At 37.6% G+C, this 474,997-nt stretch overlaps 5 protein-coding genes, 2 long non-coding RNA genes and 3 pseudogenes across 13 annotated transcripts; 7 read left to right on the top strand and 3 right to left on the bottom strand.

Moving 5' to 3' along the window:
• The first annotated feature begins 8,988 nt into the window (after positions 1-8,988).
• Positions 8,989-10,128, top strand: LOC125109741 (serine palmitoyltransferase small subunit A). Its single transcript, XM_047746893.1, has one exon. It carries the CDS (start codon positions 9,042-9,044, stop codon positions 9,246-9,248), a length of 207 nt encoding a protein of 68 aa, XP_047602849.1. The 5' UTR covers positions 8,989-9,041; the 3' UTR covers positions 9,249-10,128.
• A 729-nt stretch (positions 10,129-10,857) lies between these two features.
• On the top strand, positions 10,858-67,638 carry SANBR (SANT and BTB domain regulator of CSR). 4 transcript variants are annotated; one of them, XM_047746562.1, is made up of 22 exons: positions 10,874-11,020; positions 11,270-11,424; positions 15,105-15,263; positions 20,674-20,860; positions 21,653-21,746; positions 23,675-23,913; positions 27,656-27,714; positions 29,865-30,025; positions 34,142-34,228; positions 34,340-34,450; positions 36,976-37,099; positions 40,829-40,981; positions 46,760-46,905; positions 47,642-47,741; positions 49,001-49,033; positions 50,330-50,429; positions 60,918-61,009; positions 61,888-61,916; positions 61,995-62,068; positions 63,072-63,160; positions 64,904-64,995; positions 66,139-67,638. In XM_047746562.1, exons 3-22 carry the CDS (start codon positions 15,114-15,116, stop codon positions 66,173-66,175), a joined length of 2,157 nt encoding a protein of 718 aa, XP_047602518.1. In that variant the 5' UTR covers positions 10,874-11,020; positions 11,270-11,424; positions 15,105-15,113; the 3' UTR covers positions 66,176-67,638. The 4 variants fall into 4 exon arrangements, with proteins under 4 accessions (XP_047602515.1, XP_047602518.1, XP_047602517.1 ...); XM_047746561.1 differs by having other exon boundaries at positions 11,270-11,443; XM_047746559.1 differs by lacking the exon at positions 11,270-11,424 and having other exon boundaries at positions 10,858-11,020.
• A 47,285-nt stretch (positions 67,639-114,923) lies between these two features.
• On the top strand, positions 114,924-117,532 carry C9H2orf74 (chromosome 9 C2orf74 homolog). The gene is made up of 5 exons (XM_047745780.1): positions 114,924-115,089; positions 115,181-115,374; positions 115,601-115,723; positions 115,820-116,030; positions 117,064-117,532. The coding sequence occupies exons 2-5, from the start codon at positions 115,280-115,282 to the stop codon at positions 117,235-117,237; spliced, it is 603 nt and encodes a 200-aa protein (XP_047601736.1). The 5' UTR covers positions 114,924-115,089; positions 115,181-115,279; the 3' UTR covers positions 117,238-117,532.
• Positions 117,533-130,604: 13,072 nt separating this feature from the next.
• On the top strand, positions 130,605-133,096 carry LOC125109140 (uncharacterized). Its single transcript, XR_007130134.1, has 3 exons — positions 130,605-130,877; positions 132,269-132,458; positions 133,071-133,096. It is a non-coding gene; the product is annotated as an uncharacterized LOC125109140 (long non-coding RNA).
• A 6,389-nt stretch (positions 133,097-139,485) lies between these two features.
• LOC125109817 (putative activator of 90 kDa heat shock protein ATPase homolog 2) lies at positions 139,486-149,491 on the top strand (annotated as a pseudogene).
• Positions 149,492-149,631: 140 nt separating this feature from the next.
• USP34 (ubiquitin specific peptidase 34) lies at positions 149,632-391,964 on the bottom strand. Of its 4 annotated transcripts, XM_047745811.1 has the most exons (80): positions 391,631-391,964; positions 349,945-350,032; positions 335,023-335,443; positions 328,564-328,614; positions 328,259-328,408; positions 316,839-316,906; positions 314,423-314,615; positions 313,338-313,399; positions 303,846-303,927; positions 303,668-303,760; positions 287,086-287,211; positions 286,777-286,906; positions 286,072-286,107; positions 285,613-285,743; positions 284,708-285,321; positions 281,954-282,168; positions 277,828-277,943; positions 277,608-277,735; positions 269,369-269,458; positions 267,083-267,178; positions 262,240-262,322; positions 259,511-259,665; positions 258,430-258,543; positions 256,779-256,878; positions 256,490-256,649; positions 253,636-253,762; positions 253,392-253,539; positions 248,098-248,198; positions 247,671-247,880; positions 243,758-243,883; positions 242,616-242,738; positions 242,400-242,483; positions 241,784-241,870; positions 235,643-235,843; positions 232,750-232,832; positions 228,965-229,005; positions 228,711-228,835; positions 227,339-227,491; positions 226,282-226,386; positions 223,853-223,908; positions 223,635-223,755; positions 216,338-216,521; positions 215,705-215,865; positions 211,714-211,779; positions 209,056-209,202; positions 208,916-208,972; positions 208,744-208,821; positions 208,265-208,359; positions 204,755-204,927; positions 201,402-201,555; positions 200,252-200,330; positions 198,516-198,569; positions 198,297-198,392; positions 194,122-194,186; positions 193,952-194,027; positions 193,343-193,390; positions 193,174-193,239; positions 190,196-190,276; positions 188,418-188,503; positions 187,676-187,844; positions 187,489-187,563; positions 186,190-186,341; positions 182,605-182,653; positions 182,420-182,524; positions 182,068-182,112; positions 181,244-181,348; positions 179,435-179,582; positions 173,695-174,329; positions 171,212-171,369; positions 168,827-168,905; positions 166,961-167,087; positions 166,210-166,317; positions 164,959-165,063; positions 164,718-164,842; positions 163,594-163,717; positions 155,045-155,124; positions 152,656-152,796; positions 152,401-152,544; positions 151,057-151,216; positions 149,632-150,868 (listed from the first exon to the last, which is right to left on the bottom strand). In XM_047745811.1, exons 1-80 carry the CDS (start codon positions 391,671-391,673, stop codon positions 150,261-150,263), a joined length of 10,644 nt encoding a protein of 3,547 aa, XP_047601767.1. In that variant the 5' UTR covers positions 391,674-391,964; the 3' UTR covers positions 149,632-150,260. The 4 variants fall into 4 exon arrangements, with proteins under 4 accessions (XP_047601767.1, XP_047601768.1, XP_047601769.1 ...); XM_047745812.1 differs by lacking the exon at positions 286,072-286,107; XM_047745813.1 differs by lacking the exons at positions 163,594-163,717; positions 164,718-164,842.
• Positions 176,468-177,381, bottom strand: LOC125109141 (uncharacterized). Its single transcript, XR_007130135.1, has 2 exons — positions 176,700-177,381; positions 176,468-176,628 (listed from the first exon to the last, which is right to left on the bottom strand). It is a non-coding gene; the product is annotated as an uncharacterized LOC125109141 (long non-coding RNA).
• LOC125109138 (voltage-dependent anion-selective channel protein 2-like) lies at positions 220,386-221,560 on the top strand (annotated as a pseudogene).
• On the top strand, positions 363,298-363,855 carry LOC125108811 (60S ribosomal protein L17-like; annotated as a pseudogene).
• A 33,303-nt stretch (positions 391,965-425,267) lies between the features above and the next one.
• Positions 425,268-473,513, bottom strand: XPO1 (exportin 1). The gene is given in 26 exon segments (XM_047744649.1): positions 425,268-426,326; positions 427,772-427,868; positions 427,950-428,049; positions 428,052-428,108; positions 428,405-428,539; positions 429,202-429,370; positions 431,151-431,345; positions 433,327-433,433; positions 433,734-433,917; positions 434,205-434,339; positions 435,253-435,416; positions 435,512-435,668; positions 435,754-435,935; positions 436,159-436,297; positions 438,203-438,400; positions 439,562-439,720; positions 440,374-440,502; positions 442,235-442,354; positions 442,433-442,481; positions 443,449-443,630; positions 444,925-444,969; positions 445,179-445,240; positions 461,688-461,760; positions 465,193-465,294; positions 470,904-471,035; positions 473,495-473,513. Coding segments are annotated over 25 exon segments (3,213 nt in total). The 5' UTR covers positions 471,030-471,035; positions 473,495-473,513; the 3' UTR covers positions 425,268-426,179.
• Between the last annotated feature and the right edge of the window lie 1,484 nt (positions 473,514-474,997).

Raw genomic sequence — 474,997 nt, 5'->3', positions numbered from 1 at the left:
TTCCTCATTGACAGCATTGGGGATAGCTGCTACATCTGCCTCCTGAGAGAGTGCTCTTAAAAAATGTAAAGCAAGGGGCACCTGGGTGGCTCAGTGGGTTAAGGCCTCTGCCTTCGGCTCAGGTCATGATCCCAGGGTCCTGGGATCGAGCCCCGAATAGGGCTCTCTGCTCAGCAGGGAGCCTGCTTCCCTTCCTCTCTATGCCTGCCTCTCTGCCTACTTGTGATCTGTCAAATAAATAAATAAAATCTTAAAAAAAAAAAAATGTAAAGCAAAATCAAAAGTACAACGTTATAGCAAGTATATATGTTTTGTAAATGTTTCTATATATTGAAACTCCTTACATCCTGAAAAAGTCAGGAAGAATTTAGATCTCAAATTTTAGAATTGCATATACTTAATTAAGAATCAGAGTTCAAGGGCACCTGGGTGGCCCAGTGGGTTAAGCCACTGCCTTCGGCTCAGGTCATGATCCCAGGGTCCTGGGATCGAGCCCCACATTGGGCTTTCTGCTCAGCGGGGAGCCTGCTTTCCTTCCTCTCTCTGCCTGCCTCTCTGTCTACTTGTGATCTCTGTCTGTCAAATAAATAAAAGTCTTTAAAAAAAAAAAAAAAGAAAGAATCAGAGTTCACTTGTACTTACAACTTTGCCCAAGATGTAATTTAAAATTATTTTGCTGAATATGAGAATGGCCTAATGCAGAAAAACACATTGGAATATTTATTCAACACAAGAAGTTTTGTTTTTTTATCATTGCCTTGAAATGTTCTTTCGTATCAGTTTTTTATTTGGTTTACCTTATTTGGGAGAATGAACTGTTTCTTCAGTTCATAACTGAGCACATGCATGAATCCTGTGGAATACTTAACCATATGCCCCATGAATAGTTCTTCACATTTAAAGAAATAATGTTTAAACATTATTAACAGTGTTTCTGCTCGTGTAAAGTAAGTGTTTGGTTTGTAAGGATCTCAGGTGTTCAGAATTGAGTCAGTCATTGGTCATACTCTTTATTTATGACACCCATATCCTTGGTATGGAAAGGCTACACATTTGTTCTGTTGTATTTCACCTTACTAGTTTTTATTCCTCTCCTGCCTGCAAATCCATACTCTTTATTCCCTACTAAATGTTTATCCTTCTAAGCCATTTTCCAAATTTTGGATATATTTTCTTGGAAAAACCATATATGTTTATGTTTTCTATATAAATGATACTGTGGTATAAATCTCATTTTGCTCCTAACTTTCATAAAATATTAGGTCTTTTTTTTAAAGATTTTATTTATTTATTTGACAGAAATCACAAGTAGGCAGAGAGGCAGGCAGAGAGAGAGAGAGGAGGAAGCAGGCTCCCTGCAGAGCAGAGAGCCCGATGTGGGGCTTGACCTGAGCTGAAGGCAGAGGCTTTAACCCACTGAGCCACCCAGGCGCCCCAAAATATTAGGTTTTGAGACTAACATGTTACCTTATATAACGTGCTCCTGACTGGTGCATGTTCTACTGCATTCATATACAATCTTTTCCTCTAGTCACAGATTCTTAAGTTGTTCCCAGCTGTTCCACCTTCTACAGACTTGTACGTGTCTTCCTATGAACCTTCCCTGTAGTTTCAATGGGATATATGTCCTAGAGTGGAATGACTTGGGTTTAGGATATGTACATATTTATTTTCAGGTAAGGCTGAATTTTCTCAGGAAAGGTGGTACCACTTTATACTTGAACCAACAAGACACAAGGGTTTCATTTTGTCTACACCTTCAGGAGCACGTGACATTTTCTGATTTTTGTTAATCTGGTATGTGTGAAACTGTGTTTTGTCCCTTCTGCATTGTCTGATTACTAATGAGGGTAGGTATATGCTTTTAGTCATTCTGGTTTTCCATTCTATGAAAAATACTTCTAATTTGCCCCCTTTTTCTATTAGGTTTTTATCTTTTCCGCTGATTATGTGGTAAAAGAAATTTTTTATACATTTTAGACATGATACTCTCTTGTCAGGTTCAGACATTGCAAATAACTTGTCATTCATTCATTCTTGGTTTTGGTGACCTTCATGGAATAGAAATCTTTTCCCAGTTGTGCTTTTAAGTGTTGTTCTCTCAGTTTTATAGCTTCACCATTTACATTTAGGTCTTTAATTTAATTTGGAATTTATATTTTTGGATACAGTATGTAGTAGGAATCCAACTTTTTTCCAGCTAGTCATTAAAGGAAAAGGGTTAACGAAACCCATTCTATGTATGGAAAATGATCTTGGTTTTACCTTCTCCTTAGCACAATTTTCTTGGAAATCTATTGAGTTAAGATAAATATGGTGTGCCAGCTGTTTATTCAGCAACATGTTTGTTTTGTATAAAGAAAAAGTACAGGCTTTTAGACTTTGCTGAGTAAGGTAGGACTGGTAACTGACCTCATTCCTCATTGCAGAGACTTGGAACCTACTGTCAGAGATTTTTACAAGATAGTGGTTCCTATGGCACATAAGGTTTACCTAGAGAGAATGCTTCCCTCTACATGGTGTATTTACTGTGGTATATCCTTCTGCCAAGGTAAGCCACCTTGGTACCAAGTTAAATCCTTTTGGGTCCTGTAAGTGTGAATAGCTGCTGAGTATGTAGAGTAGGATTGTTGTCCATTTTTCTAACCATCTCCCCAATAATGTTTTCCCCATTTCATTACATACCAAGTTCCCATAAACATGATAATTTTGAGCCTCTCTATTTTATTGATCTATGTATCAATTCCTTTCCCAGTACCACAACCCTAATGTTACTTTGTAATATGCCCTAATATCTGATAGATGAATCTATTTTGTCCTACTTTGTGAAATTTACCTTAGCTATTTGTGGATTTTTATTCTTCTGTTTAAGTTATAGTATCAGTTTATCAAATTCCCTTTCTTAAGGAAACTGCTGAGAGGGGGCACCTGGGTGGCTCAGTTGGTTAAGCGACTGCCTTCTGCTCAGGTCATGACCCCAGAGTCTGGGGACGGAGTCCCACACCAGGCTCCCTGCTTAGCAGGGGGTCTGCTTCTCCCTCTGACCCTAGCCCTCCTCGTGCCCTCTCACCCTCTCTCTCAAAAACCTATTATTTAAAAAAAAAAAAAAAAAGCTCCTGAGATTTTTATTGGAATTACATTAATTTATAGGTTAACTTAGAATTGACATAAGGTCAAATCATCCCATTTATAAACAATTTCACTCTCCATTTATTCAGGACATTATGTGTATGTGTGTTTGTTGATATTTTGTCTGTCTCTGTTGTGTTGGCTAATTCCTAGGGACTTTATAAATTGTCTTGCTATTGAAAATGGTGTCCTCTTATTTCTGGTATAGAGAAATATATTGAACTTGGTGTGTTAATCTTGTATTTGTAGTTTTGATGAAGGCTTATTATTTCTAATATCAGTTCTCTTGGGTTGTCTATGTAAATGCAAATAATGACAGTCTTATCTCTTCCTTTTCAATCCTTGTATTTCTCATTCTCTTTGTTTTGGCCAGTTTACCAGTCTGTATTTGACAGTGGTTGTGGTAGCAGGCATTTTTATTTTTTTCTACCTCAGAGTCTAAAGTTGCTATATTAAATGTGTGTTTGCTGTGAGTTTTATGCTAGTTAGTCTTTTATCCAAAAAAAGTTCCCTTTGGGGTACCTGGGTGGCTCAGTTGGTTAAGGGTCCGCCTTCAGCTCAGGTCATAATCTCAGGGTTCTGGGATGGAGCCCCACACTGGGCTCTCTGCTCATTGGGGAGCCTACTTCTCCCTCTCCCTCTCCCTCTGTGCTCTCTCTCTCTCAAATAAATAAAGTCCTTTTTTAAAGAAAGTTCCCTTTTAATGCTAATCTAAATCTACATTTGTTTAGATTGTCTTGATTTTTCACCTTTAGTAATAGTATGATGAAGAACATTAATTTTTTTTTAGATTTTATTTATTTATTTGACAGAGATCACAAGTAGGCAGAGAAGCAGGCAGAGAGAGAGAGGAAGGGAAGCAGGCTCCCTGCTGAGCAGAGAGCCCGATGAGGGGCTTGATCCCAGGACCCTGAGACCATGACCTGAGCCGAAGGCAGAGGCTTAACCCACTGAGCCACCCAGGCGCCCCAAGAACATTAATTTTTTGATATCAAACTATTGTATTGTATTCCTGCTTCATACTGGGAGGATTCTTTTGTATGAAATAATTTGTTTTATCAAAAATATACATATAAAGGAGTGTGAAAGATGATTAATATAAAAGTGAGGTACTAGCATGCAGAAATGAGCTCTATATAGAAGGCAGGATTGCTGGTGTTTGATGAGGTGTCCCAGAAGATAAGCTGAAAAGAGACATTGGATCACAAGCTCCAGTTTCTCTGAGAATTTACAAGGACCTTTTCTGTAGAAGTCACTGGGCAAGGCCCTGAGCAAATCTTGGGAAACTTAGGGTTATCCATAGTTAGTTTTTGGAAAGTGTCAGCTGTTAGAACTGAGTATCTGCCTGTAACACAGTCTAGGGGAGTGGGCTGCTTAGGCATTTCTGCTTTTGAGTTCCTGCCTTTTTATTCTTTCCCCCTGCTTTTACTTCAGCTCTCAGGAGTAGATCAAAGCAGAACATTTGTGTGTTCTCAAATGATCAGGGAACAGGGCTTGAAGGAAAAGAGCGAGGAGTTCTTCAGCACGTGGTTTAGCTAACCAAGTACAGCTAATAATCTAGGCTAGGTTCACCCAGGTTCGATCAGATTAAAAATATGCTATAAAGAAAGCATCACTCTTTAGTTCTCTTGAGTCATTCTGCACAAGTCTGAACTGATGCTTCTCTTTGTTTTGAGGTTTGCATTTTCCTACATAGTCTATCTTTTTTTTCCCCCTGTTGTGTGTCTTTATCTTTCATGATAAATATTTTCCTCAAGGTTTCTGCTGAACTTTGGTTGTCTGCTTATTTTTAAGAATAAGAGACTGGGGATGGCTGGCTGCCTTAGTAGTAGAGCATGTGACTCTTGATAATTGGGATCATGAGTTCAAACCCTATATTGGGCCTAGAGCTTAGTAAACAACAACAACAAAAACGAAGAGACTATAAACAGCTGATTGAAGACCTTGAATAGGCAAGTGAGACTTGTTGTTTATGAACTTTATGTTACAGCTATTTTGGAGGCCATGGCACAGAATTTGTTAATATTTCCCTGAATTCAACTATCTATCCAGTCTCCGAGTAACCCACCTAACTTATAAGTGTTCAGGAAAACATCAGAAAACACCTTCACTGTACGTATGTGATCTAATGAGAGTGCAAAGGGGGTAGAAAATTACATCTGTACAAATCTTTCAAACTCACTAATCAGCTAACACTCCTTCCCTGAGAAGCAGTTAGGAGCAAAAGTAGGAAAAATAAGCACCCGAGGGTCATTCTGGAAAAATGCTTCTAGGTGGAAACATGGAATAGGGAATTATGTTACATTGAACAGTGTGTTAGATTAAACTTTTATTTTTTAAGTAATCTCTACACCTAACCTAGGCCCCAACCTAAAATTTAGGGATTAAGAGTAGCATGCTTCACCAACTTAAGCCAGCCAGGTGCCCCTGAACTAGTATTTTAAATTCATCTTTATATTTGCTTATTTTTTTGGTCTCTTTTCTACTTCCAAATGGAACATATTTAAAATCTCCATTTGAGGGGCGCCTGGGTGGCTCAGTGGTTAAAGCCTCTGCCTTTGGCTCAGGTCATGATCTCAGGGTCCTGGGATCGAGTCCCGCATTGGGCTCTCTGCTCAGCAGGGAGCCTGCCTCCTCCTCCTCTCTCCCTCTGCCTGCCTCTCTGCCTACTTGTGATCTGTCTGTCAAATAAATAAAAAATAAATAAAATCCCCATTTGATAGCTTCTCGTGGTTTTATCAGTTTTTATTTCATATAATTCTGCCACCTTATTACAAGTTTAGTATTTACCATACTTTCAGGTTTGTTTTTGTTGTTTTTAATAGGTCAAATTTTCTTCTTCAGGTTTTGTTTGTTTTTTGTTTTTGTTTTGTTTTGGGGTTTTTTGCTGCAGAAAGCCTTATTGTTTCCACTTGGCCCAGGCTTGGGAAAGGGCTCCAGGGTGATTAAAAAGCAGGCTCGTGGCCACAGGGACAGGCTCAGGCACCAGCCGGGTGGGCGGGACGCCAAAGGGGCCCCTCAAAGGCTGCTGGGGTCCTCGCGTTGAAGTGTGAGCCTCTCCCCGAGATCCTCGCCCAGCCCAGCCTTGGAGGGCCAGCCGGCCTGTGGAGGTGAGTTAGGGCACAGCACATCTTGATCGCCTTCTCATCGTGGTTCTCCAGCAAGTCCCAGAGATGGGGCCTGTGTGCGCAGAACCTGGGGCGTGCAGGTCCAGACCGGTGGGGCTCTGGCTCCTCTCCAGAACCGGGGCGACCTCCGTGGCATCCAGGGTCTTACCACACTCCTATTGGGACCAATTCCGCACGTCCCGGGAAAGGGCACGGCCTCTTTGCCGATTTCACATCTTCAAGGGACTCTCAGCACCTTCGTGCTTCCCCCTTCCCCCCAACACGCATAGGAGGTGGCGGGGCCCTCCAGAGGCACATTGTGGAGGTTAACGTAGAAACCCGGAGAGAAGCAGGTGCAGGAGGCCTGCTGAGGCCTGCTGAGCATGGTGGGGGACAGCGGCCTCCACCTCAATGAAATAATTCTGAGGAATCTGGGAGCTCACATCTACAGCTAATAAGGAGCTAAACTCAAAATAGTGAGTTGGTTGGTCCCGGAGGCAGAGGGTGGCCGAGAAGATGTCTTCGAAGGTTGTCACTGAGAAAAAGTTTGGAAGGGGGTTGGAGGCTGGCAGAAGGGAGTCCCTCGGTCCGTTCCCTCCAAACACTGTTGACACAAAAGACAGATCTGGGACTGTAAGGCACTCTGCCTCTTCTTGAGGTTTGAAAGCTACACATTCTGTTCCTATTCTTGTTGTGGTTACTTCTAACCCCTAGTTACGTTTATTTTTCTCTACCAGTGTTTAAAGTTGTCAATATTGGAGTCTTACAACAACACAAGACGGTTGGCACCTGTCACCCTCCTTACTTTCTCCTCCAAACTCTTGTCCCTGTTGGTCCCCTGCCCCTCTTCCTTCACCAATGTTGGTATCACTTGAAATTTTTATTCTACATTGTTATGGTTAATTTTTTATATTTAGTACTTGCCTAGTTGAATAAATAGCTTGTTTGAAATTAGTTTTTCCTTACTTCCTATATATGTTTTATCCATTTATATTTTTAACTATAAAACTAGTAAAAGTGCATGGTTTTTAAAAATCAAATTATGATTTTAAAAAGGGAGGGGGGAATAAGGTAGTTCCTCCCAATTCCTGATCCCAGGAGCAATCGCCTTTAATTTTTTTTCTACTCTGTTTTTACCTACTTTTTTAAAAAATATTTATTTGAGAAAGAGTGAGTACAAGTGGGGGGGTGCGGAGAGAGAGAGAGAGAAGCAGACTCCCTGCTGAGCAGGGAGCTGGACATGGGGCTCAATCCAAGGACCTCAAGATCATGACCTGAGCCAAAGGCAGACACTTAACCAACTAAGCCACCCAGGCACCCCTCTTTTTACCTTATTTCTAAATAATGTGCTCATCCTGCTATTTCTTACCGATTTTAGAGGTTGTTTTAACCTGTCTCCTTGCCACCCCCCATGGCAAATTGGACTGCCTTTTGCTACTATCCCACATTTCCTCTGCACCATTTTAGACTCAGAAATAGAAGTTGTGCATCAGTAATGGCAAAGCGGCCATGCCAGCTCTGGAGCACCCACCTTTACTGTAATTCAAGAGAAAAATAAACTTTATTTGTGTTCAAACCACTGTATTTAGGGTTTGTGTTAAAGCAACTTAGTCTGTACTAAAACTAATAGAGGGATAGATGAGCTTATGACCATAAAAGGGTTAGACTTGGTGAGCAGGGGGAAGTAGAAGGAAATCTTAGATAAAATTACCCATTCTGCATAAAAGGTCTCAGGAAGGAACATCTGTACAATGCCAAAGATTCTTCCTTGGGCAGAGATCATTGAGCCCTAATGAACTGGCTATTTGACCTTGGACAAGTCACTTAAACCACCTTGGAATAAAAAGATTGAAGAAATCCATCTCTCAAGGATTCTCTCTTGCTCTGTCATTCTGTAAAAGGATATTTCTCTAGAAAAGATGAGTGTGGTAAGGAAAACTTCAAACATTAAGTACCTGAACTGATTCCTCAGAGATGGCATATTGGTATGTGGATCAACAGCAGGAGCAAATGTTATGATTGGGGTCTGGTAGTAGAGCTCCATTCTCTAGCTCTGCTTGCAAACTGTGGATCATTAGCTGACTTTTTATTGAACCTTGCTAAAGGCAAGCACTGTCAGCCAACTCAAACTTACATTCTGACCTTATCTAAACTCCTTTCCTCAGAGCTATAGGCTTGATAATCTGTCTTCCAAGTTAACACAAGTGACACTTTCCAATACACATAGGAAGAGTCACCAGCCTTCTAGCCTACAATATGCTTATAGCTGCCGATGCCATGTATAGCTTAGATCTTTGTTATTGTAGCACACCACTTTCAGGGAAAGAGAATCTCTAGCAGACTCTCTGCTGAGGAAGGAGCCCCAGGAGGGCTTGATCTCAAGACCCTGAGATTACAACCCAGCAGAAACCAAGAGTCCGACGCCTAACTGAGCCACCCAGGTGCCCCTTTTTACAGTCCTTTCTGATTCTAACATTGAGTTTTGGTTCTCAGAACAGATACTTTGCAAGTGGAAATAAAAGTAATTGGAACATAATACCCTACAAAACTGAACCTTAGGGGCGCCTGGGTGGCTCAGTGGGTTAAGCCGCTGCCTTCGGCTCAGGTCATGATCTCGGAGTCCTGGGATCGAGCCCCGCGTCGGGCTCTCTGCTCAGTGGGGAGCCTGCTTCCTCCTCTCTCTCTGCCTGCTTGTGATCTCTCTGTCAAATAAATAAATAAAATCTTTAAAAAAAAAAAAACTGGAACCGGAGGCTGGCGGGCCAGACTGACGCTCGGCCTCAACGAGGGAGGCGTGCGGAGGCCATGGCGTTGGCGCGGGCCTGGAAGCAAATGTCCTGGTTCTACTACCAGTATCTGCTGGTCACGGCGCTCTACATGCTGGAACCCTGGGAGCGGACTGTGTTCAATTCCATGCTGGTTTCCATCGTGGGGATGGCCCTGTACACAGGCTACGTCTTCATGCCTCAGCACATCATGGCGATACTGCACTACTTTGAACTTGTACAGTGACCAAGACGTGACCCAAATTGAGCGGCTCTTTGGGGAAGGACCATCCTCTGAAGTTGGAATGAAACCTCATCAGATGTCATAAGAAACTCTACTAGATGTCAACACAACCAACCCTATGAATATAAAGACTAAAATTCATGAGTAGAACAGGAAAATGATCCTGACTCATGTGTTGTGTTCTTTATTTTTAATTTTAAAAGAGGCTCTTGTATAGTAGTTTTTGTCTATTTTAACATTGTAGTCATTTGTACTTTGATATCAGTATTTTCTTAACCTTTGTGACTGTTTCAATATTACCCTGTGAAAGCTTTTCTTAATGTAACTTTGAGTACATTTTAATTGCCTTCTATTTCTAAAACCCAAAGTCATTAGCTGGGCTGTACTGTTCTCGCTCTCGTATGGCACATACATCTGCCTGAATATATTTCTACTCTGGACCAAAGTTTTGTAAGAAACAATACAAGATCCAGGGCAGGGGGATGGGGAGGGAGGATATTTTATCGAGAACTATTTGCAAAAGACTTACCTGTAAGTTTGAACTCAGGAGTATGGTTTTAGCTATTTGGACTCTACTCTTAACAGCTTTTGCTTTAAAACTACTCAAGTATTTCTTAACAATGAAAAAGAAAGATCTTGCTAAAGTTAAAATAAGGAACATTTCACCTTTTAAATATTCAATTCTTATGCGGACTCGTTTCCAGAAAACTTTGGTGATGATTCTTAGTGACAAAAGGTGGTTAAATAGCATTATTATGTAATGATTATATACCATAGAGTTTTTAGGAGAAAGTAAATCAGTTGCTTCTGAGGGTTATTGTAAACAATGTACTTCCTTAAATTTAGTTTCCTGATTGTAATGGGTGCTGCAGATGCATTTGCACATTGCAATAAGATGAGATGAATTGTTAAAAACTATAGCAAAAAGAAATGTAAACTTGGTTAAAATCCTTTCACTCTTTGTATTTTTTTTAAAGATTTTTATTCCTTAAATGTAAAATGACTACCTGATTTTTTGATGTAAACTCATTAAATTCAAAGAAAAATCAAAAAAAAAAAAAAAAAAAAACTGAACCTTATATATATCTTGCTGGGTTCCCAGTAATAGCATTCACCACAACAACACACTATTAATGTTAATGAAAACTGAATTTGTAACCCAGAGCTATTTACCTTTTTCAGGAGATGCTTCCTGATAAGGACAATGCCTCCCCCAAGATACTTTTGGTGTCCCTCAGACAATATAACTTTCCCATTCTACCTAACCTAAACAGGTATACTAAAGTGACCTACAGCGCCAACTATTTCATTCAATCTTTATCCGACTTCTTTTCTCTCCTGTTTCCGTTTCTTCTGGATTCAGAGTTGGTCACTTAAGATCCCGCCGGCAGGATCTGGTTGCTAAGAGACAAGACGCTGGGAGGGTGGGGACGCTGCACTGCGACAAGCCGGTGAGTGAAAGGGAGAGGGGGAAGGGGAAGGCAAAGGCAAGGCGCAGCGGCCCCGAGCCTCAGCTGCTTGTACCGCCACACTCCCCAGTCTTGCAGGAGCTCGTTGCTTATTGGCTCCGCCGCTGTGGCGCTGGCCTGTGATTGGTGAGGCGGCGCGGAGGGGGGCGCTACCCGGCCCACGGGAGGGGCCATGTGTGTGAGCGCAGTGGCGGGGCTTGGCGGGGCTGGCTGGCGGGGTAGCCGGAGTTTCATGGCGCGAGCGCTGGCTGTGCCGGCCGCTGCAGGTGACGGAGGCGCAGCGAGGGCCACGGCGGCCCTGGGCAGGTGAGCGAGACGCCGAGGGGCCTCGGGTCTCGGGGGGCGGGAAGTGCGGCAAGGGGCGGGACCGCTGGCAGTCAGCGGCTTACCGCCGAGGCCTCCTTCCCAGAGGGTCCCGGCCGGGGTCCCGCTAGCCCAAACGCCCGCGAACGTCGCCGCGCGCAGCCGGCACTTCGCAGGCCCTGCCAGCCCCGGGTCCCCGCCGCCCGCCCCGCCCGCGCACCAGCTCAGCGTACCCCGGCGTCTGCCCGCCAGGCCGCGCCCGTGTCTCTGCCCGCATCTTCCCTCAGCCTCGCCCCGCTGCCCGGAGCCTTTGTCCGCTCCCCGCCGCTCCGCGCCAGGAGAGTTTCTGCCCCAAAGGGGGAGGCGGCGACACCACAGGCTCGGGAACCGTGAGGACGCGCCTCGAAGTGAGCCTCTGCGCCGAAGGTTTGCGGGGCTTTGATCTCTTAGTCCTGGGCTTCAGATATGATTTTATTTTCTCCTTCACGGTGAATGCCAGTTGCCCCGATTCCCGTTTGTGGTCAGGAAGGCTGGGCACCAGTCTTCTCTCTTGGGATGACTCTGTTTAATAATCTCCCACCCGCTGTTATGCCCAAGGCCTTTAACCTGACATACCGGCCCCTTCGTTTCTCACCTTTCCTCCAACTAAAGAAGAACCTCTACAAAAACCTTTTTATATTTGAAAAAAGAAAAAAAGTCACATGCCAGTCGCGGACTTCTCTTTGGTCTTAATTAATTAATTAGGTTAATTTAATTAGATTGGTTTTAATACATTTAAGTAAACCAAGGTTGTGGGAATGGGGTGGGGGTCTCCTCATGAGGACATGAGGAATCTCCTTAAAAAGCGAAGTGCATTAAATAGAATTTTTATTTCTGCTAAATAACGTGTTTCACCTTAAACATTAACATCTAAAAAAACTTTTTTTATGAAATTGGGAGTGGATTTAGTAGTAGTGTAATTTGAGCTTCCAATTTTTTCTTACTGCCACAGTTTTTGATAAGTGTATACTTGTTTTCTGGAATAGAGTGCACTGTGACAGCTATTCCAATGGAATTTATAAGAATACCATGTATATTATAAATGAGTATCACATTTGAAATATACATACAAGTTTTTAAATATATGATCTGAACAATGTTTTTGATTAGCTAACAGGTGCCAGCACATTGCAGTACACAATAAATATTTCATTCATTCATTCATTCACTCATTTATTTATTTTTTCATTTTTAAAGGTTTTGTTTATTTATTTGGGAGAGTGAGCCAGATAGCATGGCAGGAGGCAGAGGGAGAGGTAGAAGCAACCAGGGGGACACAATCCCAGGACCCCGGTATCAAGACCTGAGTCAAGGCAGATGCCCAACCGAATGAGCCATCCAGGTGCCTGCACAATAAATATTTTAGAAATTTTAAATGAATCTTTTTGGAAGTGAAGGGAAAAAAAAAAAAAAAAAAACAGCACCCAAGTCCCTGCCCTGAATTTTGTATTAGACTGTTTTCTACCAAGGTCCACAAATTATAATAAAATACCCTAGTCCTAAAATACATCTCAAATTGTGTGGTATGAATAGTGATGATGTGCTGGGCATACAAGTGGAGAACGATAAAGCTCTGTAAAATCTATTTTCAACTGGGCTCAAGGAAGTGTTTTACAATTATTAAACTGCACTTTATTAAACTAAAATTATTAAATTGACCCTTGAAAGTGCAGAGGTTGAGGGTACTGATCCCCCACAGTCAAAAATACTTGTATAACTTTCAACTCCCCCAAAACTTAAGTACTAAGTCAACTCTTGATCAGAAACCTTATTAACAACATAAATAGTCTATTAACACATATTTTATATATGTATTATATACTGTATTCTTGTTTAAAAAGTTAGCTAGAGAGAAGAAAATGTTATTAAGAAAATCATAAGAAAGAGCAAATAGGGGCACCTGGGTGGCTCGGTGGGTTAAGCCTCTGCCTTTGGCTCAGGTCATGATCCCGGGGTCCTGGGATCGAGCCCCGCGTCGGACTCTCTGCTCAGCGGGGAGACTGCTTCCTCCTCTCTCTCTGCCTGCCTCTCTGCCTACTTGTGATTTCTGTCTGTCAAATAAATTTAAAAAAAAAAAAAAAGAAAGAAAGAAAGAGCAAATACTTTTAGAGTACTGTACCAAAAAAAGTGTGGGTATAATTGGACTTGCACAGTTCAAACTTGTGTTGTTCAAGGGCCAACTTACTCAGTAACAGCTATTATGCGTTCTTACTCTGTCCCTCCCTCCATGGCCCTCTGCTTTGGCTCTCAGCAAATGATATTAAAGTTACCTGTTTGACTGCTAGTATCCCTCACCAGACCATAAACTCTGTGAGAATGGGGACCATGCCATATTTATTGGCTTATCACATATCACTAAATGTTCATTGACTTATCACATATCACTAAATGTTTATTGAACTACATCCATTTGGGAAGCCATCTAGAGCCTTTTTAAAAATTATTTTATTTGAGAGAGAACTTGTGCAGGATTGGGGGGGTAGAGGGAGAGGGAGAACCAGACTCCCCACTGAGCAGCAAACCCCATGCAGGGCTCCATCTCAGGACCCCAAGGTCATGACAGGAGGCAAAGGCGGATACTTAACCCACTGAGCCACTCTGGCACCCCTTATTTATGTATTTTAGAGAGAGAATGCACGGGGAAGGGGAGGAATTGGCCCTGAGGGAGGAGAGAGGCAGACTCTCCACTGAGATCATGAATGGAGATGAAATCAAGAGTTGGACCCAACTGACTGAGCCACTCAGGCACCTCTAGAGCCTTTTTTTTTTTTTTTTTTGTAATTTCATTGCCTGAACATACTGGACACCCTTGGTAGCTGGATATGTTATTACAGGACTCCTGGATTGACCTAGAGGAGGATGTGGTGGGTGGGGAGCCAGGTTAACAAAGCAAGAGAAGCCTCCGTTGTAGGAGAGAGGGAGAGAGAGAGGGAGAGCCTAAGAGCACGCACACGCATGAGTGCTCTTGAGCCTGCGCTTTGGCTTTTTATATTTGAGTGGTAGGGCGTGTTTGGGTGTGGGTAAGGATTAAATCTTATCAGGTCAATTGTCCTGTTTTTTTTCTGAGGACAAGGAAGAAGAAACACTTCAAAAAAAGTTACTTCAGGGCGCCTGGGTGGCTCAGTGGGTTAAACCGCTGCCTTCCGCTCAGGTCATGATCTTAGGGTCCTGGGATCGAGTCCCGCATTGGGCTCTCTGCTCAGCAGGGAGCCTGCTTCCCTCTCTCTCTCTCTCTCTCTCTGCCTGCCTCTCTGTCTACTTGTGATCTCTCTCTGTCAAATAAATAAATAAAATCTTAAAAAAAAAAAAGTTACTTCAAACATAGAGAAATAACTGATTATAATTGTTAATAGAATGTCCCGCCATTTATAACTAATAATCACATGGCACAATGACAATGATTATGCTTATCATATAATGTCAGAGTAACTTATTTTTAAGTTTCATTTGATTACATTAGTAAAAATTAAATATACTCAGCCTTCATTGTAGCATGGACCTTCACTCACAGAAGAATAAACCAAATGCTGCTTAGGACTAGAATGAAATTACAATTCTTTTTAACCAGGATATATTTTTGTTGTTGTTTTTTGTTTTTAGTTAAACTCTACCATCCATGAATTGCTAATCGAGGCATAAATCAAACACACTTAGGGATTTTTTTTTTTGAAAGACATATATTATTCAACTTTTCCCTCAATGTTTTATTATGAAAAATTTTAAACATATAGCAAAGTTTAAAAAAATTTTATAGTGAACCCCTATATACCTACCACTTATATTCTGCCATTAATATTTTATTATACCTTTTTATCAGATAATTTATCCATCTGTCCATCCTATGTGTCTATCCATCCATCAATCCTAAATATTCAAATGCTATAATATTTGAAGAGATTTAAGCTGTATATTCTATTTATTTTAGGTCAGTTTTATTTTTCCTTTACAGGTAGCATATAATTCTTAGGAATAAATTGTAACTGGTTTATAACGTTCTAAAAACTCTTGGATTTCAGATGTAAATATACCTGTTTGTCTTTACTTCTAGTTCTAAAAGATGAGTCGTGGATATTCAGAGAACAACAATTTCTTGACCAATAACAACCAAATGGTGTTGGACATGATCCTTTATCCATTAATTGGAATCCATCAGACCATCAACTGGGAAACTGTGGCAAGGCTTGTGCCTGGATTAACACCCAAAGAGGTAAATAACCATCCCCTAGATTGTTTTTGGAAAAATCAGAAAATGATCAATTTAAAGAAACATCTTCTAAGAAAGGAAAAAAATTTTGAGTCTTATAAATTCATGTGCATGAATACTGAATGTGCATATGATATGATTTGACTAGATACAAACTACATAAATTACATATTAACCAAACTGGTATGTTTAAATTCAGTTGTTTATATAACAACTGAAAATTCACTAATATCTAATTTTAAGTAACAGAATTGATACTGTAAAATTATGGGTAGATAAATTTTTTGTAAATCAAATTATATGTTATTGGGGCGCCTGGGTGGCTCAGTGTTTTAAAACCTCTGCCTTCAGTTCAGGTCATGATCCCAGGGTCCTTGGATCAAGCCCCGCATCGGGCTCTCTGCTCGGCGGGGAGTCTGCTTCCCCCTCTCTCTCTCTGCCTGCCTCTCTGACTACTTGTGATCTCTGTCAAATAAATAAATAAAATCTTTTAAAAAAATTATATATTATTAAATCCCTAATGCTGTGCTTCTCAAACTTGAATAAGGAACGGAACTTTTTTTTTTTTTTTTTTTTTAAGATTTAAGATTTAAAGCCTCTGCCTTCGGTTCGGGTCATGATCCCAGGGTCCTGGCATCGAGCCCCTCATCGGGCTTTCTGCTCAGAGAGGAGCCTGCTTCCTCCTCTCTGCCTGCCTCTCTGCCTACTTGTGATCTCTGTCTGACAAATAAATAAATAAAATCTTTTAAAAAAAAAAGAATTGTTAAGATGGACTTAGAACAAATTCACTGTTTTACTGCTTCTTCACTTAGCATATTATAGACATCTTTATGTGTCAGTTAATAGACTTCTGCAACATTTGAGCTATATCATAATTTATTAAACCAGTCCCTTTTGTTGGGTATGTAGGCTATTATTTCCAGCTTTTGGCTACTACAAATACCACTGTTAAAATATCTTATTCTTCTTTCCTTAGGGGATAATGCATTTTTAAGGCTTTTGTTATATATTGCCAACTGGAAGGGCCATCAGTGTTATATTCCAGTCAACATAGCTGAGTCTTGATCCCTGTACTTTTTATATCACATATTATTTGTGTGTGTGTCTTTTCAAAATACGTGTTATCTTTGTTGCAGTTTTAATTTACTTTAAATCCTAAAGAGATTGAACATTTCATATTTTATTGTACCATGTCCTTTTTCTGTTTGTGAATTTGCTTTGTAACTAGTTTTTTAAAAAGATTTTATTGATTTGAGAGAGCAGAGCTAGAGAGAGAGAGAGATTATGAGCAGGGAGGAGGTACAGAGGGAGAGGCAGACTCCCTGCTGAATAGGAAGCCCAATGTAGGACTCCATCTGTGAACTCTGGGATCATGACCTGAGCCAGAGGCGGACAGTTAACTGAATGAGCCACCCAATGTTTTGTTACTAGTTTTAAATAATGGTTTTCTATATATTAAATATATTAACCCTTGATCTAGCTTTTACCAGTTTTTTTCCAGCCTATTAAGTTATTAATGATAGTCTCTTATATATAGATGTTTAGAAGTTTTAAATGTTTAATGTAAAATCTGTGGATCTTTTACTTTGAAATCTGCATTTTTTATCCTGTTTAAAAAATTCTTCTTACCTGAAGGCTATGTATAATACATAGTTACTTACATTTCCTGATTACTTTTATTTTCTACATTTAAATCTTGACTCCACCTGGACTTTGATTTAGTTTTAACATTTTTCCAAATGACTAGTTAATTGTCTCAACATTTATTGAATTTTTCATTCTTTTTTTTCTTTTCAAAATTTTTATTCAAGTTCTAGTTAGTTAACATACAGTGCCATATTGGTTTCAGGAGTAGAACTCAGTGATTCATCACTTACATACAACAACCAGTGCCCATCATAACAAGTGCCCTCCTTAATACCCATCACCCATTTAACTCAATCCCCCATCCCCACCCATCAACCCTCATTTTGTTCTGTATCTTTAAGAGTCTCTTATGCTTTGTTTCCCTCTCTTTTCTTTTTTGATCCCTCCCATATGTTCATCTATTTTGTTTTGTTTTGTTAAGATTTATTTATTTTAGAGAGGGAGCACTGCAAGGAGCAGGGAGGGGTTAGGAAGAGAAGGAAAGGAAAAGGGAGAAAAGCAGACTCCCCACTGAGCAGGGAGCCAGAGGCAGCTAGATGATGTAGGTAGCTATAACGATGACATCATGACCTGAGCCAAAATCCAAGAGTTGAATGCTTAATGACCGAGCCACCCAGGTGGCCGCATCTGGTTTGTTTCTTAAATTCCACATATGAGTGAAATCCTATGCTATTTATCTTTTATTTATTTCATTTAGCACAATACTCTCTAGCTCCATCCACATTGTTGCAGATGGTGAGATGTCATTCTTTTTATGGCTGCATAATATTCCATTGTACATATGTATGTATGTGGGTATATATATATACATACACACACAAACACACACACATACATACCACATCTTCTTTATCCATTCATCAATTGATGGACATTTGGCCCCTTTCCATAGTTCAGAGAATATGGAATAATTTCATTCTTTATTACTGGTTTGAAATTCAGATAGATCTCTTCCTACATTTACTGTTCTGATCTATTGATCTCTTTATCTAATCCTGTTGACAGTCCTGTGTTCAATTATTTTCAATATTGCTTTAGTATCTGGTAGACAAAAATCTTGTGTGTGTGTTTTTTAAGTTTCTTGAATGTTCTTTCAGTCTCCTGGGTTATCATTTTTTTTCCACTTTGATGATGATGTGTTGGTATTTTGAAAGTGGAGAAAAGGCAGATTAAGAGTTAGCTGAAATAATGTATCTAATTTTTCCAAAGTGACTACACCATTTTACGTTCCCACCAGCAATATCAGATGGTTCCAATTTCTTCACATCCTTGTCAGCATTTTTATTATCTGTCTTTTTGACTATAGCCTCCCTAATGGGTATGAAGTAGTAATTCATTATGATTTTGATTTGCATTTTCCTGATGGCTAATGATGTATAGTATCTTATCATGTGCTTATTGGTCATTTATAGATCTTCTCTGAAGGAATGTCTGTTTAGATCCTTTGCCCATTTTTAAATTGGGTTGGCTTATTTTTTTCCAAAAATTTTTTAACATTTTATTTTTAGATAATCTCTATACCCAGCCATGGGGCTTGAACTCACAATCCCGAGATCAAGAGTCACATGCTTCACCAACTGAGCCAGCTAGGTACCTCTTGTCTTTTTATTATTAAGTAGTAAGAGTTCTTAATATATTCTAGATGCACATCTCTTATCCAATATTTGACTTGGAAATATTTTTCTCCTATTATGTATGTTGTCTTTTCATTTTCTTGATGGTGTCCTTTGTAAATTTTGAGGAGTTTGGGTTTATCTAATTTTTCTTTGTTGCTTGTGCTTTTAGTGTCATGCTAAGAAACTGTCACCCAATCCAAGATTATTTTCTCCTAAGAGTTTTATAATGTTAGCTCTAATATTTAGTCTTCGATCTATTTTGAGCTAATTTTTGTATGTGCTTTAGGTAGAAGATCCAGCCTCATTCTTTTACATCTACATATCATGTAATTTTTGTTTAAACACAAAGAACATTTTTTAAAAGATTTTATTGATTTATTTATTTGTCAGAGAGAGAAAGAGCACAAGCAGGGGGAACAGCAGGCAGAGGAAGAAGCAGGCTCCCCGCTTAGTGAGGAACCTGATGCAGGACCTGGTCATGACCTAAGGTGAAGACAGATGCTTAACTGACTGAGCCACTGGGTGTCCCAAACAAAGAACATTTAACAATATAATTTAAATTATTTATAGTTCACTTGATTCTTTGTTTAAGCATTCATGTATTCATTTCAAAATTCATAATTTTCTTGTTTTTTTCATATTAGAAATCGCTGTAAACCTTGTTGGATAAATCTACATTCATTTTCCAATATAGCTATACACTTTACCTAAAATATATCAAAGAAGAGATGCCTGGGTGGCTCATTCGGTTAAGCCGCTGCCTTCAGCTCAGGTCATGATCCCAGGATCCTGGGATCGAGTCCCGCATTGGTCTCCTTGCTCAGCAGGGAGCCTTCTTCTTTCTCTGCCTTTGCCTGCCACTCTGCCTGCTTATGCTCACTCGCTCTCTCTCTCTCTGACAAATAAATAAATAAAATCTTTAAAATATATATCTATATATATTTTATAATCTTTGATATCTATCTATATAGATCTATAGATCTATATATATGATAGATATATAGATCTATAGATCTATATATCTGATATCTATCTATATCTATCTATATCTATATCTATCTATAGATCTATATAGATAGATAGATATCAAAGAAACCTGTGTTTTAAAAGCCTACCTATCACTTTACTTTCTCGGTGTTACAAAAAGTAAATTCATTTTGAAGGAAAAACGGATTCAATAAACCCATTTATATTTTTTATCTTTGTCAACTGATCATAAATGCAGACCATAGGGAAATATGACTGATAAAGGTATGGGGCGCCTGGGTGGCTCAGTGGGTTAAGCCTCTGCCTTCAGCTCAGGTCATGATCTTGGGGTCCTGGGATCGAGCCACACGTTGGCTCTCTGCTCAGCAGAAAGCCTGCTTCCCCCACTCTCTCTCTGCCTGCTTCTCTGCCTACTTGTGGTCTCTCTCTCTCTCTCTCTCTGTCAAATAAATAAATAAAATCTTTTTTTTAAAAAGGTGTTTTTCATTTTCCTATAACAGGATAAATATATTATTCCATTGGGTTAAAGTGTATTTTAAAAAGTTCTGTGGGCTCCAGGATATCAGAATTGGTTAAGCATCTAACTCTTGGTTTTGGCTTAGATGACCATCACAGGGTCATGAGATCTGGCTTCGCAGGCCTGCTTAAGATTCTCTCTCCTCTCCCTTTGCTCCTCATCTCCCCCCCACCACTACCACACTCCCTGCTTACACACATGCGCATATGCTCTCTTCCTCTCAAAAATTTTTTAAAAAGAGAATAAGTCAGAAGCTTTTGTATAATTTTCTAGTATTACCCAGCAGATTGGAATCCACTTGTAGAAAATGATTATAGAAAAATAACACCGAACAGAAGGCAAGAAATTAATCTTATTTTTTAATTAAGAAAGACCTGCATTTCCAGGTGCCTGGGTGGCTCAGTGGGTTAAAGCCTCTGCCTTCAGCTCAGGTCATGATCTCAAGGTCCTGGGATCAAGGCCTGTATGGGGCTCTCTGCTCAGCGGGGAGCCTGTTTCCCCCCCCCCTCTCTATCCGCCTCTTTGCCTTCTTGTGATCTCCCTCTCCCTCTGTCAAATAAATAAATAAATAAATCTTTAAAAAAAAAAAGAAAGAAAGAAAGAAAAGAAAACAGACCTGCATTTCCTTCCTTTTATGTCATTACAGTGTGCAAAAAGGTTTGATGAACTGAAGAGCAGTGGAAGTTCACCTGTTGACAACCAGTATAGTCCCCTAATGGCTGCTGGAGAAAGTCCTGTGGAAACTTTAGCCACGTATATCAAATCCTCCCTTCTTGACATGCAGGGAGAATTTCAGGAGACTCTGGTTGGTCAAGATGCAATTTCCAAAACTGGTAAGGTTTGAAAACAAAATACAGTACTTGTCCTTATGATAATTTTGCAAAATATGCATTTCAATCAACTTTATTTTTTAAAGGCTAATATAAACATTGCCAGGAAATCTATTAGGATGTATATCTTCCTGATTTTTAGAAATGTGTCTTTGCTATCTGAAAAATGTTTTAATGTTAATATGCAGGTCAAACACTATCACCAAAAAAACTTTCTATTATATCAAAATTTACTACTCCAGTCTGTTAGCCTAATTATGTCATAAATTTAAAGAGATTTGACCTACACTTTCTACTTAATTTTTTTTACTGAGAAAATGTGGCTTGTTCCTCATATTAGCTACCTTTTACGTAGTCAACATTAGCTTCAAATGACACTGGCAGGATAGAAAAGATGTTTTCTGCAGTTGGAAATAATAGCTGATATTTTAGAAACCCTGAGTGTACTGAGTGATTTAAATCTCAGCAGCAGCAGTCAGAATACTGATATGAAAAATTGCTTCAGAAAGAGAGAACTCTATTGTTAGCTTTTGAACACTTGACCCCTGTCCATTCACACCATATCGTTTTTTAAATCTTCAGTGTAATGTTAGCAATGTGTGATCCTTTTTTCTACTGTTTCTTCTGTATACCTTTAGAAATATTAAGGGATAATGCCACCTAACAGAGTACCAACTTTAACTAGCCTTGGAAACCATGCATTTACATATAACCATTCAGTAAGTAAAAACCGTTCTCAGCTAGAAACGCTAACCTCCCCCTTTGTTTTTGTATGTGTTTGTTTCTGTATTTAAGGAAGACATAGTATAGCTTCCACAAGGAATTGTTCTTCAGAAAGTGAAAATTGTACTACTCGTAATGGTGGAGAAAAGACTGAAGAATCTGAAGGGTAGGAGGCTGGTTCTTTGCTGGATAAGATTTAATATGAATATCAACTTTAAGTTATAAAATATATGATTGATGATTGTATACATCAGTTACCATAATTTAGGAATTTTACATTACACAGTTGTTCAAATTGTTGGAATAAAGGGTAGTTCATGCATTGAACTATAACAATTGCTTGATGGCTAAATGTGGCTTATTCATGTTATAATTAAATGGGACTACAGTTTTCTTTTATAAAAATTCATTTTCATATTTGTAAATATTAGGAATACCCTCTACTAATATAAAACTTTAACCAAATTTTAAAACCCAAAGAAGAATATCTTCCATTAGTTTCCAATTTTTAAAAACTAGATCTATATTTTAGAGCCACTAGACTATAATTCTCATTATAGAAACATTTAAAAATTAGAATACACCTTTCAGTATATTGCAAGTTTTGATTGGCATATTTTACATATAATAAATTAGACATATTTTAAGTATTTACCTTGATGAATTTTAACAAATGGGTACACCATGTAACCATCACACAAAGATATAGAATATTGTCATATCTGAAAGTTCCTTTCTGTATTGTAACAGTTTTATTCATATATAATTCATATGCCATAAGATTTACCCTTTTGAAAAAGTTCTGGAGATGGATATGGTGATGATTGTACAACAATATGAATGTTCTTAATGGCATTGAACTGTACACTTAAAAGGGCTAATATGATAGATTTTATGTTATGTGTATTTTACCACGATAAGAAAAATTCACCCTTCTGAAGTATAAAGTTCAGTGATTTTTAATTTATTCACAAAAATTTTTAACCGATAGTTTTGTTTGTGTAGCACAAAAATTTATCAGATAATTTTTTACTGGAATTATCTGGTATTTCATATTACAGACCCATAAGCCACAGAAACATTATGCTTCGTTATAGCACCCATTACCTCTTTGTATTTTGACTGTAATTTCTTTGGAAGAACAATTTGCAAAGTTACTTAAATTCCTTTGACCTTAACAAGAATGTTGGTTAATAATCCTTGTTCTGGTAGCCCCATTTTGTTTCAAATGTTATTTTTTTGTATTAGAAAGGTAATTGAACACATTAAATTCATATTGTAGGACAGTGTATCTCTTTCTACTTATTCTCTTTTGTAATGCTGTGAAGGTAGTTGTGCATCACACTGATACTGCTTTTTGAGGTGATATAATTTTCAAAGGAAAGTAAATTCAAAGAGTATATAATTTTTGAAGCAGTAGTTCTGATGCATTATCTAAACTTATTCTTAAATTATTTTTAAATATGTTAATAAACACATTGTAGTCTTAAGAATCCTTTTAACTACATTTACTAACTTGTATTTGATGAATGTCTAGAAACAAAGTTTCTTACTGTTAAAAATAACTATGTAGCCATTGCTAGTTTTTTGATTCTTTAATGAAAGATTTTACCTGTTTTTCCTATTTATTGATAGTAAGAAAATTTTAGTATTTAGTCTCTACTCATCATACCCATAACCATGTAAAAGTGCCATTTTATGTTCTTCATAAGAATTAGAAGGTATTATTTAATTTTTCTTTGTGAATTGGTTTTATTTTTAAAAAATTTATTTACATATAACTTGAAAAATAAACTTTAAACCACGTAAATTAGAGTCCTATAGTAAAATATTTTTGTTTTTCTAAGCTCTTAAGTTATTAGGCTTAATAATCTTAAGGTCACTAGCTTAACTAAAATGAGTCAAAAACCTAAGATATAGATCAGATTAGCAAGACACTTAATGAAAAATTCCGAAAGTCAAACCCTATAAAATTGATTTATGGTCAAAACTTCCAAAAACATCTTATTCTCATACTTCCAATAAATGTCAGTGTTCTTAGCTCCTCTTCTAGAACTCTAATAATTTCATTTCTGTGTAACATTTTTTATGAAGGCCAAACATGGTGATCCATGTATGTGATGAAGCAAAAAACTTGAAAGAAGATTTTATTTGCCCACGAGATCTTTTGATATCAGAAATGAAGTACTTTGCTGAATATTTATCTATGGATGCGCAGCGCTGGGAAGAGGTGGACATTTCAGTTCATTGTGACGTTCACATTTTCAACTGGTTGATAAAGTATGTTAAAAGGAACACAAAGGAGAATAAAGATTGTGAGATGCCCACTTTAGGTAAAAGACAATCTATTGCTTATTTTGTGGTGAAATTTATGTGTCACCTGGTAGTTGCTTCAGGCCAAACGTGCAATGTGGAAAATTATTTGGACATTAGTATTTATGCTCAGATTAGTAACCACCTTTTAAGAAACCGATACTTCATTCTTTTTTAGTAGATTATAGTGATTGGATGGCAAGTGGACAGGTCTCTAGATCAGCGGTTCTCACTGTATGGTACATGGACCTCTGGTATCCTAGAGATTTTTTAGAGGATTCACAAGGTTAAGACGATTTGCATTATAATACTAAACTGTTACTTTTTCTCTGTGTTGATCTTTGTTCAGATGGTACAAAAGTAATGGAGAAAACTCTGGGAGCTTTAGCACACATGAGGGCAGGGATACCAAACTGTGCTAGTAGTCACTGTATTCCTCAATACCACGTGCTCATAGTTAAAAAGGAAAAAAAATGAAAGAAAAAATTCATTCTCACTTTAAGAATAACCTTGATAAAACAGTAAAAATTATTAATTTTATTAACTCTTGACCCTTGAGTATGCATCTTTTTCATGTTCTGTGTGATGACACAGGAGGTGCACTCATGCTTTACACCGAAGTGTGATGGTCATCTGGAGGAAAAGCACTTGTGCAGTTGTTTGAGTTGCAAGCTAAACTAGTGGCTTTTTATAAAGAGAAAATCACTTTTCCTCGAAAGAATGATAGGCAAATTATGGTTATTCAGACAGGCATTTTGCAGATATTTTCTTGAAGATAAATTGAGGGAGTTGATCAACTAAAGGGAAACAACTGACAGTATCCATTGTCAATAATAAAATTCAGGGTTTCAAGTGAGAATTGGAGTGTGGAAAACTTGTATCTGCTTCCATGTGCTTGACAGTCTCTCCATATTTACAGACTTTTCTGATGACACTGGTGGTAATTCTAACAAATGTGATTTTTAAAATATATATTGTACAATGAAATGTTTCAACATTTGGAAGGTCCACATAACTCAGTGAACCAAAATTTTCCAAATGACCAATGTGTGTTGTTAAAATCATACCTGGGTTAAAGATCCACTGACAGTGCAAGATAAGTCATTGGACTTTGAGAAAACTGAACAGGAAGAGTTCATTGATTATGACTTCAGATTCCATTGCAACTAACCTTTGAAACTACCAGTTGTTGAGTTTTGATATAACAGCAGAGAAGACTACCCACAGATTGAATGTAGAAACAAACAGAATCCAGCTGCCTTCTATTTAAGTCAAGCATTGAAGAAATTTGCAAAAAATGTCAGTGTTACTCTTCTGGCTAATTTATATTTTGGAAAATGTGGTTATTTTTCATAAAATATGTTACTATGTATTGAGTCTATTATTCTTTTAAAATGAATTAAGAAATATTTTTAAATTTCCCTGTTTTAATTTATGATAATTATCATTATGATAAATAAATTATTAAAATATATAAATAAATTATGATAAATAAATTATCAGTATCAATACTGATAGGTGTAACCTATCTAAACAAAAAAGGGGTCTTAAGATCAAAAGTTTGAGAACCGGGGTGGGGGGACCTGGGTGGCTTAGTGGGTTAACGCCTCTGCATTCGGCTCAGGTCATGTTCCCAGCGTCCTGGGATCAAGTCCCGCATCAGGCTCTCTGCTCAGCAGGGAGCCTGCTTCCCTTCCTCTCTCTCTGCCTACTTGTGATCTCTGTCAAATAAATAAATAAAATCTAAAAAAAAAAAAAATTTTGAGAACCAGTATTCTAGATGAAAGGAATAATTACTAAGTAAACTTTAGTTGGGTATGGACTTGTATAGGAAATCACACATGTGGTTTAATAAAGTCATTCCGTGTGTAGAGTATACTATTTATAGCAGTACTAAAATATTTTTTTAATCTTGTTAGTAAATAAATCTATAGTGACAATATAAAAATTTTCTGAAGAAATTTCTAATTTATTACATTTTAGTGACCAAATTAATGGAAAAAAGTTTCTAGTGGCTCTTAAATAAAAATTACAAGTTTTCCAAATAAAAATTTTCAGCCAGAGTCCAGAGATTCCAAATCACCCAGATATGATATGTATATGTGAAATAAAAAATCAAATTATGCAGGGAGAAAAAAATATTGTTTGATCTAGCATATTAATGCATTTAGTAAAGTTAAAAGAAGTGGAGCGAAACCAGTCACTCTGTAATCAGTGGCTACAAACATAAACTTTTATAAAAGCAATCTTTAGGGGCACCTGGGCGGCTCAATTAGTTAAGCATCTGACTCCTGATTTCAGCTCAAGACGTATCAGGGCTGTGAGATTGAGTCCCACGTTGGGCTCAGCCCTCAGGAAGGAGTCCTCTTGAGAATCTCTCTCTCTCTGTCCCTCTGCCTCTCCTACTTGCATGTGTATACCCACACTAAATAAATAAATAAATAGATACATATTTTTTAAAATAAATAAAAACAGTCTTTATTCTAACCAGGAAAACCACCAAAATGTTTAATTAAATCTCTGATAATGCAGACAGTGGGTCTTAGCTGGAATTATACTTCCCTGAGGGATTTTTCACTAACTCCCTCCTCCCTTCACCATTGCTGTTTGAGAGCCTTTAACCTAGAAGTAATATTTAAACAAAGATTAAAATTACTTATTTTAATCGTTGTCTGTATAGTCCTTTATTTAGAAGGATTGTCTTAATATATAACGCAAAAAAATCATAGTTGTTTTGTTTTTTTTTTTCTTAAATATACCTCATAGGAGATGACTTGGGTTTACGAAAATAATAGTGTCAGCTGGCATTCCCCTTTCCCTGGTTATGCCTCTCAATGCCCACCTCAGCCTGCCTTTAGGAAGTAACTTTAGCATTTCTGCAATAATAAATTTTATATTATCTTTCAGAATCTTTTAATATTTGTTCATAACAAGCATTGTACTGCTTTTGAAGTAACTTCACTAATAACAAGTGCCTTCATTAATCATTTAGAAGATTTTCTCACGATTTTTTTATGTGATGAATTGGTCTCAATTTTAATTATCTTTTTCTCTGATTTAGTTAAGGAGAAAAGTTTGCATGTGTCATGTCTTTAGCTGGAGTCTTTTTTACTTGATATTGATGATGTTCTAGAATATAGGTTAGGTTCAGTGGGGTGAGGTCCAGGGCCGATGACCAAGAAAGAATTCTTGAGACATCTTTGGTGCAAAATGGTAGTTTATTAAAGCACGGGCACAGGACCCATGGGTAGAAAGAGCTGCTGCCCCTGGGTTGTGAGGGGTGGCAGGGTATGTACCATGGGGCTGGGGGAAGTAAGGAAAAGGGAGGTTTCAATATGCTAAAGAGGACCTACAAGATACCAGGATACCAGAGGCCTTGCCTTTGCCAAGGTGGTTTTGCCCTCTAGCAAGGTATTAACATTAAGATGGGTGGGAGATTCCTAAAGAATGTCACATATGTCCCACCCAGGGTGGTGGTGGGGAGGTTGCAGGGTGTCGGCTTTTGCTTTGTCCTCAGCCAGCCTTCTGTTCCCTCTTCAATATGAATCTAATTTCGGGGCAGATTTACTGTGTGCTTTTTCTATACTGTATATTTTAATACTGCATTTTCTTTCTTTCATGTATCTAAGCTTTATGATGTAGTAAGTTTATAATAAATTGCTCTTTTAATGTAACATCCTCTGTTAAGGTGAGAAGGAGCCTGTTCTGAGGTGGTTGAGGTATAAATCAAAAGGAGAATTTAATTTTTTTCTTTTTTTTTAGAGCCAGGAAATGTCATTTCAATTCTTATTTCTTCAGAGTTTTTGAAAATGGATTCATTGGTAAGTATTAATAAAAGATCCAAGCTCTTTTCGGGGTGCCTCGGTGGCTCAGTCAGTTAAGTATTGACTCTTGATTTTGGCTCAGGTTATGATCTCAGGGTTCTGAGACTGAACCCTGCATTGGGCCCCCCTCTGGGCATGGAGCTTGGTTAAAATTCTTTCTCCCTCCCCATCTCTCCCTCTGTTTAAAAAAAGAAAAAGAAAAAAACACTTTTTTATTCACCTATGTTTAATTTAACATACAACTTGATTTTTCCTTCCAGGGTTTAGGAATTTTTAAGACATCTTACTAAAATAGTTGTTAAGAGTATGATTTCGTAACTGAACTAATAGGGGTTTGCTCCTTGGTGAGGTACAGAGACTACATAAGGTGGAGTTGTCACACAAAGGAAACCATTTGCAGCAAATACGGAGACCACAGGGAACAACTTCCAAAACCAAAGCCATCACTCCCAAGCAGCCGTGAGCAGTTGCTTTTATTCAGGGTTTAGGATGAATATTCATAAAGGCGGGCTCTCATTACAGGTAGAGGAAGGGCATAAGGTACTAGCGTCCTATGCTAAGTTAATGAAGCTTGTGCTCTTCCTAGGGTGGAGACTTTAATATTACAATGAAACAGAGGTAACTGGAAGAGGGGGAAGGTATAGGGGCATAAGCTGGAGGAGTCCCTCAGCCTTGTTTACTTTGGAAACTGTACTGGGAGTTTTTACCACGGATTTGTTGTCTCCAGGCCTGATGGAGACTGTTTTTTCATTCCATTGATTTCCTTAAAATTCTTAACTACTGAGGTTTTTGTATTTCTTTGTAACTCTGATAAGTCCTAGAAGGTAGGGCACAGATCACAGAAAATAGCTTGGGGCCTGAAATGGCTTCTCTGTGTCAGGAAAGCTTTGTCTGTCTTTCTTATTCTAGGGACCTCTAACTCTCTCTGTTTACAATTCCTTTAGAATAAACTGCTCTTGTTCTGTGGGGACAGGGTGAGACTACTATGTACCATTAATACATTATGCCTATAAAGCAAACAATTTATCTTTAAGGAATAGTTTACTGTTGTATTAGATGAAACTAAGCAGAATTAACTTTGACTCGAATTTTGCTCTAAAACTTAATTAAATGAAAATTAATTGGAATATATTTCACTAAGTAATTTCTTTAAACATGTTTTACTTACTTGTGTCTTTCATTTATAATTCAGTGAATTAAAAACAAATGCCCAACTATTAGTATAACCATATATGTGTAAACCAGATGCTAATGTTTATCATTTAAGAGTAGTTGATAAAATGTAAAAGTGCAATATATACATGCACATATCAGGCTCTAACACTGAATATATTTTTTTATTTAATAAATTTCTTAAGCATTCACATGTTTATATGTGTTTATGTTAAGGCAGAGTACTCCTTTGCTATATTAACAGATGTGAAATTTGTTTACTTGATTATTTGGAGTTTTATTAGTTCTCTGTATTCTTCCTACTCCTTAGTTGTTCCCCCATTTAGTTGTTAATATTAATTGCTTCAGAGTGGGGTTACAGAAAAAAGTAGAAATTAAAAGAGTCCTTAATCTTTGAGTTTTGAGATGTAAGCCCTAAAGCATAATTTTTATGCCATAAACAAAATATTTGGAAAATACATGATTAGCCAGCATTACTTTTCCCCAAAACCCAAATCCACCTCAAAAAGAAAGTAAGTATACCTCAGGTTGGAGAAAAGGGAATAAAGTCAGAAAGCAAGCACAACACAACTGAGAAAACCCTGAAGTGACTAAAGTTATGTTTTAGCCACTCAAAGAAGTAGAGGCTTAATATTGCCATTAAGTGTAGTTATAGAAAGTCACATCTTATATACAGGAGTTTGTGGACTAAGATTTATACCTGCCACAATTATGAAAGATGCTCATTGCATTATTATTTAGAGTATGCGAGGAAAATTGAAAGTTATTTTCCTAGCTCTGTATGTGTTTGTAGAAACATGGCCTGCTGGCTCATCTTGGAACAGTATAGATTAACCCAGATAGGCAAAATCCAGTTAGTGCCTAGCAGTCCATAGATCAAGCTTTTAATGAATTTTGTCTTTAAAAGGTATTGACATGACATCATCCTCATGCTACTCTTTTCAACATACTTTTTCTGTTGTATGTTTTTTTAGGTTGAACAATGTATTCAGTATTGCCACAAAAATATGAATGCCATAGTAGCTACCCCATGCAACATGAACTGTATTAATGCAAATCTACTTACACGTATAGCTGATCTGTTCACACACAATGAAGTTGATGATTTAAAAGACAAGAAAGATAAATTTAGAAGGTAATTTTTTAATTTAATTTTTAACCAAGTATTCCTGTTAGAAGAAATATACTTCCATTTCATTTTAGTGAAATATTCTATTTTATTTCAAATGAAATAAAATTTATCCAGAGCCAATGGCTCTAGATAAAAATTAGTACTTAAATTATTTTGTATAATGCACATATGAACGTATTGTGTTAGTGAATTATGTTAAAAATTATTAAGTGTGCATGGGTGGCTTAGTTGGTTAAGTGGCTGCCTTTGGCTGAGTCCTGCATCTGGCTTCTTGCTCAGTAGGGAGCCTGCTTCCCGCCCCCCACCCCGCTCCTGGCTTGTGCTCTCTCTCTCTCAAATGGATAAATAAAATCTTCTAAAAAATATTAAGATAGGGGGCGCCTGGGTGGCTCAGTGGGTTAAAGCCTCTGCCTTCGGCTCAGGTCATGATCCCCGGGTCCTGGGATTGAGCCCCACATCGGGTTCTCTGCTCTGTGGGGAGCCTGCTCCCCTCCCCCTGCCTTCCTCTCTGCCTACTTGTGATCTCTGCCAAATAAATAAAATCTTTTTTTTTAAGATTTTATTTATTTATCTGATAAAATCTTTTTTTTTAAAGATTTTATTTATTTATCTGACAGAGATCACAAGTAGGCAGAGAGGCAGGCAGAGAGAGGGGGAAGCAGGCTCCCTGCTGAGCAGAGAGCCCGATGCGGGGCTTGATCCCAGGACTCTGGAATCATGACCTGAGCCAAAGGCAGAGGCTTTAACCCACTGAGCCAACCCAGGTGCCCCAAATAAATAAAATCTTTAAAAAAATATTGATAGGCCTCATTATAAAGAGGAAGAATGGTATGAGATGAGGTCAGCAGTGGTCGTATCATTTAGGTACTCATTAAGTCTTGGCGAAGAGGGTATGGTTTATTCTAAATGTCAGTGAGAGCAGAGGAATGGCATGATCTGTTTTGTTTTTTTTTTTTTTTTAAAGATTTTATTTATTTATTTGTCAGAGAGAGAGAGGGAGAGAGAGCAAGCACAGGCAGACAGAATGGCAGGCAGAGGCAGAGGGAGAAGCAGGCTCCCTGATGAGCAAGGAGCCTGATGTGGGACTCGATCCCAGGACGCTGGGATCATGACCTGAGCTGACGGCAGCTGCTTAACCAACTGAGCCACCCAGGCGTCCCTGATCTGATTTGTTTTTAAGAAATCATCCTGGTTGCTCTGGGGACAATACACTGTAAGGATGTAAGAAGCAAGGAAGCTATGAAGAGGCTAGTGCAGTAGTCTGGTGAGAGATGAAAGGGTTTGGACTAGAGTAGGAGCTGGTAAGAAGTAGATGAATTCAGAGGGTGTTATTAGATCTGACAGATTTCAGATGGAATAATGTGGAGAGAGAGTGTATCCTAGGATAATTACTAGATTGAGGTTTAAGGAGCAATTAAGTGGATTATAGTGCCATTAATAGAGGAGAGATTGAGGTGATGGGAATCAGGAGATGGGTTTAGGTCTTATTAAGAGTATTTGATATATTTAATATACTTTTGGGACATCAAAAAAAAGAGGTAGGCTAGCATAGATAGGTGGGTATTGAAGTCTAAAACTTAGGTCAGAGGTTAGAGCTTAAAATAGAAATGTGAGTAAATAGATTTGAAGCCATGGAACTGGGTGCGATTTTTTTGCAAGATCATTCTTTCTCCACTGGATTGCAGTGGCGTCTTTGCTATAAATCAGGTGACTGTATATGGAAGATGTGTTTTGGAACTCTCCATTTTGTTCTGTTGATTTTTTTCTTCTTTTTTTAAATTGAAATATAGTTGACACACAATGTTACATTAGTTTCAGGTGTACAACATAGTGATTTGACAACTCTATGCATTAAGCTATGCTCCCTACAAAAGTAGCTACTATCTGTCACCCTACAATACACTTACAAAACCTTTGACTATATTCTCTGTGCTGTGTCTTTAATCCCATGACTCATTCATTCCCTAACTGGAAACCTGTATTTCACACTGTCCTTCACCCATTTTGTCCATTCCCCTATCTCCCTCCCTTCTGGCAGCCATCAGTTTGTTCTCTGTAGGTCTGAGTCTGCTTTTTGTTTGCTTATTCATTTGTCTTTTAGATTCCACATATAAGTGAAATCAGATGGTATTTGTTTTTCTCCTTTTCACTTAGCATAATGCCCTCTGGGGTCCTTCCATGTTCTCACAAATGGCAAGATCTCATCCTTTTTATGGCTAAGTAATATCCCATTATGTATATACATAGACCATATCTGTTTTATCCATTCATCTATGGATGCACACCTGGGTTGCTTCCACATCTTGGCTATTGTAAATAATATTATAATAAACATAGGGGTACATGTATGTTTTCAAATTAGGGGAATTACTGGATCGTATGGTGGTTCTATTTTCAATCTTTTGAGGAACCTTCGTCTGTTTTCCACAGTGGCTGCACCAATTTACATTCCCACCAATGGTGCATAGGAGTTCCTTTTCCTTCACATCCTTGCTGTCACTTGTTATTTCTTATCTTTTTTATTCCAACCATTCTGACACTTGTAAGGTGATATCTCATTGTGGTTTTGATTTGATTTTGATTTCCCTGATGATTAGTGATATTGAGCATCTTTTCAGATGTCTGTTGGCCATCTGTATGTCTCCTTGGAAAAATGTCTACTCAGGAGCATGGACAGAGTTTTTTTGGTATTGAATTTTATAAGTTTTTTATATATTTTGGATATTAACTCTGTATTGGATATATCATTTGTTAATATCTTCTCCCATTCAGTAGGTTGCCTTTTTGTTTTGTTAATGATTTCCTTGCTGTGCAAAAGCTTTATATTTTGATGTAGTCCCAATTGTTCATTTTTGCTTTTGTTTCCCTTGCCTAAGGACTCATAGCTACAAGAAAGTTGCAAAGGTCAATGTCAAAGAAATTATACTGCCTATGCTTTCTTCTATGAGTTTTATGGTATCAGGTCTCACATCTAGGTTTTTAATCTGTTTTGAGTTTTTGTGTGTGTATGGTGTGAGAAAGTGATCCAGTTTCATTCTTTTGCATATAGCTGTCCAGTTTTGTTGATTTCTTTGTCTCTACTTATATCAGTAGTACACTATCTTAATTACAGTGGCTTTGTAATTTTTTTTGGTATGTAGTAATCTAAATTCTGAGACCTAAATACTTGAAAATGGAGTTAATATCCTAAATCCAGATCTGGCCTCAGGATATACATTTGGAATTAATAGCACAAGACTTAAAATTTAGTCACATTATACAGAATTGTAAAGTTTTTATAAACATGTCAAATGCTTAATGCTGTATCTGGCACTCTTTGCAAACAGTGTTCATTTAACCCTCATAAAACCTTGTGAGTTTGGAATTATTAGCCCCATTTTATAGATGAGAAAATAAGGTTCAGGGAGGTTAAGTAGTTGCCAAAGATCATATACCAAGTTATTAGTAGGCCCTTAAGTTTTCAAGTTCCTCAATATCAAATATTCTTGTCCAAATATATTCTTTTTTTTTTTTTAAGATTTTATTTATTTATTTGACAGAGAGAGATCACAAGCAGGCAGAGAGGCAGGCAGAGAGAGAGGAGGAAGCAGGCTCCCCACCGAGCAGAGAGCCCTATGTGGGGCTCGATCCCAGGACCCTGAGATCATGACCTGAGCCAAAGGCAGTGGCTTAACCAAAGGCAGTGGCTTAACTTATATATCAAAATATATTCTTGAGGGGCGCCTAGGTGGCTCAGTGGGTTAAGCCGCTGCCTTCGGCTCAGGTCATGATCCCAGGTCCTGGGTTCGAGCCCCGCATCGGGCTCTCTGCTCGGCGGGGAGCCTGCTTCCTCCTCTCTCTCTGCCTGCCTCTCTGCCTACTTGTGATCTCTCTCTGTCAAATAAATAAATAAAATCTTTAAAAAATATATATATATTCTTGATTAAGCATTTATCATTAGTAGGTTTACTTACTTAGAACACTAAGTATTTCATAAATTCCTGAAGAGAGTCTCTCCAAGGATTTACTAATTTTATTTTCTACATATGCAGATAGGTCGGTGTTTTTTTTATTACTAGCAAGTAACTTTAACAATGTAAATAATAGAAAATTAATTTGTTGGTCATTTGTTGTTAATAGTAAACTTTTTTGTAAGAAGATTGAGAGACTTTTTGATCCTGAGTACTTGAACCCAGATTCTCGGAATAATGCATCGACATTATACAGGTACAGTGATGTGTTTTTCTTTGGTATTCTATACAATGCAGCTAAATTGTTTAATTTTATCTCATTTTAAATGTTCTTCTTGTTTGTTTTTGTGTCTTCTTTGTGTTATAGATGCTGTTTGTGTAAGAAACTTTTAACAAAAGAAACAGAAAGAAGAATTCCTTGCATTCCTGGAAAAATCAATGTGGATCAACATGGAAATATTATCTACATTCACATAAGGTGCAGTAAAATAAAGTACACCTTTCAAATGTGAATTACTAGTGTTTTTCTAAAGACATAACTAATTTTACAAGGTATAGAACAACAGTTTTTTCTGAATGTGATTTAGCTTTGACTTGCAAAGATGCTTTCAAAACAAGTTTTGTAAAAGCTGTATTTTGTTTACTGAGTAAATTTCATGATTTTTTAGACTTCAAAATAGTAAAAATTATTGTGCATTAATCTTGAAAGATATTCTGGTCAGTGCCATTAAAATGATTTCTTTTTTCTAATGATTTTATTTATTGAATTTATTAAATTATTATTTATTGAACAAACATTATATTGAATTTGACAGAGAACCATATTTATTTTCAGATAAATTTTGGTAAATGAGGAAATTGTCTTTAAAATTGGATATTCCTGGGGCGCCTGGGTGGCTCAGTGGGTTAAGCCCCTGCCTGCAGCTCAGGTCATGATCTCAGGGTCCTGGGATCGAGCCCCGCATTGGGCTCTCTGCTCAGTGGGGAGCCTGCCTGCTCCCCCAACCCCGCCTTCCTCTCTGCCTACTTGTGATCTTTCTCTCTGTCAAATAAATAAACAAAATCTTTAAAAATAAAATAAAATTGGATATTCCTGGGGTGCCTGGGTGGCTCAGTCATTAAGCGTCTGCCTTTGGCTCAGGTCATGATCCCAGTGTCCTGGGATTGAGCCCTGCATTGGGCTCCCTTTTCGGGCGGAGAGCCTGCTTCTCCTCTCGCACTCCCCTTGCTTGCGTTCCTTCTCTTGCTGTGTGTCTTTCTCTCTGTCAAATAAATAAAGAAAATCCTAAAAAATAAAAAAATAAAATTGGATATTCCCTAATCTATTTATTCTTCATACTTCGTCAGTATTCCATTAATATGTAGCCCTATTTTATTCCCCTTTAAATTCAAAACTACTTCTCATTCTTGGTAGAGGGAAGAGTATTGTAAATTGGTATAAAATCTCAGAAAAGCAAGAATTCTGACATGTATTTATTCTCTAAAAATACATAAATAAAAATAAATAAATAAATTCCTATTAGGAATTTATCCACAGAAGTAATGTTAGATTTGTGAAAAACTCAACAAGAAAACCTATTGCTATATTGATTAGATAGGAAAGAAAAGGGAAACATCCAAATGATTAAATGAACTAAAATATATCCATGTAGTAATATATCTATATAAAGCATGTCTAATTAATTCTTAATGTGCAGCCTTTGAGAATAATGTTGTTGAAGTATGTATACTTATATAGCAAGTTGTTAATGGTGAATTAAGTGAAAAAAGTCATAAAACTAGAAATATTCACTAAAATGTAAACTGTGGTGTTACCTTTAAGTGATAGTATTATGGATGCTTTTAATTTTGTTCTTTTTTTTCTATGTTAAAAATGTACAGCACTTTTGTTAAAGGAAAAAATAATATAAATGTTAAGTTTTGTATTTTAAACATTAAAACAAATATAGAGAAACTCATTTAACCCTATTATTAATATTACAGTCATGCTTATTTTTTAAGCATTTTTTAAAGTTTTTTTTTTTTCTTTTAGTAGTATCTGCACCCAACCTGGAGCTCAAACTCATGACCCTGAGATCAAGAGTCACATGCTCCTCTGACTGAGCCAGCCAGGTGCCCCTCGAGTCATGTTTAAAATTTTTCATTTTTCTCTTCATACAATAATCAGGGAAATCTTTATTAGTTATTATAAGCACATGGGGTTACTTTTTGTCTTGAGACTTGATTTTACCTTTCAGAAAGTACTTCCATTCTGACAGCAATAACTATTAACTATGTGAAAAACTTGATATTGACTTCAACATCCATTTTTGTTGTTTTATTTAGTATTTTCCTATAAGTCAGCTGTTGATGACATTTTTTAAGTTGTCTTTAATTAAAGCAGATGTGCCTATGCAATTTGTAATAACATCATGATATTTTGTTGTTTGTTGAATAAGGACAAAGATAGCAAAGCTCAAAATGATTAAGAGACTTGGAAAAAACAGGAACTGGAGTTACATATGGACATAGCAAATAGGGTTTTAAGCCTTTGCTATTTTTTAAGTTTATATTAACTTCAAAATGTGTGTTACCAAGACCTGATTTTATATTACTGTATTACTCAATTACTTGAAAATGCCTTTTGAAAATAAAATAAAGAAATGTTTAGAATCACCAATGATTAGTAACTTATTTTACAATATGTACAATTAGAATAAAGGTTCTATTTAGCATCATATGCCTAAGTCCCAACTGTTAGTATGCTCAAAATATATTTAATTTAGCTTAGCAAAATAATTTGGCATTCAGTCTTTTGTATCTTTTTCTGTTGTCCACAGAAAAAGAGAATAAACAAACTCCCAAATGAGATTTTTTTCTACTATTCAATGTAGTCCATCCCACAGTTATCATTTGGAGAATGTTTTTGGAAATAAGCCACAAATTTAAAAACATTTGCTTAAAACAAATTGTTTTTATTACTTGCTTATAAAATAATAGAATAATTGAGGCTCTTTTGTCCAGGGATAAGACTTGGGATGTTCATGAGTATTTGAATAGTCTTTTTGAAGAATTAAAATCTTGGAGAGATGTATATTGGCGCTTGTGGGGAACAGTCAACTGGCTAACTTGTTCAAGATGTTATCAGGTGAGTTTTTTTTTTTTTTTAAGAATCAATATTTGGGGGCACCTGGGTGGCTCGGTGGGTTGAGCCTCTGCCTTCGGCTCAGGTCATGATCTCACGGTCCTGGGACTGAGCCCCTCATCCGGCTCTTTGCTCAGCAGGGAACCTGCTTCCCCTCTCTCTCTGCCCACTTGTGATCTCGCTCTCTATGTCAAATAAATAAAATCTTTAAAAAAAAAAGAATTAATATTTTGCTTTGCAAACTCTTAAGATTTTTTTTTTTAAGATTTTATTTATTTATTTGACACAGAGAGAGAGAGACAGCAAGAAAGGAACACAAGCAGTCCCCACTGAGCAGGGAGCCCAATGCAGGGCTCTATCCCCAGACCCTGGGATAACAACCTGAGCTGAAGGCAGATGCTTAACGACTGAGCCACCCAGGCGCCCCTAAGATTTTTTTTTTTTAAGATTTTATTTATTTATCTGACAGACAGAGATCACAGGTAGGCAGAGAGGCAGGCAGAGAGAGAGAGGGAAGCAGGCTATCCGCCGAGCAGAGAGCCCGATGCGGGGCTCGATCCCAGGACCCTGGGATCATGACCTGAGCCGAAGGCAGAGGCTTTAACCCACTGAGCCACCCAGGCGCCCCTAAGATTTTGTTTTTAAGTAATCTCTATATCCAGTGTGGGGCCAAACTCAACCCTGAAATCAGGCATTCCATGCTGTACCAACTGAGCCAGCCAGATTCCCGGCCAGCAGAGCAGGCTTTTTAAACATAGGCTGTTTAATTAGTATGTTTGGATGTGTTTGGACAATATATGACATCTTTTTTAAGGAAACTAGTGATAAAAACAGTGGCACTATTAAACATTGCTTGTATCTGGTTTTGTCTCTCTTACTGTATATCTTCAACCTCCTCTTTATTTTCATTACTGAAACAATCATGCTTTGTCTAATTTTTAGAAAATCAACAGGTTTTAAGTGACCAAATCTATTTTTTCAGTGGGGAAAAAAAAATCAAAATCCTTACACCCTTCAGTTATTTTGGGCCAAACTGTTTCTCTGTTAGCCCATTAATTTCTTTAGAAACTCAGAAGCACTTTGTAGATATGGTATTATTGATATGTGCTCTTCTTACTATAGCAGTTGTGTTCCCACAAAGATTAAAAGATTTTGTTCATTTTGTTTAATAAATGAAATCTGTAATAAAAACATAAGAAAGCTTATTATTTGAAGGTATCTGTAATAAATCCTTTTATAGAATATGTAGATCTTTGTAAGTCACAGTCATTCCTAATCAGTTTTAGGCATAAATCCAGAGTGTTCTACATGAATTTTTTTATAAATGCCTAATGTCTCCTGCCCCCAGTAACTTCCTCTCTCACTTAAGTAACAGTTTTCAGTAGATGGAAGGAAGAACAGCTTATCAAACCTATCATGGTGAGTTTTTTCAAACTATGTGAATTTCCACCCAATGGACTCCCAATTCCCACAATTTTTTAAATTGGATTTGTTGAAGTATAGCATTCATTTAGTAAAATTTATCCTTATACAGTAAAATTCATCCTTTTTTATGAGGTTCGACAAACACATATAGTCATGTAACTACCACCGCAGTCAAAGCATAAGCCACTTCCATCAGCCTAGACATTTCTCTGGGCCTCTTCTCATTTCTTCTTCCACCCCAGCCTCTGGCAGCACTGATCTGTTTACTGTCCGTGTTTACTTGGCTTTTCCAGAATGTCATATACATAGAATCATACTGTATTTAGCTTTTTGATCTGGCTTCTTTTACTTAGCAAATGGATTTGAAGTTTATCCATATTGCTTTATGTGTCAGTTTATTTCTTCTTTGTGCTACATTGTGTAAATGTATCCCAGTATGTTTATCCACTCACCTGTGAAGGATTTTATAGTGTTTCTAGTTTAGAGCTATTATGAAAAAAGCAACTATGAACATTTCCATACAGGCTTTCATATGAACATACGTTTTCATTCTTCTTGAGTTATTACCTAGAAGTAGGATTGCTGGATTGTGTGGTAAATGTAAGCTTAACATTTATGACGCTTAGTTTCCCAAAGTCCTTGAGTCATTTTTCATCCTTGCCAGCTCTGTGTGAGAGTTCCAGTTGTTCCACACCCTCACCACACTCTTTGTTGTTAGCTTAGGTTTGGAGGGCGGGGGACAGAGGTTATTCGTTTGTTTTTTAAACTTGGTAGATATTTAGTAGATACTCCCTACAATGGACTAGCACTAATAATCAAGGATTTCAAGCTTCTAAAATCTGACTTGTTTAGCATGTTGGAACACAGAAAGTGTGAGGGACTTTTTCACTTCTTTATAGCAAATTGAATATTGATTTACAGTATTTCTTATGGAGAGTTTATAAACTCATAAAATATTTCAGATGTAAAATATTTTGTGTATGAGAGTGCACCTTATAGCTATTATCACTCAAAATATTTTTTAAAGATTTATTTATTGTAGAAAGAGAGAGAATGCAGGAGCAAGGGGCAGAGGAAAAGAGAAAATCCTCACATAGACTTCTTGCCAAGCGCAGAGCCTGACGTGGGACTCAGTCTGAGGACCCTGAGATCACGACCTGAGCCGAAACCAAGAGTTGGCCGCTTAAGTGACTGAGCCACCCAGGCACTCCTATACTCAAAATTAAATTAAAAATGGTTTAAAAATCATAATTGGAACTAATGACTAAGAATTTGGAATTATGGACTATCTTTTATTGCTTTTATGTTTAAAATAAGTGCTTAAAATTGTTAATGTTGTTCTTTATTTTATCAACTTGTAAACATATCTGAAAACTATTAATTTTATTATTAAAATTAAACTATTCAAGTATTCAAAGTTATCACATAGTTTTCATTAACATTGGTGCTAAATATTTACCTTAAAAAATATGTCTAAGAAAAATCAAGTGAGGCAAATTTTATTTCATTTTTTCATTGGAAAACTTTTTATTTGATTAGCTATTTATAAAATTAGATGTACATTGAGATCAATTTAATGCACCTGAATTTTGAGTAAAGTGTTTTGTTTTTGCTTTGCTTCATTGAGGTGTAATTACCTGCCATAAAATTCATTTCTTTTAAGTGTACGATTCACTGATTCTTAGTAAGTTTACAGAGTTGTTCATCTATCACCACCATCCAATTTTAGTACATTTCCACCATTCCAAAAAAGGTCCCTTGTTTCCATTTGCTGCCATTCCCCAATTTATCTCCAACACCAGGTAACCACTAATCTACTTTGTGTCTCTAGAGATTTGCCTTTTCTGTACGTGTTATTATTATTTTTTTTATTTATTTTTATTTATTTGACAGACAGAGATCACAAGTAGGTAGAGAGGCAGGCAGAGAGAGAGGAGGGGAAGCAGGCTCCCTGACAAGCAGAGAGCCCGATGTCGGGACCTGTACGTGTTATTTAAATGGAATATACAGGGGCACCTGGGTGGCTCAGTTGGTTAAGCATCTGCCTTCAGCTCAGGTCATGATCCAAGGTTCATGGGATCAAGTCCATTTGGCTCCCTGCCCAGCACAGAGCCTGCTTCTCCTCTCCCTCTACCCTTCCCCCTGCTCATGCTCTCTTGTTCTCCCAAATAAAAAAAATAAAATACTTTTTAAAAATTAAAAAGAAAATAAATGGAACATACATTTTGTAGTCCTGAGTAAAGTTTTTTGGGATGTAGAATTTTATTGTGGGAATAATAATTGATTTTATATATTTCTTTTATTCAGGCTTTTCTCTGTATAGAATTTTCACATTGTCAATATCACTCAGAAACAGTGGTTTATCCTACCGCATCAAGTTCACTGAGTACTGTTGGCACTGGTATTTATCCCTGCTGTAACCAAAAGGTTCTTCGGTTTGATCCCACTCAGCTTACAAAGGTAAATTTTGTTTTTTTGTTGTTTCAAAGATTTTATTTTAAAAAAAGATTTTATTATCTTAAGTAATCTCTACACCCAACATGGGGCTGAAATTTACAACCTCAAGATCAAGAGTCTCATGCTCCACCAGTTGAGCCAGCGAGGTAAATTTTGGATGTTGCCCTTTTGTAGTTACAGGGCTCACTGCACTATTTAATCTTTCTTCCTTTTGTTGTTTTTAAAGCATAAAGATGATACATTCATATAGGAAAGACTTTAAACAATACAAAAATAAGTATAGTTAAAAGTAGAAGTCCCTTTATACCATTCCCTTGTTCTGCATCTTTTCTTAGAGGTAACCACAGTTAACAGTTTCCTTTCAGACTTTGTTTTATACGATTTTTCTTTTTTTTAATATTAAGTTTTCTTGCCTTCTCTCTTTTCAAGATTTTATTTATTTGAGAGAGAGCACGCATATAAGCTGGGAGTGGGGCAGTGGGAGAGGGTGAATCAGGCTCCCCACAGAGCAGGGAGCCCAATGCAGGGCTTGATTCCAGGACCCTGAGATTATGACCTAAGCCGAAGGCAGATGCTTAACCAACTGAGCCACACAGGCACCCCTGTTTTATACATTTCCAGCACAAATTACATGCAGTTTTCTATATTGGAAATAGGATCATACTATTCATATTATTCTATAACTTGCCCTTTTCAATCAACAATATACCTAGGTTATCTTTCTGTCATTTCTTTTACTGCTGCATAATATCCTAAGCCGTGCATATATCACAATTTATTTAACCAGCCTCCTATCAATGAACATTTAGGTTGTTTCCAGATTGATGGTATTTGTGTGTTGTAATGAACATCCTTATACATATATCTTGGTACAATGTGTGAGTATTGCCGTAGGTTAGAGTCCTTGATCACTAACACTTTTGAAAATGTTATGTAATTAAATTTCATCAGTGGAGGAAAAGAACCTAAAGCTCTTCCTCCTCCTCATCCATACAACAGTTATTTATGAAGTATCACAGTTGTGTCACACTGTGCAAGGCAGAGAATAATCTAACTTCTGTAAAATTAAATAGTTTCTCCTTTTGTGGAGCTTATAGCTCATGCAGTAGTATCAAAGGGGGGTAAAAAGCAGGCAGAGAAATGTTTGAAGACGTATGCAGGGCCATAAATGTCTATAGTAGGCTGGTCTGACCTGGGCATTGAAGTCAAGGAGTTGGCATTCAGTTGAAATCTGAAGGGCGGGTATTTGTGAGGCAAAGAGGAGGGACATAGTCTGAATACCAAGGCCAGAAGGAACACAGTGAATGAGAAAGACTGAACAAAACTGCCTGTTATAGAAAACAGTTTAAGAAAAGGCTGGCAAGGGGCGCCTGGGTGGCTCAGTGGGTTAAAGCCTCTGCCTTCGGCTCAGGTCATGATCCCAGGGTCCTGGGATCGAGCTCCACGTCAGGCTCTCTGCTCAGCGGGGAGCCTGCTTCCCCCTCTCTCTCTGCCTGCCTCTCTGCCTACTTGTGGTCTCTGTCTGTCAAATAAATAAATAAAATCTTTAAAAAAAAAAAAAAGAAAAAAAAAGAAAAGGCTGGCAAGGTAGGTAGGTGTTAGGCAATGCACGGACGGGAGCTTATAGGCCATGTTTTGTTTTTTTTTTTGTTTTTAAAAATTTTGGGTTTTGAAGATAAGTTGCAGTGTGGAGAGTGGCTTAGGGATATTAAGTGTCGTCAGGTTTGAGAGTAGTTACTGCTTAGTCTTAAAGATGATGATAGCTTGGCCCAGGGTTGTAAAGATGAATTCAGAATTAAGAAGGTAAAACTGAAATGGCTTGATGGATTATATCACAGAGGAAAAAGTCAAGAATAACTCAGTTTCTTGCTTGTGCTACTGGATAGTGGTGGTGCTGTCTACTGAGGAGGAAACAAGAAGGGAATTAGGTTTGGAGAGAAGCTCAGGAGTTCTGTTTTGGACATTTTGAGATTGAGGTGTTTTAGGAGACAACCAGGCAAAGAGTGTTAGATATGTGGGTTTTGGGGCTCAGAGAATTGGCTACCTGGAAGTGATAATTTTAAGTCTTTTTGCACATAAGTGAGAATTGAAACCAGCAGGTCTAGGTGAGCATAAGAAGAGCAGAGAGCCTATAGAGAAGCCTAGAGAAACTCCCAGAATTTAATGGCTGGATAGCAAAGCACGAGCCTACAAAAGACAAAGATCAGGAGCGGTGGGAATAATAGAAGGAAAACCAAGGATGTTGTCATGAAAATCAAAGGAGTAGTATTTGAAGAAAGAGAAAGTAGTCCATGATGCCAAATACTGCCAAGAAGTCAGAAAAAATAATGAAAGAAATCTGTCCTTTAACTATGGTAACCTGGAATTCATGTGTGAAAAACTGTTTTGTTGGAGTACTAGATGCCAAAGCCAGATTGGTATGGGTTGTGGAAGAACAAATGTGGGCAGTATGAATAGCAGCTCTTTTGGGAAATTGGATAATGGAGAAGCTAAATCAGTAATTATACTATAGGTATTTGGTTATTGTCTCTGCTTTATTTTGTTTTAATATTAGAGATCTTTTTTAAAGTTGGTGGGAGATCCAGTTGAGGAAGAGAGGTTGATGATAAAAGGTTATGAGGCAGTATTAGTTTAAATGAGAAGAAGGGCAATTCCTCTGTTGGAACAGTAAAAAAAGAGTAGGGGGTTTGCAGTTATTAGTAAAATTATGTTTTTATCATTTGGATGCATTTTTTCCAATCTAATGCCTTTCTTCTTATCTCTGAAGTTATGAGGGAAAAGCCATCTGCTAAGATTGAGAGGGGAAAGGGAAAGTTCTTCCAAGGTTTGAAGAAAGTATTCAAGGTTTAAAATAGTCTTTTTGGAAAACATGAGAGTGAATTTCCCAGAGAAAGGTTGTAGGTTCCTAAGCAATTTGAGAGCCCATTGGGGTTTGGTAATATTAAATTCACAATGAAATCCAGCATGCTTTTATGTGACTCTCTCCAGCAGGGCTAAGCTGCTTGAGTGCAAATATGGAGACAGTGGGTCATTGAGGTTTTACCAGGTGGGTATGATGAGATTTAGGGCCAAGGAATTTGGGGTATTAACATGAATGTTATTGAAATGGTGGATCATGGGATTTAAGCTGGAAGGTAGTTTGTTATATTTACAACCAGTCACCAACTTCAATTAGTCAGAAGTTTTATTGATGAGGTAATAGGTTACCCACATAATGTTTGTATTTAATGTTAGGTAGATGGTTTGCGTACAAAGCTATTTAAATCAGGTATGACACTGTAAATGAAATGGAATTAGCTTTGATAGGCCCAGGACTTTTATTAATTCATGGTTTTGTTATATTTTGCAGTAATATGATTTTTAGTCATTGATTTCTTTGTGGATATGGTGTTTCTGTTTTAACTATCATGTTCACATTGTTGTAAACAATACTAAAAGTTGTAACTTGTTGTCTTGTTATTGTCTATTTATGGTTGTATTAACCCCTTGTATTCCATTCATCAGGAGACAGTTGAGGAATAAATAGTAATTAAACTGTATGATAAATCTTTATGTGACATCATGGATATTGTTGAGGTGATTTCTTAGACTAAGTGAAATCTAAATAGTTTATATGGTGATTTATATTTCCAGTAATGGCAGACCTAGTAATTCAGACCATTCCTCCCATCAAAAGGCAACTAAAAAAGGTAGATGATATATAACTATAAAGATTAAATTGAAAGTATCAAAAAAGCTAATAAGATAATAAGGAATTAGTGTTAAGGTATAGGAAATGATATAAACCTAAGGGAGCCAGCACTCAAGACCATTTTTGCCCTGGGAGCAAATACCAGTCTGGAAAGGATCTGGAGGAATGGAGTTAGTAATGAATAATAGCTCTATCCTTACACTTTCAGCTGGGATCCAAAGAAAATAGATTAAATCAGAAATAAACTATTCTTTGCCTGGGTAACACCCAGCCAGCAACTGGCTTTGATTCCATTGCATGGCCTAGGAAATTTCAAGTTCTGAACTTGGATTAAGGTCATCTTGGATTGCTCTTGTTCCCAGACACCTAGCAAAAGCAGTAAAAATTCTCTTTGGGGGAAAATAACCTTATTCTACACCTCAAATTATTGCTACAAACAATTTTTTTTTTAATAAACTAGGCAATCACATTTCATGAGTATGGCTTTTTTTTTTTCCAATTTATTTGTTTGACAGAGATAGATCACAAGTAGGCAGAGAGGCAGGCAGAGAGAGAGGAAGGGAAGCAGGCTCCCCGCTGAGCAGAGAGCCAGATGCGGGGCTCGATCCCAGGACCCTGATATCATGACCTGAGCTGAAGGTAGAGGCTTTAACCCACTGAGCCACCCAGGCACCCCTACAAACAATTTTTTAATAAAATATTCAACATAGAAAGATAACCTGACATAAATGGAAGTAGGTTACCAAGAAGGGGAACAGTAGAATTTATGCCACAAAAACAAACCACAGAAACTATAAATATTGGAATTATTGACACACTATAAAATAAAGAAGATTACTAGTTTAAGTTGATAGAAGCTAAGCTTGGAAATTTTTGGTAGGGAATTATAAACTATAAAAAATGGGAAGCCTGAGTGGCTTAGTTGGTTAAGCAACTGCCTTCCACTTAGGTCATGATCCCAGGGTTGTAGGATTAAGCCCCAAGTTGAGCTCCCTGCTCAAAGGGGAGCCTGCTTCTCCCTCTCCCTCTGCCACTTCCCTGGCTTGTACTCTCCTGCTTTTTCTCTCTCTCTCTCTGTCAAATAAATAAATAAATAAAATCTTTTTTAAAGAATAAATAAATAAACTATTAAAAAATGACAAGGGGCACATGTTTGGCTCAGTGGGGTAAGCATCTGGCCCTTTTTTTTCTTCTAAGATTTTATTATTTATTTGACAGAGAGAGAGAGAGCACAAGCAGGAGGAACAGGAAAGGGAGCAGCAGGCCCCACCGCAGAGCAGGGAGCCTGATGCGGGGATTGACCCTAGACCCTGAGATCATGACCTGAGCCGAAGGAAGACGCCCAACCCACTGAGCCACTGTTATAGGTGCCCCATAACAATCTGACTCTTGGTTTTGGCTCAGGTCATGGTCTCAGGGTCATGAGATCAGGCTCTGTGCTCAGCATGGACTCTGCTTAAGATTCTCTCTCTCTCCCTGTCCCTCAGCCTATACCCCTGTTCTTCCACATACATTCTCTCTCTCTCTCTAAAATGAATAAAATCTGGGATGCCTGGGTGGCTCAGTGGTTTAAGCAGCTGCCTTCAACTCAGGTCATGATCCCAGTGTCCTGGGATCCAGTCCCGCATCGGGCTCCTCGCTCAGTGGGGAGCCTGCTTCTCTCTCTCTGCCTCTGCCTGCCACTCTGTCTGTTTGTGTTCTCTCTCTCTTTCTCTCTCTCTCTCTCTGACAAAAAAATAAATAAAATCTCTAAAAATAAAAAAAGTGGTAAGGGCGCCTGGGTGGCTCAGTGGGTTAAGCCGCTGCCTTTGGCTCAGGTCATGATCTCAGAGTCCTGGGATCGAGTCCCGCGTCGGGCTCTCTGCTCAGCAGGGAGCCTGCTTCCTCCTGTCTCTCTGCCTGCCTCTCTGCCTGCTTGTGATCTCTCTCTGTCAAATAAATAAATAAAATCTTAAAAAAAAAAAAAAGGTGGTAAAATGGTTGCTATGACGATATTGCCAGGCAAAGAAGAACAAAATCATACAATCATCTTTACAGGAACATTTCTATAACAAACCAACCTCTCTAATTTCGTGTCTCTTATGACACAGGGTTGTAAAGTGAAGGACCACGTGGCTGCTCTTGAGGATCAAGGTGAAGGTGGAGATTTGCCATCCTGCCCAACTGCTAAAATACTGGACGATCTCCACAAACACAAAGATGTCATCGTTGTGCCTTTTTCTAAAGATACGGTTAGGTGAGGCAGAGGGGAGAACGCTGTGCTGCAGCTTTATTTATGCTTCACATATCAGAATCCTCCATTCCCTAGTGTTTCCCCAAATCAATCCCCTGGTCGTTTACATCATTTCAGAAAGCTTACTGAAATTATATGTTAGCTCCCATTCAGAGCAAGCAGGTGTTTACTTGGTAGGAAAAATACTTCAAAATATTGGAAGTTCAAGGGGAAGAAAAATGAATAAAAGGAGTCTTTGGTGATTGAAAGTTTGGGACCCACAATTCATTTTTTGAGGGTTTTTTCTTTGCCCAAGTTACTTAAGCCCTTCTTAAATGCTTGATTGATGCAACTAGAAAAAAAAAAGTCGTTGAGGTCATCTTTGCATAAATTTGAACTCCTTGAGTTTAATAATTTCTGAAGTCACTTCTGTCATTTTGCAGTTGCAGCAGGCGGTCAGGTGGGGGAGTGGGGGATCCTTTAATGAAGGCCTTTCTCACAGAAGTACCGGTCATAGCAGCCCGTTTCACAACCTGGCAAGTGTTTGGTAGTGCTGTGGTGCTCCCCTATGGTCAGTGTCTTCTGCTGGGGGAATCACTAGATGAATTAAGCAATGTAAATGTTGAGGTGACATACTTTATGCTCAAGAACTATGTTTCTAAAGAGCAATTTATAAAATATTTGCAATAAAAAAGATATCATTGGCATTTCACTTCTTATGAAATTGAACATTTCTCCATAAATGTCTTTTTCTTTCAAGTGATTCTGGGGTTGGTCCCTGTGATGAGAAGAGTCTAGATTGTGATGTTTTACTGGAGCCAAATACACCATGGGGCCCCAAAAGTGTGGAGCTCAATGCTGTGAGTAGCTGTTTCACTTATTCTTTACTAATATAAACAACTGATGACATTTAATCTTTAACAGAAATGTAATTGGTTTAAACTGAAATTAAAATATTGGTTGAAGGGTGGCCGGTTAGCTCAGTTGGTTAGAGCGTGGGGCTAATAATGTATTTGCTTGATAAGCGTTTACTGACTACCTGATCATAACAACAAGGTATTATGCTGAGTTAGTAGGACTCTAAGGGTAATAGGACATGTTCCTTGCCCTCGACTAATAACTAATCAACTTAAATTTGGGGAAAAAATTTAACATGGTCTTCAGAGGTTTTATTATGGACAACTAATAATTTGAGAATTGAAGATAGAGTGAATGAGATATTTTGTCCTCTCCTAATTCTATAAATTTCTTTTGGTACGAAATTCCTTTTTTTAAATTGTAATCAGGAATTCATTTAGTTTTTGCAAGGTTTCAAAACAAATATTTTTCAGATGGCTGGATAGCTTTGATTTTTTTGATTCTTGTTACTAACAACCAGGGCATCTCCAATTGCCTGTGAACTTCTGCGCTTTGTATTGGCTGAGGTAGCATTTACTTGACAAAGTGAAATATTCCATGTAAAATGCATTGTAAACTTCAAATGTCTGTAAATATTCAATCATTAACATTCATTTATGAATTATATACCAAATAGCAAATTAGATTTCTTGAATATCCATATATAATCTGGTTCCTTAACTTAAAGTAAAATATAAACATTAAGAAGTAATTGAAGGGGCCCTTGGGTGGCCTCGTCAGTTACGTATCCGACTCTTGGTTTCAGCTCGGGTCACGATCTAGGAGTCATGAGATCAAGCCCCGAGTCACACTCTGCACAAAGTCTGCTTAAGATTCTCTCTCCTGCTGCTTGTGCTCTCTCATTCTCTCTCTCAAGCAAACAAATGCATCTTTAAAAAAAAAAAAGTGATTGAAATAGTTCAAAAAATAAGTTAGATTATCTCTACATGTGATTTGCTTATCCTTTGGAAATGACACTAGGAAGTATTGATTTTCTTTCTTCTTCTTCTTTTTTTTTTGTAAACATATTCTCTAGGCAGCAGATATAAAAAATTTGTAATACATCATTTTCTGCCTGAGTTTTAAGTTATATTTCAACCTGGAAAGGACCTATACTTGCAGCTTTTTTCCAGTTCTTCCATAGTCTCCACATAAAAATAAGGAGCTGTAGTCTAGGTAGATGCAGATTTATTAATCTCCTATTCCTTTGTCTTTCTTATAGTTTTTGTCACTGAAAAATTGGACTCTGCAACTGGTAAGTAAGCAAATATATTCCACTTTCATGGATCTTTTTCTTCTGCAATTAAAGTTTAGTTTAATAGAATCTTACCAGTATCTTATTTTATAGATTTTAGTTCAAATCGGTTATCCTTTTCAGCTTCTGTAATTTTGCACTTACTGAAAATGCCATTGTTTAAAACAGACATACTGTATTATCTTGTATACTCCTTATGTGTCCCTAATGACTTCTAAAACTCACATTTAAGTTACATTAGGACATAGAACAAAAAAACAAATCTATTAAATTCCAGGTGAAATTTGTTTGGTTGGTTGGTTGATTTCTTTTTTTTCTTTTACCTATTTGCCACTACTCTGCCATCTGCCACCAATATTCACAAGAATGCAACTGAAATTTGGATCAGTGATGGCAGAAAGTGGGGTGGGTAGGCAGAAACAGGAAGCTGATGCAGCTATTGTTGAGTAATCCAGGACCACATTTATCCAGAGAATGTGCACCTGTGCTTGCTTATGAGACTACTTTAATAATGGCAATTATTATATTTTAATTTAATCTTAATATCAAGGAACATACATTCAGTTGAGTGATAGAGGTGCAGTTTGACAAATGCTGAGGACCTTTATGTGCCCATCACTCTGCTAGGATATGTGAAGGAAATAATTTAAAAATGTTTATTGTAGAGGCGCCTGGGTGGCTCAGTGGGTTAAAGCCTCTGCCTTCAGCTCAGGTCATGATCTCAGGATCCTGGGATCGAGTCCCGCGTCGGGCTCTCTGCTCAGCAAGGAGCCTGCTTCCCCTCTCTCTCTCTCTGCCTGCCTCTCTACCTACTTGTGATCTCTGTCAAATAAATAAAATCTTTAAAAAAAAAAATGATTATTGTAGGGGCGCCTGGGTGGCTCAGTCATTAAGCATCTGCCTTCAGCTCAGGTCATGATCCCAGGGTCCTGGGATCGAGCTCCGGGTCCGGCTCCCTGCTCCGTGGGGAGACTGCTTCTCCCTCTCCCACTCCCTCTGCTGTGTTCCCTCTCTCACTGTGTCTCTCTCTGTAAATAAATAAAATCTTTAAAAAAAATGTTTAATGTAATGTGACCTTATCCTAAACATAGAAATTCTTATGCCCATTTCCCAAATGTTATACTAGGCATTGGTTACTTCATCAGATCTTGTGTGGCTTATTTAGAAAAGTGTGTTTGAAAAAATTTACTTATCCAAAATAAATTTAGATAAATGTGTTTGAAAGAATCCATAAGAAATGTGTTAATACTATGTTTTTTAAAGGGTGTGTTTGTTTTGTTTTGTTTTTTAATTCAGAAACAACAATCGTTATTTTCAGAAGAAGAAGAATATACCACTGGATCTGAGGTCACTGAAGATGAAGTTGGAGATGAAGAAGAAATATCCAAGAAACAAAGTACTGATTTCTAAGATAAAATCAAGTCTCACTTTTATGAAGATGTAGCATTTTAAAGGCTTTAATGCAAGGGATGAGGACTTAGCTCTGTAAGTCTACATGGTAGGCTGCAACATGGAAAAAAAGAAAAAAGGAGCCTCCTCCATCAGGATTCCCGAATCCTGACACTACAGAATAACAAAAAGTTATTTTAAAAAGTGCAGTGTTCTGAGAAATAATCCTCCACATTTTCACTTCAGGTGTAACCTAATGGGTTTCTCAAAATGCATGACTTAACATCAGTGTGTGCCTGAGGTGATTTCAAGTGACACTCAAACGAAGCATTATACAATAGTAATCAGAGTATGATTCTTTTTTTTTTTTTTTAGATTTTATTTATTTGTCAGAGAGGGAGAGAGAAAGAGAGTACCAGCAGGGGGAACAGTGGAGGCAGAGGGAGAAGCAAGCTCCCTGCTCAGCAGGGAGTCCTGATGTGGGACTCGATCCCAGGACCCCGGGATCATGACCTGAGCTGAAGGCAGATGCTTAACCGACTGAGCCACCCAGGCATCCCCAGAATATGATTCTTAAGAAATTAAAAACATGATTTTATACAACTACAGAATAAACTTGTGTCAAAAGTTTTGAGCTCTTTGGCAAGAGAAATAAGGGAAAAAATTTGTTCAAAGAGCGTTTGAAGACTTAGGTATTTATAGGCATTTGAAAAAGAATGTTAAAGAGTATTGCAAGTTAGATTCGAAACTAATTGATGTCTTATAATGCAGTAAACCAATCACCTTTGAGGTTATCTTCTAAACAGAAATCATTTGCATTTCTGTTAGATACAAAAATCTGCAAGTTACAAATTTCACAGCATTTGGCCTTCAATCAACAGTAATAGGAGAGTCAGATACAAGGATATTTTCCTTGAGATTTAAGTATTTCTACATGGCCTCTTAAGCAGTCCTCCAGTATGACACTAAAAGGACATACAACCCTCCCTTTGTCTTTTTTCCAAGTTTTATATAATTTTTCTTGATGCGTCAAATACTCTTATTAAAAAACTAGTTATTTATCAGTTATTTTATTTGTCAATTATAGTTATTTATCAATTATTTATTAATTATTTTAAAATTATAATTAGTCAAGGAGAAATGCTACTATGGATTGTGTGAGGTTTTTTCCCCACAGTTGATTGAGGTAGAATTTATAATGGAGAATGAATATAATGAATTTTAATAAAATTCACCCATTTTTAAGTATACATATTGATGAATTTTGGCATACAGTTGGGTAACCACCACCAAAGTCAAGACTAGAACATCACCCCCAAAAATTAATTCCTGCCCTTTTACACTCAGTTCCCTTTCCCCAGTCCCACCCCACAGGTCACCACCAATCTGCTTTTGTCACTGTGGCTTACCTTTTCTAAAGTCTCATGTAAATGGAATCATCCGTAGTCTTTTGTGTGTGGCTTCTTTCACTTAGTGTGATGTTTTTGAGTTTCAATTATATTGTGTATGTCAGTAGTTTGTTCCTTTTTATTGCCCAGTAGTATTCCACTGTATGACTATACTATAATTTGTTTATCCGTTCACCATTTCATGGACATTTGAGTTGTTCCAGTTCTTGGTTATTATGAATAATGTTGCCATGAACATTTGCCTACAAGTGTGTGTGGACATAGGTTTTCATTTTTCTTGGGTAGATACCTAGGAGTGGAATTGCTGGGTATATTTTGTCTAACTTTATAAGAAACTGCCATACTGTTTTGCAAAGTGTACCATTTTGCATCTCACCAGCAATGTATGAGAGTTCCAGTTGCTACACATTTCTACCAGTTCTTGGTATTATTACTTTTTTTACTTTTAGCCATTCTAGTGATAAATTGCTCTAGGCATCTTCTCATTTGCTAATTGGCCATTTATATACCTTTTACATGAAGTGTTTTTTTTTTAATGATTTTTTTTTAAGATTTTATTTATTTATTTGACAGACAGATATCACAAGTAAGCAGAGAGGCAGGGAGGGAGAGAGAGAGAGGAGGAAACAGGCTCCCTGCTGAGCAGAGAGCCCGATGCGGGGCTCGATCCAAGGACCCTGGGATCATGACCTGAGCCAAAGACAGAGGCTTTAACCCACTGAGCCACCCAGGCGCCCCTTAAATGATGTTTTGCCTATTTTTTAGTTGGATTGTTTGCCTTATTATTGAATTATAAGCATTCTTTATATATATTTTGGATACAAGTCCATATATTTTGCAAATATCTGTCCCCAGTTTATGACTTTCCTTTTATTTTTATTAATGATGTCTTTTGAAGAGCCAAAGTTATTAAATTATCTTCATGAACTCTAATGTTTTAGTTTTCCTTTTATGTTTCATGTTTTAATGACATGAATCTTTGCTTACCCCAAGGTCACAAAGATTTTCTGCTATTTTCTTCCAGAAATTCTATGATTTAAACTTTTCTATTTAAGGGACGCCTGGGTGGCTCAGTTGGTTAAGCGGCTGCCTTCGGCTCAGGTCATGATCCCAGCGTCCTGGGATCGAGTCCCACATCGGGCTCCTTGCTCATCGGGGAGCCTGCTTCTCCCTCTGCCTCTGCCTGCCATTCTGTCTGCCTGTGCTTGCTCTCTCTCCCTCTCTCTCTCTCTCTGACAAATAAATAAATAAAATCTTTAAAAAAAAAAAAAAAAAAACTTTTCTATTTAAGTCTATGATCCCTTCCAGGTTAATTTTTATATATGGTATGAGTTAAGGGTTGAGCTTCCCTTTGTTTTCCTATAAGTATAGCCAGTTTCCCCAGAACTGTTTGTTGAAAAGAATGTTCTTTCCCCTTTGGATTACCTTGACACCTTTGTTTAAAAAACAACTGATCATTTACATGTGGATCTATTTTTAAACTCTTTGTTCTCTTCCGTTGATTCTTATGTCTATTTTACATCAGTATATCAGTACCACAGTCTTAATTTTTGTAGTTTTTAGTGATTCTTGAAATCTGATGATGTATGTCCTTCAAAATTGTCCTTTATTTTAGATTATTTTGGTATTTCTAGGTGCTTTGCATTTCCTGTATATTTTAGATTAAAGGTCACTATTTCTACAAAATTACTGTTGGAATTTTTGGGGGATTTTATTGAACCCAAGTATCAATTTGGAGAAAATGAAAATGACCTTTTTTTTTTTTTTTTTTTACAATGGCAAGTCTTCTAATCCATGAATTTGGAAAGTCTGTCCATTTATTTAATTCTTTAATGTCTCTCAACAATGTTTTGTAGTTTTAGTTTTAGTATGTTTAGTTTTAGTTTTGTAGTTTTAGTATGTAGTTCAATATTTAGATATTGAACATCTTTTGTTAAATTTATTCCTAAGTGCTTTTTCTAGTCTGTTATAAATGGAAGTAGGTTTTTAAAAAATTGTCCAGTTTTTCAGTTGGAAAATTTTCCAGTTGTTCCAAATGAACTTTTTTCTGTGTCCTTGCTAATTTCACTTAATTTTTCTTTGCTTATTAGATTCCTTTCCAATACATATGCCTTGTATTTCTTTGTCTTGCCTTTTGGCTCTGGTTAGGACCTCATGTTGAATAGAAGTGGTGAGAACAGACATCTTTACCTTCTCCCTGTCTTAGGGGAAAAGCATTCAGTCTTTACCCATTAAGTATATAATGTTAGTGGTTGGTTTCTCACTTTCTCATAAATGCCCTGTCTCAGATTGAAATAGTTCTTTTCTACTTCTAATTTGCTGAATTATAGTGAATTGGTGTTGAATTTTGTCAAATATGTTTTCTCCATCTATTGAGATGATAATCTAGGTTTTCTCCATATATTAGTATGATGAATTACATTGGTTTTTCAAGTGTTATACCAATCTTCTCAGGTAAACTCCACTTAGTTATGAGGTATTTGTCTTTTTATATTAATGTATTTGACTTGCTGGTATTTTGTTAAGGATTGTTTGTGTTTATGAGCAATATTAGTTGTTTGTTTTTAGTTTTCTGTGATGTCTTCAAGTTTGGTGACCAGAATAATACTGATCTCGTAAAATGAGTTAGACAGTGCTCCCCTCACTTCTCTTTTCTGAAAGAACGTGTGTACTATTTGTATTATTTCTCCCTTAAATATATGATAAAATTCAGCAATGAGGTCATCTAGACCTAGAGTTTTCTTTATGGGGAGGTTCTAAATTATGATTTGGTAGCTGTAATATTGTACTATTCCAGTCTTTTATTTATTCTTGAATCTGTTTGATAACTTGTGCCTTTCAAGGAATTTCTCCATCTTATCCAAGTTTTCAAATTTATTGGCATAAAGTTGCTTATGGTGTTTTCTTATCCTTTTCTGTCTGAAGGATCTGTAGTGATGTCCCTCTTTCATTGATGATATTGGTAATTTGTTTTACCACTTTTTTCTTGATCAGTTTAGCTAGATGTTTTTTAATTGATCTTTTCAAGGAACCAGCTTTTGATTTTATTGACTTTCTTTATAGTTTGTTTTATATCTCATTGATTTTCACTTCCTTGTAATTGCTTTGGGCTTAATTCCTTTTTTAGCTTCTTAAGGAACTTAAATCATTGGTGTTTTGCTTTTCTTCTTTTCTGATGTAAACATTTAAACTTGTAAGATTTGCTCTCAGCACCACTATTTCCCACAGACTTTGCCATGTCTTGTTTTCATTTATTTTCAACATAGAATGTATTCTAATTCCCCTGTTTTTTTATTTGATCCATGTGTTATTTAGTAGTATGTTGTTTAATTTCCAAATATTTTCAGATTGTCCAGATACTTTTCAGTTACAGGTCTCTAATTTAATCCCATAATACTCAGAGAACACACTCAATGTGGTTTCATCCCTTACATTTTATTGACACATGTTCTAAATGTTCATGAAGAGAATATGAATTCTGTTGTTATGGTGTAGTCTATAAATGTCAGACAGGTTGGTTTGGTTGTCTGTTCCAAATCTTCTGTAATCATGCTTATCTTCTGACTGTTCATTTCTGACTTCTTGTTCCATTAATTAGTAAAAGAGAGTATTGAAATCTCCAGCTATAATGAATTTACGTGTTTTTGTCTTTTAAGTCTACTCATTTTTACTTTGTGTACATTAGAGCTTTGTGATTAGGCATACATTTATAGTGTATTGACTCTTCATTATGATGTATTCCTCTTTGTCTACAGTAGAATTGCTTGTCTTGAAGCCTATTTTGTTTGGTGTTAATATAATCACTGTAGATTTGTTTACTGTTATCTTTTTGCTAACCTTTTATTAACCTTTTTGTGTTTTCTAATTTAAAGTATATATCTTGGGACGCCTGGGTGGCTCAGTTGGTTAAGCAGCTGCCTTCGGCTCAGGTCGTGATCCCAGCGTCCTGGGATCGAGTCCCACGTCGGGCTCCTTGCTTGGCGGGGAGCCTGCTTTTCCCTCTGCCTCTGCCTGCCATTCTGTCCGCCTGTGCTCGCTCTCTCTCCCTCTCTCTCTCTGACAAATAAAAAAAAAATAAAAATAAAAATAAAAATAAAGTATATATCTTATAGGTAGCATGTTGTTGGAAATTGTTTTTTTATCCAGTTTGACAATCTTCAGCTTTTCATTAGAGCCTTATTCTATTTATATTTAATGTGTTTAATGATAGGATTACATTAGTTCTGCCATTTTTTTTTTTTTTTAATTTTAAGTAGGCTCCATTTCCAGAGTGGAACCCAACACAGGGCTTAAGCTCATTACCCCAAGATCAAGACCTGAGCTTAGATCAAGAGAGAGACGCTCAACTGACTGAGCCACCCAGGCACCCCTAGTTCTGCCATTTTGCTGTTCACTTTCTAATTATCCCAAATGTTAATGCTTCTCTTATTTCTCCTTTCCTGCTTTTTTTTTGTGCTAAGAAAGTAATTCTAGTATATCATTTAATTTTTTTACTGGCTTTTTAGTTATAGTTCTTTACATTTGGTTGTTTGTTTTTTTTTTTTAGATTTTATTTATTTATTTGACAGAGAGATCACAAGCAGGCAGAGAGACAGGAGGAAGCAGGCTCCCTGCTGAGCAGAGAGCCCGATGCGGGACTCAATCCCAGGACTCCGAGATCATGACCCGAGCCGAAGGCAGCGGCTCAACCCACTGAGCCACCCAGGCGCCCAACATTTGGTTGTTCTAAAGATTACAACATGATCTTTAACCTATCACAGCCTACTTAAAGCTAATAAGAATAACTTGAAGTAAAATATAACCTTAAGGGGCACCTGGGTGGCTCAGCAGTTAAGCCTCTGCCTTCGGCTCAGGTCATGATCTCAGGGTCCTGGGATCGAGTCCCACATCGGGCTCTCTGCTCTGTGGGGAGCCTGCTTCCTCCTCTCTCTCTCTCTCTCTCTGCTTGCCTCTCTGCCCACTTGTGATCTCTCTCTGTCAAATAAATAAAATCTTAAAAAAAAAAAAAAAAATATATATATATATATATATATAACCTTAAAATAATATAATTTTCTTAGCTTCCCCTTCTTTGTGTTATCGTTATATATCTATATATATTATATATAATTACGGTAGGGTTATGATTTTTGCTTGAAACAGTATGTCATTTAAAGAATGTAGGGGATGGGGCGCCTGGGTGGCTCAGTGGGTTAAGCCGCTGCCTTCAGCTCAGGTCATGATCCCAGGTCCTGGGTTCAAGCCCCACATCGGGCTTTCTGCTCAGCAGGGAACCTGCTTCCTCCTCTCTCTCTGCCTGCCTCTCTGCCTACTTGTGATTTCTCTCTGTCAAATAAATAAATAAAATCTTTTTAAAAATAAAGAAAGAAAGAAAGAATGTAGGGGAACAAAAGAAAAAATATATATATTTAGTCTTTTATACATATCTACTATTTACTATTTTTTTATACCTGAGTTATCATGTGATGTTATTTCTTTTATTCTGAAGAACTTCTGTTTCCTTATAGTGCAGGTATACTAGCAATAAATTCTTTCATCTTTATATATCTGAAACTGTCTTTATTTCACTTTTTGTTTTAATATTTTATTCTTAAGTAATCTCTACACCCAACATGGGGCCTGAACCCACAACCCCAGGATCAAGAGTCATCTACTCTGAGGCAGACAGGCATCCCTCATTTTGTTTTTTAAGTACAGTTTTCTTCAATATGGAATTCTTCTTTAACAATTATTTTTTTCTTTTATCAGTTTGTATTTCATTCCAATATCTTCTGGCCTCTGTTGTTTCTGATGAGAAGTCAGTCATTGATATAATTGTTCCCCTATATGTAATGGGCCCTTTTTATCTTGATTCTTTCAAGATTTTATTTTTACTTCCAGAAGCCTGACTATGATATGCCTAAGAGTGGTTTCCTTTATGGCTCTCTTACTTGGTCTTTGTTGAGCTTCTTGGATTTGTAAATTAATGTTTTAAACAAAATTTGGGGAGCTTACAGTCATTATTCCTTTAAGTATTTTTTCTGTCCCTTTTTCTCACTCACATTCTAGAATCCAATACATGTATGTTAGACCTTTTGATATTGTCCCATAGGTTTTTGAAGTTTTGTTTCATTTTCTTCATTCTTCGCTTTATTTTTTGGATTGGATAATTTCTAATGTTTGACTTCACATTTCACTGATATATGCTACCATTTCAGACTTTCCCCTTGAGCCCATCTGCTAAATATTTCAATTATTGTGCTTATCAGTTCTAGAATTTCCACTTAGTTCTTCTCTTATAGTTTCCATATGTTTGTTGAGATTTCCTATGTGTTTATTCGATAACACCATTTTCCCTTTCAACGTATTTATAATAGCTGTTTTGAAATCATTGTGGGCTAAATCCAGTATATAAGCTCTCTCAGAATGTTTCTGTTGACTATTTCTTTTCTGAGTGGTTCATACTTTTCAGTTTCTTCATCTTGTGACTTTTGGTAGATTATCTGTGCAATTCCTATTTTGTTCTTCTGAGGATTGTTGGGGTTTTTGTTCTAGTAGGCAGTTAACTTGCCTGACCCAAACTGCAAAATCTGTCTCCCTCATGTCTCCGCACAGGTTTCTTCTTGGCTATTAACTACTACTATTTTAGCCTGACCCCCAGGGTCATACCAGCCAGTATAATTTTACTTGTCAGGCAAGGTTTTGGACAAACTTTGTATTCAGATTTGGGACTTAACTGCTTAGTGGTTTCCTTGATTTGTGGACTCCCCCTAGATTTCTAGTTGTTTTTCCAGTCCTAAGTAAGACTCCTAGAGCTTGAGCTCTATGCATTTTGGGAAAGCATTTAGTCAAAGGTACAAGAAACTCTGATCTCTCACCAAAAACAATTCTGTCTTACAGGGGTCAACACCTGAACCTAATTTCTGCTTGCCTGGTTAGCTAGATTTCCTCCCGTCTCCCATACACTTTCATGATTTAACACTCATTTGAGCAGAGTTTATAGTCACATTTTAGATCTTAAGTCTTTTGTGACTTTCTTCCAAAATTTTCCCTTTAAACTTTCAGCTTCTCTTACTTTGAATTCTATCGTCTTTTTCCTCGAACTCATAATGCTGTAATTTTCCTCCCTTGGCTCAAGGTATTGGGAAGTGCCCTCAGGCAGAAAGCCATAAACTCACAGTTCTCATCTTATGCATCTTTTTTTTTAAGATTTTAATTTTAATTCCAGTATAGTTAGCATACAGTGTTAGATTAGTTTCAGGTGTAAAAAATAGTGATTCAACAATTTTTTTTTTGAGATTTTATTTACTTATTTGAGAGAAAGAGAGAATGAGCATGAGCAGTAGGGGAGAGGCAGAGGGAAAGGGAGAAACAGACTCCCTGTTGGGCAGGGAGCCCAATATAAGGACCATCCCAGGACCATAAGATCATGATCTGAGCCAAAGGCAGCGACTTACCCGACCGAGCCACCCAGGTGCCCATGATTCAATTCTATACATTACTCTGTTCATCTCTATAAGTGTACTCTTTAATCCCTGTCTCCTGTTTCATTCCTCACCCTCACCCACGTCCCTATTTTAGGCATCTTTTAAATGTAAACACTTTCTACCTCCCTATATTTGCCAGTACCTACAGATAACAGTTTATAATATTTTTGTTCTGTTTTTATCATGTTTTCTTTGAAAGGAACTTGTATTCACATTCCATTATCAAATCTCACCGTATCATGTCCATTAGCAATTTTATAATACTTAGTTTATCTCCTGTTTTAACTGTAAACACATGTCAGGGACTCAGGGCTTGTCAGGAGGCAAATAAATCTATCTAGATTTTTTTTTTTAAGATTTTATTTATTTATTTGACAGACAGATCACAAGTAGGCAGAGAGGCAGGCAGAGAGAGAGGAGGAAGCAGGCTCCCCGCTGAGCAGAGAGCCCGATGTGGGGCTCGATCCCAGGACCCTGGGATCATGACCTGAGCCGAAGGCAGAGGCCTTAACCCACTGGGCCACCCAGGCACCCCTCTGTCTAGATTTTTAATACTGTTTTATTATTTTATTTTTTTGAGTGAGTGAGCAAGCATGAGCATGAGTACGGGAGGGGGTACAGAGGAGAGAGAATCTTAAGCAGGCTCCATACACAGCACGGAGCCTGACTTGGGACTGGATCTCAAGACCCTGAAATCATGACCTGAGACAAAATGAAGCTTGGGATGCTTAACCAACTGAACCCCCTCCCCACACACCCCCACCACCCCAGGGCATCTGAGTTATTTTTGTTTGATTATTTGTTTGTTTTATAGTATCTTCAAGGTTATCTTCCTTGTAGCACATTTTACAGGTTTTCCATTTGTGGTAGTAATATAAAGTTTCCTTTTTAAGATAGAGCAAAAACTACACAGTGTTTGTATACATCAATATACAAATAATTGATGTTTGGCAAGTGATTTAATGTACCAGCCTTACATTCAAACATTGATTTGAGAGAAATGCCCCTTTATCATCCTTCTCTTCTCTTCCTTTCCTTTCTCCTCTACATGGTCAGCCAGAATAAATTCAGAATATTGATTGTAGGAATGCACCAGTCCAGAATACAATTTGTCCCAAATCTGTTTCCTCCCAAGGTCATTTCTGTCCTATCTCCATTTTGAGTCTCATAGCTCTTCCTCCTCCCCAAGCAAAAGACATTTTAAAATATTTTTTGTGAGTTCACTTATTCTACTCTCAAACTGTGTTTTTCTGAGTTATAGTTATTTTTATATACATAAAAATTTGGTATTAGGTGTTGACTCCACTATCACATTATATTCAGAGAAATATGTTGATTTTTTCCAAACATTTTCAACATCTAGTTTCACTGGGACTCTGAATTCATTGCCTTGATTTTTTTCCCCCGAAGTTTTTCATCAAGTAGAAAGAAGAAAAGTAAAATGAACCCCTGTGAAAACACATTCAGTTTGACTTTTCCATATATTTACTTTTTATTTAGAGGTAATTTGTTAGTTTTAAGAAACAGTGTTTTTTAAAATAGTTTTATTGTTTTATTGTTCATAAGTAACAAGTGCATTGGAGAAGTATGTGAAACATAACATTGACTTTCTGTTGTCAGGGAAAAAGGAAAAGCCAAAGAAGTTCACAAAACAACCAAAAAAGCAGATGTCTTCACCCTGTGGTCAGAAGAAAGAAAAGGCCCTAGAGAAGGTAGCTCTAAATTATCCATTACTGTTGTAAAGTTCATACTGAGAAATAAATAAGCAAATACAGCCAAGGAAAATCTGAAGAAGAATAAAAATATACCACAGTGGAATGCCAACAGTATAAAAAATGAACAAAGTCCGTGCAAACTGAGATAAAAAATCTCCAAGATATATTGATAAGTGAGAAAAGGAAAGTGCTAAACAGTATGTGTTTTGGCATATTCTAACATTTCTGTAGCATGGATAGAGGAATATATATGTCTTTATATATGCATAAAATATCTCTGAAAAACTGCACAGGAATTTGATAAAGACTCACTGCCTCTAAAGAAGAAAATTGGGAAACAGACTTTTCACTATATGTGCTATTTGTAACTTTTGAATTTTGAACCAATATTACTTATTCAAAAAGATAGACTTTGAAATAAGAAAAGTAAGTAGACTTTATAATTTTTAAATAAATGTATTTTTGGCCTTTTAAAATAATTCTTATTTCCCATAACTTTGAAGGAAGGGGTAAAAAGCCAGGTAGGAATAAAAGGACAGTAGTAACCACATTTGACTAAAAGAGAAACCATGGCTTCCAAAAATGTATGAAAGGCTGGGTTGTTACTAGTTCCACACAATTACACTGGACAGGTTGTACATTCACCTGCATGCTAAGTACCACAAGCACACAACTCGGTGAATTCTAAAAGTTTTCATAAGCTGGGGCTTCCAGGTCAGACAGATAAAGCTGGATTCAAATTCTAGATCTGTATCTCTTTGGACAAGTTTCTTAACTTCTCTGAACCTGTTTTATTGCTGCTTTTTATTACTAACTATAAAACTAATCAGTAAATGTGTTCTAATTGAACCTTAATGTTGTCTACTCTTTTTTAGTCAACTTCTAGAGATGTGTCTCCTTTCATGTAAGTATTCCTCCTTAATCCAATCAGATACCCACTCTTAAAGCATCAATGCTGATTTTTGTTTAATTTTTCTAATAGTGTGAGCATGCAGAAGAATAAATGGGATGCCACAAGATCCTTGAGATTCAACCAGGATGCACAAAGGGAAGATGGTAAGTTTTAATATGTACATAATGTACAAATTAGGTATAAGTATCAATGATAGGAATCTTTCATTTTATGAAGTATGCTGAATAGCTTAAAATGTTCAAACTAGAATGAGGCTCAGAATTCACACATTCCCTTAGGAAGCAACCAGAATTTTTATTTGTTTGTTTGTTTGTTAAAAGATGGTGGGGGGGGGCGCGCCTGGGTGGCTCAGTGGGTTAAGCCGCTGCCTTCAGCTCAGGTCATGATTTCAGGTCCCGGGATCAAGTCCCGCATCAGGCTCTCTGCTCAGCAGGGAGCCTGCTTCCCTCTCTCTCTCTCTCTCTCTGCCTGCCTCTCCATCTACTTGTGATCTCTCTCTGTCAAATAAATAAATAAAATATTTTTTTAAAAAAATGGTGGGGGAAGAAAAGCTTTGCAGAATCCCAAGCAGGCTCCTCTCTGAGCACAGAGCCTGATGTGGGGCTTGATCTCATGACCCTGAGATCATGACCTGAGCTGAAATCAAGAGTGGGACACCCAACCAACTGAGCCACCCAGGTGCCCCTCAACCAGGGTTTTATTAGTAGACAATCCCCGCAGATAATGTACATATAATATATATATGTGTATATGTATATATGTGTATATATAGTATATATAGGTGTATGTATATATATGTGTGTGTATGTATTTTATATATAGATGCAATATATATACATATATATTACATATAATATACACCTGTGGTTTGGAGGTGTCAAGCTGATTGTTACCCCTTACTTGCACTCTAAAGATGACTATCATGTTTTAGGTTGGTTTACAGTAGCCTTAAGAGCGGCACAATTATCTATATGAGCCATTTACCACTTGCTGCCTGAAGTTCTTCAAAGATAAATAAGTGTATATGTCTATAAAATGGTATCCAATGGTATTTTCATAAATTCTCAATAACTGAAGTGTTCTTTAAGAAATAAAAATTATAAATCATCCTCATAAAAAGTTAGGTTTATTATTTTTTACCTCCAGATCAGCGACGGATGTCTGAAATTACAGGGCACCTTATAAAGATGAGATTGGGTGATCTGGACCGAGTCAAGTCAAAGGAAGCAAAAGAAGTAAGAATAATGTGCTAGTATACCATGCTCGCTTAGATATACCTTCCTACTTTGTTTTCATCATGAGGTATATAAAGATGCTCTAGGCAGAATCTGAAAAGACCAATTTAAGTACTTTAATATATTTTTATATTCTGTCCCAGTTAGCTTGACTCAGACAAATGTTCTCCATGTTATTATCCATGGCCCATGGGTCCTCTTTAGCTCACATAGTAATGTAGGTTATTCCTGGAAGTATAATGTCACGCCAACAGTAGATTAACCATGAATGGCTGACCAAATACTGACTACCCAGAGGGTGACTTTTTGGAAGTTGCTGATTTCAGTTAACTCTGTAGGCAGTGCTTAGATAATATTTCTAAAATAAGAGGTCATCTTGCTGAAAGTGGTAACTAGAAATACCTATGTTCTTACTAAAGTTATGTATTAGTCATAACACTATTTATTAACATTAGTATTAGTATTATGTATTTATAATTACTCTTGCCCTAATTCTTTTATTTAGAAATTTACTTCCTTATAAAACTTCTAAAATATTTCTTTTTTTAATTTTAATTCCAATATAGTTAACATACAGTGTTAAAACTTCTAAAATCTTTGTGACCTTGGTTAGGCAAATATTTCTTAACTGTGACACCAAAAGCATGATCTATAAAAGAAAAAATTGATAATTTGGACTTCATCAAAATTTGAATGACACTATTTTTGAGTGTCACTTTTTTTTTTAAAGACACTATTAAAACAAAAACATAAGCCATAATCTATGAGAAACTATGTGTAAACACTTACCTGGTAAAGGATTTGTGTTCAGAATATACAAAGAACTCTGAAAACTCAATAATAAAATAAATAATCCAATAAAACTATATGGGCAAAAGATTAACCAGACACTTCATGAAAGAAGGGCTACAGATGGCAAATAAGCACACAAAAAGGTGTAACATCATTAGTCATTAGGGAAATGTAAATTTAAACCTCAGTGAGACACCCCTGGATACCAACTAGAATGTCTAAAAAAAAAAAAAAGAAAGAAAGAAATGCTGGCCAGGATGGAGAGCATCTGGAACAGCAAGTAGGGACACGGAAAGGAATAGGCCGCTTTGGAAAACAGTTTGTCAGTTTCTTATAAAGTTAAACACTTACTCACTGCAGAGATCAGTTCACACATGTTTATGGTGGTTTTATTCAGAATTGCCAAAAACTAGAAACAACCCAAATGGCCATTACCTGGTAAATGAATAAGCCAACTGTGATACATATAAAAAAGAAAGAACTAATGATAAATCAGCAACATAAATGAATCTCCTACACATTATGCTAAAGTGAAAAAAGCCAGACTAAAAAGGCTCCAGGCTATACAATTCTACTTATATAATGTTTTGAAAAATGCAAAACTATAGAGACAATAAAAGAGATCAGTAGTTTCCAGGAACTGGTGGTGGCAATGGGTTGACTTATGAGAGGCACCAGGGAGTTTTCTTGGGGCAGTGGAAGTGATGTATGCCTCCCTTGTAATGACGGTTATACCACTGTATGCATTCGTCAGAATTCAGAACTATATCCTACAAAGGGTGAATTTCACTGTATGTAAAACTATTCACAGAAATTATAATTCAAAGAGCCTGAATTTTAAAAATCAAAATAAAACTGCTTGTTAGCTAAAAAGTAATGCCATTTTAATAAAGCAGAGCTTCTGTTGATTCCATAAAAATAACAACTTCATTTTGCCACTTTACTCTGCAGTTCGCAGGAGGTATTTATTCCAGACTCGAAGCGCAAATCAAGGCCTCAGTGCCAGTCACTACACGGCAAAGCAGCTCAGAAAAAAATACAAGGTAAATCAGTATAAAAAATTCAGAATGCCACTGGCTTTGAAATAATTTTCTTTTCTTTCTTTCTTTTTTTTTTTTGGTGAAGATTTATTTATTTATTTTGAGAGAGAGAGAGAGCAAGCAGGGGGAGGGCCAGAGGGAGGGAGTGAGAGAGAATCTCCTGCAGACTCCCCCTGCCCCGCCCCTTGAGCATGGAGCCCCATGCAGGGCTCGATCCCAGGACCCTCAAACCATGACCTGAGCCGAAGTCAAGAGTAGGCCGCTTAACCGACTGACCTACCCAGGTGCCCCGTGATTTTCTTTTTCTAGGGAAAATCATATGAACACTAGCAGCACATAATTGGAGTTTTATTTGTTTTGTTTCAAGGATTAGATCATCAAGACACTAATCAGAACCAGATTTTAACTTAAACTTAAGGCTTGAAAAGATCATAAGCACAAAATTTAATGAGAGTTGTTTTTTTTTTTTAAGTTTTCTGTTGATTGAATCAGCTCTGTTCTGAGCCAGCAGCGGATGGGAATGTAAGCTCTACTGCTACTGTGAATTAGTAGAATTTTATACTGTTTATAGGTTATATGTTATTTGTTTAAATCATTGAAGTCTTTCCTGTTCCTTATTATTTCTCTTAATAAAGTCTAACTTGTTGTAGTCTCTGTCTCTGATTTTAAATCACAAATTTTCTTTTAAAGATTAACATTTACTGAGATTGGATCATTAATACTACAGATCCAAATGCCTTATCAGCAATTCTGAAATCTGAAACCTCAGAAAGCCACCAAGACTTTTTTATACTTTGTGGCCACTCAAACCCAGACTGAGCTACTGTGATGCTATTTATAGTTTTTATTTATCTCACTGAATATAAATGTTCATTTGTTTCACTGAAGAAACATTAATGTGTTTGATTATAGGGCACTGCTCCAATCCATAATATACAATATATATGTGATGTTATCTCCCTACCCCCCCAAAAAAATCTGAATTCCAAAATATGTGTCACTCCAAGGGATTTTAAAAATGTATTATGGGGCTACATGAAATTTCATTAAACTTTGATGCTGTCAAGCAAGCATAACGTAAAGCAACAGCAACTTCTTATTATTTTAGAAGCACCTCTGACCTTCTTTTCTATTTAAAAAATCTAGGTCTAAAAGCCGTTTTGGTCCAGGGCGTCCTGCATAAAGCACCTTAACTATAACTAAAAAGAAGACAGACCTCTGGACATCTGAAATCGCTCACTTCTTGAAGATCTTCAGAACAATGACTTCTAAATGTTTTAAGTTATTTGTTAATTATTCTTGCAAACTACATAAATCATAACACTGAGGGAAACACATAGTTAGGTCTTCTGGAACCTAAAATTGTAAATATGAAACTTCTTAAATCTGATTTTCCTTTAATGTGATACTAGGCTACATAGAAAATTAGCATTTACAAATTTGCATAGTTAAGACTCCTTATATTTGTTATCCTTTATTTATTTGAAAGAGAGGATACCTAAACTCTCAAGTAGCTAAGACTTTTTGAAACCTTAAAAAATTAAGGGACCACAGCTGGGTGGTGGTGCTGTGCATGTCTTTTGGGCTGTAAATCTTGGGATAGCACTGGGAACTGCAGCTTATGTGATGAAACTCCCAGTGATGCTAATTTTAAGTTTGCATGAATATTAAGGAGTGACAGGTCTCCAGATTGCATTAAATAAATTTTCAGGGTGTGAGGTATTTCCTGTGTTGGCCAGGAGGGTTAATTTTTTTCAGCATTATTCCATGGAAAGCACAATGTTAATTCAACTTGTTTTTCTTTCAGTTTTTAATGCTTATCTGTTGGTTATCTGAGCTGAAATTACTGATTATTACCTCTTGTTCTGTGACACTAGTGCCATTCTGAATGTGTTAAAATAACTATTGATAGTTTTAGGATCGTGAATCATTTCAGTTGTTTGAAACACGCACTGTGCAGTACTCGGAGCTCTAAAACTTAACCATATTTCGAAAGCCATTCAAATAGCCCCTTCCAACAGTTAAAGTTATTTTTTACTTTAGCAATATCTAGAAGGCAACATTCCCAAATACATTTGATGGGTGAAAAATGGCATGCATTCAGTAGAAATCATACTAAATTCTGTTTTATAGATCATGTCTTAATTTTTCTAACCAAGCAGAAAGAGTGCTCAGGGAAAATTTGTTCCAAACCATAAGCATATAAAAAAATTATGTGTTTGGAAATTACTTGTGTGTAGACCTCTGGAAAACTTTAAGATGCACTGTTTCTATTTTCAGTCTTCATTTGTCTTGTAATTGGAATTTCTTCAAATTATTTAGAGAGCAGGCTTTGATAACGTGTGACAGAATGGCAGTCTCTATTGAAATACTGAAGTGCTAAACTCAGTTAACACATACAGAAATCATTTTAAGTGAGTGTTTTAGCTGATAAATGAAGCTAGATGTTACTCGATGTTATATGTGTGGCTTTTCCAAGTTTTTTGAACTTCTGTTTGCAAATTTTATTCCAGTTTAGATGTTTTTCAGTTGTTTGATGTTTTTGAAATAGATTATAAAATTTTTATTTTCAAAAGAAAATGTTTTATGGTACATGATCTGTAAGCTCTGTTAAAAACCAGAGTCTTGGGACGCCTGGGTGGCTCAGTTGGTTGGACGACTGCCTTCGGCTCAGGTCATGATCCTGGAGTCCCGGGATCGAGTCCCGCATCGGCTCCCGGCTCTGCGGGGAGTCCGCTTCTCTCTCTGACCTTCTCCTCGCTCATGCTCTCTCTCACTGTCTCTCTCTCAAATAAATAAATAAAATCTTTAAAAAAAAAAAAAAAAACAGAGTCTTGTTTTTCTTACTGTATTCTCAAAAAGGCTTTAGGCTTGTCCATGTTCTATGGTGCGGTGATGGTTACTACTCGAAGAGGAAGTCTGCTCTTTAGATTTTTAACTAATGGTAAAAAGGCAAATTGCTTCTCCCCTGGGAGGACTGTACCAGTGAATTGATTTTTACCAACCAGAATTTATCGGATTTTGATTCTCTTCAGAATATGATTTTTATTTTGTTAGTGTCTGTAATATATAGCACAGGTACCAAAAACATTGTAATCATATTCTTAATAGTACTTCTTTTGCCAAATACTTCAGAAGGGTTTTACTTTACATTAATTCTTAATTCACGTGTCTTTAATTGAAATAAATGTTAATGTCGAGAGTTGTTTGCAAAGTCCCTTGATCTGAATCATTCCACCCTCTCAGAAATAGTCCAGGTGGGCTTTAGAGCACAGGCTTTCATGAAAAAATTAGCTCCTTTAAAGGTATACTTTATACGTTTTAAGATGGCTTTAAATGGGGTTATCCTGGTAAAGATTCAGCCAAATATCTAAGGGATAAAATATTGCAGAAAGATTACATGGTAGCAGAGCTGATTCCACACTATTGCATCATGTTGTCATTTTCCCTCTTCAGAACATTCAGCCAGATATTGTGAGATGTGCTAATTGCTTTGGAAGCTGAGGCTAAACCCCTATGATGCTAATCTGCTAAGGGCAAATTTTAATATAAAAACAACAGAAAAGGGACGCCTGGGTGGCTCAGTTGGTTGAGCAGCTGCCTTCGGCTCAGGTCATGATCCCAGCGTCCTGGGATCGAGTCCCACATCGGGCTCCTTGTTCGGCGGGGAGCCTGCTTCTCCCTCTGCCTCTGCCTGCCATTCTGTCTGCCTGTGCTTGCTCTCTCTCCCTCTCTCTCTGATAAATAAATAAAAAATCTTTTAAAAAAAATTACATAAAAAAAAAAAACAACAGAAAATACCTTTTACATCTAATTCCTGGGATTGATTCTTCAGCTATCCTTCAGCTATTCATTGAGCAACTATTATGAATCTCACCTTTTTGTACCTCCTAGGTAAAAGGTACTGGGATACCTAGCCAGTTCAATTCAAATAGACTAGCTTCCCCACTCTCATTTAAAGCCCATCTGGTGGGGAAAATGATGTGGTGACCACAGTGTTCCCACCCTTATGGGATTGTTGGAGGATTAAATGACTTAAATCTAAAACAATTAGATCAGTCCTTTCTGGCTTATAGTAAACCCTCTATCAATGTTAACTATTATTATTGTTGCATAGTTATTTTAATATTTGCAAAGTAGCCTTAAATTCTTTAAGATGGGAGTTTTATATCCCTCTTCCTATATTTTGAATTGCTAAGAATGGTGGGTGTGGGTGTGTATTTAGTGCAAGAAAGAAAAGAGGCACTTAATACTTTGGTGGTTGTTATGGCATCATGTGTTACTTAAATATATTAAAAGGTTTGGCTTATATTTAGACAAAATTAACAGAATTTGAGGGAGGAGCTAGATAGGAAAAACCATTTCCTGATACTGGTAGTGACCTATACTGTTTTCGGATATTTACTGAAGGAGAGAGTGAGAACTACAGATAGTCTTAGAGCTGCCCTTCTGCCAAAATGTATCTTTCCTTTCTCTTTCTTTCTTTCTTTCTTTCTTTCTTTCTTTCTTTCTTTCTTTCTTTCTTTCTTTTTTTAAAATTTATTTGGCACAGATTGAGAGAGAGAGAGAGAGATAGCAAGCTCAAGCAGGGGAAGTGGCAGGCAAGGAAGAGGGGAGCCTAATGCAGGGCCCAATCCCAAGATCCTGGGATCATGACCTGAGTGGAAGGCGGCTGCTTAACCAACTGAGCCACCCAGGGGCCCCATCCCCTCACTTTCAATCTACATGTGTATTTAGGTCTGAAATAAGTCTCTTGTAGGCAGCATTATAGATGGGTCTTGTTTTTTTTAATCTACTTTTTTTTTTAAAGATTTTATTTATTTATTTGACAGAGAGATCACAAGCAGGCAGAGAGGCAGGCAGAGAGAGGAGGAAGCAGGCTCCCCGCTGAGCAGAGAGCCCGATGCGGGGCTCGATCCCAGGACTCTGAGATCATGACCCGAGCCGAAGGCAGCAGCCCAACCCACTGAGCCACCCAGGCGCCCCTTTAATCTACTTTTTAAAATCTATTCTGTCACCCCATGTCTTTTGATTGGAGCATTTAGTCCATTTACATTCAAAGTATATAGGGATGTAGGTAGATATGTATTTTGCCATTTTGTTACTTGTTTTGTGGTGGTTTTTGTAGTTCTTCTCTAATACCCTTTCTTTTTCTTGCTCTCTTCTCTCACAGTTCACGGATTCTCTTTAGTGATTTTTGGATTCTTTTAATTTTTTGTGTATCTATGACTGTTTTTTGATTTGTGGCTACCATTAGGTTTGTTTATAACATCTTCTGTATATAGCAGTCTATATTAAATTCATGATCACTTCAGTTTGAACCCATTCTTTATTCCTCTCCACCCCACATTTTAGCTGCATGGTGTCATACTTTACATTCTTTTATTTTGTAAATTCCTTGACTGATTTTTACAGATACACTTACTTTTACTGCTTCTGTGCTTCTTACTTTTCTTATGGTCTCTCCTTTCCACTCCTAGAGTCCCCTTTAATACTTCTTGTAGGGCTGGTTTAGTGGTGATGAACTCCTTTAGCTTTTGTTTGCCTGGGAAACTCTATCTCTTCTTCTATTTTGAATGGTAGGCTTGCTGGATAGACTATTTGTGATGAAGATTTTTTTTTCCCTTTCAGCACTTTGAATATATCATGGCACTTCCCTTTGGCCTGCAAAGTTTGCTAAAAAGTCTGCTGATAGCCTTATGGGTTTCCCATGTATGGAACTGTCTTCATTTCTCTTGCTGCTTTGAAAATTCTTTTTCATTACTTTTGCCATTTTAATAACTGTGTGGCTGGGTGTGGACCTCCTTGGGTTGATTTTGTTGGGGGAATCTCTGTGCTTCCTGGATCTGGATATCTGTTTTCTTCCCCAGATTAACAGTTTTCAGCTATTATTTCTTCAAAGAAATTTTGTGCCCCCTTTTCTTTCTCTTCTTCTTCTGGGATCCTTATAATGTGAATGTTATTACACTTGATGGAGTCACTAAGTTCTTTAAGTCTACTCCCATTTATATAATTGTTTTTTCTCTAGCCTTCTTGGCTTGATTACTTTCCATTATTCTGTTGTCCAGGTCATTAATTTTTCTTCTGCTTCCTCTGGCATACTATTTATTCCATACAATGTACTTTTTATTTCATTTATTATGTTCTTCATCTCTGATTGGTTCTTTTTACCTCTGTGTTAGTGTCTCACTGAGGTCCTCCATTCTTTTCTCAAGTCCAATGAGTATCTTTTTATGATCATTACTTTAAATTTTCTATCAAGCTTATTACTTATTTCCATTTCTCTTAGGTCTCTTGTTCTGGTTTTGTCATTATTTCATTTAGGACATAGTCTTCTGTCTCCTCATTTTGTCTAATACTCTGTATCTGTTTCTCTGTTGGGAAAGTCAGCTACATCTTTTGATCTTGGGGGTAATGGCATTATGAGGAGGAGGTCCTCTCATGCAGTGCAGTCTAGGGTCACATTGGGCCTGAGTGTAGGCAGACCAGGCATTTGCCAGAGATGCAGTAGCACCAAACTGCTGGATGCTTTCCCTGTGTTGTCTCCTGAGAAGTTTTTGTTGGTGGGTGGAGGCTGCAATGAGCAGACTGTCTGCCCCTAGCCCACTGTTGGGGCCATTGTCTAACTGGTGTGTGTGGCTATCTACCCCTCACCCCAAGGCAGGAGTAACTTTGCAGTAGTGTTGGCTCCTGTCAGAGCAGCTTGCACACTGCCAGGCTTGTGGCCCTGGTTAACAAGGTATATGCTGATCCACTTGTGAAATGAGACCTGCTGCCTTGCAAGGACCAGGGCCAGCCTGGGTGGATCTGCAAAGCATGCATGGACATGGTACATAATTTTAACAAGGCACATGCAGGACTTAGGCAGGGCCCGTTAAATGCAAAGTTCTCTGGTCAGGAGACTCAGTATTGGCAAGGTTTGCAAGTCTTCTGGGGGAGAGGACTCACAGCACAGGGAATGAGGTGTGACTGGAAAGGGCAGATCTGCCAAAGCCAGGTGGGGTGCTCCCAGCAGTTTGTAAGAGACCTAAGTGAAAGGAATATAAGTCATATGCTTGATAGAGATGTTAAAGTAATGATTGTAGGGGGCGCTGGCTGGCTTAGTCAGAAGAGCATGTGACTCTTAAGTTTTGAGTTCAAGCCCCACACTGGGTATAGAGATTACTCAAATAAATAAATAATGATTGTTAAGATTCTGGACTTAAGAAAAGAGTGAGGGGGCAGGGCTTGGTGAAAGCAAGTTAGATAGTGGACGTCAGTGTGTGCTGTTTCCTGCAGATGGCCATGTATTCATTCTTCTAACCATAAATAGTCATCTACTCAGGGAAGAAAGTGGACTTTTTCCCAGTAAGTAACTGAATATTTATTAAACAACATCTAGCTTTGTCTGATGAATCAGACTTTCTGACAGTGGTTCTGGAGTGAACCTGGAGTCACCAGGTGAATCTGTTACACAGATGGGTTGAAAACCACACTGCTATGTGACACAATATCTACCTTTATTTTATTTATTTTAAAGATTTTATTTTTAAGTTATCTTTGTGCTCAACATGGGGCTTGAACTCACAACCCCAAGATCAAGAGTCACATGCTCCACCCACTGAGCCAGCCAGGAGCCCCAAGGTGATATCTTTAAATGACAACACTGTAAACCTCAGCCAGAAATATGTTAGGGAGCATTAAAAAAAAAATCAGGGTAGTATGGATTCTGACAGCAGAGCACTGCCATAAGGTGGCACTAAAAGTACAAGGAAACCATAACTTAAATGAAATCACACAATGCACTTTACACTGAGCCTCCTTACCAAGTGTGCCTGTGTATACTGTTTGTATAAGGAAACAGAATATTGGAAAAACAACTAGTGAGGGAAATTACAGTTAAAACACATAAGGAATCCTAGGAAGCAAGTGAGAAAAAGGAAGAAAAACAGAAAAAGAACAAGGAATATTACTTTTCAGATAAAGTTTAAAGTTGATGCCCTTCCTCAGTGCCAGAACTGCCTATTCTCATAGCCATGCTCTTGTATATTTATTCTACAGGTTCTATAAGCATTTAGAAGGCTACAGTGGTTCTGAAAAATGGAGAGGGGGGAAAAACATTTAAATAATCTGAACAAGCCAAAACAAGCGAGAAAAAGTGAGTTAATACAACTTGCTAAATATATAATAATGAAATGTTCCTTCTTTTAGTAAATATTTTAACTTACCAAACAACATCCTTTAAATGAGTAAGTTAAGGTCCAGATTTCCTAGCCAGCCAAACTCTGGGCACTGTCCTCACTGCAGTTGTCCAGAGATTGGCCGCCCTGTTCCTCCGGTCCTGCTGGACAGAGACAGCAGACAGATTTACATCAATATGTAAACGGAGGGTATGTCAGCGATAGAGCAGAGGAGGCAGAATTATGGATTCTCTTTCTTTTCACTTTTACTTGCTGGTATTCTCTCTCTCTCTTTTTTAATTTATTTATTTGACAGGCAGAGATCACAAGCAGGCAGAGAGAGAGGAGGAAGCAGGCTCCCCATGGAGCAGAGAGCCCGATGTGGGGCTCAATCCCAGGACCGCGGGATCATGACCTGAGCCGAAGGCAGAGGCTTTAACCCACTGAGCCACCCAGGCGCCCCTGGTATTCTCTTTTTGCTTATCATTAAACATTTCAAGTAGACGGAGGAAGTCCAGAGGGTAATACAACAAACATCTAGGTACCCTCCATTCAGCGTATTGACATAATAGCATGATATATATATATATATATTTTTTAAGACTTTATTATTTATTTATTTGACAGACAGAGATCACAAGTAGGCAGAGAGGCAGACAGAGAGAGAGGAGGAAGCAGGCTCCCTGCGGAGCAAAGAGCCCGATGTGGGGCTCGATCCCAGGACCCTGGAATCATGACCTGAGCTGAAGGCAGAGGCTTTAACCCACTGAGCCACCCAGGTGCCCCCTCCTTATATGATTTTTTAGAATCTAAATTATGTTTTTGAGACTTAAAAATTTTGAGACAGGTTAAGTTTATTTATTTTAGCTATTCTATAGTAATCTATTCTATGAATCTACCAAAATGTCCTTACCCATTTCCTGTCAGTGGACTTGGAGGTTATTTTCAGTTTTTCTCTTAAAATAATGCTGCAATTATAACTTTTGTTAAAACTTTTTTTTAAGATATTATTTATGTATTTGACAGAGAGAGAGAGAGATCACAAGTAGACAGGCAGGCAGAGAGAGGGGGCAAAGCAGGCTCCCCACTGAGCAGAGAGCCTGATGAGGGCCTTGATCCCAGGACCCCATGACCTGAGCCAAAGGCAGAGGCTTAACCCACTGAGCCACCCAGGCTCCCTTAAAACTTTTTTTTTAAAGATTTTATTTATTTAGTTGTCAGAGAAAGAGAGTGCACCAGCAGGGGGAGCAGCAGGCAGAGGGAGAAGCAGGATTCCCACTGAGCAAGGAACGAGTTGCGGAGCTTGGTCCCAGGACCTGAGATCATGACCTGAGCGGAAGGCAGACGCTTAACTGACTGGGCCACCCAGGCGTCCCTGCAGTTAAATCTGTTGATCGTTATCCTTGTGCATACATGAGTTTTAGAGTATGTACATCATCAACTTGACCATGTATTTCTAAACTCTTCTCCATAGGAGTTGTACCGGCTACTACTCCTACTACTCCTACCAGTAGTAGATGAGAGTCCTTGTTGTTCAGGTTTCTCACCAAGAATTACGATTATATCATTCAGGATGACTAAATCATGCCACAATAACCAACAACCACAAAATCTCAGTGGCTTGATTCAAAGTCTCATTTCTTGCTCACACAACAAGTACAATGTGGGTCAGCAGTGAAGCTCTGTTCATCAGAGTCACTTAGGGATCTGGGTGACAGAGGCTCCAACCTGATACAAGCTTCCATGAAGCAGGGGAACACTTGAGGGCTTGCACTCTGGCTGTTAAAGTTTCTGCACAGAAATGACATGCATCACTTTTGCTCATAGTTACTTGGCCCAAACAAGCCGTGGAACACCTCTAACTTCAAAGAACTCCCATTTCTACTATAGGGTCTGAATGTTTGTGAATGGTTGCCACAGCACAGATAGACTAGTTTTCACTAGCCCAGTGAGAATAGGAAATGTTGTCTTGTTATTTTTATTTATATGCCTCTGATTATTACTGAGTTTGAGCATATATTCACATTTTTATTGGACATTTGTGTTTCCTCTTTTTTTTCTTTTAAGATTTTATTTATTTATTTGACAGAGAGAGAGATCACAAGTAGGCAGAGAGGCAGGCAGAGAGAGTGGGGGAGGCAGGCTTCCCACTGAGCAGGGAGCCTGACGCGGGGCTCAATCCCAGGACCCTGAGATCACGACCTGAGCCGAAGACAGAGGCTTAACCCCCTGAGCCACCCGGGCGCCCCTGTGTTTCCTCTTTTAAAAATTGCTTATTTATATACTTTGCCCATTTTTTTTCTTTTCTTTTTAGAGAAGTGGGTGGGAGGCAGAGGGGGAGAGAGAAAGAATCTTAAGCAGGCTCCACGCTCACTGCAGAGCCTGACATCAGGGTCATTCTCATGACCCTGAGGTCATGACCTGAGCTGAAATCAAGAGTCTGATACTTTTCTTACTGAGCCACCGAGGTGCCCCATCATTTACCCATTTTTCTATTGAGTTTTCAAAAATTGATTTTGTAGGATTCCTTTATATTCTGAAGGATACAGTCCTGTATGCTTATAGGCATTATAAGCATCTTTTTGCAGACTGTCACATTTCTTTCCACTTTGTTTAAGGTTCCTTTTTTCATGGAAGTTAATGTTGATGTAGTCATATTTACCAATTTTTTTCCTTTATGGTTGGTGGTTTTTGTGGCTTACTTAAGAAATCCTTTCATAAAATTGGACAGCCACATACAGAAGAATGAAACTGGACCATTTCCTTACACCACACACAAAAATAGACTCAAAATGGATGAAAGACCTCAATGTTAGACAGGTATCCATCAAAATATTTGAGGAGAACACAGGCAGCAACCCCTTTGACCTCAGCCGCAGCAACTTCTTCCTAGAAGTTTTAGAGTATGAAATCATACTCATACTCAATGTTTCTTCCTAGAAACATTGCCAAAGGCAATAGAAGCAAGGGCAAAAATGAACTATTGGGACTTCATCAAGATCAAAAGGTTTTGCACAGCAAAGGAAACAGTCAACAAAACCAAAAGACAACTGACAGGATGGGAGAAGATATTTGCAAATGACATCAGATAAAGGGCTAGTATCCAAAATCTATAAAGAACTTATCAAACTCAGTACCCAAAGAATAAATAATCCAATCAGGAAATGGGCAGAAGATATGAACAGACATTTCTGCAAGGAAGACATCCAAATGGCCAACAGACACATGAAAATGTGCTCAACATCACTTGGCATCTGGGAAATACAAATCAAAACCACAGTGAGATACCACCTCACAACAGTCAGAATGGCTAAAATTAACCAGTCAGGAAACAATAGGTGTTGGTAAGGATGCAGAGAAAGGGGAAACCCTCCCACTGTTGTAGGAATGCAAGCTGGTGCAGCCACTCTGGAAAACTGTGGAGTTTCCTCAAAAAATGGAAAATAAAGCTATCCTACGACCCAGAACTATTGGGTATTTTCCCCAAAGATACAAATGTAGTGATCCAAAGGGGCTCCTGTACCACAATGTTTATAGCAGCAACGTACACAACAGCCAAACTATGGAAAGAGCCTAGATGTCCAACAGATGGATAAAGATGTGGTATTATACATAAAATAGAATATTATGCAGCCATCAAAAAAACCCAAAATCTTGCCATTTCCAACAACGTGGATGGAACTAGAGGGTATTATGCTAAGTGAAATAAGTCAATCTCAGAAAGACAATTATCATATGATCTCACTGATATGAGGAATTTGAGAAACAAGACAGAGGATCATAGGGAAGTGAGGGAAAAATGAAACAAGACGAAACCAGAAAGGGAGACAAACCATAAGAGACTCTTAATCTCAGGAAACAAACTGAGGGTTGCTGAAGGGGAGGGGGTGTAGAAGGGATGGGTTGACTGGGTGATGGACATTGGGGAGGGTATGTGCTATGGTGAGTGCTGTGAATTGTTTAAGACTGATGAATCACAGGGGCGCCTGGGTGGCTCAGTGGGTTAAGCTGCTGCCTTCGGCTCAGGTCATGATCCCAGGGTCCTGGGATCGAGTCCTGCGTCGGGCTCGCTGCTCAGCAGGAAGCCTGCTTCCCTTCCTCTCTCTCTGCCTGCCTCTCTGCCTACTTGTGATCTCTCTCTGTCAAATAAATAAATAAAATCTTTAAAAAATAAAAAAATTAAAAAATTTAAAAAAAGACTGATGAATCACAGACCTGTACCCCTGAAACAAAGAATGCATTGTATGTTAATTTAAAAAAATAGTAGATTAAAAAAAAAAGATCATGGAGGTGAAAAAATGATTTGGACAAGAATGAATGCTTAAATAAATATAAATGTAAAGGATGACACAGTAAAACAAAACAAAACAAAAACATGTAATTTTGAAACAATTCCCAATTTACAGAATAGTTGAAGCATAGTATGGAGAATTTGCATATATACCCAGAGACTCCCATTCAAGTTTTGTGAATTGTCCCAATTATCTTTTCTATTACCTGTAAAGGGTCCAATGGTCCAATCTAGGATCATGCCTTGCACCTAGTTGTCATGTTTCTCCAATTTGTTTCAATCTGGGATGGTTTCTGAGTCTTTGAGTTCATGATCTTGACTTTTCTTTTCTTTCTTTTTTTTTTTTTTTTTTTTTGTGGAAGGCAGATGAGATTCTCAGTGGGCAGGCAGAGCCCCATGCCCCAGCCACCCCATGTCCCTACATGAAGCTATCACTGATCCAAACCCTGCCACTCCTCCTCAACTTCCCATAAGCAGAGTGTCTGTTCTCCTCAGAGAAGGAATTGCTTTGACATTTTTGAAGATTATAAGACAGTCATTTTGTAGAACATTCTTCATATTTGGATTCATTCAAGAAATCCTCATATCCTATTGAGTAGCACACAGTGTCAACTTGTACACTGTTGGTGGTGTTAATTTTGTACGTTGTTGGTGATGATCACTTGATTAAGATGATGTCTTCTAGCTTTCTCCATTGTGAAGTTACTTTTCATCTTTGTAATTTAAGTATTTTATGTGGAGGTACTTTGAAACTATACAAATATCTAGTTCCTCAACTGATTTTTATCTATGGGTATTGGAATCCATTGATGATTCTTTCTTGAATTAATTATTACCATGATAATTTGCCAAATGGGTTTATTTTTTCTAATTCTGTTCTACAGTAAGAAAAAGCTATCTCTTCTCCCTGTACTTTATTCATTTATATCATAAATTCTATTTAATTCAATGAGTTATAATGTTTAAATATTATTGTAATATTATAATTATCTCAGATTTAGCCAGTGGTAACTCCCTTAAGCCAGATCCTATGTCTTCTTGACATGACCTCATTGTTTGTTTTAAGCTCAACTTGTATTTTCCCCATTCCCCTCTAGAACCAGCTATTTATTCAAGGAATATTGGTTCCTTTTAATGGAGAGTGATATTTAGAAACCAACATCATAGTCTAGAAGTGCTCATTTGTACCTTGATGTTTCTGTGTCCAGGCTCACTCTCAGGAGAGAGCTAGGAAATATAAGTATATACCTTTACTTCTATATTTATCTGTATCACTATCTACCTATATTGTAAGTTATTAATTCATACTAGTAATTACAAATCCAGTTTAATACTGCAGGATTCATCCTCACTTTCTCCCTTTTTGTTTTTATATCTTCCTTCCCAGTCAGTGAGAAATCTGGCTACCATTATCTGAAATATATTCATTTATTTCTGGATTCCCTGTAAGAACCAATCCTCTGGCCCCACCCAGTTGCCCCTGCACCCTCACCAAGGCTGTCCTGGGTTGCCATTACCTGTTGCCCTGTTCTGATATCATCTTTCTATGGGTCACCATTACATTCTTACCCATGAAATCAATTGGTTCCAAAAGTAGTAACAAGGGACACTTTCTTTTCTCGGCCAATGAACAGACACTATATAAAATCAAGAAATTACTCACATTAATTTAACTTTTTGTTTGTTTTGTTTTTGTTTTTTTAGAGAGAGGGTTCAAATGGGAGTAGGGGGAAGCAGGAGAGGGAAGGAGAATCTTAAACAGGCTCCACGCTCAGCTAAGAGCCTGACACAGGACTCAATCTCACAACTCTGAGATCATGAACTGAGCCAAAATCAAGAGTTGGACATTTAACCGACTGAGCCACCCATGCACTCCTATTTAGCTTTTTAATATATTAATAGTGATATTTTAAAAACCCAATCTAGGGGCGCCTGGGTGGCTCAGTGGGTTAAAGCCTCTGCCTTCGGCTCAGGTCATGATCCCAGGGTCCTGGGATCGAGCCCCGCATCGGGCTCTCTGTTCAGCAGAGAGTCTGCTTCCTCCTCTCTCTCTGCCTGCTTCTCTGCCTACTTGTGATCTCTGTCAAATAAATAAATAAAATCTTTAAAAAAAAAATTAAAAAAAAACCCAATCTATAAACATAATTTGCTTTAAAAACAGATTTAAAATATCTTTACATTTTAATAATAGGATTTTTTATTTTTTTGAATATATTGTTTTGAATAACAAAAACATTATGCCATGCAAAAACAAAAAAAGCTAGATACACAAGAGGTCTTTGCATATTGTACTTGTTTTGGCATACCTATGTTAAAACCAGAACTATAGGGGCACCTGGGTGGCTCAGTGGGTTAAAGCCTCTGCTTTCAGCTCAGGTCATGATCCCAGGGTCCTGGGATCGAGCCCCACATCAGGCTCTCTGCCCAGAGACGAGCCTGCTTCCTCCTCTCTCTCTGCCTGCCTCTCTGCCTACTTGTGATCTCTCTGTCAAATAAATAAATAAAATCTTAAAAAAAAAAAAAAAACAGAACTACATAGAGAACATGAGCACAATCCCTGCATAAGGATGACCGCATGATGTGGCATTCTATATTTTGTGTTATGTACATTTTGCCACAATTCTCTTTTACTTATTTTTTTAAAGATTTTATTTATTGGGCACCTGGGTGGCTCAGCGGATTAAAGCCTCTGCCTTCAGCTCAGGTCATGATCCCAGGGTCCTGGGATCGAGCCCCACATTGGGCTCTCTGCTCAACAGGGAGCCTGCTTCCCCCCACCCTCTGCCTGCCTCTCTGCCTGCTTGTCATCTCTGTCAAATAAATAAATAAAATCTTTAAAAAAAAGATTTTATTTATTTGACAGAGAGAGAGCATGAGTGAGGTGGAGAGGTAGAGGGAGAAGGGGAAGTTGACGCAGGACTCAATCCCAGAACCCTGGGATCATGATGTGAGTTGAATGCAGACACTTCACCAACTGAGCCACCCAGGTGGCCCTTTTTATCACAATTTTTAAAAATAGTAAAAGCCAGTTTCTTCTTTCTTTCTTTTTTTTTTTAAAGATTTTATTTATTTATTTGACAGACAGAGATCACAAGTAGACAGAGAGGCAGGCAGAGAGAGAGAGAGGAGGAAGCAGGCTCCCTGCTGAGCAGAGAGCCCAATGCGGGACTCGATCCCAGGACCCTGAGATCATGACCTGAGCCAAAGGCAGCGGCTTAACCCACTGAGCCACCCAGGCGCCCAGCCAGTTTCTTCTTTCTAAGCCAGTTTCTTCTTTCTTGGCAAACTAGGGTGCCCCACCAGAAAAGTACTCTGTTAAAGATCAAATTTGTATTTTTCCTTTCTTTCACAGCACTGTCTTGAAAGGAAGGCATAGCAAGACTTTCTCTATCTTGATATAAACAAAACAGAACAAAACTGCCTCATTTTGGGGGGAATTATTCCTCATCAGAGAAAAATGAAGAAATGTGGTTCTGGAACCCTGATATACTATTATTATCCTCACCCAGCCCCCCCAGGGCTGTGTGTGATAGGTTGTGGCTGGGTCCTTCGCTACAAGGCCAACTGTGGAACATCCTTGGCAAGCTTAGCTCATCATCCCTCAAAGGGCTTTACCTCCCAGCAGGGATACAGACAAGCCAAGGCATCATCCATAAGCAGTAGATAAGCATTGTTTTGGATTGAGTGGTAGCAGTTTCCAAAGTCAACAATGTGAGATAATGAGAAACTATGGCATTAGCTAATGATCAGACTCCAATTAAGAGAACAGAAGCCATTACAGACTACATAATTTATTACTTGGTGTACCTGGACAAGGTATGGGAGAGTTTTCCACAGTGGGAAATAATGGGTTTCCTGCTAAATAACGGGCTTCTGCTAAAAGGGCTTATGAGTAATTAAGCAATTGTCTGGAAAAAATAAAAGTACTGTGAATATATTTGTATTTGAGCTTGTGGACTAGGTGATACATTTATTTGTTCATCAGCATTAATTAAGCATATATTACATGCCCTTAGACACTGTGCTAAGAGCTGGGGATATGCTCCTACTGAGTTTAGGGGGATATAGAAAAGACGCACACAGAATAAACTGCTATGCTGGGGGAGCATGGGGTCCAATAGAAATTCAGAGAAGAAAAACCTATTCTACACTTTGGGTAGCAGAAAGAGAGGTCAGGAGAAGATGCTCCAAAGAAAATAACATTTTAGGGGGCACCTGGGTGGCTCTGTTGGTTAAGTGTCTGCCTTCGGCTTGGGTCCCAGGGTCCAGGGATGGAGCCCTACATCTGGCTCCCCGCTCAGTGGGGAGTCTGCTTCTCCCTCTACCATTCCCTCTGCTTGTGTTCTCTCTCCCTCTGTCAAATAAATAAATAAAATCTTTAAAAAATAAAAGAACATTTTAAGCTGAAAGCTGAACTAGGAGCTCTTCACACAGCTGGGATGACAATGTTCCAGGAATAAAGGACAGCATAATCACTGAAGATAAGAGAATGCTGCTCTTTCTGGAAAAGACAGTGCAAGCTTAATGTGCTTGGTATAGAGTAGGGGTAGCAGGAAAAGATGTGGGTTGAGGCTCTGGAGACCTAGGTCTCAATGCTAAGGACAATGATGAGCTACTGGGGGATGTTAAATGGGCAGAGCCATCATGAAAATTTCTAGAATATTTTCTCTGGTTATAGTGTAAAGAAAGGACTGAAGAGTGACATGATTTGGAGGGAGACCATGAGGACACTGTTGGAATAAGTGAGAATGATGGGGAGGAATAGATTTGAGTTATGAGATACAATCTTGCAGGAGTTAATTGAGTGGATTTGGGGGATAAGGGAGGAGAGAGAAAAGTAGAGCACGATGTACATTTTTTTCTGATAGATATGAGTGATTATAATATCATTGTGTATTTGTGTGGAGAAGACTGTTTAAGGCATTCCTTGCTATCCAAATTCAGGAACCAGAATCTCAAGAAAAATTTTAATCATTTCTTTGATATCCAAATTCCTGGTATTAGATAGTTGAAACTTAGGGACAGACAGATTTGGATAACAAGTTTTATTTGTTTGTTTGTTCGTTTGTTTTTATTTCCTACCTAAATCCAGGATCTGAAACTCAGGATTCAGGTAGTGGGAATATTTGTAGTGTATTTGTTTTTCATTTTTTTTTAAGATTTTATTTATTTATTTGACAGACAGAGATCACAAGCAGGCAGAGAGGCAGGCGGAGAGAGAGAGGGAAGCAGGCTATCCGCCGAGCAGGGAGCCCGATGTGGGGCTCGATCCCAGGACCCTGGGATCCTGACCCGAGCCGAAGGCAGAGGCTTTAACCCACTGAGCCACCCAGGCGCCCCCCATTTTTGTTTTTAAAGAATGTCTTTTATTTTATGCTGTTCCTTGTCATAGGTTTAATATTTTAGATAAAAAGAAATTCTATATCTTGAGATATGAAGTTTATATTTCAATCAGTTGGTATTTAGAAGAGAGCTCCTGAGATATAGGGTACTAATGTATTCTTATGACAAAATTAAAGTTTTAAATATAAGTAGCTCTATTTTTCAGTATTATATTTTTTACATTGTGGATGTGTTAATAACTAAAGACATATAATTGCTATCAAGTGACCAGTTTGACAAAAATCTATTGTTTTTACAAAAACCAGTATGATCTTTTTTTTGTTTTGTTTTGTTTTTAAAGATTTTATTTATTTATTTGACAGAGAGATCACAAGCAGGCAGAGAGGCAGGCAGAGAGAGAGGAGGAAGCAGGCTCCCCGCTGAGCAGAGAGCCCGATGCGGGGCTCGATCCCAGGACTCTGAGATCATGACCTGAGCTGAAGGCAGCGGCTTAACCCACTGAGCCACCCAGGCGCCCCCAGTATGATCTTTAAAATACTCAAAACCACTCTAAGATTTCTGTGAAGAAAACAAAGAAAATTTGGTCTTTGGAGCAAAGCACTTTTAGGAGATATTTTAAATAAAATTTTCATCCATATTTACTTCAGGTATAATAAGGTTTTTATCATTCTTTGACATATATTACTGCCATACTTTTTCTCAAATTGGTATAAAATATATGAAAATAGCCCCCCAAAAGGCAGTATTGATTCTCTACAATTCCAGGATAGTCTTTTCAGAGTCAGAAGTAACAAAATGTATCAAACATTAATGACTTTTTGAGATTCATAAGGGTATTTCATAATGTTGAAGCCAAACGAAAACTGATAATATTTATACAGGATTGAATAATAGGAAAAAAAATAATTTTAAAGTTTTTCTCTCTAGGTAAGAATACCTTGAATCACTGAAGTTCTCTTCCGTAAAGCAAAAACACACATGTTTTACCACAGGCCATTTGGTGGTCTATCTAGTTCATAAATGTAGATTCCAGATAAGCTCATGCTTGCATACGTTTGACTTCTGCTTCTTAACATTTTCTAAACACTCACTTCTCACAGCCCACACTCCTCTCAGCTGATTCCCCATCTCATTCTATTTTCTACTGAAAAAAGATAGACTATTTCATCTCCTTCCACCATGTCTAAGATTTACCTATGCTTGCAGCCACCTTCTTTTCTCTTGTACCAAAGTTGACTAATCCCTCCTTTCTACCCGGGATTGCTTTTGTCTCTCACCTTCCTAGTTCTATCTACCAAATCACTCCTGAGGGAGTTCAGAACATGCCACCCCAAAACTTGCCATGTTGGCATATTATTGTGAGTTGAAGGCACTTGAGAAACAGCAGATACAGGAGATCTACCTTTATGTGCTAAATACAGGACATGAAATTTCCATGAGAAAGATGTCCTCCCTGTGACGGGGAAGAAACAAGCCTTAACACCAGAGACTGGAAATCGATATTGACACACATCTGTACCAACTTAATAAAGTAATTCTTCTTCCACTAGTTTTGCCACCCCTCCCCCTTAGTCACTTTCTTATCATTTACTGCCCCTCGTCCAAACTCTTTTTTGTCTTGTCATTTCTTCACAAATGTATTCTTTGTCTGAAAGGTATACACACTTTCTGGTCTGATCACTTCTTCCCATCTTCATTCCCTTGAGAAGGCCTTCATGATCATGTAAAAATAAAATTTGTATGCCTTTCTCTTGCTAATGTGCTTTATGTCCGTTTAATTCTTAGGCCCAGCAGGAGATGCTAAAAGGATAGAGGAGAATTTTTCCTCCCTTACACTCCCATCAGTATATAAGCATGCTTAATCTCATACTTTAAAACATCCTTCTCTTGATCCTACATTTACCCTTCAGCTACTACCCTATTTCTGTATCCTCCCTCACAGCAAAGCTTGAAAGAATAGTTCTTTAGCAACAGTCCTCAAAGTCTTTTGCTCACTACACCCTAGAAGAATTTTGTAAAGTTATGTACTTTCCTGGCACATTTTAAAATTAACATTTGTAGGGCGCCTGGGTGGCTCAGTGGGTTAAGCCACTGCCTTCGGCTCAGGTCATGATCTCAGGGTCCTGGGATCGAGTCCCGCATCGGGCTCTCTGCTCAGCAGGGAGCCTGCTTCCTCCTCTCTCTCTGCCTGCCTCTCTGTCTACTTGTGATCTCTCTTTGTCAAATCAATAAATAAAATCTTTAAAAAAAAAGCCTTTAAAATTAACATTTGTATTTTTGTGTTGTTTAGTTAAAAAGCTGTAATTTCCAGAATATTGTAAATATTCGTATTTTAAGTCACATCAATCTTTAAAATGTATCCAATAAATCTAAATACAATTTGATACTCATCATCCACTAAAAAAGTCTTTTTTTACAAATTTTACATCTTTCCTTTTCTACTTTAACTCCTAGTTCTAGTTCATTTCCCTCACCAAAATTTATCCTAATGTGATATATTTTATGGTTCAAAGTCTTTTACTCATCACCTTATCATACTTAGCTGAAAAAAGACATTTGAAATTAAAATTTTTCCCATGACCATAAGTCTCTAAGAGTTAATGTCTTGTGGATTTATTTTAATATTAATATACAACTGATAAAAATCACATTGAAGTAAAAATTTATTGGAAATGCTATCTTAATGAAATGAATGGATTTTTTTTTTCAACTGGCTTTAATTTTTGCTGCTCAGAATGATGGGGCTGTTATGCCCGAGTTTTCGTGTCTGAGAGACCACCAAGGAGCCAAGCACCGATGCAATCACACGAGGGTTTATTTGACAAGCTTACGCTTGGGCCCAAGTATACCCGAGGCAGCGGAGTAGGGACTTGCACCCCAAGCCAGATTACAGTCAGAGTTTTTAAAGGCAGAGTAGGGGTGGACTCAGCAGTGGGTGAGGACAAAGGGGGTTATGGATGATGTAAGTCTCTAAGGAATTCCTGAAGCAAGGTCTCCAGGACCCTGAGGGGCTAGCTGTTGTCTGGGGAAAAGGTTATTCATTACCAATAACAAAAATTGTCTTGTGAGACCCTTTTAAAAAAAAATTTTTTTATAAACATATATTGTGAGACCCTTTAGATGTATACCAGTGGGCCATATGCTTGGGAATGATCGCAGACACTCTCTTGGAGGTTTAGAGATAAGTTTCACATTTCTCCTATCAAGTGTCCTTGTTAGTGAGATTTAGGTTTAGAAGAAATTTAACTTGATTTACATTTCCTTCTGCCTCAGCCTCCTTCAGTTTTATGGTGGGGAGGGCGACATTGGGGCTTAAGGAACTGAGTTATTTGCCTCTGGAAATTGTGCTATTGTTAAGATATCTTCTTTGTTGTAAATCTCTAGGACATTGGTAAACCAAGGGACACTCCTGTCTTGCAGGATTGTGATCTCTGCAAGTTAACTATTTGTTTTTCTTTTGGGGCAGCCAGGGTTGGCTGAGGAATGTCACACATACTACCAAGGGTAGGGGAGCGGGTGGAGAAGGGGTGCAAGGTGCCAGCCTCCGCTTTGCCAAGATGTCTGTACTGATGTCAGGGCTAGACTCGAGGTGGGTACAGCCTTGTTTTTCTTGGCCTCCACAGGGGCTCAGCATCAAAAATATTCTGGTTTTTCACTTTTATGTGATAAGCTTCTTCACATAGCTAAGTAGACAGAAGTAGAAGAGATTTTTATAGCAGTATTAGTTATTTCTTTGGACTCTTAATACCAAAAATTACATTGTGTTAACTATCATGAGATTATCATCTACAGACTGACAACTAAGTTCTCCTTCAATCTGGTTTAAAGCAAAGAATAAGAAAACACCGGGATTTCAAAATAATTTCTTGGAGTTACTGCTTTCCAAATTCAGTATCAGTGTTTTGAATTGTCCTGCTGCTAGTCATTACCGGATATTTTGACACCCTGGGGCAATGTGTCATTGTTAGATGAAGAGGAAGAGAGGTGCGCCTTTCTTTTGTAGAATGGGAGAAAGGGGATGTGAAACCCGAGGTGGGAAAGAAGCTGTGCCCACAATACGCATGCTCTCAGGACAAGCATGTTTAGAAGTCTTTAACCTAGTTTGAAGCCCACTTGAATGTACCTGCCTCTTAACTCTCTAATTCTTAACTCATAAAATTCACCCTCATTGCACTTCTGTCTCTGCAACTCCAGCGAAAATACTTTCACAAAGGCTATCAGCAGCGAAAGCCTTCAGCTCCTTTAGCTGGTTGTGGGAAGTCTCCCGGGAGCGCGGGTTTATGTGCGGGTTCATGCGCTTGCACAACCGATTTCCGGTTAGGAAGCCCGTGAGGCGCGGGCAGTTTGGAGCATGCGCACACAATGTTTCCGTTAGGAATCAAGTGCGCTTGAGCACACAGTTAGAAATCTCTAACAGGTGAGACTCTTAGCAACATGGGCTGCTGGGTCCCGGGTCCTGCTGAAGTGGTCGCAGAAAGTTTGTGGGATCCCTCTTTGGCCGGATTCCAAATTCGTGGATGAGAGGTTGGTATATTCGTTCTTATGACTGGAAATTTAACATCTTTTTTTTTTCTTTTGAGTCATTTTTTCGGATATAAACATATTAAATATTCATTGTAAAATATCTCACAAATTGCAACCCAATAGAAGAATAGACTTGCAACCTAAAATTGTCAGGAGGCAATAATTAAGCAAAAGTGTTTATTTGGGATCAAAGAATTATAAATTCAGGGTACACAGATTTCAGCAGCGACCAAAATATCCCACTAGGGAGCAAAATAAATGGGTTTTTATTTTCTTATTACTTTCTATTTGTATAGTTAATGCACAATGTTGCATTAGTTTTCAGGTAAATAGCTAGTGATCTGACACGTCTATACCTTATCCTATGCTCACCACAAGTATAGCTGCCATTTGTTACCAAAAGTCAGGGGTTTTTAAAGACAAAATGCAGGATGCGTGGGTGCTCAGTTAAGCATCTGCCTTCAGGTCATGATCTCAGGGTAGTACTTCACCCTCTCCCACTCCCCCTGCTTGTGTTCCCTCTCTTACTGTGCCTCTCTCTCTCTCTGTTAAATAAATAAATAAATAAATAAATAAATAAGTAATATTGTGTTTAAAAAAAAAAAAGGGAATGCTTGCATGGGTTGTTTACAAAGAATTTTGATTGGGTTGGCGGTAGAAAGCTAATCTTGGCTAAAGGTAATTGGTTGCTAAGGCTATCACTAAGCAAAAGTCTATCAGTGTAGCAAGTTGCAGGTGTTGGTGCCTAGTCCTTGAAGTACTTGTGACTTGGCCCAGTTAAGAAAAATGCATGGTTCCACCCCCCTTCAGGATGTGCGTAAGGTCCACTCCTTAATGGCTTCCTGGCTCTATTTATAAACCCCTTGACATAAGTGGCTGTGTTTTATTTCACCTTTTACAAGACAAAGAACTGGGAAACCAAAGAGTCAACAGAAAAATAAATAGACTTTAAACATGCAAAAAGATGCCCAGGGTTAGTTGTAATGAGAGAAAGCAAATTGGAACTACACTGAGATAATATATTTTACTCATTGGATGGCAAACAATGAAACATTTGGCAATATGTTCTGTAGAGGAAGATGTGGGGAAATGGGTTTTCTAGTGCTGATGGGAGAGCAGAGTGTCACAACCCTCTTGTGTGAACAAAACCACCAGCGCATTTTACACTTTGATCCGACAATCCCACTCTGGAGAATTTTTCCTATAGATACACTTGGTTACATACAAAATGATGTCTGAAATTGTTGATTGCAAAAAATTGGAAACTACCCAAGGGGCCATCAGAGGACTGATTTAAAAAAAAAGAAAATCGATGATACGGTTGACCAAGGAAGAATTCACTGAAAATTAACAGACTCTTATTTCGACAATTAAATTGCAATTCTAGAAACACAAGTCAGGTTGAAGCCTGAATAGCGTTCTGAGAAAGATAAAGAGGGGACAGAGTTATAAGGTGAAAGGTCTTGAGTGCAGTTCTCACTTAGTTCCTCTCTGCAAAACAGGGATTGAAACTAGGTTAACTGGGATTGGTTGGGTTGAAATGCAAGTAAGAGACTGAAACTTATTAAACTGGACTGTCTTCTTTCTAAGTGAAGAATTTGGCAGACCCAGTTCCCGTGGTCCAGGTTGAGGGCCATAACTGCTGACTTGAAAAGTTCAAAAAGTTCAGTTTCCTTCAGTGAGTGCACAAATTCCTCCTCCCCTATGGCCCCCTGACTGTTTTTTGAAAGAGACTCTCATAGTTAGACTTGCTTGCTGCTTTTTGAAATCTCCCTTTATAGTACTTTAGCACAATGGAGCATTATGAAGCAGTGAAAAAAAAAAAAAAAAAGGCAGTTCCCTGTGTAGTGCAGTGGAAAGCTCTCCAGGATCTCTTGCTAATTGAAAGCAGCCCAGGTATAAGGAAAGGGGAATAAGATTTAATGATCTTTTCTTGTTTCCCAAAAATTCTGTAAAGATACAAAAGAAACTCATAGTGTCCTGTGAGTTGGAGGGAAGGACAGAGATAGGGTGAGAGACTTCTCAGTGTGTACATTATAATGTATTGCTTTTTATTTTTATTTTTTTATTTTATTTTTTTTTAAGGATTTTATTTATTTATTTGACAGAGAGAGATCACAAGTAGGCAGAGAGGCAGGCAGAGAGAGAGAGAGGGAAGCAGGCTCTCTGCTCAGCAGGGAGCCCGATGCGGGACTCGATCCCAGGACCCTGAGATCATGACCTGAGCCGAAGGCAGTGGCTTAACCCACTGAGCCACCCAGGCGCCCAATGTATTGCTTTTTAAACCATATGAACGTTATCCATTACAAACAAAAAAAAAAGCCACAATAACTTTTTTTAATTTCAGAAATATGCAATATAAAAAAATGAAAGATCACCTATAATTTCACCTGCTAAAGGTGACCGCTATTAACACGTGGATATTCTTTCAACATCTTACTTGCTTTTAAAATTTAATTTTGATTTGTGTTATTCTCATGCTTCTGAAATATGGAGGACAAGTTTTTCTTTTTTTTAAACCAGACGCTCTTAGTCTGCTAATAATTATATTTTTAAATTTATTCACTATGCGCATTTGGATGCCTTCTTTTGTGAAGTGTCCATTCAGGTCTTTTGCCTGTTTATGTTGGGTTTTCTTCTTACTGATTTACAGGAGTTCTTTATAAATTTTGAATGTATGTCCTTTGTATATGAACACTTTTTGGCTTGCCTTTTCACATTAATGGTATGTTTTTGAAGAACATAAGGTCTTAATGTGGTTCAGTTATCAATTTTTTTAAGGTGGTTCAGTTATCAGTTTTTTAAAAAATTATAGAGATAATTTGAATCTTAAACTAATGTTCTTTGCCTCCAGAGAGAATGGGTATTTGCTTCTGACAGATGGCTGGCACTACTCTCAATCTCAGAGCAACTTAATTTATTCAGAAATTGAGATAATTCAGAATGGGGCTTTAGTGTCTGTCTCTTCAACCCTACTCCTAGAGTGTGACCTTTCAGATCCCAATGCAAAGCCTGAGGATTGGCCCTGAATTCACGGTTCCCTAGCTTCATGAGTCTGTTCATAGCTCTATTCATCTACTCTGCTGCATCTCCTGAAATTACAAGTTTGGCAGAGCCCCAAATACTGGGCTCAGCTAACTGTATCCCTACGTTCTGTTTCTCCTGGATCTGGGCACATAATTCTTCATGGCCTTATTTACTCTCCTATTCTTTAAAACAGATATTTTAAAATACTTTATTTAGCTTTTCTAGTTGTGCTCTAGAAAAATTGGTCCAAATAGCCTATTCTGCAGAACTTTTTTAGAACTTAAAAAAAAAAAAAACCAAGAATGTTTTGAGACTTCTTTAAAGAAAAAAAAAAAAGGCCTTTAGTTTTGTTTTTTTTTGTTTGTTTGTTTGTCTTTTGAAAGGAAGACGGTGTCTTAGAGCTGTATCAATATGGTGAGTTTTTAAATCATTTAAAATATTTTACAGCTGATTTTCAGGCAGACTTTCTGTTGTTCTTTAAATGAGAAGCTTTTAGGTCTTATGGGTTGTGTTGAGGTTAGGAGTGTCGGAATTAGGTTTGGAAGTGGTAGGGAACTAGACTATGTTGAGTTGAAAGATCCTGTTTTGACAGCAAGATGTCTCTTTCCTACTGACATTTCTCTGCCTTCATCTCTAGCTCTCAGTAGTCTTTCATGCAGTTGACCGTTCATTCCTAAAGCATTTTCTCTGAGACCTTATTCTCCTGCTCCTCCTCCTCTCCTATTCTTGACCTCAGTCTGTTCTGCTGACCAATTTTCCTTTTCCCAACCTCTGCTTCCCCAGAGCTTAATCCTGGGGTCTCTCCTTTATCTAGATTATTTTCCTAATTGATATCGTGCAGACCCATGGCATTAAAATATTTTCTGTGCAGAAAAATCTCAAATTTATATCTCCAGGTGAGAACTTTTCACAGAGATCCAGACTCATCTACCTCATTTTCTCCCTTTTTCTTTTAATTTGAAAATTTAAGTAAACTTTGCATACAGTAAGGTATACTAATCTTAAACGTACGACTCAATGAATTTTACATTTGTATACAACCACCAAAAGATCTAGATATAAGGCATTTCTATCACTGTAGAAAGCTTCATGTAGCCTGTCCTTAAGTACTCTTCTTAAGAGTTCTTTACTGTTCTTACTGCTATTTTACCTGTTCTTGAACTTCACATGAGTGGAATCGTGCAGTGTATCTTTTACTCTTTTTCATTCAATGAAATTTTTGAAAATTTATATGTGTTGCTCTGTATATCAGTAATGCATGCTTTTTGTTTCTTTAAAGTGGTCTCCATGTCCAGCGTGGGACTCAACACAGGGCCCAAACTCATGACCCTGAGATCAAGACCTGAAGTTATATTGAGTTGGATACTTAACTGACTGAGTCACTTAGGTGCCCCAGTAATTCTTTTTTATTGCTGCATAGTATTCTACCATGTGACTGTTTCAGTTTATTTTCCAGTTGTTAGATATACCCCCCAGCTTTTTATTATCATGAATAGAGTTGCAATTCTATGAACAATTTTGTACATTTTTGTGTGTATGTAATGTACTTATTTCTCTTTATCCTGCCATGTGCTTAGAAGATCTGATTGAATGGTTTATATAATACAGCACTCTGAGAAACAGTAACTTTGACTCTGTTTTCCTCCAAGTTCTTCAATCCAGTAACAGTTTTGAAAAACTGCCACCTAAAATGAAGGGGTGCAAATATGTGAAGAAAACTGAAATCATCAGCAATAAAGAACTTGATAGGATGTTTAAATTTTCCAGCCCTAAGCAAATTTTCAAGAGGTTTTGTTTGTCCAATTTTATTGACTCCCTATCCCTGTGATTTTCTTTATTCAGGGTACTTACAAATCATGAGCAACTTCTGGAACTGGGCAAGAGACGTGTGTACACAAACATTTGTTCTGTTGATGCAGCAGCATGTGCAGTGGCTGAGATGCTCTCAAGCCACAGACTCGGTGCCTTTTTTTTTTTTTTTAATTATTTCAGCCCTTCTCCAAATGATGTCACTCTTCTCCCTAACCACCTTGCCGCTCAGAGTGTGGTCCTCACACCACAGAGCATCAGTGTGATCTGGGAGCACTATTCATTCCATGTTGTCATGTAATGAATTATCCCACTATTTCCCAGTATAAAATGGCATGTGTGGTACTATGTCACTGTTTCTGAAGGGCAGGATTCTGGTCACGGCTTCACTGGGTCCTCTCCTTTGTAGCATCTCACAAGGCCTCAGTCAAGGTGTCCTCCTTAGGTCTGTGATGTTGTCTGAAGGTGTGACTACAATCAGTTACGAGAACAGCCTGGTCCAACGGGAGGAGTGTTAAATTATTTACCTGCGTGATTACCACAGGGGCTGGCACCCTAATCTAGGCCATCATCTCTCAACAGCTTCCAGTGTCCTCTTTTTCCTGATTGTGGTCTACTTTCCCACAGTGATCAGAATAATCCTTTACAAAACCTAATGATCTGAGCACATCATATCCACATAAAACTGCCCCAAGACTTTGCACTATCTAGAATAAACTAAGTTGCTATAGGACTTATAAAGTCCTGTATGATCTAGCTTCTACTTGTACTCCAGGTCAGACTGTTCATCCCCTTGATTGTTACATGCCAGGTATACTGGCCTTCTCTGGGGTCCTAGAATGTGCCCAGCTCAGTTACTGCCTTGGGGGCGGTGCAGCTGCTCTTTTTTCTGTCCCCATCTCTTCTAGTAGTGGATCTTCCTTATTCAGATTCTGGGAGGGCAAGTAAGCTCCGTTCTTTTTTTTTTTTTTTTTTTTTTTTTAAGATTTTATTTATTTATTTGACAGAGATCACAAGTAGGCAGAGAGACAGGGAGAGGGAGGGAAGCAGGCTCCCTGCTGAGCAGAGAGCCTGATGCGGGGCTCGATCCCAGGACCCTGGGATCATGACCTGAGCTGAAGGCAGAGGCTTTAACCCACTGAGCCACCCAGATGCCCCTAGGAAGCTCCATTCTTAATCTCTATCATTTTATTTTCTTTATAGTATTACCCAAGATCTGAAATTCATGTTTATTGGTTATAGGATGTTACAAATGGGTTCTGACTTGGAATTTCAGCAGAGACTAAGGGAAATCTGATGTGGGAGATAACAAGTATTCCTAGGACCCCCCCACACAAGTAAGAGATGGAGAATCTGGCCCTTTCTGCATCAGCAGTCACCCACCTTTAATCTATAAACGAGTTCTGAATGATTCTGGAGGGAGGATTTCCCAGGACACAGTTTTCAGTATGTTCTGCATTTATGCCTCTCTTGTGGTGGGGAGGGAGGCACTAACCCCTCTTTGAAGGATACTTCTTTATTTTTTTAAGATTTTATTTGTTTATTTTAGAAATAGCATAAGCAGGGGGAGGGGCAGAGGGAGAGGAAGAGAATCTCAGGCGGACTCTGGGCTGAGCACAGAGGCCAATTGCGGGGCTTGGTCTCACAACCCTGAGATCGTGTTCTGAGCTGAAACCAAGAATCAGACACTCAACCGAATGAGCCACCCGACTGAGTCATGAGAAGTGGGTGGGTATCAGGGAAGGCTGCTTGGAGAACACGAGATGAATGATGAGATCCGATTGGGAGTTCAGGCTTGAAAAACCAGAGTACAGAAATGTGTGCAGCGAGAGGACAGTGCAGCAGTGCAGAGAAAGCTAAGCAGCACAATGAAAAACAAAGCTGGCGAAAGGAGACTCCAAAGGCGGAGACTAGAACCTTTTTTTTTTTTTTTTTCTTAAAGAAAAAAGCCCCGGAGACTAGAACTTAGTTAGTAGGAGGCTTATGTAGCAGGTGATGGGGAGCCACTGAAGTGTTTAGACCAAGACTGGTATTACAAGAATTGTATTTGACCAAGGAACTTTGATGGTAAATGGTGAGTTGGAGAGAAGCAAATTCAGAAACAAGACCAGCCAGGCCACTCCCGTGATCGTCTAGGCAGGGTTAATGACATCCTGGTAGACCTGGGGGCAGAGATAGAAAGGAGGAATGGTTTGGAGAAGGATGAATTTGTCATTCAGCTGGATTTGGTCATTGATTAGATGGGGAGAGAAGGAGTCTGTGCTAACTTGGAGATTTCTGACTCAGGGGACTGAGGACTAAGTGGAAAATGAAACTCTGAACTCAGGGGCAAGACATGCTTGTTAGATAAGACAGAGTTCAGTATTGGACTATTTGGGAACATTTTAGCATTTTTCAAAAATATTTTTTTATTCATTTGTGAGAGCATGAGCCAGGGGAAGAGTCAGAGGGAGAGGGAGAAGCAGACTCCCCTCTGAGCAGGGAGCCCAATGCCGGGATGGTGACCTGAGCCAAAGGCAGATGCTTAACCATCTGAGGTACCCAGGCACCCCCATTTTAGCATTTACTATCCTTTTCCTTCATTTTTCACCATTGCATCCACCTCCTTTTAGGTAAATTTTTTTTTATATAGTATATTAATCCTCTAGTGAAACATCTGCACAGTTTCCACAGGCCAAGGCATGACCATACCCTTAGTCCTTCTTTGTTGCTAGCTCCGTTAGTTTTTATATTCCCTGACTTTCTTCATCTATTTTTTTTTAAAGATTTTATTTATTTATTTGACAGAGAGAGATCACAAGCAGGCAGGCAGAGAGAGAGAGAGAGAGAGGAAAACAGGCTCCCTGCTGAGCAGAGAGCCCGATGCGGGGCTCGGTCCCAGGACTCCATCCCAGGACCCTGAGATCATGACCTGAGCTGAAGGCAGAGGCTTAACCCTCTGAGCCACCCAGGCGCCCCCCCCCCCCTTTTTTTAAGATTTTATTTATTTATTTATTTGAGAGAGAGAGAGCGCGCAAGTAGGGAGAGGGGCAGAGGGACAGGAGAGAGAAACTCCCAATCTTATTGGCATAGAGAATCCTATGCCAAGCCTGGAGGCTGACATGGGACTTGATCCCATGATCCTGAGATCATGACCCGAGCCTAAATCAAGAGTCAGATGCTCAACTGACTAAGCCCACCTAGGTGGCTCTTTTTTCATCTTTTGAAAATAAAAGTGAAAATTAATTTTATTTAATTTTCTTTCCTTTTTTTCTTTTAAGATTTATTTATTTGACAGAGGTCACAAGTGGGGAGAGAGGCAGGTAGAGAGGGGGAAGCAGGCTCCTCACTGAGCAGAGAGCCCGATATGGGGCTCAATCCCAGGACCCTGAGATCATGACCCGAGCCAAAGGCAGAGGCTTAACCCACTGAGCCACCCAGGCACCCCTAATATTTTATTTTTTTTAAGACAATGTGGAACCTCATGTGAGACTTGAACTCATGACCCTGATATCAAGACTTGAGCTGAGATCAAGAGTTAGATGCTTAACTGATTGAGCCCCCCAGGTGCCCCACTCCATTTGTTCTTATAAGTAGATTGAGCTGGCATAGAGTAATGTTACTTACAGAATCTTTTTATTCTCTGCAAGAAATGAATCCTTCGCAGACAGGACTTGTCTTGGTCAAAATGACCAAGTCAGTTGTAGACATCTTTGGAGCATCCATGTCCCAGAGAGCAAATAAGTGTCAATCTTCTATTTTTTCCTTAAAGATTTTTATTTATGTATTTGTCCGAGAAAGAGAGAGGGAGCACAAGCAGGGGAAAGGGACAGAAGGAGAAGCAGACTCCCCACTGAGCAAGGACCCCAATGTGGGGCTTGATCCCAGGACCTTGGGATCATGACACGAACCAAAGGCAGACACATAACTGACTGAGCCACACAGGTGTCCCAGGTGCAAGTCTACTAAACAGTCCTCTCACTTAACTGACAATGATCCAGTGAACTTGAAGGGGTCCATAGCAAAAAGGATACTGAGGAAGGAATCAGAGTGAGAAGAAAAAATACAGCATAATTTCGCAGTTGGTCCCACCCCTGGAAACAACCACTGTGAATGTGATAAATTATAAAGATAATCAGTCCACCCATAAGCCAAAAAGCAAACAAAGAAACTCTTGTCACATATTTAGTTAAAAATTTTAAGTGTTCTTAGTGTATTACTCCTTTGAGCAATGATCCCTGTACATGATCCCTGTACAAATCTTCAATGTCATACTTCCCTTTGTCTGGATAAATACTATCAGTTTCCTTCTTTTCTTTTTTTTTTTTTTTAATTTTTTTCAGTGTTCCAAAATTTATTGTTTATGCACCACAGCCAGGCTCATCTAACCCCCCATTCCCCTCCCCCCCAAAACCCTCAGTTTGTACCTCAGAGTCCACAGTCTCTCATGGTTTGTCTTCCCCTCCCATTCCCCCCAACTCACTTCTCTCTATCTCCTAATGTCTTGTGTGTTATTCCTTATGCTCCACAAGTGAAACCATATGATAATTGAGTCTCTCTGCTTGATTTATTTCACTCAGCATAATCTCTTCCAGTCCCGTCCAAGTTGATGCAAAAGTTGGGTATTCATCCTTTCTGATGGAGGCGTAATACTCCACTGTATATATGGACCATATCTTCTTTATCCATTCGTCCATTGAAGGGCATCTTGGTTCTTTCCACAGTTTGGCAACTGTGGCCATTGCTGCTATGTGGGTTCCCTTCTTTTCAAATATATATTTGATCTCCCTTCAAATATATTTTATTAGAATCCTCTTTTCAAGTAGCTTTCTATAAATTTTGCTTACTTTTGATAAGGTCCACCTCCCCCACCTCTGCTAAGCCTCAGGATATGATATATTCCCTCTCTGACTGCTAAGAGACTCCCTCCACCCTTGTTCCCAAGGCAGATCTTTTTTTTTTAAATTTTTAAAAAAGATTTTATTTATTTATTTGACAGATAGAGATCACTAGTAGGCAGAGAGGCAGACAGAGAGAGAGGAGGAAGCAGGCCCCCTGCTGAGCAGAGAGCCATGCAGGACTCCATCCCAGGACCCTGAGATCATGACCTGAGCCGAAGGCAGAGGCTTCAACCCACGGAGCCACCCAGACGCCACCCCCCCCCCCCCAGACAGATCTTAAAGGGGATAAGATCCATATACTCATGCATATACTCAGATGTATAAGCAAGCCTGTAATTCTGATATGTTAAGAAGTGGGTTTTGGTAGTTATTACTTTTTATGATTACCTGAGTTTTGTTAAATCAGCTAAGGTGTTGTTCCGTTCCACTTGGTAGAAGAGGCTGGCACTGTAGTGTGAGTGTTTGTGTCCATCCAAAATTCATATGTTAAAGTCCTAACCCGTGGGGTATGCTCTTAAGAGGTGGAGCCTGTGGGTGATTAGGTGAGGTGGTCAGAGCTCTCATGAATAGGAAGCCAAAGAGGGCTGCCCTTAAAAAAGAAGCCCAAGAGGCTCTCCCTCCCTCCTTCTGTGTGTGAGAGCCTAGCAAAATGATAGCTGTCTATGAACCAGGAAGAGGGCCCTCACCAGACATTCAGTCTGCAGGTGCCATGATCTGGGACTTCTAGAACTATGAGCAATAAGTGTCTATTGTTTATAAGATACGATATTTCTGTTAAAGCATCCCAAACAGATGAAGACCACTGGGATCACTCATTTGGGCTGGAATTTCTAAGATGGCCTTATTCACATGTTTAGTGCCTCACGGGAGCTGGACCTCTCTTGCTGCAAGGTGAGGCTCCTTCCCTGGTGCTGCAGGCTTCAGGAGCGGAGAAGCAGAGGCCAACAGGCCTCTAAAGGGCTAGGCCACAACTGGCACAGCATTTCTTCTGTTACATCCTATTGGTCAGAGTAAGTCACTGGCCAGCTAAGGTTCGAGGGCAGGAGTGGCAAGCCTGTGCATAATCTACCACAGTAAGAGAAGTGGGGGAGGCAGATTTTTGCTTTCAAAATTTAGCTGAGGTATTTGCCTTTAAAGATGAACAAAATGCCATTTAAGAAACTACTAACCTTGGGAAAAATAAGGGTAAAGAGATTCAAAATAATTTTTTGAGTGATTTTATACCCGCGAGGAAAGAAATTGCTGACCGGCCATCTTAAGATGGAGGAGAGAAAGAGAGGGAGGGTTACAACTTCTGAAAGAAAGGTTTGGCAATGCATTTCTCTTGAACACACAGAGAAGGGAGAGTGTTTCTCATCTGAATACTTACTAAGGAATGGAATTCAAGTTCTGGCAAACATTGTCCTCAGTGTTTTGGCTCCCCTGCCTCTCCCTCCAGCACAGGGAGGGTGGGAGTCCGAGAAGCTGTGATCACACCCTTTCCTGTCCGAGTCAAGTCCCCAAACAGCTCTGTGTAAGGCGTTATTGAAGGCTTGGGGGTAACTAGAGAGAATGACATATGGTGGGGGGACCCTCAAACTGGATGCTAAGTGTGATGGGTACCCAAGCCCAAGGAAAAGAAAAAAATTAAAACAACCCTTCTACAGGGGTCCTAATATTTCTTGTCTCAAAATCCACCTTCTACTCCCTTCTCTCCAAGAAAGCACTCCTTTTTTCATCCTTCCCAGTGGGTATCTTCACACATAAACACACACTCTCACACACACACACACACACCCCCCTAGCTGTCTCCATGTCGGTAAGAAATGGAGCCTTCACAAACAATGAGCTTGCTGCTTTCAGCTACTCAGAGAACCAGAGGTGTTAAATTACCACCTTCTTTTGCCCAATTAAACCCAATTCTGTTTTTAAAGTTTAAAAAAATTTTTAGGTAATCTCTACACCCAACATGGGGCTCAGACTCACAACACTTTGATCAAGAGTCACAAGCTCCACTCACTGAGCCAACCACGTGCCCCATATTAAATTCTTAATAGCAATAACAACAAAATTATTGAGCACTTGCTATGTGTCAGATGCAACTCCAAGCATATAAATATTAGTGCATTTAAATCTCATAACAGTCTTATGGGAACAGTTATTATCCCCATCCTTGATGTGAGGGCAGTGAAGCACAGAGAGGTTAGGTAACTTATCCAAGGTCACACAGTAACACTCAGAAAAGGTACTGTGTGCCTTTTTCCCTGTAGAAAAGCAGGGATTCACAACCCGGTAACCCCCAGAGCTCACACTCCTGAACCTGAACAGTGCAGCCTCTCTTTTGTATGGCTTCCTCTCCTACCACCTTCTCCGTAAGGAAGCCAGCAGTGGACAAATTCATTTTTCTATAAGGGTCAGCCCCTGGACAGGTAACCACTATTTCTTCTAGTTGGGCATGTGTAAAAAGGAAGGGTAATTTTGTTAACAGTGGCTATTTCTGGATGCTAGAATAAAAGACAATTTTTTTACCTTTTTAAAATACATATTTTTTTGGTAACTGATACATGTTTCCTTGGTAATTTTTTTAGAAGGCGCCCCCCATCTTTCTTGCTGTATTCAGCCCCCTAACGTCCTGGGAATAACATGAGCACTGATGGGCTTTATATATAACTTGAAAACATTGCTTCAGATACAAAGTCTATCCATAACATTCAGTTTTGGTGGTTTTTTTTTTTTTAAAGATTCTAATTTATTTGACAGGCAGAGATCACAAGTAGGCAGAGAGGCAGGCAGAGAGAAGTGGGGGGAAGCAGGCTCCCCACTGAGCAGAGAGCCCAATGTGGGGCTCGATGTGGGGCTCGATCCTAGGACCCTGAGATCATGACCTGAACTGAAGGCAGAGGCTTAACCCACTGAGCCACCCAGGTGCCCCCACAACATTCAGTTTTATTGGACACCCTTGTGTAGAACAAAAATGTCTCTCCTCCAGCTTTAAGTATGGCACCTGAATCTGTATTAATCAAGGACAAATTTCTTTAGGGGGAATGAGTGTGATTTTCTCTGGGACAGGAAGTCATTTCACCAATATGTAGGAGTGTGAAGGTCTCAGGGCCATAGGTACATCGTGTCATGGTTTCCATAGTCCTAGGTGCTATGATAATGCTTCCCACAGCCCTCGCATGTGACAGAGCTCAATTTCACAGCTGCGTGGGGATCCTATGAAAGTATCTATGAAAGGTTCCTTGAGAACTAAAAAAAGAAAGATGAAACAAACCTTTAGTCCTTCCATCTATCTTAACACCTGTGAGGCTAAGATGGCCTCACTTGGCCAAAGTAAAGCATGTGCAACTGATTCCTGGAAATAGGGGCCCATGGACTTGATGGCCAAGTGGGGCAACCCAGAAGAAGGATCTAAAGGTTAGTTTTCACGAAGGCAGGTTTAGGTCACTGGATGAAGTGGTTTAGAGTCTAGGCCCTCAGGTCAGAGTTGGAGGTGGTGTGCCTTCCTAATACTAAGTAGGAGATAGTGGTCGGGTTGCCCCATACTAGGTCCCGCCAGGGATTCCAGGAAGAAAGCTATAACAAGTTGTGGACATTCTCCTTAGGGGCAGGTGTTAAAGGTAGATTAAGTTGTCATTTGGGGATAGCTCTTAATTCTGCCAAGAGTGAAAAAACTAAAACTTACCCATATTCCTTTGACCTATGTTCTGGGCCCCGGGAAAGCCATCATTATATATAATACCCAGTGCTTATTACATCACATGACTTCCTTAATGCCCATACCCCAGTTACCCCATCCCTCCACCCACCACCCCTCAGCAACCCTCCATTTGTTCTGTATAGTTAAGAGTCACTTATGGTTTGTCTCCCTCTCTGTTTTCATCTTATTTTTTCTTCGCTTCCCCTATGTTTGTCTGTTTTGTTTCTTAAATTCCACATATGAGTGAAATCATATGGTATTTTTCTTTCTCTGACTGACCTATTTCTCTTAATACCCTCTAGCTCCATTGGTTATCCTAACATATTAAAGGTACCTCCAAGAAGAGCATAACTGACTTTAATACATAAAGTCACATTCATAAGAACACCAGTTCTTGAAGTACCTTATTGAATTTTACAATAAATAAGAGCCATGGTGAGTCACATACTGAAAGGATCCACTTGTGATGTTGACAGGGAAAAGGGACCCACCCAGAGAGAACCACTATGAAACCGGCTATTTGCTATATAGAGTTTTGTTGGTCCTCCCTCCACATGTTCCCTCACCCAAGCTGTGTTCTTGGTTCTGTTATGTGAAGTCAGTCAGGTGTGGCCACAGAAGGAAACACAGAGAGGAAAACAAAGTTTATTATACTCACAAGTCCTGGAGACTTGGAAGGCAGAGCACAGCAGGGCCACATGGGACAGCACCAGTGCTGGGCAAGAGTGAGCAGAGAGCTGTGACCACAGCCATTATTCAAGAGTCTGAAGGAGAAACAAGGCAAGGCAGAGCAAACAGTTTAGGATTGGCTTATTTGAATAAGTTCTCTGGGCTCTAAGCTACAGGGCTGGTCTCTCATTGCCTAGTGTCTGGCCCTGGGATGGTTAAGGCAGAGGAATATTGCCTTTTGGGGTGCACGGGCCAGATAGAGGATGTATGGCTCTGGATTGGTTAGTTTGTGAATCAAAGGCAAGCTCTCAGCTGAGCATGCTATCTCCAAGAATTGCCTAGCCCCAGGAAGGGTAGTCTCCCCAGCCAGAAAGATTGTTAAGATATCAAAACATTATAGTATACAGAAAATTTAAATATAATCAACACAGACTATTGCTACATAACAAATGATCCCAAATTTAGCAGCTTAGCATAAGCATTGTCTTGTAGTTTCTAAGAGTCAGGATTTCGGGAATGGTTTAGCTTGGAGATTCTGGGTCAGGGTCTGTCTTGAGGTGGCAGTCAAGGTGTTGGTCTACAGTAATCTGAAGAGTCAGTTGGAGGAAGATCGGTTTCTAAGCCTACTCACAGGATTATCAGCAAGAAGTTTTATTTCCTTGCTAATGACTGAAAGCAAGATTCAGTTCCTTATCACATGCCCCCATCCATAGGCTGCTTCAGTATCCTCACCACATGGCAGCAGGCTTCCCCCAAAGTAGGTAAGCCAAGAGAAAAGGCAAAGAGGAAGTCATAATGCATTTTATCACCTATTTTCAGAACTCACAGGTCCTCACTTCTGGTGCCTTTTATTTGTTGGAAGTGATTTACTAAGCTACATCCACATTCAAGGAGAAGGAAGGAGTATCAAAGAAGTAAAAACAAAGTGCAAGACCAACTTGATCTCCACAAAATCAGCCCAAGAGCAGTTTAATGAGAGCCATACTGTCCTAGTTTGCCCCAGATCCAATGATTCGGTCTTTCGAAGACCCTGAATTTTGGACTATGAACTTTTTCCATTTGTGGATCAGAGATGTAGGATTTGGGCGTGAATCGAGATGAATCTGGTTTGGGGTCTGCACAAAGTAGAGGCTCCCAAGTAACCCAGGATAAAGTTTCAGAAAGCTGTGCTTTAAAGGCTAGGGGTACAATGAAAGGGCATCTAGATGGGCTGGGACATGAGGTATTAGGGTGCTATCAACCCCTCATTTGTAGAGTGGGCTTTCTCCTTAGAGCTACCCCTATAGACTGGCTGTGCTGTTTATCAGACATGACCAAACAGCACTGTACATAAAGGAAAAATATAAATGAGACAAAGAGGAGGAAAAGGATTTTAAATGTTTGAGTAAATCAACAATGGAAAGGTAGAAGATGTGGAATTAAAGAACATGTATGCCTTTAAAGAAAATTCGGAATAAAAAACATGTCTGCTCAAATTCCAGTAGTGGATCATCCTAAAATATACCTGATTAGTGCTCCCAAAAACTGTTAAGGTGATCAAAAACAACAAAAGTCTGAGAACTGTCACAGCCATGAGGAGTCTAAGGAAACAGGACAACTAACTGTAATGTAGTATCCTAGATGGAATCCTGGACTAGAAAAAGACATTAGATAAAAACTAGGAAAAACTAAGATAGATAAAAACTAGGGAAATCTGAGTAAACTATAGGCTTTAGTTCATAATAATGCATATAGTAGTTCATTAATAGTTACATATGTGGGGTGCCTGGGTGGCTCAGCAGGTTGAGCCTCTGCCTTCGGCTCAGGTCATGACCTCAGGATCCTGGGATCGAGCCCTGCATCAGGCTCTCTGCTCAGCAGGGAGCCTGCTTCCCCCCACCTCTCTCCCTGCCTGTCTCTCTGCCTACCTGTGATCTCTCTCTGTCAAATAAATAAATAAAATCTTTAAAAAAAAATAGTTACAAATGTACCATACCAATGTAACATGTTAATAATAAACTGGGTATGAGTTGTATGAGAACTCTCTGTACTACCTTCTCAATTTTTCTGTAAATCTAAAAAATGTTCTAAGAAAGTCTACTAGAACCAATATGTGTTTTTGTCCAATACTGACTAAAATCTTACAGAGGGGAAAACGTCTCTCTGAGCATTTGCTTATCAGTGATGTGCCATGAATATTTTTACTTAGAGCTTAAAAAGGTAACAGAAAAATTAAAAGTGATTTGTCAAGTTTAAGTAAGTTCCTAATAAATTAGATTGCTAAATGGAAGAGTTGTGATTCTGGGGTTTCTTTTAATTCAAATATAGAGTATTACCTAAAGACTCTTGTGATCAAGAAAGACTTGATATCTACAAGAAAAACTTTGCTTAAGAAAATTGTTTAGAACCAGAAAAAATTGCTTTTATGAGAAATTGTGCATATTTATAAAACATGTTTCTTAAAATTTAAGTCACATCACCAATGGATGTTTTTTCCCAACTTTTTTCCCCTTCCCAAAAGCAAGAGAGCCAACAAACAAAACTATTGGGATTTACAGATGATTAGGATTCCATTTTACAAGTTAATAAGATAAATTATTAAAAAATCAAAGTGGGTTTTTTTGTTTTTTTTTTTAAAGATTTTATTTATTTATTTGACTGACAGAGATCTCAAGTAGGCAGAGAGGCAGGCAGAGAGAGAGAGAGGAGGAAGCTGGCTCCCTGCTGAGCAGAGAGCCAATGCGTGGCTCCAGCCCAGGGCCCTGGGATCATGACCTGAGCCTAAGGCAGAGGCTTTAACCCACTGAGCCACCCAGGCGCCCCCCAAAATCACAGTGTTTTTAACAGTTTTCTGAGTCTAAAGCAGAACATTGCTTTTGCCTTAAGTGAGCTAATAGAAGACTGAAACTAAGCAATTAAAGATACTAAAAAAAAAGGGAATAAATAGAAGTTAAAAGCAATAGATCAAAATTAAGATATTTGGAGCCCAAAAACAGTGAAGCAAAGTCGATGAGATTTGTTTTTAAAGATTTTATTTATTTGTTTGACAGAGAGAGATATAGCAAGAGAGGGAACACAAGCAGGGGGAGTGAGAGAAGGAGAAGTAGGCTCCCTAACTGAGCAGGGAGCCCAATGCAGGGCTTGATCCCAAGACCCTCAGATCACCACCTGAGCCAAAGGCAGATGATTAATGATAGAGCACCCAGGCGCCTAAAGTGGATGAGATTTAAAATAAAAGATAGAACCAGGAGCCAATAAACTTCTGAAAATAAAAGTGAAGGTTAATATTTTAATATGAGAGTTTAATTTATATATTTATATATCAATATGACCATCAGTGCTATTTATAAAAGCACTAAGTTGTCCAACAATAAGAAAACAATTGTTATGTTTCTATAAACTGGAAAAATGTGTAGGTATTTTAAAAAATCATCTTTTGGGGGCACCTGGGTGGCCCAGTCGGTTAAGTGTCTGCCTTCAGCTCAGGTCATGATCTCAGGGTCCTGGTATAGAGTCCCACACTGGGCTTCTTGCTCAGCAGGGAGCCTGCTTCTCCCTCTGCCCCTCCCTCGCTCGTGCTCTCTCTTTCAGTCACTCTTTCTCTCAAATAAATGAATAAAATCTTAGAAAAAAAAAAATCCACATCCAGTGTTTTGTTTTGTTTTTTAAATCATCTTTTTTTTTTTTTAAAGATTTTATTTATTTTTCAGAGAGAGATCACAAGTAGACGGAGAGGAAGGCAGAGAGAGTGAGAGAGAGAGAGGGAAGCAGGCTTCTTGCTGAGCAGAGAGCCCGATGTGGGACTCGATCCCAGGACCCTGAGATCATGACCTGAGCCGAAGGCAGCAGCTTAACCCACTGAGCCACCCAGGCGCCCCTTAAATCATCTTTTGATGATTACTGAAAGACATTGGGGAAAATGTTTATAATAAAAATGGTAAGTTTAATAAAGTATATATATAATGATTTAATTTTTTCTTTTTTTTTAAGATTTATTTTTTATTTGTTTTGAGAGAGAGTGAACAGGGGTGGAGGGATGGACAATGGTAGAGGGAAGGAGAGAATCTCAAGCAGACTCCCCGCTGAGCATGGAGACCCCCACCTCCAATCCTGAGACCCTGAGATTATGACGTGAGCCAAAACCAAGAATTGGTTGCTTAACTGAGTCATTCAGGCACCCCATGATTCTATTTTCTTTTAAAGTTATAAAAATATATATACATGTTTCTTCACATGAATGAAATAATGAAACCTGCTACAACATGGATGAGGCAAAATTATGCTAAGTTGGAAGAAATCAGATAAAAAGATTGTATGATTCCATTTATATGAAATGTTGAGAGTAAGCAAATCAATAGAAACAGAAAATAGATTAGGGGTGTCTGCCTGGCTCAGTCAGTAGAGCATGCAGCTCTTAAGCTCAGAGTTGTAAATTCAAGCCCTGTATTGGGTGTGGAGATCATTTAAAAATAAAATCTTAAAAAACAATAGATAAGTGGTTGCCAGGGACTGGGGAGAGGGCACTACTAATGGGTAAGGGGTTTCCTTGGGCAGTGATAAAAATGTTCTAAAATTATATTGAGAGGGTAGTACAACCATCAGTATTTTTAATATAAAATATCAGTATATTTCAAAAGTTTTCATTTCTAGATGTTAGAATTATGTAAGATTTTACTTTTCTTCTTTTTTAATTTTCCAGATTTTCTGCAAAGAAAACACATGTTATTTAAAACAAATCGAGGTTGGGGCGCCTGGGTGGCTCAGTGGGTTAAGCCGCTGCCTTCAGCTCAGGTCATGATCTCAGGGTCCTGGGATCGAGCCCCGCATCGGGCTCTCTGCTCAGCATGGAGCCTGCTTCCTCCTCTCTCTCTGTCTGCCTCTCTGCCTGCTTGTGATCTCTGTCTGTCAAATAAATAAATAAAATCTTTAAAACAAATCGAGGAACACCTGGGTGGCCCAGCTGTTTAAGCGTCTGCCTTTGCCTTAGGTCATGATTCCAGGTCCTGGGCTCAAGCCCCGCCTGGGCTCCTTGCTCAGCGGGGAGTCTGCTTTCCCTCTCCCTTTGCTGCTCCCTCTCCTTGTGTGCATGCTCTCTCTCTCAAATAAACTAATAAAATCTTAGAAAAAAAATAAAACAAATAGTGTTGTCCAAATAGCGCTAATCAAAGTGTGATCTGTGAATAGGTATTTGTCCTTAAATAAAGGACATAAACCTTGTAATGTGCAAAAGGCTTGGTCTGTACAGCCCTGGGGAACACTGCTCCTCTGAGGTAGGCTAGAATGACCTCTCATCTCTTCCTTGGGTTGGAATCATAAGGTCAAAGTATCCCAGGAATAGATGGACCAGGTCAGCTTTAACACATTGCCTGGACATCTCAGAGAGGTATGGAATCAGAGACTAATCTGCTTTTCATAGTCCTTGGAATTTTTTTTAAAGATTTTATTTATTTGGGACGCCTGGGTGGCTCAGTTGGTTAAGCAGCTGCCTTCGGCTCAGGTCGTGATCCCAGCGTCCTGGGATCGAGTCCCACATCGGGCTCCTTGCTCATCAGGGAGCCTGCTTTTCCCTCTGCCTCTGCCTGCCATTCTGTCTGCCTGTGCTTGCTCTCTCTCCCTCTCTCTCTCTCTGACAAATAAATAAATAAAATTAAAAAAAAGATTTTATTTATTTGACAAAGAGCACAAGTAGGGGAAGTAACAGGCAGAGGGAGAGGGAGAAGCAGGTTCCCCTCTGAGCAGAGAGCCCGACATGGGGCATGATCCCAGACACTCAAGTGACTGAGCCACCCAGGTGCCCACATAGTCCTTGGAATTTGATCCTACTAACAAAACATAGCATGGTATCCATAAGGCAGGAGATGCTCAAATACATGTCCAAAACTTTCTCCTCTGCCTGCAGTCCAGGTATGCCCTTCACAGGCAAGAAGATTGAATGGGACCACTGGAATGATGATTCAGGGGTGATTGACCCCTCAACTTGGAGTCTTTCAGCTTCATGAAGCTAGTAGCAGAGCTCATGTGCCCCGGGATGGGTGTGCACACAGGTGTTACAGCTATGGTAGTTGAAGCCAAGAATGTATTTACCCAATTTGGGGTGGTTATAATGTAATATTAATAGTACAGTGCTTCTGACACTTACTCAAAGATGTTTCAACTCTAGGTGAATATATATTAGCCATAACATTTTGCTAAATCTTTTGTAGTGAATTTGAGACTCCTCTGCTGAACTGTGGCACTTGGGGATTGATACCCATTTCCTTTGTGAGAGGAGTGCTCTCCTGGCAGGATCACCCCTGCCAAGGGCCGTGTTTCCTGTTGTATAGCTCAGTGTTACTTGTTACAGGAGAAACAACTGGGTGATGAATGGATTGCCCAAAAGCCTTATCAAGCTGTAGTGACTTTGTGAGGTTTTATTTTTTTAAAAAAGATGTATTTATTTGAGAGAGAGAGTGGGTGAAGGGGCAGAGGGAGAGGGAGAGAGAGTCCCAAGCAGACTCCCTGCTGAGTGCAGACACAGGGCTCCATCTCACAACCCCGAGATCATGACCTGAACCAAAACCAGGAGTTGTAAAATTAACCAACTGAGTCACCCTGGCGCCCTAACTTTGTGTGGTTTTAAATAGCTTCTGCATGAAAAGGCTAACTGCAGATCATAAATAATGAAGGCTTTTCAGCAGAATAGTCTTCTCTTACGTGGAAATTATATGTACTAAAATGGTAGCTATTTATCTTGGTGTTTAATATCATTTTTTCCTTCCTTCCTCTAGTAAAAATTGACAGGTCTTAGCCATTGTTATGGAAGAAAAACTATTTCAATCCAAGAGCTCTGTGCAGTACCACAGCTTCACACTGACAATTGCCAGTATTTTCCCCATGGCCTTCTAAAATCTAAAATAAGACCTCCATGCCACTCTACCAGCTATGGTAGGGGAAACAGCTACACTCATATGGTGAAAGGAAAAAACGCCTTCATTTCATTTTACTTGTCATTGGAGGCTAGAGGGAACCTATTTAATGTCCAACAAAATCAGGACTTGGTGGATAGGAGCAATGTCTCTTATGTGAAGAATTGAGGAATCTCATTTTAGAAATCAAGGGCTCAGAAGGGAGGTGGTATGATGTTGGTTACAGTGTGTGTTGGTTAGCAGTCGTGGACTGCAGGAGACATAAACCTCACTCAAACCAACTTAAGCCAGAAAGGAAAGGCATCAGTTCATACAACTTACAGCTTCTAGTCCACAGTGAAAAAAATCAAGATTTCAAGCACGATTAGATTGAGGAGAGTCATTTGTAATTTGTCTCTCTCTGTATCTCTCAACCCGGCTCTTTTCTTTGCTGGTAGTTTCTGCAAGTATCTTAACATTGAGTTAAGATACTTATTGACTGAGCTGATTAGATCATATGTTGACGCCTGGGAACTGTGGACTGTTCTGACTGGCCAGGCCTGGGTCCTGTGTGCTCCCTGGGTTCTCACATTCAGGCAGCTGTGACATGTGAGTCCTCTGAATGTCCTTGTCTTGATCCTGCAATTAGGAATCATCACCAGATTGCATGGATCGAGGCTGTAGAGAGGTGGTTGGTGATTCACTTGTACGCTGTGCCCATCTGGACCACAGTTGCCGTAGCCCCTGCCACCAGGAGTGCCCACCCTTTGGCTACTACCCCAAAGGGGCCTGAGAGCAGGAGTAGAGGACAGGGCAGAACTGCTTGTCTTGGGAGGAGTTGCTATCTAACCTCCATGTGGCAGATGTGAGGAGCACTAGGAAAGTCCTCCTCGTTCCAAAGGGAACTCCCCACCTGCTGGCTGATGCCTGCAATTCCACCCCGTCTTGCTTTTGCTTTTAGCTCTTGTTAAGATAAAAATATCCTTGAGAGTGGAAAAACTTCAAGTTTCTGTCAGGCATTCTTGGTTCGAAGGGTCAGAAAGCAGGTTTTGATAGCAGGAGGGATAATGTTTAGGGTTCTGGGAGCCTGAGGTCAAGGAATAAATGGGACGAGAGGTGGGAGATGACAGAGAATGTGGGAGGCCCCACCAGACGCCCGCTGGCCCGCGGCTGGAGCTGGGCAGGGCATGGGATTGGGATGCAGGGAGGTGACGTGGTGTGTCACTGGGCAGAAATGACAGCTTAGAGAAAGCAAGAAGGAAGGAACCCTAGCGGCTGGTGATGGCCTCGTGGAAGAGGTGTCCAGGAGTGGGGGCTGGGAGTAGGGAGAGGGCAGAGGCAGGCTGGGGCATTCACCGTGGGGAAATAAACTGCAAGAGGATGGAGAGAAACAAGACTTCTGTGTGCTGGTGGTATTCGTTTTCCAGTGGCTGCCAACACCAGGCCTCTACAGAAGGGTTCCCTTTCCTCTGTTTCATAGGTAATTGTTTTAAATTATGATAAAATATATACAATACAAAATTGACCATTTTCACCATTTTTAACTGTGCCGTCTAGTGACTTAAGTGCATTTACATTGTGGTGCAGCCATCACCAGCATCCATCTCCAGAATTTTCCATCTTCCCAATCTGAAACTGTACCCATTAAACAATAACTCACCATTTCCCCCCTCACCCTAGCACCTGGTCATCATGACTCTACTTTCTCTGAGTTCGACTATTGCAGATACTTGCTAGAAGGGAATCATCAATATGTTCCCTTCACTTAGCATCATGCCCTCTAGGTTCATCTGTGTGTAACATGGATCAGAATTTCATTCCTTTTTAAAGCTGAATAATATATCCCAACTTGGGTTGTTTCTACCTTTTGGCTCTCATGAATAGTGCTACTGTGAACATGGGTGTACAAACATCTGTTCCAATTCCTGCTTCACTTCTCTTGTGTATATACCCACAACTGAAATTACTAGATCATATGGAACTCAATATTTAATTTTTAAAAATATTTTAAATTTAAATTCAGTTAATTGGCATATAATCTTTATTTGTTTCAGGGGTACAGGTCTATGATTCATCAGTCTTTTATAATACCCAGCGCTCATTACAACACATAGCCTCCCCAGTGTCCATCACCCAGTTACCTCCGGGAACCCTCAGTTTGTTTCCTAAGATTAAGAGTCTCTAGGGCGCCTGGGTGGCTCAGTGGGTTAAGCCGCTGCCTTCGGCTCAGGTCATGATCTCAGGGTCCTGGGATCGAGGCCCACATCGGGCTCTCTGCAGGGAGAGAGCTTCCCTCTCTCTCTCTCTGCCTGCCTCTCCATCTACTTGTGATCTCTCTCTGTCAAATAAATAAATAAAATCTTTAAAAAAAAAAAAAAGTGTCTCTAATGGGCGCCTGGTTAAAGAGTCTCTTATGATTTGTCTGCCGCTTTGGTTTCATCTTGTTTCATTTTTTCCTTTCCTCTTCCCCTATGATTCTCTGCCTTGTTTCTTAAATTCTACATATCAGTGAAATTATATGATAATTGTCTGATTGACTTATTTCACTTAGCATAACACCCTCTAGTTCCATCCACATCATTGCAAATGCCAAGATTTCATTTTTGTTGACTATGTAATATTCCATCATGTGTGCATGTGTGTATACCACATCATCTTTATCCATTCATCTGTTGATGGGCATCTGAGCTCTATCCATAGTTTTTTGCTGCTATAAACATTGGGTTGCTGGTGCCCCTTCAGATCACCACATTTGCATCTTTGGGGTAAATACCCAGTAATACAATTACTGGGTCATAGGGAAGCTCTGTTTTCAGTTTTCTGAGGAACCGCCATACTCTTTTCCAGACTGGCTGCACTGTTTTACATTCTCACCGATACACAAGGATTGCAATTTCTCCACATTCTAACACTGTTTTCTTTTTTCTTCCCCGTTATAATGGCATGCTTTTTTGCTACATCCTGCTCTGTGTGACTGACTGTTTCTCAACATGTCTTCCCACAAGACTTTCAGAATCAAGTGATTCCTAGCCAAGAAACAAGCAGAATCATCCCATTCCCCAGTGGACTTGGGTGAAAACTGGTGATAAAATCAGGTACAGCTCCAAGAGGACATACTGGAGGAGAACCCGGCTAAGTCTAGAACGTGTCCCACATCATGAGATGACACACCTAGTTGGCACCACATATTAAGCTGCGTGCAGATCATATGTTCTATCCTGTCACTCTGTAAACATCCTTCCTACGGGACCAATAGACATGTTTTATCAGGGAAATGATTTTTCTGTTACTATGCCTTTGTACCAGTATATTGGTTCAGTAATGAATGTGAAACCTTTCAACTCTAAAAAATATATAAATAAATAAATAATAAAATAATGGCTTTATTAATGGGTATGAAGTGGTTACCTCATTGTAGTTTTGATTTGCTCCCTAATGGTTAGTGATGATGAGCATCTTTTTATGTGCTTATTATCCATTTACATATCTTCTTTGGAGAAATGTCTGTGCATTGCCCATTTTTTAATTGGGTTGTTTTTTGTTGTTGTTGAATTGTAGGAGTTCTTTATTTATTCTGGATATTAATCCATTATCAGATATGTGATTGCAAATACTTTCTCACGACTGAGTATGATGTAAGCTGTGGGGTTTCTATATATGGCCTTTGTTATGTTGGGGTAGTTTCCTTCTATTCCTAGTTTATTTGGTGTTTTTCATCATGAAAAGGATATTATGTCAAATGCCTTTCCTAAATCAGTTGAGACGATCATGTATTTTTCTCTTCATTCTGTTAATGTGGCATATTACACTGATTTTTGTATGTTGAGCCATCCTTGCATTTGTGGAATAAATTCCACTTTGTTATGGTATATAATCCTCTTAATATGCTGCTAAATTCAGTTTGCTAGTACTTTGTTGAGGATTTTTGCCTCAGTATTCATAAGGGAGATCAGTCTTTTAGGTTTCTTTTTCATGTAGTGTCTTTGGCTTTGGTATCAGGGTAATGCTGGCCTTATAAAATGAGTTATGAAATGTTCCCTTTTCTTCAGTTGTTTGGAAGAGTTTGAAGAAGATTGGTTAGTTCTTCTGTAAACGTTCAATAGAATTCCTCAGTGAAACCATCTGGTCCAGAACTTTTTTTTGTTTAGAGGTTTTCATTATTGATTTAATCTCCTCCTTATAATTCTAGTCAGATTTCCTATATCTTCATAATTCTGTCTTGATAGGTTTTGTGTTTCTAGAAATTTTTTCATTTCATCTGAATTACTCAATTTGTCAGCATACTACTGTTCGTAGTACTCAGGATATTTTTAATTTCTATAGAATTGGTTGTAATTTCCCACCATGTATAATTTTAGAACACACACCTGCATGCCAAGTGTACTTTGTTAGGCTCTGGAACCCATCTTTTTTTTTTTTTTTTTTTTTTAAAGATTTTATTTATTTATTTGACAGAGAGAGATCACAAGTAGACGGAGAGGCAGGCAGAGAGAGAGAGAGAGGGAAGCAGGCTCCCCGCTGAGCAGAGAGCCCGATGTGGGACTCGATCCCAGGACCCTGAGATCACGACCTGAGCCGAAGGCAGCGGCTTAACCCACTGAGCCACCCAGGCGCCCCTGGAACCCATCTTTGAATATCATGGCATCACAGACTTACAGTCCAGGGCACTTAAAATGTGATTTAAGGACCAAAGTTGGATAGCCTTCCACTTTTCAGAAATAAATAAATACACACACACACACACACACACATTTTATATATATATATATATATATATATATATATATATATATATATATTTAAGATATTGACTTAAGATATTTGATTTAAGAATTTAAGATATTTAAGAAATTTTCTTTAAGAATTTAAGAAATTCAGGGGCGCCTGGGTGGCTCAGTGGGTTAAGCCGCTGCCTTCAGCTCAGGTCATGATCCCGGGTCCTGGGTTCGAGCCCCGCGTCGGGCTTTCTGCTCAGCAGGGAGCCTGCTTCCTCTTCTCTCTCTGCCTGCCTCTCTGCCTGCTTGTGATTTCTCTCTGTCAAATAAATAAATAAAATCTTTAAAAAAAAAAGAATTTAAGAAATTCTTTGAAGAATTAAGGAATGAAAATTTTAAGGTATTGATTCCCAAGTCACATTCAGTAAAGGAAAGCCCTTATGATAGTCTTATCAGTCCTTCCTTGTTGCTAAATCTCTCTGGTCTCAAACTATATCTGATAAATAGCCTTGGAGCTAGGACTAGATAGCAGCGGTGCCCTGCAGTCCAGCACTACTCCTGGCAGATATTTCAATTCAGGGTGGGGATGAGGCTCCTTTTCCCTTTCTTTTCAGTATAATATCCACACAGTAGATGACACAAGGGACACTCATCTTAAGGATACAGTTTAATGGGCTTTTACATATGTCTAGACCTGTGTAACCAACAGTAGATCTAAAACATTCACATCTCCCAGAAAAATCCTTTATGTGTACATGAGATGCTGGGAAGATTTGGACTCTTAAAATCTCAGTCTGCCAGCAGTGTCGAGTAAGTAGAGTGAGAGGGACTCTGAGTCTTCATCTGGGCGCCTTGCTGAAGGAGGCATCTGTGGAATCTCACTCTGCTAGGAGTGGCTCAGATGTTCACATGTTCTAAAGAATCAGGCATGGCCTGAGCCCTCCAGCAAGCTCCAGGTGTGCTATCACACATGCCACACACATACACACCACACCTGCTACACACACCATCCTTTCAACATTTATGGGATTTGCAGGTCCTGAGTTGGTGGAGTATCCAAAGATTAAAAAAGCCACAGTCCTTGCCCTTTTGAAGGAGAGCCAGTGTTACTACAGCCCAGAGACACCTGGAACTCTTTTTCCAGTTTTTTAGATGTGATTGAAAGCAGCTGTCATATTCTTTTGTACCTTTCTTTGCTTCTCAGAAAATCCTAGCTCTTCCCTCCCTCTTCTTGTCATAAGCATCACTCACTCACCTGAAATTAGGTTGGGGGTGGGGTCGTTTTGACCTTGATCATCTTGCTCTGTTCCTGCTTCTTCAGCCATGGCTTCTAGAACTGCCAGTTTGCTTATTTGTCCGGGTAGTGGGTCCAGTGATGTGGTATTAGAAGGATATGGGCTATTTAATTTGGAGAGCATCCGTTAGCAGGTAAGTTGATTATTATAGAGAGGGATTTTATAAGAAGGAGGTGGGACTCATTGTTCATTGTCTGTGAAAGAAGCAGTAAAGAAATGCTCGGGTTAAGAAAGGAAAGCTGGGGGCGCCTGGGTGGCTCAGTGGGTTGGGCTGCTGCCTTCGGCTCAGGTCATGATCTCAGGGTCCTGGGATCGAGTCCCGCATCGGGCTCGCTGCTCAGCAAGAAGCCTGCTTCCCTCTCTCTCTCTCTGCCTGCCTCTCCGTCTACTTGTGATCTCTCTCTGTCAAATAAATAAATAAAATCTTTAAAAAAAAAAAAAAAAGAAAGAAAGGAAAGCTGGTGTTTGGAGAACAGGAAGAAAATCCTTGTCCAAATAGTGCCAGGATGGTGCCACATGGCCTCCACCCCAGCCCTCTGAGAGGAGAGGACAGTGAGACAGCAGCCCAGAGGAGAGTTTCTTAGTTCTCCTACTCCAGCTGACGGGCAGGGTTGTGCTGACACTATGGTCCTTCTAACCAAACCATTCCATGATTCTATGATGTCACTGAAGAGAGAAGAATGGGGAACTGGGTTTGGGTCCAGCTGCTCCAATTCCTCTCCTCTGGATTCTGATAGTTTTTGGGGTGAGGGGAGGTGAGCTGAGTGATCACTCGTGTCCCAGCTCAGTCTCCCCTCTAACCACCTCAGCCCCCACCACATTTATGGAGAGAAATTAGCCAGTGTGAGTCAACTTCATCGAAACAAACACAGCATCTTTTATGAAGCTGATAAAAGACAACAGTGAAAATAGCCTTTTATTCTTCTGTTTCTAGAAAACTTAAAGAACAAGAGAACTACATTCAAACAAAGCTGGAAAAGAATATATGTGCCATCTGTGATTGTGAGAGTGGACGAGTCTTCTAGCTAACCCTATGAGCTTTGAAACCACAGCAATCACTTTCTTCATCCTCCTTCTAATTTGCTTCATTTGCATCCTCCTTTTATTGGTGGTTTTTTTATATAAATGGTATAAATCCATGCTGATAAATTGGGATCAGATTTCAAGTCACATTAGCAAATATATCTAGAAATAATATAAATCAACTTGAAATAGAACAAATAATGCTATAGCTATTTACTTTTTCCATTTCAGAATTTTAGAAATTCTAATTTCCTGTTTAAAAATGAAATTCCATGCCAAGTAAATCAAGACCATTCTTCTATTTCTGAATTTTTTGCTTATTCGTTTTCAGTTTCCAAACCAAGAGCGATGAAGATACAGAAAAAAGTCCTTGTACAAATGTTAATGGAGGTGAAGATTGTTTAGCTACTAATGCAGCTACTGCAGAGACAGACAATTCAGGAGACCAAGAAAAGTAAGTCTGTACCATAGAATGTGATAGAAAGCCATTTTGGGGTATGATAATGGTGAATAACATGCATAAATTTTAAAAGTCCTGCTGATTACCCAGGCCTGTCCTAACACAAATCATGGACTTGAACGGACCGACGAGGCCTGGCATTCTTGTCCAGAGACGGAGTAAAGAAGAGGTGGTCACACCCTTAGAAAACAAAGAGAACATAGTAGAGAAAGAAGAGGACAAAACAAAAGAGAAAGAAGAGCCTAAGAATGCTGAAGGAAATGGTGAAGAGGTGATGGCCTTATCTCCCCCCAAGGACAAGGTCAGAATTTGTTTGATTGAAAAGGTGGTAAATTATTTGGCTAGGTACAGTGAGATGGTCTTGCCTGAAACTTAAGTCTGTACCTGGAAGGAGCACAATGTCTGTAGTTATCTAAACCATTCTTCTTAGTTCATCAATCCATGTTATTAAACCAGTCATGTACACCAGATCCAGACACTTGCTCATTTTTCACACTTACATTTGTGGTGTTCTTAATAATTCCCCTTCATTTTGCTTTTCTCAGAATCCTAGGATCTTAGAGCTGGCGGAATCCTTGGAGATCATCTAGAGATCCAGCCCTCTCATGTTACAAATGAGAAAATGTGGGGCGCCTGGGTGGCTCAGTGGGTTAAAGCCTCTGCCTTCGGCTCGGGTCATGATCTCAGGGTCCTGGGATCGAGCCCCACGTCGGGCTCTCTGCTGAGCGGGGAGCCTGTTTCCTCCTCTCTCTCTCTCTGCCTGCCTTTCTGCCTGCTTGTGATTTTTCTCTCTGTGTGTCAGAAAAATAAAATCTTAAAAAAAAAAAAATGAGAAAATGAGATGACTTGTTCAAGGTCATTCCTCCACCATGGCCAAGCTCAGGACCAGAGCCCATGCCCCTGTTCTGGTTCCAGGCTGTTCAACAGTACACAAACAGGCTTTCTTGAGCTCCCTGTCGGAACTCTCTGATAGGAACAGTTCGCATCTTCCCTCAACACAAGACCCATGCCCAAAGGCATGACGATGGCTTGGGGGACTCTCTTCTAACCACAGAGATATGAAAATTAGATCATGATGGATTATCACTGCTTTCCTGTATCATTTAGAAATACTTCTGTTTCTCAACTAGCAATGTTTCTTTTTTTAATGCTTCTTTTATAATTTTTTAAAATTTTTATTCACAGAACTCACCATAGCACATACCCTCCTCACTAACAATGCTTCTGTATTTAATTTAAAATATAAACTAAGTTAAAAATATAACATTTTTTAAAGCAGGACTTCTTGCCTTCATAAATTGATCTTTTGCACTGTTTGTTCCATTCTCTTGCAGGATGAAGATTTGCAAAAACCACCCATACCTCTCAGTACAACTCCCTCAGGTGTTGAAAACCCCAAAAGACCTTTAAAAGGAGTGACATTTTCTAGGGAGGTAATTGTTGTGGACCTTGGGAAGGAATACCCAACACCTCGAAGCTATACTCGAGAACATAAAGAAAGAAAATGAGCTCAAAAAAGGCTGAAAGTGAAAGAAATGTAAGCTTAGACTACCAGTGAAATGACTGGGGGTACAAGATCATGTTGAAACAGCAAAATATGGGGAATTAAGCACATACAAATAGTATTTTACCTTTGTGCAGAAAGAAGTGGGCTACATGCAAAGTTCTGTAAGTAAAATACCCAGAGCTTGAATATAGTGTTTTAAAAATTCAAATCTGAGTTCAAGAAATTGATTGTATTAAGTGTCCTTGAAACACTGTCTACTCAAACACTGTTCTAACATGTGAATAAAGTTATTTGTGTTTGCGCAGATGTCTATTAGGTAAATCATATTTAAGGGGAACTTTGGAGAAAACACCTGTTTCTTTTAATTTGTGGTTTTTAAAATTTAAATTCAATTAACATATAATGTTTTATTAGTTTCAGAGGTAGAGGTCAGGGATTCATTAGTTGCGTCTAATACCCTGTGCTCATTACATCATGTCCATCACATGGTTATCCCATCCTCCCACCCAACCTCCTCCAGCAACTCTGTTTGTTTCCTATGAAAAAGGGTCTCTTAAGGTTTGTCTCCCTCTCTGATTTTGTCCTGTTTTATTTTTCCTCCCTTCCCTATCATCCTCTGTTTTGTTTCTTAAATTCCACATGTGAGTGAAATCATATGATAATTGGCTTTCTCTGACTTATTTCACTTAGCATAATACCCTCTAGTTCCATCAATGTCATTGCAAATGGCAAGATTTCATTTTTTTTTAAAGATTTTATTTATTTATTTGACAGAGAGAGATCACAAGTAGGCAGAGAGGCAGGCAGAGAGAGAGGAAGGGAAGCAGGCTTCCCGCTGAGCAGCGAGCCCGATGCGGGACTCAATCCCAGGACTCTGGGATCATGACCTGAGCCGAAGGCAGCGGCTTAACCCACTGAGCCACCCAGGCGCCCCGCAAGATTTCATTTTTGATGGCTACATAGTATTCCATATTGTGTGTGTGTGTGTGTGTGTGTGTGTGTGTGTGTGTGTGTGTGTGTGTCTTCTTTATCCACTCATCTGTCAATGGACATCTGGGCTCTTTCCATAGTTTGGCTGTTGTGGACATTGCTGCTATAAACATTGGGATGCACATGCCCCTTCAGATCACTACATTTGTATCCTTGGGGTAAACACCTAATAGTGCAATTGCCGGGTTGTAGGGTTGTTCTATTTTCAACTTTTTGAGGAATCTCCATATTGTTTTCCAGAGTGGCTGTACCACTTGCATTCCCACCAACAGTATAAGAGGGTTCCCCTTTCTCTGCATCCTCGCCAACATCTGCCACTTCCTGAATAGTTAATTTTATCCATTCTGACTAGTGTGAGGTAGTATCTCACTGTGGTTTTGATTTGTATTTCCCTGATGCCTAGTGATGTTAAGCATTTTGTCATGCTTCTGTTAGCCATTTGTATGTCCTCTTTGGAGAAATGTCTGTTCATATATTCTGCCCATTTCTTGATTGGATTATTCTTTGGGTGCTGAGTTTGATAAGTTCTTTATAGATTTTGGATACTAGCCCTTTATCTGATAAGACATTTACAAATATCTTCTCCCATTCTCTTAGTTGTCTTTTGTTTTTTTCCATGGTTTCCTTTGCTGTGCAAAAGTTTTTTATCTTTTTTTTTTTTTTAAAGATTTTATTTATTTATTTAACAGAGAGAAATCACAAGTAGGCAGAGAGGCAGGCAGAGAGAGAGAGGAGGAAGCAGGCTCCCTGCTGAGCAGAAAGCCCGATGTGGGGCTCGAACCCAGGACCTGGGATCATGACCTGAGCCGAAGGCAGCGGCTTAACCTTGAGCCACCCAGGCGCCCCAAAAGTTTTTTATCTTGATGAAATCCTAGTAGTTCATTTTTGTCTTTGTTTCTCTTGTGTTGGAGACATGTCTAGCAAGAAGTTGCTGCAGCCAAGATCAAAGAGACCTGTGTTCTCCTTAAGATTTTGATGGATGCCTATCTCACATTGAGGTCTTTCATCCATTTTGAGTCTATTTTTGTGTATGGAGTAAGAAAATGGTCCAGTTTCATTCTTCTGCATGTGGCTATCCAATTTTCTCTACACCATTTGTTGAAGAGACTGTCTTTTTTCCATTGGATATTCTATCCTGCTTTGTTGAAGTAGAGTTGAGGGTCCATTTTTGGGTTCTTTACTCTGTTCCATTCATCTATGTGTCTGTTTCTGTGATAGGGATTATAGTGAATGTGTAAATTACTCTAGGCAGTACAGACATTTTAACAATATTCATTCCCTCCAATCCATGAACATGGAATGTTTTGCCATTTCTTTGTGTCTTCCTCACTTTCTTTCATGAGTTTCTATAGTTTTCAGAGTACAGATCTTTACCTCTTTGATTAGGTTTATTCCTAGATATCCTACGGTTTTGGATATAGTTGTATATAGAATCAACTCCTTAATTTCTCTTTCTTCTGTGTCATTGTTAGTGTATAGAAATGCAACTGGTTTCTGTGCACTGATTTTATATCCTGCCATGTTGCTGACTTCCTGTATGAGTTCTAGCAATTTTGGGGTGGAGTCTTTGGGTTTTCCACATAGAGTATCATGTCATCTGCAAAGAGTGAGAGTTTGACTTCTTCTTTGCCTATTCAGATTCCCATTATTTCTTTTTGTTGTCTGATTGATGAGGCTAAGACTTCTCGTACCATGTAGAACAACAGTGGTAAAAGTGAGCATCCCTGTCGTGTTCCTGATCTTAGGGAAGAAGCTCTCAGTTTTTCCTCATTGAGACTGATATTTGTCATGGCCTTTTCATATATGGCTTTTATGATACTGAGGTATGTTCCCTTTATCTCTACATTGTGGTGTGTTTTAAGAAAGAATGTTTTGTTAAATGGTTTTTCTGCATCTATTGATAGGATCATATGGTTCTTATCCTTTATCAATATGGTGTCACACTGATTGATTTGTGGATGTTGAACCACCCTTACAGCCCAGGAATAAATCCCAAATGGTCGTGGTGAATAATCCTTTTAATATACTGTTGATCCTATTGGCTGGTATCTTGTTGAGAATGTTGGCATCCATGTTCATTAGGGATATTGGTCTGTAATTCTCCTTTTTAAGTGGGGTCTTTGGGATCAAGGAAATGCTGGCTTCATAGAATGATTTTGGAAGTTTTCCTTCCATTTTAATTTTTGGAACAGTTTCAGAATAGGTATTTATTTATTCTTCTTTGGTAGAATCCCCCTAGGAAGCCATCTGGCCCTGGACTATTGTTTGTTGGGAGGTTTTTGATTAGTGATTCAATTTATTTGCTGGTTATTGGTATGTTCAGATTTTCTATTTCTTCTTGTTTCAGTTTTCATAGTTTATATGCTTCTAGGAATTTCCATTTTTATCTAATTTGTTGGCATATAATTGTTCATAATATTCTCCTATAATTATATTTCTTTGGTGTTGGTTGTGGTCTCTCCTCTTTCACTTAATGATTTTTTAATTTGAGTCTTTTTTCTTTTTCATAAGTCTGGCTATGAGTTAACCAATCTTGTTAATTCTTTCAAAGAACCAGCTCTTAGTTGATTTGATCCCCTGGGTTTTCTTTTATTTCTATATCATTGATTTCTGGCCTGATCTTTATTATTTCTCTTATCCAGCTGTATTTAGGCTTTATTTGCTGTTCTTTTTCTAGCTCCTTTAGGTGTAGGGTTAGGTTGTGTATTTAAGACTTTTCTTGCTTCTCGAGGAAGGCTGTATTGCTCTCTATTTTCTTCTTAGGACTGCCTTTGCTGCATCCCAAAGGTTTTGAACTGTCATGTTTTTATTTTCATTTGCTTTCATGTGTGTTTTAAAATTCTTCTTTAATTTCCTTGTTGACTAATTTATTCTTTAGTAGGATTTTTTTAACCTGAATATATTTGTGGTTCTTCTAAATTTTTTCTTACAGTAGACTTCAAGTTTTATAGCATTGTGGTCTGAAAGTATGTGTGGTATGATCACAATATTTTTGTACCACTTGAGTCCTTATTTGTAACTTAGTATGTAATCTATTCTGGAGAATGTTCTATGTGCACTTGAAAAGAATGTGTATTCTGCTGCTTTAGGATGAAATGCTCTAAATATATCTGTTAAGTCCATCTGGTGCAGTGTGTCATTCAAAGCCCTTGTTTCCTTGTTGATCTTCTGCTTAGATGATCTGTCCATTGCTGTGAATGGGATGTTAAAGTCCCCTACTATTGTATTATTATCAATGAGTTTCTTTAAGTTTGTTATTAACTGATTTATATATTTGACTGCTCCCAAGTTAGGGCATAAATATGTTAGATTTCTTGTTGGATAGACCCCCTTATTATGATATACTGTCCTTCTTCATCTCTTGTTACATTCTTTGGTTTAAAATCTAGTTTGTCTGATATAAGGGTGGCTACTCCAGCTTTCTTTTGATGTCCATTAGCTTAATAAAAATGGTTTTCCACCCCCTCACTTTCATTCTGGAGGGGTTTGGGGTTTAAAATGAGTCTCTTGTACGCAACATATTGATGGGTCTTATTTTTTTTTTTTTTTTTTTTTTTTTTTTTTTTTTAAAGATTTTATTTATTTATTTGACAGAGAGAGATCACAAGCAGGCAGAGAGGCAGGCAGAGAGAGAGGAGGAAGCAGGCTCCCCGCTGAGCAGAGAGCCTGATGCGGGGCTCGATCCCAGGACCCTGAGATCATGACCTGAGCCGAAGGCAGTGGCTTAACCCACTGAGCCACCCAGGCGCCCCTTTTTTTTTTTTTTTTTTTTTTTTTTTTTTTTTTTTTTTTTTAAAAGATTTTATTTATTTATTTGACAGAGAGAGATCACAAGTAGACAGAGAGGCAGGCAGAGAGAGAGAGGAGGAAGCAGGCTCCCTGCTGAGCAGAGAGCCCGATGCGGGACTCGATCCCAGGACCCTGAGATCATGACCTGAGCTGAAGGCAGCGGCTTAACCCACTGAGCCACCCAGGCGCCCTTATTTTTTTTTAATCCATTCTGATACCCTGTCTTTTGATTGGAGCATTTAGTCCATTTACATTCAGAGTAATTATTGAAAGATATTAATTTAGTGCTACTGAGTTACCTGTAAAGTTGCTGTTCCTGTAGATTGTCTCTGTGCCTTTCTGGTTTTTTTACTTTTGGTCTGTCTTTATGCTCAAAGGGTCATCTTTAAAATTTCTTGCAGGGCTGGTTTAGCATTCATGAATTCCTTCAGTTTTTGTTTGTCTTAGAAACAATCTCTTCTTTTCAGAATGAAAGCCTTGCATGATATAGTATTTCTGGCTGTATATTTTTCCTGTTTAGCATGTTGAATATATCATGCCAGTCCTTTCTGGCCTGCCAGATCTCTGTGGACAGATCTGCTGCCAGCCTTTTGTGTCTACCTTTACAGGTTAAGGACGTCTTGTCCCAAGCTGCTTTCAGGATTTTCTCTTTCTCTTTGTAATTTGCAAGTTTCACTATAATACTCCATGGCAGTGACCTATTTTCAGTGATTTTGTGGGGGAGTTCTCAGTGTCTCTTGGACTTGAAAAACCTATTTCTTTCCCCAGATTAGAGAAGTTCTCAGCTATAATTTGTTCAAATAAACCTCTTGCCCTTTTTTCCTGCTCTTTGTCTGGAACTCCTATTGTATGGGTATTATTTTGTTTTATGGAATTGCTGAGTTCCCTAAGTCTACCTTCATGATCTAATATTTTTCTTTCTCTCTTCTTTTAAGCTTTATTATTTTCCAAATTTCTCTTCTATATCACTGCTTCACTCTTCGGCTTCATTCACCCTCATTTTTATGGCCTCCACTTGGGACTGTATCTCAGTTATAGCATTTTTAATTTTGCCTGATTAAATTTTAGTTCTTTTATCTTGTAAGGGGTTCTCTAATGTCTTCTATGCTTTTTTCAAGCCAGCTAGTATCTTTATAATTGTTGTTTTAAATTCAAGTTCAGACTTCTTACTTATATCCAAATTGATTAAATCCCTGGCTGTGAGTACTCCCTCCTGTTCTTCCTTTTGGGGTGAATTTCTCTGTCTTGTCATTTTGTCCAGAAAAGAAAAAGAAAACAACAGTAAAACAAAACAAAACTAGATCCTCAGTATGTTTTGGTCTGCTTGTTAAAATAAACTAGATCCCAAAATGAAAGAAAGAAAGAAAGAAAGAGAAAAGAAAGAAAGAAAAGAAAAAGAAAGAAGAGAAAGGTATATGTATACAAATAAAATAAAATACAATGAAATAATTTTTAAAATTTAAAATTTAAAAAAATATAAACTTATATAAAAATAAAAGTTAAGGGACACCTGGGTGGCTCAGTGGGTTAAAGCCTCTGCCTTCGGCTCAGGTCATGATCCCAGGGTCCTGGGATCGAGTCCCACATCAGGCTCTCTGCTCTGCAGGGAGCCTACTTCCCTTCCTCTCTCTCTGCCTGCCTTTCTGCCTACTTGTGATCTCCGTCTGTCAAATAAAATAAAATTTAAAAATCTTTAAAAAAAATAAAATTTAAAAGTTAAAAAATTTTTTTTAAGAATTGAAAAAATAACAACCAAAAAAAAAAAAAAAAAAAACCAAACCAAAACAAACAATAAAAGACTAAAGAATAAAAGTACATAGGAGACTAGATACTATTTCCCTCCCCACCCCGGAGCTGAAGATTTGCAGCCCTCTATGATCAGTAAACTTGGTGAGAGAAGTTGTTTGGTCTTCTGGGGGAGGGGTTTGCTGCACTGATTCTTTTTTTTTTTTTTCCCAGTGTTCCAAAATTCATTGTTTGTGCACCACACCCAGTAGCTCCATGCAATACATGCCCTCCTTAATACCCACCACCGGTCTCACCCCACCTCCACCCCCCTCAGTTTGTCAGAGTCCACAGTCTCTCATGGTTTGTCTCCCACTCTGATTTCCCCCAACACCCTTCTCTCAATCTCCCAATGCCTTCTGTGTTATTCCTTATGCTCCACAAGTAAGTGAAACCATATGATAATTGAGTCTCTCTGCTTGACTTATTTCACTCAGCATAATCTCTTCCAGTCCTGTCCATGTTGATACAAAAGTTGGGTATTCATCCTTTCTGATGGAGGCATAATTCTCCACTATATATATGGACCATATCTTCTTTATCCATTCGTCCGTTGAAGGGCATCTTGGTTCTTTCCACAATTTTGGCGACTTTGGCCATTGCTGTTATGAACTTTGGGGTACAAGTGGCCCTTCTTTTCACTACATCTGTATCTTTGGGGTAAATACCCAGTAGTGCAATTGCAGGGTCATAAGGTAGCTCTACTTTTAATTTCTTAAGGAATCTCCACACTGTTCTCCAAAGTGGATGCACCAACTTGCATTCCCACCAACAGCGTAAGAGGGTTTCCCTTTCTCTACGTGCTCTCCAACACACATTGTTTACTGTCTTGTTGATTTTGGCCATTCTAACTGGTGTAAGGTGGTATCTGATTTCTTTAGGTGGATTTGCTGTAGTTACAATGTGCCTCCAGGGCACAGGGAGGCAGGGCTTGGTGTAAGCAGCTCTAGACTCCACCGGGTGGCACTGATGTGCTCCCTGAACTCTTGCAGCACAGATGCACAGGGTGCATATGGTACACCCCCCCCCAACTCCTAGGCAGGAGCTGAAACTTTGCGCCCCCCACTCTTCAGTGAACTCTCACAGAAGAGCAATCAATTACTCTTGTCTCCCCATTTTCCGTTAGAACACTGTTCACCCTGCCTGTGTCTAAGCATTTTTATCTCAGGTGACCAAGTTTCAGAACTCCAAATTTTAGGGACTCCCACGGTGCAGACACACCCTGTTCCTCTCTGGGAGGGTCTCCCCACACTTCTGCCTTTTGCTGGCCCCCTCCCAGGGAAGCAGTCACATGACCATGCAGCAGTTCACAGTTATGACAACATAGCAGAAAACCTAGACACCTAGACTGGCTGTTTACAGCTGGCTTCCCTGTTCCTAGGCCTGGGAACCGTGCCACACTTAGCTACCACCCATTCTTTTTGTGACCCTGGGGATCCTCAAACCACACTGTCACTCCTGGGTTGCTGTCCTGCTTCACCCCCTGAACACCTTTAAGCCAGGCATGTTCCCCGCTGTAGCAAACTTCTTCTTTCTTTTTTTTTTTTTTTTTAAGATTTTATTTATTTATTTGACAAACAGAGATCACAAGTAGGCAGAGAGGCAGGCAGAGAGAGAGGAAGGGAAGCAGGCTCCCCGCTGAGCAGAGAGCCGATGCAGGGCTCTATCCCAGCCCACTGAGCCACCTAGGCACCTCTGGAGCAGACTTCTAAAAGTTCGATTTTGCACTCCACTGCTTGTAATACTTCTTGGTAGCTTCCTTAAGCAGGCTCCCTCCCCGCTGCCTTATCCTCAGGTATTTCACACTGGATTCGGGCTTCCACACCTGCTACCTTCCAAACAGTCACTTTCCCTCTCATAGACTTGCAGCATTTGTTTTCTCAGACCTCCAACTGATCTCTCGGGAGTTCAGAATGATTTGATAACTATGTAGTTGTATTTGAGGGATGAGACAAACTTGGGGTTCCCCTACCCCTCCACCATCCTAACTCCTTCTGCCCATTTTCAGATAGGATTATTTGTTTTTTTTGGTGTTGAGTTGTATAAGTTCTTTATATATTTAGGTATTAACCTCTTATCAGGTATATCATTTGCAAATATCTTCTTTCATTCAGTAGATTGCCTTTTTGTTTTGTTGATGGTTTCATTCACTGTGCTAAGGGCTTTTATTTTGGTGTAGTCCCAATAGTTTATTTTTGCTTTTGCTTCTCTTGCCCAAGACATATTTAGAAAAATGTTTCTACAGACAATGTCAGAGAAATTATTACCTACATTTTCTTCTGTGGGTTTTATGGTTTCAAGTCACACATTTAGGTCTTTAATCTATTTTGAGGTTGTGTGTGTGCGCATGCGTGTGCACATGCACACGTGTGTGTTCGTGTGTTTGTGTGTGGTGTAAGACAGCAGTCCAGTTTCATTCTTTTGCATGTAGCTGTGCTGTTTTCCCAGAGCCATTTTTTGAAAAGACTGTTTTTTTCCCCTACTATATAAAGAATTCCCTAATTTTTTAAGCCTGAGTAATATTCTATTTGTATGTATAGACCACATTTTGTTTACCTGTTCGTCCATTGATGGACACTTGGGTTGCTTCTTTTTTCTTGTGAATAAAGGGGGTATGAATGTTTAAAATTTTAATCTAAGAAATTTGAGACTTATGGATGATGATTTATTGCTATGTATGTGGTGTTATGGTTTCATTGCCCCTATCTGCATTTGTATTTACTTTGTTGCAAGCTGATGAGAAAAGATTAGAGGAGGAATTAATATGTAAATGATGCATCTATGTCAAGTGAAGACTAATTTCCTGGTGACTCACTGTACTAACCATGATTTTGTAAATGTCCCAATAGAAGAAAATGGTGGAGAAATTGGCCGTTCCTGCCCATGATAGTACAGGCACCTGGAACTTCCATTAGGCCAATGGTATCACAACTATGGGGTAAGCAGCAGAGCAGTCAAAGAACAGCATCTAGCACTAAATTTCAATTTGCATTTTATTGGTTTTGTGCTTTTGTATTTGATGTGTAAATTTGTTTGGGTTTTACAGTTGAATAAGAGCTCTGAGGATAAAAAGTTGATATCCAGCTTTATGTTTCCACGTCGTAAACGGAAGATGGAGGCATGAGATGTGTCCTCCAGGATTAGGTTATTGAAGAGTAACAACCAGAAGATAAACGGAGGTGGCCATAGTGACAATCTGGATTTGAAGGATGAGGATCTGGAATTGGGAGGTGGCAGCACATAAGGAGACTATGAAAGAGTAAAGAAAAGAATGTCAGTTTTTGATGAGATATGGGAGGAAAGAGAGTGGGACACCAGGATAACTTCTGAGTTTGGATACCTGAGGGACTGTCAGAAATAGGAGAGTCCAAAGAGGGGACTAATTTGAGAGAAGAGATTAGCTGGATTTTAGATCTGTTGAATTTGAGGTGTTTGCCAGAAATTCAGCTGAAGATGCTCAGTGATCAGTAAAGCTTTCAGAGTCTGTTCTCATCTTCTAAGCTATGGATTCAGTGAAAAGTTGAGTGGTTCTTTCTCAAGGCCTACTGGCGCTTCTCTTGCAGAGTTAAGATCAAACTTTCCACCTTTCCTCTTTAATTAGCTGGTGACCCAGGGACTTTCTTCAAATGACTACCTCAATTAGGGCACATCATCCAAAAGCCAAAAGGGACAAGTTTGATGAATTGGATTATTAAAAAAAAACTTCTGTTCAGCAAAAAATGTCAAAACACCAACAACAAATTGGGAAGTCCTGTTTAAAAAATATTTTAAAATGTTTTTTATTTTTATAAAATATATATATGTATATACATATATATATGTATATACATATATATATTTTATAAAAATAAAAAACAAAAAATACATATATATATATATATATATATATATATATATTTAAGAGAGTGTGTGAGCTGGGGCAAGAGAGGGGTAGAGGGAGAGGGAGAAGGAGAGAAGCAAACTCACACTGAGCTCGGAGTCCGACATGGGGCTCGATGTTACAACACTGAGATCATGACCTGGGATGAAACCAAGAGTTCAAGCCTAACCAACTGAGCCACATAGGTGCTCCAGAAAGCCCATTTTTAGAAAAAACATTTTATACTAAGATTATTTCAAATTTACAGAAAAGTTCAACAGTAGTACAAAAATGTGTGCCTTAACTCAGATTCCCAGGTTAACAGTTTACACATGTGTTTATTCATTCATATATTGTAAGCATTTGAGAGTAAGACACAAACATGCTGTATCATTTACCCTTCGTACTTTAGTCCACATTTCCTAAAAACTGGGACATTCTTCCACATAACTGCAGGTCAACCATCAGCTAACACTGATATTCTATTGTGTATGGATCATCTAATCCACATTCATGATCTGCCTATTGTTCCAATACATTTTTATAAGTTCAGCATCCAAATCAGAATAATACTTTTCATTTAGTTGTGACAGATCTTTGATCTCCTTCAATTTGAACCAATTCCTGAGACTTTCCTTGATTTTTCTGACCTTGACCCTTTTGAATATTACAGGTCAGTTACTTTGTAGAATGTCTCTCACAGGGTTTGCCTGATATTTCTTTAAGATTAGGTTCAGGTCATGTATCTTTGGCAGAACTATTCTAGAAGTGATCTTGTGATCTCAGTGCATCATATCTGGAGACATGTGCTCTCTAGGGGTGCCTGGGTGACTCAGTCAGTTGAGCATCCAACTCTTGGTTTTAGCTCATGATCTCAGGGTCATGAGTTGGAGCCCATGTAGGTCTCCACACTCAGCAGAGAGTCAGAGATTCTCTCTCCCTCTGTTCCTCTCTCCATTTGCACTCTCTCTCTCTCAAATAAATAAATAAATCTATCTTTTATTTTATTTTTTTTTTTTAAGATTTTATTTATTTGTCATAGAGAGAGAAGCGAGAGTGAGCACAGGCAGACAGAGTGGCAGGCAGAGGCAGAGGGAGAAGCAGGCTCCCTGCCAAGCAAGGAGCCCGATGTGGGACTCGATCCCAGGACGCTGGGATCATGACCTGAGCCGAAGGCAGCTGCTTAACCAACTGAGCCACCCAGCCGTCCCAATAAATCTATCTTTTAAAAAAAAGGTGGCATGGGCTCTCAATTTGTCCCCTAGAAACTGTGATACAATTTAAAATTTTTAAAAAAGATTTTATTTGAGAGAGAGCATGAGCAAGGAAGATGGGTAAAGGAAGGGGCAGAGGGGGAGGGAGAAGCAGACTCCCCACTGAGCAGATAGCCCCAGGTACTCCATCCCAGAACCCTGAGATCATGACCTGAGCGGAAGGCAGGTGCTTAACGACTGAGCCACCCAGGTGCCCCAAGAATGGCCTTTCTAATGGGTGCCTGGGTGTCTGAGTCGGTTAAGCATCTGCCTTCCGCTCAGGTCATCCTGGGGTCTCTGGATTGAGCCCCACATCAGGCTCCCTGCTCAAATATTCTTAATAGTAATTACATTAATTCTGAAAATTTTGTGAAATTACTTTTAGGAGAAATTTCTTTTAGGCCAATGTAATTATTGATCAATTATCTACATAGAATACCTTTTCTATTTGCACTGTAATAAGATGATTTCTGTTCAGATAAATTTTTTATGTAAATAAATATTTTTGTTCACATAAAATTTTAGTGATTATAGCTTCTGCCTTTGTATATTTTCTGATGTCTTATTTTCCCCCAGGTTACATTTATATATCTAAATTTTACCATGTAATGTTCTATTAGTAATACTCTGTATGCAATCTCTATGCCTGATGTGGGGCTCAAGTGCAGGAAGGACCGCGAGATCAAGAGTGACATGCTCTCCTGACCCAGCCAGCCAGGCACCCCTCTCTATGAATCGGATAAAAGATGGAACAGTGAATCCACAAGAAAATGGTGCCCAGTTACTATTGCCATTGCTGTCCTTTTCTATTTGATTCCTTGTGTTCGTATCCATGGCTTTGGTGAAGTAAGGCTATGAAAGGTGAACGCCAAAATTCTTTTTTGAGGGGATCAAAACACTCTGAACACTTTGTTGGGGAATCAAACACTACATAACTGGGACGGTGTTTTGGAAGACGATGTTGGAATGTAGTAGCTTCATTAAGCAAATGGAGAAAATGTTCTCCACCAGTGAATTTGATGAGCACAGTCCACAGGCAAAAGACAAGTCACCACAGGAGAAGAGTCAGATACTTCCACCCTTTCATTGTCATCTGTTTTCCCTGCTGAATAAATACCTACAGACACCTCAGTAACATTTTCCCTATAGTTGGTGCAGTTTTTGCTGGACGGTGAAAATTCGTGAAAGGAATCAACATCCGCTTAATGATTGAAAAATTGCGTTAAGCAGCAATAGTATACACTTGCAAGCACATTCTTTGGTCATCTGTGATGGATTATTATATGAATAAAATGTAAACATTTTACATGAACTGACAACTTGGTAGCTCGTGCTGCTTGCACAGGTGTTGGAAAGGCGTGAGAACCAGCGCGAACCAACTCTGCAGGAGCAGAATCTGAATACCGTGTGAAGAGGGCACGCGCGGCGCCCGTGCGCGCTCGGACCCCGCGCCGGTCGCACCGCAAACAGTGCGATCAAGTGCTTGCGGCGCGTTCTCCACCACCGGGGTCACCGAATACAGTCCGCGCGGCCGCCGACAGCCTCCAGCGGCGCGCCCCAATACCCCACCAAGACGCGCGTGTCGGACGCCTCTGCCCCTGTCGCTCCCGCCTCCCGGGTCCCGCACCCCGCGCCGACCTTTGCTGTCTCCGGGCCTCTCCACCCCCGACCTCCCGACCCTGCCTCTCGGATCCCGGGCCAGGCTCCGGCTCCCTGCGCTCCCCCCGGCGGGGCGGGGCGAGGGCGGGGTTTCCTGGCACTTAATGAGCGCCGCGAACGCAGCGATCCCGGGCTCGGAGGCCGGAAACGCCGCGGCAGAGCTGCACAGCAGCGCGGGACGCTACCCTTCCTCGCGGTCCGCCGACGGCGCACAGCCAGCGCAGACGTGGTCGAGTGAGGCCACGGATACCCGCGCTGGATCGTGGAGGAGCGGGAGGACGGGACCAACGTGAACAAATGGCACTGGTGCGGCCGGGCGGGGGCCGGGGCTTTCGGGCCTCCTCCCTGCCAAGCGGCGGGCGGGACGGTGGGGCCCCTCTGCGAGCACCCGGGTCCCCGTGTCTGCGGGGTGCGGTGGCCCGGCCTCTCGGGCGCCTCCCGGGCTGCGGCGCTCCCTCTGTGGGGGCGGGGCCTGCGCAGGTGCGGAGGATTCCCTCCTCCAGCTGCTCAAAGAGCGGCTGTGATTAGCCTCAGCTTAGTCTGGAGACGGGGGTGGGCGCTTATCTGCACTGGCTGTAGGATTTCAGTTTCCTCCTTTTCAAAGTTGTTCTGGGCCCCATGAATGGTATCTGCCTGGCCTCTTAAACTTTGCCGGTGTGTGACCTTAAGAGTTCCCCTTCCCCCCACCCCTCTTGATGTTTTTGGAAATTAAAAGCTTGGGGGTGGCGTGGGGGGTGTTGGACTGTATGTAGTGGAAAGAACAGGAATTTGGATCTCAGCTGTACATCTAACATGATGGGCCTCTGGTGAGCCCTGCCTTCTTTCTAGGAGTTTGAACAGTTGCGCATCCTCTTTGTACTTCCTCTGGGACATGGGCTGATTTCTGCTTCCCTGGCTCCCGCAGGGTTTGGGGAAGTGATGCGGCATCACTGGGGTACCCTGGGGTACCTCAATGCCACCAAGCTGAGGTTGAGGCAGGTTCAGTGCAGAGCAAGACCGTCAGTCTGTGAGCGGGTTACTGAGGGAGCCCTGGCCTCTCCTTTCCCCACATTGTCACCAGGAACACACCAGGGACTTGTCTCTTCTCATTTCCACTCGCTAAAATGGGAACATTTATTTGGGAGGATTGCATGAGATAATATATGCATTCGATGATTTGTCTTTTTTTTTTTAAGATTTTATTTATTTATTTGACAGAGATTACAAGTAGGCAGAGAGGCAAAGAGAGGAGGAAGCAGGCTCCCTGCTGAGCAGAGAGCCCGATGTGGGGCTCAATCCCAGGACCCTGGGATCATGACCTGAGCCAAAGGCAGAGGCTTTAACCCACTGAGCCACCCAGGCGCCCCGATTTGTCTTGTTTTGATTAAAACTATTTCAGTCATTACCACCTTTTTGTACAGCCCAGGCTTTGTGCATCCATTTCCAGTGGGTGAGATTGCTAGGCTCCTCTTCCCCCAGAATAACCCAGTGTTTTTAAGACAAAACACTACTTTACACAGTGGATAATAATATCTTAAGGAAGAGAGAAGGAATATTAAAAGATATTTGGTAGAAATCTGGTTTAACTTTGAGGGCAGCAGGGTTCTCAAGGCTGCCTGAGAGGGAATGGGCTGCCCTGGGCTGGTCCCGGACATTCTCCTGACTCCCCAGTCTGGGCATGTGGCTACCAGCTGGGGCCTCCATTCACAGCTCTGCAGGACAGAGCGGGATGCCACCAGCCGGTCCAGGGGGAAGCTCTGTGACCTCCTGGTGGGCATCATCATGGAGAATGAGGTTGCAGCAGTGAGATCTGTGAGCTGAAGCAAGTCGAAGGTGAGGCTTCTTGAAGCAGCCGCAAAGGAAAGCTGATTTTCTTCTATGAGTGGAACATCAGGCTGAGCTGGAAAGGTAACAGGGGGCTCAGGGCATAGCTAGGGGCTGGAGGCAGCCTTGGGGCCCTGTGAGCTCATGTATTATTCATGCATTCACTAGATATTTTTAGAACTCCTGATAAGGGCCTAGCACTCACTGGCCCCTGAATTTGGTGTGTGTAGTTTCAGATACCCTTTGGTCATGTAGAGTGCCTTGTCCAGCAAGCTGTTGCTTCCCTTTCTCCCAGCATTGTTTAGAGCTTTTTGATTTCAGCAGCACTCTTGTCTGCCAGGCACTTGTGAGCCCTAGACTTCTCTGGAGCTGCTGGAGCGCTCTTCCGGAGACGGCTGCCAGCTGACTCTTCTGGGTCTGTGTCCTGAGTGAAACCACCTGTCTCTACTATAGAAATTGCAGGTCCCTTCTTTGAACTGTCTCCCTTCCTGCTTTATCTTCCCCCAGAGCACTGATATTTGGTATCTTTTTATGGTTACTTAAATATATTATTATTCTGTTCTCCTCCTACCCCCATTCCTCAGGGCAGGGATTTTATCAGCTTTTTTGGGATCTAATTCACATACCATACAGCTCACACATTTATTTACTTATTTATTATTATTTTTTAAAAGATTTTATTTATTTATTTGACAGACAGAGATCACAAGTAGGCAGAGAGACAGGCAGAGAGAGAGGGAGGAAGCAGGCTCCCCTCTGAGCAGAGAGCCCGACGCGGGGCTCGATCCCAGGACCTTGGGATCATGACATGAGCCAAAGGCAGAGGCTTTAACTCACTCAGCCACCCAGGCACCCCTAGCTCACACATTTAAAGTATACAGTTCAGTGGTTTACGGTACACTTATGGAGTTGTGTAGCTATCACTACAATCAGTTTCAGAACATTTTCACCACTCACAGAAACCCTGTACCCATTAGCAGTCACTCCACACTCTTTGGCAAACACTAATCTGTTTTCTATTTCTATGGATGGATTCACCTATTTCTATTCTCTATCTCTAAGGATGGATTTGCCTATTCTGGATGTTTCATATGAATGGAGTCATAGAGTATGTGGTCTTTTGTGACTCACTCCTTTTGTAAAAGTTTTAATTCTGGTGTAGTTAACGCAAGTGTTAAATTAGTTTCAGGTGTACAATACCGTGATTCAACAATTCCATATATCACCCAGTTCTGATCATGATAAGAGTACTCTTTAATCCCCTTCATTATTTCATCCATCCTCCAACTCCCCTCCCTTGTGGTTACCATTAGTTTGTTCCCTAGAGTGAAGAGTCTGTTTTTTTGCTTGTGTCCTTTTTTTGGCCCTTTGTTCATTTGTTTTGTTTCTTAAATTCTACATATGAGTGAAATCACATGGTATTTGTCTTTCTCTGATTTATTTAGCTTAGCATTATACTCTAGCTCTAACCATGTCATTGAAAATGGCAAAATTTCATTTTTTTAAAAGGTTTTATTTATTTATTTGACAGAGAGACATAGCAAGAGAGGAAATACAAGCAGGGGAGTGGGAAAGGAAGATGCAAGCTTCTTGCCGATGCGGGGCTCCATCCCAGGACACTGGGATCATGACCTGAGCCGAAGGCAGATGCTTAATGACTGAGTCACCCGGGCACCCAATTTCTTTCTTCTTTTTAATGGCTGAGTAATACTCCATTCTATATGTGCCATAACTTCTCCACCCATTCGTCTGTCATAGGCACTTGGGCTACTTCCAGTAGTTTGACTGTTGTAAATAATGCTGCAGTAAACATAGGGGTGCATATATCCTTCTGAATTAGTGTTTTCATTTTTTGGGTAACTAGCCAGTAGTGTGATCACTGGATCCTAGGGTAGTTCTATTTTTAATTTGTTGAGGAAGCTCCATACTGTTTTCCACAGTAGCTGCAGCTGTTTGCATTCCCACCAACAATGCAAGAGGGTCCCCATTTTTCTACATCCTCACCAACAATTTTTGTTTCTTGTGTTTTTGATTTTAGCCATTTTGATAGGTGCGAGGTGATATCTCATTGCAGTTTTTTTTTTTTTAAGATTTTATTTATTTATTTGAGAGAGAGACAGTGAGAGAGAGCATGAGCGAGGAGAAGGTCAGAGAGAGAAGCAGACTCCCCGTGTAGCCGGGAGCCCGATGCGGGACTCAATCCCGGGACTCCAGGATCATGACCTGAGCCGAAGGCAGTGATCCAACCAACTGAGCCACCCAGGCGTCCCCTCTCATTGCAGTTTTGATTTGTTTTCCTGATGATGAGTGATGTTGAGCATCTTTTCATGTATGTTGGCCATCTGTATGTCATCTTTGGAGAAATGTCTATTCATGTCTTCTGTCCATTTTTTAAAATAATTTTTAAAAAGATTTTATTTGAGAGAGAGAGCACATGCACAAGTAGGAGGAGGGGCAGAGGGATAGGGACAAGCAGACTCCCTGCCGAGCAGAGCCTGACATGGGGTTTGATCCCAGGACCCTGAGATCAGGACCTGAGCTGAAGTCAGATACTTAACAAACTATGTGACCCCAGGCACCCATGTCTTCTGCCATTTTTTTTTTTTTTTTAAAGATTTATTTGCAGACAGAGATCTCAAGTAGGCAGGAGAGGCAGGCAGAGAAAGGAGGAAGCAGGCTCCCTGCTGAGCAGAGAGCCTGATTTGAGGCTCAATCCCAGGACCCTGGGATCATGACCTGAGCCAAAGGCAGAGGCTTTAACCCACTGAGCCACCCAGGAGCCCCTCTTCTGCCCATTTTTAATTGGATTACTTATTATTTTTTTTTAATCTGGTTTTTTTTTTTTTTTTTTTTTTTTGGTCAGAGAGAGAAAGCACAGGCAGGCAGAGTGGCCGGCAGAGGGAGAAGCAGGTTCCCTGCCGAGCAAGGAGCCCGATGTGGGACTTGATCCCAGGACGCTGGGATCATGATCTGAGCGGAATGCAGCCGCTTAACCGACTGAGCCACCCAGGTATCCCTGGATTACTTATTTTTTAGTGTTGAGTTGTAGGAGTTCTTTTTTTTTTTTTTTAATTTTTAAAATTTATTTTCAGTGTTTTTAAAAAAATATTTTTTACTTTTTTTTTTTTTAAAGACTTTATATAATTTATCTATTTGTCAGACACACACAGAGAGAGAGAGAGAGAGAGCACGAGCACGTACACACACAAGCAGGCACAGGCCGAGAGAGAAGCAGGCTCCCAATGCGGAGCAAGGAGCCCAATGTGGGACTCGATCCCAGGATCCTGGGATCATGGCCTGAGCCAAGGGCAGCAGCCTAACCGAATGAGCCACCCAGGTGTCCCTTTACTTATTTTTTTTAAGTAATCTCTAAACCCAACATGGGCCTCGAACTCATGACCCCAAGATCAAGTCGCAGGGCCTACAACTGAGCCAGCCAGGCACCCCTATGTAAGTTCTTTATATATTTTGAATACTAACCCTTTATCAGTTAATAGGTTAGTAGGTTGTCCTTTAGTTTTGTTAATTATTTCCTTTGCTATGCAGAAGCTTTTTATTTTGATGTGGTCCCTTTTTTTTGAGCTCATGCATGTCGGGGAGGGGCAGAAGGAAGAGAGCAGTCCTGAGGAGGCTCCACACCCAGCACAGAGCCGGAGGTGGGGCTCAATCCCATGACCCTGGGATCATGACCTGAGCCGAAATGAAGAGTCACCCCCTTAACTCACTGAGCCATCCAGACGCTTGTTTTGATGTAGTCCTAATAGTTTATTTTTGCTTTTATTTCTCTTGCCTCAGGAGACATAACTAGAAAAACGTCCTTACGACATACGGCTGATGTCAGAAATTACTGACTGTGCTCTTCTAGGATTTTTAGGTTTGAGGTCTCACATTTAGAGGACTGGCTCCTCTCACTTAGCATAACATTTTCAAGGTTCATCCATATTGTAGCATGTTCCATTCCTTTTTATGGCTGAATGATACTCTGTTGTACAGATACAACGCATTTGCTTTATCTGTGCATCAGTTGATGGACATTTGTGTTGCTTTCATTCCATAGGTCATTTGATCAGGGATGGATTTGTTTTGTTTCCAGGCCCAATCACTGTCTGGAATGTTGTATTCTTGTTGAAAGACTAAGTTTCTTCTCTGATGCCTAGTTCCTGGCTGGTTGCCAGTCTGTGCACATAAATACTTGTTGAAATAATCATGGATGTGAAGACAAAGGTGAAAAGGAAGAGGAAGAGAGAGGGAGAGACTTAATTCTAGAAGATTGTACTGAGTTAAAGTTTGGGCCTCTGCTCAGGGGTCCATTCCTTTCTTGAGGGTTGGGTCAGAGTCCCACAGTAAGCTGGCCGTGGGCCTCTGCCCTGTTGGCCCCTTTGCTCGAGGCAGCCTTGAGCCCAGGGAGGTGCTCACAAAGCATCAAAAGATGTCCACTTCTGCCTTGGAAGCTTCTGGCTGGAGTTTGCTCTCAGTTGCTCCCTCATTGTCTGCAACTGGCTGGATTGTGGCCAGGTCTGGCAACTTTTACCCCACCCCACACCCCCCAACAGGACTCTGAGGGTCCCAGGGAAGCTCATTGTCTTGTGTCTCTTCTGTCTCCCTCACCTCAAAGTAGGAACCACTGCTTTTGGAAGGTAAGACTGAGCACCCCCAAGGCAGGGGCTGAAGGACAGGCTGAATAGTTACTGCCATGACTGCTTGCTCGTTCTCCTCGAGCAGTGAGTCCTGGAGGTGGCAAGTGGGACCTTCTGGGGAAGAGTCAACATTCTGGTCTTTTTTCTTTTTTTAACTGAATTTTATTTTAATTTTTCCCCATCTTTATTGAGACACAGTTGACTTATAACATTGTATAAGGTTAAGGTCATACAGCAGGATGATTTTATATATACATGATGGAAATGATTACCGCAGTGAGGTTATTTAACACGTCCCTCTTCTCATATATTACAGTTTTCTTGTGTGGATGTTGAGAACTTTTCAGATTTGCCTTCTTAGTAACTTTCCAATAACAGTACAGTGGTGTTCACTGTAGTCATGAGGCCACACAGCACATCCTCCCAACTTCCTCTTGTGACTAGAAGTTTTCACGTTGGTGTCCTCTGACCACCTTCCACATCACCGGCTCCCTGCAACCACCAGTCTGCTGTCTCTAGGAGTTTGGTTTTTCTAGATTCCACGTACAAATGAGATCATATAATTTTTGTCTTTGTCTGACTTCTTTCACTTAGCATAATGCCCTCAAGGTCCATCCTTTTTGTCCCAGATAACAGGATTTCCTTCGTTTGTATGGCCAAACAATATACTATTGTGTGTGTGTGTGAGTGTATCGACCACATTTTCTTTATCCATTTACCTGTCAGTGGACACATATGTTGTTTCCATGTCTTGGCAACTACAGTGCTGCAGTGAACGTGGGGGTGCAGATGTGTCTTTGAGATATTGATTAACTTTGGATAAATACCCAGAAGTGGAATTGCTGAATCATATGGTAGTTCTATTTTTAATTTTTGAGGAACTTCCACACACAGTTTTCCACAGGAGCCACACCAGTTTGCATTCCCACCCAACAGTGCAGAAGGATTCCCTGTGCTCTGTCTACATCCCGGCTAACACCTCTTGTCTCTTTTTGATCTAGCTGTTCCAGCAGGTGTGGGGTGATACCTCATTGTGACTTTGATCTGTGTTTCCTTGATGCTCAGTGGTGCTGAGCACTTTTTCATGTACCTGTCGTCCATCTGAATATCTCCTTCGCATAAATGTCTATTTAGGTCCTTTGCCCATTTTTAATGGGCTTATTTGGGGGTTTTTTGCTGGCAAGTTTTCTGAGTTCCTTATATATTTTGGGTATTAACTTTTTTATTATTAACATATAATGTATTATTTGTTTCAGGGGTACAGGTCTGTGAATCATCAGTCTTACACAATTCACAGCACTCACCATAGCATATACCCTCCCCGGTGTCCATCCCCCAGCCACCCCATCCCTCCCATTCCCCCACCCCCCCAGCAGCCCTCAGTTTGTTTTCTGAGATTAGAGTCTCTTAATGGTTTGTCTCCCTCCCTGGTTTCATCTTGTTTCATTTTCCTCTACACTCCCCCATGATGTTCTGTCTTGTTTGTCAAATTCCTCTTTCACTGATTGACTTACTTCACTTAGCATAATGGGTATTAACTTCTTATCAGATAAGGTTTGCAAATATTTTCTTCCATTCTGCTTCCATTCTGCAGGTTGCCCTTTCCTTTTGCTAGTGATTGTTTCAGTTGCAGGAGTTGTTTTTTTTTTTTTTAAGATTTTTATTTATTTATTTGACAGAACAGATCACAAGTAGGCAGAGAGGCAGGCAGAGAGAGAGAGAGGAGGAAGCAGGCTCCCTGCTGAGCAGAGAGCCTGATGCCGGGCTCAATCCCGGGACCCTGAGATCATGACCCCAGCCGAAGGCAGAAGCTTTAACCCACTGAGCCACCCAGGCGCCCTGCAGGAGCTTTTTAGTTTGATATAGTCCTACTTGTTTTGCTCTTGTTGCTTGTGCTTTTGGTGTCCTATCCAAAAATTATTGCAAAGACCAGTGTTTTCTTCTAGGAGTTTTATGGTTTCTGATCTTTAATCCACATTAAGTTAATTTTTGTAAGTGTTGCAAGATAAGAGTCCAGTTTCATTATTTTGCATGTGACTGTGACATTTCCCTAGTACTGTTTAATGAAAGACTACCTTTTACCACTGAGTATTTTTGCTTCTCTTGTCAAATATTCGTTGATCATATATGCATGGGTTTATTTCTGGGCTCTTGATTCCATTCCATTGGTCTCTGTGTCTGTTTTTATGTCAATACCATACGGTTTTGATCACTGTAGCTTTGTAGTAAATTTTGAGATCAGGAGTTGTGATGCCTCCAGCTTTGTTCTTTCTTAGGATTGCTTTGGGTGTTTGAGGTGTTTTGTGGTTTCACACAAATTTTAGAATTGTTCTTTTTCTGTGAAAAAATTCCATTGGCATTTTGATAAGTTTATATGGAATCTATAGATGCTGCTTTTTTTTTTTTAAAGATTTTATTTTTTATTTGACAGAGAGCACAAGTAGGCAGAGAGGCAGCCAGAGGGAGAGGGAGAAGCAGGCTCCCCCCTGAGCAGAGAGCCCGATGGGGGGCTTGATTCCAGGACCCTGGGATCATGACCTTGAGCTGAAGGCAGCCGCTCCACCAACTGAGCCATCCAGGCACCCCTATAGATGCTTCTTATTTGCTTTCGTGTGCTAATTTTGGGCTTAGTGTGTTTTGTTTTTTTTTCCTAACTCTTTGAGACAAAGTTAGGTTCTTTATTTGAAATCTTATTTTTCCCCCCTTGACATATATGTTCAGCACTAAAAATTTCCAGTTTAGAACTGCTTTTGCTGCATCCCGTAGGTTTTGGTATGTTGTTTCTATTTTCATTTGACTCAGGTATTTTTAAAATTCCCCTTTTGATTTCTCTGAGCTATTGGTTATTCAGGAATGTTTTATTTATTTCCATGTATTTGTGAGTTTTTCAGCTTTCCTCCTGTTACTAATTTCCAGTTTCCTACCATTATGGTTTGAAAAGATACTATAATTTCTATATTTTTTAATTTGTTGAGACATGTTTTGTGTCCTAACATGATTTATCCTAGAAGACGTTCCATGGATCCTTGAGAAGAATGTGTATTCTGTTGCTGTTTAATGAACTGTTTTATATATGTGTGTGAGGTCCATTTGGTCTATAATGTTTAAATCTGCTGTTCCTTACAGATTTTTTTTTTGTCTGGATAATCTCTCCATTATTGATCGTGGGGTATTATTAGAGTCCCCAGCTATTACTGTATTGCTGTTTATTTCTCCTTGTTCTGCTAGTATTTCCTTTATATATTTAGCTGCTTCAATGTTGGGTACATAAATATTTACTATTGTTCTATCTTCCTGATGAATCAATCCCTTCAGCATTATATAGTAACCTCCTTTAGTTTTTTTTTTTTTTTTTTTTTACCATTTTTTCTTAGTATTTTGTCTAATACAAGTATAGCTACTCCTTTTTGAGGGTGGTTACCATTTGCTTGAAATATCTTTTTCATCCCTTCACTCTCAGTTTATGTGTATCCCTTTAAAGTTAAAGTGAGTCTCTCTGTATTATAGGCAGCATATTGTTGGATCTTTTTTGTTTTTGTTTTAATCCATTCAGCTATTCTTTGTCTTTTGATGGAGAATGTAATCCATTTATGTTTAAAGTAATTATTGATAGATAAGAACTTACACTTGCCATTTTGTTTTCTAACTGCTTTATAGATCCTGTGTTCTTTGCTTCCTCTCTTGTCTTCCTTGGTGATCTGATGCCTTTTCACGGTGGTATGCTTTGACTCCGTTATCATAATCTTTTGCATACCTAAGATGGGTTATCCTCAGGTGGTTACCCTGAGGCTTATATGAAATATATTTATAACGTGCTATTTAAGTTATTAACAACTTTGGTAGCATACAGAAATTTATACTTCCCTCCTCAGATTGTACATTATTGATAATACAATTTACATATTTTCATATTGTGTGTCCAGTAACAAATTATTGTATTTATGGTTATTTTTATTATGTTTTAACTTTTAAAGTAGAGATGTAAGTGAATTATGCAACACCATTGCAATATTTGATGATCTGACTTTTACTATATATTTACCACTACACATTGGATATACACATTCATATGGGTTTTGCACATTCATATATTTTTATGACGCTAATTTCAAATAACGTATTTTCTATTTCACTAATGTTTTCTTCTGTTTGGTCAGTTTAGCTATTAAAGCTTTCTGTGGAGTTCTTCAGTTCAGTCATTGTATTCAGCTCCAGGATTTCTGTTGTGTTTCTTTGGTTTTTGTTTCTTTGTTGAATTTCTCATTTTGTTCATGCAGTGTCCTAATTTTGTCTGTGTATTCTTATAGTTCACTGAACTTCTTTAAGAGATTTATTCTTAATTACAGAACGTATAGTTTGTGGATCTCCATTTCTTTAGGATTGGAGCTTTATGAGTTTCCTTTGGTGGTGTCATGTTTACCTGATTATTCATGAGCCTTAATTCCTTATATTGGTATCTGCATATATAAGTGGTTTCCTTTTCCAGACTTTATGGGTTTGCTTCAGTAGGAAAAGACCTTCACCATTCAGCTTAGTTTGGGGTAGTTGGTGGGTCATCTAGTAGCATTTGTGGTTGGCAGGGCATGCTCTCAGGGTCTCTAGTTGCGTGGGGCCGCTGCCCATACTCTGATCAGGGTTGGAAGCTGGGGTTCTACTCTCTGGGCTCCTTGGTTGGGTGGGTCTGCTGGTTGGGCTCTGTGTTCAAGCAGGGATGCTGAGCAGACACCCCGGCGGGTTGTACCTGCTGGCTGTGCTACATGGTCACATGGGGCCTCTACATGTGTCTTACAGTCACCTCTGGTTGGGAGCTGGTCCCTGGATGTGTTCCCTGGAAGGGCGGTGCTACTGGGCAGACTCTATGATTGGGCAGGGCTATGGTGGTTCTCCACCATTGCTCCTGGTTGGGTGGGGTCTCAAGCTATCATCCCTGACCAGATGGTTTTGCTGGCTAGACTCTGTTCAGGCAGGACCATAGGCAGGGCTTCATGATTAGACCTGGCCTCAGGCTGTGCTTTGTGATTAGACTGTGCCCTGAAGTTGGATAGGTCTGCAGGCTTCACTTCAAGATCAAGGAGCCACTGGCTATGCTCTGCTGTCGAGCAACATTGCTGGCTGGCATGGCTGGTGGGTGGGGATGGGCCTCCAGCTATATCCTGTAGTTTGCCGGGGTAGGGGCTGTGTTCTGTGTTTGGGTGGGGTCACTGTCTAGGCTCCCTGTCTGGACAAGGCCAGAAGCTGTGTCTGACATTTGGGTAGGTCTGTAGGCTGGGCTTCAAGGTTGCTTAGGGTTACTGTTCTGGCTCCCTGGTTATGTGGGACCAGAGACTGTGCTCAACAATTGGGCAGGGCTGCTGGTTTGACTCCCTGCCCAAAGTGGGGCTGGAGGATGGGGTCAGTGGCTGCCCAGATTCTCTGGTCAGGCTTTCTGTATGGTCCGGATGACGGGAAACTACACTCAGTAGTTGAGTGGGGCTGCAGATTTGCTTCCTTGACTGGGTGGGGTGGTAGAATGGGCTCCAGAGCTGGTTTCAGTCTGTTGACTGGGGTTCCTAATCAGGCATAACTGCCAACTGAGCTCCCTAGCTACATAGGGCTACCAGCTCAGCTCTGCAGATGGGTGGAATTACTGGCCAGGATCTTTGCTCATGCTCTGCTGTAGCAGGAACATGGTCCAACAGGATTTGAGTGTTGGTTAGTGCAAGTTCTGCCCTGCTTCTGTCTTTCTGATTCCCAGTGGTCCCTGTGAGCTGAGACCCACGTGGGCCTTCTAGGAACCATCCCCCAATGCTAGGGGACCTGGAGGTCCACCTTTTTCCCCACTGAAGAAACCACAGCTCACTGCTGGCATGAGGAAGGGGTGATTTGGTCAGTTTTTTTCACTTCTCCTGCCCTTCTCGTTTGGCCCTTTGTCTCTGGTCCACAAGGGTGCATTCAGGGGGTTTTCACTGTGGTGTCTTTGGATAGCTGCTAGTGGTCTTGTGATGGAGACAGAAGTTGGGAATAACCTATGTTGCTGTCTTGATGTCCCTGAAATCTGCATTTTGGTATTGAGAGAAATCCAGCTACGTGGAGTCCACACACATCTTCCCCAAGCCACCACCTGCCTCCCCTCATGCTTTCCCTGATTAGACCTCATTATCCCTTTCTGGCCTCCCATCCCATATGTGACTCCCCTTCAAGATAGCCTTTTATCCTGCTTTGACCAGGTAAAGAATATGGGGAGAGGAAAACAGAAGCATTGGTTAAAGGCCCACTTCCTTTGCCCTCATGCTTCCACCTGGCCCCTAGTTTTGTGTACTCTCATTGGCCAGGTTTTGCCTCCACCTTCCTTGTTCCCTTACCACTGTTTTGGGCCAGGAGAACACCTGTGTGGTGGCAAAGCCTTAAGGCTGCCTTGTCATCCTCTGTGGTGGTACCCTGTGAGGAAGGTGGGCAGTTTTGCATAAACCAGTTGTTACTTTGTAATTGAAGAACATATTTTATTTTAGGTGTAATTAAAGAATCTGGTGCAAAGCACAAGGGATTGATTGAAATACTCAACCTTTCTGAAGAAAGTGAAGTGGATGACACTGAGGTGAGGTATCTGCTGGTTTCTTTTGTTTAAAAGGTCAAGTTTCTGCTATATATATTAGGCATTTGAAAAACTGTTAATAGACTATGATTCCTGTATGGCAGTTTTGGTGAACTATGTAGGATTTGTTTGCCAAGCAGGTGTGCTAGACTGTGGGAGGCAGGGTGAAGTGTGGAGCGGAGGGGTGTAGGAAGAAGAAGAGGAAGCCCCAGAAGCCCTAGACTGGCCTGCATTCCAGGTGTGGGGCCCATACAGGTGCCCGTGCCCTCCCTGGCCCTTTCCTCTGCGACTCCGGGCTGGTAGCAGGTAAATGTGACCGTGTACAGACTGGAGTGTGTTCAGGCGGATGAATGGGGTTTTGTTTCTGCATCTTTGTGGTTTCCCTTTAATAGTGAAAATTCTCCACTTTAGCTGTCCCCTCTTTCAGTTATATTGCATGGTTTTGGTAAACTAGTTGCGGCATTGCTTTTGCCTGGCTCTCCTGGTAGGTGGAGCTTTGTGGAGCTCCCAGATTTGGTTTTCAGGGACTGTCCTCTTGAAGCTGAGAAGCTTGCTTCCTGGGGGAAGAGGGGAATGACCATTTGTATCATTTGTTGATTTTCCAAACTAAGATAGTTTGACAGGGGGTCTTTTTGATTTGTGAACATATTTAAATGTGAATTCTTAACAAAGATAGAAAAACTAAACCATACTGAGATACATGCCTATGGCCTTTAGTAAAGGTTATAAAATGCCATAAAAGTGGGGCTCAGACCCATCTTCAGATGTATGGTTGCCATGTTTAAGGGCTGTGATTTCACTTCACTATATTAAGATCCAGCTGGAAAGGTTTTCATCAGCATATTAAGCTGGCCTTTTAGATTCAACCCTTGGTGGCATTACATGACAAACTGGGACCCACCACCCGGGATCAGGATCAGCTCAAGGGAATCACAGGAACACTAAGTATTTCAAACCAACACCTCTTTCCATACTGAGAATACTACAGAAGCATCCCCAGGGCGGCATTCAGATGCTTCCTTCTTCCTATCTGCCCTCTTCTCCCCCCACCCATCTCTCTTCTTGTCCCTTCTCCTCCTTCCCTCTTTTTTTCTTCCTTTCCCAATTTTCCTCCACATCAAAAAAGTGTAGCCCCAAGGCCACGTTATTGTGGGAACTTGATTTTCCTAATTACACTGGCTTTGGGGTTCTAGACCAGCGCTGTTCAATAGAAATACAATGCAAGCCGCATACAGAATTTAAATTTTTCTAGTAGCCATATTAAAAAAGTTAAAAGAAACAGGTGAAATTAATTTTAATATTTTTATTTAATCAAATATATAAAAATACCATTTTAACATGTAATTAGTATCAAAATTACTGAGATTTCACATTCTTTTTTTTGTATTAGGTCTTCAAAGTCTGTTGTGTATTATTTTACACTTCTAACGCATCTCAAATCAGACCAGCCACATTTCAAGTGCTCAACAGCCAAATGTGGCTAGTGGCTACCATACTGGACAGCGCATTTCTAGACCCTGATAAAAGCCATGGGGTGACTACATCATCAATAGAATACATATACATATACATATAACATTTTATATGCAAATTAAGGGGTTCACATTTCTAAGAAGTCCTCTCCAGATTTGGCCATCAACCCAGTCAATGGACCTTTGATTAAAAAACCCTTACACGTTCTCAAAGTCTGTGAAGAAATCTGGCACAACTCTCTTATATCCACTTCTTCCTCTTCCCCCAGGATCACAGCACTTCTCCCAGCCGTATGTCCTCAGGTTGTGAGAGTACATCAAACCAGATTTTTCTTAGGTTTGTATTTTTCTGATTTGTAGGTGAATGTGAGTAAAAAGAAAGGAGATGGGGATATACTGAAGGATCTTATGAAAACTGCAGGCACCACCAAGGTCAGGGAGGCTCTTGGAGATTACCTGAAGGCACTTAAGACGGGTAAAGAAGGCAATCCTTGTGAACCAGAAGGTCCCTTTTCTATTTACCCAAGTTATGCTCTGTACTGTGGTCTGGATTCCCAGAGGTTAGGGTGATGTCTGTGAGGCTTCCAAAACAACTTTTATGCTGCAGGATAAACTGTAGTCTGGAGGTTGAGAGCTAGTCACGAGTAAGACCATAATTAGTGACTGTTGGTATCATATACACCGCAAACTATTTTGCCTCTGGAACTGCTGAGAGTTTTCTGGAATGATAATTCATTCAGTTGTTTGTATAATTACTTGTTCCAGGTTTATCTTCCCTCCTAGAGTGTAAGCTCTAAGGGGGCATGGAAGGTGTGTGTCTGATTCGCTGCTGTATCACCAGCTTTTTGCACAACTCCTGGCACATAGTAGGTGCTTATGAATAAATCTTTGTTGAATGAATGAGTGACGGAATGAGAGGCATTACAGATATAATTGAGATTTACCTAGATGGTATCTACACTGTGTGGAAGTGAGGTCATTCGTTGTCTTTTTCCCTAAATTAGTCAGCTGCCAGGTAGAAGGACTGGGGGGCCTGTATGTCCACACCTCATCCTTGGACTCTGTTATCAAGGTATGAGGTGCTGACTGGCCCACAGGTTGGAATACTGGGAGGCCAAGCTTTGGGAGGTGATGGTGAAGCAATTAAGTGTTTGGTTCTGACAGTAGGTGAAGGTCATAAAGCTAGTAGTTGGTTTATAAAACGGAGCTACTGGAAAAAAATTGAAAATATCATGCTTTTATCAAGAACAAAATAAAAGTGAGGCATTTGAAAAAAAAGGCAATCATTCCTATGGAACTCATGTTCATAATTAGTTTTATATGTTAAAAACATGGTAAGGTCTTGAAATTCTCAATGATATAAGAATTCTTTATAAATATCAGTTCTCTTATTTTCTTATAAGCTGTTTGGATTTTCTACCTTATTGGTGGTGCTCAAAGGGCAAAAGTTTTGCTTTTTTGATCAAAATCACTTCCTGTATATTTCTTTTTAGAATTTACAATGGCAATGATTTTACCAAGGAAAGCCGTGGCAACCCAGGAATTGAAGTGAATTGTTAAAAGGAAACGGAGTGAGAACACCCTGCAGGTATGACCTCTGAGGTCAGTATGCAGGGAGGTAAAAGGAAGTGCTTAATGAGGGTGCTTCAAAGTCCTAAATGAACTGGAAAAGGTTAATGAGGAGGGCTGTTTCATTCATCTTTGCATCCCTTGCCATTTTGGGGGGAAATAATGAAATGAGATTTTTATCCTTGATGGAAGGGAATGTATACATAGGCCTTCTTATGAGATAAATATATAGTTCAAGACTGTGTGTCAAAGGTGGGGTTCTTTGGCAGGCAACGATTGTAAACCAAGCAACTCTGAGGTTCCCCTACCACAACGGAAAAACCTCTCCAGCCTTTTGGATTGGGAGGTTTTAGGTCCTGTTCTTGGCCTCTGGTGTTGGGCAATTGACACCCTTTGGCTTTAAGTGCTATTGTCTTTCATCTATTTATCATTATGCCCTCTGGACCATTATGTACATGTCCAGGAAGGATTTGGGATATTAAGCAATGGTCTGGGAGTGGAACAAAGCTGAAGAGCTCCAAGGAACAATGAGCTCTGTTTCACGGTAACCAGGATTGGTGGTGCTAAAAGGCTTTTTGTGCTATTTCCATGTGTCTGGAACATGTAGTATAAAATTTGGGGACATTTTGGTATGAAGAGTGGAGACTACATTTTTAAAATCTAAGTAGCTTGATCCCTGGCATGCTAGTTAGTTATCCTTCGGACCTCTTCTCTTCTTTAAGATCCACGATCCCCATTGTGGCACTGCACATGACCACACTCTTCGACGCCACTACAGAGCAACTGTACGGCGTCTTCACTGGGAAAGACATAAGTAACTTCCCAAGCTAGGATGTTCAGTGCTGACACTGGGAGACAATGTGCCACTACGAACCGGAGCTGGTTTTTCACTTCCCATACGGCTATGTTCTTAACAACTAAGGGATCTATCTAGATGGTGGGGGCAGAAGTCTTTAGGATGACTTTTAAAAAAATTCAAGGGTGTAAAAGATGGGCATTTTAGGGAAACAGATCCACATTTACGGGATACATTACTGAGTTTTCTCCCTCTGAGGGAGAGAAAGCTGTAAGTAAAAGCTACAGATTAAGGATAAGAACAAAAAAACCCAAAATACCTTAACTGTTAATACTTTGGATTTAGGTTGAAAAGGTGATAGGGCACACTGGACGAACGTGTCTGCTATATGTTTGCTTGGTTAGTTGGAGCAAAAATTTTCTAAATAGCCTGCTGTAAAAGAAGCTGAAAAGGGAGGGAAATTCCAAATGTTTGATGGGAACATCACCAGTGAATATGTAGAATTGGTAAGTAATCTTTAGGGTTAAAGAAAAGCTGGGACTGACTCTTCTGTTAATATTGCTTTTTATTTTTTTTTTAAGTAGTTTCTATAGCCAGCATAGGGCTTGAGCTCATGACCTCAAGATCAGGAGTCACATACTCTTCCCAATGAGCCAGCCAGGCACCCCAATATTGCTTTTTAAAATCCATGCTTTTAAAACTTGCTTTGGTTTTTTTTATCTGAGCTCACAAACTTGAGAACATCATAAAGTTGGTCATAGTAAAGCTATGTGTACCTGGTTGTAAAACAAAAAATGTTACACATAGTAATGATGAAGATGAAGACTTAGTTCTTAGCATAGTAGATGTGCTAATGCTTATGGTTTTAGAATAAAGAAGGAGAATTCTTAACTCATGCTCTACAAGTTTCACATTTCGGCCACCTAAGTCAGTAAGGTCTGCATTGCCTCACCTCTGACATCAACTCTGGGTTACCAGTGTCACTGCACTTCTGTCCTGGAGGTCAGTGCTGGCATGCAGGAACAGTGGATTTTCAGTTGGTGCTTGATGTATAACCTGGAAGATGGGACTGTACAGTTGTTGACTCAGTATTTTAAGTGCTCAGGGATTTTAATGAAAGGATTTTCTGTATTGGAAGTTTTAAAAGCTGTTTTAAGGGAATTTCCCCTTTGTTTTTAGTTGACAAATAAAAAGATCATCATGAAGTGGAGATGTAGGAACTGGCCAGAAGGTATGTTACTAGTATTTTTTGTTGTAAGAGTCTAGAAACACTCAAGCTCACACCCATGCCCCGGCGCCCTGACACACTATTAACAAGGAGTAGTACTAGTACTATATGGACAGTTTTCCTTTTCGTAATGCTGTAATAAGCTTCTTATCTTCTTTCCAGAACACTATGCAAGAGTTGCCCTGAGCTTTGTGCCTATCCAGGGCAGACTGAATTACAATTAGACCATTCAGGAGTTCCTGTCTGTAAAGAAGAGCATGAAATTCTGTTGGCAGAAGCAGCATTTTGAAGAAATAAAAGGTTTATTGCGGCTGACCACCCTAATGGTTGAATTAGAAGATTTTATAAGGGTATTACTTTTTGTAAGCAGGAAAAATGTCAAGTTTACCTCTTCCCCATTATTCCTTTTAAAAAAGACACTCAATTTATAGTGGATGAAATCCATGAGCTTATACAGAATTCAAAGCACCATTTGAACCTTTACTACAACTAGACTCTCACTGGATTAAAAATAGCAAGCAACCTGGATATTGGGTATGAACCTTACCTCCCATAGCGCTCCTTTGGGGAGAGACTGAGCCGTTGGGTACAGATGGTTGCTGTTTCCCACTAAAGCTTGTCCTAGCAAGCTGCTTTCAGCTGTATTTTTAGTTCAGGCAGATAAAAAATAAATGGCACATCGATACTCTTCCTTTATTTTACTTCAGGGTTTTTAAGGTCTGTAGCTCTTAGGTAGCGAAGCAGTAGCGTGTCACGGTTCGGAAGCATGCTGATGTGAGGCGCAGCGGGCCTTGTCCTGAGGCTGCTCCCTACGGCAGTTCTGCACTCTGGGCGGAGGCCTGAAAGGCTCAGGGGTAAGTGACTTTTTGGACTGCCTCTACTATAGTGAAAGAGAATATGATGGAGAAGTGCTTCCCTCCCACTCACAGTTTTCTCATTACTTTCATCTGAGAAGACTAAAGCAATGTTAAATGTAAACAAATGAAAAGTCATCACAATTCGTTTAATTAAGTGCACAGAATAGCAATCAGTCATGTCAATAAAAATAAAACAATTATTTTTACATCAAGTGTGCTTTATTTCCTCCACAGGTATTCTGTTAAATAAAGCACCATTTATATACTGCCAGGCCACAGCTAAAGAGGATTCTTTACAGAATCAAATTTCTTGTGGTTGTTCCGTATACAAGTAAACTTAATTTTGATAATAAGAACCACAGCGATCGGAGGCAATCTGCCTCTATTATAAGGTACAAAACTGGCACAGAGGACACCATATTATACACAGTAAAAATGCTGTAAGTTTAAATTACATTATACAGGGCCAGGGAACCCTGTCCCTCCCAGACAGCCATAGGAAGTGAAAGCCACTACAGTGAACTCTTAATTACATAAAACATAGCCATTATCTGATTGCCCTTTAGAAAGTATACTGAAGATGCAAATTTTTTCATCTGGATTTCTGCCTGACCAAGGATTAAGCCTATAAATCTATCTTGCCATTCAAGCAGAGAGCACTGACAAACTGAAGCACAAAAACAGAAATAAGCAAAACTTATACAAACAGCATTGTGGGAAGAGGGGACCTTAAAAGTAGACATGCTACATCTAATGTCAAGAAGCAGCTTGGTTTCCTTTGCCAGATATCCTCGTGACCACATGGATTGTAGATTCAATGGTCCTACACAGAGTATCTAAAATGTCGTGTTGCTGCATATGACTAAAAAGTCCTCTGGAATGGCCACAACTGAGTGATAGAGCAGCTTCAGGGTCCTGGGAGGGCAAAGCTTGTCCATCACAGCTTCTCAAGTCAGCTAAATCAGAGAGAACCGCAGAGAGTGAAGTAGAAGGGAACTCAGATTCTTCCTCAGCTAGGTTAGAATCCTTGGGACAGTGGAGGTCCTTAAATTCTTTACAGTCTTCAAATCTACCATCACTGGACTGTTCTTCTGCATGCTGTGACCTGATATTTGACATGTCTTCTGAAAACGAAGATGGAACTTCCATTCGATATTCTTTAACAGAACTATTTTCAGGGGAAGGAAGATCTTGTTCAGTTCCTGGATCAATGATTGAGGAGTCTCTTGTCTCATTGTCTGAAGTACTAGTTGGGGTTAGAACCTCCCTGGTTTCTGTTTTCGTGTCGCTGATACAGCTGTCTACAGTGTGCTCCTCATCACTGCTAACACGCCTTCTTTTAACAGGAGTTGCCCCTTCATCATCTGTGAAAATGAACATCATTCTCTGAAAGGAGTCATTAAGATCACAGTGGGAGTATTTGTAGGAGAGTTTCTTTTTAGCATTATATGCAAGAGACCCAACTGAACCGACAGCTACAATAAAGTCGGTTATACCGAGTGTATTCTTCCCCTCTCCCACCCTAAAGGTAATATTAGTCCAGAAAGCTAACCTTTAGTTTTTCTTTCTTTGGCTTCTTGCTCTTGGAGTGAGTTTCTCTGCTGCAGACAAGTCCTACATTTGCTTAAAAGCTCTTGCAGAGTTGGAATGAGAGCTGGGTTTAATTGCTTGGGAGTGTGTACTGACAGGAGCAAAGCAAGTGCCCGCAGATCCTAGAAAACCCAGATGGGAACATTTCATATTCTAAAGCTAACATTTTGACACGGTTGTTTACAGTCTACCACACATTTACTTTCCCAGGAATTCATTCTGGTTTCTCAGGCAATTTTAGAGAATGCTAAAACTAGAGAGCTAGCATTAGCATATTACCATATTTTATTGGTTCTAAGTCATTAATACCAATATTCTACGTATTATGCCACTAATAAGGTCAGACTGAAGACTCAAATAGTTTTCTGAAAATGGAAAAGGCAAAAAAAAGGATTTAAAACATAAGCCCTGAATTATCCATGAGAAATTAAGGCCTCAATCTAGATATTACAATTCCTCAAATACGCTCATTTCTGGTGTCAAATAGTAAGGCGTTTCTTAGCTCTATAGTCTGGCATCTAAGCAACACTTGGTTATTGGGGAGGCTGCTGCTGGATAGGTGCTAGCATTCCATTACTGTATGACCTGGAGATAAAAGAAATGTCTCTCTCTTGGTGGTCTCATTGCCCTTAGCATTTAATGACATTTGCTCATGTCTTCCAAGGTAATGTAAAAGTGTGTACTACATACTTCAAAGGCATGGAGAACACATATTTTTAGAGAATTTTCATCTATGTGATTTTCAGAGTTTGAATAATTTGAAGTTATAGTAAAAATCATATTAAAGCTGAATTTAGAGTTGATTTAAGGAAAGTACTTAAGTATAGGACTATTCCCTTCCACAGTTCTTACCCCATTTTTTTTTTTTAAGATTTCATTTTTTTTTTTTAAGATTTTATTTGACAGACGGAGTGAAAGCCACTACAGTGAACTCTTAATTACATAAAACATAGCCATGATCTGACTGCCCTTTAGAAAGTATACTGAAGATGCAAATTTTTTCATCTGGATTTCTGCCTGACCAAGGATTAAGCCTATAAATCTATCTATCACGAGTAGGCAGAGAGGCAGGCAGAGAGAGAGGGGGAAGCAGGCTCCCCGCTGAGCAGAGAGCCTGATGCGGGGCTCGATCCCAGGACTCTGGGATCATGACCTGAGCTGAAGGCAGAGGCTTTAACCCACTGAGCCACCCAGGCGCCCCTAAGATTTCATTTCTAAGCAATTCTACACTCCACGTGGGGCTGAAACAACCCCGAGATCAAGTCACACACTCCCAACTGAGCTAGCCAGCTACCCCAATTCTTACCCCATTTAAAGAAGCACTTGCTTTAGAAATTTCAACTCGGTTGGTGAAATCAGATTGCAGGTTCTGATACTGATTGATCAAGTTTGTAATTAGGGTGCTGATCAAATTGGCACAGTTTGCTTCAGAGAACACTTGACCTTGAACCTGAAAAAAAAAAGATTAAAACAAAAGTCTCCAAAAAGGCCAACGTAATGAAAATATAACCACTAACACATTGGAAGTAACACGCTGAGTTTCCAAAGTAGTATGACATACCTTTAGAAGAAAATGTGTCATGAATGTGTAGACAATGTTGTTGTTTAGAAAAGTTCTTTCATCCATCAGGATACATTTTATATATTCTGCAAAAACGGGATCTTCACACAAAAGCTTGATGCAATTTTTTGACATTGCAGACTACAGTGGGGGAGAAGAAGTACTGATGGTTGAGCATGGAAGTAACTGCAAGGCTTACACGCGCTTATGATGAACATGCAGTTATTTTAAGTCCTGTTAGAGAAGCCACTTTTAACTGTCTACTGAATTTTCAGTTAAGTAACTGTCCTCCCAGTAAACTAAATCTTCTGCACTTAGACTCTACACATGAGTGTCAGAGAAAGAGACTTGTAACGTCTGAAGGGCAATATAAAAAAAACAGGTTTCCAAAGAAATTCAACTTTAGCATGAAGAGAGGAAACAAGGACTGGACAAATAAGACTAACAAATGGATGAAAATGTTTTCAGGGGACCAAATTGATGGATAATTAATAGGTAAGTAAACCACATGTAGAGATAAAGACAAATTTTAAAAATTAAATTTATTCCATGAAAGGAGTTAAAACTTTAAAGCAATTGTAGTTTGTCTGGTAAATATCCTTCTCCCCCCCATGAATACTGCAAAGGTAAACAGCAAAATTTTTAAAATTATCTCACAAAGATAATTAGTGGGTCCCCAACAGATGGAAATTTTACTAAAATTTGGTTTTCCTGTTTTTAAATGGTCATGGCTCTTAAACACAAGTAGTATGTCTTTAAGTGGATATACTCCCTAGATTATATGTATTTTAATAATCATTTATATGGAAGACAAAATGGACTATTTTTAAAAATAGGACAAAAGTTTAGATAATAGGTATAGATTATATACTTAAATATTTTATTAGAGTAAGGAATTGGTAAGTACACTCAAGTTCACCCAAGAAACCAGGAGTCTAACACAACCAGGACCCAGCTCCTCAGAGGCTTGCTGTCAGGAAGACTGGCCTTATTCTAGCAACCAGAGCCTCTGCCTGCTGCCCAGGTTTCCTGATGGCTGCTTCGACCAAGCTGGCAGGGCTCTAGAAGCCTGAAGAGAGTTTGGCATTGTTTTAGAGGAAGTTTTTGGAGACGCTGAATTCTTTGGAAAACAAGCCAATAAAGGGAGCAGTAAAATGCTGGAGTAGATAAAACAACAGGGAAGCAACAGACTGACTGAGCAGAGAAACAAAAAAAAACCAACTACCCAGATCAAGAAGAATGAAAAGAGCAGCAGCAGTGGGAGAGGGAAAAAGCAGAGGTCTGCTCCAATTTACTGAACTGACCACTCAGCTAAAAAAACCAACCAGCATGTCATTTTCTCAAAGTCCCCAGTGTACTAAATAAGGCCCTGGGATCAACATAAATTAGTTCAAAGATTCCTATTATAGAAAATAAAGTGACATTTCTTTAGGGGCTAGAGAGGATTCCATTTCTACACTTGAGAAGTTCACAGTTTGGAACAAGAAGAGAGAGAAACAACTATCCCAACACCATTTGACACATGTCTACAAGGAGAAGAAACTGCATTACAGCCTAGGCAGTTGCCTGTACCAGAGGCATAAAATGTTTCCATGTTTCAGATACTAGAATTTGCGTAAAGTTTAAGCCAAAGTAAAGTAAATACAACACTCTTCCTCTGGGGATGGGGGACTGCAACCAAGCACAAAACCAATTCCCCCCCCCCCCCACCCCCGGGTCTAAAGAAAGTGGGGATCCTTTATGCCTGATCCAAGGAATGAGCCAAATCTTAGGACCAATCTGGTTTCCCCCTTCATGTCCCTGCCATTCTCCCCCCACAATTAAACAAGCATTACTGAGATGCCCACTTTATTTTAAAGAGTTGGCTTTTAGATACTTCAGGTAGGTAGGATGCGGTGTTTCTTGATCTCAGTGAGACTGCAGTCAAGAACAAGTGCATCAGACTCTTGAAAACCTCTCCAAGGGAAGGGAAGAGGTAAAGGACAGACTGATGAAATTGTTTCTGCTAAAGCTTTGAAGGGTGGAGGGGAGCAAAAGAGAGATGGGGCAGGTGAGGGGGAGCAAGAAGTGGAACATGCTTTCTTCTCCTAAACCCCTCCCTGTTTTGTTGGACTTTTAGCATGACTGTTTATAGTGATCAATACATTACAAATTCAATAGCTCATTTCAAACAGCCTCTGTGGTATAAATCTACTGAAATAAAAACCTCAAAGGGCAACTTGATGCCCAATACTCAATAGCTATTATTTTCATTAATCATACTTTTATCTACCAAGATTCTAAAACATCTTTAATTTCCAGTTTGTGTTCAATCCATTGTTTCTAAAATTATTGACCAAATGGTCAGATGAGATGAAAGATCAAATCATCTAAAACTCATTTTCTTTACCTGAGTCTGGCATAGCTCAGTCCAAAGTTTGGGGAACAGTGCAAGATGAAGTGGCAAACCTTCATAGGCAACTAGGACACCTAATATTTGAAAAGAAATCAGAATAGGTTATAATTATAAATTATACTACTAAGGTATTCAACTCTGCAGGTACAATTCTATAGGTATTCTAGTCATAACTATGCATCTTTCTACATGTTTGAGAAATACACAGAATATTTAAAGGGGAAGAATTCATTCCAGTGCTTTAACCAGTGAAATAATTTAAAATGCAGTATACGCTGACTGAATTTATTCATATTCCACACCTCATTCCCTGAAGGATCTGAGGTAACTTAAACCAATTCTGCTTTTTAAGTATTAGAACTTTATTTGGGACAATTTAATAGGGGGTACTGCAAGTGGTTCTAAAGCTTTCTTAGATAAAGGTACCATCTGCATATTAGGTAATTTTCATAGACTAGCTAAGCTTGGAGGGGAAGGAGGGACAAAGTTAAAAAGAGGATGTGGAGGATTAGAAATACTGTTCCTTCCTCTTTTACCTTGTTTATCCAAAAACAGGGAGAATTATCTTTATGGTGGATTTACCTAAACACTGTTCTTGAGTCTAACAGCTTCAAGACTTGTCCCCAAGCTCTTCCGGGTAGACCACTCTTGGCTGTGTGTCAGTATCCTATTTGGAACCTCTACTGTTTTAACCTTTCCTCTTCCTATTCCAAATGTCAAGTATATCTCTAAGAAATGTATTCCCCTACCCTCTGCCCTCCTACCTCTCAAAGAACAGAAGTTGCTATACCACAGCTGTAAGTAAATTTCCCATTCTCCATACTCCCACTTCCAGCGAAATTATGATGATGGAGAGGGAGAAATATAATAAAAACTATCTTCCTCCAGGTAAGAAAAAATTATGAGTTAGACGTGAAGTCAGCAAACTTTTTCTGTAAAGGGCCAAACAGTAAATATTTAAGTCTTTGCACCAAATGATCTCTGTTGCAACTAATCAACTCTGCAGAGGTAGTATAAAAGCAGCCAAAGGCAACACTAGATGAAGGTGTGGCTATCTTTCAATAAAATTTAAGAATACTGAAATTTGAATCATATGTAAATTTTGTGTGTCACACAATATTTAGAATAACCTAGCATTTAAAAAAAAAAATTAAGGGGCGCCTGAGTGGCTCAGTGGGTTAAAGCCTCTTCCTTCGGCTCAGGTCATGATCCCAGGGTCCTGGGATCGAGCCCCGCATCAGGCTCTCTGCTCAGCGGGGAGCCTGCTTCCTCCTCTCTCTCTACCTGCCTCTTTGCCTCCTTGTGATTTCTGTCAAATAAATAAATCTTAAAAAAAGAAAAATTAAAAATATAAAAACCCTCCTAAGCACGCAGGTAAGCTCACTGGTTATACAAAACCAGGCAGCATGCAGGCTATTATTGTTTGCCAACCTCTGGGTTGGACCAAGGATTCAAGAAATCTTAAGATAGGTCCTATCAGTCATCCAAGGATGCCAAAATACCTTTTGTGGGTAAGTCTATTTATTATATTCTGTCAAGATTAATCCCTTCGTAGAGAGACCCCCTCTCCCCCCCAAGGAAATCTATGCACCATTCTCCTTTATCCTAACCTAATCTGACTGGGGATGGAGGCATTTACCCAACGTAAGAACACAATACACATAAGCAAACAAAGGCATGTCATCAAAATTGTTGGGTATAGGGAAGAGTTTCTATGTCCCTGCATCATAATTACCCATAAAGGTAGACCAAGGGTTGGCAAACTCCGGCTTGCAGGCCAAGTCTGGTCCACAACCTGTCTTTGTATGCCCATGTGAGCTAAGAAGAACTTTTGTATTCTTAAAAGATTGTAAACGTAAATGTATGACGCAGACCATACATATGGCCAAAAAGTACACCCTTTGCAGAAAAGAGTCTGCCAAACCCTGAACTAGAGGCTGTCCTGACCTCTCAGGTGAAAGTAGACTGTACATTACAGTATAAGAGTCTCTAGTCTTTACTCTTTTTCCTCAATTATTCCTCAAAGTAAAATATAATATTTATTCCTATTTTCCACAACTTCAAAAAAACCAGTACTACCACAATAAACAACCCACAGAGGATTTCTATAATCTAAGATCACTGCCAAGTAATAATACGATCCTAGTATCTTTATTTTACAACAGAAGGAGGAAATAAATACATGCTGGCAATTATTGTGCTAGGTGTGTCGGATAATTACATTTAATTTTCTTACCAACTTTGGGAGGCATTGTTTCATTCTCATTTCCCCTTTTCTCAATGAAGATATCAGATTTAGAGAGATTATGTAATCTGCTCAGGTTCATCCCAAAAGCCAGTGAGCAAAACATCTATCTCTGGTATATTTGACTTTGAAGCCTATAATTTTTTCAGTAATCAGTGTTTTCCCAAACTTCAATCATTCATATTTTTTTCATATATGTCCATCACTGTACTATTTGTTTACTTAGTACTGTTCTTTAGATTCACTTAGGAAAGCTAATACTACGTTAGCCTTGGGCAACAGAACATCCAGGAAGTCACAAATTTGGTATACTAGTTATATATTTCTGTGACATAGTAAGACCCATATATATTTATGAATATAAAATTATTTTCCACGGACCATTTTATACACTACACTCTGGAAAGCACTGCCACCCATGGTGAGTCAACGATACCTCTTTCAATGGTCCTATTTCCTCTCTGAATTGCACCTCTTTTGGAAGGAGGGCCATCCCTTCAGAGCAACAGTTTCAGTTTCTACCATTTTCACAAAACACTGAGGATCAGGCGTATCTTGGCTATGTGACTCAAGGTAGAGGTCAATGCCATCCTACTCCACACCTTCCTCCAATAACCTTCTGGGATACCTTACTTACTGGGTACAAAGCACAGAGAGATGCAATCAAGGCACATGTCCAAGCCTTGTCCTAGTAAACAGGACAGGCAGGCCTAAGACATATGGGCTTCTGCCCATTCAGCTTTCTTCATCCTGTGACTTCAGATATCCTCAGTTGTTTCTTACCCTAACCCATCTAAAGGAACTAATATACAATAATCAAAAACTGTCCCAAATACCTTTCCTCATTATTAATACTTTATACTGTATATGCTACTAGATGTGTTAACTAAAAATCTTCTAAAAACTGTTTTTGTAGGTAAAATGGTAATTCAGATGACTGGTGTGAGGATGAAATCTTTTTTATGTATATTTATTAGTTTAGGGTGTCTCCTATCTGAATTGTGTTCGGATTGTCTGGTTTTCTATAGGAGTGTTTAGCCCACCCAAGCATTATCCATGGAAGTGGTAGCTTTTGCCAATGGATGAAAGCCCACAACTAATACTCTACCATGGGACTGAATCAAGACATCTGAGCCCGAGAATATCACACACTTGATTCTTCTATATCCCCTTATTCTGACTTATACCCACTAAGCAACCAATTGCTGTTTATTTGGCTTCCCATATAGGTTACTAGAAAAAAATCTGCTGGCCCTACCATGGAATATTCAGATCCCTGTATTAGTTCTTCCTCTTTGTAAATTAACAGACTGGTAATCAACTAAATTATAAATATATATATATTAAGTGTTATTACTAAGTTTTAGCCAAGGATAAATGGATCTTCCCCTGGTAGACTGGTAGAAGCTGCCTTCTGATATGCGCTGAATCACTGATATATTCAGTCACCTTAAAAAGTCTTTTGGATAACAGCTAACCAGTTGTCTTTCCAGTTAGTACCATCTTGACATCAAAAAAGGTAAAGCATGGACCAGAGCTGTGCTTTTTTATAATCTGAATTTCTAATCTGTTTACTTTTACCAACTATCTTAATTTTTTTTAATTCTAAAGATTTTGAAGATTTCAGATTTCATGTTGCCTGCAAAATTTTCCTTTTACTGTTTTTTACTTTCATTTATTAATGCATTCTGAAAACTGTCAAAAGCAATGTTACATAGTAAAGGTGAGAGGTTGTTTTATCTCTGAAAATGAAAATTTAAATTAAAAGATGAAATCTAGAAATGTCATTTAATTTTACTTGAGCATCTCAGTGTTAATTTTATACATGTATGGTTCCTTAAAAAAATTATATGAGTTTGCAATACAGTTTCCTAGACTACTTTCTAAAAATTTTGTTTCCTCTCCCCAATACAAATGACCATTGCAAATAATATAAAATTTACAGTCACTTAACCTAGACCTTGACCCGTAATTTTATCCATACACAGTTTAGAGTATAATCCCCTAGGTTTTGTGTGCGCGCGCACGTGTGTGTGTGTTTTCACATGTACTAAGTGATTTTTCCTCTTGTTCTAAGATTGTAGTCACATTCTGCATATTGTTTTCCAATTTGCTTTTTCGCATGTAATCCAAAGTCATTTCCTATCTTTTTAAAGACCTATATATAATACAAATTATTTAAAGACTGTATGACAAACTACAGATTTACTTAGCTAAGCTCCTATTGATGGACATTTGTTTTCCATTTTTATCCAATACAAACTGAATGAAAATAAATACCCAATGTATGTTTTTGGACACTTTCGTAAGTAGAGTAGATTCTTAGATCTGGTACTGCAAGATCAAGGGCTATGAACAATCTAAATTGATAATGCTAATATGCATCCCAGAACTGACTCCATTATAACATCTTTTCTTTCCCCAAACTGTTTAGGTATACCATCAAAACTTTGTCTCATAGTTGGAAACAAAAAATGAGAGAAAAGAGAAATCATTAGTAAGGTAGGGCAACCTCTCATTTGGTTACCAAACATTTACTTGTTATGTGTGAAGGAGTTGCTTGTTGATGTCCTTTACTTATTAATGATCTTTCCCAACTCATTGAATCCTAAAAACTCTTCGTATATTGCCAATACTAGCTATCTGTTAAGAATGCAAATATCTGCACTGGGTGTGGTGCAAAAATAATGAATACTGTTATGCTGAAAAAATTAAAAAAAAAAAAAAAGAATGCAAATATTTTCCCCATTAGCTGTTCTTTAGTCTATGGCATTTTTCAACATGTAGTATTTTCAATTTTTATATTGCCAAAAACTTATATTTGTTTATGGGTTTTTTTGTGTTTTTTTTTTTTTTTTAAAGATTTTATTTATTTATTTGACAGAGAGAGATCACAAGCAGGCAGAGAGGCAGGCAGAGAGACAGGAGGAAGCAGGCTCCCTGCTGAGCAGAGAGCCCGATGCGGGACTCGATCCCAGGACTCCGAGATCATGACCTGAGCCGAAGGCAGCGGCTTAACCCACTGAGCCACCCAGGCGCCCCATTGTTTATGGGTTTTATGTCCTGCTTAACATGGTCTTTCAAACTAGAAGGTGCTTATCCATATGATTCTATATTTTTAATAGTTATTATTTTATTCTTCACAATTAAATATTTAATTCTCCTGTAATCTATTTTAGTCTAAGTGGTGGAAAAGTTTTCCCCTTCTCTCCTTAGACAGTTGATTCTCTCAAAACCATACCATTTCCACATGTCTGACAGGTCATCTCTATTGTCTTCAAATTCCTCATGTTATATGCAAACAATGAATCATGGAACACTACATCAAAAACTAACATAACACAATTTAAAAAAATTCCTCATGTATCCTTATGTTTCTCTATAGGCTGTTTTGTCTATGTATGTTTTTCTGCCTACATATTTCTGTATCTACATTATATCGTTTTAAACTGTATAGTTTACTTTAATGTAAAAGAAAGAAAAAATAAATCTGTATTTGCTGTTCTGATGCACAAAAAAGATTAAAAAGTTAATGAAAGGAGGGGGGGCAAGACTGTGAGTGATATGGTGTCTTTACCTTTTGCTATTTTCAATTATAAATTCATGTATGTAGTAAATCCTAATAAAATAAAAAATTACTGATCTTTATTAAGTATTTTAGAAATTAATAGTGCCAAACCCTGTTACTACCTTTTTTTTTTAACAGCTTTTTGGGCTAAATTCTGCTATTTTTAAATTCTCAAAACACTGTAGCTTCAGACACACCATTATTTCACATGGCAGTCAGCAGCTTTAAGCATTCTCCCAAAATTCTACCCCCACTTCATTGTCTTCCCTAACCCCATGCTTGACTACCCTCACTTCAAAAGTACCCCAGCCCTTACTTTACTAGTTAGTACCTGCAACCCTAATATGCAATTATTACATAATTCCTTTTTAATCTCCTAACGAATCTTAAAATCTGCTCAGTTACCCATATAACAATTATGACAAAGACTTTCCCTCAAAACTGGAAGTGACTTGCAATCCAAGTCTTGAGTCAATCCCACCTATGGTCACAATATTCTGGCCCTCTGACCATCTAACCTCAAGGCTTAAATGACTAAGGACATAGACAATTTAAATTTACCTTTCCCTCTCCCTGTTGCCAGATTTAATTTCCTGAAGATATTACATAAATTAGAACTCCTTAGCAAATCTCTGCTCTTCATTTCAGTCATTAATGTGGACTTTATTTTAAGCTCTATCCTAGGTGCCTCTCCCTGGAAATAATCATTTCATCTGAAGGTGGGAGTTAACTTTAAACACTGGGGCATACTCCTTTCATTCAAATGAGGCATGAGAAAGCACTGCTTTTAGGCCTTTGTTAAAATAATGTCTAATTTTCTGCATTAATTGATATAATAACCATGAGTCCCAGGGAAGTTGGCAGAGTAGGAGGAGCTAATAAAAGCACATGAATGAATTGAATTTAAGAGAAAAAGATACAACCCTGAAAATTTTCTTTTCCTGCTTAATTTGTGAAGGCTTTTGTTTCTACTCAATATAGCGACCAGTCACATCTGGCTTAAAATAAATTGTTTCTTAAATCACATTTCAAGTTCTCACCACTCACATATGGCTTCTGGCTATCATATTAAGGATGATGAGGCAGTTGGAGAATATTTCTGTCCTCACAGAAAGTTCTACAGAATATTGCTTATGTAGAAAACTAAACACTAGGAGGCAGCATCAACAGTGCTTCATGGTTACAAGAAGAATGTGAGTATAAAACACTATGGAAAGTTGATTCAGCTAATGTTGAAGGCTAAGTTTATGTCCTTTCCCTCCCTCCTCTCCTCCATATTTAATTTCCTGAAACTGTTTTTGTATTGAAGAAGACAGTCCCAAAGAGGGTAGAAATTCACTATTTGATCAGAGCTGTTCAAGCAGCTCAAACAGCTCCTCAAATAACTTCTGATATAAATCACATGAACACAATTACCAAGAACTTTTCTTAAGGTCAGCATTTTAATAACTCCCCCTCCTTATCTGGGAGTAAGGCTGCGTTATTAGAATTCCTGGACACTTTCTCACATTTGATCACTGCCACTGCTAGGTTTTAGTTTTTTACCAAGTGCCATGACCGAAATGTGTAATCATGAAATGGCCAATCTCAGTATGTGCTCCCCTACCCAACCATCCCCACTTGGTAATTCAGCCACACGTGTATAAAACCAGCTAATGATAACAGGTGGAAGGAAAGACCTTTCAAATGTGAAGACACTCTAATCACTTACCAATAAGATGGGTTTTCTGAAGAGGAATTATCCCTGAGAGCTGTTACCACATCCTTCTTCTCCAGTAACGAAACCTAAGGTATGTTCACAACTTTTGCCCTACTTAAAATGGATCAAAACCTTTTCCATATAAGGAAAGGGTTGGGATTGAGGAAGAGTACAAGGGGGAGTTCTAGAGTACGGCAATATTCTGTTTCTTGACCTGGTTGGTGGTTCCACGAGCACTTCATTTCCTATGCTCTGGAATGGAACTATAGAACACTGGGAAAGAATCCTAGGCCATCCCTAAAGAAGTAAGACTCACAGAACACACAAAGCCTAGGAACTCTGGAGGTCCTGAGATAAGGGACACGTCCTCTAAAGACCTATCAACTAGAAAAACTCACCCAAAGGGAGCAATTCTATAGGTCTCAAGCACATCCTTGTAATTTGAGTTTTTTTTTCCTTTTATAAAATTCACTGATGATTTTATTTTCTATTTCTCCTACCTTCCTTTTCAAATTTCCTTTCTTCTCATTCACCTCTCTATTTCATGAGACTTACCTCCTATTTTACTCATATATGCACCTCTGCTTCACCTTGGCAAGCCCACTCAGTTTGCTCTAGGCATTGCCAGCTCCAAAGTACAGCTGGCACTATAGATCTCATCTTATCCTCAAGATCAGGGCTGGGATAGTCCACCTCTCTAAGCATGCCTCCCTAAGCAGAGTAGTTTTTGGTTTTTGTTTTTAAATTCTGCTGGGCAGATGGAGGAGGACTTGGGCTTCTATGTACAAAAGTGATCAGCCCTACTCCACTCCTTTATAGGCCAGCTGAAACTCTGGGCAGAACTATTCAATGGAAACCAGTAAGTTGGTGTTTTCTTAATAAAAATAAAAATGTTCCCAAGAATAATTAATATTTTTAAACAGTCACTTTAAAAAAGAAAAAAAGAATTGTCTCATTTTTGTCTCCCCTTCCTTTGTGGCTAGGGGCTTAAAATAATTCAGTGGAATTTACTGCTCATCTTTTATACTTACTCAGCTTAACTAATGTTTCAGTAAATTTTTCACAGTTGATTGCAACTCGGCATAATAGATGGATGAATTGATGATAAGAAAAGAAGTAGTCTAGCAGCATACGATCATAAACGTCATCTTTGCCCTGAAGGTTAAAGATGATAAAATGGTTGCACTTAAATTGTATAATAAATTAAAGAGCATATTTTGTGCAAATGTAATAAGTTTAACTAAAAAGCTGATTAAATATTTAAATTCTATAAGAACCTAGTTTTAAATTCCAAGTTTCTAGTAATGTTAAGATCTTAATTGTTACAAGTTTATTTTCAGTGTGCAAATGCTATCAATTAAAATTACCCATTATTTCTATATACTTTAATCAAGTAAAATTACTGTAGGATTTTAAAATGTGACACTTTAGTTCTATAGACATCATCAAGAAAAGTTGAATTAAATTTGGTTTTTGAAATAGATTTCAAATGATTTCTGTAATGGCTACTACAGTGTTAATTATTTTTAATATTTTATAAGAAGTGTATTTAAGTTCCAAAGATAGTGGGTAAGGGAGAGTGTGAATGAAGTGGGGTAAAGAAAGATAAAGGGGAAAAATTGTTTAAAAAAATGTTGAAACGGAGATAAATTATCTTGTATCAATGTACCTTCTCTCCATAATTTGGAATTAGCATTGTTTTAGGATATGCATTAGAGAAAAGAAGAATCCGACTACAAATGATGATAAATCTATCAATCGATGATATTAAGCCTAGGTCAAAGGATTAGAATTAAAGGGCAGTAAAAGAAGTCATTGATTATATGGCCAAATTTAAACAATAGTAAATACCTAACTTGGCTTTTCAGGTTTAGATATATGACCCAGTTATAATTTAGCCTAGTGAAGAATACTAGTAAGACTTTCTATTCAGGTGTTTTTTTTGAGGGAGGAAAAAACTTACTACTTGTGCTTATTGTTGATTTTGCAAATACTCAACCAACATTTCAGAGCACTAAAAGGAAAAAGTCCAAATGAGTCTAATCTTCTTAGGATCCACAAAATGGTCATTTATAAGTCTAATATAACTGCCAGAGGGGAAATTTCAAATTACTGTGTACTACAGAAACATGGTTTTCCTGGCATCCCAACATACCTTACTGGTTTCCACCATTGTGGGCAAGAGGCACATATTGAGTTCAGGGCGCGGAGGCCGAATATTGCTTTTCCCTCCTATTAGCTTGATATTTTCTCGACAAGGGAAATAAGGTCCAAGAGACACTAAGACATTAAAAGTGTACAATAAGAATAAATGGAAAAAATAAATCTCCATGCTTCAGTGTGCACAAAGATTAAATGCCAACCACATTCAAGTACTGTGCTAGATGAATACATACTTGGTATATTACTGTGATGATAAGTACAATGGTTGTGTTGTAGAAATGGAACCAGAGTATGAAGAAAGTCATGGGGACTCAAAAGCACAAGTTCCTTGAGGACATCTGAAAATAAAAACACAGTATGAGTATTAAAAAGCTGGAAGATACCTGATTTGCTTCTTTCAAATTCACAAATCCTGTTAGGGTGACTAATAGCAGTATGGCAGGTGAAAAGGTTTATTAATGAGTCTAAAACTGTTTTAGCTGCTGACACTGGGAGAAATTCTGTCTGATGCTCAATCAAATTTGGACCAAAGTTATTAACCAAACACAGTCATCATTTAGAAACCAAAGTTTAAAACTATTTATTTGTATTTTATTTATCCAAGAGAAGCATTATGGAGAAGTATGCTAAGGGAAATATTTAATGCATACTAATGACTGTCTTCATAAAATCAACCGAAGCAACTAAAGACAGAAATCTAAGGCTCAAAGTTCTTTGGATCTAAGACATAATCCTTAGTCTACTTTTAATGTTTCATGAGGCTAGCTGGACTGATGCTCATCCCCTAATCACATAGAAGTAAAGCTCATGATGACAGGCTATTGGTAATCAGAGGTTACCAAAGTATAGGCCAGTAATTCCAAAGAACATCAGGCCAATGATTGCCAAAATTGACTGCTTATACGTGACAGCCAGTTATTCATGTCATTTTAAGAACCTGGGAATAAACAGTTACAGTCTCTAAAGATGACTTTTTAAAATGGCTTCTAAACTAGTAAAAAATAGAATATAAATTTAAAATGGGGGTCCTTTAACAGGCAAAATTATCACTTTATTATAAATATATAATCAATAAAAAAGTAAAATACTTGCGAGTCTAAGAACAAGTACTACAAGTATCTTTAGGTAAAGAACAGGCAGTCAAATAATCTCTCCAACCCTTTACAGTATCAGCTCTCCTTTGCAAAACATCTGCATGATCCTACCTCACTTACCTAGGACCAGAAGATTTCAGAGCTGGAAGAGATCTAGAAATAACCTAAGGTCAAAGAGCCCAGATATGTTACATGACATGCCTGTGATCATATAACGTAATAACTGGCATGTTGAAAATATAACTAGATTTTCTAGAACCTGTGAGTTACACATGGAAAGTACAAATGTCTTCCAAACCGTGCAGAACTAATACCACATCCTACAAAGAATATTCCACAAAAATCTTCATCCATTAGGTTTTTACACAGATATATTTCGAAGTAACTTACCTATACAGGCATTTCTAAGTTCTGGAGGACTATAGGAATTAAGAAGAGTTAACAGTTTATGGGCAAATTCAATTCGCTCCTGCCACTGAATTAATGCTTGTTTCACATCTGCAAATACAAAAGCATACATAAATATGCCATTTGAGTTCAAATTTCTTCACAATTATTTTCTATTTTTATCTACAGAATGCCAACACCAAGAAAATCAAATTAATGACATGAACATCTTTGGTGAAAGCTAAGTGGTCATTTTCATGAGCCAGCTACTACTGTGAAACCTACTAGATTTCTTAAAACACATATCTGAGGGATGAACACGTTCATTTTCTAGAAATGTATGTGAAGTTCAGAGTTCACATGTAATTTTACAGGGACATAAGAGAGAGGTTTTATAGTTATTTCTCTTGAAACTAAAAATGATCTAACCTAAGCCATGGAGGTTTCCAGTTGGGAGAACCTTTACAAAACACTCATTTTGTTTCAGAGCTTCAAAATGTTTTCCAGGCTCTTAAATCTTAACACTTACAGGATGCTTGCCTATTTTTCAGGCAGGCATAAGAGATTAAACCAGAGCACTTCAGCCTAATACTAGGTCATGATGAACATGTCCTTATGGTTAGTCAGCATCAGCCCCACCTTCTGTACATAAACCGGAGATGAAGACAAATTCTCTGAAGGCTGTGGTCTGAAATCCTTATTTTGCTCTTTAAATGTTGAAAGTAACAAAAATAAGAAGTAGGAATGACCAAACCTTTTCTCTGAAGATACGGGCGTGTAGACTTCAAAACCGAAAGGAATATTGACAGAAGTTCTACCAAGTCTCCAGTCACATGGCAAGCTGTAGCTTCATGGTACATCATGTGCAGTGTGTTGAAAGACTACAAGTGATTTTAAAAAATGGAAAACTTCATTTCATTTTTACTTTATTGAACCACAATATGGTAGTATTCATCTTTTGCGACAGATGTTTTCAGATTTTATGTGTGTCCACATGTGCACAGTCATTGCTTTCTCCTACCTAAAAGTCAAATTCTCCCAAGTCAGCTCCCCCCGCTTTTTAAAAAAAAAAAGATTGATTGATTGATTGATTGATTTGACAGACAGATCACAAGTAGGGAGAGAGGCAGGCAGAGAGAGAGGAAGAAGCAGGCTCCCTGCTGAGCAGAGAGCCCTAGATTCGGGGCTCGATCCCAGGATGCTGGGATCATGACCGGAGCCACCCAGGCGCCCCTGTCAGCTCTTTAAAATACAAAATAGTGCTCACCTTCGCAGCTAATATTTTATGCATACATTTCAGCCTGAAGGAATAATCTATTTAATCAGTTTGTTTGTTTTTGGTTACTGTTTACTCTAAGCCTTAGAAATTACAAAGCAGCAGGCAATAAGACTGGGCAGACTGGGTAACTGCTTTAACTAACTTTCCAGGTCTTTGGGAAGAAAGACAATGGTGAAATGGCTGTCAACAGTTAAGTCTGAATGAGGAAAAAGAGCTCCAAAAGAAGAATTCCTTTAATCATATTGGCTTGTTAAATCTTTTAATTCAAAATCTTTAGTTTTTTTCCTACTTCATTTTACACAAAGGATTTTTTCTAATCCTCTTGAATCAGTTCCCTATAATCTATATTCTATCCACAATTCAAAGTTCAAAATCCAGTTGGGAGAACCAGTCATTTTAAGACCAACTGGTTCTAGTTGGTCTAGAATCGATGGCAGCAAATAATCTGAACAATGTACTTGTACGGCATTTAACCTATAAGCTGTGAGGATAGGAAACAGGTCTGTCTTATTCACTGCTATATCCCCAGTGCCTAGTACAATGCCTAGCATAGAGTAGATAATCAAACATCTGTTTAATGAAACAATGAAATTCTCACTACTCTTCATATACTTTCCGTTGTAGCCAAATAGAAATACTTGGCATTTTTCAAATACAACAATACTTTCTTGCCTCTGCTGACCATGTCATTTACCTAAATGCTCTCCCACTTATCTTTACAAGTCCAAATTCTTCGAAGTACCGTTTTAAACATGTTGTATTCCTATTCTATAGTATCATTAACTAAAGAAGACTCTCCTACCTCTTACTTCACATGGTACTTTTGGCATATACTCTTTTCTCTTCTCTCCTTTATTAGACTAAGGGTAAAATGCACCTCGAGGGCTTTAAAGTCATCTCACAGTTTGTGGATGTTCAAGAATTGTGCGAAGAATGAAGAGGTCATTTAAATCACTTGTAAAAGACTCAATGGCTTCCTCTCATGATGCTAATCTCCGTTTCTTAACTATCAAATAAGTGAGCTCTTGAGAAATTATGTCAGTGATCATATCATATGAATTTCATCTATTTCTACCCTTACAAATGGAATGAATAAAACCAGTCTATTTCCAGTGGTTATTCTAAATACAAAGAAAAGTATGAAATTACTACAGATAAAACAGCAACCTAGAAACTATTAATCATTCTTGGAATATAAATTAGCACTTAATATATAATCAAATCCAGAAACCTATATAAAACAGTCTAGCATAAATTCTAAATATCCACACACACAAAAAAAGTCTTGGTGAGAACATTAAAATAAACTGTATCTATGGTAAAATGAAGTAAAATATTTACCTCAGTCATCAGGATCAACCCTCGATTAAATACAACAAGAAGTCTATCTTCATCAGATTCTAATAGTATTCTGAAGGCACTAGAAGAATACAAAAAGCCCAGGTTGAGAACTCTGAATCAGAATGGAAAATTACGTGATTAAAAAAAAAAAAGAAAACTGTAATTTTGGCCTTTTTCTAACTACAGGAGAGGGAGACTGCTATATCTGTTTCCTAGTAATGTAATAAAAGGAGTTAATATTAAGAAATCCTCTATGTAACATGTAGAAAATCTGCAATTCAATGATGGAAGAGAGGTATCATGGAAATATTTTTTTAAAGTCTCAATATAAACAATGCTTATTTTTATAATGGGTATATCTTCTAGATTATGTTAAGTTCTGGAGAGTAACAGAATACATTTATACTATCCAAGCACTTGTCAGCTGGTTCTTGGGAAGAAAGAGAAACATGAGGGGAAAAACATTAAATACATTTTGGTCTTAAAAATAATTTATGTGATAATTACCAAAAGTAGTTGTACTGCTCTTGTTAACAGACCTAATTTCATTATTAGGTACTAAAAACTGCTGCTGTATGTAGTAGATACATACAGCATAGCTGGAATCTTTCTACTTCAGTTAGATTATTTTCTTCCCCTTTTTTCAAAAAAGAATTAAGATGAACATTGGGGAGGGTATATGCTATGGTGAGAAAAATAAATTTAAAAAAAGAATTAAGAAAACTCAAAGTCTTTTTTTAGAGATTTTATTAATATTTGACAGAGATCACAGGTAGGCAGAGAGAGGAAGCAGGCTCCCCGCTGAGCAGAGAGACTGATGCAGGGCTCGGACCCTGGGATCATGACCTGAGCCGAAGGCAGAGGCTTTAACCCACTGAGCCACCCAGGCGCCCCCCACCTTCTTTTTTTCTTTTGAGAATAAGCTTTAAGTAGTAAACCTTTCAAACACAAGGTATTCAAAATTAATGCAAAATTTTAAAAGAATTCCTTTAGAGTCCCGGCAAAAGCATAGCTAACTCATTTCATTAATAAAGATTCAAATATGAAAGTTTTCTGAAGAAGATAATCTGAAATAACCCTATCTTGGGTTAAGCACAAATTACTATTTTCAAGGAAGTGCTGCCAAAAAATGTGTGCCTAATAAAGAACATTACCTCTAAGTCTTAGATATAATATATAGAAACACTTTAAGAAATTAACCTGGCCTTTATTCCCACTGTTAAAAGGAATTGTGTGTAATTTGTTGTAGAGTTCCTTTATAGCCATTCAGTAATTTTTGTAGCTCTGAACAATTATAAAGATGATTTTTTGTTATTCTGGCTAATTCTTACAGTTAAGATAAATCTGGGCTAAACAGAATGAAAAATGCAAGTTTCATCCAAAGGTGTTCCTGGAGGCCTCTAGAACTGAACTGTCAAAGCATAAGACAGGATGAATCACAAGAGAGAGAAGGATTCAAGCTTTAGGTTTAAGACCATACATGAGGATTCCTTCCAACCTAATTCTATGATACTGATAAAACACATATAAACAATCCAAAATCAAACCTTGAAAACAAAAGCTGTTCAAAAGTAGCTCATTAGGGCGCCTGGGTGGCTCAGTGGGTTGAGCCACTGCCTTCGGCTCAGGTCATGATCTCAGAGTCCTGGGATCGAGCCCGGCATCGGGCTCTCTGCTCAGCGGGGAGCCTGCTTCCTCCTCTCTCTCTGCCTGCCTCTCTGCCTGCTTGTGATCTCTCTGTCAAATAAATAAATAAAATCTTAAAAAAAAAAAAAGTAGCTCATTAATTTTTTTTTAAATTTTATTTATTATTTATTTGAGAGAGAATGAGTGAGAGAGAGCATGAGAGAGGAGAAGGTCAGAGGGAGAAGCAGACTCCCCAAGGAGCTGGGAGCCTGATGTGGGACTCGATCCTGGAAGTCCGGGATCATGACCTTAGCCTAAGGCAGTCGCTCAACCAACTGAGCCACCCAGGTGCCCGTAGCTCATTAATTTTTAAAAGATAAATCCTTCCAAGGTTACTGAATGCAAAAATGCTTCCCTAATCACCTTAAAGAACTGGTAAACTTTTACTTATAAATAATTTAATTATAACTCTTCAAGTGCCAAAAAGATGGTCCCCATTCCCTCATTTCGAAAAAAATAATTTTTTTAAAGATTTCATTTATTTATTTGATGGGGGAAGAGAGAGAGATCACAAGTAGGCAGAGAGGCAGGCAGAGAGAGAGAGAAGCAGGCTCCCCATCGAGCAGAGAGCCTGATGCAGTGCTCGATCCCAGGACCCCGAGATCATGACCTGAGCCGAAGGCAGAGGCTCAACCCACTGAGCCACCCAGGCGCCCAAACAAAACAATTTAAAAAGAACACCAAAAAACATCTTCTTACCTTATTAAAGTAGTCCAGCAGGAGCGGCCATCTAAGCAACGTAAGTAACAACTTATGGTTGTTTTCTTAAACTGTTTAATATCTTCTAATTCTTCTTCTCTCATATCTGGCCTTTGAGCTATAAACAGCTGCATCAGGTTAAATAGTTCTTCTACTGCCTAAAAAGGGCAAATAAGCATCATGGTGATCTTTTAACCCTGTATTTTAGAATGTTTCCTTCTCATTTCTGAATGGTATACCTACTAGCCAGCTCTTAATATTATACAAGTGAAATCAGATTACACTACCACTGAAGAATAGTTATAAAATTAGCAATAGATTCTATTTTAAAAATATATTATTCACTAAAAGTAAATCATAACACTTTCAGAAAAAAAATTTCTGAAAAATATTTTTTTCATTTTTAGTTTTTTTTTTTTTAAGATTTTATTTATTTATTTGACAGACAGAGATCACAAGTAGGCAGAGAAGCAGGCAGAGAGAGAGGAGGAAGCAGGCTCCCTGCTGAGCAGAGAGCCCGATACGGGGCTTGATCCCAGGACCCTGGGATCATGACCTGAGCCGAAAGCAGAGGCTTTAACCCACTGAGCCACCCAGGTGCCCCTCATTTTTAGTCTTAATACTGTTTATTAAAGCACTAGCTTTGTAACTTCGAATGGGTGTCCAGATATGCTACATCAATCCTTTGCCCGTTTCTTTAATGAGAAATCACGACTTCCTCACAAAATTTTACAGCCCTCATTTACATTTCAATCAGTACCATTTCTGAGAAAACCATTTGTGCCAACATTCAGAATACTGTTTCTAGACTGATGAATGGTTAGTTCAAGTATCTGATAGATGAAACATGGGAAATAATATTTAAGTAAAATCGCTAATTGTGGGTTTATAAACTCATTTAGCATGGGCATGTAGGCATACTTATCAATAAACTGAAACCCCCAACTCCATACTTTTCATGGCAAAAACTGATTAAGCACCATTTTTATGAAAATCTCTAATAATTAAGCTCTACAATGTTAAGTTTTATTGATGTCAGGAAACATTATCAAATAAAGATTCCAAGTCCCCCAACACTCATCAAAGGTATATTTAACCATGGATATCATGTTTAGTAACTAAGTCAAATATTATTTATGTGAATGTGATAAAGAAAATCCACTAAATCTTGATAAATCCTGTCCTGACTCCTTCAAGGTCAGGCAGACTCTCACATTTGTTTCCTTCTGTCTCACAGCCTTGGCTTTGAACTCTTTTGGTACTTAATATACTCACTATCTTTCCTCTATTCTAAGGCATTCTAAATTTCCTGGCTGGAAATTAGGTTATTCTTTCTCGGTAAGAACAATTTACTACATCATATCTGAAGGACAAGAAAGGTCCTTTCTTTCTTAAAAAATATTTATTTGACAGAGCGAGAGAGATGAGAGCATGTGCATGCGTAATGGGAGAATTAGGCTCCCAGCTGAGCAGGGAACCCGATGTGGGACTTGATCTCAGGACCCAGAGATCATGACCTGAGCTGAAGGTAGACACTTAATGGACTGAGCCACCCAGGTGCCCTGGAAAGGTTGGTTCTTCAACAGGAAAAGTACTGTACACAATTCAAGGATACCAATAATTAAAATATTCTTCATCATGTTCATTTGATTAAACTCTTAAGTAAACACCGGATGTCTTGAAAAAGCTCCACTCCTACCATCTCACATTTAGCAAAATACTTCTCACATTTGCAGCTTGTAGCCTCTAGGTTAAAATAGTTCTGCATTCTCCTTCCAACCCCTTTTCTAGATCTATATCCTCTTGGTGTAATCTTCAGTTTACAACAGAGAGTTAAGAAGCAACAGTAAAAAGATATATCCAGGAATGACAGCCTACGTGAAGGAAGAAAGTTTTACTATGAAACCTACAAACAGTCTGCAAAAAAAAAAAAAAAAAAAAGGGAATCAGATTTAGACTGCATATATTTGGATCCTGAAAGACCCCTTAAAAAAAAAAAAAAAAAAAAAAAAAGACCCCTTACCCATTTCATTCACCTGAATGTAGTGTGAGGAAAAAAGACACTAGGGAATACTATAGCTAAGATAAAAATATTGTCTAGCTCACAGTTTACAACAGCCATGTGGATCTTAACGATAAATATCTAAACAGTAAATAGTTCCCTAAAACTATACCACAAAGCTGACGTTTTTCATTAGGTGCATATAAAAGACATTTAAAAAAACACAAATGAAAATAGCTAAGTTCAATTAGAGATAAAATTTCAACACCAACCTAATTATCTGTAATTACTTCAATTTAATAGTAATATAGCATTTTATACATGTAGTCAAGGAAACAAATACACATTGAGTCTTTAAGAAAGAAGAGTTCAAGTTAGACTATATTTCTATATTTTGTTACCACTTCCCACAAGAGGGGGGGGAATAGGTTATTTCCAATCAGTTTGAATATATATATAGAGAATTAGCAATTTTACTCACTCCAGGGTATTGGCTGGCATGTGGTGTAAGATTCTTAAAGGCCCATTGGATGTTCTGGTGAGAAGCGAGTTGTCGTGTGAATGCAGGAGACTGTTCACAGCAGAGCCTCAGAATGCCGTAATAGGCTGGCAGCATCCCACGGTTAAAAAGCACCACATCCTGATCATCATGGTCAGCAAGGATGTAATTGAAGGCAATGTTCTTGGTTACCACTGGGTTCTGAACAATAAGGCGGATATTCTCTGGACAGTCAGCACACACATTGTACCAAAATGAAAGCAAAGCCTGTTTATTGTGATTTGTAGCTATTGCTGGCTCAGAAAGTTTAGGCTGGAAAAGGTTCCACAAATCCATGAAATATGTGGAAAACATCAGCTTCTCAGTTTTGGAAATTAAACAGTAAGTCATAAAGCTAAAATAGGGCACTAGCTTTGTAGTGCCATGAACAGCAGCATCAACATAAAGTTTGGCTCTTGAGAGCAAACCAAGGAGCACGTTGTAGACCTGATGTAGGACTACTGTTGTGTCTGGACTGAGTGGAAGGTCACGGGTTGGGATGTGCAAAGACCTTGTTGACCGGAACATCTGGCGGAATGAATTGCTTGGTATAAGGGACACCAGAAGATAAGCTGCAGCTATAAAATGTAAAACAAAACTGTCAGATCCTTACAAGATATAAAACAGCCTGAAGAGCAGTCATTAAACACAAAGCCACTCTTCTCTTTAAAAATTAAAATGAATAAAAATTAAGGGTCATAAACATTTCTTAATATTTCTGCCCTACCACTGGCCCCGCAGAAAAATATCAAGGAATGATGAAAACAGATGCCTTCCATTTTGTCATTGCTATTTTTTAAGTGGCAACCATAACTGCATTAATAGAAACAGTTTTAAACTTCTCTGTTAGCTTTCCCCAGATATAGAATTTTCCACTTATTTGATCATTTCATTTCTTCTTAGGAAATAATACGGTTTAATAGGAAGAACACAGCATTTGGAGACAGAAGACCTAGCTAAATAAGGCTCTCTGATGTGATCAAATCATTCAATGTATTAGCATCTTTTCTTTTTCTTTACAAAATAATGGTAAGTTATTTTGTAATAATTTACAGATTAACAGTAAAATATAAAGTTACAAAGAGGGAATGAGATTTACTTTAAAGTTCACTGTAACATACAAGATTATATATGTTTGTGTGTGTGTGTCAATTACAGAATATTAACTTTGGAAAAACCTTCAGAATCTTCTAGGCTAAATTTGTACTTAAAATTTTTTTTCACTTGAGTAGGGTTGACGCACCATGTTATATTAGTTTCAGGTGTTTAACATGGTGATTCAACTTCTCTAAATGTTATGCTGTGTTTACCACAGTGTAGCTACCATTTATCACCACACAATACTATTACAGTATCATTGCTTATATTCCCTATATCTTTTATCCCCATAATTTATTCATTCCATAACTGCTTCTAGGTTGATTTCCAATGCAAAGAAAGCATCCCTTCAACATACCTGGATAATGTTATTAAGCATACAATTCTGAGAAGAAAATGACTCATTAGTTGAGTTCATTTGTAAAAATGGTCAGTGTGAGTGTGCGAAGCACTGAGCTAGGTACTTTAAAAATATTTCATTTAATCCTCACAATCATTCTGGAAATAGGTGATGTTACATTGGAAAATCTGAATCTTGGAGAAACAAAGACCAAAGTCACACAGATAAAAGAGGTGGAGCTCAGATTTTGCCCTGGGATTTTGCCCTGGGAAATGATAACGATGATGATGACAATGATATTAATGGTAATGATCCAACAAGAATAACTAACATTTATCAAATGTTTATACTATTTAACCCCGTATCTTTGTTTAGGAGGCACTTTTATTATCCCCACTTTCACTTCGACTGAAAACAGTAAGATTACACCCATTATACACATCTTGAAACCCAGATGAGCTAATGCTCCTAAAACAACCACCACAGAGCCTCCTCAAGGCCTCTAAAGCCTTAGTTTAACTCTTTTCAATATACCTACTAATTCTGTCTCCCACTATTCTACCTATAATTTGGTAACTTCCAATGTTCTGTTAAAGAAACTAAAGTTAGGGTTCCTAAAATTAATTATAAGCTCTTTTACAGATTTTAAAGTAAACTTTGTGCACAATACTCCATTTCTACATTTTTTTTCACCTGTCTGTTGCTCTGGTTAGGCTCAATTTGATTTATGTTTCCAATATACCTGTGATGGTATATTGCCATATATAGGTATATATAGGTACACCTGGCAGGTTTCCTACTAAAACCTGGCATGTTGGGATCATTCTGACCAATCTTTGTATAACCTGCTATTAAGAAAAATAATTTGTGATTAGAAAAAATTTATTCAGTTTAAGTTATATACTTTTATCCCAATATTTTATTAGGAAAAATTTCAAATGCAATGAAAGGTTCAAAGTGCTCTACCCAAAGACCCAGTTGTTAAATTCAACAACTAACATTTAATTTTGTTTTATTATATACCAAACCATCTATTTATTTAAGAGCTATCTGCTTCTAAATAAAAAATAAGTTCTGCTTGGGAGATATATACTACTTCCAGGAAGGTCAATATGGAAGAATAGATGACCTTGCTAAAAACTGCTTTGCTAACTAGAGTACCTTCCATTTAGTTCTATACTACAGAGAACTTAGAACAAATCTACCTCCATTTCTATATGGCAACAGTTCAACTACTTTAAGACACTTTTATCTCCCTTTTTCTTTTTTTCTATAAACTAAACATTCTAATGCATTCCTTAAAGTTTTGTAAGATTTAATAGTATTTCTATACATGTTACTATACTTCTTACTGTTATATTGATTCTATTCAAATATTTGGGATATTTTTTCAAGTTACATTATGTAGAACATTTTCACATTACCAATGTATATTATAACTTTTAAATAACTTACTATAACTACTGCCCAACTGAACATCGCCAGTTTTTAATTTTTCACAACCATAAACAATGCTATTTAAGCATCCATCTATTAGATGACTTGCTTATACTGGAATTCTTGAAATGATATTACTGAATTTAAAAAAGGCAAAGTATATTGAAAGATCTCGGGTATGCATCATTAAACTGCTTTTCACAGGGTAATATTTACTTATAACTTCACTGCAGTGTATGAGAATGCCATTTCCACAGTACTGTCATCAATATTAGATGTAACAGCTGGAAAACTATTTTTCTTTGTTGTCGTTGTTCAGCATAGATTTTTTTTATTGTTTTATGGTCAGAGTCAGGACATGAATGCCAACCAGCATACGTGTCAACACTCACAAATAACCCATTACTATGGGGTTACATAAACTGACAGGAAAAATAAGCCTGTAAGTACCAATGCCAATCCATGTACCCACCAGGACAAGGTGTTTTTCCCAAATAAACTTTATTTTAGAGTAGGGAGAACACAGTTCCCATACACTCTTCTCCCTCTTCTCCTATTATTAACATCTATTATTACTTAGTACAATTGTTTTAACTAAGGAAACAACACTGACACATTACTTTTAACTAAACTCTATACTTTAGATTTTATTAGTTTTGCCTTAATGTTCTTTAAGATTTTATTTATTTGAGAAACAGAGAGACAGAGAGAAGAGAGCAAGAGTGGAGAGAGGGGCAGAGGTGAGAGGGAGGAGACTCTCCACTGAGCAGGGAGCCCGACGTGAGGCTCAATCTCTACCCCTGGGATCATGACCTGAGCCGAAAGCAGATGCTTAACTGAGCCACCAATGACCCCATTCATGTTCTTTTATTTTGCCTCTAGGAGTCCATCTAGGATATATCACATTTAATCATCTTGTCTCCTTCTTAAGCTCCTCTTGGCTGTGACAGTTTCTCAGACTCTCATTGCATGTGGAAGTTTAAATAAGGAGTACTTGGGTCAGGTATTTTTGAAGAATGTCCCTCAAACTGAGTCTGTCTGATGTTTATCACTTTAAGACTCAAATGATGGGTTTTTGTAAGGAAGACCATACAGGCAAAGTGCACTTTATATCATATTACTATTGATCAGGGTATCATATTACTATTGATCTCACTTTACATGTTATTATTGATCAAGGTAACAAGGGTACATGCTATCAACACACATCAGTGATATTAACCATTATCACCTGCCTGAGTTAATGTTTGTCAAAGTGCTTCACTTAAAGTTACGTCACCCACAAACTGTAACAAACTCTTAAACACAGAGAATAAACTGAGAGGGTGGTAGAGGGAGGTGGGTGGGGGGTTAGCTATGGGGGACAGGCCTTAAGGAGGGCACGCGGTATGATCAATATTGGGTGTTTTACGTGATGAATCACTGAATCATCCTGAAACCAACACTGCACTATATATTAACTAGAATGTGAACAAAAATTTGAAAGGAAAAAAAAAAAAGTTACATTCCCCATTCCCTACTCCTTGAAGGAGGTTCAGCTATCCCTCCTTGGGAGGGCAGATAGACGTACATAAATTATTTAGAATTCTTCTGTATAGGAAGTTTGCCTCTTCTCCATTTATTTATTTAATCATTTATCAATATGGACTTAGGTATTTATTTTATACTTGGGGGTATAATCCAGCACTATGTTACTTATTTTTTTACTCAAGTTGTTTCAGCTTTAGCCATTGGAAATTCTTTCAGTTTGGTTGTGTGTCCCTTTGACAATGCCCCACTATTTTGTTTTTCTGAGTACTTCTTTCTGGTCCTATAAGATGCTCCAGGCTCATCTTATATATTACCTGCCCAAGACCTAGAATCAGCCATTTCTTCAAAGAGCTATTACTTGTTTTATTGGAGAATGGTCTTTGGAAACATTGATCTGGGGGTATTCGATGTGCACGCTGGTACTACAGTATCCCTGATTCTACACCCTTTCAGTAGACAGCTAGGAAAAACAATTTTAATGATTAAATTTAATGATTAAAGAAATCTTAAAAATTAACAATTTCAATTTTTGTTTCTTTGAATATTATCAAAGGAGAATATACTGTTTATTTACAAGCAATTTTCTAATCTGTAAAGTACCTATTTTTCATATGAGTCCATTTGTCTTCCAAGATCTTTATTTCCTTCCAGCCTGCTTATGTAAAAGTGTTTATCATTTAACTCCCTATCTCATTGAATATTTTCTCTCAGTTTGTTCTATGCCTTTTTATTACTTTCCTCTTAGCCTTAAAGTTACTTTTTTTTTTAAAAAGATTTTATTTATTTGACAGAGAGAAAGATCACAAGTAGAGAGAGAGAGAGAGAGAGGAGGAAGCAGGCTCCCTGCCTAGCAGAGAGCCTCATGTGGGACTTGATCCCAGAACCCTGAGATCAGGACCTGAGCTGAAGGCAGAGGCTTAACCCACTGAGCCACCCAGGCAGCCCCTTAAAGTTACTTTTAAGATAGGATTTTCTGATCCTTTACTCTCTTAATGCTGATCATGCTTTGTAATCTATCAAGCAAGGAAACAAAAATGGTGGTGGTGGTGATGTCACCCAAGACAGGACAGTTTCCTATCCTTAAAACACCCAAAGCACTGTAGATATTTGTAAAACACTGCCACTTCCAAACACTAATGTAACTTTGGTCTTTAAGAACAATATCTAAGAGCTTTTGTACCATACAACAATGGGCATTATTGTAATCACCTCATAAAACAAAACAAAAAAACAAAACTTGGAACAACAAATGGTTTAAGTTCTGAATATTTGACTTACAAGTCCTGACTCTAGGATAATTATGAGCCAAAAGAAACCTCTCGACCCAGTTTTCCATGTTCTGTAGGACCCAGCTGTGTGCCAGTTTATTTCGGGGTGTCTGTACTGCCAACCAATCCAAACACTGAGAAGGATTGTATTCAATTACCTAAAAATGAAATGATAAGAACAGAATATAAAACGAACTGATTAAGGAGTTACTTTTTTACTTACTTTTGGTATATGCCATTAAACACTTAAAGCCAGAGTTTTTTGAAAAATAGAGCCTAAGAGAAATTGTGCTTATGTTTTTCTACATTTCTATTTTTTAAAATTTTTAATCAATTAATTTTTTAAAAAGATGTTATTTATTTAATTGACAGACAGAGATCACAAGTAGGCAGAGAGGCAGGCAGAGAGAGAGAGGAAGGGAAGCAGACTCCCTGCTGAGCAGAGAGCCCGATGTAGGGCTCGATCCCAGGACCCTGAGACCATGACCTGAGCCGAAGGCAGAGGCTTAACCCACTGAGCCACCCAGGCGCCCCTCAATTAATTTTTTTTAAGACAGGGAGCAGTGAGGGGCAAAAGGACCAGAGAGAAAGAATCTTAAGCAAACTTCACACTGAGCACAGAGCCTGATATGGGCTTGATCCCACAGCTGTGATATCATGACCTGAGCTGAAATCAAGAGTTGGATGCTTAACCAACTGAGCCACCCAGGTGCTCCTCTCCATTTTTTAAACTGCATTTACCAACAGGAAATATTAAGAAAAATCTGTCATTAGTTTACAAAATAAAATTAAAAATAGCCAAGGACTTTAATACAGAACTAATAAGAGAACCCACTTACTTTCTGGTCTTATTAAATTTATAAATTTACTTCAAAGTGCTTCTAATCCTCTAAAGTTTCTCATCTTTATTTTTCTTACTGTGTGCCCAATCAATCTATTATTGAACATGAGAATGAAAAGTAGTAACTGGACAGCTGGGGAGATTTTTTTAAAAAAGATTTTATTTATTTATTTGACAGAGACAGTGAGAGAGGGACATAAGCAGGGGGCGTGGGAGAGGAAGCAGGCTTCCTCCTGAGCAGGGAGCCCACTGTTGGACTCAATTCCAGGACACCGGGATCATTACCTGACCATAAGGCAGATGCTTTTTGATGCTGGGATCATTACCTGACCATAAGGCAGATGCCTACTGACTGAGCCACCCAGGTGCCCTGGGAAGATATTTTTCATGGGATAAAGAAATCTTAGGAATCCAGATTTGGCTTTCAGGCCAGTTCCATACCCACTCATTTCTGTACTGTCTAGATGGTTTTAGGCTAAAATAGTTGAGTGGTTGTCAAAGATATCACAGGGCCCACAAAGCCTAAAATGCTTGCTAACTGACCAGTTGGGAGAAAAAGTCTGTGGACCCCTGGTGTAAAGAGGTTTTCCCAAGACTCACTAAAGAGAAACTGTGAACCCAGCAGTTACTCTGAAGGAAAGGACGTGGTCGGTATTTCCTGTACCATTTCTGTCAACTGCTGAAAACAGCTTGTATTTCTAAAATTCTGTCACTCTTTTTTGACGGGAAGGGAATGAAAACTCTAGACTGGCCAAAGACTTTTTATTGACTCACAAGAGTCTTTAAACCTGTGGGAAATAAGACAAGAATTCTTTCTCCCCGCCAAGCCTCTTGACTAAAGCATGTCTTCTTACCTCACTTGTGACCCACTAAAACCATTCTGGATTGCCCAAGTAAGAAGAAACTTAAACTGGTAATGACTTTATTAGAAAAATAAAATTCTCAGAAAAATACTGAAACATCTATTGCAAGACTTACCTCCCATATCCTCTGCAAAATGTAGGATGCAAAGGGAGGCATTCCTGGAGGTCCACCAGCAAACTCCATTAGCATAGTCAACAATTTAAAGAAAGGATTGGCTGCCTGTAAGACACATGCATAACTGTGTACTTAAATGTACTTGAACCCACCAGTTTCAGAAAAAAGAAACACGTACTCTTCTACACATCACATTTAAATCTGTGTTAGGTTAGCAGACCTCAGTACTCTTGCATATAAATTTGAACTATATGGAGCAGCAGGATCAACTTGGGATACAAAGTCAATGGCATGGACATCACATGTAACAGAAAGTATGTATTTTTCTAGATATCGATTTGGAAAAAAACAATCAAAACCTTTATTAATGAGACAACCATACGTATTCATAGAATAATTTAGGTTAAAAGTTTCTTTTAGCATCCCTTGATCTCTAAGGTGTAATTTACATTAATATTTGACAAAGTATCATGTAGCTATAACATTACCATTTTGTAAAAATACTTTTGGATAATACTGTATTATTATATTTTTCATCATTCTTGAACACAATTATGATACAGGCTTCAAATCAAACAACTTTAAAGCTTAGTCTCTATGTGTTACTCCAATATGTTGAACTTATACCTAAATTTGTATTTAACTGGGAAAATTACATTTATTATAGTGAGATACAAAGGAGTAATTCAGCCTATTCAAGTTACATACTGAAAATTAAGCTGTTATGGGAGAAATCTTAATATATTTTTTTTAAGAACAAGAAGAAAGGTTTATCTGAAAGCACTAGTAGTTTTAAAAACACAAATTAACTAATGTGTACATACCTCAGGAGTCAACTTTGCTATTGATGTGAAAAGCATAGACACAATCTATTAAAAAAAAAAAAAAGGAAGATTTCAGAACATTCTTTTAAAAGTTACCAAAAAGCTTATTTATTTATTTATTTTTTAAAGATTTTATTTATTTATTTGTCAGAAAGAGAGAGAGAGAGCAAGCACAGGCAGACAGAGTGGCAGGCAGAGGGAGAAGCAGGCTCCCCACAGAACAAGGAGCCCGATGTGGGACTCGATCCCAGGACGCTGGGATCATGACCCGAGCCGAAGGCAGCTGCTTAACCAACTGAGCCACCCAGGCGTCCCACCAAAAAGCTTTTTAAGACTGTTTCTCAGCACTTACATGTTCTGCTAGTCGATTATTGTATCGACAGAGGCTGAAAATCAGATTACAAGTTTGTCTTATATTGATGCCATCACGAATATGTTGAAACAAGAAGGGGAATCCCTGTTAAAAGTAAAAGTTGTTCATTTAAGAACCATTACTATTTGTGAGATGATCAAATCCTCTAATATACAAAGTATTACCTTTCCTCCTGTTAATGCTGCCATGTCAGTCTGTGATAATGTCAAATGCCTGAAAGGAAACATCAGTGGAAATAAGTTTTTCTTTCCTCTGTGTTACTTTATAGCTATTTGTATCATGACATGCATCAAAACTGTCAGTTCAATTACAACTGTACCAAGCCACCAACACAAAATGATTTTTGAACTTTCTGCTAGCTAAACTTACTTGCTAGATATACATCTCTCAGACAATTTTTCAAGATTCCAGAATTGATATATGGAAGCCCAAACCTACTTTATTTGCCATTTAATTAGCTCAATATTTTTGTGTATTATAAATACTAGGACGGGTCTGAGTTGTGGGTTTTTTTTGACATGAGACCCTTCAAAACAAAACAAACTTCTAAGAAATACTAAAGAGTTTCAGTTACCAGTTAACAATTTCTACATATTTCTTTACTATAGAAAATTTCAGATACATACAAAAATAGTAAGATAATGGAAGTATCCCATTATTCAGCTTCAAATTACTAATTCATGATCAGTCTTGTTTCATTTGTACCTCCCACTCACTCAATGTGGACTGTTCCGAAGCAGTTCTAGGTATTTTATCATTTAATCTAAAAATCTCAGCATGAATTTCTAACAGATAACATTTAAAACACATAAACACACTACCATTATTCACACTTAAAATAAAACCACAACTCCTTACTATCAAACAATATCCAGTCAGTGTATGATTACCTCAAGTGTCTAAAAATTTTTTTAATAATTTGTTGGCTCAAGATCCAAATAAAGTCCTCTGTTGCAAGTGGTTGAAATGTCTTTTAAGTATCTTACAGACTACTGGTTTTCCCTCCAATTTTGTTTTTATCTTGCAATTTATGAGTTGAAGCAAGTAGGTGGTTTGTCCTGAAGAACTTCCCACATTTCCACTTTGCTGATTGTATCCTTGTGGCGTTGCTTTAACCTGTTCCTTTGTCCTTATATTTCCTATAAACTGGTAGTTTAGATCTAGAGACTTGATCATATCTAGGTTTGATCTTCTTAATCAAGCATGCTTTATAGGTGGTGGTACTGACTTTCTTCAAGAGGCACACAATGAAAGGTTGTCTTTTGTAATATTTTCAGTCAATGATGATCATCTCCTAGATCCATTACTTTATTTGGGGTACAAAATACAGATATTCTGATTTCACAATATTTGCTTGTTCATTAGCTCAAACACCTCCAAGATGGTGAGCTTCCTCTCATTTACCACTTGTTTGCCATGAGGTAATTCTTGCTGGTAAGATGAATGCTTGTTATCATTCCTTTATTACTAAGTTTCCAAAATTATGATTTGGTTTTCTAATATACTCCAAAGGTTACCAGTAAGTAGTTCGTTTGCTTGTTTTTAAGTACCATTACGAACTCATGGATTTAAACATCTGTGATGTATTTTAGTCCTCTTGTAGTTATTCTATTACTGATGCTCAGGTTGTCCAATCTATGACCAGAAGGAACATCCATAAATCGGTTCCTGCCCTTTTAACATAATCTCAATAGTCTTTGATAGCCTCTGCTTTCCAAAAGGACAAAGTGTTCTAGACTTCCCATTCATTTCTTGCCCAAGACCTGTAATTGGCCATTTTTTCAAGGAACCCTGATTTTCTTCCATAAGAAATGCTATCTAGGGACTACAATATTGATGCCAGCGGCACTCACTGATTCTGAGTTGGGTCGGATTTCTAAGCCTTTTCAGAAAACGGAAGTACAGAAGACATTTTTTGTTTGCTTAAAGACAAAATACACCATAAACTCTACTGGTATTTCCAAACTCAAATTTAGTTTTAAAGAACTTACATGAAAAACCTACAATTTTGTATTTGTATTTCTTCCGTCTTTGGCTGAAAATCTTGGTTTCTAATGACATTAACAGTTACTTATTTGCTTTTTTCTATGATATATGATAGTTTCTGGATAATAATCACAATTACACTACAAACAATATACTCAGTAGAACAGTTTAGGGTAATTTTACAATTCTTTTTGTCCTTCATGTACAACTAGGAATTTACAGTTAAATTAAGTGTGTTCTAAAGTCATTTTAGTGAATTCCTTCCAGGTGTTATGCCACCAGGTCAAAATATAATTCATTTATTTCAGTCTGCTTTTAATTTTTAGGGATTGCATTTTATTAATTTATTATTATATAAAACATTTACATGATTACAAGTTAAATCTAAAAAACAAAAACAATATATACTCAAAGTCAAGCTTTCATTCTTGTCTTTTCCAGCAGTTTGTTTTTCCCTCCCCAACCACAGGAAAACTTTTTTTTTTTTAAGTTTTGATTTAGTCTTCCATTTAAAAAAATACAGTCAATTCTTGCTATTTGTAGTACTTATGTTCTACAAAATGCTGCAAACACCGAATTAGTGATTAATGAATCATTGCTCATAAGAGAAATACAGGGTTAGGTTCTGGTGAGCCTCTGGCCAACATTTTCTTCAACCAATCAATAGGTTACCTTGTTTTGTGTGTGTTTCTGTTTAAAGATGCCTTATTTAATATGTGTATTGTTCATTCATTAGCACTGAAGTCATAGCAAATACTACTATTAACTCATACCTGAATGAAGCCTATCTAATGTGCATTTTCTTGTTAAGGCACATTATGGCCTTCTTGAGCTTAGGAACTCTACATAGCACTTAGCACTATACTGGGGAGCAATTTTAAACACTAAGTCACCAACAAAAAGCACAAATGTGAAAAACATGGCAGCAACCATGAAAAGGAGATTTGTTTACAATATGAGAAGTGAAACAAGAAGTCACAGTCACCCTGTTTGACCTTGGCTTAGAAGGAAGGGATGTGTCAGGTAACTCAAATTTTTTTGCCACTCTGCACATGGACATCTGCAGTCCACAAATGACTGCAAAGGAGCCATGAGTACTGACTTTGGGACTGTAATAAATCCCAGCAAGTAAGCACATCTGGAAACAGTAGATCCACAATGAGGAATACTGAAAATTGAGTTTACATGCTTTCAATCTCTGCACCCCTCTCCCGCCCCCACAGAGCGTCTCCTTCCTCAAAAGGTACCATACTATACATACTTTTCTCCACCTTGCTTTTTTACTTGGTAATATTTATCCTAAAGATCTCTTCATGGTAGTACCGATACATTCCATACTTCTTTTTTTCAGTAATAGAGTATTCTATTGAGTGGATGCCTGTTTTTTTCAACCAATCCCCTCTTTTTAAATATTTCCAGTCTTTTACTATTTTAAACTAAATGCTTCAATAAATATCCTTGCATATACATCTTTCTGTATTTAGAGAACAGGCTTCTAGAAGTAGTGTTGCCAGGTTAAAGGATGAATGCACATATAATTTTGCTAAGTATTTTACTGTGTATTTCTTCAACATATATTTCTAACATGACTCAGAGGTACAAAGTCATCTGATACAAAGGACTGAAATACTTATGCCACAAGAGTTCATAAATCGTGGTATTATTTAAAAGGAATTATGTAACAAAAGTTAGTGGTAAAACAATTTGGTAAAAGGAGTAAAATCAAACATGCTTTAACCATTTTGAATGTTGAAACATTTCACCTTTCTGAGCGAGACTGTTCAACCAACAGAGCAACTAAAGCTATCATTTTTTCCAGGGCAGCAGGCCTGTATTTTTCTTCTGCCAGAGAAAGAATATCTTCTTCCTCCTCCTCTTCTTCCCCCTCTTCCTCTGACAACACTTCAACTTGAGGCTAGAATAAAATGTTGAAACTAATACATTAAAACTGAATTATCTTGAGAGAAAATAATTTGACTATTTTATAGAACTACCCAGGGTAGATGGTAGCAGGAGCATGTATCATAAAGAACCACTCAAAGGCCTAACCCTGACTTTTAAGAGTTAAACAATATTCAGGATAATTTTAGACACAGTAAGCAGAACTATAAAGAACAATGATTCTCAATACTGTAACTATACCTCACTTATAGGGATACATCTTTTAATAATTTTTTTTCTTATAGGCAAGCTCCTTGGAAGATAAATCAGGACCAAATTTTATATGAGTACGATAAAACAGTATTTCCTATTAAATAAAAATGTCAGTTACACAAATTAAAGAATCCTTATCTGCAATGTTCAGATAATCTAAATAGCAAGTCTTCCAAAGACTTCCATTTCTTTGAAATTCAAGAGACTGAAATGATTTTATGATTTAACAAAGCAAAAGAAGAGCAGTCTAAACAAGTAGCCATAAAGGCAGGAATCAGACAGTAAAAGTCCATATTCTGAGAAGCATTACAGAATAATGGTTAACAGTGTAGCTCAGGAATCTGACCAAAGATCAAAGCCCAACTCACTGTGATCTAAAACAAGTTAACTTCTTTATGCCTCAAGTTCCTGATCTGTAAAATGGAGGTAACAACAGTACTTACATCTTAGGGTCGCAATAGGGTTAAATAAGATAGTATAAATAGAGCATAAGCCAACGTGGTCATTAAAGTCAACACAAAGTTCATGTCATGGTTTAATACTATGAATAGACCAAGCTACTTAAGTTTTTGGAAAACTGTGACAAACTCAACAGCAAGGGTTTAAAAATATGACCAAAAGAAATGTTCACTGAAACAACATGCTACTGATATGACCCCCAAATAGGTGGTGGCCATTCTGCCTAAATTCATTTGCTTTGTTCCAGGGCCTTACCGATGAAATTTATCATTTGATTATTTCTTCTCTCGCTGTATCATTAAAAATACCAACCAAATTCAGACACTTAAAATTATCTAATGCCAGGCTAGAAGGGACTTTAAAGCATTCTAATATCTAATGACCTTCCATGATACAAACTTGAAAACATGGCCCCCTAAATCCCCAATATGAGAGAGAACTATACTTACATTTTCAGGCCCTTTGGTTCCCATGTAAAAATGAACCATTGTAGATATGGCTTGCAATGAAAGCAAAAACTGGCTCTAAAAAAAAAAAAAAAACCACATTGATTTAAAAATATAAAATAAAAACAACTGAGTTTTAAATACTGAAAATAGGTACATAATCCCAGAAATAAACAAGATACAGCCTTACCTCTTCTTCACCCATTTTGGCAAATTCATAAAGGAAGGCAAAATACTCTGTAAGATGTTTACTGTGAGGTTTTACACCATGTTCCATAATTAATAACAGAGTTCTCACAAATCGAGTGACACATGAACGACCACCAATATCTTCTACTGAGGCATCCATATCATCCGACCTGAAGATACAATTTAATATATCTTAGAGACAGTATGAAGTCTGGAGATAGATATTCTGGGAGGAGAAATATTTTTAAAAACCTAAATTTATCTCTCTCATTTTTGTAATAGTGAATACCAACTGCAATAATGTAAGGAGATAGATTCAAATTACGGTGTCTGGCTAAATCAATCCAAACAAAAAGACTAAGTCATTAAGTTATCTGTAGACAATTCTGAAGACGCACTTAATTAAAAATAAAAAGTATTATGTTCTCTTCTTGATTGTATTATTACAGATTTTTAAATAAAAGAACCTAAGTATTTTTTTTTTAAGATTTTATTTATTTGAGAGAGAGAGCATGAGCATGGCAGGAGGGGCAGAGGGAGAGGAAGAAGCAGACTCCCCACTGAGTAGGGATGCTGACACAGGGATCAATCCCAGGACCATGGGATCATGACCTGAGCCAAGGCAGCTGCTTAACCAACTAAGCCACCCACCGTGCCCTGAACCTAAATATTTCAATGTGGGTTTTTAAAATACTCTAAGGAGCTAATTAAAAAGCTTAAAATGCTAAAAAGTTATTTCTTACCCATCTTCCATTCCTGGCTGTAGGTAAAGATGAGCATGCACAGGTCTGAGTCTCTGAATCACATGGATACACAAACGCTGAAACATCTGTAAATGAAAAGTTGTAACAACTTAAGAGCCTGAACAAAGGTAACAAAGTAATGGAAAAATTAACAGGTTTCAAAATTCTCTGCACCCATTTCTGTTTTCCCCACAGATTATCTTTTGCCAGAAGTCAATGATTAGGAGAAGGAAATAGGATTTAAGTTTATCCAAAAGAAACAGGGGTTATAAAGGATTGGGGATTCTCTAAATAAGATATACAAATGGCCAGTAAGCAAATGAAAAGATGTTCACCATCACTAATTATTAAGGAAATGCAGACCAAAACCACAATGACATACTACTTCACATTTTAGGATAGTTAAAATAAAAAAGACAGTAAGAAATACTAAAGGAGATATAATGAAAATAGAAACCCTCATAGATTGCTGCTGGTGGGGATGTAAACTAGTGGAGATGCCATGAAAAAGTTTATTGTTCCTAGAATGACTCAGGACTTCTACTCTCAGGTAAAATAACCAAAAGAACTAAAAATATATGCCCACACAAGTATTTGTGCACAAATGTTCAGAGCAGTATTATTCAAAATAGCCAAAAAGTGAAAACATCCCAAATGTTCACGGACTGCTGAATGGATAAACAATATTTGCTATATCCATTCAATGGAATTTAATTTAGCAATAAAAAGAAAGGAAGAACAGAAACACACTACAACATGGATAAACCATGAAAATATTGCTCAAATAAGCTGATCACAAAAGATCCCAGAGTGTGTGACTCCATTTACCTTTTAATAAAGATTTAAAATTTTTTTTATTGTTTTGTTTGTTTGGTTTTTAAGATTTAAATTTTTTGAGGGAGCCAGTGAGAGAGCCTGAGCTGGAGGAAAAGGCAGAGGGAGAGGGACAAGCAGAATTCCCGATGAGCAGGGAGTTTGATTCTAGGACCCTGGGATCTTGGGATGCTTAGCATCCCTGAGATGCTTTACTGACTGAGCTTTTCAGGCACCCCTCCATTTATCATTAAATACGCAAATCCATAGAGCCAAAAAGTAGATTAGCAGGTGCCATTAGTGGCTGGAAAGAAGGGACAGGATAAAATTGGGAGTGACTGTTAATAGGTATGGAATTTCTCTTAGCAGTGTTACAAAATTAGATGATGGTTGCACAGTTTGGGGATATACGAAAAACCACTAAATTTTATATTCTGTATGGTTTTGATGAATTATATGGTGTAAGGGTTATATCTCAGTAATAACTGAAAAGTGGCCTTTTCATATTAAATTTTTAGTTCTGTGTCTTAAGTGAATATAAAGTAATATTTACAATTTTGTCTAATTTTTCCAGAGATTTAAGGAAAACAAATTGATTCATGTGACAGTTCAGAATCTTTCACAGAAATGTTACATACTGTTCATTTAATTTTCAAGGCCACTACAGTACCCTACCATGATTAGACTACCTAAAATTCTAAAAAAGAATTAGTACAACTCATAAAGCAGTGATAACAGGATCTGAGAGAATAGGCACTTACACTTCCTATAACTAGGAAATGTTAACAATTTTAATCACTTGGTTGGAAAGATAGTTGATTTGCTAAAAGAAGCTGATGGAATGGTAGCAAAATGATTCTTAGGGTAAGAGGTTGATCTTTTCAAAACTCCCTTCAATGCTGGGTTAAAATATACTCACAGGTAAATTTAGGATTATTAACTTGAAAGCCATTTCTTTTTCTTACCTGTCTCACAATTTGATTAGGGCACTTAATTAGTATCTGCATTGGCCACCAGTCATCATCAGCCATACGGTCCAAAAACCACTGTAAAAAAAACAGTGTGATATTAACCTTCAACCAATACTTGTTGAACTTAAAAAAAAAAAAAAAAAAAAAAGTCACACAAGGATTTTACTTCTAGTCTATGTTTCAATTATTTTAAATTCTTACCAAAACAGATTCTTCCATTGTTTTAAAGTCTAAAACTCTAGGAATGCATGGGTGGCTCAGTTGGTTAGGCATCCAACTCCTGCTTTCAGTTTAGGTCATGACCTGAGGGTCATGTGATAAAGCCCTGAGTTGGGCTCCATGCTCAGTGGGGAGTCTGTTTGATTTTTCTCTCTCTCTCCCTCTGTCCCTCCCCCACTGCTCATGGGCATGCTTTCTCTAAAGTAAATAAATAAATCTTTAAAAAAAAAAATTTTTTTTTAAAGTCTGAAATTCTGAAATGCCTAAAGTCATAAACAGGGTCACCTGATTACAGAATTCCATGAATGCCATTTACATCACAGTGTAAACCTGCATGATGGCAATCTGCACTGCTTAACATTATAAAATGGAATACTATTTTCCTCTTAGTCCTCACAGATACTACACTGCAGAAACTTTTGTTCCTATTAATATATGATCTGAGTATTATTTATTTTGTTTAAAAAGAATTATGCTCTCTTGATAACAAAAAACACCCCTCCCCCTATTTTTCTGAGAGCGAGAGAACAGTGGGGGAGAAGCAAGAGGGAAAGAGAGAATATTAAGCAGGCTTCATGCCCAGTGCAGAGTTGACACAGGGCTTTATCTCACAACCCTGAAATCATGACCTGAGCTAAAATCAAGAGTCAGATGCTTAATCCACTGAGCCACCCAGATGCCCTCAAAAGTACCCTTTTATGCTAAAACAATTTCCTACTGATTTCAAGACAGCTTTTAATCACATATTTAATGCCTATACTGAATTTTACTGTCTATGTGCATATACACAATTATTGACAACTGCAGAGAATTTTAACTCCTTGAGAGAGTTCTGGAGGCCAATACTTAGTTAAAAACAAACAAACAAACAAACAAAAACAAAACAAAAACCTGAAGTAGCTATAAACAAAAACAAACAGAAAACAAAACAAATGATGACCTAATCAATATTCTGGATCTACTGAACCGCTTAAAAAAAAAAAAATCACAAAGGGGGAGGAGAATAGAGGAACTTGTTAACTAACATCAGGAGGATATAATCAGTCAAAGCAAGCATGTGGAGAATTATGCAGATCAAATGACAAAGTAGCAAAGGGAGGAAAAAAAGTAACTATTACAGATGAAAGCTGATTTATAAGACAAAAGCAAAATGTAGTCCTTGTTTGAATACAATTCAAAGAAGCCAACTGAAAAAAACATTTTTTAGGCAGTTAGCAAAAAGTGAACACAAAATGAATACTGGATGATGTTAAGGAACCACTTCTAATTTTACAAGAAGTAAATTAAGTCATGGAGATATATATATATATATATATATATATATAGAGAGAGAGAGAGAGAGAGAGAGAGAGAGAGATATCTCTATTTTTTTTCAAGTTCTCATTTATTAAAGATACATACTTAGTATTTATGGGTGTATGATATGCTATGTGGGTTTGCTGATTACCAGATTCCCCCCATGCAGGCATGGGGGATAGCAACAGATTAAAGCAAAACAATGTTACTGTTTGTTGAAATTAGGTTACAGGTACCTGGGAGTACCTTATCTTCCTACTTTAATGCTTGTTTTGAAATATTTATTATAAAGTTAAAAAAAATTATAGCCTTCTGTTTAAAGTCTACAATAATTAGATCCTCTAATTCCATTGCTCCATGGCATAATCAGACAATCTTCTATATAAGAAAAAGATCTTCAGGGGCGCCTGGGTGGCTCAGTGGGTTAAGCCGCTGCCTTCGGCTCAGGTCATGATCTCAGGGTCCTGGGATCGAGTCCCGCATCGGGCTCTCTGCTCAGCTGGGAGCCTGCTTCCCTCTCTCTCTCTCTCTGCCTGCCTCTCCGTCTACTTGTGATCTCTGTCAAATAAATAAATAAAATCTTAAAAAAAAAAAAAAAGAAAAGAAAAAGATCTTCAACTAATTTCATCAATTGCACACTATGTTGTCATCTCCTACCTCTGGAAATTTTTAAGACTTGCATTCTTAGAAAGGCTTATACCACATTTGGAAGCATTTCAAAAAATGATAAAATATTAAGGTGGCAATAGGGTTAAGTGATCATTACCTGTGAGCAGACTATCCTTAGGGATGTATCATTATAGGGATGTATTAGAACATAATATGGAAGATAAAAACGACATAAACTGATATACTGGGATATATGCATTTTTATCTTGGAGGAAGAAGGGAGATATCCATTTTCAAGTTTTTTCTGATAATATTCAAAATTAATTAAGAAATATCCGATCCAGGGGCACCTGGGTGGCTCAGGGGGGTAAGCCTCTGCCTTCGGCTCAGGTCATGATCTCAGGGTCCTGGGATCGAGCCCCACATTGGGAATCTCTACTCAGTAGGGAGCCTGCTTCCCTCCCTCTCTCTGCCTGCCTCTCTGCCTACTTGTGATCTCTGTCTGTCAAATAAATAGATAAAAATCTTTAAAAAAAAAAAAAAGAAAGAAAGAAAGAAAGAAAAAAATATCCGATCCAGTCTTTTGAACTTTCTGTATTTTTCTAACAGACTGAGGGGAGGGGAGGCACCCAAGGATTTTTAAGTAACTTAAAAATCAATTATTTCATCAGCGTAATGGCTAGGACATAAATTATAACCTTCTCAGTTGTTAAGTAATTTGGGGAACTTACACTGGGATCCCTATCATTAGTAACACAATACTTTTGCTATAGCATCTTATGAATAAAAGAAAACAAAACAAAGTGCATCTTAAGCTATACATTATTCGTTGAATTATTTCGCCTCACCTCACAAGCTGCTTGACTATTATTAAATTGTTTGGTCAACAGTTCAATCCACTGAAGCATTGTGGGCTAAAAAAAAGAAATAAGTCATTTAAGGCATGGACTTCGAGCTGAAGATAAAGAAAACCAAAAGCTATCTGCTAAATTACACAAAATTTTATGAAACACATACCTTTTCTTTTGAATGTATAAATGTCTCTAGGACAAAGGAGGTGCTGAGCTGTAAGAAAACATTAAGCAAAAAATTTTTAATTACTTTAAAGTAGTCAATTTTTTTTTAATTTTTTATTTTTTCAGCATAACAGTATTCATTATTTTTGCACCACACCCAGTGCTCCATGCAATCTGTGCCCTCTATAATACCCACCACCTGGTGCCCCCAACCTCCCACCCCCCACCCCTTCAAAATTCTCAGATCGTTTTTCAGAGTCCATAGTCTCTCATGGTTCACCTCCCCTTCCAATTTCCCTCAACTCCCTTCTCCTCTCCATCTCCCCTTGTCCTCCATGCTATTTGTTATGCTCCACAAATAAGTGAAACCATATGATAATTGACTCTCTCTGCTTGACTTATTTCACTCAGCATAATCTCTTCCAGTCCCGTTCATGTTCTACAAAACTTGGGTATTCATCCTTTCTTTCTTTTTTTTTTTTTTTTTTTACAGCTTTATAAACATATATTTTTATCCCCAGGGGTACAGGTCTGCGAATCGCCAGGTTTACACACTTCACAACATAAAGTAGTCAATTTTGAAAAAAAGTATCTACGGCTTATATATTACCTTTGCTGTCATTAGGGACACAGCTTTAGGATCTGGTAATGTACTGGGAATACAACTACATAATTGCCACATAAACCTAGAATTTAAGAATAGTAAGTTACACATCTTACAGAATAAGATTTGCTTTAAATGTGTAAGAAAAAATCTATTACTAAGTTTACTAAACTTACCCAAAATATGTATGTTCAAAAATGTTTTTGTCTTGAAGAAACTGCATGTTATCATGCCAAATCCACTGAAGAAAAAGAAAATGGTAACATTAGATATCAGAAAGCATTTGCTTCATTACATTTTACCAGTATTTTTTAAGACAAAAAAGATTTGCTCTAAAAGAAACAAAAAAACCCCCAAAAATACAAGCACTTAAAATTCATGTTGATTTTCTTTCCAGGTATGTGGAATGCAAAAATAGTTATTAAGCCTGCTCCAATTTATCATTATGTATCTGGCTACCTCAAACAATCACAGTTCTTTAAAAATACAATTATAAAGATTTTGGAAGAACTCTGAAATCCCATCTAAAGAACGAATACATAAATGGAGTAAAATTATGAGTTCCATTTTGATAAAAACAGATTATGAGAAAGGTTTATGTTCAAAAACTGGCAAAATGAAAACAATTCAGATTGGCAAACCTAAGTCAGGTGATTTCCTTGTTTATTCTTAAGATTGAGAGAGAAAAAGCATGAGGTGGTAGGGTCAATGCGAGAAGCAGACTCCCCCACCGATGAGTGAGGAGCCTGATGCGGGGCTTGATCCTGGGACTCCAGAATCATGACCTGAGCTGAACACAGACACCTAAACAAATGGGCCACCCAGTCGCCCCTCCTTGTATCTTCTGTAACAATTATGAACAAATTTTTTTTTTTAAAGATTTTATTTATTTATTTGACAGACAGAGATCACAGGTAGCAGAGAGGCAGGCAGAGAGAGAGGAAGGGAAGCAGCCTCCCTGCTGAGCAGAGAACCCGATTCGGGGCTCCATCCCAGGACCCTGAGATCATGACCTGAGCTGAAGGCAGAGGCTTTAACCTACTGAGCCACCCAGGTGCCCCACAATTATTTCTAACATGAGTCTTACACAACTGCTCTGCTGATTTTAGTTTTGTGTTTAGCTCCCTGTACCCGAAACATGCTCTAAGTTAGTGTTTGTTCCATAAAATTATCTTTATCTGGAACAAATCTGTGTTCTGATTACTGTTATTACTGCCTGTGTTTATCTCCTAAAGATTTTCAGCTACCTCTTCTTGCCTCCCAGCCCACTAGTCCTGTCCAGCACCAGGTCTTGAATTAGTATTTTAGGGCTCCTGCTCCACATTGGTACAGACCTAGTCACTGAACAGACTGCTTCAGAGTTCTTGGTCCTCTAGCATTTCTATGCACACTGCCTTCTAGAAAGCTGTAGCCTAAAGAAGAGTTTGAGAGCCTTCACCTCATCAGTGCTTTTTCATAGCAATGAAGCTCCATTCCAAGGTTCTTACTCCTAGCCATGAGCTCAGCCCTAGATCCTGTGTCATAATTTTTATCCCCTTTATGTCTCAAGAACTCTCCACCACCATCATCTGATTTGCGCCTAAAGCCTAGTAGTCCTGTGGTTTTCACCAGACCGACTGCTTTCATTTCTGTTCTATGGTATTATTTATCTTGTTTTTTGATGATCCTTTTTACGTTTTATCAATACAACATATGTGGAGCCATGTGGGTGTGTCTAAGTGTGAAATTATTGTACTACAGGTATTTTCTATACACCTCTTCAACTTCATCTTGGACATTTCCTTGCACTTACTAATCTTCACAGCCCCAGAGGTCATTGTTCAGCTTCTAAAACATGCCAATACCCTATATCTGTACTAAAGGAATTTGTCATAATAATCTCTTTGCCTGGAATATTCTTCACATGATTAAGTCTTCAGTACCTTTCAAGTCTCAGTTTAAGCTTAATCTGAATTATTTCCTAATCACTTTCCCCAGAAATTCCAATCAACTACCCTTTCTGAGCATTTTGTTTTATCCACAACAGTCATTACAATTTATAATGTTTGTTTACTTATTAAATTTTATGGTTCTGGGACGCATGGGTGGTTCAGCTGGTTAAGTGTCCAACTCTTGATTTCAGCTTAGGTCATGATCTTGGGGTCAGGAGATCAAGTCCTGAGTAGGGCCCCACACTCAGTGGGGAGTCTACATGCAATTCTCTCTCCCTCTCCATCTACCCCCATCTCCCTAAAATCAATCAATCAATAAACTCTTTAAAAATAATTTTATGGTTTTAAATTTCCTATTTACTCTTTGGGAAGTCTGCTACTAGCTATATTTCAACTGCACAAATCTAAAGGACCAGATTCTAGTTTATACCTAAAATCTGTGTTAATATTAAATAACAGTATTATCACACTTTAATATTTTATTAAAATGTATATTCAGGCAAATTCATTCTTCAATTAATAAGCTAAAACAATTATAAGAAAAAAAAACAGGTGGCTTAGGTCTGCAATCAAGAATATTCTAGGGATGCTTGGGTGCTCAGTTGTTTAAGCATCTGCCTTGAGCTCAGGTCATGATCCCAGGACCCTGGGATTGAGCCTCACATCAGGCTCCTTGCTCAGCGGGGAGCCTGCTTCTCCCTCTGCGTACTCCTCCCGCCTGTGTGCTCACTCTCTGACAAATAAGTAAATAAAAATCTTAAAAAAAAAAAAAGAAGAAGAAGAAGAAGAAGGAGCACCTGGGTGGCTCAATTGTTAGGAGTCTGCCTTCAACTCTGGTCATGATCCCAGCATCCTGGGATCAAGCCCCAAATTGGGCTCCCTGCTCAGCAGGAAGCCTGCTTCTCCCTCTCCCACTCCCCTTCTTGTGTTCCCTCTCTCACTATGAAGTAAATAAATAAATAATTAAAAAAAAAATTCTGACGTGGTTCAATTTGTTTTTCTTGCTGTAGTAGAGCAAATGTCTGAGATTCTCTTTTGTCACAATATAAATCAGTGGTTCTCAAAAGAACAGTTCAGATACCTGTGGGGGTGGGTGCCTACAACCGTTTTAGAGTATATATAAGATCAGAACCATCTCCTTAGTAATATGATGAGGCTATCTGCCCTGTTTTACTTTCATTCTCTCCTGAGCATACAATGGAGTTTTCCAGAGGCTAAATGATGAGTGAAATCACAACAGAGCAAATGCAAAAAGCTATCACGAGACTCTAGTTGTCATCTATTAAATCAGATATTAAAAAGATCTGCAAACGTCTTAAAAAGATTTTGCAAACAGGGCCACTTTTCTCACTGAATGGTTTTGTTCTGAAAAATTTTTCTTCATAAAATGGTATTTATATTAGCATGTCATGGGTTTAATTTTGTTATCTTTAAATAAATTAATATAAATTTTAAAAATTTTAAACACTAATATGGCAAATACTGATAGATATAACCACACTGAAACTAATATATTAAAAACTAATGTTCTCATTATTTTTTAAGAATATAAAAGAATACGGAGAATAGGGGTTTCAGAACCATTAATGTAAAGAATATATATCATTAAGGTTTTACTTAAAATTTCATTTTACTTCAAAAGTGGGCTGGGTTGTCATTAAACACTGTTGTATCCTTATCTAGAGTAAGAAATCTAGTGAACACTTAATTTTGCTGGTAAATCCAATTCAAGGGTTTAAAAGATGATCATATTCTTGGGTTTTTTGTCACCAACATTCTGGGAGGTCAAGACATCAGTTAAGAGTACTTGTTTGGGGACCAAAATCCACTCGGTTTTAAGACTCAACCACATCAGTGCAAATATTAATCAATCAATTAGATAGTAAAAGCTGAATTGTCTAGATGGAAGAGTATATTTTTATCATGAAGATTTATACATTTTGGCTGAGTTTACAACACTGATACAACAGTGAACACATTTTATAGTTCTTAAAAAGACATTAAAGTAACATCATAGTTATTACATCATGAAACAAAGAAAGCCTAATTACTATAAACAAGACACATTTTAAACATTTAATACATTTAAATGCATTTCAAATACATGGTATTTCTACGTAACATGAAGCAAAGAAGAACAGCCATCATCCAATCCAAGAACATTACCATACATACAAGTTGCTTAATGAGCTTGCTCCAATTCCATCAACCATGTTACTTATTTTTCTTTCATGTTACTATTTTCTGGTCATTTTACCTGTACCTGTCCTATGACAATATTACCAAGACTATTTACAAATAGTGTTAAGGTCTACCCGGGATTATAAATCCTAACATTGTCATAGCCTGGTCCAGTAGTCCTGTTACTCGCATTAATACTTAACATGCTTTTAAATTGCTTAAGTTAAATTAACTTATACCTCTAGTAACTCTGATGATACATCAAATTTGAATTCTTTGCCATTTTCTTCCTCTGGTTCCATGCGTTTGTAGAACAACATATATGCACTGTGTGTCTTTAAGAGGCAAAGAAAAAAAAGGTATATTTTCATTTTGACAAAGTATAACTATAAAATTAGGTAACATGGAAGAAAGAAAACAATGTAAATTATATGTAAAAAAAAAAAAAAAAAGATTACCTTTTCAAAGGAGAAATCCATAAATTTATCTGTAACAGAATCATAGGTCTTGGTCTGTTTAAAAAAATAAAAGTTTTCATTCTTTAAAAAATTATTTATATTTATCTCAGTTGTATTTATATTTAAAATAGTTCATAAACAGCTAGTTTATTCTTTATAAAAAATCCCTGACAGAAGTTCTTGGCTAAGAGTATAGTTAACCCTTGAATAACAAGGTGTGAACTACACAGGTCCACTTACAGGCAGATTTTTTCCCCCAATAATACAACAGTGTACTGTAAACGTATTTTCCTTATGATTTTAAAAGATTTATTTACTTTAAAGAGAGAAAGAGTGAGTGGGGAGGAGATGTAGGAGAGGGAGAGAATCTCAGGCAGACTTCCCTCTGAGCACAGACCCCAACGACATGGGGCACGATCTCACAACCCTGAGACCATTGTCTGAGCCAAAATAGAGTCAGATGCCCCAATGACTTGTCACCCAGGTGCCTCTCCTTATGATTTTAATAACATTTTCTTTTCTCTAGTTTAAGAATATAGTATGTAATAATTGTAACATACAGAATACGTATTGACTGAGTATTCATGTTATCAATAAGGCTTCTGATTAACAGACAAAAGTTATACTTGGATTTTCAATTGTGAGGGGGCCTGGCATATTTAACTCCCACATAGTTTAAGGGTCAACTGTAACTAAAAACGAAGATTCAAAGTATTTTTAAAGATACTTTACCATAAAAAAATATATATAATAAAACATACTTGCAATTTAATAACTACCTTTTAAGAGAAGAGCTTTGCAAAGTTTACTTTTTTTTTTTTTTGAGGAAATATCCCAGAAATAACATCAAGAGATGCAACAGGTTTAATTATGGCATCAGTAATTTATTACTTCCTTTTTCTACCCATTTCTAAAGTGTTAGCAATTTGCTTACTTCTCCTTTTCTATTCAAAGTAGTACATGAGAGCACCAAAGAGCAATAAGGAAGTCCTACATTAAAATCCACAATGTGAACCGTGATTTCACAACAGACATGGCTATTAAAGTGAAAAATAACTTCATTTGGACTTACCTGTGAAATGGAAATGACTATTTAATGCTTGACTTATAAGAATCAAAACAGTATTTTAAAACTGTTTTCAGAACACTGGTATTTGGATAAAATGCCTATGAAGTACAATTATTATAATTACATTATAATAATTAGTCCAAACTAATTGTCTTTTCATGTCTTGGAGCTAATTAGGTAACAGGTAAGATATTCTTTGCCTATCCTGTCAATAGTAATAACCAGGTTGCTGCTGCTGTTATTTAAAAAAATAAAAAAGCACTGAAAGAATAATTCACTTAAGTGTACCTAAAGCTCATTTCCCTGACAAAGGATTTTTCATATTAAGTCAATAAAGAGTAATTTCTTTTCCCTCAAATCTCAAAGCATTCAGGTGGACAACTTCCACCATGTTTCATGGCAATGCAATTCAATTCTTACACTGTTTAATTTTTCAATTTTAAGTCTTAACCTCCTTTATCAGTTGAAGGCAGAAATTGTAATTTAAAAAGTATTTCCCAGTCTGGTATACATGCCCAACAAACTAGACTTCTAATACGTAACAACTGAATAAACTTTAGATTTAATCATAGCAATTAAAGAAAGTTAAGTGGTTTTGCCACTGGATTTTATGATACATAGCATTTGGAAAGTCATGAACCATTTATAACTTCTGAATAAAACTTACTGTCATCTCTCCACCAAAACATTCAGAGGCCAACTGAGCAGAATCGAAAGGTTTTACCTCAGCATCATTAAAAAGATACCTAAAACAGAGCATATAGTGTTTGATCAAGTATATACATACTGAGTATTACACCTATTATAAAAATACATACTGAAAAAATTCTAAAACTTAAACTATTTTTAACATGAGGTAAATAAATTCTAAGTTCTTATTTGATAACACTAACCTCCTAGAAACTGGGAATATAATTTTACAAACTATAACTGCCCTAAAATCTGATAAATCCATTTATAAACTAGGAGCAACAGAAGAATTCATAAAAACAAAAAGTTTGCATACCTGTGTAGCTACTGGACAGAAAAGATTAAGAGATGGGAAAACTTCCAAAGATAAAGATGCCATTTCAAAACATATGATCAAAAAAATATTCAAAATATATTTATGGAATTATATTCATATGGACCAAGTAAGATACCACTGAAATATTGGCTTAAAGAGTTCAACAAAACTATTCTGCTAACTGCAGATCAATTTACCCATGTACCTTTCGTTCAAAGCAATATCCCCAACACTTAGAACAATGCCTACCATAAATACATAGCCTCTATACATAGACTCTACCTAACAACATCCGAAGACCAAAAAACAGCTATTAAGCACTGATTAAATGACTTCCATCCATTACCTTGATAAAAGCTGATAAAAAAAGAATGTGCAGGCTGGAAGGGGAAAAGTAAGGTGGGGAGACTGGAGCATGCAGGTAACCTCAAATCACTTTATATAAGGACCTCGTAACCACTCTATATGAGACACACAGTATAAAGCTCTTGAATTAGTGAATGAAGGTAGAAAAGACTTGGAAGGTGCGATATGGTCTATGAATCTAAAGTGGGCAAAACCTGGTGTGTTCATTTTTCTTAGGAGAACATTCATCAAATTCTCAAAAGAAAGTTAAGAACAATCAATTGCTACTGTCTTATGAAAGTTGTTTTCATTTAAAAATTGTCTGCCCCCTTTCCTAGTTTTATAGAAAGTTTTTATTAGTAAAATAAAATCAGAAAACCTATCTGAAGCAAAAACAATAAGTTTATACTTTTCAAACAGACAAAAAATGTCTTTAAATCCCAAGACTAAAATACTTAAAACTCACCATTTGTTGTTTTTATAAGCATGTAGATTGACTATATCTCTGATGAAACTATAATAGTGCCCACCATCTGCTGTTCCTGTGTGAACAGTCACTCCTATTAAGTCATACTCATAGCTTTCTGTGTCTTTTGAATGATCACTGCCTTCCTTAAAACCTGAAATGATTTACATAAAATTATGGTAATAATGTTGAAAGCTGCATAGTAATGTCTTTGAATCACTTTACCTCACTTTACATAATGCATTTTATATACAGAAACAGGCACAGATACATTATATATTATAATACATACAAAACAACTCCATTTCCTAGTCATTTCCCATCCATAGTCTTAAATTTTAAGGAACATTTAAACAAATCATTTGGAAAAACAACCGTAAGTATGGACAACATCAGTATAATATATAAATATAAAATATGCTCTTTTTGTTTAATCTTATTCCTTTTGGAATAGATAGTACAATATTTATCATTTAAGTTTATCTTATTAGGAGCAGGCAAACACAAGATCTAGAAAAGCATTAAAATACTCATGCCCTTTAATCTTAGGTAAAGAAAAAGGAGCACTGTACTGGTAGCATGCTTGCAATCGTTTATTAGTTAATAGAAAACATTCTGTTTTGGGAGACAGAAACAAAATAAATAAGAGACATCCTTCCTGTCCCCAAAGATTTAAATTTGAAAAGTATAGAAGAAACTAAGGAAAAAAATTAAAGAAATATCTAGGAAGTTTGAGGATTTATGACTTCTGATCTGTATACCCAGCATCATATACAAAGGAAAAAGTATAATCACAGAAACAAGTGAAAGCAGATTATGTTAACTTGGGTGCACAGTCTAAATTGGAAAGTGACAACTAAGGAGAGAAGGAAATGGCTGACAGTGTTTTAATAGTGACTGAGAAGTTTGGATGTGCTAAGATCCAACTCTGAATGCATCAGTTATGGCCTAAAAAAATCCTTCATCTTGGCACAAATTTTTGCTACTTCTACACAAGGAAGCATCATGAAAAATACCAGAAAGCACAATAACTGGGCAGTGTTGCTCTAATTTTATAAATGGTTTGGAAAGAGTTCTAAAGAGGAAAGTTTATATATACATTGCCTACTTCTTAACTTTGCCTTTATTTTCAAAGTTATCATCTTCTACTGGCTCCTCTGCTACAACCTCTAAACATACTCAAATTCTAAGGATAGAGAAAGCCTGGGTTGCTCAGTCAGTTAAGCAGCTGCCTTTGTCTCAGGTCTGGGATTGAGCCCCTTATGGGGCTCCTTGCTTGACAGGGAGCTTGCTTCTCTCTCTGCCTGTTCTTCATGCCCCTCTGCCTGCTCGCAATCTCTGACAAATAAATAAATAAAATCTTAAAAAAAAAAAATTCTAAGCGTAGGGGCTCCTGGGTAGCTCGGTCGTTTAAACATTGGCCTTCCACTCAAGTCATGATTTCCAGGGTCTTGGGATCAAGCCCTGTGTCAGGCTCCCTCTGCTGCTCCCCCTGGTTGTGCTCTCTCACTTTGTCAAATAAATAAATAAAATCTTTCTTAAAAAATTCTAAGGGTAAAAATACCCCCCTTAACTCAATTCCTCTACAGCAATAGTCACTATCTTCTCTCCTCTTTTCAAAGAAAGAGTATGTTCTTCTCTTAAAAGAATAGCTAGCCCATGCTCACCGTTTACACTTCTCATGTCCTATTTAGTGAAACATTTACTGGCTCATTAAGTGCCAGGCAATGGAGTATAAAGATTAAAGTTCAATTCTTTCCCAAATCTTAAAATACAGTGCCTTACTCGAACCTTAAAAATTTTAATCAAGAGAACTTACATAAAAAAACACTGTCAGAACCCTATTATGTAAACCAGAACTTCTCCAACCAAAGAATGGAAAGGCAAGAGCTAGACCTGTTCTGCTTTTTTTGCTCACCTACTTCCATTCCTCACCTCTGTGGTCTTTGAGGTACATATAGGTAAGTTTGAAAAGCACTGGTCTTATGGAAGGAGTAAGAATCTGGAGGTAACTGGATATGAACCAAGTATCATCTTTAACTCACTGCAATCTGCCTTTCTACTGCAATACCCAAATGAAACTGCTCTGATAAAGATAACCAAAGACATTCTACATGCTGTTTTCAGCCATGTTGTTTCTGAAACAATTCCTTTTCTTTAGCATTCAATACTTCTGACCAAATTCCCTTTTTCTTGAGATCTTTCTTTTTGAGATCTTCTTGAAATACTGACCTACTATTCATCTATGATCAAGCCACAAACCTAAGTTATTCTTGACTTTTCTTCCTACCTCTAGTAGTAGACTAAAAACTCAACTTCAGAAGGACAAAGACCTTGTTCTTTGTTGCCACTCTATTCCCACTACTGTGAGAATAGCAAATTAGAGATATTCAATAACTTTGTTGATTTATTTATACATATAATCATCAAATTCTATTAACTGTCCACATACTGCTCTCAAATACACTGGTATGCTTGCTTATTAAGCTACCATCTTCTCTGGAGTTTATCAAAATGGCCTCCTCACATCCCTTTTATCACCCGCCAATCCATTTCTATTGCTGTAGTAAGAATAACCTTTTCCAGATCCCACCTGGTTATCTCAGTTCCCTGCTTAAAATGTTCCAAAGGTTTCACATCAAAAAAAGATTATAGGGGCGCCTGGGTGGCTCAGTGGGTTAAAGCCTCTGCCTTCAGCTCAGGTCATGATCTCAGGGTCCTGGGATCGAGCCCCGCATCGGGCTCTCTGCTCAGCAGGGAGCCTGCTTCCCTTCCTCTCTGCCTGCCTCTCTGCCTACTTGTGATCTCTGTCAAATAAATAAAATCTTAAAAAAAAAAAGATTATAATTATTAAGATGGCCTAAAATCAAAATGATGTGTCCATTGCCTTTTGCCCATCTCATCGACTCCACCCCCACCTCCTACCCACCTAAAGACAATAGCCATTCCTCTCAATCTGTTCCTTACTCAAGCTCTGCTTCAATGTTATCTCCATGAAGGCCCTCCCTAATATGAGATATATCCACCATCCTATCTGATGATACATCTTATTTATAATTTCTTGCTCAATAAGACTTGCCTACTAGACTTAAATTCTGAGTTAAGGAACCATGTGTATCTTGTTCACTGCCATGTCACTAATGCCTAGCAGAGTACCTAGAACATAACTCTAATAAATGCCAAATATCTATTGATGAATTGACTGAATGTGCCATACTAGACTTAAATACAATCCCCTTTCTAAAATTCAATTTCATTTTATTAAATGTGTAGTTGGTTACAACTTTATAGTTAAGACTGTCCTGTTATGGAGACTTACGATAAACACAGGCAAGAGAAAGAGATAAAATTACCTTCTTTCCTATCACTCTTTCCCATTAGAAAATCTTCTGTATAGGGCGTCATATCCAAACGTAATGGGAAGGAAAAGTGTGTGTTCACTTTCTCTTTCATCATTGTTACCATATTAAATGTATACCTCATAGTATTAAAACTCAGAATGCGAGGCAATTTCTTAAAACATGCCCTGAAAGACAGAAAAAAAGGAAAAAAAGTAGAAAGAAAACTTAAAAATCTCTTCCAAAATTACTTTAGCTGGCAACACATTTACACTACATGTATTTCAGTATTCAACTCAGTAAATAACAGTACTTTAAATCATGCTCTTATTAAATATATCTATTCCTATATTCCCCTCTTACATGCCTTTTTCCATTCTAAAAGTGTTTTCCTGTGTCTAAGTAAGAAAAATAAAAAGTTAAGCACACTGTGGTAAATTCCATGAGGAAGGTATGTAAAGTGCTATGGAAACATAAAAAGGCATCACACCAAATTTCAAAGGAGTTATGTCTTTTGGTTCAGAATTTTCTTTTCCATCTTAAAGAACAGGAATTGAACTTTTTTATAAATTAGAATTGCTAAGTTTGGCTGTTATCATTTACTAGATGTATGACTCTCAACAAGTTCCTTAACCTCTCTGAGCTTAACTCTGAATTTGGAAATTTCTAAAATGGAGATTAAAGTGCCTACTCCTTCCTACTTTTAGAATGCTGCCTGGCAAATAGCATTCAATAAATGCTGCTTGATATTACAACACCAGCAGCAGCAGCAAGTTACCTAAGTCTTATGGTTTAACAAATATTGCCAGTTTAAATTAAAACAAGCCAAAATTTCAGTTTAAACAAAAAATACATAAGAGCTTGGATTCATGAAAAATATGCATTTTGGGGAACAATTTTTCATTGAATTTAAGATTCTAAAGAGAATCTGTTTAAATCAAGAGCTTAGTTTAAGAAAAAATTAGGAATTCAGGGAGATAAGGAAGGTAGGGGAAGGATTTCATCAACAGGAAATAAGTCTAAAATCCATCATTACTGTTTATTTGGGAGACTGGCAAAAGAGGAGGTTATAGAAATATAAAGGAGTCAAATGAAGGGGTTTCTGGGCAATGTCAGTATGAACTGCTTCTTGAGAGCTAAGAGTTACTGAAGAACCTGTGGTGGACCGTGGAACCATGCAAGATTCAGAGGATAAATGACATAATGGAACTAAAGAGGTAAGAGTTATGTTATAGACTATATAACATGTTATATACATGTTACTGAATCCATGAGACACATAAGTCACAGCTGGGAGAACACAGCACAACATTCTCAATTAGGTAAGATGAATTAAAAATCCCAAGCATGTCAACAGAGACTTATGTTATGGTGGTAGGCAAATTATTCAGATAAGAATGAATAAACTAAGAAAAACAGAGGTTTGAAGATAGAGCAAAAGATGATCCTTTGCCCATTTCTGTTGACCACTTACTATATTATCACAGACATTCAAAAGTATGGCAAGAGTATAAAAGTACTGAGTGACACTTTGCCTTAAAGAGGAGACAGTATTTCAGAAAAACAGTAGACTCATATTCGCCAAAAGAAGGGGATGTTTCAAGAAGTAGGAAGTTCTCAAGAATGACAGATATTTTCAGTATGCTTATTTTTTCCAACTAAAAAGACATTCTCAAAAGAAAATGTTTCAGCCTATCAACTATCTTTTATTGATTCCTCATTATACCCCTCCATAGTAACAAACTTTTGACTAACTCCATTCTGTGTTAAGTCTTAACTGATACCCTAACCCAATTCTCATTGGATGGGCCTGTCTTCCCCATGTAACTGCCTGCACAGCTTCTTAGGTCTGCCTTACAACTTTTCTCTCTTGCAACCATCATGACCTCTGGAAACTGAGAGAGTACCATTTCTATCAGTGCAGATTCCCTGGTAAAATCTCCTACTAAGCGATTTTAAGAGATGGCTTTTCATTCTCTGCCTTCCAACATGTCAGATCTGTCTAGAAAAGTTGTGTTTGATCCCCAAGCCCTTTCCAGATTCCATTTTCCTTGTTTATTGCCAAACTTTAAAACATACAACTAAACTATATTTCTACAAAACCCAATGCTTCTACTCAGCTGTAATTTCCCCCCTTCTTTTTTATGGACTATGTCAACTGAATACCTTCTTTGAGAGATTCTCTTCCCCAGTTTCTAGATTACCATCCTATCATGATTTTCTTTCTTTCCTAGCTTCAATTCTGTCACTTTTTCCTCTGCACTTTTACGTTGGCTTAGGTCTAATAGTCACCCTTTACAATAGTTATGTTCTCTCTCAGACAGATGTTTAAATGGTGCCAACCAATTATGCAAATAATCTCAAAATCTAGAAGTTAATTATTTTATATCATTGAATACCAATCATATTTTCTATTACTGGTCAATGCAAATCCTCTACTTGAGGCAGACTAGCCTAATGCCAGGCTTCTTGCACATACAAGGTCATTTCTATTTCTATGCCTTTGTTCCTAATAACTGCAATTGATGCTCCCTCAATCCAATTTCTACTTATCATTCAATGTTCACTTGTAGAATTGAAATCTCTTTACCCAATTACCCTGTCCTAAATGGGCCAACTTATGGTTGCTTCTTAAGAAAAACATCTCTCACTTCAGAGAATCAGAGGAGGATCTCTTCAGTTCATGAGGAGACTCTTTACCATGATTCACTGAGTATATAGCAAAGGGCTAACAGACTCAGACCTTGGTAAATATTTAATTAAAAGGACACAAAAAATTTGGAAAAATATAAGGGTGCCTCAAAGTATAATAACTGAATGATTAAATATTCAATTGGATAACTGAATGAAAAGTTGCTATATAAGAAATAAGCTTTCTCTGCCTGCCTCTCTGCCTGCTTGTGATCTCTCTCTGTCAAATAAATAAATAAAATCTTTAAAAAAAAAAAAATTTTAAAGGGGTGCCTGGGTGGCTCAGTGGGTTGGGCCGCTGCCTTCGGCTCAGGTCATGATCTCAGGGTCCTGGGATCGAGCCCCGCATCAGGCTCTCTGCTCAGCAGGGAGCCTGCTTCCTCCTCTCTCTCTGCCTGCCTCTCTGCCTGCTTGTGATCTCTCTCTGTCAAATAAATAAATAAAATCTTTAAAAAATTAAAAAAAAAAAATTTAAAAAAAAAAAAAAAAAAAAGAAATAAGCTTGATGGGCACTTGGGTGATTCAGTCAGTAAAGCATCTGACTCTTAATTTTGACTCAGGTCATGATCTCATGGCTCTGGGATCAAGCCCCATGCATCAGGCTCTGTGCTCAGCGTGGAACCTGCTTAAGATTCCCTCTTTATCCCTCTGCCTCTGTCCCTTCCCCTACTTGTACTCTCTCCCCGTCAAAATTAAAAAAAAAAGTATAAACCCCAAGCAGCTGACCTTAATTACAGAATTTTCATGAAAGTTTAACATGAATTTACCATTTAAAGTGTTTTACTTCCATTTGATGATATCAAAATGATAAACATTACATTTCAAAAAGCTTACCTTTTTTCAGCTCGTACTTTCTTCCCACAATGAGAACAAGTATACATGTTGTCACCTTCTAAAGTATCTTTAATAGTAACTTCATCAAGAGATTCCTGTATTAAATCAGATTATAAAGTTCCATATTATTGTTTACAGTATACAAAATTACAAAAAGTAGTAATTATCATTTGGGCAGAATGTACAGAGGAAAACAAACTTTTTTAATAAAAATAAAATTTAAATTTTAGCAAAAAAAATTTTTTCCCTCAAATTGACAAGATAGTCCATGAATCTTACTAATTTTTCAAAAGCAGAAGTATTTCCACTTTGGGGATAAAAATCAGCTCTGTGGTCTATCTTTAATTCTTATTTGATTTGCACAGCAAGAAGGAAATAAAAACATGAACGTTAATTTTCTATCAAGATGACATATAAACCTGCTGTATTCAAGTAATTAAAAGCAGAAAAAGTCTAATAATATATAAAATATTACTCACATAAATGTTCTTCATATCAGCCACTTGGCACCTCACAGTATAAAACTCTTCAGCAGTCTGACTAACATGTTCACAATCCTGGTCAATCAAAAGCCAAATGTAAGTAATTTATTTTAATAAGCTAAAACATTACATTAAGATTTCAAAAAAGTAAATAGGTGCCAATACTTACCAAGGACACAACATTGTTTGTAATTACACCTCCAAACAAACTTTTGACGGTATTTTTCTTTAAAAACAAACAAAAGTGAGTAATTAAAATTGGGACATCCATACAGATTAAAAAAAAAACATCAGCATTCTGGTACTAACCAGTTCTGGAGACATTTCTTCAATCTTAGTAATGAGATCAGTAAAAAATTCTGTCATATCTTTCTGCTCCCCAGTATTCAGAGGCTGCTTATCCATAGTGTATGTTTTACAAAACGGTCTAGGATTATATGCTTTGCATTCACTCTCCTGCAAAGGAAAACGGGGCGGGGTGGATCATTAAAAAATCAAATATATATTCCAAAAAAAGAACATTATCACAAGATTCTTGAATAAATAACAGAACAACAAAACAGGGAGTATATCTACAACAGAACTGCTTTCTTCAATTTCATTGTTTTATTTTCAGTTTTTTTTAATTACATTCAGTAGTTAACATATAATGTATTATTTGTTTCAGGGGTACAGCTCTGTGATTCATTAGTCTTACATAATACTTAGTGCTCATTACAACACATACCCTTCCCCACTGACCATCACCCCGTTACCCCATCCTTCCTCCCCACTCCCTCCAACTACACTCAAATTTGTTTCCTATGATTAAGAGTCTGTTATGGTTTTTCTCCCTCTCTGGTTTCGTCTTGCTTCATTTTTTTTTCCTCTTCCCCTATGATTCTCTGCCTTGTTTCTTAAATTCCACATATCGGAGAGATCATATGATAATTCTCTTTCTCTTATTCTGCTTAATTTAAAATAAATTTTCAATTTAATAGTCTTGGTGTCTAAAGATGCTTACATTACTGTTATGAAATTTGTATTTTTTTAAGTCTAATAATTTCTAGGAAGGAATGTGGGACTCAAAGGATGCAGATTTGTACTATGAAACAAAAAAGAAAAATTTTGCAGGCTACCTAAGTTTTACTACAGACTGGACTTCAGCAGTCTTTGTTTTAAAATTTTTTATTTATTCATTTGAGAGAGAGAATGCACAAGCGAGAGCATGAGCAGGCAGAGAGGATCAGAGGGAGAGGGTGAAGCAGACTTTCCACTGGTATTTGACCCAATGAATCCAGGATCACGAACTGAGCTGAGAGCAGATCCTTAACTGACTGAGCCATCCAGGCTCAGTAGTTCTACTGAGTTCTACTTCAGTAGTTCTTACAAGAGTAGTTTAAGGGCCCCTGAGTGGCTCAGTCAGTTAAGCATCTGCCTTTTGCTCAGGTCATGATCCCAGAGTCCTGGGATCGAGTCCTGCATCAGGCTCCCTGCTCAGTGGGGAGTATGCTTCTCCCTCTGCCCATGACTCCCCACCACCAACTCATGTTCTCGCACACTCTCAAAAATAATATCTTAAAGAAAAAAAAAAAAAAGAGCAGTTTAAAACACTTCTGTTGTCAGTTGAGATGGCATGCTCTGACTGTTAAAGGGAGATTGAAAGTGGGATCAGGGTGCCTGAGTGGCTCAGTCGGTTGAGCATCTGACTCTTGATTTTGGTTCTGGTCATGATCTCATGGTTTTCAAATTGAGACCCATGGAGCTTGATCAAGATTCTCTTTTCCTCTCCCCATCCAAAAAAAATTATAATCCAAGAATAACTATTAAATTTTTTAATTTTGTTAAAATTTCATTTACTGACCGTTTAGTAAATGTCAGAGGCTGGAAAATATAGGAATAAACATAATATAATTTCTGTCCTCAGGATTCTAATACATGAGATGAGTAACTTTCACTACCGGTGGAAGATATGAGACAGAATTGTAGAATCACAGTTTTCTTAGAGGAGCTGAAAATAAGCTGCTTCCAGAAAGATAACAATAAGAAGGGAGAAAAGTGCTAACGAAAGAGTGCTACAGGCAGAAGCAGCAGCTTAAACAGCCACACAAGTGATGAAGGAACAGGGTGATGGGCTTCCAAGGACTGACACTTGCTATAGGATTTCGCTGGATATAGGGATGGGTAAGGGAAGAGGCTGAAGGGGTGCCTGGCTGGGTCAGTCAGTACAGCATGTGACTCTTGATCTCAGGGTTGTGGGTTTGAGCCTCACATTAGACATTGCAAATACTTAAAAAAAAAAAAGTAAAATCTTAAAAAAAGAGAGAGAAAGAGATAGAGAAGGGGGGGAGGTTAAAAGGACTGTGGACTCTAAGTAATAAACTGTGGGTTATGGAGGGGAGGAGGATGGGGGCTTAGAAGAGCCTGGTGGTGGGTATTATGGAGGGCACGTATTGCATGGAGCACTGGGTGTGGTGCATAAACAATGAATGCTGGAACACTGAAAAAAAAAAAGATTAAATTAAATTTAAAAAAAAAGGGGGGGCAAAATCAGAAGACATGTGCTGATGAACCTGAATACTATTCTTTTCATAAAAATTACTGAGGAGTTTTAAGCAGAGGAATAATATTATAAGATTTGCTAATTTCTTAAGATTGATTACTTTTACAGTTTGGGGGGGTGAGAATTAAAAGGGACAAAGAGAAATCAACCAGAATACTCAGGGGTGGGGGAGTGGGTGACCCTGTGATGGGAAAAGGACCATATACAAAGAATTCATTAAAGGACAAATTAATAGTCATCATGCAGATGAGTGACATGCAACTGATAAAAGCCACTTTTACTAAGAACACCAAAAACTAAAAAATTCAATTTGAAAAATAAGAGTACATAGCAGGACAAATCCAATACAAATGAACTTCACTTAATTTTTTCAACTTATATAGGTTATATCTAATTAGTTTTCCATATACGGTTCTCAAACATACCATTAAATACGTAAACATTTTTTGAAGCTCCAGAAGAGTGGTCTTGTGCTTCATATCTTCTGAGTACTGGAAATCAAAAGAAAAATTTTCCATTAAAACAAAACTGATGGTAGCAAATTAGTCTAGCAAAGAAAGTATTACAATGTGTTTAATAGTATATTTGTTTTCATCCTTTTAGCTCTATGTAAGAAAAAGTTTATTCTTTATTTAGCAATTTAGCATTTAAAGAGTTATTTTATTCATTATATAAATGTAACCATCACTATTATGTAAGAAAACTGAATAAAGACATCTTTTAAAAAAATTGCTTTCAAAAAAAAAATAAATAAAAAAAAAATAAAAAAAATTGCTTTCCAGATCAACACTGATTTGTTACAATGCTGTTTTCACGAGTTGTAACTGTGCAGGAACAGAAAATATCATAGGTATGCAACAAAGCTGTTTTCTACAAATAAATCCATACATTAAAAAAAAATCTTTTATAATAATAAATGACATCTTTCCATCGTCTAGTCTTATCTTTATTTTTTCTACAACAGTGTATCTTTAAGACTGCAGAAAAATTACTGGCCAACATGCTTGAAAACCTTCCATGTATTCAAATATCATTATATTTCAGGTATCTGGCTAGATTCATTCACTAGAGACGTAGTCCTAAACAACGGCCTTATAGGCACTTATTAGATATACTTTAATTCATCCAAACACTAAACACTATGAAATATTATCCTCACTACAAACTGCCTGTCAACATTTTGAAGAGGCTCTGATGTCTTGTGGAATAATAAGCTTTCTATATGCCAGAAGTATACATTAGCTATTTGTGTCAGTCTTGTGGAGAGTGTTCAGTAATGTGGTTCTGCTATTTTGGAGCTTATAACCAAACTGAGGACATAAATACATTGAAAAGGATTCTACTCGACATGTAGTTACTACAAAATTATATAATACTAAGTACAAAAGGAACTGAATAAAAGGAATCAACAAAACTGACAAAACAACTATAACTGACATACAGGAGGCTTAATACTCTATGTGGTCAGGGTAGAAGTCACACAAAACAACATTTTCCAATGTGTAAAAGAACAGTGATGATACACGATACATGCAAACTGTATACATAATACAATGACAGGAATAAAGACTTGGCTTTTTATCTTCATTGCTGGAGAAGAAGTATTAGTTGGCTGCAGAACAGAAGTAACTGAAGTCTTCTAAATTAAGAAAAAGCAAGAATGTTTTATTTTAGTTAATGCAGAAGTTCTAAATATATACCTTACATATGTATTTACTATTTAAAGGAATACATATTTACACCCATTAAGATGGCTATTGTCAAAAAACAGAAAACAAGTGCCAGCAGGGGTGTGAATAAATTGGCACCTTTGTGCATTGCTGGCAGGAATGTAAAATGGCAGAGCCACTATGGAAAACCAGCATGGTGATGCCTCAAAAAACTAAACACAGAATTCCAATATGATCCAGCAATTCCACTTCTGGGTATATACACAAAAGAAGTGAAAACAGGGACTCAAATGGATATTTGAACACTCATGTTTATGGAAACATTTACAATAGCAAAAAAATACAAGCAACCCAGAAGTGTCCATTGACAGATGAACGGATTAACAAAATGTGGTACAAACAACGGACTATTATTCAACCTTAACAAAGGAAGGAAATTCTGAAACATGCTACAACATGGATGAAACTTGAAGACACTATGCTAAGACTGTAGCACTCCTCCACTTAAGTGAGGTATCTAGAATAGTCAAATTCATAGAGACAAGTAATAGAATAGTAGTTGCATGAGGTTTGGGGGAATGGAGAATAGGAGGAATTTAGTGGGTACAGAGTTTTAGCTGGTGGAAGTGAAAAAATTTTTGAGGTTGATGGTGGTAATATAATCTCAATGTACTACTACCACAGAACTGTACACTTAAACACAGTTATGATGGTAGATTTTAGTTGGGTATATTTTGCCACAATTAAAATACATTTAGCTTTACTCTTACTGTGAACATCAGAAAAGGAAATAAAAATGACTAATGCATTCACATAAATAATCAAGTGCACATTTGACTATAGTACTTTCCGAAGTTATGTCAAATTCTATTCTGTTAAGAATTTTTTATGTAGAGACGAGTCAAAATTTAGATTTTTTTTTTAAAGACTTTATTTATTTATTTGACAGAGATCACAAGTAGGCAGAGAGGCAGGCAGAGAGAGAGGAAGAGAAGCAGGCTCCTTGCCGAGCAGAGAGCCCAATGCGGGGCTCGATCCCAGGATCCTGGGTTTATGACCTGAGCCGAAGGCAGAGGCTTTAACCCACTGAGCCACCCAGGCGCCCCCGATATTTATTTTTAACCAAAAACACCATTTATGAGACCTACTCCCAATTAACACATCTGATTATTGTTTCTGGTGCTACATTTTAATTCCTGAAAGTGCTAATGGCTAAACAGTGATCATTAATATTTAGAAGAGAAATCATGAAGTATGGCCATGTTAACAGGCAGGGGGAAAAAAAATCACTGAAATTATGCCTCTTCACTCATTACTGGTTCCATAAAAATTAAACAGATAGTATGGAAAGAGCCTAGATGTCCATCAACAGATGAATGGATAAAGATGATATAATTTATGTGTACACACACACACACACACACACACACACACACACACACAATATGGAGTATTAAGTAGCCATCAAAAAACCTGAAATCTTGCCATTTGCAACAACATGTATGGAACTAGAGGGTACTATGCTAAGTGAAATAAGTTAATCAGAGAAAGACAATTATCATATGATCTCACTGATATGAGGAATTTGAGAAACAAGACAGAGGATCATAGGGGAGTGGAGGGGAAAATGAAACAAGATGAAACCAGAGAGGGAGACAAACCATAAGAGACTTATTTTTTTTCAGGAAACAAACTGAGGGTTGCTGGAGTAGAGGGGGATGGGAGGGATTGGGTGGCTGGGTGATGGACACTGGGGTGGGTATATGCTATGGTGAGCGCTGTGAATTGTGTAAGACTGATGAATCACAGACCTGTACCCCTGAAACAAGGAATACATTGTATGTTAGTTAAAAAAAAGAAAAAAAAGACAATCTAAGATGCTATAATAAAAATTATTATGATAATGATAAGAAAAAATTAAGCAGACAGGGCCACAAATTTAGTGACAAAAATTTCCATATGCTAAATGAATCATTTATTCAACTATTTCTAAGCATAATCAGTTTCAGAAGATAAAAGCATTAACATTTAAAAAAAACCCACTTGACTATACTGTAACTTGGAGACTTTGAAGCCTAACTTAAACATATTAAGGATTCATTGAAAGTACATAAAGAATTGCAATTTTTTTTTTTAGGAGGGGAAAGTCAGGAATTAAGATGACATGATGGAAGAAAACAAAAACCCAAGTAGAAGCATGAAGTAAGTTTGCCAAGAAATTATAAAGGCAGAGCAGAAGGCAAACTAAACAACAGTTCACTATTTAAAAGAGTGAAAACTAGAAATAACAAGCTAAGAAAAAAAACAGGAAACATACATTACCCAAATAAACTAGGCCCACAGTAAAATTTACTTTGGGATAAAAATAAAACAAATTATAAGTGATTCTGGTACATTCCCTTACTTTGTTTTAGGCTTTGCTTATGTTGTATGTAAAGAAAATTTGTATTTATTTTTACTGAGAATACCATGTTCATTATATACACTAAGTGTATATAATCCACAACTGTGTTTTCTTTGGAGGAATAAAGAAATTATACTAGCATATTAAGAGTAACCTGTTGAAATATAAAAATAACTAAGATATACATGAGCTAAAAATAAGATTACATACAAGTTATGTAATCAAATACTGTCATTTTAAATTTGTAAATTATTTTCTCAATGTTTTACTAAATTGAAATAAATTTATTACCAAAATTTAAAAACTTTAACAGTTTTAATACTGAAGTGAGGAAAACTGTACCTTAGCAGTGAAGACAGCCTGTCTTGCCTCAGGTATCATATAAAGTTGCTGAATAGTAGAAGCCAAGTAACAAGTAGCTCCAAGGTTAGTTAGGCCAACAAATCTACACTCAGCACGAACATCCTCATGGGGCCAGTAGTCCCATTTATAAGGTGCATGAGCTGCTGAAAAAAGAGGGAGGAAAAGATGCCCCCCCATACAAACTATTAAACATAATGTATTTTGCTTTTACTAACAGCCACTACTCTCCATTACTTTAGTTAATAAACATAAAACATTATAAATAACTAAAACTAATGTAACATCGCATGCCAACAATACTCAAAAAAAGAAATAAAATTAGTAAGAACCACAGAAAAACGAATTCATTCTCTAAAAATTCAACTGCAAATATTTAATTTTACTTGGCACTAAATGACTTAACCAAAAAACTCCAAATTATTTCAGATACCTATCGTCCTTTACACCTACTTTTTTTTAAAAACAAATCAATGTCTACTTTTTTGACAATGTAGCAACAATAGCTTATAATGTTAAAAGTGTATGAAGAGTGATTCTTTCTATAGCCATGGCCTCCAAAATCTTTTTTCTGTTCATAAAATTTAGAAAGATTAAAAGGAAAAAAACGCTTACACTGCATGTGTTGTGCCATAACCCAGTTGTGTATTAGCCTGTAGTTCTCAACGGATCCCTTTACCATCTCTACTAACAAATCATAAGCAGCAGCTCTTGAAGAATGTGATTTGCACTTTGGCTGTTGTCTGTCTTTCAGACTAGGCAACAAAAACAGGAGATTGAAGATATCTCTTAAAAATTCCTGGAAAAAAGAGAAAGGCCAAGTATATTATCTAAGATTACATATTAGTTATATTCTAAATATAATGAATACCTTATATAGAGTGAACTAGACTATATGACAATCTACAATTTACTAAAAGGCTATTTTAAAACTTAGAGCAGCATCATATACCCTCATCTGAAAGTCTTTCTCTTAAAGAAAACAGAATGGGTAGGGATCAACTTTACTCTTCCTTACCTCTTGATAGCTAATAGGCTCATTCTTAGATTCCCATCCCTATTATCTTCCGCTCCATTAAGTGACCAGAAGTTTTTGTTAAGGACTCCTGTCTAGATTACCTTTGCCATTTATTTCCGTTTCTTCTTATTTCACTCTTATAACATTAACAGCAGCGGCAGCAGCATCAAAAGCACTGACTTACTCGTAATAAACAGTTACAGTGCCAGATACTACTCAAAGGCCCCCATATAAGAAAACAAAAAAGGCTAAAAACGTTGCCTGGAGTCAGAGTTGGAAGAAGCCAGAGCCAGGATTTCAGACACCAAGCTCTTGATTTCTATCCCAGTGAAGTTCAAACTGAAGTGTGAGGTTTTACCATCCTAGATGTATTTTTTCTCTAAATTTGATCGCCTGAGAAAGGGTCACCTTTCCCATTTGTTCTTTTTAATTGGTCCTTTGTTACTTTATCAAAGATAGTTATTTCTCACACACCTCAAATACTACCACGGTACATTGTTCTGGGTATAAAACCAGAATTCTGGTATACTGTGCAGAAAGAGGTAATATAGTTAGAGACTAAAATGTTCTTATCCTTAGAATGGCTGGATTTTAAGGTTGGCCCCTGGCTGTCATGTGAAAATTTGAACAGTAAAGAGTTTGTTCCTCTGATATAAAACTTTTTCTAACAGAAGTGGCTCACTATGTCTTTTGTATTTGATTTATGCTCAATATCTGCTTTCTATCTGGGAGTCTGGAATTGCACACAATGTGGTCAGTTACACAGGTACTATAAATGACAACCCCCACTTCACCCCACCTAAATCCCTGACTTGAGGCTCAATAGAGTTCCCCAACAGACTACACCTCACACGCTGTCACACTCATCGCTGGGAATTGAAATTAAGCACATCCTGTGCAATTCCAACAGAAGAGAATTCTTACAAGTATGTACCTAGTTTCCACCAGATTTGGTTGGGTGCTATCTTTTTCCAGTCTCTGATTTCATCTATATTCTTTTGCTGTAACAAATCTTAGCCACTAGTACAACTATCTGCTGAGTCCTTTTGAGTTCCTTCTAGTGAATCAATGAACCTGGGGATGGTCTTAGAAACCTCTGACACAGGTACCAAATAAAGGACAATTTGAAATATTTTTCCATTAGTAAACCTCATTATTGTCAAAGAAAGTACAAAGTCCTGACTTTGCAATGAAAAGTAAGTTAGGCTAAGAAATATGGAAAGTGAACAGTCTACTTCATATAGATGACAGACTGGTAAGTCTTTCTTGTCTTTCTGAGAATGCAGAGATTAGATAATGTGTATTGGAGATAAAAGAGAACACATTTACTTCAACTAGAAAATAAAGTCAAACTAAAAAAAAAAAAAAAAAGGAATTGGCTAATAAGTTTAAAATGAAGTATCTTGGGAGTACCTGGTTAATGTGGGGCCTGGTTAAGATTCTATCTCTCCCTCGCCTTCTGCCCCTCCCCCACTCTAGAAAAATAAAAAATAAATAAAATGAACTATCTTTGCCAATTAATTTAGATCCAGAAACTGAATGAGCTAAGTTTCCATAGCTCCAAAGCTTTGATAAAATATATTTAAAACTTATGATAAGATAAAAACACTTTATCAGAAATATCAGGTTGGTAAAAGCATAATGAAATGAACAATATTTTTATTTTCCTTACTGACTTTACCAGAAAAGCAGGTATCTCTAAAGTAAAAGGATAACGTGTATATTAATATGTCCATTTTTAAAAAGATTTATTTATTTGAGAATCTCAAGCAAACTTCCCACTGAGCACAGAGTATGATACAGGGCTCAATCTCACGACCCTGAGATCATGACCTGAGCAGAAACCAGGAGTCAGACGCTCAATGGCTGAAACACTCAGGTACACCACAATATGTCCATTTGATAAATAATGGTAAAACCATTTTAGTATACTTCACAGAAAGAAGAACCTCAAACTGCTGAGGGAATACTAAAAATAATTTCTGAAAGTAAATCAGTGTGATTTTTAACATGTAATTCAGAAGAAATTCACATTAAATAACACTGTTTAAAATAAACTTCCATTTCCACTGTAAACATGTGAACAAGGTTTACATTTCCGTTATGTAAATAAGATTTCCCAGAATCCACATCTATAAAAATATAAAGTAGGAAAAGAATTAATGAACATATATTCAACCTTACTAACAAGTAATATCCAACTATAACTATATGAATTTTAAAAGGCCCATCATTCTTGTTAATACATTTTCAACTAAACTTCATTTTAAGATATATTTGGACTTGCCTATGGTTCTGCAGAAGAGTGCATGCTCTGGGTTGCGAATCTCTGCTGTTCCCTAATAAACCCATTTTTGCAGGTAAAATAACTGGCAGTTTTGTTTTTTAAGGTTAACACTACTTGGTGATCAGAAGTGCAATGCAAAGAAGACCCCCAACAATGTTGAGGCTGGTGAACAAAACATACCAGTATCCACAAAGCCAAATGGGATCACTGCTTTCTCACTGACCCTGGTTTCAGGGTTTGAGTCTTTTAAGAAAGAGTCCCCTATGGGAATTCTTCACCTCCTTGGAGGATGACTTACAATGAGGACATGAACTTTGCCATCCCACAAGTTCACGAGAAGGAAATCTCTACAATCATGTAAAGTGACAACCATGATGAAAATTCAACCCAGATATAAGAAAGACGATGAACTATGAATAAGATAAAGTTTCAGAGAAAAATGAGATATCCGAAACCCATTCTGTTCTTACCAAACTGCAAACTCTATAAAAATATATCAAGAATATAGTTCCTTCTATTTTTGAGACTGAAAAAATGTAAACAGAAAGCTTGACAAAATTATTGCTGTACACTGCCAACTATTTTTAACACTGTAAGATGGACTTTTGACATTTGATGAAGATACAAATTTCCTTCTATAAAATATGTTACTAAATAGTTTTTACTTAAAATCTGCTGTGTATATGAAAAAAAAAATAGAGTTTTTACTTAAAATCTGCTGTGTAGGGCGCCTGGGTGGCTCAGTGGGTTAAAGCCTCTGCCTTCAGCTCAGGTCATGATCCCAGGGTCCTGGGATGAAGCCCCACATCGGGCTCTCTGATCAGCAGAGAGCCTGTTTTCCTTCCTCTCTCTCTGCCTACTTGTGATCTCTGTCAAATAAATAAATAAAATCTTTAAAAAATAAAAATAAAAAAACATAAAAACTATGGATAAGCAAAAAAAAAAGAGAACTCCAGAAAAGAGAACAGAGAAAAAATATTAAATTTTTTAATATTTTCCAAATACAGGGGCGCCTGGGTGGCTCAGTGGGTTAAAGCCTCTGCCTTCAGCTCAGGTCATGATCCCAGAGTCCTGGGATCGAGCCCCACATCGGGCTCTCTGCTCCGCGGGGAGCCTGCTTCCCACTCTCTCTCTCTGCCTGCCTCTCTGCCTACTTGTGATCTCTGTCTGCAAATGAATAGATGAAATCTTTAAAAAAATATATATATATATTTTCCAAATACAGACTTTTACAAATGAGAAGAAAAAAGACAAAAGATACACACTGATTATAAACAGAAAATTCACAAATTAACACAAATAGCCAATACATACATAAAAAGACACTCATCTTCAACAGAAATCAAAGACATAAAACTAAAGCAAAAGTCTCCTTCACTTCACCCTCCAGCCGGGGTAGTTGGACCCCAGCCCTTAGCGAGCCCAGCGGCCTCAGCTGAGAGCAGAGCAGCAGTAGCGGCCCCTCTCAGGAGACCACCAGATCACCTCTTCCTGTGGCTTCACCAAGGTGACCTACAGACAGGTGCACGCGGCCAATGTGTATTCCTCCATCATATGCTGACCTGGGCAAAGGCTGCCAGAGGTATTTTCAACAAAGGATTTGGTGAAACTGGATGTGAAAACAAAGTCATGCAGTGGTGTGGAATTCTCAACGTCTGGTTCATCTAATACAGAAACTATTAAAGTTACTGGAACCTTGGGAGACCAAATATAAATGGTAGGAGTATGGTCTGACTTTCACAGAAAAATGGAACACTGATAACACTCTGGGAACAGAAACTGCAATTGAAGACCAGATTTGTCAAGGTTTGAAACTGACATTTGATACCACCTTCTCATCAAACGCGGGAAAGAAAAGTGGTAAAATCAAGTCTCCTTTTAAGAGGGAGTGTATAAACCTTGGTTGTGATGTTGACTTTGATTTTGCTGGACCTGCAATCCATGCTTCAGCTGTCTTTGGTTACGAAGGCTGGCTTGCTGGGTACCAGATGACTTTATAGACTATGCCAAATCAAAGCTGACAAGAAATAACTTTGCAGTGGGCTACAGGACTGGGGACTTCCAACTACACACTAATGTCAATAATGGGACAGAACCTGGAGGATAAATTCATCAAAAAGTATGTGAAGATCTCGACACTTCAGTAAACCTTGCTTGGACATCAGGTACCAATAGCACTCGCTTTGGCATTGCAGCCAAATATCAGTTGGATCCCACTGCTTCCATTTCTGCAAAAGTCAACAACTCTAGTTTAATTGGACTGGGCTACACTCAGACTCTGAGGCCTGGTGTCAGGCTTACACTGTCTGCTCTGGTAGATGGGAAGAGCATTAATGCTGGAGGCCACAAACTTGGGCTTGCCCTGGAGTTGGAGGCTTAATCCAACTGAAAGAGACCTTTGGGAATGGATATCAGAAGATTTGTCCTTAATATATTTCCAGTGTGACCAGCAGGCTCCCCCCCACCCCAAGAAGGTGATCAAAACAAAGGATGATCGAAACAAGAGCTGTATTTTAAATATTTAGACAATCACTTGTTAATCAATTCAACTAGGAACCAGCTATCTATTTAGTTACCAATGCTGCAGTGGTGCAGTCACCATATACATTATTTAAATGTACTTAACTGTTAAATGTGCTACCCACCAATAATGAAAAAGACCTTTACAAAAACTGCACGATTGTGTGCATGTTTGTTTTTACGTTCCTATTATTGAAAATTGCCATTGAATGAGATGGATCAGTGGAATTTTTAAGATAAGGTTAAAATTTGTTAAATTCAGCCACCCTTAGAATTACTTTTGGTATCCCCAAACATTACAGATTATGAATAAAAAGAAGTGTACATTAAAAAAAAAAAAAAAACCTAAAGTGAGACTGGTAAAGACTTCACATGTAAGGGATGTCTCAGATATCCCCTTCACGTGTGGGGATATCAGAGAAACTGAGGTATTTGAGACATTCTAATATAGTGCAGCTGGAGAATAAAAGGATAGATAAAATAATTTTGTGAACTAATATGATTAAAAATAAATCAAATTTACTTTTTTTCTAAGATTTTATTTATTTGACAGAGAGAGAGAGATCACAAGTAGGCAGAGAGGCAGGCAGAGAGAGAGGGGGAAGCAGGCTCCCTGGCAAGCAGGGAGCCCGATGTGGGGCTTGATCCCAGGACTCTGGGATCATGATCTGAGCCGAAGGCAGAGGCTTTAACCCACTGAGCCACCCAGGCGCCGCAGTCAAATTAACTTTTAAGAATAGAAGTATATAATGGGACAGGGTACAAAGATGATGTTCCCTGCAGTTGTGTTTTGTTTCTTTTACAACCAGTAACAACATAAATGTCAATAAAAAAGTTGTTTCTCTTCTCTATGTATTTATTTTTTTAAATAAAAAAAGCAGATCACAAAATGGTTATTATGTAATATAAATGATATACTTAAATATTTAATACATCCATGGAAACTCCTGGAAGGCCAACCATCACCCAAGCAGCATGGGAAATCAAACTATATGGGGATCTTCTCTTTGCACTATTTAAAAAGTAGTTCTTGGGGCGCCTGGGTGGCTCAGTGGGTTAAAGCCTCTGCCTTCGGCTCAGGTCATGATCTCAGGGTCCTGGAATCGAGCCCCGCATCGGGCTCTCTGCTCAGCGGGGAGCCTGCTTCCTCCTCTCTCTCTGCCTGCCTCTGCCTGCTTGTGATCTCTGTCAAATAAATAAATAAAATCTTTAAAAATAAATAAATAAATAATAAATTAAAAAAATAAAAAGTAGATCTTTTTTTGAAATGATTTTCACACAATATGCTTTCAAAGAAATCAATTTATATCTCAGAATAAAAGCTATATACTGGTTTATGTAACATAATACTTCATCCAGCAAAAACTAAATCAATCAAATTATTCCCAGTGAGTATAGGGAAAATTTTAAAAGGACATAGAAAAATAGCACAAAAAGGGGGTTTTCAAATAGGGGAAGAAGTACTGATTTAAGACCGATAAACCTTAACACAGATAAACCTTAAGTTTATCTCCAGAATCTCCAACTCTATGCCCTTGAGGATTACCTTCCATCCTTCTGGTTATTCCAGTGTTTCCTACCACAAATTAGTTACCTCAAGAAAAAAACTCTCCGAACCAAAACTAACTCCCTCAATGCGGGCAATTACAAAAGTGCTAATGGTAGGGTAACTTAATCCAAAGAGTAATTAGACATTTGTGGGTACAGAGTGCTTAGGTGTTATCAAATATTCAATAGATTTCATGTCAAATGGGCTTTTTCTTAAACATGAAACCAGTCAGGTCCTCTAGGACTACTTATTAATTCTGTATAAATTATTAATTCAAAATATTCCACCCTACAGAAATTGTAGTAGAGGTTGTCTTTCTATGTACAAGTCATAGGAAATAAAATTGTTTCTGCATATAAGCTTAGCATTAATATTTCTAGGGTTCATTTTATTCAATGTTCACTTTTCCTATCAACAATAAAGTTCTAGCAAGCTTTATGCTTGCAACTTTCAGAAAATTTAATATACCCATACAATGCAACAACAACAAAAATTTCAATCATATTTCATATAGACATTTGGATGTCTTAATACCTACCTGTCCTTCTCTGGAAAACTTAAATGGTGGTTTGTGTTTAATAACACTTGTTGCAAGCCTTAGAAGTCCTGTAAGCCCATCATCTTCTACATTACCATCTTGATGATCAAGGATCTCCCTGCTACAAAAAAGAGCACAAACAAAACAAGATAGTTCACATAATTATGTCCTTTATCTTTCCTCAATGATAAAATTGTCAATTTCACATCAAGTTTTACCTTCGAATACAGTCAGCCAAATGTCGTGCCAAAGCATCTAAGTCGAGGAGTGTGGTCTTGTAATACAAAGAGAAAATACAAAATTCAAATATAGATTTTTGTGTTTAGTACCCAGAGATTATTAAAATAAAAAACATCCTTCCCTTATAATTAATAAGAATTTGGTTTTCCCAAATTCATTAACATACTAATTAAATCATAAATAATACACCTACTCTTTGATAATTATAAACTCATCATTGATAGTCCTTCAAAAAAGAATCCAGGGAGGTTGCCTGGATGGCTCAGTTAGTTAAGTGCCTGCCTTTGGGTCAGGTCATGTTCTGGGATCCATGGAACTCCTCATCGTATCAGGTTCCCTGCTCAGCGAGGAGTCTGCCTCTCCCTCTGCCTCACCCCCTGGTTGCTCGCTCTTTCTCAAATACGTAAATAAAATCTTTAAAAAGAATAAAGAAGAATCCAAGGAATGTCAGTAATAAATTATAATGGTCATAGTAATATATGGAGAAGATATAAAGATTTCCTGTTTTATTTTCTCTGTAACAATTTTATTGAGATATGGTTCATATTACCAGTTAATTGACCCACGAAGGTTTGTCTTTAACACCACCTTTAAACTAGGATTTAAAATAAATTTAAATAATTAAAAAATTTTAAAAGTTAAAAAAATAAATTTAAAGGGGAGGTGGTGCCTGGGTGGCTCAATGATGATGATGATGTTATTATTATTTTAATTTGAGAGAGAGAGAGAATGAGAGAGCGAGCAAACATGAGAGGGGAAAGGTCAGAGGGAGAAGCAGGCTCCCCACTGAGCAGGGAGCCCGATGTGGGACTCCATCCCGGGACTCCAGGATCATGACCTGAGGTGAAGGCAGTCTTTTAACCAACTGAGCCACCCAGGCGCCCTGGGCCAGCGATTATTAAGTTTAAGACTCTCAGGTTTTGGCTTAGGTCATGATCTCAAGGCTGTGAGATTAACCCATGCTGCACATGAAGCCTGCTTAATATTCTCTCTCTACCTCTCCCTCTGCCCCTCTTCCCACCTGCACCTACCTCACTGGTATGTGTGCTCTTGCTCTCAAAAGCATAATTAAACAAATTTAAAGGTATGGTTCCAGAAAATTTTAATTTTCATTATAACTGAGCAAATAAACATTTCACAAGATAAAACTTAAGAGGATTCTCAAAGAAACTCCAATCTCTAAGAAAAAATAATGTTGACTGGCAAGCAAGCAATATTAGATTCCTACCTTATTTATTTTCATTTTATTTTATTTTAAGATCTTATTTATTTATTTGACAGAGAGAGAGAGAGAGAGAGTAGGCAAAGCAGCAGGCACAGAGAGAGGGGGAAGCAGGCTCCCCGCTGAGCAGAGCCTGATGCGGGGCTCAATCCCAGGAACCTGGGATCATGACCTGAGCTGAAGGCAGAAGCTTAACGCACTGAGCCACCAGGTGCCCCAGATTCCTACCTTAAATGGGCAACCCAAGGTTAAAAAAAATCAATGTTTGACACCAATGTTTATTTGATACCAATATTTCATGAAAAATCAAGTAAATTAAAACACATTCAATATTTGTAATTATTTCTCAAATAAAAAGTACTTAAGAATTCAATTTACACTGCTCCTTAAAAGTAGAAAGTGCAAATACTTCAGGATTTTTTAAAATATAAGTGTATAAAATGCACTTGGATTAAAATACATTTAAGACTTTTAAAATAATCTCTGCACCCACTGTGGGGCTTGAATTTACAATCCCCAAATCAAGAGTTGCACGCTGTACCGACTGAGCCAGGCAGGCACCCTTGGATTAAAAAACATTTAAAAGGGAGAAAATATTTCCTAAATATCTAAATGTATCTTCTTAAAATATTTCTCATTTTTTGAGAACACTTAGATGCATTTCAGCTTACTCAATTTATGAAGGAAGAAAAACTTATGTGGCAAGTTTGTTTTTGAAATTAACTTATTTTAAACAACTATTTGATAATATTTTAGTCTAAGAAAATTAGATCAGTAAATAAAGTTTCTTAACCTTAAAATAAATTCTATTTGAATTGCAATTTTATTTTACATATCCAAAACTCCAAACCTATATGCTATTACAGAACACTGTATATTTATATTTAAAGTCTAAATTTCACATTTCAAGTAACATTTTTTATCTAAAAATCTTACTCAGAACAAATAGGAAATTACTTACAGGTACCAGATGAAGACATTTCAACAAAGGTCAAAGTAAAAAGAAGAAAGGAATTTAGAGCAAACAAAAAGGTCCAACTAGAGTAAAATAATTATGGCATTTTCAACTCTTATAGAATGATTAAAAAATGCCCTTAAATATAAGGGTTTATATAAAGTCATAAACATACATGTGCATGACGCATCCAACACCATTCAAGTTAATGTACAATTTTCTGAACATACCTGACTAGCATCCTTTATATGTATGTTGTCAACTAATTTGCATAACAACCAAAAATACTCTTTACATCCAGGTTTTAACATTGGTTCTTCTTCATAATCATCTATCTATAAAAAAAAAATTTCAACTTTGTGAAAACATTTTTTTTGTGTGTGAAAACATTTTAAAAAGGGGATTAACTTAAAATTACAATACATTTAAGGAACTACAGACCTTATGAAAAAATTAGGTCCCTATATAAACAGTATTCAAAATTCAACAAAAAATGGAAAGAACACTTCTAGCTTCTGTAAAATTAGAATAACTAGACCCATAAGTGAATAGTATGAGAACTTTCAGAAAAATAATACCCTCAAATTTCTTACAACCCACTCGGAAAAGTCATTATATGAGCAACATTTAATGCTAAATAATGTGACAGAAATGAAGAATTCAATGAAAATGTGTCAACAAAAGAAACCTAAAGAACCTAAGTTTACCTACCCATATGCAATGGTCTATTACTATAGTCTTGAAATCTAAAACATTAATAACACTTTAATATCTTACATATTGATGACAGGTAAAGATGGAAGAAGAAAAAGAAGAAGAAAAAGTAAATCCTACAATGCATCATATTTCTGGGGCTTTACTAACGCCAGAAATTTACTTAGTGAGCTCTTAATTTATTATGTAGTAGAAGGCTTTTTTACAAGGCTGGTATATACACTGGAGTGGAAAAAATTAAAATTTAAAAAATTTAAAAAATTAAAAATTCAGAATATCATAAAGATTTAAAAAAATCTATGTGACTAAATGAGAAGAAAGCTACATTTATGATGTTTTTATCATTCCGTTTTAGTAAGAACAAATGCTATTTCGAAAACTCCATTCCCAGGAGTAACATGAACACAGTACATCCACAACGCTGTCACTTTAAGAACTCTCACTATTCTCTTAGTAAAAATTACATACCAAGCATGTACTCAAAATTATTGCAAGTATGTAATACAATGACAAAAACTTGGGGCAAAGAAAATTGTAGAAATAGAAACTTCTCCTAAAACAGTAAAATCTTACCCTGATAGGTTTGAGTGCTTGAGCATCAGGAAGAAATTTCAATAATGTTGAAGCAGCCAATAGCAGAAAAGAGCGATTAATTGAGTCTCCTCCATCCAGCCCTGACAGAGATAACTTATAAAGACCATTGCAAGACTCATGACGGACCGCCGTCTAAATGAAAAAGCAAGTTCCAAAGATAGCCTGAGTTAAGTATTAAAAAGTTCATCTTAAAATCAATGTCAGCAGAAATAACATGTTACATAGTTTCTTTAGTAATACTTTTTAAATGCAATGTTCTCATCACAATTTCACACACATAAGTCTGATCAAATAAAGTACCCCCAAAGAATATAGCACTATGTAGAAACGTGTCAGAAATTCCCAAATATGGACATGAAAAAAGATAAACACTACAATAACAAATACAAAAGGGACAAAGGACAGAATATTCTTAATAAATTTATAAAACTAAACAAAAAGATAAAATATTTTCAGAACAAGAAGCAATTTAGAAAGTACTTACATCAAAACATTTTATAGTTTCTAAGGGACTTGCCCAAGTGTCAAATCCTTACCTGTGATACAGCCAGAACAAGAATACATATGCATTCAACTCAAAGCTTAAATGTATTAAGACAATGCTGCCTAAAAAAGATGTAACTATTTTAACTAATGTGGCTAAGTGTTTTAAGACACTTAAGTGTTCTAAGAGTATGTTTCTTTCATTTAGGAATATGGTGCAGTATCAAGATACAGGTAGTGACAATTATACTGACTTCAGTGTTGACACTGGAATCAAAATATATTTGATTTATCTCTTGTGTCTAAGGATACACTCTAGTAGTAAAAGGAAAAGAAGCTTCCTCTAAAATATAAATTACCAAAAGAAACATTCGTCTTTCCCAGAAAAAAATTTTCAAAACTCCAAAGCAAAATAATCATGGATTTATTTCAGAAAAAGAAAAATATGAATGCTCTAAACTATTTTACATTCATAATTATTTTGCATTTTTATTTAAATTCAATTAGTTAACACATATCATACTATTAGTTTCAGAGGTACAATTCAGTAATTCATCAGTTGTACATTAACACCCAAGTGCTCACTCCATCACGTGCCCTCCCTAATGTCCATCACCCAGTTACCCATCCTTCTACCCTCCTCCCCTCCAGCAACCCTCCGTTTGTTTCCTATGGTTAACATTCACATTTAAGTGTACAAAGTTCAAAACACTCTCAATCTTAAAGTGTTTAATAAGTACATTCCAGGTAATTGGATATATTTATGGAATCATCTCCACTTGTTTCCATTAGCTTTTTTAAAATTATCAATGCAAATAATATAAAAAATATGAAGAGTAATAATGCTGATTTTCAATCTTTATCTTACCTCAGGAATAAGGAGAGTCAATTTCTTTAACCAATCTTGTAAATGCTCACTATCAGCAAGGCTAGATTTCACTAAAGAACAGCAATGCGCCCAACTCACCAAGAGCCACATTGAATAATGTGAAACTAAAGAGAAATTAGGAAAAAGTATGACTATAAGGCCTGTGTTGTAAAGAAAACACAATGTTCATTATTAAAGATTATCTAATTATGCAAATCTCTATTAAAAATTAGTTATGTGGAACCCTTACTTACCTTCATGCCTAGACCTGTGATCGGACTGAGCTTTCAAAACTCTGTAAAGTAAAAAAAAAAAAAAAAAAAAAATCCACCACCACTAATTAATTTTAGCAATAAAATATAAATGACTCAATTTATTACCACATATCCTTTAAAGTTTATGCAATGTACCCTCCACAGAAAAAGAATAAATTTTAAGAAAAGTATGTTTCCTATGGTCTTTATCTTTTAAAGAAACACTGGAAAATATTACAGACCACTCCGTATGACTGTTCAGATTTAACAAACAATATCTGAGTGAATACAGTATTGACTGAAATAAGTGAACCCTCAAGAAATGCTCATGATGGGCAAGCTGGGTGGTTCAGTCAGCTAAGCATCCGATCTGATTTCAGCTCAGGCCCTGACCTCAAGGTCATAAAACTGAGCCCCCCAGGGGACTCTGCGCTCAGCTTGGAGCCTCCTTGTCCCCTCTCCCATTCCTCACACACACTCTCTCTCGCTTTCTCTCACATAAATAAAATTAAAAAAAAAAAAAAAAAAAAAAAGATTTACTTACTAAAGAGGTGTATTACAAACAGAAAGGTTGTAATGGTTTAGATTCTAAACTTCAGACTTCTAATTTTAAAAATAGTCATACACTAACATACAATGCCCTTCCTTTAGTACTGTTAATGCCAATTTCTATCAGAAATGGTTAAAAGCAAATTACTAAAAAGTAGAGAAAACTAATTTAGTTCTGTATTATTTTACATCCATTTTTCTCCACACATTTAGTTACTTCAGTGAAAAATGTATTACTTCAATTTAAAGTATTAAAAACTTTCATTTTAGCAAAACCAATAAATGGGGATTACCTGTCTTACAAATAAATTGTTTAAAAAAGGAAAGGCACTGCTCTCTAGCATCCTCACTTTGTTATAATTAATAAAACACCTTTCAAAATCTCAAAAAACAAGACTTACCTACATTACTGATTTAAAGTAAAAAAAAGTACTGGGGCACCTTGATGGTATAATCAGTTAAGCATCCCACTCTTGGTTTCAGTCAGCTCAGGTCCTGTTATCAGGGTAGCAAGATTAACCTCTGCATCCTGGCTCTGTCCTCAGCATAGAGTCTGGTTAAGATTCTCTTCCCTCTCCCTTCCCACTCCCTGCACTCATGCAGATGCATTCTCTGTCTCTCTCTCTCTCTCAAATAAATAAATCTTTAAAAAAAAAATAAAAGTAAAAGGTACTAAGAAGTTAAAACTTGTAAATCACATATGTGTCCATGTTTCATGTTTAGTTATTATCATATTGATATAACCAACTTTACCAACAGCAACCTACCCATCCACTTTTAAAATATGCAGCATTAGAAGATTTTTGATGGTGCACCTGGGGGCTCAGTTGGTTAAGCATCTGCCTTAAGAATCGACTCAGGTCATGATCCTGGGATCAAGCCCTGCCTCGGCTCCCTGCTCAGCTGAGTCTGCTTCTCCCTCTGCCCTTCCTCTCAGCTCATTCATTCTCTCTTTCTCAAATAAATAAATAATCTTTAAAAAAAAAAAAAGATTTTTTATAACACAGGCAAAAAGTATGCTCTAGCTGCCTTAACTGATATAAACCTAGCACCATATTAATCAAGGTGAGGGCCTATGGAAAAGATAACAGTGCATGAACAGGCACAGAGAAAAAAACAGGAATGGGGGGCAAAGGAAGTGGGCTCACATTACAGAGATGGTAAAATGTTCTTTAAAAACGGAACTAGTAGAATGAAAAACAAGAACTGCCACAGAGTGAAGCAGCTTGACCATACCCACGTTTATTTTTCCTTGTGTGAGGTTAATCAAGTCAAGTGAACAGTTCTTAGTTCTCATGTAATAAAAGCGAACTAAAACAGTTACTGAATGATTCGGCCTTGTTAACTCAATATATCCTGGCATGTGGGATAATAGAGCGTGGGTTAGTGAGAACACAGAGTTAAGAATTATTTAACTAGGGGAGCCTAGCAGGCTCAGTTGGTTGCATCTGCTTTTGGCTCAGGTCATGATCTCAGGGTCCTGGGATTGAGCCCTGCATTGGGCTCTCTGCTCAGCAGGGAGCCTGCTTCCCCCTCTCTCTCTGCCTGCCTACTTGTGATCTCTCTCTGTCAAATAAATATATAAAATCTTTTTTAAAATAAATAAATAAATAAACTCAATAGAAAAAAAATTTAAAAAAAGTTTTTTTTTTAAATCCAGCTATTAGCTATTAACCACAAATAAGGTCAAGCACTTTCAGGCGTGTTTACATTAGCTTTATAAATCATTCAAGTATAATGGCAACACCTACAGAATACAGAGAAATTAATTTTACATACTTTAACATGACTTACGTGATTATATAAGGCATATAGTCATGTTCCTATGTATTAGTCAGCAATTATCTATATCAAAATTTCATACATTATTTTCTTTAAATCTCTACTGTAGCCCAAATAAATGGGATATTTAAATGCCCAAAATATATTCATATGCACATATTTCCAGCTCTATTCACCAAGGGCCTAGAAGCAAGGAAACCTCAGTAGTGATGAATCCACCATGAGCCCGTATTTTTGGAAGTCTCCCACCATCAGGAAATAGGGCTTCTAAAAGAAATGGCTGATTCCAGGACTAAGGTAGGGAAAACTACATGCCTTGAAGATCTTAGAGTGATAGGTAAAATAAAAAAGGACTCCTCTCTTCCACCACAAATAATATGTCAAAAGGACACATGAACAAGCTTGAGGAGGCAAACTCAGGTACAATTTGAGTAAAGTGAACAGTAATTAATAGTCATGAACTACAACAAACGGAGTGGAAAAAAAAAATCCATGAATTCAAACTGATACTCAAAAGGGAGGAACACAAAGTTCTTCCTCATAACAGAATGTCAACCAATAAACATAAAATGAATGGTTAAGAGAAAATCACTACTTTACAAATATTTCTTAAGGTTTGATTCAGACAAGAATCATCACTGAATGCTAAAAATCAATGAACAAAAGTTTTATGAGAAGCAGCTTCCCAGGGGTCACTTTTAACTGGGAAAAATCAGTAACCTTATTGTAGAGAAACCTGCCCAAAACCACATAACCTAATAAAAGTTAGTATCACTAATAAGGGGACCAACTAACATCAGCAGGATGTACTGGGAAAGACACATTACTCATGGAGTACTCCTGCTAAAAATACATCATCTGTATTTAATCATGAACAATCAAAACTGTTATAATTAGAAAACCTAAATTAAAAGATGCTTTATAAAAGAACTAGCCTGAAGTACCCAGAAATGTCAATATCATGAGAGAAAGGCTAAGAAAGTATCCCTGATAAAAGAAAATGGAAGAAATAACTAAATGCAGTACAGGATCCTAGACCAGGAAAAAAAAAGTGTCATAAAGAATATTAATGGGACAATTTGATTTGAGTGTGGACTATACATTAAATAATACTATCAGAGCAATGTTAAACTTCTACTTTTGAGTCTTTTAGTCAAATTATTAAGAAAATGTCCTGATATCGAAGTATTATTGGTAAATGGTCATGATATCTGAAATTTACTCTCACAAAATTAAAGACAATATGTAAATATGTGCACACAAACACACTGAAAATGCACACTCACAATTATGCAATCAAATTGGCAAAATGTCGTTAACACACAAATGAAAATGAACAATATGAGAGTTAAAATACCCTAACAATTTTTCTTCTCATCTTTTTTTCAAAACGAAGCTTTAAAGCACTATATTCTTGGTACAAATACATACATAATTATGTAAAAACTTCATACCTAGGAGCCAGATTATCATACGTATAAGCAACAGACATAAGTCGCTGAATCAAACTGGTTCCTTGGACAAGAACAAGAAATACCTTTAAGAGAAAAACATTAAAAAAAAATCTTTAAATACACTAAAACACAAAAATGCATTTTTAACCCAAGATTCCAAATTACTTTTTTGTCTATGACAAGGAATATCATATTATAAAAATATCAATATTGAGAATTTTGCAACCAAAATTAAGAATAGCAACTAAAAAAAGAAAATTTATAAATACAGAAGCAAAATTATTCTTTATATTTGATCCACAGATTCTTTAAAGGTCACCCACGTGGGTGAAAAAATATATATTACACATGTCAATAACTTATTGGGGGTGATGAAGAATTAAACATGTTTTACCTCTGACATAAGGGGAAAAAAAGCCAACCAGTGGCAGATAATCTCAATCATCCTGAACTAAATAGAGAAAAGAATGAATACAGGGCACAGGTTCCAGATTGAAAATCCTGAGGTTCAAAATTTAGTCTGCAACCTTTCAAGGTATATGATAATAATACATATTTAATTTTTAGGTTCTACTTTTTCTATATAATGAGAATTCTATATAATGTTCTATACAGTTCTATATAAAACAATTTGCTAATTTATATAAATAAAGAATTACAGACTCCCTTCTATAGATCAGAACCCTTCTGGGTACTTAAGTTATAAGCACTGTTCCCATACTGGAAATGGGAGTCCAGTATAGCAGATAACAGAGGAAGCACTGTAACATAATTAATACAATGTGCCACCTGAGCAAAAGCAGAGAGCAGCAATTAAACCTCTCCCTGGTGAAATCAGGACAGCTTCAAGAAAAGCTGTTTAGGTTAGAAATTTTAAGGTCTGACTGGAATTTGAACCTTTTGAAAGGGCTTTAAGGGGAGCAAATGAAGTAATGCATGACAGTAAATTATGGAAAAAACAAAAAAACCAGTGTCCTTCCTCACTATCTACATATACAATATCAAAACTGGGTAACTCTGTCTCTAGAATATAACAAAAATTTTTGTTCCCATAAAGCTTAACATACTAAATTTTGATTATGATCAACTAATGGGAAAATATATATGGTAAGCACCTTTTCTAAACTATAAAAATGTAACACCGGCATATGCAATGAAAAAAAATCTAATAAGATAATACAAAAAACTATCAATGGTAGTCATCTATGACTGGGAGGGAAGGTTCACCTGTATATTCTGAATTATTGTCAATAATCATGTACTTGCACACATGTAAAAAAAAAAAAACCAAACTTTTAAAAACTCCTTATGTGTGCATGCATTTTATATCTATACTGTATGTTATTAAAATCTCAAGAGGAGATGACTAAGGTCAAAAGCTTTGAAGTTATTTAATGAGTTAACAGAAAGGAACACAATCAATTTGAGTTTTTAAATTATAACCTGGGGGGCGCCTGGGTGGCTCAGTGGGTTAAGCCGCTGCCTTCGGCTCAGGTCATGATCTCAGGGTCCTGGGATCGAGTCCCGCATCGGGCTCTCTGCTCAGCAGGGAGCCTGCTTCCCTCTCTCTCTCTCTCTCTCTGCCTGCCTCTCTGTCTACTTGTGATCTCTCTCTGTCAAATAAATAAATAAAATCTTTAAAAAAAAATAAAAAATAAATAAATTATAACCTGGGAAGATTATTCTAGGAAAAAAAAATAACTAGAACATTATAGCAATGCAAGGTTAAAAATAAGTAGTTGATAATATGCAACAGTGTAGAACATATATAGATTACACTGTAGTCCCCATAGTTCTATTTTAATTGTATTAACTGTAAATGATTTATAATCCTAGCAGAGGTCACTTGTCCCACCTTAATCTCCCAACATTCTGAAAGGGAAATAGGCTTCAAGTTCAATTTCACCAGTAGTTTCCAACTTATGTTTCACTACAATATTTCTCTCTAGAAACAACTCATTACTCTGGTGTTTCTTGGGCAGCTATGAGGCAAGGTACTATTCTCAAAAGGTTACAAATGAGTAAGAGATCTCACTAAAAACTTCTCTTTATCTCTCATCACTTTCAGTCCAGTGACGGAGCCATTCTAAGGGCAAATATTTGATCACATTAACCACTGACAGAATTCTAATTATACCGCTAGATGTGCCAGTTACTATACCATTTTTGTTTAGCTCTAAATCTATCATGCTATAGACTTGCTTTGTGATTCTAGGGCTGGTGGTACACCACAAACTAAATTGCCAGGTGGTTTCCTATGAGGTTCTGTCAACCTGGAACAGAGATTACTTCCTTGTTTTTTCTGACAGCATTGTACTGTTAAGTATTTAACCCAGGAGAAGCCATTTGGTTTCAGGAATAGTAACAGAACCCCTTCCTCCGAGGTCTCAATCCTAGGTCAACAAGATCCTTCCTTATAACCTCATTTCTCATATCTCCAACCTTTTTCTATCTGTTCCACAAACACTAGGGGTGCTGAATGGTTACCTGTCGATATTTTCTTTTTGTACATTTAGCCCTCCAATGCAGACATGTGAAACCAATTCTTTATTTTAAATCTCCTCTGTTGAAAACACCTGGTATGGATTGTTTCCCTAAATGGACCCTCAAAAATTTAGTATATAAATTACTGGGTGTAAATGATTAACTAAATCCTACAACTGGAGAACATCAAAATGGCATACAATTCATTCCTGCAATTTGGATAAAGATCTGAAAAATATTACTATTTCATAATTACTACCACTGGATTAAAAATGAAGATATCACTTCAGCTGTTAGGTCATATTGTGGTAATCTAGGATCACATTTCTTCTGCATTAATGTATTTTTAACTTTGTAAAACACAAACGGAATTCATTACTACAATTTAAAGGCAACTTCTGTACTTTACCTCTGTTAACCTTGGTATATGAAGACCCTTGGCATGATCACCAGCAGCCTTTCTCGATTTACCAGGCCAAGTTCTTTTCCTATGGCTTTCTGCTATACCAGACCAGGCAAAGACATCATGATAAGCTAAATCCAAATCAGATGGATCTACTGCAAACTGGCATATTAACTTCAGCAAGCAAGCAAGACAGTCTAGCTGCCACTGTGGATAAGAAGAAAATGTCACTTCATTATTTTGATTAGTTTAACATGGCCACTATATAACCTGAAAGTGAAAGCTAGAAAGTAAAAAATAATTATAGCTAGTATTTTATCAACGTGCTAAAGAAATTTTACTTACTCATGTACTATACACAGTAGCAATCCAATCTTAAAAAAGAAAACATCTAGGTACTAAGAGGTAAAGAAGAAAACATCATACAAATATCAGATACAGGATTTTTTAAAAGAATATACTGCTCAGAATATATCATAATTTTTTAAAAAGTACTATAATGTAAACAAAGATATAATTTACCTATCACCAAAATGAATTAAGAGACAAAGTATTTTAAGTTGTTTCCCCATGCAAGTGTCATACAGTCCAATATTTTGGAGCCAAAGAATTCTTAAGAATTCTAAAAAAAAAAACCTCAACTGAAAATTCTGCATTTTACATAAGTACATTTAAAATAAAAGAAGTATTTGGTAAAATATTATTTACTATGAAAATTTCATTTCTAACTGATTTAAAGCTCTACTTTAAAATTTTAAAAACACTTCCTTTATATATCATATATATCTATCATTTATGTGTAATTACTATCATTTATGTGTAAGATAAAGAGTTTCATAGTCTCTTCAACAGTTACTTTCCTATCTTTCTAATCCCACTGCCAAACTGTACAGCTATACCAGTGTATCAGGGAAGAGAATTCAGTAATAGTGTATTATAGATTTTCAAGAAAGATACCAAGAAATTTCAGTAATAATCCTTTCAACAAATGGTGCTAGGAAACTGAACAGCCATATAAAAAAAAAAAGAAAAAGAAAAAGAAACAACCCCTCAACCTCACTCTACATATACAAAAATTAACTCAAAATGCATCACATGGGGCACCAGGGTGACTCAGTGGGTTAAGCGTCTACCTTCAGCTCAGGTAATGATCCCAGAGTCCTGGGATCAAGCCCACATCAGGCTTCCCTGCTTGGTGGGGAGCCTGCTTCTCCCTCTCCCTTGCTAACCCTTTCTCTCTCTCCCTCTCTACCTCTCTCAAGTAAATAAATGAAATCTTTAAAAAAAAAAATAATGCATCACAGAACTAAATGCAAATGATAACAATAAAACTTATAGAAGAAAAAACAGGAGAAAATCCTTGTGGACTTCAAACTAAGATTTCTTAGGATACTAACTTAAAATTAAATACTTCTCTGCTTAAAATACACTGTCAAGGGGCGCCTGGGTGGCTCAGTGGGTTAAAGCCTCTGCCTTCGGCTCAGGTCATGATCCCAGGGTCCGGAGATCGAGCCCCACATCGGGCTCTCTGCTCAGCAAGGAGCCTGCTTCTCTTCCTCTCTCTCTGCCTGCCTCTCTGCCTACTTGTGATCTCTGTCAAATAAATAAATAAAATTGTTAAAAAAAAATTAATGGAATGGAATAGAACACCCAGAAATAAACCCTTATATGGTCAAATGATTTTTGACTAGGGTGCCAAGACCATTCAATGGGAGAAGGGACAGTATTTTCAAAAAATAGTAGTGAGAAATCAGTATCCATATGCAAAAGCATAAAGTTAGACCCTTACATAAAACACCATATATGAAAATTAACTCAAAATGAATGAAGGCCCTAAATATAAGGCCTAAAATAAATTCTTAGGAGAAAACAGGATAGAAGCTTTATGACAATGGACTTGGACACATGATTTCTTAGATAGGACACCAAAGGACAGGTAATAAAAGAAAAAAAAGACAAAAATTTTGTGCATAAGACTATCCACAGAGTAAAACAGCAACCTACAGAAGGGAGAAGATATTGGCAAACTATAATATACAAATGGCCAATGAGCACAAGAAAAGGTCCTCAACTTCACTGTTTATTAAGAAAATGCAAATTGAATCCAACCTCACAGCCAGTAGGATGGCTAATGCCAAAAAATCAGAAAATTAAAGTGTTACTGGCAAATATAGGGAGAAATTAGAACCCTTGTGCACTACTGGTAGGAATCTAAGATGATACAGCTGTTGTGGAAAATTGTACAGTGGTTCCTCAAAAAATTGAAAACGTAACTACCATATGAGCCAGCAATTCCACTTCTGCGTATATACCCAAAAGAACTGAAAGCAGGGACATTTATACATCTATATTCATAACAGCATTACTCAGACCAGAGAGAATATAGAAGCAACCCATGTCCATCAATGAATGCATGGATAAGCAAAATGTGGTACACACTGCATACAATGGAATATTATTCAGCCTTAAAAGGAAGGAAATTCTGTAATATGCTACAGTAAGGACGATACTGGAGGACAATGTGCTAGTGAAATAAGCTAGTCACAGAAAGAAAAATGCCATATGATTCCACTTACAGGAGGTACTCAGAGTAGTCAAAATCATGGAGACAAAGTTTGTCTTGGTGGCTTGTCTTGGAATGGGGAGAGGGGAAAATAGGGAGACACTGTTTAATAGGTATAGTTTTAATTTTACAGGATGAAAATAGGGGAACCTGGGTGACTTAATCAGTTAAGCATCTGCCTTTGGCTCAGGTCATGATCTCTGGGGTCTTGGGATTGAGCCCCACATTGGGCTCTCTGCTCAGAGGGGAGTCTGCTTCTCCCTCTCACACTCCCTCCGTGCGTGCTCACTCTCAAATAAATAAATAAATCTTTTTAAAAAAATGAAAATAGTAATGGGGATAGATGGTAGTGACAATTCCACTACAAGGGGAAAGTATAAAATACCAGTGAACTACACACTTAAAAATGGTTAAGACAGTAAATGTTAAATGTTTTTCATAATGATTTAAAACAAAAAACAAAACAAAACAAAACCAGCTTAGTCATGTAAAGCACATGTAAAGATATTCAACATTGCTGGTCACCAGAGATTATGCAAAGCAAAAGCACCATGAAATGATACTACATACCTAGTTTAAAGGCTCAAATTAAAAAGACTGAAAACAGCAACTGTTGCTGAGGATATGAAGCAACTGGAACGCTTATACACTATATGGTACAGCTGCTTAGGAAAACACTTCAGCAGTTTTCTTACAAAGTTAATTTTACATTTACCATATTATTCAGCAAATTCATTTCTTGGTATTTACCCAAGAAAAACAAAAACATATGTATACAAAAAGACTTGAATATGAATGCTTGTTAACTTTACTCTTAATAGCCCAAAACCAGAAACTCAGAATGTACATCAATAAGTTGAGTGGATTAAGGGATATACTACACAGCAATAAAAACTCACAACCAACCAATACATATAGTACTCATTAGCCTCAAATACATGTTGCGTAAAAGACACCAGATACAAAGAACACATACCATTTTATTCCATTTATAAGAATTCTATTAATGCAAATGTAATCTATAACAACGAAAGGCAAATCAGTGGTTGCTTAGGCCTGGTTGGTTGGGAGAATGGGGAAAACTGATGGTTAAATAACAAAAAAAAAAAACAAACAGGGTGGAGGGGTGCCTTGGTGGCTCAGTCAGTTAAGTGTCTGACTCCTGATTTTCGCTCAAGTCATGATTTCAGGGTTGTGAGATCAAGCCTAGTGTCAGGTGTGGAACCTGCTCAGGATTCTCTCTCCCTCCCTCCTTCTGTCCCTCCCCTTCATTCTCTCCTGCTCTCTCCCTCTCTTGGTGGAGGGGAGGGAGGAAGGAGGGACGATGCAGGGTGGAACTTCTGAGGTAATAGAAATGTTCTCTATCTTGTTTCTGTTGGTGGATTACACAAATACCTACATTTTTCAAAACTTAAACTACTTTTTAAAATGAGTTCATTAATTACTGTATGAAAACTATACCTCAACTTCCTATCACACACAAAAATTAACTTAAATGGATCAAAGACCTAAACACTGTAAAAATTTTTTTTAATGGATCAAAGACCCAAACACTAAAAAAATTTTTAGACTGTAAAATTCTTAAAAGAAAATGTACTCATTAATATTTGTGACCTTACATGACACACTACTTTCAAGAATGAACCTTACTTAACATTATGCTAAGTGAAAGCAGCCAGTCACAAAGGACCATATACATATTATATGGTTCCATTTATATAAAATGCCCATAATAAGCAAATCCATAGAGATAGTAAGTAGATTAGACTAGTGGCTGCCCGAGACTGAAATGTTTCAGGGAAAAAACGAAGAGTGACTGCCGAGTAAGTGTGGGGTTTCTTTTTTAAGGGTATGAAACTTGTTCTGGCATTAGTGGTAATAGTTGTCAATGTACTAAAAATCACTGCTTTTTAAAAGGTTGACTTTTACTATATGTGAATTCTACCTCAAAAAATTTTAAAGTATACCTCAAATAAATTCATTTTAAAGAGAAAAAAATTAAATTGTCTAACAAGAATGACTCTGAATTTTTAAGTATTCTATAATACGTTAGGAGACATGCATTATAAATAGTGGATATCAGTTGACTAGAAAGCAATCTCAGGCATGCTTACCATCTCAGGCATTGCACAATGTGTCATATACAGTAGTTAAAATTTTTTCATAGGTAATACCTCACAAAAGTATCCACAATTTCAAAGGAAACTGAGAAAAAAAAAAACCTCTAGCTTATGCTGGATTCCCTATAAACTTTATTCAAAACTAAACTTAGAGTGGTTTATAAACAAAATTCCTATAAATTACACATAACTACTCACTCAAAATTTTGGTTAAGTTCTCCCACTTTGCTAAAGAACTAAGGCACACTAGAATTCTAAGAGATTGGGGAAGGGAGTGAGCCTGGTGGTGGGTATTATGGAGGGCACGTATTGCATGGAGCACTGGGTGTGGTGCATTAAACAATGAATCTTGGAACACTGAAAAAATAAAATTAAATTAAAAAAAAGAATTCTAAGAGATGAATGGGGCAATAAAGACATGACTAACAATAAAACACAACAGACACTGTAAGTCACAGAACTACAATAATTAATAACTGAACAGAGTATTCTAAAAAGGCAAATATAGTAATAAAATACATAAAAGTATTAAAACCAGTGGTAAGAATAACATCTTAGTACACAGTAATAGGTTTTCTGAATGTATCTTCTTTTATTAACTTGATATTAAATCAAGAACACTTGATTCCTAGGTTCCAAGATAATTCTAAAACACAAGTACTAAAAAATTAATATTTGAATGGTATGTTTGATAATGCTATTCTGTTTTGTTGGAGGTCAGGAAATGGAGCATTCATTCCATTTAGTTCAAAACCAGATTGTGTAGTTTGGTATAGCAGTATCAATTTTTTAATATTCCACAAACAATTTTATTTTCCTGATACTGCAGAATAGTGCTTCTTCAAGTTAATAGTGGTAAAGTAGAAGTACCTTTAAAAAAAGAGTTCCATTTTGTTGAGGACCAATAATTTTGTGAAATGCTATAAAAATTCTGCAGCAATGTTCAACAGCTATAATTTCTGAAGGCTTACTTCCAATTTCTGCACCTATTTCATCTCAGACCAATCACAAATGGTCTGGAAACACTATTTGAGTAGCACTATTATAAAGGAAGAAATAGTCAAAACAAAACAAAGCAATGAAAAAGGGTGTCTTTCAAAACTGAACATTTGTAAACCAGTTTTTTAAAAGGATCCAAACACTCAGACTATATAATTGTTCATATATGATTTATCAACCTAAAGGAAAAATGTTTATGAATTAGCCACAGTTCAAATGAATTTGAATTCATGTTCAAGTCATGAATTTTGGCACTTAAAAGTTTAACAGAATTGACATGAAGAACTCTTCAAGAATAATTAGTTTATCAGACTCCCTATTTTTTAAAAAATCAATTTTACTACACTCCATAATCTTCCTTATAACAATGAAGCATGCAGCAAAAGTTATACCTGCTAATGAAAACCGGAAGTGCTTAAAAACAGAGTAACTATGAACTGGTTTAAACAGTGAACTCTGACTTACCACAGTCCAGGATTCCTGCTCTTTAGGCTCCAGAATTCCAGAATTAAAAATTTCTAGTAATTGTTGAAGCCCTCCAGCACCAACAAACTGTAAGCAATTGTGAGAGTACTGGTAAGAGAGACATAGCTACAAAATGTCATAAAAACCTGTTTTTTGATTGAATAACTGGATACATGTGTAGATATTTATGTACATGCATACATAAAAGATTATGTATCTTTAATCTAGGAAATTACTGATTTAAATAACCAAAATACTTCTAAGCAAAGTAATAACACATCTTATTTTCAAGAAGATTTTTTAAGAGATTCTTGCAAATATCTAGAAGGATATTTTTATATTCCATTGACCATTTAATTGCAGACACTAGTATGTCTTAACAAAGTATTCCAATAAAGGAAAAAAATAAGTGCTAAAAACAACAGCACCGAGGCATTAAATAATCTCACCTTTAACTGTGATTTTGAGTAACACACAATTTTTAAACTTTATTTTAATAGTAATAGCTTTATTTTAATAGTAAATTAGTTTAAAACCAATTAATAATTATGATACCTAGTTTTGGAAAATTAGAGAGAATTTTTATCAATACACTGCATAACACGTATGATCAAACCTTGCAACTCCAGGAATTTTTACTATTTTCCACTTGATCCTCACTTGAATCATCTGAATCTGGATAAAGATCACTGTAACTTCCCTGTGGGAATGGCAAAAAAAAATAAGAACAGGTGCAGGAGAAAAAAATTTTAGAATTAAAAAATAACACATTCTGGAATTCAGCTTCAGACAAAATACAAATATTACAGGGTAAGAATGGACATTCAATTACCGTTGACTCTCTCCTTATCCTCCTGTTGGGTTTTCCTAGTGCTTCAATAATTTCCAGGGCATATAATAGCTTGTGAGCGCTTTTAATTTTGAGAAGTTCTTTCCAATTAAGTCCATCATTACTCTTAAATTAAAAAAAGAAAAACACAGGTTTTCTCAAACCAACTTACTAAAGGATCCCTCCCAAAATAAATTTTTAAAGAAAGTGATGCTATGTAAGACCTCAAGTATTATATATACACTGAAATATTTTCAAACATATGAAGACCTAGTGTATAACTGGTACTCAAAGTATGCTTAAAACACCATTCATTAAATTTTGTTAAAATTAATATACAAACAGCAGCATACAAAAAAAAAAAATCTATCTTGTTAACCCTCACAACAGATGAGGCAATTCAACATCTTTCCAATGAAAACACTCTGCAGCCTAGTTGAATGCTTTAACTTTTAAAGATACAGCAATAAAATCTATATTTAATAAAGTCACACCTACACATTTAAATCACAAATATATAAATCATGAAATATCATTCTATTCGAATCTCAATTTATGATGTGATTTTCACACAATGTACATCTTTGACAACAACATTATTAGAGCTACTCCGAGTCATCCCATTTGCCAGGCCTACCGTATTCACATCTAAATCATTTGAGATATAGGACCTTCTGAAATCACGTGGCCAAGAACCAAATCATAAAAAACCATTAGCATACAACATTAGGACACTGTTTTTCCATTCCTCCTGTAAGTGTTCTATTGGTTATCTCCACAAAATAACCCTTTATTACATAGCTTTTTAAAAATTAATATAATTTTAACACATCTTTAACAAAGACATCTAACACACTTATGAGGTCATGATCATATCGGAATACAGAACATAGTATGAAAAAATACTAATATAAAGACAAATTATGTTTTCTAAAGATAATTTTAGAGAACAACCTTAGCCTTGTATTAGGCCTATATTATTCAACCTCACTAACAAATAAATGAGTATTAAATGAACTGGTGCTTTTTACCCATTAAACGGGCAAAATTTTATTGAGGATATAGGTCAACAAGCAATTTCATATACTGGAGAAATGTAAAATGGTGCCATCCTCTAGGAGAGTGAAAAGACTTTATGGGTTTACCTGTTCATCTGAGATATTCTGGAATGCCATCAACATGTTAGGACATGTAGGAAGAAGCATCAGTAGCTCCCATACACGCCTAGAGAGATTTTCTGCATGAAGATGAAGTTCTTCACATCTTAAGCTCTATACAAATAAGAACACTGCTGATCAAGACAGATCGCTTAAAAAAAAAAAACCCTACACTTGAACTTTTTGCATAAAACCCTTATCAAATTTGTTAATATTTTTCAGTCTTACTTTAAAAGTGAGAAATAAACCATTTTTTATGATAAATAATTTATACCTTTTTTATTATTTTATTTTTTATTTACAAACAACAAATACATTTATTCAATAAATTGATCATGACAAGGTAGTAGTTTTTCAACTTGTTGTTACTGAATGCTTTTTGGGAAAAAAGTAACCTGTAAATCTTGGCACTTTATTTAGGAAATGTTTCAAATAGAAGTGAAAACATCTGTTTTACAAAGCCATTCAAATAAATTTCAAGAACATTACCAACTGTTTCCTCTTTGCAGGTCACTACTCTAACTAGGACAAAGTCCTGGTGATGATGAATTAAATCCTTGATCTCACATCTGGCAAAAGGAGTACAGCTGTTTCTTTTTTATACTGCTAATCCATACCTTATTCTCCAGTCTCAGATAAGCAGAGAATTAAGAGGAAAGCAAACAATTTTAAAGAACCTACGTTTTGACATTATCTATTAAATCTGAATTCTATTTTTAAGATTTATCTCACAGAGAGAGAGAGAGAGAGCACACGAGTGCACAGCAAGGGGAGCAGGGAGCCTGATGCGAGGCTCAATCCCATGGGATCATGACCTGAGCTGAAGGCAGATGCTTAGTGACTAAGCCACCTAAGTACCTCTATATTTGAATTCTTTAAGATCCTGAGATAATAGTAACCCGAAGAATGTATCAGAAAGTAAGAAGTAGGTTTCTTTTATTTAAAAAATTAAAGCATAACCTCAAGAGGTAAAACAACTAAAGCTAAAATTTACCATTTTAGAATTTTCCAGAGTATGAATTTTTATGTCTATTACTGCTGCTGCCATAATGATTTTTTTCACTATTATAATGGGATGCCAAAAGATTCTTCTATATACTTATAGAAAGTTTAGTTCTTTATGTATAATGATACAAAGCTAGTATACATTGAAAGCAAGCAAATCTTGGAGTTTCAAAGTATCCTTTGCTTTTCTCATCCCGATGAAGAAAAGCAACCCAAAGTAACATTTTTGATTTAGCTGGGGAAATGGCACTGAAAGTTGTTCAGTAAAAAAGAATCCATTCCTTTGTAAACACCAAGTTTAAAAAAAGAAAGAAAAAAAAAAAAAGAAGGATGTATTCTATGCAAAAAAAATATGAGGGGAAAAAAAAACCCAGGTGTAAATGACTATATGCTATGTTATGGTTAAAAAGCCCTACCCTTTATTTTTATTTTTATAACCTTCTGCAAAACCAAACCAGTCTTAACAACAAAGACACCCCACAATGACAATGGCATACTTGTCACAAAGTCCAGCAAGTATCTACTATAAAATGAATTCTTCCAGTTCAGGCCTCAGGTGGACTATTACAATGGCTTATTAATTGGGCCTCCTACCTCCAGTCTTTCTCTAATGTCCACCATAGTAACACCTAAACTTTGTTTCCAATAGCCCATAACAGCTTTCATTTTGTTCCTTTAAAACCTTCCATGATGATGGCAATCCATTTTACAAAGAAGAAAAATCTCATATGGCCCTTTGTGGTACAGGTTCCAATCTCCTTTTTGGTCTTTTTTAAAAAATTACACTATACTCATTCTCCCAGTATTTCAAACATGCATTCACTTTTCTGTGAATCTATAATGCTTCTCTTTGCTCCCCCAGCTAGACCCAATTTAAAAGACTCCCCTTTTGCAAAACCTTCTCCAAATTTTTGTTCCCCTACCCTAAGTTCTCATAACACACTGCACAGCCACCTCCCAGAAAAGTGAAGAATTTTTCTAATTATCTTTCTTGCTTTTAAACTGCCCAAATGGTGCTGACATGAAGAAGTCATTAAGTATTTGTGGCAAAAGGTAAAAAATCAAGGTTCAAGGCCATCTGTTACTGATTATTCTACTTGAACAAAAGAAGGATTTTTAAAGGAATTTTTAAATTTTTTAAAGATTTGTTTATTTGACAGAGAGAGAGAGATGGCACAAACAAGGGGAACAGCAGAGAGAGAGGGAGAAGCAGACTCTCTGCTGAGCAGGGAGCCTGATGTGGGGCTCAATGCCAGGCCTCTGGGATCATGACCTGAGCTGAAGACAGATGCTTAACTGACTGAGCCACCCACATGCTCCAGATTTTTAAAGAATTTCAGTAAAATGTGCCACCACAAGAGAAAAGGCTATGGGGAACAGAGGACTCAACAGCAGCTACCATGCATCCATGATCAAACACATTTTGGAAACATGGAAAAGAGTCATTTAACATTCTTGAGAAAGAAAGAATAGTAGCAATTGATTAAAGAATAGTAGAAAGCAGAACAGTAGAAAAAACAGTAGCACTGAATGTTACTCAATCTCAAAATAATTCACGGCATGAAACACATCAATGAACATCATCTTAGGATAAGTCCATTTAAAGGCATTTAAAAAAACAAAGTCAGCGGACTCATACTGAATCCTTTAGGTGATCTCATATACTCTCTAGAGTTCAAATACTATCTTTATAGTGATTACCCATATCTTATTTCTCCAGACCAAGCCCATGCTCGGAGCTCCAAACTCATTTATCCAACTACTTCCTTAACATCTCCACTTAATGTCCCACAAACATCCATTCTTCATCTCATTTGGAATCTACCCAGTTGATCAAGACAATCCTGGACACAATCTCCAGTTTTCCTTGTTCCTGAACATGAGTCTATCCCACTCTTAATGCAATCCAATTAAATCAACTTTATTTGTCCATTCCCATCATTCTATTCCAGGGCACCATGAAGTCTTCCTTGGATTAGTGCATTAGGATCCTCACTGCTTTTTCTATTCTTGCCAAATAAATCTATTACCTTGAAAACCAGAATCAGAACATATGCTCCTCCCTCTGCTTAGAACAGTTGACTGCTGTTCACCTTACTATGAGTAAAATGGAAGCAAGCTGCCATAGCCAGTCTGGTTCTACTCACCTTTCCAATCTTGTTCCTCTCCCACTACCCTCCCCATTCCACTCATTATTAGCTCTCCAACAACTCCTAGACCTGCCTGATTCCTTATATGAAGGGCTTCAGGAATGAGATTATTGTGTGCAGATGATCCCTCAATTCTCCTTATTTTGCTGGCTCCTTTTCATCTTTCTAACTCAGATCACTTATGGTTTCCCTCAGAGAAAAGTTCCCTGACCAAATAATATATATAAATGAGTTTCTTATCACTACTCCCTAATAATGTTAGTCTTAGCAGCTACCTCTATATAAAATTTAGCTGTTAGTTTACCTGAAACTATCTGCCAGGCATATCAATTATTTTTTCTTCCCCACTGGACTGAAGGCTGAAACTGTGCCTACTTTGATTGATCCTTATAAAACAATACTTAAAAGAGTATAACCAGATCATAATAGGCACTTAAATACCTAATGAATAAATGGGTTCCTGGATTTTATTGTTCTTAAGAGATTATTGAGAATGAGGCACCTGGGTGGCTCAGTCAGTTAAGTGTCCGATTCCACTTGGGTCAAGATCTCAGGGTCGTGAGACTGAGCCCTCTGATGGGCTCCCTGCTCAGTGGGAAGTCTGCTTGAGATTCTCTCCCTCTCTCTCTAGCCCTCCCCCTGCACATGCACACATGCTCTAATAAAATCTTAAAAGACATTACTGAGAAATTATTTTCCACTTGAAAGACAAATAAAACACTATAAAAATGAAATGATAAAGTCACCTCACTATCTTCCACTGCCACTTTTCCTGAGGGTGGTTTAAATGATGCAAGCATTTCTAATAAATCAAAAAGAGTAGTTAAATGAGGCTCCTGTAAAAGCAAAAGCATCGGAATGTTGTCTTTCTGAGGAGGTGGTAGGCAAGATGCTGGCAGCTGAACACCTTCCCCTTTCCGTTCTCTCCTTGGTGCACCCAAAGATACAAATACCATCTACAAAAACAATACCAAAGGGGGAAAACAACAACACATAATTAGACATATCAAGTTTTGGTTTACTAAATCTCAGAAGTATAAAATAACTTCACAAACTTCAGATACACTTAAAACAAAAGCCATAATAACTGCTTTTGAAGGATACCTTCAACAATTTAACTGTTGAATATAATAGTCAATAGATCATTTAAACTCAAACCACATTTGTATGTACCTGCATATCTTTAAAACCAAGCTCATGAAGTGCTTTTTCATCATAATCCGTTGTTAACTCATGTCCAGATGAAATCATCCTAACAGGTCCCATAAGTCCTCCTTAAAAATAGGAGAAAACGTTAAGTGAACATTTTTATAAAAGCTAACTTATGTACTGACACAAATATATGGTTACATTATGTGAGCCTTCCTCTTAACCACTCAATCTAAAGAGCCTCATTTCACTAAATTAATCCCTTATTCTGCTTTTTCTTTAAAGTACTTATGAGCATCTGACATTACATATTTATTGGTCTTACCTCAAAAAAAAAAAAAAAAAAGGAAAAAATAAAACCCAGTTCTATAAAGGCAGACATTTTATTACATTCAGAGATGTAGTTCCAGCATTAGAACATAGCAGGCACTCGAATTTCTTGTTTAATCCATGAAAATTTTTTTAAATAGGAAATGCTTGGTAAGAGTAGAAAATTAAGCAAAGTGATGAAATACCTAATGAATAATTTAAACCTTAAGATTGTTGAATTTTATTAAGTTCATCTGGAAAAATTCCACTGGACAAACACTACATAGCTCCTTAGAAATGAATGAAATAAGGCTACTACTTTTCCATAATGATACAATTCTTCATCAAAACTATGTTACTGTAATTTTAAAATATTTTATAATAAGATTTTATTTTTTTATTTGAGAGAGAGCATGAGCAGCAGGGTGAGGAAGAATCAGGCTCCCTGCTGAGGGGCTCGATCCCGGGGAGCTGGGATCATGACCTGAGCCAAGGGCAGATGCTTAACCCACTGGCCACCCAGGCACCCCATAATTTTTAAATATTTTTAAAGCTAGTATTGAAATTCATTTCTCCATTACCCTTTTGGGTTTTCCTCTCAGCACTTCTGATATTGTTTAGTTTATCCACACAGTTTATGATTCAGAATAATTTCATCAAATTTAAAATGAAAATTCCATTATGGTTTTAGATAGAATATGTAAATAAATTAACACAGTTATCTCTACAATATTTGTACAGAGACATGCTAAGCAGATATACGTAGTTAAGTGTTCATTCATATATTTCAACAGAAACTCTATGTTAAACTTAACATACTTTGGCAGACTTTTATTAAAATGTCTTTTCCACCTTATCGAGATAATAATACAATCCATGACTGCTCATCTTTTTCAAAATATTGAAATAAAACATCCTTAGCTACGATGAAGTGCTAAGATAATTTACACGTGGCTTTGTTCCAAGTGCATGAGATACTCTAACCATGTATAACTTTGTTCCAAAAGAAAACTAAGACAGCTAATACTTTATTTAGGCTTTTGGATTCTACTTGATGTCAGACAGGCCTATACACTGTATTACACATTAACTTTTTATTATAATGGTTGAGTTGGCTTTTACAATTAACGGAACAGCTTTCTATCTTTTGCCACTTTTGAAAGCATCTTTTTTTATCATATCAAAGCAACTCTCTCAGGTCCCCTCCCTCCTGGGAGCTTTGTACTATCACTTTGCTATTGCTCAAAATAAACCTTGCTTTCCTGCCCAAGAAAAGGAAAAGAAAACAAAGAAAAAAAAAAAAAACCAAACTGCTTATTCCTTAAGAGCTCTAGAAAGAGTTACTACCTTTTAAATATTTCAAATCTTAATGTAGTGAATGTTTCAAAACAAGAAAAAGTAACAAGAAATCTGGAAAAACTCTTAGGTTACAATGATATATTAACACATCTACATTTTACCCTCTGAAATTCCAATAAAGTAAATTTTCAAAATTTCACTAATTTTAGACCGGGAAAAAAAGCAAAAAGACAATACCAACTAAGTTTGCAAGCTGAAAAGCAAATGAACTTGTGGCAACTAGGAAGACCCCCAAAAAGATAAATCTCAATCCAGACACAGGCTTACAATCTATATTTATCCTGGTTGAACACAGGAAGAAAACCAACACCTGACAAAGCGGGGGGGGGGGGGGGGGGGGCAGCACAGGGAAAAAGAGAGGGAAAGGAGAAAAGGAAAATAAAAGCAGTTCCATGATCTGTGAGACATTAACAAAAAGTCTAGGATACTCTAATGTAGGGGCCTAGAAATTAGGTCAAAGGGAAAGGAAAAAGAAAAAATATTTGAAAAAAATATAATTGCTAACCTTTATCTAATGTGAAAAATATAAACACAAAGACCCAAGAAGCTGAACTTACCCAAAGTGCATATACACAAAACACAACAAGGCACATTAAAATCAAACTGCTGAAAACCAATGCAACAACAACAACAACAACAAAAATTCCTGGGGCTCCTGACTGGCCCAGTTGGTAGAGGATTCAAGCCCCACACTGGCAGTAGAGCTTACTTTAAAAAAATTTAAAACCCAAAACAAGAAATTTCTTTAAAATCAACCACAGTTGAAAAGACACTGCAGGGGCACCTAGGTGGCTCAGTCAGTTAAGTGTCCAACACTTGATTTCAGGTCAAGTCATTATCTAAGGGTTCTGAGACTGAGCCCACCATCTGGCTCCCTGCTGGGCACGGAGCCTACTTAAGAATCTCTCCTCAACAACCTCCTAAAAAAGGGGGTGGGTTCACCTGTGTGGCTCAGTTGGAGGAGTGTCAGGCTCTTAATTTTGGATCAGGTTGTGATCTCAGAATCCTGCAGTGAAGCCCTGAGCCAGCTCCAAGCTCAAGCTCGACACTGAGTCTGCTTGGGATTCTTTCCCTCTTCTTCTCCTTCCCCCTCCACATGTATGTGCCTTCTAGTCCTCATTAAAATAAATAAAATCTTTTAAAAAAAAAAAAAAAGGTACAGTGTATATACAAAGGATGAAAGAAAAAAAAAAAAAACACAAGCAATTAGAATCAGAAACTCTATAAACCAAGTAACAATGGGTTTAACTATTTACTAAGTTCTGAAAAGAAAACAATCCTTGACCTACAATTCTATGTCCAGGGAAAATGTCCTTCAAAATAGAAGGTAAGATGAACTCTTTTCTCCAACAAAAGCTTGAGAAAATACATCACTGAAAGACAAACATTCTTAAAAGAAATTCCTTAGAAAGAGAAAAAAAAAAGAGAGAAAAAACAAATGGAAATTTTGATCTATACATGGCAATGAAGAATGCCAAAATGGTAAATACATGGTAGAAGAGAGAAAAGATGAGATGAAACTAATAAAGAATAATCATATAATTTGCTAAACATTCTACTTAAAATGCAGGAACCATGAGTCTGAATTTTAAAATATTCAACAATTTAAAAAAAACACCAAGGGCCTCAAAGATATCTGAACCATGAAAATAGGAGCAATGAGAGAACAAAGAGATGTTAGATACTAAAAGCATGACAGCGAAAACTCAAAAGAAAAAAAGTAAAAGGTGAAAACATCTTTTAAAGCCAAAGAAATGTTTAAAGCCAAAGAAATGAAACATGAGAAAAATAAGTAAATTTGGAACAGTCCAAGAGATAAAACATGTAGATAATGAAAGAAATTATTAAACAGCAGACAAGAAATCAATAAACTAATTCAAGAAAATATCCTCAAACTTAAAGATACAAGTTGCCAAGCTAAGAGGTGCCAACCTATACAGTAAGGTACCCATCACAATTGTTGAAAACAGGCCAAATACTCAGAAGAAGGTATTACAAAATTTCAGCGCATTAGGAACAAGAAGACTGTTCTCCCCCTTTCCTTAATCTATCAAATTTAGGCTTATCTGTCTCACATAGCAACTAAATAACATATTTTTAGGAATATATATACCCAAGGTAAAGGTATAAAGAACACGAACATACAAACCACACACACAAAAACGATTAACTAAAAAATCAAGATAGTGTTAGAGGGAAGAGGAAAAGAGGATATTAAAGAGGAATACACAAGTAGCTTCTAAAAATGTTCTAGTTCTTAATTAGGATGGTATGTACATGGACAGTTTTCATTTTATTATTACTCACTTCATATTCTCTTCTCTGTTTATATTTCAACATAAGATACCTTTTGACCAGAAAATTCTGTAACATAGGTATTTAGCCAACACGTATTAGATGATATATGTGTGGGGATATTCTCTGTGTACTGCTCGTAAATAGCAAACAAATGCCCATTAATAGAGGATAAGTAAAACACATCATGGTACCACGTTACAGAATATGTATATTTAAAAAGAATAAAGCAACTTCCTATACACACTATAAATGGAATGCTACCATTTATGGTTTACATACATGAGTAATTCTTACATTACTTCTTGGTATCTCTTGACGGATATGTAAGAAACCAACAACTACATATATATTAGGAAAAGGGAAACAGGTGGTTTAGAGATAGGGGTAGGGAAACTTTTCAACATCTATTCCATTGTACCAAGAATATTTATTAATTATTCAAGAAAAAATACTAAGATCTGATACTTTAGAAGATGCCAAAGAATTATCACTGCACACAGGCAAATTAAAAATCCTAAAAAGCGGCTTTTAAACTTTAAGATTTTTTTTTTCTAAATATACATACAGCCTGTTACATTTTACTTAAAATTTAAAGGTCTGAAATTTTAACAGCTTTCATGGTTGTTACTCTGATTAGCTCACACTTTATGTGCAATGGAAAGACACTAAAAATGCTCTAATGGTTACAGTAATGGAGGTATCAAATATACTTTTTGGAGCTATATGAAAAATTTCTTAATGTGATACTCTTTTGAAGGGAAGGGGAGATACCACAAATGGGATTTTTTTTTTTAAAGATTTTATTTATTTGACAGGCAGAGATCTCAAGTAGGTGGAGAGGCACGCGCAGAGAGAGAGAGAGAGAGAGGAGGAAGCAGGTTCCCCGCTGAGCAAAATATCCCGATGTGGGGCTCGATCCCAGGACCCTGGGATCATGATCTGAGCCGAAGGCAGAGGCTTTAACCCACTGAGCCACCCAGGCGCCCCTCACAGGTAGGATTTAAGGGTGTATTATTTTCATATGCTCTGGGGAATAAAAGAAAATATACCAAAATGACCAAAAAATTTTATTGGGTAAAACTGGGTACTTAAGTAGTACATGGAAAATAAAACTTGTAATTCCCAAACTGCTTATCAAATAACCTCAAAAGTAAAATTTTTTTGAGAAAAATGAGAAAAAAAATTTGCAAATAACATCTGTAGGAATTCTTAACTCTTCTCTGTGAATCAATGGCACCCTACCAAAAGGAGGGGAGCCATGAATATGCCTGATACTCTTAAAAGAAGCAAAGGTTCTAAGCTGATATATAATAGAATCTAGTAATTATGAAAATTTAAAATGTTGGACTTACCAGGAAACTCTCCCTTTCGACTGCTTTGACCAAACTCCTGAAGCTGAGCTTGTTGATTTATTTGTTCTTTCTGTAAATTTTCATACCAATGAGTTACTTCAGCCCTAAGATCTGCTACCTGGTCACTAGGATACATTTCAATAGTCATCTGAAATATGAGATGCAACCAATTTAAAAATATAACAAGAACAGATATTTGAACTGGGAAATGTTATCAATTTGAAAACTAAAATTATGTAACTACCTTGTCAGGAAGTCCAGCTGGTTGGCATACAACCCTTAGCGGCAGGGACTGTTTGTCACTCAGTGCTTTCAAATGACTACTAATACCAGTGCCTTCAATTTGCCACTGTCTGAGATGGTACGCAAACCTAAAACACAGAAAAACCACACACAGGAAGAATATCATTTTAAACCACCTTAATTTTACAGAAGTTTTTAACATTTTACAAAATGAAAAAGCCCACAGAAGTTTCTAGCACATTCCAATTTACTCTACAGCATTAAGCTTAGATTCATCATACTGCCATCAACTTAAATGCGTAAATACAGCTAAGAGTTCCTTAAAAGATAGTTTACAAGAAAAATTACTAAGGAAAAAATTTCCCATTAAGAACATTATTTAAAAAAAAAAAGAACTCTATCTTTTTTTTTTTTTTTAAAAGGGCGGGGAGAGTGGGAAGTATTGAAACAGGAGAATTCAAAGAAACAAACTAATCCAGGAAGTGAAATTTAAGTTCTCATTCCTACATTCACAGGAGAAAAAAAGGTTATTAGGAACATTTTTCAGAGACAGAAATGTATCCTAGTACATATATGCCTAACAGAATTTGAGAGTTGATTCCATGACTGCTAAAATTATAAAATAAACCACAAAGACTAATCTTAAGGGAGAAAGGCATCCAGCAAGGTCACTCACTAAATACTGTCAGTTTTCTAACTGATTTTCAGTTGTTTGAAGACAGGATCCAGGATACCTGAATTTCGTTAAGAAAAGAATTATCAATGTCAAAAACTAATCAGCAATTCTAGAAGGATGAAAAGTAAGGAAATAAATGGACTTGATATCCTAGAAGCAATCCAATATCCAGCTTTCACAGTTAAGTAAACGAGTAATCCTAATCTTATTTTAAGACCAGATAATTCTTAGTTGTGGGCAGGGGCATGCAGGCGAAACAGTCTTGTGCAAAGTAGGATGTTCAGAGCATCCTTGGTCACTATCTACTATATTCCAATAGTACCCACTTTTCCCTTAAGCTGTGGTAATCAAAAGTGTCTTCACAAATTACCTAATGCCCCCTGGCCAACAAAATCACTCTGACTGAGAACCACTCTTTATAACCTTTCCTCTTTAAAAAAAAAAGTTTTAAAAAACAGTTTTATTTACTCTCTTAATATAAGGAACATACAAACACAATAAGTACTTTATATTTTCATTCTATAAATGGTAGAAAATTTTAAATTAGAATTAAGCACATTAAGCACTTGAAATTGTACAGTGATACCACATAAAGGTGTGCATGAAGATTACTGACATTTTAAACTAGCCCTCAGTGCTTTGAATATTCAATTTTGTTTTCTAGTTTCTCTACCTGCCACCAAAAAAATAAATATTTATATAAGTTACTTAACATCAACATTAACTTTCAGAGTAAAACATGAACAAGTATAAAAGATTTCTAGCAAAGGATATTACACAATCATTTCCCATGAGTTAGAAAAAAAAATTGTACATCTGAGAAGGGATTTTTTAACTGAAATTCATTCAACTTATAAACAGTACCATTGAACATAGGAAACTTAATTTATTTTTAAAGACTTTTAAAATAAAAACATATTTTAAAAACACAAGTAACACTGTGTGAGAACTAAGGGTTTAAGCCAATAGGCCCTTTCCGGTTTGTTGTTTGTAGACTCTGAAGCAAAAAAGAAAATTTTAGAAAAATTTATATCATCTCATTAACAGTAACTATCTCTAAGAGGAAGAGATGATAGATTATGATGACTTTCATTTTTTGTAGTATACCCTTAATATCTGAATTTTACAAATAGTACTTATTTTTATTAATTTGAATAAGACACATCACCACATTTGTTTTGTTTTGTTTTTACTTTTTAGAGTGGTAAAGTAATGAGGCAGTGTGATGTCTGTTCCAAAAACTCTAGAGTTCCCTTACACATTCTTTAAAAACACAAGGTATTATTTAAGTATAATTCCCACAAGTTGCAATCATAATCAAAATAAAGAATTTTGCACTGCCTAAATATATTAAAATCATGAAGCCATGTTATTTATAAGGAATGTGTAGAACATCTTTTTATTATTATTTCCTGTTAATTTAAATAGAATCTCAAAAATATCGATTATATGACTCATCAAACTCTGAAGTTGAAAGATTAATTTTAACAATTTTTGCCAACACAGTTTGTTGTATTTTTACATTTAGTCATGATTTTTAACAAACAGAATTTCTTAATTAAAACTATCTACTCACCTTCCATTTCAGTCGATATATTCATAAATGTAAATTTGCTTTATTTCTGTATTACACAGGGTATGTCTAAATTAATTATACAGATATTCATTAACACAGAATTTTTTGATCATGTTTCCATGGTAAATGGAAATTCAAAATTAAAATACTGTCTCCTAGTCCAGGAAGAAAAAAAAACAGCAAATGAAACAAATGACTCAACTTGATTCAACTATGAGAGATTATCTGATGTTCTTGGTGAGGGTTTTAGTGAAACTTTTTTTGGTGGTGGTGTTCTGCCTTTCAGTTGTAATACTTTCTTCGAGTTGGAATTCTGTCTAGAGAGTCTACTCATGCATATCTTCTCAGCGTTTTTTAAGAATTCTTAAAGTTCCACAATATTTACTGGGAACCTATGTTGCCTTCTTGGCAAAATGATACATATTATGAATAAAAGTACTTCTATTACTAACCCTTCACTTGTGGTAAGTTAAGCTTTCTACCTGCCCCAACAAAACCTTTACTTTAGGAATACTTTTGTACATGTCAGCAATGGGAGGAAAAAAAAACAAAAACAAAACAACGCCTGAAATTCACTGTAATAATGTAGTATAAAACAATTACCTTCTCCTAAATGCTTCCAGATGTGTCTTCAGCATAAGGAGTCCTCTTTCTATAACAGTGAGACTTGAGTGTGATTCCTGTTCAAGACTGCTAGAAGCTATCATGAGACTCTCCATACACTTACTAATAAATTCTTGCTCCTTCTCCAAACCCGTTTTACCTGAAAATCAGATGTTTAGACAGTATATCAATCTTTATTGTTTGGCTATGTTAAAAAAATAATAATAAATTGTAGCTAAACAAAAATCCTCACATAAGAAATTATCAGACAGTATTTTAAATCACTCACCATTAATATAATAGGAGTTAATATACTGGATAGCTGCTCGACTGACATCACCAGATTGTGCTCTTAAAGCAATGCCCCAAAATTGGTCCATACCACAAAGCTAAGGAAGAAAATATGACATCTATAAATCTTATTTTCAACAATATAAACAATTAGAAGACTGAAGTAGTTTCAAGTTTCAAAGCCATACAATATCAAAGACTTTTAATATCCTATAAAGCATTTAAAAGGCAATTCCTATTAAAATTAAATAACAAAATGATAAAAGCCTTGAAAATTTCCTCAACTACTGCAATACACGTGTACTGGTTCTAAAAAAAAATTATAAAGCAGCTAACTGTGTGTGTGTGTGTGTGTGTGTGTGTGTGTGCGCATATGTGTAATGTTTTAACCAAAAGCTGTAACTACATAGTGGGAAAAACTCAAATCCCCAAAACGCACTACAAGTGATTAAAAACAACATACACATAATTATTAGCAGAAAAAAGCTTCAATGTTTTCATCCAAATTACTCTGATAAAAACCCTCTGCTTTCAGATATTCACAGAAAAAAATTTTAAATATGCTAACCCAAGTTGTTACTTAAATTTATGATGTTAACTATGCTATGACAAAGAGAATGTGTTCACTAAAAACTACAGAAAAAGTGGAGTCGAAGTTCTCAAAAGTTGGGCAGGCTGAAGCAAGGTATTCTTCTAATAGGTAAACCTTTGAGTTCATATCATCCACTTAAAAAGCAATATTACATCAAAATTAGAGTAGGAATACTTCTGAGGTAAAACAGATCTGTCTGAAATTACCTTGAAAGTTATCAAAAAGACCACAATATTTAAAAAATACAAAACACTATTCAAACAAGGAAAAAAGGTAGGAAGATACTATGAAAGCATTCTAAATCCAATTAAAATTATTCTTTACTACATAGGCTAAAACCAGTTTTCCCTATCTTTCTCTCTATAAACAACTCCAACTTCTAAAGAAAATTAATGAAAAATGTGAGAAGATACTATCTAAATCAAAGCTAACATTAATAAACTGGAATGTCCAATGAAGAAGACTTTCAAAAAACAGTCTGTGCTGGGTGAGTCTAATAAATAATGCGTTCAAAGAAAACCCAGCAGCCACCCATTGAGGCAAATGGAATAGTAAGCCAGAAATAACACTAGCAATTTGTGAGTCTTCAGTTAATGAATGGACATGGCTCAAGGTCAGAGATGATTTAAGGTTGATTCTATTCTAGGAACTCTGGTGCTGTCCAAGAGCAAGTTAAAGTTTGGTCACACAAATGCCGTAACAATCAGATTTTAGACAAATCAACCTCCTAGTGGACAAAACTACTTGACTGTATTAGCTAGGAGCTTCTACAGTACTTTTAAAAACATTCAGGTAGCCTCTTCTGCATCAAAGAATGTGTTTTCATTACATACAACCAAGGTTACATTTGGTAACCAAAAACGAAAAAAAAAGTCCCAAATTTGCTTTGTACAACTTTTAAAATCAAAAGATAAAGCTTTTTAAAACCTAAGAATAACAGTCTTCATAATTAATAAATTCAATGGTTGGCAGACTAAATAATTCAGTAATCTAATCTGAAGAATAAAAGAAAAATCCCATAAGCTGACCTAATAAAATGTCAAGTCTGAATCCATACCTCAGAGTTTGAACCGCCATCATAAGCACTGGTTGCCAATCGAGCCAAGTTACAGAGATGCTGAAACAGGTTTAAGCCAGTCATGCTAATCGTTTCAGGTTTTAGCTGGGGCATCTTAAAAAAAAATTTTTTTTAACTAGTTAAGTGTGATAATTAATATATTTTAATTTATCAAATTTAGATTAACAAATTTAACAAACATAATTTTATTGTAACCCACTGCAGAAGAAAATGTTATCAGCTCAATATCTTAGTGATGGTTTTAAAATAAAAAAAAATAATAATTTAATGAAAATTTTATTCAGGTCATAATTAAAACCTAATATCTATTTCAATTTTCAATATATACATAGATAAATCAGAGGATATAAATAGTTTTATCATTTATTGTATATCTAATCTCATACACATTTAAAAGATGTGTAGCTGTATGTACAGTTTGTGTTTAAGTTAGGGCTTGAAATTAAGATCCTTGAGGGTTTATCTGTAGCTTTGTAGTAGATCTATTAAGTGATTTAGTATATATGTACCAAAACTCATTCATATATATTTAATTCTACCACAGAGATAATATTGGTTTGCAAAGACTGTATATAATCTCAAAAATAAGTATAAAATAAAAAGTCTATTGCTTTAATATTGTCAAGTTTCAAAATCCAAATGGAAAATTATTACCTGAACCAACTGGGGCATCTGATAAAGAACAAAAACTGGATAGAAAAATATCTTTAATAACAAGACATGATGGTGCTTCCTAAAAAGGACTTTTTGGAATCCAATCAGGAGATTGGTTTATTTCTGCCATAGGACTGGCTAAAACCACAGCCATCTAACTAAGAGTCACAGAATATAGCTCTCACTCATATTCATATCAATATAAACACTGCAGAGGAAAAAAAAATCAAAGTAAAACCTACAGGACAAAATTATATAAAGACTGCTAAAAATAGTACATTTGTCTATTTTACAAATCGATGTCAAAAGAGGAAAAAACTAACATTATAGAGTTTTTATTTCAAGAGATAAAAAGGAAATACAGGAAAACAACAGGAATGGTAAAACTGTCAAGAAATAAAATTACCTTCTCTAGGAAAAGATGTTTGTAGGTTTCCATTCCCATAGCATGTTGATCTTTACTTCGAACTTGATTTAAAAACCAATGGAGTGCATCATCATAACACTCAGCATCTTCTACTAAACAATGCCATAAAATGTCGACTTGCTCTAAACTTAACCCTAGATAAAAATTACAAATTTTGAATCATGGTACATACAATGTTTTGGTCTTAATTCAATATACTAGAAGTGCCAATATATGCCGAAATATAAAGGGAGGTATTTTATACAATTTGTGTTATAAGAGATTTCACATAATTTATGCTTTCAAAATGCAAAATGTACTTATACATAATCCATATATAAATCATCTAAAAATACACAACTTATATAGTATCCTACAAGAGCCATTTGGTCTGGAAAATCACTCTCATTAAAATAAGGACATACACTGGATTACAATAAAAATGATTAATAGGGTGGGGTAATCCCAAAAGTTGAGAAGTCAGTTCTAAGGTTTAATTAAGGGTTAACAAAGTACATGCACATCATGTTCAAAGACCATTCTATGCACACTGAAGAAAAACAATAAATGCCAATAAGCATTATTTTTGGAAACTACTGCCGGGGTGGGGGGGAAGGAGCTGTATGATGAATAAAGCAAAAAGTAATTGACTGCCTAAAAGAGGAAACAGCAACACATCAGGATATTCAATTAGCTGGGAAGCCAATTTAATGAGATGAAATCTGTATAGTACTTTGACCCAAGTATTAAATGATTCCAAAGTCTGGCAGAAAAAAGGCAAAAGAACTGTTCAGAACTAAGGGAAGGCAATACAGGCAATCACAAATCTGATTATGGATAAAGAAGAAAATCCAAAAAGGGTAGAATTAAAGCATCATAGGAATTTTTTAAAGTGTATCATTAAAGGGTTCCAAAGCGTAGGTTGTTTCCCAGAATCGGAAAGGGATGGGAAAATATGATACAATCATAAGAAACCTCTTTCCTGGGAAAGGTAGGCGAGATCCAGAATAGAAAAAAAACACCTCAGAAAATATTTACGTAGTAGCAGTATCAGTCTACAGAATTTGATCACAAAATAAGTACCCTATCAATTTCTCATATAGCCATACAAGTTGAAGAATTTATACCCCTGGGAGCCAATATTAAGAAAAAGAAAGAAAGAACGAATGAATGAATCAGAAACAATCTTTACAGCATATTCTAATTTAAATGCATTCAATAATTAAGAAAAGAGAGAAGAAAATTAAGAGCTGTAAAAACAAAACAAGAAAAAAAAAACAGTATCCAGGTTAATTATAGTAAACTATATGATAAAATAAGTGTATTCATAAATGACCGAAACACCAATCCACATTTAATATAACTTTGGAGTAACTATATTATACCTAACAGGAATTGTGCCAGGAAGAACAATTATGATGTGGGAGAAGTGAAGTTCTCAGTTTGGTTTTTCTCTCAACAGTAGCTATTATACGCCTATACAGTAAGAATCTATACTGTGCTCCCTGGAATGGGAACAGCAAAATTATTCATTATTCAAAATATTTGAATTCAAAAATATTCATTATTATTTGATACATGAATTTCAAAAATATTCATCACTCAAAATAGTGAAAAATTATTCATTATTCAAATACTGGGAAGAGTGGTTAACAGTTTCCAAAGAGAATCTTAATTAAAGAAACATGAACCTTAGTCGTGTGGAATTATTTATGCTGACAATACCTGTCTTAGGTTGACTTCTCCATGTGTAAGACTGGTTTTATGTATTTTAAATTATTTATTTCTTGTGTATTATCAGTGATAATGGGGGTGATAAAAGACCTAATAACATGAAACAGAAGTTTCCTATCAAAAACCAGTGTCTCATTTTTAAATCTTTTGGTATCACTTTAGTGGCATTTGTTACAAAGAGCTTAACTTGAAGAAATTAAACAGGCGAATGAGTAAATGGTGTATCTCAAGCACAGACATGGACTTAAAAGAGCCATGATGACACCTCTCAGGCTAGCAAGACACTTCTAAGTCTGACTATATCAAACATAGCTAAAGAAAGAGAGTATGTCCTAAAACAAAGTTTGTTGACAAGGATACACAGAAAAAGTGTGGAGTGAAAAATAACAACATGTGTCCCGCAAGAGAAAAGCAGCTCTCGCCAAAAGGAAATCAAGCTTCCTCCTCTCAAATATACCTAGAGTGTGGTTTTAGATATGGTCCACACCCTGAATATACCAGACCAGTTTTTTTAAAGTTAATTATTAATGAAACTGAATTTTAGATTAATGTAAATAAAACCAGGGACTCTAAATATCTCTATCACCTGTGAAGCCAAGCAATTTTGGGTTGAGACTAAGACTAGCCCTAACAACAATAAGTAGACAGTGGCTGTTTCCAAATGGAGTGTCAGAAGAATTCTATAACTAAAAGAAATAAAAAATACAGTCACCCCTAAACATGGTATCTTCTATCCCAAATATCTTGTTCTTGAAATGAGCTTTTTATCCACTGAGAAACTGGCATTTTCAGAGACTGAAGCAGAAATATGTCAGGGTCACGCTCATACTGCCATACATACTGAGGACATTCGGCATTGAAAATATGAATTAAATATTAAATAGTCACTACAGAAATCTAAAGGCATGAGCACATTTAACTGGACTCTTCTAAGAGTCAATACAGACCTAAAAACTGAATAAAATACTGATTAAAAGACTGATTAAAAAGCTTACTGAAATGATCAGGTGATCCCAGAGTTGAAAACACACAAGTCAAGAACTGAAGTCGAACTTGAACTTCGGCACTATGGCTGTACCTATATTTAAAAAGTCATTAAAATAATTAACTGAAAGAGCCTACTTCTTAATTATTTTTAAAGATTTAATGGTCCTAATCTTAAATTATACCAAAGTAAAATTCTACTTTAGTATCATAATTATTAAATATTTTAATTACAATTGATCCTCGAACAACATGGGGTTTAGGGGTGCCAAACACTGTGTAGGTGAGAATCTGTGCAGAACTTTTGACTCTCCCAAAACTTAGATACTAATAGCTTACTAATGACCAGAAGCCTAAGTGATAACATACACAGTTGATCATGATGTATTTTGTATACATATTATAGACTATATTTTTACAATTAAAGTATACTAGAAAAAAGAAAATGTTACTGTGAAAATTGTAAAAGAAAATACACTTATAGTACTGTACTGTATTTATCAAAAAAAGTCCACATGTAAGTGGACCTATGCAGTTAAAACCCGTGTTGTTCAAGGGTCAACTGTATATAACTTTGGTTATACAAAAAAAAGGTCATAAAGCCAAATGGTATGTTTGAGATTTATGTTACTTAATAAATTATAAAAATCTGCAAACAATCAGAAAACATACTTTTAAATTAGATGAGAAAATACGTAAGAACTCAACAGTGGAACAAAAGAAACATGTCATTTTGAACTTATGCAATATGCACATAGGTTAGAATAAATAAACTGCACTTCTATCCAAAAAATACATGTTTCATTATCACTGTCCCATCAGTGATAATACTATATTCCATAAACAAGAAATGCTAATGAAATATCATTCCATACATCTAGTTCACAAACAATACAGCTAATACAAAACTGGCATTTTTAAATGTTACTTCAAATCTAATTAATGATAATCCATGTGCACAAAATCAATGGTAAGAGTTGGAGACTTATTAAGTAGGTGATTTCACAAAGTTCTCTGGGAATTCAATTTGTAAGCAGGTCCAAAGGAACAGTATTTTAAGAATCAAGTGTTGGTCTCTCAGGGAGGAAGGGTAGGAGATGCATCTGAAAGAGCTATATAGGGTCCAGACTGTGGCCAGCCTGAAATGTCAAACAGAAGAATTTGGCATTATTCTGGATGAAAAAGGAGATCACTAAAGGGTGTTGAGGGGAGAGGGGACTCATGATCAGGTCTGCATTTTAGGATTCCTTTAACAACCCTGCGAACTGCATACTGAACTTGTCTGTGATAGTACAATCTAATTCCCACAAGCACCTGAACACCCAATCAATGTAACTTAATCAATCATAAGTTCTTAGCTCTATGTTACAAACCAAAGGCTAGTTGTGGATGAACTGCCCAAATTACACTGCCAACAAAAGGCAGCAGCCAGTCTGAGCCCTGATCTATATCCCAGGTTGCAGAGAGTCAAAGAGCCTCAATTCAATTTCCTATATCTTCAAGTAAGTATAAAATTTGAAAAGCTTCCTAAAATTAGCTGGTTTCAAAAATTATACTAGATTTGCTGTTCAAGTTTAAAGTTAAGGTTTTATAAAAATTAAATATGCTGGATATACCTTTACTGCTCCTTACTGTCTCATATTAATATTGGCAAAGAAAAAATGAACTTTCGCTTCATTATTGTCACAGGACCTTTTGTGAAGGTCAGAGTATGTGTGGCAAGATGGCTGGGGGCACAGAGAAATGAGTAGAGTAAGCAACTCACAGACTAAAATGACATCCAGGTAAAATTCAAGATCAGCTCTTAACAGCTTCTTACCCTTTTACTAAAAAGGACCAATTCTGTAGAAGAAGCCTTGGAGTACAGGTTCAAATTCAAGTTCTATCATCCATCAGTTCTGTGATTTTAAGTAAGCTACTATACTTCTCTGAGCCTGGAGGACTTGGTCACAGACATAAGGGGAGAATGAAATCTTGTCCTGTACAAAGCGCTTTTATTTCCTGCATACTTCCTTCCTGCACTTGAAACTCAGACTAATAGACCCATAACCCCAGAAGGCATGGACTCAGTCCCTTTGTCCTCTCTTCTTTGGTTTCCACAGCAGAGCCACTGGCTCCACACTTCAAAGGACTCCTCTGCTCTGTCAGGGTCTTAGTGGCTGCTGAAATCACTAGCCAGGAAATTTCTTGAAATGCAAAACAAAGATAACATCAATAATGGCAAATTCTCATGGATTTGTCCATGGCTTCTGACATTACAGGAAATGTAAGACAAACATAATCTCCCTACATGCATGAAATTTTAGTGGCAAATTATGCCTTAAAAAAAAAAAATTCTGTTTGTAGACTCTATGTTGACACAGTGGGATTTTCTCTAGAGGCCACTGGAATCAAGAAATATGTAACATGTCTATTTGGGAAATGAAGTGTTATCTCTCACACCACAAGAATCTTTTTGTCCTAGGTGAAAATCTGAGAACTTTGTCCACTAAAAAATCCCCATGGAACAAATGCAAAATAATGGGCCACAAACTCAAGACATCAGTATACTTTAACAAAGGGTAGCAAATGCACAACTCTGTTTTATAGCCTGTAGGAACAAGGCAGTTAAGAGGACAGACATCTCTCTGTTCTAAGGTTTCATTCTCCGTAAGATGCCAGGCAACAAGGTAAGACTGGAGGACTGAAAGGATACTATGTACCCTAAGAGAATTTCAAACTCACCTCCAAAGAGCACCACTCCACTATTTATTTTTCGCCACAGAAACAACCCTTGTATGAGGCTCCACCTCTAATTCCACTAACAATGTCAGCAAATTCCTTGCAACCAATGCTGTGAACAATCAAGACTCAGACCTGTTTATTTTTTGGCATTTAATGTCAGACTTTCTCAGAAGATTCTTTCTGCGGATGATTCATCTAAGTCTTGTCTTCCATGCCCCTTTTTTAAGCCTCCCATCCTTGCTCATTAACCCCCAGGCTTGGAGCGGTAGTGAGAGCTTTTTGTAACTTAGTGTTTACTTCTAGGGACAAGTAGCTTGAATTTCATCTCCTAAAAATGCTCAAGATGTAGGTCCTGTGGTTGTATTTCTGCTTCTTGCCAATCTTGTGGTTTTTACTGATACATAGAGATGCTCAGGTTCAGGAAACCATGATTATCTTCAACCTCTGCTTCAAGAAGAATTAAAAGGAAGATACACACTACTACAAAGAACACTTAGAATTTTAATAGGATTTAAAGAAATGCATCTTATGTAGAGATAACTAGGTAAACAAAGCTACAGAACTTAAGGTAATAATTCAGAAATAATTTGACAGGCTTATAAGATAGGAGGTCCTAAAAATTTGAGTACTAAAATAGGAAAGGCTGCTTGAGCTTTGATCTTAGAGGGTCCAAAATACTATGCTGAAGAAATGGAATTTACTTTTTACACAGTGAAGAATCTAAATGGGGGTAAAGGGCAACTTTGTTGTCTGTTTTGTACTATAGTTTGTTATTAGCCAGGTAACTATAGTTTGTAGACAATCTATGTGCCAGGTGCAACTTACTAAATTATTTCATTTAATTCTTTAAAAAACTCACGATGTAAATAATTAAGAGTTTATTAGGGAGGTAACTAATCAAAATAAGGTCAAAACAATATATTCATAATCTAAATCCAGGTCTACATGATTTGCAAGCCCAAGTGCTTTCCTCCAATACTATATTACAACTCCTAATACAGTAAGGATAAGAAATTAATGAGCATGGCAGAGAATGAGTCAAGAAGAATGATACAGAACTGCAACAGCTTCTGTGGGAATGTCAATTTGTGAAAAAACACGGAACATATTTTAGCATTAAGATGATGACAGTATAATGTAGAACTCAAGAATATTAGAGAAAGTAGACTGCTCTACTATTTATAAAATGTGTGACCTTGGGCAAGTTATTTATCATCTCATAGCTTAAACATTCTCATTTGTAAAATAAAACTGCCTAACTCAAATGAGTTCTACATCTTGAGGTTAATACTTAAGTTAAATGGCATCTGGCATATGGTAAGCATCAATAAACATTGGTATTTTTATCATCATTCATGTTTGGAAATGACAGGGGAAAAAAAAGGCCCAAAAGCCTCAAAGTTTTAGGTGACTGAGAGGATGATGGGATTCTGAAGGACATAGTAAAATCTGGAGATAAAACTGATTTGTGGAGAAAAATAATTCATTTTTGGAAGGAAGTATACCTTAAAGGTCTATAACTTTTCTGAACACTTAGTGTGCTTAGTATTCATCTATGTAGAAGTCGTCTACAGGATTATTTTCTCAATAAATACTAAGGCTAGCTGATACACAGTAAGCTGGTTTTTCCCAACCTGGCCCACCAGTCCCACCAATTGACTGAAAAACAGAAACCTGAATTTTACATAATTCCCTCTAGACAGCAAGTTTCCCTACAATAAGCGCTGAACACAGCTATACCACTGATCTATTTCTACCAATTCTTATCTAAAGTCACTAAATAATGAAATATTTCAAAATTTCAGAATCAATGCCTTAACAGAGTAAAACAGGGTATTGATGATTTCTAAAAAAAAAAAACCTCTTGATTCCTGAAAACAGTGACTTTGAACAGAACTCAACAGTGAAAGTTAACCAACCCCCAAAAGTTACATAACCTACATTTCCTTAAGGTTAAAAATTATAAAAATAACTTTATAAAATTCTCCAACTTAAAAGAGCATTTCTTTCTCTTAAAATTTTTACAACTAAAGTTGTCATCACATTTATTTACTATATGAAAGAAAAGGAGTAGAAATACTGGGAGGAAAGACAACACTTAAACATAATTAACCTAGTTAAGGTACTTACAGTGCATGTTTCTGTCTTCCTTCTCTTACAGCTTGAATATAATATACCAAATTATCAAAGAAAAGCTTCATCATGTTCAGTTCTTTTTCTGCCCACCTGGTCCAAATGAAAGAAAAAATACTTTTAAAGGCATAGAGTAAGAAAATAAATCTACTCTAGGACAAGAAAAAAATGCAGATCTAAAAATTGTTCAAATGCAAAACCTTCTAATTGCCAAAAATTTACAACTTCTATTTATATTTGAATTGTGAAAGATATAAAGCAATAGGTCCTAATTTTTTTAATTTAAAGTACCACTATTTAATCTCAAAACACTCTAACTCTGTGAAGAGGCTAAAATGTCTGGCAAGAGCTAGTTATAAATTACTAATACGAGTTAATATTAAAAATAGTATGATACAGTCCATATAAGGATGGACTGTGTGCCTTGGTCATTATTTAGTTCATTAAGCAGAGTGCCAGGAATATAATACACATACTAAATTATTTTTTCTTTTTTACTGTGGAGTATTTGTTAAAAAAAAAAAAATCAGGTATCAGGCTCCAAAATAACCTACAAACATACAATCAGGGATCTCAGATATTATAACATTCATGACTAATATCATCTATTCCACATAATAGGTACTACCAATACATCTATTAAAATGTAGAAGAGTACTGAAATTCCAAAACTTCTGATGTAATTTAATTTACATCATGCTATAGCACTCGCTCTTTTCAAAGGCTCTTTTCAAAGTACGTTACTCTCACTTTGACAATCGTTAATGAAGGTGCCAGTAATGCACAAAACATCCAGTAAGATTTACGTTTGAAACCAGTCCCAATATAAATGCAGCATGGCTTTGGGCAAGTAACCTCACCTTTTAAAGTCTGTGTGCTAGTTACCTGAATATCTACTAAGAGGATAAGGAGCAGCAATTTCTAATTTTAAAATATGGGCCATAAGAATTTAAGAGATAATTAGTACCAAATGTTGAGTGCTACTGCACATAAAAGATCCACAAAGTTTTTGTCATTATTGCTGCCAACTCACCATGGGAGCTCAGCGTTCCTTTTATTGATCTACTTGAGATTTAGGATAGCAGTCTCAGGTAGGAAACCCTGCTAACTGCCATTAACTGAGCTCATTTACATTTAATTTAAGGATCAAGCTAAAAGGGTCTCAACTCAATATACTTAGGTTCAGGTATTTAATAAGTAACTGACCACAAAAAAGGGGCCACTTTTATTAGACATTATTCTGTTATTCCTTAATATAAACCTCCTCAAATGGCTACAGTATGTCTCCAATTTGCCCAAATTAGCTACAAGTACATCTCTTAATACCTTAGAATTCTGTCATTCAACCATTTAAAAACTACTTGAAAAGTAAATGAAACTGGACTCACATTCTACTTATACTTAAAGGACGTTAAATACTTTTCCCTATCCCTGTTTAGTATCTCAACGACTTTCCCTCATACATACAAATAAAATTGTTGCTAGACTCATCGTAATAACAAGAGACTAAGATAATTTTTTTTTTAAATAGAGGTTCAGATTAAATAGGTCCCCTTTAAAGGAACAAAAAAACAGCAAGAGGTATAACTGAGAGCTAACTTTACTCATTTAGAATTATTGTGAAGTCTTGTAAGAATTTTTCTAAATGATACTCACTTTGAAAGTAAACAAGTGCTCTTAACAGCTAATCTTAGATGTGAGAAGGTATTAGGTAAAAAGCCATCTTACTTGACTTCAAAAATGAATCCTTCAATAGGTCTAATTTTTCCTAAAATCTCAATGTCTCTAAAATCCCTCCAAGAGTCTATTTGATTAAAGCAATTAACATTCTTACAAATTAATCTTAAATTCTCTGTAAATGTAAAGTAGTAATAGGTTAGTGTCAAGATTATCCCTAACATGACATAATGTCTACAACCAATTTCTAGTAATGGAAAAAATTAAAGACATCCTAGACTGTTTATTTTAGTGTGTTTTCTTTTTCAGGAATCCTTTATTGCGGTGGATATACTACAAATCTTCCCCCTAAAATCAGAGCATTACTTGCTACCGTATTTTTCTTAAGCTACAAAGAATAGAAAAGCCAGATTTTTCTACTGATGTTGATAAAATCTCCATGGGCTAAATGGCAAAAAGCATGCCAAAAAATCTAAGAAAACATTTAAACCATACAAAATGCAAATATGCCCGGTGCAAAATAAAAGCTAGTAAGTCACTCAAAACTGTTCTATGATTATTAAAAAGTCTTTAAAATGAACATTTCTGTTTATTTTATTTACTTACATTGTAATCCAATGTGTATCATAACTGCTCCCAAACTGCTGAAAAGTACCAAATAGTTTTGGAAGAAGGCGAAGTGATATTACTACTGATCTGAAACAGCAAAAACAGGTATTTACAGAATAAAATAATTTTAGTTACTATTACTAATTCTAGCATTTTACAGACATTCAGCTATTTAAAAATCATAGGTGCAAAGGATTTTAATGAACTTCACAGTATAAATATATTTCTTACATAAACACTGAAAAATTTTTCCTTAAAGTTTAAATTTATTTTATACAGTGGGGCAAGAAACCCAAGCTTTAAGATCCCAAACCAAGATTTTTAAAGTAAAATACACTATAAATATATAAGTATAAAAACAAATGAAGAACATTTAAAGACAAAGAACTTTCATAGAAAAAAAAAAACTAAGTTGTCGGTGCTTCTGAGGATTTAATCAAGGAAAATAGGGACAAGCAGCTTATTAAGTATGTTATCTAGAACAGAGCTTCTCAAAGTTTAATGTGCACTTTATTCACTTGGGTAAATTTTGTTGAAATATAAATTCTTTTTTTTTTTTTAAAGATTTTATTTATTTATTTGACAGAAATCGCAAGTGGACAGAGAGGCAGAGAGAGAGAGAGAGAGAGAGAGAGGAGGAAGCAGGCTTCCTGCTGAGCAGAGAGCCCGATGCGGGGGGGCTCGATCCCAGGACCCTGAGATCATGACCTGAGCTGAAGGCAGAGGCTTTAACTCACTGAGCCACCCAGGCACCCCTGAAATATAAATTCTGACTGCCATGTCTGAGTTAAGAAATTTTTCTAACTAGCTCACAAATGATACTCAAACTGCTGGTTCGTGAGCCACATTCTGAGCAGCAATAATACAGAGAGCATTTTTCAAACTATACAAATTAACCCTTTCTCCCTGATTCTCACTTAATATGAGCTGCATCCAAGTTGAAAATCACTTCAGTATAAGCCATGTTAATAATGGAAGCACACCATACACTTCAAGTATGAAGGACCTAAAAAGGAGTAAGAAATCACTCTGCAACTTCAAGTAGATCTGAGTATACCGATCTTGGCCGGCATTGGGGTGGGGAGGGGGGGTGGTATAGGGAAGACAGAGACGTACACATCCCAAAACTCTTGGTAGGCAAGGAGGTTGACTGCATGAGACTAGAAAGAAGGAAGACAAACTCTAATGAGGTAGTGAATTTTTTTTAAGGAACCTATATTGCTTCATGAAAAAATTTCTAGAAAGAGTAAAATAAGGTATACAAGTAAGTCCCCCAAAATGCCTCCTATTTTTGAGAAGAGTACCAGGAAAATCAGAACATACAGCTGCACTGTAAATACCAAGTAGGAAAAATTAAAGAGAAAACTTCCTGTTTCTGAATAAAATCCAAAGTTGGAGAAATGCATTATCTCTCTCTTTACATTAAGTTGGACTACAAAGCCCTATGTGCTCCCCATTCCTCTTATCAGTCTAACTAAAATTTCCTTCCTATTTTCTTCTTTACTTTCCCCACCACACACACATACAAGCACACTCCTGCCTCAGAACTTTGTTACTGCCTCTACTTGAAATGCTCTTTATCTAAACATCTCTATGCAGAACTCCTCCCCATACTTTACTCAGGTCTCCTCAAATGTCAACAAGGATGACCCTGACAATTCCATATTAAATAACACTCTTCCACTGCCCCAGAACCTCTTTATTCCTGATTCCTTCCCAATTTTTCTTCATTCATCAACACCTAATGAATAATCCCTTAATGCATCTACCACTAGAATGTGCTTGATGAGAGCAAAGACAATCATATTAATTAAAAAGCACTGCATACGGTGCAAAATGAATACATATTAGCTTAAATAATCATCTAATAAAGAACTTAAAGGCAAGATTTTCAAGAAAGGAGGAAGAACAACAGTATAAAATGCTACTATAGTCACGAAGGATGAGGGCAGAAAAAAAATACCACCAGATGACAAAAGAAACAGCATGTTAGTAGAATGCTAGAAGACCAAAACCACATTGGTACAGATTAAGGAGTAACTGTTAAATCATAGAAACAGTAAGTGCCTAATAAATATTCTTTAAATATTTAAAAACATTAAAATTTGGGGGCACTTTGGTGGTTCAGTAGATTAAAATGTCTGAATCTTGACTTTGGCTCAGGTCATGATCTCAAGGTCATGAGATCAGCAGAAGGTCTGCTTGAGATTCTGCCCTCTGCCCCCTCCCTCTCCCCAAAATAAGTAAATCTTTTTAAAAAAATTTAAATTTTTAAGTATATTTTTTAATATTAAAATTGTTAGTATTTTTTAAAAAGTTACACATTGCTGATGCTTAGGAAAATGGACCATGAGAATCAGGCGCAATCAACTGTAGATTCTTTATCTAAAATCTCTTGTCAAAGGGCACCTGGGTGGCTCAGTTGATTAAGCAACCAACTCTTAATTTTAGCTCAGGACATGATATCAGGGTTGTGAGATCAAGCCCTGCACAGGACCCCACTTTGGGCATGAAGCTTGCTTAAGATTCTCTCTCGCCCTCTCCATCTGCCTCCCCCACCCTGTAAAAAATCCAATCAAATCAAATCTCTTGACAAAATTTCAGAAACATTAGTGGAGTTTTTCCTAAAAATTAAGACATAAAAAACCAGAATGTATAAATATATATTAATTTGATCTAATGCTTTACAAACATAAAATCAATACAGTATATCACAAAGAAAAAATATAGAAAAATTACATCTAAAATCATGAAAGCAAATTTCAAAATTATTTTAACAGTGGTTTTAAAATACAAAGGAACAGGGACACCTGGGTGGCTCAGTAGGTTAAGCATCTGCCTTCAGCTCAGGTCATGATCCCGGGGTCCTGGGATCTAACCTGTGTCGAGCTCCCTGCTCAGCAGGGAGTCTGCTTGTAACTCTCCTTCTGCCCTCACCCACCCCCACAGCCACCTCTTCTCTCAAAAAAATATAATCTTTAAAAAATAAAATACAAAGAAAAAAAGACTAGAAAGAGATATAGCTGATGTTAAGAAGATACTATGACAAGTCTTATAGTGTGCAATAGTTTGTTATTTTCTGAAAATCTTACTATCTCTTACAGTCAATGGTGTTAAAGGTCTAGATTAAACTTACTTTCTAAATTTTCCACAATAAACTGTTTTCATTTTATAAAATGTAATGCTGCTTGACAATACATAATAGGAAACCAGGTGATGAGTGGATACTGGTTGAAATGAATGGATAATGGTGTGGTTCATGTACTAGAATAACCAAGAATACAAATGTAGAAATGAGACTACTTTCCACTACTTCTACTGGAAAAGGAATGCTTTTTGCCACAATTTATAATATAAACATTGAGTTATCAGGGAATGATTATATTTTATAGAACTAAAACATTTCTTTAAAAGTTCATTAGGTTATCAGAAAAATTCCATTTTTGTTTAAAAAATTCAAACATACGAAATGTTTATAAGAAATGACCAAAGCCACATTCAAAGTGATCCCAAAATACTAAAACTTTCTACTTAAACTGATAAATTTTAAAGGAAAAATGATATAAAGTAGAGATTATAGACTGCAAATTAGTAACACAGATACAAAATGGGTAAAATAATTTGTTTGGTGATAATAATTTATACTTGTGTTAAAGGAAACATCACAAGATCTACCAACTTGTTCTTAAAATTATGTTATAGAATTTCTCCTGTAATGACTACGAGATGTTACACTAACATATCAACTTTTTTGCCCAAAGTTTTGATCGCTGATATGCTTAGAAAACTCAGTATTAAAAAGGGGGGGGTCATTATACTCAAACCTACATTTCACAATTTCTTCTAAGGGTGAAAGTTTCAAATAACAAAACACAATCATAGGCAACAATGTGTTTAAGATAAAGAAGTTCAATGATCCAGAGTAACAAAAGACTAATTTTAGACTTAATAAAAGTGTTATTACCCTAAACTGCCCTCTTTGCTTCAATCTAGGCAACAGTGTGGTATTCCTGTACTGCCAATGAAATGTTATGCTGCCTTCGCAAAATGAACACATTTGCTGGTCTTATTCAGAAAATCACGTCTGAATGATTTTCCCTAATCCTGGACTCCGTATCTGAAGACTGGTGTGTTCTACAAAATGCTAGTTAGTCATCATAAATTTTAGTATTCCAAAAGTTGACATGAAATGCTCTACATGATATAGTCTTTAAAAGAGGAAAACAAAAGTAGCATATAGTACCATGCATTTCTTAACAATTTAAACCTCTACTTATATAAAACAGGACCCCTGACACATGATCATTTTACTCAAGAAATCTTTTGTACACAAAGGGAAAAAACTTTGAGCATGTGTTTAAGTACCTACAGAGGATCAAGAACGGAAAAAAATAGCACAGAGGATAGACTTCCAGTCTCAATTCAATTCTTGGAAGGGGACAGAAACTTAGAAAATACTTAAGCACAGGATATGGACATGCCTTCTAGTAAACAAAATACCAAAAGGGCTGATTACAACCCAACCCCTACATCCACCCTACCAAGTGAACAGCAATCTTACCTCATATCAAGCTGAAAAGTAGTGGACTCTTCATTGTGGGAGCTACTGTCTGCCTCATGCTTTCACTTTGTGAAAACATTCTGCAAACCAGTCTACTATGTGTTTCTGTAACTTTTAACTTCCTGCACTCAAAATGTCGTTATGTGCCCTATAAAACAATCTGCCTGAGGCTAAACATACACTAAACACACGATGCATATCACAGAGATGACAAAAGGCATTTTTAGAAAGTGCTTGCATGTGACCACAGAAAAGGAAAAACAAAAAATGCTGAGAGATCTATAAACCATGGCAAATAAAAGTACTGCAAAGAAAACTTACAAGTTAGCAGAGAGAAAATAAAAAGCTAAAACCTACCTAAGTACATAAAAAAACTGACATCATCAGGAGTAGACTTCTGTGTTCTTCTGTCAAATGTCAGGAAAATGCTAAATGAGTTAAGGCTGCAGGTGGCCCATTAGTTTCAACATAAGGAAGTGCTTTTCTATTAATATTAGCATCCTTGTGCAACATTCCTTTCTGACGGTAAACTCAGGGGGCTAGATTTGAGAAAAGATTCTTGTGTTTTGGATGGGATTTCTAAAACTCTGAGGTCACTACTGATATTTTGGGCCAAATAACCCTTTGTTATGGAGGGGCAAGCCGCTGCAGTGATGGATATGTAGAAGCATCCCTGGCCTGTAATCATATCTCCAGTCTTATTCATTAGAGTGACAACCAAAAATATGTTGGCTGACATTGCCTCAGGGGCCGGGGGGGCGGGGGGATGCTTCACTGGTTTATCAAGAAACCCAGACTAATAATGTACAAAACTTTTTTCGACGTGTGTAACTTTGGTAAGTTCAGCTGGTATACACCAGATGTGTTGCATATTTCCTGTATTGAAAAATGCCACTGTGCTCTACATATTATCATATATGACTGTCATTCACTACAAAACTAGCATGATGGGACGCCTGGGTGGCTCAGTTGGTTAAGCAGCTGCCTTCGGCTCAGGTCATGATCCCAGCGTCCTGGGATCGAGTCCCACATCGGGCTCCTTGCTTGGCAGGGAGCCTGCTTCTCCCTCTGCCTCTGCCTGCCATTCTGTCTGCCTGTGCTCACTCTCGCTTCTTTCTCTATGACAAATAAATAAATAAAATCTTTAAAAAAAAAAAAAAAAACTAGCATGATATAGTAACCATATGCAGAGTCAAGTTTGAATGTAAAATTAGCTTCAACACAATAATGTTTACTACATACTCCATAAAACTTTAACTGTAGTAGGATACAGAAACTGATTTGAACAAACTAAAAATGTTTCATCCAAGTAATTTGGAAGTGAACAAATTAAAGCTTAATAAAAAAAAACCCAGATTGACAATTTTCCATTTTACACACAGACTTTTCCTTTTGTCTCTTTAAAGTTTCCCTACTTTTTTCTTAAAAAGATTTTATTTATTTATTTGAGAGAAAATGAGAGAGAGAGAGAACATGAGAGGGGGGAGGGTCAGAGAGAGAAGCAGACTCTGCTGAGCAGGGAGCCTGATGGGGGATTTGATCCTGGGACTCCAGGATCATGATCCAAGCCGAAGGCAGTCACTTAACCAAATGAGCCACCCAGGCACCCCTAGTTTCCCTACTTTTAAGAGAAAGATATGTTCATTACAGAAAAACTAGGAATAGAAAAGCATAAAGAAGAAAAAATAATTCAATCCTTTCAGAAATAACCATTTTACTACAGCTCACATATTGCTTGCAATCTTTTTAACAGACAGGCCTGCAAGTACATGCCCATATCATTGTATAATCTTTTTAAAAAGGAGCTCTTTTAAGGCTGCATGGTATTTTATCTTTCACATAGTTTTACAGGAGTATACATAGAAAAACATGTATAAATCTAACAACTGAAAATATTAGGAGGTGAATATACCTGTACAACCAGCACTCACTCAAGAAATAAATTATTACCAACATACTTCTGTCCTTCATTGTGTCCCTTTTTCCAGTCACTAATAACCCAACAGTAAAAATTATCCTGACTACTAAATACATTTTCCTCTTTGTAAACTTCACATAAATGGAATAATAGTGATATATTCTATCTGGCTTCTTTCACTCAACATTATGTTTGTGAGATTCATCCACACTATTCCATAATTCATTCAATGCTACTGCTGTAACTTCATTCAATGAACAATCCACAATTTTCCTTTCTACTCTTCTGCGGCACTCGCACAGCTATACGGAAACTCTAGTTATTTTTGATAGTGCTGCTACGAACAGTCTTGAATGTGCCTTCTGGCAATCATCTGGATGTATTTCTGTAACGCACATACTTAGCAGTGGAATTACTGGGCCATAAGGTATACATACAGACGCACATATGGGAAATATAAATTGATACAATCACTTTAAAAAACTTCAGTGTTTCAGAGTGCCTGGGTGGCTCAGTTGGTTAAGCATACTGCCTTCAGCTCAGGTCATGACCCCAGAGTCCTGGGATCAAGTCCCCCTCAGGCTCCCAGCTCCGTGGGGAGTCTGCTTCTCCCTCTGACCTTCTCCTGTCTCATGTTCTCTCTCTCTCTCCTCAAATAAATAAATAAATAAAATCTTAAAAAAAAAAAAAAGCTTCAGTGTTCCACAAAGACTTCTAAAAGACAACACTTTAAAAATAACTGCTATAATACCTACATAAATGATGAAATATCATCTAGCCATTAAAAGCATTCCTTTTAAAGAATATATGCCAAATGTTGCAACTGATCCACTAACAGAGGTCTATTAATGGTTTCTTATACCTGCATGAAGAAGCAATTTTTCTATTGTGATTGTTCAAATTACATAGCCCATAAAAGACCCAAAGTAGAAAATATCACACATACTTTTTCTAATTTAACTGAGTAAAAAAATAGGTTAAAGCACTTAAATATTCAGTAAAATTAAACATTTATATCAGTCTTAGGCAGAGGTAAACTGAAAACATTATATGAACACAAAAAAACACAACAGATTCAATTAGTAACTGAATTCACTATATCAGAGAATGGCATTTCCAAAGCCAAGGGAAGAGGCCTGAAAATCAACAAATTTAAGGTAATCATCTCAGACGCAGTAAGAAGTATATAAATACACAGTGGAAATCAAACTAGAAACCGCCACTAACCTCTTTATGCACTACGGAAGTCAAGACACCAAAGATCAATTCACTTAGAAGAACAATACCATTATCAAAATATTTATACTATATTCAAAATACAAATACAAAATACAAAAACAAATACAAAATATTTATACTATACTCAGCTTAAGTTTAACTTAGTTTATCTTATTTAGGTTCTTTTATATACGATACAGTTTAAGAACATTTAACTAATTTGAAGACACTGCAGTTACCACTATGTTCCCAGAAAAAATGAAGAGTATTATTACTTTGTTTCTACTGGGTATCTAATCAAGAGTGTCCGTGTCCATGTGCTGAAAAAGCAAGACTGATTAAAAAAAAAAAAAAAAAAATCTTGTGAGTTAAAAATCTTCAAACCTAATACAAAAGCCACACTTATTTAAGAAAAAGAAAAAAGAAAAAAGGCTAGTAATGGTACATTACATGCTATGAATCCACCAACACCTACTCAGTAAAGAATATACAAAACTAACCCGGACTACTACATAAAAAAATTTTAAATTCTTATTTACCTGTTATTTCCTAAATTTTCAAGGCAACCTTCAATGAATCTCATTCGAATCTGTCTATCCGTAAACCAACATACTAAGGAACAGAGAAGTTTCTCTGCTTCATTTATTAATCCTTCAGAAAGATTAACCTACAAAAAAATGTATACATATAAAGTTACTGTTTATCCTGATTGCATTTTGCTGAAATTTTGTCATCTTTTTGCTCTATTAGGTAACTTACTGCATCATCATCTTGGACTATATCCCACAACAAAGTGTTCCCTTTCTTGCAAACGTTATCCAAATTAACGTCTGTCACAGCATTACTGTTGAATTGATGTTTATGAACTGCAGGTCCTGAAAGGGCAAAATATAACACATTCTAGAGGAATACAATAGGCAGAAATTGTGAATACAGCATTCATAACATCAACAAGTCCTAAGTATAAAAACAATATGAGGTTAACACAACAGTTGCTTTGTCAATGGCATAGTGTTATTTCAGTCTGATTAAAGTTAAGGAAAGAGCTTTCCTCTCATGGTCTCTTCACTATTTCTATAAGTATAATTATTTTTTGCATGTCAAGAGACAGTACATAAATGCTTGAAACCCAAATGAAGCATAAAGATAATTTTCCTGAAATAATTCTATAGCCAAGGAACGTTCTTCTAAATTACCCTCTACACAGTATTTTATATCTCCATATTAAAAAAAATTTACTGGAGATGATTTACCCATAACAATCAAAGATTCTAATATAATAATTCAGACTCCAAGCACGAGGCTAAATAAATTCTCATTAGCTTTCCTAAGCAAAAATGCTAGTCTTTTTAAACAACGATTAAATTTCCCTACTGAATGGTACATATACATTGATTTCATTAAAATAAGAATCGTGCAACATCACCATAAGGTTTAAAACATTTCACCACCCTAAAACATTCTCTCATACCTAATTACAATTAATTCCTATCCCACTCCTCAGCCCTAATGCATTTTTCCAACCCCACAAATTAGCATTTTCTAGAAATTTTATGTAAATGGAATCATACAATATATGTACAGTCTTAAGTCTGAGTTTGTTCACTTATGCAAAATTTTTGAGGTACATCCATGTCAAAGCACGTATCACTAGTGTGTTTTAATTACAAAATAATATTCTACTATGTGGATATACTTCATTTCAATATATTGAACAGTTAACAGACGTGGGAGTTTTTAGTCTCTGGCTAATATGAATAATGCTGCCATAAATGTCTGCATAACAAGTCTCTGTATAGATACATGCTTTCCTCTCTCTTTGGTAATCTGAAGCTGGTGATTCACAAGGTAAATGTGTGTTTAACATTTGAAGAAATTACCAGACAGGTTTCCAAAATGGTTATGCCATTTTATATGCCCACCAGTAGTAGATTAGAGTACCAGTTACTATTCCTCCACATCCCCACATCACATGGGCATGGTTTGCACTTTTTAATTTTAGCCATTCTAATAGATACACAGTAGAATCTCATTAAGGTTTTTACATTTGCAACTCCCAAGTGACTAATGATGTTTACCATCTTTTCAGGTGCTATCAGTCATTTGTATACATTATTTGCTAAATTACTACTGAGTGGTATAAGTTCTTAGATATTCTGAATTCAAGCCTTTATTAGATAAACAATTTGTAAATATTTCTTCCAGATTTTGGCTTACCTTTTGGGGGTTTTGTTTTGGTATTTATTTTTAAATTAATTTTATTAAAATATAAACAAATAAGCAAGACATAGAACATTTATAGCACCCCAAAAAGTTTCCTTGTGACCTTTTATAATCATTTCCCATAACAAAATCTTCAGTAATCATTAAGCAGATTTCAACCATTATAAATTACTTTTGAACATTCCAAAACTACATATAAGTGATATATAGTATGTACTACTCCTTTTTAGCTTCATTTGCTTAGAAAGATTTTTTTTTATATTCACCCACTGTGCTGCATGTATTAGTAGTTCTTTCCTTTTTACTGATGAATAGTAGTATACTATGTGAATATACTATAATTTGCTAATCTACCAGTTAATCTCAGTTGAGGTTCTTATTAGTGAAACAGGTATGAACATTCAATGTACAAATCTTTTTGTTTATATATGCTTTCATTTCTTAGGTAAATACTGAGAATAGGAATTGCTGGGTCATATGGAGGGATACAAGTTCAACTTTACAAGAAACTGGTAAAATAATTCTCCAAATTGGCTATATTATTTCATACTCCTCAACAGCAAGGGAGAGTTCTAGTTGCTCTACATCTTTAGTATCATTTAAGATGATTAGTTTCTAATTTTACACTTTCAAGTAGGTGTGTAGTAGTATTGTACTGTGACTTTGCATTTCCCAGGTAACTAGAGATAATAAGCATCATTTTATGTATTTGCTAACCATTTTCTGGTATCTTCTTTTAACTATACAAAATTCTATATGTCAATTTTTATTTAAAGATTTTATTTGAAAAAAGGAGAGTGAGCACATGCAGGAGTGGGGAGAGGGACAGGGGAAAGAATCTTTTTTTTTTTTTTTTTAAGATTTTATTTATTTATTTGACAGAGAGAGAGAGATTACAAGTAGGCAGAGAGGCAGACAGAGAGGGAGTGGGAAGCAGGCTCCCCTCTGAGCAGAGAGCCCGATGTGGGGCTCGATCCCAGGACCCTGGGATCAAGGGGAAAGAATCTTAAAGCAGATTCCACAGAGCCCAACATGGAGCTTGATCTCACAAGCCTGAGATCCTGACCTGAGTGAAACCAAGTCAGACACTCAACTGACTAACCCCCCAGCCACCCCCCCACCCATTTTTAAAGTGAATTGTTTTACTCTATTGAAACAGTTCTTTGCAGTATTAAATACACAGCAATACAACGTAGACTTGGAGAGCATTAATAATATTATGTAATAATTCTGCTCAATTTCTAACTTTATATACTAAAAAATACATATAATACTAAATACCAGGAAAAAACAATAAAAAGAGAATGGTGAAAATTTAGTAAATATAGTATAAAATTCAAATGACCTCAATCTTAACCTATTCATTTCTCCAAAAAACCACAATAACAATTAAAAAAACATCAAGGGGTCCCTGGGTGGCTCAGTGGATTAAGCCTCTGCCTCCAGCTCAGGTCATGATCTCAGGGTCCTGTGATGGAGCCCCACATCAGGCTCTCTGCTCAGCGGGGAGCCTGCTTCCCCCTTTCTCTCTGCCTGCTGCTCTGCCTAGTCATCATCTCTCTCTCTCTCTCTCTCTCTCTCTGCATCAAATAAATAAAATCTTTAGGGAAAAAAAAACAGGCATTAAAATTAAAAAAAAAACAAAAAACAAAAAACGTCAAGGTGCCCTTACCTATATTATGCACAAGTAACACTTGAAATTAGTAAATTGCTGCCAAAGTCCACAAGTTTATCTCCAAATTTGATCATGGTGCTTTGCATAAACCTAACCCATCAGGTTTACTTAGTCTGTAATGTACTGACAACCCAACACCCATTTCCTAAGCTAGCTAGTGCTTATATAGTACCTTAAAAAAAACCTTTAAAAAGTATGAGGTCGGACCTTTATTTTAATTATTTTAATGTATATACCACTTTTTTTTTGTAAGTATGATGACACACAATGTTCAATTGTTTCAGGAGGCTAGACCTTTAAATTGCTAATTCTAAAATTGTATTTCCCTCTTAATTTGTCTCCCTCTCCTCCTCCTTCTTCTATTATTAACTTTCTTCTAACCTCCATTCTTCCAAGTATGGTCATATCCTATTACTTTTTTTAGGTTGATGTGAAGTGCTTAGAACGATCATTTTTTTAACATCTCCATCACTCCAGATGGAACACCTTGCCCTTTAGCAGTTACCTGTCCTCTTATTTTCCCCCAACCCTCCCTAGCCACATGCAATGACTAATCCACTTTCTATTCTCCACAAATTTGACCATGCTAGACATTTTACATAAATGGACTCATACAATGCATGACCTCGTGTAATCTCAATTTAGCTCTTAAAATTTCTAAATACACTTAATACAGCCATTTATTTTCTAAATCACAGTTATAATTTTACATATATTATTATATATTCCCTTTCCTAGCTAAATATCTCTTGATGGAAATGCAACCTTTATACTCATGATGGAGTATTCATAATAATTTCATTCCCTAGGAATAAAAACTAACCATATGAAAGTTCTCTGGCAAAAATATTTATGTATCATAACACTAAATGTTGAATTCTTTTAAGAATATAAATTGTTCCTCTGTTTTAAAGCAAGTAATATATTTTACTTACTACAGAATCTTTTTTTTTTTTTTTTTTTTATTTACTTACTACAGAATCTTACCTTGACTAAGATGTTCATGGTAAATAGATGCTAAATTGGGAAGATGTTGTTGGAGATGAGATGTTAGCTCTGCATGTGAATTAATCTGAACTAGTTCCTCTTCACACCCAGATTCTTCACCATCAAAATCAGCCATATTTTTTTCTGATTTTGCACTGACCTGGGAGCTACTGCAACTGACATCATCTGCACTTAACATATCATCAACCATATGCCTATAACACAGAGGAGAGGACCAAGTTAAACACACTTTGGGAATCACAAAAATTCTCAAACTATTCAGGCACAAGTTACGTCACAGTGAAGAACAAATCTACATTTGTTTTGTAATATATGGAATATTGTGAGCTTTATGAAAACTAAAAGTCCACGCTTGTTAGAACTATATATTATACAGTATACCCACATATTGGCTGACCCATCAACACACTTCACTAAAACAAACTCAAAGAGAAACTTTAGAGAAGATCAGTAAACTCACCATTACATACTTACTTCATCAACTCAAATCACAATGTAAAAGCTTAAAATTTATTTACATTTATTCATACAACTATAGGATTGAATGAGATTACTACCAGGAAAATACTTCAATGTAAGGCTGCAATCTAAATGTGGTTATTAACCAGGAGAATTTTATACAATACAAACACCTGTTAAAACAATAAGCACCTATTGGGGCACCCGGTTGGCTCAGCAGTTAAGCATCTGCCTTCGGCTCAGGACATGATTCCCGGGTTCTGGGATCAAGGCCCACACTGGGCTCCCTGCTCAACAGAGAGCCTGCTTCTCCCTCTCCCTCTACTGCTCCCCCTGCTTGTGCGTAAGCACTAAGCCTCACCTTCCCCGCCTCCCCCGCCCCAGATTTCTTTGAGGGAGCACACATGTGTGCAAGCAGAAGGTTGGGCAGAGCAGGGGGGAGAGAGAATCTCCAACAGACTCCCCACTGAGCCCAAAGCCCAACACCAGGCTTGATCCTCACAACTCTGAAATCATAACCCAAGCTCAAGTCAAAAGTTGGATGCCCAACTCACTGAGCCACCCAGGCACCTCAGCACTCATGAAACATACCATACCGGGCACTTTAAGGATGGCAAACAAAAAAGATGAAAAATAACGTTAAAGGAGAAAAGGTCAGGATTAATTTAGAGGTTCACAAGTGGTACCATACACAGAGAATATGAACAGTGTTAAAACGGAAAAATTAAATCATTCCAGGTCTTGTGAAGTAGGAAACTGCTGTGGGTATGAAAACTTAACTGCAATGTGCCAAAATGAATATATTTCACCTCAGTTTTACGAACTAATTGCTTTGTCTTCCTTATGAGTTGTCCTGGGAAAAACTTTGAATTTTGTTTATGTATAATATCAGACTATAAACCACTGGTTCTCAATCACAGGTGATTCTGGTCCCCGGCGGGGGGGGGGGGGGGGGGGGGGATCACTGGAAAACGTTTTTAGAGATATTTTTGGTTATTACAACTTGGGAGATGCTACTGGCATCTAGAGAGAGAGAGAGAGACTAGAGATGATGCTAAACATCCTACAATTCATTCACACTGTTGTAAATTCAAAACACAGAATTATCTGACCCAAAATGTCAATACTGACAAGATTGAGAGACAGCACTAACTCACATAGGTTAGTAATAAGAAATAATGGCAAAGAAAATAAGTAGTAATATATACATTGCTAGTCTATTTTCTATTTCATACACACACACATACATACATACATATATATATTCTTCCAAACAAGCATACTGATTTCTGAAAAGCCTGGCAAATCATCAGGTCTAAAAAAACTCATCCTGATAAACCACATACTTCTATTTTATCATCAACAGTTCAAATATTACTACTTAAAATGACAGTAATAAATAGTAGCTAACATTTATTGAGCTCTTGTTACATGCCAATCACATCAGCCCATAAAACATTTACACTGAAGCACAAAAGGTAAGTACTGTTGTTCCTATTTTATAGATGAAAAAAATGACAGAAAATTAAGTACACTGCCCAATATCTGTAATACCTAGTAAAAGAATCACTTACTTTTAATTACAAGTATATTTCACATACAATCAAAAAGCTTTATGCTAAGGCTTTGTCCTTACTAATACCCTAAAATTAGGATGTGTGTAAAATTTCCCTTTTTATTATCATACTTTAATGGAAGCTTCCTCAAGCAATCTTTTATCTGCTTTATCTGCTTTTAGGAGTTTTACATGTAGCTAAAGATCTAGATCTGTGTTGTCCAATATGATAGCCACTAGCCACATGTGGTCATTGCACACACTGAAAAGTAGCTGGTCTAAACAGAGATGCAAATGTAAAACATACACAGAATACTGAAGCCTTATTACAAAAGAAAAATATCTTTGTTTTTACACTGATTACATGTGGAGAGATTTTAGAAATTACTGATTTAAATAAAATTTATAATGAAAATTAATGTCACCTATTCCATTTTGCTTTTTAAAATGTGCTCAGAAGCAAATTAACAATTGCATGCTTGTAGCATGCATTTGAATTTACCTTATACTACTATCAACACTAATCTAGAATATATTGCAATTGGATAAATACAAGCAGTAACTGCTTCCCTAAAGGAAATATAAGCTCTTTTTTGGCAGGGTGGGTATTTTTAAGGTAATCACTACATCCAACATGGGGCTTGAACTCACAACCCTAAGAGTCTACCAAATGAGCCAGCCAAGCACTCCAATATAATCCATTTTTTGAGGAAACTTACCCATCATGGTGGTGATGATGGTGGTGGTGGTGGTGGTGGTGATGCTGTGGACCAATAAACTGCCGACAATTAAATAATTCATTCCCAATAGTCTCCCCAAGAAAGTCCCCAGTGCGTGTAATACAAGATTCCTGAGATGCTTGTGCTATATGAGCAGCATTCATTTCCCCTGAAATATCATGTTCTGGGTCTTCAGAGTGTGAACAGGCATCTAGCATTCGTATACGATTATCTACTGAAGGCATTGACTCAGTGTTAAAAACCAGGTCCTTTCCTGTTCCATTGCTTGTCCCACTTCTTTCTGATGGGCCTTGGGAATCCCCTAAACAAATGCCTGCTTGACTTTCTAACTTTCTGTTCCGAAGGTCTGTACCACAACTGCTTTTAGGAGGATTATGACCATGATCATCGTCTTCATCTTCTTCTTTAAGGGCTTCAATATCTGCAATGTCTTCTGATTGTACCTCACTGCCAGGGCTCCCAGCTGACTGGCTTGCATGGCTAGAATTCACCTCATTGCTAGATCCATCACTATGCCCACTACTGCTACCAGGACCACTGCTTCCATCTTCACCACTGTTGGCAGTTTCATCAGAACTTCCCTGCATGGATTCCTGTATTAAGAAAAAAAGCAGATTTAAATAAATTTTTAAACTAGCAAGAAAAAAGTAACTGACATTAACACACTGTACTTTTTAAAAGGCTGCCACAATCTTGACATATTCCTTTAAATAATATAAAAAGAATTAAAAACACACACAAAAATTTAAATAATCTCAATAGTAACTATTTACAGGAAAGGCCTGAACATGAATCATGTTTATATTCCCAGTTCAAAGGATATACATGGCAGAAACCCCAAAATCCAAAAATCTTGTTAAAGTGGAGGAAAACTGTTTTCATACCTCTGTGTCTGAAAGTCGTTGTTGCACGTGTTTCGTTCTATTAATAAGTTGTTCATCCATTTCAATGTCACTGCCTCCACTCTGATGGGTATCACTGTTATCACTGCTTTGAGGACTAGCTGCAGGTGACCCTATATTAAATAGATTTTTTTTGCTTTTACTCCTAATTTGTATTAACATATATTTAGCATAATGACATAATCCTTTGATTCTTTTATTTACAAAAGCTTTACTTTAAATAGCCAAAAATGTAATCTGGAAATCATTAACATTTGCCAATTATTTCTAAAGAGGATAAACATGACCTCGATTGAAACTAAGATGGAAAACCAGTTAAGGGATTATATCTGCTCAAGAAAAATTTCATGGCTTTGAAACAAATATATAAAATTAACTGTAGATGATCATGAAATCTGAACTACACATCATCTTGCCATGCATTTCTAAGGCTCAACTTACAAGGTGATGGAGCTGCTCTTCTGAGCTCTTCTTCCTCTGAAGGAAAATGAAAAAAAAAGGAGGGTTTTTCTAAGTGACTGAGCTTCTTTGGAACGGATTATCAATTGCTCTTATTATTACTGCATAATCAATAAGGTACAGGCAGATAAACCTGAAATAACTGATGTCCCTAACACCTACAGTAATAGTTGTGGGTGTCTGACTAGAAAATCCTAAGAAAAGCTTAGTATATGATGCCAGGAGACAAAAAATGGGGCGAAGTTGGTAAGGTTTTAGAAAGCCCTATGAAGTTACACATATAAAACCACACATAAAACACCTAGAGTGATAGACAGCTTTTGAATTAGGAAACACACAGAGATATTGCACCATCATATTCTGCTCTCAAAATTATTTCTAAAACAAAGCATGTTGTTTGTTTTCTAACCAAAAGCTCCAAAGCTGTTATGAAATAGTTGCCTCCCCCCAGTCCAAGGGAAAAACACTAATGAGAGAAAATTCTAATAACTACTGCAACTTCATTACTGCTCTTTACTTGAAAGGTAAACCAGAAAATTAGCTAACCCCAATTTATTAACCCTTTCACAAACACTATAGCTCCCATCTCAAATTTATTTTGAAGTTAATACTGAACAGAAACTACTTCAAATTGGAATGATAAAGTTTAAAAAACTGACTTTAAAAAATACATTACAGTTTACTAACCTTTCTTATTTCCAATGGGAAGATTAGTATTTAATAAAGATGCAAAAGAACTCTGTTTAGACAGCTGAGCCTTAGCTGCTAGTGCATTATTCCATAATGCTTTAATTAACATTGATGCCAAGTACAATGTCTTAAAAAAAAAAAAAAGAGGTTGAAATTAACATTTCATAACAAATTTAATATCCTTTTGCCTAAATGAAATGCTAGTAATAACCTACAAATTAAGTTACCTGAATGGCAAATAAATTTCACTTAAAACAAACAGACAAACAAAAAAAAAAACCTGACATCATGGTTTGAACATCTTACCTGCTCAGTATGAACACTTGGCTCAAGAGCTGAGACCAAATTAAGGAGATGTCTAAGCGGTACTGGATCCAAATTCTTGATGAGTGAAGGAAATAAGTCATGTATATACCGACTACAATGTTTCAACTAGAAAATAAAAGTAGAGACAATAATCAAAAATAATTACATTACATAAATAAATAACCTGATGCCAAAAGTTCTACAGTTAAAAAGAAAGTAGCTGAAACAGTAATTCATTTTTTAATATGTTGGGAAAATGCTAATTACCAAGTGTCATAAATGGCAGTACATAAAATGTGAGAGTAAAATTCCACTTAAGCATAACTTAAAAAAAAAAAAAAAGCATAACTTTATCTTATTCAAACCAACCACAAGATTACTTTTCCAACCATAAGAGGGAAGCTCACAATAAAAACAGTTTCTGGAATCCAAGTATAAAGAAGATTCCAATTAAATTTGTATATCATTAAAGTAAAAACAAGTTAAATAGTATATTAAAACATAAGCAGTTACAAATAAAATAAATTCCAATTATAAGAGAAAACCAAAGCATTATTTTAATTGTACTACATTTCTCATTTAATGGTTATGAAGTATCCGTATAACATGTTCATTTTACTAAGGTACGCAATAGTAACTCCCTTAAAATAAAAGTCTACATGGTAATAAACCTAGAAACAGTCTCCTTTCTTATACTAATTAGAGTAACAAATATGAGGGAAAGTATAACATTTACAAAGATGTGACTATTAAATATTACAATGAGATGTAAATGTCTTTTGTAGTCATGAAGGTACAAACCCTGAAATCAAGATACACAACAAATAGTTTAGTAATTACCAAATTGAGGCTTCCAAAAGTAAAAACCTGAGGTATCCAACTTCTCTCCTATACATAAAAACTCATAACAGAAAATGTACATTTTTCTATTCTAAAACACTGACTTCTGTATTTTTCAGGCATAAATCATATGAAATCTCTTCTGCTATATCCCCTATTAGGGTAAATATGCACAACTGAAATTTGAAACAGAAGATGAAATAAAAGTAATAAAATAACTTTGGAGAAATTCCTCCATGTTCAATGACTTTTTATAAACTATTTACATCATTTGAGATAAAGGATAAGTAAATTATCAATTACAATTTATTGCTCTTATAAGTCTTAACTAAGAATGTTAGTTTTTTTTTTTTTTAAAGATTTTATTTATTTATTTGACAGAGAGAGATCACAAGTAGACGGAGAGGAAGGCAGAGAGAGAGAGAGAGAGAGAGAGAGAGAGGGAAGCAGGCTTCTCGCTGAGCAGAGAGCCCGACGTGGGACTCGATCCCAGGACCCTGAGATCATGACCTGAGCCGAAGGCAGCGGCTTAACCCACTGAGCCACCCAGGCGCCCCAAGAATGTTAGTTTTAATACAGCACTGATTAACATCACAGATTATACTAACAGTTTATACCTTTGCTTTTTGCAAACAGGTAACTATTAAACTCTTCCTAATTAGAATGTAACAAATACACAATATGGAATGAATTTCTGACTTGCTATCACTTCGACCAATAGAAAGAATTTCCATAACAGATTCAATTTTCATAATCAAATACCTTACTGTTTTTAAGTAACAAAACCCTTGAGAGATAATTATGTAATCCTATAATTCTATAAAAATATAAAGCTCTTTTAGAGTTGTACAGCATGAAAGCAAATTCAGAAAATAAAGATTAAAAAATTTTAAAATTATAGCACTTCAGTGGCGCCTGGGTGGCAGATGGGGGGATGGGTTAAATAGTTGATGAGGATTAAGGACAGTGCTTGTGATGAGCACCAGGTATTGTATGGAAGTGTTAAATCACTAAATTGTACACCTGAAACTAATATTACACTGTATGTTAACTAACTGGATTTTAAATTACAACTTGAAAAAAATAATAATCTTGTCCTCCTAATAAATGTGTCCAAAATTTCTCCATTCCAACTGCAGACTGCTACCTTTGATTGATAAGAAGACAGAGTCAGGCTGCCATTATTTCAATCCAATTAAAACATACACACAAACAAGGTATAAGAAGAAACAGTAAAGTGTGGCCCACTGAAATGAAAAATAAATCAATGGAAATATACCTAAGAAAGCCCATTTATCAGGATCTCTCAACAATCATAAAACAGTTATCTTAAAGATGCTCCAAGACTTAGGGGCGCCTGGGTGGCTCAGTGGGTTAAAGCCTCTGCTTTCAGCTCAGGTCATGATCCCAGAGTCCTAGGATCGAGCCCCACATCAGGCTCTCTGCTCAGCGGGGAGCCTGCTTCTTCCTCTCTGCCTGCCTCTCTGCCTACTTGTGATCTTTTAAAGATTTTATAAATAAAATCTTGAAAAAAAAATGATCTAAGACTTAAAGGAAGAAAAGGACAAACATGAAAACAGTGCCTGACCAAAATGAGACAATCATCAAAAAATAAATTCTAAAAAGGAGCTATAAGAAATCAGAAGCTGAGAAGTAAAAGAACTGGAATGAAAATACACTACGTAAGGTTCAGCAGCATATCTGAGTAAGCAGAAGAAAAGAGCAAACTTGAAATTATGGAAACTGAAATTACTGAGTTTAAGGAACAGGAAAGAAATAATAAAGAAAAGCAAATGCATTCTAAGGGACTTGTGGGAACCATCAAACCTACCAACACACTCATACGAATCCCAGAAGAGAAAGGTATACAAAGTAAAGATGAAGAAAAAATGGCCGAAAACTTTCAACTTTGGAATACATGAATCTACAAATCCAAGTAGGATAAACTCAAGGAGCCCTATGACCAACCTTATTATAATCAAACCGTTAACAGCCAAAGACGGTAAAATAATCCTGAAAACAGAGAGAAGCAACCCACAAGGGATCTTCAGTAAGAGTCTCAGCCAATTTCTAATCAAAAACCTTGGGATCCTGGGATGGAGTCCCACATTGGGCTCCTTGCTCAGTGGGGAGCCTGCTGCTCCCTGTGCTTGTGCTCTCAGTGAAAAATAAATAAATAAAGTCATTTAAAAAAACAAAACAAAAACAAAAACCTTGGGAACCAGAGGAAGTACGATGATATACTCAAAGGCTGAAAGAAAAAAACTTTCCATTGAGAACTGTGTAACAGGAAAAACTCTCCTTATGAGGAAGGAATTAATACATTCCCAGATAAATAAAAGCTAAAGGAATTCACTACAACTAGACCTGCCCCGCCAGAAATGCTAAAGGAAGTCCTTCAGAATGAAATGAAAAGAAGCGAAACAGTGACTAAAGACCTCTGATAAATACATAGACAATTAAAAGCTAGTATCGTTCTCATTTGTAACTCCACCTTTTATCTGCTATATGATTTCACAAAGGCAAAAGAATTTTTTTTTAAAGATTTTATTTATTTATTTGATAGAGAGGTCACAAGCAGGCAGAGAGGCAGGCAGAGAGAGAGGAGGAAGCAGGCTCCCTGCTGAGCAGAGAGCCCAATGCGGGGCTCGATCCCAGGACTCTGAGATCATGACCTGAGCCGAAGGCAGCGGCTTAACCCACTGAGCCACCCAGGCGCCCCAAAAGAATTTTTTTTTAAGTTTTTTTTTTTTTTTTGACAGAGACAGACATAGCAAGAGAGGGAACACAAGCAGGGGGAGTGGGAGAGGGGGAAGCAGGCCTCCCACTGAGCAGAGAGCTCGGCTCAATTCCAGGACCATCAGGACCTGAGCTGAAGGTGAACGCTCAACGACTGAGCCAACCAGGCACCCCAAGAATTATTATTAATCTACATAACTGGGCACACAATATATTAAGCTGAAATCTGTTGTATGAATAACAAAAATGAGAAGGAGCTATACAGGAGTATAATTTTTGCGTACTATTTAAGTTGACAAATTCAAATTAGACAGTAAGTCTTGAGATGTTAAATGTAATTTCCATGTTAAGCACAAATTATCTATAGAATATATGAAAAAAAGAAATGAGAAAGGAAATCCAAACTACAAACAGAAATAAAAGGCCATAACAGAAATGACAGACAAAAAAACTGTAAGACATATACAAAAGAAATAGGAAAATGGCAGAAGTAAACCACTCTTTGAGGAATTACTTTAAATATAAATGTTTTAGGAGTACCAGGGTGGCTCAGTCGGTTAGGCATCCAACTCTTGATGTTGCCTCAGGTCATGATCTCAGGGTCATGAGATCAAGCCCCACATCAAGCTATGTGCTTAACACAGAATCTGCTTGTCCCTCTCCCTCTGCCCATCCCCCCAATTCATGCATGCACAGTCTCTCTGAAAACAAAATTTTAACAAAAAATAAATACATATATAAATATATATATATATACACACACACATAAATGGCTTAAACTCTGCAATCAAAGACCGAGATTAGTAGAAAGGATTTTTTTTTTTTTAAGATTTATTTATTTGACAGAGATCACAAGTAGACAGAGAGGCAGGCAGAGAGAGGAAGGGAAGCAGGTTCCCCGCTGAGCAGAGAGCCCGATGCGGGGCTGGATCCCAGGACCCTGAGATCATGACCTGAGCTGAAGGCAGAGGCTTAACCCACTGAGCCACCCAGGCGCCCCAGTAGAAAGGATTTTAAAAACATGATACAACTCTCTGTGTTCTACAAGAGACTCAAAATATATCCAAAACAAAACAAACAGACTAAAAGTTAGAGGATTAAAAAGATATTCTGTGCAAATAATAAGCAAAAGAGAGCTGGGCTCACTATACTAAATTCAAGTAAGGTAGACTTTAAAATTTTAAAAGGTTACTAGAAAAAGAGAGACTTATCACATTATCTAATAAACCCATTTCTGGGTATACAACCAAAAGAATTAAAAGCAGGATTTCAGGGGCCCCTGGGTGGCTCAGTGGGTTAAGCCTCTGCCTTTGGCTCAGGTCATGATCTCAGGGTCCTGGGATGGAGCCCCATACTGGGCTCTCTGCTCAGCAGGGAGCCTGCTCCCCCCCTCTCTCTGCTTGCCTCTCTACTTGTGATCTCTGTCAAATAAATAATTAAAATCTTAAAAAAAAAAAAAAAAAAAAGGCAGGATTTCAGGGGTTCCTGGCTGGTTCAGTCAAAAGAGGATGCAACTACTGATCTTGGGTTGTGAATTCGAGCCCCACAGGAGGTATAGAGATTGCATACATACAGACATAAATTAAGTAAATAAAAGTGTAGTTTCAAAGAGATACTTGCACACCTATATTCACTGGACCATTATTCACAACAGTCAAAGATGAAAGCAAAGTAAATGTCCATTGACAAATGACTGTGGCATATATATACTACAGAATATAATTCAACCTTTCAAGAGTGGAAATCCTGTCACACGCTACAACATAGATGAACCATGCGGACATTATGCTGAGTGAGATAAGCCAGTCACAGCAGAACAAATACTATAGGATTCCACAAACGTGAAATATATAGAATAGTCAAAACAATACAAAAAGTAGAATGGTGGCCATCAGTAGCTGTGAGTAAGGGGAACAGGGGAATTGTTGTCGTTGTTCAATAACTTACGGTTTTTTGTTTTCTTTTGTTTAATTTTTAAGTAAACTCTATGCCCAATGTGGCACTCAAACTCATAACCCCAAGATCAAGAGTTGCAAGCTTTGCCAGCCAGGTGCCCCTCTTATCCAAGGAGTACAGTTTTGGAAGATGAGAAAGCTTTAGAGATCTGTTATACAACAATATGGTTCTAGTCATCATTAGAACTTAAAAATGGTTTAGAGGGTAAAACTAATGTGGTTTCCTTTTACAGTTAAGTCTTTTTTTAAAAAAGATTAACAAAGAGTGATATAATTATTAACAAAATGTTCCATACAACAAGGAGATATAACAATTATAAACACACTATATAACTCAAAGCTCAGGGGTGCCTGGGTGGCTCAGTGGGTTAAAGCCTCTGCCTTCGGCTCAGGTCATGATCCCAGGGTCCTGGGATCGAGCCCCATATCAGGCTCCTGCTCAGCAGGGAGCCTGCTTCCCTTCCTCTCTCTGCCTGCCTCTCTGCCTACTTGTTCCTACTTGTGATCAGTCTGTCAATTAAATAAATAAAATCTTAAAAAAAAAAAAAACCCAAAGCTCAAAGAACAGATCAGAGCACTGACACATAAAATACAGATTAGAAAAACAATTGAGAAAATTAACAAAACCAATAGCTGGTTCTTCTAAAAGATAAACATTTAGCTAGCTTGAAAAAAAGAGTGCAAAGACATAAATCAGAAATGCAAGTGAGATATTACTACCAAACTTACAGATTAAAAAAAAATTAACAGAATGCTACAAACAACAGCACACCAAAAAAATCAGGTAACCTAGAAGATAGGGACGAATTCTTTCCAAACTAACTACATTGACTCAAGAAGGAAAGGTCAACAGACCTATAATAAGACATTGAATTGGTAATCAAAAACCTCTCAACAAAGTACTAAAATGCATGGCTTACCTGGGGAATTCTAACAAATTTTTTAATAAAAAAATTAACACCAATCCTTCTCAAATCCTCCCCAAAAAACTGAGCAGAAGTAAATACTTCTTAACTCATTCTATGAGGCCCAATCTTCATAAGAATAGAAAATTACGGGACGCCTGGGTGGCTCAGTTGGTTAAGCAGCTGCCTTCGGCTCAGGTCATGATCCCAGCATCCTGGGATCGAGTCCCACATCGGGCTCCTTGCTCATCAGGGAGCCTGCTTCTCCCTCTGCCTCTGCCTGCCATTCTGTCTGCCTGTGCTTGCTCTCTCTCCCTCTCTCTCTCTGACAAATAAATAAATAAAATCTTTAAAAAAAAAAAAAAAAAGAAAGAAAATTACGGGGCACCTGGGCGGCTCAGTGGGTTAAGCCTCAGCCTTCAGCCCAGGTTGTGATCTCAGGGTCCTGAGATCAAGCCCTGCATCGGGCTCTCTGATCAGCAGGGAGCCCTCTTCTGCCTCTCTCTCTCTCTGCCTGCCTCTCTGCCTACTTGTGATCTCTCTCTCTCTCTCTGTGTCAAATAAATAAATAAAATCTTTAAAAAAAAAAAATAGAAAATTACTAAGCAGTATCTTATAAATGACAAAGAGTCCTCCAGCAACTATTAGCAAATCAAATCCAAGACCATACCAAAAGGATTATTCACTTTGACCAAGTAAGACTTATCCCAGGAATGCAAGTGTGGTTCAAAAGGAGAATTACTCTAAAACATATTAATCAATGGAAAAAAGCCACATGGGCATCTTAATTGATGCAGAAAAACAATGTAACAAAATCCAACACCCTTTCGTACTAGAAACTCTTGGAACACTAAGAATAGAGGGTAAACTCCTTAACATGATAAAGGATATTTATGAAAACCCCATAGCTAATAGCATACACAATGATAAATGACTGATTTCCCTCTAGGATGAGGAACAAGAATGCTGATATTTATCATTGTTATTCAACACTATACTGAAATTCTAGCCATAGTTATTGGACTCCACCCCCTCACAAAACATTTAATGGATCCAAATTAGAAAAGATGTAAAACTGCTCAAAAATGACACAATCCTAGGGCGCCTGGGTGGCTCAGAGGGTTAAAGCCTCTGCCTTTGGCTCAGGTTGTGATCCCAGGGTCCTGGGATCGAGCCCCGCATCAGACTCTCTCCTTGTTGGGGAGCCTGCTTCCTCCTCTCTCTCTCTGCCTGCCTCTCTGCCTACCTGTGATCTCTCTCTGTCGAATAAATAAATAAAATCTTAAAAAAAAAATGACACAATCCTATATAGAGAAAAAGCTATATATAAAAAGCTAGTAGAGCTAAAAATCAAGTAGACAGTGTAAGAGTATAGATCAACAAAATTCAGGTATGTTTCCATATATCCACAATTAATTACTTGACAAGGAATTTTAGATAGCTATTCCATTTACAATAGCATATGAAGAATAAAATACAACTGATCCTTGAACAACACAGAGGTTTGGAGCACAGATCTCCTGTGCAGTCAAAAAACTGGATATAACCCTGACTTCCAAAAACATAACTATCACAGCCTACTGCTGACTGTTAAGAATATAAATATATATATAATATTTATATACTTATATAACATTTATATATTTATAATATATTTATATAAAGTATAAATCTTACAAAATCATATAAACAAAGAATATAAATCAATAATCTAAACCAGAATACCTATAACATAAAGAGTTAACACAAATTTTTTTGTTTATATATAATATATACCATACTCTTATAATAAAGGAAATGTTAAGAAAATTGTTGAGAAAATATACTTACAGTACTATACTGTACTTCTAAAAAAAATCTATATGTATGTGGACCTAGAGAGTTCAAACCTGTGTTATTCAAGGATTAACTGTACTTAAAAATTAATCTAACAAGAGGTGAGGGGTGCCTGAGTGGCTCAATTGGTTAAGCATCTGACTACCACTCAAGGCATGATCCTCAGGATTGAGCCCTATGTTGGGCTCCATGCTCAGCAAGGAGTCTGCTTCTCTCCCTCTCCCTTTTTTCCTACCCCCACTCATACTCTCTTTCTCTCAAATAAATAAATCTTAAAATAAAATATTAAAAAAAAAAGGATGTGAAATACTTGTATACTGAAAGCTACAAAACACTGCTCAAGGAAATTAAGGGTTCAATAAATGGGAAGACATCCATGTTCATGGATATGAAGACTTAACATGGTTAACATGTTAATACTACCCCAAAGAGATCTATAGATTCAACATAATCCCTTCAAAATTCTAAGGGCCTTTCTGGAAAATGGAAAATGGAAAAGCCAATCCTCAAATTCATAGGGAATTGCAAGGAGTTCTAAAAGCCAAAACAATCTTCAAAAAGAAATCTGTGAAGCCTGCAAGGAAACAAGAGTAATTAGAATGTAGAAATGAAAACACTAGGGGTTAAAAAAAAAGAAACACACACACACACACAAAAACAAAAACACCAGGGGTGCCTGTTGGGTTCTGTTATCAAAGGAGTGAGACTGATACAAAGCGAAGGTCAAGCATCAAAGGATGCCAGCATCAAAGCGCCAGCATCGAGAATCAAACCAACCGGTTGGGGCCATCTCTTACAGAGAGAGCGACCACTCCCAGCCTCACAGCCTAGCTTTTATAGAGCAAAGGCCATGTGGTTGAGCCTGGCCACATACAGGTGGCCAATGAGATTTTAACACACAGAGAAAGTTGCACAGTCATGTTAAGTCACACACGGGTGGCCAATTGAATTACAATTTACCCTATAGTAGCTATTTGAACTAGCCTATCACTCTGGTCAGAATTGGCACCCAAAAGGCGGGGTTTACATTCTTTGGTGGTTAGGGAGATAATATGTATGCTTTACTGATTAGATGTCTCCACCTGGCCTAACTTGTCCTAGCATTTGGGCTCTATTATCTCCAACTGACCTGACCCGTCCTTGTGTTTGGGCTCTGTTATCAGGGACTGGTCGACCATATTTTACTGGCTTCCCATACTTGCTTCTAAGTAAGTTCCGGGGGCGGGGGGGGGGGGGGGTTAGTTTAAGTTTTACTACACAAACAACAAAATGGCTGTTTAACTGAGATGGAGTCACTCTGGCTAAGTAGGCCCTTACAGTGCCTAGGTGGTTTGATCAGTTGAGCATCTGACTCTTGGTTTCAGCTCTGGTCGTGAGTGCATGAGTTGTGGGGCTGAGCAGCTTTGAGATTCTCTCCCTCTGTCCCTCCCCACACCTTTCTCTTTCTCTCTCCAATAAATAAATAGGAAGGAAGGAAGGAAAAGAAGGAAGGAAATAAAATAAGAAAGGAATGAATACACTAAATGCAGTATATATAAGCCATGGACTATTTGGCCATAAAAAGAACATTTTTATATAGGTGGTAACAGGGATAACCTTCAAAAGCACTGTGTATAACAAGTTAGACAAATATTTTATGATTCTACTTAACTGAAGTACCCAGAAGAGGCATATTCATATAGACAGAATGTAGAATAGAAGAAACCAAGAGCTTGTAGGAAGGAAAAATTAACAGTTATTGTTTCATGAGTATAGAGTTTTTGTTGCACATAGTGTCAAAAGTTTTTGATACAGGCTCTGGAGATGTATACACTACACTAAATGTATTTATGGATTGAACTGTATAGTTACTAATGGTTAAAATGGTAAATTTTATGTTAACATATATTTGTATCACAATAAAAGAATTAATGAAGAAAATAAGAGAAAAAGTAAATATAAGTGTTAAAAGGTATCATCCCAAAATTCAAACTACTAATCATGTCTACTACAAAGTTTTGAGGGGAAATAAGAGTGGCTTTAGTATCCATCATTCAAACACTTCAAATACAAAGAAAACAAATATCTCAAGTATATAGTAACCCATAATAGAACATTCACAAATTTCTCTTTAGGAAAACAAAGGCTACTCAATGAAATCCACATGAATAAATATCCATTAATTCTGGAATGAGAGAAACAGAAATGAGGAAAAAGGACTGGTGGTGAGTTATATATCTAAATACAAAATTAGCACTAAACAACTGTGTAGAAATTACGGTTCTAGCGTAGAATTTAAAACATATAATTTGATAAAATACAAATACAGTAAAAACAGGGAAGCAGAAAATGAGAAAAGATAAATAATGAGAATTCCCTCATCTTCTATAGAAGAGAATCACTCACTGTATTTTAGAATGAAAAGAAACAAACCCACAAAGAAAATGAAAATTAGGAATAGATACTAGATTTCAACAAACTTCTGAAAGACTAAAATGAAAGGAATGCATTTTATTTTTTTTATTTTATTTTATTTTTTTAAAGATTTTATTTATTTATTTGACAGAGAGAGATCACAAGTAGACGGAGAGGCAGGCAGAGAGAGAGAGAGAGGGAAGCAGGCTTCCCGCTGAGCAGAGAGCCCGACGCAGGACTCGATCCCAAGACCCTGAGATCATGACCTGAGCCGAAGGCAGCGGCCCAACCCACTGAGCCACCCAGGCGCCCCGAAAGGAATGCATTTTAAAACGTACAGGTGGAGAAGGATGTAGCTCAGAGTAATTTGTGAGTGAGCTGCAAAGGAGATAAGTCAACCTTCCCACTGTAACTCGGGAAGATACCAGACTCAGAGACCTAGATCTGATGGACAGCAGGAGATATGGAAATAAAAACACAGGATTTCCCTGAAAACTCTTAATAATTGTATTTGTTAGCCATCAGTCAGAAAAACAGGAATAGCCAACTTATTTATTCTACCCAGTCGCCAAGGCTCTACCTTGGGAAAAAAATATATAAAACCACAGCTTTTAACCACAGATACTGGTATCCCTTTTCACTCTCTTTTAAAGTCGCACAGGCAGAAAGCCTAGTAGTGACTTTAATGAGAAAAGTACAAGTTGTTTTACCATTACTACCCTAGAAAATGTTTCCAAACAGGAGTCCCACTTGAGAGACCTCTAATAAAAAAATATTTCACAACAGCCAACAATACCCAGGCCACTTACCTTGTCATCTTTCTTAAATATGAATGTATCACAAAGGCATACATGAAAACACCCAACAACACATAAAAAGAACACAGCTCATGTTAAGAACTCTTAGGCAGGAAGCAAAGAATTCAAATCTCTAAGATGTAACAGAGAATGATATTACAGTGCCCAGATTCTAACTCAAGCAGTCATAACTTCACATACTAGTAGTATGTAATGTCTCATAAAGCAGTAATCTAAATGTGTATACAAGTACACATGCAGAAGGTAATAAGCATTAGAGTACAGGTCAGTGCTTCTAAAATTAGTCAACACTAATCCTTTTAAGAATCTGACAATTATGTGTATAAAGCACATCTGAATCAGATGACATTCAAATCCTACTAAATCCTAGAGAATCTGACTTTTGTCATTGATATAAAGATCGACCCCAAATAACTTAGCTCCATATTAAGATAAAATTATTATATCAGGGGCGCCTGGGTGGCTCAGTGGGTTAAGCCTCTGCTTTCAGCTCAGCTCATGATCTCAGGGTCCTGGGATTGAGACCCGCATGGGGGTCTCTGCTCACAGCAGGGAGCCTGCTTCCCCCGCTCTCTCTGCCTGTCTCTCTGCCGGTCTCTCTGCCTACTTGTGATCTGTCAAATAAATAAATAAAATCTTTAAAAAAATTATTATATCAGTAATTTACATGCATTTACACAAGCATCCTTCAAATCTGAAGCATTTAACAATATAATCCAGTATAGTGCAAGGATTCTGAAGGGATTTTTTGATGTCCTATGACTAAAACATTTTACAGTGAAAGGGTGTGTAGAGGCAAATATAAAGGTAACCAAGTCAAACTGGAATAGGTAAATTTAAATGGTGGAAAGTCATTTAAATGTCGAAATATTTACTTTAACTTTATATACTTTATATACTTTTAACTTTATATAGTCTCTGTATTTACTGAAAAACTAATAAATGTAAAAGTTTCAAAGTTTACATAAACATAGACAATGAAAAGGAAGTCTTCCATCTATCCCAGATCATATACCCACAAATAAACCTATTAAAATTTCTTGTGTATTTTTCAAAATAGCTCCACTCATTCATAAGCACAAACTGCATGTACATATGTTATAGACATACATGTGCATCCTCTTTTTATAACAGTTTAAATACACGTTGCAAGAATATACTGCATACTTAGGATTTTCTCTCAATAAAAGATCTATTACCTATGCAGTGCTTAGTAAAACTATTTCTTACATATTGTTCCACATGAACATAATACAGCACCTTCGGTCCTTCTCATGGCTATAAAGGATACTATTAAATGAATTTCCCAAAATTTATTAAAGTAGTCCTACAGCGACATTCCTTTTCTGCTAGTATGGTCAATGCTGTAGTGAACATCTTTATGTACATGTATTTACAGAATAAATTACCAGAAATAGAACTGCTATATTTCTTCCCAAATGTTACCACACACTCTGGTCAATATAATGTATTACTAAACATAATGGGAATTATCCAATAAATGAAAATGCTATTACATTATTTGAACTTACATTTAATTACAAAGATAAGCATTTTTCAAATATTTATGAATAATTTTTCTATCAATTTCAAATCCATTTGTCATCTCCTTGGATTCCAATACAAGAGTTCTGATACAATGAAAAGAGCAGCAGACAATCCAATTACCATGAGGATACTGTATGTGTGTGTATATTGTATATATGGATGTATGTATCTCAGATGAGCGAACTGACCTCAAAAACTTACTCCACATGGGAGGAAAAAAGACTAAGGTAAGACTGTAAGAAACTAAGCAACCCCAGATGCTTTGAAATTAATTTTATTTGGTGCTCAAAATTTTTATTAACACATAATGTATTATTTGCCCCAGGGGTACAGATCTGTGCATCATCAGGCTTACCCATTTCACAGCACTCACCATAGCACATACCCTCCTCAATGTCCATCACCCAGCCACCATCTCCCCACCCCCCCATCCCTCAGTTTGTTTTGTGAGATTAAGAGTCTCTTATGGTTTGTCTCCCTCCCAATCCCATCTTGTTTCATTTTTTCCTTCCCTACCCCCCAGTGCTTAAATTTAAAAAAACAAACTCAAAATGTAAAAATTCCTGATCATCTAAATTTGTAGTAGATTCAGAAGTGGTAAGTAACAAATCACAGAAAGACCCAATTAAATTAACCCTTAAAATATACTTATTTTATATAGTTAATCTTTTATAGATAGTTTAAGTTTTTGCAAACTGTCTCACAGATTACGCCACTCCCTTACTAAATTGCTTCAAATTCTTGTTAGGGCAAAATGCTAAAACCTTTGCCATACTATAATTTATCCATCTGATAAAGTTTCAATAAAGAATTCCCTACTATTTCTAGCTATTTACTCTGTAATGATACATTTATCATTATTCTCCCATTCTCCTAGTCTTGCTCTGAGCAAAATAAAAACTTTAAATCTACTAAAATGCGTAAACTTTTAAAAAAAATTTCCCTTTGTTCTGAAACAGAAAGTGCTTCTTTAAGTTACTGAAATGACAGTGATGTATAAATATATAATATTAAAGAATAAGTCAATGCTCAAATTTACATTAAAAAAAAAAAGAAGAAAAAATTTCTTAAAAGGATTTTATTTGTCGGAGAGAGCAAGAGAGCACTAGAAGAGCTGCAGGGAGAAGCAGCTCCCAGCTGAGTGGGGAGCTCAATGCAGAACTCAATCCCCGGACTCTGGGATCATGACCTGAGCTGAAGGCAGATGCTTAACTGACTGAGACACCCAGGAATTTCCAGAGAAATTCTTTAGAAATGTATTTTTAAAAATATGTAAAAATGTATTTTAAAAAAGACCCAGCCCTGTCAGATAGGAATACTCAAAAAAAAAAAAAAAAAGTAAAGATGTAAGTTAAACCCACGATCAGCAAATGTTTTCTTGAAGGACCAGACAGGAAATTATTTCAGGATTTAAAGTGGTAAGTATCATATAGATAAGTACTATACTCTGCCACTGTAGTATGGAAGTAGCCACAAGCAATATGTCAAAGAAAGTACAAAGTTATGTTGCAAAAAATATTTACAAAATGAAGTGGCCGGCCCAAAAGCCTTGTTTACCAAGCCAAAAGTTTACAAATCCCTGGTATACAGATCATGACAGTCTAAAGACTCCAGAAACTGACCTAGTCAAAATAAACTGGTATCTCAATTGAATAAGGAAAAGAAGAATTACTGAACAAGTGGAATGGGGGCAACTACATAAACAAAAAATGGGGTAAAAAGTTAGATAAATGACACCTTGAACCAAGAGTAATTCCAAATGGCTCAAAGACTAAAATACAGGGGCCCCTGGGTGGCTCAGTCAGTTAAGCACCTGCCTTTGGCTCAGGTCATGCATGATCCCAGAGTCCTAGAATGGAACCCCATGTCCGGCTCTCTGCTCAGAGGGAAGGCTACTGTTCCCTCACTCTCTACCCATCTTCACCATCCTCACCCCTGCTCCCACTCTCTCTCTCGCTCACTCTCTCAAATAAAATCTTAAAAAAAAAAAAAAAACCCTAAAATATAAAATTTGAAACAGAAAGGAACTAAAGGAGAACTTTTTTATAACTTTGGAGTGGAAAAGGGGCGTCTGGATGGCTCAGTCAGTTCAGCAGCTGCTTTCTGCTCAGGTCATGTGGGATCAAGCTCCACGTCAGGCTCCCTGCTTAGTGGAGAGCCTGCTTCTCCCTCTCCCTCTGCCTCTGCCTGCCGCTCTGCTACTTGTTCTGTCAAATAAATAAAAACCTTAAAAACAAACAAACAAAAAAACCCCTTTGGAGTGGAAAAGATATTGCACACCATAAGACAAAATCCACAGGACATAAAAATAATTCAACCACAAGTTTGAAACCACAAACTTGAAACCGAACACCAAAAACCACCTTAACCAAACGACAACATCAAAGCAGAAAACAGTCCTAACTCTTAACACAGACACAAGTCCAATTTCACTGATATTTATAGGTCTCCTACAAAATGAACAAGTAAAATCTCTGATAAATGACAAAGAATATCCAGTAAAGGAAACAAAAATGGCTCTTAAACACAAGATTTGCAATGTGATTCACATAAACAGAATGCAAATTTAAAATACACATTTCAGCCATCAGTTTAGCAAATATCACTTAGTGTAAGGACACAACGTACTAAGGAAGATGAGGGAAAACAGGCATTATCACACCATTAGGTACCCCACGTAAACCAAACAGACGCTTTAACCTAACAATTCTCCTTAAAAGATAAATCTTTTGCACATGGATGAAATGAACATATTAGAACTTACTTTAGCATAGAAAAGATTTATAACAGAAAAGATTGGGGAAAAAAGATTTATAACAGAAAAGATTGGGGAAAAAATAATGCCTATGAATAGGAACTGGTTAATTAAATTATCATACATGCATGTACTGAAACACTATGCCCTCTTTAAAAAATTGGTGTTTCAGATATTGATATGCAGTAATCTTGACGATAAATAAAGTGGAAAGAAAAAAAAACCCAAGTCCACTTAGTATGCAGCATTTGTAATAAAGAGGACCAAAAGAAAAAGAAAAGAGGAAGACAAGAAAAAAGCTCACAGTTAGCTATTTATGTAGAAAATCTATGATGCACCTTAGAAGAATGGTATTCCTGGGAAACAGGGACAGGAGGGGGGAAAATACATAACATACACTCCTATATTTATTTTCTGGATTTTGAACCATGTAGATATATGCTTATTCAAAAAACTAAAGAAAACGGTGTAACAAGAAAGAAAAATACCAATACAATATCCAGGATAGAAAGGTTTACTATATCAACAAAAAACAGGTAAATGTCTCTTAATAAACCAAGATGGTTTCATGTAGAATATCCAACTGACTGACTTTCATTTCTTTCAATTCTACCAGTAATATAGTAAGACATAGACTCTCAAGCCAGACTACAGAGATTCCATGCCCAACTTTCTCTATGTCTCAGTTTCTTTAGTTATAAATTTAGGATAAGAGAACTTACCTCATAAGGGAATTAAGCACTTAGAACAATCATGAGGAAAAACTTAATAAATGTGAGCTGTTAATATTACCTGTGCTGCAGCCCAAATGCAATCAATATGCTGAGTACTCAATCTCCCTTCTGCTGCCAAGAAGTTCAAAATCACCTGGCACTGTTTGATAATCTGGAAAAGAAAAACTTATTATAGCTAATTTTCTAAAGTATTCTTCTCTTAATAGGGCAGAGAAGTCATGTAATTGTCCACAAACCTCAATATGTAAATTTGGTCCAAATATATGCTCTACCACATTGTTGCTTATAAGCCAGTCTGCAAGTTCTTTTGCAATGGACCTAAAATCAAATAATAAAATTAGTTAACACATTAAAAAATTATTAATATCATTTTTTCCCAAGCCAAAAAGGCAGACTCAGTTGAAAACCTTAATGGTTTTTGAAGGTGAGTTTATTTATTTATTAAGTAGGCTCCATGCCTAATGTGGAGCTTGAACTCATGACTCTGAGATCAAGAGCCACATCCACTGTCTGAGCCAGCCAGGTTCTCCTTAAATGTGACCCCAAACTTAAACGTGACACAAACAAATTACCAAGAAGTGACCACAGACAATTAACTGGTTAGAGTACCACAAAGAATAATTAAAAGAGTGGTGCCTGCGTAGCCTACGCAGTGGGTTGGTATCTGACTCCTGGCTTTGGCTGGGGTCATGACCTCAGGGTCATGGGACTGAATCCTGGGTTGGGCTCCATGCTTCACATAGAATCTGCCTGAGATTCTGTCTCACTCTCCCTCTGCCTCCGTCCTTCCTGCTTGTGCTCTCTAAAATAAAAATATCTTAAAAAAAAAAAAAAACCCTAAAAGAAATGGCAATATTGCCTGAATTTACAAACAAGCAAAGACAAATCTGGAAGGAGAAGGAGTACACAGGTGAAAATACCAAGTGTAACAAAAAGCAACATATTTTCTCACTCTAGCGAGGAAGACTATGCCTTCCCACTTTTTAATTTCCACAGTACGCACTTCCATCATTCAGGGAAGGTTTCCCAATATGCCCTCTACAGTAAGATAACACCAGAAAAATAGGTTACCGAAAGGGTTAAAAAAAGAAAATTCTCTCAAAGCCAAACTGAAAGTCCCTGCCTGATATTAATAAAGTGATTAAGGTGATTAAGTGATCACTAAACAGATCAACTGATGATGCACCTTAGTTACATTTACCAACATTTCATTCTTCGTTTCAAAAAGTAAACATCTTACAACAGTTTTAGATTACCCTTCATTTTTTAAGAAGAGCTACCAATTCTCTTTTAGAATTAATAACTCATTGGCATAGAAGTTAACCTATGTTTTTAGTTTTACCAATAAGGTAGTGTGAATTTATCAGTTAATTGTCTTTTACACCTTTGAGATATATAGGACCTATAATATAATGGACACTTAAAGTGCACAGTTTGATGAATTTAAGCTTTGGTATACATCTATGAATTCATCACTACCATCAAGATAACAAACACACACATTAACCCAAAAAGTATCTTTAAGACCCTGTCATCCATCCCTTTTCCAGTCTCCACAACCATACTCCTCAGTGATCTGCTTTATTATAGTTTTCATTTTCTAGAATTTCATGTGTCAAAAAAGATACACTACATAATTTTCTTAAGATTTTTTTTTTAAAGATTTTATTTATTTGACAGATAGGGATCACAAGCAGGCAGAGAAAGGAGGAAGCAGGCTCTCCGCTGAGCAGAGAGCCCGATGCGGGACTGGATCCCAGGACCCTGGGATCATGACCTGAGCCGAAGGCAGAGGCTTTCACCCACCCAGCCACCCAGGCGCCCCCATAATTTTTTTAATCTGGCTTCTTTCACTCGACATAAGATTTCTCCGTCTGCAGGCTTTTGTGGAGATGTAAGCTTTCAACTTCTGTGGGTAAATATCAGGGAGCACAACTGTGAGACCTATGGCAAGAGTACGTTGAGTTTTGTAAAAAAAAACTGCCGAACAGCCTTCCAAAGTGTAACTAGCAACAAATGAGAGTTCTTGTTGCTCCACATCCTTGTCAGCATTTGGTGTTATCAGTATTCTGAATTTTGACTGTTCTAATAGATGTGCTGTGGAATTTTAATGATGTTTTAATATGCATTTCCCTAATGAAAGATATATATATAGGGCATCTTTTCATGTGTTTGTCATCTGTGTCTCTTCCATTGGCAAGATGGCTGAGAAAATGTTTAGCATACTTTTTATTCAGATTGTTCATGTAGTTACTGTTGAATTTCATGATTCTCTGTAAATTTTGGGAGCAGTCCTTCATCAGATACGTCTTTTGCAAATATTTTCCCCTCTCCCTGTGGCTATCTTCTCATTCTCTTGACACTCTCTTTCACAAAGCACAAGTTTTTAACTTAAATGAACTCCAGGCTTATCAATTCTTTCTTTCATGGATTATGGTATTGTATCCAAAAGGTCATTGCCATACACAAGGACATCCCAGGTTTTCTCCTATCTGCTAGGAGTTATATAGTTTTGCATTTTATGTTTATGTGTAGGATATATTTCAAATTAATCTTTATGAAGTGTATGAGGTCTGTGTCTAGATTCTTTCTTTTGCATTTGGTTGTCCAATTATTTCAATGCCATTTGTTGAAAAGACTACCTTTGCTTCATGGTATTGCCTTAGCTTTTCTGACAAGGATCAACTAACTATACTTATATGGTCTGTTTCTGAGCTCTCTATTCTGTTCCATTAATCTATGTCACCAATACCACATTGTCTTGATTACTGCAATGTTACAGTATGTCTTGAAGATGAACAGCAGCAGTCCTCCAATTTTATTCTTTTCCTTTCAATACGGTCTTGGTTATTATGTGTCCTCTGTCTATCCATATAAACGTTAGAGTTATTTTCTTGATATCCAGAAAATAACTTGCCTGGATTCTGAGATTTCAATGAATTTAAAGATCAGAATTGGGAAGAATGTTATCTTTATATTTTTGCATGTTCTATCCATAAATATGCAGTATCTCTTCATTTATTTAGTTCCTTGGTATCTTTCATTGGAGTATATAATTTTACTCAGAAATTTAACAAAATATGAAGATCTATACCCAAGTATTTCACTTTTGTGTTGATAACATAAGTGGTATTGTATTTTAAATTTCAAATTTCAGGGGTGCCTGGGTGGCTCAGTTAAGCATCTGACTTCAGCTCAGGTCATATCTCAGGATTCTGGGATAGAGCCCCATACTGAGCTCCCCACTCAGTGGGGAGTCTGATTGTCCCTCTGCCCCTCCCTGCTCATGCTATTATTTTTTTTTTAATAATAAATTTCAAATTTCATGTGTTCTGTGCTGATATATAGAAAGGCAAATGAGTTTTCACTGTGTATCCTGTAACCTTGCTGTCCTTTATCACTAGGTTCCATGAGTCTGTGAATTCTTTCAGATTTTCTACATAGATAATCATGTCATCTCCAGTCAAAGACCAATTTCTTCCTTCCCAATCTGTGTAACTTTTATTTCCTTCCTTTGCCTTACTGCATTAGATAGGATTCCAGTACAATGTTGAAAGACCTGAAGAGAGGGAACACATTTTTCCTTGTTCCTGGTAAGAAAACCTTTGAGGTTCTATTAATATGATGTTATCTGTAGGTTCTTTACCAAGCTGAGGAAGTTACCCTCTATTCCTAATTTACTGAGTTTTTATCTTAAGTGTTCAAGTTTGCCAACTGCTTTTTCTTTATCTATTCATATGATGATGTGCTTTTCCTTCCATAACCCGTTGATGTGACAGATTACATGAATTCAACCGGCCTTGCATTCCTAAGATAAAACTCACTTAGTTGTGGTATACAGTTCTTTTTATACACTGTTCTATTTGATTTGCTTATAGTTTATGAAGATTTTTGCATCTGTGTTCATGAGACATACTGGGCTATAGTTTTCGTACATGTCTTTGTATGGTTTTGGTATTAGGGTAACGTCTTCCTTAAATTTCTTCTTTAAACATTAGGTAGAATTCACTAGTAAACACAAGTGGGCCTGGTGCTTCCGGTTTTGCAAAGTCAGTAATTCTTTTTAAGGGGTTGGGGCAGGAGAGAGAGAGAACTTTAAACAGGCACAGAGCCCAATACAGGGCTTGGTTTCACAACCCTGAGATTATGAACTGAGCCAAAATCAAAGCACCTGAGCAAAGCCAGTAACTCTTAATTCAATTTCTTTAATAGATATAGGCTTCTTCAGATTGCCCATTTCTTTAAAAACATTTTTAAATGGCTATTTAACGAAAAAAGTAGGGATAGGTATATTCTGTATGGAAGAAAATAGACAAAATAGGACTTGCCATGAGAGCTCCCATAACTTCCCATCTACATGAATTATACACTGAAATGCACAGAAAAAATGAAAAGATAAAATAATCTATCTTTGTTACAAGAATTTAAAAAGCCATTTAAGTCTAAAGAGGGAAAAAAGCTATGAATCAGATACATGAGCCTCAAAAGGTAAAAGATTAAAATAAAACTATTGCTGCCCCCCACGTATGTGTTACCTCTAAAATAAATAAAGGGATGCTTGGGTGGCTCAGTTGGTTAGGCGTCTGCCTTCAGCTCAGATATATACAAAATATATCTTTCTCTGTGTGACTTATCTCACTGTAAAAACATCCTCAAGGTCCATCCACGTTGTCATGAATGGAAGATTTCATTCTTTTCAACTGTATTCCATTATACACACATACATACATACAACTGAAGAGAAATAAAGACAATACAGTCAATTTTGTTGCTCATGACAATTCTATAAAGTTGTTGCATGGGGCGCCTGGGTGGTTCAGTTGGTTAAGCTTCTGCCTTACGCTCAGGTCATGATCCCATGAGCCTGACACAGGGCTTGATCCCATGACCCTGAGATCATGACTTGAGCCAAAATCAAGAGTCAGATGCTTAACTGTCTGAGCCACCTAGGTGCCCCATTTTTTTGAAGATTTTATTTATTTTTATTTTATTTTATTTTTTTTTTAAAGTCTTTTTTAAAAAAAGAGGTTTTGGGGCGCCTGGGTGGCTCAGTGGTTAAAGCTTCTGCCTTCGGCTCAGGTCATGATCTCAGGGTATTGGGATCGAGTCCCGCATCGGGCTCTCTGCTCTGCAGGGAGCCTGCCTCCTCCTGTCTCTCTCTGCCTGCCTCTCTGCCTACTTGTGATCTGTCTGTCAAATAAATAAAAAAAATTTAAAAAAAATAAAAATAAAAAAAGAGGTTTGTTTTATTCATCAGAGAGAGAGCAAGTGAGCGAGCACAAGCAGGGGGAACAGCAGGCAGAGAGAGAAGAAGGCTCCCTGCTGAGCAAGGAGCTCGATATGGTACTTGATCCCAGAACTATGAGACCATGACCTGAGCTGAAGGCAGATGCCTAACCAACTGAGCCACCCAAGCATCCCTTTATTTATTTTAGAGGTAACACATATGTGGGGGGCATCAATAGTTTTATTTTAATCTTTTACCTTTTGAGGCTCATGTATCTAATTCATAGCTTTTCTCCCTCTTTAGACTTAAATGGCTTTAAAAAAAAATTTATTTGTTAGAGAGGGAGAGAGTGCACAAGCAGGGAGAGCAGCAGGCAGAGGGAGAAACAGGCTCATTGTTGAGCAAGGAACCTAATGCGGGACTTGATCCCAGTACTCTGGAATCATGACCTGAGCTGAAGTAGATACTTAACCTCCTGAGTCACTCAGGTGTCCCTTAAATGGCTCTCCCTTACTTGTGTGCATGCTCTCTTTTTCTGTCAAATAAATAAAGTCTTTTAAAAATAGGATATAAAAAATAAAGTTGCTACATTAAAAAACAACTTATCTTCCTTTCTCTGTGTCTTACAAACTGAGGTTCAGAAGTATTTAGGTGACGTGGTTGAGGCTGTTCCACTAACCTAGAGTTAGAATTCATTTTCTACTCAAATGGCCTCAGAACTGGAGCTTCCTGCACTACAATGCACACTGCCTGCTACCATTTCCATCTTCTGGTCACCACTGTACCAGCACTAAAACAAGAAGGTAGAGCATTACCTTGTTCTACTTCAGTTGGGAATGTGCATATTTAAAGACTCAAATTTTTTACTGTTCTGAGCGTGTCCACAAATGACCGTGAAAGCAACACAAGTATTGATTTGGGGATTAGAAATAAATTGCAGCAAACAGGCAAATTCACAAATACGGAATCCATAAAATGAGGAGGATTAAATGGAATTGGAGACTTCAATAACCTACTCTTAATAACAGAACTAGACAGAAAAAACAAGAGGACAGAGGGCAAACAATACTAAAAACTCATTACATATTTACACAACACTCTATAAAATAATAGCAAAAAAATAAACAACTTTTTTTTTTTTTTTGGAAGCACAAGAGTCAACAGAGGCATGTTTTTTGACATATGTATTATATCTGTAGAAAAAGAACCCCAGGGTTTTCCCTCCTCAGTGTTTTCACCTTGCTTCTTCATAGTCCACGATGCCAGCTGAGGTTGTCAGTACAATGAAACCAAACTCGTGGGAAGCAGATTATTCTGCCATTTTTCTAGAACTCTGACTTATATATCAAATCTGGAGCTGATTACTCCACATTTGTTTAACCTGCCTGTGAGGTTCAAAACAACTTTCCCAGCTCTGTACTTATCAGTGATTTCAAAATTTACCAATGTAAACCTGCTTCATCATCACAGTTAGAAACCAGAAGATGAAAAAAAAAAAAGAAAGAAAGAAAGAAAGAAGGAAACCAGACGATGACTTTGGAGCATGGCCTAATTAGAACCTGGCATTTGCATCTCTTTTCAGCATTGTTAATACTGCTGTGAGCAACTGCCAGGACATTCATGTGAATCATTGTGGCAGCAGAGAAAGATGGGAGGAAAGCTAAATGGTCTTCTTAAGCACCTATGAACATTCTGTAGTACAGATCTTACACTAGAGTCCATAAAAAAGACAATTAATTAAAAACTGGGCAAAAAAGTGCATAAGCAGTTCACTTAAAAAAAAAAAAAAAACAAAACACAAAATAGAACAGCATATAACCATATAAAAAGATGTTCAACGTCATTCATTAGGGAAATACAAATTAAAGCCATAATGAAATACTACTTTCTACCCACTAGCATAGCTATAATCAAAAACACAGATAATAACAAGTGCTGCTGAGAACGGGGAGAAACTGGATCCCTCATACATTACTAGTAGGAATGTAAAACGATGCAGCTATGCTAAAAAACATTTTGATAATTTTTTTTTAAGTGAGACACAAAATGAGCATAAAAACCAGCCATTACACTCCTATTTACCAAGAGAAATGAAAACATGTTTTCATAAAAAGGTATGCAAATGTTTAAAAGACCATTATTCAGGGGACTCCCAGGTGCTCATCAGTTAAGTGTCCGACTCTTGATTTTGGTTTAGGTCATGATCTTAGGGTCAAAAGATCAACCCTCACTTCAGGCTCTATGCTCATTGAGAAGTCTGCCAGAGATTCTCTCCCTCTCCCTTTGTCCCTTCCCCTGCTACATGGGGCCACAAGCTCTAAAATAAATAAATCCTTAAAATAATAAAACAAAGGAGCATTATTCATATGAACCAGAGTGGAAACAATCAAAATAGATAAGAACTGGTAAATGGAAAAACAAAATGTTGTACCTACATAATGTAATACTATTTTGCAATAAGGAATGAAGTACTACTTCACTCCACAGCATAAATGAGCCTCAAGAAAAACAGTATAATGAAAGAATAACTGCAAGAAACTAAATGAAAAAGATAACTATCATAATTCCATCCATATGAAATGTCCATAATGGGTAAATCTATAGAGAGAAAGTATATTTGTGGGAGTAAGACTAGGAACTGACTACAAATTGGCAAAGGGGATCTTTCTGAAGGGATGGAAATGTTCTAAAACTGGATTGCGCAGGACTCCTGGGTGGCTCAGTCAAATGAATGCCTTCAGCTCAACTCATGATCCTAGGGTCCTGGGATCAAGTCCCACCATCAGGCTCCTTGCTCAGGGAAGAGCCTGCTTCTCTCTCTGCCTTCCATTCTCCCTGCTTGTGGGCGCTCTCTAACAAATAAATAAGTAAATACATACATACATACTGGATTGTGATGATTTTCATATAACCCTGTCAATTTCCTAAAATTCACTATAAAAACAGGTAAACTTTATGATAGGTACAGTACTCATACCCTAATAAAACTGCTAAAAAGGAGAGGGACAATTCATAGGCTGCAACAATAATTTTCTCACCTTGTAAGAATGCTCCTCTTCCCAATTTGAGCTACCTCTATCCACTGTTTCTCAAAATTTGGACTCTCCTCCCGCTTTATCACGTCTTTAGAATGCACATTCCTTATACTTTTTTAAAAAAGATTTTATTTATCTTAGAGAGAGAGAGAGAATATGCACACAAGCGGGGGGAGCGCGGGGGACAGAGGGTGAAGCGGACTCCCTGCTGAGCATGAGGGACCTAATCCCAGGACCCTGAGATCACTGACCTAGCCAAAGGCAGATGCTTAACAGACTGAGCCATGCAGACACCCCATGGTTTTTTTCTCCCCCCAATGGAATGCCTTCTTACTCTCTATGCACTGTTTCAGCAACATAAAGATCTAGCTAGCCTGGACATGTGAAGTTACTGTAGTGATATTCCAGGGTTGTTTTGTTTTGATTGGCAGAGGTGGGGGGTTATTACTGTACTGGCAAATTTAACATTCTCTTAGGCAGTCTTATGGAGGAGGCAGCACTAAAGAAGTAAAAGGGAAATCCAGAGCTGTAGTTTTACATACTGGATATAGTCTCTGTAATGTCCTGACTACTGGAAATAGTACTCCAATATGACCCAGAATTTATAAAGCTATGACCAACTCTAGGCAACATATTTTAAGGGGATCACGAATAAAGAATGTTGCCAGAGATGAAAGAATGATCTGGTAATATATCTAAATACCGTAACATATATTGGAAGAATAAGAACTCATTAGCTTGGAGATGCAAAAGAGTAAAGAGATATCATCTTTGGCTTTCACATTCACAAAGGGTTGGGTTCAACTGAGATTAACTCCACAGGACAGAATTAAAATCAATGCACAAAAGGTAGAATAAAGCAAAAATATGACTCTTTCATATAATTATGAATTTTCTAACACCTTAAAACTATACAACTCTGTCCAAGCAGAAGCTATTACTACCCAAATGAGATTTAAAAATGGATTTCTATACTGGACAAACACCTAAATGGAATACTGGAATAAATAGATATTTCCAAGATACTGAAAAGCCCTAAGCTATAACAACTACTTCTTTCTAAACACGAACATCACTAACTTGGTTTTTCCCCCAAAAATGTGTTGAATAAGGTCTTCACATTATTGGCATCAAGTGTGCTTTCTGAAAACTATCAATACCATATTCTTTACTACTAAATTTTCCCTTATAAATAGTACCCTTCTGCATTTTGTGACACTAATACTATGTGTTGGTATAACTTTTAAAAAACAAATGTTTCAACATACTGTTCTGACAGCTTATTCAAAACTATACAAATGAAGCCACAAGGCAAAGAATTTCTAGTAAATACTTCAAACCTAATAGTCACAATTATTATTTACCATATAAGCAGCTGCACAATAAAATGATATACAAATATACACCATATAAGCAGCTGCACAATAAAATGATATACTTATGTATAAATAAACATTCCTACTTACGTTTCTGTGTCTGATACCAAGGATTCATTATTGCATACATCATTGAAGGTGTGAAGTTGATTCTATAATTAGAGAAAAAAAATTAAAGGTATTTTTACTAGTTTTTTCTGGTATGTTACCAACTATTAAGAAACATGGTTTGATATATATAAAATCAATAACTAGATCAAAATTATAAAACATAAACAGAAAGATTCACATACATACTCACCAATTAGTCTGGTCATTTCTTTTATCATATTAAAATAAAATAATTTCATCCTACCAGTAATACCTCATGCTTTATTCCACTAAGTACATATGAAAAAACAAGAAAACAAAGCTAAATAAGGGAAAAACACAAAAACCTAATGCAAGCAAGTAGTATGTCACACTACAGAAATAAAATTTAAGGAAAGGCATCTTCAATAAATTCATTTATGATTTACTTCAAAAAAATGTCAACAAGTATTTTCTACATTTACAAAGTCTAATACCTGGGTAAAATCTAGTTACTCCAAGAATAACTACACTACAAAGGAGTAAAGTTCATGGAGACCCTGGTATACCAGAAAAAGAATATCCATTCTAAAGGATTCAGCTAACTTCTTAGCTCTAGCAAACTGCTATTATGCAAGAATATAGACTTATGGATACCACATCTTCCTCGCCATCTCATCCCCAAGATGAGATATGTATTACTCTACATGTTTCTATTTAAAACACTATTTGCGGGGCTTTTGGGTGGTTCGGTTAGTTAAGTGTCTGCCTTCAGCTCAGGTCATGATCCCAGGGTGCTCGGATCTACCCAGCATCAGGCTTCCTGCTCAGTGGGGAGCCTGCTTCTCCCTATGCCCCTCCCCCAACTTGTGCTCTTTCTGTCTCTCTCTCAAAATAAATTATTTTTTAAAAATCTTTAAAAAACAAAATAAGGAAAATACTGAAATTATCAGGACCATACAAAGTAAAACATGTAAAATACTTAGCATAATGTCTCACATAAGTGCTCCATAAATAGCAGGTATTATGATGATGATGATGATGATGAAGATGACAGTGCGAAAGGCAAATTTAAAAATGACTCAAAATAAATAAATATAGCCTACCGTTATCTGACTTAGTCCAGCCAATCTCATAGTCAAAGTCGGTGACATGAAGTATTTAAATGCAAGATCGAGGCTTTCTTTATCAAAGCATAATGTTGTATCCAATGGTTCTTTCACTGTGCTCCACATTAAGTCAGCCATGTTTCGAGCCGCACTCTGTCTTAACTCCTGATCAGAGAGCTTGCATAAATACCTTAAACGATTCAGAAATAAAACATATATAAAAATTTGCAAAATACTCCTAAAACCTCTTCAATAATTCAATAATATTCATTTGCTCCATACCTCCAAAATGTTTAGTAAAGTAGAACCTGACATCCTAGGATTAACATTCCCAATTTAAATTATTCCTAAGTGATGCTTCAAATATTGTGACCTGAGGCACTATGTCCTTTGCTGAGTCCAACTTGAAGCAGAAACTGCCAAGAGCCAAGTCATTTAACACTGGACTCTGCACCTCCACTGAAGCTTTTTATTCTCATACCTGTCATGTACACAGCTCCTGCTACTTTCATATGTAACAGTACATCTACCCCCCACACAAGCAAACCTCTTTAAATGTGTATATTTTTTAAAAATTTTTTTATTTGGCTTCGGATATCACAAACCACTGGTTTTCCTCAGGTCCTGCCTGTTCTATTTGGTTAGTTCCTCCTCCTCTACCCAACCTTTCAACATCCTTGAGGTTTGTTAATGGATTGCAAAACAGCCCCAAACTACTCCTATCACTTTACATAGGTCTTTGCAATACAACTTCGCCACTCTTCCCATCAAGAGGTGTCATCTATTTCTCTACTCCCTGATTCTGAGCTTTACCACAAAAGCTGATTTAACCAATGGAACAATAAGAGATGTGACAGAAACAGAAGTTTAAAATGCCTTTGAGCTTGCCCTTTCTTGATGGGAACTCTTCCATCACCAAGAAAAGGAACCCAGGTTAGGCTGCTGGATGAGGGAGACATGGCTGATGCCCCCACTAACAACTAGACAACTGTAAGATGAACAGGAACTCGCCTCCACTTCCAGTAACACTCAACCTGTCAACCAGAGGATACATGAGTGAGGTGCTATCTTTAGAGCATGCAACTCCAGCCACGTCAGCCCAAAACAAAAGAACTAGTTAGCCCAAGAACTGTGAGAAATAATAAATGGCTGTTATTTTAAGTCACTAAGATTTGGGGGTGGTTTTCTTACTCAGCAAAAGCAAACTCATACAAAGGTTCCATCCTCAACACACTTCTATTCACTTTCTAGATTCTCTACCCAGATAATCTCTCATTCACTTCCATGAAGTGTTTAATAACTGCTGTCCTTATACTGATAACTCAATTAATGGTACTGTTCTTAATTATATGCTTATACTCCCAATTCACCAGTGCCACTTAAATGTTCCACAGGCATCGCAAAATTAAGTCTCAAAGTTCTCCCAGTCTTTCACATCTCCATTAATGATACAGCACAAAAGAGAAATTGAGGTGGGGCGCTTAAGTGATGCCCAGCCCCTTTAAATCCCAGAATCACCAATCCTATTCACTTTATTTTCACTTACATCAATTCAACTTTCAAAATCACCATAAGCAATCCTTGCACCAGTAACCATCATACCATCATTCCTTTCCAGGACTACTACGCTAACCTTTCAACTGGTCTCCCAGCTTCTACTCTGACAACCCTACAATTTATGATACATTTAAAAGCCGAAGGCATCTGCTAAATCATCATGACTCACCTGCTGAAAAGCACTGAATAGAATCCCTTTGCTAAAATTAAATCCAAACTCTTTATAATGGCTTTAACAACCAAAATAACCTGCCCTTGCTTATCCAACCTCATATCATAATTATTCCTCCCTACACGTTATATTACACAACAGTCTGCTTCTACTTTAATGTCCTATTCTTTCCAACTTTAAAGCTTACATCCTATATTCCTATACAGAGTCTGCACAATCTTTTCTTCTCTGCTATATCCCCAATGCCTAGAACATAATATCCTTGTGTATCTTTGTTGACTGCATAAGGTGGACTACCATGTAAACACTGTGAACCTCTTTATACATTCATGTAAAAGGAAAAATAAGGTCCAGAAGAATCTGGCTGGTTCAGTTGCTGGAACATACAACTCTTGATCTAGGTAGTGGTTTTGAGTTTGAGCCCCATGCTGGGTGTAAGTATTACTTTAAAAAAAAAAAAATTTTAAGAAAAAAAGGTCCAAAATAAATTGCTTAAAAGTAAACATTAAATATGAGCCTACGTGAGCATTAAAAATATTATACATCAAACTGTCAATTAAAATTTTCTCTAGAGGATATGAGTACAGTACAAGGGACTTTCTAACAACATAATTCTACACTATGTTAAGAACTATTTAAATGTACTACATTGTTAATCAAGAGGAAAAGATTTTATAAGCTTACCTAATAACATAGGTCCTAAAAGGGATAATGTGCTGCATGACAGCAGGGATATGTAGCCATATTCTAATCTATAAAGAAACAAATATGACATTAATGTATAATGATTATGTGAAATACACATAATACACATCACTGTAACTACAAACAAGAACACTAAATATTTTGTTGGTTTTAAAACTATATACATTTTTACATATTTTAAAAAGAATAAACTAAAAAACAGGATTATACACAAATCAGGTGAGTAACCTATATACATTTTGAAATATACATAGTATCAATCTAGCGAATGGTACCTTCTTGCTCAAAAGGGAGTACTATCTACCTATCCTGGTAATATCATCTTACTGCAGGATACTCTACACCTCTTCCTATGAAAGCAACACAAGTACCATAGCGCTAAATTAGCTTTTTAATAAATAACCTTAGTTTTTAATAAAAAATCTTTCTTCCTTCTAAAAAATACCATAATTACCTGTGATTTCTAGTCATTTCAATATCCAACTAAAGGAAATATATTTTATAGATTACAGTATCAACAATTTACTGAATTAAACTCAATGTAAGTACTAACCTAAGAATTATAATTTTTTCAAAATATGCTTACTTTATAGTTTTAGTCTCATAAATAATGGCTTAAGTATCAGGAAGAACAAAGATCCTATGCAAATTATCAAATAACAAGTTATAATACTAAGTCTTACCAAAGGCAAGGACACAGAAACAAATTTGGAAATAAAAAATGTATGGCTCCACTCTAATCAAAAATACCTATTTAAGTTTTATAGCAAACACTATACTAATGGTCTAATGTTAAAACTTCTCCTTCTAAGATTCAGAATAAAACAAGAACGCCTTTAATTCATATTGATCAGAAGGTCCTAAACAGTACAAAAAAAACTAAGTCGTTACACTAAAAAAGAAGCACTGGGCGCCTGGGTGGCTCAGTGGGTTAAGCCTCTACCTTCGGCTCAGGTCATAATCTCAGAGTCCTGGGATCGAGCCCCGCATTGGGCTCTCTGCTCAGCAGACAGCCTACTTCCCCCTCCCCCTATGCCTGCCTCTCTGCCTACTTGTGATCTCTCTCTGTCATATGGACAAATAAATAAAATCTTTAAAAATGAAGCATTAAAACCAGTATCACTTAACAAAGCAGCAGAAAAATAAATTTTATTAAAAAGCCACTTATAATTGCATCAAAAATAATAAATATCTAGGAATAACCGTAACCAAGGAAGTGAAAGACCTATACTCTGAAAACAATGAAACACTGATGAAAGAAACTGAAAATGACACAAATAAAAAAGATTCTACATTCATGTATTGGAAGACGGAATTAATACCAACGAAATGGTCATAAGCAATCTACAAATCCAATTCAATCCCTATCCAAATACCAACAGCATTTTTCACAGAACCAGAAGAAATAATTCTAAAATTTGTACGGAACCACAAAACACACCAAATAGCCAGAAAAATCTTTAAAAATAAAAGGAAAGCAGGAGGCATCACAATTCCAAACTTAAAGTTCTATTACAAAGCTCTAGTAATCAAAACAGTGTAATACTGGCACAAAAACAAACACATAGATCAATGGAAGACAAGAGAGAATCCAGAATTGAACCCATGAATATATGGTCAATTAATCCACAATAAAAGCAGCAAGAACATACAATGAGTAAAAAACAAGTCTCATCAATAAACAGTGTTGTGACAACTGGACAGCCACATGCAGAAGAATGACAATGGGCCACTTTCTCACACCATACACAAAAACAAATTCATAATGGATTAAAGAACTAAATGTGAGATCTAAAACTTCTCAAAAAAACATAGGCAGTAATCCCTTGAACATCAACCTCAGCAATATTTTTCTAGATATGTTTCCTTAGGCAAAAAAAAAAAAAAAAAAAAAAAAAAAAGCAAAAATAAACTATTCTGATTACACTAAAATAAGAAGCTTTTACATAGCAAAGGACACCAACAAAACTAAAAGACAACCTACTAAATAGAAAAAGATATTTGCAAATGGCATACCTGATATTTGTTAATATCCAAAATTTATAAAGAACTTATACAACACAAAAAACAATCTGATTAAAAATGGGCAGAGGGCCCAGACAGACATTACTAATGATGCTCAACATCATTACTCATCAGGGAAATGCAAATCAAAACCACTATGAGTTATCAACCTTATACTTGTCAGAATGGTGAGAATCAAAAAGATCAATTAAGTGTTGGTGAGGGTGGGAAAAATGATGGTGGGACTTTAATCTGTGCAGCCACTGTGGAAAGCAGTATGGAGGTTCCTCAAAAAATTAATTCTACACACATATGCATGCATACACAATAAAATATTACTCAGCCATAAGAAAGAATGTTATCTTCCCAAAAGCAGTAACATGAATGGACCTACAGAGTATTATCCTAAGTGACATAAGACAGAGGAAGAAAAATACCTCATGATTTCACTTACACATGGAATCTACATATCAAAACAGGGGCACCTGGGTGGCTCAGTGGGTTAAGCCTCTGCCTTCGGCTCAAGTCACAATCTCAGGGTCCTGAGATCGAGCCCTGCTTTGGGCTCTCTGCTCAGTAGGGAGCCTGCTTCCTCCTCTCTCTCTCTGCCTGCCTCTTTCTGCCTACTTGTGATCTCTCTGTCAAATAAAAAAATAAAATCTTAAAAAAATATATCAAAACAATGAATATCAAAACTAATAATGCTAATAATAAAACAATAAATATCAAAGCTAATGAAAAGCAGAAACAGACCCATAAATACAGAGTACTGGTGGTTGCCAAAGGGGAGGGAAGTAGGGTGATGGACAAAATAGGGTAAGAGGAGTCGTAAATATAGGCTTTCATTTATGGAATGAGTAAGTCACAAGGATAAAAGATACAGCATAGGGAAAATAGTCAATCATATTATATTGGGGTTGTAGCATGGCGATAGACGGTAGCTACACTTATGGTAAGCATAGCAAAACATATGGACTAGTCCAAGGACAATGTTATATACCTCAAAAACATGACACCATATACCTAAAACGTTGACAGAAGGGTAAAGAAGAGATTTAAACTTAAGCAGAAACTAGTAACATTATATGTTAACTATAATGGAAACTAAAATTTAAAAAAATACAACCATTAAAATAAACTTAAGGGGCACCTGGGTGGCTCATTCGGTTGGCTGTCTGACTCTTGGTGTCAACTCAGGTTGTGATCTCATGGGTTGTGGAATCAAGCCCATCACTCAGTGGGGAGTCTGCTTGAGGATTCTCTCCCTATGCCCCTTCCCCACTCAGTGCTCTAGCTCACTAAAATAAATAAATCTTTTAAAAAAACTTAAGTGACCACCAACTTGATACAGACTGCTACATGCAGAAGGTGTTATATACAAACCAAAGGGCAACCACAAATCGAAAACCAGTAATATGCAAACAATAAAGTGAAAGGAATCCAGCTATATCACTAAAGCCAACAAACAATGAAAGAACACCCATCAGTAGTAATTTAATAGTAGTAGAGGACTTTAACACTCCACTTACATCCAAACAGAAAATCAACAATCATACAGTGGCTTTGAATGACACATTGGACATGGATTTAACAGACATTTTCAGAACATCCTATCCTAAAACAGAATGCACATTCTTTACAAGTGCACACGAACATTCTCTAAAACACATACTAGGCCAAAAACCAAATCTCAAAAAATTAAAAACAATCAAAGTCATACTATGCATCTTTTCTAACCACATTGCTATGAAACTAGAAATCAACCACAGGAAAAACTCTGGAAAGGACACAAATACATGAAGGTTAAATAACATGCTACTAAATAACGAACAGGAGTGCCTGGGTGGCTCAGTGGGTTAAGCGTCCGCCTTTGGCTCATGTCATGATTCTGGGATCCTGGGATCAAGCCCCGTGTTGGGCTCCCTGCTCCAAAGGAAGCCTGTTCTCCCGCTCCCACTACCTCTGCTTGTGTGCGCTCATTCACTCTCGCTCTGTGTCAATAAATAAATGAAATCTTTAAAACAATCAATGAAAAAAAATCAGAGAAAAAAAATACACAGAAACAAATGAAAATGAAAACACAATAGTCCAAAATCTTTAGGGTACAGCAAAAGTGGTTCTAAGAGAGGCATGTATACAGGCACCTGGCTGGTTCAGTCAGTGCAGCATACAACTATTAATTTCAGGGTGTGGGTTCAAACCCCATTTTGAATATAGTGATTACTTAAAAATAAAAGCTTACAGGGCACCTGGATGGCTCAGTCAGTTAAGCATCTGCCTTCAGCTCGGGTCATGATCCCAGGGTCCTGGGATCAAGCCCCACATTGGGCTCCCGGCTCAGCAGGGAATCTGCTTCTCTCTCTCCCTCTGCTCCTCCCCCAGCTCATACTCCCTTTCTCACTCTCTCTGAAAAAATTAAGATCTTTAAAAAAATAATAATAGTTTTTAAAAAATAAAATTTTTTATTAAAAATCTTAAAGAGGAAAGTGTAGAGCAATATATACCTACCTCAAGAAGTCTGAACAATCTCAAACAACGTAACTTTACACCTAAGGGAGCTAGATAAAGAAAAAACAAAACCCAAAACCAGGAAAAGAAATAAAAAAGATCAGAAATAAATGATATGCAAGCTAAAAAGAAACAACAAAACAGAGGAAACCAGAAGCTGGCTCTTTTAGAAGGTAAACAAAAGTGATAAACCTCTACAATGACTCCTAAAAAAGAGAGAGGACCTAAAGAAACAAAATTACTAATGAAAGAGAAGAAATAACAGCCAACACCACAGAAATACAATTTTAACAGAATATTATGAAAACCTATATGCCAACAAACTGAACAACTGTGAACAAATGCATAAATTCCTAGAAACATATAACCTACCAAAACTAAAGCAGAAAAAAATAGAAAATTTGAATAGACTAATTACCAACAACGAAATTGAATCTGTAAAAAAACACAATTCCATGATGAGATGGCTTCACAGATATTTCCAACCATTTAAAGAATTAATACCTATTCTTCTTAAACTATTCCACAAAACAGAAGAGGAATGAAAACTTCTAAATTCATTCTAGGAGACCGGTATCACCTTGAGATAAAAACCTGATAAAAGGGGTGCCTGGGTGGCTCAGTGGGTTAAAGCTTCTGCCTTAGGCTCAGGTCATAATCCCAGGGTCCTGGGATCGAGCCCCGCATTGGGCTCTCTGCTTGGCAGGGAGCCTGCTTCCCTTCCTCTCTCTCTGCCTGCCTGTCTGCCTACTTGTGATCTCTGTCAAATACATAAATAAATAAAATCTTTAAAAAAATAAAACTCATAAAGACACCACAAAAAAAGAACTAAAGGCCAACAGTTCTTATAAATATGGATGCAAATATCCCCAACAGTATTATTAGCAAACCAAATTCAACAAAATAGTAAAAAAAAAAAAAATCATACAACACCAATCAAGTGGCATTTATTCCCAGGATCCAAGATGGCTCAATATTTGTCAATCAGCATGACTCATCACATCCATAAGAGAAAGGAAAAAAACCGTATTATCATCTCAGTAATGCAGAAAAAAGCATGTGACAAAGTACAACATCCATTCATGGTAAAAACCCTCACCAAAGAAGGTCTACACAGAACATATCTCAACATAATAAAGGCCTTATATGAAAAACCCACAGCCAACATCAGACTGAGTGGTGAAAAACTTGAGAGCTTTTCCCCTAAGGTCAGGAACAAGACACGGAAGTTAACTCTTACCACTTTTACTCATTTTGTAAAAAGTCCTAGCCACAGCAGTCAGACAAGAAAAGGGAAAAAAAAAAAAATAGAAATTGGTAAGGAGGAAATGAAATTTTCACTATTTGCAGATGACATGATGCCACATATACAGTACCCTAAAGGCTCCACCAAAAAACTAGAACTGATAAATGAATCCAGTAAATTCAAAAGACATAAAATCAATATACAGAAATCCACTGCATTTCTATACACTAATAATGAATCAGCAGATATTGAAATCAAGAAAACAACCCCATGTACAATTGCACCAAAAATAAATACTTCTTAACCAAGAAGATGAAAGACCTATACTCTATAAAACACTCATGAAAGAAATTCAAAACAATGCAAAGAAACAGAAAGACATGCCACACTCATGGGTTTGAAGAACAAGTATTGTTAAAATGTCCATACTACCCAGAGCAATCTACAGATTTAACACAAACCCTACACAAACACCAACAGCATTTTTCATGGAACTAGAACAAACAATCCTAAAATGTGTATGGAACCACAGAAGACCTCATACAGCCAAAGCAATCTTGAAAAAGAAAAACAAATCTGGAAGTAAAACAATTGCAGGTAATACAACTTTAAACTGTATTACCAACCAGTAGTAATCAAAATAGTATGATACTGGGGGCACCTGGTGGCTCAGTTCATTGAGCATCTGCTTGATTTCCATGTGGGTGATGACCTCAGGAGTGAGACTGGGCCTACATCAGGCTCTGCGCTCCGTGCAGTCTGCCTGGAATTCTCTGCCTCCCTCTCCCTTTGTCCCTCCCTTGCTCGTGTACTCTAAAATAAATAAATAAAATCTTAAAAAACAAAACAAACAAACAAACAACAACAAAAAAAAACAGTATGGCACAGACATAAAAACAGATAAGTAAGTCATGGAATAGAACAGAAGTCCAGGGGCACCTGGGTGGCTCAGTGGGTTAAAGCCTCTGCCTTCAGCTCAGGTCATGATCCCAGGGTCCTGGGATCGAGCCCCACATCAGGCTCTCTGCTCGGTGGGGAGCCTGCTTCCTCCTCTCTCTCTCTCTGCCTGCCTTTCTGCCTACTTGTGATCTGTCAAATAAATAAATAAATCTTTTTTAAAAAAACTTATTAAAAAAAAAAAAAAGAACAGAAGTCCAGAATTATAGTGTCCATTATCTTCCACAAAGAAGAAAAGAAGATACAATGGGGGAAAAGACAGACTCTTCAACAAATGGTGTTAGGAAAACTGGACAGCTACATGCAAAAGAATGAAACTGGACCACTTTCTTAGACCACACACAAAAATAAATTCAAAGTGGATTAAAAACCTAAATGTAAGACCTGAAAACCATAAAAATCCTAGAAAAGCACACAGGCAGTAATTTCTCTGACATCAGCCACAGCAACATTTTTCTATATGTATTTCCTAAGGCAAAGGAAACCAAAGCAAAAATGAACTATTGGGACTACATAAAAATAAAGTCTCTGCACAACAAAGGAAACAACCAACAAAACTAAAAAAGGCAACCTACCAAATGGAAGAAGAGGATTGCAAGTGAAATATCTGATAAAGGGTTAATATCCAAAATATATAAAGAATTTATACAATTCAACACACATACACAAAAAAATAATCCAATTAAAAATGGGCAGAAGATATGAACAGACACTTCTCCAAAGAGGACATATAGATGGACAATAGACACATGAAAAAAAGCTCAACATCACCCACCATCAGGAAAACAAATCAAAACTATAACGGGATATCTCTCACACCTGTCAAAATGGCCAAAATCAAAAACATAAGAAACAACAATTGCTGGTGAGGATGCAACTGCTGGCAGGAATGCAAACTGGTACCGCTACTGTGAAGAAAGTATGGAGGTTCCCCAACAGATTAAAAAAGAACTACCCCAGGATCACACTAGAAACTACCCTTGTAATCACACAACTGGCTATTTACCCAAAAAATGAAAACACTAATTCAGAAGAATATATGCACCCCCATGTGTTTATTATTTTTTAATTTTTTTATTACCATATAATATATTATTAGCCCCAGGGGTACAGGTCTGTGAATCACCAGGTTTACACACTTCATAGCACTCACCATAGCACATACCTCCCCCAATGTCCATAACCCCGCCACCTTCCACCTTCCCCCTTCCCCCTCCCCCAGCAACCCTGCACCCCTATGTTTATTTGCAGCATTACTTACAATAGCCAAACTATGGAAACGGCCAAAGTGCCCACTGACAAATGAATGGATAAAGATGTGGCACATACAGAATGAAATATTACTTAACCATAAAAAAGAATGAAATTTTGCCATTTTCAATGACACCGATAGAGCTACAGAGTATAATGCTGAACTAAATAAATCAGAGAAAGACAAATACCATATGATCTCACTCATTTGTGGAATTTAAAAAACAAAACAAATGAGCAAAAGGGGGGGGAGACAAAACCAGAGACTCTCAACTATAGAGAATTTATGTTTATCAGAAGGGATGAGAGTGAGGAGATGAAAGATATAGAGGATGGGAATTTGTCATGATGAAATAAAATAAAATGATAAAAAAAATTATAATTGGGGGTGCCTAGCTGGCTCAGTCTGTAGAGCATGAGACTTGTGATCTCAAGGTCATGAGTCTGAGCCCCACACTGGGCATGGAGCCCACTACTTCAAAGAAAAAAATAAATAAAAATAAAAATTGTTAAGAAACAAAAGACATATAAACACCTATACAGAAACAGAAAAATAGGAGAGAAATTTAAGGACATGTAAATAAAAACACATTTACCATGGTTACAGATAAGGAGACTCAATACTGAAGAGATGACCATTCTCCCCAAACTGATCTACAGAATCATGGTAACCCAAAAGGTTTATATGTAGAAATCAGGTGTTGATTCTAAATAGAAAGATCCATGAGGAGAAAAAAACACTTTAAAAATGACAGAGTGATGGAGCACCTGGGTGGCTCAGTGGGTAAAAGCCTCTGTCTTCAGCTCAGGTCACGATCCTAGGGTCTTGGGATCGAGCCCCGCATGGGGCTCTCTGCTCAGCAGGGAGCCTGCCTCCCCCCCTACTCTGCCTACTTGTGATCTCTGTCAAATAAATAAATAAAAACTTTAAAAAAAAATAAAAATAAAAATGACAGGGTGGGGCGCCTGGGTGGCTCAGTGGGTTAAAGCCTCTGCCTTTGGCTCAGGTCATGATTCCAGAGTCTTGGGATGGAGCCTGGCATCAGGCTCCCTGCTCGGGGCAGGGGGGAGCCTGCTTCCCCCACTCTCTCTCTGCTTGTCTCTCTCCCTAGTTGTGATCTGTCGAATAAAAAAATAAAATCTTAAAAAAAATAAAAATAAAAATGACAGGGTATGATGAGGTAATGCACAGACAGCATCTTGCCTATAATTAGCAATACTGTATAGCATAATTGAAAGTTGCTAAGAATAATCCTTAGAAGTTCTCATGACAAGAAAAAAGAATTTTGTTAACTATAAATGGAGATGAATGTTAATTAGATTTATTGTGACAAACATTTCACAATATACACTAATACTGATTTGTTACATTCTATACCTCAATGTAACATTATATGTCAATTATATCTTTAAAAAAAGTAGAAGAATGAAAGGAAGGTAGAACTTGTTTTCCCAGACAGCAAGTCTTGCTGTCTCCAAAAATTACGATGTACAAATAGCTAATTATTGGGCAGAGACAATGTAATATACTAGAGATCCCAGACCCATGGACATACAAAGACATCTAATTTATAACAAAATGGTACTGGGAAATGAAGGAAGGCCTGTCTTTGCTAAAGTGTTAGGACCAATGCTTGTTTCTAAGAAAAAGAAAATTAGGGGCTCCTAGGTGACATTCTTGCTTTTGACTCAGGTCGTGACCTCAGGGTCTTGAGATTGAGCCCACATCAGGCTCCATGCTCAGCAGAGGGTCTGCTTAAGATACTTTGTCCCTCTCCTTCTGCCCCTCCTGCTCATGCTCTCTCTAAAATAAATTAATAAATCTTTTTAAAAAAAGGAAAATTAATCTTGATCCATCACTTACACCATACACAAAAATCAGTTCTGACTGAGCTGTAATCAAAATGTGAAACAATAAAACTTCTAGAACACAGGAAAATAACTTCATGATCTTAAGATAAGATCTTAGGATAAGAAAGACTTCATCCACAAATGAAAACATAACCTTAGCAAAAAACTTCTCTGATAAATGACAAATCATTAAGATTAAAGAGTAATAATAGCTCTTAACAGAAGAATGAAAAGCAAACCACAGTGTGAAAGCAGAGACTAGCAATATGTGTGTGTCAGACAAAAGATCTGTATATAAAACATGTAAGAAATCTGCACCCATCTGTAAGGAAAAAGGAGACAATGTGATTTTTTGTAACAGGTAAAAGACCTGAACAGGTACTTCTCAATAAAATAACCAAATAGTGAATATGCCTATGAAACAGTGCTCAATTTCATTACAGTCATACCTCGGAGATACTGCAGGTTCAGTTCTGACCACCACAATAAAGCTAGTATCACAATAAAGCAAGTCAAATTAATTTTTTGGTTTCCTAGTGCACATAAAAGTTGTGTTTATACCATACTGTAGTCTATTAAATGTGAAGTAGCAGGTCTAAAAATAATGTACAAATCTGAATTAAAATTCTTTATTGTTAAAAAATGCTAACCATTGCATGAGCTTTCAAGTAGTTCTAATCACTGATCACCATAATAGATATAAGAATAATGAAAAAGTTGGAAATGTTCCAAGAATTACCAAAATGACACAGACACAATGGGAACAAATGCTGTTGGAAAGCACAGGTTGCCACAAACCATCATTTCGTAAAAATCTCAGTCTCTGAGAAGCCCAAGGGGGGAAAAAAGTATCTCTGCTTCCGTATCTATTATGCTTCACAGTAATGGACATTCACAACATATAAAATCATTAATCTCTTTACAAATGCCAAAAAATGTTATGAGGTCTTACAGAGGAAAGTTTGGCACACTATAGTAGTACCCTAAGCTAACCGTCTTTTTAAGTAACTAAAAATCTAAAAAGCCAAAAATTTCCCAGACAAGGAAAATTAAAATCAAAGTAGGACTTCTGTGAACAGCTACCTATCATATATTTTATTTATTTATTTTTTTAAAGATTTTATTTATTTATTTGACAGAGAGAGATCACAAGTAGACGGAGAGGCAGGCAGAGAGAGAGAGAGGGAAGCAGGCTCCCTGCTGAGCAGAGAGCCCGATGTGGGCCTCGATCCCAGGACCCTGAGATCATGACCTGAGCTGAAGGCAGCGGCTTAACCCACTGAGCCACCCAGGCGCCCCCTATCATATATTTTAAAGAGAGGTAGTAAATGGCTAAATTTACTTATTTAACTTAAATTCATTAACTTATATAAGTTCAAAAAAAAGTATACAAATTTCATTTTTATTACAAGACCTTTTTAAAAAGACTTCTATACTCAATTTTTTCAAAATATAATTCAGAAAAAAATTATTGTACATGCACCAAATGACTCAAAACCTATCTTTCTTGGACATAAAATTCATGTTATTAAAATCTTAGACATGATTCCCAAGATTAAAACCAATTCCAAACAATACTTACATTAGATACAACTGTAATAAATGCATGTGCTATAAGAAATGGCAATGTTTCAGGAGTTCCATATTCAAAGCAATCCTTCATGAGAGAAAGACCATTTTTCCCACAAAACAAACATACATAACGAAGCAAATGCAACGGTACTTCTACATCCTGAGGAAAAAAAATATTGTTTAAAACTCATCAAGAATAATTTTCATTAACATGGAAAAGATACCAATGAGACATAAAAATAAACTCAAAGACCTATATGAACAAAAAAGCAAATTTTCCATAAACCTGAGAATAAGAAAAACATAAATACTTACATTCATATCACAGAATGCCCCTAGTATGTTGCTTTCTTGGGTTGATATATCCTGATTTACAAAAAAAAAAAAAACCACACAATTAGGTTACCCTACAAAATAATAATCTCTTAAAAAAAAATACAATTTTCTGTGTCAACTATAATAAAAATACAATATTCTAAAGACTGAGTTTATAAAACCTGAAATTAAGTTTTGCAAATGTTTCTCATCATGAATAACGTTATTCCTAACTGAAACTAGTAAGGCTCAGTTCTAAAATATATTTCAAGCCTCTCTAAAGAAATCTTTCTAAGCCATGTACTATGTATTATTTTGCCTTTTTAAACAATAATGTTTCTATAAATAACTGGGATAACTGTTACAAAAATAGATTATAACTTAGTTAAGTGGTTCTAAAACTATGCTCTGGAATTCCCCAGATGTACACTCCTAAGTACCCAATGTGCTTTGTATACATATGATTTAAACTACTTTAAAGCATATTCATCCATTGCTGGTAAGAACAGAAACTGATAATGACCCTGTTTGAGGACAACTTGGCAGTATCTATCAACATTTAAAACGCACATTCCCTTTGACCCATCTTCTGGTTATTTATCCCAACAACTAACAAAGGTAGTGCTGGAAAATGTTTAATGATGCTCCCTGAAATTATAATATCTCAAAGTTAGAAACAAATACCCATTCATTGGATGCATAATTAAATTACAGCATAACCATCCAGTATCTTTTTTTTTTAATTTTATTTATTTATTTGACAGACAGAGATCACAAGTAGGCAGAGAAACAGGCAGAGAGAGGGGGGAAGCAGGCTTCTTGCTAAGCAGAGAGCCTGATGTGGGGCTCGATCCCAGGACTGGGATCATGACCTGAGCCAAAGGCAGAGAGGCCTTAACCCACTGAGCCACCCAGGTGCCCCAACCATCCAGTATCTTAAGAAGCTTTCAAAAATAGGGTGAAATGGGGCACCTGGGTGGCTCAGTGGGTTAAGCCTCTGCCTTCGGCTCAGGTCATGATCTCAGGGTCCTGGGATCGAGTCCCGCATCGGGATCTCCGCTCAGCGGAGAACGTGCTTCCTCCTCTATCTCTCTTTTTGCCTGCCTCTCATCTCTCTCTGTGAAATAAATAAATAAAATCTTAAAAAAAAAAAAAAAAGGGTGAAATGCCATGAAGGATCTTTTTGAGATGACTGAATGGTTCTATAAGTGGAATGTGGTAACGGTTATGTAACTCTGTACATTGACTAAAAATAATTAAATTATATACTTTAAGCAACTGATTTTTATGGTAAGTTATTCTTTTAAAAACTAAGGTGGGCCCACATGTATATAGGCATAGAAAAAGAATTTTTACATTTTTAAAAATCAGGATTTATGAACACGATCTGATTTTCATTACTTTTTATGTGTCCAGAAATAATCTGAACTAATTTCCTAACTATGTTTTTTTTGAGATGGAGAAAGAAGACAGGTTCAAGGTCTATATTTGTATATTTTGTCATTTTTAGTCACACTGAAATTGTTACTTTTATAATCAGAAAGCTGGATACTTTCACCTGAAAAAAGTTTTGCCAAAGAAACCGGTCATTCACTGCTGTTAAATGCTTTATTTAAGTCATATTGCAGAAATAAAGTTTGAAAACAAATGACTGAGAGCATCATATAAAACTTTCACATTTCCAAATAACCAAAAAACTGTCCTAATACAGGTCAAAACATGTGTTAAATCAAACGTACTAAACCTAAATCTATTCCTGAGCTTCCACTGGCAGGATCACAATTAAAGCTTTAAATTATTCTCATCAAACCTTTTGTCTTCAACAAGTCCAGAATGTAAGAACACCAATGGTACTGAATACAGATTCACGGACCATGTAAACCATGCTGTAATTTTAGAATCCAGTCAAAATTTCTAGTGCCCATCATGGACACAGCTAGAAAGTACCCTAACAAAATTCTATTCTCATATGCAAAATGTTGCTCATGGACTTGGTTACAACTATCCTGACTGCACAGAAAGACTGTTTCACCATTTTTTATTTCTACTCTGGGTACAAGGAAACATTATCCTAAGGTGTCACTACAATCTCATTTTAAGTAGTACATAAAGAGTTAACACAGATCTATACGTAAGATACAACAGTAGGAAAAACACTAGGATACCTCCCTAAAAGCTTAATCAACATCATTTTTGTTTCAAAAGTTCTAATTTTAGATGAACCCTACACAGGCCTTAAGAAACCTATCTGCTCAGTTTTTGTCTTTTTAGGAAAAACCTTACATTTACTAAATTAAGATAATGCCATTCTATTTCCAGAAGTAAAAAAGAAATCTGCCTATTACTTTAAAAGAGAAAATAAAGAAATAAATGAGTATCCAGAAAGTAATTCTACATCTAATTTAACAAATGCTGCCCCATGATCAAACTATGAAAAACTGAAAGCCAATGGATCAGGAATACAATTTTTGTTTAAAAAGAAGTCATCCCAGGGCTATCTGGGTGGCTCAGTGGGTTAAAGCCTCTGCCTTCAGCTCAGGTCATGATCCCAGGGTCCTGGGATCGAGCCCCGCATCAGGCTCTCTACTCAGTAGGGAGCCTGCTTCTCCCTCTCCCTCTGCCTGCCTCTCTCCTACTTGTGATCTCTGTCAAATAAATAAATAAAATTGTTTAAAAAAAAAAAAAGAAGAAGAAGAAGAAGAAGTCATACAGGGGCACCTGGGTAGCTCAGGGGGTTAGGCCTCTGCCTTCGGCTCAGGTCATAATCTCAGGGTCCTGGGATGGAGCCCCATATCGGGCACTCTGCTCAGCAGGGAGCCTACTCCCCCCACCCTGCCTGCCTCTCTGCCTACTCGTGATCTCTCTGTCAAATAAATAAAATCTTAAAAAAAAAAAGTCATCCGTATAAGAATTAGACAGTAGTGATGGGTTGCACAACTGTGGGAATATACTGTAACTTACTAAACTGTATACATTAAAAGGGTGAATTTAAAATATTTTTAATTTAATAAAGGATAAATAAAAACAGTCAGTGGAAAGTGGAAAGAGAAAACCAAACTAGATTCAGAAATTTGGAACATAACGTATGTATTTACTCTACCCAACCATATTACACACACACTTAACAAGCGCAGTGGTTTCTCCTCTTTAATTATTATACTCATTTTACTTTACTTAGAATGAAAACATAAAATACTAGGGCAACACACAGAATTACACACGGATTCAGGACTAAGAAAAGAATGCAAAAAAAAAAAAAAAATGCAATAGCTCCCTGCCCTTCAAAAAAGATTCAACCTGAATTAATACCTATTTCCTTTTTTTTTTTTTTAAAGATTTTATTTATTTATTTGATAGAGAGAGATCACAAGCAGGCAGAGAGGCAGTCAGAGAGAGAGGAGGAAGCAGGCTCCCTGCTGAGCAAAGAGCCCGATGCGGGGCTCGATCCCAGGACCCTGAGATCATGACCTGAGCCGAAGGCAGCGGCTTAACCCACTGAGCCACCCAGGCGCCCCTGAATTAATACTTATTTCTAATTACATCTTTTAAAATAGTATCACAACTTTGATAGAAAAGGAAGAAGGATACAGACAGGAAGGAGAGGGAGGAGAGGCTCTGAGTTCCTATCTTCTCCTAGCAATGGATACAATAGCTACAGCAATTAAGTGATTGAGAAGCAGTATAACAGAATGAACTGAATTCTACAACTCTTTCAGCAATATGCTGTGCAAACCTGACCAAAACTTTTAACCTAAGCCAGTTCCTTCTTGGGGCACCTGGCATGCTCAGTCAGAAGAGCATACAACTCTTGATCATGGGGTCATTAGTTCAAGTCCCACATTGGATATAGAGATTACTGAAGAAAATAAACCTTAAAAAAGAAAAAAAAAGCCAGTTCCCTCTTATATAAATTAAGATGGCTGACTAAATTCTAAAGTCACAGCTATCTAAATACTATCACATGAGTACTGAATCATCTTCTGAAGAGTCTTTGCCAGGGATTCCTGGGTGGCTCAGTCCGTTAAGTGTCTGCCTTCAGCTCAGGCATGATCCCAGAATCCTGGCATCAAGCCCCACATGGGGCTCCTTGCTTAATGGGGAGCCTGCTTCTTCCTCTGCCTGCCACTCCCCCGCTTGTGCTCCATCTCACAAATAATTTTTTGAAAGATTTTATTTAATTACTTGACACAGAGAGACACAGTGAGAGAAGGAAAACAAGCAGGGGAAGTGCAAAAGGGAGAGGGAGAAGCAGGCTTCCCCTGAGCAGAGAACCCGATGTGGGGCTCGATCCCAGAACCCTGGGATCATGACCTGAGCCAAAGGCAGCCACTTAACAACTAAGCCACCCAGGCGCCCCTAAAATAAAAATCTTTAAAAATAAATAAATAAATAAATAGTCTTAGCCAGTTTGTGCCTCTTTAGAAAAGTCAAAATCAAACTAAAATCAAAGTTAAATAGGACTGTTACCATTTAACCACATGGCCACTAGGATAGAAACTACAAATTTTTGAAGTATTTGTAACAAATCATTACTAACTTAACTAGAAACCCAGGAAAGGGCTATATTATGAACAGAGTATTACAGAAACACACAAATTCTGTATTAAGGAGAGAATTCTGTGTAACACTATGTTACATTATATCTAAGGTTGTTTTTTATTAGAATTTTATCTCAAAGACCTCATGCAACTATTGCTTTCAACCAACTAGTCACATGGAATGACCCTCAACGGTAATAATGAGGCACTTTATTTCAAAAGAGAAAGTAGGGCAGTGTGACTATGCTTACATTTGGACATTTTTTTTTCTAATGATTTTTTAAAATGGCAAACTGGTGGGCAAACTGATTTTAGGAAGAAAACAGCAGATTTGGTATAGCCATGGTTCTACTGTTAGGAGATTTTTAACTGGAAAAACTTAACTTTATGAAGAAACTGCATGAATTTCACATATCTGGGTCCCTAACTGATCTATTTTTTGCATATTTCAATTACCAATTTAAGGCATTAAAAACACTATTCACGTGGCACTGAGATTCAATTTCACTGGTTTGTACAAATAGATCCCATTTGTTGAAAAGGATTCTGAGCTGACATTTTTTTTTAGGATGTTTACTCAATCTATGTAAGATTCATTAGAAGATTCTATAAGGAAAAAAATCACAGACTAAGAATTCTAGAAGGAAGAACACAATCTGATTTAAAATATTCTTATGTAGAATTCCAGTAAGGAAAATACTGACCTCCTGGGCTATGTTTTTAAGTAGTCTCAATTCAATGTGAAAGCATTTTCAGTAAAGGACTGTTTTGGTTTTTTGGGGTTTTTTTAAGATGAAGAAAGAAGTTTAAAGAAGTCAGTATGAAGGTTATAGAACAAATAAGCCAGAGAAAATAGGCAGACTTTTTTTTTTAAAAGCATGTGGTAGATATGTTAAAGTTTAAATGAAATGCTGCCCCTCCTACCCTCCAGAGATGAAGTGTACTTCATACCCCTTTGAATCTAGGCTGCCCTTGTTAATTATTTCAACCAAGAAAATGTGGGAGAATTTATACTGTGTCTTTGTTTCAGAGGCTAGACCTCAAGAGGCCTTACAGCTTACACATTCATCTTCCTGGATCAATGCTAAGACTACTATGTAAAGAAGCCAATCAACTCTAGTGGAGAATGAGAGGCCATATGGAGAAAATCCAAGAGCCTTAGACAACACCCAGCACCAAGTGTCAGACATGTGACACCACGCTGGACCTTCAAAGTCTTCCAACTTTAAAAGTAAATACAATTGCCTAAATGAGGCCACATAAAACCAACAGAAGAATTGCCCGGACAACTCAGAGAATCATAAGAAATAAGAAATCTCTCGTTTCATATATATGCCACTTACATAATACATTATCCTATAACTGTCTCGATTGCCACGAGGTGTATAAAGCAATGCCATTATCTAAATAAACCTAAGGTGGGTTTCTAAACTCCTGGAAAAGTTGTAAAAATATCACTAATGGAATGAATCACGCATTTTCATTTATAAAAGACAGTACTATCATTTAAAATTATTAAGGAGTATTTGTTTTCTTAATGAAAGGAATTTCAAATTCTGTTACCAATGTTCCTGAGAATGAAATTCAAAATTCCACAATCATCATCTTCCTCAGTTACTACTTTCTGAAAATGTCATAGTAAGTAGAACACAGATGTATATTGGCACAATGTTTAGATCACTGACAGTTTAACTTTTATGAGTTCAATGTGTAAATCTTTCCCTAACAGGACTGTGTTAAGCAAATGTTCGACCCAAGTTGCTGCAGAAATCGTTTAGAGAGAACTGGAATACTTTTCCTAACCATCGTGATTTTTTCTAAGTTTTCCATCAACAACTACTCTGCGTATTTATTCTTAAGTGAGAAACTGTCAACATAATGGTAACTTGGTGTTACATTCACAATATCTATGTTTACGTACCTCTATAGTAGGATGAGTATTATGCTTGTAAGCAGTATATAAAGGAAACTGAATTTGAAAAATTTTTGCCACACATAGTAAGAGTTTTTCCTTCTCATCTGTACTCCATAAGCTAAAAGGATCACAACTCTTTGAAGATTCCTCTTCAGTCAGATTACAAATTCTTGTAGAGTTTGATTTTTTTTCTATTGATTTTTGTCTTTCTGTACTTCCTTCTTTACACTCTCTTTCTATATTCAGTGGTTCTTCCACTTGATTAGTCTCATCTTGCCACGTGGAATCTATGTTAAGAGTAGTACAATGTTTACAAAGCTGGTCCCGGAGTACTTGAACTTGGGCAATCACTAAGTTAATAAGTGCACACACTACTTGGTTAAAAATCTCCAAATGCTTATATTCCTTGAAGCAGCATAGACACTGCCTGTAAGAGAAAGAAAATTTTTCAATAAATTAATGCTTTCTAGAGAGACAACCATTATGTATTTTAATATAAAAAAATAATAATAAGCAAATACTAAAGTACTTCCCCGCCCCAGTTTTTACTTCCTCCTGACAGGGTAGCACAACAGTAATTTATAAAGATAGTATCCCACCAAAAATTGGTACTTTGGGTAGTAAAAGGTCATCATATTAGGATGACAATTACAGTTTTCAATTTTATATGTAGATTTATCTGCCCTTCTACACAAAGAACTATTTAAAAACAAGAACTGTAGCATATATCTTTGCTTCTCTAAGTACTGAGTACTAAATACATGACTATCAAGTATGAGGAAACTGGCTAAAATAAAAACCTTATTAGTAAAGCTAATTTATTTTACACAAAGGGATTTGTAGTTAACTAATAAAAAGCTGTATTTTAACATTATTAATTTGCTTGAGAAAGGGCGCCTGGGTGGCTCCATTGGTTGAGTGGCTGGCTCTTGATTTCAGCTCAGGTCATGGTCTCAGGGTTCTGAGATTAAGCCCTGCAATTGGCTCCATGCTCAGCAGGGTGTATAATTCAGGATTCTCTCTCCTTCTGCCCCTCTCCCCACTCGTTCATGCTCTCTCTCTAAAGTAAATAAATAAATCTTAACAATAATAATAATAATTTCCTTGAAGGCTAACTTCGGAAGGACATCCCTACACTATGGCTGATTAAGGGCATTCAGAAATAACACACACACTCAACACCCTTTAGGGTATGCATACGTATGTATGCACATATGTATGTACATATATATACATATAAAAATACAGTTAGAGTCAGTAACTATTACAAACAAATCTAGTTCTCTTAGATATGTTCAGTTAGCATAATGCCTGGCAATACTGAATAATTAAAAGAGACAGGTAAATCAAATAAATGATACTCAAGTACCACATTATAAGATTAACTACATACAGGAGTACCTGGGTGGCTCAGTCGGTTGAATGTCTGCTTTCAGCTCAGATCTCGGGGATCTGGTATCAAGCCCCATGGTGGGCTCCCTGATCAGAGTGGAGCCTGGTTCTCCCTTCCCCTCAACACTTTCACCTCTCCCCACCCCCCGACTTGTGCTCTCTTCCACGCATGATCACACTCTCTCAAATAAAATCTTTAGGGGAAAAAAAAAAAGAATAACTGTAGCCAATGATGGATGAGAGTAAACTTTTACTTACAATTTGTACTGAGTTATATTATCAAATCAAATCATCTATATTGTAGTCCAAACAGAGCACCAACTCCCTATATGACCATGTAGATGTAATTTCATTTCTCCAAGTGTGGCAGATTTGAAGTACAGCCAGAAATTCTTGAATATTCTTCCCTTTAGAAAGGGAAGCCCAATTTTCCTCCCCTTGAATGTGGAACAGACTTAATGACTAACATCTAATGAATGGAATGTGGCAGAAATGACTGTGTGACATCTGAAACTAGGTCATAAGAGACACTGCCCCTCAGCCTTGCTCTCTTCTGGATCACTTGCTCTGAGGGAAGCCAGTTATCATGTTGTAAAATAGCCAAGGAGCCCACGCTGTAGTCCACAGGTGAAAAAACTGAGCACTGGTCCCATAAACAACGAACACCAACTTGCCAGCCAAGTTAAGTGAGCCAACTTGGAAGCAGGCCCTCCAAACCTCACATAAGGCTTGGGATGACTGCAACCTGGCCAACAACTTGACACAAACCCCCCCCCCCTTTAAGATTTTATCTATTTGACAGAGAGCACAAGCAGGGGGAGCAGCAGGCAGAGGGAGAGGGAGAAGCAGAACCCCACTGAGCAGAGAGCCCGATGCAGGGCTCTATTCCAGGTCCCCAGGATCATGACCTGAGCCAAAGTCAGACGCCCAACTGACTGAGCCACCGAGGCACCTGATTACAACCTCTTGAAGAATCCAGGCCAGAACCAACCAGCAAAACCACTACCAAATTCCTATCCATAAAAACTCTGAGGACAATGTTTATTGCTGTTTTAAGATACTACTTTTTGAGTAATAGGTTACACAGAAATAGATAAATACAGGCTTGTCTTCTCAGTGACAAAATGAAAGGAATTTTACCTCTAAGAACTCTTCCACTTTTAAAGTTCTGTATTACCACAATTTCTACAAGAAGAAAAATTAACATATTACTCCTGAAGTTTTTCTTATAAACAGTTTCTCTTTAGGTTCAAGAAAAACCAAGCTCAAAGTGAAGGACTAAACATCTGAGTTTTTTTTCTTTTTTAAGATTTGCCTTTTTTTAAAAAAGATTATTTATTTGTCAGAGAGAGCAGGAGCACAGAGAGCTGTAGGCAGAACAGGAAGAGCGAGAAGCAGACTCCCTGCTGAGCAAGGAGCCCGAAGTGGGACTTGATACCAGGACTCTGGGATCATGACCTGAGCCGAAGGTGATGCTTAACCAACTGAGCCACCCAGGCGTCCCTTGAGTATCTTTTTTAAAAGATTTATTTATTTGGGAGAGAGGGAGATAGAGCGTGGGACAGCACAAGCAGTGGAGAGGGAAAAGCAGACTGCCCATTGAGCAGGAAGCCTGATGAACGCCTTGATTCCAGGACCCTGGGATCATGATCTGAGCCAAAGTTTGCCACTTAACTGAATGAGCCACCCAGAAGCCCCTTGAGTATCTTTCTTTAGTGAAAAAAAAATCTTAGTTCCTTCCAAAAAACACCCTGAAGTCAGATTTGGATTAAGAAAGTCAAAGAGCCAATCAAATTTACTTTAAAAATTCAATGGCAGGAAAAAAAATTCATTGGCAGGCAATGGCGGCATTTCACGGACTAGGAAACTAATTTTAAAAAGACCAAAATTATAGGGGTGGCTTAGTTAGTTAAACATCTGCCTTCTGCTCAGGTCATGATCCAGGGTCCTAGGATCGAATCCCACATCAGGCTCCTTACTCCATGGGGAGTCTTCCTCTCTCTCTGCCTGCCATTCCCCATGCTTCTGCTGTGTGTCAAATAAATAAAATCTTTAAAAAAAAAAAAAAAAAGACAAAAGTTATATATTCAGAAATTAACACAGAACTGAATCTAGGTCCTTACAGATCCAAAATATACAAATTCAAGGAGAGCTGAGAGTCTAAGTGAAGATACACAAATACACACATTTTTAAATAAATTTTGTATGACACTCTATTTTTTATTTTTATTGTATTTTATTGTATGACACTTTATTGTATTTATTTTTTATTTTTTGTATGACACTTTATTGTATCACACTCCATTCTGAAAAGTCTAGGTATTTGATCTCTCAATACAGCATTTCTCTCTATATCCCTAACCACAATGCAGGAGGAGAAAGTGTTTTTAAATAAATAAACATCACTTTCAGTTAAGCCCAGCTTGATTTTACACTTAAGTTTATTTCTGGTCTATTTAAAAATCCACTACAAATACACTAAAAGAAAAAAAGATCCTTAACTCCATAAGGAAAGAGAGAATGGAAGAACAGATAACAAGTAGCAACACATTTTAGACAACAGAAAAGGGAGGAATAGTACATGACTTAGAGCAAATGAAATAAATTTGGAAGGGCCACGGAAGGATTTATCAACAAAAATATCCACCTTCCGGAACATTGAAAAGGCTCAGCAATAAAGAGCATCAGATTCATCTAAAGGCAGAGATGAAGCATAGGCAGAAAATAGGACTAAATGAAAGGTACAGTTAAAACCTGTAGATTCCCAAACCAGACAACCACAATACTTACTATTCCTACTTGACCCAGGGAAACAAGAAGTTTTTTGTACATAAAATGAACAAGATAAACCCAGGAACACCAGATGTTAAAGAAGTCAGGGATAATATAAGAAACAGAAAAGAAAACTAAGTGATACTATGACTGAATGAACCTCCCCAACTAACCTTCCCTATCAACCAGACTAAGATAAGTCAAGCCCAAAGACTTATTTTTCTTAGAGAATATGAGTATCTATGAGAAAAGCCCATTTACCCATAGTAATGAAGCTAGCTCACCACTTTACCATCCTACAGTGTAGACCAATACCTCAGATACTCCTACCCACGCAGAACTTCCAATCCATCTTTCAGTGTCCATCTCTTAACCATGAAAGGATAACCAGTAAGACTTGCAAGGAAAGCTGCATTGTCAAAGGCAAATCAAAATAAATGGTAAAAGGAAATTCAGAGAAAATAAATAAAATGCAGAAAGAAAAAAGGTTTTAATCAATTTATATCCTCAGAGTCAAAAAAGATTCCGGAGGGGCGCCTGGGTGGCTCAGTGGGTTAAAGCCTCTGCCTTCGGCTCAGGTCATGATCCCAGGGTCCTGGAATCGAGCCCCACATCAGACTCTCTGCTTGTCGGGGAGCCTGCGTCCTCCTCTCTCTCTGCCTGCCTCTCTGCCTACTTGTGATCTCTGTCTGTCAAATAAATAAATAAAATCTTTAAAAAAAAAAAAGATTCTGGATTACTGAAACAAGAACAGAATGCCATTTTAAAAAAATGCATTCAAACTACAAAATAAGAGTCCTTCAATGTGTACAAATATACATTACATAGCTTTTGCATATACATCAGTCACAAGTTAAAAACCAACTAGAGGGCACCTGGGTGGCTCAATCAGTTAAACGACTGCCTTCAGCTCAGGTCATGATCCCGGGGTCCTGGGATCAAGTCCCACATCGGGCTCCCCCTGCTCTGTGGGTAGCCTGCTCCTCCCTCTCCTTCTCTCTGCTACTCCCTATACTGTACTCTCTGTGTCGAATAAATACATAAAATATTTAAAAAAAAAAAAACTAGAATTATAGCAATTTGACAGTCGGAAGAACATACAACTCCTGATCTCAGGGTGGGGAGTTTGAGCTCCACATGGAGTACAGAGATTACTTAAATAAATAAAACTTTAAAAGAAAAAGAAGGTCAAAAGTGAAAAAATGTCCTAGAAAGTAGAATAGATTAAAAAAAAAATGGGGAGAAAAAGAAAAGTATATCAAAAATTTCGTATCTGAAAATTCCACCAAAACACCTATGATGAAATTACTGAAGCTGAAGGGGAGAATAAACATCCTAAAAGCTTTCATGGAGAGTGGGAAGAGGGACAAAGAAAAGCTCAGGAATAAAAACAGCTAATACTTCTCCAAAGCAATACTGGGGAAAGGGGAGCGGCTGGATGGCTCTCTCAGTCTGCAGAACATGCAAGTTCTGATCTCAGGGTCCTAAGTTCAAGAACCACAGTGGGACGTAAAGCTTACTTTCAAAAATAAATAAATAAATAAAAATAAGGGGCGCCGGGGTGGTACAGTAGGTTAAGCGTCGGACTCTTGATTTTAGCTGAGGACATGATCTCAGAATCATAAGATTGAGCCCCACAATGGCTCTATGCTCAGCAGGGAGTCTGCTTCAGATTCTCTCTCCCTACCCCTCTAAGGGAGCTCATGCTCTCTCTCTCTCTCTCTCTAATAAAAAATAAATAAATCTGGGGCACCTGGGTGGCTCAGTGGGTTAAAGCCTCTGCCTTTGGCTCACATCATAATCCCAGGGCTCTAGGACTGAGCCCCGCATAGGGCTCCACTCAGCGGGGAGCCTGCTTCCCCCTCTCTCTCTCTTCCTGCCTCTCTGCCTACTTGTGATCTCTGTCAAATAAATGAATAAAACCTTTTTTTAAAAAATAAATACATAAATCTAAATAAATAAACATATTTAAAATCTTCAAAGGTGTATCAGGAGGTAAAACACAAGGAAGCAAGACTTAAATTTCTGAAAGAAAATCATTCTCTACCTAGAATTCTGCATCCAGAAGTCTTCAATAAGATTAAGGGCAGAAGATAAACTTTTAGGCCTGAAAGATCTAAAAAAAAAAAAAAAACACCGGTCTCCTATACATCCTTTTTCAGAAAAGATGTCATTCTGACAAAGCAAAAATAGTAAACCAATAAAGAGGTCAACATGGAATCCAGGAACCCTGAGATCCAAAACAGAAAAGCGAAAGAAATTTCAAGGAGGATCTGAAGAGAAAATAGCTATTTAGTAGCCCTAATAAGAAACCAACAAATAGAGTAGGAAGATAAAGGCCCAAGGAAATTCAGGAGAGGGGAAAGGGAAGGAAATGAGATCACATAATGATGCATTAAAAATGTAAAAACTAGTACTAAGAAGGGTTGCAGAGTCTGAAAAGAATTAGTGATCCACAACTCAAAAATTATTAAAAACCAGCCAGTAAACTCTAGGAAAGAAAAAAGATAACAAAAGATAAACAAGAATTTATTTCTTGTAAAATATAAAATGAGCCATAGAACCTTTTCTGACTCACCACTGACCAGAACTGTTATTTTCAGAAGTGCCCTGAGAGAAAAGGGAAGTTTTAAGAAAGTAATCTTTATGTATCAGAAAAGAAAGTTTATAGAGTTTATTTAAAATTAATGCATGAAGTAATAGCAGTATAATAACACTACTTCATTATACAGAGGTTAATATCAAAGCCAACACCTGAAACCAAAAGCGGAGTTGAGGAGATGGGGCAATGAACTTTATTACAGGCCTTTTTCTGTTTATTTTTTAAACTCCTACACATTATGTCTATTTGTAAACTAATCTCAGACATACCCTTCCACTATCTAAGCTTATCCAATTTTTTCCTACACCTTCTAGCAGAAGACATTCTTACCAAGTAGAGTTATATACTGCTTGAATAGAGAATGCTTACATTTAAGAATACTCTAGTAGGCTTAGAGAACACATACCTCATCATAATGAAGGCCTTAATATGAAAAAATCACAGCTAACATCATACTCAATGGTAAAAAACTGAGAGCTCTCCCCCTAAAGTCAGGAACAAGATAAGGATGTCCCCCTCACTACTTTCATTCAACATAATATTAGAAGTCCTAGCCACAGAAGTCAGACAAGAAAAAGTGGGGTGGGGGTGGGGGTGGGGTTCAAATTGGCAATGAGGAAATAAAATTTTCACTATTTGCAGATGACATACTGTATATACAGTACCCTAAAGACTCCACCAAAAAACTAGAACTGAAGAATGAAGTCTATAAAATCATAAGATACAAAATCAATGTACAGAAATCTACTGCATTTCTATACACTAATAATGAAGCAGCAGAAAGAGAAATTAAGAACAATCTCATTAACAATTGCACCAAAAATAATAAAATACCTAAGAATACACTTAGCCAAAGAGGTGAAAGACCTATACCCTGAAAACTATAAAACACTGATGAAAGAAATTCAAGACAACACAAAGAAATGTAAAGACATTCCATGCTCATGGGTCCAAAGAACAAATGTTGTTAAAATAAAACACACTACCCCCAAAGCAATCTATAGATGTAATGCAATCCCTATCCAAATGCCAACACCATTTTTCACAGAACTAGAACAAACAATCCTAAAATTTGTATGGAACCCCAGAAGACCCCAACTACACAAAGCAATCTTGAAAAAGAAAAATATATCTGGAGGTATCACAATTCTAGACTTCAAGTTATATCACAAAGCAGCAGTAATCGAAACAGTAAAGCATTAGCACAAAAACAAACATAAATCAATGGAACAGAACAGAAAGCTCAGGAATAAACCCACAATTACATGGCTAATTAATCTTCCACAAAGAAGTAATGAAAACACAATGGGAAAAAGACAGTCTCTTCCACAAACGGTACTGGAAAATGGACAGCAGTATGCAAAAAAATGATACTGGACCACCTTCTCACACCATACACAAAATTAAACTCAAAACGGATTGAAGACCTAAATGTGAGACCTGAAACTATAAAAATCCTAGGAATACACTTAACCAAGGAAATGAAAGAACTATACTCTGAAAACTAGAAAACACTGATCAAAGAAATTCAAGACAATGCAAAGACACAGAAAGACATTCCACACTCATGGATTTGAAGAACAAATATTGTTAAAATGTCCATACTACCCAGAACAATCTACAGATTTAATGCAAACCCTATGCAAATACCAACAGCATTTTTCACAAATCTAGAACAATCAATCCTAAAATTTGTATGGAATCACAGAAGACCTTGAATAGCCAAAGCATCTTGAAAAATGGACAGCTGCATACAAAACAAACTGGACTACTTTCCTACACCACACAAAATTAAACTCAAAGTGGATTAAGGACCTAAATGTAAGACCTGAAAAACCATAAAAATCCTGGAAAAGCGCACAGGTAGTAATTTCTCTGACATCAGCCATAGCAACATTTTTCTAGATGTATCTTCTGAGGCAAAGGAAACCAAGCAAAAATAAACTATTGGGACTACATCAAAATAAGAAGTCTCTGCACAGCAAAGGAAACAACCAACAAAACTAAAAAAGGCCACCTAACGAATGGGAGAAGATGCTTGCAAATGACATATATGATAAAGGGTCAGTATCCAAACTATATAAAGAACTTAATACAATTCAACACAAGGGTCAGTATTCAAACTATATAAAGAACTTAATATAATTCAACACACATACACGAAAAAATAATCCAATTAAAAATGGGAAGAAGATATGAACGGCCATTTCTCCAAAGAAGACATACAGGTGACCAACAGACACATGAGAAAATGCTCAACATCACTCACTATCAACAAAAGGCAAATCAATACCACAATGAGATATCACTTCATACCTGTCAGAATGGCCAAAATCAAAAGCACAAGAAACAACTGTTGGCGAGGATGTGGAGAAAAAGAAACCCTCTTGCTCTGTTGGTGGGAACAGAAACTGGCGCAGCCAATGTGGAAAAAATTACAGAAGTTCCTGCACAAATTAAAAATAGAACTCCCCCATGATACAGTAATCACATTACTGGGTATATACCCTAAAAATACAAAAGCACTAACCTGAAAGGATATATGTACTCCTATGTTTACTGCAGCATTATTTACAATAGCCAAGCTATGGAAGCAGCCCAAGTGTATTGATACTTGAATGGATGAAGATGATGTACCACATGTATACACACAACAGGATATTACTCAACTGTAAGAAAAAGAATCAGGATGGAGCCAGAGGGGTACTATGCTAAGGGAAATAGAGCTGTCAGAAAAAGACAAATACAATATGATTTCATTCATTTATGGAATTTAAGAAACAAAGTAGATGAACATACGGGAAGAGAAGGAAAAATAAAGATGAAAATAGGGGAGGCAAACCATAAGAGATGCTGAATCCTAGGAAACACAGTGAGGATTGCTGGAGAAGAGGCAGGTCAGGGTAAGGGGCAATTCAGTGATGGGCATTAAGGAGGACACTAGATATAAGGAACACTGGGTGTTATATACAACCAATGAATCACTAAACTTTACCCTGGTAACTAATAATGCAGTGTTATGTTAACTGAATTTAAATTAAAAAAAAAAAAAAAAAGAATGAAGTCTTGCCATTTGCAAAGACATGGATGGATCCAGAGAGCATGGTGCTAAGTGAAATAAGTCAGTAACAGAAAGACTAATACCATATGATCGTACTCATATGTGAGAGAAACACAATGAACGAACAAAGAGAAAAACAAAAAAGGAAACCAAAAAACAGATTCTTAACTATAAAGAATACCATAGAGGATGTGGGTGGAGAGATGGATGAAACAGGTGAAGGGGATTAAGAGTATACTCATCTTGGGGCGCCTGGGTGGCTCAGTGGGTTAAGGCCTCTGCCTTTGGCTCAGGTCATGATCCCAGGGTCATGGGATCAAGCCCCGCATCAGGCTCTCTGCTCAGCAGGGAGCCTGCCTCCCCTCCCCCACTGCCTGCCTCTCTGCCTACTTGTGATCTCTCTCTCTCTGTCAAATAAATAAATAAAATCTTTTTTTTTTAAAGAGTGTACTCATCTTAATGAGTATTAATATACAGCAATATTGAGTCACTATTTTGTAGACCTGAAACTAACACTGTACATTAACCATATTGGAATGAAATAAAATTTGAAAAATATATATATATAAAATTCCTAAATGCCTAGCATAAAATACATAGCTCCAATTTATAAAAAAAATTTTAACTGAACATTCATGAAGAATCTACATGTCTAAATTATTTTCTAACTTTGATTCTGTAATTCCATCAAACACATATTCCAATGGATCTAACTTCTTCTTGGCCTGGTACTATGTAACATTTGAAAGAACTGTTAATCCATGGTATCTAACCTTAGCAAAAGTTTTTATTTATGAACTGATTCATGAAAAGCACTACTGTGAATAGTGGTCAAAATAGTGGTCAAACCTCACTGAATTTATCAATATCCCCAAATTTCTTAATGCCAGAATAAAAGCCAGAGCCTTAAAGAGTATAGAACATAATCTATTCAAAAGCAACAGCAACTAAAACTGTTCATAAAAATAAAGTTTAGTGAGGCACCTGGCTGTCTCAGTCAACAAAGTATGTTACTCTTCTAACCTTGGGATCATGAGTTCAAGCTCCACATCTGATGTAGAGTTAACTTAAAAAAAATATAAGTTTGGGGCGCCCGGGTGGCTCAGTCATTAAGTGTCTGCCTACGGCTCAGGCAGGGATCTAAAAGAATTCTCTTTTAGAAGACAAATCATGAAATAAAACTAAAACGCAGAATGGCAGAAGACAACCAAAGGCCTTAAAATACCTGGTAAGAAAAGAGGAATTTACAAGACAGAAACCTAAGCCTGTTTTGTGGTAAAATTTAACAAGTCCAAAACAAACAAACAAACAAAGTTATTCAATGCTTTTATCATCCATATTACTTTCAGACCTTTATATGCTCTTTTATTAACTTGTATTCTTCAATTTATTCTCTTAATCTTCTCTCTCCGCTTTGAATTAGCTTTCTTCCCATTCCAGTCCCAATTGCAATTTTAATAAAATGATAACCTTTTTTTAAATGATAACCTTTTAAACATATAATAATGTTCCTGAGCTTACAGAAAGAACAAAGGAACAGCAGCTGCAAGACTGTTATACAGCAATTAAAAATAAGATCTGATGACATAAAGAGATTATTTATACTTGACTGTGTATGAAAAATCAGATTATAAAACACAGATGTAGGAAACTCACATTTTTGCAAAATTTTAAACTGTATGATTCACAACCTCATGCCAAGGCTATACAAAAAAAAAAAAAAAAAAATCATCAGTTGTTACTCTGGGTAGTAGCATGCCTTTTTTTGGGGGGGGGGGTTTAAGATTTTATTTAACAGAGAGAGAGAGAGATCACAAGTAGGCAGAGATGGCGGGGGGGGGGGGGGGGGGGGGGGGGAGGCAAGCTCCCCGCTGAGCAGAGAGCCTGCTGCAGGGCTCCATCCCATGACCCTGGGATCATGACCTGAGACGAAGGCAGAGGCTTTAACCCACTAAGCCACCCAGGCACTGCGGCCTTTTTTTTTTTTTTTTTTTTTTTCCTTTTTTAACTTTGATTCTCGGGGTGCCTGGGTGGCCCAATTGTTAGGCAGCTGCCTTTGGCTCAGGTCATGATCTCAGAGTCTTGGGTCCTGGGATCGAGCCTGGGGCTCTCTCATTCTGCTTGTGTTCCCTCTCTTGCTGTCTTCTGTCATATAAATAAAATCTTTTTTAAAAATAAATAAATAAACTTCGATTCTCTTTATTTTCTCAAAGAATTTTTATAGTGAGTACATACCTAAATAGGAGGAAAATAATATAAAGTATTAATACAGTTGTTTATAAAAATTATCAATATACTATTTTAAGTGAATATGCGCTTTTACGTATCTTTTAGTCAATATATTACACTAAGGATTCTTAACCACTAATAAGCTAATGAAAACTATTAACATTTTTCTCCCAGAAAACCTTTGAGAACATTTTGTATGAAATGTCATGGGTTCATCAGTATGCTAAGATATATTTATGGACCTCCATAGTCATGGGCCCTAAGTTAACAATCGCTTTTGAAGATTAACCATGCCTTATTAGTTGCTGGTTACCTACAAAAACTACCATCTTAATCTAGGCAACAGTATTTTCTGATGCCCAAGAAAGAAACTGAGGGAGGTCGGAGACATGAGAGGAGGGGAGAATAAACAAAGAAAAAAAAAAAATATATATATATATATATTTTTTTTAAGATTTTTGTTTATTTGACAGGGAGAGATAAAGAGCACGCACACACAATCAAAGGGAGTGGCAGGGAGAGGGACAAGCAGGGTCCCTGAGGAGCAGGGAGCCTGATGCAGGGCTCGATCCCAGGATGCTAGGATTATGACCCCAGCTAAAGGCAGATGCTTAACCAACTGAGCGACCCAGGCACCCCTAGACGAAATTTTTTTTTTTTTTAATCACAAAACACTGTGAGTCACCTGGGTATTTTATTGTCACTTGTCTCGTCTTCAGTATGAACAATTAACAATGTAACATTCTACTTTTGGGTGCTTTTTTATTACCAGCTAAAAATTGCTCATACTTATTGACATGTGAATAAAATGATAAAGGTTACATATTGTGTTTTAGTCCAGCTTTTCACACTTTAGCTTACATAACCTTCAACATGTATACTATTTTCCAAAATAAATTTTAACAATTTTAATTAAGACAGTGTTTATTAAGGTCTTCTGTCAGGTACTGTGCTAAGTAAGCACTTGGTCTCTTCACAATATAAATAGTAACATTATTATTCTCATTTCACAAATGAAGTAAAAACTTAGAAGCTAACTAGTCTGTCATAATTATCTAACAGGTGACGAAGCAGGACTCAAAGCCACATCACTCTGGCTCGACAGCCATACTGAACCACTATACTCTACAGCAACAATAGATAAAATTAAGAGGATCTCCTATTTTGAGGGCAAACATTCTTTGACATTCTGATGAAACCTACAAATTAGGCCTAAAATGGTACTTATCAATATTTACTTTGTAATTTCACTCCCATTCAGGTTAAAAATTCCTGATACAAGGATTAAGAGTATGTATCAATGATAAAAGTGGACTAGGAATGGGAATATGGAACCCCTACCCAGCACCAACCAGTAACTAGGGAGTCAGACATTAAAAAAACTGCATCATTTCCCTGGATTTCATTTTATTTAGTGGCATAACATGTTGCTACCTAGCTACAGTTACAGTAAATAAATCCAAAATTATGACTCAAATACAACATTTCTCAGCAAATCCTTTGGATACTGATGTTAATTTTAATTTTTTTTTTTTAAGATTTTATTTGTGAGAGCCAGCCAGCCAAGTGAGTATAGGCAGAGGGAGAAGCAGGCTCTCCCCCTCCAACACCAGCAGGGAGCCCAAAGTGGGACTTAATCCCAGGGTCCTGGGATTGCAACCTGAGCTGAAGGCAGATGCTCAAGTGACTGAGCCACCCAGGCATCCCTGATGCTAATTTTAAATCATTAACATTAGTATTATGCAATGTCCAATCACCTACTCTACCCATAATGAAAGGAACAGAGGAACCACTCTCAATTCTAAACTTAGCTAAAAGTAATTCAGCTGAGACTCAGAAAAGAAATGCCGATAATGATAGCATGTAAAAAATCTACAATCTTTTGTAGAACAAATATGTGTATCATCTTTATCAACAAAGGAGGAGAAAACATAAGGAAAAGGGATATTACTGTAGAACAAATGAGATTTGAAGATAAACTCTATGATCAGCTAGACTGTGGGCCTCAGGACATTTATTTATTTTAGCTGCACTTAACATGTTCACTAATCATTGCACACAAAGCTTCAAACATTCTTTACCCATAAAAATTTTAGAAGACTAATAAACAAGATAGGCACACAAGCAAAAGAGAATATTTAGCTAGGCCCAGCTAAAATCATGTTAAGGGAACAGGAACTTGCAAATTCTGATTATATTAATTACCGTGTTTCCTCAAGTTTTATTCTTTATATTCTCAACATATGCATTTTTTTTTTTTAAGATTTTATTTATTTGACAGAGAGACACACAGCAAGAGAGGGACCCACAAGCAGGGGGAGTAGGAGAGGGAGAAGGCAGCTTCTCAGCGGGAGCTGAGCAAGGAGCAGGATGCGGGCTTGATCCAAGGACCCTGGGATCATGACCTGAGCCCAAGGCAGACACTTAACAGAGATGCCCAGGCACCCCACAATATATGTATTTCTTAAAAACTGGTCTAATATACCCATGTATTATGCAAATGGAATAACAAATGGCTTCCAGAAGGGTCAAAGTGTCCATCACCACAAAACTTAATTTTTTTAATGGATTAAGTTTAATGTCTCTAGTTATGCCATTAAAAATTCCTCAATCTCTCAAAATAATTTTTAGAATTTCATTCACTCCCCTATTTCTAAATAATAAGAGTTAAAGAAACTTTTATTGTTTTAAAAAACAAAACCATGAGTGGCCTCATGATTAAGAAAGGAAGGTTTAATAAATACTGATGAACTGTCATTTATTGACTATAGGTTTACAACCCAACATTCTAAAAGGGAAATTTCATGACAAACCATGTCAATTTAAAGTACAACTCAAAAAGTTAATCTTTTAAGTACTTAAAGATGCATACCTCTGTGTCCAGGAATTGATATAAGCAAATATTTTGAGAGTATGTTCCTTTCTGAGCTGCAGTCCATCACCACCTTCTATATCTGATACTGAAATAAAGTAGAAAAAACACTTTTTAATATTAGGAATAAATAATACTAAACCAGTATTAAAGCCAATACTTTAAGAAAAAGAAGTCTAGACTAAATGCAAATATTTCAGATTTTTTAACAGATGTACTGGGGGAGCAAGAGAGAAGACACTTTCCTCCCAGTTATTCTAGTGCTGTCTACTTCAAATCCCCCCTTCTGTTCTAAACTTTGTGATGCTGGGGCTGGAACGCTGCAAACTACATTTTTCATTTCCATCTGGCTTCTTAAGATGCTCCTCCACTGTCTACACAGCACTAGAAGACTAGAAGGCAGGAGGAGACCAAAGACATGTTCACTCTCTGTATATGAAAGCATCACTCAACAACTGCAGATTCCAAGTGGCAGCATCCAAAAACCAATCTCATGGTACTCCTCTCAGAGGTACCAGCAGTAGCCAGACAGCATTCCTTCCTTTAAGTCCTAGCTTCTTCACAGGGCCCACCTCCAAGTGACTGAAAGTGATTCTTAGATTCTGACAACGCTTTTTCCTTTATATCCCTAGCCTTTGGGGAGACTGGCTGTTCCTCCATTATCATAGCTGTCATCATCGTCATCTCTGGATGTTGTCCAGGTTCCACTTGTTTTTTACCTCCAACATTTGTGTAAATACTTCTATTACTAAATTCCCTTTCAACGCCCTGACTGGAGCTTGACTGACATACTGGCATTTCATATACAGTATATACTACTAGGAAAGGAATCGAAAGTTAAATTCAGAAAGGAAAAAAGTTTTCAAAAACTACAGGTGGTCCAAGTAAGTCTTCTAATGTAAAATGTTTCACTGTACAAGATCTGGTCAGCAAATTTTTCGTTAATAGGACAGAAAGTAAATACTTTAGGCTTAGAAGGCCATAGAGTCTCTTTCCACACCTGGATAGCTGTGCCATGGTATCTTGAAAGGAACCACACACAACGTGTGAACAAACGACTATAGCCATGTTAAAAACAAGCAGCTGAATGATCTGGTACACTGGGCCACAGTTTGCCAACTCCATTCTATTTTTTTTAGACTTTTTTTTAAAAGATTTTATCTATTTTAGAGAGAGAGAACATGCACATACATATGAACAGGGGAGGAGAACAGGAAGAGGGACGGAGAAGCAGACTCCGCACTGAGCACAGAGCCGGACAGGGCTCCATCTCATGACCCTGAGATCATAACCCAAGCTGAAATCAAGAGTCTGACGCTCAATCTGCTCAGTAGGTGGAGTATGTGACTCTTGATCTTGCGTTGTGAGCTGGAGCCCCATATTGGGTATACAAATTACTTAAAAATAAAAATCTTGAAAAAGTTAAAAATAGAGCTACCCTATAATCTAGCAATTGCACTACTAAGTATTTACCTGAAGGATACAAACATAGTGATCAGAAGGAACACCTGAACCCCAATGTTTACAGCAGCAATGTCCACCATAGCCAAACTATGGAAAGAACCCAAGATGTCAATCGACAGGTGAATGGATAAAGAAGATGTTGTATATGTGTATGGGTACACACACATACACAAAATGAAATATTCCTCAGTCATTTAAAAAAAAAAAGCCTTACCATTTGTAATGTCATAGATGGAACTAGAGGGTATTATGCTAAGCAAAATAAGTCAATCAGAGAAAGACAATTATATGATTTTGCTTAGATGTGGAATCTAAGGGGAAAAAACCACACAGACGATCATAGGGGAAGGGAGGGAAAAATAAAGACAAAACCAGAGAGAGGGGGACAAACCATAAGAGACCCTTAACTACAGGATACAAACTAAGCCTGCTACAGGGGAGGGGAGTGGGGGAGATGGGGTAACTGGGTGATGGAGATTAAGGGGGGCACTTGATGTAATGAGCGCTGGGTATTATACACAACTGATGAATCACTAAACTTTACCTGTGAAACCAATAATACACTATATTAATTAACTGAATTTAGGAGCACCTGGGTGGCTCAGTCATTAAGTGTCTGCCTTCGGCTCAGGTCATGATCCCAGGGTTCTACAACTGAGCCCCATATGGGGCTCCCTGCTCAGCAGGAAGCCTGCTTCTCCCTCTCCCACTCCCCCTGCTTGCATTCCCTCTCTCGCTGTCTGTCTCTGTCAAATAAATAAATAAAAATCTTTTTTAAAAAATTAACTGAATTTAAACAAAAATAAGTAAATAAAATAAAAAATCCTGGGGTGCCCAGGTGGCTCAGTCAGTTAAGCAACTGACTCTTGATTTCTGCTCAGATCATTTTATCAGGGTCATCGGATCAAGGCCCAAGTCAGGCTCCACATTTAGCAGGGAATCTGCTTGAGATTCACTCTCCCTCCACCTCTGCCCTTCCCAGACACACACACCCTCTCTGGAGCACACTCTCCCTAAAATAAAGAAGTTAAAAATAAAAAATATTTTAAAAACTAAAATTAAAAATTTAAACAAAAAAAGGAATAAGATCCATTATCCAGAACTTCTTTTTTTCCTTAGTTTTATTTGATGTTTTAAGTCATCTCTACACTTGATGTGGAGCTAAAACTCACAACCCCAAGATCAAGGGTCACATACTATACCAACTGAGCCAGCCAGGCACCCCAGAACTTGTTTCTTTTTTTTTTTTTTTAATTTTATTTATTTGACAGAGAGATCACAAGGAGGCAGAGAGGCAGGCAGAGAGAGAGGGAGGAAGCAGGCTCCCTGCTGAGCAGAGAGCCCGATGTGAAGCTCGATCCCAGGACCCTGAGACCATGACCTGAGCTGAAGGCACAGGCTTTAACCCACTGAGCCACCCAGGCGCCCCCCCAGAACTTATTTCTTATAAGCATTCATACTATACCTATTTCAGGATTGGCAACTAAAGTTTAAGTATTAACCATATGTATCCCTTATTCTTGGGCAGTTTGCAAAAAATATAAGTCAAAATTTTAACTGGAAGAAAGGGACTCTTTTTAATTAAAAAAACTAGTTTTAGAGGAGGAGTAGAACCCAAACTGAAATGAATGAAAAGTACTGCCTACTAGAAACTAAAGGGGTAATTAACATAATAAACTGAAACTGAGAGTGCCTGGCTCAGTTGGTAGAAATCATGACCCTGATGTCAGGGTTGTGAGTTCAAGCCCTATGTTGTGTGTAGAGATTATTTAGAAATAAAATCTTTTTAAAAATAAATAAAAGGTGGGGGGGGCACTTGGGTAGCTCAGTCATTAAGTGTCTGTCTTTGGCTCAGGCCATGATCCCAGGGTCTGGGGATTGAGCCCTGCATTAGGCTTCCTCCTCAGCGGAGAGCCTGCTCCTCCCTCTCTCTCTGCCTGCCGTTCTGCCTACTTGTGTTCTCTCGCTCTGTGTCAAATAAATAATAAATAAATACCGTCTTTTAAAAAAATAAATTAAAATTATTTACTATTATTTGACATATATTTATTATATATAATACATAAATATAATATAAATATAACTATTATTTAATATATTATACATAATATTATTAATAAATAAATAATAAATAAATAAATAAATAAATAAGTGGGGGACCTGGACGGCTCAGTCAGTTAAGCATCTGACTTCTCCTCAGGTCATGATCTCAGAGTCCTGGGATCGAGCCCCATGTCAGGGCTTAATCCTCAGTGGGGAGTCTACTTGAAGATTCTCTCTCCCTCTGACCCGTCCCCTGCTCATGCTCTCTAAAATAAAATCTTTAAAAAAATTTTTAAAAACTTGAATCTGTGTATCACAATGTCTAATATTCAAATTCCAAAATATCAGTGAAAAAGTTGCAAAAGGATACAGTTTGATACCATTTCTTAATGTTTAACACACACACAAACTATATTATTATGGACTCATGTACCATAATAGTATAAATACATATACTGTAATGATACACATCTACACCAAGAGAATGGTTACATCTGGGAAAAAGACAGGCAAGAGGAAGTACATTTATACAAGAAGTACATGCCAAACAAAAGATTAACAAGGTAACAGCACCTGAGACCCTGAAAGCCAAACACAGCATCAGGTAGAAGATCCTGACAATATATCCATGACAGAATAAGATATACTGGGGGAAGAGTTAACGAAACCACTGAAAACAAACTCTTGGTTGTAGATTTCTGCACCAAGTCCTCCAACCCATGAACTGTAACAAAGGTATAGGTCAACCACTGGGACAGGAAAGAGAGCAAATATAGGAAAACAAGTAAAGGGGTGGGGGCTCTGAGAAAAGATTCTCACCCTCTTGCCAGAAACCTGGTGTTTAACTTAGCTCTTTTGTAGAAAGATTCTAAAAGAAAAATGAAGAAAATGCACTTAAGCCATTAAAAAAAGAAAGAAAGAAACCTAAAAGGAACAATAATGCAACCCTGAAGGGTGAACTACCTAGACAGGGAAGAAGAAACCATAGTATACAATGCCAGTTCTCCTTCCCTAGCTTGAAAACACAGGTATCTGACTGGTTGCAACAATCCTATCTCCCAAACACAAAACACAAATGAACACATTCTGGAAAAAGCCTATGTGTAATCAGACACCTATCCCCACCTAAGGCCTACCTAGCAGCCTAACAGCTCACCAACACAAGCTTTCCAATTTATTTCATTGTATCTACTTCATAACCAGTAATGGGATGGAAGATTATTTTACTAGGGTCAAACTAGAGCTCTCCAGAGAGCTAACATCATACTCAATGATTAAAGACTGCAATCTGCTCCACTAAAATGAGAAGCAAGACAAAATAGACAATTTTCCCAACTTCTGTTCAACTGTAGTATTGGAAATACTAGCCAGAGCAAAAAGAACCAAAAAGGAATTGGAAAGGAAGAAGGAAAATTGCCACTGTTCACAGATTACATAATCTTACATGTAGGAAACTCTAAAGGGTCCACCAAAAAAACTGCTAGAATAAATGAATTCCATAAAGTAGCAGGACACAAAATCGTAACACTGTGGTGCCTGGGTGGCTTAGTCGTTAAGCATCTGCCTTCAGCTCAGGTCATGATCCCAGGATCCTGGGATCAAGCCCTGTATCAGGTTCCCTGCTTAGCGAGAAGCCTGCTTCTCCCTCTCCCACTCCCCCTACTTGTGTTCCCTCTCTGTCTCTTGCTGTGTCTCTGTCAAATAAATAAATAAAATCTAAAAAATAAAAATAAATAAATAAATGGGTGGTAAATTGTTTTTTTTTTCAACTAAAAAGATTTTTATTAACTAAACAAACAAAAAAGACAGGGAAACTCAGACTGCAGTTTAAAAGAAGCCACTAGTCTCTACAAATAATGGTAAAGTCCACGGTACCATAAAAGCAGGCAGGCAGGCATCATCCAGAAATCTTCCTACCATTGCCTACAGAGGAGGAACTGTATTCCAACCCTAAATGGTCAACCACTGGGACAGGAAAGAGAGCAAGCAAGGTGGGGGAACTGCCCACACAGACCTACAGAACACCAAATATAGCCCAATAGGAGAGACCAAAGTAGAAATGGAAACATCAATGCTGGTCAATATCCAAGGGTGCCAGAATGTAACTCAAAGTAACCACCTGACACAATGCAGAGGGTAGAAGACTAGGTACTGGATGAAAAGAAAATGGTTCTCACCACTTAGGTTAAAAAAGGAAATGCTTGGGATGCCTGGGTTCCTCAGTCAGTTAAGTATATGCCTTTGGCTCCAAGTCATGATCCCAGAGTCCTGGGATCAAGTCCCTCACTGGGCTCCTTGCTAAGTGAGAAGCCTGCCTCTCCCTGTGCTTGCTGCTCCCCCCTGTACATTCTCTCCCTCTCTCTGACCAAAAAAAAAAAAAAAAAAAAAAAAAAAAAAAAATGCTCATTAAAAACTTCAAGATCAGGGGCACCTGGGTGGCTCAGTGGGTTAAGCCACTGCCTTTGGCTCGGGTCATGATCCCAGGTCCTGGGTTCAAGCCCCACATCGGGCTTTCTGCTCAGCAGGGAGCCTGCTTCCTTCTCTCTCTCTGCCTGCCTCTCTGCCTACTTGTGATTTCTCTCTGTCAAATAAATAAATAAAATCTTTAAAAAAAAAAAACTTCAAGATCAGAAATCAATAGTATGGGGTTGCCTGGGTGGTTCAGTTAGTTAAGCATCTGACTGGTGATCTCAGCTCAGGTCTTGATCTCAGCGCCATGAGTTTAAGCCCCTCATTGTGCTCTACCCTGGATATGGAACCTACTTTAAAAGAAAAAAAAAAAAAAAAAAGAGGAGGGGGAGGAGGAGAAATGGATAGTATGACAAAAGCACAATTCCAAAAGGACACATTAGAGGATGGGAGGTATAATGCAGAAGTCTAGTGAGAAACCACTGGTAGCTATGACTAAGATCTTACACAGGCAAAGGAAATGACCTTCTCAAATACAATCTCACAACTCACCTAAGGAAAAAAAATTCATGACCACTGACCAGACCAAAGGTGCTGAAGAAAACCTCATGTATTTCTAAACCTCATGCATCTCAGATCCAGAGAATTCCAGTTCCTGGGCTCTTAGAAGCCCGTAAGAAAGGTATTCTCAGCAAAGTCTCAAAAGAACAGGACTTTACTATCCAAAATCCTCGCCAGCACCCAGGTTAGCCACTGAGGCCAACCCAGGTGGGTGAAATGTCTAAAGTAAGTACAAACTACTATAGGAGGATTGGTACAGTTATGAATTTGAACTATCGTCAAACAACTTTTTAAGTATTCACATCTTTTATTCTTACGTATTATACTTCTGTATATATTTGAAATTTGTCATTTTAAATAAAGCTCCAAAGAAAAAAAGACATTAGCTGGTGTAGCAATAATCAAGTGTGAGAGGCAGGCTTCTAATCAGAAGAACAGTATAAAACCTGCAAAATGTTAAAATGATGGCAAATCTAGAATTTTATACCCAGGTAAACCTACCTCAAGACAAATGGTGAAATAAAACTTTGGACAAATATGTATGCTTATCACTGGCAGGCCATGCCTGAATGTAAGAGTAAGACAGAATGTAAATGTTAATGCAAGACAGAAAATAAAAGGTACCTCAAAAGAAAAGACAAAGGAGTAACAGGAACAAAAAGGAAAAAATGGTAATGAAGGAAATAAACATGGATAAATATATAAAGAGATGAAAAAAATTTTAAATACATAGTTTAGGACCCTTTCGACTCAACTGAAGTATGAGACAACATGGAAGATGGTAGAAATAAAGACTGGCATTCTTAAAGTGTTCTGAACTGATCCATTAGATCATATAAAACATTTAAACTGAGGACAAAAAAAAAAAGCAAACTTCAAAGAAATGACAAACTAGGAAGCCTCTGCAGGGTAATCTCTCTGAGCTCAAACAAAGATTAGTGGAAAAGAAATGAGAAGAATGGACCAAAAAAGAAAAATGATAAACACATGGTTCAAACATACAACTGAAATGCTATTTTTCTCTTATCAGGTTTGCAAAGCTTAAGTAATACCTAGAGTTGAAACTCAGGAGAAAATGAGTACTTTCTATACATTAGTGAAAAAAAATTGGCAATATTTATCAAAATTGAAAATACATTGAACCTCTGAATAGTCTTTTTTTTTTCAATTTTATTTGCTTATTTGAAAGAGAGACCAAAGAAAGTGAGCACACAAACTGAGGAAGCAGTAGGCAGAAGGAGAAGCCCACTCCCTACTAAGCAGGGAGCCCAACGTGGGACTCCATCCCAGGACCCCGGGATCATGACCCAAGCCAAAGGCAGACAATCAACCAACTGAGCCACCCAGATGCCCCTCACTTGTTTTTTAAAAAGATGTTATGTATTTGACAGAAAGAACACAAGCAGGGAGAGTGGCAGGCAGAGGGAGAGGGAGAAAGAGGCTCCCCACTGAGCAAGAAGCCTGACCTGAGACTCAATCCCAGAACCCTGGATTCATGACTTGAACCAAACACAGATGCTTAACTGACTGAGCCACCCAGGAGCACCTAAATCATCTTTTTCTTACACATTTTCCCTCCCCCAAAATAACTTTCATAGGTTTTCAACAAGGCACTGTTCATATTAACATAAGATTGGAAAAAATCTAAATGTCAATACAGGACAACATCAACCCATCAAGACAATGGAAAACTATGCATCAGAAAAAGAAAAAAAGTTTTAAGAAAAGGATGTGTTGTTTTTTTTAAGCTTTTATTTAATTATTTGACAGAGAGAGCACAAGCAGGCAAGCAGCAGGCAGAGGGAGAGAAAGAAGCAGGCTCCCTGCTGAGCAGGGAGCCAGATATGGGGCTCTGGAGCCCCATCTCAGGGATCATGACCTCAGCCAAAGGCAGATGCTTAACTAACTGAGCCACCCAGGCACCTCAAGGATGTGCTTTATAAACTGGTATGAAATAATCTCCCTAAAGTTAAGTGAATAAAGGCAAAAACATTATTTTTAATTACATAATTTTATGATTCTAAAAAAAAAGACTAATTTGTCACAAACCAAATGTTAACATTTTAAAGAAGTCATCGCTACAAAGAACAATGGTTGCTGGCATTACAAAACACACGACATGACCTTATGTGCTCTGATGGAATAATACATCTTATTAAACACTCTTGCCAAGAAACCTAATCTGAATCTGATCAAGCCTCTAAATCTAATAATCAAATTATAGATATAGAAGAGACTAAAAAACATTAAATAATTACACAAGGATACAATAAGCAACATTCAGACTGAAAAATCTCTGTCCAAATGATCCATGGAATCAGCAGTTTCTTCAACAAATAGCAAGGGAAAAAAGGAAGATAGGAACTTAAAGATTAAATCAGTCCCAAAAAAACAACTCAAGCAAGACCACCAAGCTATCCTGACTGAAGAATGACTCTTAAGACTATATCCTTAAAAATGGAAACAGAAAGAAAAGAATTACAAACTAAAAAAATTAAAGAGACATCAGTAACTACAAACTGCAGAACAGCTAGAATCTATAAGGATAGTACTGGCAGGTCACCAAACAAAACACAAAATACAAAAAATACAATGAACAAAACAACAAATTATTCAAAGAGCCTTAAACTAGAAAAAAATTAAGTGTCCAAAAAGTAGATCAATTTATATATATATGAGAGTTAGTGCATGTGCATGCATGTGTATCTCCACAAGGAATTCTATTCAGCATTAAAAACCAACACACTACTGATACATTAATAAGGATTAGCTTATAACCATATGTTAAGTGGAAAAAATGCCTGATACAATTAGTACATAAAGTTTATTTCCATTATGATATACCCATACAAAAGACAAATCTAAGTCTGGATGGCATAAAGCATGTTAGCCAAGAGTGAGGTCATTAAAATGGGAATTTTCTACCATCTGCCTCCCAAAGAACACTGTAGACACAGTGCCTTTGCAGAAGTCTGGGAGTCCAGTGTAGACGTTCCAACACACCACTAGAGCAAAACCAAACAAACAAAAAAATCCAAGACTAAACACATTGAAAAGGGTAAAATAAAGTTTCACTTCACCTGCCACATGCTTTCCCCACAGTCCCCACAGCATAGAGCCAGGAGAGATTTTTCTTAATCTGTGATTTCTCCCTTGGGAGAAAATCAGAGCATGTAAGCGAGCACCAAGCTTCCCTAGTTGTGTGGGACACTGCCAAAGAGACCCATTTCATTCTTACCCCACCCAGAATACTGAGGCACTACATGACGGCAGGGAGTGGTTGAAAGAACATCATGGCTCTCAGAAGATATAAAATGGGATGTGGAACCTACTAACCGCAACACGGACTTCATTTGGAAACCCACCTACAAGCTGCCTTGTCTTGAGGATGCTGCCAGCTGGTAAATGGTCGGCCTCAACTCTCCACACACCTAACCCACCCATGCTCTCACTCTGTGGCTAGCTCCCTGTGTTCACCCCCAACAAGAGCAGAGAGAGAGCAAGCATCTATAGACAGTGCGTGAACAAGTACAAAAAGCTATCCTGACTCTTCAGAACTGGGAGAAAGCACACAAACTTGACAATTCAGCACTGCCCTATAGAAAGCAAACAAGAGACTGTCAAACTCGTCTTAGCTTTGCAGGATTAAGAAAAGGCATACAGGGGTACCTGGGTGGCTCAGTGGGTTAAAGCCTCTGCCTTCGGCTTAGGTCATGATCCCAGGGTTCTGGAATCAAGCCCCACGGGCTCCCTGCTCACCGGGGAGCCTGCTTCCTCCTCTCTGCCTGCCTCTCTGCCTACTTGTGATCTCTGTCAAATAAATAAAATCTTTAAAAAAAAAAAAAGAAAGAAAGAAAGAAAAGGCATACAAACATACATACAAGAATTCTAATTTCTGGGGCGCCTGGATGGCTCAGTGAGTTAAAGGCTCTGCCTTCAGCTCAGGTCATGATTCCAGGGTCTTGGGATGGAGCCCCACATCAGGCTGCCTGCTCGGCAGGGAGCCTGCTTCCCTTCCTCTCTCTCTGCCTGCCTCTCTGCCTACTTGTGATCTCTGTCAAATAAATAAATAAAATCTTTAAAAAAAAAAAAAAAGTATTCAAAACAGTTGTTTTAAGGAAGCTCGGTGACCCACAAGAAAACACAGAAAGACAATTCAACAAAATCAGAAAAGCAATACACGGACAAAAAGTGAGAAGTTCTAAAAAAGAGACAAATTTTTTAAAAAGACCCAAAAAGAGCCAATGAGAAGTTGTGGAGCTGAAATACACAAAATGAAGAACACAATGTGTTCTTCAATGTGAAGAACACAATGTGTTCTTCAATGTGAAGAACACAATGTGAAGAACACAATGAATGAAATAAAAATGCAATAAAATGCAAGAACAGAAGACATGATCAAGCAGAAGGAACAATCTGTAGAGAGCAGGTTGATTTTGAAAATTACACATTCAAAAGTAAAAAGACTGAAGAAAGCCTAGGGAACTACAGGATACAATTAAAAGAAATATCCATGTATTTTTGGAGGAGTCGCATAAGAAAGAGAAAGGGGGGCAGCATTTTATTTAAAAGAGAAGTAGCAGCAGACAACTTCCCAAATGTGATTAGAGATTTGGATACTCGAGTTCATGAAGTTCACAGCTGCAAAAAATTTCAACTCAGAAAGATCTCCAATACATATTATAATAAAACTAACTCTCGAAGAGAAAAAAATTAGGGTGCCTGGGTGTCTCAGCTGGTTGACCATCTGCCTTCAGCTCAGGTCATGATTCCAGTGTCCTGCGATCTAGCCAGCTTCCGGCTCTTGCTCAGCAGGGAGCCTACTTCTCCCTCTCCCTCTGCCTGCCACTCTGCCTGCTTGTGCTAATAAAGAAATAAAATCTTTAAAAAAAAATAAAAGAGAAAAAAATTCCTCACATAAGCCCAGAGAGAATGGGATGATCCATTAAATAAATGCTGAAAGAAAAAAAACTGCCAAAGAAAGAAAGGAAGAGAGAAAGAAACTGCCAACCAAGAATACTTTACCCAGCAAAAATGTCCCTCAGAAATGGAGAAATAAAGACTTTCCCAGAAAAAAATCTGAGAGCACTCACCACCAGTACACCTGCCTTGAATACAAAGCTAACAGGAATTCTTCAAAATGAAATGAAATGAAATGAAATACTATTTAGTCATGAAAATACAAAACACACTTGGGACACCTGGCTGGCTCAGTCAGTCAAAGCACTTTCAGCAAGGCTCATGATCTCAGGGTCATGGGATCGAACCTCATTTATTGCAGTCTGCTTGTCTCTCTCCCTCTGTCCCTAACCCCACCCACACACTCTCCCAAATAAACAAAGTCTTAAAATATATATAAAACACATTTATAAAAATAAGAGTATGGTCAAATTTGAAATAATCTAATACTATAATATGGTGGTATGTCAATCACTTAACTCTAGCAAAAGCCTTAAAGGACAAAATTATTAAAAAGAACAAAGGCTACAATTTGCTAATGGATAAGGATATAAAAAGATATAAATGGGGGCACTGGGTGGTTCAGTTCAGCATCTGCCTTTGGCTCAGGTCATGATCTCAGGGTCCAGGGATCCAGCCCCAAGTTGGGCTTCCTGCTCAGTGGGAGTCTGCTTCTCCCTCTCCCTCTGCCCCTCACCCCCCCTTATGCTCTCTCCCACTCAAACAAAATCTTAAAAAAAAAAAAGAAGAAGAAGAAGAAGATAAATGGTAGCATAGAAAATGAAACTGGGGGATGGCAGTAAAAGGGCAGAGGTTTGGGGGGTTTTGGGGGGTTTGTTTTTTTTTTTAATTTTGTTTATTTGACAGAGAGACAAAGAGGGAATACAAGAGGGGGAGAGGGAGAAGCAGGCTTCCTGCTGAGCAGGGAGCCTGACATGGGGCTTGATCCCAGGACCCTGCAACCATGATCTGAGCCAAAGGCAGACGATTAACAAATGAGCCACCCAGGAGTCCTATGGAAGAGGTTTTATATGCAGTTGAAATAGAGTTATTAACTTAACACAGACTATTATTTGTAAGATGTTTCATGTAAGCCTCAAGTACCTAAATATATATTAAGCAAACACTAGATTTAAATAAAGAAATAAAAACATTACAATAAGAGCATGGGACTTGTATATTCCATTTTCAGTAATGGATAGATCAGAGAGAAAATCAATAAACAAACAGTGGACTTGAACTACACTTAAGAATAAATGGACCAGCCATACACAGAACATTCCATCTCACAGCAGGAGAACAGACATTCTCTTCAAGTGCAAAGAGAACATTTTCCAGGACAGATTACACGTTAGGTCACAAAACAAGTCTTAGCAAATTTATAAAGACTGAAATCATATTAAGTACCTTTTCCAACCATAACACTGTAAAACAGAAATCAGTAAGAGGAGGAAAGATGGAAAATTCACAAATATGTGGATATAGACAACACACTTCTGAACAACCAATGAGTCAAAGAAATCATCAAAGGAGAAATCAAAAAACATCTTGAGACACAGGACCTGGGTGGCTCAGTCAGTTAAGCATCCAATTCCTGATCTCTGGGTTGTGAGTTCAAGTCCCATGTTGAGCTCCATGCCTAGCATGGAGCCTCCTTAAAAAAATCTTGAGGGGCACCTGGGTAGCTCAGCGGGTTAAAGCCTCTGCCTTCAGCTCTGGTCATGATCCCAGGGTCCTGGGATCGAGCCCCACATCGGGCTGTCTGCTCAGCAGGGAGCCTGCTTCCCCCCCCCCCACCCTGCCTACCACCACCTACTTATGATCTCTGTCTGGCAAATAAATAAATAAATAATCTTAAAAAAAGAAAAGAAAAAAATCTTGAGACAAGCTCCTCTTTCCCTAAGTGGCCTGAAGTGACCTCTGAAAATTGTTCACTATTCGCTTGACCCAGAAAACCCTACAAAATCATGCAAATCAAGAGGTTCAAATCTTCATGTTCACTTTAAGAACACATGTGAAACAGCCCAGGACATCAAAGGTATGCACATCTGAAAGCCACCAAGTAGCTAAAAGACGTCACCCTGCAGAAGAAACGTGTACCATTCTGTCGCTATAGTGATGGAGTTGGTAGGTGTGCCCAGGCCAAACAGTGGGGCTGGACAGAGACAGTGACCCAAGTGTGCTGAATTTTTCCTACACATGCTTAAAAATGCAAAGAGTGATGCTGAACTTAAGGCTTTAGATGTCGATTCTCTGGTCATTGAGCACATCCAGGTGAACAAAGCACCCAAGATGTGGCGTAGAACTTACAGGGCTCATGGTCAGATCAACCGGTACAAGAGCTCTCCTTGCCACATTGAGCTGATTCTTACTGAAAAAGAGCTGATTGTTCCTAAAACAGAAGAGGAGGCTACACATAAGAAAAAGATATTCCAGAAGAAACTGAAGAAACAAAAACTTACCGCCCTGAAGTAAATTCTGCACAGAATAAATGCAAATAAAAAGAGGGAAAAACAATCTTGAGACAAACAAAAATGGAAATACAACATACCAAAGCTGATGGAATGAAGCAAAAGAAGTCCTAAGAGGAAAACCGACAGTGATAGATGCTACATTAAGAAAAATAGGGCTGCCTAGGTGGTACAGTTGGTTAAGCATCTGACTCTTGGTTTCAGCTCAGGTCCTGATCACAGGGCTGGAAGATCCAGCCCGTGAAGGACTGCATTGAATCTACACAGGGCTCCACACTTAGCAGGGTGAATACTTGAAGATTCTCTCCCTCTACCCCTTCTTCCCTCCCTTTCTCTCTCTCTCTCTCGCTCAGATAAATAAATCTTAAAGAAAAAAAGAAAAAAATAGGAGCGCCTGGGTGGCTCAGTCAGTTAAGCATCTGCCTTTGGTTCAGGTCATGACCCCAGGGTCATGGGGTCCAGCCCAACATTCCCTGCTCAGCAGGAAGCCTGCTTCTCTCTCACCCTCTAACTCTGCCTGGCACTCCCCCTGCTTGTGCCCCATTCCCCCCACCCCCGCCAAATAAAATCTATTTTTTAAAAAATGAAGAAATAGAGAAAACATCTCACTTATGATAGCATCGACAACAATAAAATTTGTAGGAATAAATTTAACTAACAAAGTGAAAGATCTGTACACTGAAAACAATAAGACAGTGATGAAGGAAACTGAAGACAGAAATGAACTGTGTTCACGAATCAGAAGAATATTGTTATAATGTCCATACTACCTAAAGCCATGTGTAGATTCAATGCAATCCCTCAAAACTCTAGAAGATTTTTTTAGAGAAATAAAAATTATGAAATTCAAATAAAACCACGATCCTAAGAACAAAGCTGGAAGCATCACACTTCCTGATTTCAAACTATATTTACAGGGATACCTAGGTGGCTCAGTCAGTCAAGCATCTGCCTTCAGTTTCGGTCATGATGCCAGGGTCCTGGAATCAAGTTCCACATCCGGCTCCTCACTAAGAGGGGAGCCTCCTTCTCCCTCTGCCTACTACTCCCCTACTTGTGCTCCCTCTCTCAATCTCTAACAAATAAATAAAATCTTTAAGAAAATAATTTTTTTTTTAAACCCACTATATTACAAAGGGGCGCCTGGGTGGCTGAGTGGGTTAAAGCCTCTGCCTTCAGCTCAGGTCATGATCCCAGGGTCCTAGGATCGAGCCCCGCATCGGGCTCTCTGCTCAGCGGGGAGCCTGCTTCTTCCTCTCTCTCTCTCTGCCTGCCTCTCCGCCTACTTGTGATATCTCTCTCTCTGTCAAATAAATAAATAAAATTTAAAAAAAAAATTAAAAAAAAAAATAAAAAACAAAGCTGTAATAATCACAACAGTATTGTGCTGGCATAAAAATAGACACAGTCCAAAGGAACAGAGTGGAAAAGCCAGAAACAAGTCCATGTATATATGGTCAACTAATATTTGACAAGAGAGCCAAGAATACTCAATACATGATGCTGGGAAAACTAGACAGTCACAGGCCAAAGAATAAAACTGGAACTTTATCTTACACACACAAAAATTAACTCCAAATGGATTAAAGATTTGACTAAAACCTAAAAATCAAGAAATTAGGAAAAAAGCTCCTTGACATTGGTCTTGGCAATGATTTTTTTTGGATATGACACCAAAAGCAAAAGCAACGGAAGTAAAAATAGACATGTAGGACTACATCAAATTAAGCACATTTGCACAGCAAAAATAACAACCTAAAGAATGGGAGAAAATATCTGCAAATCATCTTTATATAGGATTAATATCCAAAATATATAAGGAACTCATACAACTCAACAAAATAATTAAATAACCCACTTTAAGAAAAATGGGTAAAGGATCTCAACAAACATTCTTCCAAACACCTACATATTGCCAACAGGTAAGTGAAAGATGCTCAACATCATTAATCAGGGAAATGCAAATCAAAACTAAAATAAGCTATCACCTTACATTTGTTAAACAGCCATGAGGATAGCTGGTTAGGATGTGGAGAAAAGGGAATCCTTGTTGTGTGGACGGAAATGTAAACTGATCCAGCCATGAAGTAAAACAGTAAAGAAGTTCCTCAAAAAATGCAAAAATAGAACTACCACATATGATCCGGCAGTGCCACTTATAATTCGAAGGAAATTTAATCATTTTCTCAGAGAGATATGTGCACCCCTATGTTCAATGCAGTATTCACAACAGCCAAGAAATGGAAGCAACCTAAGCATCCACTGATGAACGAACAAGGAAGATGTGGTATAAATATAATGGATTATTCAGTCATACAAAAGAAGAAAATCCTGCCACTTGGCACACCAAGGATGAACCCTAAAGGCATTATGCTAAGTGAAATAAGACAGAAAAAGAAATACTGTCTGATCTCACTTATTACGTGGAATCTAAAAAAGAAGAACTCAGAAAAAGAGGGTAGACTAGTGGTTGCCAAGGGCCAGAGGGAGGGAGAAATGGCAAGATGACCGTCAAAGGGTCCAAACTTCTAAATAAAAGATGAATAAGTTCTTGTAATCTATTGTACAGCATGGTGGCAGAATGAGGACCATGATTAAGAATGGGGCACCCAGGGACGCCTGGGTGGCTCAGTTGGTTAAGCAGCTGCCTTCGGCTCAGGTCATGATCCCAGCGTCCTGGGATCGAGTCCCACATCGGGCTCCTTGCTCGGCGGGGAGCCTGCTTCTCCCTCGGCCTCTGCCTGCCACTCTGTCTGCCTGTGCTCGCTCTCTCTCCCTCTCTCTGACCAAAAAAAAAAAAAAAAAAGGGGGCACCCAGCTGGCTCAGAAGAGCATGAAACTCTTGATCTCCGGGTTTTAAGTTCCAGCCCCACATTAGGTGCAGAGATTACTAAAAAAAATAAATAATACTGTATTATATACTTTCTCTGTATGTGTGTGTGTGTGTATGCAAGTTATTACTAAGAGTAAATCTCAAATGTTCTCGCCACTAGAGCAAAAAAATAAGTAATTAAGTGAGGTGATGGATATTTTAACTAACCTTCTTATGATAATCATTTTGCAATATATGCATATTATCACATCATACACTTTAAACTTATACAATGTTATAGGTCAATTATACCTCAATAAAGTTGGAAAGAGAAAAGCACATCAGCAGTGACAAGGATGGTGGTTGCTAGAAATATTCAATTGTGGTGGTGCTTACATTTATCAAAATGAATGAAACCATATATTTAAAATTGATACAATAATGTTGTATAAAAAATTATATATCAATAAAGTATATTTGGGGAACCTGGGAGGCTCAGTTGGTTAAGCAACTGCCTTTGGCTCCAGGTCATGACCCCAGGATCCTGGGATCAAACCCCTCATGGGGCTCCCGGCTGAGTGGGGAACCTGCTTCTCTCTCTTCCTCTGCTGCTCTGCCTGCTTGTGCTCTCTTGCTCTGTCAAATAAATAAGTAAAATCTTAAAAAAAAAAAAAAAAAAGGAAAACCCATCTATAAAGAAAAGTCAAAAGTTCTTTAAAAAAATCACTGGGGGGCACCTGGGTGGCTCAGTGGGTTAAAGCCTCTGCCTTCAGCGTCCTGGGATCAAGCCCCGCATCGGGCTCTCTGCTCAGCGGGGAACCTGCTTCCCTTCCTCTCTCTGCCTGCCTCTCTGCCTACTTGTGATCTCTGTCAAATAAATAAATAAAATCTTTAAATCAAATAAAATAAAAATCACTAACTACTACAGACCTCATCTGAATTCTAATTTTAATTTTTATTTTTTTTTTTTAACATTTACTTATTTTAGGGGCACCTACATGGCTCAGTAGTTGGGCATCTGCCTTTGGCTCAGGTTATATCACAGGGTCCTGGGATCAAGTCCCACATCGGGGACCTTCTTCACCTGCTCCCCGGCTTGTGGTTCCCTCTGTAGCTGTCTCTCTCTCTGTCAAATAAATAAATAAAATCTTTAAAAAAAAAAAAAAGATTTATTTATTTTAGAGAGAGAGTACCAGTGGGAAGGGCAGAGGAAGAAAGAATCTCAAGCAGACTCCACACTAAGCAGAGATCAACTCAGGGCTCAATCTCACAACCATGAGATCACAACCTAAGCCAAAACCAAGAGTCAGATGCTTAACCAACTGTGCCACCCCAGATCTCCTCTAATTCAAATTTAAAAGGTAATATTAAATACAAATTTTTAAACCTTAGGGGCACCTGGGTGGCTCAGGGGGTAAAGTTTAAGCCTCTGCCTTCTGCTCAGGTCATGATCTCAGGGTCCTGGGATCGAGCCCCACGCTGGGCTCTCTGCTCAGCATGGAGCTTGCTTCCCCCCACCCCCTCTGCCAGCCTCTCTGCCTTCTTGTGATCTTTCTCTCAAATAAAGGAAATCTTTAAAAAAAAAAAAATTTAAACTTTAGAGTATGAGGGAAATTTGACTACTAAAGGTTTCATATTAAGAAAGTATTCTTTAAAAAAAAAAAAGTATTCTTGGGGGCACCTGGGTGGTTCAGTGGGTTAAAGCCTCTGTCTTCAGCTCAGGTCATGATCCCAAGGTCCTGGGATGGAGCCCCGCATCAGTCTCTCTGCTCAGCCCCCCCCCACCCCCACCTGCCTCTCTGCCCGACTGTGATCTCTGTCAAATAAATGAATAATAAAATCTTTAAAAAAAAAAGTATTCTTGGGGTGCTTGGGTGGCTCAGTGGGTTAAAGCCTCTCCCTTCAGCTCAGGTCATGATCCCAGGGTCCTGGGATCAAGCCCCACATCGGGCTCTCTGCTCATCAGGGGGCCTGCTTCCTCCTCTCTCTCTGCCTGCCTCTCTGCCTACTTGGGATCTCTGTCAAATAAATAAATAAAATCTTAAAAAAAAAAATCTTACTGTTTAAATAAATAAATAAATAAAATCTTTAAAAATAAAGTATTTGGTATTAAAAAAAAAAAGTATTCTTGGGGGGGGGGGCAGCTGGGTAGCTCAATCAGTTAAGCATCTGCCTTCAGCTCAGGTCATGATCCCAGGGTCCTGGGATCAAGCCCCACATTTAGCTCCCTGCTCAGCGGGAGGCCTGCTTCTTCCTCTCTCACTCCCCCTGTTGTGTTCACTTTCTCCCTATGTCTCTTATCAAATACATAAATAAAATCTTTTTTTTTTAATCTTTAAAAAAAGATTTTATTTACCCATTTGATAGAGAGATCACAAGCAGGCAGAGAGAGAGGGAAGCAGGCTCCCCGCTGAGCACAGAGCCCAATGCGGGGCTCTATCCCAGGACCCTGAGATCACAACCTGAGCCAAAGGCAGAGACTTAACCCACTGAGCCAACCAGGCGCCCCCATTAATAAAATCTTTAAAAAAAAAAAAAAAATCATTCTTGGGCAGCCTGACTGGCTCAGTTGGTAGAGCATGTGACTCTTGATATCAGGGTCATGAGTTTGAGCCTCATGTTGGGGGCATAATTTATTTTAAAAGAAAAAAAAAAGAAAGAATTCTTAATTTTTTAACTTTGACAATGATATTGTGGTTATTTATTTTTTAAATATTTGTCTTTTAGAGAACTGTATTGAAATATATACAAGTAACATGTAATACCCAGAATTGCTTCAAAGTCATCCAATGGGTAGAAAAGGAAATGGGCTGGCATACAAAGAAAACAAAATTGTCCATGAGTTGCTTTAGTGTTGACTGGGCAATGGTTACATAAAATCACTGTCACCTTCCTTCCCCACTCCTACAGGTGATTGTACGTAGTTTAAATTTCTATAGGAAAGTAGAAAAAATTGCCAAGCATACCAGAACAAAAACTATAGTCAAAACAGAAGAAGGGTGCCTGGGTGGCTCAGCTGATTAAGTGTCTGCCTTTGAGTCAGGGCATAATCCCAGTGTCCTGGGATCAAGTCCCACAGCAGGGTCCCTGCTCAGCAAGGAGTCTGCTTCTCCCTCTGCCCCTCTCCCCTATTCTCCCTCTCTCTCTTAAAAATTAATAAAATCTTAAGAAAAAAAAGAACAGTGGGAAAAAATAAGACAAAATCAGACAGTAGAGTCATGAGAACTGAACTTTACAAGAGAAATATTCAAGGTATTAGGTGATAAGGAATTTCAGCAAATTCTGAAAACTATTAAAAAAGAAATAAAAAGCTTTAAAACTAAAATAATAGAAACTAAAATTAAGACCTCAATAGATGGCTTTAATATTAGATAATATGCAGTTTTGTTTTTTAAGATTTTATTTATTTACTTGACTGAGACAGCAAGAGAGTGATTACTAGTGGAGGAGAGGGAGAAGCAGGCTTCTGAAGAGATCAAGAGGAACAAGGAATATGAAAAAGCATACAGATTTATGTAAATGGAATCCCAAAAAGTAATGAAAGCATGAAGCAGGAGCTATATCTGAAGGGAAAATGGCTTCCAATACTAATTTTTTTTTTAAAGATTTTATTTATTTATTTGTTCGAGAGAGAGAGAGAGAGCATGAGCACAGGCAGACAGAGTGGTAGGCAGAGGCAGAGGGAGAAGCAGGCTCCCCGCCGAGCAAGGAGCCCGATGTGGGACTTGATCCCAGGATGCTGGGATCATGACCTGAGCCGAAGGCAGCTGCTTAACCAACTGAGCCACCCAGGCGTCCCTCCAATACTAATTTTTTAAAAACTCAAACCAGAATAAAGAATGAATCCCAAGCAAATACAAAAACAGATACAGACATATTAGAATAAAATTGCTGAAATCCTAAGACCAAAGACAAAAAGAAAAATCTTAAAAATCAGACAAATGGAAAAAAAACAAAAAACAAAGAACAACACCTTCAAAGAAGCAAAACTGAGGGTTGACTTCACAGAAGAAACAATTTAAATGGGGGGGATGAATGACTTAATGAAAGAAGCAATGGTAACTACCAATCTGTAATTCAATATTCCATTTCGGTGTGTGCTTATATGAAAATGCAAGCATTTCTCTTCATTTTATTTTATTTTAAATATTTTATTTATTTAAGAGAGAGAGAGAGAGCATGAGAGGCGAGAAGGGCAGAGGGATAAGCAGACTCCCCATGGAGCTGGGAGCCCGATGCGGGACTCGATCCCGGGACTCCGGGACCGTGACCTGAGCCCAAAGCAGTCGCTTAACCAACTGAGCCACCCAGGCGCTCTTCATTTTATTTTTTTAAGATTTTATTTATTTATTTGACAGAGAGAGGCACAGCAAGAGAGGGAACACAAGCAAGGGGAGTGAGAAAGTGAGAAACAGGCCTCCCGCCGAGCAGAGAGCCCGATACGGGGCTCGATTCCAGAACCCTGGGATCATGACCTAAGCTGAAGGCAGACACTTAATGACTGAGCCACCCAGGCGCCCCATTCCTCTTCATTTTAGATGACAAGAAAATACTGGCAAAATTATCATCAAAAACAGAACCACACCAAAAGAAATGCTAAAGGAAAAATGATCCCAGACAAAAGCCCAAAGATGAAATAAAGAATGCAGAGCAGCAATAAGTATAAATCTGAGTATTAACTTTATAAATAAGGTCTTAATTTTCAAAATCTAAGTAATTAAAACAAATTACAACAGCAGTATAAAAAATAAGAGTGAAATAAATGAAATTAAAAGTATTCTATGGCCTTGCTACTCAAAGGGGTTCCAAGGACCAACAGCATCAGCATCATCTAGAAGTTTGTTAGAATGAAGAATTTCAGGCAAAATTCCAGACCGTTAGAATTGGAATCTGAATTTTAAAGAAAATCAGGTGATTCATATGTACATTAAATTTCCAGAGGCACTAAAGTCTGGAAAGTACTAGAAATACTAAAACAGATTGTAGTGTGAGAAATTCATATAATTAAGAAAGGTTCTGGGAAAGAAGCAAACATGATAAACAGAACAAGATGGATTCAGTTTCACTTCTGTTGAAATCTGAGATAGGAAGATACTTAAATAGAATGGGGCGCCTAGGTGGCTCAGTGGGTTAAGCATCTGCCTTCGGCTCAGGTCATGATCTCAGGGTCCTGGGATGGAGCCCCGCATCGGGCTCTCTGCTCAGCGGGGAGACTGCTTCCCCCCCTCTCTCTGCCTTCTGCTCTGCCTGCTTGTGATCTCTCTGTCAAATAAATAAATACAATCTTTTAAAAAAAAAAATGTCCAGCATGAAATTAAGAATATTAGACTAATGCTTTGAAAATTGCTCAGGGTTAGAAATATACTCAAAGTTGTCTAAAAGAGGATACAATTATGGTAGTATATTGAATCCTTACTTCAACTTCTTTATAAAATACACAACAAAAGACTAAACCTTGGATAATGTCCACACTTAAAGGATTAGAATAATACAAACCAGAGTAAAGAAGAAGAAAATTTTAACAGGCACCCCAGCAGTTCTCCAACTTTTTGTTTTTAGCATTCCTTTACATATTCAGAAACTGAAGACTTCAAAGAGCTTATATTTATAGTTTATTTCTTTCCATATTTATTGTGTTAGTTTACAAACAATAAACTATGGGCACCTGGGTGGCTCAGTCACTGGGTGACTGACTTCGGCTCAGGTGTCCTGGGATCAAGCCCCACCTCAGGCACCCTGCTCCGCCGGGAAGCCTGCTTCTCCCTCTCCCACTCTTCCCGCTTGTGTTCCCTCTCTGTCTCTGTCAAATAAATAAAATCGTTAAAAAAATTTTTTTAATTAACAAATTCATTGCCTGTTTTCTGTTAAAAAAAAATCAGTAAAAAAAAAAATCAGGCTTGAGTCACAAGTTTCTAAATTTTTAAAAATCTCTTTAGGGTTTGGCTTAATAGAAAACAATTGGATTCTCATTAACTGCTTCTGCCTTCTCTCTGTCGCCACATACTCTTTTTAGTGAAGTGTATGAGGTCCATCCTTAAAATATATGAATATGGAAATAGAAGTATTTAAATAGCTTTATCAGATAATTTTGGATAGTCTTCGATAATACACCAAAATTCAATGACTGTCAATTTCTTAAAGATTAAGTTGCAATACGAAATCTAAAACCCTTATCAGTACTCTGTTACATTAAAATCCATCTGTCATGGGGCACCTGGGTGGCTCAGTGGGTTAAGCTCAGGTCATGGTCTCAGGGTCCTGGGATCGAGCCCCGCATCGGGCTCTCTGCTCAGTGGGGAGCCTGCTTCCTCCTCTCTCTCTGCCTTCCTCTGCCTACTTGTGACCTCTGTCAAATAAGTAAGTAAAATCTTAAAAAAAAAAAAAAAAAAAAAAATCCATCAATCAATCTATCTCACTCCCTGAATAGAACTTTAGCCCATAAATGTGTTTGTAACATCACGCAATGATGTTATGGAAAATACTGGATCAGTAAGTTACACAGATCTTTCCAATGTTGACATATTTCATTACAGAGTATCAAAAAGTTATATCATTAATATTCTCCTCAATCTCATAAAACTCTACTAGGCAGCTGTCAAACTCACAGCAACAGGTACAATTTTTCCAAAATTCTAATTTTTTCTTGAAAACTCAATTTTTTTTTATTATTTATTTATTTGACAGAGATCGCAAGTAGGCAGAGAGGCAGGCAGAGAGAGAGGCAGAGAGAGAGGAGGAAGCAGGCTCCCTGCTGAGCAGAGAGCCCGATGTGGGGCTCGATCCCAGGATCCTGGGATCATGCCCTGAGCCGGAGGCAGAGGCTTTAACCCACTGAGCCACCCAGGCGCCCCTGAAAACTCAATTTTATCTCTAGCAACTAACACTGTCTTTTTTGAAATAACATGCTTGCTTCATTCATTCCAGAAAATGTCTGCCAAATACCCAAATCTGGATAACCTTTGAGTCATTCTTGCAAATAAAAATTGTTTTGTTTCATGAGAAAAGCAGCTTGTTCGGCTTAAAACTCAATCATATGATCGCACTTCCTTAAGACAACCATCTTACACTGCAGTATGTAGGAGAAAAGCTTTATATGTACTTCTCATTTCATCACAGCATATATGAAGACATACACAAGTGTTGATATTTAATAAAATTAATTATTGCTTCATCAAGGACGTCACTTGTCAGACAGCAAGTGCTTGGCAGTGAATTAACTACTTAAATACTACTAATGTGGGAAGCAAAGGCAAAAGAAAAATTAAATTTCCTTACTATTTATAACCCACTGACAACTCCTTGAAAAAGGCAGAGTAACATTCCTTTCCTCTAGGAACTCAGCTGCTTCCATGTTAACACTTTGCTAGGGGCAAAAGGCAATCTTAGCTTAACATTATCCCAATACCTCATCCTCTCCCCTACCCCCAATCCTCTAAGTCTTAACATACAAAAATTCCTTTGGAAACTTCCTTTCTCTCTACCCCGTAAGATATAGGTTGACAATCATCCCCTAAGCACCCACCAAGATACACCTACAGGGTCTCATGACTAAGGTTTCATTAGACAGTAATAAATGACCTTTTCCTGGGGCGCCTGGGTGGCTCAGTCATTAAGCGTCAGCCTTTGGTTTAGGTCATGATCCCAGGGTCCTGGGATTGAGCCCCACATTCGGCTCTCTGCTCCACAGAAAGCCTGCTTCTCCCTCTCTCACTCCCTATGCTTGTGTTCTCTTCTGCTCACTGTCTGTCAAATAAGTAAAATCTTTTTAAAAAATAAATAAAAAATAAAGTGACCTTTTCCTAACAATAGCTAGCCCCCTCAAGGTCCTGGAAACCTTGATTCCAAAATTCCTTAGAGACTTAACACTATCCCTAACCCCCTCAGAATTTGAAAGCATATAATCAGTCACTCCTCGTGACCCCAGTACAGCTCTTTCTGCCCATGGGTCCTGTCTTCATGCTTTAATAAAACCACGTTTTTGCACCAAAGATATCTCAAGAATTCTTTCTTGGCCATCGGCTCCTAACTCCAACCGTTTCTACATCACCACAGCCTTATTTCCTGCAATGTGGCTATCAGTGAAAGTATCAACTAAAAGGCAAGTTATGTCTTATCTCTCAGACCCCCCCCCCCCTTTAAACCCTCCCTAAGACCCTCAAGGATCCCGAGATCATACTCTTGAGAACCACTGATGGAGCCCAATGAAAGTAAAGTTTTATTAAAAGTGTATATGAAATAAAAGACATTCTGACTGAAAAGAAGCAAGTAGAGGCACCTGGGTGGCTCAGTGGGTTAAAGCCTCTGCCTTCGGCTCAGGTCATGATCCCAGGATCCTGGGATGGAGCCCCTCATCAGGCTCCCTGCTCAGCGGTGAGCCTGCTTCCCCCTCTCTCTGCTGGCCTCTCTGCCTACTTGTGATCTCTGTCAAATAAATAAAATCTTTAAAAAAAAAAAAAAAAGAAAAGAAGAGCAAGTAAAACAGATTTGAGAGTTAATTACATTGAGAAATAAATCCATGTATCTGTGGTCCATGATTTTCAGCAAAGGTGCCAAGACCAGTCAGTGGAGAACATCTTTTCTACCATGGCTGTTACAACAACGGGACAGCCTCATGCAAAAGCATGAGGCTGAACCTTACCTCACACTATGTACAAAAAATTTGACTCAAAGGCCTAAATATAAGAACCAAAACTATAAAACTCTTAGAAGAAAACAGGGTAAGGCCTTGTGATTTTGGATTTAGCAATGGATTCTGGCAATCAACAGGACACCAAAGTACAAGCAACAGAAAAGATAAATTGAACATCATTGTTAAACATTTTTGTACAAGGACTTCTGGTGGCTCAGTCTGCCTAACATCTGCCTTCCGCTCAGGTCATGATCTCAGGGTCCTGGGATTGAGTCCCACATCAGGCTCCCTGCTCAACAGGGAGCCTGCTTCTCCCTCTCCACTCCTACTCTCCCTGCTTGTGCTCTCTGTGAAATAAATAAAATCCATTGGTCGGGGGGGGGGGGGGGGGGGGGGGCTTTTGTGTTTCATGGGCGCCTGGATGGCCCAGTTAGTTGAGCAACTGACTCTTGATTTCGGCTCAGGTCCTGACCTCAAGGTCACCCAATGTCAGGCTCCACACTCAGTGGGGAGTCTGCCCAAGATTCTTTTCTCCCTCTTCCTCTGCCCTTCCCCCTGCCTGCCCTCTCTCTCAAATAAATGAATCTTAACAACAACAACAAAAAAGGTGCTTCAAAAGACACTATTGAGAAACTGAAGATAATGCACAATATGGGTGAAAATATTTGCAAGTTCTATCTAATAAGGGACTTCCTTCTAGAATATATTGAAAACTCATACAAATAATAAAAAGACAAATAACAATTAAAAAGTAAGCAAAGGATCTGAAGGGTCATTTCCCCAAAAGAAATAAAACTACAATGAGATAGCACTTTAACCCAGTAAGAAGGCTAGAATACTCAAAATAACCAAATGTTTGCCTCTGTATTCCCATCCATTAAAAAAAAAAAAAAAAAAAAAAAAAAAAATCACCAAAGGAACAAATATTGATTTGAAAACAAACAAACCAGTACTGGTGAGGATGTGGAGAAACTAGAACCTTTACACTGCTGAGGGGAATATAAAATGGTGCAGCACTTTGGACAACAATCTGGCAGTTTTTGATAAAATTAAATGCAGTGATTAGCTGACCTAATGATACCACTCCACGATACAGACCTAAGAGAAATGAAAACATAAGTCAAGAGAAAAACTTTTTTTTTTAAGATTTTATTTATTTATTTGACAGAGATCACAAGTAGGCAGAGAGGCAGGCAGAGAGAGGGGAAGCAGGCTCCCTGCTGAGCAGGGAGCCCGATTCGGGGCTCAATCCCAGGACCCCAGGATCATGACCTGAGCTGAAGGCAGAGGCTTTTAACCCACTGAGCCACCCAGGCTCCCCCAACAGAAAAACTTTTTACACAAACGTTCACAGAAGCATTATTCACAATATCAAAAAGAACCTAAATATTGATCAACTGATGAATGGCAAAACAAAGTATGTTATAACCATACAAGGAAATAGTATTCAGCCATAAAAAGAATGAAGTACTGATTCATGCTCCAGCATGGATGAATCTTAAAAATGTGCTAAGTGATAGGCACCTGGGTGGCTCAGTGGTTTAAAGCCTCTGCCTTCAGCTCGGGTCATGATCCTGGGGTTCTGGGATCGAGCCCCACATCGGGCTCTCTGCTCGGCAGAGAGCCTGCTTCCCCCTCTCTGCCTACTTGTGATCTCTGTCAAATAAATAAATAAAATCTTTTTTAAAAATGTGCTAAGTGAAAGAAATCAGTCACAAAAGACAATATAATTCCATTTCTATGAAATGTTCAAAATAGGCAAATACATAGAGAAAACAGACTGTTGCTTAAGGGTGGTAGGATGGAGGATTTTGAATGACAGTTGAAGGGTATGGAGATTCTTTTTGCGGTAATGAAAGTATTCTAAAATTGACAGTGATGATGGTTGCATAATTCTGTGAATACAGTGAATAAATATGTACAGTTAGGGCACCTGGGTGGCTCAGTAAGTTAAACAGCCAACCCTTAATTTCCACTCAGGTCATGATCTCAGGGTCATGAGATCTACCCTGCAGCAAGCACCATGCTCAGTGGGGGAATCTGCTGGAGATTCTCTCTCCCTCTGCCCCCTCCACCCCACCCCCCCACCCCATTCACCCACACTCTTGCTCTCACGCTCTCTCTCTCTAAAATAAATAAACCTTTAAAAATAAATAAATAAACAAAGGTGGCATTTCAAATCACTGGGCAAAAGATGCGAAGACCAATGAGTAACAGTTTGGAAAAGCTAATGTTAGATCCCTCTTCGTAACTTAGACCAAAATAAATTCTAGACATTAAAAATTTAATAAATCCATTAAAGCTAGAAAAAATTTAATCGAATATCTGATCTCAGAATGAGAAAATCCTTTCTAAATAACAGACCAGTCACTATTGTAATTCAGGAACCAATTATGTCCATACAAATAACACAATAATCCTTAATATCCAAAGTCTAGCAGAAACCAAGTAGTCTGAGACAGCAACTATATCCTTTTTTCCCCTACTCTATGGAATTTTTTTTAAATTATTTGTTTTATAGAGCGATAGACAGCAGAATGTCAGGCTGAGGGAGAGAGAGAAGCAGGCTCTCCACCGAGCAGGGAGCCTGATGTGGGACTTGATCCCAAGACCCTGGGATCATGACCTGAGCTGAAGGCCAATGCTTACTGACTGAGCCACCAAGGTGCCCCTGGATTTGTTTAAAATAGAACATCTAATGCAAATAAGCAAACAATCTCAAATACCACTGATGGAGTATATGTTAGTACAATCTTTCTAGGTTTTTAGCAATCAGAAGCCTTAACATTTTTTACCTTTAGACCTAGAACATGATCCAGATTTCTATACTCAAAGACATTTTCATTGCTTTTTGGTTCTGTGGAGAGGGGGGTTAAGAGGAAAACACTAAGTATGTGTTATATTCAAAGACTCCAAGTAGGATGCCATTAAATTTCACTTGTAGACATAAGGGTATGAGAAAATGCCCATTTAAAAAAAACAAACAGCACATATGAACTCATTTTTATATATTCAGAGAAAATTAGCTGGAATGATCTATATGCCAGAATTTTAACAAAGTAATTATGTTTTATTGATGTGTGTCAGCATCTTTTTTAAGACTTCCTACGATGATCATATATATCACAACCGTAAGCACCAAGTAAGTGAAACAGGGAAAGCACTGGCCTATGTGAAAATTACAGGAATTTCTATAGATATTATAGAAAAACAGGAGGCCACTGGTGACCTGTAACAATACAGTTTTTGGGCAAAAGCAGAAGCCAGATTTCAGAAGCTTCAGGAGAACGTAAGACACTGGAGGAAGAGAGATAGCTTAAGAGTAAGGTCCTTGAGGAATACAAGAAAATAAACCAGAGACAATTCTTTGTGAAGTTTCAAGAAAGTCATATTATGTTTACTATTCTATGAAACTTTAGATTTGGAAAAATGGTCATTTCAGTAATCAGTGAAAACAAAGTTGCTCAGAGATCGACTAAAATTTTATGAAATTTCCATGAAGCTTTCTCCAATCTTACCTAAACCTAAACTCCTCCACTGCACTTCAGCTATTTTATGTTCTTATGGAATTTACCATTTTCCCTCTCCCTCCCTCCCTCCCTCCCTCTCTCCCTCTCCCTCTCTCTCTCTCTCTCTCTCACACACACACACACACACACACACACACACACAGAGTTTATCTTACACTGGCACTTTGTTAAGTGTTTATATGTATTGTATTCTCTTACTACCTTAATTACACTTGACAGAGATTTTGTGAGGATTAAGCATCATCTCATTTCCAAGTAAGGAAGAAGGAATTAAGAGGTTAAGGAACTTAACCAAAGCCAGAGATCTAATAAATGACAGGAATAGCATTTTAATTCAGGTCTATCAGATTCCAAACATCAGTCTCTCAACTACCATTCTACTGCCTCATCTTTACTGGACTCCAACCTTCCTTAAGAGGAGACATACACCTAAATATATTTCTGTATCTACCACTGTGTCCAGCAAAATGCTTTACACATGTTAAACGTTAATGTATTTTTTATATTTTGAATATTTAAATAAAGAGTGAAGATTTAAAAAAAAAAAAAGTGAAGGTAAGACACACAAAATAATGTATTCGGTAAATAGAACATTAAGAAATAGTTTTCAAGGGGAGCCTGGGTGGCTCAGTGGGTTAAAGCCTCTGCCTTCAGCTCAGGTCATGATCCCAGGGTCCTGGGATCGAGCCCCGCATCTGGCTCTCTGCTCGGCAGGGAGCCTGCTTTCCCTCTCCCTCTGCCTGCCTCTCTGCCTGTCATCTCTATCAAGTAAATAAATATTTTTAAAAAAAATAGTTTTCAAAAAAAAAAATGGTTTTCAACTTTCCAATTTGGGCCTACCAGAAAGGCTCCCATAAAGAGGAGGGCCATTCTGCCATCAACAAGACAGCGACTGTCTAGAACACACCATCAACATTCACAAGTGCATCCACGGCATGGGCTTCAACAAGTCTAACTGCTGGGCACTCAGAGATCCAGAAGTTTGCCATGAACATGAGAACTTTAGATGTGCACCGACACCACGATCAACAAAGCTTTCCAGGCCAAAGTAATAAGGAATGTCGCATACTACATCCATGTACAAATGTCCAGAAAACATGAAAATTCACCAAACTAACTCTATATACTGGTTACCTATGTACCTGTCATCACTTTCAGAAATTACAGACAGGTCAATGTGGATGAGAACCAATCCTTGATTTCAAGTTATAAAACCATAAAAAAAGTATTAAGTTTTCACTATAACATAATGTACTAGATATCCACATGTTTGCTGCCCAGAAACAATCTCACCTTCTTCATGGTCACAACATGCCAAATTTCTTTGTGGGAAATATTTTTTTTTTAGCTCTGAGATTTAGGTGGGATCAGCTTCGGGAACTGGGTTATGATTAGTTTAAGGCAACTGAAGTCCACCCACTCTGAGCTCTACTTCAGGATTAAGTCCCATGACATGTAAGCCAATGATATATGAAATGCCATTCGCCATGAAGGTTTTGGAAAAAGCTTCCCTGTTCTTTATACAGGTTTCAAAGATTCTCTCTTTTCCTCTGTGTAGTACAAACATGATTTACAAACAGTGTGGTATAAAAATGGCGAAGTAGCTATTTCTGCTACCATGAGAAGGGCCAAACTGAGGTCAAACCAAGGAAGTACAGAGAACAAGCCAAAAAGGAATGAAGTCTTGATAACGTTCTGAATTCATGGATTAAGAGTAGACCACACCCAAAGTCAGCACAAACCTCAACTACTTAGTGGAGTGCCCGGGTGGCTCAGTGGGTTAAGCCTCTGCCTTTGGCTCAGGTCATGGTCGCAGGGTCCTGGGATTGAGCCCCGCATCGGGCTCTCTGCATCGGGCTCTCTGCTTGGCAGGGAGCCTGCTTTCCCTCTCTCTCTGCCTGCCTCTCTGCCTGCTTGTGATCTGTCAAATAAGTAAATAAAATCTTTAAAAAAAAAAATAAAAACCTCAACTGCTTAGTTATAATTTAGGGGGTAAAATCCCTTTCCCACCAAAGGAGCTGTTCTCCTTCTGGTCCTTGCAACAGAGTCCTACCTGGTTCAAAAAGTAATTCCCCATCTCCCATTTTTAACACATGGGTGTAAATATCAAGGGATATTCACAAATTAAAACACACACAGACACACCCCTTGACAAAATTGGTTTTTTTTCTTTTTTTATCAGTGGAGTACCCTTTTATGAGTGGAGGTGGTAAGCAGAATGTCACAAAAGGATTGACAGTATATAAAACATCCAAGTAGATTCAGAAAGCAGGAAAACCCACCACATCCAGCCTACCCTTGTCTTCTGTTCCATTACCCACCTACAGTGATCTTAAGATTTTACACACATTTTAACAAGTACTGATCCTAGTATTACTAGTACATGCACTATGAAATTTAGTTAATTTAATATGACAGATGACTGCAACCACAGAATTTATAGTCTTGTAAAATGAAAAGACCTAAAACAAGTAAACAAAAAGTAAATACCTAACTCTAAACTGTGGTAAGTACTACGAAGGGTAAGAATCAGAACTACTTCAGGGGTACGTGGCTGGCTCAGTCAGAGGAGCGTGAGACTCTTGATCGTGGGGTCATGAGTTTTAGCCCCGCCCTGGGTGTGCATACACTTAAATTAAAAAAAAAAAAAAAAACCCAGAAATACTTTAGAATGGATGTTCAAGAAAGGCCTCCTTGAGAAAGTAACATTTAGGTTGAGACTTGAAGGCATAGTAAGGTGATAAATTCCAGGCATACATAAAGGCTCATCATTGCAGCAAATAACATCTGTGAGAGAAGCAAAGCAAGGAAATGAGGTTAGCAGTGGCTACATCACAAATTGTGGTAAACCATTCCACTCCCCTCATTCCCAACAACTATTCCAAGCAGTTAAAGGCCCAATTCAATCTTCCACCTTCCTTGAAACCTTGCCTAATCCACTTAAACCAGAATTAACCTCTCAATAGTTCGTCAGTTTTTCATGAATTTTCCAACTCCCATAGTGAAGCTTCTCAAAAAAAAAAAAAAAATTGCAAGCAAGCTTACTGGTGAAAGGTACACTGAGTAGAAGAACTAAATTCTAATCCTAACTTGGCTACTTAATAGCTATATAGCCTTGGCTAAATAATTCCATTTCTCATGAGTTTCTGAAGTTCAATGAACATATGTGAAATTACACAATGTTCAAATACCTTCAGAAGTAATTATCATCAGTGTGTTATATACAATTCAACACATTATTCTAACTGCATAAGCACTGAAATACCACCTCCCATAATATGCACACATTACATGTAATACTTGGAAGAGTTTCAGCCTGTGTTGCTTTTTTTTTTTTAATTTTTATTTATTTATTTGACAGAGAGAGAGATCACAAGTAGGCAGAGACAGGCAGAGAGAGAGGAGGAAGCAGGCTCCCCGCTGAGCAGAGAGCCCGATGCGGGGCTCAATCAAAGGACCCTGGGATCATGACCTGAGCCGAAGGCAGAGGCCTTAACCCACTGAGCCACCCAGGCGCCCCTGTGTTGCCTTTTGAGCATGTATTATCATTAATGGTTTTCAAGCTTTTTTTTTTTTTTTAAAGATTTTATTTATTCACTTGAGAAAGAGAAAGAGAAAGAACAAAGGAGGAAAAGGCTGAGGGAGAAGGAGAAGCAGACTCCCCGCTGACCAGGGAACCCAATGCAGGACTTGATCCCAGGATCAGAAGATCATGTCCTGAGCCCACGGGAGATGCTTAACAATCTGATCAACCCAGGCACAAGCAGCTCACCCTGTTCTCCCCAAAAGAAACCTTACATAGAACTCCAATCTATAAAAGAGAGCAAAATGAGCTTTTCATTTTAAAAAAAGGGAGGAGGTTCTGAAGTCCCCTTCACTCCCTTCAAATAGAGACAATTCCATTCCGAGGAAAAGTTTTTAAACCAGAGATCATTTCTGAAAATCCTGAAGAGCAAAGAATTAAGGACAAGACCCTGTGGCTTGCCACCAGTCAAGTCCCTCTAGAACGACAACAAAAATACATTTCATCTTCTCCACCAGGACATCAGATTCGATCACACTGATGTAATCAAAAAGGTCATACCTATAGTAGTATTTCCATGTTTTATCATACTGGTTTCTAAAGCAAAGAAAAAAATGACATTTGTTTAAGTTACTTTGTGCCATGCCAATTTTTTTTATCATCATTTCACTCTCTACTAAGTGACTGGTACAGTAGTGAAAAGTTTCTCTTCTATTTCCCAAAATAAGGAGGGAAAAATAACCTAAGACAATACTTGGCAATTTCTGCTCCCCAGGAAACTTAGCTAAAGCTTCACAATCACACACAACCATGGCTCTATCACCTTCACTGGATGCAATACGCTCAGACCTCGAGATTTTAACTCTTAATACCACTAACAAAACTCTCATTATTCCTCACAAATCTAGAGATTAGATTCTCTCTTAATACATGATTTATCCTACAGGTTTGGGGACTCCTGTTAAAAGGGAAAATAGAAACAAGGTACCATTAGAATAGAACAACTTTCTGCTGACCACCATTATGCCACTCTACAAAGTGGGCCCACTATCCCCTTAATGATATTCTTTTTTTTGTTTTGAAGTTTTGAACACAACTTCAAAATCCCTATCTGTCTTAGCATTTTCTTAAGTCTAAATTTATTCTGAGCTTATATTCTTATACTTCTACTTTCATCATTAGGTACTGAGCCTTTCAGTAGCCAGAATATGGTTCATGAGTCTGGCAGCAAAATTACCCAGTATAAAAAATACTTATTTTCCTATTTTGTCTTATGGTGGTTCAGAACCAGCACACTGCTAGAATAGTCCCACAGACCCAGGAGTCAAACACTTTAAGACTATAAAACCTATATGCTGATGCTCTATTGTTAAGTTTTAGCGCAACTGTCAACTTCCCTTCCAGACATGCTGTATGAGCTACTCAGTAATCTGACTTCACAGACCATGTTCAAGTAATATTCAGACAATAACACAAAGAATTACAAAAACCCAAATGCCCATCAACAGAGGACTGGTTAAGTTACAGAAGGACCAAACAATGGAATACTACAATGAAACCACTGGAAATTATAACATAAGTGCAAAATAACATAAAAAGATGCCTACATCTTTTTGCCTACATAAAAATGATATAGAAATACAGAATAACATGTAATTAGTTTTTGGGGCACCTGGGTGGCTCAGTCAGTTAATCAGCTGCCTTCGGCTAAGGTCATGATCCCAGGATACTGGGGTCAAGCCCGTCAAGTTCCCTGTTCAGCAGCAAAATCTGCTTCTCCTTCTCTCTCTGCCCCCCCATGCTGCTCATGCATGTGCACTCTGTCTCACTCTCCCTCTCAAAATCTTTAAAAAAATAAATAAATAAAACAAGGTGTATAAGGAAAGCTATATATGAGGAAAGCAAAAACTTACGAGATATTTTATTAAAACAAGGACAATTTCTTTGATAAGCAGTTTCAGATATTCCTTTTTTTTTTTTCCTACATTACTTGATTTTTCTGGGGGAGAGGGAGGGGAAAGCAGGTTTCTTTTCCAGAAACAACAAAGCTACTTGCATTCTTTTGAAAAAGACTAAACATCCTGGTAGAGAAATAATTAACGAAAGGAGTTAAGCTTTCTCCTGCCACCAACACTACAGATGACACTTGCCCAACATGTTCCAAGAATTTAAGCCAGATTATAATGAAGTACTCAGTTTCTGGCTGAAGTATGCTATAGCTGATGATATTATATCTACTGCTTTTTATTATCTTATTCATGAATCACAAGGTATATGCTCCAATACAAGAAAGCTCATCAAGGCACATTACTTGAATCAGAACTCTTTTGCTTGAACATTAACTCAAATGGTATGTATATAGGAGACAGCACCAAAGGAGCTCTAACTTCAGTGCTAGAAAACCACCATGGTAATATCTTCCATATCTTTACGGAGCTTTCATGTCGACAGTTTCCACAAATCTGTCCCAATTCTCTTCTGCAAAGAGCCGCCTTTACTTCCTCAACGTTTCTGCTCCCTCCCACCAGCTTCCTAAAGCACGTGCTCTCCTTCAGCAGCTCACAGATACTTGACCCTTCTGTTCAAACATTCTGACAGGAGAAATCTGACTGATCAAAAGCAGCCCCACCAATCCATCAGGTCAGGAGTCTATTTGGAATCCAATCAGCAATGGCTAGAGAAGTAGGTTCTTCCAGGAGATAAAAGCAACCTAAGTTTTCTAGAAGAGGTTACAGCTAGAGCAGGAAGAGAAACCAATCTGCAACAGCTACATTAAGGGAAGTGCAAAAAGAAGCCAGGTTTACACCACATCAATTGTCAATTAACATATTTGGAGAATTTTTTAACTCCTATGGAATTTGAGGGAAAAAAAATATTAACAGGTGTTAATCACAATAAGGAGCAAAAAGTCCAATTGTTTTCCTGGTATATAAAGTCCTAAATAAAAGTAATTTAGTCAAAGTTCATGTCATAGACACAAAGCTCACAGAATTTTGAGTTCAAGCCCCACACTGGGTACAGAGCTTATTTTAAAAAATATAGGTCATTATTGACTATAGGCCCAAGAATACTGATTTAACTAGGCAAGCACATCCTTCTACAAAAATCTTTCCTTAACTAAAATGTTTACCTATTCTCTGTAAGGCACTATATTAGGGGCTGGGAAAAGAAGAAAACAATGGCCCCTGAGTCTAAGGAATTCTTCACACAGCAAGGAAGACTAAGGTTAATTAAAAAAAAAAAAAAAAAAAAAGAAAAAGGAGGGCTAAAGTGTACATATATATCCTAAACTAAAGGATATTAGTTATTTTAAGAGAGGTTGGGAAAGATTTAAGAAGGCCTCACCAAAAAAAGTGAGATTTGAAGCTAGGAAAAGGAGTTTGACTCAAATTGTGCTATGATATATGTCAGGTTAAGAAGTTAGAATTTTATTCTTCAAGTACTGAAGATTATGACAGTTTAAGCAGATAATATGATAATCATATACTGTGTTTTAGACAGGCAACACTGCAGAAGAAGCTGCACAATATGAAACATTTTTTAAAGACCTATAATTAAAAACACCCAAATGGAAAAAAAAAAAAAAAAAACAGGAAAGGGGCACCTAGCTAGTTTGGTCAGCACAGCATCCAACTCTTGATCTCAGGGTTGTGAATTTGAGCCCCACAATGGGTGCAGAGAGACCACATTTTTAAAAAAGGGGTGGGAGGCTCCTGAATGGCTCAGTGGGTTAAAGCCTCTGCCTTAAGGCTCAGGTCATGATCCCAGAGTCCTGGGATCCAGCCGTGTAGGGCTCTCTGCTCGGCAGGGGGACCTGCTTCCCTTCCTCTCTGCCTACTTGTGATCTCTGTCAAATAAATAAAATCTTTACAAAGCAATAAAAATTTTTTTTTAATTTTTTTAAAAAGGGGGAAGGGGGCAGGAAAAAAATGTATGCAGTGAATATGACCAACAGTTGCTACAGTTAATAAATGGGCAACTCTTGTAAGGTAATTACCCAAAACATTAAAACCTGAAAAGTTGAAAAAGAACACAGGCAATGTATTAAAAAATGCAAATAGCCAATAAAAATATGAATGTTTAGGGGCGCCTGGGTGGCTCAGTTGTTAACCATCTGCCTTATGCTCCGGTCATGATCCCAGATTGAGTCCCACACATCGGGCTCCCCACTCGGCAGGAAGCCTGTTTCTCCCTCTCCCACTCCCCCTGTTTGTATTCCGGCTCTCACTGTGTCTCTCTGTCAAATAAATAAAATCTTTAAAAAAAAAAAAAGTGTGTTTAAACTTACTATTAACTGGCTATTACAGTTTTTGCCAAAATAACACCTTTTCAAGGATAATATTCAGTACAAGTAAAGTGCCCACATTGTGCAGACAATACTTAAAGAGTGGAAATCAGTATATCTTTTCTGAACAGCAAATAGACAATACAAACAAAAGTATGTTTATATTTCTGATACAGTGATATCCTCTAGAAATCTATCTAAAAAAAAAGTAATGTAATTAAAAGATTTATACACAGGATTTCATTTGTGGCATTATTTATAACATAAGAACTGAAAATAAACACAATAGGAAAATATTAAATTTCGTATAAAATGAAATACTATAGAAACAAAAAGTACATTTTCAAGAAAGGTTAGTAAGGAAAATGAGCAAACAAAACATTAGGCAAAACTAGTAACATTAAACATTAGGTGAAGTTAGATATTAAACTACATATATCTCATTCTTAGAAATATAATTGTGTACCACAAATATTTCAAAGCATCAACAGGAATCATCACTGGATGATTAGATTTATAATTCTTAGTATCTCTATGAGCATATGCAACCTTTATAAATAAGAAAAAAATAAAGAGAAAGGTGGCTCCACTCCTTTAGCAAGGGTATGTCACACCTTGGTCAAGACACTATTGGAAAGTTTCTGACTCTTTCTGAAAATATAAAAATTATTAATACACACTATCTACACATTAGGAATACTTTTACATCAGATATACAGACACTATCATTAAACATATAAGAAATGTTACCATGTTTCATGAATACAGTGCTAAAGTTCCTTGACAGTTATCACTGACAATGCCATGAAGTCACTAAGTTATACCATAAAAATATACAAACTGAAATTATGCATACTACTTCAAATACTAATTGGTTAAGTGATACTTAACTAGATCACCAAGTAAATAACTCATAATTTGGCGCTTTGTGCTGTAAAATCATATTTCCAATTTTAGGAATCACTTCAAATTTTAGAATTATAGGTCAACCAAAAAATACTGTTACTAATGATTTAATTAATTAGTGCCTATATACTTATAATATCAAAAAAACTCTAGAAATGCCTGGTTTATTAAAGGACTCATTGCTAACTATATTTAGATTCCATTAAGCTACTTAAGGACCACCGCTTTTAAATTCCTACTACAATTACAATGGCATTATGCCTGAAATTGTGAAAATACATAAAAATATACTAATATTTTATTCTGTCAATCAAACAGTATACTCACAATAATGTCTTCCATTTAAACAGATCATCATAAAGTTTACACAGCATAGCATAACTTGTAAGAGCATGGCCTTTTTAGCCTGACCTGAGATTAAGTCCTGTTCAGATTCTGATTCCACCAAATATAGTCATGTGACTCTAAGCAAGTTATATAAACCCTAAATCTTGGTTCTCTTATCTGAAAAGGGTGACAGAGTACCTACCTCAAAGAGCTGATAAAGTACTAAACACAAGCTGCTCAATAAAGTATTCTGCTTTGAAAAATAATGCAAACAGAATTATTCTGCAAATACTGTTATCACAGTATCCTGAGTTCAAGCTTAGACAGGATTACTAACTAAGCAAGTGACAGGTGACCTTTATCTGGCAAACCACTTAGCCTCTCTGAGATTTAATTTCTTTAGCTCTAAAATTTAGATACCAATACTTGCTCCTGCCCATCTTGAGGAGGGACAAATAAATTATCTAATTTAAATGCTACAATTGGCAAACTGTAATTTACTAAACACACCCATAGAACAAAATCTATATTTAAAACCATTTTCATTCTCTCAGAGAAACTGACTTTACCAAGGCAAATAATGACCTCAATTTACTACTGAGATAGCTACCATGATGGCCCAAAGCATAACTTCACCTCCAACCTCTTCTCATCAACACCCAGAAATGGACTTAGTAAACTAGTTCACAAAAATAGCTAGAAAAGTTGCAAATATACAAATTCAACAGAATAAACACAGGAATATAAACTTAAAATTATTTCCTAAACTGAATGCAAACCCACAAACTGCAGTAAACAAATTAACTAAATACATTCCAAGCTTTCAAAATGTCCTTATTAAAAATAAAGCACTGAAGGGAAAAGAGAAACTTAAATGTTAGTATTTTGAGATTGGTTATTCTAACACTAAAGCCAAACATTATTTAGAAATATAAGTTTTAGGGTACCTGTCAAGACTATTTAAAAAGGGGATGTGGGGGTCCTTATTATGGGGTTCTTAGCCTGGTTCCTTGGACAGGCTGCAGTGGGGTCCTTAAACTGCAGGCAAAAGTGTGCTTTTATACCTGTATGCTTCCATGGTAAGAGTTCACAGCTTCAAATTCTCAGCAGGACTAGAGGTATAAATGGTAATATTAATTCTCTCACCAAAAACTGATGACAAACACAAGCTATTTATAATCTTTTGTTACCAACTTTTATTTTAACTAAATTATGGTCTGCCAGATTTTTAAATAAATATTTGAAGTCCCTACCATTATCAAACCCTCTGCGCATATCAGATATAAAGCAGTACTATCAGCATTAAGTCTACCCTTTCATTTAAAGCACAAAATTTTTACATTACACCAGTGTGTCCAGGCAGACTTCTTTTAAGTTTGACCAGTGTTGGTAAATTTGATAAGAAATAGGTTTTTGGTAATTTTTTTTCCTTTTTTGGTTAAAATCTCATGGGGTTGTTATACTGAGAGATGAGTTCTGAGCACATTATTTGGGGACTGTAACTCTGAATTTCTAATCAAGGATGAGTGGATGCTCATCTTTGCACAACCTCTGGGGGAATAAAGGTACAGACTTAAGAGTATTGTGAGCAAGATTTTTAAAAGATCTATAACCCACTTCAATTCAACAGGTTTTATCGAGTTCCAGCCATCAGGATTCCACCCAGTAAGGATAAACGTTACTATAATGAGATAAAGTAAGACCCTCTGTTCTCTAGAGACTTAAACTCTTATGTTTGGAATACAAGAACTGCAGGAAAAAAATAGAGAGAGAGAGAACAATTTTACAAATGGGGGGGGAACAACTTATAATAGTCTGCTATAACCTACCAATAAAATTGCTGAAGTAATTTAGAAAAAAAAAAAAGGAAGCATCATTATGAGGTTAGTGTTTAGGAAGCAAATTTTTAAACTGAGCTTTAAAGGAAATATTAAGAAATTGTCCTAAGTATTTTTAGAGCCCACTGACTTATAAACAAATAGGAAATCCTTATTTGTTCATTAAGACAAATTTCTTAGAGGGTCTGCATGGCCACATTTTGTGAACCTGGTTCCACTAACTGTATACAATTAAAGGTAATAAAAGCTAAATTCTACTTCAAGATTCTCTACGTTTCTAAGTTTCCATAAATCTCCTGCATTTTTGACTGCTTCTAAACAAAGTTCTAGAGGTTTCCCAAATAATTCAGTAAGAACTTTCATGTCTCTTTTCAAGAGATAATAAAGATGAACAAACTTTAGTTTCTTTAGATACTATATTAAAGGTAGTTTTCCTAATTGAGTTCAAAATAACTTAAAACTTCAAAATATTATTAAACCAGTTTTTCTTATATTGAAACCAAAGATATGCTTTTCCTAATAAAACCATAATCACACAACTTATATGAGATATAAAACAGTTTGCTAAAGTAAGTACGAAGGGCTTCACCTACATAATCACCATATCATAAACCACCTGCACCAAAAGTAAAAGTATCTCAAAATAAATACAAATAACCTTAAAATTCTAGGAAAATTTAGAATAACACAAATATGGGAAAGTCCAGTCTAAATATGCGCAAAATCTGCTTCCACCTGTCAGAAAGTAAACACACAGTTCAAAGTAAACTAGAACCATTCCATTTTTTATTATTGCCTTGCGTTATTGAAGTAAAATTCAAACACACAAATAATCAAAATTCAAACGCAAACAAGAGGATACATTTTACAAATCCATTGTCTTAAAGAATCATATTAGAAAAGAGGTAGTTTGGAAGTTTTTGGAAATAACAGAAGACAAATCCAAAACCCACATAAGCGGTTTGTAAATGATCATTTTCTCAACAATCAAGTTTTTGTAAATTAACCTTTTATCTAATACACCTCAACCAACTAGGCCTTTGGGCCCAGAAGTAGTGAACTTGCAACACAGCTTGTTTCTCTAGGATCAAATACTATCTTCCAAGAGTCGGAAATAAAAGAATCTGCCTTAAATATATATATACATATGTGTGTGTGTGTGTGTGTGTGTGTGTATCAGTGTACGGTCGTTAATAATCAAAAGTATACGGAATAAGGCCTTTCCTTCCAGGAGACAGGCCATGACTATCCCGGGATGGTATCTGTAGGACAGTGCTCTCCTTAATAAAATTTACCATTAAAACGACGAATGGTACGCCAAGAAAAAACATCATTAACTTAAAAAAAAAAAAAAAAGGTATGAAGGTTCCAATCATGACTATCACAGTTCATTTTCAGCTATTTCAGGACTGGCAGAAAGGCTTAATACACCCACACACCCCCAAGGGAGGGGAAAACCAGCAACCTCCTCCTAGGGAGTTTAATGAAAATTAGCAGGTAAAAGAGGCCTCCTCAGCAGCACGCTGAAAATCAAAGAGGGCGGCCGGAGGGCCGAAGGGTTCGGACTGCGGAGGAGAGCTACGTCCTCAGACCCCACCTCCCTTCACCTTCCCGGCAGGACGAAAAAGGCGAAGGCTCATTAGTGCCTTCGTTAATTGACACCTGTAATGAGGAAACTTTCTGAGAGGTAAGACCGCCCCGGCCCGGCCTGGCCGGAGCTCCGGAACGGCCCCCTCTCGGGCGCCCAGGTAACCGGGCCGGGCTGGGCCCGAGGCGCCTCGGCGGCCGCGCCACCGCGCACCTTCCCGGGGCTCTAGGCCCGCACGCCGCCCGGCTCGGCCGTCGCCTCCCGCAGGCCGCGGCAGCCCGGGGAGCTGCGCGGGGTCCCCAAACCGTGCACCCCCACAGGCCGCCGCAGCGGCTACTTACTTTCATTTAACACCTCCACCAGGTCTGCGCAGTTCTCGCACATCGTTCGGCCGCCGCCCCCCCCTCCCCCGCTTCGGATCGCACTGACTGATCCCGACCGGCGGGGGGGAGGGGAGAGAGGCGGAGGAGGGGGCCGGCCGGCCGGCGGGGCGGGGAGGCGACGAGGGCGGGCGGCGGCGGGGACGGGGCGGAGAGCAGGAGTATGGGGGAGGGGGCCGGCGGTCCCCGGAGCGGGCGGGGGAGAGGAGGGGGGCGAGGGGAGGTGCGCAGGCCGGAGGGGCGCCGGAGGCGCCGGCGGCGGGGAAGGAGGGGGAAGGACGGGGGGAGGGGAAAGGGAGGGAGGGGGCGGGTGGGGAGAGAAGCAGCAGAGTCACTTCACCGACCAGACGCCGCGGCCACCGCTGACGCCGCCGCCATTTTAATAGAGCGTTCGGGCTGCGCTCGGCTCTTTCCGCCCGAGCGAAGGGGCTGACGAGAAACGCCTCCCGCCCTCTCTTCGCCTCCCGCCCTCCCTCCGCACACACGCCGCACGCTCCACACCCCGCCGCGGCCGGCTGGCCGCCCTCCCTTTCCTCTTCCGTCCGGCCTCCCCGCCCTCGGTCCACCCACTCCGCGCGCTCGCCCACCCCGCCCAGCCCGGATCTCTGTCAGCGGCCGGAAGGGAAACACGAAGCGAGCGCGGCTGCGGGGGGGAGTCCGGGTGAGTAGAAGATGGCGGAGACACGGAGCGGCCCGCGATTGCGCGGCGTCGCCCACGGCGGCCCACTCCGCGGGCTGCGAGGCCTAGCGAGTGCCGGGTCACTCGCGCCGCCCTGTTCCCCGCCCTTGCGCTTCGCCATTTTTCCTTCGGGCCCCCGAAGAGGGATTGGCGGCGATTTCTCCCTCCCCGCTCTCGGGTTTTGGGGATGAGGGAGGCACGGGGCACAGGGGAGCCGGGCCGGAGCGATGCTGCAGCCCAAGTTGGGGCACACAGTCCTCTCCCCGCGGGGCTTTGTGAGAATGGAACAGCCCACGGGCGGCGTAACCTGCATCCGTGTTGATCGCTACCCTCGACTCTGTAAGACTCATCCGTCCTCCCGCAGTAAGACACCTTGATGTGACTAGAAATGGCGGAGTGAAGAGCGTTCACATGGCATCTCCTCCCATTTACGCGAGAGGGCCCTGCACCAATTGCCCGTCTACGGCTTTTCACCTGAAATAGCTATTCTGCTTCTCAGCGAAGAGCAGATCGCCAGGGTATTAAGATAGGGACAAAACAAAGAACAGGTGTAGGAAAGGGGACGCCCAGCTGAAGTTGGTTAACAACTAGTTAGCATTAGGAAAATATTTCCTCATACCCTCAATGATTCCTATATCCAGTACATTTTATAGAGATGTGACTGAATAGTCCAAAAGGGAGTGTACATAATCTTAGAACTATAACCGGAGCAGCTATTCAGACCCTGTAGTAATTCTTTTATAGGTTTTATCGAGGTCCCGTCCCAAGCGTCTTCCCATGCTAGGACCCCATTGCCGGTGTTCTTTGCCTTTCTGCTGCTCCAACTTGATGGTATAAAGTTTCTGCCCACCTGTTCTCCAGTGCTCCATATGAGCAGGTGATCCTTCGAAGCTGTAGAGAGAATTCTGCCATCATCTTCCTTTCCCATATTTACTATAAAACTTGGGTTTCTGCAGACTTGACTTTAATCCTTGGCCATCCAGCATCCGTTCCCACCCACCCGTCTTCCCTGCCAACAGGGACGCTTTCCAAACCCAATTTTTGTTTTATTTTTCAGGTGGCATTTAGAGACTTGGAACTCCGGAAGGAAAGCCCCAAGGAATATTTGTTACTGGTTTAAAACAGTCATGGTAGGGCTGAACCTGTGTTTGAGTCCTTGCCAGTGAAATGTGAGCAGAAATCTGCAGAGTGGATCTTTTGGAAAGAATTGCCGATTACTAATAAAAAAGGGACAAATTCAGTAGTCATCATCCTTATTCCTTCTTTCTGCCTGAAACATGGTCTTGATTTACAAAGTAATACAGCATCTGTTGTCTAGTTTTTGTTTCTGTTTTTTACAATGAAACCACAAATAAGATAAAAGCGAACTATACAGTTGATAGTGCAGAAAATTAAGATGTGGGTCTCTAATACATCCTAGAGCAGCAGTTCCCCATGCCCCCCTAGTTATGTCTGTCCCATTTTCTTTAAGCCACTCTTAGGTTTCCATCACTTGTGGCCAAACACATTTCTGATACAGAAAGTGAGGACAACAACTATTACCGTACATGTGGAGAGTACTTCTAGGATGTATTGAAGACACAATCTGATCTTCAAAGAAAAATTTTTTTTAATTGCTTCCTAGTTGTGGGTTTATTTGTTTTCCCCTTTACAAAGTTACTTTAGATGATACTTGATTTAGTATTCTTTGAGGAGAGCCTGGGTGGCACAGTCATTTGGCATCTGACTTGGTTTCAGCTAGGCTCATGATCACTGGGTTGTGAGATGGAGCCCTTTACCAGGCTCTGGGCTTAGTGTGGAGTCTGTGAGATTCTCTCTGCCCCTGCCATTTGTGTTCCCTCGCTCTTTCAAATCTTTTAAAAGAATAAAATAAAATGCTTTGAGGATCTAGAGTATTATTGTCATAAATGATCATTGCTTTTACCATAAAGGGCCAGAAAGTAAGTATTATAGGCTTTATAGGCACCCCAGCTTTCTATTACAACTACTCAGCCCTATTAAAAACAACCATAGATGGGACACCTGGGTGGCTCAGTTGTTTAGCATCTGTCTTTGGCTCAGGTTGTGATCCCAGGGACCTAGGATCAAGCCCCATGTTAGGCTCGAGTTAGGGAGCCTGCTTTTCCCTCTCCTGGCTCCCCAGCTCATGGTCTCTCTCGCTATCTCTCAAAATCTTTTTTAAAAGGGGGGGGGGGGCAGGTTCCTGGGTGGCCCAGTTGGTTAAGCATCTGCCTTCAGCTCAGGTTATGATCTCAGCGTCCTGGGATCAAGCCGCCCTTCAGACTCTGCTTGGTGGGAAGTCTGTTCCCACTCGCTCTCCCTCTGTGCTCTCCCCTTCCCCCAAATGAAATCTTAAAAAAAAAAAAAAAAAGGGAGGGCAGCACCTGGGTGGCTCAGTAAGCTGAGTGTGGACTCTTGATTTCCAGTCAGGTCATGATCTCAAGAGTTGTGGGACAGAGCCCAAGATCAGGCTCCATGCTCAGCAGGGAGACTGCTTGAGATTCTTTCCCTCTGCCCCTCGTCGCACAGGTGTGTTCTCTCTTTAATAAGTAAATAGTGTGATGAAGCAGAATCTCTGCTAAAATATCCCTAGATTCTTATAAATAAGAATTTCAATAATCACTATACACCTTCAATAGCTAAAAGATTATTTTTAATATTTTATATACATGTCACCATCTAGTGGTAGAATCATGCTTTGAGTAAAATTATATAATCTATGAAATTTCTAATTCTTGAATTTGTAATACATGTCATGTATTCCTAGTTGTTTACCTGAAAACCAGCCTCAAGTAAACGACTATGGAAAACTAATACTGCCAGTGAAATTATTTGCTCTTCTTAGCTTTCTGGTTGTTATTATTAAACATAGGGTTTTTTCTCAAGTTTGGACTTAAAGCTTAATAGTTACTATCAGAAGCCAGAATTATTGCAGAATTTACTCTTGACCCTTATACCCATACTTGGCAGTGTTTTGTGGAACTTAGGGCCCTTATTAGAAGGAAAGTATGCTGTTTTATTCTTTCCACAGTACCCAGCCCAATTCTGTATATAAGCTCAGCAAACTACTGTTTGGTTCTTAACTTGCTAGAGTGTTTATTTTTAGAAATAAATTGGATTATATCACTTTTCTGCCTAAAACCCTTGAATATTTCCTGTCGCATTTACATATTTATTTAAGGTATCTCTACACTCAATGTGGGGCTTGAACTCACGACCCTGAGATCAAGAGTCCCATGCTCTTACTACTAAGCCAGCCACAAACCCTCTTCCTATTGCATTTAGAATAAACTCTACTTGGGGGGAATGCCTGAGTGGCTCAGAGAGTTAAGTATCTGCCTTCAGCTCAGGTCATGATCCCAGGGGTCCTGGGATCAAGCCTTGAATTGGGCTCCCTGTTCAGTGGGGAGCCTGCTTCTCCCTCTCCCTTTGCCTCCTGCTCCCCCTACTTGTGTGCTCACACACTCTCTCTCCTTATCAAAATAAATAAAACCTTAAAAAAAATAGAATATTATAGTACTCTATCCATTTCTTTCATAGTTCTTACTAATCTCTAGAATTACTTTATTTCTGTTTATTTGTATTGGGGACACATTGGACTGCAAGTAAACAATTTTTTAATTAAGAATGGCTAAACAGTTAAGCGACTTCCTTCGGCTTGGGTCATGGTTCCAGGGTCCTGGGATCAAGACCCTCATTGGGCTCCCTGCTCAGCAGAGAGCCTGCTTCTCTCTTTCCTTCTGCCTGCCGCTCTGCTTACTTGTGCTCTCTATCTCTCTGTCAAATCATAAAATTTTTTTAAAATGACCTAAACAACAGAACTTATTTTTCTCTTGTAACAAACAAGCAGTAGATAGTCCAGTCCAGGGTTGGTACAGTGGCTCAAAGATACGGACCCAAGTTCTTTGTTCCTTTCATTTCACCGTCTAAATATTGGCTTGTCATCTCCTAGTTGAAAGCTAGCCACTACAGCACCAACTGTCTGCTTTAAAGACAAAAGGAGGAAAGGTGATGATGGCCCATCTTGATTTCAGTTCCCTACAAAGAGGTCCTGAGACAAGGACAGAAGTGGAAATAGTTTTATTTATTTTTTTTATTTTTTTTAAGATTTTATTTATTTATTTGTCAGAGAGAGAGAGAGCACAGGCAGACAGAGTGTCAGAGGGAGAAGCAGGCTCCCTGCAGAGCAAGGAGCTGGATGTGGGACTCGATCCCAAGACGCTGGGATCATGACCTGAGCCGAAGGCAGCCGTTTAACCAACTGAGCCACCCAGGCGTCCCTTTATTTTTTTTTTTTTAAAGATTTTATTTATTTATTTGAGAGAGAGAGACAGTGAGAGAGAGCATGAGCGAGGAGAAGGTCAGAGAGAGAAGCGGACTCCCCGCGGAGCCGGGAGCCCGATGCGGGACTCGATCTGGGACTCCAGGATCATGACCTGAGCCGAAGGCAGTCGCCCAACCAACTGAGCCACCCAGGCGTCCCCGAAAATAGTTTTATTTTGATGTGATCCCAAGAAACATTGATGGGATAGTGGAGAAGTGAGATAGGAAATGGAAGAGTAAGTATCCAATAAAAGATTCATTATCCCTTTAATCCTAAGAATAACTAAAGCCTAATTCCCCAGGTAAATTCTACAAACCAATAGAAAACATGTGCCTTAAAATCATCCTACCAGGGGCGCCTGGGTGGCTCAGTGGGTTAAAGCCTCTGCCTTCGGCTCAGGTCATGATCCCAGGGTCCTGGGATAGAGCCCCACATCGGGCTCTCTGCTCAGCAGAGAGCCTGCTTCCTCCTATCTCTCTCTGCCTGCTTCTCTGCCTACTTGTGATCTCTGTCAAATAAATAAATAAAATCTTTAAAAAAAAAAAATCATCCTACCAAAAAAACAAACTCATCTTACCCAAGGGACAAGGAAAGCTAGGTATGTACATCTACTCTCCTTAGTCACTGACTTTTGCTAGAGGAGAGGTTGTGGGGCAGCAAAGTAGGCTTCTCCTGGCTCAGGCAGCTAAAGAAAACCCTACAGCATAAAAATGTAGGTACTTGCAGTTGGAAGTCTGGCCACTGTACACTGAAGTGATAAGAATTAGGGGATATGGGGGCTGCCTGGGTGGCTCAGTGGGTTAAGCCTCTGCCTTCAGCTCAGGTCCTGATCTCAGGGTTCTGGGATCGAGTCCCACATCGGGCTCTCTGCTAGGCAGGGAGCCTGCCTCCTCCTCTCTTTGTCTACTTGTGATCTCTCTCTCTGTCAAATAAATACAATCTTAAAAAAAAAAAAAGAATTAGGGGATATGGACAGAGCATAGTGACAGCATCTGGTACACCCCTTTTCCCTCTTCTGTTTGGCTAGAAAATAATTATGATGATCTGGAAAAGCAGCAACCATCCTGAAACAATAAACCTGTAGGCAAAAAGCAAAAGCCAAGGCATGGAAGATGGCAAAAGGGAAAAAGAAAAGGCCTGAGTCCCTGGTGGCATTGTTGATCAGCTGAATCAGTGCTTGCAACTGCCTACTTGTTGCTACGTAAGATGTTTTGTTATCCAACAAACACAAAACCCTAAAGCCACTATTAGAGTATTTGTAGCCCAATGCAGTCATAAAAAATAGTGTGGTAGTTAGAATAATGCCCCTAACCCTCAAAGATGTCTATATCTTAATCCCCAGAATTTGTGAATATGGTACCCTACATGGCAAAAGGGACTTTCCGGATACAGACCTTGAGATAGGGAGATTATTTTCTATTCATGTGGGCTCAATTTATTACATGGGGCTTTAAAATGAGAGAGCTATTCCCAGCTTTGTGCAAAGGGAGCTGTAACTACACAAGAACAGTTGGAAAGATGCAACATTCCTGGCTTTGAAGATGAAGGAAGTGGGCCATGAGCCAACAAATGTGGGTGGCCTCCAGAAGCTGGAAAAGACAAGGAAACAAATTCTCCATTTCAACCTCCAGAAAGAATCCCAGCCAGTCCTGTCGACACCTTGATATAGCCCAATGAGACCCATGTTGGACTACTCACAGGACTATAAAATGATGTTTGTTAAGACAAATTTAGTTTTAAGCCACTATATTTGTGGTAATTGGTTTCAGCAGCTATAGAAAAGTAATAGAAGAGGCATGCAGATAAAGAGAACAGCATAGGAAAACCCTTGAGACAAAATCCCTTGCCTGTTTCTAGAAACAGGAATAAAGCCAGTACGACTAGAACATAGTTGGGAGAGAAGGCCCATGCCAGACATAGCAGAGCACTGCAAACTTTGTTAAGATTTTCATCTAGATCCTAAAAAACAATAGAAAGCTTTTAAGTATATAAGCAACACAATCAGGTTTTTATTTTAAAATATTCAGACTAAAAGAAAATATTCAGACTGATGTGTAGAGAATAGATTAGAGATAGGAACAACTGGGAGTTAATAATACAGAAAGATGATAGCTTGGACTAGGGTAATAGGAAATAAATGGAGAAAAGGGAATCCATTCTAAGAACATTTTGGAGGGGAAAAGAACAAGACTTGATTGAAGGGTTTGGGAAGAAGAGAAAATATTATCAGGGCTGTCTCCAGATAAGAGATTTGTCCAACTGAGTAAATGATGGTGCCATTCACCAAGTTAGGGATCACTTAAAGGAGGACCAGAGGGAGAGGGAATCAATAATAACAAGTACTATTTTGGGTTTTTTGTTTGTTTGTTTAAAGATTTTATTTATTTGACAGAGAGAGATAGCAAAAGAAGGAACACAAGCAGGGGGAACTGGAGTGGAAGAAGCAGGCTTCCCACTGAGCAGGGAGGCTGACATGGGGCTTCAACCCAGAACCTTGGGATCATGACCTGAACTGAAGGCAGATGCTTAACCGACTGAGCTACCCAGGCGCTCCCCCAAAAAATAAACTTTTAAAAAATTAAAAATAAAAGAGTAGAGGAAGAGACAATGCCCCCAAAGAGTTTAAAGAATATACTGGGGGCAGGGGGTGGGGCGCCTGGGTGGCTCAGTCAGTGAAGCAGCTGCCTTCGGCTCAGGTCATGATCCCAGGATCCTGGAATTGAGCCCCACATTGGGTTCCCTGCTCAGCAGGGAGCCTGCTTCTCCCTCTCCCTCTGTCTGCTGCTCTGCCGGCTTGTGCTCTCTCTCTGTCAAATAAATAAATAAAATCTTTAAAAAAAAAAAGAATATACTGGGGGAGGGATTTTGATACCATTTAAACTGAAGAAGAAGTACTCAAATGATGAAGATGACAATTGTTGAAATCTGCAAAGTCAACTAAAATGAACTCTACAGGGGCGCCTGGGTGGCTCAGCGGGTTAAGCCTCTGCCTTCGGCTCAGGTCATGATCTCAGGGTCCTGAGATTGAGCCCCGCATCGGGCTCTCTGCTCAGCAGGGAGCCTGCTTCCTCCTCCCTCTCTGCCTGCCTCTCTGCCTACTTGTGATCTCTTTCTGTCAAATAAATAAATAAAATCTTTAAAAAAATAAAATAAAATGAACTCTACAAAATATTCATTAGATTTAGCACATGGGAGGTCATGGGGAAGGAATTATGGACACTGAAACCTCGTTGCAGTAGACTGAACATAAACTATTAAAATAGAAAACTATTTTAAGACTGAACTCTAGAGAAAAGGTGGAGTAACTAGATGAGGAAGAAGACTAATGTGTGTAAAGCTAGCAGAAACATAAAAATAATAGGTAACTTATTGTATATACTGTGCAACAAGCACTGAGCACTCATTTAATTCTCCCAACCACCTTGTATAGTGTGTTCTATTGTTCTCCCTATTTTCCAGAAGAGAATAATAAGGTCTTGAGGAGTTGAGACAGAAAGTGATGGTACTAGAACAGAGAAGTCACAGTGCTTGCTGTAAATTCTCAGAAGATGAGGGACGTGGCAACATTACACAGGTGCAAGGATTGACTTTTGATAATGGGGAAGAAGGAAAAGATTGGTACCTATGTGTGTAAATCTGATGAGCAGGAGTTGAGGGAGTTCCCAGCAGATGACTTTGGGTTTTTTTCCTGAAATAAAAGGAGACAAGAAGAAGGCAGGATTATGAGAGACTGAGAGGGCTGTAGTTTTAAAACAGAAGTTCTGGAGAGCCGATGAACCAATTAACTGAAGAATTGTGATACTGATTCTGGGTGGGGATGAAGGTATGGTAGAGCTTGGGTTTTGGTATTCATGAATTTCTTAGCGATGTCAGTCTTCCCAGAGGCTTTAACGTCCAGTTGTCCCTGTGTAGTGAGCAGCTGAACAGAATGCCATCTACACCATGGGCATCACAGATGTGTATGTTTACTATAATAGGACAGCAATAAAGTGTCTTTTAACAATTACGACAATTTTCCAACATGTGGAAATGTGTTGAGGAAAGGGTGTCTTATTCTAATTCATACGAAGGTTAGCAGAGATGCAGCGTCTGCCCTGTGTAGCTCCAATAGCTTCCCAGGTTTTGCATGGTTAACACTTAACAAATGGCAAAACAAAACAAGAATGAGTAAGTCTCCCACTTACCTTAGTTCCTACTAAAACATTCAAGGAGAGAGCAAATAAACTCTGTGTGTGTATGAGGACTGTGAATTTGGATATCTCTAGCCTTCACCTTTGCTACCTTTCTTGTCTTTCACATAGTAGTTTTCTATAAGTCAACCACATATCTTTATAAAACAGGTAAAAAAATCTTCTCATCTCCCTGCCACAAAATCATTTTTGTAAGCAGTTTTGTATTGAGTGCATATTTTTTTAAAATAATAATTTTTAAGCAACCATAAAAAGAGATACAAAGCTTTTATCTTGGCATGAAAGTGGTTAAGTGGATGTTTGTGAGAAGATTGGATGGGGGTTGTTTTTTCCCAAGTTAGTGCCACTCATTAAAGTAAGCCTTTAAGTGTTTTTTTTTTTTCTCCTCCACAATTTATGGTGTTTCTGAATGGCCTCTTAGGACTATATTCATAGAACTCTAAGAGTTGTAAGAAAAGTAAATTCATTCAGATCTGGAGTTTCTGAACCCTTTTGTCTGCATACTTCAGAGGAATTTTTAAAAAGTATGTATCCCTTGCATACTTTAACTTGGCATCTAACACTTTTCATCGTAACCTTAAAGAACTGCAGAAGATGTGACTTCTGATATAAATATTAAAATTTTAAATAAAACCATTTAATGTTGGGGTGCCTGGGTGGCTCAGTGGGTTAAGCCTCTGCCTTCGGCTCAGGTCATGGTCTCAGGGTCCTGGAATCGAGCCCCACATCGGGCTCTCTGTTCAGCAGGGAGCTTGCTTCCTCCTCTTTCTCCCTGCCTGCCTCTCTGCCTACTTGTGATCTCTCTCTCTCTGTCAAATAAATAAATAAAATCTTTAAAAAAAATTTTTTTTAAAACCATTTAATGTTTTTTAGATATATCCAGTCAAGGGGCACCTGGGTGGCTCAGCGCGTTAAGCCTCTGCCTTTGGCTCAGGTCATGATCTCAGGGTCCTGGAATGGAGCCCCATGTGGGGCTCTCTGCTCGGCAGGGAGCCCGTTTCCCCATCTCTCTCTGCCTGCTGCTCTGCCTACTTGTGATCTCTCTCTCTGTGTCAAATAAATAAATCTTAAAAAACAACAACGAAAAAAGATATATCCAGTCAAGTCTAAAAACCCTAACAATTTACTACTCACAATCATCCATTTGCAATGGCACTGGAAGAAGCTCTTCACTCTTCCCTTACATAATTTTACTCTAAGGTAATATACTAAGTATATAACACCTACAAGACAAAAACCAAAAACATTCTATGAAAGCATGATATATTTCTTTCTTTCTTTCCTTCTTTCTTTCTTTCTTTCTTTCTTTCTTTCTTTCTTTTTTTTTTTTTAGAGAGAGAGCATGAGTGGGGAGGGGCAGAGGAAGAGGGAAAGAGAAAATCCCAAGCAGGCTCCATGCCCAGTGCAGACCCTGAGTCAAGAGTCAAGAGTTGGATGCTTAACCAACCAAGTCCCCCACATGCTCTGAGCATGTGACTTTTGATCTTGGGGTGGTGAGTTCAAGCCCCACATTAGGTGTAGAGATCATTTAAATAAATAGACAAACTCATGAAAATAAAGAGTTGGGGCACCTGGGTGGTTCAGTCAGTTAAGCAGCTACCTTCAACTCTGGTCATGATCCTAGGGTCAAGCCCTGTGTTGGGCTCCCTGCTTAGCTGGGAGCCTGCTTTCCCCTCTCCCTCTGCCACTCTCCCTGATTGTGATCTCTCTCCCTCTGTCAAATAAATAATCTTTTTTTTTTAAGATTTTATTTGACAGAGAGAGAGAGAGAGATCAAAAGTAGACAGAGAGGCAGGCAGAGAGAGAGGGGGAAGCAGGCTCCCCGCTGAGCAGAGAGCCCAATGTGAGGCTCCATCCCAGGACCCTGAGACCATGACCTGAGCCCAAGGCAGAGGCTTTAACCCACTGAGCCACCCAGACACCCCTCAAATAAATAATCTTTTTTAAAAAAAGGGGGGTGCCTGGGTGGCTCAGTGGGTTAAAGCCTCTGCCTTGGGCTCAGGTCATGGTCTCAGGGTCCTGGGATGGAGCCTCACATTGGGCTCTCTGCTCAGCGGGGAACCTGCTTCCTCCTCTCTCTGCCTGCCTCTCTGACTACTTGTAATCTCTATCAAATAAATAAATAAAATATTTTTAAAAATTGTTAAAAAAAAGAGTTGGTTATTATGTGAGATACTTCTAGAAATTATTCTCTTTTGTTGGTGTCCAAGACAGGCTGAAACATGTCAAATTTCAGCTGTGATTCAGGGAGCAATACTTTAGTTTTATTTCGCCTGACCTTATTAGATGTTGGGTACCAGCCACTACAAGATAAAAATAACGGATTTTTCAGTGTGTATAATACAACTGAAAACTTCGTTAAGTATATCTAATTGCTGATGAGTATGTTCAGGACCATTATTTTTTCTTTTAAAGATTTTATTTATTTATTTATTTGAGAGAGAGAGTGTGAGTAGCAGCAGAGGGGCAGAGGGGGAGGAAAAAGCAGACTCTCCACTGAGCAGGCAGAGCCCAAGGCAGGGTTCCATCCCAGGACCTCAAGATCATGATCTGAAGTTGGATGCCTAACCGAATGAGCCACCCAGGCACCCTGAGGACCATTTTTGCCAGTTGTTGAATAATTTACCACAACCCAAGTGAACAGCAGAGCACACTTGTGAATTGAACTTTACTGCAAATTAACATTCACCCTAGAAGTTGCTTATGGTCATCCTTTTCCCTCACCTTCCATCTCTCTTCATTCTTGCACCTTTTTTTTTTTTTTAAGATTTTATTTATTCATTTGACAGAGAGAAACACAGCGAGAGAGGAAACACAAGCAGGGGGAGTGGGAGAGGGAGAAGCAGGCTTCCTGCCAAGCAGAGAGCCCTATGCTGGGCTCCATCCCAGGATGCTGAGATCATGACCCAAGCCGAAGGCAGATGCCCAATGACTGAGCCACCCAGGTGCCCCCGTTCTTGCACCATTTGTCTTAATTTTACTTTTATTCTTTATGCTCTTACTCTATACTTTTCCCCCTCTTCTCTGTATATTCTTTTCCTTGACTGAGACCTATATTAAGAATTATTTCTTGCAGGGCACCTGGGTGGCTCAGTGGGTTAAAGCCTCTGCCTTTGGCTTGGGTCATGATCCCAGGGTCCTGGGATTGAGCCCCGCATCGGGCTCTCTCCTCAGTGGGGAGTCTGCTTCCCCCTCTCTCTGCCTGCCTCTCTGCCTACTTGTGATCTCTCTCTCTCTCTGTCAAATGAATAAATAAAATCTTTAAAAAAAAAGAATTATTTCTTGATGTGAGCATAACTTAAGTTTTTTGAGCTTCCACAGATATGAATCTGCTCCTTTTTTATTTCCTCTGATTCTGTTAGAAGCTTAATAGAAATTCCTTCAAGCTACTGCTTTCATTAGAATTAATGTCTAAAAATATTTCTGAAATGCTATCACTGATTCGTGTTTGTTGTGTGGGTTTGGGTGGATGAACTGAAGCAAAGGAGACAGGGAATCTTAGTCCATGAACTCAATAAGAAAACACTCCTAGAGGTTTCTTTTTCTTCTCTGTAGTATAAGGAGCCAAGGCAAGTTCAATGGAAGCAGGGCACTAGGATAATTATAACAAAAAATTCAGATAAAGATCCACATAAAGGCAGAATTTATGTCAAGGGAGCTTCTTTCTATTTATTTTTTTAAAGATTTTTTATTTCTTATTTTATTTTATTTTTTTTTAAGAGTTTATTTATTTGACAGAGAGAGAGAGATCACAAGTAGGCAGAGAGGCAGGCAGAGAGAGGAGGAAGCAGGCTCAGTGCTGAGCAGAGAGCCCGACGCGGGGCTCGATCCCAGGACCCTGAGATCATGACCCGAGCCGAAGGCAGAGGCTCAACCCACTGAGCCACCCCGGCACCCCTCTTATTTTATTTTTTTTTAAGATTTTATTTATTTGTTTGACAGAGAGAGATCACAAGTAGGCAGAGAGGCAGGCAGAGAGAGAGAGAGGAGGAAGCAGTCTCCCTGCAGAGCCTGCTTCTCCCTCTCTCTCTCTCTGCCTGCCTCTCTGCCTACTTGTGATCTCTCTCTGTCAAATAAATAAATAAAATCTTTAAAAATATATATTTTTAAGTAATCTCTACACCCAAGGTGAGGCTCGAACCCACAACCCAGAGATCAAGAGTCACATGCTCTCCCCACTGAGTCAGCCAGGCACTCCAAGGGTGCTTCCTGGTCATATTAAACTGTTATAGGCAAGTTTTCCCACTACAAATTTGCCTGTATTGACCAGGACATAATAAATACTAAGATGAAAAATAAAATATAGCAGTAACATGTATATAGGAATAGAAAAAACAAAGCTATGAAGCAGAAAATCTTGAAACAGAATATGTATGTAAGACTTTATTATAAGATGGCTGAAGGGAAAAGTGCTTAGTCATTCTAGGGGAAAAATGTTCTCAATTTCGTATCATTTACCAAAAATGCAGAATTAAACTGTAAAGGTACTAAAAGAAAATATAACAGAAAATAATATAATCTTAGGTTGTGGAAGACCTTTACTCTAGGCATAACATGAAAAATAGAATCCATAAATTGATAGATTGGACTAAATTTTTTTTTATTTTTTTTAAAGATTTTATTTATTTATTTGACAGAGAGAGATCACAAGTAGATGGAGAGGCAGGCAGAGAGAGAGAGAGGGAAGCAGGCTCCCTGCTGAGCAGAGAGCCCGATGCGGGCCTCGATCCCAGGACCCTGAGATCATGACCTGAGCCGAAGGCAGCGGCTTAACCCACTGAGCCACCCAGGCGCCCAGATTGGACTAAATTTTTAAAATTCTGTATATCTGAGGTACCTGGCTGGCTCAGTTGGTGGAACATGCAACTCTTGATTTGGGGATCATGGGTTTGAGCCCCAAGCTGGGTGGAGAGATTTCTTAAGAAATAAAACAAAAAAAATTTTTTTTTAATTCTGCATATCTAACCACCGTAAATAAAATTGGGGGGAAAAAATCCTGCAAACTAAGGAAACCATTCTAACATTACAAATACTACTCTACTTGTAAAAATAAATGCAAAGTACAAAAACCCAAACAGGACAAAAATATGCTGGTATAAATTGGAAATTTTTTTTTTTAAGTAAAAAAACTCAACCTCCTTAGATGCCATGAAAGAAATTTTCTTTCTGAGGATTTTATTTATTTATTTGAGAGAAACAGAGATCGTGACAGAGAGCAAGAGCGGGGAGGAGAGGGAGAAGCAGGCTCCCTGCCCAGCAAGGTGCCTGGTGCAGAACTAATGTGGGACTCGATCCCAGGACCCCAGGATCATGACCTGACCCAAAGGAATACGCTTAACCGACTGAGCCACCTTGCCGCTCTGAAAGAAAAAAAAAAAATTTTTTTTTAATTAGTTAATTTATTTGACAGAGGGAGACACAGCAAGAGAGGAAACACAAGTAGGGGGAGTGGGAGAGGAAGAAGGAGGCTTCCCCCCGAGCCGGGAGCCCTGTGCAGGACGGGATCCCAGGACTCTGGGATAATAACCTGAGCCCAAAGCAAACGCATAATGACTGAGCCACCCAGGCGCACCTGAAAGAAATGTTTAATAATAATTTCTAGCTTGGGCTGAGATATAGAGGAATCACAGAGTAATACTTTATTGGTGAGAATATAAAATTATTTCAGCTTTGGGGAGCCTGGATAGCTCAGTCATTTAAGCCTCTGACTTCCGCTCAGGTCATGATCCCAGGGTCCTGGGATTGAGCCTCCCATCAGGCTTCCCTGCTTGGCTATGAGTCTTCCTCTCCCTCTCCCCCTGCCCCTCCCCCCACTTCTGCACTCACTCTCTCTCTCTCTCTTAGATAAATGAATGAATGAATGAATGAATAAATAAATAAAGTCTTATTTAAAAAATTGATTCAGCTTTTCTGGAGAGAAACTTTGTAATATGTATTTAAGTCTTTAATTTTTATATATGCTTTGGCCTAGAAATTCTGTCTAGTAATTTATCTACAAATAGCAAGATAAAACTTAATTATAAAAATGTTTATCAAAGCTTTGCTTAAATAGTAAAAAACCAGCAACCATCTGAATGTCTAGTAGTAAAGAAATTATTGAGTAAATTATAATGTGTCCATGCAAAGAAACATCCCGAAAACAGATGTTGTATAGTATTTTATAACCTGGAAATATGTTAAAGTAATGCATGTAAGGTTTTTTAAATGTATGAAACAATATGAACTGTATGGTTCTACTCTGTTAAAAAAGGCTGGGAAACAATGGGTGAATAATGGGTTCACAGTTAACTTTTGTTGGAGGGTTACAGTTAGTTTTTGTGAGTTTTTTTGTTTGTTTGTTTTTTTTGCTTATCAACATTTGGCATACTTTATACAACGAAGATGTCTTACTATTACAATTTTAAAGCAACAAAAATTCTTGTTAATGCTTAAACTACATGAATAAAGCCTATCTCTATTAGGAATCAATTAGGGGAACAGAACCACTATGGGATTATGAACTAATGGATTCATTATAAGAACAAAAGCATCCATAACTGTGGGACAAGCAGGCCAAGACTGTCGACTCTGCCTCTGCTGGTAGAACTGGGGTCACTATGGCTCAGCAGGGCCCACAGGTGAGAACTACAGCATGAGTCCCAGAAGGAAAGGACAAGCTGGAATCCTTGTCTCTCACCATCTCTCATCAAGATAGCCTTCAGAGAGCAACAGTCGCTGCCTCACTTCTACCACCCATCTCTATTTATTATTATTATTATTATTTTAATTTTGTAAGTAATCTCCACATGCAATGTGGGGCTCAAACCCTGAGATCAAGAGTTGTAAGCTCTACCAACCAAGCCAGGCAGGTGCCTCGCCACCACCCATTCCTCACCAAATCTTTTTTGGACAATTCCAACTGAGAACCATTCATGTAAGGGTGATAGGCACTTTTCAGACAATTTGTTCTTGTAATATTCCAAAGGAAAATAATTTCTAAGGACTCATTAGAAATTCCAGTCTACTCCAAAATGATATTTCACAGCAAATACATTTTATTAAGCTTCTTTGTGTTAACGTAAATATGACTTATGATTGTAGGAAACTTCACTGCCTAGCATTTTGGCATATGGACTTTGTCTGCATTTAGGTCAAAGGAGCCAGATGTGGGGCTCCATCCCAGGACCCTGGAATCATGACCTGAGCCAAAGGCAGATGCCTGACCAAGTGAGCCACCCAGGCGCCCCACCAGTGTTTTAAAAAACATTTTTAAAGCAACATCTTCATGTTACAGATAAACTGCCAAATTTCCTTTGTTTTTAAAATTTTGTAAACTGTTTCAATATAGATAATAACACAATTTATCAACCACTTTGCTCTATTAAGTTCTTTATCCATATTTGCTTTATTTTTCCTTATTTTTAAAGATTTTTTATTTATTCATTTATTTTAGATAGAGTGAGCGTATGCATGCCCAAGTGGGAGATGGGGGAGGGGAGAGGAGGAGGGAGAGAGAGAGAATCTGAAACAGACTATGCACTGAGCGTGGAGCCAGACATAGGGCTTGATTTCTTAATAGTGAGATCATGACCTGAGCAGAAACCAAGAGTTGAATACTTAACTCACTGAGCCACCCACATGCCCCATATTTGCTTTATTTTTTTTTCAGTGAAATTAAATGTGTATCTCCTTATTCCATTAGCCCTCCCCCCTCCCATCTCTCCAAATTAATCCTAATGTCTAAATTTGGCATTTTCCAACACCCAAACCTGTCTTTATACTATTAATATAAAGGGTTGTATTAATTAAAAAATATAGCATAATTTGTTATATTTTTCAAGTGTTATGTAGATAGCACATAAATTGTTATAAATATTATATAAATTAGCCATATAATACTCTGATGAGCATATAAATTGTTTTTTCCACCCAACTTTATTTAATTTATTTATTTATGTTTAAGTAAGCTCTATGCAGAGCTTGAACTCAGAACCCTGAGATCAAGAATTCCATACTCTAACAACTGAGCCAGCCAGGCACCCCTCACTCAATATATTTTTAATTTTTTTGTTTTTATATTTTTAAAAAGATTATTTATTTATTTGATATAGTTTAGTCCATTTATTTTATTTTAATTTTTAATTATTTTTACAAATTTTTTTAAGTTTAGTGTTGTTTAGTAATCTCTAAACCCAACCTGGGGTTTGAACCTACAATCCCAAGATCAAGAGTCCTGTGATCTTCCGACTGAGTCAGCCAGGCGCTCCTTAACACGTTCTTTTTTTTTTTTTTTTTAAGATTTTATTTATTTATTTGACAGAGAGAGATCACAAGCAGGCAGAGAGGCAGGCAGAGAGAGAGGAGGAAGCAGGCTCCCTGCTGAGCAGAGAGCCCGACGCGGGGCTGGATCCCAGGACCCTGAGATCATGACCTGAGCCAAAGGCAGCGGCTTAACCCACTGAGCCACCCAGGCGCCCCTTAACATGTTCTTTTTAAGAAGGATCCATGCCTACTGCAGAGCCACAGGGCTTGAACTCACAACACTGAGATCAAGACCTGAGATGAGACCAAGAGTCGGACCCTTACCAAGTGAGCCCCTTAACACATATATTTTTTTGTAACACGTATTTTTGAAAAAAATTTTTGAGTAAACTTTATCCCAACTTGGGACTGGACCTCACAACCCTGAGATCAAGAGCCACATTCTCTCCCAACTAAGCCAGCCAGGTGTCCCTGATCATTCATTTTAACTCAGATATGGTGTCCCCTATATAAATATATCACAATTTGTCCATTCCCTTGTTGAACATTTAGTTTAGTTTCAGTTCTTGCTATTAGAAACAATGGTGAAATGGACATTCTTGTTCATTGAGAGGGATGAGTGGACTCTTTGCTGAGCTTGATCCCATGACCACTCATCATGATCTGAGCAGAAACCAAGAATTGGTTGCTCAACCAACTGAGCCACCCAAGTACTCCAGCACTTTCAACTTCTAATGATGTCTTTAATAATACATTTAACCATCATTTCTATCTACACTTATGTAACCTGAAATAATGAGCCACTTGTATATATTGTTGAAATAATAAAGCTGTTTTTCCCCTCCAGAAATATAATTAATTGCCTATTATTGTACCAATTCTTCTACAAAATCAAAGGGCATTCTAGAACATTCTTATTTTGTCCAGTATGGCAAGTTTAGGCTATAGTTTATCATTAGTATTATTTCCCTTCTGTTCTTCAGTAGATTCAGCAGATTCAGCTTTATATTTTAAAGGAATGCTAAGAAATAGTTTCATCTCTCTCTTTTTTAAAGATTTTATTTATTTATCTGACAGAGAGAGAGAGAACACAGCAGGGGAAGCAGCAGGCAGAGGGAGAATCAGGCTTGCCCTGAGCAGTGAGGCAGACACAGGGCTTGATCCCAGGACCCTGGGATGACCTGAGCCGAAGGCAGACACTTAACAACTGAGCCACCCAGGTGCCTCCATTTCCATCTTTTTGTCCTAGATGTTTGTTTATATTTTGTTATAAATTATCCATTTATAAGTATCAAAATCTGTAAACTTACTACCTATATAAGAATATCAGAGCAATAAAGATAAAGCAATGGTAAAAAGTTAACTACTACTAGTAGTAGCAACAACTACATAATTAAAGGATAAGGATAAATCAGGATCTTCCTAAAGGACAGTCTTCTATTGTGATACGAACTGAAATGGCAGAAATGCTTCAAATGTTTCTCAGATTTCACTATGGCAAGAGACCAGTCTATCAATGATCATCATAATATCTTAGGACAATTAGCTTGAAGTAACAAGTTTATAGTAGAATTTACATCCTGAATTTTATCCATTGCAGCAACTAAGGTCATATTTGAACCCATATCTACAACCATTATAAGTGACAAATAGACAAACCCTTTGGTACAAATATTTTGCTTCTAGAAATTTATTTTTTGTATATACTCAAACATGTAGAAGTTTATTCAGAGTAATGGCAAGAAGAAATTAGCACCTCCCTTTGGACCAACTAGTATACTAAAAGCTTTACATATATTAACTTATTTGATCCTTATAACCTTAGGAGGTAGGTATTATTCCCATTTTACCGATGGGTAGGTATAAACTTATGGGCAAGTACCATGGGTAGGTACGTTTGGGTAGTTACTATTCCCATGTTATAAATGTTTGGAGAAGTTAACCTTCATAGAGTTTTGGAGAAGTTAAATTATTTATAAGTAAGTTCTTATAGATAGATTACCACAATAAAATGAAGTGAAATTTAAGAATGGGAATTTCGGCAATCTGGCAGGCTTCTGTTCTGTCAGCAACTATACAACATATTAATGAGATGGAACTAAATATGCTGCTCAGAACGCTAATAACATGTCTATAGAGTACTGCTCACTCATAAGTAAAAATTAATAACCTGATGCATAGGTATTATTCCCATTTTACAGGTGAAGAAAATGAGGTTTGGAGAGGCTAAATAATTTGCCTGAGGTCACAGAACTACTAAGGGATGGAGCTGGAGTTCAAACCCAGGCCATATGGCTCTAGACTCCTTTAATCACTACATGATACCATCTATATGCTCATCAGAGTATTATATGGTTAATTTAATTATGGTACATACATCCAATGGAATATAATGCAGTCTTAAAAAATGAGGAAACTTTTATTCTTTTTTAGAATTTTATTTATTTTAACCATAAGATAAAAGATATATAAGTTCAACTATATACCAACAAGGAAAAATTTCTTCTTTTTTTTTAATAATTGGGGGGAGGGGCAGAGCGAGTGAGAGTGAGAGAGAGCGAGAGAGAGGGAATCTTAACTAGGCTCCATGCCTAGCACAGAGCCTAATGTGGGGCTCTACCTCACAACCCTGAGATCATGACCGGAGCTAAAATCAAGAGTCGGATGCTTGACCAACTGAACACCCAGGAGCCCCAAGGAAAAAAACATTTTTTAAATTTTATTTATTTATTTATTTGACTGACAGAGATCACAAGTAGGCTGAGAGGCAGGCAGAGACAGAGAGTAGGGGAAGCAGGCTCTTGGCGGAGCAGAGAACTTGACACGGGGCTCTATTCCAGGACTCTGGGATCACGACCTGAGCCGAAGGCAGAGGCACCCAGGCACCCCGAAAAAAAATTTTTTTTTAATTTATTTATTTATTTGACAGAGAAAGACACAGCGAGAGAGGGAGCAGAAGCAGGGAGAGTGGGAGGATTAAGCATCTGCCTTCAGCTCAGGTCTTAATCACAGGGTCCTAGAATTGAGTCCTGCATTGGGCTCCCTGCCCAGCAGGGAGTCTGCTTCTCCCTCTGCCTCTGCGCCTCTCCCTCATGCTACTCTCTCAAATGAATAAATAAAATATTTTTAAAAAAATGGTTTTCAGGGGCGCCTGGGTGGCTCAGTGGGTTAAAGGGTTAAAGCCTCTGCCTTCGGCTCAGGTCATGATCCTAGGGTCCTGGGATCAAGCCCCTCATTTCTGCTCGGCAGGGAGCCTGCTTCCCCCTCTCTCTCTGCCTGGCTCTCTGCCTACTTGTGATTTTTCTCTCTCTGTCAAATAAATAAATAAAATCTTAAAAAAAAAAGAAATGTAAACTGGTTCAACATTTGTGGAAAGCAATATATCAATAATAATATTACAAATATATATATTCTTTGACTCAGCAATTCCACTCTTAGGGATTTATCCAGTAGAATTACTCCAACAGGTGTGAAGTGACATGTACACATTCATTGTGGCATAGTTTATAATAAAAAAGACAAAAAACTGCATGCTCAAAAATAGGAAATGAAATCATGACACATTTATACAATAGAAAACTCCGCAACTAATACTCCCAAATAAACAGAGAAATGGTTACATACTAACATGAAAGCAACTCCAAGATGTAATGTTCAGTGAATAAAACAAGTTACAAAAGAGTGTAACATATACTATTATCTTATCAAATACACAGTAGGAGGAGAACATATCTCTATATTTGCTGATATGTGCAGAGTTATCTGTGAAACTATTTACAGATGATAACACTGGTTTTCTCCAAGGATGTGGCTGAGGGGTTGAGGTAGAGAGGAAACTTCCTTTCTATTTATTCTGTCTTCTGAATTTTCCATCATGAACATATTCTTTTTAAGATTTATTCATATATTTCAGAGAGAGAGCTCATGCATGCAGGAGCAGGGGGAGGGGAGGGAAAGAATCCCAAGTGGACTTCCCACTGAGTGTGGAACCCAAGTTGGGGCTCAATCTAACGACCCTGAGATCAATGACTTGAGCTGAAATCAAGAGTCTGACAGTTAACCCACTGAGCCACCCAGGTGCCCCAAATGTATTATCTATTGAGAATAATACACTGAATTTTCTTAAATGTCAAGAATCTATGAACTAGTATTCTCTGTATCTCCTTTATCTCTTATTTTCTACTCCACTTCCTTACCTTTCCCTACCATAAATCCACTCTGGCCTTTTAGGCTTTACTTACTGTCATGGAGGGTACTTTTGTTTTTGTATTAGTTTCAGGGGTAGAATTGAATGATTCATCAGCTGCATATAATAACCAGTTCTCATTACATGGAGCATCCTCCATAATGCCCATCACCCAATTATCCTACTCCCCCCCGCACTCCTCCAGCAACCCTCAGTTTGTTTCCTAGACTTCAGTATCTCTTATGGTTTGCCTCCCTCTGAATTTTTGTCTTATATATTTTTCCTTCTCTTCCCCTATGTTCATCTGTTTTGTTTTTTAAATTCCACATGAGTGAAATCATATGATAATTGTCTTTCTCTGAATTATTTCATTTAGTATTATACCCTCTGGTTCCATCCACATCATTGCAATGGCAAGATTTCATTCTTTTGATGGCTGAGTAATATTCTATTGTGTATATATACCACATTTTCTTGATCCATTCACCTGTTGATGGACATCTAGGTTCTTTCCATTGTTTGGTTATTGTGGACATTGCTGCTATAAACATTGGGGTGCACATGCCCCTTAAGATCACTATGTTGGTATCTTCGGGGTAGATACCTACTAGTGCAATTGTTGGGTTGTAGGGTAGCTCTGTTTTCAACTTTTTTAGAACCTCCATACTATTTTCCAGAGTGGCTGCACTAGCCTACATTCTCACCAACAGTGTAAAGAGGGTTCCGCTTTCTCTGCATCCTTGCCAACATCGCTTGTTTCCTGACTCGTTAATTTTAGCCATTTTCACAGATATTGGGTGATATCTCATTGTGGTTCAGATTTCGATTTCCCTGATGCTGAGTTATGTCCCACATTTTTTCATGTGTCTGTTGGCCATTTGTACATTTAAAAAAAATTTTTAAAGATTTATTTGACGGAGAGACAGTGAGAGGGAACCCAAGCAGGGGGAGTAGGAGAGGGAAAAGCAGGCTTCCCAGCAGAGCAGGGAGCCCAACGTGGGGCTCAATCCCAGGACCCTGGGATCATGACCTGAGCCGAAAACAGCCGCTTAACAACTAAGCCACCCAGGAGCTCCTGCATGTCTTCTTTGGAGAAACGTCTGTTCATGTCTTCCACCTGTTTCTTGAATTGATTTTTTTATTTCTTGGGTATTGAGTTTGATAAGTTCTTTAAAGATTTTGGATACTAGTCCTTTATCTGATAAGACATTTGCAAATATCTTCTTGCATTTTGTAGTAGCTTTTTAGTTTTGTTGACTATTTCCTCTGCTGTGCAAAAGCTTTTTATCCTGATGAAGTTCCAATAGTTCATTTTTTAAAAAGACTTTATTTATTTGACAGAGAGAGAGATAGTGAGAGAGAGAGAGAGCGCACAGGTAGGCAGGCAGAGGGAAAGAGAGAAGCAGACTCCCCACCCAGCAAGGAGCCTGATGGGGCTTGATCCCAGGACCCAGGAATCATAACCTGAGCCAAAGGTAGCTACTTACCCAACTGAGCCACCCAGGCGCCCCGCGCCCCCTCAATAGTTCATTTTTGCTTTTGTTTTTCTTGCCTGTCATTGAGGGTTTTTACTGGACATCAGGACATCCCACTTGTACACTTTATTATAGCCTAGCAACTAACTGCAGACACCTGAAATCCTCCTGGTGCAGGGATTCTTAATTGTTTTTATGCCACGAACTCCTTGGGCAATCTGAGGAAGGCTTTGGACCCCTGAGAAAATAAAATATATAAGCTTATCAAGAAAATTGGGGATACCTGGGTGGCTCAGTCATTAAGCATCTGCCTTCAACTCAGGTCATGCTCCCAGGGTCCTGGGATTGAGCCCTATATCGGGCTCCCTGCTCAGGGGGAAGCCTGCTTCTCCCTCTCCCACTCCCCCTGCTTGTGTTCCCTCTCTCATTCCCTCTCTCGCTATCTCTGTCATCAATCAATCTCTCTCTTTCTTTTTTTTTTCAATCTATCTTTAAGAAAAAAAAAAGAAGAAAGAAAATCAATCAGGGGCGCTTGGGTGGCTCAGTCGGTTGAGTGTTTGTCTTCAGATCAAGTCATGGGGATCGAGTCCCACATTGGGCTCCTTGCTCAGCAGGGAGCCTGCTTCTCCTTCTCCCTCTGTCTGCCACTCCCCCTGCTTGTGTGTGCGCTCGCGCTCTCTCTCTCTCTCTGTCAAAGGAATAAATAAAATCTTAGGGAAAAAAAAAGTCAATCATATTGCAACAAAGTTATAAAATATTTTTAATTTTTATTTATCCTTAAATATTTTATTTATTTGAGATAGAGAGAGAGGGAGAGAGCTTGAGCAGGGGGAAGGGTAGAGGGAGAAGGTGGCTCCCCACTAACCAGGGAGCCCAATATGGGGCTTGAACCTAGGACCCTGGGATCATGATCCCTGGGCCAAAGGCAGCTGCTCAACCAACTGAGCCACCCAGACATCCCCATAAAAAGTTTTAAAATATTTATTTATTAAGGGCACCTGGGTGGCTCAATCAGTTAAACGTCTGCCTTTAGCTCAGGTCTGATCTCAGGGTCCTGGAATCAACACAGAGTCAGACTCCCTGCTCAGCGGGGTGTCTGCTTCTCCCTTTCCCTCTGCCCCTGCCCCTACTTTTGTTCTCTCTCTCTCTCTGTCTTGCTCACTCTCTCGCTAATGAATAAATAAAATCTCTTTTTAAAAAAAAGATTTTAGGGGCACCTGGGTGGCTTAGTCAGTTAAGCATCTGCCTACGGTTCAGGTCATGATCGCAGGGTCCTGGGATTGAGCCCCACATCGGGCTTCCTGCTCAGCAGAGAGTCTGCTTCTCCCTCTTCCTCTGCCTACTGCTCTGCCTACTTGTGCTCTCTCTTTGTCAAATAAATAAAATCTTTAAAAAAATAAAAAAAAGATTTTATTGGGGGCCTAGGTGGCTTAGTTGTTAAGCATCTGCCTATGGCTGGGGTCATGATCCCAAGGTCCTGGGATCAAGCCCTGCATTGGGCTCCCTGCTCAGTGGGGAGCCTGCTTCTCCCTTTCTTACTCCCCCTCCTTGTGTTCCCTCTCTCACTGTATCTCTCTCTGTCAAATAAATGAAATCTTAAAAAATAAATAAACATAAATAAAGATTTTATTTGAGACAGAGAGAGTGAGTAGGGGGTGGCAAATAATCTTTAAGCAGACTCCCCGCTGACTGCAGAGCCCCATGTGGGGCTTGATCCCACAGAACCTGAAATCATGACCTGAGCCAAAATCAAGAGCCAGATGCTTAGCCAACTGAGCCAACCAGGCACTACTATAAAAGAATTTTTAAGACATTATTTGTGGGCGCCTGGGTGGCTCAGTTGGTTAAGCAACTGCCTTCGGCTCAGGTCATGATCCTGGAGTCCCGGGATCGAGTCCCACATCCGGCTCCCAGCTCCATGGGCAGTCCGCTTCTCCCTCTGACCTCTCCTCTCATGCTCTCTCACTCTGTCTCTCTCTCTCTCTCAAATAAATAAAATCTTTTCAAAAAAAAAAAAAGACATTATTTGTGATATGGCAATGCATATGTTATTTAATGAATTTAATGATAAGCTACAGCTGGGGGAGTCAATAACTATGGTAAATTTGGGGGCACACATGTTGGGTGTAGAGATTATGTAAAAATAAAATCCTAGGGGCACCTGGGTGGCTCAGTGGGTTAAAGCCTCTGCTTTCGGCTCAGGTCATGATCCTAGGGTCCTGGGATTGAGCCTCGCATCGGGCTCCCTGCTCAGCGGGGAGCCTGCTTCCTCCTCTCTCTCTGCCTGCCTCTCTGCCTGCTTGTGATCTCTGTCTGTCAAATAAATAAATAAAATCTCAAAAAAAAATAAAATAAAAGATAAAATCCTAAAAAATAACTACAGTAATTTTGAAAAAGTGACAAACCCAAATATTTAACAATATCAGCAATAAATTTAATATATGTGACTTACTGCTTTAAGCATTGTCACTTTCATCTTCCTAAAGAAAGTCCCTCCTGGATCTAGACAAATTCACTCCTAAGCCTTGGTTCTTGGCTGGTTATTTGGGGATTTCTCTTCACCACCATCCTGGGGGACAGCTTTGCCACTCCATGGTGTCAATGTCCTTTTTCGTATCTTATGTCTTGTTTATTCCCTTGTTTTGTTTGAGTGTATCCTCCAATTGTTTCTGAGAAAGACTGTACGGGAGGAAAATTATTTAGATCCTGACTAACAATTCAATATTCTATGATTCATACTTGATTTGCTGAATAAAGAATTCAAGGTTGGGAATCATTTTTTTTCCAAATTTTGAAGACTTTCTAGTATTAACTATCAAGAGGTCCATTCTGATTTTTTGATCCTTTTATGTGATATGCTTTTCTCTCTAGAAACATGTGTATATTATTTTTTCTTTGTTCTAGTGTTCTGAAATTTAATAACATACATTGTGGGGATCCATTTTCATTTTATGGGATGAGTATGTGGTGGGAACCTTCAATCAGAAAATTGATGTCTTTCCAATCCGGGAAATTTTCTTGAATTCTTTGATTTTTTTTTTCCTTCCCTCCATTTCCTCTGTTTATGTGATTTAGGAATCATAAAACTTTTGAACTGGTCTTCTAATTTTTTTAAATAGTTTATTTCCTAGTTTCCATCTTTTTTGTCTTTTTACTTGATTTGGGGGAGATTTCCCCAATTTATCCTTCAACTCTTAAGTTCTTTATTTCTGTATTCTTTAATTTGGAAAGGTTTCTTTTTGGTTCTCTAAATTTACCTTTAATATAGTACTCTCTTCTTATTTGTTGGCTCAATAACTTTTCTGAACTCTGAGGGTATGGAGTAGTTTTGTTTACTTTTCTTGCTTGCACAATCTCTATTTTTCTATGTCCTATTAACAGCGCACCCATGAAGTAGTTGCAAACACCATCAGAAGTAGAAAATTTTCTTCCTATAGGCTAATAACCGGCTAATTATTTCTTCTCTGAGAGTGCTTTTTTTTTTAAAAGATTTTATTTATTTATTTGAGGGAGAGAGAGAGTGTAACTGAGAGAGAGGTAACACGAGCAGGGGTGTGGGCAACAGAGAGGGAGAAGCAGACTCCCTGCTGGATCGTGACCTGGAGTATATCCTTAACTAACTGAGACACTCAGGCACCCCTCTGAGAGTCTTTAAAAAAAAAAAAAACAACAACAACAACAGGGGGCGCCTGGGTAGCCTAGTTGGTTGAGTGTCCAACTTTTGATTTCAGCTCAGGTCATGGTCTCCTGGTTGTGAGATCAAGCCCTAGGTCAGGCTTTGCACTAGGCAGGGAGTCTGCTTGAGATTCTCTCTCTCCCCTGCCCCTTCCCCAACTCATGCTCACTCACTTACTTTCTCAAGTAAATAATTTTTTTAAAAAGTAAAAAAACAAACTCTACTTGTAATGCTTAAGGCACCCAAAGGGCAGGTAGGCCAACTTCACAGCTCAGGACATTGTGTTCTCTTAAGTGTCCTTGATGATGAAGACCCAGGTGGATCTGGGGAGTGACTCGGGGATGGACTCAGGGATGAGAGGATTTCTTGTAAACACTCATCAATAGTGTGGAAAACAAGGGGAGGAGTATGGCACTTATATCTGTGTCTAAGAACTGCATGAGTCATAAAAAGGAGAAATATATTTAAGAATAGTTTGCTCTTAACTGGTGGGCATATTGAATATAGCTGACCTCATTTTGAATATTTGATCTCATTAGTATATGAGACCCAAGACTCAGGGGAAAGGACAATCTGGGTCAGAGACTTCAGTTAGGGTAGCAAGTACAGAGAATTAATGTTCAGGCTAGATCTCTTACGTACTTCTCCTGGCATACAAAATAGAGTGTATCCCAGCTTGCATTAAAACTCTGGTCTTGGGGCACCTGGGTGGCTCAGTGGGTTAAGCCTCTGCCTTCAGCTCGGGTCATAATCCCAGGGTCCTGGGATAGAGCCCCGCATCGGGCTCTCTGCTCAGCGGGGAGCCTGCTTCCCCCTCTCTCTGCCTACTTGTGATCTTTGTCTGTCAAATAACTAAATAAATTAAAAACAAAAACAAAAACAAAAAAAAACTCTGGTCTTGGGGCACCTGGTTGGCTCAGTGGGTTAAGCCTTTGCCTTGTGATCTCTGTCAAATAAATAAAACCTTAAAAAAACAAAACAAAACAAAATTCTGGTCTTGTTCAATAGGCTAAGAGAAGGGAGACTTAATAAATTAAGTGCATGTTGACTCACAGTAGGCTCCTAAGAAATCCTCCTAGAGTGAAGATGACAAAGGAGAATTTTTTTTTTAAGTAATCTCTACACTTAATGTGGGGCTTAAACTCACAACTCCGAGATCCAGAGTCACATGCTCCACCAGTTGAGTCAGTCACACACCCTAAAGAATGATTTCTGAAAGTGGAGCAAATGCTTCCATGTCAGAAAAGAAAGACCTAGTTAGTTGGTAAACTCTTGGGAAAAAGATAAAATTTTCTCAGGTATCCTAACAGAGAAGTGAGAGCAGCAGTACTGTTTGGGTATTAGGTCAATCAGGAGTGGATCACAGAAAGGAGTTTGGAATTTTAGATATCCATTTTTCTAAAAGAGCCCCCCCGCCTTCAATGGAAATGAAAGATTTCCCAACTAAACTTTCCCAACTCTTAGACACGACTCTTCCCCCTCAACTGCTGTAGTTTCTCCTCTCCTTTAGGACACTTTAAAGTTTTCATTTGTAAAGTCAGGATATTAGTTTTCGTAGTCTTTTATTTGTCTTGAAAATCCACTGCACACAGCAATTAGCAACAAAGACAAGTAAATGGTTTTGTCTGCTACCCTGTATAGATGGGATTTTTTTTTTTTTTTTTTTTTTTCAAATTGTGGTCAGTGAATGACAAAGGCAGCTGTCACCGCCACAGGAACAATTTCTTTGGCATTATTAGTACTTGAATGCTAGGGAAGATTTTGCTTTTCCCATTAAGTCAACTGCCTTTCGTCCTTTATTTTCACTTAAGACTTTTTGAACTTGTGGTAGAGCCTGTTAAGTTTCTTCAATTTACTCTTCGCCTTCTCCTTAAATAGAATGCCAATTGTATTCACAACAGTAATGCATCCAGCTTCAAGACTGTATTTCTGTGCTTCTCTTGTTGGGTGGGGTATGGGCAGGTACTTGAAAGTGTTCTATCAGTTCCTGAGACTTTCAAGTCTTACAAGGGGAAGCTTTCTTCCTCTCTGCTGTCTAGAATGCAGATACAGTACTTGAAACTCCTGCAGCTATATTTGAAGTTGGGGTTAATCCAGGTGCCAAGGATACAAAAAATTCCTAAATTACCAGAACCCTAGTGATAATAAAGCCGAACTTCACAAATTCTACGTTGGTTAACTCTGGACTTCACTGACACAAGCACAAAATAAACATTGTCACTATTATTACTTTTTTTGTTACATGGAGCAAAACAAAAAACAAGTTCAAATGTTTATAACAGAGGCTCCTGGGTGGCTCAGTCGGTTAAGCATCTGCCTTCAGCTCAGGTCCTGATCTCAGGGTCCTGGGATGGAGCCTGAGTGAGAGCTCCCTGTTTAGTATAGGACCTGATCCCCTTTCCCCGCTCTTGCTGTCTAATAAAATCAATCTTAAAAAAAAAAAAAATTCTTTTAAATGCACAGTAGTACCATCTTATCTGTGGGGATATGTCCCAAGACCCCTCAGTGGATGCCTAAAACCACACAGTACTGAATCTATATATACTGTCTTCTCCTATACATACATACCTATGATAGAGTTCAGGTTTTTAAGATTTTATTTATTTATTTGACAGACAGAGATCACAAGTAGGCAGAGAGGCAGGCAGAGAGAGAGAGAGAGAGAGGAGGAGGAAGCAGGCTCCCTGCTGAGCAGAGAGCCCGATGCGGGGCTCGATCCCAAGACCCTGGGATCATGACCTGAGCCGAAGGCAGAGGCTTTAACCCACTGAGCCACCCAGGCACCCCTAGAGTTCAACTTCTAAATTCGGCACAGGAAGTGATTAACAATAAAATGGGACAATTATAAACTTATACTATATTAAAATAAATGTGGTCTCTCAAATATCTTATTGTACTATACTCACCCTTCCTGTGATAACATGATCTCAAAATGCTTATGTGAAGAGATGAGGGAGGTAAATGACGAAGGCATTGTGACGTACCACTAGGCTACTACTGACCTGATGATTGGTCAGAAGGATCACCTGCTTCCGGGCTGCTGTTGACCTCCAGTTAACTGGAACCACAGAAAGTGAAACCCCGATAAGCTAGTGTTTTTCCCTTAGGGTCGAGAGAATTAAATTTTAAAGGTTACCAGTGGGGAGATAGGTCAGGGGCGCTTTTGTCAGTCTGAGTAATGGATGCTATAAAATACACACTATGCTGTAATTCATGGGAAAAATGAGAAGACACTATTTTAAAAAACAAATTGAATAACCAAATTTTAAGAAGTTATCACAGAAATTAAAAACTCAGTAATTATAGGGGTGACTGGGTGGCTCAGTGGGTTAAGTCTCTGCTTTCAGCTCAGGTCATGATCTCAGGGTTCTGGGATGGAGCCCCGTGTGGGGCTCTCTGCTCGGCAGGGAGCCCTCTTCCCCATCTCTCTCTGCCTGCTGCTCTGCCTACTTGTGATCGCTGTCAAATAAATAAATAAAATCTTAAAAAACAAAACAACCCCCCCACAACTCAGTAACTATACAATTCAAAACACATGAACCTAAAAAACACAAGCCATGAACGACATTTTCAGGAACTGTTGGGGAAATCTGAACATGGACTAGATTATTATGGAATTACTGTTAATCTTCTGAATTTACTCAGAATGTCTCGGAGAAAAGGAAAGTGCAAAAGATGGTAAAGGAAACTTTACAACAGTACTTATCAAAAGTACTACTTATAGGGGTGCCCAGCTGACTCAGTTGGTGGAGGAGCATTTGACTCTTCACCTCAGGGTTTAAATTCAAAACCGATGTTGGGTACAGAGATTACTTAAAACACTATATAATTAGTAACTAGATACACTTCATTTGTTTTTACCTTTTCAAAAAAAGATTTTATTTTAGAGCACAAGTGAACAGGGGAAGGAGCAAAGGCAGGGGCGGGGAAGAATCTCAAGCTGACTCCACATTCAGAGTGGACCCCAATCAGGGTTCCATCTCACAACCCTGAGCTGAAAGCCAAGAGTTCCAACACTTAACCAACTAAGTCACCCAGGTGCCCCATTCTTACTTTAAAAAAAAAAAAAAAAAGACCAATTCTTTCCTCTATGTATTCTAGTATTTTTTTTCAAACTCCATCCTTGCCTATCTCTGTTGGGATCAAACATGGGACATCTGTATCATAGGTAAGCCTAACAAATTAACTAGACTGGGTTAAGGAAAAGCCTGTGAAGATTTAACTCCTACTTGGCTTACTTACTGATTTATTTCAAATCTAAGAGGACATCAAGCTCAAGATGTATCAAGAACAAAACACTGCCAACTCGGACAACATACTTGACAACCCAGTAAAATGCCATGAATTGGTTGTAGCAGTTTCTTTTTGAAATTAAATCCATCTGGCCACACTTTCATCAAACTGTATTGTTTGTAATTTGGTAGACAATTCCTTGCATTACAGCTTGTAGGCAGCTCCCCTGCTTAAGTCCCAAGATCTAACTCAGCTGCCACTTGCAAGAAAATACAAAATTGTGGTTATCTTTCTAACAATTAAGATTTCCTTAAATAAAGTTTATGTCCTGCGGCTTCTGTGTGCCTTTCTGTACATAGAAGTAACATTTTGATGTTGAACTATCCTTTTAAAGACACTTAGCAATTAAACTAATGCACCTCAACAGCTGTGATTAAGTTCACAAGTGGACAAGCAAAGACATGTTAGTGGCATTGTGGTGCCACCAGAAATTGAGATGCCATCAATTAAGATACACTCCAATTTCAGGGAAGCTAAAATCTGAATAAAGAAAAATGCACCATAAAGTATGGTGTCAGTCATATTTATATCTAAACCCTCACAACCATCAGGGAGACTTAGCTTTGTGATACCGTTTTTCAAGTTCAAGTGACTTACCCAAAACTCCCCATTTGACTGCCTACACCAGGATTCAGACCCACTTAACTATGCAATCCTAGTCTTCCTCCCAATCTGTGACAATCCTGAGACTGACTTGTTCCCAGGAGTTAGAATGCAGCATGCCAAACGTGAAATGGCCAGTTATCAGTGTGCTCTGCTCTCAAATACCTTCAGGGTGTCCTGAATATGACCAATGTACAACTAAGCCAGAAATGCCCACCCTAGATTTAATGTGATAACACTGTTCTCTCTGGTTTTGGTGAAAACTCTTTGCTCAAGTCCCAGAAGCTTCATATATGGGATTGAATTATGGGATAGAATGTACCTCTGAGGAGAACTTTGTGTAAAGAAAACCTGAATCTTAAGTTTCTAATTCAGTGAATATATGTATTTTCCTTGAATGTGTTTAGCTTATATAAACATTGAAGGAAGGATTCTTTTAAGCCATAGCTATAATTACTCTTATTCAAGGTATACATTTGTCTTGTAAAGTTCAAAATTTTTATAATTATATATATTGTACAGTATTATAAATCACATAATTTATTAAAATACATGACAGTAACAGAGTCAGAAGGGGAAATGGAGGTGTTCTAATCTATCATCTTCCATTTCTTGATCTAGTAGCTCTACCTCTTACCATCATATCCATATTTTCCAGAAGTTTATCATCACTTCTGCTTTCATTTCAGTCACAAGACTTAAACCTGGTTATTAAGGGAGGTTGGGAAATGTCGTCAGCTAGGGAGGTTAAGAACCCAATTAAAACATATGGATTCAATTATTAACACAAATGAATATATTGAGGGACAATTACCAGTTTTTTTTAACATTGTCCTGAGGCCTGTATACAACGTAAAAAGGAAAAGAAAGTAAATTTACTCTAGGCAGTGGCTGAATCCCAGTTGCCAATCATTTCTAAATTCAAAGCAGACTATCCTGGCTTCCATGGCAAGCCTTGTTTTCTAGCAACATCTAGAACATACCAATAAAGCAAGGGGGTAGAGAATGGATGTGCTATTAGATAAGAAAATTGTGTATGATCATTGACAGAAATGGTGACAGCTACTCAAAGCAACCATATGCATTTCATAGCTAATTCAAAACAGACCAATCAATCTGAACCTAAACTTTGGCTGATCCAACAAAACCTGTTTTAAGGGGTTTTGAGGCCCAAACCAGTAATTAACAGGACCAAATCAAAGATACGAACAAAGCTAAAGTTTGAAACAAAGCTTTCCAATGTTCTTCTTTGAATATATTTCAAGTCTTAACATTTACTGTCCTAGAAAGAAGTTTCACACAGGATTATATTCTACCGAAATAATGGTTTTGCCAAAGCCTATAAAAATTAGAAGAGTACAGTAATTATACAAAATTGCTGACTCTGCATGAACACAAGGCACTTCAAATGCTTGGGTTTTAGTCTAGGTTTATAGGTTAGATTCAATCCTCTGGAAACAGGTTCACCCAAGCTAGTTTCCCTTTTCTATTCCCTTAGTTCTACCCCCTTTCATGTTTTATAGGACATCTATACATTCCCCCCTTCCTCTTACCTTTCCTAAAGGGTTAAGGCAACTTTCCAAGGGTTATATTAGACAAAAATACAATTAAGAATATCTGCACTAGCTTCTTACACCTGGGTTCTCATTCTCTTTAATCTGTTACAGGTAATTCCTAACCAGGAACACCAAGGGAAGATGCTTTTTGATTGCAAATAAAGATCAAAGGATGGTAAATTGCCAAAGAAGGAATTTGTTTCTTGGGAACCAGAGCCATGTTCAAGTAACCCAACTGTGCCTTTACTCCCAATAACCCCAGAGGTTATATCTGCATATCATCAGTGTCCAACTTCACTTAATGTTACCTAATACTTAAAACACATATAACCACTTTCATTAATGTAGGAATAATTTTGAGCCAATAAAGAAAAATAAATGTAAACCAAGTTTATTTTGCTTTTTAAGTAGTGTTCTTAAAGCACTACAGCTTGGTAAACAATGTAAATTAGTATAAGTCATCTCAAAAGCCAGAGTTTTGTTTTGTTTTTTAATGAGTTGTTAAAAAGATGCAGCCTATTCTAACAGGATAAATATTTTTAACCATTTCACTTCGAGTTAATGAAGGCTCACAAATGAGCAACACTCCTCATTGAGGAAAACAAAAAGCTGTTGTCGACAAGCGACAGCACACACACACAAAAACAAAAAGAACTGTGTAAAAATAACTAACTGTGTTCCCATATTTTTTTGAAGTCGCTTTACAATGGGATGATATGCACATGATCTTGCTGCAAACTTGCCATACAGACTCGTAACGCATGTAGTCTAGACAAACGATTCAGTCCAAGAGGTGCTAACTTCAGACAATGCAGCACGTAGAATCCTCTTAACAACGCAATTTGTTTTACTCATTATCTTTTCTTCTAGACTGAAATACAGGCTAGAAAGAAAATGCTCCCTAATTAAAAATTGGTATTGTTTACAGGAAATTGTGTAATTTTGCATTAGAATTTACAAGTATATGTTCAAATTGAATTTGCCTCCTCCCCCCATCCCAGCCACAAAATGGGCATGAAGTAAAATTTTTAAAAATGCCTTAATTTTTAACTTCATGCAAACTAAAGATGACCAAAACAAAAGCTTCAACAATGGAAGGATATTTCACAGAAAATTTCTTATACAAAAAACACATAAGAAAAAGGGCCACTAGGTGACATTTTAATTTACAAATTGGCATCATTTTGGTCGACAAATATCCAGATGCTGTTTTCTTCTGCTAACAAGAGTTGCAGAGAGGGGGGGAACCCAACAACAACAACAAAAAAACCAGCATGACTTCTGATTTTAATCACACATTTCTTCTGGAATCTCATGTGGATTAAGGATGCCAGGGACAGACATTTGAAGTTTATGTTTCTCTTCCTGAGCCTGCCGAAGGGCTGTTTCTCTTTCTTCCAAAAACAGATCAGATGTATCTTCACCTGCAAACTCCTGTGAAAACAAGATAGTTGAGGTATTAACATAATAAATTTCAATTTTGGAAAATGAACTGTTTTTGAGGGGGGAAAAAAACCAAACAAAACCCAAAAAACCCCACACAAAACAAGACAAACACCTCCCTGTTTTGTTTACAACGATGATAAAAATCTATCCTTCAACTGGCTGGGTTTAAATTATAGTATATATACATACATTTTTAAAGATTATAGGTAGTAGAGAAAACAAGCGCTCACATGCACAGGGGGAGGAGCAGAGGGAGAGGCACAAACGGGCTCTGTGCTAGGCATGGAGCCCGACACCACATGGGGATCAATCTCAGGACCTGGAGATAATCATGACCTGATCAAGGGTCAGACACTTAACTGAGTCACCCAGGTGTCTCTAAATTATAGTATACTGATACAATTCTGTGTAGCTGAATTAAAACCAAAGATGTTAGTTGAGGATAAAGAAGGTTATTAAAAGAGGCACAGTCTGATGTCATATATATATATATATATATTTATTTATATATATATATATTTATTTTATATATATATATAAAATATGCTTCATAAGCCAGGAGATTTAAAAAGCTGTTTCTCCTACAATTAATGATAAAGTTTAGCTACACTGTGATAAGACTTTATAACTGTTTCAGGTAATTCTCATTCTCCTTTGCAATCTCTACCTTACAACTTAGCTAATATATTCACAGTCTGAGTCATGTATGTGACCAATTCTTATTTGTCAGGTTAACATAATCCATCAAGCACTTGTAGATATTATGTTACTTTTAAATTTCTTCTTTTAATTTTTTTTAAAAGATTTTATTTATTTGTCAGAAAGAGAGCCCGAGTGAGCATAAGCAGAATGGCCGCCAGAGGGAGCAGTAGACTCCTCAATGAGCAGGGAGGTTTACCCGACACTTGATCCCAGAACCCTGGAATCATGACCTGAGCCAAATGCAGACACTTAACCAGCTGAACCACCCAGCCCTCCCTACTTCTAAATTTCTTTAAAAGAAAGTAATAGAAGATTAATCCCTCTTCCCATAAATTTAAATGAAGCATTGTGTAACAACAGCAATAACAAGTTGATTATCTGCTTATTTCTCTTAACTCCCTAAAGGATTCGTAACAAAATGGGTATGAAATTCCCAGAGTCTTTCTTTCCCCATATTTCACAATTTAAGAATGAGTTGCAGGATGTAATCCCAATATTCCAAGACATTTATATCATCTAAAATGAATTATATTAATAACAACTTTCCAAAAACATTTGAAACCCATCTTGTTCTCAACTACAAATTCATAGTTTTTCACTCTGAATCAGTCTAGGACTAGTAAGCCTGAGTATCATTCATTTTGCTTTACCAAAAAAGTGGTTAATTCTACAATGCAACAACTAAATCATATTTAGCCTTAATATTTCTCCAGTGCAAACAAAACACATACCTTTATTTGTACTAGGAAATCCCTAAGATGTTCCTTGAAAGCAGGAATATCCTGATTTAAGCTGAAAAGCCCTGTCACAAAGAGCTTCACTTGAGCACTGCAAATCAAAACACAACAATTAAATAATCACTATTTTTTTAACTGAAAAATGTATGCGGATATTAAAAAGCATATTTACTCTTGTAGATGAGGGAATGCAGATTTAAGGAGATTTGCCACATATTCCTGAATGAACATCTGGTTGTTAACTGGATTTCCAGGATTTAACGGTGTACTTATTTTCCTTCTTCAACCAAATTAAACATATATGCAAGTATTGATGCATGCATTGTCAAACCTGTTGACAAAAAGAATATTATTAACTCCAACAGGCAGTAATAACAAATAGAACACTTAACATTTTCATGGCTATAGATTTTTTTTTTTTAAGATTTTATTTTTATTTATTTGACAGAGAGAGAGATCGCAAGTAGACAGAGGGGCAGGCAGAGAGAGAAGGGGAAGCAGGCTCTCCGCTGAGCAGAGAGCTCAATGCGGGGCTCGATCCCAGGACCCTGAGATCATGACCTGAGCTGAAGGCAGAGGCTTAACCCAATAAGCCACCCAGGTGCCCCCATGGCTATAAATTCTTACCAGCAGTATGTGAGGTGTCTGTCACAACAGAAAAGATATGCTGAAGAATATCACAAAAATAAGTCTGATAGAAACTCTGAGCTGCAGCTTCTTCTTGTGCAACATTTTGTAAGAGCGTAAAAAGGATCTGTAAGCCTAAAATGTAGAGAATACCAACAAAGTTATTACGGACTAGAAACAGTCATACAGAATTCCTATTCAACTATTTGGATTCAAAAACCATTCTTACCACCCCCCTCCACTAATGACTAACAATTCTTTGCCTAAATTTTCTTGAGTAATGGGAGTTCAACTAGCAACTATACCTGCTTAGATATAGACTACCAAGTAGTAACTATTACCAACATTCCACTGTTTCTGAAAGTTTAGTCAATTCTCTCCAAATCAACTCTGAAAACAGCATTACCAAGTACATATCTGTTACACAAACCAATTTTTATTTAAAAACTAAATAAAAACCTCTCTTGCTAAAATGTTGTGTTTTATCCTTATTTTGACCCTTACTGGCACCAAGGAAAAGCAGACGGAAAAAAGGACATACTTGTAAGGATGTGGAGACGTGATATCGCTCTACTTTGAATTTTACACCCATCTCCTTGTAAAACTTGATTGCCTGTGGACTCAACTATGGAAGAGAGGATTCAACTGCTTTTAGGATTTACTTAGACCTACACATGTAAGTGATGCACTCCAATAAAACCCTGACAACAAGTGTTATCTATATGACTATACCTACACATCTATTTCTAAGAGCGTGTGGATTGGTAGGGCAAATGAGTAAAAGGACGTATATTTACCTGTATCTGCAACGTTCCTCATAGTATGTTTAAAAGCCCAAATAATGGAATCCAAAACAAGTTTAAATTGTGCAGGTGGTATAGCCAGGAATGCTGGGAAACAATGAGAATTGACAGCCTGAAGTAGTAAGAAAAAGTTCGTTCTGTGTTCAGGATATTCTTCAAAGTCCTAAAAACAAATCGTGAGAACAAAATATTTCAATGCCTTATTATGTTAAGTAAGAAAGAAAATGTAAATCCTAACTTAGTATAAAGGTTTGGAGTTGTTAGTGGGCCTCATAAGCCATGTGGCCTCGTGACTGGAAGGAAACCTGAAGACAATATAATTTGAGTCCCATGGAAGATGAAATTACCAATTATTACACAAATGAATTACTAAAATGAAGGTCACATTATAAAAGAATTCCTCAAAACCCACACAAAGAACATCACATTTTCTAGTTACACTGAGACTATTACTACCATGTTATGAGTGACTTCAAGATCACTAATACAGATCTGAAAATTTTTTAGCTGCTGTGTAAATTTGTATACTTTTATCTACACTTTCCCTTCTTGGTTAATGTATTTTCCCATTTCAGGATGCCTGGGTGGTTCAGTCATTAAGCATCTGCCTTGCCTCATGATCCCAGGGTCCTGGGATTGAGCTCCACATTGGGCTCCATGCTCAGCATGGAGTCTACTTCTCCCTCTCCACTCCCCCTGCTTGTGTCCGCTCTCTCACGGTGTCTGTCAAATAAATAAATGAAATCTTAGAAAAAAAAAAAAAATATATATATATATAAAATAAAAGAGGGGGAGAAGGTGGCTCCCCACGAAGCAGAGCGCCCCTATGGCGGGGCTTGATCCCAGGACAGTGTCACTAAATTTTTAATGCTTAAAATGCAGCAACTTATCACTAAGTGCTAGCTGCTATTTTAATGTTACACTCTATCTAATTTACTATTTTGTTAAGATCTTTTTATTTTTTTAAAAAAGATTTTATTTATTTATTTGACAGAGAGAGATCACAAATAGACGGAGAGGCAGGCAGAGAGAGAGAGAGAGGGAAGCAGGCTTCCTGCTGAGCAGAGAGCCCGATGTGGGACTCGATCCCAGGACCCTGAGATCATGACCTGAGCCGAAGGCAGCGGCTTAACCCACTGAGCCACCCAGGCGCCCTGTTAAGATCTTTTTAAAATTAAAGATTTATTTGCTTGAGGAGGGGGACAGTGTACTTGGGAGGGGGCAGAGGGAGAGAATCTTTAAGCAGACTCCCCACTAAGTGCAGAGCCTGGAGATGGGGCTTTATTTTAAAACCTGGAGATCGAGACCACCAAGAGTCAAGAAGCTCAACTGACTGAGCCACACAGGTACCCCAAGATCTTTTAAATTATAAATTTTTAAAAAAGTATTTCTGGAGTGCCTGGGTGGCTCAGCTGGTTTAGTGTCTGGCTCAGTCAGTTTAGGGTCCTGGGATTGAGATCCAGTACTGGGCTTCCTGCTCAGTGGGGAGTCTGCTTCTCCAGTGACCTCCACCCCTCCCCTGACTCATGCTTGTACTCTCTCTCAAATAAATAAAATCTTAAACAAACAAACAAAAAAGTAAGTATTTCTCTGGTCTAGAAGTTCAAATATTTGAACTCCAGAGCTTAAAACTTATGCTAGGGGTGCCTGGGTGGCTCAGTGGGTTAAAGCCTCTGACTTCAGCTCAGGTCATGATCCCAAGGTCCTGGGATGGAGCCCCGCATTGGGCTCTCTGCTCAGCAGGGAGCAGGGAGCCTGCTTCCTCCTCTCTCTCTGCCTCCCTCTCTGCCTACTTGAGATCTGTCAAATAAATAAATAGGATCTTTTAAAAAACAAAACAAAACAAAAAAAAACTTATGTTAATCTCAGAGCTATCATTTATGCTTTTAACTTAAAGGATATATACTACAGAATTTCCCATAATTGAAATGTAAATCACATACCTTATTTATCATATTCAAGGTGCATTCAAAAACAGCATCAAATATTTGAGGTATTTCAGCTGTTATATGTCCTCCTAACTTGTTGACAATAATAGCCATAGTACTAAGCACTTCTGGTTCTCTAGCAGCTGGGACATTTCTCTGATAATCAATGAGAACCGCATCCAATAGAGGAGGAACAAAATTTTCAGCTACCTATTTAAAAAAAATAAAAACTTTAAGGTTTTATTCTATGTACTTGCTAACCATTCGAAAACAGATCAGTGTTGTATTGACATTTAGATTGAGTATCTGCTTTAAACTAGAAAATCCCACGTTTTAATTTGGTTTTGGATATTAAAACTTTTTACCAAAAGAAACCAAGAAATCATAATAGGCTGGGAAGATCCACAGACATATTCAGAGTTCAAATCTGTAATTACAAAGGTAACTTGGGCCCAAAATCAAGTGACTGGCTCCAAATTACTGTGGCAGGACTAGGATTCTAGGGGTACTGCACGTGGGATAACTTGCCTAAAGGAAGGAAACAGAGTCCTAACCAATACTGTATCAATTCTGTCAATGAATAATATCTATAAAAAGCAAGCAGCTCATATCTAATACAGAGTAGACACTCATTCACAATTATCATTTTTTTAAACTTAGTGAATGCTACCTGGTAAGTACTATAATAAATAAAAGTAAAAACCATTTACCATTATAAAAGGAGTTAGAATTGTACCAGAAAGACCTTGAGTTTCCATGAGTCTCAATAAACAGGGTCATATTAAGGTGTAACTTACATGCCTTTAATAGGTTCTTTATTAAGACAAGGACAATAATTACAAATAATAATTCTTCTAACTAAAGGTTACCAGTGTTAGTAGTGTCCTACTATACAAAATAGGCCTAGTAAAATTTTAAGGATAAGCACAGTATTTTTCAGATAACCCACTTGTTCTGTTAGACCAGAATGGATTCTCATTTTACTCTTAAAATGCAGTAATTCTTCCCCCATTTAAAGTAGATCATGAAGTTTGAGTTATTTAATTCATTGCCCCAACCCTCAATACAAATCTTTGCTATAAAACAATACTGTCTTCTTGTTATGATTGCGAACACTCCTAAATTTGCCCAAGCTATTGTAATTATGAATTTCACAATTCCTTTCATTCATCTTATCTAATTTCAAATATGAAGTAAGTTCTGATCTCATAATACATGTGTTCGAAACCTTCCAATATTTGATATGCTGAGAATTCCATAACTGTTTTCTGAACAAGTTCCCTGAAAAGTATCTCCTTGTCTGTAGGAACAATACTGAAATTTTAAAGTTATGAAAATAAACAGTACACTTATCAACCACTATTTATTTGCATACAGCAAAGATTAACATGACAGGATTCCTTGTAATATTCCAAGGATGAAGAGAATGAAATGGTAGAATAAATTAAAAATACACACTTAAAGAAAGTACTAACACATTTTCCCAAGTTGAGGCATATATGGAGCCTCGTTTAGTTTCTGAAAAACCATTTTCCTTTCTGGAAATGATTTAAAACTAAAAGAAAGAAGAGTAAAACAGACTTAAAACTTCCACTGGGGGGACACCTGGGTGGCTCAGTTGGTTGGACGACTGCCTTCGGCTCAGGTCATGATCCCGGGGTTCCGGGATCGAGTCCCACATCGGGCTCCCAGCTCCATGGGGAGTCTGCTTCTCCCTCTGACCTTCTCCTCGCTCATGCTCTCTCTCACTGTCTCTCTCTCAAATAAATAAATAAAATCTTTAAAAACAAACAAACAAACAAAGAAACAAAAAACAAACAAAAAACTTCCACTGGGAAGGCCCTTACTTCCTTACTTTCACTACAGAGGCAAACTAATGACAGCTTTGTAAGTTATTCTGAAGATTAATGAAGAAACACTTCATGAAGAAAACATTTCATCAGAATGTTTACTATCCACAGGGGAAAAAGGGACTCAAGGCACTTTGTTACTCATCATTACTGTCCCCTACTAACAGCAATTTCTTAGGAAGATGGTATACATAATAGTATTTTCAAGTATTCAAGGAGTCTGAAAAATAGAGGACACTGCAAGATAATGCCAAACCTACCATTTAAATTACCTTTAAATGAGCTATATGCACATATCAGAGAATACAGCATTCACTTAAAAAGTGTAACATTTCACATACCATCTGTGGATCATTGGATCGGCTCACCCAACCAGATATTAACTTTAAAGTTTCCCTTTTTACTGTTCGCATACTTCTAATCAGTGGTTGCTTTGTAACCATCTCACCTAAAAAACAAAATCCAGTGAAATCCAACTTGACAACTAAAATTCTACACTGGTAGTTACATGTACTTCAGATATAATAGTTCTGACTTACCACTCAAAAACATAAAGACAAGGGAAAATAAACTAAGAGTAATTTTACAAGGGAAAAATATAAGCAACTCATTAAAAATAACGGTCTATGGTCGTTTGGACATTGGGAGAGTTAACTTAAATCTGTAACAAATGAATGCTTACACTAAGACTGTGAATGTAGAACTGATTTGTTATTTCACCATTCCACAAAAATTCAGAATAACTCACCATTAGCTTGGATAGCTGCTGAGATATTTTCACTGAGGCACTTGTATACATTAAGCATATCTAAATAAATTCTCCCAAGCTGAATTACAAAGGGATGTCCGACAGCTTTGCAGGCTCTAACATTTGTTTTCAATATGCTACCGAGCTGCTTAACTGTTTCAGGATCTTTAAGTATATCCACATTCTGTGAAGGACAAATACCAAATTTCATTTATCACATGAAAATTATCTTTGTAATTACTAAAGCAAAAAACACTACCCACACCCTACTCCAAACCACCATCACATTTATAATTAAAAATAGTAAAAACTAGAAAGTCTTTATACCTACAAGTATAACTAAGTATAGAGTAACAGTCTCAATAAACCAACAAAACAAAATACAATTACAGTATGATTTTCACTACTTCTGTAAACAACATTGTCTTCTTGAATCCCATTAGGACTTGAGAAAAGAAGAGTAGAACTTACTTTGGTTGCCTGCTGGATTATGCTATCCCAAACCTGATTAGGGAGTAGCATATATTTTTCTATCAAATGTTCTTGTACTGTTTGGTCTGTTTGTGCACCAATCATGTACCCGACAGCTTCATAAAATGTATGGACCTATGTAAAAAGGCAGACACTTCACTTTTATGCGTAAGGAAAACTACACACAAGCAATTCACGTATGTATTAGAACCCATTTTTTGAGTCTGAGAAATAACTTACATTGGGCAGGAAAATAGCCTGACAAACTTTTGCCTCAATTTTTGCTCCACTATGAAAATTTAACCACTTCAGCAGAGGTGGGTGGGGGTGGGGGTAAAATAGGTGATGAGGATTAAGGAGTGCACTGGGTGATGTATGGAACTGCTGACTCACTATATTATACACGAAAACTAACACTGTATGTTAACTATAGTGGAATTAAAAAAAAAAATTAGCCACAGACACGTGAACTGAGTCCAATGGTGGCACTCTCTCTACTGCCATTCATAAATTCTGAGTAAAATAGTAGTCACGGGATACCTGCGTGGCTCAGTTAAGCATATGATTCTTATTTTCAGCTGGATCATGGTCTCACAGTCCTGAGCTCAAGCCCTCCCAACCCCATGTATGCTCTGTCAAATAAACCTTTAAAAAAAAAAAAAAAAAAAAAAAAAAGGTAACCACATTTTTAGGGGGTAGAGGGAGAGAGAATCTTAAACAGGCTCCGTGCCCAGCGCGAGCTCTATCTCATCACCCAGAGAGCAGGACTAGGGCCAAAATCAAGAGCTGCCACTCAGGAGCCCCAATACTGCTCACTTTCTTTCTCTCTTTTTTTTTTTTTTTTTAAAGATTTTACTTATTTATTTGATAGAGACTGCAAGAGATGGAACACAAGCAGGGGGAATGGAAGAGGGAGAAGCAGACTCTCTGTTCAGCAGGAAGCCAACAGGACTGGGATCATGACCTGAGCCAAAGGCAGACGCCTAATGACTGAGCCACCCAGGCACCCCTACTACTCTTCTAAGAAAAGGCTTAGTGTTCTACATACCTGTTGAGGCTGAAGATCACAAATTATAGTGTTGATATTGTTCAAAATTTCATCAATAAATGGCATTACTTCTCCAACCTGAACCTGAACAAAATGCCTGCGGCATTTCTGAGCTATTTTAATGAAAGTATCACAAGCCATGTCTTGGACTCCGTCATGGGTCTCTAATGAAACAAAAACATTTTTCAAAAAAATTTTCAAGAAAAATTTTTGTTTTGTTCAATTAATAGCTAAATAATATATATTTAAAAAGATTTACCATGCATGAATTCAAACAACTTGTTAACTACAGTCTTCAAAAACTTCCAGTGAGCTCTTAAAAACCTTGGATATTGACCTACTATGTACATGATATTTGATGCTATAATAGCTTTATTATCTTTGCCTCTTTTCTGTTCACATAATCCTAATAGATCCTGTAAAATAAGACCAATTTCAGTCATTTATATTAATACAATATAGTTACCTAACAGTTCCAGTTCATATGTATCACTTGCATACCTTTATAACAGTAACAAGAAAGCGTTTTTCATCTTCTTCATGCATTGCTCCACTGATGGAGCCTATTGCCCAACACAATGTATTCAAATTTTTCCATGACCACTCTGTACCATTCACTTGATTGTGAAGTTTCTCAGTCATTATTCTTTCTGTATCTACATAATCCAGATGAGTAAGATAAACTACAAAGGAAGGGAAAAGGTTCCAAAGGTTCAAATGCAAACTCTACAATCGAAAAAATTTAGTAATAATAGCACATCAATAAAAGTGGTTATTAAGATTCAGAAAAGTATAACACATTTCTTTAAATAATATTTCCAAAAAAAAAAAAAAAGGTATTTCCACCCCAGAAGAGAATTACAAAGAGAAAGAGAAAGATTGAATTGACAGTATTTATTCACTCACCTAATGTTTCTCTCATATTCTTATACAAATTAATGGAATCTGTATCCTTCATGAATTCTCTTACAACTTCTCCCTGATCATTTTCTACAACCAATACTTCCTCTGGTTTAGCCATACGACTAACCATCAATAAACGGACCTACTCAACAATAAACAAGAAAAATCTATTACATTTTTGCAATCAGCCACATCGAATGTAGGAAAAAAAAGTTTAAGCATTTCACAGTTTAGACCAATATACTCCCAAAACTTTCTCACAATATAAAAGAATATGAACATTTAAAAAATGTAATTCTAGGGGTGCCTCTGGGTGGCTCAGTCTGTTAATAATCATCTGCCTTCAACTCATGTCCTAGCTCTATGGTCCTCGGATTGATGAGCCTACATCAAGCTCCCTGCTCAGCAGGGAGTCTCTCCCTCTCTCCCTCTACCCCTCCCCAATGCTTGTGCTCACTTTCTCTCTCAAATAAATAAAAAAAAAAATTTAATTCTACAACAATGGTTTTCAAATGTTAATTATCTTTTTTTTTTAAATATTTTATTTATTTATTTGACAGACAGAGATCACAAGCAGGCAGAGAGAGAGGAGGAAGCAGGCTCCCTGCTGAGCAGAGAGCCCAATGTGGGGCTCGATCCCAGGACCCTGAGATCATGACCTGAGCTGAAGGCAGAGGCTTTAACCCACTGCCTTCGGCTCAGGTCATGATCTCAGGGTCCTGGGATCGAGTCCCACGTCGGGCTCTCAGCGGGGAGCCTGCTTCCCTCTCCCTCTCTCTCTGCCTGCCTGTGATCTCTGTCTGTCAAATAAATAAATAAAATCTTAAAAAAAAAAAAAAAAGATTTTATTTATTTATTCAACAGAGAGGGAGAGATCACAAGTAGGCAGAGAGGCAGGCAGAGAGACAAGGGGAAGCAGGCTCCCTGCTGAGGAGAGAGCCTGATGTGGGGCTTGATCCCAGGACCCCGAGATCATGACCTGAGCGGAAGGCAGAGGCCTAACCCCACTGAGCCACCCAGGTGCCCCAAATGTTAATTATCTTGAATAAACATATACTATTAAGTTTTCTGTGTCTCATCCAGAGAGCGACTGATTCAGTAGATTGGTAGGTGATTTGTATTTCTTTTCTTTTTTTTTTTTTTTTTAAATTTTTTATTTATTTGTCAGAGAGAGAGGAGAGTGAGCGAGCACAGGCAGACAGAATGGCAGGCAGAGGCAGAGGGAGAAGCAGGCTCCCCGCCGAGCAAGGAGCCCGATGTGGGACTCGATCCCAGGATGCTGGGATCATGACCCGAGCCGAAGGCAGCTGCTTAACCAACTGAGCCACCCAGGCGTCCCGGTGATTCGTATTTCTAACAAACTTATTGGTAGTGCTGATGCAGTCTACTTCTATGGACACACTTTGGAGAACTGTCGTTCTTTTTTTTTTTTTTTTTCCTTAAAGATTTTTTATTTATTTGTCAGAGAGAGAGGGAGAGAGAGCAAGCACAGACAGACAGAATGGCAGGCAGAGGCAGAGGAAGAAGCAGGCTCCCCGCCAAGCAAGGAGCCCGATGTGGGACTCGATCCCAGGACGCTGGGATCATGACCTGAGCCGAAGGCAGCCGCTTAACCAACTGAGCCACCCAGGCGTCCCTGTCGTTCTTTTTTTTAGAAGATTTTATTTGTGAGAGAGCGAGCGAGCATGCACAAGCAGGAGGAGTAGTAGGCAGGAGAAACCGACTCCCCTGCCAAGCAAGGAGCCCAATGCAAGACTGATGCAGTACTCGATTCCAGGACCTCAGGATCATGACCTGAGCTGAAGGCAGATGCTTAACCGACTGAGCCACCCAGGTGTCCTGAAAACTACGGTTCTTAAACTAATCCTTTTCAATCTTCTAGCTTTGAACATAAATGGAGAAGTTATTGGATTCTTTTTGTAGCTCTTTTATTTGGACATATTGTAAAAGCCTAAATAAAATAAAAATAAAACCCACTACTCTCATTTAGTCTTCAAAATCACAGCAAGGAACAGGCAGAGCACTCAACCACCTACTTTATTATTACCTTGGATAACACGGGCAAATACAGCTGTCTCCTGGGAGGAACATCAAAATGCTGACTTCCAGATAGCAATGGAGAAGCAGATGTAGAGAATGGGCTCTCTCTATAGAGTTCAGCTGCCAAATGATTCCAGTACTCAAGACAAATCTTAAAGATTTCAGTTTCCTCTACTTCTGATACCAACAACATATAATGAAGGGCCTACAAAGACAACCAACAGTTTTAAATAATCCTTAGACATTTTCATCCTACCACAAATTGCTTTCCACTTGTTACTAGAATAAAAATTCACTTTTCATTTTACACAACTCTGAGGTTTCATTATTTATCTAAGACTAGAAATTCTCAAAGAGCAAACTGTGCTTTCTTCCGAGTCCTAGTACTAGAACTTTAGAACTTTAACACTTTATGTAGTTGCTGGCCAGTATGTATGTTAAATAAGTTCCCTAAAAAGGTATGGACACTAAAGGACATTTGGTACTAATATTCAAAAGGTGTAAACAATCCAAATTTCCATCAACTCAGGTTATACAAATTATTATGTAACCATACAATGGACCATTATTTAGCTATATAAAGAGATGAAATAATGGTACAGGCTGCAACATGAATGAACTCTGAAAACACGCTAAGTAAAAGACGCTAATTATAAAAGACCATACACTAGGAGTCAACTTATATGAAAGGTTCAAAACAGATAAAATCCACAGACCGTAAACTAGTGGTTGGCTAGAGGTTGGGAGAGAGCAGAATAAAGGACTCTTTTAATGGGTACATTATTTTGTATAGATGAATGAAAATATTTTAGAATAGAGGACAGCTGACAATACTGTGAATGTCACGTGAGATTGTACACTTCCAGGTAGAGTTTTATGTCTCATGCATTATACCTCAATTTTCAAATAGCATCTTTACACTTTTCATCTTAGAAATGTCTGAATACCCTTTAGGAATTTAATTTTGATTAACTATTGATCTGACATTAGGCAGAACACATAATCAACAAATTCAGCTTGTAATTCAGAATTCACATATTTTTATGCACTGACAATAAGTAGAAGGTATGTCAAAGGTACACTTAAAATTTTTTTAAAAAGATTTTATTTATTTCAGAGTGCATGAATGCAAACGAGTTGGGGGAGGGGCAGAGGGAGAAGTAGATTCCCTGTTGAGCCTGACCAATCCTGGGACCACAACAGGAGCCTAAGGCAGCCATTTAAAGGACTAAGCTGGACTGAACCACCCAGGTGCCCCAAAGATACATACATTTAAAAAAGAGTAGACATTTTAGAATAAAGGCATTTTTGAAAGAGCTTTCATTATCAAAAGAATTTCAGAAGCCAAAGGATCCACAAAGCCTACCTCCATGAGTGTTTCCCTGAGATTTAACCTTTTCTCTATAAGTTGACCATGTTCCTTAAGAAAGGTGCAGAGAAACAAACTGAGATTTTGAATAAAGTTCTGTTCATCATCTTTTCCATTTGAGTATGCAAGTCGAATATTGGTATTTAAAGGAAGCATCTACAAGTTTAAATATGGACCATTAGTCTGCATTCTAAAACCAATAAAAGATACTACCTTCAAATACTAAGATTTCATCACCTCATTATTAATATTATAAACCACAGACTTAGATTATTCTTCGATAGAAATCCTTAGTCTGTTTATAGTATTTTTGTATCCTAGCTTTTGATTTTTTAAAATGTTACAAATAGTAAGAGTTCCACAATTTATCTTCTCAATTTTTCCCTGTATCAGACTTTTCCTTTGTATCATTAAAAACAAAAATATTCAATTAATTCACTGGAATATAAACACATACAGTAATGCAGTATTATGGTTAACATTCTAAATAATTTCATCTATACCTAATCAATATTATGAATGAACAATCTCATTTCAGAGGCAAAGTCAGAAGCAGAGCAAATATTAAAACCAGGTTTCCAAGCTTCTAAATTCTATGTAAATAAATTACGACACTCCCAGAATCTTTATTTCAAGGCATTTTCAAAATGTTCACTAAAATTTCAACTGTTCTTATTTTATGTAATAAATATACAATCACACTGTAGCTGATCTATTATAATTAGTTGTACCAAACGGTTCCAACTCCAACCCAACTTTTTCTAAGGCACTAAAATTGTTTAGTCAGTTGTTAAAGAGTGTTGTATTACCTGTTTTAGCTGCATCATTGTCAGTGTAAATAGCGTTACAAATTGTTCCTCATACTGGCTTACACTTACACCAGCAATCTCAGTGAGGCACTTCAGAGAGACATTTCGAAACATTGGAACATTCAGGAACTATTTTAAAATTAAAAAAAGCAAGCATAAAATTAAATGACATGTTATACTTTACTTGACAAATTAAGAAAAATAAAGGTTTTAACAACAGGGAGTGTAAGGGAAAACACCAGATAAATGGATGGGTATTTTGTTTTGCATGTTAAGATTTCGAGAAAATTTCATTATCCACCCAACAGACAGTAAATGCTGTGGGAGCAAACTATGCTGCTTCCTCTGATGTGTCTTCAAACAACTAAATGCAAAGTTACTTAGTAACTTTCCCAGGAACCATTATGACTTTTTTTTTTTTAAAGATTTTATTTATTGGGCGCCTGGGTGGCTCAGTGGGTTAAGCCGCTGCCTTCAGCTCAGGTCATGATCTCGGGGTCCTGGGATCGAGTCCCGCATCGGGCTCTCTGCTCAGCAGGGAGCCTACTTCCCTTCCTCTCTCTCTCTGCCTGCCTCTCTGCCTACTTGTGATCTCTCTCTCTCTCTCTGTCAAATAAATAAATAAATAAATCTTTAAAAAAAAAAAAAAAGATTTTATTTATTTATTCGACAGAGAGAAACCACAAGTAGATGGAGAGGCAGGCAGAGAGAGAGAGAGAGAGGGAAGCAGGATCTCTGCCGAGCAGAGAACCCGATGCGGGACTCGATCCCAGGACCCCGAGATCATGACCCGAGCCGAAGGCAGCGGCCTAACCCACTGAGTCACCCAGGTGCCCCCCCATTATATTACTTTTAAGAACATCATGTTTTATTGTAGTCTAAAAAAGACCCAAGATTTATAACTGCTTAGCCTTTTAGTAGATGGGCAAAACGTTAACAAACATGGTAAAACTGGTTCTTTCATTTTCTGCTGCTGAGAAGATATAAAAATGGCATACCATTAGTATATGGCAATTTGGATAAGCATCAAAAACCTTAAGAAAATGGATACGCCCACTGGCCTGATACTTACATGTGTAAAAGTTGTATTATTTAATGTTTCCTTTGCAGTACCACTGACAATAGTGAATAGTTTTATAAACTACCAATAAAATATCTCTAATATCATATTCACATATTAGAACAGAGTATTACCTCACCAAGCCCTGAACTACAAAATCTCAAATGTTAAGTTATAATAAGGTCTCAATTAAGCACACAAATTTATTCCTTCTATCTGCCAAGAAAGCATCTGGAAAGATAATATAACCAATTGGTAACTGGTCATCTCTGGATGAGCAATTAAGGCTCCATTCTATGTAAGTATTATACCCTACTGCTAAAAAAAAAAAAAGGGTGGGGGGCAGGAAAAACCCTGAGGCCTTCCACTTTATAGAAACATCTTTATTTTATTTTTTTTTATTTGACAGAGATCATAAGTAGGCAAAGAAGCAGGCAGAGAGAGGAAAGGAAGCAGGCTCCCTGCTGAGCAGAGAGTGGGGCTTGATACGAGGATCAAGTGGGGCTTGATGTGGGGCTTGATCCGAGCACCCTGGGATCATGACCTCGGCCGAAGGCAGAGGCTATAGAAACATTCTTAAAATCAAATCCCTTAACAGTTGTTCACATGAATTCCTGAGATTTTTGACACCATTCCAAGGAATTATTAGCTGAAACCAAAGAAAAGCTCTTCTGAACAGTTTCTTAGAAACAACACTGGTTACACCTACAAATGTGTTATGGTTTTCTATAGCAAACAGCATTATAAATGAGTAATATATACAACTATCCCGTAATAAGAACGGAGATGTATTCACTATACCTTATAAATTAATGTGCTGATTAACTTGGTCTCAAAAATATATCCCAGGGGAATCCAATTAAGAAATCTGAGCAACGTTTCCAAAGTTGCATGTACAAGTGGAGCATTTTGGGAATTTTCCTGTAACAAAAACACACCTGTAAATAATCCTCTTCCTATAATTATCACTTAAAAAAAAATGAAATCAAAAGTACTTACCATCACAAACTGACACAGCTGAAAAATTTGTGAGAATTCATTGCACATGCTAAAAAAAAAAAAAGTGACCAGTTTAGAAGACACACAGAAATACTGTGATTTACCTACTAACAAAATCACAAAAAATTTCACGAATTTGGTCATTAAAAACTTGACTCACTTCTTTTTAAACACAAATATCAGTAACTTCATCAGAAGCTACAAAGCTGCTAAAGCTATGTGTAGTATCATTCTTTCAAAGTTTACCCCTAAAAAATGCTATAAAGAGCATATTAATTCCATTTTGAGTTTTTTGTCATCCTTACTCTAACTTGAAATTTAATCAATTATTTTTAAAAAATTAATTTTTTTAAAAGTAATCTCCACACACTAAGTGGGGCTTGAATTCATGACCGCAAGATCAAGAGTCACATGCTCCACTAACTGAGCCAGTCAAGTGACTTCAATCAATTTGGTCTTTTAAATCAAGATAGTTGGAACAAAACTCTCCAAACTAAGAGTAAGAGAAGCAGTATTTTATATACATATCCCAAATCCTACAATGTGCTTATGTATCAAAACAGAAGCAAAATTGTAAATTCTGAACTCAGAATATATAAAGGTGAAATACTCCTGAGCCCTGAAGATCAGAAAAAGTTTTTATTACTAAGTGAAAGAAAATAGAGTGGCTCATTTCCAAGACACAGGACTGGTAACAATTCAGTTGACATTTGGACCCAAGTCAATTCCTTCATTTTTATGTAAGTAGTCACCATATAAAAACAGATCTCAATGGTTTCTGGGAACTCCTGACCTATATTCCTTTTGCATAAGATGTATAAAGTTATTTTGCTGTGACAATGAAGTATGACATCCTGTCTTATTAACCACACATACTTTTCAAGCCTCCAGATTTATATCTGTACCAAAAAACAAAAGTAATTTAACATATTAACAGTTTCTCAAAAATCATAATCAACCTCCAAGTTTAATTTCTTTAAATAAGTTGAAAATTCTAAAGCAAAATAATTACTTGCCTGTCTTTTAAATGCTTAGCTTTCACTTGAGTTATCTGTCCACTAGAGAAATCAAATACTTCTTCACTCAAGAGTTTGAGAATCACCATATTATTCTGACAGAGACTTTCACTGGTTCTACTTGCTCCAACAATGTCACTGATAAAAGTTGGCCAGTGTTTTGGCCATTCTTGTTTTAGTATCTAAAATAAAAAAAGAAAAGTTAATTTCACTTCTCAAGGGCAAAACAAACTTCAAGGAAATTGTGTGATACTAAAAGCAGGAGCAAGTAACACCCATTTTTTCATTTTCTCCCCCTTTTCCCCTTAAGAGAGGAAATGTGCCATCCTCTACGGAATAAACTAGGTAAAGTGTAACACAAAGATTTTGGCCTCAAATGCCCAGGACTCCTGTCAGTTATCCCAGCTGATCAAACTAGTCTGGTTCTTTTTTCTTTTTTTATTAAATATTTTAAGTAATCTCTAGACCTAATGTGGGTCTTGAACTCACACTAGAGATCAACAGTTGCAAAATCCAACTAAGACAGCCATGCACCTTGGTTTAGGCCATACTAATATGCATGCATATCAGTATTAGCCAGATACAGATGCTTAAATTATCCTCAGCAGACTCAAGATAAAACTCTTAAAGCAACAAAAGGTGATGCACAAGGAGAGGCATTTTCTTTGGGTGGTATTAGAGCCCTGAAATATAGCAACATTTGTTTGTATAAATTTGACAGAGACATAGCATTACAGTGGGAGATGGAATCATCTTTGACCAAAATCTATCTAATAGACTGTATCAGACTTTCAAGTCTGTACTGTGTATTTTGTATACCAGGGATTTTCCTAACCAGATTATTCCTTAACTGTACACGTTAATAAGAGGTAACTAATTTCTTTGTACTCTTCCCTCTTCCCAAAAAAGGGGCAAACAACAAATGTCCTCAGTATAAAAGCCAGTGTAACTTAGTGAAAACCCAGTGTTTTCATAACTTATTAAATAGAAGAATCTATTTTTTCCTCATATACCAATAAATTAATGTTCACAGGACAATTTTTTGTCATACTATAAAAAGTATATAAACATAAAATTTTGAAGTCGAGACTATTTAGAAAGTGAAAGACTTAAGTATAGAAATCAATGTAAGGAATGCTGAATTCAAAGGAATGATTTATGAATTAAAATGTAGATGACATGCAAAGGAAGTATGTACAGTCAATGGGCAAATAAGAAAACTGTTAACATGTCTGATTCATACTGGAGCCACGAAAGTGATAGGTTTACAACATCTCAGGTTTCCTACCATAAAATTTAAAATTTCAAGTGTTAAATAATAGCTTAGCTATTACAGTTACTGTAAAAACTATTATTACTGCAAGATGTTAGTCTAGTTATTTGATAAAGGTTTGACTATTTTGTTCCAGTAATCAGCCTAACTGAAGCATTTAATTCTTTTAAGGAGAACAATCAATCAATCAAGTAAAAGCTTACCTGAACAAGAATCATATTTAATTTCCCAATATACACCTTTTCCTTCTAAGAAAAGAAAAAAGTTTAGATTAAAGCAAAGTCTAAATTAGGTTTAATAAGAATATAAGCAAAGAACTCCGTTTGAGAAAAATTACAGATCTACTCTAAACGATTACAAGTATGTTTGTATGTCTGTGACAGAAGTAGATTTAAGGTGAAGATTCAATATTTAAATTATTTTACAATCTCTCACTTATTTCCAAAAGTGGTCTTACCTCTACACAAGTTGGGTCAGATGACGTCTTGATAATGAGGCCAACAACGTATTTTTTAATTCCTATTAAAAAAAAATTATTCAACACTTTTATAGCATGCCAATAAATCTTCAGTAAGGAAAAAAAAATGGGGGAGGGGAATGCTGAAAGTAAAGTCAAATAATAAATCCCAGTCCCATCAGCAATACTGGCAATTTTTTTTTTTTTAAGATTTTATTTATTTATTTGAGAGAGAGACAGTGAGAGAGAGCATGAGCGAGGAGAAGGTCAGAGAGAGAAGCGGACTCCCCGCGGAGCCGGGAGCCCGATGTGGGACTGGATCCCGGGACTCCAGGATCATGACCTGAGCGGAAGGCAGTCGTCCAACCAACTGAGCCACCCAGGCGTCCCAATACTGGCAATTTTTAAATGATGTCAATCATGTTCATGTACTACTTCTTCAAACTTTAATTTTTTTAAGAAAAAGATTTATTTATTTGACAGAGAGAGAGAGAGAGAGGAGGCGTGCGCATGCTTGCACGAGAGAGCGAGCAAGAGACAACACAAGCAGGGGGAGTGGGAAAGGGAGAAGCAGGCCTCCCTCGGAGCAGGGAGCCTGATGCAAGACTTGTTCCCATGGCCTGAGCCAAAAGCGAACGCTTTAAGACTGAGCTACCCAGGTGCCCCTAAATTTTAATTTTTGTCAACTTTACAAAATACAGGTTTAACAATTACCAATTATCTTCTAAGATGTTCTTCAATGCTATACTAGTTAAGTGCACCAACATGTTATTTTTTAAATAAAAACATACCGGAAGGGATTACTATGTTGTTCATTTAGCTCAATACACACAAACTTATTTTTATGGGTCATAACTACAAACCCCTGAAGAAGTAATTTTGTAATAAACATTATAAGAAATAAGTTTACGTAAAATATCTCTAAATCAAGATCAGATACTATTATCCTTTTCCAATTTAATTTTAACATTAAAGTATTCCTGGAAACAGGACTTTAACTTGCACCCCACTACAACATAGAGTAACAGTTAAGGAGAAAGTTTGATTTCTAATGTTATTTACTTAAAAGATATCTTAATAGTACAACCTACTCTTAACTTATTTAACACAGGGATGGGGAGTCAGAGGCCTCAGGTGTGCACCAGGAAGAGTTTATCTGTCAGAGAAAGAGAGAGACAGACACAGAGAACAAGCAAGCAGAGGAAGCAGCAGGCTTCTCATGGAGCAAGGAGCCCCACGCAGGAACTAAATCCCAGGACCCCGGGATCATGACCTGAGTCAAAGGCAGACGCTTAATGACTGAGCCACCCAGGTGACTCAGAGAGAGATCTTAAGCAAGCTCCATGTCCGAGTGAAGCTCCAGGTTCAGAGCAGAAGTCTGCCTAAGATTCTCTCTCCCTTTCCCTCTGCCCCTTCCACTCATGTGTGCGTGCAGGGGCGCTTTCTCTCATAAATGAGTAAATCTTTTATAGTAAGAGCCCGATGCTTAACCAACTGAGCCACCTGGGCACTCTGGTCCCCTTAAGTTTTTGAAGTTATATGGTACACCTACATTGACATGCCTAAAGGATTTGAGAAATAGGATCCCTAAATAAACAAATTATTACTTCCTACCACAAAGACTACTCTCACATTTGTTTAATTTAGGCTTTGCTACCAAATCATCTATGAAGATCTTCTTCCAGAGCTATCCAACCTCTGGAAATACAGTTAAGACTTTCTGGAACTATGTTTTCCAAGCCTTATCTAACAAATCTGGAACTCTGGGCTCAAGCTTTCATGGAGAAGGGATTTGCTAAGAACTGTACCCGTGGGGCGCCTGGGTGGCTCAGTGGGTTAAAGCCTCTGCCTTCGGCTCAGGTCATGATCCCAGGGTCCTGGGATCGAGCCCCACATCGGGCTCTCTGCTCAGCAGGGAACCTGCTTCCCGCTCTCTCTCTCTGCCTGCCTCTCTGCCTGGTGGTCTCTGTCAAACAAACAAACAAACAAACAAATAAATAAAATCTTAAAAAGAAATGTACCCGTAATAATAAACAGGAAGTATAGCCAACATGAAGGCAATAAAATACTGATTTGATTGTAAAGCTACCTTAATAATCTTCATGGGCTGAAGTATTCTATTTATTCCTATTCATTTGCATTTCAAGTAGTATGTATTAATTATGGCAAAACTGCCCATTTGCTTTCATATTCCAATTAACTGAACACTTTTTAAAAACACTAATTATGAAAATAATTTCCTTAGTATGGAAAAACTTTATTAGCACAATAACGTCACACAATAAGGGTTATTTATCAACTGAAAATGTAGGGTCAAGTGGTATCAAAATTCATAGTTTAAGAGACACTAAAAAAGGCCAGGTGCCAAAATGTAACTGTTACATACCATCTAAAGTAAACTATGTCATTTACATTTTTAAAAGTTAGTCCACAATACTAAATGTTGCAAACAAGACCCACCAATGAACGCTAAAAACAATGGACAATCCTTTCTGAAGAAAACAAACAAGAGTGTAGTCTCAAATTACCTCCCCAAGATCATTTGAGGGAAAAAAAAAAACAAACCCGTAGTTTTATTATTAGTAAAGAAGCAGGAACCACCATAACCCACTAATAAACATTAATAACAAATGAGTAATTAAATGTACTGATCTTGTGCCCTATCCTATGTTTTGGTGGACTGAGGATACCATATCATTGTGGTATCTTGCCAAAAAACAAGGATCCTCAGCCTAATCATGAGAAACCAGACAAACCTAAATTGAAACACACTTTACAAAATGACCAGAACTCATCAAAAGTGTCAAAGACCTATCAAGCAGAGATTAAGAACTATCACAGATTAGGAAACTAAAAAGACCCAACTAACTAAACTTAGAACAGAAAAAGGATATTAGAGAGAAAACTTCCGAAATCTGAATGCCCACAGTTAACAGTACTGGCTTATGTTCATTTTATGGCTTTGATAATTTAATTACGGTTATAGAAGTTGTTAATATTAAAATAAGGTAAAAGGTGTTAGGTGCATTCTGTATTTTTTGGGCAGTATTTTATAATCTAAAGTTATTTCAAAATAACAAAAGAGCCTTTGTGGACACACAATCAGGTCTGGCTTGAATAAGGCAGTAAAAAAAGGGGAAACACTCAGGAGATCAAATTTATTTTAAAAAGAGTGCTTCTGACAACCATGCATCAATTTTAAAAAACAAGCTAAATTATATACCAATTATTTAGGGTAACCCACAAAACAATCCCTCATGTTCTCAATATCCAGAATATTTAACCAAAACATAATTCTACTATTGCTAGCCCTTCTGTTCTTTACACAATTACTATCACTAAGGCCTCTGTTAAAAAATTGAGGAAATGACAGCTCTAAAAAACTAGAGAGTAATAGGCATCCCTCCAAAACCTCTTAACACAGAAAACACAGAGCCTAAAACAGGAACAAAAATATTGCCTTCTCAGATTAAATTAGTGACAATACCATACAATGAGAGATCTAATAGTTTTCTTTCCTTTTTTTTTTTTTTAAAGATTTTATTTATTTATTTGACAGAGAGAGACCACAAGTAGGTAGAGAGGCAGGCAGAGAGAGAGAGGAAGAAGCAGGCTCCCCACTGAGCAGAGCCTGATGTGGGGCTCAATCCCAGGACCCTGGGATCATGACCTGAGCTGAAGGCAGAAGCTTTAACCCACTGAGCCACCCAGGCGCCCCTAATAGTTTTCTTCTAATCTGTAATAAGGAAATGAGGAAAATGTCTAAAACTACTATTGCTGCCTCTAGTTGGAACATATATATTTGGAGGCTTTTTTCAGCCTCAGAGAACAGGAAAATATGATCAAACAGATCCTTCAACTCTTCTGTTACCAATTAAACCAATTAAGTATCTTCTCCCTCTTTTCAGAGGCTTCTGAAGTTCACCTGTAGGTGGAGCAAGTGGTAAAAGATAAAAATGGAAAAAGTGGAAAAAAAAAACCCAAAACCAAAAAACTGGAAGTTTCCCACAGACAACAGAATCTTAATTTCATGTCACTCTACAATATTTCAATCCCTTCAGAACATTGGAACACCTTTTCCTTCTTTATTTAAAAGATTTTATATATTTACTTGACAGAGAGAAACATATAAGCAGGGGGAGTGGCATGGAAAAGGAGAAGCAGGCTCCCTGCTCAACAGAAGTTTGATACCAGGCTGATTCCAGGACTCTGACCTGAGCCCAAGACAGGTGCCTAACTGACTGAGCCGTCCAAGTGCTCCAAGGAACAACACTTTTCTGATCAAGTACGGCTGCACATAAAGTGTCTGTCTAGAATCTCCTACTTCTAGGTACAAAGGTTATTTCAGTGGGGCGCCTGGGTGGCTCAGTGGGTTAAAGCCTCTGCCTTTGGCCCAGTCATGATCCCAGGGTCCTAGGATTGAGCCCCACATCGGGATTTTTGCTCCACGGGGAGCCTGCTTCCTCCTCTCTCTCTCTGTCTGCCTCTCTGCCTACTTGTGATCTCTGTCTGTCAAATAAATGAATAAAATCTTAAAAAAAAAGACAAAACACAAAAAACAAAGGTTATTTCATTAGGTACTGTAACTTCTTTCCTAAGTCCGCTCCAACTGAGCCACCCAGGCACTGCAGTATCTTTTATCTATAGCCCTTCATCCTACTCTTCTCAATCTGAACAAAAATTCACCTCAAAAGTTTAAATTAACCTTCAAATTACTGCAAAGTGCTATATAAAAAAGAGACCAGCATGGGGCACCTGGGTGGCTCAGTTGGCTGAGCATCTGACTCTTGATTTCGGCTCAGGCCATGAGCTCATGGCCATGGGATGGCGCCCCGACCAGGACTCCCCCTCCTCACTGGCCCCGGCTCAGCAGAGAGCCTGCTTCCCCCTCCCCTGCCTACTTGTGAGCTCTGTGTCAAATAACTAAGTCCCAAATAAATGAATAAATAAAACAAATCCTATCCTGTCTTAGAAGTTACACATCATCTTCCAAGTTATTTACACAACTTTTAGTAACCTTATCCCCCTAGGAACATCTTTTAAAAAGTGGTCCTTAATGATAACGGTAAAAGAAATGCATTACCAAACCTGATTTTTATAAGGGATTCACTAAAACTCTTTATAAATGGCTTCCCCCCCACTTTAAGTAGGCTCCACCCCTAGCATGGAGCCCAGTGTGGCGTTTGAACTCACCACTCTGAGATCAAGAGCCAGATTCAACCACCTGAGCCACCGGGCACCCCTCACTAAAATCCTTTAAAAAATGACCACTTACTGACTACAACTTACTGACAAGGCCATATTCCCATGGAAGCAAAAGTCCTACATAAAAAAAATAAAAAGATTTTATTAAATGAAGTTTTATTTATTTTAGAGATATAAAAGGAGGAAGAGCAGAGGGAGAGGGACAGACAGACTCCATGCTGTGTGGAGCCCAATGCCCCACATGGGGTCTATCCAACGACTTGGAGATCATGACTGGAGCTGAAATCAAGAGTCAGACACTTGGGGCACCTGGGTGGCTAAGTGGGTGAAAGCCACTGCTTTCGGCTCAGGTCATGATCCCAGGGTCCTGGGATCGAATTCCAAATAGGGCTCTCTGCTCAGCAGGAGGGCTGCTTCTCTTCCTCTCTCTCTCTCTGCCTGCCTCTCTGCCTACTTGTGATCTCTGTCAAATAAATAAATAAAATCTTAAATAAAAAAAAAAGTCAGACACTTAACCAACTGAGCCACCCAGGTGTCCCAAAAGCCCTACTTCTCAAAATTTAAATCATAAGTTGTACCTTACCATCTTATATGGTCAGTGATAGAGTGCCATAAAACTTCAAACAAATACATGATTCCACCCACTAAAATTGCATTCCTAGACGAATTATAAAATATGTCGAACAAAAAAGTTATACATTCCGATTCCTCTTTCACAGTAGCTGATTTTCATACATTAAAGAAAATGAAAAGTCTTAGCACACTATTATGAAAGTAAAGCTACCAAGCTGAGTTCACTCCAGTTCCAACTACTGTGCAATACTCAGAAGTATCCAATTCTACTTTATTTTTTTAAAAGATGTGTTTTTTAGAGATTTTACTTCTTTGACAGCGAGAGCAGGAACACAAGTAGGGGGATTGGGAGAGGGAGAAGCAGGCTCCCCAGGAGCAAGGAGCCCAATGCAGGGCTTGATACCAGGACCCTGATATCATGACCTGGGCCGAAGGCAGGCACACAACTGAAACACCCAAGTGCCCCTTATAGTTTTATTTTTTAGTCATCTCTACACTGTGGGCTTCAAACTCACAATCCTGAGATAAGTGTCAAATGCTCTATTGACTGAGCCAGCCAAGGGGCCCTCCAATTCAACTTTAAATATTTGTTTACCCCCTAACCTCTCAAAATGCAAATTTGGTACATTCCTCCATCAAAGCCATTTTAACTGAAGGTAAGCTTCTTTCCCCTGCCAAATGTTTATTACAGTATCTGTCCATTTGAACCTCCAAAAATACTGTTGTCAATAGTGATCAACAAAAAGACAGACACTAAAATATACCTATCCAACCTCTTTATACCTGGTCCAGATGAATCCAGAGCATGGTTCCTACTCCTTATTCAATGAAACACTTGAGAGAACAAACAGCAAAATGAGAGACAAATAGCTAAAATCAATTCAAAAGCAGGCTTAAACTAGGACTCATACAAATAGGCTAGGACCACACTGTAATTTATTATCTACATGTTTAATAATTTTAGGAATGAGCTGTAAGAACATTGATCACTTTTTTTTTTTTAAGATTTTTTATTTATTTGACAGACAGAGATCACAAGTAGGCAGAGAGGTGGACAGAGAGAGAGAGGAGGAAGCAGGCTCCTGGCTGAGCAGAGAGCCCGATGTGAGGCTCGATCCCAGGACCCTGGGATCATGACCTGAGCTGAAGGCAGAGGCTTTAACCCGCTGCCTTCGGCTCAGGTCATGATCTCAGGGTCCTGGGATCGAGCCCCGCATCGGGCTCTCTGCTCAGCAGAGAACCTGCTTCCTCCTCTCTCTCTGCCTGCTTGTGATCTCTGTCAAATTAAAAAAAAAAAAAAAAAAAAAAAAAGAAAAACTTTAAAAAAAAAAATTATTTGAGAGAAGGAGGGAGAAGGAAAGTATGCATATACAAGCAGCAGGGTAGAAGGAAAAGCAGGCTCCCTTCCTTGTAGGGAGCCCAACACAGGGCTTGATCCCAGGACCCTGGCAGATGCTTAACTAACTGAGCCACCTAGCTGCCCCCACACATCACTCCTGAAAGGGTTATGGCCTCAGGTACCAAACAAGTATAAGAAAAGCACATAGGATTTATAGCATCATTATCTACAAACAGATAAATCAGTCAACAAAATGTGGTGACAACGGAATACCCAGGCATTTACCATAATGAAATTCAGATACTGTTGAAGACTGTAACACAGATAAACCCTGGAAACATATGCTAAGTGAGATTAACCAGACAAAACCCAAATACTGCTATTCTAAGAAAGAACCTGCATGGGTCACCTGGGTGGCTCAGTCAGTTAAGCATCTGCCTTTGGCTCAGGTCATGATCCCAAGGTTCTAGGATGGTGCCCTGCATCATGCTCCCTGCTCAGTGGGGATCTGCTTCTCCCTCTCCTCCCTGCTCATGTTCTCTGTTGCTCTCTCTCACTCAAATAAACAAAATCTTAAAACAAAAACAAATCACACTCACATCTGTTACTTAGAATTGGCAAACTCATAGAGACAGAAAGTGTGTAATAGTGGTTAACAGAGCCTGGGAGTCAGTATAATGCAAGCGTTAATATTTAGTAGGTACAATTTCAATTTGGGATGATGAAAATATTTTGGAGATAGTGATAATGGTTGTACTATACTGTGAACGTACTTACTTGACACTGAACCATACACTTAAAATGATAAATATCGCTATGTATGCTTCATCACAAAACCACCTTTACTTTACTAAAGATTCAATGATTACAGCCGACCCTTGAACAACACAGGTCTCAACAGCACAGGCACACTTATTTATGGATTTCTTTTAATAAACACAGTACAGTACTGTAAATGTTATTTCCTTGATTTTCTGAACATTTTCTCTTGTCTAGCTTACTTTAAGGATATAGTGTAAAAGACATATAACATACAATAATATGTGTTCATCAACTATTACTGGCGAGGCTTCCAGTCATCAGTAATTAATGATTAAATTTGGGGGGAGTCAAAAGTTTTATGTGGATTTGTGATTACAAGGGTCAGTTCCCCTAACCCCTCACACAGTTCATAGGTCAACTATATTGCTACTAAGAATGTGAAACAACACAACCATTTTAGAAAATAGTTTGGCAGCTGAACACACGCTTACCAGATGATCCAGCCATTCTACTCTAGCTAATCAAATGAGTGACAGAAAGACTGGGGGGAGGGGGGTTGGGGGAGGAAGGGTAAAAGAGAAGGCAAACACAAAAGTGAAGATATTGATTATATTGGCTTCATGGGTATATGCTTAAGTCAAAAGTTATCAAACTGTATAGTTAAACAGCTTCCAGGTTCTGGCAATCTTATCTTTCCTTCTGTTCCCCCAACCCCAAGCTTAGTAGCTGCTTCCTGTGTTTACTAACATCTAGGTTACCTGAACAGCCCTCTCTTGGCCTTACTAAACCTGTCAATTCCTTGCATTAAATCCCCTTGTCTAAAAAAGAACAAAAAATACCATGCTAAATCATTTGTGGTGATTATAAGGTACAGACGAAAGTAAGTATTAAGGACCCCAGTTAGGAAGCCACTGCAGAAACTTCAAGGCGATCTGAGACTAAGACATCATTATTTGTCAAAATGAAGATATTTTTGTGGAAAAAGACTGGAAACATGCATGCTGTGTTTATTCATACTTAGCACTTAGAAGTGCACAAAGCTTTATAAACATTACCTCTGCTATCATATCCCAGTAAGGTTGGAAGGCAGTCAAGATTCAGAGAAACTATCTTATGCAAGGTCATACTAACAAAGCACTGAGTAAAACCTTATGGGTAATCGATTGTTTTATCAACTTTCCAAATTAAAACTGAGACATGCGTAATTCAAACTTTAACTGCCCAAGTATCTTTAAGCACCCAAACTTCCAAAATGCCCAATTATGATTTTATCACCTTGGACTACTCATAAATTCACCGCTCCCTTTTTCAGTATCAGCAAGTTCTCATCTAGCTCATGAAATGAAATGACCTGTAAGTCATATACCTTAACAGATTAAATCATTTTTGGTTTAAAAAACAAAATAAAATGCTACCCTTATACAAATAAATTTTTCAGGGAGGGTTAAAGGGGGCTTCCCCCTCCTTTATCATTTGAATTTGCTAATCAAAAATTTTTAAAAAGGGAGGAGGATTACCTGGATAATGACGGCTGATGTGCAGCCAAGACAGAGAATCAACATCACAGACAGTCCTGGTATACCATTAATCATTTAGTAACCAGCAACCGTTAGTCCCTATTTGGAAATTATTCTGTATCACGTAATTAAAATTTCCCCTTCAGCATAGATCAATGGAACAGAAGAGAGATCCCAGAAATAAACCTATGCTTATTTGGTCAATTTATGTATGACAAAAGAGGAAAAGAATATATAATAGGAGGGGCGCCTGGATGGTTCAGTGGGTTAGAGCCTCTGCCTTCAGCTCAGGTCATGATCCCAGGGTCCTGGGATCTGCTCTCTGCTCAGCAGGGAGCCTGCTTCCCCCCCCACCCCACCACCATCCCCACTCTCTCTGCCTGCCTCTCTGCCTGCTTGTGATCTCTGTCTGTCAAATAAATAAATAAAATCTTAAAAAGAATATACAATGGGAAAATACACAATCTCTTCAATAAATGATGCTGGGAACACTGGACAGCTACATGCAGAATGAAGTTGGACCACTTTCTTACATCAGACAAACTCAAAATAAACTGAAAACCTAAGTGTGAGACTTGAATCTGTAAAACTTCTAGAAGAAAACATAGGTAATCTCCCAGACCTTGGCATTAGCAACATTTTCTAGATATGTCTTCTCAGGCAAAAGAAACAAAAGCAAAAATAAACTACTGGGACTACACCAAAACAAAAGGCTTCTGCATAGCAAAGAAAAACATAAAAAAAACAAGGCAACCTACTGAATGGGAAAAGACATTTGCAAACAATACATCCAGTAAGGGTTTAATATAAAAAATGCATGAAAAACTTACACAACTCAACATCACCCCCCCAAATCTGATAAAAAATGGGCAGGGGACTTTAGATATTTTCCAAAGAAGACATACAGATGGCCAATAGACACATGAAAAGATACTCAACAGGGGGCACCTGGGTGGCTCAGCTGGTTAAAGTGTCTGCCTTCAGCTCAAGTCATGATCCCAGGGTCCTGGAATTGAGCTCCACATCCACCCCACATCCACACCAGGCTCCTTGTGGGGAGCTGCTTCTCCCACGCCTGCCATTCCCCCTTGTTGTGCTTACTTACTGTCTGTCAAATAAATAAATAAAATCTAAAAAAAAAAAAAAAAAAGAAAGAAAGAAATCTATTAAAAAAAAAACAAAAACAGGGGCGCCTGGGTGGCTCAGTGGGTTAAGCCGCTGCCTTCGGCTCAGGTCATGATCCCAGGTCCTGGGTTCGAGCCCCACATCGGGCTTTCTGCTCAGCAGGGAGCCTGCTTCCTCCCCTCTCTCTGCCTGCCTCTCTGCTTACTTGTGATTTCTCTGTCAAATAAATAAATAAAATCTTTAAAAAAAAAAAAACAAAAAAACCAAAAACATACTCAACATCAGGAAATCATCAGGGAAATGCAGACCAAAACCACAATGAGAGATCATCTTACATCTGTCAGAATGGCTAGAATCAAAAAGACAAGAAATAACAAGTGTTGGTGAGGATATGGGAAAAAAGGAACCCTAGTGCATTGTTGGTAGGAACGCAAACTGGTGCAGCCACTGTAGAAAACAGTATGGAAGTTCCTCAAAAAATTACAAATACAACTACAATATGATTCAATTAGTTCACCACTGGGTATTTACCCAAATAAAATGAAAACACGAATTCATGCACCCCTATGTTTATTTACTTACTTTTTAAAAAAAAGACTATTTACTTGACAGAGAGAGAGAGAGAGAGGGACAGTGAGAGAAGAAACAGAAGCAGTCAGAGTGGGAGAAGAGGCAGGCTTCCTGCTGAGCAGGGAGCCCAATGCAGGGCTGGATCCCAGGACCCTGGAATCATGATCTAAGCCAAAGGCAGACGGCTAATGACTGAGACACCCAGGTACGCCACCCCTATGTTTATTGCAGTATTGTTTACAATAGCCAAGATATGGAAGCAACCTAAGCATCACCATCAACGGATAAACCGGTAAAGAAGATGTGGGGGAATGCGTGCGCCCATACACACACTGGCATAGTACCCAGCCACAAAAAGAAAGAGCTCTTGAAGTGAATAAAGTTAGGCAGAAAAAGACAAAATACCACTTCTATGTGGAATCTAAAAAACAAAAACAAAGGCGAAACAGACCCATAAATACAGAGAAAACTAGTTGTTACTACTAGAGGGGAGAGGTTTACGGGGATGGTCAAAAGGGGTGAAGGGGACTAGAATGTACAGGATTCCAGTACAGAATGAGTAAATCACAGAGACAAAAAGTACAGCACAGGAAACACAGCCAATGATATTATAATAGCACTGTATGGTAACAAATGGTAGCTGAGCATGGCGTTATGTTGTACACCTGAAACTAATAAAACAGTGTGTCAACTATACTTTTTCAACTATACTTAAATTTTTTTTTTAGTTAAAATAAAACTTCTCTATTTTTCTTCAGTGAAAAATTGAGTCTCTGACCTAATAACTCACTATGCAAATGTTCACTTCAAAACTTTGAAGATATTATATATACACAAATAATTTACATATATGTATGAGCAAAAATATTGGGAACTCAGTAGGCCCTTGAGGTAGAGGGATGAAGTAGACTGGGGGAAACACTAACAAAAATAATTTGTTCACTGCATAATTATATACCAAGCATAAGAATGCGATCAACAGGGCTGCCTGGGTAGCTCAGTCAGTTAAGTGACTGCCTTAGGCTTAGGTCACTCCTGGATCAGCTCCTGGGATGGAACACTGCTTTGGGCTCCCTGCTCAGCTTGAACCTGCTTTTCCCTCTCCCTCTGCCCTTCCCACCTTCCCCCATCCTATACATGCTTGCTCTTTCTCAACTAAACAAATGAAAAAATTGAATAAAATCTTAATTAAAAAAAAAAAAAAAAAGAAATTATCATTCTTGGATCCCTAACATCATTAAACTTATATTTAGGGAATAGGGGAAAGGGGAGGAGGGGACACCAAATGGAAATATTTTTCTGGACTAAAGCAACTATAAAGCAAAATAATAAAAGCAAAATAATGAAAGCAAAATAATAAAAACCAGAGAAATTCACTACATTTTGTATTAAGTCTGAACTGTCAAAATGTTCTATTATGAAACTGTATCTCCTGTTTTAAAAATTAAAATCTTCTAATTTCATGTTTTTGAAACTTTTACTTGGCTAATTATTATCTGTTGTGTATTTTCTTTTTGAAATTTTATTCATTTGTGACCCTCTGAAACAGGATATACACCAAGGAAATATACCAAGAGACATCTAACATCATCTAGAATTGTCAGGGATTTTCCTGGCAAAGTGCTTTAGACAAAAGGGTTAAACTGAAAATTCCATTATCCTTAAAAAGAAAGAAAATTAACATATTTATGGACAAAAACCTGAAAGCAGATAAAAAAATTCAAGTTATTTTGCCTTGTTTTCTGTGCAGTCAAACCTATTCTTCCTTTAAAACACATCTAAGCACTGCCATCTGCATGAAGAAACTTGTTTAAAGGGCGCAACCCTTGCTATGGTGAGTGCTGCGAACTGTGTAAACCTGGCAATTTACAGACCTGTACCCCTGGGGCTAATAATACATTGTATGTTAATAAGAAAATAAATAAATAAATAAATAAAGGGCGCTACCTGATGATGATCATTCCCCTCTTTTAGCAAGAGTGGCACTCATTGTATTTACATAGTTTAACTTTTTCTCTACATTCATGTGTATCTTCCCACCTTAATACCTTCTAGTGCTTTGTACAAAGCAGATACATAATGTATGTACCAGATAAATAAATATATATGCTAAGCTGGACAAGGAATACCTAACAAGTGGAGACAACAGTTTCAGAAGATTTATAAAAGTTACAGACAAAAACATACATACACATACATACATGTGGGTTATACAAATTTATTCCTAATACTTAACTTACTTAAAGATGATGGAAAAGTAACATTCAAAAATCTAAGTTTATTTTGTGAGACACAAAATCTTAAGACAGGAAAAGCCTCTCAGGATTGATAACGTTGAAAATAATTATAGAATAATAAATTAATAAAGCACGGAATTTATTTTCTGATGTTTTACCTTAAAAACAAATCACTAAATTCATCGTGCATTGCTACTGTTGTCTATCTAGAGTTCACAAACATTCTCTGTGAGATTTACATGTTCTTTTTAAAAAAAGATTTTATTTATTTGGGGGGGGGGGGTAAAGCAAAAGAGCGTGCATGCAGGGTGGGGGGCAGTGGGAGAGGGACAAGCAGACTTCACACTGAGTGTGAAGTCCAATGCTGCGCTCTGTCCCATGACCCCAAGATCAAGACCTAAGCTAAAATCAAGAGTCAGACACTTAACCGACTGAGCCACCCAGGTGCCCCTTACACGTTCCCCTAATAAGCATGTGAAAGATTCTAAAGGTTTTATCACACTTTTTCCTCCAAATAATGGCAACCATTATGTGAGCAGTAGAATTAACTTCAGGTACTTATTACTAGTCTTGAAGAGAAAAACCCAGGGAAAGGTGATTCTGATACATCTTCTTTACAGATACAGTTGATCTTTGAGTAACATGAGCTTGAAAAGGACGGGTCCACTCATATGTGCGTTAAAAAATATATATACACAGTACAGTACTGCAAATGTATATTCTCTTCGATCTTCTTAGTAACATTCTTTTACCTAGAAATGTTACATAAGAATACAGTATGTAATATATAATATACACAAAATAGGTGTTCCTCAACTTTGTTACTGGTGAGGCATGCAGTCAACAGTAGGCTACTAGTAGTTATGTTCTGGGGAGTCAAAAGTTATACATGGATTTTCAACTGCATGAGGGGGTGGTGGTGGTGATATTACCCTAACCCCTACGCTGTTCAGGGGCCAACTGTACTGTTTGCAGAGAAACAAAGAAGTGTCTCACCAACACAGAATGGAACACATGAATAAAACAGACCTCTCTTTTAAGTCAGGCAGAATAATCAGCACTCTTCTCTCCAGTTTTTTTCAAACATGGTAGATTTTTTCAAAGTAAACAGTCTTATGGACCCTTGAGTATGTGTACGTTTGATACGGGAGCTACTGTGACTTCAGGATAAAAACCCAAACATACTACTCCCATTCACATAGAAAACTAAAAATGCCAAATCCTCAGGGAGACTTAAATTTTTTCAGTAACAAATAGAACTGTGATTTTGATAAACCAGTATCATTTCTAATTGTTTAATTTTAAAGCTGGAAGAAAATGTTGAAGGATCATCTAGTACAATCCTTATGGGGTAACAGGCAAGGGTATAGTGTACAGAAACAGAAGAGGAGCTTAATCAATAGCAGCCGAGGAACAAGAACCACACCTAGGTTCCCTCTTAGAGAGCAGTGATGAAGTATGGAGATCTATTGGGGCCACACAGCCGAACTGTACTCATTAACTTCCGAGGTCACACATCATCATCCACCTAAAATGGTTTCAACCCCAAGTAACACATTTCAATAGGAACCTTTTATGGAGGCACTATTCCCCACCCCACCCCCCGACCCCCATCCCCTTACTGTCATTCTTACCCTGTGGTTTATGGTACAGTAAGGATAGTGCCATTAAAAACTGTCTTATTCACCTCTGAACATGCTAAAAAGACACCAGCTTTCTAGAGAAAAGACTAGATGCGTAAATCCAGGTCACTCTCCCACCATAAAAATGACATGAGTATTTCAAGTGAAATAGCTTATTCACAATCAATTTTAGTATATGTGCTGCCGAAGCGAGCACAATCAACAAAGAATAAAGACATAATAGAAAAAAAAATGCCACCAGTAGTAGCATACTCCCCATTATAACGTCCAGGCTTATATTTATGTATTTTTCAGAGATTAAACAAGTTAGTGATATAATGCAGGTCACAGAGGCAGTTACAGGAAAACTGGAAGTAATTATATCAATATACTCCAAGAGACTAAGCTTGCTCCAAGTTTCTTAAACTAGGACTACCTTTACTGAGACAGTGTAAGGGCAAAAGTTAAATATCAATTAACAGGCATCATCACATCTTCATTTTCTTTTCTCTTCTTTCCCTAATTTAGAAGCTAATTTCTTCTAAAGCAGGCCCAGAATTCCCAAAGGTAAAGCTTTGTGATTTTTTTTTTAAAGATTTTATTTATTTATTTGACAGACAGAGATCACAAGTAGGCAGAGAGGCAGACAGAGAGAGAGGAGGAAGCAGGTTCCCCGCTGAGCAGAGAGACCGATGCGGGGCTTGATCCCATGACCCTGGGATCATGACCTGAGCCAAAGGCAGAGGCTTTAACCCACTGAGCCACCCAGGCGCCCAGCTTTGTGATTTTTTTTTTTTTAAAGATTTTATTTATTTATTTGACAGAGAGAAATCACAAGTAGGCAGAGAGGCAGGCAGAGAGAGAGGAGGAAGCAGGCTCCCTGCTGAGCAGAAAGCCGGATGTGGGGCTCAAACCCAGGACCTGGGATCATGACCCGAGCCGAAGGCAGCGGCTTAACCCATTGAGCCACCCAGGCGCCCCAAGCTTTGTGATTTTTAAAAAATTTTAAGTAGGCTCCATGCCCTATGCCAACACGAGGCTTGAATTCACAACCCTAAGATCAAGACCTGAGTGGAGATTAAGATTTGGACACTTAACTGAGCTACCCAGACACCCCAATCTTTGATTTTTAAAACTTTGTTTTTCCTTTGCTCTGTTAAGTTTATGTACTATTTAATGTGCTACAATACTTACTACTCATCAGTTACTGTTTGGCAAACTTAAAACCATGTATAAGAACACATACTCAAAATTCATTCACTTCATTAATGGTACTGATTAACCACAGGCTGATATGTATTTTTTTTCACCACAGCATTTACTGTGAACAGTTTAACCCCTCTGGTCTCCTCTCTCTCCCAAAGAGTAACCCTTTTCTTCCCCAGCCCCCAAATATAAATAGAACCTGCCTTGCCAATTGATGAAAGCAGTAATCTCCATCAGAACTATTAAACTACCGAAGATTTAACACCACAGCCACCCTGCCCAATATTCAACTATAATAAAAATGCCCAAAAAATTCCATTCTGAATTTACAATTCTTTGAAACATTTTCCTACCTTCACACTGGTTCCTTGGAAGAATCTTCCACCTTGTTTTTATCACATTTTCCAAAATTTGTAGTCCATAATACTGAAAATTGGAGAATAGAAACATGTGAATATATTGTTATAATACTGGCAACTTTCAGGATTCACAAATGGACAGACATTCACACATTTACATCTAAAGTTTCAAAAACATTATGCTACCAAGTTTAATTACATATATTAAACAAGGATCTATTCACCCATATACTGAATTTTCATGCATTTTCCTCATTTTATTGTTTACTACTCTATTTAATGTCCTGCTGTTTACACATGCTCACACCAGGAGGAAGAACCAAATAAAAGCCCTTTAAGCAGCCAAATGGGCTTATCTGTAGAAGGAAAAGTAGCAGCCAGATATGAATTCACAGCATAAATGACTGCTCACAGGCTCACGTACTTTAACACGACCAGGCTCCTAAGAATTTAGCAGCTTGGATGCTCTCAAGCTTCCTACCATCTTCTAGGAGTTGTAAGCTCTTGGCCAAGTATTAAAGTATTGTCACAGATACTTTCTACAGAAAGTGTTTATAAACATCTCTGGTGTGTTACTTAAGGAGCAGCAAGACAACCCACGGGTTTAATTTTAAATTTTAATCCCACCCTTACAGTTGCTATTTCTACTAATTTAAAGATAAACTTTTGTGCACAGTCAAAAATACACAAACGCATGTTGCAATCTGTTTTTACCTTTCAGGTATTCCTTCCTAAATATAAGTCTTAACTAAAAACATAAGAAAATAAATACAGATACCACTTTCAAGCCATTTTGTCCCTCCTGCTGATTACTCACTCTAAATAGTCAACAACATTCACAACAATTTATAATGCTATAGGAGTTACTACCCAAAATTATTACCATGACCAATTAGTGTGGATAGACAGGAGGAAGAAAAGGGACAAAACTGTTGTGGTATGTTTCAATTATCTGAAGTAGGGAAGAATGAGCTATAATACCTGAAAGGTAAATTCATTCATATATAGACACAGAACCTCAGATTGCAAGTTTTGGCTGAGAATAAGAGTTCATCTTTAAAATGGTTAGTCATCACACAATAAAATAGGAGCATTAGTATTTCAACCAAAGGGATCATGTGAATGCTCATTTTATCCAAAGCACAATATAGACTGTCCCAAACTACATTGTGCTCAAATAGTAAATGTTTTTGCTGTTTTCTTTCATTTTAACATTTCATACTTTTAAAGAAAAATTTGCCATTTCAACTAAAATCCTACATTTGCACAACATTCCTTAAAAAGACTTCCAAAATAAAAACAAGGCCAAAGCAAAATTCTGAAATTACAAATTTGATACCATCAAAGGGTTTCATAACCAGCAGTAAATACTGAAACTTTCTAACCTGCTCATTTACAATCCCTTTATAGGTCTAGGTCTCAGAAAAATATAAACAGGCAAAAAAGGTTTCTGATTCACTGAAATTTTAAATTAACTTTTGAAAACATACTACCCTAAAAACTTAATTTTATAGAGATGAAATAACACTGTCAAAGTTACTAAGTCAAAACAATGCACTTCTTACAATATATACTCTTGTTAATTCTTAACCAATTAAAAAATCTTTAAAAAAACTAAAAATCCACCATAAATACACCAGTAAGCAGCAGTAATCCCAATGATAATTTCACCCTATTTAACCCATGTTTTACAGCTTATGCTATTACCCTGCTTCCTTTATGTTTGATACTTTGTTACCTAAATTTACTTACTAACCTCTACTCCCTTCTCCCAACTGTAAAATGGTAGCATTAGCTTACTGAAGATAGAATTCGTATTTTTCTTTCTGCCAACCCGCTGAGGTAGTAAGCCCAATAAAAGCTTTTCACAATTTCACTCAAAGGAATACAAAGATCGCCATCATAATATTCTAAATCCCAATCTCACCTAAACATTAACACTCCACATATGAAGAGAACTCACATTTTTAAAAATTGAGTATTTTTGGCTAAAATAATCTTAACTGCTAGCCAAATCTAAGGGCCAATGATAAATGACTATTTTGGAAATATCCATACATAATCCAAGTATCACTCTAAAGAATTAATCACATTTCTGCTTTACATCTCAGGACTTGAGAAATCCACTGCTGAGTTATGAAGATGAGGGACAGATAACAGCAAAGACTAAATGAAAAAAATAAATGCATGAAATGATCCCTATGGTAGAAATTTCTACTGAGCCCTTAGAAATACTTATTTTATGCATTGAATTCCCCTTTCCCCCCCACCGCCCATGAAACAAAAACAATTGATGAACAGAATTCAGTTAAAGGGAATCAAAAGGGTAGACCTTGTGGAGGCCTGCCGTCAAAGCCTAGCTGTGTCAGTTGCACAGGAAGACACCCCTTTTCTTCCTATTACAAGCAATCAACATAATGGAACATTATGATTAATATCAGGTAGTGTTAACATCTTTAAAGAAAAAAAAAATGATTGCATAAAAGCCAAATGTCATAGTGCATAAATTTAGCACCAAATAATTTGTAATTTATGTAAATTGAAGAATTCTTTACCTGTTGCTTTCTTTCTGTTCCTCTAATCATCTCATTTTTCACAAGACAAATTTGAGTTTTTAAAAATACTGTTGATAAATCAACTTAAACATTAGTAATGTCTGTCAGTATAAAAAGCAAAATTTACCAGGCAAGCAAACAGGCAAACACTATTATGTTACTTAAGGTTAGCACTTTGAGGAAGTTCTGGACTGTATTTTTGCCCTAAAATTTACAAGATGTCAAAACTAATTAGTATTTTAAAACTGTTAATTAATACAGTCTGATTTCAGAAACAGATGTGAAAATGGCTATTTTCTGTTTTAACACAATGTATAACAAGTGGAAATCTTGTGTGTATTAAACAGAATGCCATGCATGGTATTTTATTACTTTAAGTCAGTTTAAAGAGAAGTGTGAATCATCAAGCCTAAAACAGTCAAAACACATTTTGATCAACCCTTCTGTTCAAACTAGGAAAAAAAGGACCCAAATTATAACATTTTTCAATTGCAAATAAAAACTGAGTGCTGTCCCATTAAAAGCATTGGTACCATGGAGCAGGGTTTTATGCTGCCCACACAACTTGGTGTTGGTGCCTAGCCTGTATTATTATATTGATTACTTGCCCAAAGTAATTCCTCTGATGTTATGTTTCATCTCTGAGTAACATTCAGAATTTATGCTACTTAGATCTGTATACATACTCTAAAAACAAAAACAAAAACAAAAAAGCAAGCAAAAAAGCCACCTTGCATACTAGTCCCAATTACAAAACTTCATTCATAATTCTTAGGACTATTTGCAAGAATTAATTCTATGTTTAAGACTAAATTTTGAAATAAGTTAACAATATTAAATAATTTGAGATAACAAATGCAATACTAAAAATGAGATACCTTCCTCAAAGTTTATGACTGGAAGAAAAGAAGAAATAATGGATTTTAAAACCACCACTTGCTTACTTTCGTGTTCATATTCTGTGAAAATTCCAAAATTGTGTCGACTCTTGTCCACGCATCAGGATGCTCCTTTAAATGTGTCAGTACTTCTTGAGCCATTCTTTGCTAAAATATTATATGAAAATAGTTTTAAGCTCACTTGTTCTTTTTAATCATTCATTAAAATGGTATTGAGCAAGGCACAAATCCTAATATGACAGTGATTCTACTAACTTTCTGAAACACTCAAAGAAATAATTAGTCCATACAGAAATAAAAATGTATCCATTACCACTCTTAAACTTCAATTTAAAACGGGAATATCTCTCTGAAACAGAGTAGTTTTTTTTTTGCAATCTACTTTATTTAGCATTCTCAAAATGGAACTTAAAACCCAACCAATACTAACAAAAATTTCTCTATTGTGAAGTTCTTAGCACTTAACAATGAAGTGAAAGCAACATAAAAAAATTCATTTATACTTAAATAAATTATGTAATGGTACTCCCTGCTTTACAAGTTACCAAGATGTCTCCAACAAACCTCACCTATAAATATGTATTTCATGAAGAAAAAAAATAACACATACATACACTTTTTTTCTTGGGAAAACTGGTAAAAACTGAGTCTAAGTAAGGCCACAAACCCCAAATACATGTAGATATATATAAAACATGAAGACCCTGAAACTCTTTAAAGTCTCTTAAATTTATTATAAATATACCTTTTATCCATTCTCTGCAAGTCTTCTGAATTTCGTATCAAATCCTATCTTATTTTGAAATTTCTGTTTTCTGGGGCACCTGGTTGGCTCAGTGGGTTAAGCCTCTGCCTTCTGATCAGGTCATGATCTTAGTGCCCTGGGATCCAGCCCTGCATCAGGCTCTCTGCTCCTCAGTAGGGGGACTGCTTCCCTACCCCTTACCTGCCTATTTGTGATCTTTGTCAAAATAAATAAAAATCTTAAAAAAAAAAGAAAACTTCTGTTTTCTTAATATTTAAGAGCTCATGTATTTGAGAGTGAGCAAGCATGAGTGTGTAGAGAGGGAAAGCGAGAGGCAGATGGGCAGAGGGAGAAAATCTCAAGCAGACTCTGCACTGAGCACAGAGCTGACAGGAGTGGGTTTGATCCCCAGGCCCCTGAGATCATGACCTGAGCTGAAACCAAGAGTCAAACATTTAACCTACTGGGCCACCCAGGCACCCGTTTTCATCTTTAAAATGCAAAACGAGGAATAATAAAAACCTATATAGCCAACATCTACAATGAACAAATGTTAACACTTTGCTTTACTTGTACTTTTCTTTCAAACATAAAAGATCTAAAACTTATGGAAATCACCTTTATACCTTTTCTCCAGTGCCATTTCCTTCCTTTGTTCCTTCTTTAGAGAATGACTTTCATGAATTTGGGGTCTTTTCCTGTCCATATTTTCTCAGCACATGCATAAATTTCATGGATGATACAGTTCTGTGGTCACTAAATTTTATATAAATAGTATACTATAAAAACTCTACGATCTGCTCTTTTCATTTGACACTTTCCCTTAGCTTTATTGTAAGGTGTAATAGACAACTGAATTTTAGAGATCTAGCCATACTGACGCTATGTATCTAGCCTCTTCATTTTAACCATTATAGCTTAATGATATGAACACATTTTACCAAAGGCTGTTAATTCTATTGATTTTTTTGAAGAACAGCTTAATCTTTTCACCTTTAAAGGCAGTTTTGTAGCTTAACTGGATCCTCCCTAATTACTTTCCACCTAGTTCTATCACATGTAAGTAGAAAGTTTGACAATTTTCAAGTGTATCAATTATCTTTGTTAGACTGATTCAACTTGATCAAGGCTTTAATTCTACAGGTTATAAAGCAAGCATCAAAGAGGGGGAAAAGATACATTCATTCTAATTTGAACCATCTCTGACAGACACCTCAAAATCTTTAGCTCAGGTTTTAATACAATTTACAAAGAAAAAAGTTCCTTATTTTGGCTTTGATGTTAAGAATTATTTTCCTTAGGTAGCAGATATAGTGGTTTCCCCACCAACCAACTAGCAATATACACTGCTTATTGTTTAGAAGAAAACTGAAAATACACACCCACCAAGTAATGGGTTTTTTTATTTGTTTTTAAAGATTTTATTATTTATCTGACAGAGAGATAGCACAGGTAGGCAGAGCAGAAGGGAGGGAGAAGCAGGCTCTTCACTGAGTAGGGAGCCCAACGGCGGGCTAGATCCCATGACCTGAGCTGAAGGCAGGCACTTCACTGACTAAGCCACCCAGACATCGCTAAGTAGTGCTTTTGCACCTTGACACCACCACCAGAATCACCATAGAACTTGGAAGAAAAAAACAGCTGACTGGATTCCAACCTACAAGTACAGGGTTAGAGCTAGAGTGTAAGCTCTTAAAATACATATATTTTTATTAGATTTTGTTAAGGAACTAACAGTTTTAAGGAGTTGTAATTATGCTATATAATGACAAAAAGCAGAAATAATAATGATCTGAGTTATCTAGGGCCAAAGCACACTTGATCAATGTTGTGGGTTTTTTTTAAACTTTTATTTTTTTAAAAAGATTTTATTTATTTATTTGACAGAGAGAGACCACAAGCAGGTAGAGAGGCAGGCAGAGAGAGGAGGAAGCAGACTCCCCGCTGAGCAGAGAGCCCAAGGTGGGGCTCCATCCCAGGACCCTGAGATCAGGACATGAGCCGAAGGCAGAGGCTCTAACCCACTGAGCCACCCAGGAGTCCCATTGATCAATGTTTTGATTCTCTCCCAAAGAATATCTAACTAGATCTATTCGTTTCTCACTTGCTATACTTGCATATAAAATGGTGACAAATACCAAGAACATGAGGTATATCAAAGATCCATGCCTAGTAAAAGTTACTTGGTCACGATCCTCTATTAGAGGTTTTGAAATGATGCCAATTGTACACAGAAGTGAATACTCACCTCACTATTATCATTAACACTGCATAAATCATGTAATTTCCTTTTAGGTGTCCTTTTACTCTATGAAGTCACTTCTAGAATTTGTATCTTAGTCTCTATTTTGTCCTAGCCCCACAATCCTTACACAATATTCTTTTATTAACTTAGAACTCCAGGAGGGGTTAAAAAAATACACAAAAGGAAACTAAAGAAGGAGAAAATTTGGTATCTCCCTGTGTTACTTACTGAATGGTGAAAGTATTTTAGTTGCTAAGCAATAGATTAAGAGTTCAAGTCACTTAACACAGCACTGGAGAAAACACCCAACTCTTCAATGTATTTTTCCCCCGCTGGCTGCCTAACTTGGGTAAAAATAGAAAAATACTTAGAAGAGAAGACAGTTCTAATGTTACAGTGTTAAATATCCTTCTATACTGCCCATTTGGACATAAGCTCCAGATATAGATTAAAAGGTACCACTCTAACAATCTCTTCCCCTCCAAAATTAATATAATCCTTAAAAAAAATTAGCTTCCTCTGAGTTTTAATGTTTAATTAGCATAATTTCTATAGCTGCCATTTATAGCACATACTCTATGAAATTGAAAAAAAATTAAGAAACCATACTGTATTTTAAAACAATGAGTTTGCACCATATGCTTAATCTTCTTCGTTATACTTTCTAAGGTACCCTTTAAACAGTATGAGTTTACCATATGAGGTACCATAACAGGTGCTTTTACAAAACCTACTATCTTCTAGTCTCTTGTAAGGTAAGTAAGTTTGTAGCTGACACTCTAGAGCAGTAACTAGAAAACTTAACTGGACAACCAAGATATCCATCACTAAAAACATGTTTTCCATGACAGCTTTTTTCTTTTTACTCATAATAAACCCCCAAAGAGGTGGCATATGAAAAATCCACTAGAACTAGAAGTGTAGTTTAGAAAAAAACCTTTAGAAAAAAGGTTTTTTGCTGACTTTAAGCTCTAAGCCTCCACTTCCTTATCTATAACAATGAAAAATGTCAGTTTGCAATTATCTTTATGTAACTGATCTGTCCTATAAGTAGACATAACTCTTACTTTTGGTAAAGCTTATTTTGCCTTGATAAATAGAAAACTCTTTCCTAAGTCTACATTTTATTTAATCAAATTTAAAACAAATCATTAAATCTCAATAATGTGAAACATTACTAAAAGCAGTAGCAGCACCACCACCAATATATATATATACTTTTAAAGTCTTTTTTTTTTTTTTTTTAAAGTAATCTCTATACCCAGCTGAACTTCCAACTGAACCAGCCAGGTACCCTACCACCAATATATTCCTCATGATAAAAATTACTGTTACTTCTTAGTTATAAGCCTAGAAGAACACTGGTCTCTGTTTATCCTCATACTTTTAGATGTTGTTAGTTATGTTAAAAAGAACAAAGATTTAAACAGCAGTAGCAGTTAAGTGATGTGACAAAATTAAATGCTCATCTTTCTAATGGCTACAAGACTTGAGCTTCTAATATATTCACAGCTGAGCTCAACCTTACTTGTATACTTTCCTCCAAAAGCAGCTGCTTTCTACACATGCGTGTTAGAATAATATGAAGCTTAAAGCTCCAAGTTGAATTTGGAGCACAAAGAAACTACTACATTGTATGTGTAATACATATGGATAGAGTACCTTTTCAGGAAGGCTTTTGGAGACAATAATGTGGACCAAAAGCCCCGAGGAGTTCTAAAACCGGACCAGGCTTACAAAATCTGAAGAAAAATTTTTTACCATTCATACAACTTTCATGGCCCCCCTTTCACTTTATATACACACTTTCTCTTTTATACACACACACACGAAAATAATGTTGGATTTCAGAAGAAATTGAAGTATTTATGCACATGCTAGTATTTATACATCATGCTTTTGGACCATCTATAAAAGATATAATTTCTACCTTTCAGGTTTCTAAACAGTACGATAGCACTCAGGTTTAAGTATGCAAATAAAAACTAGTATCTTGAAGATATAATTAACTTCCCACGTACTAACCGGACATCATCTACTAGGAATATAGTATTTTGGTAACAAAATTTTACTGGTTTTTGTCACATCACCTCAAGATGTTTAAATCCAACAGAAAATTTCACTCATTTAAAACCCTTCATGTGATTAACTCCACAGAGTGAAGAATCAAGATTGCCCAGTTTCTTGTAACATCAACAACTAAAAGATTTATGAATATTCCTGTCTTGTCTAACATTCAATTGGCTGTTTAAAAACTTTAATCTGATCAAAACATGGATTATGTGTAAAGTAACTGCCTACAGTAATTGACCACTTTTACAAGTCTTAAATTCAAATAACTTAAGATGCTCAGTATTGTTGGACTTTTAAAAGGAGTTTTATCAGTGAAGTGTTTCTGTAATTTAAATGTTTCAAAAATACAAGAATCTTTTAACTCCAAATATATTACATACACAGAAGATATACAGTCATTAGTATCTATAAAACATTTAATACATTAGGCTCGTATTAGGCTCTATCTTTCATTAAACTGGCTAAAGGTTTCTTAAAGACAGAACAGTAAGAATATATCCAAAACATCTCATTCTAACCATGTCAGAATATAATGCATATAATACAGTTTCTCCAGACTGCTTCTCACTGGTTAACATATAGTTCCAATTTAACATAAACTATGCAACTTTTTAAAAAGGCGATAATTTAAAATTTTATTATAAACCGAATAATACCGCAATAATGTTAAAAAGTTTTGCTTAACTACTTTACCTGGGCTCCTTCTCCATGGTATAAGCAATTCACCACATTGTCTAGAAGGTTGATGTCCAGTTTTTGGCTGAAATCGAGCAGCTGACGAGCTGCATGGTCTGCTAACATTGTCATAATTGCTGGCATAGATTACTGTAAATAAAAAAATTTAAGGCGCCTATGAAATTTTGGTATTACCAGTCAGAAACTTTCTACTCAAGTTATTTTACTTCAACCATTTTCTTACAAGTATTATAATGAATATTTTTAGAGACTACCTAAGTAACAGTAAAAGCAATTAAATGCTGAAGATACTTACTTAGCCACTCCATAACTGTTTTTGTTAAGGTCCATTCAACTTTTCTAGTGTCTGCTTTATTTTTTTCCTAGTGTCTATTTTAAATTACCAGAAAAATCTTACTGTTCTACTAATATTTAAATAAAATTACTCCTAACCTGTTTTAATGGAACCATTATTAGAAATTTATGGCCCTAAAAACTGAAACAGTTCAAAGTCTTTAAGATTTTTAGGTACAGATAAAGTTTAAGTGGATTTCCCTCTTCCTAAATAGGGTCTTCTATTTCAGTAGGAGCTCCCTTCCCTGTATATTACCCTAATTTTTAGGATATACTGAAAAAACAGGAAGATGCTAAGAGCTAAATGTGGTACCCAAGTTTTCTTACTGTATATACCAATAACTAGCAGAACTTAAAATTTCTATATTCAAACCATCTATTTGTTTCTTTCAACACTCAATGAATTTGGAGGTTAAAATTCCTTGAACAAACGTCTAGAAGAACACTTTACAGTAATAACTCAAACTTTTTTTTTTTTTAATTTCCAGGTATTCACTGGCAAGGTAAAAAAACTGTAAAAGCTTGCCAACTATTTTCCAAATAAAAACAAATTCTATGATAACAGAAAAACGAACTTCTTCACTTCATATAATGCACTGGCTAAAACCTACCAGCTCATATGCAATGCTATCCTTTTAAGAGGATTCTAATCCAAGATGCTGGCAAACATTCACATTTCTTTTGCCCAGCATTATAAAAATCTTTCTTTTGCTTTTTCTTCAAAGCCAGTGCCAATTGAGTCTGGCTGGCTAAATCAGTACTCCTTAACCTTTTTGGGTCAAGATGCCTTACAATCAGAAGAACACGACAGCTCCTACCAAATTTTAAAAATTCACAATTTTGTATAAAATTACAGAAAATCCAGGACCCCCTGAAAGCCATGCATGAAACCTCAGGTTAAGAACCACTGGTTGACTGCAGTTAGATCCAACAAAGTTGGCAGGTCATCTCCACCTCTCCCCCTCTTAAAAACCTTCCAGGATCAGGAAATGGGTGGGATTTGATTACATTATGTTTGATAGGAAAAACACTATTTCTTGGCTATTTGAGAGCAGTTTTAAAATGTTAACAACACTGGCAGCAGTTTCAATTTTAATGCAAATGCTTTACTTAATGATAATGCCAACTGCAAAAAAATTAAATATAAATGGTGAGTCAAAGTTAGAGATAACGTAGAAATCGAGAAATTAAGAGTTCCAAGAATTTTGATTCCTCTGAAATCTTTCAGCCCACTACTGACAGCAATACTAATGAGATCTCAAACATTTTATAGCAATTACTAATGTTTTTAATACAGAAATACCTGACATGCATCAACAAAAATCTGACCTACATATGAATATAAAAATGGAAATATATATATTCCACCAACCTGTATAATTTCTTGCATCTTATACCATAAAATTTTAAGGATCAGAACAGTCTTAAAAACTGAGGTTGAAAAACAATGGCCACAAAGTACCAAGATCTACAGATCAAAAGTTTTAAATTTTTTGTTAAAAACTGAACGAACTTTTCTCCTATGCACTCCTATCATAATAACCCAAACAAGAAAGAACAATTTGACTATAAAAAGTTTCATTTTCAAGTACACTGTCTTTACAAGAGTTCTTCGAGCTAAATTCTTGTGAAAAATCAGGTTTAAAATAAAATCTCGTGCTAAATACAGTAGTTTGCCATCCTCAGAACTAGCTGCTATCTTCGAAATGACCTACCTAATCTTGAACTGTACAGAAATGGCGGCTTTCTGGTCAATGCCAAGCACATTTAGTCCCCCAAATCAAACAGCTTCCAAAACATTCTTTCCACTAACAGCAGTGTCCCACACGCTTAAGATACACAATCAGGCAGATAGCAAACAGCCTTCGGCGGGAGAGCGTGAAACCACAATCGCTTTCTTTTCTCCTTGGGACACTCAATCCTAAAATCCACTCATTGGATAGCATATACAAGGGATTATCCAGCAATGTGACTCTACAAGTGACTACCAAAATACCTTCACTGCCACTTCAAACTGAATAAGCAGGCAGCTACACACTGCCAGCTCCCATGCAAACCATAACCGTTGCTTTATGATTACTAAGTAGTAGGTCAAAAAACAAGTCGCTACAAGGAGAGACTGCTACTTAGATGTGTGGGCAACTGCCTGCTTCATTCAGTAGAAACACACCTCACTAAGGCCCGCCCTCCCCTCGCTTCCCACCCGAACCGATTTGCAGCAGTTCTAACTATAGCATACCCGAGCACGCACTCACCCCGCCCATACTCGGAGGAGGCATTTAGACCAGGCGCCTGAAGTTCACCGCCCCATTCTCAATGCAGCATGGCCTCTGCGTGATCAGAGGAGGTCCCGGCTAGGCAAATCTTTAAACCTTCCTCTACTACACCACTTCTTCCCACCCATCCCAAACTCGGAGACATCGGAATGAAGGAGAATCAGGGCATCATCCACCGTACAATGCCAGCAGTAAACGATCTGGTCACTTAACACACTCAAACCTCCCCCCCGCAACAAACTACAGCACGAAATCCCACTTACAGAACCCTGAACCAGCAACTAACCTTTCCTATTTCTAAACCTAGCCTGCAAAAACACAGATTTCGAGTTTCCCTGCAAGAGGAGGAGGGAATCGGCAGCCCCTCCCTCCCCCGATCCCAAGCTCTCCACCGAGGGGCCACGTGATGCAGGCGGACGTTTCAATGCTGCTGCACTAAATATTTCTGGAAACTTCCACTCCTAATAATTTACAGAGATGTTCCTGAAATCACCCCAACTTCTCACCAGCCCCCTGGGCTGGGGAAGCCCTTCCACCCCCACACCGGCCCCGCTTCACTATCACGCTCCTCGCCTTCCTCCACCGCCACCCGCACACGCGAATAACCCAGCAAGCGCTACCCTCTCGCAGCCGCCTCCCCGCCTCCATCCCCCAGCGGCAGAAGCGGCTCCATTCAATCGCAGGCTCTGCTGTGGGCCCGCCGCCGCCTCCCGGGCTCGCCTCCCGCTGCTGCCGCCGCGCCCCACGCCGGCCTCCTCCCGCCCGGCCGCCGCCCGACCCTCGGCCCCGAAGACACAGTCGACTTACCCAGAGATTGAACCAACTGCTTCTTCTTTCCTTGTCGGGGGATTAGGGCGAGGGAAGGTGGGGAGGGGGGAGAGGGGAGGAAATCAAGGTGGGTTTCACAGTTTTCCCACCTTAAAAAAAAAGGAAATTAAAAAAACGAAGATAAGAGCAAAAAAAGCTCAACAATATTTACTATTTCAGGGATACCCCCCACGACACACACCCACCCGCCCCCCCCAAAAAAGGAAGGGGAATTAATCCGTGGAATAAATGCTCCCGCCTGGCTGGGGAGTGAGGGAAGGGGGAGGGGAAAGGGGTCAAGTCCCAAAGATTCAGCCCCAGGGGGACCCTCCAGCCACAGGCGGCAGCAGAAGCGGCAGGAGTAGGGGGTATAGAGTCCACAAGGTCGGGGGACGCTCTGCTGCCAGTTGCAGTCCGACTCCCCCCTACCAAAATACAGCTCCCTCTCTCACGCGGCTCCGGCGCTGGGCCCCCCCACCCAGGCTCGCCTAAACTTTCCCCCTTCTCCTGCTCCTCAGCGACTGGTGGTTCCCCCCTCCCCCTCTGGGTGGTTGCACGGACTGCAGCAGCAAAGACTGGAACAGGCACCGCCGCCGGGGCTGTAGCTACTGTTGCTCTTGCTGATGCTGTAGCTCCCGCTGCTCCTGCCGCGGCCGCTGCAGCCGCTTCTCCCCC

The sequence above is a fragment of the Lutra lutra genome, chromosome 9, assembly GCF_902655055.1.
Source record: "Lutra lutra chromosome 9, mLutLut1.2, whole genome shotgun sequence".
In the NCBI taxonomy this organism is placed as follows: Eukaryota; Metazoa; Chordata; class Mammalia; order Carnivora; family Mustelidae; genus Lutra; species Lutra lutra.
Note: the sequence above shows the minus strand (reverse complement) of the source record. Positions and strands in the feature narration are given on the sequence as shown.

What these genes read in the sequence shown, in the direction of transcription:
- LOC125109741 (XM_047746893.1), top strand. Translation starts at nt 9,042, where the DNA reads ATGGCGTTGGCGCGGGCCTGGAAGCAAATGTCCTGGTTCTACTACCAG.
- SANBR (XM_047746559.1), top strand. Translation starts at nt 15,114, where the DNA reads ATGAGTCGTGGATATTCAGAGAACAACAATTTCTTGACCAATAACAAC. An exon ending in TTTTGAAAATGGATTCATTG is followed by an intron (nt 27,715 to 29,864) that starts GTAAGTATTAAT and finishes ATGTTTTTTTAG; the next exon opens with GTTGAACAATGTATTCAGTA. An exon ending in ATCCCACTCAGCTTACAAAG is followed by an intron (nt 40,982 to 46,759) that starts GTAAATTTTGTT and finishes CTTATGACACAG; the next exon opens with GGTTGTAAAGTGAAGGACCA.
- C9H2orf74 (XM_047745780.1), top strand. Translation starts at nt 115,280, where the DNA reads ATGAGCTTTGAAACCACAGCAATCACTTTCTTCATCCTCCTTCTAATT. An exon ending in GTGGTTTTTTTATATAAATG is followed by an intron (nt 115,375 to 115,600) that starts GTATAAATCCAT and finishes ATTCGTTTTCAG; the next exon opens with TTTCCAAACCAAGAGCGATG. An exon ending in TATCTCCCCCCAAGGACAAG is followed by an intron (nt 116,031 to 117,063) that starts GTCAGAATTTGT and finishes ATTCTCTTGCAG; the next exon opens with GATGAAGATTTGCAAAAACC.
- USP34 (XM_047745811.1), bottom strand. Translation starts at nt 391,673, where the DNA reads ATGTGCGAGAACTGCGCAGACCTGGTGGAGGTGTTAAATGAAA. An exon ending in TATCATCAGAGTTACTAGAG is followed by an intron (nt 194,187 to 198,296) that starts GTATAAGTTAAT and finishes CTTTTTCTTCAG; the next exon opens with TGGATTTGGCATGATAACAT. An exon ending in CAGCCAGGAATGGAAGATGG is followed by an intron (nt 187,845 to 188,417) that starts GTAAGAAATAAC and finishes TTGTATCTTCAG; the next exon opens with GTCGGATGATATGGATGCCT.